General features: G+C 34.0%; 16 protein-coding genes across 23 annotated transcripts; 9 read left to right on the top strand and 7 right to left on the bottom strand.

The window, feature by feature from the left end:
* Window positions 1–31,441: 31,441 nt before the first annotated feature.
* LOC137398559 (kyphoscoliosis peptidase-like) lies at window positions 31,442–92,288 on the bottom strand. 2 transcript variants are annotated; one of them, XM_068084688.1, is made up of 17 exons: window positions 92,191–92,288; window positions 85,051–85,165; window positions 83,753–83,922; window positions 57,937–58,154; window positions 56,802–56,869; window positions 56,404–56,623; window positions 52,295–52,371; window positions 49,169–49,296; window positions 47,781–47,909; window positions 39,624–39,739; window positions 38,825–38,831; window positions 38,692–38,749; window positions 37,951–38,139; window positions 36,381–36,532; window positions 35,016–35,144; window positions 34,188–34,373; window positions 31,442–31,994 (listed from the first exon to the last, which is right to left on the bottom strand). In XM_068084688.1, the coding sequence occupies exons 2-17, from the start codon at window positions 85,154–85,156 to the stop codon at window positions 31,830–31,832; spliced, it is 2,118 nt and encodes a 705-aa protein (XP_067940789.1). In that variant the 5' UTR covers window positions 85,157–85,165; window positions 92,191–92,288; the 3' UTR covers window positions 31,442–31,829. The 2 variants fall into 2 exon arrangements, with proteins under 2 accessions (XP_067940789.1, XP_067940788.1); XM_068084687.1 differs by having other exon boundaries at window positions 38,692–38,831.
* A 30,680-nt stretch (window positions 92,289–122,968) lies between these two features.
* On the top strand, window positions 122,969–123,778 carry LOC137397971 (piggyBac transposable element-derived protein 4-like). The gene has a single exon (XM_068084069.1). The coding sequence runs from the start codon at window positions 122,969–122,971 to the stop codon at window positions 123,776–123,778; it is 810 nt and encodes a 269-aa protein (XP_067940170.1).
* A 1,106-nt stretch (window positions 123,779–124,884) lies between these two features.
* Window positions 124,885–133,849, top strand: LOC137397970 (zinc finger BED domain-containing protein 5-like). The gene is made up of 6 exons (XM_068084068.1): window positions 124,885–125,143; window positions 129,957–130,079; window positions 130,342–130,500; window positions 132,174–132,373; window positions 132,955–133,538; window positions 133,624–133,849. The coding sequence occupies exons 1-6, from the start codon at window positions 124,885–124,887 to the stop codon at window positions 133,847–133,849; spliced, it is 1,551 nt and encodes a 516-aa protein (XP_067940169.1).
* Window positions 133,850–141,671: 7,822 nt separating this feature from the next.
* Window positions 141,672–149,655, top strand: LOC137398651 (cilia- and flagella-associated protein 77-like). Its single transcript, XM_068084836.1, has 6 exons — window positions 141,672–141,868; window positions 142,568–142,667; window positions 144,726–144,855; window positions 145,952–146,071; window positions 148,221–148,440; window positions 149,096–149,655. The coding sequence occupies exons 1-6, from the start codon at window positions 141,770–141,772 to the stop codon at window positions 149,225–149,227; spliced, it is 801 nt and encodes a 266-aa protein (XP_067940937.1). The 5' UTR covers window positions 141,672–141,769; the 3' UTR covers window positions 149,228–149,655.
* An 18,731-nt stretch (window positions 149,656–168,386) lies between these two features.
* LOC137397969 (uncharacterized) lies at window positions 168,387–171,512 on the bottom strand. Its single transcript, XM_068084067.1, has 2 exons — window positions 171,447–171,512; window positions 168,387–169,032 (listed from the first exon to the last, which is right to left on the bottom strand). Exons 1-2 carry the CDS (start codon window positions 171,510–171,512, stop codon window positions 168,493–168,495), a joined length of 606 nt encoding a protein of 201 aa, XP_067940168.1. The 3' UTR covers window positions 168,387–168,492.
* A 22,533-nt stretch (window positions 171,513–194,045) lies between these two features.
* On the top strand, window positions 194,046–196,554 carry LOC137397968 (uncharacterized). The gene is made up of 5 exons (XM_068084065.1): window positions 194,046–194,116; window positions 194,316–194,511; window positions 195,225–195,309; window positions 195,972–196,127; window positions 196,327–196,554. Exons 1-5 carry the CDS (start codon window positions 194,046–194,048, stop codon window positions 196,413–196,415), a joined length of 597 nt encoding a protein of 198 aa, XP_067940166.1. The 3' UTR covers window positions 196,416–196,554.
* Window positions 196,555–199,025: 2,471 nt separating this feature from the next.
* On the bottom strand, window positions 199,026–201,164 carry LOC137399022 (uncharacterized). The gene is made up of 4 exons (XM_068085166.1): window positions 200,854–201,164; window positions 200,185–200,269; window positions 199,876–200,031; window positions 199,026–199,669 (listed from the first exon to the last, which is right to left on the bottom strand). The coding sequence occupies exons 1-4, from the start codon at window positions 201,121–201,123 to the stop codon at window positions 199,581–199,583; spliced, it is 600 nt and encodes a 199-aa protein (XP_067941267.1). The 5' UTR covers window positions 201,124–201,164; the 3' UTR covers window positions 199,026–199,580.
* An 8,701-nt stretch (window positions 201,165–209,865) lies between these two features.
* LOC137399023 (uncharacterized) lies at window positions 209,866–212,167 on the top strand. The gene is made up of 4 exons (XM_068085167.1): window positions 209,866–210,181; window positions 210,903–210,987; window positions 211,659–211,814; window positions 212,018–212,167. The coding sequence occupies exons 1-4, from the start codon at window positions 209,912–209,914 to the stop codon at window positions 212,104–212,106; spliced, it is 600 nt and encodes a 199-aa protein (XP_067941268.1). The 5' UTR covers window positions 209,866–209,911; the 3' UTR covers window positions 212,107–212,167.
* Window positions 212,168–224,657: 12,490 nt separating this feature from the next.
* Window positions 224,658–226,848, top strand: LOC137399021 (uncharacterized). Its single transcript, XM_068085165.1, has 4 exons — window positions 224,658–224,972; window positions 225,723–225,807; window positions 226,267–226,422; window positions 226,618–226,848. The coding sequence occupies exons 1-4, from the start codon at window positions 224,703–224,705 to the stop codon at window positions 226,704–226,706; spliced, it is 600 nt and encodes a 199-aa protein (XP_067941266.1). The 5' UTR covers window positions 224,658–224,702; the 3' UTR covers window positions 226,707–226,848.
* A 3,245-nt stretch (window positions 226,849–230,093) lies between these two features.
* Window positions 230,094–251,525, bottom strand: LOC137398597 (uncharacterized). Of its 3 annotated transcripts, none has more exons than XM_068084756.1 (4): window positions 251,215–251,525; window positions 231,199–231,283; window positions 230,890–231,045; window positions 230,094–230,685 (listed from the first exon to the last, which is right to left on the bottom strand). In XM_068084756.1, the coding sequence occupies exons 1-4, from the start codon at window positions 251,482–251,484 to the stop codon at window positions 230,597–230,599; spliced, it is 600 nt and encodes a 199-aa protein (XP_067940857.1). In that variant the 5' UTR covers window positions 251,485–251,525; the 3' UTR covers window positions 230,094–230,596. The 3 variants fall into 3 exon arrangements, with proteins under 3 accessions (XP_067940857.1, XP_067940859.1, XP_067940858.1); XM_068084758.1 differs by lacking the exon at window positions 251,215–251,525 and adding an exon at window positions 231,863–231,891; XM_068084757.1 differs by lacking the exons at window positions 230,094–230,685; window positions 230,890–231,045; window positions 231,199–231,283 and adding exons at window positions 249,833–250,030; window positions 250,237–250,392; window positions 250,546–250,630.
* On the top strand, window positions 238,538–492,050 carry LOC137398598 (uncharacterized). 4 transcript variants are annotated; one of them, XM_068084762.1, is made up of 5 exons: window positions 238,538–238,562; window positions 300,596–300,791; window positions 301,991–302,075; window positions 302,380–302,535; window positions 491,764–492,050. In XM_068084762.1, exons 1-5 carry the CDS (start codon window positions 238,552–238,554, stop codon window positions 491,850–491,852), a joined length of 537 nt encoding a protein of 178 aa, XP_067940863.1. In that variant the 5' UTR covers window positions 238,538–238,551; the 3' UTR covers window positions 491,853–492,050. The 4 variants fall into 4 exon arrangements, 3 of the variants coding, with proteins under 3 accessions (XP_067940863.1, XP_067940860.1, XP_067940862.1); XM_068084759.1 differs by lacking the exon at window positions 491,764–492,050 and adding an exon at window positions 302,731–303,052; XM_068084761.1 differs by lacking the exons at window positions 238,538–238,562; window positions 491,764–492,050 and adding exons at window positions 255,320–255,389; window positions 302,731–303,052.
* LOC137398751 (uncharacterized) lies at window positions 244,315–246,561 on the top strand. The gene is made up of 4 exons (XM_068084937.1): window positions 244,315–244,584; window positions 245,159–245,243; window positions 245,947–246,102; window positions 246,308–246,561. The coding sequence occupies exons 1-4, from the start codon at window positions 244,315–244,317 to the stop codon at window positions 246,394–246,396; spliced, it is 600 nt and encodes a 199-aa protein (XP_067941038.1). The 3' UTR covers window positions 246,397–246,561.
* On the bottom strand, window positions 336,678–353,877 carry LOC137398704 (uncharacterized). Of its 2 annotated transcripts, none has more exons than XM_068084889.1 (5): window positions 353,754–353,877; window positions 352,344–352,476; window positions 341,965–342,059; window positions 338,268–338,382; window positions 336,678–337,017 (listed from the first exon to the last, which is right to left on the bottom strand). In XM_068084889.1, the coding sequence occupies exons 2-5, from the start codon at window positions 352,470–352,472 to the stop codon at window positions 336,919–336,921; spliced, it is 438 nt and encodes a 145-aa protein (XP_067940990.1). In that variant the 5' UTR covers window positions 352,473–352,476; window positions 353,754–353,877; the 3' UTR covers window positions 336,678–336,918. The 2 variants fall into 2 exon arrangements, with proteins under 2 accessions (XP_067940990.1, XP_067940991.1); XM_068084890.1 differs by lacking the exon at window positions 341,965–342,059 and adding an exon at window positions 340,852–340,946.
* LOC137398869 (uncharacterized) lies at window positions 446,216–452,607 on the bottom strand. Its single transcript, XM_068085043.1, has 4 exons — window positions 452,306–452,607; window positions 450,732–450,816; window positions 449,393–449,548; window positions 446,216–446,487 (listed from the first exon to the last, which is right to left on the bottom strand). The coding sequence occupies exons 1-4, from the start codon at window positions 452,570–452,572 to the stop codon at window positions 446,393–446,395; spliced, it is 603 nt and encodes a 200-aa protein (XP_067941144.1). The 5' UTR covers window positions 452,573–452,607; the 3' UTR covers window positions 446,216–446,392.
* On the bottom strand, window positions 471,647–478,857 carry LOC137398750 (uncharacterized). Its single transcript, XM_068084935.1, has 6 exons — window positions 478,842–478,857; window positions 477,694–477,810; window positions 476,891–477,072; window positions 475,769–475,853; window positions 472,902–473,057; window positions 471,647–471,973 (listed from the first exon to the last, which is right to left on the bottom strand). The coding sequence occupies exons 1-6, from the start codon at window positions 478,855–478,857 to the stop codon at window positions 471,885–471,887; spliced, it is 645 nt and encodes a 214-aa protein (XP_067941036.1). The 3' UTR covers window positions 471,647–471,884.
* On the top strand, window positions 489,257–491,495 carry LOC137398525 (uncharacterized). The gene is made up of 3 exons (XM_068084644.1): window positions 489,257–489,555; window positions 490,812–490,923; window positions 491,302–491,495. Exons 1-3 carry the CDS (start codon window positions 489,286–489,288, stop codon window positions 491,493–491,495), a joined length of 576 nt encoding a protein of 191 aa, XP_067940745.1. The 5' UTR covers window positions 489,257–489,285.
* Window positions 492,051–554,579: the final 62,529 nt, after the last annotated feature.

Here is a 554,579-nt window from a genome sequence, read left to right as displayed (position 1 = left end):
TGGGCTTCAAGGTGAATATGTTTTTCTAACAGAGTTAGTTTGTCAGGTCACCTTATCAATAGTGATTGAAGATGCCGTTAGAATTATAATTATTACTTTGATGTTTATGATGAACTGTTGTGGTGGTTCAGGAAACAACTGTTGTAGTTGTCGCAATTTTTCGGTGTTGGTTTGTTTAGCGTTTGCTATTGGAGCCCTTTTTACTTCAGCAAGAGCTCTTAGTGAGTGTTGGCATTTTTTCTCGTAACATTTTTGCTAGCAACCAGTAGTCTTGTATTTTTGTTGCTTTTTTATGTTTTTTGATGAGTTTGTAATAAAACTCGTACTACATGTACATGTACTTGTGTGGTTTGTGGCTGGTTGTTTTGGTTTGTTGTTATAGTTTGTTTCAAATAAAATTTTCATTATATATACAGTACATACTAGAGGCATGCCCAGCCTTGCCCGGGTAGTGAAAGTATTTGCACAAAAAAATCATTTTCATTTAACATATAACAACAGTTACCATTCTAACTTTCAAGCTTCATATCATAAGGAATATGTTTTGTGCAGGTCAAAGAAGTTAGAAAACAAAATAAAAGCACTATAAAAGCTTTTAAAAGTAAATAGAAAATAATTAGCAAGTAATAGCTAAATTAAGTCCCTTTTGCTACAAGTACAATAAAAGATGATTTGATAATTATACAATTATTACAAACTTAGGAAAAAAAATTAAAATCCTGAATATGTTGAATTACTAATGATGATTCATGCATAAAAGTACAGTATGTGTATAAAAAAAGGTTACTGTTCCAGCAGAAGCTATCCATGAAACTGTATCCAGTTTTGATGAATAGCATAAGCTGCACTAACAGACTTTGAAGACAAACTTAACTACAGACTACTACTTAACTTAACTACTCACTATATTATTGTGAATTATTTTGTACTACATTTTACATTTTATATTATGTTATATCACACATTTATTATAATATTTTAAATTATGAAGTTCTGTATTGTATTGTATTGCATTATATTATAGTATAAAAATGTAAACTAATGGTTCTTTTTTTAATAACGAATGCTGTTTTTGTAGTCTAACTTATTGCTTAGATTTTAGGTTATTACTTTTTCTATCCTTCATTTTTTGTGACGTCATTCTATCGTTGTCTGCCATCTTTATAGACAACTTTTATCATTAAAAACACAAAGCTTTTGCAATTAATTATTGCAAACAATGCTTTTGTTTGCAAATTTTTTATTTTAGTATCAAAACAACACCGAAAAATACTATTAATCACGCTCGTTTTCTACAAAGATGGCGGCTTTTTCGTAAACGATCGCATGTGCAAAAACGATGGATTGTAGAATTTTGCAACGATTACAATAAAAATGTTTTGGTAATGATACAATTAATATAAACTAAGAAAACAAAATGAAAATCCTGAATATGTTGAATTAATAATAATAGTGCGCGCATAGAAGTGAATGTATAATAAAAAGTTACTGTTTCAGCAGAAGCTAGCCAACAAAACTTTGAATACGACGATACCTGGTACCTCTCGATACCGGTACACATGTAAAAATGAAATAACGAACTGGTTTTTCTGGTACATTGTCCGACTGAACAGAGAGAGAATGTAGAGGCTATGCCTACTCGAGATAATACAATTATCTGCGTGAAAAATATTTACCTTTAGTCATTGGGCCATACGAAAACCAACAAAAGAAGTTCACAAAAACACAAAAAAGCATTGTGTTTTACAGAATTAATGGAGTTCATATATAGAGTTTCAAATAATACGTCATTTAGCATGTGCGTACAGTATACCCCATATGATGAAAGCCATATATTTCTACCGACGTTATAGCTCAGTGGTAAATTTCGTGATTTAAAACTCGTGAGTGCAATTTCTGTAAGTTCTAATCCAGCACAGAGCTCTCTTTTCATTTCTAGATTTTAATAGCTATAACCGAACAGGCAAACAGACAACAACAGACGGCAACAAACTTTGAAATTTATATATTTACATATATCTGTTTGTATATATAAAGTATGCATATAATAATTTATACATACCGGTAGTTTTTTTTTAGATATACAAAGTTGCGATGATGATGTCTGTAGTTGCAAAGAAATTGACGGGATAGAGACATGTAATGCTGCAACTTGACCGTAGTAGCCGATATCAAATATCGCAATGATAACAACTACTGACATCAGTTTCCTTCCTCGACCCTGTATAACCCTAACTATATCCTCCAGCTAAAACAGATTAACCAGCTTTAGACCACACTAAAGCTGACAGATATCTTGAGCTTTAAACTGACTGTATGTTCAGAACACAATGGTCTTACCAGCAGCACATGATATAAACTCATGACCAACCCTTCAGACAGTTACATGTATGTACTATGGGATTTGCTTTATCACCGTTAAACAATACTTGCTATTGCTGTAGTTTTATAGCAACATGATTTCCTTCCTACAAACAGCAGCACCCTTCATTTATGCTCTTCAGCAATTTACACATGATTCATTCATTCATTTGCCTAGTCCTTCCTATAACTTCAACTTGTTTACTTGCTAGCTATTGCATAAAAATAATTTATTGTATCCAGGGTCTACAAGGAGCTACAAGTGCATTTACAATTAGTGTGAGCGGCTGCAGACACATTCCTAAAGTGAAAACTATTGGTATTGAGTTAATGTTTTGTGTTAGTGTTTTAATATAGTTGATTGTTTGATCGAATATGTTAACAATCCGTAATTTTTGTTATTTCAGCTAGTTAAACTGAAAACCACTGGCATTTGTGATTAGAAAAGATAAATATTTCTACATACAAAAATTCTAACTAACATCTGATAAACTTTAACTGTGATCCACAAGTTGACTCAAAAAAATCTGTTATTAGAGGTGCTTATAGATATACTTCAGAGATTGATGAGTTCGGGCAACCAAAGACATCTTTCGTTTCTTTTCCCCAGCACATCTATACTTATCATCCATGAACTCCACTGACTACTCCTTAAAGCTGGCATGACATCATATGTTAGTGTAGTCTGAGTACCCACCACTCTGATCCTACAAAGATACATCATTTCCTCTAGATGGACAGTACAAGATGAAGTTTGGATAAAAACTTTTCCTCTTGTAATCTTTACTGTAAGAAGAGCAATGTTCATCCGTTCGAAACCAATTTATGAGAGTAATGAAAAAAGATTGTCTGGCATAGTAATCAAGCCGAGGACTTCAGATTCATAAGTAAGCATACTTCTACTATGCCAGTCCATACCCTTGCTGCGCCATGAAATAGTTATGCTGATATTTACACATGACGATCTCTCACACCGCACAAGACTGCTAGTGCATTAGTTATATATAACTAGCTTTGAGTGAAATTTGAACATTGCCATTGCCAGTCAGAATCTTTTATATAAAAATATTATGCAACCTTTACAAATACCAATTTATATCATAAGCAAACGAAACTTTATTTGAAAAATAAAAAGAATTTATAAGTTTTCTCCATGTGATTGAGCACAGAAACAGCTTTGGTTGGATGCCATGCCTAACACTACCAATCGTCCTTGTGAGACACAAACCCTTGACCTACTGATCATACGGTAGTTTGGTTCACTATCCACTGAACTATCACTGTTCTTTCTGAAGATTAGGTCATTTTCTAAAACATTACAACTAATATTTCAACTGAAAAACATTTCATAACAAGAGCGTAATAGTGAGCAGATTAAATAAAAAGCGGTGGCTAAACAAAATTTGTTTCCAGGTAAGGAAATAATCTAATTAAATATCATAGAAAAACTACTTTTTTTTTAAATAACTATTTTACTCAATTTATTATTTACATGAACTATTCTTAGCAAAGAATTAGCATAGCTGTAGCAATGTTCAAGTGCGGTTTTATTCTAGGAAATCGTGCCGTAATAAGAATATACTATACATTGTTTGTATTTAAATAAAATATATTTTAGTTTATGTTTGGTACAGTATCCGATAAAGTTTTGCTGCCAAATCTCTATTGTCACCATTATGAAGCAGCAAAGATATTGTTTACATTTCAGTTACATTTACATTAAAAATGAATACTTTCTTATATGTAAGCTTCTGTAGTCAAAATACTGGCAGCTGTTCAGTTTTTTGACAATTAAAAGTGATAAAATACTTTTAAATTATTTGATCATAGCTTTGCAAGGTTGTAGTTGGATTTTGCCAAAAATAGTGCTGTTCATGAAGCCATGCACCAGTCTAAAGGAGATTTTTTGCAACTTGTCAGGCTCCTTATCTAAAGCAAATTGTATCAAAAGATTTTACCGCAGTGTACCGAGCATTTCCAAAAGGAAGCAAACCATTGAAAGCAAACTATTGAACAAAGCGTAAAATTTTGATATTATCTTACATGGTCATTGTTGTACATGTATCTACTTGGTAATAACATGTAGATTTTATATTTATGCTAAAAGCAGCTTTACAGTCCACCTGCTCTTTATGCAACAGTGTCAAATCGTTCCAATCATACAATTTATTGAACAGAAATTTTTTGTATATTTGTATTTGTACATGTATGCAATTAAAGTTATTAAAACATCTTTGTCTGCACACTTTTAGTTATCCCTGTTATCAATCCGAGTCACATGACAAGGCACATGACAAGTCACATAGTAGCACAAAAGAAACAAGGCTAAAATGATCCAAAGCCTAATGCGTTTTTCAGTTGTGTATCGCTGAACAGAACAAACGATAACATCTGTTATTTGTACTGTAACTAGTATTGGTATCAATCATAGCTATTGCTTAAACCATGTACTAGTCAACATCAGAGTATATAAATTTGTTTAGTTGGTAGACTTGACATCATATGACATCATCATTGCTGTAGACTGTTTTAACTCACCATTATTGGCTGTAGACTGTTTTAACTCACTATAATTGGCTGTAGACTGTTTTAACTCAATCTAATTGGCTGTAGACAGTTTTAACTCAATCTATTTTGATGTAGACTGTTTAATCCAATCTAATTGGCTGTAGACTGTTTTAACTCGATCTAATTGGTTGTAGACCGTTTTAACTCAATCTAATTGGCTGTAAACTGTTTTAACTCATTATAATTTGCTGTAGACTTTTTTAACTCACTAGAATACTTTAGACATTTTTAACTTAATCTAATTGACTTTATACTACAACTTACTATAACTGGCTGTAGACCTTTTTAATTCAATCAAAATGGCTGTAAACTTTTAAAATTCAATACACTGATATGTATAATTTTTAACTAACTATGACCAACTGTAAATCATTTTAACTCAGCGCAATTGCATGAAGACTTTTCTAACTCAATATCATTGACCGTAGGCTTTTTTAGCTCAATCTAACCGACTGTGCAAAATTTGGTTGCGTAAGTATGTGCTGGAATGAAAGGTTAAAAGCTCTGACCAGAAGAAAAGATTATGAAAGGCATGGCTAAACCTTTGAAAGGCAAAAATGAATTACAAGTGGTGGTTGTGATGTAAGTAAATAAACATTGCAGCCTAGCAACACTTACAGGCATTGTATTACTCACAGAGAACTGTAGACTTGTTTAATGGTGGTGTTTAATCTTTCATTAGCTGATGGCTTGATATTTGAATGTTTCAATATATCAATTAAAATAATAATCAGGAACCCTAATTGTTCAACTTCACCATTGTTTCAGTCAACTCCATTATAACTGGTACGCTAACAGTTTCTGTGTTGTGAAAGATCGTCATGAATAACCAGTAAGCGCACAACTATTTCATCCTGTTGCAAGGTGTTCCAATAGCATAGTCGGTAGTACGCTTGGCTCTGAATCTTAATATGTTGGTTTGTTTGCTGTTTAGGAGAATGTTTTTTAATTCCCGTTGAGTATCTTCAGACATGAGAGCCATAAAGTACTGTTAGTATTAGAGCAAAGATTAGGTCTGATACAGCATTAGCACATTACAATAATAAAACATAAGACCAACTTGATAGCCTTTTCAGAGGATTGAGGTTGCAAAGAAGCATGATTGGTGTTTCTATCTTAAGCTGCCATTTATGAGCAAGCAGTTCGAGCAAGTCCAGTGAGTTTAACAATGACACAGGATGATCTACAGCGGCATCATCAGTCAACAATGTATCAACAGAAGTGAAGGTTTTTTAATTGCCAGGTAGTCGAGCTAAAAGCTGTGAGTTTATGGCAGCAGCTGCTTCATTCCGGGGTACAGAATAAATTGCTCAGATAACCAATCAACATCTTGGAACCTCCATCCCAGATTTAGGTAAACTTTCTCCTGAAGTTCCTCAGTTGAATCCACAAAAGTGCCATAGCTTCAAGTGACACCAAACTATCTTCAGCACTAACTAGCAAACGCCCTTCACCAATATGCAACAGTCCAGCAGCAAAATGTGCGCTTGTTTCGTCGCTAAGAATAGCGCATGCATGTTTCGTGTCAAATGCAGCTGCACAACAGACGGCCACAAAAAAATGATGATTTGATGCATGCGTTTATCTCATCAGCGAGTGTGCCTTTTTGTATGACAGGCAATGTTTGGCAGAAATCTTCAGAAAATAAAAGAGTTACCCTACCCTGAAGTCTATTATTTTCACCCAAATCCTTTACTGTAAGGTTTAGAACTTCAAATGCGAGCTTGTGCGACATTGTGCACTCATCCCACACAATAAGAATACATCGTTGCAGAAGTTGGGCATTTCCACTGTTCTTTTTGATATTGCACACAGGATGCTCAGTTCTGGCCAAATTAGGAGGCGGTTTCAGTGCTGAATGCACAGTGCGGCCACCAGGGAGTAAGGTAGCTGCAATGCCAGATGAAGCTACAGCCAAGGCAATTTTTCCAGACTCGTACTTTCGCCGATATAGAATTAGTGACAAAGGTTTTAGCAGCCCCACCTGATGCGTGAAGAAACACCATACCGCCACCGCTTTGTTCAATTTTCTCCAAAACTGTGGGATATGCAGCTCTTTGCATATCCCACAGTGCTAAGCGATTGTTTGGGAGATTTATGATAAATGCATATGTGCACACAACTCACGAAAATTATTCATCAACGGCCATCGCAAACCCTTGTACCGAAATCTCATCAACAAATTAACCACTTTTCAATGGAGTTATATAGGAGGATTATACATAAATAGACAGCTTAATGCAGCCCAAAATCGTTATTAAAACTTGGCAAGCCTTATTTTTATCAAAATTAAGACCGGCAAATGAATAGCGACAGAGGATAGAACCGATAAGTCGTGCGCATTTCACAAAGAAAACGTGCACATTTCACCAGTCTATAGCATTGTCCAATTGCTTAAGGTTTCTGTAATTAACATAGCAGTACTGAAAAATAATCTCATTTTTGCAGATTTCAAAGTACTTGACATTTTGGACACTTATGAGTACTTTGGTATTCCAACTGATGCTCGAAGCAGTGAAATATAGCAAAGGACAATGATATTTGTTTAACGATTCTTGTGAAATTTTTACAATATTTAATTATAAGAATAATTATTCCATTTTATAAGATTTAATTATAAAAATAATTATTTGATTTTATAAGATTTAACTATAAGAATAAGCATTCGAATTTACAAGATCGAAGTATATAGTGACCGATGTTGGGCAATATGTTACAGTTATTATTTTTTCTAAATAGTTTTGTTAAATAGATTTTCTAAAAATCTATATAAATATGACAATTTCTTGATATTGTTAGCTATGAAGTTTTGAATTGTAAACAAAATTGTGCATTGGTTTTTTATTATTACTTTATTACTATATTAATAATATTGGTTATTCTAATAATATCAGTGCATTTTACTTCTAATATTGCATTTCTCCTATTGCGGGGAGAGATATAAACATCTCATCTTTTCATTATTGCTGTTTGTTGTTCATAATAACACTCAGTAAATTACAGCTATCATTGCAGTATTTCTATTGCACTGCAGTGCCATTTAAGTGCAAATATTGCATTTCTCAACCATCAGTACCCTTTCTTTTTTCCGATATCACTTTGGTCCTGGGCTGTATGACAGGGGAATTTCTAGTTTATTTAATAAGTAGTAAATTTAATTTAATTTACTATTAATATTTACTACTAATTTAATTTTATTACTTGCTCATATTAATTTAGTTCACCTCGCACGACCGAATCGAAAAAAGGAAATACCGCTCAATAATTTATTTACTACTCGTATTATTTAATTCGCTTTGTATCACCGAATTGAAAATAGAAAAGATTGCTCTATAAAGTGTACTAACACACCCAAACACGCGCGCGCACACACACACAAATATACAGACAGATAGTAACTTGAAACTACGCAATTTAACAAAAACTATGTCTTTTTTCTCTCACTATGACTACTGCTATCACCACTCACCACTATGACTGAACAAGGAACATTGAAAGAACATACGTATGCAAAGAACATCGTTTACTGTTATCCCAAACCATGGAACTAAGCTAAACATTTTTAAATCAGCTACTAGACAGTTTTGAAGAGCTTTTGGAAGATTCATCTTAATATTGACTTATACTATAAAGGCAAAGAGCGTTGTTTAATATTATCCCAAACCATATAACTAAACTATGTAAAGAAACGAACCACACATATGTTCTACTACATAAAACTTCAATATTCTAAAGGAATCAGTCAAGTCCCTCTAGTTGCTCTCCAATAAAACAAATTCATAGAGTGCACAGCAATGAATGTATATATTTCACAACAAATCCATAGAGTGCACAGCAATGAATGTATATACTTCACAACAAATCCATAGAGTGAACAGCAATGAATGTATATATTTCACAACAAATCCATAGAGTGCACAGCAATGAATGTATATATTTCATAACAAATCCATAGAGTGCACAGCAATGAATGTATATATTTCACAACAAATCCATAGAGTGCACAGCAATGAATGTATATATTTCATAACAAATACATAGAGTGCACAGCAATGAATGTATATATTTCATAACAAATACATAGAGTGCACAGCAATGAATGTATATATTTCATAACAAATACATAGAGTGCACAGCAATGAATGTATATATTTCACAACAAATCCATAGAGTGCACAGCAATGAATGTATATATTTCATAACAAATACATAGAGTGCACAGCAATGAATGTATATATTTCATAACAAATACATAGAGTGCACAGCAATGAATGTATATATTTCATAACAAATCCATAGAGTGCACAGCAATGAATGTATATATTTCATAACAAATACATAGAGTGCACAGCAATGAATGTATATATTTCATAACAAATACATAGAGTGCACAGCAATGAATGTATATATTTCATAACAAATCCATAGAGTGCACAGCAATGAATGTATATATTTCACAACAAATCCATAGAGTGCACAGCAATGAATGTATATATTTCACAACAAATCCATAGAGTGCACAGCAATGAATGCATATATTTCACAACAAATCCATAGAGTGAACAGCAATGAATGTATATATTTCATAACAAATCCATAGAGTGAACAGCAATGAATGTATATATTTCATAACAAATTCATAGAGTGCACAGCAATGAATGTATATATTTCACAACAAATCCATAGAGTGCACAGCAATGAATGTATATACTTCACAACAAATCCATAGAGTGAACAGCAATGAATGTATATATTTCACAACAAATCCATAGAGTGCACAGCAATGAATGTATATATTTCACAACAAATCCATAGAGTGCACAGCAATGAATGTATATACTTCACAACAAATCCATAGAGTGAACAGCAATGAATGTATATATTTCACAACAAATCCATAGAGTGCACAGCAATGAATGTATATATTTCACAACAAATCCATAGAGTGCACAGCAATGAATGTATATATTACACAACAAATATTTAATGATGAAGTTAAATATGCAATAAACAAATACAGTGTAACTTAGGTGGTGAGACGCAGGTTCTCAGATTTTAGATGCTCCTGTGGCATCTTTTATATCCTGCAGTTTGGTCTTGGCTCTGTCACTCGCTAGTATGGTTGACTTGACAGCTGACCTTCGGTCGACCAGAATTATCACCCACGCTGTATCGTCTGCTGAGTTGGGGCTCAGCCTGCTTGTGGCGTTGATCGCAGTGGCATCAGCTTCTCTCTGGCTTCCAACTATGGAAGCGCAATATCTCATGAAATTTGAAGGTGCCATGTTAAAAGCTATTTTTGATGCCAAGTTCAATAAGTTGAAAAAAGTGTCAATTTTTCTATGCATACCTTAAACCTAAAAAGATACCCATAAAAAAATTTCAAAGAATGTCTGCCTCGGACTGAGACATGAAGTAAGCATTTACAACGCGCCTTCGAGTTATGATGTCCCTGTTATATGAGTCTTTCATCTTACGAATTAGAACTCTATGGTTTTTCAGCCTCACCATACAAATCCTATTTCATCATATCAAATCAACAAACATTTTGCTTGATATTTAAATTTGAATGTCGGTGAATATTGCCACTGTGAAATAAGCACACCGGCAATACTTTTGTTGGTGTGCTTATTATGCCGAAATAACAAAAATTTGAAATGCTGTTTGCCGAAAACCTTCTTACAACACCTGAAAGAGGTGTGTTGATCGGTTTCTTTCAGTTTAGCATTTCTCATGTAAAAAGTAGTATGTAATACTTTCCCTTCAAAACTAGTAGCATAGTTGGAGTTGCAATCTCTTCAGAAAAAATGTTTGGATCAGACAACTTCTCTTATTCGGCTAACGAAAATCCACTTTATTACGAGAACATTTTGCTTAGGCTTTCATGTCAAACTACATGTAGGTTGAAAAAGGTTTCAATAAGGTCGTCTAAAGGTTATAGTGGCAAGGAGCTGAAAACCGGTCGGCGATAAAATTTTAGCAAGGAAAAAGTTGAAATTCAGTAAAATAGTTAAAAATGCATGCTGAAACTTAGCTTATGTGATTTAATACTAAAATGTGTTTAATAAGCTAAAATCATTTAAGTTAAACTCCAAGCTTTTTTTAACGTCCATCTCAAAGGTGCGGACTCACTACGGTATGTACGACATACAGTCTATTGTAATGTTACATTTTATCGCAGATCATAACCACTAAATACACAAAAGTGACTGCATGTCACTATAATTACTAAAATTGATACATTATTTTGCTACTAGATTTTAGTATGTACAGTACATATATGAAATTTTGATGTCTTTTAGCAGGGGGTGTTTGCAATAGATAAATATTATGGGTTTCAATATCTCTCTATACAAAATTTTGGCTATACAATGCCACACTGGAACTGATTAAAATTGTACGACAAGAGCGCTGGGCCTTTTTTGCATGTCTTCATAAACTTGGAGTTAACTTCTTTATGCGACTTTCAGTAATGTTGTAAAGAATCCATTGTGATCCTTTACTGCTCCATAACAAACCAAACTAATTCAAGTATAAAAAGCAGTATATACTCGTATATTTGTATAAATAAATAATGAAATACAGGCAATGAGTGTATATCAAACAACTTCATATAATGAGACTTTCCACTGCTCTGCCAAATTTTGCTTGTTAGGCTTGTTATATATCGTTCCCATTGGCAAGTACTGCTTTTTTCCAAGAAGGTCAACTCGGTGGCAGGTTTGTTTATTTAATGCCGGCTCACTGGTAAGCTCGGCTGTCCTCACCGGCCAGTGGCCGGTCAACAGGACAGGACTTTTGACGAAGTTGAGGGCAAGCTCTGACTCCTCTTGTCACACTCCAAGTGAGCCTGTCGAAGTCTCTCGTAGATCACAAAACCCAAGTCCTCTTTTTGGCTGCGGCTTGGCTGATCGGTCATGCTGGCTTTTTTAGGCTATTGGCCAGGCTATCTTGTGCAAGCACACAATGTGACCAAAGCGTGTTATGCAATCAAGAACCTGCAAAGAAATCTAATTATGCATTTCAGCTTGCACTAAACAGGCTTGTTCTTAGGCAACCAGTCATAATAGCCCAAAAACTCTGAAACACTTGCACAGATCTCAGGCTATGGCTTTTGAATATGCATTGCCATGCATGCACTTATTTACAATTTCACTTATTTACAATCAATAAACCCAACCAAGCTATTGGGACCATAGTATGCTTCAATGAAAGAAAAGTTTCTTTTGAAATTTTGAGGTGTACACAATTGGAATCATGCATCCATAAACGTATTAAAATCAACAGCACCCTGAATGACTCCACACAATTCATGGCACAATAAGGTGTGATACGTACAGTTTAATACAGAATGCAGCAATACTGTCAAGTACAGCATAGCACTAAACAAGGAGGCCTGGTACATCACAGGGCAGTAAGGTGAAGGGAACAAAAAGGCAACAGTGTGTTACAATGCAGTGTTGTATGATGTCACAAAGCGCTGTATGACGCGGAAGTAATGTCTGGTCTGTTCTGGAATAAACTTTGGTGTACTGTTCTTCACTTTTCAGTATACGACTGAGTGTTTACTTTTAGTTCTCTGAACCTAACAATTCCACTTTGGCAAATGTGCGTGATAAGACAAGTCCTGTACAAAAAATTGGCGTAAGTTATTTGGAAGCTATCATGTCACACAGTTGAGGAGTGACAACTACACATAACCAATAATGACTATAATATACATGTATGTGAAACGCTGTCATTTATTGAGCAAATGATTTTAGGTAACTGAATGCTCAGCCATGTTGTGATGAGGGACTTTTTATATAGTTACCAACTCATGGCCAATGTTGGTTTTAACAGGCAGGTCATGGGACGAAATTAATTTTTTAATGAAATGATTTTCATGTGGCGCCACATAAATATCTTTAAAGCCATAATTGATGTGCATATTATTGTTATTAATATAAATATTATTGTTATTAATATTAATTAATATTATTGTTTATTAAATCATTTTTCTTAAACTTTATCATTGCTTTTTACCTTCATTTACCTGATTACACAAGCTGCACCGTTTCATTCCCATCATTCATTGCTTTAAATGTCCCTTTGTTAGATTTAACTTCAACTAGAACCAGTGCTATGTATGTGGTAATGGAAATTCCCAAACAACATTCCAATACATAGGAAGCATCATGGAGCGGATTTAGGAATTTCCATTACTACTGGATTTTCTAGCTTCTACTTGTGCAATGAAATCAATAACAATAACTGTTCAAATGATTGGATCTTAGAAGCTAAAGACAATGATTGCTTAATCAAGCTTGTTGTATGTTTGCTTGAGCAGTTTTCCAGTGCAGATATTTGTGTGGGCTGCATTCTAAGTTATTGGTTAACTATCAACATATTATTATATTATTTCTTTAATATTTTGTTATATTTTCCTACGACCAAACATGACCGAAGAGAGTGTTTGGTCGTGGGAAAATTGATTAGCATAAAGTGAAGCTTTATGATAAGTGCACATGTGGACACAACTTCTGAAATGTATTCATCAAAGCCGTACCCAAACCCTTGTACCAAAATCTCATCAACAAATGTAACCATTTTTAAATGGAGTCATTTAACGATACAAAAATAGAATAAAATAGAATAGAATAGCGATACAAAACACACATAAACATATGTAAATATGTTACCAAGTCATTAAAAATTCTCGACAATATCCTAAAACTCATCCATCTGATCGGATAATACATAACTAGACAGATTAATTTAGCCTAAAATTGCCATTAAAACCTGACAAGCTTTTTTAGTCAAAATTAAGACCGGCCAACGAAACGCCGATAAAGCCGAGAATTTTCTCCTTCAACTAGTGTAAATAACTGTAAATCTCACACACCCGACTTAACCATGGTTTCTGTGATCATGACCCATTTCTTCACTCTGGTTACAGATCGCTGTCAAAACCATTCTACATTCAACACAACCAACTTTGAAACTGTGTATATTACAGAGCAGCTTGCCATTTTACTTCTAATATTGCATTTCTCCTATTGCAGGGGAGAGATATAAACATATAATCTTTTCCTTTCATAAATGCTGTTTTTACTTCATAATAACACCCAGTACATTTCAGCTATCATTGCAGCTACCATTGCAGTTATCCTATTGCGCTGCAGTGCCATTTGACTGCTAATACTGCATTTATCAATCAGCGGTACCCTTTATTTTTTTCAATATCACTTTGGTTGTGGGCTGTATGACAGGGGAATTCCTAGTCTATCACATAAGGCATATTACATAATATATATTGTATGTAGTATATTATAGGTTGTATAATTTGTATATAATAGTATTTTAGCCAGTAGCGTAAAAAATTTGATGCTCAATCTATTTTTTCAATGAGAAAAACAAGGTCATAAGGCTAATTCATCAACTAACTTTTGTTAGCAAAACCTTGGATCACCATGATCTAACTGTAAACCCTATCCTACTGAAACTAGGCATCTGCCTCCACATTGAGGCTTTTACCTTAAACACTCTAAACTGCTCAGATACTGTTTCATGTTTGCTTTCTTTTTATTGTTAGAATTTTAATAGTGCTAGTTGTTCTATAGAAAATATACTAGCCAATATGAAAGCATACTAGCCAATATATGTAGCCTACATGCTTTTTATTAACTAGCTCTATATTGCTAGTCAATACAAAGAACCTAATATTTATTAGCAGAGCAGATATAGCAAGCACTTGAAATAAAATTAAAATTGAAGCAAGGTCATGTTTTTCAATCAAAGCATAACAAAATATCTGGAAAAGAATCATATAGCAAAATATAAAAATTTGGGAAAATATACATATACATGTGAAAAAAGTTGTTTAAATATTTATGAATAATCAATACAAAAATTAACAGATTTGCAAAGCAAAATTTTTATCAAGTTCAATTAGCATTCTAAAATATATCAGCTTATTAAAATAGTATGTATGAACAAACCTTATTTATTCAGAATATTTAATTTTCTAAAAGCAGATAAAAGCCCGCACTCAGGTGGGGCCTTAGTGCACTTAATATAATGACCATGAAATTGCCATCGACCAACTAGCAGCCACCAAAGCAATGGTGCCGGTAACAAGGCAAAAACATTCATAAACCAGATCTTTACTGCAGCTACACCTTTGGTTGCTCTTTGCAGTAGAACAAATTGTTGTTATAGCTAACACAAATCTAATAAATGTAACTCCGAGGGTGACCATGGTAGCAACTTGCTCCGCATCATTCCGTAGTAAATCTTTAACATTCTCAGACAAAAGAGACATGACAACCATAGATGTAGAAACCATGCAGTCTTCAACAATAAATGCAGCAACAAAATTTAATTCTGTCCAGACCTTGATTGTTGGTGTGCTTATTATGCCGAAATAACAAAAATTTGAAATGCTGTTTGCCGAAAACCTTCTTACAACACCTGAAAGAGGTGTGTTGATCGGTTTCTTTCAGTTTAGCATTTCTCATGTAAAAAGTAGTATGTAATACTTTCCCTTCAAAACTAGTAGCATAGTTGGAGTTGCAATCTCTTCAGAAAAAATGTTTGGATCAGACAACTTCTCTTATTCGGCTAACGAAAATCCACTTTATTACGATAGTCAGTAAGCCACTATCTAAAAAGTGGCCTAAAAATTGAGTTCCGCTCCAGTTACATGGATATACACAATTTAAGTGGTTTCTGGGTCAAAAAAACCTGAATTTTTCAAATCTTGGTAGTAACTCGCTCTAAACCGGCACGATAGCCGGGAAAACAGGGGTGTATAAAAATACGAACAAACCCTCTTCATTACATATGGCAATCATTTAAATTCAAACTGAGCATTAAGTTTTTTTAAATTTATTGACTGAACACTCATATCTTTTAAATGAAAGTAAAACTAAAGGTTTTGATTATAAAAAAATCACAGGGGTGGATAGAAATGCCCCCTTGCTGGCACATGCCTTGCGAATTATCAAACAAGTTAAAAAACATTGATAGTTGATTTGTTTGATTATCCACTGGTCTATGGAAAAGTTAAAACTAGATTATGTTGGAACAAATGAAGAAAATAATGAATTCAAATACACCAGAACTGAAATTAGCCATCAAAGTCGTCGTCCTCTTGGATTTCTCCTTCGTCGTTGTCATCTCCTCCAGCTTTATTCTTACAGTGACAACACTGACAGAACTCAGTGCATTTCAGGTTCTGCTCATAGCAGCCACATTGTCCTGTCTGACATTTACTAGCCTTACATGAGCAAAAGGCATCTTTGAATACTTCCTCACTCTGTGTGAGATACCATCTTAGCAGAGCACCTAGACAAAAAAGTATGATGATCAGGTTGTAAACTATTATTGGCAAACCAACAGGTTTTTGAGCAATTTAAGATATTCTTGGCTGCAAATCAAATCATGTTTGGTTTTTTTTTCACAAATGAAACATTTTTCCGAGTGAACTAATGAACAATTCATTACTGGCGCTATGTATTGATCATGCATACCTCTCGATATCAGGGGCATCATCATACTTATTGTAGAGCTCTCTTAACTGAGTCATTGATAAGATCTGCTTCATGGTGATCACTTCCCGGCAGAAGGCAGGGCTGAGTCGTGTCTCTAGGTTACTAAAAAAATAAGTAAAACATTATTACAAATGCATATGGTACTGCTTGTTGCAATAGATTCCCATGTACCGTTATGTTCAGATAGCATGTACTGTAATTCCTAAGAAGGTGCTCCCTCACCAAAGAAACAATCATCAATTTTTTTATTGTTTAGAAGGACACCAGTCCAGCATAGGCCATGTTAAGAAGTTTTTCCGATTTCACATACACAGACAGGATGAAAGTGTATTAGGTGTTAGATTATGCATCCTGTTTTGTAGAGTTGCCCCGATTTCGGTATCGGAATTGGTATTGGTGCCGATATGGGTGTTAAGTATCTGAATCATTATCGGCCGATTTTTTCTGAAACTTTCTGAAACTTCCGATACTTTTTACAGATCAACTATTTTGCAGAAAACCATATTTTAGCCTGCAACACTAATAAAAAATCATCAGCGGCAAGCTTCTTACTTTTACCTAATGAATTTCAGGCCTGCCACACAATTTATTTCATGTCTATAGCCTGATAAACACAGCTAAGGTACCTTTTTGCTTTAGTCAGAACGTAATCACAAAGTGTGGTATTTCCCAATTACGGCGATAGGACTTATTGCAGCCGATCACGAGCAAGATAACAAATACGGAGACAAAAACGCAGGGTAATATTTCTGTTTGCTAGCATTACGAAAGTAATTTAAACAGTCGGTGTATAAAGTTATCTATCACTTTCTTGATCCTGACGATACAATGTATCGTTTGTACCGTATAAAAAATGGTAACCTTAGTGGCTTATCGGTATTTAGCCTGTCCTTCATCATCTGTGTCATCACCCTTCAGTACGACTGGCTACATTGATACTGATAGAAGAAAGACATTTCTTACTGAGAGAATTGAATCACTAACGGTAATTAAAACAAACGCTGATTTGCTCTAAACTGGTACAGACGCAGCAGTTGATCCAGCAATAAAAGGGAGACTTCGTTATCACAGAGAGAACTGTACCACTAACAGTAATTACCTTTATTTACAAATTACAAGAAACACAGACTGTTTTGTTACCACATGCACGGTATGTCAGTGTGTGATTTTGCATATACATGTATATTTTTTCCATAAATACAAACAAATAAATACATTAACATTTATATTTTCTTTGCATTATGTTTGTATTTGCATAATAAGAAGAACAACTATCTATGCAACACAACAAATAAGATTACCAATAATCTATGCAACACAAAATAATCTGAAGCGGATTATTTTTCAATGAGAATCGGTATATCGGATCGATATCTGAATCAGCTGGTGAATTTAGAATCGGGGCATTTCTACTGTTTTGCAAAAGAAATAGCCACATTTCACACAATCTGTATATTGTGCAGTATTACATATATTAGGTTTTTACCTGATTGAGTAAAGATTCACTGAAAAGAAACAGAGTATAGCTGAACTATGGCATGTTATAAATAATTTAAAATCTACATATTAAGTATTGACGTAAATCACAATTTACACACTTTTCATATTTCATTTGGTGCTTTGCTAAAATCTAAGTATATGGTGGACATGTCATATTAGTTTTTACTCTGGTTTTGGTTGATATTGGATGATAGGAGCAGTTATGTACAGAACATCCAGCAATAATGTTCATATTCACACAGATAACAATGTACAGTGATTACACCAACCTGGTTGATGCGCCGCCCGTGTCTTGTGTGTGGGAGTTATACAATGATTTCAGCCCTGGATATTGGTAGTAACACTGTCTGTGGTAACACATCTCCTGAGCGACGGTGTCAGCAGAGAAAAAATGTACCAGGAGGCTATGATCAGCTCTTAGCTCAGCAGCTTGTTTTAATTTACCTTGTAAAAACAAACATAACAATTCAACAAATCTTCACAAATGCTAGATTAATTAGTCCTTACGGTAGACCATGGTTGTGATAAACATAATGCTAAACATGTTGTGATAAACATAAACATAATGTTACCTAACTTACCAGCATCTTTGGTCTCTGCCCTTAGTAGACCATCTCTGATGCGCTTACCAGCTTTCTTAGTCCACCACTCTTTTTTTCCACAAATAACACATAGTTTGGGTAGCGTAGTTTCAGCTCTTATTGAGGATGAGGAGCGCAATTGTTTAGTAGTTGGCTCAGGATCTTCATTCTCATGAGTTACAATCTTGAAAGAAACATTCACCAATAAAATTTAACCAGATGCAGGCATTCATACATTTCATTCATCATTCAGAGTTGTTTAAACAACAGTGAAAACCTAGTTCAAAGTTTGTAATTTTAATTTAATAAATGTAATTAAAAATTTTTAAAACATTAGGTACAGCAGATTAGTTCAGAATTATAAGATTACTTACATTTGACTGTTGTGCTGATTTGAGCTTTGCTAAGCTGGTTATCCTTACATAGCAGGTTTAGTAGATTAAAGGCAGCTCAGCTTTGCTATCATGCAGTAGACTTATCAACAACATCATCATAAGTATAAGAATGTATAAATTCCTTGCACAAAGTTCTTTCAGAATCTTTATTAGTAACTACCCAGTCTTTGGCATACTTCAGCAACTTATCATAGCATTGCTGACTCAGTTGTTTGTGTAGATTTCTTTGGCTAGTGCCTTGAAAGTGGCAGCAACAAATCATAATGCTGATTATCTTACTCAGAAATCAAAAACAAGTCGATTGGAACTCAATTTCTCAATATAAATAGATGCTAGAACTCCACACACTGTATTAACTCATAAACGACCTTGCGCTCTAAACCAATCAAATGGCCGAAATTCGTTTGGCAAGAGAGGGCAACTCCTCAATTTTAGTTCTCCAAACAATCATTAATTCTGAGTGAATGTGCCGGTTTGCAGTGAGTTACTACCTGCCATGTTGTTCAGCACCTTCAACTCTATAACCCACAACTTACACTGTGTATATCCATGCAACTGGAGCGGAACTGAACAATAATTGGAGGTGGCTTACTGACTACGAGAACATTTTGCTTAGGCTTTCATGTCAAACTACATGTAGGTTGAAAAAGGTTTCAATAAGGTCGTCTAAAGGTTATAGTGGCAAGGAGCTGAAAACCGGTAGGCGATAAAATTTTAGCAAGGAAAAAGTTGAAATTCAGTAAAATAGTTAAAAATGCATGCTGAAACTTAGCTTATGTGATTTAATACTAAAATGCGTATAATAAGCTAAAATCATTTAAGTTAAACTCCAAGCTTTTTTTAACGTCCATCTCAAAGGTGCGGACTCACTACGGTATGTACGACATACAGTCTATTGTAATGTTACATTTTATCGCAGATCATAACCACTAAATACACAAAAGTGACTGCATGTCACTATAATTACTAAAATTGATACATTATTTTGCTACTAGATTTTAGTATGTACAGTACATATATGAAATTTTGATGTCTTTTAGCAGGGGGTGTTTGCAATAGATAAATATTATGGGTTTCAATATCTCTCTATACAAAATTTTGGCTATACAATGCCACACTGGAACTGATTAAAATTGTACGACAAGAGCGCGCTGGGCCTTTTTTGCATGTCTTCATAAACTTGGAGTTAACTTCTTTATGCGACTTTCAGTAATGTTGTAAAGAATCCATTGTGATCCTTTACTGCTCCATAACAAACCAAACTAATTCAAGTATAAAAAGCAGTATATACTCGTATATTTGTATAAATAAATAATGAAATACAGGCAATGAGTGTATATCAAACAACTTCATATAATGAGACTTTCCACTGCTCTGCCAAATTTTGCTTGTTAGGCTTGTTATATATCGTTCCCATTGGCAAGTACTGCTTTTTTCCAAGAAGGTCAACTCGGTGGCAGGTTTGTTTATTTAATGCCGGCTCACTGGTAAGCTCGGCTGTCCTCACCGGCCAGTGGCCGGTCAACAGGACAGGACTTTTGACGAAGTTGAGGGCAAGCTCTGACTCCTCTTGTCACACTCCAAGTGAGCCTGTCGAAGTCTCTCGTAGATCACAAAACCCAAGTCCTCTTTTTGGCTGCGGCTTGGCTGATCGGTCATGCTGGCTTTTTTAGGCTATTGGCCAGGCTATCTTGTGCAAGCACACAATGTGACCAAAGCGTGTTATGCAATCAAGAACCTGCAAAGAAATCTAATTATGCATTTCAGCTTGCACTAAACAGGCTTGTTCTTAGGCAACCAGTCATAAAAGCCCAAAAACTCTAAAACATTTGCACAGATCTCAGGCTATGGCTTTTGAATATGCATTGCCATGCATGCACTTATTTACAATTTCACTTATTTACAATCAATAAACCCAACCAAGCTATTGGGACCATAGTATGCTTCAATGAAAGAAAAGTTTCTTTTGAAATTTTGAGGTGTACACAATTGGAATCATTCATCTATAAACGTATTAAAATCAACAGCACCCTGAATGACTGCACACAATTCATGGCACAATAAAGTTTGATACGTACAGTTTTAATACCGAATGCAGCAACGCTGTCAAGTACAGCATAGCACTAAACAAGGAGGCCTGATACATCACAGGGCAGTAAGGTGAAGGGAACAAAAAGGCAACAGTGTGTTACAATGCAGTGTTGTATGATGTCACAAAGCGCTGTATGACGCGGAAGTAATGTCTGGTCTGTTCTGGTATAAACTTTGGTGTACTGTTCTTCACTTTTCAGTATACGACTGAGTGTTTACTTTTAGTTCTCTGAACCTAACAATTCCACTTTGGCAAATGTGCGTGATAAGACAAGTCCTGTACAAAAAATTGGCGTAAGTTATTTGGAAGCTATCATGTCACACAGTTGAGGAGTGACAACTACACATAACCAATAATGACTATAATATACATGTATGTGAAACGCTGTCATTTATTGAGCAAATGATTTTAGGTAACTGAATGCTCAGCCATGTTGTGATGAGGGACTTCTTATAGTTACCAACTAGTGGCCAATGTTGGTTTTAACAGGCAGGTCATGGGACGAAATTAATCTTTTAATGAAATGATTTTCATGTGGCGCCACATAAATATCTTTAAAGCCATAATTGATGTGCATATTATTGTTATTAATATAAATATTATTGTTATTAATATTGATTAATATTATTGTTTATTAAATCATTTTTGTTAAACTTCGTCATTGCTTTTTACCTTCATTTACCTGATTACACAAGCTGCACCGTTTCATTCCCATCGTTTATTGCTTTAAATGTCCCTCTGTTAGATTTGACTTCAACCATAACCAGAGCTAAGTATGAGGTAATGGAAATTCCCAAACAACATTCCAATACATAGAGAGCAACATGGGAGGCATTTAGGAATTTCCACTACTACTGGATTTTCTAGCTTCTACTTTTGTAACAAAAGCGATAACAATAATAATTCAGATGATTGGATCTTAGAAGCTAAAGACAATGAATGTTTATACAAGCTTGTTGTATGCTTGACCAGTTTTCCAGTGCAGATATTTGTGTGGGCTGCATTCTAAGTTATTGATTGATTATCATCATATTACTGTACTAGAAATTCCACTGTCATACAGCCCACGACCAAAGTAATAATGGAAAAAAGAAAGGGTACTGCTGGTTATTGAAAAAGTAGTTACAAAAGGTCAGAATTCTACAAAAGTAGAATTCTTTAGTTAAATGTTGTAGGCTTTGCCTACAACATCTACTAAAGATTTCTCTGAATCAGATGAGTTGTTATTATTTTTAGTTGCGTGTTGTTGAACATTAGCATTTTATGTTGATGGTTGCTGTGAGGATTTTATATTTCTCCTCATCCGTATAATAATTGAGAGACATGTGGACGGCCAATGCGACGACGTGGTGTTCTGGGAGGTTGTATGTCCATGGTAGTTGTCAAGTTGTTTTGAAATGAAATTCAAAAAGTCAATTATGCAAAACAAAAGGTTGTATAAAAATCAGACCTAATCTACTGTACTACTATCTCAAACCTATGTTTTACAACAATAAAATAAATATTAATTCAAGCTGTAGACCTAACCTACTGTACGTAATTTAACTAACAACAACAATAAAGAAATATGTTTATTATATCTCTGAAATGCAATATTAAAAGCAAAACGGCAACCTGCCGTGTAATATACAGTTTGAAAGTTGGTTGTGTTGTGAATGTAAAATGGTTTTGACAGCGATATGTAACAGAAAGCAAGCATTAGCATTCACGCGTCTGGAAGTTTTATGCAAACTGGAGTGAAATAAAGAAATATTCTTGTCATAAAGGGGCATTGTAGTTCTGCCCTAGCTTGTAGATAAGGTGTAAAGAAATCTGGCTAACGTTCTACATGTAGATAATTTTAAAAACCTTCGGTAATTGGACAAAAACATTGGCTGATAAACTGTGTACCACATTTTCGTACCTGTTAATAGGTCTACGCCTCAAACAGTCTACGTTAATTACACAAACCTTCGGCAATTAACCAATGTCATAGAGTGGTGAAATGTCCACGTTTTTCTCGTAAAATGCTGGCGACTTAATATTTCTACTCTCTATTGCATGGTTTTATCGGCGTTTCATATGCCGGTCTTTATTGTAATTACATTAGGCTTGTAAATTTTTTATTTCAATTTAAGGCCGAATTAATCTATTTATTTATGTATAATCTGATCAGATGGGTTAGTTTCAGGGTTTTGTGGTAACTTTTCAGACTTGGTAACATATTTAAAAACGTTTATATGTGTTTTGTATTGTTATTATATTTAAACGACTCTACACAAAATGGTTAAATTTGTTGATGATATTTCAGTACAAGGGTTTGCGATGGCCGTCAATGAATAATTTTCGGGAGTTGTGTGCACATGTGCATTTATCATAAATCTCCCAACCAATCGCTTCGCTCGTATCTGGTTGTGGGATTATTTCTTTAATATTTTATGCAATATTTTCTATCATATACTGCATATTACATAATACATATTGTGTGTAATATGTTATATTTTGTATATTGTGTATATTATAGTATTTTGGTCTGTAGCGTAAAAGAAACAATGAAGATCAATCTATTTTTCAATGAGAAAAACTAGATTGCAAGACCTAGTTTTCATCAACTCAACTATTAATTTATCAACTAACTTTTGGTAGCAATACGTTTAACCACCGTGACCAAACTGTAAATCCTATCCTAGTGAAACTAGCCTTGTCAGCCATCTATTCATTATAAATTGTTACCTTATGTTTATGTATTGTTCATATGGCCTATTTCAAACTGCTTGGCTTATTGCATCTTGCGTGAGGACTATTATATAGCATTGTTTTGTAGAACATGTAAATTTTTTGCCAATTGTTATATTGACAGTTTATGCGCTCCATGTGACACTGGGACCATGTGACACAGGCATTATGTGACACTGACACCATACGACACTGGCAACACATGACACTGGAACCATTTGACACAGCACTATGTGACACTGGCACTATGTGACGCTGGCACCATTTGACAGGGACCTGTGTGAAACTGGCACCATGTGACACTGGTACTATGTGACACTGGCATCATGTGACGTTGGCACCATTTGACATGGCACTGCGTAACACTGGCGTCATGTGACACTGGCACTATGTGACACTTGCACCATGTGACACGGCACTGTGTAACACTGACGCCATGGGACACTGGCACTATGTGACACTGACACCCAAAATTTAAGAGCATCTCTAAACATTTTGACTTTTGGTAGGTATTTCATGTGTTTGTTTGACACGATAGGTTAGAGCAAAAAAGTTGTCTTTTCCTCGCATAAAAAACAGTTTTTACACAGCTTTGACGTTTGTGAATTTAAAAAAAAGTATTTTATCTTAGCAAAAACGTTTTTTACCATAATTATCAAAAAACAGCCAATTTCAAGATTGTTACTGTAACATCGGTAAATACATTGTAAACAAGAAACTAGTGGTAGGCACTGCCACAATCATGAGAGCTACTGAAAATTTAGTCTGTTTAGCCGGTATTCCTAGCTTCGAGAAAATACATCACCGCTTTCAAAATAAATCTGACAAGTTGCCAAATTATAAAATGTACATTTCTATGTTTTGCCGCCAGACCTTAAGGCTTTCAATAGTTTTGTGCAGCTATATGCAAAAGAAAACCTGTCCACTGAGTTCAGATGTTCATGTTACTGCCTTCCAGATCGAGGCTTGTGCCTTGAGGTTTATTTGAAGAGTAAAAATGGCAAGCGCATAAGAATAAAATTGAAACTGTAGCAAGATGATGTTCTTTAATCAAAGCATAATAAAACATTTAGAAAAAATCATATAGCTAAATATAAAAATTTGGGAAAATATACATATAAGTAAATGTTGTTTAAATATTAATAAATAGTCAACATAATAATAAATAATAATAAAAATCCAACAGATGTGCAAAGCAGAATTTTTATCAAATTTAAGCAGCATTTTCAAAATTACTACCTCATTCCAATAGTACGTATGAACAAACCCTATTTATTCAGACTTCAATTTTCCAAAAGCTTATAAAAGTCAGCGCTCGGGTGAGATCTTAGTAAAGTTCAAATAATGACCATGAAATTGCCATCGACGAACCAGCAGCGACCAAAGCAATGATGCCGGTAACAAGGCAAAAACATTCATAAATCAGATCTTTACTGCACTTACGCCTTTGGCTGCTCTTTGCGGTAAAACAAATTGTCGTTAGAGCTAATAGGGATCGAATAACTGCGACTCCGAAGGTGACCATGGTGGCAACTCGCTCCGCATCGCTCTGTAGTAAATCTCTAACATTCTCAGACGAAAAGGACATGACAACCATGGACGTAGAAACCATGCAGTCTTCAACAATAAATGCAGCAACAAAATTCAATTCTGTCCAGACCTTGATTGTGCTTGCAACTTTCTTATTTCGGCCCTGTCTAGTGGGTCCCTCCAACTCGACTCTATTCCGGAAACATTTTCTGCCATAAAGCTGCCATAGCGTGTAGTTGATAAGAAGAAACTCACTAAGGGCAACTAACAGGCTGTAAGCATGCCCCAGTACCCAAAATATCAACGGAATCAGCACATGTTGTTCAGCTCCATCAGCCATTTTAGAGACTTGCTGTTTAAAATCTACGAGACCACGAATTCCGAGTACAGAATCTGTGACACTCAACGCAAGTTGTATGGTCAGCATCAAGATTCCCCATACAATTGGACACCTCTGGCCCCAGCGGCAAAGTCCACCACACATATCTACGGCATCATTTGCGGCTCCAGTTATTTGGTGAGCTAACCCAAATATTTCAACCACGCTGAACTGGCGGAGACAAGCCATGGTGATGGCTTGTTATCAAAAGTTTGATATCTACAAAAGAACTTTTGAAATTGTAAAATAATTTTAAATTTTTTATTCACATTAAAATAAAAAGGTATTATATTGCTATGTTGGTTGGAAATAGAATATCATGAGAAGTATTTAGTGCCCTCGTTGAAGCTTCTTGCATGTAGAACAAACTGCATTTCCCATGGCATCCCTTTCTAAACCTGATGCGGTTGTGAAAGATATGCTTGTTCAAAACTATTTCAAACTTTTGCTGGAATTTTTGGTAGACTACTTGACAGGTAAAAGCCTGACAGAATTAACCAATTATTTTATGCAGATAATGAAATGGGCCAGCTAGGTATTAGCTTGGTAGTAAAAGTTAAAAGTGGAATCTCTACTAACTAGCAGAAACAACGTTTCTGATCCAGCAACCAAACACAAGAAGAAAAGATTTAAAAGTGTTTTATCCTTTAAGCAATGACAACTACTGTCACATGTTTACACAAAATTTGTGATATTTTTAGTTGTATATAAAAATTAAATTTTCTACACACAGCGTATTATTTTAATGAATGAGCGAACGGCTGTCATTTAAAACTATCCATGACAATAAACTGATTTTTAACTTATTAAGTTGCTACTAAACAAATTTAACTTTTAGTAGACAAAACTAAATGCAAGACTTACCTTGATTTGTTGCGGTTGATCCTTTACCTTAATGATGTCATAATTTATTGAACAACAGTTAATATAACCACCAATCAATATTGAACAATAATTGTATATATTGATTCTGGTTGTTACTATTGCTACATGTTTCTATGAGTCAATCAAAGTAATCTGTAATATCCATGTTGTAGTGGGAAAACCATAGGTATTCCTTTGTGGACTCCCGATAAAGATCATTGATCCTGGCGAAAATAAAAAAGAAAAAGCAATAAAAGCAATGTCAAATCTACAGCAGTCTGCTACACCCGTCTCAGTCTCAGCGCTTGTCTGCTACACCTGTCTCCGTCTCAGCCTTTGTCTGCTACACCCGTCTCAGTCTCAGCCTTTGTCTGCTACACCTGTCTCAGTCTCATGCCTTGTCTGCTACACCCGTCTCAGTCGCAGCCTTTGTCTGCTACACCTGTCTAAGTCTCAGCCCTTGTCTGCTACATCTGTCCCAGTCTCAGCCCTTGTCTGCTACACCTGTCTCAGTCTCAGCCTTTGTCTGCTCCACTTGTCTCAGTCTCAGCCTTTGTCTGCTACACCTGTCTCTGTCTCAGCGCTTGTCTGCTACACCTGTCTCCGTCTCAGCCTTTGTCTGCTACACCCGTCTCAGTCTCAGCCTTTGTCTGCTACACCTGTCTCAGTCTCAGGCCTTGTCTGCTACACCCGTCTCAGTCTCAGCCTTTGTCTGCTACACCCGTCTCACTCTCAGCCTTTGTCTGCTACACCTGTCTCAGTCTCAGGCCTTGTCTGCTACACCCGTCTCAGTCTCAGCGCTTGTCTGCTACACCTGTCTCCGTCTCAGCCTTTGTCTGCTCCACTTGTCTCAGTCTCAGCCTTTGTCTGCTACACCTGTCTCAGTCTCAGCGCTTGTCTGCTACACCTGTCTCCGTCTCAGCCTTTGTCTGCTACACCCGTCTCAGTCTCAGCCTTTGTCTGCTACACCTGTCTCAGTCTCAGGCCTTGTCTGCTACACCCGTCTCAGTCTCAGCCTTTGTCTGCTACACCTGTCTCAGTCTCAGCCCTTGTCTGCTACACCTGTCTCAGTCTCAGCCTTTGTCTGCTCCACTTGTCTCAGTCTCAGCCTTTGTCTGCTACATCTGTCTCAGTCTCAGCCCTGCTCTGCTACACCTGTCTCAGTCTCAGCCCTTGTCTGCTACATCTGTCTCAGTCTCAGCCCTTGTCTGCTACACCTGTCTCAGTCTCAGCCTTTGTCTGCTCCACTTGTCTCAGTCTCAGCCTTTGTCTGCTACACCTGTCTCAGTCTCAGCCTTTGTCTGCTACACCCGTCTCAGTCTCAGCCTTTGTCTGCTACACCTGTCTCAGTCTCAGCCTTTGTCTACTACATCTGTCTCAGTCTCAGCCTTTGTCTGTTACACCTGTCTCACTCTAAGCCCTCGTCTGCTCCATCTGTCTCAACCTCGGCCATTGTCTGCTACATCTGTCTCAGTCTCAGCCTTTGTCTGTTACACTTGTCTCAGTCTCAGCCTTTGTCTGCTACATCTGTCTCAGTCTCAGCCCTTGCATGCTACACCTGTCTCAGTGTAAGACTTTGTCTGCTAGACCTTTTGTCAGTAACACTGCTACTTATAATATGTACATGTATGTAAGATCGTTGAAGTAATTAAGGCTATTCACACAGCAAATGAACTGGTAAAACCAAATTTTTGTAGGAAGTTTCTTTTTTAATATAAAAAACTCATTTTAACCACTTGTTTACTTGTACAAACCAGGAGCTTAAAAGGTATTATGTCAAGGTAAATTACTCTAATGTCCAGGCTAAATTGTTTGACTCTGCTGAAACACTATCTATATGCTGTTAGGTCTCATCACTTAACAATATAATAAAATATATACCATTAAGTACGAAAGCATCACTTTTAAGAAAGCTCAAGTGAGATTTATACTTCAGCAATTGTTAATCACTGTCACATGTTTTCGTAATTGGCTCTTTTAGGCTAATTACAGGAACATGTATTTATAATTACAAGAATATTCTCTTTAATTGTAATAGGCTCAACCATAACTTCTTATGATACAAGTTTTCTTTGTACTATTCAAAACCATATATATATATATATATATATATATATATATATATATATATATATATATATATATATATATTCAACACAAGTCACCTGAAGAGTGCACCAGCACGAAACAGACCTGTCGTGACCCCAGAATAAAACATCAATCTAGAACAAAGATAAGTAACATTAACCTATTCCACACTCTAGTTAGTTATAACACTCCGCACTTTTTAGAGCGTAGAGTGCTGTTAGCAGTAGGCCTGACAACTTATCTATTATATATATATATATATATATATATATATATATATATATATATATATATATATATATATATATATATATATATATATATATATATGAACAATTTAACGAGTAATGAGTCAACTATCAACCAAAGGTTGCAATATATTAAATATGTAAAATTATTCCTTAAAGATGTGGTTGCGTCAAACTTAAGTTGATCTTAAAAGAAAGCATTTTTTTCTCAATCAGTTGATATGTTGTTTGTTGTGTTACGCGATCGCATTGCCAAGATATTTGAAGATTAAAACCGAAAAAATCTGATCGCCGTAAAAACGCTCAGGCCACAGAAACGTGCCCAGACTTGCCCAAAATGATGTCACACGTTAGGTAACCTGTCTCTATCTCTCGTATTCACATCAGCTTTTTGCGATAAAAGTCTAGTCTTACGCGGCTCTATTGGCATATATCTTATTTTGTATTTGCTCATGTTGACTAGAATAAAATTTTAAATCCTGCTACAGATGCATTATTATGAATGTTTCAAAGGCCTCAAATAACGAAAATTGAATATTTGTTCTACTCACTTTCTCCAAATGTTGTGTAAACATTTGGGTACCGACTACCAATTCTACCGGTCTACGGTAATTCTGTCAAGTCAACTATGTATTGTAGAACGAGGTCTTTGTATCAGCGCAGTTCTGCAGCCACCCATACTAACGATATACAGCCTCCCATAAGTCCCGCCCACATTATGTCTGTGGCCTATCCTTGGGGTGGGGCTGTATATCATTGCCTACACCGTCTACGTACTAGTTTCTTACTAGTAGTATCCTTACCGAATACTACCGAAGTGAAATAAGCAAGCCGCGTCTTTGAAAAGAATATAGATAGGGATAGTGTTTTAAGGATGAGAAGTCTGCTGCAAACTGGATTTGAACTCACATTCTCCAGTTCTGCGGACATCCATATATTGTACCATATCCAATTCACTACAATATTCTGCAAATCATGTTTTGCATTATCTTCAACAATATTATTTTATTATATAATTTTTACAAGCAAAAATATTTTCATCTCGGCGTAAAGCTTTTGTTAAAAATATTCATCAAGTCGTGGCCACTCACATAGTATTAGCTGATACAATAAGACAAATTCATCTACTGCAACAAACTCAAACAAAACATCATGGCTTATGCAGCACACATTCAAGTCTCTCTTTCCCCTCTATGACAGTTTCCACACTGACAAAGCTTCTTCGGCTGGTGGGACGACATAAACATTCTGTAATCAGTAAAACAAATGCGATAAATATATGTCATTCATAGATATGTCATTCTAGAGCGTATCTATTGACAGCTTCCAAATTGGAAGTTTAATAGATTGCGAGTGTAATTTTAAAAACGAATAAACGTTTAACAAAGGCACAAGTACGCCAAGCCAGCGATTCGAAGCTTTGGTTCTGGAAGTTAAAGATTTGCATTGATCAAGCGATTTTCTTCACTTTCTACAAGTGAAAAGTGAACATCTAATGTCAAATCATAAATCTAATTTACTAGATATAGATGCCACAGAAAATTTGAAGCGAATGTAGCTAGGTGAACTGAAAAAAATATAAAACGATGATTAGTGATAGCAAAAAGTTATAATTTTATTAATTAGTACATGGAATTAGTATTAGTACAGTTAATTTACCTCCATTCTGTCTTCCTCTGCAGCAAAACGCTGCTGACGCCTGTCAGCTTTGACCATAGGCTGTCTACTTCAATATTTTACTAAAAGTTGCTCAGATAACTCTGAGTCGCAGTCGCTCGAACTTGAAGCCATTTTAAAACTATGTATAACTTAGTAGTTGTTGAAACACATTGAAACAGTAACGGCGAGAATTCTCTAACGATGAGAATCTTCGAGATCACAGACAACGCGTTTTACGAGTGATAACATTTATTACGGCCTATATAAAAATTTCGCGCTCATGATTGGCTAACGAAGCGACCTCATATTTATCGCTCGTGGTTTCGTTTCAGATACCTTGCTTGTGATGTCACGCAACAAGCACCCGCTGAAATGTGAGCTTTTTAAAAGAGGGCCTCATTCAAACGCATATATCTCTGGACAGGGTTGGTCTACAAAGACAAAAATCGCATCAAATTGTAGCTGATGTTTTAGCGTTTTATGGGTCTTAATTTCACTAAATTGAATTTTTTGACGCAACCAATTCTTTAAACTTGTCTTTGCTATTATGTATGATAGATTGAGATAAAACCAGTTCTAGACACGCAAAGAGATAATGTATTCAAGTCGAACAACCAAAATTCTCAGAATAGACAGTCTATTGTTTCCTTGAAACTCTTTCCAAGAAATTTTCATATCTAAATATGTATTCCTCCTCATAAGAGTGCAGTTTAGCTCCGTTCTAAGTGTGATGATTATTTTAATATTTCATTCTTAGGTTCAAAATCTAGCATCTTATTTTGAGAAAACTTTTGTGTCTGCCTCCAATGTCAATTAGTTATCTTGCCTACCTGTTAAATCTATACTCTGGAACGTGTTTGGGTGCATATTGATTTTTACTGGTCAAACAAAAGTAAAGCCATTCACAAAAGAAGGGAATTTGCCGCATATGTTTTATATTAAATAGAAGCGATATGAAAGAAGTAATAAATGTAACCTAGTGAGAATAAACAATAAATAATAATATTGACTCACATAAGATACAATGGAAACGCTGAGAGAACGAATGTTAGCGCTGAATAAACCGAACAACGCGTGGCCCCACACTGATTTGCATCGGTTCTATTTGATGATTGGAGCGGAGACATTTCATTCATGCTAAATCAGCATTACATTTCACATGAGTAAGTAAATATTGAAAATATATAGAATATTGTATTAATGTTAAAATTGTTGGGTACAAATAGAAGGCAGAGAAATGTGAATGCAATAGACATGGAGATCCAAAGCAGAGAAGTGTGAATGCAATAGACATAGAGATAGTCAGCGTTGCTGGTTAAGATGAACCAGGTGTGACCTCTGGTACTGGTACGTTCTGTATAACTGGCCATGTGCCCTTGGCTATCATGCCAAATATCTCCTTCTGTCTCTTCACATTCGCTGGCTCTACTTTCACATTGTGATCGACTCTATTCAAGACCTCCATGTTCACGGAGAGAGCCTGTGGAGAAGACAATTACAGATTTAGAGCTATTTAATAGACAGCGGCAGGCAAAAAAGCAAATGCTGCAGATATGTGGCTATAAGGACAGATAAAAGTGGAGTCCAACAGAGAAAATACAACTCCGGCGGTAACCAGTACAACACAATGTGAAAGTAAATCTACAAGATATACTCTTTGTAAAGACAAAGCAGTAGGAAAGGGAATAGAATGGAATGTACGAATAGAATGTAATAAAATACATAAAAATGACTAAACTAAAACAAAAATGAAAAGATGGAAAATATAGGGTGTGACAGCACTGATTAGAATTACAGAGAAAACGACTCTCAACAACTAAAATTGAAATACGAAACAATGCTTTTAGAAATACGAAGAAATTCAGTCATACCTTGACATACGAGTGCCCCAATGTAAGAGAAATTTTGGATACGAGCAGAACTTCAAGTATTATTGTGCCTTGAGATGCGAGAGCGAGACAATTTTGAGACATGGGCAGGCGAAACAGTTTTCGAAAAGGCCGCTAGGTGGCGAAGTATATGTACTGTCAAATCACTTCGGTCTGCGAGTGACTTGACAGTTCACGTTTGGTGTTCAAACACCATGTGTTGTACTGCGTCTGTTTCGAATGTGAAAACTACTGTACTGTACATAGTAATGTTACAATTCACTGCAGATTTTAACAACTAAATAAGTATTTATTACTTTGTTAACATAGGTAGGTACTGAATTACAACAATTGAAAACACTTTTTCCACCATAATATCCTGTTTTATGTGTTTTTTCATAGTACGATAATTAATAAATTTGTATTTAATTATTTTATATAAGAAATAATGCCTTGAGACATGACTACATTGACATTTGAGCTCAGACCCAGAACGCATTAAGCTTTTATGTCGAGGCATGACTGTACAAAAGGTTTTTATTTGTAGGCCAACAAAAAAACTAGCTTTGACTCAAGCTGTAACAAAGTACAGTCAAACATGGATAACTCGAACTTCAAGGGACCGAGCAAAAGTGTTCGAATTATCAGAGCATTCAAGTTATCAGAGCACTGTCACAAGTCCATATATTTACTTATTTATTAGTAGATACATGTACATATACAAACTATAATATAAATCAAAAGCACAAATGGCTTGTTTCAAATTAAATGCTTCTAATGTAAAGTTTAAAACGTTTTCATGAAAAAGTATAGAGATTTTTCCATCACTTGAGATTGGTTTGTTGTTTGAGGTGATGTTATTGCCAGGACGTTTTTCAGATTGACATTGGCAAAACTTGATCATTGTTGAAATGCTCAAAAGAAAAGAGATTTTTTTTCTTTTGGGGTTTTACCTACGATCAATTTTGCCGTTTTTTCTTGAAGTTTATGCAGATTACCTTACTTTACCTGGGATTCGTTAAGAGCAACACTCCGAGGCAGTTCAATTAGAAGTTTTACGAGGTTTTACGGTACATTCTATATCACTCACGCTTTTTTAATAGATACTTATTGAATGTACACACGTATTCTGTGTTTAGGTCAAACGATGAATAGTTTTTTGTAGCTCAGACAACGTATACGTTTAATTACAACATTTTTTAAGACGTTTTAAACATTCAACATTCCGACATGGATTCAACACGGAATCAACGTCGGAAAACTATTCATCACGGGCTAGCCGAGTCACGCGCTCAAGGATTTTTGCCACGCACATACAAAACAACATGCGATTTTTGTTTTGTATGTGCGTGGCGAAAATTCTTGCGCGCGTGACCCGGCTAGCCCGTACTATTCATCGTATCGCAGTATAAATCAAATTTCACCAAACTTTTAGAAAAGTCGTTGACAAAACTATTTTGCCGATGGTGGTAATAACGACGCTTATGAATTACGAAAAGATGAAGTTTACCTCTATGGCTTTGAATAAAGTAATTTTCTAAAGCGAAAACAACCGTTTCGGTAGCCGTTGGGCAAAAAAACAGTTCGAATTAACAGTGTTGAGTTCGAGTTATCTATAGCAATTTATCATTACGTGGGAACGGACCAAAGGAAATGTTCGAATTAACCATGTGTTCGAGCTATCCGTGGACGAGTTATCCATGTTTGACTGTATTTTTGCTCTTAAAGAGGATTTGCTAATAAATGACAAACAATATATAAGACATTTCAAATGTACACCCATAGTAGATATCCACTATTCTCACCCAAGAATAGAAGAGGGCTGCACCAGGACTGACCCCTTGTAACTCATTTACATCATGCTTCTCGAGAATGTCCATCGACCTTCGACTGATCTCGTGGTGCACATACAGGATGTTGAATGCACGGATTCTCTTGCTCATGCTGAGTTTGCTGAGATTACTGCACCTTGACTGCACATCCGTCCACATCTGAAACAGAAACACGTCTCAAGTCAAACTAATGACTGGTAACAGGAACCTGCAAGGAAAGGTCAACAATAAAACTTAGATTACAGTTATAGCCATGGCTTGTGATCAGAACTATATTGATTTTCTTTAAATATGAACTTCCACAAAATGTTGGAAGATTTTATCAGAAAGTATCGGTATTTTTCTAGCATTTGCGATTGTTTTTGATGTTTGAGGTAACCTGACTGCGAGGATGTTTCAAGATTAAAATCAACAAAACTTGATTGCGGTTAAAACGATCGAAAAAAAGACATGCGAAATGACGTCATTAGTAATTATGGTTGCGATGATTGATATCGGCTGCTGCGTTCAAATTGCAGCATTACGCGTTTCTCCTCTGTCGGTCTCTTTACAACTATAGAAATCAAAATCACATTTTTACTTGATCTGAGCATTTCAACTGCAATGAATTTTTATCAATGTTAATCTAGAACCATCCTGGCAGTCAGATCATCTCACGCATCAAACACAAATGATAAAAAAATTCCAATATTTTCTGATAAAATCTGCTAAAACTTTGTGTAAGCTCTTTTTTAAAATTTATTTTGCGAGAATATAAATTTGTTACATTTAGTCTGTAGTGCTACAAGTGATTATTCTGACCTTGACAGCATCCTCGTGGTCTCCTAGTAGAAGTAAGGTTGCAATGAGCACATCGTGGACAGCCCGAGGAGGTTTAGAGTAATTCCTCATCTCACTCATAGTCCCCCTGTCTGTTTGCTCTATTGCTTGCTGTAAATACCATATCAACTACAATCAAGTCTGTTTGCTCTATTGCTTGCTGTAAATACCATATCAACTGCAATCAAGTCTGTTTGCTCTATTGCTTGCTGTAAATACCATATCAACTGCAATAAAGTATGTTTGCTCTATCGCTTGCTGTAAATACCATATCAACTACAATCAAGTCTGTTTGCTCTATTGCTTGCTGTAAATACCATATCAACTGCAATCAAGTCTGTTTGCTCTATTGCTTGCTGTAAATACCATATCAACTGCAATCAAGTATGTTTGCTCTATTGCTTGCTGTAAATACCATATCAACTGCAATCAAGTATGTTTGCTCTATTGCTTGCTGTAAATACCATATCAACTGCAATCAAGTATGTTTGCTCTATTGCTTGCTGTAAATACCATATCAACTGCAATCAAGTATGTTTGCTCTATTGCTTGCTGTAAATACCATACCAACTACAATCAAGTATGTTTGCTCTATCGCTTGCTGTAAATACCATATCAACTACAATCAAGTCTGTTTGCTCTATTGCTTGCTGTAAATACCATATCAACTGCAATCAAGTATGTTTGCTCTATTGCTTGCTGTAAATACCATATCAACTGCAATCAAGTATGTTTGCTCTATTGCTTGCTGTAAATACCATACCAACTACAATCAAGTATGTTTGCTCTATCGCTTGCTGTAAATACCATATCAACTACAATCAAGTCTGTTTGCTCTATTGCTTGCTGTAAATACCATATCAACTACAATCAAGTCTGTTTGCTCTATTGCTTGCTGTAAATACCATATCAACTACAATCAAGTCTGTTTGCTCTATTGCTTGCTGTAAATACCATATCAACTACAATCAAGTCCGTTTGCTCTATTGCTTGCTGTAAATACCATATCAACTACAATCGAGTCTGTTTGCTCTATTGCTTGCTGTAAATACCATATCAACTACAATCAAATCTGTTTGCTCTATTGCTTGCTGTAAATACCATATCAACTACAATCAAATCTGTTTGCTCTATTGCTTGCTGTAAATACCAGATCAACTGCAATCAAGCTGCAAAAATAATGCCAAAGCAAGTCAGTTATCCTGTCAGAGTCTTTTTATCTGATGGTCAGACCATGAGCCTTATTTCATAGCCTGTAGCCCATTTCTATAAACATGTGATAAAATGAGACAAATCAGCGTAGCCTCAGGTCCGACACAACTGAATGAAAAGGAAACGGAACTCTACCTTCATTTCATCAATCTGCTCCATCTTAACCAACATGTCTTCTGCCAACACAGCATCTTCTGCCACCTTGTCTACCAGTTCATTCGTTTTCATTAAAGCCACAGCTGCCCTCAACTTGTGTAAGTTCTTAGTTCTTGTTGCCTCTTGTAACACTGAGAAGATGACTCCCATTGTAACATTGCATACTTCAATGGCGTAAGCTATTTATTTATAAATCAAATTTGAAGAGAATTCATAGACAGAATAATTCCATAAAAAACTCCTTACAAAGGGGTGTAAGACTTGACGGCCTATACATTATAGAGGGAGATGATGAATCTCAGCTATGATTAAGTCAGGTGAAGACATACGATGGTGAAAAATACATATTGCCAGTATATTAGCCATACAAATCTTTGTTATATTTTTAGCTTACTGTAAATAACACAGTAACTATATTAAATATATTAGTTATATTAAATAAGTTTCAATTACACCGCATCTAGTAAGAACAGTGACGGCAAATAATGGCTGTTTCAATCTTCCTTATACAATTGCTGTAACAATCAAAAAATATTTTACCTTATTATTTACACTAGTTCCCAGGCTATTGGGTGCGTCATGAGAAATCATTAGGTGTTAATAAAGCCCAGAGAATAAGTATTTGCATAATAATTCTAAAATCTGGAAAAGGTCAAGAATAGTGTAGATGGTTGTGTATGGGCAGCGGATTCTCATGTTGTGGGTTTGATCTTCGTAAGATGCCTTATTTTTCCTAACCTTCACCATTGGCTTCGAACGCATCAATACAGCACTCAATATAGTAAACATTTTCACAATGATAAACGAAAGATGTCAATAAAACTTAGCAAAAGCGAGTTTTGTCTCAATTTTCACTCATATGAAATCAATGTGACAGCTTATTTGGAAGTTTTCAACATCATGATTTGTCACCTTTTTAAATACACCTACATATGTAAATAAAATAAGTTATATGAATTTAAATAAAAAGTAAGGTCACGCGCAACTATTTCATATTTGGTAAGGAAAAAGGGCCTCGGTGTTCTTATGTACACAAGCCAGTCCACAAAGAGTAAATTAAATTCTCCCTTCGCTAGTGAAGCTCGGTTCCCACCCTACCATAAGAAGCTGTGGTGGTGCAACCGGCTGCTGAGAGCTGCCGATTGCAGAAAAGCTCAGCGAGTTGAGCTTTTCTGCAGTCTTCGGCATAGGTTGCTGGAGGTCACCGGTAATGAAAACCATGCACCGGCAGCCAGCGCACCTAGAATGCAATACACCGACTACCATGCACAATCGCCACGCTGCTAAGTAACATTTTCCATCCTTTTTCCCAGAGGGTGAAATAATTAATACGGCCTTGACCCGGAAACATACGTTATATTTTAACTCCATGCGTAAAAGATACTATTGTCTAGGAGCAGACGATTCTTTCATTGCATGATCATTGCCTGTACTGTAGGCACTAAGAACATACAACCTCCCAATGTACCGCCAGCTGTTCACGATGCGGAGAGAACCGGGCTTGAAAGAGCAAAGCCATATTAGTAAGCCATTCACTAGCCATTCCTACCTTTCTTCATGCTCTGCACTCCAAGTTTATCACCGTAGTTCTGGAACACGAGTCGCTGTGAGAAGGGTTTGACACACTCGAGCAGGTAGGATACAATATAGAGTTTCTCAGCACCCTCCTTCTCTGGCTCGAGGTATATCATCAATTTGTAGAGACCAGTCTGAGGTAACAGCACATTGACCGACACCTCTGTAATGTTCATTAGAAAGTCTTGGATGCGGTTGATGGCAAATTTAACATTAGATAAGGGTTCAACCTTTATTTTTCATAGAGTTTGTCATCAAATCTTTATGGAAGCCTAAATAAGGTGTAGATAACGCTATTTTTTGCATCAAGATAAAGCAATTTATAAACCCGTGTAGAGTAGATATACTGTATCAGGGTTCTCCCAAGGAGTTTGCGGGGCCGTTCAACACTTCACCCCATCTGGGGAGAACTCTGCGCAGTATACATAGGGCAAACCTAGGTAACTTTCTAATTCCATTTAATGGCTTCTAGATATGGCTTTTGAGCTGAATAATTTAACTTTCAATCTTTAAAAAAAACATAATAACCTTTAGAAACATCCTGTGACATTTCACACAAACTTGCTCTCTGCACACATTTGACTTCTACTAATAATCTGATGACCTACATGTACAACCAATGATCTCTTCACAATAACCGCATTTACAGTGTCTAATATTTTCAATAGCTCTATGGCAAGCTCTTCGATAGCTTTGACGAAATATTCACACAGACCTTTCTCTTCGCTGTTGTATGAGTCAATTACACACTGTTCAAGGTCAAAAGCTGTTTCCTGTTCGGTATCGAGGTGACAAACTAGGTACTGTTCTGTTGGTGAATCAAAAGTGATCTGAGCTGACTCCTCCACCATCACCCTAAATTTATCCAATCATAAGCGTGCTTCCTGGCTCAAATCACCAACAACAAAGTTTAAAATGGTCTCATAACACACTGAAATAGAGGAAGAATTACGTTATGCTAAAGTGACGAGTTGAAAATTCATATTAAAGATACGCAAAGTACATTTAATTAATAGACAAATACAAACATATACAAATAAATACACATGTGTAATGCAATATATTTCATTCTTCATCACAAATTAGCCATCAGTTTATTCTTATTGCATTTGACGTATTATATATAATATACGTAATATATACAATAAATATATATTGGCAAATTTTATATATATACAAAATAAAATCAAGTTTTCCAATGAGCAAGGGTAAATACCTAATATAAGACAAATCCTAATTTTATAACAACATTAAAAAGCATTTCAAAATGTAACGATTGGTTAGGAACATGGAAGCTTTAAACTAGCACAAATTGGAATTGCCTGCTCTCATACACACCATAACCCACATGAATAGAATTTGCCAAGAAGCCTTATTCTATTGCCTCAAATAAAGCTAAAATAGAAACAATAGAACTGTATAAAAAATCCCTCCAGCTTTTATGCAGTTTCACCAGTTGAGCAGACAACAACAGTCTTTAATACTCTTTAATGATAAATGTTGAACTTTTTAGCCATTTCGTCAGCTATAGATGCTGTGGAATACTTTTATCACTGTTATAAAGGCAAGGAATTGCCTTCTCTATTGCAGTTGCACTTTCAACACCTAAAGACTCATTATACATGGATATTGAAATATGAACTTTACCTCCCACGTTTATGGCTCTTGGCAATGAGTCCGTGCTTGAGGGTCTCTTGTGTGGGTCCCCATATTTTAGAGTCTAGAGTCGGGAAGGGTTCAAAGTTTGCTAAACCTTTTTGCGCCTATGAAAGACATAAGTGTATGTCATTAATCATACCTCTAGCCAAAAGGGATCAACAGTTTGCCTATTTTGTAGGTCAGAATATTTTATTATGTATTTGCAAGTATACCATAGGTACATATGTAGCCTGGTAGATATAGCCAAGGAAGATAGCCTGTGTATCCACCGGCTCATTATAACAACAACTAACTAACATCAATAAAATAGAACAGCAAGTACAATGAAGCTACTTACAAATACTTTAAGACAATGTAAAATTTAAGCACATACTAAATCCATAGCGATTTCCTACATATAAAGCGCAGCTCGTCAGAACATAAGTTTTATAGATGCAGAAATATGGAGGGTAAAAAATAAAAACAATCGAAAAAACAGCAAAAATAATAAATCAAATCTTTATAAGTTTTAAGATCCTAAATGTACATTCTAATGAGAATAGGGGAGAGTTGGGATAGGTAACAGGAAGCAGGGTGCAGGTGAGATGAGCCAGCGCTCTTGAAAAGTTTTGTGTTGAATCCTGTTGCTCATATTTTACAAGCCAATAATCTAACAGGTACTTGTGGCCTTGACCCCAAAGTCACCATTTTAAAAAAGCGAGTAAAACCCTTTTCTCAAACAATTGAATAAAATTTTGTCAGAAGATTTCTGCGGCATAATTACTTGATAAACATTATGCAACCTATTTGTTGTGTGTTATTAACTTGCCTTAATAGTGTTGCACGATATCTTTGCATGTAAATTCGATTACTTGGTCTCAAAATATATCGAATATCGAACATTGGAGTTGTCTTCTCTCGATATGTAATGTTAAACTTTAATATGAACGATAAGAAAGGATTTTGGTTAATATTGGTTGAAAACAGGAGTTGTCCCCTCTTTACAATAAGGAGAATGGACAACTCCATTTTTGCAAAATAAAACCAGCCGATATTTCGATAAAATATCGGCTTCGATATTTCGATAAAATATCGGCTTCGATATTCATATCGACTTGAAATCTGACCAAATATAAAATCATCCACTGAAATATATCGTCATATCGAATTATATCGTGTTATCGTGCAACACTATGCCTTAAGGTCACTCTCTTTTTAAAACAAATCATGAAATCAAAATCTTTTAGTTTTGAGAAAAGTTCAGTTGTGTAAAAATGTATTCCATAAAATACACGAGCCACTGGCCATTCTATGTCACTACTGACCAATGTAACCTGCCACCCTATCTCTTTATCTCACTATCATTATTTGTGTTATTTTAATTTTTTTATAATCTCTGATCAAAATGTAAAAAAAAACTGGGAGCAAGCAGCAATTTTAAATGACATGATAATAGTTGGTCCATGTACCCTCACATACCATGATAGTAGTCGGTCCATGCACCCTAACATACCATAATAGTAATTGGTCCATGCACCCTCACATACCATAATAGTAATTGGTCCATGCACCCTCACATACCATGATAATAGTTGGTCCATGCACCCTCACATACCATGATAGTAATTGGTCCATGCGCCCTCACATACCATAATAGCAATTGGTCCATGCACCCTCACATATCGTGATAATAGTTGGTCCATGTACCCTCACATACCATGATAATAGTTGGTCCATGCACCCTCACATACCATGATAATAGTTGGTCCATGCACCCTCACATACCATGATAATAGTTGGTCCATGTACCCTCACATACCATGATAATAGTTGGTCCATGCACCCTCACATACCACGACAATAGTTGGTCCATGCACCCTCACATCAGGGCCAAGTATCCTGGTGGCTACGACCATTGGACGAGTGATTTAAAGTTGTGACTACAGCCAGTACATTGATTTTCTCAGCAATATAATATCGTTTTTTTGAAAGGAATGCATGTGTCTAATGAAAACCTACCAGGTTGCTTGAATAACTTAAAATTAAAAAATTACTGCTACGAATAAAATATGATACCTTTCATGTCCATGTATCCCAACTCTCCCATATTTTATTCAGCATAAGATATAAAATAGTTTAAAAAAAGGAAGCAGGTACTGAACAAATTAAATTTACGTGTGTAGACCCGACTGTACCAAATGCATGAGATAGAAGTCAAGGAACATAGTCTATGTACTTACATGTATAATATAGGTAGTGAAAAGCGATGGTGGGGTCGCAGTATATGAACATAGCCTATGTACATACATTTATAATATAGGCCAGGGGTCTCCAAACTTTACAGCCAGAGGGCCACATGAACCTTCAGCCAGCATGTTGAGGGCTGACAAACCGTATACCGCTGGTCAAAGAGCGAATATTTTAATAAAATGAAGTACATAACACAAGATTCATTAGTTAAGAAAATATTTATTCAAAATTTAAAGGTTAAATTCCAAGCAAGAGTAATATCATAACAAAATCACAATTAGTCTGTTCAGTTTCCTCAATGTGAGTGGTGAAATTGGCTTTTTGATGACAAAATTGTGAAAAAGTCTGGCTTTAGGTTTGAGGTCCCAAGCATTAGAAGAGCCCTCAGATTTTCATCTGACATGTTTGTTCTATAACAGTTTTTCACATACTTCATTCTGGAAAAAGTTTTTTCACACAAGTAAGTGGTGCCAAACATAGATAGCAGTCCTGCAGCAAAATGCTTCAAATTTTGATAGTTCTCATTAGGTAAGAATTGGTAGAATTGAACAAGCCCTTCTTTAAATTTATCCCTCAGCAAGTCATTTGCTTGCAGATCAATCACCTCTAATTGTAAACTGTCTGGACATGCAGCTGCATCCACTTCAAATGGATTTTGAAAAAGTCTCAACTCATCTGCTTTTGCATGCAAATCAGCAAATCTCTCCTGGAATTGATGTTGAAGCTCTTCAATAACCCCACAAGCAAATGAAAGTGGAAAATCTGTGTTAGCTTCTACCATAGCCTCTGTACAGTTTTTAAAATGTGTTAAAATCATAACCTGAACTTGTTTCAGGAACAGGTCTAGTTTGTGTCTGAAGGCCTTTAGATGTGTGAACAAATCACTAATGAGGTTTTCTTCTCCCTGTAGCTTAAGATTTAAACTGTTGATATGGCCAGTGATATCTGCAGCAAAAGCCAACTTACATATCCACGCTTTATCAGACAGTAATGCTTGATGCTTCCCTTTTCCTGCAAGAAATTCAGCAATTTCCTTTCTTAGCTCAAAAACCCTTGACAGCACTTTTCCACAACTTAGCCATCTTACTGCAGTGTAATATGGCATGTCTACAGATTCTGTCTCAGTCTCTCTTAACATTTCCCTGAACTGTCTGTGATTCAGTCCATGTGATCTTATCAAATTCACCATTGTTGTTACAGGATCCAACACACAGCTAATGTCCACATACTTTGCACAAAGAGCTTGTTGGTGTATTATGCAATGTAGAAACATTGGTTCGGATATATCTTTTTCAGCACAAAATTGTTTGATTTGTCCCACCAATCCTTTTTTCACACCACACATATTTCTTCCCCCATCTATAGTTAAGCATTTCAATCGATTCCAATCCAAACTATATTGCTCAAATGTTTTCTGTATTTCTTTCATCAAGTCTTTTCCAGTCGTTGTGTTGTACATACTGTTCAGTGAAGCCAACTCTTGAGTGATATTTAAATTGGCATCCACACCTCAATGAAAATTAGCAACTGGGAGGTGCCACACCTGTCCGTTGACTCATCTATTGCCAAAGAAAAATGCACAAAATTCTTAGCATGGCTAGCAATTTGCTCCATTAGGTTTGTGCTCATGTCTCCAATTCGCCGGGCAACAGTATTAGCACCCAATGTTATAGTTTTAATAACATTTGATTTTTCCGGACAAAGTTCATCCACAACCTCTAGCAAACAGTTTTTTACTATCTCACCATCTGTAAAAGGCTTGCCATTTTTAGCGAGAATATAAGCCACTTTAAAACTAGCCCTTGCTATCGACTCATTTTGTTTTGAAGCTTTTGTGAAAACTGATCTTTGAGAATTAATGCACTGCTTTAACTTTGCAAGTTTCTCTTCACGTATATTTCCTTCAAACCGTGAATATGTTCCCTGGTGTTTGCTTTGGTAGTGGCGGCGTAAATTGTACTCCTTCAATACTGCAACAGTCTCATGACAGATGACACACAATGCTTTATCTGCAGATTCGATGAAGAAGTATTTTACGCTCCACTCTTCTTGAAATCGCCGACATTCATCATCTACTTTTCTTTTTCTTTTATCAACCATTATGAAGCATTGAAATATAAAAAAATTCCACGTTGTAGCTCAGCTCTTTAAATTTCGCAACGTGCTTGGAAGTACGAATAGGAAGTTGGAGCAAAAGTCGCGCGAGGTATTTTTACGCACCAAATACGTATGGCTAACAGACTTTTTAACAGACTTTGATATGATCTCTATTTATATTAGTATATTTTGCTCTTTTTAAATATTTAATGATTAGATAAGTGAATTGTGAATAGCTGAGATAGGTATTTATTAAAAAATAATGACGTTTTTGGTTGTTTTCCGATCACTATCTCACTCAGTCAAAACCACCGTAACGCCATGGAAAACCCTGGGAAATCCTTTTCGTGAATGCTATATGATCTCTGAATGAGATGCGCAGTTTCGCATGAGTGAGATAGTGATCAGAAAACAACCAAAAACGTCATTATTTTTTAATAAACACTTATCTCAGCTATTTGCAATTGACTTATTTAATCATTAAATATTTAAAAATAGCAAAATATACTAATATAAATAGAGATCATACAAAAGTCTGTTAAAAAGTCTGTGAGCTAATTTCGGTGCGGAAACATATCTGGAAAGTCGACGCACGCCACTCTTGCTAGTTGGCTTGAGTCATAACGTGCATTTTCTGCACAAAGTTTATTTTGTTTAATATTTTTATTTTTTATTTTGTTTAATAATATTATTTTTTTTATTTTGTTTATTAATTTTTTTTCTCAAGTGTCTCTGCGGGCCGGATTGAGGGGCCCAACGAGCCGCATCTGGCCCGCGGGCCGTAGTTTGGAGACCCCTGATATAGGCGATAAAAAGAGATGGTGGGGTTGCAGTATAGGAACATAGCCTATGTACCCACATGTATAATATAGGTGGTGAAAATAGATGTTGTGGCTGCAGCATAGATATAGTAAACCCTAGATATGCGAATAATCAAAACAAGTGAGGCCTATAATTAGCATGACAGCAAAGTCATGGTGATGTGCAAAGCGAATCAGCTGATCTATTAACTCCTATTGACTTAGCACTAAAAACTGCTCAATTTTTCCATAGTTTGTCCATCTGAGACTGCATATTTTATTGAAAATATGTAAAACTTACATACAGTAATACTTCAACTTACGAGTGCCCTAACGTACGAGAAACTTGAGGTACGAGCCAGCTTTTAAGCAAGTTTTAGCACTAACATATGAGCCATGTTTGAGATTTGAACACATGAGTCAGTTGCCAAGTATGTCGGAGGTGTTTTATGAGAACAGCATCACTCTGTATTTTTCAACTGCTTAGATTATATTTTTGTACCATGTTTTTTGAGCGCGATTTTCACTGCAGAATTATGTGAATTAAAGGTACCGTGCGTAGACCGAAAGTTTGCCAGTAAAAGGATAGATAATGCAAAGAAAAAGCGAATAATAACAATTGATATTAAACGGAAAATTATTGAAAAGTATGCAAAATATGTATGCGTGATTGAGCAAGCTCGGCAATATGACAGAAATACATTCACAGTTATCAAACACAAGGATTATATTCAAGACATTTAGTTTGCAAAAGGACTAACCATAGTTTCTAAACGACGCAGCGATCTTCACGACCACTGATGGAGAGACTGCTCAGGCTTTGGATAAAAGACAAACAATTGGCCGGTGACTGCGTAACTGAAACGATGATGCTACATAAAAAGGGTGGCGCTATCTATCAAAACTACAAAAATAGACATTCGGACAAGTTGGCTAGTGGTCGTGCATTAACCCTTGGTGGCGACACCTGTGTTCGTCCTGATCGCAACATGTCGAAAGGACGACAAACGCAAACGTCATTAAGATAGGTTTCTCTTAAAATGGCCGGCTGGTCGTGCGAGCGAACCAAAAGAAAAATTAGCTAACCAGCAAGAAACTTAAAACTATGAACGCCGAAGAAGTTTTAATTACGTTAAGTTAAAGATTAAAGTTTGCTTTTATGTTTGCTTCTAAGTTTGTCTTTTAAGACTTGGATAAAATCCAAATTTATCAAAGTCAACTGTTGTAATGAAGGATAACTTATCTCTCCCTTTCTGGCAAATGCTAGCGTTGGCTGCTATTGTATGTATTTAATTTTACATTTTAATTAATCACATTTCCTTGCATTATTTTTTATTTGTTGCTTTTTGAAAGCATGTGGTAAGTTAGGACAATAACCAACATGTTTTTTTTTGTTACAATATATTGTTTTGAGTGTTTTATTTGCATTTTTAGAATATGGAAACCAATCAATATATATTTAATTGTTCTATATATAAATAAATTGCACCAACATGCGAGTAAATTGACATACGAGCTCAGTCTCTGAACGCATTAAGCTCGTAAGTCGAAGTATGACTGTAATGACTGTGGATGAGAAAGGCAAGAATCTTACACACATGGTAATGAATAATACCAATGATTTAGAAGCTTCTATATCATTGATAATACAAAGAGTGACCAAATAGAAATTAAACTAATAACAAACTGATGAATCAAATGAGATTTAGAAACAGTTACGCTGGACCACTGTATTAAACACCCATTAGACTTGACTGAAAATAACTAGACGAGATAGTTTTTGGCTAAGGTTGGTTGAACTAGATTCCTGCTTTGAAGCGGCATAGTGTATTCTGATTTTAGTATAGCGATTGACTATAGTTTTGAGTAGACTGTTGGCATGCACTGTACGTGTAAAACCTTGATTGAGGTTATGTAATAAGACATATATGTTATTGTCTGTGATGTTACTTGTTTAAAAGCTCTCTGTGTGATACCATAGCTCTCCATGTGTGAACGTAAGCACTTTTCTGCAGCAATACATATTCGGTCTATCAATCCGGTCACCAATCCTCCTCTGTTTTTGACTGAGAGTAGGGTTATGTCATCACTATTTCTACTTCCCACTACTTCTACATCAGTCAAGAACTTGATACAGTCATCACATTTGAGTTAAAAAACAATCCTTGTCACCGAACTCCTCATCTTCACCGTCCTCAGCTTTTGTCTCTTCTTTCTTTTTCTTTCTAGCCAGAGAATGTAGCAGTAGGCCAGTTTTTTCAGCCCTGCTCACATCCAGATCAATACAATTAGCATTGGGACTTGGTGTGATATCTGCTTTTATGAACAGTGCTCGAAGTGCAGATCTAAAGCACTGCACATCCGGGTTATTGTTATAGCCACCCTTAGATCGTATTGTAGAAAACAAAATCTCAATGTGATCCTGGTTGATGTTAAAGGTAAGGAAGTAGTTGATGTAAGGGTAGTTGCTGAAAAGAAATTGAGCAATGCCATATACAGATTTGGCTGCTGACTCAAAACCAATGACGAAATGATGATGTTTTTCCTATTATTTTCCACTAGCATCTTTCAGCTTGGTGTCTTTAATCGGCATAGATAGCTTATGATATTGTTGAGAACTTCTTGTTTTGAGTTGAAGTTCTGTCTTGTTATGGGCAATTGAGGAAATACCTGGGGGTGTTGTGGTCTCTTCTGATGACATTTCACTAAGAATTTGGTCTTATTGTTACGTTTATGACTTAAAAACTAGCATGCCAAGCATGCTTCCACTACTAAACTTATTGCTCAATTGAAGGCTTTGATGCTGTGATGCACATCACTACGACGTAACGTCGTGAAAACAACAGCTAATTATAGGCCTCACTTTTGCTCCATTGTAATGATAGCTATTCGCCAATCTAGGGTTTACTATATCTATGGGCTGCAGTATAAGAATATAGCCTATGTACTCACATTTATAATATAGGGGGTGAAAAGAGAAGATGGGGTTGCAGTAGAAGAATATAGCCTATGTACCTACATGTATAATATAAGTGGTGAAAAGCGATGGGGCGGTTGCAGTATACTCAGGATCTTGGCAAAATAGATCCAGTCTGTACTTGTAGGCATTTGGCATCCTCACGTTGAACCGAGCTTTACCCTCGTATGCCTGGAGGTACAAACGTACTACAGACTAGTTCTCAAATTGTCTTAGCCAGATTAGCAACATCTTTATAAGTTCTTTAGCATAAGCCTACACAACTAGATATACAGCCTTGGGAAAACTTTGCAACAAGGAGTTGCCCTCTCACTGACTACACAAACATCAATTCATCTGTACTTTTCATACTTCAACCCTTGATTTTATTAATACTAGATCTATTTATAGAAGAAATTAAATTAAATTCACTGCTGAACATGCAAACACGTATATGTATATGTCTATCAAACTGTAGAAAAATCGGCAGGGCTTTCAAATAGCTGTTTCATAATATTGATTATTTGTACATTAAAGGACCATTCCCAAAGTTGGCAGACTCAACAAAACCACTCCTAACTCTTTTGCTACTACGAGTCTCACAGTACAGCTTGGCAAAATGTTTGCATATGGCCAAGGGCTACAAGAGGCTCTACTAGGCTTCATAGAAAACATATTCTGATTGGTGAGTAGTAATTAATTAGCCTTTCTGATTGGTGAGTAGTAATTAATTAGCCTTTCTGATTGGTGAGTAGTAATTAATTAGCCTTTCTGATTGGTGAGTAGTAATTAATTAGCCTATCATGTCTGTGTTTAAATGAAAGGAAATAATTATCTGCATGTATTTAGCCAATAGAAAATATATTTACAACCCATTTTGATCGTAGTTTCAATTTGCAAAGAAAATTATTTTTTATCACAATTTTTTCTTAGCAATGACCAGTCGCGTCAGACGTATTACATCTACAAAAGTTTCACTAAATTTAGTTCTTTGGACTTTGGGTGAAATTATTGACCAAGATTACTACTGAAAATTAGTTTTTTTATTTTGGTAGTAGTAATGCCACAAGCTGTAATAAGATTGATAAATCATCCGCTTCGAACATGCTCATGGACATAGCAAAATTGGCGGCAAAAGTATCCGAGCTCATTCTGTAACACATTTGTGGCATTTTTATGGTATCAGCTGATGTAAGATTTTATGCTGAATAATTTAGTACCCAAATATTTTTATAGACCGTGTGGTTCAAAATTATGGCATTTTTATATGCCCTTTTCAAATATTAGGTTTTACCGAATATATAATGATGTCCCAGTGCATTAAGGAAGGCGTAACAAACATTTCCAACTAATAATCACTCAAAGTTACTTTAATATCGCCTAGACAAATACAATGCAGGCTTATATTTTATAATTAGTCTAGATGATGGGACATTACAACGATAGAGTACCTCAATCATAACACAACGATCCAATGGAACACCTGCTAAGCTTGTCACAATTGTTCCACTTTTTTCACAAATTATTCTGTAGCTCCATATCATTTCCTCTTTGTAGCCAATACGTATCACCTCTTCACCTGAGTACAACAGAAATCAAGCAAGTCATACAACCAAAAACAAACCTCCATTTATTTTGTGGAAGCTTGCAAAAAGATGTATTGTTTTAGTGACTATTGGAGTTATCTTCACTGTAGAATATAATAAAAAGGTTTGGAGGTACATGTATTTGAGTTGAATATTATAAGCACATTGAGGGAGATGCTGGAATAGAAAGTTTACAGTTCATGCATTTACAGACCACCAGTGATAATAAATTTATCAACTTAATCTGGAATCTACTATAGAAAGAGCAGTGTCCAAGCATATGTCCATCCATCAGAAGCCCCGCCAAGGTTAGAGAAAAACTGCATTGCATGGGAATCGACATTGGATACTCCGCTTAACAGTCAGGCATGGTACCAATTGTACCACGCAACCACCTTGCTACATGCTGAATAATTATGTACATAATTGTTACACATGATAATCTTATACGTAACATTAAGCCACACTAAATGCATTAAGAAAAAAGATTGTACAGTGCAAGAATTGAACAAAGATATTCATATTCCAAAATGGCCAAACCTATCACATCTAAGAATAATTGGGCACATATTTATTACACCTGAGAATATCACACAATGCACGGGACTGCTGACGTACTAAAAGATATAAACACACTTTCTTGAGTTTTCTAGCAAATGGTTAGTTGTCATGATCAGTTCTACCAGTAGCTCTGCCTTTGCTACCACAATAAGTACGACTCAACGGCAATTATATTTAAATTTGGCGAGGAGAGCGATGAATATGACCACAAACATTTAGCGTTATACCAGACCATTTTATGAATGCCTTTAGTGAAACATGTCACACTGAATGTGCTTAAAATATTTACTCATAATGCGTATGTGCTCAATTGATATGATTACTTGCAGCCAACTGACCAATAGTAATGATTACTTGCAGCCAACTGACCAATAGCAATGACTACTTGCAGCCAACTGACCAATAGCAACATTTAATTCACTATTTAATCAACTTTTTGCCTTCAAGTAATTTGTAAAAGGAGTAGGGTATATGCAAATCATAAAGCAACTATTACCCTGTAATAAATCCGATTGAATGATGGCAAGTCACACATTACTAGTCAGTCCTATATCAGCCGCATATGCTTTATTTTCCAAAAACGATAATAAAATAATACATAAGCTGCACCTTTGTATAGGCCACAGAACTCAGAACGGTGCTTTGTAACGCAGCAGCAACTTTGCTGTTTAAAATGGAACAGTGCCTAATGACACTGTTTCGTATTAACCGACACTTTTTAACCTAGTGCCTAACGGAACAGTACCGTTAGGCATTGTTTCGTATTTTCTTTCACCGCTAGAGGCGCACTAACCGGAGATCCGGTTAATGCGCCCTAGCGATGAAAGAAAAAGTCACAGAACAGCCGCACCCTTATATAAGCCGCATGGCTCAAATCTTCAGAAAAAAGTAGCGGCTAATAGTCCGAAAAGTACGGTATATGTTGCTGCAGGAGCACCTGCTTTCTACGGTCAATATGCTTTTGCAAATTTCTAATTTTACAGCAAACTGTCAAAAAAGCCTTGTTCTTGGCTACCTTCATCTAAAATAGCCCCTTATTCAATTATAGTTTCTGCTGCATAAATTTGATTAAAACTATGTTATGAAATAGTTATCAACATGCATTCTGTTGATGATAGCGTTTTATATTAAAGTAGCCAAGTTCCCGGCGTTGCACTGGTATTAAAAACTGCTTATAAACAGTGGCAGGTTATGTAGTTGCCTGCCACTTGCCATTAGCCTGGCACATTACCAATGGTTAATTTGAATAAGCTACAATCAGTATTGTTAAAGGTTGACTTGCAACAAAATTCACATTACCGTTATTTGATATGAAAAGATTAATCGTGTCTTACTCTGTTGTGTTGTATGTGCAAAATATGTCGAAAGGTGATTACAAGCTCTTAAAAGCTCAAAAACGAACAGAAAATCGCAGCCACATGAGACCGCTGTAGTTTGGATTCCCTTTCCAAACGGCTCAAATGTGATGTGGCTTTGAGAGATGGTTTCTGTTTACACTTTCTTGCAACCTTATTCATCGAAATATTTTTACAAATATACTTCACACAATTAATAAAACTTTGTCTATTGTTCTTACGCGTCTGTTTTATCGTCATCGTAATGCTGTCACTTTTAGCAGTGATATCCTATAACTTACCGTAAAAATCCGTTTAATTTTCTATCCTTAGCTTGAAGGAGTACATATCATTGTCTGATAATCATGATGAGCCTGTCGGTCACTTGTGATAATCGAAAAGTGCTGTAGAAATTATTTGCGAAGTATTGGGTCACATGATCAGATCACGATTTGCCAATTAGACCAAACCAAAACAAAACTGTTAAGTAGCGAGCATCTATATTTGATACGGGGTCTTCAGTAAAACCCGAAGTGTTTGTCATAAACTAGTACTACGACATGTTTTATATTGAACTTTGTATTGGCATTTCAATTCACGAGAGAACATACGTGACAAGACGATAACCAAATTTCGTGGTAACGTCATCGAAATAAAGAGATTCCAATCTACGGCGGCTTTTCATTTTTGAGCTTTTAAGAGCTTGTAATCACATTTCCACATATTTGACACTTACAACACAACAGAGTAAAACATGGTGAATCTTTCGATACCAAATAACTGTAATGTGAATTTTGTTGCAAGTCAACCTTTAAACTTGAGCCATGAGAGCAAGCTTTAGAGACGTTGCGTAATTCAGAGTCCTATGTGTATTATATTTTGCATCTCCCGTAGCTTAATTAGTTAGGTTATCGCCTGGTGAACAGGAGGTTCCGAGATCAAATCCAGCATGAAGTGGATCTAGCATTCCTAGATTTTAATAGCTGTAGCTGGACACACCGAACAACGGACTTTGAGATTTATTCATGTAAATATTGTATTTTATTGTTCTACACTATAATAGATATTACAAGAAGATATGAAGAAAAGGACAAACCTGTCGCAGACTTAATGGTGCAATTTTGGTGGCTCTGCAACTCCAGCTCATGGTGATAGAAAGACTTGTGCAGGAACCTGGGAATGAGAGAATAACAATCACCACAATGTTATGAACTCAACAACTAGAGACATAAGAACAAGATGGTTTTTTTAACATAACAACCATGAATGAAATTTTATTTTCAGTGTTAAAATAAGAGAGAGCAGAAAACTGCCAGCAAATAAAGCCGGTAATATTTGCAAGCTATCATGACTAATTGGAAGGCTTGTTTCATATGTAGTAAAAAGGCTTGGAATATGTCTTTCAGAAATATCTTTTACCAGTCATTACAAATCAAAGCGTTGCCATTTCTTAACTGTGAACTTTAGCAATTTTCAACAAATTAAATAACAAAATTGACATTTTTGAATACTATTTCACACATTTTTAACAAAAAATGACCATTCAGAAACTGTCTATACAACCTCTAGTATGTCTTACTTACGAAATATAACTTTTTTACAGTTGAACAAGGGTCAACAAAGGTCAACCCTGGTAGTGACAGAAAATATCCTTCTGACAGCTGAAGATGAACTATAACTCTGCAGTAGTGATTGACTAACACACTAACAGTTTAGACATCCAAGAGAAAAACAGATTCTTCAATCAGTACATAAAACTAGACCAACCATTGGAGTTTTGGTTAAGAACTCTACATTATACAGTAATCACTCGATACTTCACGGCTCACATTTCGCGGTTTCAGCATTTTGCGGTTAAGAAATATTTGTTAAAAAAATTGGAAGCAAAAAAGATTCCAAAAATGTTTAAAAAAATTTAAAATACATATATACACTATATATATAATACATTTATAAAAACGTGACTTGCTCCGCAAAATAAGTACAATGTTTAGAACACAGTTTAACCCTTTAAACCGTAACGGCCGGTATTTCATGTACGCAGGTTTGCAGGTCAGAAACCCTAAAGACCGGAATACTGGCCTTCACATGGATCTGTTCACAAAAGCTTTTTCTAAGTAACAACGTATACCAATCAAATTAATTCTTGCACAGGATGTTAGACCAAAAATTTCACTTCTATTTGTAACAGTTTTCAAATATCCTTATCCACTTCCCTCATTATAAATAACCAATTTTATCAGAACGATATTGCGAAAAAAATCGATACGACTCATTCGTAGGTCATAAATGATTGTGATGCAAGTGAAGAGCTTTATGATACTAACTATAATTTATGAACTAACTAAACTATAATAACTATTATATTCTGGTTTAAACTCTTCAACTTCTTACATCTGTTGCCAGAGTGGTTTTGTGCAGTAAATGTGCTCTCATTATTAAATACTATGGCTCTCCATTCTTCGGGTGATCAATTAGCATGACCCTGTGCCCATTGGAGACAAGCCTTTTTGCCGAGATGATAACAGAGGTTTTCTATAAGCTTTACAGCCTTGTATGCCATTATCTCTTAATGATTTGTGAAAAGTTGATGATGCTAACTCTGAACCTGTTGATTCTTTCATATTTCTGGTGAGTTGAGGACTGGTTAGATGTTTATCAGCCAAGGAAAGTCTTACTAGGCATCTGGTTACTCGATCTGTTGCTAACTTTTTCCTTCCTCTACCAGTCGTATTTTCAACATAACCAGTTTCCTTTCATCTGCCGATTGTTGTAAATACACCTTTCTTGGAGCAATCAAGCTTTCTTACAATTTCACTCTGCTGATGAAGGTGAATTATTACAGCACGCTTTTCTTTTGTGAGATATTGAGGCATAATGGTGAACTTACTAGTATGGCTTTTACTCAGAGCAGAAGGGCTTTTAAATATTACATGGGTTACATTATGTAATGCACAATGTCTCACTCAATGCTAGTATTGTCTTAAATGTTTGTTAAATTTACTCGATTAAAATTTTTAGGAATTTTACACCGCATTCATTAGACTACTATATATGAGATAGAGTGACTAGTTATAGGACACCCTGACTAGTTGCACCTTCAACTGCTTTAGAAATGGAATTGTTTTTGGATGCAAAGAAAAATTAGAGAATGTGACAGCTGATAAAACTTCCTTTCTAATGATATATAATTTTCTATATCCAGACCAAACCCAGCGAATATGAGAGCCGTTATAGCGCATTATCCACTAAAACACAAAGGCGGTTCCATAATTTGTGTCATGATCACAGACACCATGGTCAAGTCGGAATTATGAGATTCAGAGTAATCTAAATTAGCAGAAGGAGAAAATTCTCAGTTATTTTGCAAAAAAGTTTTGATTCTAGCTAAATTACAGCAGATTTTATGGTCAAAAAACTGAATGCACGTTTACCATTAGTGCGAAAACATAGTTCCGAGAAAACTGGCGTTAAAGTTTGAGAAACAAAAACCAATGCACAATTTTGTTTACATTTCAAATCGTCATAGCAACCAATATCAAGAAGTTGTGATATTTATCTAGATTTCTGTATTTTTATCAAAAAATTATGCTGAGTTTAAAAATCTAAACAGATTTTAGCTGGTTGTCATAGAAATAACTGTATATTTATTAGAAAATGCATTACTTAATTTTGCAGATTTGAAAAACGGCTTGGTAGTATCACGATATTGGGCACAGCCAAATCATCAACAAAATCTTTAGAAAAATAACAACAGAAACATATTGCACACCATCGGTCACTATATGCTTTGATCTTGTAAATTCGAATAATTATTCTTATAATTAAATCTGATAATATTTTTATAAAATCGAATAATTATTCTTACAAATTAAATATTGTAATAATCTTGAAGAATCGTTAGGAAAATAGCATCGTAATTCCCTTTACTTTCACTGCTTTTGACATCAGTTGGAATACCAAAGTACTCATATAAGTGTCCAAAATGTCAAAGTTATCTTTAAAATCGGCAAAAACGAAACGATTATATTTATCGGACTCCATTTTTCAGTACTTCCTGTTTAGCATAGCAACGGTTTTAAGGTTTTTTTTCTGAAGTTTAAAGACATTTATTATCTAAACTGACTTCAGATTTGGAAAGATCCCTCTTTGATTAGTCCAAATGCACGTGTTACAAAAATCGTCACCAATATTATGAATTCAGTTAGTGCAACTTTAAAGTCAGATAACTCAACTTCGTGATTTGCGACTTAACCATGGTTTCTGTGACCGCGACCCATTTGTATCACCACTGTAGATTGTTTAAATAATGAACTTCTTGCTATTCCAAACTGGGGCACTTCTAACGAACTCACTATAAATGTTGATAAGACTAATTTCATATTACTAGAAAAAAAATTTCATTTAGCTAACACTCAACTATTTTTTATTTTCAACAAACCAATTTGTCAGACAGATCACACTAAACTCTTAGGTGTTTTCATTGATTCTAGTCTCACTTGGAAAAAACATCAAATATTTACTAAAACAACTGAGACCCTTATCAGGTTTACTCTACAGCACATCTGAATATTTATCCCGCAAACCTCTGCTTTTATTATACAATTCTACGGTTGATTCCAAACTTTTATATTGCATTGAGGCATGGGGCAACACACCTCCCACCCATCTTATGAATTTGATAACACTTCAAATTCGCATGATAAGAACCATAAAAAAAACCCTGCTTCACCCACACCAAATCTCTTTTCAAGTCATCATCCATACTACCTATCAGCTCACTATATTCATACAGCATTATACTTATACCCCTTCATGAATTTTATTTTAATTATATCCCTCGCACAATATATCAAACTCGATTCTCAAACTTCTGTCTAAATCTCCCACAATCTTCTTCCGTAAAGGTAATCGCAGGGTGGATTGATTACAACCAGGCCATTTTTTGGAATCAACTCCTTAATACTATGAAAAACATAAAAAGGTGGCCAGTTTAAAGAAAAAACTTAAATTACATCTTTTAACAAGTGAACAAAACCTTATTGTTCATAAAAATTGATCTTGATTACACGATGACGGACAAGCCCGACGCCATGACTTGCTATGCTAATGTGTATAATGGCCTTCATCACTCTTCCAGCTTTTTTTGTTCAACTACTAATGTTGATGGAAATAAATCAAGAATAAAAAAATCAAAACACATACGCCATGTCAGGAAACTCTCTCCTAGCGACAGGTCTGACAAGCAACTGCCATTTGGGGTCAACTGGCAAGTGGTTGTAGACAAAGATGGCTGGTTCACACAGGAAGTAGAAATCTGTCGCCTGCTGGACACACCAGGTCAGATCGATGAAATGCCAGCGCTGCTCCATAGCAACAGCCAACCAGTGATGGTTCGGTTCCTTGAACTTGTACGACGGATCACCTGAAAGACAGGATGAACTTAGGCAGCACCGATACAATCAACTCATCAATACAAACAATCCAAATCAATCGATCAATTCAATATCTAGACAGTATAAACTTGAGGGGCATCAACCATTTATTGTCCAACACTTAATTTAAAATCTGGCGTGATACCGCATGAAAAGAGCTCAACTCACCAAGACTCTTGGCAAAAGAGGCTCCTTTGGCATGCCCTCTTAGTATTTCACACTCAATACTGCACACCCTGTAAACATGAAGTATATTAATGTAAGATCACAGGCTAATTCAGAAAAATCTAGATATAGTTGAACAAAGAAACACTCTCAGGATGTTATATCTCTAAGATCAAAGTAACATATTGAAGTGACTTCAGGTAAACATTTCCACTATTTGATATAAGTTAGCAATTTTACTCATTATTTTTAGAGTTGTCCACTCTATGTGGCTAAAGATGAGCGTACTCTTTAGATCATGCAATAAAAACTCGGACTTTAATCGGCTCAACCATTTCGATATATATTGTTTGTAATGCTGTTACAACTCACCTCCACATTTCAGTTTAAAAATTGTCAATATGTGAAATTGAAATTTAAAATAGATTTAAATTTAAAAGACTGAATTTGAATAAAGTAAAGAGACTTTTTTGAGCTAGAAATTTAGGTCTCGCTAAAGTTTGAAATTTTCTCAGAAAACCTTAGAGAAAATGATATACCGTCAATTATAAAATAGTTTATAGCTGAGAGAATTAATAGGATGAGGAACACAAAGATGAAGATCTCTTTATTGTATTAAAATGAGTTATTTCACCATGAGAAAGTAACACCCCTATTATAGGGAAAAAGTATTATATAGAAAAAGTAACTCCCCTATTATTAATAAGGGAGTTACTTTCTCTATAATATACGTAGGTGTGTTCAGTATGGTCAATGAATGTAATTATGCAATTTCGCTCCATTATTTTAAAAATACACACCACACGTGAAAAGAGTATGATTTTATAACATTATCTGCTATAATTATTATAACAAATATAATATATAATAATTGTTACGTTATTATTTGTTATAATTCCGATTAGATGGCCATTGATGACCATATCGGTCAATTTTTACAGACAAAACTAATCATGTGCAACTCCACTACAACCTATATGACAGCTTATTTTCGAGGTTTCAGGCTCACAGGCTAAAATGTTATTGATTTTTAACCTTTAGTAGGCAAAGCTTTTTAGTCATGAATTTGGTGACAGTCCTCTGGTTTGCCAGAAGATTCTTTATATGTTACAAAATTTAAATCATTCAACCAACCCACTTGCACAGTTTTTGAAAGAGTTCAAGCAAAGCGATCGGCTCCTTTGCTAGTTTGGCGAAATAATAAGCAGCATGGCTGTCATTGGCTGACGGTATCGATGTCTCCACATTTTTTATCCACCGGTAGAAGGTGAGCACCTTTTCTGGTTCCGTTTCGCAGCCGAAAGTCAGTGAATCGACAAGAGTTTCCAGGGATGAGGTCAGTAAGTTGTCATCCACCTACGAAGCATTGAATGATACCCGTTGACATGTGTTGACATGTGGAAATGTGCCTCATGAAAACAACATTTGTTTTACAGAGTAACGTTGAAGTTCATTGTGTCAAGCCATCATTGATTTACAGAGTGGTCTAACCTTCCCCAAAAATGAAAATAATTGAGACTATAATAAGAACTGTGTGCGTCCGTTCGTCTAAAGCCTCGTAAGAGTGATATGAGAAAATTGCTTCATACAGGAATTGAACTCAGGTACTCCGTTTCCCAGACCGGCGTGCTAGCCACTACACCACAAATAAAGGTTTTATGGTATATATATATTTCAGTGCGCAACAAAAATTAATTTGTTTGTAAACTTCGCTTTCATCTTTCAATATCATAGCTTTTTAACAATCTGGTCAGTATACTTTCTTAGGCCATTGATTTGTATGATGCAATATTGGTGCGCTGTATTTTCAACCATATCAGTTTATTATATCACTCATGTCAAGGCATGGCAGTAAACTAATCAATGCACTTCATTTGATAAAGCAGTTATCAGTTCTGCCATTATGTTAGCTTAGTATCGTTCTCACACAAAAACTTGGGGAATTCCTCGCTGTTGAATTTCCATCTAAAGTTGGTTAAGGGGAATGTTTTAGACGGCTGGTTGCTGGTCACACTCGCAATACTGTTGGTGCATGTATATCGTAATCTATTTATATAAATCTCAAGTTTGTCTGTATTCTGCGCTGTAATGTTTAAGTCATTAAAAATCTGCTGCAGACTGGTTTAAACACAGTACACAGAAATAAACAAACACCTCGATTTAAAAGTTAGAATGGTAAATGTTGATGTTGAATATGTTGATTAAAAGAAAGTTTTCTGTGCAAAAACTGTTTTAATACCCGTGCAACGCAGGACATTCCCCTAGTATAAAATATAAGGAGGACTTAGCTGCTAGTTAATCACTACAAAGTCATTTCAAGCAGCTTTAAATCTGCTCTCATCAGGTATTCATTCCAGACAGTATGGCTGCCTACCTAGATGATTGCACATAGAGCAGACAGCCACCATGTACTAAGGCTGAATGACCTAATAGCCTAGTTACCAGAAGGCGGTTTAATCGGTGGTATGGGGTCCTCAAACACACCTCACACTCAATAGTAAAGTCAGCCACAAAAAGAGATAGAACGTGTATTTACATGTATGTTAGAACGCAAAGAGACGCAACCTTCTACCGGTATGTCGATATATACCGGGTTGTTATGCCAAGTTTTTAAGCAGTATAAACTTATAAAAATAACAACAAGTGTTACACAATTCCTGTGACAGCAACTAATGTGCGGAAATTTCTGTTTATTGTATTACAACCGTTTTGTTTCAGTGAATATTAAATAAGTTCCTTCTTCTAACTGATTGAAACCGATGTTGCAGTTTCTTAACACACTTATAAACCATAAGAAACTAAATTTTATCATCCATACATTGAAGATCGAACAAACGATATAATCGCAAAATGTTTTTCACCCTTGAGAATAGACAAGAGTTTTTAACATTTACTAATTCTCTAATTTTTGCCTGAAAACCAGTATGGATCGATTGTCAATTGGTTAAATGTAACTGCGATTAAAGCTTCGCTATTTCCAAAAATCACTAAAAGATTCGATACTGCGAACTTGCAATGTTAAGTCAACAGTCTTTGTTATGAAAAAAGATGTTTGTCCTTTGAACATAACAATATTATTATGTAAAAAAACTCGTAAATTTTTGCCAAGATTTATTTGTATATTTTAATTTAAAAAGAAACTGTTTTGTGCTCGTAATAATTAGAAACATTTATTTCGTGAATGCCCGCCTGCGTAGATCACTCTCTGAAAATGAGGCCTTGAAATGAGCGTATTATAAGATCTATGCGTTATAGTTCCAGTATCACTCTCTGAAAATTGTAAAGGGTCAGGTAATTCGCCATTATACCATTGGTGTTATTTCTTTAAATGTTGACGCCTTTTAAATCATCTAATTTCAAAATCATCACCAAACAGTTAAATCAAGCTGTAATTGCAATGATTTTATCTGCTGTAAAAATGTTTTCCTCAGGTGGCGCACTTCAATCGGGGAATGCACTTCAATCGGGGAATCGATTAGCCCAGCACCTGGTAGTAATGACAACGCAGACCTCAAGCTTATTAGTGCAGTAATTGCTTTCGCTTACAGTATCCTATTTTCAACTTTTTGGAATGTTGGCTGGCAGATACTGTTTTAAATAATTCATCAAAGCTTTGGAGAAATAGTATGTCTGAAAGATTTAGCAGAATTCACCGAAAAAATTTAAATTGTCGGGGATAAACCGGCTAGAGAATAGATGAACCTGATTTTTGAAGCATCAAGGAATCGTTAAAGTTTTGTTCAGCCACGATATTGGTCCACTACAGCCTCGCCCATCATTGGTTTAATATATATGTGAAAGTATTGAGTAGACCCCAGGAGGTGACCACAAGAACTATAATGAGCTGAAAGTTTAGTTGTTAGTAGGATTCAAAATACTAAAACAGCTTTAAATATTTAATCTTGTACTCAGACAACCATAACTACAGTGCACAACCCAATGGATGCCAAGAGGTTACAAACACTAAGTTCAGTTGTAGCCAATAGTAAGTAATACACTTTTTCATGTTTTATTTTGGGTAAAATGGGAGTATATTTCTAAAAACAAATAACAAAGCAATGTGTAAGTGCATAATATAATAACAGATATGAGACTGAAGACACACAAGCTACTAAGATGGCTGCCAAAAGTAAAATGAAGCAATGCCTCCTGTAGCTAAATATTATTATTAGTTTGACTGAACAAGGGTAGAATTATCTGCTGTCCTAAGTCTATACTCTCTTACTTAGCTCAAGTTGTTCAGAGCGGAAATGAGCCCACAGGCTTTGAGTACAACGGTCATAGCAAATAAAGCTTTTCAATTAGTAGAAAAACAAACTCATTCATAAGTCTTTGTACGGCCTGAGTCGTAGCAACAACACCTTCCAATACAAGTACAAAATATTAGTAAAATGAAAAACAGACTGCAAATTGAGCCAAAAAGCATGCAGACATTGAAAATAAAATCTGATGGTTCATCTTGATAAATGGGAACCATTGAAAGTGAAATTAGCATAGACAGTAAGGATGTACAAAATGCAAAACATCCTGTGAAAAGGCAGAAGATGTTGTAGCACAATACTCGTGTACAGCAGTGTCTGTAATGGCATAATTTGATAGCCATTGCTCCAATAATCACAAGAAGTTGAACGGACGACACCACAAAGTTAATTATGCTGGACAATCTCTCCTTCTCTGACTGTAATTGGACTTCCGCTGCTTCCAAATAGAAAGCAAGAAATATTCGCATCAGCGAGATCATGCCATCCTCGATGAGAAATTGAAGAACGTAGTTTACCACTGTCCAAACGTGGATAGCACCGCCTGCATTTGAGGAGCTACGGCGGAGTTGTCGGATCACGTGAATGGCAAGCGAAAAGTTGCTGATAGCAACACCAATGGACAACACATAACCGGCAATCCATGTGTTAATCAAAGGATTGGCAGGTGCAGGAGCGTCTCCATCAATTATTACATGTTGTCTGAATGCCGTAAGTCCAATACCACTGAATGTGATGTCAACAAATGACATAGCTCCTTGAAGAACATATATAAAAACAATCCACCAGCAGCAAAGTTTGGCTGTAAGACAACCATGGTTGTTCACAAACTTTGTAATACGCAGAACTTTGGCACACGAATCGTAGTCAACCATGGTAAATCTTTTACCTGCAAAAGAACAAATTTGTGTAAATTGCTTTGATAGATTAAATGAACACTACATTAATAGTCATCTAATTGATTAGAGATAGATTGATGTCATACAGATGGTGGTACCACTCCTTCCTGACACAATATAATTCCATGACTAAAACTTTTAATCATTTACTAGCTAACTACGTGCAACATAATAACCAGTCTTTGAAATAAAAATATTTGAAATGATATTTAACCATGACCATGAAGTAAAAAGCCGTCATGAAACGCTGGTATTAGATATACTTGCTAATACTTCGTTCACTGAACACTTGTCTGTTAGAATCCATCAGAGAATGCTTAAAAATGATTTGCAATACAACCACGTTTCATTGCTCATTTTAGCTCTCTAATGGCAGCTTCATAAATAAAGCGATTCATCAAATCGCCATCAAAAACTCATTTAAATATCAGTGCATCTATTCAAGATGACAATATCAAATATGATAATTTGCAGAACAGCAATTGTTTAACAGAATGAACATGGAACCACTTACCTGCAACTTAAATGAATAGGTATACGTGAACTCTAGTCTGCAGCTGTCAACTTGAAAGAAAATGCTTCAGTCCTTGGAGCCCTACCGATTACGGTGTGCCTTCATCCCAGCCAGTCGGCGTCTTATCAACTAACCCAGAGAGCGGCAATGAGTAACCTCATTAGCCCTAGCGGTTGATGAGCTGTCGGCCAATGAATAATGAGCTGATGCTAGGCAGACTCACTCAGCTGATGGCGATCGCCCAACCAATCAAATACACGAACGAACGTGGTTCGAGATGCTTCCTTCGAATGCATAATGAATGCACAACCTAGAGACAAAGGCCGTCATCTGAACACGGCACAGGATAGCAAACAGCACCTATTTGTATTGCATTAACAGCAGCAGCAAATATTACAGTTTAGATTTCAATAATTATTTATTTACTTATCAAACTCATATCATGTTGTAATCTTGCTTAAAGGTTGACTTGCAATAAAATTCACATTACAGTTATTTCATATGAAAAGATTCACCATGTCTTACTCTGTTGTGTTGTAAGTGCAAAATATGTGGGAATGTGATTACAAGCTCTTAAAAGCTAAAAAACGAACAGTTAATCGCAGCCACACGAGACCGCCGTAGTTTGGATTCGCTTTCCAAAACGGCTCAAATAGGACATACTTGTTACAGGAGGATGGTTTCTGTTTACACTTTCATGCAATCTCATTCGTCAAAATGTTTTCACAAATATACTTCACGCATTCAATAAAACCATGTCTATTGTTCTTACGCGCCTGTTTTATCATCATTGTAATGCTGTCACTTTTAGCACTGATATCTTACAACTTACCGTAAAAAATCGTTAAACTTTTCAACCTTAGCATGAATGAGTACATATCATTGTCTGATAATCATGACGAGCCTGTTGGTTACCTGTGATAATCGAAAAGTGCTGCAAAAATTATTTTCAAAGTATTGGGTCACATGATCAGATTAAGACTTGACGATTAGTCCAATCCAAAAGAAAACTGTAAAGTAGCGAGCATCTATATTTGATACGGGGTCTTCGGTAAAACCCGAAGTGTTTGTCATAAACTAGTGCTACAATAAGTTTTATATTGAGCTTTCAATTCACGTGAGAACATCACGTGACAAGACGATAACCAAACTGTAATGAATACGTCAAATAAATAAAGAGATTCCAATCTACGGCGGCTTTTCGTTTTTGAGCTTTTAACAGCTTGTAATCACATTTCCACATATTTGGCACCTACAACACAACAGAGTAAGACATGGTGAATCTTTTCATATCAAATAACCTGTAATGTGAATTTTGTTGCAAGTCAACCTTTAAAACAATCATACTGAAAAAATAATAATTGTGGTTAGGAAAGAGCCTTAAAAAAGATTGCTTTGTATTGGTATCGAACTCGTGACATTAAGTTTAGGAAACAGAGACTTTATTAATTTACCTGCACTAATCAGCTACCTATTGGTAATGCAGAATAACCTTTACTATATTAAGAGCGGTGTTCTGCAATGTTAAAAACTGTTGCTAAAAGGAAAGACTATGAGAGCACACCGCCAAAGCTCCAAACCTTACCTACGGCTTATTTAATGTGAAAAAGCAGGCTCTCTAAGCGACGTCATGCTAAATTGAGAATCTTAGAACTTTGGTTTTCCATATAAATGTGCAATGAGCTATCTGATTAGACACTCAAGATCACAGCTTTGCATGTGTTTTGCAAGTTTTGGTTTGTCATTGTGAAAGCAGTATAACACTTGGCATTGAAAATATACAAGCATGCTATTGGCTATCCAACTGAAGAGTATAAGTGCAGGTGATTTAAGCCTGGTTCCCATATGGATTGCGTGACTCCGGCGGTAAACCGCGCAGCAAAACGCTTGCTACACTAGGCTCAGCGAGCCTAGCGGTATCTGTTCACATAAAAGCCACATCATTAATAATATCTTAAACATAATTGCGTAATCAAATAAAATGTTCGCTGCCACGCCGTTCCTATAATGGTGACCTTTAACCGTACAGTGCATTTCGGGAAAGTTTTACCTGCGGCCTTTTGCAAAATTTGAACAGCGCTAAATCGTTGCGTTGCCGCCGGCTACTACCGGCTGTACCCGGCGCGTACGTTCCCATTTCACCTCTAATAGCCTGCGGTGCTGTCGTCGGTGCTTTGCGACGTATATGGGAACCAGGCTTAAGGAAATGCAGCCTTGTTTACGCTAAGAATTTGATCATAGGCAAAATTACTCACGAATTTATCCAGTGATGTTAAAACGCAGCCTTGAGATGTGGACAGCATCTTCCGTCCACATTAGAGATTAACGATGAACTCACACAAATTTGAGTAGATATCATCAGAAAGTATCGATATTTTTCTATCATTCGGAATCGTTTTTTATGTTTGAGGTGATCTGATTGCCAGGATGTTTTAAAATTAAAACCAACAAAGTTTGGTCGCAATTAAAACACTCAGATCAAGTAAAAGTCTGATTATGATGTCTATAGTTGCAAAGAGACTGACAGAATAGATCCATGTAAAGCTGCCATTTAGATGCAATAGCTAGTATTAACTATTGCAACGATAACAACTAGTGACATCATTGCACACGAATTTCTCTTCTGAGCATTTTAACCGCTATCAAGTTTTATCAATTTTAATCTAGAAAAATCTTTGTAATCAGACCACCTCAAACATAACAAACAATCGCAAATGATAAAAAAATACTAATAATTTCTGATAAAATTTGCGAAAGTTCATTTTTATCTGACAGTGCAAAATATTGTTGCAATAATAAGAGCAAATAACATCACAGATTGTTGTCTGAATAATACTTTTGTGTAATTTCGTGAGAAAATTATTTTGGGGACTGTATCTGTATAATAAGAACGCCATGCCTTTAGTAACTTAGTGATAATGTGAGCAATGGTATCACAGACAATACCGATGTGTTGCGGTAATCCTACAAATCAAATTCACGTTCACATCATCGCAAACCCATTTGTATTCACATCATTGGACAGCCATTCTAATTATACGAATACAGCCATTTCTGACACCAGTGTGTACCAGCCTAAAAATAATATTTAGGAGACACTGCTTAACTATACCACATAAGCAGCAGTGACATATCTGGCTTGATCAAACAAATCAATCATCTAGGTCTCGGCCAAACAGATGTGGTAGGTTATGGTCGTGATAGGTAAAAAAGCGTGATAGTAATTTGCAGTAAGTTTCAGCTCGATGAAACCTGCAAATGTGATCATAGCTAAAAGTAATATTTAGGAAAAACAATAAAACTGCCATATGAGCATGTCAGATAAATTGAGCAAAGACAGCGATATGAAATCTAGCAACTTACCATCACACACTAAACATACATAGAAAAAGATGCAGTCAACTACTGATAAGCCGAGCTACTGATAACCACTAACAATAAACCTATATATGAATATAAATCTCTTTGCAATTTTGAATGTGCCGTTTCAATTTCAAATTTGCTGTTATACCCTAGGACACTTATATTTCGCTAGTATTTAGTTTCGTGAGTAGCACACAGAGTAAAATTTCGCAGCAACTTAATTTTGCAGCTTTGATGAGTGCGAAAATATAGTGATGTGAAAATGAATACAGTGGAACAAACAAATTAGATTCCTCAGGTCCGGTACTCTAGTAAAAAAAGTTTTTATATTTGCGACTAGTTTGTATTCGTAACCCGCAGGTATAAATGTATGGCAGAAATCGATAATTCAACGTGATCGCTTGCTGCCATTTGTTTCTTGGACTATCAATGACGTCTCGGTCCTTTCCGTCGTGAGCGATATGGTACCAATATTAGATCTCAAGTATTTATAGCAATCGATGGCCATGGCACGTTTTGAGTTCACAATATTTCAAATATAAAAAAAATCAAATACAGTACATGTCTCATAAAAAAGAAAATAGATAACAACCAACATCACAACCAGAACTGTATAACATGGTTGGACCTGGTGAGGGTTGTTATCGTTTTTGGTTGGCAGTAAAATTCATCACTACAATAAGTATTATTTAATTGTATGACTTCACCTACCAGACTTTCATCCTCATCAGTTACAAATTCGGTGACTAAACTGATATCATCATCTTCTTCGTTTGTCTTGGCTTTTCCAAAAAAACTTGTTATCTTAATTTGCTTTGCCATGCTGCTCATTCGGTGTATTAACGAATTTACTAGAAATTTCCCAATGAGCTCAATCACACACAAAATTATCTGCATTTCTAATATCACGATTTTGTTGTGGATATCAATGAACTACAGGGCCGTATTCCCTTGGACAGCTGGCCGGCTAAGACGCCCCAACTTTTTAGGAATTTCATAGTCCAACGGCTATAGAAAGGTTTTTATCGCTGTAGAATATCACTTTATTCGAAGCCATAGATGCAAACATCAACTTTTAGTAGTTCTTAGGCGTCATTATTATCTTCATCAGCGGCAAAATATTCTTGTTAACGACTTTTATAAAGGTTTGCAAAATATCAAGTTTTAGCAAACATCTGCTTGCCCATATCCTACTTAATGAACTTGAAATAAAATCGGCAAAAATGATCTTTGTTAAAACGCTTAAAAGAAAAAGATGTCTTCTTTCTGAGCTTTTTAACTGCATACAAGTTTTGCCTGTTTTAATTTTAAAACGTTTTGTCAGTCACATCAGCTAAAACAAAGCAAATCTCAAAAAATAGAAAAATGTTGATACTTGCCAATAAAATCTTTTAAAACTTCACGTGAGAGGCCCGGCTGAGGCCCTACATAAGAGAAACCTGTTGGGAGCTTACAGCACCCCCCCCCCTCCTTCTCCACACCCCAGATGTTCATAACTAGTCGTCTAACATTAGCCCCCCAACTTGCAACCAGTGAATACAGGCCTGTGTAGAACATAGCTATTTAATTTCGAATTTTCGCTAGTTCGTTATGATAGTTTAGTTTCGCGCATGAATTTTTCGCGTGATGATGACTCCGCGAAAACGCGAAAGTTAGATGCCGCGAATACTTAAGTGTCCTAGGGTACTTCTATTTTCGGTTTTTCGTAAAGTTTGATTTCTGAATCGGTAGGCTAATACTTTTCACGTGAATAGTAGTATTATCTTGAGTAGGAATAGCTTCGACATTCTATTTCGGTTCGGTCAGACAAAGACAGTCCGATATCTCTGTTTTACACTAGTAGAGTTATAAAAAAGTAAACAGCCTTCACTCAAATATTGTGTGCTAACAAGCCTATCCACGTGGGTCCCTTTGGACAACTCTTGCAACTGCAAGGGCATGTAAGTGCTTGAAGCCCTTGATTGTATAATATATAATTTTGAGAAGCCTATAGTAACCATGACAACAGAAATAACTGATTGTTGGCTGGTTTGGCAGATAAGCTGTCTATTGACTGTATTACACAACTGAGTCACGCTGATGCAATGATGGATGGAATCCCTAGAGCAATGGAAATTCCTATTCAGGGATGGCATGATCGCTTGTTAGTAGGAACACATGTTTCTTACTGACAGCGCTGAAGGCTGGTTCACACTATATCACCGTATCATGGTGTTGTCATTTCGGTGTTGGCCGTTGGTTATGTGAACCGTGAATTGATGGCATCGACGAAGCAATGCGGACACGGCAGAAAAGTTTGCAACTGTCAAACTTTCCCGATGCTTCGTCGAGCATCGACGACCGCCTTTCAGATATAAACCATTTCAGCGATGGTAATTCACGGTCGGGGATAGCGGGATCTGTTCGTATCTGTTTATGATAGTCGGTGCGGGACTAATTTTTGATTCCCGCATGCGAAAACAGAGGTTTCTTCGTGAAAATTTAAAAAGATAAATGTTACGGAGTATTTCATGATGCAAACGAGGATGGGTTTGTGATAGTGTGAACATGGTTATCATTGATGATGGCCGAAGTATTGTGGCATCAACGCCAAAATACGACGACGATATAGCGTGAACCAGCTTTTATGGAGTACTGCATCTCCTAATAAGAACTAACCACAGGGGGTGATGAAATAGTTATTGTTTAATATGCTAATCCATACCAAATTTGTCATGTCAACATATTTGTTGTCTCTCATACAGATAATATGAATCTATATACCAATGAAATTTATATACGGTACCAATGAAATGCTTAGACTCAAAGGAATTTAATTGTCTGAGACAACAGATTTATTTACATCCTATGACGAATGGAATCCCTATATTTGTGGAAATTCCCCATTTTTACAGTAACAGCTGATAAGATATAGCCTGGTTATGGTTAGATAAAATTATAGCCTAACAGCCATAAGACAGCCTAGCTTTTCCTTCAGCTAAGACCGCTTTTCAACAACAAACAAGTTGGATGCATTTACACAGCAGTTGATACATAGGTATAGAGGAGCGTAACATAAGCCCGACATGGGTTTGAACAAACAAAAACATGAGCTATTACCAAAGGCATTTGAATTTCAATCATATATATCTGACAATCGTAAGAGAGTTGTGACCATTTTTGGGCCGATTGAAGTATAGGAGAGAATGGAATAACTGAGTCGATTAAGGTCCATTGACAGTGGATAGGCACATCATTAGAAGGTGGAGATCTTTACAAATAGCTTGAAGCCTGGTTCCCATATACGCCGCAAAGCGCCAGCGACAGCACCGCAGGCTATTGCAGTGAAATGTGAACCTGCACGCCGGGTAAAGCTGGCGGTCACGGCAAGAGTTCAGCGCTGTTTAAATTTCGTGAAAAGTCGCAGGCAAAACCTTCCCGAAATGCACTATACAAGTGAAGGTCATCATTATCGAAATGCCATGGGGAGCGAATATTTTATGTGATTATGCGATTATGTTTAGCGATGCAGTTTTATATGTGAACATAAGGCCCTGGAGCCTAGCGTCGCAAGCATTTTGCTGCGCAGGTCAGCGCCGGAATCTCACAATCGATATGGAAACCAGGCATAATGTATGGAGGACCAAGCTCGCTTGTTCAGCGTTTGCTGAAATGTTTAATTGGACTGAGTTGCAGGCAAATGCTAAAGTTATTACTGGCACAGCCTACACTACTAAGTTTTCATGACATGGTCAATTTATGCAGTTTCCATGGCGCTGCATGATGCTCAAGTTTGAGCCAATCAGCAAGAAATCATGGAAATGGCAAAAATTCGCAAGTTAAGCGAGTTTTGTCATTCGCAAATTTTTATCGAGTGATGGAAATGTCATTAAATGAGGTGCATTAAAATAAAGCCCAGGCTATTCAATTCTAAACATTTTTTCACTTCAGTTGTTTTATCGATTTGATTGCGATTTTAGCAGTTCTTACGGCTGCGAAGAGGGACACGACAGCATCGCTACTTGTTTACTTATTGATTTATGGGGTCAATAATTAGTGATGCAGTCTGGTCTTTTTACTAATAAATGTGCATCCCATGAATGTCAATTGAAACACTTAATTCCTTAACAAGTAATTATACTTGCGCACAACTCCAAAAGCGCATCATGGTTGTCAAGGAAACATAGTGTATGTGAAAATGCTAATCAAGGTGAATGTTGAGATAGTTGAAACCATAGATATAGTAAATATAGCAGGGTTTATTATATCTATGGTAAAAACAAAAGAGCCAGTGGTAGCAGTTGAGTCATGAATGAATCCACAATCTGGGTCTAAGCCAAACAGATGTTGTAGACTGTAGAATATGGTCGTGACAGGTACGCTTTGAAGTTTACCTATCTGTGAAGCACCAGAAGCTTGACAGAATGCATTCATGCTGCCTTTTTATGTTTAAGAGTAAAAGGGAATACATAAGCTGCTTTATCAAAAAACTTTTTATATAGTCTAACAAAACGTGTCTCATACAAGATACAGGACAGAAGGAAACTATTATTAGGGATTACATGGTATTAAGTAGCACACTGTAGTAAAAATAAGACATATTCATCTGGAAATATATATATATATATATATATAGCCTATAGTTCCGATGTCATATACATATATTATACACATCTATAAATAAATATATATACATCTATAAATATATATATACATCTATATATATATATATATATATAGCCTATAGTTCCAATGTCATATACATATATTATACACATCTATATATATATATATACATCTATAAATATATATATATATATATCTCAAAGTTTGTGTGTGATTATGTGTATCCAGCTATAGAGGTAAAACGAGACAGGTTTTTTAAGTTCGAGACGAGACTCGAGACACTGTCTTGTAAAAATTCGAGACTCGAGACACGAGACAGTAAAATAATGAGCATTTGGTGATGATTTCACTACAGTAGGACTAGCGTACTTGATATATAAAAATGATAAACCTCTTTTTAAATTGAATTTTCGCCTGGTATAAACGATTTAAATACAACATTTTAATAGCGATATGCATGTCTTTTTGCCATTGTTTGTAGACAAAAGTGACATAAACAGCTCTAAAATAGCAAAGTTATATATTTCTAAGAATTTTGAGCTTGATCGATAATAATTATTATAAACATATTGATTTATACATGTATATTTTACTATCTATTGACTAGGTCTTACTTTTTAATGTAATGAAATGTGTAATGAAACCGATAGCCGTCGGTCTACAAAGAAGTACCGCAACTAAAAGAACACACGGTAACACTTTCATTTTTATTGTTTCATTTAGGCCTATGTTAAGTTTTGTTTGTGTTTTAACTGTAGTATGTGAATTATATTTAAATTGTACTCAGGAAATTATATGAATTACCATATATATTCTTATATTGAACTAATGATTATGTCATTGTTACTTGAACACGGACTTACATTGACACGGTCTTTAGTTCGTTTCTCCCTGTCTGGGCGAGTTTTACCCGCAATTGGTAGTATAAAAAAGATGCCCGAATTTTATGAAGGGCAGTTGGTGTTTGGATACGATAAAATACAGACATTTTACCCGCAACAATCTTATTTGTTAAATCGGATTATCCGGAGGGTAATTCGATACGACACGGTATCTGTTTTAAGGACATATAACCGGACCACAATATATTAACAGGAACGTTGTCCGGACTACATGATTAGACCAACATAATCAATAGTGGCCAACATAATCAATAACAACAGGTAGTAACGGACCGGGTATAAGTTTAAAGGCAGTTGCCCGCAATCCATTACAATATACAAAATTGTTGTTACCGCGAGAAGCCATGTTTTTTAACAGCCGTACGCAGGGCTTTAGTTCTATTTCCTGTCTCGAGTTTGGCAATAGTTAGGTCGAGACAGGTCTCGTCTTGACCTCGAGACCGATACGAGACCGGTCGATACTCGAGACGTCTCGTTCTACCTCTATCCAGCTATAGCTATTAGAATATTTGAATGAAGAATCTGTATCGCAGAAGATTTGATATCAGAATCTCCCGTTCACGAGGCAAATATCTTACCAATCAAGCTACGCGAGATTGATTCATTGGGCGATTTATGTTGCTATGAGGGTAAACATACCCTACGGCACTGCACTCCTGCACGTTATGGTTCTTACTTATTGGTAAGTGCCATATATGGCTAGATTACTCAAAATAGTCATTGGCAATGTGCCAGGCTAATGGCAAGCAACTACATTCTCTGTCACTATCTATAAGCCGATTTCTAACCCTGTCGCTGTCAACCATGTACGAAATTAGCTATCGGCCTAGTGCCAGCCATTTTACCGAAAATTGCCGATATTGCTTCATGATATGTATTAGTGTTGGGCCGGTATTGGGTTATCCGCTCTTACCGATACCGAGGGATTCTCGGTATCCGAAGAGACCAAGCATTTTTGGAGATAGCTAGTTATCCACGGCCGGTTTGATATGATCGGTATTTATCCGTAAAAGCCTATCGGTAAATGGTTATACGGATATCCGGATACGCTTCGTTGACGAACATGCTAATCTCAGCACGCATTGGCGAACAAATTCAATGAAAATTTCCACGCTTACTGTATCTACTATTATATTACGTTACGTTGATAATGCCACCAGCCTCGAAGGTTTGGGAGTTCTCTACAGATGGGAAGATGTATAAAGATTTTAATGGGACTGGACTCTAATTGGACTGCGTACAATTATGTGATTACATTACCTGATTACAATATGTGATAGTAAGATTTCTGTAAACTGTTTCAGTATACGGTATTTAACAAAGAGAGCCCCTTGCCATTATCTATCTGTTCTCTATTATACATAACGTTTGTATAAATAACTATATTTTTTATTAGAATAAACAATAAAAAACATTCATCATGAAACTTATATTTCCATCTTTTTTTTTTTGCTTGCTAAAACAAGGAGTCCCCTTGCCGTAACAATATACTGCTGACTAAAGAATGTTTTTTGCACAGGCTACTTTTTGCACAACGATAAAAGTTGTTCGAGACAGTTATGGTTTAAAGTTTAAACCATTAAACTTTAAACCATTTAAAGACACACACTGATAACCACATACCGAACAATAGTACCGACAATACCGAACTTTCTTAGTTGGCAAAGGATACCGAAGATGGTAAATACCGAGGATACCGATACGGGGAAAACCGATAAAAAAGTGCAAGGATATCCGATCCGGCACTAAATTAGATACCGGCCCAACACTAATATGTATACAATATTTTTTCAATTTCAAACTCTATCTAGAACATTTTTGTAACATATTTTATTTTGCCAACATTTTAACTAACACTGCTATGCAAAAAATTCAATGTGTTTATACTTTGTGCGATGATAAAGCTATGTGAAGTGATCGCTACGGAGCTAAGACGATCGTCCACAATGTTCCTTACTCTTACAAAATTATTACTTTCACCACTATTATTTGTATAATCACAAAAATCTAAATCTGAATTGGCTATAATGTCATCAACATAAGTAATTACCTGTTTTTTGACTCGCGCGCAGTAGTTAATGAACTCACGCAACATTTGTTCGTTTTTATGTTAGTAGTTCTCAAACAAAAGTATAACATTGCTTCGTTATTTTAGGCTAATTTTATAAAAATATCTTCGAACAACGTTGTCACTTCCTTGAAAGTCCTAAAGACCGTGGGTTATGTTGTCAACGAATAATAAAATGAAGCTACTACGCAATCGCTGGGAAAGTCATAATTATGCGTCTGCGGCACTCGACACAGAAAACGCATAAAGGCGTCTTTGGCAGCAAAAGGGTTAATACCCGTGCAATGCCATGCATTTTCCCAGTTGTTATATATTTTGAAAAAAGAAAATTAAGGTTTACTTAGTATTTCAACATATGTTAAGAGACGAGACAATGAAAACATGTATCATGCAAAATGAAGCTTTGTGGCACTTGTACATCTCAGTGACACTAGGCGGGTGTTAAGAGGTTACAGACACTAGGTTGAGTTGTAGCCAATAGCAATACACCTTTTTATGTTTTATTTAGGGTAAAATGGAGTATTTCTAGCAAATAAATAACAAAGCAACATATAAACGCATAATATAATAACAGAAATGATAGTGCAGACACATGAGCTACTAAGACGGCTGCCAAAAGGAAAATGAGGCGCTGTCTCCAGTAGCTAAATATTATCATTAGTGTGGCTGAACAAGAGTAAAATTATCTGTTGTAATTTTATAAGATATTATATTTTAATAATTATATAATAAGTTATATTATCTATACTCATCTATACTCTCTTACTTAGCTCAAGTTGTTCGAAGCTGAATCGAAGCCACAGGCTCTGATTACAAAGAACATAACAAGTAAAGCTCTTCAAAAACTAGGAAAGCTCTAGTAGGACTAGTACTACAGTACTAGTGCTACTTTGGTACCTACTAGTACTAAAGTACTAAAGGTGCTTTAGTACTAGTAGGTACTACTACTTTTAAAGTAGAAGGCTTTTTTGTCTTTTTGGGACTTGATTTCCAGCAACAACACCTTCCAAAACAAATACATACTAGTAAAATGAAAAACAGAATGCCAATTAAGCTAAAAAGCAGGATAATATTACGAGTAAAGTTCAAAGGTTTATCATCTTGATAAATGGTATAAATTGAAAGTGAAATTAGCATAGACAGTAAGGATGTACAAAATGCAAAACATCCTGTTAAAAGGCAAAAGATGTTGCACCATAATGCTCGTGTACAGCAGTGTTTGTAATGGCAGTTTGATAACTATTGCTCCGAAAATCACAAGAAGTAGAACGGACGATACCACAAAAGTGACTATGCTGGACAATCTCTCCTTCTCTGAATGTAACTGGATTTCCGCCGCTTCCAAATGAAAAGCAACAGATATTCGGGCCAGCGAGATCATGCCATCCTCAATGAGAAATTGAAGAAGGTAGTTTATCACTGTCCAAACGTGGATAGCACCGCCTGCATTTGAGGAGCTACGACAAAGTTGTCGGATCACGTAAAAGGCAAGGGAAAAGTTGCTGATGGCAACACCAATGGACAACACATAACCGGCGATCCATGTGTTAATCAAAGGATTGACGGGCGCAGGAGGGTCTCCATCAATTGTTACATGGTGTTGGAATGCCGTGAGTCCAATACCACTGAAAATGATGTCAACAAATGACATAACCCCTTGAAGAACATATAAAAAAACAATCCACCAGCAGCAAAGTTTGGCTGAAAGACAACCACGGCCGTTAACTAATTTTGTAATAAGCAGAACTTTGGCACACAAATTGTAGTCAACCATGGTAAATCTTTTACCTGCAAAGGAACAACTTTGTGTAGATTGCGCTGATAGGTTAAATGAACACTGCATTAGTAGTCACCTAATTGATTAGAGATAGATTGATGTTATACAGATGGTGGCATCCTTGTCAACACAATATAATTCCATGACTAAATATCTTAAACATTTGCTAGCTAACTACCCTAGGACACTTATATTTCGCTAGTACTTTGTTTCGTGAGTAGCATACAGAATAAAATTTCGCTGCAACTTAATTTCGTGGCTCTGATGAGTGCGAAAATATAGTGACCAGAAAATAAATGCAGTGTAACAAACATAATTAGATTCCTCAAGTGCAGTTCGCTGAAAAAAAATTCAATTTCGGACTAGTTTGTATTTGTGAGCTGCAGGTAGAAATGTGTGTGCGAGATCGATAATGTAATTTGATCGCTTGCTGCTATTTGTTTCTTGGTCTATCAATGACATGTAGGTCCCTGCCGCAATGACTGACTTGGTACCAATATTAGATCTCAAGTATTTATAGCACACGGTGGCCATGGCTCAGGGTTGTTATGGTTTTTGAGTGGTAATAAAATTCATCATTACAATAATTATTATTCAATTTTATGACTTTCCCTACCAGACTTTCACCCTCATCAGTTACAAATTCAGTGACTGAACTATTACCATCATCTTCCTCATTTGCCTTGGCTTTTCCAAAAAGAACTTGTTATCGTAATTTGCTTTGCTATGCTGCTCAGTCAGTGTATTAGCTATAATGATTTTAGCAGAAATTTCCCAATGAATCAAACCACACACAAAAATTACCTGCATTTCTAATATTACGATTTTATTGTGGATATCAATGAACAAAGCTATTTAATTTCACATTTCCGCTTGTTAGTTATGATAGTTTAGTTTCGCTCATGAAATTTTCGCGAGAGGATGACTCCGCGAAAATGCGAAAGTTAGATGACGCGAATACATAAGTGTCTTAAGGTACGTGCAACATAATAACCTCTCTTTAACACAAAAACACTTGAAATAATCTTCAACCATGAAGACAAAAATCCTCATAAACGCTGGTATTAGATATACTTGCTAGTACTTCCTTCACCGAAGACTTATCTATTAGAAATTGCTTAAAAATGATTCGCAATACAAACATATTTCATTGCAAATGTGAGATACCGATCTTTAACTCTCTACTGGCAGCTTCATAAATAAGGCCAGTTATCAAATCGCCATCAAAAATTCATTTAAATATCGGCACATTTATTGAAGACTACAATATCAAATATGATAATTTGCGAAATAGCGACTGTTTAACAGAATAAAAATGGAATCACTTACCTGCAATTTACCAAAATAGCTGAACATGCACCCTGTAGTCTACAGTCGACGATTTGGAAGGAAATGCTCCGGTCCTCGGAGCCCCTACTGATATCAGTCTACCTACATCCCAGCTAATCGACCCCTTATCAGTTAACCCAGAGAGAGTGGCAGCAAGTACCGTAAAACCTCTAATTGAACGCCATGGCGTTCTATTTATCAACTCTTCCTCGGTAGTGGCGGTCAATTGGAGGCGGCGTTCAAATAGAGGCTGGCGGTGTATTTTCAAATGGCTCGTCAAAATTTTTCCGAAGATAAATTTAGCCCTATTATGGGCGAAGTGAATGTTGCCTATATTTTGCTCTCTTTTTCTGGTGGAGCAATATTAAACCTTTTGAATGCAATAAATCTGCCAACTTGTCTCCAACTTGTCAAAGATCTCTTAATATATATACATTGATAAACCGAGAAATATCTCTACCAGCTGATATATATTCCTTGCAATTGACCTGCGATGATATCATAGCTTGTCATTCTTTGCAATTTGTTGGCACTTTCAATTTTTAATTCATTCTAAATTTGCAGACATTTTTATTTTATATCAATATTTACCAATGTTGCATAAAAGCTCATTTGCATCATTAATATGTTTGCTACAGTTTGCTGCCAAAACTAGCTTTTTATGTCCAATAGAAGAATTACATGTACTAAAAAGTATCAGTATTGTTCTATCAATTGTAATTTTTTTTTATGTTTGAGGTGATCTTATTGTCAGGATGTTTCAAAATTCAAATCAACAAAACTTGATGATGGTTAAAACACTTTGAAGAAAAATATATGGGAAATGATGTCGATATCAATGTTGATATCGACTATTGTGTTCATATTACAGCGTTACGCGTCTCTATACTGTCGGTCTTTTTACAGCTGTACGCGTCGTAATCGCACTTTTGTTTGATCTGAACGTTTAAACTGTGATCAATTTTGTGGAATTTAATCTATAAATATCCCGGCCATCAGAAGATCTCAAACAGCAGAAACAATCATAAAGGTACAAAATACATACGGTACAGAATTACATGCACATGTGCCCTTTTGATTATTAACTAGTATTACTTTTGCATTTGTTGTTTTTTTAAATTGTTAAGAAACCAAGTTTTTGCTACAATTACTTTTTTTTTAACTTGTAGTTTTAAAGGGGCCATTTCAATTTCAAATGAGCCATTACACTTCTATTTTCAGTTTTTCGTAAAGTTTGATTGCTAAATCGGTAGGCTAATACTTTTCACGCAAACAATTGTATTATCTCAAGTAGGAATAGCCTCTGCTATCTCTCTCTGTTCGGTCAGACATAGACAATCGATATCTCATTTTTACTCTAGTAGAATTATAAAAATGTAAACAACCCTCACTTAACTATTACATACGAACAAGCATATTCAAGTGGGGCCTTTTGGACAACTCATGCAACTGCAAGAGCATCTCAACGCGTCAAACTGAGCAATGTTATCACAGACATTACCAATGTATTGTAGGATTACCGCAATACATCGGTATTGTCAGTGATAACATGGTTCACAGACATACAATACAGACATACGCTGTTAATAGCTTTAACAATAAAACTATATATAAATCTCAAAGTTCGTCGCTGCCGCATGTTCAGATGTCTGCCTGTCCAATTATAGTTATTAAAATCTGGGAACGAAAAGCTTGCTGCGTGCTGGATTTCAACTCACAGAGATTGTAACCGTAAGTTTCAAACCACGCATTTAATCACTGAGATATACCATCCTTAGCTATCTATGGCTCTTATCATATACCGTATACACACGTTTAATGCGCACTTTTGAATACTAACTAATATTACCTTTTGCATTTGCTATTTTTTGAAATTGTTCGACTATATTTTTAATTTGTAATTTTCAAATTAGTCATTGCAAATGCGCCGTGACACTTCTATTTCAGGTTTTTCGTAAAGTTTGATTAATAAATTGGTAAGGGCTGATTTAGATACTCTTCACGGTGACAAATGTATTATCTCGAGTAGGAATAGATTTTACATTCTCTCTCCATTCACTCAGACAAAGACAGTCCGATATCCCATTTTTACTCTTGTAGATTTATAAAAATGTAAACAACCCTCACTCAACTATTGCATACTAACAAGCATATCCCTGTGGGTCCTTTTTGACAACTCTTGCAACTGCAAGGGCATCTCAACCGCCAAACCCCTCGATTTTATAATATATTCCTTTGAGAAGCCAAAATAGTAACCATGACAACAAACAACTGATTGTTGGTCGATCTAGCTGATAACCACCTACTGACTATATTACACAATTGGGTCACGCTGATGCAATGATGGATGGAATCCCTAGAGCAATGGAAATTCCAAATCAGGGATGGCATGATTGCTCATTAGCAGGAATAGATGGTGCTTACTGACAGCGCTTACTGACAGCGCTTACTGACAGCGCCTACTGACAGCGTTTACTAACAGAGCTTACTGACAGCGCTTACTAACAGAGCTTACTGACAGCGTTTACTGACAGCGCTTACTAACAGAGCTTACTGACAGCGTTTACTGACAGCGTTTACTGACAGCGCTTACTGACAGCGTTTACTGACAGAGTTTACTGACAGCGCTTACTAACAGAGCTTACTGACAGCGTTTACTGACAGCGTTTACTGACAGCGTTTACTGACAGCGCTTACTGACAGCGCTTACTGACAGCGTTTACTAACAGAGCTTACTGACAGCGTTTACTGACAGCGCTTACTAACAGAGCTTACTGACAGCAATTACTGACAGCGCTTACTGACAGCGTTTACTGACAGCGCTTACTGACAGCGTTTACTGACAGCATTTACTGACAGCGCTTACTGACAGCGCTTACTGACAGCGCTTACTGACAGCGTTTACTGACAGCGCTTACTAACAGAGCTTACTGACAGCGTTTACCGACAGCGTTTACCGACAGCGTTTACTGACAGCGCTTACTGACAGCGTTTACTGACAGCGTTTACTGACAGCGCTCACTGACAGCGCTTACTGACAGCGCCTACTGACAGCGTTTACTGACAGCGTTTACTGACAGCGCTTACTGACAGCATTTACTGACAGCGTTTACTGACAGCGCTTACTGACAGCGCTTACTGACAGCGTCCACTGAAAGCGCTTACTGACAGCGCTTACTGACAGCGTCCACTGAAAGCGCTTACTGACAGCGCTTACTGACAGCTTTTACTGACAGCGCTTACTAACAGCGTTTACTGACAGCGTTTACTGACAGCGCTTACTGACAGCGTTTACTGACAGCGTTTACTGACAGCGTTTACTGACAGCGCTTACTGACAGCGTTTACTGACAGCGCTTACTGACAGCGCTTACTGACAGCGCTTACTGACAGCGCTTACTGACAGCGTTTACTGGCAGCGTTTACAAAACAGCGTTTACTGACCACGCTTACTGTTAGCGTTTACTGATAGCGTTTACTGACACCGTTTACTGACAGCGCTTACTGACAGGGCTTACTGACAGCGCTGCCTAACCTAATAAGAACTGACAACAGAGGGTGGTAAAATAGTTATCGTTTGATATGCTAGTCCATACTAAATTTGTCATGTCAACGTATTTGTTGTCTCTCATACAGATATTATGAATTTATATATATACACGTATTTCTCAAAGTCTGTCTGTATGTCGTATATCTATCTGTTGGTTTTCCGGCTATAGCTATTATTAGAACAGGTGAGCTGGACAACAATGCAGACTCAAAGTCATGGCTTACCCTCATTGGAGGCCTAACCTTTTTAACTAGCTTAGTGGAATTTACGCCAGGCTACTAGCTTGAAAGGTACAGTTGTTTGACAAAGTTTTAAAACCTTTACAGTTGTTTTTATTTTTCTCTTAATTTATTTCAACTACACGACACACTTCTCTCATGATATGTAGTTTGAAAGTTAGAATGACAAATGTTGTTACATGTTAAATACAAATAAATTTTCTGTCCAAAGACTCTTCTATTACACGGGCAACACCGGGTGGCACAGCTAGTATATATATATTTCTCAAAGTTTGTGTGTGTGCGTGTCCAACTATAGCCATTAAAATCTTACAATCTATAACCACGAAAAATCCATATCGCTGAAGATTTGATCTCGGACCTCCCATGCACCAGCCCAATCCCTTACCAACTAAGTCCGACTAGCTTGATGGATTCATTAGGCAATATATGTCGTTATGAGGGTGCAAATGAGGGTGTCCGTGACGACGGCGTGTGAGAGCAAGTAGTTAGCTCTTATCAGTAAGCTTGCTCAAATTAGCCCTTGGCATTGTGTCAGGCTAATGGCAAGTAGCGGGCAACTACATTACCTGTTATTGTTTAAACGCTGATTTTAATACCCGTGCAACGCCGGACATTCTGCTAATATTTTTCTATCAATAAAATGCTTAGACTCTAGGAACTCGACGGCCTGAGCCAACTGATTCATCTACATCCTATGGCGAATGGAAATCTTAAATTTGTGGAAATTCCCTATTTTTACAGTAACACCTGATAAGATGATAAGAGATGATAAGGTTGTAGCTAGATAGGATTATTGTCTAACAGAGATAAGATGGACCAACTTTTACTTCAACTAAGACCACTTCTCAACAACAGGGACGTTAGTTTGATGCATTTACACAGCGATTGATACATAAAGGGTGGGAGGAGCGCAACATAAGCATGACATGGGTTTGAACAAACAAAAACAAGAACTAGTATGGAAAGCATTTGAATTTCAATCATAAATCTCCAACAATTGCAGCAGAGTTGTGACCGTCTTGCGCTGATTGAAGTATTGTAGGAGAGGATGCAATAACTGAGGCGGGTATGGTCCATTGAAAGTGGGTAGGCACATCATTACAAGCCTGAGATCTTTACGAATAGCTTAGGGAATGTAGGCTGCGATAACCAAAATCACTTGCTTTATAAAGTGTTCCTTGTTTGCTGAAATGTTTAATTGAACTCAGCTGCAGAGAAATGCTAAAGTTATTACTTGCATACACTACTATGTTTCCATGACACAGTCAATACCTAAGTTTGCATCATCTGCAATATGAAAACCCGCAAAGATTCACAGGCAAGAGAGATTTGTACCCCACACATATTTATTGACTGTTTCATGTTTGCAAAAGATGGAAACGGTACTTGCGAATGATGTACAACAAGAAAATGCCTTGCTAGCTATTCCATTTTAAACGTTTCAACAATTCAGCTGCTCTACTTTGATTAGAGATGTTTCGAAAGAGGTGCTATGACCTCTGATGTAGAACTCTATTTTTGTTAACAAGATGCCAGTGTTAATCCGTAACATGCAAATATCTATTGAAACACTTATCACACGGTAGCTCAATGAACGCACAACTCCGAATCCACATAATTCGCACAGAGGAAACAGTGAGAGAGCAGAATAAGGTTAACTCAGAGTTAATGAGTGGGCATACAGTTAAAATAAGTTTGTTGCAGACTCAATCCGCAGCAACTATTTTCTGCCATTTTGTCACCGGTAACTGTCAAAGGTATGCCAGGGTAACATTTTGTTTTGTTACACAAAAGAGAGCCTTTTTGCAAACGTAATACACTTTGGCAAATTACAAATGTGAAAGATAATTCAGAATTAATTTCAAAACACAATTGCACCATTATTAAATTACCATAGCTCGAAGTCTATTTTAGATTCAAGCTTTTTTAATCCTCTAGATTCTAGAGGGTTTTTGCCTTCGTAGGACCATCGCTAAGCGGATTTTTAGTAAAAATCAAACTTCACCAAACCTTTAGGAAAGTCGTTGACGAAAATGTTTTGCCGATGATGGTAATAACGACGCCTACAAACTACTAGAAGTTGAGGGTTATCTCTATGGTGTGAAATAAAGTGAGTTTCTGAAGCGATAACAACCGTCTCGGTAGCCGTTGGGCAAAAAACTGTTCGAGTTAACGAAGTTAAGGTCGAGTTATCTGAAGCAATTTATCATTGCGTGGGAACGGACCAAACAAAACCATTCGAGTTAACCATGCGTTTGAGCTATCCGAGGGCAAGTTATCCATGTTTGACTGTATATAGTTTAGGAGGTCTATCTGTACAAACTTGAGTTATTCATGTCCAAAGCTAAAAACCTTGCATAGCTACTTGGGTACGTACTATTTTGTCTGGCACTGTAGATATTATAAAACCTGACACAAAAATATATTATGCAATGATATTTGCTCCACATACGTGTATCAAAACAGTCATGTGTTGGAAAAAATTGTTTCATAAGAATACACTAATTCACTTAACTCACTATACAGCTTGAAACCATACCATAACTCCTTAATAAAAACTGCAGGTAGTTGAAGATAACACGATAAGATTGTGAAATACCTTAAAACCTCTAATTTAATGTCACCTTTATTTGAATGCCACCTCCATTTGATTGCTACTATGAGAGAAATGGCATTCAAATCGAGGTTTTACGGTAAGGCGGGTAACTGGTTCAAAATCAAACGAGTTTAATATAGCTTTACAGTCATGCCTCAACGTATGAGTTAATACATTCAGGGACAGAGCTCGCAATTCAATTTTCTCATATCTCAAAGCAATAATTACTATAATTTGTTTCAACACTATGTAATTACCAGATATATTCATCACTTTTTATTGGGCTCTAGAGCAAATCAAATGAGATACAACCAAAACCTAATTTGAATATTTGCTCCAACCAACACACGACAGCTTATACCACACAAAACATCGGTAATGTCAGTAATAGTTTGACGATATCCAAACATCACCAGGCGATTCGACATTGCTAATTTGGAACGCCAAATAAAATTGCAATGTATCGCGAATCATCTATTTATAATCTTAGAAAAAAACTTACGAATTTTTGTTGATATTTATTTGTATATTTCAATTTAAAAAAAGTTTTGTGTTCGTGATAATTAGAAACAGTTATTTCATGAATGGCCGTCTTTGTGGAATGCGATGAAATGAGTGCATTATAAGACCCATGCGTTTTAGTTCCAGTATCTTTCACTCTGAAAATTGTCAGGTGGGAGATAATTCACCATTACACCATTATACCATTTATACGATTGGCATCATCTCTTTAAACGGTGGCGATTTTCAAATCGTCTACCTTCTAAATCGCCAGCAAACAACTAAATCGCCATGTTCCAAAGCTCTGGTCAGTAATAATTCTGACCTAACAAAAATATGAAAGTTCAAACCTCAGTCTTTACAGTTTTTTCCATGAGATCAGCTACAAACTTCTCATCATATACATAAGGTTTTGGCAAAAGCTTGTTGGTCTCCGGGTCGACTTCTGGCTCTGCAGGGCTTTTTGCCTGCCAGAAACGTGAATTCTGCAGACTAGGAAATGCATCCTCTGGCACATCCACTGCAAGAAAAGCCCATTTTCAGCGTCGAATATCATGAATTTTTCATGATTATATTTGTATAGTGATGTATTAGATTGGAGGAAGATGACAACTCCTACTCCACGTCTGCAATTTCTTAGAGTTCATTTTGCGGATACAAAAATTACCAATTCTGTTATATTTGAATGACTTAATTCAATATAGATATTGATGGTTAAAGATGATAAGGGATAAATAAAACGGTTGATAACTTTTATACCTGAGCTTGACACTTCGAAATACGTGTGAAGGTAAAAGCTAACATTTCGGAGAGATGATTGTTTCATTCAACTGTAAACTGATAATGTCTAACAGACTCTCAGGTATAATTGAGTCCACCTGCAGATGCAGATTATGAAAAACACCTGCTCCACACATCAATATTTCAACCTGAAGATTATGATGTACACTAAAAGCGAAAAAGCTGATACAATCTGTCAAACGACAGAAATTTGTAAGAATTAGTTATATAAATGTGAAAAACAATAATTATTAAATATTGTTTTGTGCTTCAAAATTTTAATTGCTAGCATAGCAATCTGAAATCAATTTTCATTCTCATGAAAAATGAGAAAAAGCCTAACAGATGTAGATTATCGTGTCAGCAAATGGCATTGAGAAAATTATTTCTTTCAAGGTTGTAATATCAGTTTAATACCAAACGTGTTTGTCAAGTACACCGGTAATTTTTACTGACAGACGAGTTCATCCATTCATCTGTGCAAAGCTACGCCTAAAGTATCAGAAAAAAATTGCTTGACACGAGAATTGAACTCTGATCTTTAGCTTGATAGACTAACATCCTAACTATCTAACTAACAACAGACTTAATCCCTGCGTCACTCAGCCACCTTCCAGTCTCATGGTATAATTTTGCACATAATGATCACGCAAGGTGATCTCACACGACACACTCAACTGTCAGTGAACTTTAGTAATTGAAGAACCCTTGAAAACATGTCTCCCTTTTAAACATTTTACGCCCCTTTTAACAAGTGTCCAGTCTCATGGAAGCAAGACAGCCCATAGAAAATTTTAGAATTGCATCATGTAATTATTACCTATTAAAAAACTAACTGATCTCTAGAACAACGTATTTAAAAACTTACCAACTTCTTCATCTCTTTGATCGGTGTAGAGATCATTGTAGTTATCCACTTCTTCTTCAGCCTCCTCTACAACAACTTCTTCTGTTTTGGATGCTCCCGAGCCCATGTTCTATGCCTGCAATAATCATTTAATATGGCAGCTATGAAAAGAATACAACCATGATAATTATGTTGGCCAATTTTCAGTAGTGTAGTTTTATAGCACTGTAAAAACTCGTAGTTGTCTTCTCTTATCATAAAAATGGAAGGCAACTCTTTTTGCTACTAGGCAACGAATGTCTTGACTGTAATGACTAGGGGTATGCTCAAGGGTAGGAATGGACAATATAAAACAATATCTGCAAGCAGTTCAACATCTGTAATGCTAAATAAATTTTTTCAAGCACAAAAGCAGCTAAAACACAAGAGTAAAGTAAAACAGAAGGAAGTAAAACCTTGTGAAGATCTTTTGCTCTACATGAAACTGTTACCAGATAATAGTCATGACTGAAGAGTTGCCAATAAAACAAACCCTAGATAGCCATCACAACTCCTCATTTACAATCTAAGATATGACCTGTGATTCACATGACCATAATTTTACATAATACAGGAAAGAAGGCTACTAACACAGAACAAACATTTTACCTGGTTAGGCTAGCCAAAGGAAGCCTTACAATAAAGGCTGCAATTTTGATGTGCAATTTAGTAAATAGCAGTGATCTGCAACAATCGGGCTGAATAAAGCAGAACTAACCCTTAATCTAAGGTTAACTCGGCGTAAAACTTTGTAAACTTTGTAAAGTTTGCAAAAGAGTTAACTGACAGAATTTGGGCTAGAAAATTCTTATTAAGAGCAGATATCCAAAGAGGTTCAGTATTAACCCTTTTGCAGGCATAGTGACAATATTATCGTTTTTCGATACCAACGATAATGGGCAGAGCGACCATTAAGTCGCCACACGAATGGTTTTGTATGAATTGACTTCTGGTTGGCTAATTGCCTTTTTTGTTCAATTTTTTTTACCAATAGTAAACTACAATAGATTGGTCTCTGTTAGCAACCAAAAAATAAGCCATTTTGAAAAAGAAAAACGATCGTTTTTGCAATACTAATTAAACAAAGAATCCGAAATAAAAACGTCTTTAAATAAAATTGGGAATTGTTTGTAGCTTGTTTCTGCTTTCTTAATGCTTTCCCGGCTTGCAACAACTTTCTTTTACTGTCATGGCGTCCTCCAAAAGCTAGAGGCAAAGGCAAGGCTATAGAGAAACAATAATAAGCTCATGGTGTCAAGACTGTGGTGTAGGCCTCCGCCAGGTCAAATGCCTCCAAAAGTAGGACCTACTATAGCTAGAGAAACAGTTCTATGAGGAATTGACTTGAAACATGTTTATTTGTATTTACCTGTATCATAAAAACATATCAAACGTATACAATATCATAAATAAGAGTGTATCAATAATTTTTTTAAATCGATTTGTGAAAAATTAATTTTACCAGAGGTTCCCAAATAGCCCAAAACACACGCCTGCGAAAGGGTTAACGGCTAAACTTTAATTTGCTGTAAGACTGATCACAAACATGGAAATTTAGTAGACAGTTTTATTCTGTGAAGAGGTTGGATGGGTAGTCGATAAATATTTAACCATCGGACAAAAAAAGGAATGAGAAGACAAAGTATGAATATGCAAACATATATCAAAATTTTGCCACCTGTGTCACATTTTAACACTGTCAATTATCCAACTCACTAGACAACACAGGAAAAAACCAAACCTTGATTATCACATGGGCCACAAACTACAGCATATCTGTGCAGTAGTCCTCTAGCAATGGCTAAAAAAATCAACTGAAATTTCTAAAAATATTGCCATCAGCATCTTCCAAGAGTTTTATGAATAACTTTAGTTTTTACAGAGTATGCATTACAACTTGGTTATCAACGCCATTTTAACACTAAAGGATGAACAGTCTTGGATGGTCTTGACAAAAAAAGTTACTTATGCAGCCGGTCTGAATGCTGACGGTTTGAAAACATTTTACACATTCTAATATCAGGTATTTATTGTTGTATGGTGCACCTGCTTGGTACACAATTTTATCATCTACATGTAAAGAAAGACTTGAAAAGATTCAATCTAGTACATCAATAATTATTTACCCTGACATGTGCCACGGCTTTGCTTTCACCCCCACTGTTGAGCGATTTTACTTTTGGTGTTTGTGCAAACCATTTTAAATGTATTAGTAGTAATCCGGACCATTCGTTGCATCAGAAAATTGTTTTAATAATATCTGTTCTGTAATCCAATGTTTTGTTTACATGCTGAGATAACACATACTCAGAAAATATCAAATCAATTAACAATAGCAACATCTATACATAATTAAGTGAGTGAGAAATTAATAATCGTTTTAATACTGTGAAACATATAAATATTATATTATATGTTTGAATAAGAAAATGAAATAAATTTTACCCCTTGCCACAGATACACTGCATGTGAATCATCAATTTTTTTGCGCTGTTGTACGAAATGGACATGAAATCTTCGCATGTAAAGCTGATCTCAAAAATCTGATCGACAACTGTAATGTCCATGAAAAATTTAGCATGAAAAACTTCATGTCCAGACTTCCTTCATAGCAATGCAAACTACATGTGAGCTAGGCTTACGGCCTTGCTGCACACACCGACGAAATGGGTCTTTCGCATAGCCAACAGAACATTTCCAAACAAACATGTTCGGCAATGCCGGCAGAAATAAAACCAACGCATCTATGATTAGATGAAATAGCTTTTTATTACGATCTTGATCCAACTTTTGTCCGTTCCCAACAGTCTAGTTGCATCCAATGTTGGCTTTCAACCGGAGGTAACAACAGGGATTCATACAACCACTATGCATGTGTTTACCAAAATATTCTCGCTTATAAGATATGTACAAGAGAAAATAATATGAATTGAAAATGTGGGCAACGGTGCATCTTAGGTCGGTACAACGCGCATATAACGCATGCGCAACGCACATACAAAGCACTTGCAACGCACAAACATTGCGGATACAATGCGCATACAGTATCATCGCATTGCAGATACAACGGTCAATAGAAAATAAATAGAATACTTTGTGTAGTGTTTTATACCTGTTTTATTAACAGACTATAAATATAAATAGAATATTGAATAATATAATATTATTACTACTATTATTATTACACATTAATATTATTAAAAATATTTGTGTTAACAGTGTCATGTTGTGGCGCATGTGTTGGTGCTTACTTGTGTCGGCGTTGTATCCACAATGTTTGTGTGTTGTAAGTGCCTTGTGTGTGTGTTGCGCATGCGTTGTACCGATCTAAGATGCACCGTTATCAAAATGTGAATAGAAAAATTACTAAGATTTTTTTGGCGAAAAATATGTTAAAATGACTTTCTATGGTTTAATTATGTTACGAAGTAAGAGTATTTTTGTACTTGGCACTTTTGATCGTTAACAGAGTGTTTTTTCATTAAGCAATACACAGCAACACTAATAAACACACAAACGTTATTGCTACCAACAACTGTTCATAATCTGTGTTAAAATGAAACTATCCGTGTGATACTTCAGTAACAGCACTGAAAAATCCAGGAAGCATCATGGCTTCACATAACTGAAATAATTCTCATGGGTCAATCTATTTGTTCACACAATGCATCGTTCAGCAGCATCAGTATGTTTACCCCCAAACGGTTTGTCAGTGATGCTTTTTGTAATTTTGATGTCGATGTGATAACAGATTATGATGCAACTCAGGACATTGCCATCTAATGGGTTTTCATTGTGCTTTATAGGCTACCACGCTTTAAATTGTAACAAAGCTTCATGTGTACACATAGACGCAGCGTGTTAAAAGGACGTGACATGTTTGGTCTATAAAATTAATTATGTGATTATGATGGGATTGACAACTTTATTAGCGCTTGTACATTTTTTACCATATGTTTAACTCTTGAATCTGTTAAATATCTTTTAACTTTATAATTTTTAACCTTCAACATGCTTACAAAGAAGCAAGTTGATGATTAACGCGTGTTATTATCATTTTGCGAAGCAGATCATCAAATTTGCTAGTTCAAAACCTAAGGCAATCGTTGCGTTTATATGCATGCATTATGGTCAAAATTAAAAGCGAACCTGATTTCTCTTTGCACGCTGTCACTGAATTGGGCAATTGGGGGTTGTAACAACTTTTGTAATTTCATTACAAAGAGAAGACAACTTCAATACATCTCACTAATTACGTTCGGCATGCTTGTTATTTTCATGAAATTGAGAGGGTCAAGTTGATAATCTTGTGGTTTATCACCCAAGTTTAATACTGCTTGCTCGATCACCATAATTATGATATATATAAATATAATGTATAAATATATATTAATACTGCTTGCTCGGTCACCATAACTATGATATATATAAATATAATGTATAAATATATATTAATACTGCGTGCTTGGTCACCATAATTATGATATATAAAGGTAGACAGCCTAGAGGCAAGCTGCCATAAGTAATGAAGTGTTTAATGTTATCGGTGGCAGTATGATGGGTCATTTTACATTCTCATGTGCGCTAAGAGACCAAGCCAGCGAAGTTACAAGGCGAGCAATATGAACGAGGCTCACGCATACACAAGATTGGAATCCCACCGCTAACATTATCTGACTGATTGCTGAATGCTAATATGAACTCCTAAAGGCTAGTTCACAATATATCGCCGCATGACGACGGTTTTTTGGTGTTCATCATCGATTATGTGAACCATAAACCATCGACAAAGCAACGCGGATATGTCGTGAATGTTTGCAGCTGTCAAACTTTCCCAATACTTTGCCTCGACGACTACTTTTTAATGTGAACTATTTCGGCAATAGTAATTCGCTGTCGTGGATAGCGTGAACTATTTATTTCTGTTTATGATAGTTGCTGCAAGACTAGTATTTGATTCAAGCACGCGAAAACAAAGAGGTTTTTTGGCAAAAATTTAAAAAGAAAAATGAGACCATTACCCCGCGAAGTGTTTGCTGATGCAAACGCGGATGGGTTTGTGATAGTGTGAACATCACAAATATATCACGAATATCATCAATGATCACCGAAGTATTGTGTAATCAACGCCGAGATATGGCGATATATTGTGAACCAGCCTTTATGGTTATTGACCTATAGAGCCTTATGCACGTGGTCAGGTGTCCCCTAGCTGAATAGCATAGAGAAATACCCTACTGTTGTTAAAAACCAGCAGCAATGGCGACTACTGATGATTGAGCTGCCAGTCTCCAACATAAAGATAGTTTTGTATGCAGTAACGACTGTTCAAAAGTGAAGGCAGCATAAAGACGATATACAGTTTATATTGAGTTTTCTGTATCAATTAGGAACCCGTTGACAATCCATTCTGACAACAGGAATGCTAAAACAATTCTTTAATGTTAAAATCCTAAGATGTTGTTTCTTGGCCCTAAGATGTTTCTTGGCCCTAACGTTTCATGAAGGACGTAGATAATGATCAGAGAGAATATATATGTAGGTACAAAATTCTCTGAAGGATACAGAATGTTTAGAACAACAAACAGTGAGCCCATTTATAAAGTTTCACATTTTTTCAAAAAACTTCTTGCCAGACATGATTATATACAAGCTTAATGATGGCCACCAGTAGTGCCATTCATAAGCCTACGTAATTGAAAAATAAAGTTTTTATAATACTTGAGTCATTGAAATGAGTGGTCGGTCCCATCCGACAGACTGAAATTTCCATTGTAATTCCTTCAGTTTGAAATCAGCTTCATTTGAGATTCATTAAAGGTTGACTTGTAACAAAATTCACATAACAGTTATTTGGTATGAAAAGATTCACCATGTCTTACTCTGTTGAGTTGTAGGTGCAAAATACGTGGGAATGTGGGAAACAAGCTCTGAAAAGCTCAAAAACGAACAGTTAATCGCAGCCATACGAAACCGCCGTAGTTTAGATTCTCTTTCCAAAACGGCTCAAATGTGACGTAGCTGTGGTAAATGGTTTCTGTTTACACTTTCCTTCAACCTTATTCGTCGAAATATGTTCACAAATATACTTCACGCATTCAATAAAACCATGTCTGTTGTTCTTACGCGTCTGTTTTATCGTCATTGTAATGCTGTCACTTTTAGCACTGATATCTTATAACTTACCGTAAAAATTAGTTAAACTTTTTAATCTTAGCTCGAAGGAGTGCATATCATTGTCTGATAATTATGACGAGCCTGTTGGTCATTTGTGATAATCAAAAAATGCTGCAGAAATTATTTGCGAAGCATTGGGTCACATGATCAGATTACGACTTGCCGATTAGACCAAACCGAAACAAAACTGTAAAGTAGCGAGCACCTATATTTGATACGGGGTCTTCGGTAACACCCGAAGTGTTTGTCATAAACTAGTGCTACGATAAGTTTTATATTGAGCTTTTTATTGCCCTTTCAATTCACCGTAGAACATCACGTGACAAGACGATAACCAAATTTTATGACTACGTCAGAGAAATAAAGAGATTCCAATCTACAGCGGCTTTTCGTTTTTGAGCTTTTTAGAGCTTGTAATCACATTCGCACATATTTTGCACCTACAACACAACAGAGTAAGACATGGTGAATCTTTTCATATCAAACAACTGTAATGTGAATTTTGTTGCAAGTCAACCTTTAAAGGAGGTTCAACCGCAGATTGGTCATTAATAAAAGATGGCTTTTAAATCAATCTTAGATTGTCAAAAATGAAAATGCACAGTATGCATGTCAAAGCATTTTATTTTTGTAGTACAATAGCAGCAGTTGTTTAAAATGCACCAACTTTTATGCAATCACAAAGTTCTCTACACACAATAAATGAGACAACAAAAATGTCGCCCAATGTGGTGCTCGAACCCATGAAAATCAGCTTATTAAACTGACCTTTGAACCAACACGTTCCGATGCTTCAGAATAATCGAGCAAATCTATTATTTGCGCTTTCCGACAGAAAAAGCGGACAAATGGATAAACAACAGCCGAGAATAATACTGATAAACACACGGCAAATTACTAACGAAAGAAAGAAGGCAGATGTAACATGAAAGCTTACATGCATACCTGATGAGAAGTTCAAGGCCTTTGATAATCGTAAGAATGATTAGTGAGACAAGACAAGCAGGTGCCCCTCAGCATAGTGACAGTCAATTGTTGCGACCTGTAAACAAATTCATTAATCAATAAAACAGCAATGGCACAACTGCTCTTCTCAATGCAATCCATATCTAATCAATAGCCCACAATGAAAGTGAGTAAATAACCTCTATTGTATTGATTCAGAGGAAGATGAGCCACAATAGAATTGACGCATTATGAAATGGGAAAACAACTCCTAAGCAAATGAACTGGCAAGCTAAACAGTTTTTTCTCATTCACATCTGAACGCTACATTAGGTACTACCCAAAATATTTTCTCTGGCCAATGAAATAGCGAGACTTCCGTTGAGATTAGTTGGTGGTGGAGAGCAGCATTGGTTAACTCTGCTTTCAAGAGTTACGTGGTGCGGCTTTAGTATGCTTTGTACTAAACGTTTCTGATCAGTGAGAAGTCTATCAATTAGACTATTGTATCTGGACTTAAAATTAAAATTGCCCCCAATTTTAACAAATTTTATCTATCGGTATTTTTCTATCAACGCTCAGAGAAAAGACATGTGTGCAATGATATCACTAGTTGACATCCATGCTATAGTTCACCCTCGAGATACGATTACCCTGATATACGATTTTTTTTCACCTTACAAAGTCAAACATTGTGAGATCTTCACCTCGCTATACGAATTTTATTTCACCATACGATTTTGAGAAAAGTTTTAGTGATAAGTGAATACTAGCGTGTAATGGTGCTCTCTGACTAGTTATTTTGGTAATAGCAGCTCTATATCGCTGTCACTGTCTTGGGTAGATGTTAAAGGCAATTCTCTCACTACTACGTGGCTGGCAAGTCAGTTATCAGAAATCTCCTCGTGGCTTACTATTGCAACGTTCTGCTGGTTGGCCAAAAGTTTGTGATCGTAAAGGCGTTCTTGTTCCTTTTTTAAAACAGATATATTCTCCTCATTAGCAGCTGCGGTCACTTCAATTTCAAGACATCCCTGAATGATTGGTGATCTTTTAGGAATAACATCCACCACCCTTGCAGTCATTGTACCTCCGGATATGATGAAAAAGCTGCTTACTATACTTATTTCACGGGGTAGATGACTAACCGTTGCGCAGTCTGCGTTTATTAGCTTTACTGCCAATGGTTCGTGAACTTTTGAGAAAAGTTTCGCCCGAGTTAAAATTTGGCGGTAGGTGTGCTCATAATGCACGTCGAAATAAAAAAAAACACCAAAATATAGTTTGCCGAAAACATTTTCAGAAAGTTTACAAAACTTCTCTCATGTCAGCATTCCGCATGGAAAAATTCGTGTAAAATACACAAGCGAGAGCAAATATTCAGTTGTAGCGGTATAATATATTTTACTATAAACTTTTAAGTCAGCATACGTATATAACTACAAGTATCTACATTTAATTTGTTAGCTATGAAATCTTACCGATACAAACGTTACAAAACGAAGGAAAAATGATTTCTATGTCAACAAAGTTGGATGTCGTAAATAAGAAAAAGGCACCTGTATTATTAACATTGTCAAGGAATATGATCGCAACCAATCAGCATTTGCAATTATTCTTAAAACAAGAACTCCATTGAAGCAAGCACAAGAATGAGCTTACGGCTGAAGAAACGAAGGAGTTAAAAGGCCATGCATGCGATCAGCATTCAAAAGGAGCAAACATTTAGTAAGGGCGAGGAAGTAGAAGATACAGGAAATCTCACATTGGCAGAAATATTTCAAGTGTTTGATTTACTGATGTGGACTGGTACATTAAAACAATGCATATATAATATATATTATTTATCTCTTGTGTGGCATGTTTTTCATATTTTATTTGTTTCCTTTTGATTTTGTTTTCTTTTTTTGTTCAACCAGGTCTTTGCAGATGGGCTTATTATCTTCTATGTGAATACAATTCATCGTATGTATGTAACTCATACAACTACGTGTAGCTACTCAAGATAGTTGACGCATTCACATTACTTTCAGAAACTTGTTCAAGCCCTGTCCTCTAGGGTATAAATACGTACAAACTGTATGTATGGTTACATTGATTCTTGTGCACATTTCATACAATAAAAACTACTGTAGCACCTTCTCTTGATCCTTCTACAAGTGTTAGCTAGCTAGCAGTTTTCTGCATTGTACCAGCAATTTTTCTTGTAAACCAAAAGAAAAATTGGACAGGACTAGACAACTCTCTTTAGCCTGCTAAAAATTCCATTTCGTTATTTCATTAATCTTCAAGTGTACCGCAACATAATTAGCATTGAGATATGTTTTTGCCCCTTCTGTGTTTTATTCGCTACATATACCAGCAAAAGTCACGTTACTCTAAAGCACAGGTGTCAAACACATGGCCCGCGGGCCACATGTGGCCCGCCACCTCATTTTATGTGGCCTGCGAGGGCTTCATTACTCATTCGCCCGAGACTCATTCTCCCTTATTTATAACGTTGCTAGGCACACCAACGCGAGTTATCTTGCCTCTGAAATTTGTCTATTCCTTGTGTTGTTATTTTTACATTACATAAGAACAATTTTGATTAGTCAGAAAAAAAAAATTTCTGGTCAATCAAACAAACGTACATATATACCTCAATGATTTCTCTGGCAAAAGTTATAACTAAATTACTATGCCCATTGCGACATCTACTGAACCGAAAATCATCGCTGTCACTTTAAAATTTATCGATCGCGATCAATTTTTTTCAACTCCAGAAGTAAATATGCAGATTCAGAAGAGGTGAGACAGTGAAAGACTGCATAAATCAAATTGAAACATTATTTTTAATGTTTTAAAGTTTTTACTAACTTTTAATTTTGTCAATTTGCATCGTTACACTCGAATAAAAATGCACTTTTTAGGCTGTCAACCGTAGTCAGACAAAAGTTATCATTCAATCTCGATAGGATCATATTCATTCTTAGAGCGGCCCCTGAAGTCTGAAAAGTCAAGAACAGAGTTACTGAACATAATTTCATTGTTTGAAACATGTTAATGACAGTTTATCTGAGTTATATTGGGATGTAGATTTGCTATGAAGATAATACTCGCGAGGAAAAATTCGAAATTATAGTTTCGTGATTTTCATGTTCATGACTAACTGTACATGTATAAATAATATTCATAACTTTGTATTGTATGTAATAAATTACTAATTTTAGTCAAACACTGTATATTTTGTAATTTCTTTGGTGAAAGTCTAACTTTGTTTCAGCAAATAGCAAATAATTTTTTGATTTTTTGCTGCTTACATATTGATTTTGTGTTGCTGCTGTTGCAATTATTTAGTGTTTGCAGATTTAATGTGTGTATGCCAACAAATTCATGTTCTTAGCAGCTCACAATTTTTGATTTTACTGAAAGTATGCCCATGTTGATGGGTATTGTGTAACTTTTCTGATTTTTTTTTCGAAAACAAGTGTTCTGCATGTTTTGCTGTGCAACTGTTCTGTTTGCAACTTTAAGTAACAAAGTCAGAGTTATTTAATATCAAAGACTAGTTTAAGTTATTTTATATTATTCGATTACATTTCATTACAATTATAAGTTACATCTGGCCCTTTGAGGACAGCCATTACGCTGATGTGGCCCTCGGTGAAAATGAGTTTGACACCCCTGCTCTAAAGGTATGTACGTCCTGTATAATAGTAAATAAAATTCCATTTTTCTTTTCGGTAGCCATCAAATGGTCAGGTATGTGAGAGGCCGCTTTCAATAACTGCATCGCTCGGCCTTTCTTATTGAATTCTGGTTGAAAAAGGTTTCAACCAGACACGCTAAATTTTATAATGAAAGTGAAGATAGAAACTTATGAAGGATAAAATTTCGTGATAAAAAGTTGAAATTCATTAAAATAGCTAAAAATACATGTACATACTAAAACTTAGTTTTAAGGGTGAGTTTGGCAAGCTAAACTTATTTGAAGTGAATTTGAAGTGAATTCAAAGTCTATGTTATGCGTATCTTTTGAAAGTAAGAACTCCTTACCGTACGATCTGCATTTGGTACGCAGATTACAATTTTATAGTATTGCAGATTATAATCACTAGGTGCGCTTAACACAATGCAGCTACTGTAGGTAACTATAGTTACTAAAGTTAACATACTATTTTGTTACTAATTTTCAATATGTACAGCATTTTTATAAAATTCTAGACGATTTTTACCATTTTTCTCCATTGTATAATTACAATGGTTTCCATACCCGGTCATACAATTTTTTCGCCATACGATGCCAGCCTTGAAACAGATCAACATCGTATCTCGAGGGTGCACTGTATAGGCCAGGGGTGCCCAACCAGTCGATCGCGATCTACCAGTCGATCTTCAAGTGCTTGGCAGTCGATCGCGGGATGATTTTAGGATAACATATAATTACAACATAAAATAATAATTATTCACTAACTAGCAGCAACTACTATTGCTGCACAGCACTTTACTAAACTACTGCACTAAAAAAGTAGTTTTAATAATAACATTATTTACCTATTATCGTTGTTTATGTATAGTCGTGTTTGATTGTGTATTTCAAGACCAACAAAAATACACGTGAACGCCATTCATAAGTTCCCAGCACAGGACCGCAGAAAAAGCCGATAGGTCCGCACTCAATACAAAACCGTGTATAGTTCTTCATGCACCCAAAATAACTTTTGTTAAAATGTTATGCAGCTTTCTGCTAGCAGTCGATCTCGTTTTTTTCTTTTTGAATAAAAACATAAACCCATAAATGAGTGTTAAGACAAATCTGAAACGACAAAAAACCTATCACTTCCACAAGGAATGGGAAGAGGATTATTTCTTTGTCATTTCCAACTCTAAATGCATGTGCCTCATCTGCCAAGCCATCATCTCGCTTCCTAAGAAGGGTAACCTCGAAAGGCATTTCACAACCATGCATAAAAGGTACGAGAATATTATATGCACATATATAATGCACATTATATAAGCATATATGTGGAACTTAATAAAGGTGATAGGCTCACCACTACAGGCTCAAGTTTGTTTTTAATTTTTTGTTTCGGGGCTTCGCTAGACTAGTCGATCTTTGAAGGCAGGCAAATATAAAAGTAGATCACATGTCTAAAAAGGTTGAGCACCGCTGGTATAGGCTATTACATTCAAATTACAGCTTTACGCATTTCTATTTCGACGGTCTCTTTACAACTATAGACACCATAATCGCACTTTCGCTTGATCTGAGCCGCGATCAAGTTTTGCCGATTTTAATTTTGAAACATCCTGGCAGTCAGATCACCTCAAACTCCAAAAACAATCGCAAACGATAGCAAAATTTGATAAAATCTACTAAAATTTTGTCTAAATTTATCTGTAAACGAAAGGAAACAATTTTCTGCATGTTAAGCGAATATAAAATATGTTTACAGCCTATCCTGAGTGTAGTTTCGCTTTGCAAAAATGTTATTTTTTGTTGCAATTTATTTTTAGCAATGACCAGTAGTGTCAGACGCATTACAGCGAAGAGGAAACTCGAACTCGAAGAGGGGTAATTAGAAAAGCAATATCTTGTGATGCGGCCAAATATTGGTACTTTAATCATATTTTGGCATTGATTGGATCTGAGCCCAATGCCTTGTCAGCAAGCACAGTCTCAGAGTCAAACTGATGACAATATTCTATTTACTATTTATTTGTTGGTTCTCTTGTCGCCTTGTAGAATTTGGTGGTCTAGTCATGATATCAATAGCATAACAATAATAACAATAACAAATATTTGTAAATAAAAAAAATAAAAAGAAAAAACATTGACTTTTACCGTATTCATCTTGTTCTTTGATCAATGATCCTAATTTTTAACATCCACAATATAAAAATTAACTAAAAAAAGATGAACGAGTTGATATCTCTATAATGCACCCACATGGGAGCGAATGAGATAACCAAGTAGACTAGACAGCTATAGAGGCTTCACTAATTATAGATTTTACCGAACGATTTTAATTGAACAATAGTACTACTGAGAGTGATTATTTTATTTTTAGCATTAATATTAATGCCATAAGCTTTAATAATATTGATAGCCTAACTCATCTGATTGCGACATGCTCATGAAAGTAGCGAAAATGATCAGAAAAGTGTTCGAGCTCATTCCGCAAGACATTTACGACATTTTTATGGCATCAGCTGATGTAGATTTTTATGCTGATTAATTTGGTATAAAAGTATTTTCACATACCATGTATTTGAAAAGTTAGGACCACTTATATGCACCCTTGCAAAATATTAAAATCTATCAAATATGCATTCATGCCCCAATCATGTGTTAAAAAATTAATTCATAGTGAAAGAATTAATCATCATGCAAATGCTAACTAAATGTCCACACAGATATTAGTGACATAGTAGGCAACAAAGTCAAGTAAGGAAGGTCAAGGACAATAGCCATATATCATATAACTTTTTTGGGATCGCATTACTCTATGGTAAGGGCCTGCAGTACACTTGTGAAAAACTGAATGAGCTGGACATGGATTTCAGATAAGCAGTTGCGATGAGTGAACACACTGTGCAGTCATTATTTTTTAGTTGTATAATACATAACATCCTAAAACTTGACAATATTATATTTGCACTTACAATGTTGATGCTCATCGATTAGCCTACAATGTATTTTTGTAACACAATTCAAGTTAATCTTAAGCAAACAAACTCTTGCAGTAATGCTACACACCAATGTGTATTCTGATGACATCCATAAGCTTCTACTTATTTTAATGCATATAATATGTTCGACATGTACATGTAAATTGTGTATTCTCATTGTAGGTTTATTACACCTACCATTTGACTGATGATGCTGGCAAACGTCATGTTGTCTGCAAGGTATTTTTTACGCAGACAAGATATTTTTCACTTTGGGTTGTCATGTTGGTGCGACAGTGGTAGCGACAGCAACAGCGAGCCCGGCCTGTGTAGCTGTTGCTGCTGCAGATTGTAGAGGAAAAAGAAAAGCAGACCCCAACCATCTGCATTTGCTGATTGATGAACACATCAAGAGCTATAACCCGAGCATCTTCTACTGCACACCGAAGCGCCTGTATATTCCACATGAGCTAAGCATTGCTGAGATGCACAGACTTAGTTGACACCCGCTCGAAGATGATCAACGACTCGACTTACATGCGAAGAGTACAGAGCATGAATATTTCCTTCGCCAAGAGGAATGCGAGGTTTGTACGACACTAAAGACAGACCATGGGCACAAAGACTTCACTGATGACTGTGAAGCCTGTAACAAGCTAAGGGTACATTTGAAGGCGGCAGAGGAATCTCGCGTGCAGTACAAGACCGAGGGGGAAGAAGTCGTACCAGGGAGAGTAGTGCAGAGTTTTGACCTCCAGAACGTTATAATGATGCCTTGTCTCCCTGGCCTGCAGTCTGCATGCTTCACTCGTCGTCTGGTTTCCTTTTACCAGACATTCACTTCGATAGGCAACTACTGCAAAAGATTCCAGATTGAGGCCATCATTAGGCACGAAGGAATTAGTGGCAGAAAAGCTGAAGACATTGCTTCAGCGCTGCTAAAAGCTGTAGAGACTGATCGAGACTTTGATGAAGTTATATACTATATGGACCACTGCGGCGGCCAAAATAAAAACCATGTGCTGTACCCCGCTTTAGTCTGCATCATCAACAGTAGCAAGATCTGTGCCAAGACTATCACATTGAAGTACCTGGAAGCAGGGCACACGTTTATGAGTGCTGACAGCTTCCATGCAGCAGTCGAACGATCGATGAAGAAGCATATGAATCTGTTAGATTTTAATGACTTTGCCACTAGTGTAAAGACTGTAGGCAATTAAATGTTCAAGAATTTCAACACTCTGACCACTAGTTAATTCTTTGAAGTCCTGGAGAAGCTAGCTAAACCAGGATGCCCCTTGCTGGCCAAGATACGGCTAGTGCAGTTTAGGCGTGGCAGCGGGCCTGTATATTACAAAACACAATTTGTCGGTCACTATCTGCCATTTGACTTCTTAAAAGCCAGATACAATTCAGCCCAGCCGCAGCTGGTAAAAGCTAGACCAAGAGGAGTACCTGCCAGCAAGAAAGCTGGCATCTTGCGAAACCGCTGTCCTCTTATGCCAGAACGCATAAAATTGTTTTGGCACAATCTGCTAGAAGAGGAGGTTGAAGACCTCATAGACAATGAGCAATTGTGCCATGCCATGTTCAATTGTAAATATCATTACACGTGACTAACGTGCCTTTGCAAACCAAGTCGTTGTGGTAATGGTTACTACTATTTTTTCCAATCACATGTTACATTATCCATAAAATGTATTAACATATTAACATTATTTGTTTTTTAAAAATAATAATAACTTGTTCACACTCCTTAACTAGTTTTACCAGCAGAAACCATAGCTTGATTCATTGCATAACTGCATTCATAACTCTGTAAGTGTTGCTAACTAATTATTTCAGCAAATACTTGACCATCTTACCCAACATTCTGCTTGCATAACTAGTCTAATTAGATAATTGAGGATTATGCTTCACTTTGATACTTAAAAACTAACATGAACATTCTTTGTCTTGTAATACATAGCTGTTGTTAAAATTGCCTCAATTGGTTGACAGCTCTAGAGCGGCTAGCAAAAATACCAAAATTTTGTCTGATAACTAATGTTACCACCAGAGGGCAGTATAAGCGAGCGTTGTTTTTATAATAAGGGTTCTTGAAGGTTCTTTGAAGTGTGATTTTAACTGAAAGAGTTGCTTAGCCTGGAAGCTCATTAAGAAGCTGCTGAATAAAATTAATAAGAAACTGTCACCTTTCATTGGCTTATATTGATAAGCCCCCTAAGAACAGCAAGTCCACGGGGACCATGCTGTTACATTGATGTCAGAGGTTTTAGTTTGACGAGGCAACGAGAGGATGCCGAAGATCATGAGAGCAATCTTCTAAGAGGAGATGAGCCGGCGGAGCAGGCTCTGGGCTCGTCAGTGGCAGACCCAGATCTGAGAGAGCAAATTAATGAAAGATTTGTGGAAGTCAGTGAGGCGCTTGATGAGCAACAGACAGCCTTGAAGGAAGCCACCGGCAAAGCAGACAGAATTGAGGAGATAATGAAGCTTCTAACACAGAGAGTATCACAGTTGGCAGGTGCAACCACAAACCATGAAAAAAATGATCGCGATTCAGAAGTAAGTTTTGAATTAGAAAGCAGTAAATGTAATGCTAAATACTGCAAAAAAATGGGTGAAGCTTGGTTTAAAATTTTCAGCCAAAAGCTTGGACGATGAATTGGATAGTTTAGCCATGCAATTTTAGACCTGTTGCCTTTTACATAAGGTACCAAAAGCATCATATTCGTTAATCTTGCAAATATACTTAAAAGATTTGGATACAATTTATTTGAAGTAGATTATTAGAAGGAAACTATGAAAGCTATAACAAAATAAAAGCATCAATGAAAAGCAAATTGGAAGCTGTAAAAGGTGAACAGCAAGTAGCAATGGAAGTTTCTGCAGTAAGACAGGGCGGAAATGAAACGGTGTGGGAGTACTATGAAAGACTCCGTAAAATAGTCGCTAGTGGTAGTGCTAGGGAAGACAGCCCCTACGTTTTATTGCACTTCCGATTGGGTTTACGCCTAGATATCAAAGAGAAAATTATTGGAACTCCTAAGAACTTGTCTGAAATTTTGCGTGCGGCCTTTGGAGTAGAAACTGCACTCTTGGCAGATAAAACACTTTCTGATATTGCAGCAAATTTTCAAAGCACTCCACTAAACCCTAGTCAAAACAAAAGGTTTAATAGGCCTAAAAGGAAATGTTTAGTATGCAATTCCAAAAAACATTTGACTCGTTTTAGCTGATAAAGGTAGGTTTTCGGCTTATCAACAGCCTGCGTATAGAACAAACTATTACAGTGGCAGAAATGGAGGTCAGCGTAGAGTGACCAATGAGCAACATGAGATGCCATGCTGGTTTAGGAACCGGTTAGCCAGTCAAAGGTCTCACGCTTGCCAACAGCACAGTGAGTACCGGGCACCGGTAGCAATGCTTCGGCAGCAGTGCCTACAGCAGCTACTGAGAAACAATCGGCTATAGCAGGAGTAACACCTTGCCTAGGGAAAAACAACAATACAGTAGTATTTGACAACGTAGCTAGTGAAAGCCATGCTTGTTGAGAAGGCTACAACAAAACTAGCAGAAACAGTACCTTTTGAGGTGGCCACTGTTGTGCCAGCTGTCAATATTGAGGTAGTCAGGAGTTCTAAGGTAAGTGCGGAAGTAAGCAAAGTTAGCATTACCTTTGAGAAGGTTGAGCTGGCTAGCAGTATTGAAGTGGTTTCACCTGTTGCGTGTTGTCAGGGAAACCAAAAACAGACATACTATTTTGTTTCATTGGATGAAACAATTAACAATGAGCAAGCGATGGCAAAGCGAGTGTAAGCAAAGTGACTAATAATTTGAATCACTTGAGTAGACAAGCAAATGATGCGAACAGCAATTATTATCATCCTTCTAGACCACTAAGTGTAAATAGGAGAACACGCAGTGGAATGGGGATGTCATGGGCAATGATTTTCTGGCTGGCATTCTTTGCACTGTTGGCTGTGGGCCAAGCTCAGGCTCCTATGCGTTGCCGGACTGGGCATACAGTAACATACATACATACGGTTCACCATACATACATGCCATGGGTACTGCAGGAGCACCTGTAGGAGTTGAGTTCGTTAAGCATGATCAACGATCCAAGAAGTGCAGACCCCCGTTGCTACATAAAACAGTCATATCGCAATATGTTTCAGTAAACGCGATGAGCATTCTCAAGTGACAATACTTGTAACCAGTGAAATCAAAAAATTGACTACACTTCTAACTCAGACATTTACCAGCCTAAACACACATCCGACTTGCAATCATGAGTCTACCTTGACACTGGGTATATGGACACTTGCTAATGTACTAGGTCACGGAAACTACATTGTGTAATGATACAGCTTTAACTAGTAGTGAAACACTTAGCAGTTAGCATGCTTATATGGTCATTAAAGTTTATTTAAAATATGCATAGGTATGTAAATGAGAATTAGAAGTTAAGTAATTAAATAGACTTGTAGTAAATGAGTTTGTGTTACATACAGTGACAAATGCTATTTTAATGGATTCATGACCCCGCTGTCACATATTGCAGAAACATTTGATAACTGCTCTTAGGCGGATAATAGATTAGTTGTAAGCTTTTGGTTGCGATTTCCGCTCATGCATAGATTTGGTAGATTCATGTGATAGTGGTAACTGTGATTATGGAGAGAGAAGTAGCTATTGACAGCTCAAGAATTAGTGAGGAATTAGTTATATTGGTGGTGGGGTTGATTGCTAAAGTAGTGGGCACATTTTTAGTAGTAAGTTTGTTCGTAATTTTGACTTTTGGTGCAATAGGCAATAATGGCTGTAGTGTGTTAGTCAGGTGTTAGTGATTGTACTTGTGCTGCCGACAAAGGGAAATGTAAACATGCTATGGCATTATTATATTCTACTGTTGATCATCTAATGTCTGGCCTAAAGGTAATGCCTGAGGATCTTGCTTGTACTTCCCAGCCTAAGCAACAGGGTCGAGTTAATGCAAAACCAGTTTCTGCTGTTGCCTCTTTTTCAGACTTAGCACCTCTGATGGTGGACTATGATCCAGACGATCCTGCTGCAGCAAAACGATAGGTACAGCGTGCTAAAAAAAGGCTGCAGTATTCATGCTTACCCGAGGATGCTAAGCTGATGACTAGTACAAGACTAAAGGGACTGACTGGTGGCCATCAATTCTGGACTAAGATTATGGAAAGTTCAAGAATGAGACGCTAGATAAGAAGAAAGTGAGGTGTAAGTATCCATGTCAGTCCATATTATCTGCGTTTAAATTAGATTACATGTGTTTGCCAGCCAGGTATGATTTTTTCTGATAATGGAATTGGGTGTCATCCCCACTTGGCACCAGCTACTTTAATGATACCAGCTTGCCTATGATGTTCTTCAACCTATCTCCTATATTTACTCAACGTTCCACAACCCCACCCCCTCACTCAATACCTCCAAACATATGCTGTAGATGCTCTATAGAATGTGTGAAATAAGAACATCAAGATGACCATACATTTTTATACCATTTAGATTAGAACATGATAGTGGAAAGTCCACAGATAGTGATACTGAGTTGACACCAGCTATTAGCAGTGTGATACACATCCCGCACAATATAAAAACAGAAAAAGAAGAGCCTTTTAATCATACCATAATCATACTATGGTATGATTACTAGTTGGTACCACTATCAATAACAAGTTATAATACTTTGGTAGATAGGAAGAGGGTCCATAGCTACATGAAGGTTCATGTTGAGTGATACAGAAGATAATCACGCTAATAATGACTTTCATATAAAGAATCATCATATCAAAAAATCCTGAACTTATCTCATGACCACACATTCAATTGAATCACAAACTGGAACAGCAATCCGAATCTGTGAAATACTCTACTGATTCAAATCAATGTGAGTCTGTCAGCCTCCATAGCTCATCAATCAATAGATTTACATTATTAAATAAATGCTGCAGTCATATTCACTTTTTTTGACATTATCTTAGCGCAATGTAAATGACCGACGATTATGAATGCCACAAGTAACCAATGATCATATAAGCAACTAACCTGCAAATGGGCTTGTTCATAAATAGTCAAACAGACTGAATTTTCAAAATGTTCTCTGCACATACAGACTGTTTGTTTTGTTTACAACAATCTTAGGGCTCAGAAAACACATAACTCATCATTATGCGTCATATGTTTTAGTTGTACCATACAATTGAAATTAAGGGTTCTCAAGTCGCCCTCAAACATCGTTTTAGTGGTAATATTATATTTGCTAATATTGGGGGAACTAAAAATGCCAATTTACTGAATATCATTTCATTCTGCTTGTTACACTGTAGAACACAATGGGAAACAATGAAACAAAAAATGTGAAACCTCCGCCTTTACTACATGTTTACAACTACTAGCTTTAAAACTGTCACACGGCTAACCAAAAACATTGACAAGTTACTCTAACACCTACACTGTTCAGGTCTCAGTATTTTTATTCTAAGTCATTTTAGCATTCACCAAGAACACACCTTGAAATGAATTTTGGGCTTCTAGGTTCAAATGGATGGCTGTGGGATGGTTAGCCATGTGACGGGTTAGTCGCGAGCATAGAGTTATCTCCCCCTAGAGTGATAACTACACGAGTGTTTCCGGTGCCAACAAGGAGCGTTTAGGCCACGCCTCTTTTTTGTGCTAGTCAGTCGTAGTGATTGACTAGATAATAACATCAGCCATGAGAAGGGTTAAACAAGGATCATGAATTTCCAGTTGAGATAGTAATTAATGCTCATATTAAAGAAAAGATGATTATAGTTTATTACTCTAATATATGCTTATTATTTAAAGCAATTCAATACCTACCAGGGATTGCTAAACATATTATGGAAATGTTTACTTTTTCATTTCCATAAACATAAATATTTCCATAATTTTAGGGAAATGGATATGGACATTTTATTTTACAAGTATGGAAATGGTATGAAAATGGAAATAATATGGAAATGAATTATGGAAATGCTATGGAAATGGAAATAATATGGAAATGAATTATGGAACTTTTATGGAAATGGAAATAATATGGAAATGGAAATACTATGGAAATGAAGTAGGGAAATGGAATTAATATGGAAATGAATTATGGAAATGGAAATAATATGGAAATGGAAATAATATGGAAATGGAATTAATATGGAAATGAATTATGGAACTTTTATGGAAATGGAAATAATATGGAAATGAATTATGAAAATGGAAATTGTGACATACACGCAATCCCTGATACCTACATGACTTGCCAAGGCACTGAATAGATAGTGAGTGAAAGTGAAGGTAATGCAAGCAGTTACTCATAGATAACATATATAGTCATACTGGGGTTGTATTACATTGGTGTGATGGAAAGCTAATCAACTGCCATCAACTATGAGCTGTACTAACCGGTGTTGCCCGAGTAATAAAAAAGTATTTGGACAGAAAATTTATTTTTATATAACATTTACTATTCTAAATTTTAAACTTCATATCATGAGAAAATATTTTTAAGCAGTTTAAATGAATTAAGAGGAAAAAGAAAACAACTCTAAAGGTTTGCAAGCTTTTTCAAACTACAACTTTTAAATTTCATATCATGAAAGGAGTGTTTTGTTGAAATAAATTAGGAAAAAAAATAAAACTGTAAATGTGTTTAAATGTAAAATAATTAGCAAGTAATGGCTAAATATAACCTGTTTAGCTATGATTACAATGAAAAATTATTTAATAAATAAGGTAATAAAAAAGTCTATTTTATTTTTATATAATTATAGTTAGTAGAATTAAGTATAATTTATTTTTATTTAACATATAACAACATTTACCACTTTAACTTTCAAACTACATATTATGAAAAGTGTTTTGTGTAATTGAAATAAATGAAGAGAAGAGAGAAAATAAAAACAACGGTAAATGTTTTCAAGCTTTTTCAAACAACTACCACATTTAAACTTCATATCATGAGAGAAGTTTTTTGTTAAAATGAATTAAGAAGAAAAATGAAACTGCAAATGTGTTTAAATGTAAAATAATTAGCAAGTAATGCTAAATATAATCTGTTTAGCTATGATTACATGTAAAATAAAAAATTATTGTAATCATAGCTAATTTTTATTACTTTATTTAATAAATAAAGTAATTCACAACTACTTTTTTATTACTTTATTTAATAAATAAAGTAATAAAAAGTCTATTTTGTTTTTAAATAATTTTAATTTAGTATAATTAAGTATAATTTATTTTTATCTAACATATAACAACATTTGCCACTCTAACTTTCAAACTTTTTGCTTGCTTACATCAAGCAAAGATGTCCACTAACTAGTGGACATCTTTGCTTCAAGCTAGTCTATGTATTTGATTGATATGTATTGAAATCTAATATTACATGCAAGGGCTGTTTGTGAACTGAGGTGACAATGAATCACTCTATCACCATACAATGTCAATACTATCTGTTGATGGCAGTCGATTAGCTTCCCATCACACCAATGTAATACAACCCCAGTATGACTATCTATCTTATCTATGAGACTTTGAATAACCAATGATATACAGCCCCTCATGCGTGGGGCTGTATATCATTGGAGTAACTGATTGCATTAACTCACTTACTTAACACCATCTATTCAGTGCCTTTGCAATGCATGTAGGTATTGAATTGCTTTAAATAATGAGCATATATTAGAGTAATAAACTATAATCATCATTTCTTTAATATGAGCAATAATTACTGTCTTAACTGGAAATTCATGATCATTCTCATGGCTGACGTTATTGTTCTGTCGATCACTACAATTGACTAGCACAAAAAAGGGGCGTGGCCTAAACGCTCCTTGTTGGCACCGGAAACGCTAGTGTTGTTGAATGCACAGTTATCACTCTAGGGGGAGATAACTCTATGGTCGCGAGACACCCCTAAATGTAGTTGTTTTGCTGCAATCATAATCCGATTTAATCACATAAAAAAACTTGTCTGGCTAGCAAGCAGTACTAGTCCTTTTGAGATTTTTATTCAACTTATAGTACATAAAAGAAATCTGTTGATAGATTTTCAAGATCTGAACATAATCTAATACCCTATTGGCAAACTGGCTAACCAGCGCATAATTGGTTCACTGGCCATTTGATGATGAAATGAGATGATATGCAATGAGAACAACGTTACATCACTGCATGAGGACACAGTGTATATGCTGAAAATCAGTATAACCTTGTTCATCATGAGATGCAATAGACTCAGGACCGATGCCGGAAAAAGTGAGAGCTTACAAGGAGCGAACAAAAGAAGATCATGTCAAGTATGAAGAGTTTCAGAGAAAGCAGAACAATCAAGGATTTCAAGGCAGAAGAGAAAAACCAATATGACAGAGGAAGAGCTAGCAACAGAGAACGAAATCGAAAGCAGAGGGAACTAAAATGTAAACTATGACACTCAAACTAACATCAGGTATGTAGTGATAGTTACAGCATAAATAGAGAGCAAGGCGAGTGAAATATTAAGTTAGCTCTACTAAGCGACACTTCAAAAAATGTTCATGTGATATTACTGACAGCTTTTTGGTGTGTCGGTGTACTCTTTTGTTATCATATATTTTTTTATTGCAGTCCCTTCTTCCTTTGGTTCTGCAGTCTGCTGGAAAGGCATGAAGGAAAGCTGAAACAGCTCTGCCAAGAAGTCACAGAAAATCAGCCCATGTACTTGAATGTCTCATTGATTACTACATTCAGGATGAGCCGAGCACAAGTGACTCGGCTTCAAGAGGAAGGAAAGGGCTGAATGATGATATCATCTGAGTCAATGACTTCTATGAGAATAATGACATCAGCAAGATGGCACCAGGAAATATGGGTTCAATTAAGGTCAAAGGTGAGCTGGTCCAGAGACACCATACGCACAACAATACTGCCCTAATTTGGCAAAACCTATTATCTCACTAAAATATTTTTGTTTTTATTGCCTACTGAGAATCATTATAATTTTACCACCAACCTGGGAGAGGAGCAGTGCGAGCAGTGTGCTGAACTAGACAATATGCCACACAAAAAAAAATCTCTGTGTTAACTCTTGTACCACGTGCCGCAAGGAGGATCCTCTTGCTCGTGCGCGGGAAGCGAAACAAGAATAGGAAAATGATGGCAGCACAGTAGAATCTACTAAAGTGGTTCGATCGATTGACTTGCAGAAAGTTATAATGCTTCCTCGGCTGCCGGGATTCAAGTCAGCATGCTTCAATAGACATCTGGTCACCTTCCATCATACTTTCGCACCGATTAGCAAGTACACCACGACTATGAAGTCTATTTCTGTGGTGTGACATGAAGCTATATCCGGACAGAATTGCGAGGATATCGCATCCGCTGTAATATCTGCTGTGCACCAAGACCGTGATCAGCAAGAATTGATCTACTTTATGGACAACTGCTGCGGCCAAAATAAAAACTACACGCTGTTCACGCCATGGATCAAGCTGGTGAACAGTCAGGATATTTCTGCACAGACGATAACTCTAAAATATCTAGAAGCTGGCCATACATTTATGTCTGGTGACAGTTGCTACGCTCGACTAGAACGCCAAATGAAAACAATGGTTAATGTTTGCGACATGGATGATTGTGTGAAATGCGTGGAAACGCTGGGTGCAAAGTAATTAGAATGGCAGCTACTGATTTCAAAAAGCACAAGGAACATCAAAGCACCGTCAAACTCCGGCAGCAAAACCGCCCCATGGTAGCTGAGATTTGGCAACTACAGATTCGCTGGGGTAGCAAAATTTTGTACTACAAGAAGTTGCATACAAACAACGAATAGTCTGACTTTAAATACCTGAAGTCAAAGTACGATATATCAGCAACTGTGGACAGCAACCTGATCCCTAGAGGTATCTCAGTCTAAAAAGTGACATCCTAACTAATCTCTGTAAATATATTCCGAGTTCTCGCCAAACTATCTGGGCGACCAACCCGATGCCGATGATGAGCGATGCCGCGGATTCAATTGATAATCTCGATTAATTTCACCTGAACATGATGTAATGTACATGAACTGTAATATTCCTTTAACCATATATTTAGTCCCTGTGTGTCAAACTTTATTTTTCTTCTTTTATTGTAATTTTAATCGGTGGAAGGATATTAAAACTTGTTAAAATTAAATACTTGACTCTCTCAACAGTTTTCCAGAAACAGATATTTCTTATCATCTAGCATTGATAAACAGAGCAGTTTGATGTTTTATTAGCCATAGCAGTGACAGTAGCTTCTACATTACTTTGCACAAAGCACTGCTAATTGTCTTCAAAATGTGCAGGCAAAACCTATTACCAGCTGATAATGCGTTTTGCCAGAGTATTATCTAACGATGGTGTGGGAATATCAGCAGACAACAACTCACAATGGGTTAGCAGGCAGGGCAATGAGATTAAGCCAGTCAAACTTTGTCCGGGTAATTGTCAGTTGGCTAGAGGTAGAATCTTTGTCAATAGGCGACAAAATTGTAATCTTGCTAGCAGGCTGTAAAAAGAGAAAAATTGATGAGATAATAGGTTTTGCCAAATTAGGGCAGAATATCAGTGAGACATAAAAACTATACAAAGCTGACAGCCCTGATGATGTCATAAGTCGGAGTAAGTTTGCAGCTTTTAGACCCACACACGGGCTGCCATTCAATGAGGTGCCACACACTATCTGTGCCATCCATGAAAACTTCCAATTTCTGGTCGAGGAACTTAAAAGAACAGGAAATGACATATTAATCGCTGGAAGAGAGCTGGTTGACTTGTGTGTCTGCAGCAGAGAGAACCCCATTTGTATGATGATTGAAGGCACTTCATGTGTTGGATGCATGGGACCAAAAACGTCTACCAACCTTTCAACTTTTCAGAGGTGACACAACTTCAATGGTATAGATGGTCAACAGTGGAGGGAATAAGTTTGAAAACAAAGCAGAATGACACAGCAGGAGAAGCAATTGTTGCACTTCAACAGCAATGGAAGGCCTATCTTAACCACTGCTTTTAGATAAAAGACCAGTCAAGGTACTTTGACCAGAAAAGAGCCAGTGTTTTCTGATAATGAATGCATCATTCAAGTTGATTTCTCAGAGAATTATCAGACCAGCTGCCAGGATGAAATTCAGTCTGCTCACTTCACCTACAAACAAGTTACCATCTTCGCTTGCTGTGCATGGTTTAAGGGAGGTGTCGAATCCTAAGCTGTTGTTTTCGACTACCTTCAGCATGACAAGTACGCCATGTTAACCTTCCTACAGGCACTGATCGCCCAATTAAAGCAGCCAAGTCTTAGAGTGTCACCACTTTATTTTATCACTTCCCAATTCAAGCAAAGATTCATCTTATCAAATCTCGAGCATGCAGTCGAATGACCTAAACCATCTTGAGTGGAACTTATTTGCTACTTCAAAAGACAAATGGGCAGTTGATGGAGTCAGTGGGAGTCTGAAGAGGCTTGTGTGGAGATTGGTGAATGCTCGAGTGGAGACTGTTGATGATGCGGCATAATTTTGCAAGATTGCTAAAGCTCACTCATAGTAAGAACAAGGGATATGGTGTTAGCCAATGCAGTAAGAGAGACAAGTGATGGTTCAGTCTCGGCAAAGACAATGTAATGCTTGAAGTTCAAATGCAGACCTCTTCCATGTTCCGACCAAGACAAAGATCATTTTGTGCGCACATAATTTTGACGCACGGTCTCATAATATTGCTTGCGTGAACCGATGGTCTGAGAAAGGTGAAAAATATCTGGCAGAAGACTCAGGCTCAAAGGAAATACTACGCGGAAACCCTGCTCATGAGGTATGGCTGTTTGAATAACACAAAAGTTAATAGTTGGCCCGTGGTTTTACCGGCGAAATTCTTGAATCATTTATTCTAAGCAGCATTTTGTTATTTAATAATGCTTACATTTTATATTGAAACTGTTCTTAGTCTGTTCAAGTATACAAAATAATCTTATTACCTCAATCTCTTAATAGCGTGTAATATATTTCTGCTTAATTGTTAGTCTGTATTGCTTGAAGTAAGCTATTTTGCTTGACTATGCTGCCCTCTGATGTTAAAACGACCTAACTGACATTGAACCAGTTTTCTCATGGTTGCTGAAATTATCAACTCAAATGATGAATGTTAGAGGCACATATTATTCATAATGGTCTATGCTAACCTGGTTTTGATTTTCTTTGTTACAGGTTTATTAATCCCTTAATTAATCTAATCCAAGTCTTTGTTGCTGCACATAATGTAACACAATGGGTAAGGAATCTGCAGTAGGAAGGTGCTAATGATTGTTAGGAGCCTTTGTTTGCAGAAGAACGCTGTTTATTATGACATGATCTGCTGTTAAAACCGCATAACTAGTTTAGCTGTTTGCAAGGAGCGTATAAATCGATGGAATTAGTAATATGCCTGCATTTCAAGTTCAGGAATTGACTATGGCGAACGCAGATGAACCTCCAAGCAAACAGCGACGAACACTAGAGGAAAAACTCAATCATGAGAGAACGAAACATCCTCTACGAGTGCCGTGTAATTGTTCGAAATCTTGTATAACGCTGATACCACAGCGCCAATCTATCGTACAACGAGAGAAAGAATTTCATTCACAATGCTGTTGAGTGGCACACACCCAAAAGACTATCATCAGCTGCAACTAATAACAGACAGGTTTGTTTACATTCTAGATAAATTTTTTTAAACAAATCTTTAAATTATTTTTCGCAAAAATATTGTAAAAGTATTAGTGAAGGAACATTGGCAAATCAGAGAGCTTTACACGCCAGAAACATTTTTTGTGTATTTACAAGTTTGTGTACTATTTTAGGCTTCATACATTTATCGACTGAAGGATGGAGATAGATCGGCACATACAGTTTGCAAGCATTTCTTTCTGGGTACGCTGAGTCTTCAAAAGTTGTAGCAACTGCTAAAAAGACTCCCCAGAGCATTGCGGCAGTTCCAGATGCCCGAGGTAAAAAAAACTTGACATGAATCCATTACACGAGGCAGTGGACGCTCATATCAGGACTTACAACCCATGCATATCTCATTATAGAAGATAGCACGCGCCCAACAGATTGTATTTGCCTCATGAGTTATCCATCACAGAAATGCACCATCACTACAACACAGAAGCTCATCCAGAACGTCCAGTGGATTACACGACTTACATGAGAAGGATCCACTCACTAAACATTAGTTTCGCGCAATTGGGTGGGGAAGAGTGCGAGGTGTGTGCAGCTCTGGTGTTAAAACCTCATGATCAGACCAATGGACAGTGTAAAGTTGATTGATTAACTTGTTCCGAGAAGCAAAAACATGCTACTTATGCTGAACAGGCACGCGCTGAATATAAACAAGATGGGGAGAGTGTCAGTGAGGAAAAAATGGTGCGAAGCGTGGACTTACAGAAAGTCATCATGTTACCACGGCTTCCCGGTTACAAATCTGCTTGTTTCGTAAGAAGACTGGTAGCCTTCCACCACACATTTGCGCCAATAGGAGAATTTTGCAAAATCGCTAAACCAATCTCAGTAATATGGCATGAAGGGGTTTCGGATAGAAAATGTGAGGACATTTGCTCCGCTTTTCAGTTAGCCCTACTTGTAAACAGGGATATGACTGAGCTTATATACTTCGTGGACAATTGTGCAGGGCAGAATAAGAACTATGCATTTTTTACATCTCTCCTCGGTGCCATAAACAGTGAAAAGATTTCAGCCCAAACAATTACCCTCAAATATCTAGAGGCTGGCCATACGTTTATGAGTGCTGACAGCTTGCACGCTGCCGTAGAGCGACAGATGAAAAAAAAGGGAAATGTATGTGACTTTGGTGACTTTAAAGATTGTATCTCAGCTACGGGAGCAAATGTAGCAACACCGAGCTATTCTGACTTTAAAAGGTATGAAGGCAAACAAAGTCAATCAAAGTTAAAAAAGCCCAACAGACCTATGCTCAGCGAGCTTCGTGTAGTTTAATTCCGTAGAGGATCTACTGAATTATTCTTCAAAAAACGTCATGGTGTTGCAGAGTTAAAAACATTTGATTATCTTAAGAATCGGCATTGCTTAGTGGACCCGCCTTGCAATTCTCAACCTAGAGGCATTTCGCACTCCAAAAAAGATGATATTCTGAAAAACCTATTAACTTTTACGCTCGACTCGAGAAAAGGATTTTGGAGGGATCTCCCTGCTGCTGAGGTTAATGATTTAATTGACAATTTTGAGTAACTATCGCTTCATTTGAGAGCTTAAAATTGATCATAGAGCAAAGAAAGATTTTTATGATGTTTTTAAATGTCTTTATTTACTAGTCAACTTATTTTCATCTTTTTTGTATTTTTTTTGTATTGTGTGAATAATCTTTTAATGTTGGTAGTGACATGTTATTATTACACCCATGCACTTAGCTAGGCGTAAAAAATTGCACATTTTATTTCTGACAGGCACTACTCATTGCAGCAATATCAATGCATGTATTAAAAATCTCTCCTTCAATTACTAATATGCATTCATCTTGATTTGGCTTATCATATGCCCATGCTGTTGCATTGCACAATAACAATGTATGAACTTATGGTAGTATATAGTTCAATATATACATTATAGATTCATCTTCTGAAAGGAGTGCCAGTTTTTCTTCTCATCAACTTGACAGAGTCGTTAGTAATTGGCTCCTGTGAAGATATTGTTGCAATGCAGGATACTTGTGTTTAAGGTCAAGTTTGAATGTCACGATGATCCCAATGTTATCAAACCTCACAAGTTTATCTATCAAGTTATTAAACAATTTCGGGATGGCTGCACTTTATACCAGTAGTGAGTTATGTGAAGCAGTGTCATTTGAGTAAACAACAGTTGTGTTGCTAAATATAGACTGCGATGAAGATCTGTAATGGTACGCCATGACCCAGTTGTCTAGCTTTTTTAGTTTCTAATCAAATTGTGTTGTTCCTAGCTTCAACCCCTCACATCAGATGGCTAGCGGCTGCAGATCGCAGTTGCCTCTGTCATTAGCGTATGCATTGGCAGTCCGCAAAGCCCAAGGAATTACGCTTGATAATGTTGAAGTATGCTGCAACATTATGTTCAAGCCTGGACAATTGGCTATAGCTATTATAGGGCGTGCTAGAACTGCAAACGGGTTATGCATCAGGAACTTCCATCCTGAGCACATTGTACCAGCCTCTGAAGAAAATTTGAGCCAGCTATTTAGCATGATTTCTAAAAGCATAGTGGATGACTGTAAATGTTGCAACATAACCATTTCTTCTTCCGCTTCATCAATCGCTTATGACTAATTGGATGTGCTGGAATAGTCTGACAGCTTGTTATCAAGCAGTTCGAAAGAAGAAATGGGTGCAGTACCCAATGCCTGTACCTCCAACCACAATTGTGCGCAGTTAATCTCGCATGAGAATTTATTTTGGGCCCCAGTCACTGCGGAACAGAAGATCTATAATGACAAAGTTGAGGCGCTATGTTCCAATTTTCGTTTATGAAACACAAGCTTATAAAGCAAAAGCTGTCAGACTTGTGGCAACAATTAGTTACTACAAAAACTAGTTCTCAGTTCAGACTTTCTAGCTGCTAGCCATGCTTACTCAATCGGGGAGTTACAAATAGAGTTGAAACATTACAATGATATTTATCTTGACATTCTGGTCTGCCTGTTTAGAAAAACTCAAGAAAAATTTATATGTGAACAACAACAGGTCGGTAGTCCGCTTTCCGCCTCTACAAAAACTGGCGAAGACCAACCTTGGTTAGCTGCTGGACAGGGTACTCTAAGGAGGCTAGCTGAGCACACCATCATACATGTTAAAAAACACTTTCAACGAAAAATGAGAACTGAAGATTTTCAGAGGACATGACGTCTCACGGCTCGATTCTATTTTGAACCACATGCGCTATTTGAAGACCTCATCTACAGCAGCTCTTGCAGGCTGCTATTCAAATACTGCTGAAGAAACTATTATATTATTAAACTAGAAACAAAATTATACTCGAGGCTTAGTCAGTGTAAAGGATGAACTTTTTGAGCCTATTCTTGAACTCGAAGAGCAGCTCAAATTACACACTACCCCTAATGCCTCAAAATATGGGTCAGATTTTATCGCTGTACCATATAAAACACTACAAGAAAATGAAATTCTGTTAGGCGTTTTTGACATATTCATTGTCACCTAGAAAACAACAATCCTGAAGTCATGCAGCAAATTTACAATAAGATTTTAGAAAAATACATGCCTACGGCTAATAATAAGTTTCGGAAACGGCTGATGATAGACTTGGGAGCAAAACGTAAGCAGGCTCTTCGTCCAACCATCAATGCTCAGGCAAAAAAGGTGACTATTTACTATAAATAATAAATGTAACTGGTATGAAAATTCCAGTTCTATCACCTTTCTCCATGTTGTGTCTAGTATTAAATTGATAATAATTCTGTTTATTATCCCCATTTTTAGAAAAGAAACGGCTCATGCTGTGAAAGCGCAATTGCGGAAGGAAGCAAGATATCTGTTCACCAAGATGACCATGTACATATGTACCAAGTAATATAGACATGAAATATACTTGCTGATTGGTAATATCAAAAATACACTTTAATAAAGTAGATATCAACTATGTTATTAAATCTTATTGATTAAACAATTTGTTATAAGGACGTCAAAAAACATTTGTTTCACTACTTTTAATGCAATCTAATAAGCAATGAAATAATAAATATACCTGCCAACTTGCGAACAAGTAAAGAGTGCATAAATAACATAACAATAACACTTTCAGCAATTAAACTGTTTGTTGTCGTTTTAAAAACAGTTGACATTGTTTATAATTATGCAACACATTCAAGGGCACAGAGAGATGCAAAATGGCTGCATGCACGAAAGATGATGATGCAGAGCAGCTGATTCAATGTGATAAATGCCAAGGGTCATATCACAAGGCTTGTTTGAACATTACCAATGCTGAATGGAAAGCAGCTACAACTGACCAGTTTGTAAATAGCAATAAGGCCACCCGTATTACTGCTCAAGATCATAGTTAGCAGCATTTTATATTCGGCCAAATAGTAATGAAAATAACTAACAATTACATGAGCCAAAATAATTATTCCACAAACACAATAACCAATGAAAAGTATCAACAGGGCCCAGTGTAGCATATATGCTCCACACCTCAATTGATGCCTGAAAGGTCATCGTGCTTGCATATTACCCACTTCCCAACACATCAAAATAAATCAGAAATGTATGATTTTCATAAAAAAGAAAATGTATAAGCAAACTTACATTCTTTTATGTAGAAATAAGAGCAGGGAAATAACCAAGATACTCGGTGAACATTTTTGGGGCAGCCATTACAGGAAATTAAAGTTACATGGCCTAACTAGTCACATGATTGCGAATCTGCATTTCATGAAGCATATATGCAACGTTGGGCATGACTTTCAAAACTGTTTTTTTTTCTAACTTGTAGGAATTATGACCAGTCAAAGTACATGTAGCATATATGCTACAAAGGGTTATACACGGTAGATTTTTGCTCCTGTTACAAAAACATATACAAACATATACAAAAACATAGCTCCAGAGAGCTATGTTTTTGGAAATGTTTCAGGGAACAGAGATGTTCTTGTAAGCTCTGCATATGACCATTATAGAGGTCATTGTTCAAGATTATGATATTCAGGACTCAATGAATAAAGCTACGCTCTCATATGTAATGATACGATTAACTCAGAATTGCTCTCCAGCAGTATGTCTCCATCGGTTGAACTTGGACCTTGCTGAAAACTCATTCTTATCCTAACGAGGTGTTCTTAATGGTTGCAACGCAAACCCTACTATCCTGGCGTACGGAAGTAATATAACCAGCATAGTCATAGGACAAAACATATTAAAAAACGAAATGGAGGAACAAGTTCAGCTGTCTTAGGTGGAGCACATCCAGTAAAGGTTTTGACAAACGTAACATTTCGCAACAAATAGTGATAGGATAATTACATAATCGCTCAGTTCATCATCTGTGATAATCCAACATGAGTCGCAATGCTATGCCATGGCATTGCGACTCATGTTTGATGATCATCTCATCTGCCGCCCAATGCTGCATATGCGCAACATGTTAAAACTACCCTAAATCATATTTTTTTAAAAGATCCAATGGAAATGTGTTCTAGTGTAGTTGTTCTTCTTGCACAGGAAACTGTTGGAGGTATTTTTCCTATCATCTGTTCTATGATTGGGTTCTACAGGGTTAATCCTGGTACAAATAAAAAATGACGAGTTATACTATTGGTTCCAAATATACGCGTAATATATACGGGCGATATCATAGGGCGATATATATATGCAATACATCTATAAATCTCAGTGTTGGTCTTTCTGCATTTTTGTCTCTTTGTTTGTTGAACCCTGTGTCCAGTTATAGCAGTTAAAATCTAGCAATGGAAAATCCACATGGCACAAGATCTCATCTCGGAACCTCAACATCAAAGTCCAGCAAACTTACCCATTGGACTACACTTGCAACTAGGCATAGCAATTAATTATAGTGAAACAACTCATTACATTGGTTAGGCTACTCACATTTAATGCGCTAGCACTGTTGATCGTTTCACATAATGTCACCCTTGATAATCTGGTCCAAAATGCGGGTATTGTTTTAGTAAAGATTTTAGTCGAGATCTAGCTGTCCAGGCAAGTTGCTAGATTTCATTAGGCAATCATTCAATTACCCGTGCAACGTCGAGCATTCGGCTAGTATACATGTATATAGTAGCAATATATAAGATTTGTGGAGGAGATAACTATGGCTCAAACGCATATATCATTTTGCAAAACCTATAAAATTGACGCTGATAAACAGTTCTAGAAATAATAGTAAAATGTACATGTATATATACTATGACTATATACTATGACTATGAAGCCCATCTCTGTGGTGTGGCACGAGGCTATATCCGGACAGAAGTGCGAGGATATTGCATCTGATGTAATATCTGCTGTGCACAAAGACCGTGATCAGCAAGAATTGATTTACTTCATGGACAACTGCTGCGGCCAAAATAAAAACTACACGCTGTGCACGTCATTGATCAAGCTGGTGAACAGTCAGGGTTTTTCTGCAGACGATAACTCTAAAATATCTAGAAGCTGGCCAAACATTTATGTCTGCTGACAGTTGCCACGTTCGAGTAGAACGCCAAATAAAAAAAATGGTTAATGTTTGCGACTTGGATGATTTTCTGAAATGTGTGGAAGCCGCTGGGTGCAAAGTAATTAGAATGACAGTTACTGATTTCAAAAAGCACCAGGGACATCAAAGCACCGTCAAACTCCAGCAGCAAAACCGCCCCATGGTAGCTGAGATTCGGCAACTACAGATTCGCTGGAGTAGCAGAATTTTGTACTACAAGAAGCTGCATACAGACAACGAATGGTCTGACTTTGACTAAGTGAAGTCAATGTATGATATATCAGCCAGCGTGGACAGCAACCTAACTCCTAGAGGTATCTCACAGTCTAAAAAGTATGACATCGTAACTAATCTCTGTAAATATATGCCGAGTTTCCGAGTATATATCGCCAAACTTTCTGGACGACCAGTCCCACGAGCGATGCCGCGGATTCAATTGATAATCTCAACTAATTTCACTTGAACATGATGTAGAATTGTAATATTCCTTTAACCATATATTTTGTCCGTGTGTGTCAAACTTACTCTATTTTTCTTTTATTGTAATCTTAATCGGTGGAAGGATATTAAAACATTAAAATTAAATACATAACTTTCTCAACAGCTTTCCAGAAACAGAAATTTCATATCATCTAGCCGTGATAAACAGCGAAGTTTAATGTTTTATTAGCCATAGCAATGACAGTAGCTTCTTCTACATTACCTTGCACAAAGCACTGCTAATTGTTTTCAGAATGTTCAGGCAAAACCTATTACCAGCTGATAATGCCTTTTGCCAGAGTATTATCTAACAAAGGTGTGGGAATATCAGCAGGCATAACAACTCACAATGGATTAGCAGACAGGGCAAAGAGATTAAGCCGGTCACATTTTCTCCGGGTAATTTTCAGCTAGTTAGAGGTACAATCTCTACCAATAGGCGACAAAATTATAATCAATGTTAGCAGGCTGTGAAAACAGAGAAAAATTGATGAGATAATAGGTTTTGCCAAATTAGGGCAAAACAGATGGAAGTCGACAGGCACGACAGATGATCGTAAAAGCTGAGAGAAAAAACGCAAAAGCTTTACCAGAGGCGACCGTTTGGTCGGACTTTCACTTTCTGACAGAAAGAAAACCAGCACTGTTACGAGAATGGAAAAAGCCTGGAGTAGAAGCCTCATCCTCATTAGTGAGAAGACAGATTGAAAATAGATTAAGAGGATGTAAGGCAAAACGAAAGCCACTGCGGTCAGAAAAGCAGATGAAGAAACGTTTGGCATGGGCCAAGATTCATCGCTTCTGGACCGAAGAACAGTGGCATAAAGTACTTTTCAGTGATGAATCAACCTTCATTCTACAGAGTCACGCTGAAAATAATTATGTGAGGAGGATAACAGGTGAAGAGTTTAAGCCTCGGTGCATTTTGCCTACTGTGAAGCATCCCACATCTGTTATGGTGTGGAGGGTGCATGTCCGCAGGTGGAGTTGGTCGCCTGAAAATCGTTGAGAAAATTATGAATGCAAACGAATACATTCAAGTTCTGACAAGAGTCATGTTGCCATGCGCCAGAGAGATGCTCACTGGTGATTGGCTTTTTCGGGATGACAACGCTCCTTGTCAAAGAGCAAAGAAAGTGAAGAAATGGGCAAATACCAAACAAGTGGAGTTTCTAAACTGGCCTGTACAATCTCCGGACCTCATCCCGATAGAAAATTTATGGCAAAAAGTGGGCATGAAAATTAGCAAGCGCAAACCTACTAAGAAAAAATAACTGATTGAGAAGATTATTGAGGCCTGGCATCACATAGTGACACGTGAACAAACTTGAAAGCTTGTTGACAGTATGCCAACGCGGTGTCGCACTGTCATCAGAAATAAAGGCTGGCTAAGTATACCAACTAACAACTAACCAAGTAATAGACATAAATTTTAAACCCAACGGCCCTTTTCATGGCCACCATCACTTGTACAAAGGGTTCAGTTTGTAAGTTTTCCTCAATTGAACAATGTTTGATGATTGACCAATTTGAGTACTTTCACTATAGCGACAAGTTTTCCACCATTAGAAATATAATCTTCAGTTTTAAAAAACCGGTTGAAATGTGCCAGAATTCAAACACATCTTTGAATTGCTCACAAATTTGTGAGCAAAATGATGTATAACATTGTTAGTTTTCATGATTTTAAACACACAAATTATCAATGAAACGTGACACTTGACATATCGTGCAGGGGGTTGCCATAATTTTGCACAGCAATGTATATGAAAAACATAATAATATATATAAAATATTAGTCTACATATAAAATATATAAAAATTTCTGTCTAACCCTCAGGGGTGAGCATTACACATCCAAAAGTATCTATAGTTGAATTGAGTGTCTACATAGCCCCATAAACTTGTCATGTCTGTCCTCCTCTGACATACTCTATGCTATTATGTCTATTGACATGCTGGGGTCCAAGGGTTATCTGCAGTGCATGTGCAGCTATCCTAGTATTCGTAACATATTAAACAACAGGCTTATTATTAGTATATTTCTATAGTCTCAGCTCCCTCGCCAGACTGGAGGTGTTGGACATTTGGGTCAGTGACGTCAGTACAGGACTACATCCAGTGATTGGTGAATTAGGAAGCCTGGAGTCTCACAGTCGGGAACTGTCACTTAAACAACTGCCACAGAGGTAGCGTATAATATACAGTGTACTGTGTACATACTGAGTCTGTATCTACTGTCTCACTTGACTGTAGGTTGAAGGAGTTTAACTGATTGGATTTGTGATTAATTAAATTAGTAAGACGGAAATATTGACAACATAATGAGTCTCCTATACCATTTACTAATATTACAAATATTGGATACCTTTACTAGTTGTATTAGTGCAGTGGATTAAAGAATATCAAAGCCAAGTGCTCAATCATCAACTAAGTGATTCCGTACTTGAGGGCATAGAAACCAAATAATTTTATGGTTTTCTGTATTTAGGCTATTTATTCCTAATACGGCAGGCCATGTCGATTGTCCATCGAGAAAAGACAAAATAATTCAGAAGGAACCATCGAATGTATATATGTATACAAAATAAAATAGGTTATATGAGATATTGTAGTACCTGCTCAACGTATTACAAAAGTTACTTATCTACAACTTTTTAAAAATGAAATGGTTACATAAATGTGGCTTCAAATATATGCAGATTTCTGTGCAAAAGTTCTAACGCGACCTATCTGTGCATGTGCGCAACAAATGTGACTATTTAAATGTTACTATCAATAACTGCAAAAAGGCAATTTCATGCCCTCTAGTTCTTAATACTTTTCAGCAGACACTATAGGGTTTTGGTTACTCTAGGTGGCTCCATAAGCAATATTACCATCTCACATCACCTGCGCTAGCGAGTGATGTTGAGCATCTCATGCCGTGTTCGCTGAGCTCAATTATCGAATGCCCTGAGTTAGCTAATCAGTTTAAAATTGGCATCCGAATGATTTCTCACTGAGGGGTCTTGTCAAATGACAATTATGCTGAGGATTAAATCTTGATTATGACTAGATGCTCCTCATATAATCCTGTAGGCCAAAGCCAAATAGTAAACCAGCTGGACCACCCATTACAAGAATTATTAACACTTAGAAGGCTAGCGACGAGTACACTCGTCCAATCCGTTACATCGTCATTGCCTAGCGACGAGTATACTTGCGATCGAGTCACATAATAGTTTTCCTATGAAACAGATTTCCTATGAGATTATAATTGGCCCAATCATAAACTAAAAGCCTTGTCTCGGTCCTGTAGCTGTTTCCTCTCAGTACAGGGATTCCTACAATCATACTGCCCTTTGGAAATTCTAGTGTTGTAACTCGATTTTTTCCAAAATGGCCGCTGCTCGAGGAATGTCACGTAGGTCTATGGAGAACATGTTTCAGGAAATAATCAATGATTGTGGGAGTGAAATCGAACCAGATAGTGACAATGATGACAAGCTACTAAAATGTGAGACCAACCGTTATACCAATCAAACTCTTACTGACAATGACCGAAAGATATGGAAGCCTATCACTTGTGATGACCTGTACCAACTCTTTGCTATAGGGATCCACATGTGCTTAGTTCACAAACCTGCCATAGAGGATTACTTCAGGGCTAATGCTGTCATGCATTCCACATTTCCAAATGCTATCGGCATGGGTAGATACAAGCTCAGGCACATCCTGAGATACCTACATCTACATGACAATGAAAATTGTGCCAACCGTGGTGATCCTAACCATGACCTTTTGTATGAAGTCAAACCGTTCTATGACCACTTGATATCCAAGTTGAGTTCTTTGTACAAGCCTGGTGCAAGCATCACTGTTGATGAAGCTGTTCGTCATTTCTGCGGTAGGGTGCATTTCAAAGTTTATATGAAGAATAAGGCTAATAAGTATGGCTTGAGAGTAGAGTGTGTATGTGAATCCACTACTGGCAGTGTCTGCCACCTGGAGGTGTACACAGCTACTGGTGATAACACGGTAGAATCGCCGCTGACGCGTGTCTTGAGTCCATTTGCTAACAAGAGTCATAGGGTGTTCATGGATAAGCGTTACAGTTCACCTGTAATTTTTAAGCTAAGAGAGATGGGTTTTTATTATGTTGGTACAGTAAACAAAAAACAAAAATGGTGGAAAAAGCTGTTCTTCTGACTCTTTGAAATGGGCCTGATCAACTGCTACAAAATGCACCGGATTTTTAATCCTGGGTATAAGTTAGCTTTTCTAGCTATCTGTTTTCTCTTGCCAATGAGTCGTCTACACAGGTTGAATATGTGACAACAACATCAGTAGCTGAGATAACAGTAAGGAACAGACCTGGTGATCACTTTCCTATCCGCATACCGCCTAAAGAACAAAAGCAGTTTCCTACACTTCGTTGTGCACCCTACCCTGCTCATCTAAGACAGGTCTTGGTGGGAAGAAGCCAATCTAGTAAACCACTTGGTTATGTAAAGAGTGTTGAGTGGCTGTGTGTAGCTTGCTTCCATCCATACCATCGCCCTAACAGCCGTTTTATCCACTAATATTTTCATCTTCTATGATCTATGTTTCTACCATCTGTGTTCTTCTTGTATTATATAGTCTTCCATCTTATTGTAAAATGTGTCAGTACTTTTGCTAAAGGTGGTATTTATGGTAGTAACTATAGTTTGTGTTCTACAGTGTATATAATAAAGTAGATAGCTAAATTCATACTGAAATCATTCTGCTAGCATATAACATATGCACTAGGATCATGTGCAAATTGGGACTTGAGTTATACAGGTGTGCATTATATTTCTGTATCAGAGGTATAACTTTCGAACCAATGAAAAGAGGAGACTGTTGGCTTTCAAATGATATACAGAACATAGTAGCAGAAGCGAAAAAAATGATTGTGCTTGTAATACAAAGTAGAGCAAAGAGCTGACCCGACTGAGATGTGTTGTGTAATAACCAAGTAGCCTTGAAAGTTTCAATGTAAACAAATGTTATCAATTACTAGTGGTTAACCCTTTGCGTACCAAGACCGACCTTTGTCGGTTTACGAGCAATGTCTCAGCGTACCAAAACCGACAAACCCGACATTTTTGCCGTTTTCGATAGACCTTTTTTAAAACGTTTTATTTATTTTAAAATTAACGTTAAAAATTAAAATTTGAGCAATTTCAGTAAATTTTTTACTGTTTTGAAGCTATAAATAATAAATTTTATGCGCATGTGCAAAAAGAACACGTTGTAAAGATTTGATCTTTCTTTATGGAAAACTGATCAACATGGATGGACATGATAATTTGAGCTCGGCTAAAAAAATTTGTTTAGAGGATGATATCGACTGGTTCGAAAGTGAGGAAGAGGATTTCAGGTCAGAAGAATGTGGGGAAGACGATGAGAGTGAAAAAGAAGATCGACAGAGTGAATCTGATGACGAAAGTGAGAGTGAAACGACCGACGTTGAACAAGGGAGTAATTTCGGATTTCAAAGAGGAGCTGATCTAAAACCGAAAGAACTGCATTTTGATGAGAGCTTGGCAGGTGTCTAAAGTCGAATTACTGGACAGATAAGTATTTTCAATTATTTACAGCTTTTTATTACATCGGCCATCATGAATGTTATAGTTAACGAAACAAATAGATATGGCCTTTAAAAACATGGCGATGCATGGGAGTCTGTCGATGGCAAAGATATTTGGCGAGTTTTTGGTTTAGTTTTGCTCATGGGTATTGTCAAGAAGCCTACTTTGTTGTCGTATTGGTCTACCAATCCGTTATTATCAACGCCAATGTTTAGTAAAATGATTTCGAGGAATAAGTTTTTAATGGTTTTGAACAGTTTGCATTTCACTGACAATTCGGAAAACCCTGATGGCAATAAGTTATTCAAGCTGGGAAATGTTTTAACCATGATATCTGACCGGTTATCTTCTGTTTTGCTGCCTGGTAAATTTATATCTATAGATGAAAGTTTGCTGGCTTGGAAAGGACGACTCAGCTTCAGGCAGTATATTCCATCTAAAAGATCTAGATTTGGAATAAAGCTATTTGCTCTCTGCGATGCTGTCTCTGGCTATGTGCACAAGCTGTCTGTGTACATTGGTGATCAGCGAGAACAAGCCGAAGGAACTGGTAGAGGAATCACTCACAACATAGTGATGAAATTAATGAATGGTTTGCTTAATTCGGGTCGTTGTTTATATATGGATAATTATTATAATTCGCCAGAGTTAGCAGCTGAACTTATTAAAAATAACACTCATGTTTGCGGAACTCTGCGTGCAAACAGAAAAGGTGTTCCTAAAGATTTGAAGTTTGCAATGGAAAAGCTATTAAAAAAGGTGAAACAACAAGCTTTTCTAATGGAGAAAGTATGATTGGCTGTTGGAGAGATAAGAAATATATTTCTGTAATTTCGACTATGCATAAAAACTTGGATGTCGTAGATACAGGCAAAGTAAACTATAAAGAGGATAAAGTTTGCAAACCAGCTGCTATTTTGGATTACAACCGATACATGGGAGGAGTTGACAAATCTGATCAAAATTTGCATTATTATAACGCTGCGCGTAAAACCATGAAATGGTACAAAAAACTATTTTTCCATTTATTAGATATTTGTGTGTACAATGCAGCCATAGTTTATAGAATCCGTAGCGGTTGTAAAATAACTGACTTAGAGTTTCGACAGAAATTAATTGAACAAATATTTGAATACACTGGATCTTGCCGCAAAAACACTGTTCCCCGCGCTTCAACTTCTTCCGCTCATCGATTAGTGCTAAATAGTCCAGGAAAAGGTAAACGAGCTAAATATAGAATTTGTAGGCGCTGCCCAAAGCGAGCTGATGACAACACCCGTAAGCGAGACGAAACTAGATTTAAATGCCAAGCATGTGGAGTACCTTTGTGCTTCTCTGTTTTGAGCCTTACCATGCTAGATAAATTTCCAAATTGTATTTAAAATAATTTAGTTTATGCAAATGCTTTGTTGTGTTGTTAGCTATTGTACATACACTTGCTGAAATGCCATGATATATTGTAGTTGTTGTGCATTGTTATGTTGTATTTGTTGCCCACGGCCCTCTTCAGGGCCACATCTAATCAAAGAGTTCAGTTCTCATATTGTTCTGCCATCTGGCAGAAGGATTTCTCCATCATTTGCCGTTTCTGCTCATAATAAATGTTGCTTCCTGTCTTTTGCTGCTTCACCAACTGTGTGAATACAGGCTCACCACTCAATTCTTCTTGTGCACAACCAGTTAATCTTTGCTGCAGCACACATGTATCCATGCGATCAGTTTGCAAAATTGTTACATGAATCTATAGTTTCAAGAAATGCATCAATCTGACAGAAAAAAATAATAACTGAATATATAGATCTGAAGTTGCAGTGTTTGCAAGCTGCCCGGAGGAAAAAATCTCAGTCTGTAGGAAAATATCTCAGCTTTTAGATGCATATTCATTTGCAGTTTTATATAAATTTGCACCAGAGTTTGAGGGGCCATGTCCGGTAACTGCAGCACTGCTTATCGCCATGGCGTCAGGAGCATTTCGTAGGTCTGCACCCGCGATGCACAGGGGCACCTAACTACACTTTTGATGCGCTTGGACAACCCATTTTTTTTGTAAACTCTTGTAAACATATGACACCATGCAGATGCTTATCATGAACCGGTTTTAGCAGAGATATTGCTTCTAAAAGTGTATTTGTTATCGAAATTTCATGGTAGAGGGGTGACAACTTCGTCGAATCTGGCTTGTGACTAAAGTGTTCCCAGTTGATGTACAGGGAATATATGGCTGTTTGTTGAAAAATTTCTAAGCTTTCAAATGCATATTCATTTACAGCTCCATGCGAATTTGCATGCGAGTTATAGCCAAGTTTAGACGACCATGTCGCGCCTCCATTATTCGCAGGTTGTTAGAGTCTTGCGCTGAAAATTTCGAGAGGCGTTCCTGCATTGCAACGGAGCTTGTAACTCTGCGTTCAATGCTCTTCGACGATCAGTTTTTTTGCAAAATGTTGTGAACATATGACTCTATGCAAGTATCTTTAGTACAACATGGTCAATTACTTATATCAATTAGAAAAATACAATTGAAAATGGCATACAAAAATAAAAATTTCATAGCTTCAGCAAATCGACATTTTTGTTGGCAAGTATTTGTGAGTTATCTACATAGAAGAAGCATCAGCTTGTAGAGAAATTTCTCAGCTTTCTTATGCATACTAATTTATGTAACTGCCACAATTTTGTTGTAAGTTACTGCAGTTTCTATGCGTTCATGTCGGCAGCTCAAATCGCGCAAGTTATTGCACGGTACTCTAGTGGTTTTTCTATCGTAACCGCGCGGTCGCTAAAGGGTTAAAATATTTAAATGAAGAAATTGAGTTTTCCCGACACTTCAGGAATACCAATAAATGTAAGAGATAGCGGGATAGGTTGGCCATATGGGGCAGCTTGGACTATGTCAATTTTGGAAAACATGTGTTTGGAGTTTTCTTCCCATATGAAACATGGGTCAATGTGATTAGACTATTTTCTGTCAATGGTTGAATCTCACATGTGCAATGGTAAGTGAAAAAATGTCAAATCTGGAACTTTGGCTCAAAAAGTAACTTTATGAAATATAACTTGTGGTCAGTATATTATTGATTATGTAGTTTCTATTTCTGTCATACTCTTAGTGAGAGATGTCTAGCATCTATTCAACCAAATTTAAATTATGAAGTCAACAATAATAAAAAATTTATGGTTGAAATTATGTCTACCAACTTCAGATAGGGCAGGTTAACCTTTTTCAAAAGGTTGGCCGACAGGCCAACCTATCCTGTCGAGATTGTGAAATGGGAATAACGATTATAGCTAGTTTGAAACATTCAGTGGAATACATATCCAAACAGACTCAAGCATAAAATATAAGCATATTTGTTGTAGAAGCTCTATACTAGAATTTGACAAGCAATCTATCATGCGTAAGGTGACTACAAGTCACTACAAGCGTTAAACATAACTAGGGGTGACCAAGAAGAGCATCACAGCTGCATTTCAGTTTTGGAATGAAGGTGCCTCGCTAGACCAGACAGTGAAAACATTTAACCTTTTCCATGCTAAAACTGACAAATGTCGGGATAAGAGAATTGTCTCAGCGTACTAATCCCATAAAATCCCGACAGAATTCAGTCTTCGATAGATGTTTTTTTATTTTTTTAAAATGTAGCATTAAAATTTAAAATTAATAACCGCGGCTATAGATAATCCCTAATATGCATTTGCAAAGAGTACATGTGGAAAAGATTTGATCTTTCTTTATGGAAAGCTATTCAATATGAACACACGAGTTCGAGCTCTGTTTGTGCGAGCTCTGCTAAAATGATTGATTGAGGGCAGGGGTTCTTAACCAGTGGGAAGTTTTCCACCAGTGGGAAACTTGAGGATTTGAGGTGGGAAATTTTCAAGTTTCAGATTGATAATATTTATTTCAAGGATATAGCTTTTGTACTGTATTTTCATCACATACATGGTGCAGATACATGCTTTTATTGTAGGTACAACTGTATTAATACAGGAACCAAGCCTAGTGATGTATCAAGCAGCTTATTGAGTAATTGGCCTGCATTGCATCAACTTTGCATCAAGACCATACTACTGAGGCATCACACAAGCATACACCAAATCAGTGGACTGCTAGCTTTCCAAGGAGCTTTATGTATACTAACACTAGTCTTGACAATATTTAATTGCATTGAATGCATACACAGTACACTTTGGTAACATGATCTAGACATGTGTAGCTATGTAATATTATAGACAAAGTGTATTTAAAAATTATCTGCATATTTACAGGTGACCATGTCAAAGTCCTTAAACTGAAAATATGATATAAGTTATCTGGACTTTAGTTTTTCACAAAATACTACACAATGTATCCGGCTCCCACAATGTGTTCTATGTATGAAGACAGTTGGGAATGGTTCAATGAAACCAAATAAGCTTAAGCAGCATTTAAACAGCCAGCATCCGTAATATGACTAGAAAGGGCTTCCTTTAAAGCTAAGGAAAGACAATTTAAACAAGCAAGACTGGACACTACTGGTGCCATTCAGCAGCACACACTGCATTGGAAACACCATATTCTGTTTCATACCGCATAGCAAAATAAAAGAAACCACATACAGTTGGTGAAACACTCATTAAGCCCTGCATGTTGAGCCGCGCGGCTTGAGCATAAGGACTTACGGTATGTATATAACATCAAACAATGAGTTTTAGTAACTTCAGTTTTACGTCTGTTAAAATCATCACTCATATTTATCGGTATGTATTTTATGATGTTGCTATTTTTACAGAATCTTTACCATGTACATCAAATCAGCCTGATTCACCGACTCCATGTGCATCAAGTTTGTTAGCGGGATCATCAAGCAATGTTGACTTGTCAAACATATCCACGGTCAACTCTGTCGATGAAGGTTTGGTAGCACATTCTTAAAGATGATGAAAAAATGTCATATAGTGTGTACTAGTTTTAATTGAATGTTTGTATACTTACAATGGTATAGGAATCACCGTAAATTCTGGTATACTGGCATGGTGTGGCTTTAGTAAGCTCCGCACAAAACTGTTTAAAGTCCAGGCTGAGGCGAGTTGCGCTTTACAAAAACAAATTTGTTATCCTAAGTTTTTCTTTGAAATGACTACCAAACGGTCACTCGGTACCAAATGCTGTTGTAGATATTCAAGAATATATTAACATAATTCGTCAAGCACTCCCTGACCCCCCGAAACGCTCAACGTTTATAGAATCTAGCAAAGCAAAATGGGACAGTGTTCGAGATGAACTACACGCTGCCTTTGCCATGGGCATATCTGTTCGACACATAAGCAAAATGAGTAAGTTTATATATAGAACCCATAAAAGGTTGTATACATTTGTTGTAATTTTATATCCATGACAAATGCTACAATTGTGTTTGTTATTGATTTGTCATATTAGCATTGAGTTTGTAATGCTGGCTTTGTATTGTATAAATCAATGCATCATTATTACTGCGGTTTTAGGTGATCGTTTTAAATATCAATACAAAGATTGTCCCAAGTGCAGAGGAAAGATCAAATGGACAGGGCTGCCAGTTACTTTGAGTTTGATCTCAATAGATGGTAGGGAATAACTTTATAAACATTTTTATGTGTCAAATTTAAACCTACATCGCTATAATTTGCAAGTAGTATTGTTACACTCAAACCTCTGCAAGTGCACTACTTTCAAGATATGTATGGTATATTGCATTGTATGTTTAAAGCACATAAGTTACATAATTTCTTTGTCGTATATTTCAATACATCGGTCTTGGCTTTCGAATGAGCCATTGTTTGACATGGTGAGACAGACATTGGTTGGTGATTATAGGATTTCACCTAGAGTTCTACCGCAGAAATGTTCAATGGTATAGGCTCAAAAATTGTGACGTCACAATTTTCATATTCGATGTTGTGTGCTCTTACGGCTTATTTTATTGCTTACCGCTTATATTTATCAACTACGATAATTACGCTAATGGCACGCAAAGGTAGGACAATTCCAGAGAACCAATAAAGATGACAAAGGAATCAGTGTCGTTAGCTCTCCATGTGCAGGTTATTTCTATGATAAATAACTCAGATTTCAAGCGCCATACTATGTTTTCCCGATGATACTATGCACTAGCCCTCTCTTTTTATTGTTATGTTGAGGGACACAATTGAGACTACTGTAATTAATTTCAAGCATTGCGTGATCTCGCGAAAGTGCGATTGGCATATATTCTTAGGGCCACGCAACTGCAGGTCACAATTTGATCGATGTGATTTCATTACCTTTATCACATACATGGTGCAGATACATGCTTTTATTGTAGGTACAACTGTATTAATACAGGAACCAAGCCTAGTGATGTATCAAGCAGCTTATTGAGTAATTGGTCTGCATTGCATCAACTTTGCATCAAGACCATACTACTGAGGCATCACACAAGCATACACCAAATCAGTGGACTGCTAGCTTTCCAAGGAGCTTTATGTATACTAACACTAGTCTTGACAATATTTACTTGCATTGAATGCTTACACAGTACACTTTGGTAACATGATCTAGACATGTGTAGCTATGTAATATTATAGACAAAGTGTATTTAAAAATTATCTGCAAATTAACAGGTGACCATGTCAAAGTCCTTAAACTGAAAATATGATATAAGTTATCTGGACTTTAGTTTTTCACACACTACTACACAATGTATCCGGCTCCCACAATGTGTTCTATGTATGAAGACAGTTGGGAATGGTTCTATGAAACCAAATAAGCTTAAGCAGCATTTAAACAGCCAGCATCCGTAATATGACTAGAAAGAGCTTCCTTTAAAGCTAAGGAAAGACAATTTAAACAAGAAAGAGAAAGACTGGACACTACTGGTGCCACTCAGCAGCACACACTGCATTGGAAACACCATATTCTGTTTCATACCGCATAGCAAAAGAAAAGAAACCACATACAGTTGGTGAAACACTCATTAAGCCCTGCATGTTAGAATGTGCTAAGCTGGTGCTTGGTGAAGCTGCCTCTCGGAAATTAGCTGGTTTAACGCATTCAAATGACACCATTAGACCAAGAATCGATGAGCTCTCACTCAATATACAGTCGCAATTATTGAAAAAAGTCAAAGCTTCCATCATGTTCGCCATCCAACTCGATAAAACTACTGACATTACCTATCTTTCGCAATTAATGGTATATGTATGGTATGTCTATCAAAATAGAGTTGAAGAGGACTTCCTTTTCTACAAACCATTGTTAGACACAAGAACAGCAGCTGATATCATATCATCATATCTTTTTGACATAAAAAGCTTAAATTAGAACACACCCGCCCACTTTTTCAAAAATCTTCAATTTTGACTGTGAATAAACTCTATAAATTTCTAACTCTCTTCGTGTCTCATCAATTATTCTACAGCCTTAAATCACATCGCATTCATCAATATCCAACTCGCTGCTCTTTCTCAAATCTAAAGCTATCTCCCTCTAAATCTGCTTCAGGTCTTCGCGGAATGTCTTATCAGCAGTCAGCACAATGGAACGCTCTGCCTGATGAACTGCATAGGGTTGTGAGTGGGCCCACTTTTAGACATGCCTCAAGATGTACCTGTTGAGTGATGACTAGATAGTTTCTGGCTGCTCGCTGTTAACTTGTGGTCTAGCGCCTTGACTAGCAATGCTACTGCGCAGTTTGGGCCTCATCATTATTTTCTTTTGTTGTTTTTCTGTTTTCATATCTTTTGATGAAACAAAACACAAAACATATCATGCAGGTGATATCTGAATTCTTTGAACAGGAAGAGCTGGATTGGGGCAAGCTTGTTGGAGTTTGTACGGATGGCGCTCCCGAAATGTTGGGTTGCCGCTCTGGATTTGTTGAATTGGTAAAAAAGAAGAATCCATTGACAGAAGGAACACACTGCTTCGTACGCAGAGAAGTTCTCGCAGCTAGAACTCTTCCGCAGTCCATGAACGATCATCTTACAACAGCAATTAAAGCCGTCAACTACATAGAGAGGTCTGCATTGAATACACGACTCTTTAACAAGATATGTAAAGATGTAAATGCATCTCACTTGTCTGTGTTAGTCCACACAAAAGTTAAATGGCTTTCCAAGGGCAACATGTTGGCGAGAATCTTTGAGCTGAGATCAGAAATTCTGGAATCTGTGAACACTCAGAAAAAGAACAACCTGCCCTCTTCATTAACTGCAGATCAATTTGAACCAACTCTTGCCTACTTGGTAGACATCTTCGCCTCGCTGAATGAGTTAAATCAAAAGTTGCAAGGAAGAGATAAAAATGTGCTGACAACAGACGACAGCATCAGTGCATTCAAAGACATACTTGAACTATGGCATAGCCGTGTGGGCAGGAAAAACTATTTATTTTTCATTTCTAAGTGAAATGCTGAAGAACAAATAATGAAATGCTCCTGATAGGCTATCTGAGAGTATCTCTGGCCATTTGGTTGCTTTGGGAGATGAATTCAGTAAATACTTTTCCAAAATAGATGCTAACAAAGAAATTCTTCGAAATTTAGCTAGAAACCCAATCAAGCGGTGTGTTGAGGAAGTTCTTGATGAGCTCCAAGAAGAACTTCTGGAGTCGTACAATTGTTCTAGTGTGAAAAATGAGTTTGGAGCTAAATCAGTGGAGGAAATTTGAGTTGAAGCCAGACCTGTCTCCAAACACCGGCTATGAAGCGTTAAGAATGCTTGTACAGTTATCATCCACATAATTATGTGAAGCTGGCTTTTCAACTTTGGTCACCATGAAGACAAAGGCATGGGATAAGCTTGACGCAGCTGCTGACTTAAGATGTGCTCTCTCTCACAGTACACCAAACATACCTAACATAGCTAGTAAAAAAAATAAACAGCAGCAGAAGGCCCACTAAGCGATGACTGATAACTTTGTAGTTTTGTTTTTATTACAATTAGATTACTCTATTGTTGTTTTATTGTGAACTTTATTTTTCCATAAATAAAAATTATATCATGACAAACTAGCCATAAAATATGATTTCTATCACAGTTCAATTAACAATTGAATCATTTTGACTGTGTGGAAAAATGCTATCTGAAAAGCTTCCTCCTGCAATCTGAGAATGGCAAAAATACCACAATTTTTTGGCGGCTAGGGAGGGGGAAATCTTAAAGTGTGGTTTGTCAAAGTGGGAAACACACTGAAAAAGGTTAAGAACTACTGGTTTAGAGAAAAAAATCGACTGGTTTGGAAGCGAAGGATTTCAGGTCAAAAAAATGTGGGAAAATAGATGGAAGTGAAAAAGAAGATCAACAAAGTGAATCGGATTGCGAAAGTGAGAATGAAACGGGCGGCGTTGAAACGGAATAATGACGGATTTCACAAAGAAGCTGATTGAAAACCTAAAGAATTGCATGTTGATGACAGCCTGGCAGGTGTAAAAAGTCGAATTCCTAGACAGATTCGTATTTTTGATTATTTAAAGCTTTTTATAACATCGGCCACCATGAATGTCATAGTTAATAAAACGAAAAGATATGGCCTTTAAAAACATGGCAATGCCTGAAAGCCTGTCAGTAACAAGGATATTTGGCGTTTTTGGTTTAGTTTTGCTTATGGGTATTGTCAAGAAGCCTACTCGGTTGTCCTACTGGTTCACCAATTCTTTATTATCTACGCTAATGTTTAGTAAAATGATTTCAAGAAACAGGTTTTAATGGTTTTAAAAATTTTGCATTTTACTGACAATTCTAAAAACCCTGCTGGCAATACATTGTGTGAGTTAGTAGTCACGTGGTGCCCGACGGTAGCTCGGAAAGGTTCATGGGCATGCGCCACTGGACCAGCAAAAAGCGGCAATGTTGTCATTTGGGAATCCGAGCTGCGTTCGCGTAGCTTGTGACTCTGTGCTCGTCGTGTGTTGCATCATACTAGAAAGGATTAATAAGAGTCCGTCTGAGTCTTGGTGACTCGTGAGTAAACCTACTGGTGTAGTCCGGCACTAGTGTTTTCTGGTAAAACATACAGGTGGAGTAAGGGTGACATAAGGGGAGGTTTTGGAGTGTCACGGCTGGCAGTCTGGTACTGTGTAATCTTTGCTTAGTAGCTTACAAGCTATTTCGGCATATATAATGTATTTGTTTTGCCTTGTTGTTAGGTGGTGCCACTCAGCTGGGCTGAGGTGGGCGCGAGCGGGCCATGAGTGAGCCTGGGAACAGCCAAAAGGCTGAGCCACCTACCGATGGCGGAGGTGGTCAGCCACCCGAGGGTGCCGCGAGCGCTGGAACAGTGCCGCTGGTTCTAGATGCCGCTTTTTTAGCGAATCTGATGAACCAGGCACGAGGGCCTATTCTAGAAAGGCTGAGCCGACAGATGCAGCCATCCGTCGGTGATGGTGTGGTTAAGGTGTGACTGTGTGAGTTGGAGCACATTGCTCCGCGCACGCTGATTGCGTACATGCTCGCTGGCACTGCCACCAGAGTGCATGGACGCATGAGGGTAGGCGAGGCATCCCATTGGGATGTCGTGAAGGCAGTGCTGACTGCCGAGTACGCCGAGCCTCGACAGGAGGCATGGTATCGCTTTGTCAGCTGTCGACTCGAATCCGGGGAGACAGTTGACGTGTACCTGGACCGCTTGGAGCGGCACGGCGGTAGACTGGAGGTGGCGCTGGAGGACATGGTGTTTAGGACCAGGTTCTATGAAGGGCTGCCTGAGTCAGTCTACGAGTGGGCAGTTACGCACGATCAGGCGAATACTGCTGATTTTGGTTCGGTGCTAAACCGAGTGAGGGGAAAGTTGGTTTTCCGAAGAGCTGTTGAGGGTCGCTCCTGAACAATTAGCTCAGCGGCCAGTTCTGGTAACCGGCTGGCGACTGCTTCTGGCAAGCAGTTGGGGGCTGCTTCTAGCAAGCAGCCGGAAAGCAAAGATAGTTGCTTTCGATGTGGGGGTCCACACCGGGTGAAGGACTGCCCTCGTATTAAGCGGCTTTCGTCTGGTACGGGGGCGAAAAGACCTCCTTTGACAAGAGGGTTGGGTGTTTCCGGAGCAGTAGCAAGGAGCACTTTGTACGGGTCTGTCCTGTACAGCCACCGCCTGAGGCGGCGGCAGGGCTCACAGAGGATGAGCCGGGTTTTTGTCAGGAGGATACAACTCGAGGCGTCGCATCCTCTCTCATATGGACACCATGTAAGCCAGGCTTACGAGGGGTCCCATAACATTAGGGGGACCCAAGGTGGCGTTGGCGTGACAGGAGGCTGGAGGTCGCATGCAGTAAGAGTGTACTGCGGGACAGTCCTTGGCTGTCCGGGCCGACTGGCACGCCTACGACGAGCAGTCGTATGCCGGTCATTCGAGCAATTCTGAATGGTTGCGGTTTTCAGTGTCTGGCTGACACTGGAAGCGAGATGACTCTGGTAAGTCCGCAGGTGTTGACAAGCTCAATCCGACTTAGGCCGAGCCCCGAGAGGTAATTGGCAGGGGTGCAATAAAAGCATAATTTAGGTAATAAGTTAGTCATTTATACATTAATGTACATTGCCATGCATGGTATTCCATATTGCAAGCTGTGTGGTACTCTCATCATCAGATATTCTGGAAAAGGTTTTGTGATTAATGAAGGACTCATAATGTGAAAATGCTTCCCTTCTCACTCAATAGCCAAGTTCAAGTCTTAGTAAGTAATTTCATAATTATACAATGTAAAACATCACGAAATCATATTCCACATTAGTCTATGAACTCAGACATCAAATGGATGGAGTTGCTAACACTCACTATTCAACTACTAAATAGAGGGCCCCAGCAACTCTATCTGTTTGAAGATCGAGTTCTTAGAATAATTTCACATAAAAAGAAATAGTATTATAATTCCAGGGCCAAAATCCAGAGTACAGCCAGTAGCAGTGGTGAGAAGAAAAAACCCTTGGGCACATCTACAAGCCAGAGAACCAGAGGAACCAGAAGAAAGGCTGCTGCTGATCACGAGTATCAAAAAGGACAATAAGAGAACCCGCCCCACACAGCCTGTACTTTTGTCTAGAAAGAAAGATTTCTTGTGGAAAAAAATCACCCAAAGACAATATCGGTAAGGCTATTAATGTAAAATAAGATATGATTTGGTCTTTTGCTTGTAATACGCAGTACCAAGATATGAACCATATAATTATAGCATTGACTACTGACCAGAATGTATAAATTACATAGATTCCTTGCTTACATGTCCAAAGTTCAGTGACAATGATCTCAGCAGGTCATGTGTTTTTTTGACATGCATGTTTGAACTAACACAAGTGTATATACTATAAATTTTCTATAAAACTTCCATGAACCAATTGCCTTAAATGCTTAATCAATCTTGTTGGTCTGTTGTATGTTTTAGTTTACACCTCTCATAACCACCACTTAACATTAGAAACCCACCTCTAAGTTTCTTTGTTTTGTGTATAGGTGTTGTAATAACATATAATACTCTTACGGCTACCTTCCTACAGGTGTTACAGTAGCAGTTTTCTATAGTTATGAATTTTCAATTTTTCTTCTCTTCGGTTCTGATTCCTATAATTTATGAATGATGCATATATTTATCTCTGCTGACAATATCTAGTCTCCATGCTTGTAAATCATTGTAAACATGCTTGTAACCATGATTTGTTTTTACATGTATGAAAAGAATACAGTGAACTTCCAGGGTAATGTTCAAATTAACTTTCTCTCACCTGATCTCCCGATCAGTCACATAATAGAACAGACATGATAGCTGAATGCGGCCATGATAGCTGGTTTGATGTCAGTATTAATGCCCATAATTCCCATAAAGAAAGCAACTGAGCGGGACAATCACGTTTTTGCGCCTCCTGATGCGAGAGTTTTTGACACCACTTTTGGCTCTGGCCTTCAGGGTTCAAAGAGTTCAGATCTCATACTGTTCTGCAATCTAGCAATTCATGATTTGCTGTTTCTGCTCGTAATAAATGTTGCTTCCTGTCTTTTGCTGCTTCACCAAATGGGTGAATACAGGCTCACAACTCAATTCTTCTTGAGCACAACCAGTTAATTTTTTTGCAGCAAACATGAATCTGTGCAATGAGTTAACATGCAAAATTGCAGCATAAATCTATAGTTCCAAGAAATGCATAAAAACTGACAGCAAAAAATCCTAACTACAAATATATAGAAACTGCCTAGAGAAAAAAATATCTCTCGGTAGAAAAACTTTCATCTTTCAGATGCATATTCATTTACAACTTCATGTCAATTTGCACGAAAGTTGTAGCAGAGTTTGAGCAGCCATGTCGGGTAACTGTCTTGCACTGCTTACCGACATGGCGTCATGAGCATTTCGAAGATGTGCACCTGCAATACACCAGAGTTCCTAACTCTACTTTTAATGCACGTGGACAGCCAATTTTTTGCAAACTCTTGGAAACATGAATCCATGCAGATGCTTGTCATAAACTCTTTTCACAGAGTTATTGCTTCCAAAAATATATTCTTTTGATATTTTATGATAGAAAGGCGATAACTTCGACAAATCGGAATTTTGACTGAAATATTCACATGCGATTTGCAAGGAATAAATGGCTGCCTGTCGAGAAATTTCTAAGCTTTCAAATGCATATTCATTTATAGCTCCATGCCAATTTGCATGCAAGTTAAAGTGAAGTTTAAGCAACCACGTCAGACCTGTCAAAAGCGATGAGATGGGTTGCTGCCATTTAGTATTGTGAGTGATGCTAGTAATTAAGGGAACTAAAAAATGTTTTCTGTGATGCTGAGAATCTAAACACCACATGATGACATTCAATCTGTTTTATTAGAATTCTACGAAGAGCTTGAAGACTCTATAAGCATAGCTAAAGCTGTTCAGGAATCGCTAGCTAAATTCAACATCGATATGTTGAAGGCCACAGCGTATAGTGCTGAAAATGCTTCTGTTAACTATAGAGTGCACCATTCTGTTTACCAACATCTGAAGGTAGAACAACCAAACTTACTAAAAGCTAACTGTTGTACTCATCTCGTGCACAATTGCTTAAAAAATGCTGCTTCCAAATTAATTGTGGAGTTAATAGTAATACGGGTCTTTAATCATTTTTCTTCTTTAGCAGGCCGAAGACAGCAGTTTAAGGAGTTCTTTAAATTTCTGGATATAGAGTGGTGTGAGCTACTAAGACATGTGCCCACAAGATGGCTGTCATTAAAATCTGCAGTTGGGAAATTACGGAAGGTTTTACTAGCAGTGAAAAGTTATTTTATCTCACTCGGGGATGATTGCCCAACTGCTGTTAAGCAGTTACTGAAACTCAAAATGGACGAGACTGACAATCCTCAAGCAAAGAAAGTCATTGTGGAATTTTATCTGAGCTTCATATCAAATATTACCACTGTATTTGAGAAGGCTGTTCTGCAACTTGAAAAGGACAATGGTACAATAATGGAGCTTTATGGCATTATGAATGGACTGAGAGGCTCCTTGAAAGAAAGAATGGAAAACAAATTCTTTGGTAGCACAGCGAGAACAATATTGAATAAATTGAGCACCAATGAACACTGGATAATCACCCCAGATCTTCTTGGCTTCCTAAGCAATGGTGTGTATTGATAATGCTGCATACTGTGATAAATAATTACTTCCAAAAATAACAGCTATTTTATGCGACACTTTTGGATTGGTAGAAGTTTGAAAAAGCGAGGAATATAAAAAAATGGATATAATATATAAATAATATATAAATATACAAAATAGATATAGAAGTCACTAACTAATCACGCAATATGAGTATATAATTTTTAGTGTTTGTATAGTAACATACAAATCTTAGAACAATATGGTAATAAATGGTTGACATAAAAAAATTGCTAGTATAACACATACATATACACTACATTGGACAAGTGTTAAGCGTGCGCCTTATAAATGACTATTCAAATTTGTCCGAATTGCGACGAACGTAATATAGATCCATTGAGCCAGCAATTTGAAGCTGCCGCATTTGACTGTCTATAAATACGGGTACACACTGATTCACAGTTCATTCGCTTTTACAAGCATGAAGCACTAGTGTACTTTTTGCGATTTTTCTTGCAACAAGGAGCGTGACCTACAGAGGTACGCTCTTGTACACAGACACCGCTGCTCCTCCTGTGATGAGGTGTTCACCACTCAGCCTCTCCTGCAAGTGCACGTCTCTGCTGAGCACCGATGAACACAGTCTACCCAGACTGAACCCCAGAGACCGACGGCGCGTTCACCCCGTCAGCAACAACATCACCGAGGGCAACGCTACATAAGGCCACGGCAGGACAGACGGCCGTACTGGAGGCCAGCCCGTGATGCTTGCCCTACTCCCCGGCATGAAGTGGAGTCCAAGATCGATTGCCCATCGGTAGACTCCATCGGGGACGATAGTGACCCTCTCGGGCTACTGGACTCACCCTTCAAAATCGATTTCTGAGTGCCAGTAGTCCCACCAACCACCTCGGCCCTTTTTCAGGGCCACCATTTTCATTTTAAGGGTGGAAACTCAGTGTCGTACCTATCATCCACTTTTTTATTACAAATGGAAGTGACAAAATACAATCACAGGAAATAACAACCTTTAGTTGGAATTCGAACGAATGAATATAGGATAAGAGACATGGAGACAACAAGAAGAGGAAAGATCATTCTATCATCATCAAAATCCTCTTCAGCAAGAAAATAAGTCATTCTGTGCTGGGAGAGTGAGGAAGACTCTACTATTTATCAAATGTATAACTCATTATAGTATGAGGCTAATTTACAAGAGCGTTTGGGAACTCCACAAGCATCTAATAAGAAACACAGAACCAATAACAAAAAATCTGAAAAGGGGACTGTCTTGCCAGTTCTCCCCAGGTTCTGTACCAAAATATTGACAAAATCTATAAAAGGTTCAGACTGCCACCCACTTACCCCTGCTTCATGTTGGCAATGAAAAGAGTTAGATAGCTGTGAATAGATAGATAGAATATATATCATTTAAATTCCATCTAAACAACTGGACATAAAATGTTAATAACCTGGCTCCCTATAATAGGATAGCTCCACCGTCTAAAAACCTCCATTTTGCCATAGTTTGCAATAATTAACGATGGGAATACAACTATTATATTTTAGGCGTTGATAGCACTTTAGTTACTAAATATGGTAATATTAAGGAACGCCCAAAACTGCTACTGACGATTTGAAAAATAAGGATCTGAAATATAAAAAGGCTTATAGTCGTCCCGTTTGATCATATTCGCGTAATTAAATCTCTACTTGCCGCGAGATTACTCCACCGCTCTCGCAGCTGCTCAAATAATGTGAAGCATTAATTTTTATAAGTGTAAAATTATCAATTTTTTTTTTTTGCAAATTAAAAATATATATATAATAATAAAAAAGTAGTTTCATAGTTGCAGTGCAGGTAACCTGACGTCACATCCTTAGAAACCCTAGTGTCCTTGGTAACATAAACACTCGTAATATATTGAAATCTTTGTCGTAAAAGTCGTTAGTGAGTGAGGTTTGGTATCATTTCAGATATACAGCTTTGCAAAGGTTGTCAATCACTCTCCGATCTAAATAATATCATAATGACTGCCATTCCTGCAGCTGGGGCATTCAACTATAGGGCAACGGGCGTCCTTGGTGATAAGCGAGAAACCATGCTTGTTAATGAAATACATGCACGAGTAAGTATTTAGGCATTTCATATGATGGCAATTAAGATATTAAGTAGCTGGTCATTGAGCTGAAGTGTTCGTGCTGAATAACTGTTTCTTTTCATTTTTAGTTATTCCTTTTACTAATGAAAAATGCAAACGTTTACTGCTAAGCAAATTATTGTGTAAATGTTAGTCGTGCCTTAGAATGAAGACTCTTTGCAAATCGTCATTGTAGTTTATGTATTGCTTCCAAAGCTTACACTTTGAGCAAATTATTTGTTAAAATAGTTTTTTATTTTAAAGGTTATAAGCTAAGTTTTATTATGCTACTACTTCATGAAGCAGTGATCGAGTTTATCTGATGGCAATTTATTCTATGAAACCAAGGATATAAACCCCCCCCCCCACAGTAGGGGTTTATATCATTGATGAAACTAACTATTACAAACTGCCCGCAAAAAATAACCTGTTTTTTAAAGTTTTATTTCTAAACAGTTTTATGTTGTACACATTGATATTTTTCGCTGTTATAGTTTTATCGCATTAATTAAATTTTACATTTCAGCTCCTGATAACTTTATTTACATTATGCAAAGATAAACCAAATTTGTATTATAAAAACATTCTTATCTTCCTATAAAGTTTATAATTTTGCTTTAGTACCATAGCGCCTAGTTAACTTAAAGTGCCTGCTCACACTAGCATTTACTGTTCTGTTTGCTTTAGTCAAAATTGGGTGAACCGCTAAGGAGGGGAAGAAGTCTTCCTCCGGGTGATTTTGTATACGGTGCCAAGCAAGGTGGAAGCAAAAATGGAGTTGCAGAAGGTATGCAAAAAATAAATAACAAGTTTTTTTGCTCTTGCTTGTTTGCATTGCAAAATATTTGGCTGCTAATATTTTATATATGTTTTATTAGTTTGTTTTATAAAAATTGTTCTTTGTGTTTTCGATTATTTGATTATCTATTTTAGTTATAGCTATTAACTGTCTGTTAATGTATAAAAATGTTAAAATAGTTGATGTTTGCTACATTAGCAAAAAAATATCAAAGTTGCTCTAAAATATTATGCCCAGTAATGAAAATAGGCTGAACATTTGAGTGTAGTTTGCACTTAATTTTCAATGAACATTCGCATTCTTGTCATTGTATTACTAAAAGACAGTTTGCACTCAAATTAGATTATAAAGTTGTGGTTGACAGTCCTGTCAAAGCCTTTTATTACTTAGCGTTGATTCTCAGTCTGAGCCAAAAAACAAGATATATTGGAGTTCTAAAATTAGTCACTACTTAGCGAATAAAATTCAATGCTTATTTTGATACTAAACTAGAGCTTGAGACCAGTGTCTAGCAATATCTGTAAAAGAAATTTAACCAGCAGCTATTTATCATGGATTCTACACAGTACTGCAATAGCCTTTGTTCCAGCTATTAGCGCAGCCTTAGTGTGATTAAGCATTAAAAGTTTCGAAACTGGGAAAACATAGTTCTATGTTATGGTTACTGAATTTTATGTTGACATTTCATGTTTGCTTCAATCAACTTCAACTACTCTCAATGCCACTTAGGTAACTTTATCCTTCGTTACTCTAGAGGTGAGACAACTTCTGTACACCATAACTACTTATAATTCTACCAGTCTTTGTGGTTTGAAAATTAACAAAATGAATATTAACCGTTCAAGATATTAACCTCTGCAACTCAGACACATTTGCGCTGTTCAGCCCAAATGGGTAGCACGTATCTATCAATAGCTACATTCGTTGTCAAAACAAAGAGCATCCAACAAAAGGATGTATATCCGTTCTACTCCGATATTTCTTTCTCAGTGATAATTGATTGTCAGGAGATATTGATGGCATTTCTGTAAGACAATGCGATTGCTGATGAGGTATCTCATATCGGTTATAGACTGTATCTCCTACAGCTTGAGCAGCCAAAACATGCTGCCTTTCTATGTAACAGGTTGTGAAGTTGTCTGGTCACTGTCCACATGATGTATTCATGTTTGTAACATTTGTTATCTTGAATAATTGTTCTTGTTTGTTGACCTGGTAACAGTGATACCAACATCTCGTCAAAATGTGAGCTGAGAGCCCCCAGTTGCTTTTGTTTTCTTTACCAAGAAGATCCATCTTAACTGTGAGGTTGGACAACTTATAACGCCAAACTGCAAAAAACTACCACATACCTGACTTTAAGACCGATAAAATACAGGCTCTTTTTCACTCTTTTGCAACTGCTGGCTAGGTACAGCCAGCTCTTGCTAAGGACTGACAAATTCTCAGTATTTTTCAGTTAAGTATGCCACAGTTTTTTGCATTTTGGCAACTGCTAGGAACAGTTAGTAGTTGCTAAGTTTGACTGCAGATAGTCTCCGTAAAATACTTTGAAAATTTAATCTTTACAGATATTTTATAGTAATTAAATTTTATTGGAAGAGCAAAGTATAAAATTAAGAACCATTTTTTATAATTGGACAAATAAGACAACTTCTCTTATTAAATGACCTTGGTTTGCGTTGATATTCAACATGTTGTTGCTGATACTCTGGTATCATATTGCTAGTATAATTTGATTACCAAACTGAGACAACCGTTATGACTTATTGGCTTGTCAGAAGAACCACAACACACCTTCTTTGTTTTTCGTAACAGGATGTGTGCATGATATCGTTTGCTTATTCACTAGCCCTTTTTTGTTTTGGTTGGGGATTTTTTCACCAGTTCTTGAAACTTTATTATTTATTTTTTATTAAATTTGTTATTTATTGAATAAATAAAAAACATTTATTTCTTATGAACGTGAAAAAGGCGTTAGATTATTCTATAATAATATGGTTAAAGTTGTCGAATGCTTCACATTCTTTGTACATTTGTTTACAGCTTTTGCCAATTGGGGCGTCAACCTTCCTGGCCTCCAGGACAAGCAGAAATTAGCAACAGAACGAGACTTCATGGCACTCAATAAGGCAGCTCTGTCCTCTGGCCTAGTAACAGCACCAGAAAACTTCAGGTTAGATGAATGTGTTATAATATCTGGAGTTGGTGTTAAGGCTATTTATATCCCCTTATTAGCAATCAGCTTCATTTAGATGTTTGTGATATCATAAACAATAATTTGTAGCTTTTGCGCAACTTTAATGTTTCCCAACTGATTTTAATCGTAATTTGATTCAATAAAAGTGCACAAGTGCAGATGATCACATGATGATCAGAAGCAACATGTTGTCAGCTTCCTGACATCTACAAACAAGTCATTTTGGATTTAGTTACATTTAGTAGAATTTAATTCAAACGATAAAGGTTTTATCTAAAGTGGCACGGAAACCGGTAAACGACTTCCTCTGTATATGTGTAAAGGAGACCGGAGTGAGCCTTGTTTCTTTTAGTCAAAGATGGGCAATAAAACCACAACCTGCCGTGTAAAACCTTTTATTAGTATAAAACTAGTCTTTGAACTTTAAATGTGTTATAAAAAGTAACAAGTTCAATATGATACATTTTAACATTCATAGAGTTATCCATATTTCATTACATCCTGTAGCTAAAATTGGGGTTTTATGTTTTGTTCACATTTTGTCGAGGCAAATTTGTATCGAAATATAATTTACTACCTATTTAAAAAAATAATCTCTAACATTGTTGTAATAACATAAAACACAGAAATACGTTGTTTTAAAATTTTGTAATATTCACATATAAGTATCTCTATGGCAGGATGTAGGATACATTTAAATTTATATCTCTTGATTAATAATTTGTATAAATTTATTTATATAAATTTGGTAATTTTATATCGCATATTATCTTTTACATGGCAGTATTTAATTTTATATAGTTTTAGGATATATGCATGTAGTTATCAAAATTAGAGGATGCTAACCTCAAAAATTCTAGTAGGAGCAGTCATATGTAACACACGACTTTAAATTTACATTATAATTCATTATAATGTAGTGCAATATTATAATGAACTATAATATATTACAATCTTATTTAAAATGACTTTTTAACAGAGTTTTGTGCGATAAATAAAATTTGTTACTTTAATACATTGCAAAAAAAGTGGTCAAATGGGCAAATAACAATATAATAACAATGATTTACAGTTTTCGAGCTACTCATGACATCAGGCGACTGACAGAGGATGCCAAAAGGGAAAAGATGAGGCAAGATAACAGAACTAAAAAAAGATTACCGCCATCCACCATCTACGGAGTAGCCACCAGGTAGGACAAAGTGTAATTTAGCTAAAAATTTGCTAAGGCCAATAAAATAAACAAAACACAATTTGCTGTTTGTAGACTATGTATTCATTTTAACAATTTCATACTGAAACCAGTTGAAATGAAACAAACTTTGGATTCGATATAGTTTTTGCGACTAACACTTGAAGTTTGTGGAAGTGGGCAGCCCACAGCTGCTAAGCATGACTGCAGAAAAAAACATGAAATTTTTTATAGCATTTTTATTTTTATAAAAGATTTTATAAAATTTTTGAAAATGTCTCTGAATAATAATTTAAAAAATTAATCTCTGCCTATAATTTGTGTATAGTAACTAAATTTTATTGAAAAAGCAAAACACAAAATTAATAACCATTTTCTTTTGTTTGGACAAGTAGGACAACTTCTGTCAATAACCAAAGATCTGTACCTTTATTTATAATCAACTAGTAACTTATATCTCTAGTCTTTAATTGGGTAGCTTCGTGGAATAACTTCTGTCTGAATCATGGAGTTGTCTTCTGTTGCTTGAGTGAATTGCAGAATTTGGGATTAATTGCGTAGATTATAGAACTTTCCATTCAAGCTAAATTTTCTCTACATGGTAAATAAGCTATTTGAGCAACTTAGTGGGTTGTAGAATCTTCTATTCCAGCTAAATTATTTCTACATAAATGAACTTTTGAGCTACCTCAGTGAATTCTAGAACCTTACATTTAAGCTAAATTCTTGTTAAATTATAGTAACCCAAGCCACTCAAGTGATTTTTAAAAATTCCCATTATTCAAGCTAATTTTTTTAAAAATTATAGTAACTTTTCTGAGCCACCAAAGTAGGTTCTAGAGATTTCCAATTTGACAACTCTTCCACAACATCTTTTAAGGCCTTCTGAGTCAACTTAGCACATTTTAAAAGTTTTTAATAGGGTTATTCGCATGACAACCACAACTGTTATTTGTAATTCAAAATTGTATTCATTTGTGAACTCCCGATCTATAATCAGTTTTCAGAGGCTTGATTCGCAAGCTCTTTGGCATGACTTGAAAAGACTTGAATAGTGATCTATTCTGGCATTGTTTATTTAGCACTTCAAATCTGTCCACCTTTCTATGACACTGTGCAAACCAAATACCCATTTAGTTATAAATGATGACAATAGGCCACCTGTTTTCATGATTGTTGACATGTGTAGGCAGTGAGTGACACTTTGAAATTAATTGAAAGCTTTTAGACCAATCTCAGCATGTAATGAGTATAATCGATACACAGCCTCAAATGTCCAAGCAAGTGCCTGTGATAGATCATGTTATCATATAATCATATAATTTTACTATAGTAAAAGCCATGTTTACCCTACAGTTCATCTGTTTGTATATCTATCTAAAGCCGCCGCTTCGAGGTTAAAAAAATAATGCTATAAACAGGATTAGAACTCCTGACTTTCAGCTTGTTAGACTGATCCTCGACCACCTGATCCAATCAGCTACCTTGCCATATTTTGGAATAATTGTACAGGTAGTTATTACATCTGAGAGTGTTTCATGTTGCACCAGACTACTGGAATTACTACTCCATCACATTCCACTGTTGGAGGTTAAGATAAAAGATTGCTTTAAACGGGATTTGAACTTGCAACACTTAGCGTGGTGGCCCATTTCCTTAGTACCTGCTCCGATCGATTTCATTTTGCCACTTCGGAATATTTGGGCCCATACTTATTCTTTGTGCTCTGCCTGCACAACTATACTTTACTACATAATATACTACTCTCTATACTACCAGAAAATGAAATGAAAACTATGATTGAATTATTTGAAACATTGAGTATGTTGTCTACCTTACTTGCTGCCAACAGAGGCTGCACATACATGTATTTTTATGAGCACAAACTACAATGTATGTGTCTGCTATGTATGAGGCCAGTTGCAAGGAAACCTTGATGGCTGGAGACAAGCTCAGTTGCAGAGAGAAATTTAGGGTTGGATGCTACTCCTGCCGTCACTGGTGGCCTTTTTTGAGCAGTGAACTCCAGCCTGTCATATGGAACTTAGGTTTTTTAGACCACTAGACTAAAGCCATTCTCTGAGTTTTTAAAAAGTACATAAATACATGGTAGATCACGGTTATCACTGTAGATACGAACTTGTTTCAGGCCTTCAACACCAATTTATGAGCTCATCGAGCACAAGTACCAAGACAGATGGATAGCGGAGAGGAGTGGGCAGTTAGAGAAGGCAAGAAAGCAGCAATATCAGACAAACGCTGAATTTAAGAAAGGAAACTTTGCAGTCAATAGAACTATGGTTTTGAGAATGCACCAAGATCCAGTCGAAAGCCCGCCTCTATGGACGATGCCTAAGTTTTCAAAAAATGTGAGTATACTGATTTTGTGAAAGAAGCTGTGATATGGTTAGATTCCATATTTTAAAGCAAAATATTACAATGCCAGATCATATTTGTGCTATAACAATAGTGTCACTTTTTTAGTTATGTGTTGCGCAATCACTTTGCTTCCCCGTTTAAAACAAAACATTAGCCAATAAGATTGGTGAATCCTTTTTGTTACATATATTGTTGATGGTTGGGATATTTAAATCAGCTAACAATTTAGTTAAACCATAGATTAAAATTTGTGGCACTTCGCAGCATTTTAAAGTTCCCAAAACTCCAATACTTTTATTTACTAGAAATATAAATTTTACATGGGAGTTATTTACACCTAGCGTATGAAACGACAACTCTAACAACTTGAAAATATTATTGTCAGAAAGCTTCGTCATATGACTATCTATATATGTAGCTTTATTCTTAAAGTTTTTTTATATGTATTAACGTAAATTTGTTGTGCAAAACATTTTAATTGTTAAAATTGGAAGCAATTTATTTCTAAAAAACGATCTTCAGGGACATTAACTTTCTACGAAAGCTTCATGCTCAGGCAGCAAGCCTTTGTATCAGCTTGTTTGTTGAGGAGCTGTTAAGTTTGTGAGTCACTCGCAGTGTTTTACTGTACATTTTTGATTTTAGGCAAAACCACATATCGACTCATTCCGTACTCGAGGTGATAAGGGCTCGTCATATAAAAACTATGACTCAGACAAAATCCCCCGAAGAGGACCCAAGTTTCAACACGGCATATATGAACCGGCTCAAAGCTAACTTTCTACTAACAGACATTAAATCAAACTCGTGTTGAACAGAGAATCGAAAGAAAAACTGTCAATATGACTTCAGTCAAGTTGTCTTCTCTTATATGTACAGTAACAACACAAGAGTATGAAATACTGGTCGAAACAATTCCATTCTAATGATATCTTTTAAAAATTATCATACAGAGCAACAAACTCTGTAAATTTCGAAGTTGGTGTGTTTTGCTCGACCTGTAGTAAGGTGCAATCAGTAGCAGTTTTTCATTCATACCATATGACACCTGCTGCTTTATGTCAAGTAAGCATATTGTAAGACATTTCTTGTTGGCTGTCATTCAAATATGTTGTCAGACACTTGCTTTCATGTGTCATATTACCTGTTATTTGTTCTTTATAACACAGATATAGATGTTGCTCAAGTTGTAACATGTCCCTTACTCGTTCCTTTGAAAATTATTCAAAAGCATTTCAATAAATGGTTTGCCTAACAGGTAAATGCTTACAATATATGTATAAATAAATCTATTGCTATGGTTATAACAGCTTGGCTTGGCGCAGACCTGTGTCCTTAGTGCTATATTTTTGGTCTGAAGGACTTGGTGCATTCCCGTGAACATTTAAAAAATGACGAAATGTAAGCAAATCGTCGTCATAATTCTGTTTGCCTAAGGCTACTCTATAGCTACCTATAAGGCTATAGTGCAAGGTCATAGGCAGCAATACAAAATACTTATACTAATGACAAAGATGGCTTGATTATGCCTGTCAAGAATTTGTAAATCTTATGAACACTGCTACACGGTATAGATCTTGTAAATATATATATATATATATATATATATATTATATGTATACATATAATATATATATATTATATATAATATATATAGATAATTGTATATATATATATATATAGATATATATATATATATATATATATCTATATATATATATATATATATATGCCTGTCAAGAATTTGTAAATCTTTTAAACTGCTAAATCTTTTACACTACTACACGCTATAGATCTTGTAAATATATGCATGTATATTTCTGGAATATATATATATGTATATATATGTGTACATATATACATGTATATATATATATATATGTACATGTATCTTCATATTTATATACATATTTCTTAAAGTTTGTCTTCTGCTGTCCGTCGGTATGTCCAGCTATAGCTGTTATTGGAATCTCGAAATAAAGAATTCGTACCGAAAAAGATTTGATCACGGGCCTTCCCATTCACCAGTCCGATGCCGTACCAATGAGGCCAAAAAGATTGATTTGTTCGCTGGCCAATATATACCACTATATGAGAGCAAATACCCAACGGCTTTGCGTACCATGAAGGATGATTGCGTAACGTCACGGAGACAAATAGCTCTCATTAGTAATCTTACTAAAATTTTCCATTGGCAATGTGCCAAGCTAGTATCAAGTGGCAGGTAACTCCCATTACCGCACATTAATAATAAGTTGGGTTTTAATACCAGGGCAATGCCGGGTAGCTCGACTAGTATATACATTTTTTTTCAAAGTTTGTCTTTGTTGTATTTGTCCAGCTAAGGCTATAAAAATCTTGGATTAGAGAGTCCATAAAGCAGAAGATTTGATCTCGGAACCTCCCATTCCTCAGTCCGACACCTTGCTAACTAAGCTAAACGATCTCCACAGATCTGTTAAACAATATATGTCGCTTTATGGAAGCAAATAGGCGACCGCTTTTGGTCACGACACAAAATCAGGGCGTAACGTAAGTAGCTCTTATTAGTAGGCATACTCAATATAACCATTAGCAATGTGCCAGCCTAATAACAAGTGGTAGGCAACCCTCATTACCTCTCATTGAATATAAGTTGATTTTTAATACCCGGGCAACGCCGGGTAGCACAGCTAGTACCATATTTATGATATATATACCCATATATATAATCGCATATAATGTGTATATATGTATCCATATAGATTTTTAGGGTATATAAAACATATTTACAACTGTATATTTATAACATTTATATCATGTAGCAATGTTCGACAGGTATATACACTCAATTTATATTTCTATATATAGAGTATTTTTCAGTTTGTGTAAAGTTGTTTATATATACATGTATATATATATATATATATATATATATATATATATATATATATATATATATATATATATATATATATATATATATATATATATATATATATTGCTTGCCATTTTACTTCTAATATTGCGTTTCTCCTATTGCAGGGGAGAGGAATAAACATATAATCTTTTCCTTTCATTATTGCTGTTTTTTGTACATAATAACACCCAGTACATAACAGCTACCATTGCAGCTACCATTGCAGTTCTCCTATTGCACTGCAGTGCCATTTGACTGCTAATATTGCATTTCTCAACCGGCAGTACCCTTTCTTTTTCCATTATCACTTTGGTGGTGGGCTATATGACAGGGGAATTTATAGTTACTATAATAATAGCCGTGAAGCCAACTTGACTTTACGCGTAATTACGTCAAGCCCGACAATATTATTCTTGCAAGCGCTGTATAAGTATATGCACTATGATATCATAGCATGGCAAGGACAATGTAGTGTATTATTGGGTTAGCTCACCGGTTTGCAGACCTGGAGATTTTGAGTTTAAATCCAGTGCGAAGCAGATTTATGAAACCTAATTGCTGTAACTGGATGAATGACAAACAAACACTGAGATTTATATATATATATATATATATATATATAGGTACATGTTTGTTATTATAAATTACAAATATAAATTTGTAATTTACAAACTATAAATTTATAAACTTATAAATTTATATATAAATAAATTTACAAACCCTTATAAATTTATAGCTACTTAAAGTTTGGTGACTCATTGTTGAAAATTTGGTAGCCGAATTGTATTTATATTCATGAACCAAAATTACATCCGAGCAAATAAATTGCACAAATAATCCACTTACATTAAAATTATAACAATAGCAACAACAACAAAAAAGGAACTTGTACATATTAAGTGCAGCGGTTATTTACGATGGCGAGGTGATGAGGATCGATTACGTTGAGGTATACTTCTGCAACCATGACAACAGGGATGCGGCATGGGACCAATATGATTATGAGCTTTATGTTTGACAGGGTAATTGTTTGGATGGCCTTTTGAAGACCTTAAAATTGAGTTATGAGGAAAAGAATGTTTTGTACTTTTTTTTCTTTGCCATAGCTTTTCAAGTTCTTCGAAATTTAGTGGCAACCCTAACTCGTCCAGTTCTTGAACAATGCCTTCTATGTTCTTCATCAAATGTTCTCGGTAGCGTATCCATGGGTTTTGCTTTGGTGGACAGAGTTGCCGAGAACTATGGGGCTGTTGGAAGCTTCTAGAATGATTGGTTGATTTCTGCTTACCGATTGCTTGCTGTCGCACTGTCTTGAAGTTTTTATCTTTGAATAAAGGCGATCTAACATTCGACTTGTCATGGTTGGGCACTTGTGAACTTGGAGACGATTGTTGAGTACGTTCATGAGAGCTTTCTAAGTAAGATTGGTGATTAAACTCACCTGTTTGCTTTAGATCTTCACAGCTTCTATGCCTATAGGAGCTGTAAGAACTCTGAGTGTAAGAGTGCAATAAATTTTCATCTTTGTTGTTGGCAACAGCTTGAGTAGTTTTATTCGATTGGTTAGAAGTGGGCCAACTGGCAGTATTATTATCTAGTAAAGGTGACTGAGGAGGAACAACACCCAGCATAGGGTCATTATAATCAACTGTTACTTTCTGAGAAGGAACGTGCAAGTTTTCTACCATTGACATCTGTGGCCACGCGTGGCAAGTTTTCTGACAGTTCTGTTGCAATGAGGGACAATCGAGAGAAGTGTGTTCATGGCAGATTTGCATTTGCTGCTGATTTTGTAACTGTGAGCTCTTCATGGAAGAAGTATAGCTGGCGGAGAAAGGATTTTGTTGGTCTGAATACTGAAAGTGTTCTAGAGAATGAGATGTTTGCTGAGGGTCACAAGAAGGAGCCAAATTTGCAGCAGGCTGATCAAAACTGCCACATTGACATAATGGCGTTTGCGGTATTTCCATATTTTCTGCATAGCCTTTTTCATTTATCTTTTGTCTGTGATTCTGTGTGTGTCGTTGTTTTTCTAGGCATGACTCAGCAAAAATCTGATCAGAGAAAGAAATTTCTGGAATCGTGGAAGCTTGACTAGAGTCAATCAAAGGTGAGCCCTTTACTGGTGCAGATGAGTTGAAGGCAGAATGATTTTGTAACATGCATTGCTTGAAACATGTTTGACACTCTGCAGCCCCTGAACTCTGATGTAGAGCTAATTGATTGTCACTCATGTTTGCTTGAAACTGCCGTTGATAATTGGACGAGGGGCAAGAACAAGGCGACGTTGAAAACAAATTTGAAGTTGTGTTATTTTTGTGATAATGATCACAAAACTTTTGTGCCAATGCCTTATGACATACTACAGGCTCTAATGGTGAATACTTTTTTGCATAGAGAGTTGGTGTTTTCGATGAGCTTAGATATTTTTCATTAGATTGTTGATGATTAAAGTAAATTGGGGGTATCTCAGAATATGTCTGAGAAAGTGGTTGAGCAACTTTCATATTAAGCACATGGTTTCTGGACATATCACAAACCTGAGCAACCTGTTTTACAGATTCGGATACTGCATGCGGATTTCCAATTTGATGACTCACAAACTGAGAATGAAGCGTGCATGTTTGACCAGGTTCATCTTTAGATGAGGTCACTGCTGGTATGACAAAATGCGGTTGATGCACTTGGTTAGTTTTTGGCAACGGTCTTATAGACATATGATCAGTGGCTCGAGGACTTGCATCTTTTATGGGATGCTCTTCATCAATATTTGTTTGAGCCATCCTGGTCATTGATCTGTTCTGAATACTATTTTTGCAGATAGTTTTGCTGAGAGATGCAAGTTGCGGTATATTTTCGGATTGAATATAGCCCGGTGATAACATGTTGACCAGGTTTAGATCTGGTAGATATTGGTTGTTTAAACTGCTTGATGTGGGTATAAATTCAGCATGTTTATCGGATTCTTTGATCGGCTCAGAATAAAATATGTCACGAATTGGTGATTGGTCTACACTCAAACAAATGTCTTTAATTGGGTCTGAAGATACTCCTTGCAAAGATGCTTGACTACTCGATTCTTTTTCTTGTATTGCAGGTAGACCAAACAGGTTGCTAAAACTGTCTTCTTTCACGGGCTGAGTTTTACCTACGTTCTCACTTCTGGTAGAATTCTCACCTGCAACTGTTGGCTTCGATGACACTCCTCGAAAGGAAGCATGATAAAAGTTTTGTTTATTTTCTTCCGCACTAAAATACAACTCCGGCTGGTGTACGTGTGTCGGCAAACTTTCAAAACTTGGATCGCAACTGTTGTTGCTAGGAGTCTGAAAAAACAGTTTGGAAAGTTCATCTGAGCATGTGTGGAAAGTTATTTGTGTTGGAACGTTTTTAGGCTCAAAGAAATTTCCTAACTGTTCCTTACTAGCTGGTGTTTCACCAAAAGTTGTAGAATGTTTGACATCTTCCATGGAGTTGTCCTTCAATAATTTTTTATTGGAATTTTCTTTGTCATATATTGTGCTGTTTGATGTAGCAAATGGATTCTCAAAGTTTCTTGAAATTTGCTGTTTTTGCTGCTGGTCTTTTTTATTTATCATCAAGTTACTGGCGCCGTCGATATATTGAGCAGTAATGTTTGACGATGAATGTTTCTCTTTCAACTGCGTGTCGGAACATTTTACACATGATATACTCTTATCGCTCAACAGAACATTTTTGATAGGACACCCAGGAGACAGATTTTGGTTGCATGTTGTCAACGATTGAGATGGGAAAGTAGTTTGTGAACCCCGGGTATCACCATGCAAACAGTTTTCCTCATCAAGATGTGCATCCATATTTGACCTAGTTTTTTGTTTCAGATTTTCGGTGTTTTTGCAGTCATCTGAATAATTAATAATGGTCTTGCTGTTTGGTGTTATTTGCGGCGTTTCAGGTTTGCTGTCATTAGCATTCATATTCTGGCTAGACATTGAAAGAAAGAGTTGGCTGATTGGACCAAGGCAACACGACTTGTTTCCTAGGTAAGCTCCAGCAACACTCACATCTTGAGGGTTCAGCACCCCAATGAAGTAGGCCTAGCTGGTTTCCTAAACCCAAGACTTCCAAAAAACCTAAAACCTAAAACGAAAGTCACAGAAAGTTTCATAAGTTTTAAATGCTGCTGAATACAAACTTACTCATACTTTTATTTTGTACTAAGTCGTACATCTTGACAAAAGCCGCGTGTTGGGACTTTAGTAAGTTTTATATAAAACATTTCTGATTGGTGAGTAGTTAATTAATTAGCCTTTCTGATTGATGAGTAGTTAATTAATGAGCCTATAATATCTGCACTTAAACAAAAGGAAATGATTGTCTGCATGCATTGAACCAATAGAATATATGCTTATAGCCCAACCTTACTGTAGTTTTGCTTTGCAAAAACTTAATTATTTTTTGCAATTTCTTGTTAACAATGGACAGTCATATCAGGCACAGTACAGCTATGGGGATTTTATCAATTGGAGTTCAATGAACTGTAGATAATTTTTATTGAACAACTGTACAACCGAGTATGACTACTTTATTTTTAGCAGCAATAATAAGTCGTAAACTGTAATAGTATTGATAAATCATCCGATTTGGACATGCTCAAGGCAGTAATAAGAATGGCTGAAATGTGTCCTAGCTCATGCTGTGTGGTACCAGCTGATGTTAAACTTTGTTCTGATTAATTTATTATCAAATTATTTTTATAGATCATGTGATTTACAAGTTATAATAATAGGCAAATAATAGTAGGTTTTACCAAATAAGCAGTTTTGTTCTGGCAAAAAAATTAAGTCCTTAATTGTTATCTAGAACTGCTCTATCGATTATAGTTGACATTACTAACAAAAACTGTAACCAGCTAAACTTTGAAATCCACTTTACATGTTAAAACTGTTTGAAGCAATTATTTTCATGAGAATTCACATAAATTTGCCCAAATTGTTTTCAACCTAAAAATTGACAAAAATCATGCATAAATAACTATAGTAAATAAATTATATAAAACTTTGCTTTAAATTAACAATAAAATAATAGTTTAAATGTAATTAAACCACAATAATAAAGAAATAATCAATAAATAACAATGAATAGGCTAAAATCAATAAATTTATTTATATATAGTTAGTATTATATGTTTTTTTTTTGTATTTTCAAGACAGCTTTAGTACACGTATATAAATGCATAAAACAATTAGAGCCCATCAATTATATCGGTTCTGTTTCAGCTTGTTCAGGTTATTCAATATCTTGGCTTTCAAATGAGCCATTGTTTGACATGGTGAGACAGACATTGGTTGGTGTTTATAGGATTTCCCCAGAGCTCTATCACAGAAATGTTCAAAGGTATAGGGTCGCAAATTATGACGTCACAGTTTTCATATTCGGTGTCGTGTGCTCTTACAGCTTATTTATCAACTACGATAATGAGGCTAGTGGCAGACGAAGGTAGGACAACGCCAGAGAACCAATGAAGATGACAAAGGAATCAGTGTCATTAGCTCTCCGTGTACAGATTATTTCTATGATAAATAGCTCAGATTCCAAGCACCATACTATGTTTTCCAGATGATATTATGCACTAGCCCTCTCTTTCTATTGTGATGTTGAGGGGCACGACTGAGGCTAATTAATTTCAAGCATTGCATGATCTTGCAAGAGTGCAATTTGCAAATAGTCCTAGGGCCACATCACTGCAGGTCAAAATTTAATCGATGCGATTTCGTTACCTTTATCAACGACTGTATATTTATTGAGGCATAATCATATTTAGAAAGCAACATGTAAAGCGATGCGAATTTTATAAAACGATGTGATAATAATTACTATAAATTTTTAAAATGAACGAAAGGATAAAAAAAGCAAAGTCTAACAATCACCCAAAATCTACTAACCCAGAACATGCGTTTGTATTGGTCGGGCGTTAGCACGATCTCCGGGCATTGTTGATTATCTAGAATCCTAGTTTATTATTACCGCTCTCCGGGTTTAAGAGCACCGGTTGTTGCAGAAAAGCGCAGCCTCGATGGCAGCGAAAGAGATTGACGACCTCAGTCTAAATGCTAATTATGACATCACATTGTGAGAACCGCAACCAAGTGTTTTTTTATATTGCAGGACATATTTTTTACATCCTGTTTTTCATAGTTCTATTATTCTTTGTGTACTGAGTATAGGCTCTTCGAAAACCAAGTACAGCCACTCTGAAGTACTGAAATATAAGATGAAAAAGTACTGATATAATTGATGTGCCTTAATTAAAGTAGTTTTCATTCAAATTGTGAATTAAATTACCAAACTAACTACCTAACTAACTTAAATTGACAAATTAGTTCATATTCAAATTAATTTATGCATTAAATTACCAAAGTAATTAATTTTGTAAAATAAATGAATTGAAAATCAAATCACTTAATTAAAAGTGATTAATTGAATTAAGCATTACAATTTTAAATTCTCCAATTCAAATTACCAAAATTAGTGCAATTTTGATTGGATTAGTAAGGTATTTTTTCAAAAGCTGGGTTACTCACTAAATTTTTAAGAAAGCATTTGATTAAACTGTATTAATACTAGATTACATAATAAATTTCAAGAAAAACTGCAATAATTATTACATTTTAAATAAACATACTAATAAATTTTGCATTAAATTAAACAGCTAATTAATAATTTAGTGAGTGATTAAATACAATTATTATTGTAAACTATTAATTGAGCTAATTTCTGGTTGTTATACTTGTTGACTATTTAGCCTCAGCACCTAAGGTTTTTACACAAAGGCTAAAAACTTAAATTCTTCTTAAAATAAACTACAAACTTGATTGATATTAGAATTTGATTTAAGTATGAATTTAAATAAGACATGCTTAGGCTTTAGCTTTAAAAAGGCTATTTTATTTTGAATGATAAAATTATCGGTATTATCTTGTAAGGAACCGAGTCCTCTTTTAGTTGTTGTATTATAAAACAATCACTTTTAGAGTTACTGTGAATAGAATTTATCTTTGTTTTTTTTTAATGTTGGGGTTCTTCGATTAACGATTGTATAAAAATAATGGGCATAATGTGTTTGGTTGGACCCTAGCAAGTTCCGTATACACTTTTGCCCAACTTTCTGATACACGACTCGGAATACTTCAAGAAATATCTAGCCTTTGAGGCTAGATGAAAATTAGAGAATAGAAAACCTTGACTAATGCTGAAAGCAGAAGGACCAGCCTCGTTAGCTAATGTGGCTTTAGACTTTGAGTATGTATGTACAATAATTTTTATGACTTTGGTTCTACTTGGGTATTTAAGGGTAAGCGAGGACCAAGCCGTTTAGATTTTATTGACTGTTAATAAGTGCAATATTCAAATCTTTGCCTAATAACAAATATATTTGGTTTTCCTTGAGTAAAAGTTCTGACTGGATGTTTAGAAGTGCATAGAGAGAGCAATCCCTTTGTCAGTAATATAGTGTTGAAGTAAGCATATAGAGAGAGGGTAACTCCAAGTTTATAGATTCGAGTGCTTTTTGTTCCATGGCCGAAACTCTGGAAATTTTTGCTAACTTTACTAACCCCACGCTACATCTAACATTTTGAAAAAAATTTTATACCTACTTAAAACATAAAACAGCATTTTGAATCTAATAGCCTACATTTTTGAAAGCTAACATGGTTTTCTCGGAAAAACTGTTCAAACAGGTTTTGCTAAATTACCGACTTTTAAAGATTATATGGATAAAACATAGCGGTTATTGATTCAAGGGTAGGAAAGAAGAATACTAAATAAACTACTGCTGAGGCCATAAACATAGAGTTACCTTTACATAGAGTTACCTTTACGCTCTGTTTTCAGCTATAGTGTTTAATGTTAACCAAGAAAAAGTTTGATGACGAAGAAAACAAGTTATTGCATTTGCAAATGTGTTTGCATTTAGCAAACGAGTTTGTCATTTAAATGACGTGTCTATCCTTTAGACCATTTAGCAAACGTAGTTGACATTTAGCAAATTTCTTGATCATTTAGCAAATATGTTTGTCATTCAGCAAATATGTTTGTCATTTACCAAATGCTAAGTTATTATATAATTTTAAAATTTAAATGTCTATAAAAATATCAAGTTGTGTCTGTCAGTGACCTATTATTGCATCATGCTCTTAAGCCTACTCGATGAAACGTGAGTATTTTCAACAATCGGCGTCAAAGGTTGGCAGTTGTAATAAGTATGATGCGCACTACTATTCCATTGTATGGCAAGTAAGCAATGTGGCTTAATGAGTTAGCTCACTCGTCTCTAGACCTGGATGTTCCAAATTTAAATCGAGTGCGAGATTTATTGTATTGGTTCCTAAAACGTTCTCGTTTCAACTGGACACATGACAGAGAAACACCAGGATTTATATATATATAGATTGGATTCGGATTCTTACTGGTTCATCATAATGCTAGTTAGGAGTCTTCACCTGAAACGGCTACACAATAACTAGCAGTAGTAATGTTGACTGTGAATTGCTTAGCTATCTTATATCTTTGAACCGCTCATTCCTTTAGCTTTGCTGTAATCTACTTATAAAGCTGTAAAAGCCTACCTGTTCATCCACATTGCTGGCATTCCTTCAAACATTCTTCGAACTTTTTTATGACTAAGCCGAAATTTTTTAAAACTAGATAACTTAAAATTTTGAAATGCGCATCTATGCATGCTTCTAGCTTACTGTACAAAAACTATAAACTGCTGAGTTTAGTTTTTTGCTTGCTTTGCTTGTTTTTTTGTGTAAAGGAAACTGCCTGCTGTTTTACTCTCCACAAAACAATCGAACAACAAATAAACACACCAGATCATACTTTGATTGTGAATATATTGAACATATAGTTTCAAAGAAATATATATGTTTCTTTGAACATACTTGTTTAATATTCAAAAAAAGTTTGAATATTAAATATACATGTATATTCACACTTATTATGTGTAAATAAATGTTTAATATAAGGAAATAATGAGTGGTTGATCGCCAGCAAATATATATTTCAGCATAAATATATGCTGAAATATATATTTAATATACATATATTAAATATATGAATAAATACATAAATATATATTAAATAAATATAAAATTAAAATTAGAAATAACAAATATAAATTTATATTATTCATAAATATAAATTTATAAATAATATACATAAATTCAAATCTGTGCAAAAATTCACAATCACGCAGATAGCCTGCGCTTGCTCTGCTGCAGCGATGGTGTTTTCCTTTTTTTTACAATCGCTTTTTGTTAGGCTCTGCCCACCTTTCTATTTATTTAACGATCGGACGTGATAATTTTTTTGGTCATTCGAGTCTGCTCATTGGTGACTGAGCTTTCTCTGATGGGAAGGCAGGCTCAGTCTGGTGACCACGTTGACCGGGGAGTTGGCATCTGCGGCTCTGATCACTGCGCTCTGCCTCAACACTTGTTCAATGCTCAAGTTCATTAAATTTATTAAAAGTATAAATTATTTAATTAACTATTTAAGTTTAATAACTTATTTATTTATTTAATTAAAGTACTATGATTAAAAGTCAAAATGACTAAAAGATTAAATGCAGTTGTCCAAAATTGCTGTTTCAGTTTTAATTCGTTGTTTGATTGAATTCATTGTTTCTAGTTTAATATACTTTTTCTAAAAGGTGAATTTGCCTTTCTAATCTGAGTTCAAATAACACCTTGAAAGATTAAGCCATATCTGGTAGTGGATTATGAGTTTGGTTATTGAAATCATTTAAAAACATTCCATTTTAGTATTATGAGTTAGTATCCGCGTGGAGCTCGACGGTAGCTCGGAAGAGTTCGTGGGCATGCGCCACTAGACGAGCGGCATCGGCCATGTTGTCATTGTGGATCAGAGTTCTGTTTGCGTAGCTCGTGACTCTTGTGCTCTTTGTGTGTGTCACAGCTCGAGGATCTTTCACGTCTGTCCGAGTCTTGGTGACTGATGAGTAAATTATTTTGGAGTAGTCTAGCACTACGGTGTTTTCTGGGAAAACGTGCAGGTAGAGTAGGAGTGACATAAGGAGAGGTTTAGAGTGTCACCGCTGGCAGTCTGGTACTGTGTAATTTGTGCTTAGAAGCTTACAAGTATAAACCAAAGCAAGTGACCTAAGTAGATTATTAAAAGATGGCTAAGAGATATATTGCATATTTTAAATTTGGTGTTTTGGTTTGACTATATCATCCAGCATGTATTTAAGTCTACTTCTTGACTTTTTTGCTTATTAATTTTTGCGAATGTATTTCATTATTTTTAATCACAACAATAAAATTTTATTACAATAAGATTTTGCAATAACAAGCATTTATTTTAGGGTTACCCAAACGTATTATTATTATTTTTAATCAGCTTGCCTGCAGCACGCGTGTAAATTTTCAGCCCAAGCTGCTACAGTGAGTTTTTAACGACAATCTATGGAACGTTCCATTAGAAGTAATTAGCCTTAATGCCTTAGCATTCTTAAGTACTTAATCAATGAATGTTGTAAGGTCTGGTTTTGAGGAGCCAGATACCGTTTTAAAACTAAATATTTTTGATGACCTGGCAGAAGGTACGAAACATTCATTTTAGCTTTAAACAAAATCGACCTAAAAATGTGGAAATGGATAGCATTTTAATAGGCACAAACGCACACATGCACGCACACACATGCAAATGCACATGCATGCGCATATGAATGCACATCCAAATGCACACACTCACGCGCATATGGATGCATGCACATAAACAAATGCATGCACACACACGCGCATGCAGGCGCACACACACAAACACACATACACACTCGCACACACATAGAAACACACATACGCCCACCCTCATACACACGCACGCACGCACACACACATACACACACGCACATACACACGCGCACACATGCGCAGAACACACGCATGCAGACACACACACATGCAGACACACACACATGCAGACACACACACATATGCAGACACAAATGAATGCATATTCATTTTTAGCATTATTCTCATATCAACTATAAACTTTTATTCAGCATACATATATATTTACGAGTATATATATTTAATTTGTTAGCTGTTGAATCTGAGATCCATGCAAACATTACAAGAAAAATAGAAAAATAATTTTCATATCAACATAGTTAGAGATCTTATATAAATACGAAAGGGGCGCTTGTACTGTTAATATTGCTAAAGAATATGATTGCAACCAATCAACAGTTGCAACTATTATTAAAAACAATAAATTCTTTTAAAGCAAGGCTTTTAAGAGCATGACTATCCTTGCCAGTGAAATGACTTCAACCCACGACAAGATGAAAAGGCTCCTTTGACTAGGGATTACCAAGAAGGAGATATGTGATGATACTTTCACGCAGTCAGCAATTTAGAACAAGGCAACAGCCATATTTGTAGACCTTGTGGGAGCCCAAAGAGGTGGTGACGATGAAGGAACATCGTAACAAACTCCTTCCAAGTTAAAGTCTTCCAACGTTTGGTTCAAACAAGCTAAAAAGTAAACTGGAATTCACTCAGTCATTAGGCATGGAGAGGCGACTGGCTCTGACAAGAAAGAAGTAGACAACTTCCAAAAGAAGTTTGTGGAAGTAACTTCCAATGAAGGCTACATTTCTTAACAAGTTTTTAATTGTGATAAAACTGGCCCTTTTTGGAAAAAACTGCCTCATCCCACATACATCACAGCCAAAGAAAAAAAGCTTTCTGGTCACAAACTAATGAAGGGCAGACTTACTCTTGAATTTTGTGCAAATGTTTGCCGCTTCTAGTTTACCACTCAGAAAATATTTGTGCTTTTAAGGCACACAATACCAGGAAGGATAGGATTGCAGTATTTTAGAAGTCTTATGGCAAAGACTGGATCACAAGAGCCATATTTGTTGAGTGGGTAAATGTCTGCTTTAGTCCTGCTGTTAGGAAGCATAAAATTATGGATGACAACAACCTCTCTCTAAAACGCCTTCATTCACTCAACAATGCCCTTGCTCACCCTCATCGTCTCAAGGACCGTATACATTCAAGCTTTTCTTCTAGCAAGTTTCTCTAACTGTCACCAAAAACCGGCCACCTCCTCTCCCGTATGAACCAGCAAGCATTTACAAATTTCAAAAAGCTTCACACAAAGCATCTTTTTGGTAAAAAGATGCTTTGAAATTACTGAACGCACTCAACTCGCCCTCCATGAGTTTTGAAAGGTGAATTTCAACATCGTTCAATGCCTGAAGATAATCGATAAAGCTTAGAATGAGGTTTTGACGCATAACTTAAAACCTCCATGAAAAAAACTGTGGCCAGGTGTTAGGCAAACCAAGACACCGAAGGCTCTGAAAAAAGAGCATTGTAGATCTCACCACTGAGGGTAATGTCCCAAAAATAATTTTACTCTAGATGTTCATGGGACTTGCTGTTGATGAAGCTGACATTGATAACCTTACTGAGGAGCACAGGGAAAAGTTTACTACTGACGGCTTGAAGGATTTGGAGGCCACGCATGTGATCAGCATTTAAGTGGAGCAACCAAATAGTTGTGGCAAGGAAGTACATAAAGGAGACAGAAAAACTTACACCGGGAAAAAATCAAGAAAACTAAAAGCAGTTTATAAACTTTACTAGGTTTAGTAAAAATAAACATCCAGAAAAGGTTCTCACTGACTGTCTTATGGACAAAGTTAATTAAAAGTGCATGAGCTATTTTAGAGAAATTCTGAAGAGTCATCAGAAACATACTTCTTCGGATAGACTTTTTCAAGAAAAAAGTATTAAAAAGCACAGATGATAAGAGTGAGTTTAGAAAAATAGCTAGAGATGAAAGCCGACCCGAAGAAGTGCTTTCAGATTAAGCTTTTTACAACAGCATTTTTAAGGCATGATTTTCAGGGTCAAAACTTAATATTGCCAGAGAATTAAGATACAACCAAACTCTAGCAAGTTTGTTTGTATCTGTGATGGTTTACTCCCATTTATTAATATAATTGAATTACGTACATCATTCATAATTTCATAAATTCCCATGATTAAATCCAGTACAAATTCTCTGTATCTTTTATGTTTAGCTACACTGCTATTTTATTAAAAAGGCATTAACACACACTGCCCGCAATAGTATGTTAATGCTCTTTTTATTCTTTCTGTGTGTAAGACAAAACTTATTATATTCAACAACTAGCGGTGCTACCTGGCGTTGCGCGGTTAACAAAAGTCTTTGGTCAGAAAATTGATTTGTATTTAACATATAACAACATTTGCCATTCTAACTTTCAAACTGCATGTCATGAGAAAGGTTTTGATGGATAGCTTTTGATAGAACAATAACCTTTTTATACTCACACACTTCTATGACCGAATTGGTACTATTAATTCAACACAGTCAAAATTTTTATTTTGTTTTCTCAGTTCGTATTAATTGTATAATTACCGAATCATATTTTATTGTAATCGTAGCAAACAGACTTAATTTAGTTATTACTTGCTAATTATTTCGCATCTACATTTAAACCATTTTGTAGTTGTTCAATCTTTTTTAAATTCATTTGAGTTGCTCAAGACATTTTCCTCATAATATGAAGTTGAAAAGTTACGGTTGTTTGACAAAGTTCAAAAACCTTAACAGTTGGTTTAATTTTCTTTTAATTTGTTTCAACTAGACAAAACACTTTTCTCGTGATTTGTAGGTTGAAAGTTGATATGGCAAATGTTATTATATATTAAATGGAAATAATTTTTTTGTGCAAAGACCTTTTTATTACCAGTATCGTCGTATTCAAAGTTTTGATAGATAGTTTCTGGTGGCATAGTAACCTTTTTTTATACACACACACTTCTATGCAAGAATCAATATTATTAAATCAGCATATTCAAGATTTTTGTTTTGTTTTCTCAGTTCATATTATTTGTATCTTTACTGAATCATACTTTATTGTAATCATAGCAAAACAGTCTTAATATAGCTATTACTTGCTAATTATTTCACATCTACATCTAGACCTTTTTATAGTTGTTTAATTTTTTTAAAACTCATTTGACATGCACAAAACATTTTCTTTATGAAATGAAGTTTGAGAGTTGTATGGTTGTTTGACAAAGTTTAAAAACCTTAACAGTTTTTTATTTTTTTTCTGAATAAAATTTTATTTCAACTTCACAAAACACTACAAAAACAACTACACAATCGCTACTGGTGCAGATCTAAAAATGATATATCGTACTGTCTTTGTTTGATTGAATGGAGAGAGAATGTCAAAACTCTTCATATAAATGTCTGCGTGAGAGAACTTGGCCTTGTGCCAATATTGAGTAATCAAACCTTACGAAAAAAAATTCGTAACATGGGCACCGTAATGTGTAGGGGTATTGCTAAAATAATTAGCGTGTGATTATGGTAAATGGAATATGATAACACCTTAGATTAAAATTTTTTAACGGGGTCAACGTAACATGTGGGCACAATGTTAAAACAATAGCTACAGCCGGACAATCAAAACGACGAATTCACATACGACAAAGTTGGAAAAAAATATATAGATCGGGTATTAGCCTATACTTAACACAATTATTTGATAATTGTGTTAAGTATAATACACAATAAGAAACAATGTTGTTTAATATAAGTAATAATTATAAAGTACAATGTAAACCCAATAATAGAAAATGTTTTTTAATACAAGTAATAATAATAAAGTATCATACACAATAATAAATAATGTTTAATTATGCAGTTTGATAAAACAAAGTAGAAAATAATATGTTTTGGGCATTTTTTCCAAATCTTTCAATAATAAATCTTTCTCACTCTTTTTTATTCTCTTTCTGTGTAAGAAAATACCTATTATACTGAGCTGTTAGCTGAATGCCAGGCGTTGCATGGGGAATAAAAGTCTTTCTACAAAAGTTTATTTTTTTAACATATAACAACAGTTACCATTCTAAATTTAAACTTCATGTCATGAGAAAAGTGTTTTGTGGATTTTAAATAAATTGGAAGAAAAAATAAAACAGCTGTGAAGGTTTTCAAATATTGTCAAACAACTGTAACTTTCAAGCATCATATCGTGAGGAAATATTTTGTGCAGATCAAATGAATTAAAAAAAATAGAACAACTATAAAAGAGTTTCAATGAAAATGTGAAATAATTAGCAATTAATAGCTAAATTAAGTCTGTTTTTCTACGATTACAATAAAAGATGATTCGGTAATGATACAATTAATACAAACTGAGAAAACAAAACACAAATGGTGAATATGTTGAATTAATAATAATAATTCTTGCATAGAAGTGTGTGGGTGTATAAAAAGATGACTGTTTCACCAGAAGCTATCAATCAAATCGTTAAATACGACAATACTGGCACCACTTGATACTGGCACAAATGCAAAAATGAGATATCGCACTGTCTTTCTCTGACCGAACAGAGAGAGAATGTCTAGGCTCTTCCTATGAAAATAATACAATTGTGTGTAAAAAGAATTGACATTGACCATGGATATAGCCATTGCACCTTATAGAAAACCAGAAAAAGAAGTTAAAAAAACACAAAAAAGCGTCATTTTTCATAGAGTTGATAGAAGCCATAAAGTTTTAAATAATACGTCATTTAGTGTGTGCATACGCTATACTTTATATGATAGAGGCTTTGTTCAACAAGCTTTGTATAGCTCAGCGGTAGAGCACGCGAATGTATAACTTGCAGTTGCAATCTCCGTGAGTTCAAACTCATCAGCATACGGAATTTTAAATTCTAAGATTTAAACAGCTATAGCTGGACATACCGAAGGACAGACAGATGACCAATATTGAGATATGTATAGACATAGTATATAAATTAAATTATGTTATATCCCACACTTATTATAATATTTTATATCATATTGTGCTGCGTTAAATTGTGTTGTCAAAAAGCAAATTTTTTGTTCTTTTTCTTATAACTAATGCTGTCTTCATAGCTTAAGTTATTGCATAGACCTCAGGCTATTGCTTTTTATTGTAAAAAATAATATTTAATAAAATATATGAACGAAATAATATATGTAAAGTTGAACTGCTTTCTAAATGTTGACACCTTGCTTGAACACCAACTAACTAGATTTTCATGTTACAAACATTCCATTGTGTTTTCAGTCAAATAAACAATATCTGCCATGACCAGCTTTTATTGTTTTCATAAGTAAATCAGACACGCTGATTCTGATTTTGTATTACAATTAAAGATTGGTCCACTAACTTTCAAAGTCAAATTATTTTTAAGGTTTTTTATAGTGATTCAATATCGATGTCACAAATGACACAACAAGCCCCGCTCATAAATAAGTGACGTAGCCTAGTTTTTTAAGGATGGAAGTTGGGGATGGTTAGTCGAATCTAGAAATATAGAGATGTGTGTCTTAAAACCCATTATTCTCTAAATTCAGCCTTAAAAATAATCTCAGTCTTGTCTGAAAGGCAAATAAGCTGTTTAAAAGTGCTTGTAGTTTGTTACAGGATGTTTAATAGGCTGAATGCAAGTAAAATGAGCCCAAAAGCACGATTTTATCACAAGATAACACTGTTATTGGGGTCAATTGTAAGCTAGGTTACGACAAAAAACTAACGATATGCGCTATATAGCCAACATCTTCAAAATAATATCGTTTTGAAAAAAAAGCAAATTAATCTCAAAACTATTTGCAATTTTTTAATGAGGCAATAAATATGAAAAATAGTGTAACCATAGTGATCAGCATCGCTTATTTGCTATTAAAAATTTCTATTTAGGGAATTGTGGCAGTTATTGTTTAAGTTGCATAAGTAAATGAGTTGTTCTATATTTAGTCGACAATATTATTCTAAATAATGTTTTTATGCTTCAATATATCTAAATGTCTTTCTACATGTGCCATGAAATTAGTATTTTTGGAAAATGCGAATCGACATACCCTATCAATAAAGCGGTTGATATTGCACAATTACTGTTTTATTTTTATGCAGTATCTGTAAAACTCAAAAATTTAGTATAATCTTTTTGCAGATTTACTTGAGAATACGAGGGTAGTTGGGAAGTGAAGTTGGTGAGTAGTGAAAAAAAGGTGGCACATCAGCGCTAAGATCATCCTAATCTAAGTGATCTAATGGAACTGGAGGTGAGATTGATTTGGGATACACAACAAAACCTAAATCATCAAAATGGGGAGTTGGTCTTTGAGCCCTGTTGTCAGAGTTGCTTTCTCCGAATCTTCCAAAAGTAAAGGGAGGAGGGACGCCTTCAGGCCTGTGCCAGCATTCCGGTTCTAGTGATTCTGCTGATGGAGGTGAGCCGGGGGATGTATGAGGGCCAGAAAACCTGTAGTTATTATCCCATTCTGGGTGTTCCATATTCCTGCGTAAAAATGGAGTCAAGTTGCCAACACCAGAGCCATGCAAAATGTCATCACGTCTCGAAGAATGATAAGGCTTTGAATGCATAGACTCGGGTAAAATAGGTGATCCATGTTGCTTTGTCCTGGAACATTCTCCACCACTCCGGTCAGGAGATCTAGAATAGGCTTGAGTTGACCGCTGTGAAAAATATTGGCTATTGAAACTTGACCCCTGTGATTCCTGTGCTGTCATCGCCTTTTCAGCAGCTTTACACTCTTTATGTCGACACCAGACCTGCCCAAAAAAAGAATGATCATAAATAGCTTTTATGATCATTGCAGTTTAATAACTAGAGTTTTCAGTAATTAAGAATGGGATATTCACTATGTTTCCATGATGCGCAGTGCTTCGGAGTTGCGCTACCTCGATATTGAACAAAGGAATAAAAATAACAACTATATAGAAATCACTAGATGAGTTGCACAGATAATAAAAAGTTTTGCATTGAAAAGTTATTTTCTATTAGTTGAGTTTCTTTACCAATGAATTTCAAACTTTTTATGTTTTTTTAAACATATATTGTTTATATAACTTTCACCGTATGAATTTAATTAAATTAAGCTAGTTACTGATAAAAGCCGTAATTATAACTTAAGCCAGTGTAGCGTAAAAAATATTGCATCATACAGTTAAGCCTACTCGATGGAATGTGAGTATTTTAACCAATCGGCGTCAAAGGTTGGCAGATGTAATAAGTATGATGTGCACTACTATTCCATTGTATGGCAAGTAACCAATATGGCTTAATGAGTTAGCTCACTTGTCTGTAGACCTGGATGTTCCAAGTTTAAATCCAGTGCAAGGTTTATTCTACTGGTTCCTAAAACTAAATCATTTCAACTGGACACATAACAGAGAAACAGCAGGACTTATATTTATATATATATCTATATCTATATATATAGATTGGATTCAGATTCTTCCTGTTTCAACATAATACTACAGTAGTTAGGAGTCTTCACCTGAAACCACTACACAACAACTAGCAGTATTAACGTTGGCGGTGAGAATTGCCTAGCTATATTTTATATCTTTGAACCACTTATTCCTACGTAAAAATATTGCATCACTCAGTTCTTTAAACAGTTTTTGCACCAAAAATATTAAATATAAATATAAAAATAATAATTAAAAAAAATATGAAAATAAAAATATTGCGAAAAATAAAAATATTGCGCCATACGGTTTTTAACTTGCTTTTTTAACTAAACAGTTTTTAATTAAACAGTTTAAAAAAAAACATCGATTCTCTATAAATTGAAAATGAACTTACAAATTTTTTTTTGTAGTTTTTATCAGCAAATATCCATATTTTCTTATCATTTGCAATTTTTTGATTTGTGAGACTATCTGATTGTCAGGATGTTTTTAGAATCAATCGCGATTAAAATTCTCAGAAAAAAAGTCTGCGCGAAATGATGCCGCTAATTGCGATAGCTGATATCGGCTATTGCGTTGAAGTTGAAGTTGTGTTCTCTAGTGAAGTTGTGTTCTCTAGTGAAGTTGTGTTCTCTAGTTGAAGTGTGCCTCTGCTCTATCGGTTTCTTTGTAATTATATACGTTATTATATATTATTATTTGTCATAATCACATTTACGATTGATTTGAGCATTTTAATTGTGATCAAGTTTTATTGATTATATATAACCTTCAAACATCCTTGCTATCAAATCACTCGAAACATCAAATACAATCGAAAATGATAAAAAAATAATGATACGTTAATACATGTAGTAAAATTGACAAAATTTTTGTGTAAGTTTATCTTTGAACAAAATAAAAAGCTAATTTACTGAGAAAAATGTGTAAGCGACAAAAGTAAATCAATGTGTAAAAAAATGTTAATGGAATGAATACTTTTAACATACATACGAGTAAAATATAAGATTACGGAATAAAACCTAACCAGAGTGTAAATCAGAACAATATTATTCTCTGATCTATATTATAGATCAGAGATGCATATTGGCTAAAGTTATTCCCTTTGCAAGTTAAACGTTTGCACAAAAAACCAGATTTAAAAACCTGCTAAATTTTTATAACTCCACAAATAAAATAAATAGGAATAAAATATTTGATTTTCAAAAAACTTCTTTTAGAGATAAACTCACACTAATCGTTGTACCTATTTAAAAATATTATAATATTATAATAATATTATAATATAATATTATAAGAGCTACTTTAAAAATCTAAAGAAGATTTCTATTAAAATATAATATTCCAATAGTAATATATTTCTTTATATTATGTAAAATATAATATAACAAAATTTTTTACTTAATTCAAATAAGTAAATTATATAACCTAAGTAATATATAGTATTACTTAATCTAATTTCTTTATATGATATTTTATACAATATAAAAAAATTATACTAAAGGCTGGATATTAAATAAAATATGAAGATATTTTATTTAATATAAACTAATATACTATATTGTTTATTTATATTTATATTATATAAACAGCAATATATATAGCATATGTACAGCATATATAGCAATAATATTTATTGTTTATTTATATTCTAATATAATATAACTAAATAAAATATTAGACTTTTTATATTATATAGCAATCTTTTTTATCTTATATTATATTATAATATAGTATAATATAAATAAGGGCTAGATATTGCTACTCACGATTGGGTTGATCTCCAAATGCAACTTGTCAGTTTGCTCGCTAAGTTCTATTGCTAATTGTTCCATAGTTGCAGCCTTAACATTCAAGCTCTTGAGAACAGCTTATATACATGTGTATATAGCTAAAAACCTGGCTTTGGGCTTGTGGTTATACGCCTTATCTCATCATGAAGCTTTTTAGTTTGCATTTTAGTCGATAGCTAGATTGTGATGTTATAAAAGCAGCAAAATTGAAAATGGAAAACATTCCAGAAATAGAAACTTCAGGAATCGGTATACCCTAAAACTAGCGTGTTACAGTGCTTATTTATTACATAGTGTAGTAGGTTAGCCTATTTGGTGGTCAGCGATGAGGCTGCCCTACATTTAACAGGCCCATAGACAAAATCGCTCAAATCAATGTTTAGCTGTGCGATGGACCACAATGATTAGCTGTTTTGATGTCAACATCGACGATAAGATGTACACACTGTAAACGACTAGCTGTAAGTGACCGCCAATTAACAATTCATTAGAATTTATGAAACTGCGTTGGTGATTTCACAGGCCGTTTTGTTATTTTTTAATTATCTGATTATGCTATTCATAACGAGCGTAGTTCTTCATCATGCTTGTGAACATGACTTGACACCAATCTTCGCAACTGTTGAAAATGGATCCGACCCTGTCAACAAACAGCCAATCAAGATGCTGACAGTTGTGATAATCTGTGTCAAAGTTCGACTTGTTAAAAGCAAATCGCATCGTCGCTAGCAATGATTACGTTGGCCACTCATCGTAAAATGACATCATAGCAACCCATCATTGTGCGTCAATCACACAGCTAATCGTCGATTTGAGCAATGATATGCAGCCTCCAAGGATAGCCGACGGCTCTCATATGGGCGGGGTTTAATGATGGAGCTCTGTTGGGATGAACCCGAACACGGCACCCGAACAAACAAATATGCTGAATAAAGCCCCTTGTAACTTTAAAAATATTATAAACTGTAATGGTTATTCTACTTATCTGTTGAATTCATTTTGTTGTCAAATAAATATAGTATTCTAATATTGTCACCATTATGACCAGTCAGTTGCCATTTGCAAGCATTCGTGATATTAATAGTCACAATCATAAAATAGCCCAAATTCGGCTTTGTATTTAGATTTTGAGTATGAAAACTACACTGCTCAGCTTTGCCTGCTGTCCCATCTTATTGGCCAGGTAAAACAATGTGAGAACGATAAAAGACTTTGTCATTTTCTATTAGGGGTGGCAACATATTATTCAAAAACTAGGAAAAAAATGCTGTTGTTCGGGTAATTTTGGGTAAAATATATTCAACTTTAAGCATATACTACGACCTTTACCAATTTTAAAATTACTAAAAGTAAGTAATTTGAAATGTTTTATTTTGCATGGATCCATTATTTTGGTTAGGTAATCACCCTGTTATATTCGGTTTTGGTAGTTTTTATTTACCGATTGAGACTTGGAGTTGTCATCTTACTTTGGATAACTTCTGACGCCCTGTGCCCGGTTGATTCTCATGGCTCGCACTGTACTGCGGTAAAGGCGCCTATCGCATTGATTTGCAATTGCCGTTTGAATTGGCCAAAGGGTGGCACAATTTTTCCTCAGCCAATAGATTCATGCCAGCAGGTCTGCGCCTTGAACTATGGCCCAAGTTCTCTTTTAGTGGAATAATTTCCTGATAACCATCCCTCTCTTGACTGTAAACAGAAGCGATCCCGTCTACACTTTCTGGAGCATAGGGAGATCAGATTCCGCTATTTACGTGGCGTGGCTTTTTCTCTCCTGGATTCCTGGTGGACAGACGTGAGATCTTTCTGCTGACTGAATCAACAAACAAAAACCCACACTTGTCGTGGCGGATTGTGTACATCTCAGAAGGAGTGACCAACTCGCCGTGCGCGCTCTCTTCAAAACAGGTATGGTGAATCCCTGTATACTTTCATTTTACTAAGCTTTTAGTAATAACTTCAAGCGTGTAATAATCATACAATTACGTGTCTGTTCTATTAAAAACTAATACTAATAATGTTTTAGGAAATAAGATATTAAACGTATAAAACTCTTGCTCCAAGCGAGTGCAAATAATAATTCTTGTTATACGGGATTGTGTGGCTAGTTCGCTCGTGTTATTAATCCCCTCACTCCCTCTTGTTGACTCGAGTATCTGAAAACGCCCAAATCCCGACATAACAACCCCTACATTGTAGAAATTCAAGGTTTGCTATTATGAACCGCGGGGTTTACTGACTGAATGAGCTAATGAAACGATAACAGAGAGTTGTGTTTTCCGAAACCTAACAAGGCAACGCGACCGCTCCGCGAGAGTTGTGTTTGCTTCGAAACTCAGGCTAGCACAGTCCTAACTGAGCTCCATCATTAAACCCCGCCCATATGATAGCCGTCGGCTATCCTGGGGGGGGGGGGGGGTTGGGCTGTATATCATTGATTTGAGCGATATTATGCTTGGGCCATTTGTAATAAACTGTTGTGTAACCGCTTTTACTGCGATTTTATTAGACATTGGCTGGCTTGTCACCTACTATGACAGTAATAGTGGACCTGAGAAGTTTTTGCTTTTTCACAATTTATACTAACCAGTATACCAGATTTTCATTAAAATTCACGGCCAGGTCATTATTTTCAGTTTAGTTGGTTTTGATAGTATGGAGTTTAATTAAATCGAATGTATCTTGCAGGGTAAATAGAACTTTAGATTGCAGGAAGTTACAATGCAGTGAATGAATCTTTTCTGCTGAATGCTAAAGTTAACATAGATGCTGACCTCGCATCCTAAAATCTTTTTGCTTTATTCGGGGAAGTGTTTAAAATCTCAAAAGTTAATTTAAGCTTTGTTTATGGCTTTGTGGTGCATTTAGTGTTCTCATGAGGACGCTCCTTGCTAAGTTAGTTTTGTGTATATATTTTAACTTGCTGTTAAATTGAATTTTGGAAACTAAGAAATAGCCAATCTGGCTATGATTATGGCTATCTGATTATGATGATAGAAATGATACTAAAATGATACTAATTTGGACATTCTTATAAATAATAAATAATTTATTATTACATATCATTTGTTTGTAAGTATATAATTATTATCTGTTTTTTTAGTATTTGTGGTTAGTATTGTGTAGTATTTCAGTTTTATATTTGAAAATTTGTTAGTTAGCTTTAGATTATTAAAATGTCTGTTTCATCAATTTCTAGAATGTTCCGCTATTCACCAATTTTTAAAGTTTGATTTACTTGAACATTTTCCACAATCTGACAACTGCTCTTTTTTTCAAAGCAAAAAAATCTGATCAGACAAAAACTTAGATGGCTTATTTGTAGGTAGTGTGGTATTAAAGCAGCTGTCAAAAAATTTTAACATAAAATTGTTCACACATGTGTAGCGTATTTAGCAAAGCAAACTATACCGATAAAAACATGAGTTTTAGTTTTTTTTGTAAAGGGAGCAGCCTTGTGATTTAGTACACCTTACTTGCAAATGAAGAGTTGAGATTTAATTCCCAAAAAAGGCCACTAGAGTTACAAAAAAGACATCGAAACTTCAAACTGCTCTCTACAACTAGGCATGTCCCCTAACTCTTTTGAAAATTGCCTGTGTAAAACTTTATGGTTCTTTGTTTATGATAACGAATATAACATTTTTATTGTTTCTGGCAGTCATGGTAGCACTATTATAGAGGTAACAATTTTTACACAAAAGATTTAAAACGATTGTCTATTTCGATCCATATTATTCAAAAAGCTTGGCTGTTTTATAACAACAAACAGTTTCAGCCAAAAATACTCATTTGGTCCAGTTGTTAATTTTCCCTTTAGTAGCTATTAGATTCTGACCATAGTTAAAAGTAAAATGTCGCAATATGAATTGATTGAGTGAAAATATTTTAAAAACATAACCTCTTCTTTAGGTGTGTTTCACCCAAGGTTAGTTCTCTCAACAGCTAAAGGATATTTTAAACCTACATGTCAAAATATTTATTTAATTTAACTGGCAAGCTGTTGGCCTTTTAATCCTTATTGCATGACATAAATTGAATAAACAGTTTTGTTTGAAATTGAATTCTTATCAATGGAAAAATTAAAAAAAGTTAGTTTACACGCTATTGACTTACACGCTTACGAGGATATCGACTCTTCACATGGAACTAAATGTAGTTATATAAAGCCTAAATCTGAATAATTATAACTAAAGTGTAACTGTATATAGCTGAAATGAGCTATATAGCTAAGAGGTAAATATCTATATATATTTCTCAGTTTTTCACGCACCCGCACGCACACGGGCTTATATGCAAGAATTATTATTCTTTCGACATATTCCAGATTTTTATTTTGTTTTCTCAGTTCGCATTAATTGTATAATTACCAAATCATCTTTTATTGTAATCATAGAAAAACAGACTTAATTTAGCCATTAGTGCTAGTTATTTCACATTCGCATCTAAACACCATTACATTTGTTTTATTTTGCTTCTTAATTTATTTAAACTGCGCAAAAGACTTTTCTCGTAATATGAAGTTGGAAAGTTAGAATGGTGAGTGTTGTTAAACTTTTATTACCCGGGCAACACCAGGCATTCAACTAGAATATTGTTAAAATGAAATTCGATATGAAAATTTTTATGCTAGTTGATTATATATACTGCAAATTACATACTGTACAACATAGATACTAAAATAGCATAGCAAAGATTACAGATTAGATATTTTTTACCGATGCCTGGGAACATGGGCTGGAACTTTCTGAAGTTGCAGGGTTCCTATTAGGGGATGAATTTCCAGAACGTCTTTCAGTAATTGTAAAGGGAAATGTTGGACTTGGAGCCCTGCCCTGTAAACAAAACAATATATTGGAAGAAAACTGCACTTGAAAAGCTTTTTTTTTGCAAGCAGAAAATCTTTGTCCTGTTGTTACAGCGCTAATGTGGCTGAAAGCAAAAAGCATAAACTATAAGGTACCTGACTAAACTTTAATAATTAAACTTTAATAATTAATATTCACTAAATTTGGTGAATTATTAAACAACTTTTAAATTCGTCTGAGCAGAATCACCTCTCTTAATCTTTACAAAACAAAATAACATACATTCAAACATTTACATGTTTGATAATCAAGTTTACAGCAAAAATGTTTAACTTTGCTGCAAACAAATTAAAAAGAATCGTTAAAAATCTTATTACACAAATTTGGGGAACAACAACTTTTATGACTTTAGTTTAAGCTAAATTGAGTTTTTAAAAAATTCACTTTATAAAATAATTGTAACAAATGCATGCTTTATACTTATTTCTTCTTAGCCTAACTTACCAAAAAATTCTAAAAACATATGCATCTTGAAGTGTTAAAAAAAGGAAAAACAGTATTTATTTCAGCTTTCTGTATAAATTAAAAAAATCCCTAGTTTTAATTGTTTTAATTCATTCTGTGCAACTATCCCGAAGATGTGCAGGGTGCAATGGTTGATAGATAATTTTTAGCTAGCTAAAATTTTTGAACCTTGAGGGATATAGCTTGATACGCCCTTTAATTAGTTAAATTCTACGTCCTTAAACTTTTGCTAAATTATTGAAGACTTATTTTGAATCCACTATTAGTAAAAGTGAAACAAAAATATTAAAATCTTAAAATAATAAAAAATTGAAGTTTTAGTAAATTTTAATACAGAAAAAGAGTTGATATGTAAGTTTATGGTGTGGACCAGCTCAACTGTCTTGTCTAGTTTGCCTCTAAAGTACAACTGCCCATCTATATGCTTATAAATAAAAGCTTTGACCAGTCAAGCTATTTTTATCATTGAACAGTTAAACACGAGAAAACATACCCATTTACTTGTGGAATATTTAAGCAGATTAAAAAGAATAATGCTGACCAAATTAGTCAGCATCCAATGAGTTTAATAGAGTTTAAATATATATATATATATTATATAGATATATATATCTATATAATATATATATATAAATATATATAATATATATATATATTATTATTATATATTGAATATTTAAAAATTTAAATATTTAAATTTTACATTAAAAATAAACTTGCACAAAGTTTTACTCAATTTTATCAGAAATAGTTGATATTTTTTTATTATTTGCAATTGTTTTTTATGTTTAAGGTGGTCTGATTGCCACGATATTTCAAGATTAATGTCTACAAAACTTGATCACGGTTAAAAAGCTCAAAGCAAGCAAAAGTAAAAATATGACACTTGTATTTGCAAAAAAAAATGACAGAATGGATATGTATGACTGTAATTTGAATGCAATAGCTAATATAAACTTCAGCGCATATAGTAAGTAGTGACATCATTTCACGTGTATTTTTCTTTTGAAAATTTTAACAGCGACAAAGCTTTGTTGATTTCTGATCTATAAACAACCTGGTAGTCAGATCATCTCCAACATCAAAAACAATAACAAATGATGAAAAATACCGACAATTTTTGACAAAATTTACTACAATTTGGTGCAAGCTCATGTCTAAGTTATCATGATTATTATTATTATTATTATTAGTGAGATATTAAAATAATTAATTAGGTATTTTAGGTGTAATTTGTCTTTTTTTAAATATAATAAATATATATAATGCTATATATTATAATTTAATTATATATTAAATAATCCCACGACCAAACGAGCAGATGTGAAGTTTGAGAGTTTTTATGATAAATGCATGTGCACACAATTTACGAAAATTATTCATCAACAATGAGACGAACCCTTGCATGAAAATTTCATCAACAAATTTAACCATCATTTTGTAGATTAGTTAAAGTATAATAATGATACAAAACACATATAGGCCTATTAAAATATGTTACCAAGTCTTTGTAAATTATCGAAATTCTCTTAAAACTTACCCACCTGATCGGATTATACACAAATAGACAGATTAATTTGGCCGAAAATCGTCACAAAACGCTTGAAAAGCTTGGGGTAATAAAAGTTAAGACCGGAAATTTAAACGGCGAGTGACAGAGAATAGAATGATAATGTCGTGCGCATTTCGCGAAAAAATAACGTGCACATTTCACCAGTCTATAGCATTGTCGAAGGCTTTGGTAATTAACGTAAGAGCACTGAAATCGTTTCATTTTTGCCGATTTCAAATTAACTGACATTTCTGACACATTTGAGTACTTTGGTATTATAACTGATGTCCAACGCAGTGTAAGTAAAGGAAATGACGATGATATTTTTTCTAATGATTTTTATGAGTTTACGATATTTAATTATAAGTTTGGATATTCTTCTTGATACTTCTTGATAGTGTTAGCTATGACATTTTGAAATGTAAACAAAATTGTTCATTGGTTTTCTATTATTACTGTATTACTATAACTAAGTTTGAAAATTCTTTTAGATACTTCTTGATATTGTTAGCTAGTTAGCTATGACGTTTTTAAATGTAAACAAAATTGTGCATTGGTTTTATATCATTACTATATTAATAATATTGGTTATTCTAATAATATCGGTGCATTTTACTTCTAATATTTGTCAATATTGCATTTCTCCTATTGCAGGGGGAGAGATATAAACATATAATCTTTTCTTTCATTTTTGCTGTTTGTTGTATATAATAACACCCACACCCAGTACATTACAGCTACCATTGCAGTTATCCTATAGCACTGCAGTGCCATTTGCCTGCTAATATTGCATTTCTCAACCATCATTACCCTTTTTTTCCAATATCACTCTGGTCGTGGGCTGTATGACAGTGGAATTTCTAGTATATATAATATATATTTTTAATGGGCCTATATAACACTATATATGAGCCCATGAAATACTGAGCAAAAACAAAAATAATTTTGTACTCTACAAAACATAGAAAAATAAAAACTTACTGCCATTTTGAATGGTTTTGCCCCTCTTACTGGTTTATGCTAAACTAAAATTATTGTCAATGATTTATGTGAAACCATTTAGAGCTAACGAATTAAACATTTTTTTGCAACAGATATTTAAGATCTTTTAAAAATGAATTAAAGCATTCCTTAGACCCTACTTTGAGAATAACAACCACATCACCCTATGAGATATATAATACTTTTAAACTGTTAGACTGCTAATACTATTAATATCAAATATTACTATAAATTCCCCTGTCATACAGCCCATGACCAAAGTAATAATGGTAAAAGAAAAGGTTCTGCTGGTTGTTGAAAAAGTAGTTAAAAAAGGTCAGAATTCTACAAAAGTAGAATTCTTTAGTTAGATGTTGTAGGCTTCGCTTACTACATCTACTAAAGAATTCTCTGAATCAGATGAGTTGTTGTTATTATTTTGAGTAGCGTGTGGTTGAACATTAGCATTTGATGTTGATGGTTGCTGTGAGGACTTTTTATTTCTCCTCCTCTGTAATAATTGGGAGACACGTGGACGACCACTGCGACGAAGTGGTGTTCTGGGGGGGGGGGGGTTGTATGTCCATGGTAGTTGTCAAGTTGTTTTGAAATGAAATTCAAAAGGTCAATTATGCAAAACAAAAGATTGTATAAAAATCAGACCTAATCTACTACTATCTCAAACCGATGTTTTAAAACAATAGAATAAATAATAATTCAAGCTGTAGGCCTAACCTACTGCACGTAACTTAACTAACAGCCGCAATAATGAAATATGTTTATTATATCTCTGAAATACAATGCTAAAAGTAAAATGACAAGCTGCCGTGTAGTATACACAGTTTGAAAGTTGTGTTGGAAAGTTGAAAGTTGGTTTTGTTGAATGTAGAATGGTTTTGACAGCGATATATAACAAAAAGCAAGCATTAGAATTAACGCGTCTGGAAGTTTTCTGCAAACTAGAGTAAAATAAAGAAATATTCTTGTCACAAAGGGGCAATGTAGTTCGGCCCTAGCTTGTAGATAAGATGTAAAGAAATCTGGCAAATGTTCCAATTAACTTTGGTAATTGGAAGGTAATTGGAATTACCTTCGGTGTTTGAACAAAAAACATAGGCTGATAAACTGTGTGATACATTTTCGTACCTGTAAATCGGTCTACGCCTCAAATGGTCTACATTAATTAAAGAAGCCTTCGGTAATTAGACAACGCAATCATTATATATTTCGATGTTGTAAATTCTAATTAATATTCTTATAACCCCGCGACCAAACACGAGCAAAGCAATTGTCTGAGAGATTTATAATAAATGCACATGTGCACACAACTCTCAAAAAGTTATCCGTTAAAGGCCGTGACCATACCCTCGTACCGAAATCTCTTCAACAAATTTAACCATTTTTGTGTAGAGTCGTTCAAGTATAGTATTGATTCAAAACACATATAAACCTATTTAAATATGTTACCAAGTCTTTGAAAGGTTACCGCAATATCCTAAAACTAACCCATCTGATCGGATGATAAATAAATAGACAGGTTAATTCGGCCTAAAATCGAAATGGAAACTTGAGGAGCCTTTTTTAATCAAAATTAAGACCAGCCAATGAAATGCCATCAAGGCCGTGTGATAGATAGTATAACCATTAAGTCGTCCAAATTTCACAAGAAAAATGTGCATATTTCACCAGTCTATAGAATTGTTCAACTGTTGAAGGTTTCTGTAATTAACTTGGAAGTACTAAAAAGTGATCGTTTCTTTTTTGCCAATTTTATTATTTGAATTAATTATTTGATTTCATAATAAAAAATTATTATAATATTTAGTTATAAGAATTATAATAATTTTATATTTTTTTAATTTATTTATTTTTAATAATTCAATTTATTTTATTTCATATATTATTTTATTTCATAATTTATAATTTTATAATAATATATATATATATATATAGAGCGTTGCAATAGGATAAAGTTAGTTATTTTAAAATCGAGATATAGTTCCTCTTTGGGGCCACGACAGGTCTGTTTCATGCTTCTGAACTTGTCAGGCTAAAAAAAGTCAATAAACTTCCTCAACGTAACTCTTAAAGATGTAGTTGCGTCAAAATTTAAGGTGATCTTAAAAGAAAGCTTTTTTTTTCTCTATCAGTTGATATGTTGTTTGTTGTGTTACGCGATCGCATTGCCAAGATATTTGAAGATTAAAACCGAAAAAATCTGATCACCGTAAAAACGCTCAGGCCACAAAAACGTGCCCAGCCTCGCCAAAAATGATGTCACGCGTTTGGCAACCTCTCTCTATCTCTCGTATTCACATCGGCTATTTGCGATAAAAGTCTAGTCTTACGCGGCTCTATTGGCATATATCTTATTTTGTATTTGCTCGTGTTGGCTAGAATAAAATTTTAAATCCTGCTACAGATGCATTATTATGAATGTTTAAAAGGCCTCAAATAACGAAAATTGAAAGTTTGTTCTACTCACTTTCTCCAAATGTTGTGTAAACATTTGGGTACCGACTACCAATTCTACCGGTCTACGGTAATTCTGTCTAGTCACTTTATGTAAAACGCGGTCTTTGTATCAGCACAGTTCTGCAGCTACCCATATAAACGATATACAGCCTCCCATAAGCCCCGCCCACATTATGTCGCCTATTACCTATTGCCTACGTACTAGTTTCTTACTACTAGCAAGCCACCTCTTTGAAAAGAATATAGACAGGGATAGAGTTTCAAGGATGAGAAGTCTGCTGCAAACTGGATTTGAACTCACATTCTCCAGTTCTGCGGACACCCATATACCATATCCGATTCACTACAATATTCTGCAAATCATGTTTTGCATTATCTTCAACAATATTATTTTATTATATAATTTTTACAAGCAAAAATATTTTCATCTCGGCATAAAGCTTTTATTAAAAATATTCATCAAGTCGTGGCCACTCACATAGTATTAGCTGATACAATAAGACAAATTCATCTACTGCAACAAACTCAAACAAAACATCATCCAGCACGCATTCAAGTCTTGCTTTCTCCTTTATAGCAGTTTCCACACTGACAAAGCTTCTTCGGCTGGTGGGACGACATAAACATTCTGTAATCAATAAAACAAGTAAATGTAAACAAAGTAGATGCAATAAATATGTCATTCATAGATATGTCATTCTAAAGCGTATCTATTGACAGCTTCCAAATTGGGAGTTAAATAGATTGCGAGTGTAATTTTAAAAACGAATAAACATTTAATAAAGGCACAAGTACGCCAAGCCAACGATTCGAAGCTTTGGTTCTGGAAATTAAAGACTTGCAATGATCAATTGATTTTACCCACTTCCTACGTGTGAAAATAATTTGTAATCATGACTCTAATTTACCAAAGAAAATTCGAAAAAAATATTATAGCTAGGTAAAACGGCAGATAAGCTATGAAACGATGATTGGAGATAGCAAAGAAATATCATTTTATTAATTAGTATATGTATTTATGACTATAAAAAATATTACATTTACTAAAGTATAGAAGACTCTAAGTTAATTTACCTCCATTCTGTCTTCTTCTGCAGCAAAACGCTGCTGACGCCTGTCAGCTTTGGCCATAGGCTGTCTACTCTAATCTTTTACTAAACGTTGCTCAGATAACTCTGAGTAGCGGTCGCTCGAACTTGAAGCCATTTTAAAACTATGTATAACTTAGTAGTTGTTGAAACGCGTTGAATCAGTAACGATGAGCATGAATTCTCTAGCGATGAGAATCTTCGAGATCACAGACAACGCGTTTTACGAGTAATAACATTTATTACGGTCTATATAAAAATTTCGCGATCGTGATTGGCTAACGAAGCGACCTCATATTTATCGCTCGTGGTTTCGTTTCAGAAAACAAGCTAGTGACGTCACGAAATTGGCACCCGCTGGAACGTGAGCTTTTTAAAAGAGGGCCTCGTTCAAACGCATATATCTCTGGACAGGGTTGGTCTACAAAAACAAAAATGGCATCAAATTGTAGCTGATGTTTTAGCCTTTTATGGGTCCTAATTTCATTTTTGACGCAACTACATCTTTAACTTAGACGCAAACACATACTCACCCTATTCCAAACCTGGCAACACAATCCTGTAAAGGTTTTGTGCGACCTTTACTTTTCCTCCACTTTTCCTTCACTAGTACAAGATTCGGTGCATGAGTTTACACATATATTTCTGCTTAGTTCATAAGTTTTACAAGAATGATCAAGTAACATGCAATGACAAGGCCCAGAACTGCTCTGCCTTTTAACAAATGTTCATGCTTATATAATGGGTAGACCCCGCCTCTGTTCTACTTGGCTGGGCCCGGCTCGGTTCGGCTTGGCTTGACTCTGACTCGGCTCGGCTCCTGCTTGACTCGGCTTTGGCTTGGCTCTGCTTGGCTTCGGCTTAGCTCAGCTGCAGGTGGACGCAATTCACCACAATACTATACGTGCACAGAAACAGTAATCACACCCCCGATGTAATCAATAATTTACCACACATCATTAACTATATGTAAATATGTATACTGTAGTTCAGCCTATTTTTCTAAAACATTTTATTTTACCAAAAATAGGAGTTTCATTTAAAATTACCTTCTCAAGATTTTAGCTACAAATTAGCAGCTAAATAATCATGAAAGTTTAAGAACTAAAATTTACATTGATGGAAGTTAGCATAAAAAATAAGATTTTAGGAGATAGTGGCTGAGAGCTAACTTAAATGTATTACCATAGAAATAACATGTGATGTGTAAATGATTGAATATTTCTATGATGAGCTTCTATGGTAACAGAGCCAGAGTGAAGTTTATGTCACTGAGAAATTTATATTTAGGCTGACGTTAAGATACTATCGGGTTTGCATCTTTTTGTGAGGAAGATCTTTTTTGAAAAAATCTTGTAGATTATTGGCTAGTGTATTAGCAGTTGAATAGTGATAGAAACTCTATAACTGTTTACATTGCCAAAACACAAAGATTTTAAAAGTTGGTGGCTGACATATCCTTGTATTCTTTTGAGGCAGCTTGTTTCTTATGATGAAATAATGTGAGCAGTCATTCAGTTTGTCACATAAATAAAGCTGTATTTAAAAGACACACAGTTAAAAAAATATTTATACAGAAAGTTATTGGAGTAGAATACACTGATTTATTTAAATTTATTACTGCAGTGACAAAGAATAAAGTACACTCACTGTAGCACCTGAAACTTGAAAGAACTAACAGACTTTAAAAAGCAAAAAGAATTCCTAAAATGTGCACAGTGTTGATGGTTAATTTTCAAAAATTTAAAAACTGTTTGGTAAATTCACTGAAAAAAATGTCAACTGAACTTTTGTTATATAATAAAGATATGTATTTAGGCACAACCAACATAAAGAAACACCATACAGCTTTGATTAAAAAAAACTTGTATTTGCAAAAAGAAATATCTATAAACTGTAAAACCAGAAGCAAGGTAAAAAACAACACTTACATCAATAACTACCGAGTGATTTATTATAAGTAACGGTGATTAAACTGTGTATGGAGATTAAATGTATAAGTAAAACTAGCTTCGATGCCAAAATAATTTTATAAATAGGTCAATGCTACACCTAGACAAACATTTTCAAATCACAAAACAAATATCTGTGTATCATAAAACAAGGCAAATAGTAACAAAGTTCCATCAGAATCACAAATCAATTTATCAAGTAAGTAATTTTAAAGTAGTCTGGCAACATCACATAAAGGCCTCTCATGTGCAGAAGGAAGGAATGGTGAATACTGTTGGGTCTTGAATTCCCATGGTCTGGTTTCCATACAACACTGAAATTTGCTGACGTACTGAAATATGAAAAGACCGATATGAATACACATGATGTGGCAATGATGATGATAATAGTATTGAGCATGAAAAGCAATCAAATAGTTAAAACATTCACCATTTCAAAAACTATGAATAAAATCCTTAATAAAATTCAAACAAATGCCAAGAAAGTTAATCTTGCAAAAAAGATTAGAAAAAGATGCTAGACTAGAAATACAATGTATGACTAATGTAAAATTGCAACAAGTACAACTCACCTCCCTGGAAGGTCTGATCAACGACGGCAGCTGCCTGAGTGAAACTGTCTCTAAACATGGTCATAATGAGTTTCCTGTTAACTGTAGGTTCATCATAGACGTAGGTGTCAGTCATCTGTGTACCCATTGTCCATGAGTCTATAAACTTGAGTCCAACTGTAAAAATATACAGAGAGCATTCATTTTAATACAACATCGATAAGCAGGTGATATAAAAGTGTCAGACACATGAATTGATAAAGAAGATCTAAACATGCTATTAGCAGAGAAAAGTAGAACTACCTGATATAATCATGAGTATATACTTACGAGTATCTGTACAGAACCTGGTGACTGGAAATCCATCGCCTTTAGTACACACTTTGTTAATAGAGTCTATCAAATAGGTGGCATCCTACAATCAGAAGTTTGGAAGAAAAAAAGCAGTTCATAAAGCCCCTAGTATTACAGAGACTTATTAAAAAATATTATTTTGCTATTAGATAGATGCTTACCATCAAAATTTTTTTGATGGGAATTTAGTTTTAATATAACAGATTAAGGCACTCAAAGTTCCTGTTTGAGAACATCATACCATGACAATAATATAAAATATCATATTATACCAATTTTGAGCTGCATAGAGTTATTCAAAAATACATGTATATCGACTAAAATATACAAAAAAGTGGTAATATGAAATCAAAACCTTTTAGTACAATGAATATTTTTGTTTGTAATAAAAGCTAGAAAGGCAATCCTTTGTATAAACACATCCCACTAATGAATTTTTTTAAAAAGGGTTTTGACTTTTAATTATAAAACAACTTTTACTGATTACAACAGGTGTCAAATGTATTGAATTATCTCAAATTTGTTGTACGAACTATTAAAAAACGCTATAAGTTGCCTACTTAAGAATAGGCAGAGTAAATTTCAAAGTTATTTTGCATTCAAAATTTGTGTAATAAGTAGAACACAGTTCTTTGTTGCTTACCTTCATTCTCAGCTGTGTATAGTTTGCCAAGAAGCTTCCAGACTCTTTATCAAAGACAGTCTCAACAATTGCCTCCATTCCATTGACGTAATCAGCTGAGAATTTCCCTTTGAGTACAAACTCTACCGGTGTTCCCTGATATACTTCAGCTATTCTTCCATCTATGATGAACTCTGATTGTTCTGGTACACACTTTCTATCAGAGGTTGTTGGCGCAGCATTCAGAGTCACCAGCGTGACTCCCAGTAAAATGAAATATTTAGTAAGCATTCTCAGGTAAAGTAGAAATAACCAGTTAGTAAAAGAACAACTCGGTCTAAATTCTTGTTGTGTACAATACTGAGACTAGGAGTTTCTCTCTATATATATAGGCTACTGAGAGACATTGACCAATATTCACTTATTCAGATAGAGATAAGATAAGCCTAGGAACCTCCCACTTTATGATGTTGAATCATCTTCTTCTCTGATTTCATAGATTTACTCTAGTCATCTCTGATAGTGACTATTCTATGGTTTGCTGACCTTGACACTCTATCATAATTTTGGTAAACCCACTATTTTCCTTACCGTGTATTCCTATCATAAATTAACTCTCTATATTCAGACAAGCCACACTTTTCATCCTTTAACCAGTGTTCCTAAAATTTTTAAATGTTTTTTCTCATTGGTAATCCTTGGAGTGCAGTTCCCATATAAAAAGAAATTGATTATATAATTTAATAACTTCTCACATTACAAACTGTGTTGATGCTGGCACTTTTGATAACATGAAAACACATAGTTGATATTAACAACATTATCATAACAAGTTATTATAACAAGTTATTATATCAAGTTATTATAACAAGTTATTATAACTAGTTATTATAACAAGTTATTATAACAAGTTATTATAACAATTTAGTATAACAAGTTATTATAACAAGTTATTATAACAATTTATAATAACAAGATATTATAACAAGTTATTATAACAAGTTGTTATAACAAGCTATTATAACAAGTTACTATAACAAGGTATTTTAACAAGTTATTATAACAAGTTATTATAACAAATTATTACAACAAGTTATTATAACAAGTTATTATAACAAGTTATTATAACAAGTTATTATATCAAGTTATTATAACAAGGTGAGATGTTTTGAATATAAGAGTAGTTGATTTTGCGGCATTAAAAATGGAAATAAACTACTAAAGTTACAGTAAATAACACACTATTTAGTTAACTATAATTTTCTTTAAATTATCTACTGACTTAAGGCAATTGTACAACTTAGTGCACCATATTGTGCAATATTGTATGTAGCTTTTCATTTTTAGGCAAATGGAAGAGCCACTACGTAAACAAACCCAACTACAAGCCCACAAGTAAGTAGGCAAGTTGGTAAGTGTGTTTTATCTAATCATTTGTCTTATTGACAAATGATTAGATATGAAAACTCTCAACCGCATTTTATCAAGTTCAATGTACGATACTTTTAAAAAGTTAACTTAATTTTTATTTTTTCAAGATAAAATATACAAATAAACAAACCTAATGGTTTATACTTATTAGATAGATTGACTAAAGGATAAAAATTTCAAAAAACTGTCAATGGATATAATTTTTTGTTTTTAAATACATTTTTTTATGCAAATTTTTTTTATTGAAAACAATAGAATGTGCATAAAATGATAATTTGTAACTTGTTAGTAAAAGACACATAAGTAGAAGCGTTTTTTTGAAAAAGATTAAACTATTTTTTTCAACTTTCCTGAGAAAATTACGAATGAAGCTGATATTTGCAGAGTTCACTTGTAGTGTAAACTGATAGTGATACAGATGAGGAGATAGCAGATTTGTTTACACAGAAGCTCATGATACTGATAGTTAAAGATGCAAGTGATCTGCTTCGCATGACACTCACCTGCACAACTTGTCACATGAGCAACAGCTTATGCTTACAGCTAGTCACATAGACTTGTTGCACAATGTTAATTGACATCATACGACATTTGGCAGTAATTCAGATTAGGTCTTGTAAATGTTTTAGTGATAATTGTTACAGTAGGTACAGCACTATATCTGCTCTTGAGTTTAATAGCTTTTAAAACCGGGAATTGTTTGAAAATTTTTTAGAATTGTATTTTTAGCAAAATGTTATCCTTTTTAACGGTTATAAAACTTTTAAGTTTAAACTTTATACATGAACAAAGCTTTTTTGTGAAATTGTTTTAGCTCTGCAGAGTAGTAAGTATAATGCCTAAGACACTGCTAAATTTTGCAATGGTCAAACAACGCAAGCAGTAAGGTTACAAATAAAACATATTACGCCTTAAAACATCAAAAAGATCAAGTCAGTGTAAATACTAACTTCCTTGAAAACCACAACTAATAAGACATAACACTGACTTATTAGATTAACAGAATTAATAATCGTCTCAGAGTCTCTTTGATAGAAAATAAAGTTTAATTTATTTATTGAAAGAAACAGATAGATTGGCTCTGCCATTAAAAGCTAATCTAAAACTAAAATATTTCAAAATAGTTTTTAAAAGTTATCTCAACTAAATTAAGTTTTTATAGTTAATACATAACCATAGTCTGATTGAAAAATCTGCAATTTTTGAACCTCTATATAAACTGCATTTATGATTAAAATCCAGCATGTAGTAAACTTAGATACTTTTGGATGCAAGTGATTTGCTCTGTATGACACTCACTTGCACAACTTGACACATGAGCAACAACTTTTGCTTACAGATAGTCATGTGATAGACTGTTGTACAATATCAATTGAAATTTTATGACATACTGCAACAAGTCAAGTAAAAATTTGTAGAAACTTTTCGGAGATGCTATAGTTGTTAGAATGCCTTGTCTGCTGTTTAACTTGTTGATCTCAAAGCGAAAAGTCGTTAGAAAGTTTTTACGTTGCTGTTGTCAGTAGAATTATTATTTTTGAAAGTGTAAAACTGTTGATATAAACCATTTTTATTACTACGGTGAGAATTTAAAGCTTTCTCACCAAAAAAGCTGTTAAGTTTTACAAATATGATATAAATTATTAATGATTTTATGATAATAATAAATATAATATTAAAGCAGCAATTTTTTCTTCTTTTGTTCTTTTATGTTCTTTTAGGATTTTAAGTAGCTCCAAACTAAAATAGTGAAAATTTTCACGATTTGAATCTTGGTTTAAATTTTAGTATGTAGATGTCTCTGTAGATAAATGTTTTCCTAGACAAAATATTATTTAGAATAAAATTATAAAATTAGCATAAAAATTAAAAATATTGCATTATATTACATATAATACAGAATATATAATGGCTGAAGTAGGCCTATATATTAAGTTTTCACACTGTTCAAACAATATTGTTTTATTTCAGAAAAGATAATTGCAGTCACTACTTTTTAAATAAGTTACCGCAAAAAAATTAGCAAACAACTACAATTAACACATATTTATCCTAATAAATGAAAATTCAAATCTAATATAAGTCAAGTTATTATTGATTGTAGGTGTGTAATTTGTGTAGCTGTTTATAAATACATTAGAAATTGTTATTTGCTTTTAAAGAAAATCTGTTCATAAAATGTTTTTACAATCTACTGGCAGAAAAGAAATAAGTTTCTAAGCGAAGAAAAACGAATTTTTGCGCACTTTTCAAGAAAAAGCCAAATTTTTTTAAAACACAGATAAGATCATGCCAGATGTTAATAACCATGTAAATACAAAATATTGGAAAACCACAAAGAGTAAATTACACTACTGGCTGGTAAAAGTAATGTAATTGACAATAATTATCCACCTTCCTTAGTTAAGACTGTATTTCCTTTGTTTACTTGCATGAGTAGATAAATTAAATGGGCGCTAGAATATAAAAATGAAACTGTAAATATCTCAAAATAATTTTTGAAAGTTACCTTAGCTAGATTAAGCTTTTAAAGTTCATATATAACTTAAGATTAAGCAGCCTGCAAGCTTCATACTCTGATAAAATAGTTGTTAATCTGATAAATTTTTGAAGGAAAAAATTGAGTGGCTCATTGAAAAAATAAAAGTAAGTAAAAATGAATGGTATAAAAAAGTGTTTAGAAATAGATAATATAACAAATTTTTTTAAATTATCGCAAAGTGAATTGCAAATTAAAAGTGGTAAGTAAATTTTAAATCCTTAATAAATCAATATTTCATAAGCAAAAGTGAATTTCTTTCCAAAATCATTAAAGAGACTTAGCTGAAGCCATGTTAACAAAATTCATTTAGTTGGAAATATGTTAAACAAAGATATGTCAATATTATACTTCCTTGGGAAAAATCTTTGTGACTTTTACAGAAAGCCAGGCGTGTGACTAGTCATAGAAGTAAGCTATAAGACATGGGACTTCCTGCTGTGAGCTGAACATGTGACTGTTTGTCAAGTTACGCTGTGGGATACTTGACTTCATGCAGAAAGCAACACATGTGATTGGCTGTATAAATAAACTAGGACATGTGACAAGTACCGCAGGTTGGTGTCATACAGAGCATGTACCATGTGACCTGCAGTTTGTTTACTATTCTTATCATCATCTCATTTGTAAATATCTCTCATAATCATATGACGGAGTTGAGAGCTTAACTAACGGAAACTTACACTAGATCAGTTTATAAACACCGCTAGCAAAAAACCTGTTTAAATCTGAATGAAATAATTACTGGTCTTCAAGTATAAGTATTACTTTAATGCTAGTAGCAATAGTTGTTAAACTGTAAAGTCTAACTGTTTTAATTCAGAGTCATATAAGTTTCGAATTGTTAGAGAGTCTCTTTTTGTATAAAATAAACTGACTAGTGATCAGCTTGGATAATCCTTGATTATAATAAAGCAACATCTGTTCGCTCAAACCTTTGCTTGGAGGTTAAACAAATGCCTTATACAGGGATTGAACACAGGTATAATGGCCCTTGCCATACAATATTAATTCATTCCGGTGTTAGTATTTGAAAACAAAACGCATGACACAGGAACTGAACGCAGATATAGTGAACCCTGCCATACGATGTTAATTCGTTCCGGCGTTATTATTTGAAAACAAACTGCATGACACAGGAATCGAACTCAGATAATGCTTTTAGCAGCTGATCAAACTACTAACTGTTTCACTCAAACACCTTTCTGTCCATTGAGTAATTGTACAGATAGATATAACTGATGATGATCTCTTAGGCGTCGTTATACTATCAGTGTGCTAGTATATAAACTAAAAATATCAATATTATATTACTTCTTTGGGAAAATTCCTTGTGACTTATTACAGAAAAACAGGTGTGTGACTAGTCATAGAGCTAAGCTGTAAGACAAATGACTTCCTGCTCCGAGCTAAACATGTGACTGTTTGTAAAGTTGTACTGTAGGATTTGTGACCTTCTGCAGGAAGCTACCCATGTGATTGGTTGTAGAAGTAAACTAAGGCATGTGACAAGTACTGCAGGTTGGTGACTTGCAGAGCATGTATCATGTGACCTGAAGTTTGTTTACTATCTTTATTATAATCTCATTTGTAAATATCTCTCATACTCACATGACTGAGTTAGGAACTTAACTCAAAGAAACTTATACTTGATCTGTTCATAAATACTACTAAACAAAAAATTTGTTTACTTTGGAATAAAATTATTATCTATATTTAGGTATAAGTTTTACTTTGATGCAAGTAGCTATAACTATTAAACTGTAAAGGTTAACTGTTTCAATTCAGAGTCATATACAATCAAAATTGCTACAGACTTCGTTTATGTATTAAATAAACTGACTGTTAATCAGGCTTTATAAATCTTTAATATAATACAAGTTTAATATTACTATCCTTTTATTATATTTAAGTGCAACATTATTAAAGTACTATTATACTATAATAAAACTTTATTAATTTGTAACAAAATGTATTGTAACAAAGTATTATAATAATTGTAATACTGTAATAAAAGCCATGTCTGTCTGTCCATCCAAAGCATTACTTGAAGGTTCGAGAAAATGCATAACACAGAAATCGAACAGAGAAATTCAGCTTAACAGCTAATCAAACTACCAACTGCAATAGTTGTCTACCTTTCAATGGCGCGGACTAATTGTGCAGATAGATACTGCTTACGATAATCTCTCAGGCAGCACAGAACTGTCAGCGTATTATACATTATAGTATAGTACATTGTACAGTATACTATACTGTACGCTGTATAGTATACTATACAGCATACAGTATATTATAATAATAACAACGAAAAGCGTCAGACCAATAATATTTTACTATTCTTTCTACCAACAACAATTTAAGCCTGATTCCGTGGACAGAAACAACATTCATAAACATCTTTTCCAACTATTTCTTAATGTATAATCTGTGTTAGCTATAGTGTGAGCATTGTACTAATGTATTTTAGTGAAAGCACAAATGACATGTAAGTTCATTGATCCTACGCAAGGACTTACAAAATAGTATATATCATATAAACAATATATTTAGCAGCTATATTATACAGTGGTGTCAGAATGTCTTTGTCCGCCTCAAACCTCGCCGGCCATTTCAGGCAAATTTGTTGTGGAAATCATGCAGTGGTATTAAACCCTGACTAATCATGCATCATTTAATTAAAAGAAATTTATCTGTAGATTTTGTTGACACTATCATTAATAAAATTAGTGTCAATCAAGGATCAATAATGATTAACTCATTTTCAAATAAAATATGACATTTTAAATTTTAAGTAGATTATTATCACAACAATGGAGAGGCTGTTGGAGAGCATGTGCCACACAATTTTATTGTCGTGCTCACTGTAAGAGGAACAGCTAGATATTTCAGAACTTATTCTCTTCAACATCAACCAGAGATAGAAAAAGTGTCAACGACATCATCATTCACTTGCATACGATGAAAAATCTGAGCAATAAAAAAATAGCGGAGCAGCTGCCAGTCTCTCACTCTAAATTAAATTACGTGGCGAAGAAGTTGAGGCAGCATCAAACCACCAAAGATCTACCACAATCCGGGCGTCTGAAACAAACAGCCCTCCGACAAGATCGCGTACTTGCTCGCCTATTCCTGGCTAACCAAAAGTTGATGAGCAATGAACTGAAAACAGATTGGAAGGAGGCATGCGAAGCTGACATGGCAAGGCCATTTGTCAGACAGCAGCTCTTAAATGCTAGTCTCTGTAGATGCAAGGCTACCAAGAAACCCCTAGTGAATGAGAGGCAACGAAAGGCATAGCTTTTTTGTGCACGCTCGCACAAAGCATGGACATATGAGTAGTGGCCGTGAATGATCTTCAGCGATGAGTCGATATTTACCCTGCAACAACATCGAGGAAACAACTTTGTGCAGAAGAAAGGGTGAAAAGTTTAGACCTGAGTGTTTCTCACCCACTGTTACGTTACATTTATGTTACTCGTGACATGAGAAAGTCTAGCCCAAAGTTTGAGAGTTTATTTGGCAGAGCGATAATGTTCTTCTGGCAGTTTTCCTCCCCTCAGCTGTTTCTATATATAAATATACATCTAGAAAACAATGGGTATTGCATCAATAAGGTGAATAGACCAGAGATTATATTATAAAGCATATTGAAACATGACCAACTACAAATAAAAGTAATAAAGAGAAGCGCATGACTTTACAGAGTAAGATGATTCAGGATCATAAAGGGGAGGTGCCTAAAATTATCTTATCTGAACTCAAGTAGGTAAACATTGATAAATAGCTTACAGCATATATAAGGAGGCCTGTATAAAACCAGCAGCATACATTTCAACAGCATCAATATACAATAATTTGATTCAGTACAGTTTTTATTTGAGCTGAGAATGTTTACTAAGTATTTTATTCTACTATTATTTGTACTGGTGACTCTTAATGCTGCACCAACAACCTCTGATAGAAAATGTGTACCAGAACAGTCAGAGTTCATCATAGTTGGGAGAATCGCTGAAGTATACCAGAGTAAACCGCTAGAGTTTGTACTCAAGGGAAAATTTTCAGCTGATTATCGAAATGGAATAGAGGCGATTGTAGAGACAGTCTTTGATAGAGAGTCTGGAAGTTTCCTAGCAAGCTACACACAACTGAGAATGAAGGTGAGCGACCGAAATATATTCAGTACATACGCATAATATTATGCATATAGATGTCGTATTATTGCATTTGTGTAGAAAATATGAGCGCTCGAGTTTCCCTCTGAATTACTGGCATTCAGCCAGTAAATATGTTTTCATGCCTCTAACCACTAAGCATACTTTACTACTATATTATAAAATATAACTGGCTAATTTAGATATTTATTGTTAGGTATTCGAATGAGAAAAGAGTTAAAAATAATTTGTCCTTTGTATGGCCCCTGGGTAGTTTCAACTACCTGATACTTTTTTCTACTAAAATAAATAAAGAAACACAAATCTCACACACCTCATATCTCTTCCGCTCTTGCTGACTATTTAAACCATTCACACAAATATTCAGTATATTTTATTCTGAAAGATTTCACTTTGTATTTTTTACTCGCTATATGAAAACTGATTTCCTACAACCTTGCTCATAACTTTAGTTTAAATATTTTACTTCTACTGCTGTACAATAAACCTGCCGCGAAGCAATGCTCTAGGTAGGTGTTAACAGCCAGGTTTTATAACTTTGCTAATGTTACATTCTTTTTGAGAATATTGTCTTACTTTTGTCTAGTTTTTTATTTAGAGATATATTCTAAATACTTTTTAAAAATAACTTTTCACACATATTCAAAGCTAACGATCAGAGCCATTAATGTACTTTATTAATAAACTTCTAATTGCAGAATGTTACCTATCTGATAGACCTTGCTAACAAAGTGTGTACTAAAGGAAATGGATTTCCAGTCACGAGGCTCTGTACAGATAGTCGTAAGTGACACAAATAACTTTTATCAAAGAGCCTATTTTAATGTTTCATCCTTCTTTGCCCTTCTCTGTTTATAGTTGGAGTAAACTCATTTTTGTCACTGTTAAACATGGAAAACTCTTGAAAAGTTATCTGCTTCCAAGTATCTGAAACTTTAAATTATGGAACAAAGCTAAATCTTTTGTTGTAACTACTTTTGTAAAAAACTTTTGCGAACAGATAATGACACTTGACAATATGTTTTATTAAGAACGTTGTTCTTGAATGGATAAAAACAATATATATGCAATTTAGTTTTTAAAACATAAAAAGAGTTTAAAAGAATGAGAATACAAATTACATATAATTTAGATAATTATCATTAAGTATTTAAATGAAAAATATTTAAGCATATTTTTTCTTTTTGTATGGGCTCCTGTGTAGATTCAACCGCTTGTTACTTTATTTTACCAAAATAAGTGTAAGGAAACACAACTCTCACACACCTCATATTCCTTCCGCTCTTCTCTTCCATATCTCTTATAGTTTAGATATGTGATTCAGTTTTTAAAACATACAAAAGTTTAAAAATAATGATAATAAAAATAACATACCACTAGCTATAGTAAGTTATTTTTTATGAACTAATAAGTCAGAATAGTTAGTAGTCTGTATGCTCTTACAGCTGGACTCAGGTATATAGACTCATGGACAATGGGTACACAGATGACTGACACCTACATCTATGATGAGCCTACAGCTAAAAGGAAACTCATTATGACCATGTTTAGAGACAGTTTTACTCAGGCAGCTGCTGTCATTGATCAAACTTTCCAAGGAGGTGAGTTGTACTTGTTGGAAAATTATATTAGCGTTATATTTCTGTAAACTTTGATTTACGTAGCTAATAATTATTTTATATCTATAAAAACTTTATCAATTTACTAGATTAATCATTATTTTAACAATAGCTTTTTTAATTTGTAGTAAATTGTCTTTTTGAGCAAGTTAAAAAACACATGTCTTTGTTTATATTTCAGTGCCTCAGCAAGTTTCAGTGCTGTACGGAAACCAGACCTTAGGAATCAAAGACCCAACAATCTTTAACATTCCTTCTTTCTGCAAATAAAAAACTTTTATCAACATAATAAAGATGTAATGTTACTCATTACAAACCATTATGTTTCTATTTAATAATGTGATAAGAGTTTATCAAAGTCTTGTGTTGTCTATTGCCTCTGCTATGTTTTTTGTGTGTGATTCTGTAGTCTTTTTACTAATAAAACAATTTATCCAAAATAAAGATACAAAATAACACTTTAGCCTAATCCGAACACAGTGTATGACGATCATAAGATCATAGACTAACACTTTAACTCTGCTATTCATGTTACAACTTTTAATGGGCACCATCTATCTAACCAATAGTATTTAACTAGTCTGAGTTGACCCAATTTTAATAAGCAATTTAAATACTAGCATGTAAGTACTTTGTTGTATGGGTAGGTTTTAGTATAGCACAAAATTGCAACAATACTGAGTCACAGTCTCTTCCTTTACCATAGTACACAACTTTATAGTTATCATGTACGCAAACACAACTAGCTATCCTGCAATAGCATGAGTTGATGGTACAACTTAGATATTTCTCTAAAGTTAATTATATACGCACAACTTAAGTCCTGCTGTTCACTAAAGGATTCAATATAACAACATAGATTCTGTGCTAACTACAGAAATGGTAAATATAACAATACAGATGATAGATAACGGTAGCAGTGTTGACTGTAATAATATATCTGCCATAATAACTAGAAAACTAATCAATCTAGATACTATATAATTCAGTATATTTGTTATAGTAACTAGAGAAATGGTCAATATAACAATATATATGCAACAATAACTAATAATACATGAATAGCTGTGTCTGCTAGCTGTACATTAATACTAAGGTAGTGTGAGCAGTTTATGAGGTTTTGTTGTAAAGAATTACTCCTATTTTTCATAACCATAAACACTGCTATATTTTGGTAATTTTTTGTTGAATTTCCCGTGACTAAAATAATAAATCATTCATGCAATGCATCGAGCATTTGATAAAATCTATATAACCACTCAGATTAGCATTTGCATAACCATAGCTAATATGTAGTTGTACAAGACAAATCAAATAGTTTGCTTCATGCACAATCAACTACGAGGGCTCTGAATATAACTTTACTTTGGACTCAAATAAGCACTGCAAGAGATGAGTCTTTTATCAAATGTTAGTATCACAAATACAAAAACCAAATAATTTGTATTCAAAACTTGTGGTTGGAACTTTTCTACACTCAAAGATTTTATGGTGTCAGAATATTTTTCTTCTAAGAGATGCTGTCACAAGACGTCAATGTCATTAGTTGTGCGAGGTATTACCATAAACGTAAAACGTTAAAAAATTTGTAAACGCAAAAAATTGGATATCTTCATGATGAGCCTCTATGTCAGCAGAGCTGATACAAAGTTCATGTCACTGAGCAATTTATTTCAAGGTCAATGCTAAGATACACTGTAACGGCAACCCTAGAGTATTGTATGAAAATTGTACACAATTGCGCGCTCTTGTATTTTGAAGGTGAAATTGGGCTGCCATGATTCATGTATTTGGGTCAGCTGTTTATTTTCCTGTTCACGGTTTATTTGACCTGGTGGATGATCAATTGGTAGGCTGCCTGAACTGTTCATTATTGCGCAATGCACTAACTTTCAATAATGAAAATGTAGTGACAATGCTTTCACCTTTAATAAAAGCAACAAAGGAGTCGGTGAAATCCTATTGCTTACCAATTGCAAAAGTTATTTTAGTAATTTATAAGTTCTAATTTTATACTTAGCAGTAGTTGTTTACATATCTACAAGATTGCCACTGTATAAAAGTGAGATATTGTTTCAAGACAGCAGTACAGCATGAACAACGAAGAGGTGTGCTCAAAGGTATAAGTGACACTTTCGACTGTATCTCTCAAGTAGATTGTAGTATTAGCTAGTTCCGTGACAGAGAGTACAAGGTGTGTGATTTCTCATTTTTATATAGCCAGTATATACTAATCAACTGCAATTTTAAAGTTTCAGCAGGATGGCTATAGTTTAAGATTTCAATGCCTTTTACATCTACATGTATTTGTTGCTGCGCCAATACTAAATTTATACCTCAGTATATGCTACTTCTACCAATGCTATATTTCATAACTGCTTAAAGAGTGATGCAAAAATTTTATATATTATGTAACTGTTGTGAATTTCGACTGAATGACAAAATGTTGTCTATTGATGCTTTTTATAATATGCATAATTCTATTGTAGTTTTTACGTTGTAAACTTTAGCCAATAAAGTTTGCATCATACACAAACCCAACTCATATCTATACGGAAGATAGCTACATACACTCTGGTGCATATAATTTTATGAGCAATTTTCTCTAGCAAAATATGCTAGATTATCAGCTATTCTACTTGTCATTGAATATTGATAAAAATTCTATAATTATTTACATTGATTGCAGTTTGTGTAAAAGAACAAGATTTTAAACATTTGTGTTGAACAATAGGTCTGTATCATTTTGGAGCAGACGGTTTTATGAAGAACGGATGTAAGCAGTTTTTCATTTTGTCAGGTAAATAAGACTGTAGTTGAGTGATCCACATTTCCTGAAAATTTGTACATGAAGTTATTGAGGTAGGATACAATGGCTTATTATAATTTATTACAGCAGGGACAGAGAAAATAGTACACTTGCTGTAGTAGTTGCAACTCCAAAATTATTAACAGAGTTTGCAATGCAGCCCAAATTTCTACGAGTTACACATTGTTGATGGTTGATCCTTTATCAGTTTTCAATATGAACTGCTAGTACTCGGAAACAATATGTTAGCTGAACTTTTATTGTATGATAGTACAACCAACTAATAAAACAACATGCGGCTTTCATCTTTAGGATAACTCGCATTTGCAAACGGAAATATCCATAAACTGTAAAACCAGAAAATGGTAACAACAACACTTAGATCAATAACCACAAAATGATTTATTATAAGTAATAGTGATTAAACTGTATATTAATAATTAAAGTTTGAAGTACAACCAGCTTTAAATACAAAAACAAATTTCTATTTTTGCCAAAGTTACACTTAGACAAATATTTGTGAATCACAAAACGAGGCAAGTAGGAACAAAGTTCCATCAGAATTATAGATTAATTTACTAAATAAGTAATTTTAGAGTAATCTGGCAACATCACATAAAGACCTCTCATGTGCAGAAGGAAGGAATGCTGAATGTTGTTGGGTCTTGAATTCCCATGGTTTGGTTTCCATACAACACTGAAACTTGCTGACGCACTGAAATATAAAATGATCGAAATGAATGCGCATGGTGTAGTAACAATAACAATAATAGTATTGAGTATGAAAAACACCCAAATAGTAAAAACATTCATCATTTTAAAAAATATGAATAAAAATCCTTATTAAATTTTAACCACAGAAGCCAAAAAAATTAATAGCGCAAAAGATTTTAGAAATATATTTTAACAGGTACAACTCACCTCCTTGGAAGGTCTGATCAATGACAGCAGCTGCCTGAATAAAACTGTCTCTAAACATGGTCATGATAAGTTTTCTGTAAGCTGATGGTTCATCATAGACGTAGGTGTCAGTCATCTGTGTACCCATAGTCCATGAGTCTATATACTTGAGTCCAGCTGTAAGAATATACAGAGAGCATTAATTTTAATATGGCACCGATAAGCAGGTGATATACAAGTGTCAGACACATGATATGATAGAGAGGATCTAAACATGCTGCTAGCAGAGAAAAGTAGAACTACCTGATGTAATAATGAGTATATACTTACGAGTATCTGTACAGAACCTGGTGACAGGAAACCCATCTCCTTTAGTACATACTTTGTTAATAGAGTCTATCAAATAGGTGGCATCCTACAATCAGAGGTTTATAGTAAAAAACAGTTTATAAATCTCCTAGCATTGAATTCTTACTAAAAAGCTAATAATTTGGTATAAGTTAGATGTTTGCCATCAAAATATTTAAAATGAAAAAATAGTTTTAATAAAATGGATTCGGCACCAAAAGTTCATGTGTGAGAATATCATAATATAACAATGTTGAGCTGCTTACAGTTAATCATAAATATATAAACCAAAAAATAAACACAAAGTGGAAATATCAAATTGCCAAAAACCTTATAATAATACAATAAATAATTTCATTCAGAAAAGAAAATCTGAAACCATAATCATTTGTATAACAATATTCGACTGCTGTGAGCTTTTTTAAAAATACAGTCTTTAACTTACACATGTGACTATAAAACAATGTTTTACCAATCACAAATCTTTTGAAAACTTTTGAAAGTTTGGAAACAAAATTTTTTAATTTTTTTGTACAAACTATTAAGAGAACAATTTACATTGTCTGTTTGGTAAAATTTTTAGTACAAAAAAATTAGTTCGCATTCAAAAATTGTGTAAAATAAGTAAAATTACAATTTCTTGTTGCTTACCTTCATCCTCAGCTGTGTGTAGTTTGCTAGAAAGCTTCCAGACTCTGCGTCAAAGACTGTCTCAACAATTGCCTCCATTCCATTGACGTAATCAGCTGAAAATTTCCCCTTGAGTACAAACTCTACAGGTGTACCCTGGTATACTTCAGCTATTCTTCCATCTATGATGAACTCTGATTGTTCTGGTACACATTTTCTATCAGAGGTTGTTGGTGCAGCATTCAGAGTCACCAGCGTGGCTCCCAGTAAAATGAAATATTTAGTAAACATTTTAAGCTAAAGTCGAAATAACAAGTTAGTAAATGAACAGCTTGATCTAAACTCTTATAGTGTACAATACTGAGACTAGGAGTTCCTCTCTACATGTATATATACTGAGAAATATTGGCCAATGTTTACCTATTCAGATAGAGATAAGATAAGTCTCGGAACCTCCCACTTTATGATGTTGAATCATCTTCTTCTCTGATGTCATAGATTTACTCCAGACATCTCTGGTTGAAACTAATCTATGGTTTACTGACCTTGACACTATCATAACTTTGGTAGACTTACTACTTTCCTTACTGTGTATTCCCATCATAAATTAATTTTCTATGTTCAGACAAGCCACGCTATTTATCCTTTAACCAGTGTTACTCAAAATGTTTAAATGTTTTTTCTCATGGTCAATCCTTGGAGTGCATATAAAAAGCAATTTATTATATAATTTATTAACTTCTCATATGACAAACTGTGTTGATGCTGACACATTTGATATCATGAAACACATTGTTGATATAATAAGGTGAGATGTCTTGAATATAAAAGTAATTGATGTTGCTGAAACGACATAAAATAGAAATAAACTATTAAATGTACAGTTATTAACACACTACTTAGTTAACTATAATTTTTGACAAGTTATCCACTAACTCAAGACAATTGTAGTTCTTAGTGCACCGTATCATGCAATATTGTATGTAGCTTTTCCTTTGTAGGCAAATGAATGACCACTATGTGAACAAACCCCACTACAAGTTCACAAAAAAATAGGCTTATTGGTAAGTGTGTTTTCTCTATGTACATTTATTTTATTGACAAATTATTAGACATGCAAACTCTCAACAGCATTTTATTAGGTCCATTATACTATATTTTTAACAATAAACTAATTTTTTTTGGATAAAATACACAAATAAACAAACCTGTTGGTTTATACTTATTAGATAGATTGACTGAAGGGTAAAAATTTCAAAAACTGTCAATGGATTTAGTCTTTTTGATTTTAGTTACTTTTTAATACATAATTATTTTTATTGGAAACAATAGAATGCTGATCAAATAATAACTTGCAAATTGTTAGTAAAATAGAGATAGTGATAGCGAAATAAATTGTTAGTAAGAAGCGTCTTTGAAAAAGACTAAACTATTTTTTGTCAAATTTGCTGACTAATTTACCTACATTGATATTTTCAGGGTTCACTTGTAGTGTAGACTGACAGTGATACAAGTGAGTAGTTATCAGCTTTGTTTACATAGAAGCTCTCGATACTGATAACCAAAAATGAAAGTGATCTGCTCTACATGACACTCACTTGCACAACTTGTCACATGAGCAACAACTTAGGGTTACAGCTAGTCACATGATAGACTTGTTGCGCAATGTTAATTGACATCTTATGACGTATGGCAACAAATTAGGATATTCTTTTGTAAAGATAACTGTGACAGCAGGTACAGCACTTCATCTACTTCTGAACTAGATAATTTTTACTATAAAAACTATTGAGAAAATTGTAAATCTCTACTTTTGGCAAAATTGCTACGATCTTTGATAGCTATACCACTTTAAAATTTAAAACCATGCATAAACAAATGTTTTTGTGCTAAAGAGTTTTAGCTTTACATATTCTTTACATAATATTTCATAAATACCATATTTACATATTGGTAGATGTAATGCTTAACCCTTTCACTGCTGTGTGAGCATCTACGCAAAATCTATGCTCGACTAGTAGTAATCCTAGTCCACGTAGTAACTTAATTTTATTATTTGTTGACAACATAACCAACGATCTTTAGAAATTTTATGGTATCGACAGTGGTGTTCAAAGAATTTTCTATAAACTTAGCTTAAATTTACGAGGCAACTTAAAATTTTTGTTTGAAACTCAAAAATTCAACTCAAAAATGTACAGTTTTTATTTTTGACGTTCGAACTACAGTGTTTAGTGTTATTATGGCTTTCGTAAGGACCTCTCGAGTTAGAAAACAAAGAACTGCTTATGTTGATGAAATAGTAGCTAATTCAGATTTAGAGTTTAGTAATTACACAGATAATTAAAGCAGCAGTACCGACTCTAATGGTGGTAAAAGTAATAATTTTGTAACAGTAAGGAACATTGTAGAGGATCGTTTTACCTTCGTTGCGATTGTAGCTTCACATAGCTTCACAGTACTTTAGCAATGCACAAAGTATAGATACATTGAATTTTCTGCATAGCACTGTTTTCTTACATGTTGGCCAAATAAAATATATAAAAAAATTTTTCTAGATAGAATTAAAGTTGAAAAAATTGTATACACAGCATAAAACAAAGTCGGCAGTTTTTGGTAAAATGGCTGGCACTAAGCCGATACCTAAATTTGTACATGGACGGCAGTGAAAGAGTTAAAGAACTGCTAAATTATACAGTGATCTAACAATGCAAACAGTATGGTTCACAATAAACAAAATTCGTCTGAAAACACCAAAAATATCACATTGGTGTAGGTATGAAATTGCTAAAAAACCATAAACAATCATACATAACATTGACTTGTTTATATAGAGTATTTTATTGGCAATAATTTCATTTCACTAATAGAAATGTTTTTCAAATTAGGCCAGACAACAATAGAAAAACAAAAAAAGGAAAAAAGCAACAGTTAGCCATTGAAGTTGAATAAATAGTCTGACAAATAGCGTTTAAAATGCCTTTCTCTGCTAAGTTACATACTTGTTAGATTAGCGGAAATGAAAACCACCCTAAAGTCTATTTGATACATTTAGAAAATAAATTTACTTTGTTTATTGAAAGAAACAAATAAGTTTACTTTACTATTGGAAGCTAGTTTAAAGCTGAAAAAAAAACACAAAAGTAAAAGTCTTTTTTAATAATATTGAAACCATTTTGTTTAATTTTTAAAATAATTTATTCACACTGAAGCTGATATTTACCGGGTACATCTCTAATATAAACTGATAGGGATACAGATGAGTAGATATCGGCTTTATTTACATAAAAAGTCTTAATCATGATAGTTAAAGGTGCAAGTGATCTGCTCTGCATGACACTCACTTGCACAACTTGTCACATGAGCAACAACCTATGCTTACAGCTGGTCACATGATAGACTTGTTGCACAATGTTATCTACATCTCTACTATCTATATGATCGCAAACAGAAAATTATTGAGAAAACTTATAGATTTGTGTTTGCACTAAAAATGCTAACTGCTTTGATAGCTATCAAACCTTCAAACTTAAAACTACGCATGAACAAAGTTCATTTTCCAAAAAATCTTTAGCTCTACAGAATGGTAAATATAATTCCTGAAACACAGCTAAATTTTACAATGGTTTAATAACGGAAGCGGTATAGTTCCAAATAAAAACCTATTTCTCAAAAAACCAAAAATATCCTGTTAGTGTAAATACGAAAATGCTAGAAAACTACGAATGATCAGAGATAACAATGACTTGTTAGATTAACAAAATTGACAATCATCCTAAAGTTTCTTTAATAAAAAATAAATTGACTTTGTTTATTGAAAGAAACAGATAAATTTGCTCTGCCATCAAAGGCTAAAACTGGAAATATTTCAAAATAGTTTTCAAAAGTTATCTCAGCTAAATTAAGTTTTTATAGTTAATACATAACTCAAGCCTAATAAACAAATCTGCTACTTTTGACTCTCTGTATAAACTGCATTTATTTTTAAAATCAAGCAGGTATTAAACTTGGACACTTTTGGATGCAAGTGATTTGCTCTGCATGACACTCACTTGCACAACTTGTCACACGAGCAACAGCTTATACTTACAGCTAGTCACATGATAGACTTTTGCCCAATATCAATTGAAATTTTATGATATTTTGCAGCAAATCAGAAAAAAATTGTAAAAACTTGTCAGAGATGCTATAGTTGTTAGAACAATTTGTCTGCTCTTTAACTGGTTGACCTCAGAACGGAAAGTTGTTGGAAAGTTTGTATGTTGCTGTTTTCAGTAGAGTTATTTTTGAAAGTGTAAAACTGTTGATATAAACCATTTTTATCACATTGATTAGATTTTAAAGTTTTCTCACTAGAAAGCTGCTAAATTTTACAAATATGATAATAAAACAGCATTTTTCTTTCTTCTTTTGTCATTTTAGGTTTTTATGTAACTCCGAACTGAAATAGTAAAAGTTTTCATAATTTTTATCTTGGTTTAAAGTTTATTACGTAAGTGTTTTTGTAGATAAATGTAAATGTTTTCCTAGGCAAAATGTTATTTAGAATAAAATTGCAAAATTAGTTTAAAAATTAAAAATATAATATATATAATATATAATGCCTGAAGTAGGCCTATATATTAAATTTTTGCATGGTTCAAATATTACAGTTTTATTTCAGAAAAAATAATTGCAATCGCTACTTTGTAAATAAATAACCAAAGAAAATTAGCGAACAACTACAATTAACAAATACTAATTCTAATAAATAATAATTTAAAGCTAATACAAGTCAAGTTATTATTGATTTAAGGTGTGTAATTTGTGTAGCTGTTTATAAATACATTAGAAATTGTTATTTGCTTTTAAAGAAAATCTGTTCATAAAATGTTTCTACAATTTCCTGGCGGAAAAGAAATGAGTTTTGAGGCAGAGAACAATAAATTTTTGCGAATTTTTCAAGAAAAAGCCAAAGTTTTTAAAACACAGATAAAATTATGCCAGATGTAAATAATCATGTAAATACAAAATATTAGAAAACCATAAAGAGTAAATTACACTACTGGCTGATCAAAGTAATGTAATCGACAATAATTATCCACCTTCTTTAGTTAAGACTGTATTTCCTTTGTTTACTGGCATGAGTAGATAAATTAAATAGGCGCTTGAAGTTAAAGATGAAGCTGCAAATATCTCAAAATAATTTCTGAAAGTTAACTCAGCTAGATTAAGTTTTTAAAGTTTATATATAACTTAAGATGAAGCAGCCTGCAAACTTCATACTCTGATAAAATAGTTGTTATTCTGGGAATTTTCAAAGAATTGAAAAAAGAAAGAATTGAGCGGCTCATTGAGAAAATAAAAGAAAGTAAATATAAATGGAATAAAAAAGTATTTAAAAATGGTGAATATAACAACAAATATTAAATTATCGCAAAATGAATTGCAAGTTAACATTGATGAGTAAAATTTAAATCATTGATAAACCAATATTTCATGAGAAAAAGCTATTTTCTTTCCAAAATAATTAAAGAGATTTAGCTGAAGCCATGTTAACAAAATTTATTTAGTTAGAAATAAGTCAATAAGAGATGTCAATTTTATAATTCCTTGAAAAAAATCCTGGTGACTTTTTACAGAAAACCAGGCGTGTGACTAGTCATAGAGGTAAGCTATAAGACATGGGACTTCCTGCTCTGAGCTGAACATGTGACTGTTTTTCAAGTTACGCTGTGGGATACTTGACTTCATGCAGAAAGCAACACATGTGATTGGCTGTATAAATAAACTAGGACATGTGACAAGTACCGCAGGTTGGTGACTTGCAGAGCATGTACCATGTGACCTGCAGTTTGTTTACTATTCTTATCATCATCTCATTTGTAAATATCTCTCATAATCATATGACGGAGTTGAGAGCTTAACTAACAGAAAATTACACTAGATCAGTTAATAAATATCGCTAGCAAAAAATCTGTTCAAATCCGAATGAAATTATTACTGGTCTTCAAGTATAAGTATTACTTTAACACTAGTAGCAATAGTTGTTAAACTGTAAAATCTAACTGTTTTAATTCAGAGTCATATAAGTTTTGAATTGTTAGAGAGTCTCTTTTTGTATGAAATAAACTGATTGGTGATCAGCTTGGATAATCTTTGATTATAATAAAGCAACATCTGTTCGTTCAAACCTTTGCTTAGAGGTTAAACAAATGCCTTACACAGGAATTGAACACAGATATAGTGGACCCTGCCATACGATATTATAGTTCGTTCCGGTGTTATTATTTGAAAAAAAAACGCATGACACAGGAGTCGAACTCATACAATCCTCTTAGCAGCTAATCAAACTACCAACTGTACCACTCAATCCCCTTCTGTTCATTGAGTAATTGTACAGATAGATATAACTGATGATGATCTCTTAGGCAGCATTATACTATCAGTGTACTAGTATATAAGCTAAGAAATATCAATATTATATTACTTCTTTGGGAAAATTCCTTGTGACTTTTTACGAGAAAACCAGGCGTGTGACTAGCCATATAGCTAAGCTGTAAGACAAAGGACGTCCTTCTCCGAGCTAAACATGTGAATGTTTGTAAAATTATAATGTAGGACTCGTGATCTCCTGCAGGAGGCCACCCATGTGATTGGTTATAGAAGTAAAGCAAGACATGTGACAAGTACTGCAGGTTGGTGTCTTACAGAGCATGTACCATGTGACCTGAAGTTTGTTTACTATCTTCATCATAATCTCATTTGTAAATAACTATCATACTCATATGACTGAGGTAGGAGCTTAACTCAAAGAAACTTATACTTGATCAGTTCATAAATATTACTAACCAAAGATTTACCAAGATTTACAAAGATTGGTTTACTTTGGAATAAAATTATTATCTGTATTTAGGTATAAGTATTACTTTAATGCAGGTAGCTATAGCTATTAAACTGTAAAAGTTAACCGTTTCAATTCAAAGTCATTTACAATCAAAATGGTTACAGACTCTGTTTCTGTATTAAATAAACTGACTGTCAATCAGCCTTTGTAAATCTTTAATATAATAAAAGTGTAATATTACTATCCTTTTATTATATTAAAGTATAACAATATTATAAGTTTTATTATAATATAATAATATATTATTATAATGAAGTATTACAATAGTTGTAATACTGTAATAAAAACCATGTCTGTCTGTCTGTCCAAAGCTTTACTTAAAGGTTTGAAAAAAGGCATCACACAGAAATCTAACAGATTCAGCTCAACAGCTAATCAAACTACCAACTGCAATAGTTGCCACCCTTCTATTGCGCTGACTAATTGTGCAGATAGATACTGCTCATGATGATCTCTCAAGCAGCACAGAACTGTCAGCGTACAATACATTATAGTATAGTACGCTGTACAGTGTACTATAATGTACGCTGTATAGTGTACTATACAGCGTACATTATAATATAATAATAACAACGAACAGCGTCAGACAAATAATATTTTACCATTCTACTTACCAACAAAAATTTAAGCCTAATTCCGTGGACAGAATTAACATTCATAAAAATCTTTTTCAACTATTTCCTAATGCATAATCTGTGTGTTAGCTATAGCATGAGCATTGTACTAATGCATTTTAGCGAAAGCACAAAAGACATGTAAGTTCATTAATCATATGCAAAAACTCACGAAATAGTATATATTATATAAACAATATATTTAGCAGTTCTATTATACAGTGGTGTCAGAAAGTCTTTGGCCGCCTCAAACCTCGCTGGCCATTTCAGGCAAATTTGTTGTGGTAGTCATGCAGTGGGATTAAACACTAACTAATCATGCATCATTTAATTAAAAGAAAATTGTCTGTAAAACTTGTTAACACTGTCAGTAATGAAATTAGTGTCAATCAAGGATCAATAATCAGTTGTAAACCAATTAATGCCAATCAATGCGCATTAACTCATTTTCAAATAAAAGATTACACTTTCAATTTTAAGTAGATTATTATTACAACAATGGAGAGGCTGTTGGACATCATGTGCAGCAAAATTTTATTGTTTTGGTCACTGTAAAAAAAAACAGCTAGAGATTCAAGAACTTATTCCATTCAACATCAACCATGGATAGAAAAAGTGTCAACGACATCATCATTCACCTGCATACGATGGACCCTCTGAGCAATAAAAAATAGCGGGGAAGCTGCAAGTCTCTCACTCTAAAGTAAAGTATGTTGCGAAGAAGTGGAAGCAGCCTCAAACCATCAAAGATCTGCCAAGATCATGGCGTCTGAAACAAACAGTGCTCTGACAAGATTGTGTACTTGTTCGCCTATTCCTGTCTAGCCAAAAGTTGACAAGCAAAGAACTGAAGACAGATTGGAAAGAGGCATGTGGAGCTGACATGGCCAGGTCATGTGTCAAACAGTGGCTCTTGGATGTTGGTATCTGTGGATGCAGAACTCGCAAGAAACCATTAGTGAATGAGAGACAGCGGAAAGTATGGCTTTCTTGAGCACGCTCGCACAAAGCTTGGACAGAGGAGCAGTGGTAGCGAGTGATCTCCAGCAATGAGTCAACATTTACCCTGCAACAACATCAAGAAAACAACTTTGTGTCCAGAATACAGGGTGCGAGTTTATGTAGACCTGAGTGTTGCTCACCCACTGTTATGTTACATTTATGTATCTCGTGACATGAGAAAGTCTCGCCCAAAGCTTGAGAGTTTATGTGGCAGAGTGATAATGTTCTTCTGGCAGTTTTCCTCCCCACAGATGTTTCTAAATATAAATATACATCTAGCTATAAATGGGTATTGCATCAATAAGGTAAATAGAGCAGAGAATATATTATAGAGCATATTGAAACATGACTAACCAACTAACAGTAATAAAGAGAAGCACATGACTTTACAGAGTAAGATGATTCAGGATCATGAAAGGAGAGGTTCCTAAAAATATGTTATCTGAACTCAAGTGAGTAAACATTGATAAGTAACTCACAGTATATATAAAGAGGCCTGTATAAAACCAGTTGCATACACTTCAACAGCATCAATATACAATAATTTCATTCAGTACAGTTTTTATTTAGGCTGAGAATGTTTACTAAATATCTTATTCTACTAGTATCCGTACTGGTGACTCTTAATGCTGCACCAACAACCTCTGATAAAAAATGTGTACCAGAACAATCAGAGTTCATCATAGATGGAAGAATAGCTGAAGTATACCAGGGAACACCAGTAGAGTTTATACTAAAGGGGAAGTTTTCAGCTGATTACATAAATGGAAGGGAGGCAATTGTTGAGACAGTCTTTGATAGAGAGTCTGGAAGTTTCCTAGCAAGCTACACACAACTGAGAATGAAAGTGAGTAAACAAAATATATTCAGCATTTACTCATAATATTATGCACATACATGTAGATGTCATATTATTGCATAAATGCTTAGAAAAAATTAATGTTCAAATGTCCCTCTGAAGTACTGGAATTCAGCCAGTAAATATGCTTTCATCCCTCTAACCACTAAGCATACTTTATTACTACATTATAAAATATAACTGGCTAATTTTAGATATTTGTTATTAGGTATTTAAATGAGAAAAGAGTTAAACATACTTTGTCTTTTGTATGGCCCCCTGGGTAGTTTCAACTGCTTGATACTTTATTCTACTAAAATAAATATAAAGAAACACAAATCTTGCATGCTTCGTATCTCTTTCGTTCTTGCTGACTATTTAAACCATTCGCACAAATATTCCGTATATTTTATTTTGATTTTACTTTGTAATTTTACTCGCTATATGAAAACTGATTTCCTACAAACTTGCTCATAACTTTAGTTTAAATATTTTACTTCCACTTCTGTACAATAAACCTGTCGCGAAGAAAAGCTTCAAGTAGGTGTTAACAGCCAGGTTTTATAACTTTGCTAATGTTACATTCTTTTTGAAAACATTGTCTTACTTTTGTCTAGTTTTTTATTTAGAGATATATTTCTAAATACTTTTTAAAAATAAATTTTTGCACATATTCAAAGCAAACAATCAGAGCCATCAGTTACCTTTATTCTTAAACTTCTAATTGCAGAATGCTACCTATCTGATAGATCATGCTAACAAAGTGTGTACTAAAGGAGATGGATTTCCAGTCACTAGGCTCTGTACAGATACTCGTAAGTGACACAATTACCTTTTATCAAAGACCCTATTTTAATGTTTCATCCATCGTTGCCCTTCTTTGTTAATAGTTTGAGTAAACTCATTTTTGTCACTGTTAAACATGGAAAACTCTTGAAAAGTTATCTGCTTCCAAGTACCTGAAACTTTAAATTATGGAACAAAGCTAAATCTTTTGTTGTAACTACTTTTGTAAAAAACTTTTGCAAACAGGTAATGACACTTGACAATATGTTTTATTAAGAACGTTGTTCTTGAATGGATAAAAACAATATATATGCAATTTAGTTTTTAAAACATAAAAAGAGTTTAAAAGAATGAGAATACAAATTACATATATTTTAGATATTCATTATTAAGTATTTAAATGAAAAATATTTTAACATATTTTGTCTTCTGTATGGGCTCCTGCGTAGATTCAACCGCTTGATACATGTACTTTATTTTACCAAAATAAGTGTAAGGAAACACAACTCTCACACACCTCATATTCTTTCCGCTCTTCTCTTCCATATCTCTTATAATTTAGATATGTGATTCAGTTTTTAAAACATACAAAAAGTTTAAAAAGAATGAAAATACAAACAATAGACCACTAGCTATTATAGTAAGTTAGTTCTTATGAACTTATAAGTCAGAGTATTTAGTAGTCTGTATATTATTACAGCTGGACTCAAGTATATTGACTCATGGACTATGGGTACACAGATGACTGACACCTACGTCTATGATGAACCATCAGCTAACAGGAAACTTATTATGACCATGTTTAGAGACAGTTTTACTCAGGCAGCTGCTGTCATTGACCAAACCTTCCAAGGAGGTGAGTTATACTTGTTGGAAAATTATATTAGCGTTATATTTCTGTAAACTCTGATTTACCTAATAATTATTTTATATCTATAAAAACTTTATCAATTTACTAGATTAATCATCATTTTAACAATAGCTTTTTTAATTTGTAGTAAATTGTCTTTTTGAGCAAGTTAAAGAAAACATACATATATGTTTTTGTTTATATTTCAGTGCCTCAGCAAGTTTCAGTGCTGTACGGAAACCAGACGTTGGGAATCAAAGACCCAACAATCTTTAACATTCCTTCCTTCTGCAAATAAGAAACTTTTACCAACATAATGAAGATATATTGTTAATCATTACAAATCATTATGTTTCTATTTGATCATGTGATAAAAGTTTATGAAAGTGATGTGTTCTCTATTGCCTCTGCTATATTTTCTTGCGACTTTGTAGTTTTTTCACTAATAAATTAATTTATCCAACATAAAGATACAAATTTACACCTTAGCCTAGTCGGAACACAGTGTATAATGATGATCATAAGATCATAGACTAACACTCTGCTATCCATGTTATAACGTTTAATAGCCATCATCTATCTAACCAATAGTATTAACTAGTCCGAGTTGACTCAATTTTAATAAGTTATTTAAATACTAGCATGTAAGTACTTTGATATATGAGTAGGTTTTATTATAGCACAAACTTGCAACAATACTGACTCACAATCTCTTCCTTTACCATTGTACACAACTTTATAGTTATCATGTACGTAAACACAACTGGCTATCCTTCAATAACATGAGTTAATGGTACACCCATGACTCTCTAAAGTTTAGTAAATACGCACAATTTAAGTCATGCTGTTCACTGAAGTACTGAATACAACATAGACTCTGCGCTAACTACATAGTAGTAAATATAACAATATAGATGATATGATAACAGTAACAGTGTTCAATGTAACAATATACCTGATATAATAACTAGAAAACTAGTCAATCTACATTAAGGTATTACTGTAGCATGATGAACTTATACATAAACAGAGCTGAGGTGACGCTCATATCATCAAGCAGTTTGTATCAAGGTCAATGCTATCACACATTCTCTTGCAGATCTCTTTATGATCGAGATCATTTTTGGCAAAATCAGCCATATAGACATAACTGAAGTAAAATTAATTGAATTGAGCAATTTATATCAAGTTTAATGCTAAGATACATGCTGATGCATTTAATTTATAAGCAAGTATTTTAGCGAATTATGCTAAATTATCAGCTATTATATGTGTCATTGAATAGTGATAGACATTATATATCTATTTCCATTGATTGCAGTTTGTCTAAGACCACAAGATTTTAAACATTTATGTTTAACAATTTTTGTGATTTATTATAGGTCTGTATCCTTTTGTAGCAGGTGGTTTTTATGATGAACGAATGTAAGCAGTTTTTTATTTTGTCAGGTAAACAAAACTGTATTTAAGGAATGCACATTTCAAAGGACATATCTACATGAAGTTATTTGAGTAGAATACAATGATTCATTCTAATTGATTACTGCAGGAACAGAGAAAAGAGTACACTTGCTGTAATAGTTGAAACTCTGAAATAACCAACAGGCTTTACAAAGCAAAGAGAATTGCTGTGAATTACACCTTGCTGATGGTTGATCTTTCAAAAAGTTTAGAAGTTGTATAATAGGTTTAGTGAAACAAGACAACAACTGAATTTTATTTTATGATAGTGATTTGGATTTAGGTACAACCAACTTGAAAATACACGATGCAGCTTTCATTTTTGGGAAACTTATATTTGCAAACAGAAATATCCATAAACTGTAAAACCAGGATAATGGTAAAAACAACATTTAGATCAATAACTACAAGTGAGTTATTATAAGTGACAGTGATTAAACTACATATATTGACAAATAAAGGTTTAGATACAACCTGCTTCAACGGCAAAAACAGTTTTATATTTACATCAAATCTACACCTTGACAAATATCTGTGTATCATAAAACAAGGCAAATAGTAACAAATTTCTATCAGAATAAGAGAACAATTTATTAAATAAGTAATTTTAGAGTAGTCTGGCAACATCACATAAAGGGCTATCATGTGCAGAAGGAAGGAATGGTGAATACTGTTGGATCTTGAATTCCCATGGTTTGGTTTCCATACAACACTGAAACTTGCTGACGCACTGAAATATGGAAAAATCGATATGAATACACGAGGTGTGTTGATAATAATCAGTTTCACAGTGGTGAGTATGAAAAACCATCAAAATAATAGAAAAGTTCACCATTGCAGAAACTATGGGTAGAAATCCTTAATATATTTCAAATAAAGAATCCAAGAAAGTTAATCTTGTAAAAAGAGTTAAAAAAAACATTTGAACAATCGCAACTCACCTCCTTGGAAGGTCTGGTCAATGACAGCAGCTGCCTGAGTAAAATTGTCTCTAAACATGGTCATAATAAGTTTCCTGTTAACTGTAGGTTCATCATAAACGTAGGTGTCAGTCATCTGTGTACCCATTGTCCATGAGTCTATATACTTGAGTCCAGCTGTAATAATATACAGACAGCTGTCATTTTAATATGACACTGATAAGCAGGTGATATAAAAGTGTCAGACACATGAATTGACCAAGAGGATCTAACTATGCTACTAGCAGAGAAAAGTAGAACTACCTGATATAATCATGAGTATATACTTACGAGTATCTGTACAGAACCTGGTGACTGGAAACCCATTTCCTTTAGTACATACTTTGTTAATAGAGTCTATCAAATAGGTGGCATCCTACAATCAGAGGTCTATAGTAAAAAGCAGTTTATAAATCTGCTAGCATTTAATTAATGCTTACTAAAAAGTGGTTATTTTTGCTATTAAATAAATGCTTATCCTCAAAAATTTTTTGATGGGAATTTAGTTTTAATGAAACAGATTAAGGCACTTAACGTTCCTGTTTGAGAACATCATATTATACCACAACATCATATTATAACAGTGTTGAGCTGCATAGAGTTATTCAAAAATATATTGACTAAAAGATACAAAAAAATGGTTATATGAAACCAAAACCTTTTAGTACAATGAATATTTTTGTTTGTAATAAAAGCTAGAAAAACAATCCTTTGTATAAACACATCCAACTAATGAATTTTTTAAATAAAGGTTTTGATTTTTAATTATAAAACAGTTTTTACTGATTACAAAAGGGGTCAAATGTATTTAATTATCTCAAATTTAGTGTACGAACTATTAAAAAATGCTGTAAGTTGCCTACTCAGGAATAGGCGGAGTAAATTCTAAAGTTATTTTGCATTCAAAAATTATTTAATAAGTTGAGCACAATTTTTTGTTGCTTACCTTCATTCTAATCTGTGTGTAGTTTGCCAAGAAGCTTCTAGACTCTCTATCAAAGACAGTCTCAACAATTGCCTCCTTTCCATTTATGTAATCAGCTGAGAATTTCCCCTTGAGTACAAACTCTACCGGTGTTCCCTGGTATACTTCAGCTATTCTTCCATCGATCATGAACTCTGATTGTTCTGGTACACATTTTATATCAGAGGTTGTTGGTGCAGCATTCAGAGTCACCAGCATGGCGCACAGAAGAATAAGATATTTAGTAAACATTCTCAGGTAAAGTAGAAATAACAAGTTAGTAAAAGAACAACTTGATCTAAACTCTTGTAGTGTGCAATACTGAGACTAGGAGTTCCTCTCTATATATACTGAGAGACATTGACCAATGTTTACCGATTCAGGTAGAGATAAGATAAGTCTAGGAACCTCCCACTTTATGATCTTGAATCATCTTCTTCTCTGATGTCATACAATGTAGATTTACTCTAGAAAATCTGATAGAGACTACTCTATGGTTTACTGACCTTGACACTATATCATAACTTTGATAGACTCACTACTTTTTTTACTGTGTATTCCTATCATAAATTAACTCTGTACGTTCAGACATCCCACGCTTTTCATCCTTTAACCAGGGTTAATAAAAATGTTTAAATTTTTTTATTTTTGTCAATCCTTGGAGTGCAGTTTCCATATAAAAAGCGATTCATTATATAATTTAATATCCTCTCACATGACAAACTGTGTTGATGCTGACACTTTTGATAACATGAAAGCACATGGTTATTATAACAAGGCGAGATCTTTTGAATATAAAATAAGAGTCATTGATTTGGTGAAAACAGCATTCAAATTGAAATACATTGTTAAATGCACAGTAAATAGCACACTACTTACATGTAGTTCACTATAATTGTTTATAGAATATCCATTGACTTGACTCTCATAGACGTTTAATCTATGGTTTACTGACCTTGAAACTTTATCATAACTTAAATAGACTCCCTACATTTTTGCTGTGTATTCCTATCACAAATTAACTTTCTATATTTAAACATGAAATGCTTTTTACTTTTTAAAAGCTTTTACAAAAAAGTTTAAATGTTAGTTTCTCTTTGCAGATTTTTGGGATGCAGTTCCCATATAAAAGAAGCTCTAATGTTCTATATAATTTTATATAGATCAATTTTAATACAATTTTGTTATAATCTCACATGGCAAGCTGTGTTGGTGCTGAAATTTTTGATAACAAGAAAACACATTGCTGCTACAACAGGATATATATCTTGGATATAAAAGTCACTGAATGACAGATACAGCAATGAAAATAGAAATACACTATTAGATGTACAGTATATAGCACACTGATTAGTTCACTATAAACTCTATACCAACTGAATTAAAGTGAGTGTAAGGCTCAGTGTACTGATAGAAACTACTCTATGGTTTACTGACCTTGACACTCTATTATAACCTTGATAGACTCATTACTTTCATTACTGTGTATTCCTATCATAATTTAACTCTGTGTATTCAGACATCCCACTCTTTTCATCCTTTAACCAGGGTTAATAAAAATGTTTAAATTTTTTTATTTTTGTCAATCCTTGGAGTGCAGTTTTCATATAAAAAGCGATTCATTATATAATTTAATATCCTCTCACATGACAAACTGTGTTGATGCTGACACTTTTGATAACATGAAAACACATGGTTATTATAACTTTAGGTGAGATCTCTTGAATATAAGATAAGAGTCATTGACTTGGCGGAAGCAGTCTTGAAATAGAAATGAACTATTAAATGTACGGTAAATAACACACTATTTGGTCAAGTACTGTTTAATTTTCCATAAATAATCTACTGACATAAAGCAATTTTAGTGCTCAGTGAACCATACCATGCAATATTGTAAGCAGCTTTTCAATTGTAGGCAAATGAAGACCAACTCCGTAAACAAACCCCACTACAAAATTACAAATAATTGGGTCAATTGGTAGGTGTGTTTTATACGTACACTTACCTTATCAGAAAATTGTAATGTATGATAACTCGCCACTGGATTTTATTTAGTCAATTTTAATATATTTTCAAAAAATAGCTTGAACTACTAACATTTTTGATAAAATATACAAGCAAACTTGTTGTCTTATAGTTAGGAGATAGGTTGGCTAAAAGATACAAATTTTATAAAACTGTCAATGATTTTACCTTTTGGTTTTTATTTCCATTTTTTGTGTGTACCAAACTATTTTTTCAAAATGATAATTTGTTGATAAAATAATAACTTGTAACCTTTTAGTAGGTAAGACATTAGTAAAGTGATTTTTAATAACAATAAAACATTTTTGGAAAAGATTAAAACTATTTTTGTCCAATTTGGTAATTTACCCAGAATGAAGTTGATATTTGCAGAGATCACCTGTAGTGTAGACTGATAGTGATACAGGTAACTATCAGCTTTGTTTACACAGAAGCTCATGATACTGATAATCAAAGATGCAAGTGATCTGCTCTGCATGACATTCACTTGCACAACTTGTCACATGAGCAACAGCTTATGCTTGCACTTGGTCACACGATAGACTTGTTGCACAATATCGATTGACAACCTATGATATTTTGCAGCAAGTCATGAAAAAAATTGTAAAAAATTGTTGGTTAGAAAATTGGAAATAGCTGGTGAGACACTATGTCTGCTCTTTAACTTGGCAACCTAAGAACAGAAAGTTGTTAGAAAGTTTTTAGGCTTGTGTTTTCAGTAGAGATATTATTTTTGAAAGTGTAAAACTGTTGAAATAAACGATTTTTATCACCATGGTGGAACTTAAAGCTTTCTCACTAAAAAGCTGCTCAGTTTTACAAATATGATATTAAAACAGGAGTTATTTTTTTTCTTTTGTTATCGTAGGTTTTTGTGTAACTCCAAACTAAAATAGTGAAAGTTTTTATGATTTATATCTTGGTTTAAAGTTTATTATGTAGATGTCTCTGTAGATAAATGTCTCCCTAAGAAAAATATTTTCCCACGACCAAACGAACGGAGCGAATGTTTGAGAGTTTTATGATAAATGCATGTGCACACAACTCACAAAAATTATTCATCAACAACGTCGCAAACCCTTGTACCAAATTCTCATCAACAAATTTAACCCTTTTTGTGAATAGTCGTTCAAGTATAATAGCAATACAAAACACATAAAAACATATTTAAATATGTTACCAAGTCTTTGTAAATTGTCGGCAGTATCTTAAAACTTATCCATCTGATCGGATTATACACAAATAGACAGATTAATTTGGCCGAAAATCGTTATTAAAACTGGTCAAGCCTTGCTTTTATCAAAATTAAGACCGGCGAACGACCGGCAAGCAACAGAGAATAGAACCATTAAGTCGTGCGCATTTCACGAAAAAATAACGTGCACATTTCACTAGTCTATAGCATTGGCGAATCGCTGAAGGTTTCTGTAATTAAGGTAGAAGTACTGAAATATAATCATTTCTTTTTTGCCGATTTGAAAGTAACTCACATTTTGGAAACTTTTGAGTACTTTGGTATTCTAACTGATGTCCAAAGCAGTGAAAGTAAAGGAAATGACGATAACATTTTTTTCTAACGATTCTTATGAGATTATTACAATATTTAATTATAAGTTTGGATGACTATTGAAGTGTTATAGTCACACTAACGACATCGATGATGGGCAATATGTTACTATTTTTTATAAATAGTTTTGTTAAATAGATTTTCTAAAAATCTATATAAATATCACAACTTCTTGGTATTGTTAGCTATGACGTTTTGAAATGTAAACAAAATTGTGCGTTTGTTTTTTATTATTACTGTATTACTATATTAATAATATTGGTTATTCTTATAATATCAGTGCACTTTACTTCTAATATTGCATTTCTCCTATTGCAGGGGGAGAGATATAAACATATAATCTTTTCCTTTCATTATTGCTGTTTGTTGTACATAATAACACCGACACCCAGCAGGCCTGTATTCACTAGTTGCAAGTTGCGGCGGCTAATGTTAGGCGACTAGTTATGAACACCTGGGGGTGTAGAGGGGACGGTGTAAGCCCCCAACAGGTTTCTCGTATGTAAGGCCTCAGCCGGGCCTCTCATGTGAAGTTTTAAAATTTTTTATAGGAAAGTATCAACATTTTTCTATTTTTTGAGATTTGTTTCGTTTTAGGTGGTGTGACTGACGAGACGTTTTTAAATTAAAATAGGCAAAACTTGACTGCAGTTAAAACGATCAGAAAAAAGACATCTTTTTCTTTTGAGAGTTTTAACCAAGATCAATTTTGCTGATTTTATTTTAAGTTCATACAGAAGTATCCACGCTTTCGATGGGAATGGCCAAGCAGATGTTTGGTAAAACTTGATATTTTGCAAACCTCTATAAAAGTCGTTAACAAGAATATTTTGCCGCTGATGATGATAATAATGCCTAAGAACTACTAAAAGTTGATGTTTGTCTCTATGGCTTGGAATAAAGTGATATTCTACAGCAATAAAAACCGTCTCCATAGCCGTTGAGCAAATAACTTTTTGAATAAATGATGTTGAGGTCGAGTTATCTGAAGCAATTTATCATTGCGTGGGAACGGACCGAACAAATCCATTTGAGTTAATCTTGTGTTTGAAATGAAATATTAAATTTTATCCGAGGGCGAGTTATCCGAGTTTGACTGTACTTAGCCGCGGAAAGTTCCTAAAAAGTTAGGGTGGCTCAGCCGGCCAGCTGCCCCAGGGAATACGGGCCTGACACCCAGTACATTACAGCTACCATTGCAGTTATCCTATTGCACTGCAGTGCCATTTGACTGCTAATATTGCATTTCTCAACCATCAGTACTCTTTCTTTTTTTCACTATCACTTTGTTCGTGGGCTGTATGACAGGAGAACCTCTAGTTTAGAATAATGTTATAAAATTAGTATAAAAATTAGAAATATTGCATTATAATATTAATATATATAATATACAAGATATAATGCCTGAAGTAGGCCTATGTATTAAGTTTTCAAAATGTTTAAATATTACAGATTTATTTCAGAAAAAAATAATTGCAGTCTCTACTTTGTAAATAAGTTGCCACAAAAAAATTAGCAAACAACTACAAAATTAACAAATATTAATCCTAATAAATGAAAATTTAAATCTAATACAAGTCAAGTTATTATTGATTTTAGGTGTGTATTTTGTGTAGCTGTTTATGAATTGGTTGGAAATTGTTATTTGCTTTCAAAGCAAACCAGTTTATAAAATGTTTCTACAATCTACTGGCAGAAAAGAAATGAGTTTCAAAGCAGAGAACGATTAATTTTTGCGTACTTTTCAAGAAAAAGCCGAAGTTTTTAAACAGATAAAATCATGTCAGATGTAAATAATCATGTAAAAACAAAATATTAGAAAACCACAAAGAGTATATTACACTACTGGCTGGTCAAAGTAATGTAATCAACAATAATTATCTGCCTTCCTAGGTTAAGACTGTACTTCCTTTGTTTACTGGCATAAGTAGATAAATTAAATGGGTGCTTGAAATCAAAGATGAAGATGTAAATATCTCAAAACATTTTTAAAGTTAACTGAGCTAGATTAAGTTTTTAAAGTTCATATATAACTTAAGTCAGAGTAAGCAACCTGCAAACTTCATACTCAGATAAAATAGTTGTTAATCCGGAGAAACTTTGAAGGAAAACAATTGAGCGGTTCATTGAGAAAATAAAAAAAAGTAAATACATATGGTATAAAAAGGAATTTAAAAATAGAGAATATAAGAACATTTTTAAATTATCGCAAAATGAATTGCAAGTTAAAATTGGTGAGCAAATTTTAAATTGTTGATAAATCAATATTTCATAAGCAAAAGCGATTTTCTTTTCAAAATCATTAGAGATTTAACTGAAACCATGTTAACAGAATTCATTTAGCTAGTAATATGTTAAACTAAGAGATGTCAATTTTATAATTCCTTGGAAAAATTCCTGGTGACTTTTTACAGAAAACCAGGCGTGTGACTAGTCATAGAGGTAAGCTATAAGACATGGGACTTCCAAGCTGAACATGTGACTGTTTGTCAAGTTACGCTGTGGGATACTTGACTTCATGCAGAAAGCAACACATGTGATTGGCTGTATAAATAAACTAGGACATGTGACAAGTAATGCAGGTTGGTGTCTTACAGAGCATGTACCATGTGACCTGCAGTTTGTTTACTATTCTTATCATCATCTCATTTGTAAATAAATCTCATAATCATATGACGGAGTTGAGAGCTTAACTAACAGAAAATTACACTAGATCAGTTTACAAATATCGCTAGCAAAACATCTGTTCAAATCCGAATGAAATTATTACTGGTCTTTAAGTATAAGTATTACTTCAACGCTAGTAGCAATAGTTGTTAAACTATAAAGTCTAACTGTTTTAATTCAGAGTCATATAAGTTTCGAATTGTTATACAGACTCGGTTTTTGTATAAAATAAACTGACTAGTGATCAGCTTGGATAATCCTTGATTATAATAAAGCAACATCTGTTCGCTCAAACCTTTGCTTGGAGGTTAAACAAATGCCTTATACAGGGATTGAACACAGATATAATGGCCCCTGCCATACGATATTAATTAATTCCGGTGTTATTATTTGAAAACAAAACGCATGACACAGGAACTGAACGCAGATATAGTGAACCCTGCCATACGATGTTAATTCATTCCGGTGTTATTATTTGAAAACAAACTGCATGACACAGGAGTCGAACTCAGATAATGCTTTTAGCAGCTGATCAAACTACTAACTGTTCCACTCAAACACCTTTCTGTCCATTGAGTAATTGTACAGATAGATATAACTGATGATGATCTCTTAGGCATCGTTATACTATCAGTGTGCTAGTATATAAACTAAAAATATCAATATTATATTACTTCTTTGGGAAAATTCCTCGTGACTTATTACAGAAAAACAGGTGTGTGACTAGTCATAGAGCTAAGCTGTAAGACAAATGACTTCCTGCTCCGAGCTAAACACGTGACTGTTTGTAAAGTTATACTGTAGGATTTGTGACCTACTGCAGGAAGCTACCCATGTGATTGGTTGTAGAAGTAAACTAAGACATGTGACAAGTACCGCAGGTTGGTGTCTTACAGAGCATGTACCATGTGACCTGAAGTTTGTTTACTATCTTTATTATAATCTTATTTGTAAATATCTCTCATACTCATATGACTGAGTTAGGAACTTAACTCAAAGAAACTTATACTTGATCCGTTCATAAATACTACTAACCAAAAATTTGTTTACTTTGGAATAAAATTATCTATATTTAGGTATAAGTTTTACTTTGATGCAAGTAGCTATAGCTATTAAACTGTAAAGGTTAACTGTTTCAATTCAAAGTCATTTACAATCAAAATTGCTACAGAATTTGTTTATGTATTAAATAAACTGACTGTTAATCAGGCTTTAAAAATCTTTAATATAATACAAGCCTAATATTACTATCCTTTTATTATATTAAAGTGCAACATTATTAAAGTACTATTATACTATAATGAAACTTTAATAATTTGTAACAAAATGTATTGTAACAAAGTATTATAATAATTGTAATACTGTAATAAAAGCCATGTCTGTCTGTTCGTCCAAAGCATTACTTGAAGGTTCGAGAAAATGCATCACACAGAAATCGAACAGAGATATTCAGCTTAACAGCTGCTAATCAATCTACCAACTGCAATAGTTGACTACCTTTCGATGGCGCGGACTAATTGTGCAGATAGATACTGCTTACGATAATCTCTCAGGCAGCACAGAACTGCCAGCGTACTATACATTATAGTATGGTACATTGTACAGTATACTATACTGTACGCTGTATAGTATACTATACAGCGTACAGTATATTAAAATAATAACAACGAAAAGCGTCAGACCAATAATATTTTACTATTCTTTCTACCAACAACAATTTAAGCTTGATTCCGTGGACAGAAACAACAATCATAAACATTTTTTTCAACTATTTCTTAATGCATAATCTATGTGTTAGCTATAGTGTGAGCATTGTACAAATGTATTTTAGTAAAAGCACAAATGACATGTAAGTTCATTAGTTCTATGCAAGGACTTACAAAATAGTATATATCATATAAACAATATATTTAGCAGCTATATTATACAGTGGTGTCAGAATGTCTTTGTCCGCTTCAAACCTCGCTGGCCATTTCAGGTAAATTTGTTGTGGTAGTCATGCAGTGGGATTAAACCCTGACTAATCATACATCATTTAATTAAAAGAAAATTATCTGTAAATCTTGTTGACACTATCAGTGATGAAATTAGTGTCAATCAAAGATCAATAATCATTAACTCAATTTCAAATAAAATATCACATTTTCAATTTTAAGTAGATTATTATCACAACAATGGAGAGACTTTTGGAGAGCATGTGCAGCACAGTTTTATTGTCTTGCTCACTGTAAAAAGAACAGCTAGAGATTCCAAAACTTATTCCCTCATTATCAATCATAGATAGGAAAAGTGCCAACGACATCATCATTCACCTGCATACGATGAACACTCTGAGCAATAAAAAAGAGCGGAGCAGCTGCCAGTCTCTCACTCTAAATTAAATTACGTGGCGAAGAAGTTGCGGCAGCATCAAACCACCAAAGATCTACCACGATCCGAGCGTCTGAACAAACATCTCTCCGACAAGATCGTGTACTTGCTCGCCTATTCCTGGCTAGCCAAAAGTTGACGAGCAATGAACTGAAGACAGATTGGAAGGAGACATGCGAAGCTGACATGGCAAGGTCATTTGTCAGACAGCGGCTCTTAAATGCTAGTCTCTGTAGATGCAAAGTTACCAAGAAACCCCTAGTGAATGAGAGGCAACGAAAGGTATGGCTTTTTTGGGCACGCTCGCACGAAGCATAGACACATGAGTAGTGGTCGTGAATGATCTTCAGCGATGAGTCGACATTTACCCTGCAACAACATCGAGGAAACAACTTTGTGCAGAAGAAAGGGTGGAAAGTTTAGACCTGAGTGTTTCTCACCCACTGTTACGTTACATTTATGTTATTCGTGACATGAGAAAAATCTAGCCCAAAGTTTGAGAGTTTATTTGGCAGAGTGATAATGTTCTTCTGGAAGTTTTCCTCCCCCCCAGCTGTTTCTATATATAAATATACATCTAGAAAACAATGGGTATTGCATCAATAAGGTAAATAGACCAGAGAATATATTATAAAGCATATTGAAACATGACTAACTCCAATTACCAGTAATAAAGAGAAGCACATGACTTTACAGCGTCAGATGATTCAGGATCATGAAGGGGGAGGTTCCTAAAATTATCTTATCCGAACTCAAGTAAGTAAACATTGATAAATGACTTACAGTCTATATAAAGAGGCCTGTATACAACCAGCTGCAAACACTTCAACAGCATCAGTATACAATAATTTCATTCAGTACAGTTTTTATTTAGGCTGAGAATGTTTACTAAATATCTTATTCCACTAGTATCCGTACTGGTGACTCTTAATGCCGCACCAACAGCCTCTGATAGAAAGTGTGTACCAGAACAATCAGAGATCATTATAGTTGGGAGAGTAGCTGAAGTATACCAGGGAACACCAGTAGAGTTTGTACTCAAGGGGAAATTCTCAGCTGATTATGTCAATGGAATGGAGGCAATCATAGAGACAGTCTTTGATAGAGAGTCTGGAAGTTTCCTAGCAAGTTACACACAACTGAGAATGAAGGTGAGCAACTGAAATATATTCAGCACATACACATAATATTATGCATGTAGATGTTGTATTATTGCATAAATGTGTACAAAAATGAATATTCAAGTTTCACTCTGAATTACTTGAATTCAGCAAGTAAATATGTTTTCATCCCTCTAACCACTAAGCATACTTTATTACCACATTATAAAATAAAACTGGCTAATTTTAGATATTTGCTACTAGGTATTTAAATGAGAAAAGAGTTAAACATACTTTGCCTTTTGTATGGCCCCCTGGGTGGTTTCAACTGCTTGATACTTTATTCTACTAAAATAAATATAAAGAAACACAAATCTTACACACTTCATATCTCTTCCGCTCTTGCTGATTATTTAAACCATTCACACAAATATCCAGTATATGTTATTCTGAAAGATTTCACTTTGTATTTTTTATTGTTATATAAAAACTTATTTTCTACCAACTCATAATGTTAGTTCCCATTTTTTATTTTAGTCACTTATTTTAGTCATTTTAGTCATTTTTTGCTTCCACTTCTGTAAAATAAACATGTCGTGAAGAACAGCTTTATATAGATGTTAACAGCTAGGTTTTATAACTTTACTGATGTTACATTCTTTTTGAAAACATTGTCTTACTTTTGTTTAGTTTTTTATTTAGAGATATATTCTAAATACTTTAAAAAAATCACTTTTGCACATATTCAAAGCTCACAATCAGAGCCATCAGTCATCTTTATTCTTAAACTTCTAATTGCAGAATGCTACTTATCTGATAGACCATGCTAACAAAGTGTGTACTAAAGGAAATGGATTTCCAGTCACGAGACTCTGTACAGATACTCGTAAGTTACATAATTATATTTTATCAAAGAACCTATTTTAAAGTTCCATCCTTCTTTGCCTTTCTCTGTTAATAGTTTGAGTAAACTAATTTTTGTCACTGATAAACATGTAAAAATCATAAAAAGTTATCCGCTTCCATTTATCTGAAACTTTAAATTATAGAAAAAAGCCAAATCTTTTGTTGTAACTAGGTTCAAAGAGCTGATTAAAACCATATACGCGCAACTCAATTTAAAAAAAAACTTTTGCGAAAAAGTATTAACACTTGACAATATGTTTTATTAAGAACGTTGGTTTCTGGATAGATAAAAACAATATACATGTATATGCATTTTAGTTTTTAAAACATAAAAAGAGTTTAAAAGAATGAGAGTACAAATAACAGACTACTAGCTATAGTAAGTTAGTTCTGATGAACTTATAAGTCAGAATATTTAGTAGTCTGTATATTCTAACAGCTGGACTCAAGTATATAGACTCATGGACTATGGGTACACAGATGACTGACACTTACGTCTATGATGAACCTACAGCTAACAGGAAACTTATTATGACCATGTTTAGAGACAGTTTTACTCAGGCAGCTGCTGTCATTGATCAAACATTCCAAGGAGGTGAGTTGTACTTGTTGGAAAAACTATATTAAAGTTATATTTCTGTAAAATCTTATTCACTTGATAATTATTTTTACCCATAGAGACTTTAACACTGCACTAGATTTATTGTTATTTTAACAATAGTTTTTTTAATTTGTAGTAAATTGTCTTTTTGAGCAAGTTAAAAATAACATATCTTTGTTTGTATTTCAGTGCCTCAGCAAGTTTCAGTGCTGTACGGAAACCAGACCATGGGAATCAAAGACCCAACAATCTTTAACATTCCTTCTTTCTGCAAATAAGAAACTTTTATCAACATAATAAAAGTGTAGTGTTACTCATTACAAACCATTATGTTTCTATTTAATCATGTGATAAGAGTTCATCAAAGTATTGTGTTGTCTATTGCCTCTGCTATGTTTTCTTGTGATTCTGTAGTCTTTTTACTAATTAAATAATTTATCCAAAATAAAGATACAAAATTACACTTTTATGTAGTCAGAAAACAGTGTATAATGGCTACCATGAGATAATAGATTACCAATTTAACCTTGCTCTCCATGTTATAACATTTAATAGCCGCCATCTATCTAACCAATAGTATTTAACTAGTCCGAGTTGACCCAATTTTACTAAGTAATTTAAATACAGTGAAACTCGGATAACTCAAACTTCAAGGGACCAAGCAAAAGTGTTTGATTTATCAGAGCGTTCAAGTTATCAGAGCACTGTCACAAGTCCATGTATTTATTTATTTATTAGTAGATACATGTAAATATACAAACTATAATATAAATCAAAAGCACAAATGGCTTGTTTCAAATTAAATGCTTCTGATGTAAAGCTTAAAACGTTTTTATCAAAAAGTATAGAAATTTTTCTATCACTTGAGATTGGTTTGTTGTTTGAGGTAATGTTATTGCCAGGACGTTTTTTAGATTGACATTGGCAAAACTTGATCGTTGCTGAAATGCTCAAAAGAAAAGACATCTTTTTCTTTTGAGCGTTTTACCCACGATCAATTTTGCCGATTTTTCTTGAAGTTTATGCAAAGATTACCTTACTTTACCTGGGATTCGTTAAGAGCAACACTCCGAGGCAGTTCAATTAAAAGTTTTACGAGGTTTTACGGTACATTGTATATCACTCACACTTTTTGAATGGATACTTATTGAATGTGCACACGTATTCTGTGTTTAGGTCAAACGATGAATAGTTTTTTAGCTAAGACAACGTATACGTTTAATTACTTACAACAATTTTTAAGACGTTTTAAACATTCAACATTCCAACGTTGATTCAACACGGAATCAACGTCGGAAAACTATTCATCACGGGCTAGCCGGGTCACGCACTCAAGGATTTTCGCCACGCAAATACAAAACAAAAACAACATGCTGTTTTTGTTTTGTATGTGCGTGGCGAAAATCCTTGCGCGCGTGACCCGACTAGCCCGTGCTATTCATCGTATAGCAGGATAAATCAAATTTCACCAAACCTTTAGAAAAGTCGTTGACAAAAATATTTTGCCGATGGAGGTAATAACGACTCTTATGAATTACGAAAAGTTGAGGTTTACCTCTATGGCTTGGAATAAAGTGATTTTCTAAAGCGATAGCAACCGTTTCGGTAGCCGTTGGGGAAAAAACAGTTCGTTATAACAGCGTTGAGTTCGAGTTATATAGAGCCATTTATCATTGCGTGGGAACGGACCAAGCAAATCCATTCGAGTTAACCATGTGTTCGCTATATCCGAGGGCGAGTTATCCATGTTTCACTGTACTAGCATGTAAGTACTTTGTTGTATGGGTAGGTTTTAGTATAGCACAAACTTGCGACAATACTGAGTCACAGTCTCTTCCTTTACCATAGTACACAACTTTATAGTTATCATGTACGTAAACACTACTGGCTATCCTGCAATAGCATGAGTTGATGGTACATCATGACTCTCTAAAGTTTAGTAAATCTGCACAATTTAAGACATGCTGTTCACTAAAGGAGTCAATATAACAACATAGATTATGTGCTAACTACAGAAGTGGTAAATATAACAATACAGATGATATGATAACTGTAACATTGCTCAATGTAACAATATACCTGCTATATTAACTACAAAACTAGTCAATCTAGATGTTATATCAATCAGTATATTTGGTATAATAACTAAAGAAATGGTCAATATAACAATATATATTCAACACTAACTAATAATATATGAATAGCTGTGTCTGCTAGCAGTACGTTAATATTAAGGTGGCGTGAGCAGTTTATGAGTTTTTTTTGTAATGAATTACTTCTATTTTTCATAACCATAAACACTGCTATATTTTGGTAATTTTTTTGTGAGTTTCCCGTCACTAAAATAATAAATCGTTCCTACAATACATCAAGCATTTGATAAAATATAGGTACCCACTCAGATTACTACTTGAATACCAATAGCTAATATGTACTTGTACAAGAGAAATCAGATAGTTTGCTTCATGCTCAATCAACTACCAGGACTCGAATATAACTACACTTGAAACTCAAATGACCACTGCCAGAGTTGAGTCTGTTATCAAATGTTAGAATCACAAATACAAAAACCAAATAATTTGTATTCAAAACTTGTGGTCGGAACTTTTCTATGCTCAAAGATTTTATGGGGTCAGAATATTTTTTTTCTAAGAGATGCTGTCACAAGAAGTCAATGTCGTTAGTTGTGCAAAGTATTACCATAAATGTAAAGCATTAAAACATTTGTAAACGCAAAAAATTGGATATCTTCATAATGAGCTTCTTTGTAAACTTCTGATGTAAACTGTATGATGATGTGAAGTTCATATCACCGAGTATCAAGGTCGATGCTAAGATACACTGTAGCAGCCCTAGCGTATTGTATAAAAATGGTAAACAATTGTGCACACTTGTATTCTGAAGGGTTGCATGGTGCTGCCATGATTCATGTATTTGGGTTGGCTGTCTATTTTCCTGTTTGCTGTTTATTTGACTTGGTGGATGATTACTTGGTAGGCTGCCTGAACTGGTCATCATTGCCCGATGCACTCACTTTCAATGATGAAAATGTAGTGACAACGCAGTCACCTTTAAAAAAAGCAACAAATGAATCGCGAAATCCTATTGCTTACCAATTGCAAGCGTTATTTTAGTGATTTATAAGTTCTAATTTTATACTTATCAGTAGTTGTTTACATATTTACCAGATTGCCACTGTATAAAAGTGAGATATAATTGTTTCAAGACAACAGTACAGCACGAACAGTGAAGAGGTGCATTCAAAGGTACAAATGACACTTTCGACTGTATCTCTCAAGTAGATTGTAGTAGATTTCATGAGCAATTTTCATTAGCAAAAAAATGCTAGATTTTCAGCTTGTCTACTTGTCGCTGAATATTGATAAAAATTCAATAACTATTTAAATTGATTGCTGTTTGTATAAAATAACACGATTTTATAAATTTTTTTGTACAATAGGTTGGTATTCTTTTGAAACAGTTGGTTTTTATGATGAACGAATGTAAGTAGTTTTTCATTTTTCAGGTAAATAAAACTGTATTTAAGTGACACACATTTCCAAGAATATTGTACATGAAGTTATTGGGGTAGGATACAATAGTTTATTATAATTTATTAGTGCAGTGATGGAGAAAAGACTACACTTGCTTGCTGTAGTTGAAACTTTGAAATAACTAACAGACTTTACATCTCAAACCGAATTGCTACGAATTACACATTGTTGATGGTTGATCCTTCAACAGTTTTCAATATGAACAGCTAGTATTTAAAACAATATATTAGCTAAATATTTACTGTAAAATAGTACAACCAACTAAAAAAAACAACATGGGACTTTAATTTTTAAGAGAACTTGCATTTGCAAACAAAAATATCCATAAACTGTAAAACCAGAAAATGGTAACAACAACACTTACATGTAGATCAATAACCACAGAATGATTGATTATAAGTAATAGTGATTAAACTGTATATTAATGATTAAAGGATGAAGTACAACCATCTTTAAATACAAAAACAAATTTCCATTTTTGCCGAAGTGGCAACGAGACAAATATTTGTGAATCACAAAACAAGGCAAATAGTAACAAAGTTCCATCAGAATCATAGATGAATTTATTAAATAAGTAAATTTAGAGTAGTTTGGCAACACCACATAATGGTCTCTCATTTGCAGAAAGAAGGAATCATGAATATCGTTGGGTCTTGAATTCCCATGGTCTGGTTTCCATACAAAACTGAAACTTGCTGACGCACTGAAATATGAAAAGACAGGTATCAATACACAAGATGTGGAGATAATGATAATAGTGGTGGGTGTAAAAAAGACTCGAAATAGTAGAAACATTCACCAATTCAGAAACTATGAATAGAAATCCGTAATATATTTCAAAACATAAAAGCCAAAAAAGTTAGTACTTCAAAGGAGTTTAAAATATATTTTAACAAGTACAACGTACCTCCTTGGAAGGTCTGATCAACGACAGCAGCTGCCTGAGTGAAACTGTCTCTAAACATGGTTATAATAAGTTTCCTGTTAGCTGATGGTTCATCATAGACGTAGGTGTCAGTCATCTGTGTACCCATAGTCCATGAGTCTATGTAATTGAGTCCAGCTAGAATAATATACAGAGAACTTTAATTTTAATATGACACCGATAAGCAGGTGATATAAAAGTGTCAGACACATGAATTGATAAAGAGAATCTAAACATGCTACTAGCAGAGAAAAGTAGAACTACCTGATATAATCATGAGTATATACTTACGAGTATCTGTACAGAACCTGGTGACTGGAAATCCATCTCCTTTAGTACATACTTTGTTAATAGAGTCTATCAAATAGGTGGCATCCTACATCAGGGGTTTAAAGTAAAAAAAAACAGTTTGTGAATCTCCTAGCATTTCGTACTTACTGAAAAGCTAATATTTGGGTATGAGTTAGATGTTTACCATCAAAAACATTCTATTACTATTATTTGTTACTGTTTTTTTGAAAATAGTTTCAATAAAATGGATTACACACCAAAATTTCATGCTTGAGAATATCATAATATAACAATGTTGAGCTGCTTAGAGTTAATCATAAATATATCGACTAAAAAATAAAACAGAGTGGTAATATCAATTTGCCAAAAACCTTTTAATACAATAAATATTTTCATTTTGAAAAAAAGTTTGAAGCCATGATCATTTGTATAACAATATTCTACTGCTGTGAATTTTTTAAAACACACTCTTTGACTTACACGTATAATTATAAAACAATGTTTTACCAATCACAAAATTCTTTTTGCACGAACTATTGAAAAAAAAAACAATTTAAATTTGAAATTTAAATTGCCTGCTTGGCAAAACTTGTAGTACAGAAAAACCTAGTTTGCATGCAAAAATTGTGTAAAATAAATAGAAATACAATTTATTGTTGCTTACCTTCATTCTCAGCTGTGTGTAGTTTGCCAGAAAGCTTCCAGTCTCTTTATCAAAGACAGTCTCTACAATTGCCTCCATTCCATTTACGTAATCAGCTGAGAATTTCCCCTTGAGTACAAACTCTACCGGTGTTCCCTGATATACTTCAGCTATTTTTCCAACTATGATGAACTCTGATTGTTCTGGTACACATTTTCTATCAGAGGTTGTTGGTGCAGCATTCAGAGTTACCAACATGGCTCCCAGAAAAATAAGATAATTATTAAACATTATCAGGTAAAGTAGAAATAACAAGTTAGTAAAAGAACAACTTGATCTAAACTCTTGTAGTGTACAATACTGAGACTAGGAGTTCCTCTCTATATATATACTGATAGACATTGATCAGTGTTTACTTATTCAGGTAGAGATAAGATAAATGTAGGAACCTCCTACTTCATGATGTTGAATCATCTTCTTCTCTGATGTCATAGATTTACTCTAGTCATCTCTGATAGAGACTACTCTATGGTTTACTGACCTTGATACTCTATCATAACTTTGGTAGACTCACAATTTTATTCTGTGTTTTCCTATCATATATTGAATACTATAATCATACATGCAATTATGAAATTTCATTCTTTGACCAGCATTACTAAAACGTTTAACTGTTTCTTTCTCATTCTCAAGTCTTGGACTGTAGTTCCTATATATAAAAACAATCTAAGATATAATTCAATAACTTCTCATGTGGCAAACTATGTTGATGCTGGGACTTTTGATAACATAAAAACACTTGTTGCCTTAACAGGGTAACATATCTTGCATACAATAATAACTGATTTAGCGGAAACAGCATTAGAACAGAAATACACTATTAAATGTACAGTAAATAACACACTATTAATTCACTATGATTTTCTATACATTATCCATTGACTTAATGCAATTGTAGTGCTTAGTGCACAATGTCATTCAATATTGTATGTAGTTTTTCCCTTGCAGGCAAATGAAAAACCATTCTGTAAACAACCCTATTACAAATTCACAAGTAGGCAAATCGGTAGGTGTGTGTTATATGTACAATTAGCTTATAGTCAAATTATTAGATTGCTTGCGGTTGCGTTTATACAGTCGATTGTATTAAATTTCTAAAAAAAAGTTTAAACTACTATTCTTTTTTGATTAAATGTACAACTAAACATGTTGACTTATAATTAATATATAGGTTGGTCAAAATACATGGATCTCAAAGAACTGTCAGTGAATTTACTTTTTTGTTATTATTTACTTTTTTATACCCAACTATTTTTCTTGGAAACAGTAAATTGCTGATAAAATACTAACTTGTAACTTGTTAGTAAGAGACGCGTAAGTAGAAGTGTTTTTAAATAAGATTAAAACAATTTTGTCAAATTTGCTGACTAGTTTACCCACAATAAAGCAGATGCTTGCAGAGTTCCCTTGAAGTGTAAACTGGTAATGATACAGGTGAGTAGATATCAGCTTTTTTTACACAAAAGCTCATGATACTGATAGTCAAACATGCAAGTGATCTGCTTTGCATGAGACTCACTCGCACAACTTGTCACATGAGCAACAGCTTATGCTTACAGCTAGTCTCATGATAAACTGTTGCACAATGTTAATTGACGTTTTATGACACCTTTTGGCAGCATTTCAGAATAGTTCTTGTAAATTTTTAAAAGATAACTGTTACAGCAGGGACCACAATTTATCTGCTTTGAACCTAAATAAATTTAACAACAAAAAATTGCTGAGAAAATTTCTGAGTCTGTATTTTTAGCAAAATGCTAAGCCTTTTGATAGATATAAAAATGTAAAATTTGAAAAATATGCGTGAACAAAGTTTTTTGCAAAATATTTTTAGCTTTACATAGTAAATATAATGCCTAAAACACTTCTAAATTTTACAATGGTTTAACAACGCAAGCAGTATGCTCCAAATAAAAAAGCTTACGCCTCTATACACCAAAAGGATGATGTCAGTGTAAATACTAAATTACTAGAAAACTGCAAATGATCAGAGATAACACTGACTTGTTAGATTAACAGAATTAATAATGATCCCAAAGTTTATATGATAGAAAATAAATTTACTTTGTTTATTGGAAGGAACAGATAAATTTTCTCTGCTATTGAGAGCAGGGCAAAACCTGAAAATATTTCCAATAATTTTCAGAAGTTCTCTTTGCTAAATTAAGTTTTTATAACTTTTACATAACCCAAGTTTAATTAAAAAAACTGCATTCTTTCAACCTCTATATAAACTGCATTTATTATGAAAATCAATGCATGTATTGAACTTGGATGCTTATAGCACTTGGTACACAGAAAAGTGTCTGAGAAGAATAAAAAAATGCAAATTAGGAAACTGAACAAACATACTAAAACTGAAAGTATCTAAAACAACTAAAATTTGTATGATTGCTGTTAAATTATTGGCAAATAAAAAGCTCTGAGTTATTGATTATTCAATAGATCATTACATTCTTAGATACAGTTACTTTTCAAATAATACATTTTTACATATTTCATATATATACAGATTCATTAAGTTACCATTTTTTAAACCACTAGATTATGTCAATCTTTTCCAAAAAGTCTGTGTGAACAAACCTCACTGCACATTTTTACAAAATTAAGTAAACTAGTAGGTGTGCTCTATATGTAAATTTTCTTTATAGAAAAATTATTAGATACATGTATGTTAGCTGGCAACTGCATTTCGTGCAGTCGATTGTATTATATTATATTGTTTTATAGATTATAGAATGTATCATACTTTCAAAAAGTTAATTTGAACTGCTATTCTTTTTGAGAAAATGTAAAACTAAACTGGTTAGTTTATAATTAACATATAGGTTGCTTTTTACTAAAAGATACAGTTGTCAAAAAGCTCTCACTAAACTGTCACTTTCACTGTTCATGCCATTTTGTATACTTAGCAATTTCTTTGGAAACAATAAAAAGCCAAGGAAATAACAATTGGTAACTTGTTAGCAAAAACATATAAGTCGAAGTGTCTTTTTAATAAAATGTGTACAGTTTTGTTAAGTTTTCTGACTAATTTATCGACAATGAAGCTGATATTTGCAAGGTTCACTTGTGATACAGGTGAGTAACTATCAGTTTTGTTTACACAGAAGCTCATGATACTGATAACCAATGATGCAAGTGATCTGCTCTGCATAACACTCACTTGCACAACTTGTCACATGAGCAACAGTTTAGGGCTACAGCTTGTCACATGATAGACTTGTTGCACAGTATCAATTGACATCTTGTGACATTTTGCAGCAATTTAAGTGAAAACTTGTAAAAACCTGTCAGTGATAGATGTTATAGTTGCTAGAACACTTGTATGCTTTTAACTTGTTGACCTCAGAACAGAACATTGCTAGAAACATTTTATGTTTCTATTTTCAGTAAAGTTATTGTTTTTAAAAGTGTAAAATCCAAAACTGTAGGCATAAACCATTTTCACCACAATGAATATAAGTTCAAATGATCTCACCCAAAAACTGCTAAATCCTACAAAAAACCTTATTAAAGCAGTCATATTTTTATTCCTACTTTTGTTACTTTAGGTTTTTATGTAATTACAATCTAAAATGGTGAAATTCTCAGGATTTCCAACTTGATTTAAAGTTCAGTACATAAATGTTTGGTAAAAAAATGTCTCTGTAAATAAAACATTATTTAGATAAAATCATAAAACTATTATTGTATAAAAATTAAAGATATCATATCAGAATATATATTATATGGAATATATATTGCTTGAAGCATATGTTGAATTTTCACGTCATTTAAATAAAACAGTTTTATTTCAGAAAAAATAATGCAGTCCCTAATCTGTTAATACATTACCAAACAAGCAAATTACCGAATTTATAAATTGTAAATATCTCAAAACAATTTTAAAAGTTATCTCAGCAAGATTAAGTTTGTCATGTTCATATGTTCTGTAATTCAAATCTGATTATAAAATCTGCTAACCTCCAACTAGATAAGTAGTTATTCTGTAAACCGAAGAAGGCATGAAAGGGTTAACTTAGATACTTCAGGCATTTAAAACACAGAAAAGTGTACAAAAATTAAAAAGAACAAATTGATAAACTCATTAAAAAATAGAAAAGGGTGTAAATATAAATTAGATAAAAAGTACCTAAAAATAGAAAATATAACAAAATTTTAGAATTTTTGCAAATTGAATTGCATATTAAAATCAATGACTAGATAATAGATCCACAATAAATCAATATGTCATAGGCAAATGCTAATTTTTATCCCAAAACAGTGAAAGAGATTTAGCTAAGACATGTTAACTAAATTCATTAGCTTAGAATAATTTTTAAAGACAAAATATCAATATTTTATGACTTATTTGAAAAAATCCTTATGACCTTTTACAGAAAGTCAGGCATATGACTAGTCATAGAGCTGAGCTGTAAAACATGGGACTTCCAGCTATGATCTGAACAGGTGACTGTTTGTCAAGTTATGCTGTGGGATATGTAACCGCCTGAATTTAGTCCAACATGTGATTGACTGCAGAAGCAAACTAAGACATGTAGTGCAGGTTGGTGTCTTACAGAGCAAGTACCATGTGACCTGCAGTTTGTTTACTTTTCTTATCATCATCTCATTTGTAAATAAATCTCATAATCATATGATGGAGTTGAGAGCTTAACTAATAGAAAGTTATACTAAATCAGGTCATAAATATTGCTAGAAAAAGTCTGTTTAATTCTGAATGAAATAATTATTTAGTGAAATGAATTGCAAGCTAAAATTGATGAGTAAATTGTAAATCATTAATAAATCAGTATTTCATAAGCAAAAGCAATTTTCTTTCCAAAATCATTAATGATATTAAGCTGAAGCCATGTTAAAAAATTCATTTAGTTAGAAATATGTTAAGCTAAGAGATGTCAGTATTATAGTTCCTTGGGAAAACTTCTTATGGCTTTTTACAGAACGTCAGGCGTGTGACTAGTCATAGAGGTAAGCTATAAGACATGGGACTTCCTGCTCTGAGCTGAACATGTGACTGTTTGTCAAGTTATGCTGTGGGATACGTGACTTCCTGCAGGAAGCAACACATGCGAATTGTTATAGAAGTGCGCCGTAGAATATGGGTTTTTGCATCAAGTCCAACACGTGATTGGCTGTATAATTAAACCAGGACATGTGACAAGTACCGCAGGTTGGTGTCTTACAGAGCAAGTACCATGTGACCTGCAGTTTGTTTACTATTCTTATCATCATCTCATTTGTAAATAAATCTCATGATCATATGACGGAGTTGAGAGCTTAACTACCAGAAAATTATACTACATCAGTTCATAAATATTGCTAGAAAAAAGTCTGTTTAATTTTGAATGAAATAATTATTGGTCTTTAAATATTAATTTAATACTAGTAGCAATAGTTGTTAGACTGTAAAGTTTAACTGTTTTAATTCAGAGTCATATAAGTTTCAAATTGTTATAGACTTTGTTTTTGTATGAAATAAACTGACGGGTGATAAGCTTTCATAATTCTTGACTATAATAAAACAACATCTGTTCGTTCAAACCTTTGCTTTAAGGTTAAACCAATGCCTTACTCAGGAATCGAACACAGATATAGTTGTAGGGTTTTGTAAAAAAATCCGAAAACTATGATTCTTAAATGGAATTGCGTAACGAAAGAGGCTTTACCGATCTGGAAGGTTGCCTCATAACAGATTTATTAGCAATAAGTAAGGCATTATCCAGTACCGTCAAGCCTGCAATTACATGATACTAATTAGATATAGCTCATATTTGAGTAGTTATATAACAAGCAAAAACAAAGCAGTAATAAAACAAATAGTTCATTCTTCAAATTTGACAGAAACATATGGTGTAATTCACTAACCTGTTCTTCCTTCTACTACTACTCCAACTAGTCTGGCTTAAAAATAAACTGTGAAGCTATATATATATATGTGTGTATGTAGTGGTCAACTAAGGACACTGGGGTAGTAAGTGCAAAAAAACACTGGCCATCCATATCCACATACACATCCTAAGGATAGCAAGATTAATCCTACCTATCTGGTTACATCACAGAGGTGGAATCAGGATTTCGGTGCAGCTGCTGAGGACAACCCCATTGATAGAAGTTTAAATAAACAAACAAGATGCGTTTTAGTAATTGTATGTGAATGAGTAATTGCAGCAAATGTGATGAGTGCTATCTAATTTTACTACAATAGTGGACCCTGCCATACGATATTAATTCGTTCCGGTGTTATTATTTGAAAACAAAACGCATGACACAGGAGTCGAACCCAAATAATCCTCTTAGCAGCTGATCAAACTACTAACTGTACCAGTCAATACCCTTTCTGTTCATTGAGTCATTGTACAGATAGATATAACTGATGATGATCTCTTAGGCAGCATTATACTATCAGTGTACTAGTATATAAACTAAGAAATACCAACATTATATTACTTCTTTGGGAAAATTCCTTGTGACTTTCTACGAGGAAACCAGGCGTGTGACTAGTCAAAAAGGTAAGCTATAAGACATAGGACTTCCTGCTCTGAGCCGAACATGTGACTGTTTGTAAAGTTATACAGTAGGATTTGTGACCTCCTGCAGGGAGACACCCATGTGATTGGTTGTAGAAGTAAACTAAGACATGTGACATGTACTGCAGGTTGGTGACTTACAGAGCATGTACCATGTGACATGAAGTTTGTTGACTATCTTTATCATAATCTCATTGGTAAATATTTCTCATACTCATATGGCTGAGTTAAGAGCTTAACATAAAGACAATTATACTTGATAAGTTCATAAAAATTACTAACCAAAAATTGGTTTACATTGGAATTAAATTATTATCTGTATATACACTAGGTATAAATATTACTTTAATGCAAGGAGCTATAGCTGTTAAACTGTAAAAGTTAACTGTTTCAATTCAGAGTCATATACGTTTATATACATGTATGTATCATAAAGTGTTATAATAATTGTAATACTGTAATAGAAGCCATGTCTGTCTATCTGTCCAAAGCTTTACTTGGGGGTTCGAGAAAATGCATCACACAGAAATTGAAAAGAGATTTTCAGCTTAACAGCTGCTAATCAAACTACCAACTGCAATAGTTGACCACCTTTCGGTTGCGCCGACTAATTGCGCAGATAGATACTGCTCACGATAATCTCTCAGGCAGCACAGAACTGTCATGGTACAATACATACAATATAGTATAATACAATGTACAGTATATTATAGTGTACACTGTATAGCATAGTATACAGCCTATAGTATAGCATATTGATGAAATTAGTGTCAATCAAGGATCAATAATCAATTTTAAACCAATCAATGTCAATCAGTGTGCATTAACTCATTTTCAAATAAAAGTTGACATCTTCAATTTTAAGCAGATTATTATCACAATGGAGAAGCTGTTGGAGAGCATGTGCAGCACAGTTTTATTGTCTTGCTCACTGTATGAGGAACAGCTAGAGATTCCAAAACTTATTCCCCTCAACATCAATCATAGATAGGAAAAGTGTCAACGACATCATCATTCACCTGCATCCGATGAACACTCTGAGCAATAAAAAAAAATAGCGGAGCAGCTGCCAGTCTCTCACTCTAAATTAAATTATGTGGCGAAGAAGTGAAGGCATCATCAAACCATCAAAGATCTACCACGATCGGGGTGTCAGAAACAAACAACTCGCCGACAAGATCGCGTACTTGCTCGCCTATTCCTGGCTAGCCAAAAGTTGACGAGCAAGGAACTGAAAACTGATTGGAAGGAAGCATGTGAAGCTGACATGGCAAGGTCATCTGTCAGAAAGCGGCTCTTGGATGTTGGTCTTTGTGGATGCAGAGCTCGCAAGAAACCACTAGTGAATGAGAGGCAGTGAAAGGTATGGCTTTCTTGGGCACACTCGCACGAAGCTTGGCCAGAGGAGCATTGGTCGCAAGTGATCTTCAGCGATGAGTTGACATTTACCCTGTGACAAAATCGAGGAAAAAACTTTGTATGCAGAAGACAGGGTGATAATTTAGACCTGAGTGTTTTTCACTCACTGTTATGTTACATTTATGTTACTCTTGACGCGAGAAAATCTAGCCCAAGGCTTGAGAGTTTACTTGGCAGAGTGATAATGTTCTTCTGGCAGCTTTCCTTCCCACAGCTGTTTCTATATATAAATATACATCTAGCTATAAATAGGCGCTGCATCAAAAAAGTGAATAGACCAGAGAATACATTATAAAGCATATTGAAACATGATTAACTACAATTAACAGTAATAAAGAGAAACACATGACTTTAGATAGAAGCTCATGATACTGATAGTCAAAGATGCAAGTGATCTGCTCTGCATGACACTCACTTGCACAACTTGTCACATGAGCAACAGCTTATGCTTACAGCTAGTCACATGATAGACTGTTACAAAATGCTAATTGACATTTTATGAAATTTGGCAGAAGTTCAGATTTAGTCTTCCAAATGTTTTTAGAGATGACTGTTACAGTAGGCACAGCAGTTTATCTGATCTTGAATTTCATAAATTTTACAAACAAAAAATTATTGAGAAAATTTTTAGACCTTAGAATTTAAAATTTCGTCTTTAGTCTTTAGAATTTAGTCTTTAGAATTTCAGCAAAAAAGCTAACCTTTTTGATAGCTATAAAACTTTCAAATTTAAAACTTTATGCATGGACAAAGCTTATATTGGCAAAAAATCGTTAGCTTTACAGAGTGGTAAATATAATGCCTGAAACACTGCTAAATTTTACAATGGTCCAACAATGCAAGCGGTATGGTTTAAATTAAAAAAAGCTTATATCTCAAAACACCAAAAAGATGATGTCAGTGTAAATACTAAATCGCTAGAAAACCACAAATAATCAGACATAACACTGACTTGGTAGATTAACGGAATTAATAATCATCCCAAAGTCTTTTTGATGGAAAATAAACTTATTTTGTTTATTGAAAAAAACAGATAAATTTTCTCTGCCATTGAGAGCCAATCTGAAGATGTTACTAGTGTTACTAGGGTTACTAATTTTTGAAGATGTCTAAAGATGAAAATATTTTGAAGTACATGTAATTTTCAAAACTCATCTCAGCTAGATTAAGTTTTTCTAGTTTATCCATAACCCAAATCTAATTAAAAAGTTTGCAATCTTTCACACTCTATATAAACTGTATTTATTATGAAAATCAATGCAGGTATTGAGCTTAAATACTCCTAGCACTTGGTACACAAAAAAGTGTCTGAGAGGAATAAGAAAAGGCAAATTAAAAATTTGAAAAGAAATACTAAAATGGAAAAAGTATCTACAAAATAGCAAGTATAAAATTTGTATGATTATTGTTAAATTATTACCAAATTAAAATCTCTGCATTAATGATTCAATAGCCCATTACATTCTTGGAGAAAATTAATTTTTTTAAATAATAAACTTTAACATACTTCAGCTATATACAGATTAATTGAGTTACCAATTTTTCAAAACACTAGATTATGCCAACTTTTCAGAAAAATTAAGTGGTAACAAACCCCCTGCACATATACACATAAATAAATAAATTTGTATGTATGCTCTATATGTATGTTTACCTCATAGACCAATTATTAAATATGTTAGCTTACAACTGCGTTTCGTGCACTCGATTGTTTTATATTTCCAAAAAACTAAATTGAACTACTAAGCTTTTTGATAACATGTACAACTTAACTGGTTGGTTTATAATTAACATATAAGCTGATCTTTAATGAAAAATACAGCTGTCAAAAAACTGCCAATAAATTCTCCTTTTGGATTAAAATTTTTTATTTGCACTTTTTGTACACTTGACTGTTTATTTGGAAACAACAAAAAGTTAAGGAAATAATAACTTGTAACTTGTTAGTAAGAAAAACAAAAGTAGACATGTTTAGTAATAAGATTAAAACGGTTTTGTTAAATTTGCTGATTAATTTATTCACACTGAAGCTGATATTTGCAGAGTACACTTGTAATGCAAACTGGTAGTGATACAGGAGCGTAAAAATCAGCTTTGCTTACAGACAAGCTAATAATACAGATAGCCAATGATGCAAGTGATCTGATATGCATGTGACTAACTTGCACAACCTGCCGTATGAGCAATGGCTTATGCTTACAGCTAGTCACTTGATAGACTGTTGCACATTATCAACTGACATCCTGTGACATTCTGCAACAAGCCAAGTAAAAACTTTAAAAAAGTGTCAGCAATAGATGAAATTGTCAGCAAAACACCTTGTCTACTTTTAAAATTGTTAACCTCACAACAGAAAATTATCAAAACGTTTTTTGGCTTGTTTTTAGGGAAGTTTTTGTTTTCAAAAGTGTAAAAGTTTAAACTGTAAACAAAAACCATTTTTACCATCACAAATATAATTTTAAATTTTCTCACTAAAGCCTGCTAAATCTTACAAATACCGTAATAAAGCAGCCATTTTTCTATTTCTAGCTTCGTTGTTTAAAGTTTTTATGTAATTCAAAACTAAAATGATGAGAATTTTCAGAATTTATAACTTTGCTAAAATACAAAAATAAAATTGGATTTTTCCCAATTAGAACTGCAATAAAATATTAAAATTAATAAAATCAATATGTTAAAATCAATGAATAGATAATAGATGATTAATAAATCAATATGTTATAAGCAAAAGTTAATTTTTAATCCTTGCAGTTGAAGAGATTTACATTTAGTTTACAGTTAAAGCCATGTAAACTAAATTCATTAGCTTGTAAAAATATTAAATGTAAAAATATTAAAATATTTGATTCTATCACTTTTTACTGAAAATCCTTATGAAGTTTTTACAGAAAACCTAGCATGTGACCAGTTATAGACATAATCTGTAAGACATGAAACTTTCTGCTATGAGCTGAACATGTGACTGTTTGTAAAGCTATACTGTACAATATGTGACCTCCTGAAGGAAGTCACCCATGTGATTGGTTGTAGAAGTAAACTAAGACATGTGACATGCACTGCAGGTTGGTGTCTTACAGAGCATGTACCATGTGACCTAAAGTTTGTTTACTATTCTTATCATAATCCCATTTGTAAATAACTCTCATACTCATATGACTGAGTTAGGAGCGTAACTCAAAAACAATTTTACTAGATCAGGTCATAAATTTCCTCAGAAAAATATCTGTTTACCTCTGAATGAAATTGTTATCTGTATTTGAGTATAAGTATTAATTTAATGCTAATAACTATAGCTACTAACATTTAATGTCTAACTACTTGAATTCAGAGTCATAGAAGTTCTAGATTGTGACAGACTCTGTCTTTGACTGTAATTAAACTGACTGTTAATCCGCCTTTATAAATTTTTGCTATAATGAAAGCCGTGTTTGTCCATCTGTCTGTTCGAAGCTTTGCCTAAATGTTCAGAAACAAGCATTACACAGGAATCGAACACAAATACAGTGGAACCTCACCATATGACATTAATTCATTTCGGTGTTAGCATCATAAGGCAAGAAATGCCATATAGAGAGGTATACAAACCTTTGTTTATAGTAAACCTCGCTTAAAGGTTTGAAAACAAAACACATGACGCAAGAATCAAACACAGATATTCAACTTAGCAGCTAATCAAACCACCAACTGTATGACTCAACCACCTTTCGGTTTATAGAGTAATTATGTAGATAGGTATTACTCATGATGATCTCTCAAACAGCATGGAACTGTCAGCGTACTAATATATTAAAATAACAACAATTAACAACATTAGACAAATAACATTGTACTATTTTACTTACTAAAAACAAGCACGGTTGCGTGGACGGAAACAACATTCATGAACATTTTTTTGTAAATATTTTGTAACATATAATTTATGTATTAGCCATAGTGTGCGCATTGTACTAATGCATTTTAGTGAAAGTGTAAGTCCATTAATAATATGCAAAAACTGACAAACTATGTCATATAAATAATCCATTTAGCAGTTGTTTTATACGTTACACGTGACATGAAAAAATATAGCACAAGACTTCAAAGTTTATTTGACAGAGTGATAAAGTTCCTCAGACAATTTTCCTTCCACAGCTGTTTTTATATATCAAGATACATCTAGCTACAAATAGGCATTGCATCAACCAGGTAAATAGACCAGAGAAAATAATGTAAAAACATTGGAGCATGATTAACTACAAGTAACAGTAATAAAGAGAAGCACATGACTTTAGATAGTAAGATGATTCAGGATCATGAAGGGGGAGGCTCCTAAAATTATCTTATCTGAACTTAAGTAAGTAAACTTTGATAAGTAACTTACACCATATATAAGGAGACATTTATAAAACCAGCTGCATACACTTCAACAGCATCGAAAAACAATTATTTCACTCAGTATAGTTTCAATTTGAGCTGAAAATGTTTACTAAATATCTTACTTTACTTGTATCCGTACTGGTGACTCTGAATGCTGCGCCAACAACCTCTGATAGAAAATGTGTACCAGAACAATCAGAGTTCATCATAGTTGGGAGAATAGCTGAAGTATACCAGGGTAAACCAGTAGAGTTTGTACTCAAGGGTAAATTTTCAGCTGATTACAGAAATGGAATGGAGGCAATTGTAGAGACAGTCTTTGATAGAAAGTCTGGAAGTTTCCTAGCAAGCTACACACAACTGAGAATGAAGGTGAGCGACCGAAATATATTCAGCACATACACATAATATTATGCATATAGATGGCGTATTATTGCATAAATGTGTAGAAAAAAATGAATGTTCAAGTTTCACTCTGAAGTACTGGCATTCATCCAGTAAATATTCATTCTTCTAACCACTAGGTGTACTTTACCACTACATTATAAAATACAACTGACTAATTTTAGATATTTATTATTAGGTATTTAAATGAGAAAATAGTTAAACATACTTTGTACTTTGTATGGGCCCCTGGATAGTTTTAACAACTTTATACTTTTTTCTACTAAAATAAATATAAAGAAACACAATTCTTACCTCATATCTCTTCCTCTTTTGGGGAATACAATAAACCTGTCATGAAGAAAAGCTTTATGTAGGTGTTATCAGCCAGGTTTTATAACTTGGCTAATGTTGTATTCTTTTTGAGAACATTGTCTTACCTTTGTCTAGTTTTTTATTTAGAGATATACTCTAAATACTTTTCAAAAATCTCTTTTCGCACATATTTAAAGCCAACAATCAGAGCCATCAGTGACCTTTATTATTAAACTTCTATTTGCAGAACGCTACCTATCTGATAGACCATGCTAACAAAGTGTGTACTAAAGGAGATGGATTTCCAGTCACGAGACTCTGTACAGATACTCGTAAGTTACGCAATTACCTTTTATCAAAGAGCCTATTTTAATGTTCCATCCTTCTTTGCCCTTTTCTATTAATAGATTGAGTAAACTCATTTTTGTCACTTTTTAACATGTAAAACTTTTAAAAAGTTATATGCTTCCAAGTATCTAAAACTTTAAATTATATAAAAAACCAAATCTTTTATTGTAACTAGGTTTAAAAAGCTTATTATAACCATATACACGCAACTCAGTTTAAAAAACCTTTTCGAGAAAGTGTTGACACGTGACAATATGTTTTATTAAGAACGTCATTCCTGGATAGATAAAAACAATAAATATATGCAATTTAATGTAGTTTTTGAAACATAAAAGAGTTTAAAAAAATGATAATACAAATGACAGATATTTTAGATATTTATTAATAAGTATTTAATTGAGAAAAGGTTTAAACATATTTTGTCTTTTGTATGGCCCCCTGGGTAGCTTCAACCACTTGATATTTTATTTTACCAAAATAAGTGTAAGGAAACACAAATCTTACACACCCCATATCCCTTCCACTCTTCTCTTCTACATCTCTTATAGTTTAGATATGCGATTCAGTTTTTAAAACATAGAAAGAGTTAAAAAGAATGAGAATACAAATAACAGATGACAAGCTATAGTAAGTTAGTTATTATGAACTTATAAGTCAGAATATTTAGTAGTCTGTATATTCTTACAGCTGGACTCAAGTACATAGACTCATGGAAAATGGGTACACAGATGACTGACACCTACTTCTATGATGAACCATCAGCTAACAGGAAACTCATTATAACCATGTTTAGAGACAGTTTTACTCAGGCAGCTGCTGTCGTTGATCAGACCTTCCAAGGAGGTGAGTTGTACTTGTTGGAAAAATTATATTAGAGTTGTATTTCTGTAAACTTGGATGCACCTAACTATTATTTAATATCTATAAAAACTTTAACAATTTACTAGATTAAACATTATTTTAACAATAGTTGTTTTAATTTGTAGTAAGTTGTCTTTTTTGAGAAAGTTAAAGAAAACATACATGCATGTCTTTGTTTGTATTTTAGTGCCCCAGCAAGTTTCAGTGCTGTATGGAAACCAGACAATGGGAATCAAAGACCCGAAAATCTTTAACATCCCTTCCTTCTGCAAATAAGAAACTTTTATCAACATAATAAAGATGTAATGTTAATCATTACAAACCATTATGTTTATATTTAACCCTGTGATAAGAGTTCATGAAAGTGATGTGTTGTCTATTGCCACTGCTATGTTTTCTTGTGATTCTGTAGGCTTTTTACTTACAAATTAATTTATCCAAAATAAACATACAAAATTACACTTTTATGTAGTCAGAAAACAGTGTATAATGACTACCATGAGATAATAGATTACCACTTTAACTCTGCTATCCATGTTAAAACGTTTAATAGCCACCATCTATGTAACCAATAGTATTTAACTAGTCCGAGTTGCCCCAATTATAATAAATAATTTAAATACTAGCATGTAACTACTTTGGTGTATGGGTAGGTATAGCAAAAAGTATAGCAAAAACTAGCAACAATACTGAATCACAATCTCTTCCTTTACCATAGTACACAACTTTATAGTTACCATGTATGTAAACCCAACTGGCTATCCTGCGATAGCATGAGTTAATAGTACACCATGACTCTTTAAAGTTTAGTAAATACATACAATTTAAGTCATTCTGTTCACTAAAGGAGTCAATACAACAAATTAGATTCTGTGCTAGCTACATAGTTGTGATATAACAATACAGATGATATGATAACGGTAGCAGTATTCAATGTAACAATATACCTGTTATAATAACTACAATACTAGTCAATCTAGATGCTGTATCAATCAGGATATTTGTTATAGTAACTAAAGAAATGGTCAATATAACAATATATATGCAACACTAACTAATAATATATGAATAGCCGTGTCTGCTAGCATTACATTAATACTAAGATGGTGTGAACAGTTTATGAGGTTTTGTTGTAAGGAATTACTCCTGTTTTTCATAACCATAAACACTGCTATATTTTGGTAATTTTTTTGTTGAGTTTCCCGTAACTAAAATAATAAATTATTCATACAATACATCAAGCGTTTTATAAAATCTATATAACCCACCACACTACTACTTGCATACCCATAGCTAATATGTAGTTGTACAATACCAATCAAATAGTTTGCTTTATGCTCAATCAACTACCATGACTCTGAATGTTACTACGGTACAATTGAAATTCAAATGAGCGCTGTCAGAGTTAAGTCTTCTATCAAAGAACTACTTGAAATAAAAAATAACTAATGCCTTCTATTCAACACTTTTATTCAACCCGTCTGGTAGGACCCTTTCAACACTTAGAGACTTACTTGGTCTCAGAATATTTTCTCTCTAAAAGATATGGTCACAAGATGTTGTCTGACATTCTGCAAGAAAACAACATTTTATATAATCTATATAACCAACCACCCTACTACTTGCATACCCATGGCTAATATGTACTTGTACAACACCAATCAAATAGTTTGCTTTATGCTCAATCAACTATCAGGACTCTGAATATAACAACACTTGCAACTCAATTGAGCACTGCAAGAGTTAAGTCTTTTATCAAATGTTAGAATCAAAAATACCAAATAATTTGTATTCAAAACTTGTGGGTGGAACCTTTCTACACTCAAAGATTTTATGGTGTCAGAATATTTTCTTCTAAGAGATGCTGTCACAAGATGTCAATGTGAGATTCTGTCACAATTCAACATGTAGGTTGTATGTGTAACTAGTTGTGCAAGGTATAGGTAAATGTAAAGCGTTAAAGAATTTGTAAATGCAAAAAAACTGTATATCTTCATGATGAGCTTCTATGTAAACAGAGCTAATGTAAAGTTCATGTCACCGAGCAATTCATTTCAAGGTCGATGCTAAAATACACTGTAGCGGCAGCCCTAGCGTATTGTATGAAAATTGTACGCAATTTATTTACACAAGTATTTACACTTGTATTTTGAAGGGTTACATGGTGCTGCTATGATTCATGTATTTGGGTTGGCTGTCTATTTTCCTGTTTGCTGTTTATTTGACCTGGTGGATGATTAATTGGTAGGCGGTCCTGAACTAGTCATCATCGCGCAATGCACTAACTTTCAATGATGAAAATGTAGTTACAACGCTATCACCTTTAATCAAAGCAACAAATGAGTTGGCGAAATCCTATTGCTTACCAATTGCAAGCGTTATTTTAGTGATTTATAAGCTCTAATTTTATACTTATCAGTAGTTATTTACATATTTACAAGATTGCCACTGTATAAAAGCGAGGTATCATCGTTTCAAGACAGCAGTACAGCACGAACAGCGAAGGGATGCGCTCAAAGGTACGAGTGACACTTTGACTGTATTTCTCAAGCAGATTGTAGTATTAGCTAGTTTCGTGACAGAGATTACAAGGTGTGTAATTTCTCATTTTATATAGTCAGTATATATTACTCAACTGCAATTTTATAGTTTCAGCAGGATGGCCATAGTTTAACAGCTCAATGCCTTTTACATCTATTTGTTGCAGTGCCAATACTGAATTTATACCTCAGTACGCTACTCCTACAAATGCTATCTTTCATAACTGCTTAAAAAGTGATGCCAAACTTTTATATATTATATAACTGGTGTGAATTTCGACTGAATGACAAAATGTTGTCTATTGATGCTTTTTATAATATGCATAATTCTGTTGCAGTTTTTACGTTGTAAACCTTTGCCAATAAAGTTTGCATCAGTCACAAACCCCTCTCTTATCTATACGGAACATAGCTACATATGCTCTGATGCAAACATATTTATGACCATTTTTCTTTAGCAAAATATGCTAGATAATCAGCTATTGTACTTGTCATTAAATATCGACTAAAATTTTATAACTAGTTACATTGATTGCAGTTTGTGCAAAAAAACGAGATTTTAAACATTTGTGTTCAACAATAGGTTTGGATCCTTTTGGAACAGGTTGTTTTATGATGAACAAATGTAAGCAGTTTTTCACTTTGTCAGGTAAATAAAACTGTATTTAAGTGACACACATTTCACACATATTTGTACGTGAAGTTATTGGGGTAAGATACAACGGTTCATTATAATTTAATCCAGCAGTGACAGAGATAATAGTACACTTACTGTAGTAGTTGAAACTCCAAAATTACTAACAGACTTTGCAAAGCAAACCAAATTGCTATGAATTACATATTGTTGATGGTCGATCTTTCAACAGTTGTCAATATGAACAGCTAGTATTCGGAAACAATATGTTAGCTGAACTTTTATTGTATGATAGTACAACTGATTAAAAACAACAAGCGACTTTCATTTTTAAGACAACTTGCATTTGCAAACAAAAATATCCATAAACTGTAAAACCAGAAAATGGTAACAACAACACTTAGATCAATGACTACAAAATGATTTATTATAAGAGATAGTGATTAAACTGTAAATTAATAATTAAAGGTATAAGTACAACCAGCTTGGAAGACAAAAACAATTTTCTATTTTTACCAAAGTGGCAACGAGACAAATATTTGTGAACACAAAACAAGGCAAATAGTAACAAAGTTCCATCAGAATCATAGATGAATTTATTAAATAAGTAATTTTAGAGTAGTTTGGCAACATTACATAATGGTCTCTCATTTGCAGAAAGAAGGAATCGTGAATATTGTTGGGTCTTGAATTCCCATGGTCTGGTTTCCATACAAAACTGAAACTTGCTGACGCGCTGAAATACGAAAGACCGGTATAAGTACACAAATTGTGGTGATAATGATAATAGTGGTGAGTGTATGAAAAAGACTCGAAATAGTAGCAACATTCACCAATTCAGAAACTATGAATAGAAATCCGTAATATATTTCAAAACATAAAAGCCAAAAAAGTTAGTACTTCAAAGGAGTTTAAAAATATATTTTAACAAGTACAGCTCACCTCCTTGGAAGGTCTGATCAATGACAGCAGCTGCCTGGGTAAAACTGTCTCTAAACATGGTTATAATGAGTTTCCTGCTAGCTGTAGGTTCATCATAGACGTAGGTGTCTGTCATCTGTGTACCCATTTTCCATGAGTCTATATACTTGAGTCCAGCTGTAAGAATATACTGAGAGCTATCATTTTAATATGACACTGATAAGCAGGTGCTATAAATATTTTAGACACATAAATTGATAAAAATTATCTAAACATGCTATTAGCGGAGAAAAGTAGAACTACCTGATATAATCATGAGTATATACTTACGAGTATCTGTACAAAACCTGGTGACTAGAAAACCATCTCCTTTAGTACATACTTTGTTAATAGAGTCTATCAAATAGGTGGCATCCTACAATCAGAAGTTTAAAGTAAAAAAACAGTTTGTAAATCTCCTATCATTTAATGCTTACTAACAATCTACTATTTTGGTATGAATTAGATATTTATCATCAAAATATTTAAAATGGAAAATTTGTTTTAATAAAATGAATTAGGCACCAAAGCTTCAGGTTGGAGAATATCATAATATAACAATGTTGAGCTGCTTACAGTTAATCATAAATATATCAACTAAAAAATAAACACAAAGTGGTAATATCAAATTGCCAAAAACCTTTTAGCGCAATAAATATTTTCATTCAGATAAAAATCTGAAACCATAATCATTTGTATAACAGTATTTTACTGCTGTGACTTTTTTAAAAACACAGTATTCGACTTACATGTATAATTATAAAATAATATTTTATCAATCACAAAACTTTAAACATGTTTTGAAAATTTGAAAATAAACACGTTAAATTTTTTTGTACAAACTATTAAAAACAAATACAATTTACATTGCCTGCTTAGCAAAATTTGTAGTACAGACAAAATTAGTTTGCATTCAAATATTGTGTAAAATAAGCAAAAAAACAGTTTCTTGCTGCCTACCTTCATCCTCAGCTGTGTGTAGTTTGCCAGAAAACTTCCAGACTCTACATCAAAGACAGTCTCCACAATTGCCTCCATTCCATTTACGTAATCAGCCAAGAATTTACCCTTGAGTACAAACTCTACCGGTGTTCCCTGGTATACTTCAGCTATTCTTCCATCTATGATGAACTCTGATTGTTCTGGTACACATTTTCTATCGGAGATTGTTGGTGCAGCATTTAAAGTCACCAGCACTGCTCCCAGAAGAATAAGATATTTAGTAAACATTCTCAGGTAAAGTAGAAATAACAAGTTAGTATAAGAACAACTTGATCTAAACTCTTGTAGTGTACAATACTGAGACTAGGAGTTCCTCTCTCTATATATACTGTGAGATATTGATCAATGTTTACCTATTCAGGTAGAGATAAGATAAGTCTAGGAACCTCCTACTGTGTGATGTTGAATCAACTTTCTCTCTGATGTCATAAATTTACTCTAGACATTTTTGATAGAGACTACTCTATGGTTTACTGATCTTGACACTTTATCATAACTTTGGTAGACTCACAATTTTATTCGCTGTGTTTTCCTATCATAATTTCGCTCTCAATTTAATTATCATATATTGACTACCATAATCAGACATAAAATGCTTTTCCAGCTTTACTATAATGTTTAAATGTTTTTTTATTATGGTCAATTCTTGGACTGCAGTTTCCATATAAAAGAAACAATCTATTATATAATTTAATAACTTTTTATATGACAAGCTGTGTTAATGCTGGCACTTTTGTTAACACGAAGCACATTTCCGCTGTTACAGGGTAACATCTTTTGCATATATGAGTCATTGACTCGGCAGAAACAGCATTAAAGTAGAAATGAACTATTAAATGTATGGTAAATAACACATTATTTATTTACCTATTGTATAATTTTCTATAAATAATTCACTGCCTTAGGTATTGTACTGCAATATTGCATGTAGCTGTTCCTTTGTAGGCAAATGAAAAACCACTACGTAAACAAACCCCACTACAAGTAGTTAACAAGTAAGTAGGCAAATTGGTAAGTGTGTTTTATGTGTACACTTTGCTTATTGACGAATTATTAGATATGCAAACTTTCAACTGCGTTTTATCAAGTTCATTGCACAATATTTCTAAAAAATAAATTAAAATTTTATTTTTTTGAATGAGATGTACAAATAAACAAACTTGTTGGTTTATACTTATTATATAGATTGACTAAACAATACAAATTTCAAAAAACTGTCAATGAATCTAGTTTTTTGGTTTTTAATTACATTTTTTATACATAATTATTTTTATTGAAAACAATAGAATGTTGATAAATTAATAACTTGTAACTTTTTAGTAAAAGACGCATAAGTAAAAGTGTTTTTGAGAAAGATAAAATTAATGTTGACAAATTTGCTGATTGATTTACTCAGAATGAAGCTGATATTTGCAGGATTCACTTGTAGTGTAAAATGATAGTGATACAGGTGAGCAATTATCAGCTTTGTGTACACAGAAGCTCATGATACTGATAGTCAAATATGCAAATGACCTGCTCTGCATGACACTCACTTGCACAACTTGTCACATGAGCAACAGCTTATGCTTACAGCTAGTCACATGATAGACTGTTGCACAATGTTAATTGACATCTTATGAAATTTGGCAGCAGTTCAGATTTAGTCTTCCAAAAGTTTTGAGAGATGACTGTTACAGTAGGTACATCAGTTTATCTGCTCTTGAATTTTATAGATTCTACAAACAAAAAATTATTGAGAAAATCTTTAGACCTTAGAATTTAGAATTTCGTCTTTAGGCTTTAGAATTTAGTCTTTAGAATTTCAGCAAAAATGTTAACCTTTTTGATAGCTATAAAACTTTCAAGTTTAAAACTTTATGCATGGACAAAGCTTTTATTCGCAAAAAATCTTTAGCTTTACAGAGTGATAAATATAATGCCTGAAACACTGCTAAATTTTACAATGGTCCAACAATGCAAGCGGTATGGTTTAAATTAAAAAAGCTTACGTTTCAAAACACCAAAAAGATGATGCCAGTGTAAATAATAAATCGCTAGAAAACCACAAATAATCAGACATAACATTGACTTGGTAGATTAACATAATTAATTATCATCCCAAAGTCTTTATGATGGAAAATAAATTTACTTTGTTTATTGGAAAAAACAGATAAATTTTCTCTGCCATTGAGATTCAATCTGAAGATGTTACTAATGTTACTAGAGTTACTAATTTTTAAAGATGTCTAAAGATGAAAATATTTCAAAGTAAGTTTCAAAACTTACCTCAGCTAGATTAAGTTTTTCTAGTTTATACATAACCCAAGTCTAATTAAAGAATTTGCAATCTTTCACACTCTATATAAACTGTACTGATTATGAAAATCAATGCGGGTATTGAGCTTGAATACTCCTAGCGCTTGGTACACAAAAAAGTGTTTGAAAGGAATGAGAAAAGGCAAATTAAAAACCTGAAAAGAAATACTAAAATGGAAAGGATCTACAAAATAGTAAGTATAAAATTTGTATGATTATTGTTAAATTATTAGCAAATTAAAATCTCTGCATTATTGATTCAATAGCCCATTCCATTCTCGGAGAAATTTAATTTTTTAAATAATGAGCTTTTACATATTTCAGTTATATACAGGTTAATTGAGTTACCAGTTTTTAAACCACTAGATTATGCCATTTTTTCAGAAAAATTAAGTGGTAGCAAGCCCCCCTTTACATTTATACATAAGTAGGTGAATTGCTAAGAATGATTTATATGTATGTTTATCTCATAGACAAATTATTAGATATGTGAGCTCACAACGACATTTCCTGCACTCGATTGTTTTATATTCTATTTTATATTCAACTAAACTTGTTGGTTTATAATTAACATATAGGCTGATCTTTAATGAAAAATACAGCTGTCAAAAAACCGCCAATAAATTTTCTTTTTTGATTAAATTTTTTTAATTGTGCTTTTTGTACACTTGACTGTTTCTTTAGAAACAGCAAAAAGTTAAGGAAATAATAACTTGTAATTTGTTAGAAAAAAAAACAAAAATAGACATGTTTTGTAATAAGGTTGAAATGATTTTGTTAAATTTGCTGATTAATTTATCCACATCGAAGCTGAAATTAGCAGGGTAAACTTGTAATATAAACTGGTAGTAATACAGGAGCTTAACTATCAGCTTTGTTTACATATAGGCTCATAATACTGATAGCCAATAATGCATGTGATCTGATCTGCATGTGACACTCACTTGCACAACCTCCCGCATAAGCAATAGCTTATGCTTACAGCTAGTCACATGATAGACTGTTGAATGTTATCAACTAACATCCTGTGACATTCTGCAACAAGTCAGGTAAAAGCTCTAAAAAAGTGTGAACAACAGATGAAATCTTTAGTAAAACACTTTGTGTATTTTCTAACTTGTTAACCTCACAACAGAAAATTATCAAAACGTTTTTTGGCTTGTTTTCAGTGAAGTTTCTATTTTCAAAAGTGGAAAAGTTTAAACTGTAAACAAAAACCTTTTTACCATCACAAATATAATTTTAAATTTTCTCACTAAAGCCTGCTAAATCTTACAAATACCGTAATAAAGCAGCCATTTTTCTATTTCTAACTTTGTTGTTTAAAGTTTTTATGTAATTCAAATCTAAAAGGATGAGAATTTTCAGAATTTATAACTTTGTTAAAATAAAAAATATGAGAAAAAAATTGGATTTTTCCCAAAATGAATTCCAATAAAATATTAAAATTAATAAAATCAATATGTTAAAATCAATGAATAGATAATAGATCATTAATAAATCAATATGTTATAAGCAAAAGTTAATTTTTATTCCTTGCAGTTGAAGAGATTTAGCTAAAGCCATGTAAACTAAATTCATTAGCTTATAAGAATATTTAATGTAAAGATATTAAAATATTTGATTCTATCACTTTTACGGAAAATCCTTACAAAGTTTTTACAGAAAACCAAGTGACCAGTTATAGACGTAATCTGTAAGACAAAGGATTTCCTGCTATGAGCTGAACATGTGACTGTTTGTAAAGTTATACTGTACAATATGCGACCTCCTGCAGGAAGTCACCCATGTGATTGGTTGTAGAAGTAAACTAAGACATGTGACATGCACTGCAGGTTGGTGTCTTACGGAGCATGTACCATGTGACCTGCAGTTTGTTTACTATTTTTACCATAATCCCATTTGTAAATAACTCTCATACTCATATGACTGAGTTAGGAGCTTAACTCAAAAACAATTATACTAGATCAGGTCATAAATTTTCTTAGCAAAATATCTGTTTACCTCTGAATAAAATTTTTACCTGTATTTAAGTATAAGTATTAATTTAATGCTAATAGCTAAAGTTACTAACATTTAAAGTCTAACTAGTTGAATTCAGAGTCATATAAGTTTCAAAATGTGACAGACTCTGTTTCTGACTGTAATTAAACTGACTGTTAATCAGCCTTTATAAATCTATGCTATAATGAAAGCTGTGTTTGTCCATCTGTCTGTTCGAAGCTTTGATTAATTGTTCAGAAACAAGCATCACACAGAAATCGAACACAAATACAGTGTAACCTCACCATACGACATTAATTCATTTCGGTGTTAGCATCATAAGGCAGGAAATGTCATATAGAGGGGTATACAAGCCTTTGTTTATAGTAAATCTCACCTAAAGGTTTGAAAACAAAACACATGATGCAAAAATCAAACACAGATATTCAACTTAGCAGCTAATCAAACCACCAACTGTATGACTCAACCACCTTTCTGTTTATAGAGTAATTATGTAGATAGGTATTACTCCTGATGATCTCTCAGACAGCATGGAACTGTCAGTGTACTAGTATATTATAATAACAACAATTAACAACATCAGACACATAACATTGTACTATTTTACTTACCAAAACAGGCATGGTTGCATGGATGGAAACAAAATTCATGAACACTTTTTTGTAAATATTTTGTAACATATAATTTATGTGTTAGCTATAGTGTGCGCAATGTACTAATGCATTTTAGTGAAAGTGTAAGTTCATTAATAATATGCAAAAACTGACAAACTATGTCATATAAATAATACATTTGGCAGTTGTTTTATATGCTACACGTGACATGAAAAAATATAGCACAAAACTTCAAAGTTTATCTGACAGAGTGATACAGTTTCTCAGTCAATTTTCCTTCCACAGCTGTTTCTATATATAAAGATACATCTAGCTCTAAATAAGCATTGCATCAACCAGATAAATAGACCAGGGAGCATAATGTAAAAACATTGAAGCATGATTAACTACAGTTAACAGTAATAAAGAGAAGCACATGACTTTAGATAGTAAGATGATTCAGGATCATAAAGGGAGAGGTTGCTAAAATGATCTTATCTGAACTTAAGTAAGCAAACATTGATAAGTAACTTACACTATATATAAGGAGACATTTATAAAACCAGCTGCATACGCTTCAACAGCATCAAAAAGCAATTATTTCACTCAGTATAGTTTCAATTTGAGCTGAAAATGTTTACTAAATATCTTACTCTACTTGTATCTGTACTGGTGACTCTGAATGCTGCGCCAACAACCTCTGATAGAAAATGTGTACCAGAACAATCAGAGTTCATCATAGTTGGGAGAATAGCTGAAGTATACCAGGGTAAACCAGTAGAGTTTGTACTCAAGGGTAAATTTTCAGCTGATTACAGAAATGGAATGGAGGCAATTGTAGAGACAGTCTTTGATAGAGAGTCTGGAAGTTTCCTAGCAAGCTACACACAACTGAGAATGAAGGTTAGTGGCCGAAACATATTCAACACATACACATAATATTATGCATATAGATGTCGTATTATTGTATAAATGTGTAGAAAAAATGAACGTTCAAGTTTTACTTTAAAGTATTTTAACTTGGCATTCAGCCAGTAAATATGTTTTCATCCCTCTAACCACTAGGCTTAAATTTACTACTACATGATATAATATAACTGACTAATTTTAAACTTTTATTACTAAGTATTTAAATGAAAAAAGAGTTAAACATATTTTGTCCTTTGTATGGGCCCCTGTGTAGATTCAACTGCTTGATAAATTTTTCTACTAAAATAAATATAAAGAGACACAAATCTTACACACCTCTTGCTGATTATTTAAACCATTCACCCAAATATTTGGTATATTTTATTCTGAAAGACTTTACATTGTATTCTTTACTTGCTATACAAAAACTGATTTTATACAACCTAGCTCATAACTTTAGTTTAAATTTGTTACTTCCACTTCTGTACAATAAACCTGTTACTTCCACTGCTTTACAATAAACCTGTTACTTCCACTTCTGTACAATAAACCTGTTACTTCCACTTCTGTACAATAAATCTGTTACTTCCACTGCTGTACAATAAACCTGTTACTTCCACTTCTGTGCAATAAACCTGTTACTTCCACTTCTGTACAATGAACCTGTTACTTCAACTTCTGTACAATAAACCTGTCACGAATAACAGCTTTAAGTAGGTATTAACAACCAGGTTTTATAACTTTGCTAATGCTATATTCTTTTTAAGAACATTGTCTTACTTTTGTCTAGTTTTGTATTTAGAGATATATTTTAAATACTTTTCAAAAATAACTTTTCGCACATATTCAAAGCTAACAATCAGAGCTATCAATGACCTTTATTCTTAAACTTCTATTTGCAGAATGCTACCTATCTGATAGACCACGCTAACAAAGTGTGTACTAAAGGAAATGGATTTCCAGTCACGAGGCTCTGTACAGGTACTCGTAAGTTACACAATTACCTTTTATCAAAGAGCTTATTTTAATGTCCCATCCTTCTTTGCCGTTCTCCGTTAATAGTTTGAGTAGACTCATTTTTGTCACTTTTTAACATGTAAAACTTTTAAAAAGTTATATGCCTCTAAGTGTCTGAAACTTTAAATTATAGAAAAAAGCCAAATCTTTTGTTGCAACTAAGTTTAAAGAGCTTATTAAAACCATATACACGTAACTCAATTTTAAAAGAACCTTTGCAAAAAAGTGTTCACACTTCACAATATGTTTTATTAAGAACGTCATTCTTGGATAGATAAAAACAATATATGTGCTAAAAAAATATAAAATAAAATATTATTCATAAAATCATTTTGAAACATAAAAAGAGTTTTAAAGAATGAGAATACAAATAAATAAAAAAAAATAAATAAATAAATAAAAATAACAGATATTTTAGATATTTGTTATTAAGTATTTAAATGAGAAAAGATTTAAACATATTTTGTCTTTTGTATGGGTCCCTGTGTAGATTCAACCGCTTGATACTTTATTTTACCAAAATAAATGTAAGGAAACACAAATCTTACACACCTCATATCCCTTCCGCTCTTCTCTTCCATATCTCTTATAGTTTAGATATGCGATTCAGTTTTTAAAACATAAAAAGAGTTTAAAAAGAATGAGAATACAAATAACAGATGACAAGCTATAGTAAGTTAGTTCTTATGAACTTATAAGTCAGAATATTTAGTAGTCTGTATATTCTTACAGCTGCACTCAAGTATATAGACTCATGGGGTATGGGTACACAGATGACAGACACCTACTTCTATGATGAACCTACAGTTAACAGGAAACTCATTATAACCATGTTTAGAGACAGTTTTACTCAAGTAGCTGCTGTCGTTGATCAGACCTTCCAAGGAGGTGAGTTGTACTTGTTAGAAGTTCTTATTAGATTTAAATTTCTGTAAACTCTGATGCATCTAATTATTGTTTGATATTTATACAAACTTTACCATCTTATTAAGTTTGTTATTATTTTATTAATAGTCTTTTTCAATTTGCAGTAGATTGTCTTTTTAGAGGAAGTTAAAGAAAACATATGTCTTCATTTATATTTTAGTGCCTCAGCAAGTTTCAGTGCTGTACGGAAACCAGACCTTGGGAATCAAAGACCCAACAATCTTTAACATTCCTTCTTTTTGCAAATAAGAAACTTTTATCAACGTAATAAAGATGTAGTGTTAATCATTACAAATCACTTTGTTTCTATTTAATCATGTGATGAGAGTTGATGGAAGTGTTGTCTATTGTTGTCTATTGTTGTCTATTGCCTCTGCTATGTTTTCTTGTGATTATGTAATCTTTTTGCTAATAAATTAATTTATTCAAAATAAAGATACAAAATTACATCTTTGAGTAGTCAGAAAACAGTATATAATGACTACCATGAGATAATAGGTTACCACTTTAACTCTGCTATCCATGTTATCACGTTTAAGATCCCCCATCTATCTAATCAATAATATTTAACTAGTCCGAGTTGACCCAATTTTAATAAATAATTTAAATACTAGCATGTAAGTACTTTGGTGTATGAGTAGGCTTTAGTATCATAGATTCTGTTCTAACTACATAGCGGTAAATATAACAATAGAGATGATATGGTAACGGTAGCAGTGTTAAATGTAATAATAAACCTGCTATAATAACTAGAAAACTCGTCAATCTAGATGCTATATCAATCAGCATATTTCTTGTAGTATCTAAAGAAATGGTCAATATAACAATATATATGCGACACAAATTAATAATATATGAATGGCCATGTTTGCTAGCAGTACATTGATACTAAGGTGGTGTGAGCAGTTTATGAGATTTTTTGTAAGGAATAATTTTTATTTTTCATAAACACTGCTACATTTTGGTAATTTTTAGTTGAGTTTTTCGTGACTAAAATAATAAATCATTCCTACAACACGTCAAGCATTTTATAAAATCTGTATAACTACTCAGACTAGCATTTGCATAACCATGGCTAATATGTAGTTGTACAAGACCAATAAAATAGTTTGCTTTAAGCTCAATCCACTACCAGGACTCTGAATGTAACTACATTTGGAACTCAAATGAGCATTGCCAGAGTTGATTCTTTTATCAAATGTTAAGATCACAAATACCAAATAAATTGTATTCAAAACTTGTAGTAGGAACTCTTTTTACACTCAAATATTTTATGGTGTCAGAATATTTTTTCTCTAAGAGATGCTGTCACAAGATCTCAATGTGAGATTCTGTCACAATTCAGCATGTAAGTTGTATATGTAATTAGCTGTGCAAGGTATTACCATAAATGTAAAGCGTTACGTGCAAAAAATTGAATATCTCTGTGATGAGCCTCTATGTAAACATATGTAAAGGTTTTATGCGACCTTAATTTTTCCTCCACTAGTACAAGACTCGGTGCATGAGTTTATACATATATTTATGCTTAGTTCATAAGTTGTACAATAATGATCAAGTAACAGGCAATGAACAGGCCCAGAACAGCTCTGCTCTTCTACACAAATGTTTGAGCTTATACAGCTAGTAAGCTCCGCCTCCGTTCTACTTGGCTGGTCCCGGCATGACTCGGCTCGGTCTTGACTCGGCACAGCTCTGGCTTGGCTTTGGCTTGACTTTGGCTAAACGTAAGGCGACGCCATCCGCCACACACTCCTCCCATTGGCGACTAAGGTCTCCAATTTATATCCTGAGGGAGCACCAGTTGGGCCAGAGCCTTATGCTGGCGGCCTCCGTCGCAGAAGCGCTGCACCTACTCCAGCAGTAGCTGGTGCTCCCGGCCCTCCATGTGTTCCTGCCGTAAGACGGTCTGCATGGTCTCGGCAGCCCTAATCCATTCCTGGGCGTCTTGTGCTAACAGCCGGGCCCGGCTGCGCTGGGTCTGCAGGAGGGTCTGGCTAGCTAGAGTTCGTCCCACTATCTCGGCCAGCGTGCGTGACCCGGTGGGATCCAAGGCCATCCGGCTCCTCCTGGTCGAGGCCGGCCGGACCCAGGCTGGGAAGCACAGCTGAGTCCTGGCCTGCTGGACTCCTCTTCACGGGCTATGGCACCTCCTTTCTCTAGTAGTGAGAGTGCAGGCAGCCATCGTCAGAGATCCTCACCTGTTCTCCTGGCAGAACTGCTCCCAGGAGTCCTGGTCGACCATATACACTACCGGCTCCACTCCTCCCTGTTGGTGAGTAGCGTGGTGTAATAGCATTTGGTCTCTCGACATGTGCTGCCAGTCACAGAGGCACACAACCAGGGCGTAGTGTTGTAGGACATGAAAGCGGATCCGCCGGGTGCTGGTTGTAAACTGGCAGATCCGGCAACTCCAGTCTTTCACCTGTTCTTCTGCTCGTGAGACGTCCACGAAGATAGGTATTTGATAGTCCTTACTATCGTCTTGTTCCGCGTCCTGGTTTCCTCTGGTTCCGGTTCTCTTACAGGCATGCTTTCTCTAACGGTAACAGCCGGCGGAGAAGAGGACAACTCCGGTGAGGGGAAGCTGACTCGTCTCCTCTTAGTGCACACAGGAGCCACCCGGCACTCCTCTTCCACCTTTTCTGGCATGGCCTCATTGAGTAGATCCTCCACACTCTCCTCGGTTAGGGTTGCATCTAACAACGCCTCTGCTCCTTCTTCGGTAATTTCTAAGACGGAAGAGTCCGGATGTCGTGTCATATCCAGCTCCGTGTTGTCTCCCTTGTAGGCCACCACGTTTGCCGGTATTGGCCTCTTCATTCCTTCTCCAGCTTCTTTCAAGCTAATTGTGACCGAAGTCAGTAAGTCCTATAGTGATGTGTTGCCTTCGCTATCCATCTTTTCCAGCGCTTTGATGTGGTCCAGAGAAAACGAGTGCTTTAAAAGGAAAGCCTTGGTTGCGTCCGTGAGAACCGTTTTACAATTTTCCCACGCGACCTCTGGATCGTTTTCCGGCAATTCCATAGAATAACATACACCATCTCCGAACCGTTCCGGCTTCCTAGTTGTCCGGGCTGGCCTCGGAATGTGCCGGACCGGAGTTGATTGGATTGCGGGGTTGATGGGATATGGTGTTGTGGTCCCTTCGGTCTCCACCAGGTTTGCTTCAAGTTCTCCCATAACTTGTTCCCGTATGGCCGGATGGATTTCCTCGGAGCTCGGAGGGCGTCTTTGGCTTTCTTCTTCCTCCGGTCGGATTTTCTCCCAGAGTTACCTCCTGGCCTCGTTTTTCCACAGTTTCTAGTAGCAACTTTTCCCAGCTGGGGGGTGGCATTCTAGGTACAGGGTCTGTTCTGACTTCCTCCTTTCTCCTCTCTGGTCTCCTGAGTCAAGCTCCTTTCATGTTAGGACCCCTCTTTAACTCAAAGATGGCCGGGGATTGCCACAACCTCTCTGGGCAGGCATAATAAGGTTTCAGCCTTCCTTTGCTCTGAATGGAAGACTGGCACTGTCATTCCACCAGTATGTGTGGTTCCCCCAAGCCTTCAGAACCTGGTATGGTCCCATGAACTTCACCTGCAGCTTGGGATTTTCTCCCCGTATTCGGCGTTTATTCGTGAGCCATACCCAGTCGCCTGGGGCGTACAGCGATGGCTCCTTCCGGTCCTCCTGTCTCACCTCCATTTGACTTTGTCGTAGCACCTCATGCACCGTCTGCAGTCTCTGCTGCACCTTAAGGGCATGCTCGTTGGCAGGCAAAAACTCGGTCGGTGGTGGCTGGCTTTCCAGCTGGTCCGGCAACCTCAGCTCCCGTTCCATCATAAACATGTTGGCTGTCTCTCCGGTTGCGGTAGAGGGGGCTGCCTCGGTATGCCCTCATCAGCTGGAAAAGCAGCAGGTCCCCCTCATCCTGTCCCCGAGCCAGAAGTAGTGCCCTCAAAGAGTCTCCGAGTCCCCGATTGTTCCGTTCAACGATTCCGTTGGCCTGTGGGTGATAAGGAGTCGTATGGGTTTTCTCCACGTTTCGGAGTTGGCACAGTTCGGCCATCAGTTGGCTCTCAAACTGCACCCCCTGGTCCATGTGGATCTACACGGGTAACCCAAGTAGCAGAAGACTCACTCATCCAGTGCGTTTGCGACCACCGGGGCCATGGCGTCAGGTAGTACCAGTGCGTCCTGCCATCGGGTGAAGTGGTCGTTGAGAACCAGCACCCACTTGTTCCCCCTAGGCGTGACCGGAAATGGCCCCACCAGTTTCACGGCAAATTTTTGCTAGGGTCGTTCAGTGTATAGCTTTCTTTTCTCTCCGGCCGCCTTTGTCCCTCCATGCTTTGCGGCCTGGCACACCTCACAACTCTTGATGAGCCGTCTGACTGTGGCCGTCGGTCCGGGCCAGTACCAATTCAGCTGGAGGCGGCATATTGTTCTTCCCACTCCAGAGTGAGCCAGGGTGTGTGTTTGCCACACCGTGGTCTCCCGCATAGTCGGGGGCAAATGGTGCACCATCTGACGTGGCCCTGCGGGCAAGGTGTGCTTCCAGCACGCCGTCCTGTCATATGCGCAGAGAGCCTCGAATGTGATACAGGATATCCAGCTCTCTGCTCCCGACTTCCAAGTGTTCCGCTGGCACCTCTTCCCCTGTGGTGATGGCACGATACATGATGGCCATGGGTCCTTGTCCAGTGGCCTGTGTCTTTTCCAGCTCGCCCTTTGGTCCTGTTATTCCTGGTGTGGCTGGTAGCCCCTCGGAGGAACCTCCAGCACCCAGGTTCAAGCCCGCCACTGTTGGGGCGGGAGTCCCGTGCAAGTTGCCGGTCGCCCTCCAGGGTATGCGACGTTGCCCAGGGTCGATCCTGCCCTGTCGAGAGCGAGAGTCCCATCCAGGCAACTGGTCGGTACCCACGCAGCTAACGGCCCTTGTTCCCTTGCCAACTCTTTCCGTGAGGGGCCCCCGCCCCTCTGCTCAATGCTCACGCATTGCTGGCAGACCTCGCAAGTTTGCCTGCTCAACCCGTCTGCGTTCTCGTGGTGAGTCCCTGACCGATGCTCCAGGATGTAGCGAAACTCAGCCGAGATCTCTAGCCACCAGGCTAGGTGGTTCGAGAGTTCCCTCCTCCTGCATAGCCACCGGAGTGAAGCGTGGTCTGTCCGTAGGAGAAACTCCTGGCCATACAAATACAGCTGAAAGTGCTTCACTGCCTTTACCACCGCAAGCAGCTCCCGTCGAGTGACGCAGTAATTGCGTTCTGAGAGAGTGAGGGTCTTGCTGTAGTAGGCAATGCCTCTCTCGCAGCCCTCCTGTTCTTGGGACAGCACGGCCCCCACTCCACATGTGCTGGTGTCTGTGTCCAGGATGTACTGCCTCCAGGGATTCGGGTAGCCCAAGATTGGGGCAGTGCTGATACTATCCGTCAGCGCGTTGAAGGCGATTGGTTCCCCTTCCGTCCATCTCCAGGGCTCTCCCTTTGCAGTCAGTCGGTGCAAAGAATGCGCCATAGTGGCGAACTCCGAGATGTATTGTCGGTAGTAGCCGACCATCCCGAGAAATCCTTGGAGTTCTTTTACTCCGCATGGGCTCCGCCATTCCGTGACTGTTTTCACCTTGTCGGGGTCTGTAGAGACTCCGTCCTGGCTTACTATGTGGCCCAGGTAGCAGATCTGGGGTTGCAATAGTTTACACTTGGACGGCTTTAACTTCAGTCCGGCCTTGTGGAGTCTCTGGAAGACCTCCTCCAGCCGATGTAGATGCGTATCGAAGTTCGGGGCGATGACTATAATATCATCCAGATATAGTAGCAGCGTTCTCCAGTGGAGGCCGTGTAGCACACGTACCATGAGTCTTCGGAAGGTGGTGGGGCGGATGTCAGTCCGAAAGGCAACACTTCCGATTTCCATAATCCGAACCGTGTTAAGAAAGCCCACTTCTCCTGCGCCTCTGCATCCAGGGGTACCTGCCAGTAGCTGCTCACCAGGTCAAGTGTGCTGAAATAGCGGCTGCTGGACAGGGCATCCAGGCTGTCGTCGATCCTGGGTAGAGGGTAGGCATCCTGCTCGGTGACGGCGTTTAGATGCCGGTAGTCGATGCAAAAGTGCCACTTCTCATCCTTCTTCCGGACCAACACCACGGGGGAGCTCCAGGCTCCTCCGGCCGGCTCGATCAGACCCCGCTTGAGCAGATCCTGGACCTGTCTTTCAGCCTTGGCCTCCTTCTCCAGTCCGAGTCTGTGGGGGGGGGGGGGTTGCCAGATTGGCCGGGTGCCCTCCTTAAGTGGAATGGAATGTTCCACCTCGGTGATCCTTCCTACGTCGTCGTCACCTGTACTGAACATGGTGGCATATAAACTCAGCAAGGAAGCCAACCTCGCCGTCTGACCTGTCTCCTCACAGTTCGGCTGGACCACTTGGAACAGTTCCTCAAGGTGAGCCTGCACTCCATTGATTGAAGTCGGAACGGCGTCACACAGTAAGGGATCGTCCTCTTCGACCTGTGGGGTCTCCACTCCCGTGTAAGTGCCGATAGTGGCTCCGGACCAGAAAGTCAATGGCCACTCCAAGGCATTCATGCAGCGGGTGATGACCTGTCCCTGGGTCCCGGCTGATTCAAGCTTCTTGCTATCGGAGGTCCGTCGGGAAATCCTTCGATCAGTCCCATAGGGCAGTAATTTCGCGTGGTGATGCGACAGTGTATTGCCATCTCTGTCCGGTTGAGAACCACTACCCCCTTTATCACCTGTACCTCACTCTGTAGCAGCTGCCCATGTCGATCCGTGCAGACTAACCCTCTGTCATCCACTCGGACCACCGAGAGAGCGCTGAAGGGCCATGAAAAATGGCATTCCGAGTATGGCATCCTCACTCAGACGGCTAACCACAAAGACTTCCTCTGTTTTTACATCCCTCAGTCTGATGGCCAGACGGATTATCCCATAGAAGGGGAGACGTGTTCTGTCAGCCAATAGTCCATGGCTGTCAGTCTCATCGAGTTGGTCCGTACAGCTCCTGGCAATCGGTCAAAGATCTGCTTATTGATCAGGTTTGTGATGCATCCTGTGTCTAAAAGAAACGTGTCTATTGTGTTTCTGGAGTTGTTTGGCCTTGGTACAGCCAGTAGTCGGAGCTACTGCTGTGGCCACTTTTCGTTTTCTGAAGCCGGTTTGGCGTAGCGAGGGCAATTTTTCCGTACGTGCCCCGGTGGCCCACATCCTCAACAAAGGGTAGCTGGCTAGCTTCTCCTCTCAGTTGGAGTGCGAACCCGCTTCTGGAGCCGTTCCACCTTGTCTCTGAGAGTTTGGACCAGCCGGGCTAGTCGTCCTATAACATCGGTCTTGGTCGAGTTCACCTGGTCGGAGGTTCCTTCCCCCAGGGTTCATACTGAAAATCCGGTAGATTTACGCTCGCCCCCTTGGAGCTGGAGATAGTCGTTACCGGCCAGTACAGCGTCAGCCAGCGTGGGTGTATGTACGGCCAACAGATGTCACTGCAAGGCAGGGTCCCTTAGTGAGCTGCAGAAGGTCTCCATAACCATACTATTTTGGTGTCGATTTGGCCGGTTCCCGTACACAATGCGTACCAACCTCTCGACCTCCATAGCATGCTCCTGAAGTGTCATCCTTTTCTCTCACCTAAGGGCGTTGAGCTGGCTTAGCGCCTGCCTGGCGGAGAGCCCGAATCTTGCCGGAGGGCATTGAAAATGGCCTCCTGGTCCTCGGCCCATCTGCAGTCCTCAGCCTGTTTTCTCAGTGCTTCCCGGAGGTGAAATAGGGTTGCTCCTTCTGTCCAGTGGTTGGCGTCGGCTACCTCCGTGAAGCGAACAATGAAGTACTCCACATCTCCCTTTCCAGTGTACTGGAGAGTTCTAAAATGTGGTGCTGGTTCCTGAGCTCTTGGCATCAGTAGTACCCATTCTAGTGCCTCGACTAGTAGGTCGGGTCCTGGGTTAGCACTTCTTGCTCTCCTATTAGCCATGTCTGGTCAGTAGGTTTCTGCTCTCTTCCGAGAGCAGTGCCTCTACTGTGTCCGTGGCTGTCGGCTCCTTTCCAGTTTTTTTCCTGTAGGAAGTTTTTCCAGTAGGAGCTCACTGTCTCCTCAGGCAAGTCCTGTCGGAGCCTTTAGTAAGTTTCTGGTCCCGGAGTAGTGCATCTACTGGGTCCGATACCACAGGGCTTTCCACAGCTCTCTCTGGGTTTCTTCCTGTTGACAGGAAGTTCTTCCAGTAAGAACAGTGCCGCCGTTTTTAAGGCAGCCCAGTTCACCCAGAGTTTAGTAATCCTCTCAGTGTCCAGTGATCCTGATGTGAGTCTTGTGGTGGAGTTTTTGGGATCGTCAGCGATCCCACTGTTGCCACCAGTGTAAAGGTTTTATGCGACCTTCACTTTTCCTCCACTAGTACAAGATTCGGTGCATGAGTTTATACATATAATTTTGCTTAGTTCATAAGTTGTACAATAATGATCAAGTAACAGGCAATGAACAGGCCCAGAACAGCTCTGCTCTTCTACACAAATGTTCGAGCTTATATAGTTAGTAAGCTCCGCCTCCATTCTACTTGACTGGATCCGGCACGGTCTTGACTCGGCACGGCTATGGCTTGGCTTTGGCATGGCTTTAGCTAGGCTAAATGTAAGGGGACGCCATCTGCCACACATAGATGATGTGAAGTTCATGTCTCCGAGCAATTCATTTCAAGGTTGATGCTAAGATACACCCTGATGCATATAATTTTATGAGCAGTTTTCTTTAGCAAAACATGCTAGATCATCAGCTATTGTATTTGTCCTTGAATATTGATAAAAATTATATAACTATTTACATTGATTGCAGTTTGTGTAAAAGAACAAGATTTTGAACATTTGTGTTGAACAATAGGTCTGTATCCTTTTGGAGCAGGTGGTTTTAGGATGAACGAATGTAAGCAGTTTTTTATTTTGTCACGTAAATAAAACTGTATTTAAGTGACACACATTTCACAAATATTTATACATGCAGTTATTGGGGTAGGATACAATGGTTTATTATAATTTATTACTGCAATGACAGAGAAAAGAGTATACTTGTGGCAGTAGTTGAAACTCCGAAATTACTAACAGACTTTGCCCGCAAACCAAATTGCTACGAATTACACATTGTTGATGGTTGATTCTTCAACAGTTTTCAATATGAACAGCTAGTATTTGGAAACAATATGTTAGCTGAACTTTTATTGTATAATAGTACAACTGACTAAAAAGACAACATGCGACTTTCATTTTTAAGGTAACTTGCATTTGAAAACAGAAATATCCATAAACTGTAAAACCAGACAATGGTAACAACAACACTTAGATCAATAACCACAAAATGATTTATTATAAGTAATAGTGGTTAAACTGCATATTAATAATTAAAGGTTTAAGTACAACCAGCTTCAAAGACAAAAACAATTTTCTTTTTTGCCAAAGCGGCAACGAGACAAATATTTGTGAACACAAAACAAGGCAAATAGTAACAAAGTTCCATCAGAATAAGAGATCAATATATTAAATAAGTAATTTTAGAGTAGTCTGGCAACATTACATAAAGGGCTCTCATGTGCAGAAAGAAGGAATGCTGAATACTGTTGGGTCTTGAATTCCCATGGTCTGGTTTCCATACAACACTGAAACTTGCTGACGCGCTGAAATACGAAAGACCGGTATAAGTACACAAGTTGTGGTAATAATCATAATAGTGGTGAGTGTATGAAAAAGACTCGAAATAGTAGAAACATTCACCAATTCAGAAACTATGAATAGAAATCCGTAATATATTTCAAAACATAAAAGCCAAAAAATTTAGTACTTCAAAGGAGTTTAAAATATATTTTAACAAGTACAACTCACCTCCTTGGAAGGTCTGATCAATGACAGCAGCTGCCTGAGTAAAACTGTCTCTAAACATGGTTATAATAAGTTTCCTGTTAGCTGATGGTTCATCATAGACGTAGGTGTCAGTCATCTGTGTACCCATAGTCCATGAATCAATATACTCGAGTCCAGCTGTAAGAATATACAGAAAGCATTTATTTTAATTTGATACTGATAAGCAGGTGATATAAAAGTTTCAGAAACATGAATGGATAAAAAGGATCTAAACATGCTACTAGCAGAAAAAAGTATAGCTACCTGATATAATTATGAGTATTTACAATGTACTTACGATTATCTGTACAGAACCTGGTGACTGGAAACAATAAATAATAATAGCTGGAAATAATAAATAATTTTATTTAGAAAAAAATCTGAAACCACAGCCATTTGTATAACAGCATTGTACTGCTAAGATTTTTTTCAAAAAAATTTGTTGATTTTTAATTATAAAACAATGTTTGACCAATCACAAAGCTTTCAAATGTTTTGAAAATTTTCAATTGTTTGTACAAACTGTTGACAAAAACACTTAGCAATATTTGTAGCGCTTAGCAATATTTGTATATTTTCTCAGCAATATTTGTAGCACAAAGAAGTTATTTTACATTCAAACATTATGTAAAATAAGTAAAGAACAAATTCTTGTTGCTTACCTTCATTCTCAGCTGTGTGTAGTTTGCCAAAAAGCCTCCAGACTCTACTTCAAAGACTGTCTCAACAATTGCCTCCATTCTATTTACGTAATCAGCTGAGAATTTCTCTTTGAGTACAAATTCTACCGGTGTTCCCTGGTATATTTCAGCTATTGTTCCATCTATGATGAACTCTGATTGTTCTGGTACACATTTTCTATCAGAGGTTGTTGGTGCAGCATTCAGAGTCACCAGTACGTATACCAGTAGAGTAAGATATTTAGTAAGCATTTTCAGGTAAAATAGAAATAACCAGTTAGTAAAGGTACAACTTGATCTAAACTCTTGTAGTGTACAATACTGAGACTAAGAGTTCTTCTCTATATATATCTATATATCTATATCTTTGGAGTGCAGTTCCCATATAAACAGCAATTTATGATATAGTTTAACGACTTCTCACATGACAAACTGTGTTGTTGCTGGCACTTTTAATTTCATGAAACACATGGTTATTATAACAAGGTGAGATGTCTTGAATATACTACTCATTGATTTGCGGAAACGGCATTAAAATGAAAATTAACTATTAAATGTACAGTAAATAACACACTATTTAGCTAACTATAATTTTCTATAAATTATCCACTGACTCAAGACAATTGTAGTTCTTAGTGCACCATATCATGCCATATTGTATGTAGCTTTTCATTTTAGTCAAATGAAAGACCACTATGTGAACAAACCCCACTACAATTTCACAAGAAAATAGGCTAATTGGTAAGCGTGTTTTATATGTACATTTATCTTATTGACAAATTATTGGATATGCAAAATCTCAACTGCATTTTATTAGGTCTATTGTACTATTTTTCTAAAAATTAACTAAATTTTTTTCGATAAAATACACAAATAAACAAACCTGTTGGTTTATACTTATTAGATAGATTGACTAAAGGATAAAAATTTCAAAAAACTGTCAATGGATTTAGTTTTTTGCTTTCAATTACTTTTTTTATACATAATTATTTTTATTGGAAACAATAGAATGCTGATAAAATAATAAATTGTAACTTGTTAGTAAAATACACATGAGTAGAAGCGTGTTTGAAAAAGACTAAACTATTTTTGTCAAATTTCTGACTAATTTACCCAGAATTATGTTGATATTTGCAGAGTTGGCTTATAGTGTAGACTGATAGTGATACAGTTGAGTAACTATCAGCTTCTTTTACACAGAAGCTCATGATACTGATAGCCAAAGATGCAGGTGATCTGCTCTGCATGACACTCACTTGTACAACTTGTCACATGAGCAACCGCTTATGCTCACAGCTAGTCACATGATAGACTGTTGCACAATGTTAATTGACATCTTATGACGTATGGCAAAAAATTAGAATAATCTTCTTTAGAGATAACTGTGACAGTAGGTACAGCGCTTTATCTACTTTTGAATTAGATAATTTTTACAACAAAAATTATTGAGAAAATTTTAGATCTCTATTTTTGGCAAAAATGCTACGATCTTTGATAATTATACAACTTTAAAATTTAAACATAAACATAAAAAAAGGTTTTTGTGCCAAAGATTTTTAGCTTTACATATTGGTAGATATAATGTTTAACCCTTTTACCGCTGTATGGGCATCTACGCAAAATCTATGCTCAACTAATAGTAATACTAGTCGACGTAGTAACTTAGTTTTATTATTTGTTGACAACATAACCAACAATCTTTAGAACTTTTATGGTATCGACAGTGGTGTCCAAATAATTTTTTATAAATTTAGCTTAAATTCACGGAGCAACTTAAAATGTTTGTTTGAGAACTCAAAAGTCCAACTCAAAAATGTACGGTTTTTTATTTTTGGCGTTCGAACTACAGTGTTTAGTGTTATTGTGGCTTTTGTAAGTACCTCCCGAGTTAGAAAACAAAGAACTACTTATGTTTATGACATTATAGCCCACTCAGATTTAGATTTTAGTAATTACACAAATAATTAAAGTAGCAGTACCGACTCTAATGGTGGTAAAAGTAATAATTTTGTAACAGTAAGGAACATTTAGAGGATCGTTTTACCTTTGTAGCGATTGTAGCTTCACATAGCTTCACATAGCTTCACATAGCTTTAGCAATGTACAAAGTATAGATACATTGAATTTTCTGCATAGCACTGTTTGCTTACATATTGGCAAAATAAAGTATATAACAAAAATTTTCTAGATAGAATTTAAGTTGAAAAAAATGTATACATAGCATGAAGCAAAATCGGCAATTTTTGATAGAATGGCTGGCAGTAGGCTTATACCTAAATTTGTACATGGATGGCAGTGAAAGGGTTAAAGAACTGCTAAATTATACAGTGATCTAACAATGCAAACAGTATGGTTCATAATAAACAAACTTCGTCTCAAAACACCGAGTGATCTGCTATGCATGACACCCACTTGCACAGCTTATCACATGAGCAACAGCTTATGCTTACAGCTAGTCACATGATAGACCGTTGCACAATATCAATTAAAATTTTATGACATTCTGCAGCAGCCAAGAAAACAATTGTAAAAACTTTTCAGAGATGCTAAGTTGTTAGAAGACTTTATCTGCTCTTTAACTTGTTGGTAACTAATTTACTCAGAATGAAGCTGATATCTGCAGAGTTCACTTGAAGTGTAAACTGATAGTGATATAGGTGAGTAAATATCGGCTTGGTTTACAAAGAAGCTCACAATACTGATAGTTAAAGATGCAAGTGATCTGCTTCGCATGACACTCACCTGCACAACTTGTCACATGAGCAACAGCTTATGCTTACAGCTAGTCACATGATAGGCTGTTGCACAATATCAATTGAAATTTTATGACATTTTGCAGCGAGCCAGGTAAACAATTGTAAAAACTTTTCAGAGATGCTATAGTTGTTAGAAGACTTTATCTGCTCTTTAACTTGTTGGTAACTAATTCACCCAGAATGAAGCTGATATCTGCAGAGTTCCCTTGAAGTGTAAACTGATAGTGATATAGGTGAGTAAATATCGGCTTGGTTTACAAAGAAGCTCACAATACTGATAGTTAAAGATGCAAGTGATCTGCTTCGCATGACACTCACCTGCACAACTTATCACATGAGCAACAGCTTATGCTTACAGCTAGTCACATGATAGGCTGTTGCACAATATCAATTGAAATTTTATGACATTTTGCAGCGAGCCAGGAAAACAATTGTAAAAACTTTTCAGAGATGCTATAGTTGTTAGAAGGCTTTGTCTGCTCTTTAACTTGTTGGTAACTAATTTGCTCCGAATGAAGCTGATATTTGCAGAGATCACTTGTAGTGTAAACTGATAGTGATATAGATTAGTAAATACCAACTTTGTTTACATAGAATCTCATGATACTGATAGCTAAAGATGGAAGTGAGCAACTCACTGCATGACACTCACTTGCACAACTTGTCACATGAGCATCAGTTTAGGGTTACAGCTAGTCATATAATATACTTGTTGCACAATGTTAATTGACATCTTATGAAATTTGGCAACAGTTCAGATTAACTCTTTCAAATGTTTTTAGATGACTGTTACAGTAGGTAAAGCAGTTTATCTGTTCTTGAATTTTATAAATTTTACAAACAAAAAATTATTGAGAAAATTTTTAGACTGGGAATTTTAGCAAAAATGCTAACCTTTTTGATAGCTATAAAACTTTCAAGTTTAAAACTTTATGCATGGACAAAGCTTTTATTCGTAAAAAATCTTTAGCTTTACAGAGTGGTAAATATAATGCCTGAAACACTGCTAAATTTTACAATGGTCCAACAATGCAAGCGGTATGGTTTAAATTAAAAAAACTTACATCTCAAACACCAAAAAGATGATGCCAGTGTAAATACTAAATCGCTAGAAAATCACAAATAATCAGGCATAACACTGACTTGGTACATGTAGATTAGCAGAATTAATAATCATACTAAAGTATCTTTGACAGAAAATAAATTGACTTTGTTTATTGGAAGAGACAAATCAATTTTCTCTGCTATTGAAGGCTAGTCTGAAGATGCTAGTAATGTTACTAGAGTTACTAATTTTTAAAGATGTCTAAAGATGAAAATATTTTAAAGTAATTTTCAAAACTTACCTCAGCTAGATTAAGTTTTTCTAGTTTATCCATAACCCAAATTGTGACAGAATCTGTTTAAACAATCTGACTGTTAATCAGCCTTTATAAATTTTTAATATAATACAAGTTTAATATTACTATCCTTTTATTATATTAAAGTATAACAGTGTTATAAGTACTATTATATAGTTATAAACAGTTTATTATAATAAAGTATTATAATAATTGTAACAATAATTATACTAGATCAGGTCATAGATTTTTTTAGCAAAATATCTGTATTTCTCTGAATGAAATTATTACCTATATTTAAGTATAAGTATTACTTTAATGCTAGTAGCTATAGTTACTAACATTTAACATCTAACTACTTGAACTCAGAGTCATATAAATGGTGACAGACTCTGTTTCTCTATTAACCAATCTGACTGTTAATCAGCCTTTATAAATAAATCTTTGCTCTAATGAAAGCCGTGTTTGTCCATCTTTCTGTCCAAAGCTTTGCTTAAATGTTCAGAAACAAGCATCACGCAGGAATCGAACACAAATACAATAGAACCTCACCATACTACATTAATTCATTTCAGCGTTAGCATCATAAGGTGAGAAATGTCATATAGAGGGGGATAAAAATCTTTGTTTATAGTAAGCCTCACTTAGATGTTTGAATACAAAGCTTTTTCAACTTAGCAGCTAATCAAACTACCAACTGTACAAATCAACCACCTTTCTGTTGCAGGGACTAAATGTGCAGATAGGTATTACTCATGATGATCTCTCAGACAGCATGGAACTCTCAGCGTACTAGTATATTATAATAACAACAATTAACAACATTAGACAAATAATATTTCCTGCTCTAAGCACCAAAAACAACCTAAGCCTTGTTGCGTGGACGGAAACAACATTCATGAACATTTTTGATAAATATTTCCCAACATATAATCTATGTATTGGCTATAGTGTGAGCACTGTACTAATGTATTTTAATGAAAGCACAAAAGACTCGTAAGTTCATTAATCATATGCATAAACTGACAAACTATGTCATATAAATAATATATTTAGCAGTTGTTTTATATGTTACACGTGATAGGAGAAAATATAGCTCAATACTTCAGAGTTTATTTGACAGAGTGATAAAGTTCTTTGGACAGTTTTCCTTTTACAGCTGTTTCTATATACATGTATAAAGATACATCTACATGTAGTTACGAATAGGCATTGTATCAACCAGGTAAATACATGTAGACCAGAGAGTATAATTTAAAAATATTGAAACATGACTAACTACAATTAACAGTAATAAAGAGAAGCACATGACTTTCCAGAGTAAGATGATTCAGGATCATAAAGGGGAGGTTCCTAAAATTATCTTATCTGAACTCAAGTAAGTAAACTTTGATAAGTAACTTACAGTATATATAAGGAGGCCTTTATAAGACCAGCTGCATACACTTCAACAGCATCAATAAACAATAATTTCACTCAGTATAGTCTAGTATAGTATACTGTCCTTTGTATGGGCCCCTGGATAGTTTTAACTACTTGATACTTTTTTCTACTAAAATAAATATAAAGAAACACAAATCTTACCTCATATCTCTTCCGCTTTTGCTGACTGTTTAAACCATTCACACAAATATTCGGTGTATTTTATTCTGAAAGATGTTACTTTGTATCTTTACTTGCTATATGAAAACTGATTTTATATAAACTTGTTCATAACTTTAGTTTAAATCTGTTGATACCACTGCTGCACAATAAACATGTGGTGAAGAGAACTTTTTAAGTGGGTGCTAACAGCCAGATATTTATAACTTTGCTAATGTTATATTCTTTTTGAGAACATTGTCTTACTTTTATCTAGTTTTTTATTTAGATATATAGTCTAAATTCTTTTCAAAAATCCCTACTTACACATTTTTTCAAGCTAACAACCAGAGCCATCAGTAACCTTTACTCTTCAACTTCTCTTTGCAGAATGCGACCTATCTGATAGACCATGCCAACAAAGTGTGTACTAAAGGAAATAGATTTCCAGTCACGAGGCTCTGTACAGATACTCGTAAGTTATGCAATTAATTTTTATTAAAGAGCCTATTTTAATGTTCCATCATTCTTTGCCCTTCTCTGTTAATAGTTTGAGTAACCTCATTTTTGTCACTTTTTAACATGTAAAACTCTTGAAAAGTTATTTGCTTCCAAGTATCTGAAACTTTAAATTATTGAAAAAACCCAATATTTTGTTGTAACTAGGTTTAAAGAGCTTATTAAAACCAAATAGGCGCAACTCAGTTTTAAAAACCTCTTGTGAAAAAGTGTTGACACTTGACAATATGTTTTATTAAGAACTTCATTTCTAGATAGATAAAAACAATATGTATGCAATTTAGCTTTTAAAACATAAAAGAGTTCAAATGAATGGTAAGAAAAATAACAGATATTTTAAATATTATTAAGTATTTAAATGAGAAAGGATTTAATCATACTTTGTCTTTTGTATGGGCCCCTGTGTAGACTCAACCGCTTGATACTTTATTTTACCAAAATAAATGTAAGGAAACACAAATTATACACACCTCATATTCCTTCTGCTCTTCTCTTCCATATCTCTTATAGTTTAGATATGCGATTCGGTTTTTATAATATACAAAGAGTTTAAAAAGAATGAGAATACAAATAACAGATGACACGCTATAGTAAGTTAGTTCTTATGAACTTATAAGTCAGAATATTTAGTAGTCTGTTTATTCTTACAGCTGGACTCAGGTATATAGACTCATGGACTATGAGTACACAGATGACAGACACTTACGTCTATGATGAACCTACAACTAACAGGAAACTTATTATAACCATGTTTAGAGACAGCTTTACTCAGGCAGCTGCTGTCATTGATCAGACTTTCCAAGGAGGTGAGTTGTACTTGTTGGAAGTTCTTATTAGAATTAAATTTCTGTAAACTCTGATGCATCTAATTATTGTTTGATATTTATACAAACTTTACCATCTTATTAAGTTTGTTATTATTTTATTAGTAGTCTTTTTTAATTTTTAGTAGATTGTCTTTTTAAAGGAAGTTAAAGAAAACATATGTCTTCATTTATATTTTAGTGCCCCAGCAAGTTTCAGTGCTGTACAGAAACCAGACCTTGGGAATCAAAGACCCAACAATCTTTAACATTCCTTCTTTTTGCAAATAAGAAACATCTATCAACGTAATAAAGATGTAGTGTTAATCATTACAAATTACTATGTTTCTATTTAATCATGTGATGAGAGTTGATGGAAGTGTTGTCTATTGTTGTTTATTGTTGTCTATTGTTGTCTATTGCCTCTGCTATGTTTTCTTGTGATTCTGTAGTCTTTTTGCTAATAAATTAATTTATCCAAAATAAAGATACAAAATTACATCTTTGAGTAGTCAGAAAACAGTATATAATGACTACCATGAGATAATAGGTTACCACTTTAACTCTGCTATCCATGTTATCATGTTTAAGATCCCCCATCTATCTAATCAATAGCATTTAACTAGTCCGAGTTGACCCAATTTTAATAAATAATTTAAATACTAGCATGTAAGTACTTTGGTGTATGAGTAGGCTTTAGTATTGCACAAACTTGCAGCAAAACTGACTCCCAATCTTTTCCTTTACCATAGTACACAACTTTGCTGTTATCCTGTATGTAAACACCACTGGCTATCCTGCAATTACATGAATTGATGGTACAACATGACTCTCTTAAAGTTTAGTAAATACGCACAACTTATGTCATGCTGTTCACTGAAGTAGTCAATACAACAACATAGATTCTGTTCTAACTACATAGCGGTAAATATAACAATAGAGATGATATGGTAACGGTAGCAGTGTTAAATGTAATAATAAACCTGCTATAATAACTAGAAAACTCGTCAATCTAGATGCTATATCAATCAGCATATTTCTTGTAGTATCTAAAGAAATGGTCAATATAACAATATATATGCGACACAAATTAATAATATATGAATGGCCATGTTTGCTAGCAGTACATTAATACTAAGGTGGTGTGAGCAGTTTATGAGATTTTTTGTAAGGAATAAGTTCTATTTTTCATAAACACTGCTATATTTTGGTAATTTTTAGTTGAGTTTTTCGTGACTAAAGTAATAAATCATTCCTACAACACGTCAAGCATTTTATAAAATCTGTATAACCACTCAGACTAGCATTTGCATAACCATGGCTAATTTGTAGTTGTACAAGACCAATAAAATAGTTTGCTTTAAGCTCAATCCACTACCAGGACTCTGAATGTAATTACACTTGGAACTCAAATGAGCATTGCCAGAGTTGATTCTTTTATCAAATGTTAAGATCACAAATACCAAATAAATTGTATTCAAAACTTGTAGTAGGAACTCTTTTTGCACTCAAATATTTTATGGTGTCAGAATATTTTTTCTCTAAGAGATGCTGTCACAAGATCTCAATGTGAGATTCGGTCACAATTCAGCATGTAAGTTGCATGTGCAATTACATGTAGCTGTGCAAGGTATTACCATAAATGTAAAGCGTTACTTGCAAAAAATTGAATATCTCTGTGATGAGCCTCTATGTAAACATATGTAAAGGTTTTATGCGACTTTCATTTTTCCTCCACTAGTACAAGACTCGGTGCATGAGTTTATACATATATTTCTGCTTAGTTCATAAGTTGTACAATAATGATCAAGTAACAGGCAATGAACAGGCCCAAAACAGCTCTGCTCTTCTACACAAATGTTCGAGCTTATATAGCTAGTAAGCTCCGCCTCCGTTCTACTTGGCTGGTCCCGGCATGACTCAGCTCGGTCTTGACTCGGCACAGCTCTGGCTTGGTTTTGGCTTGACTTTGGCTAAACGTAAGGCGACGCCATCCGCCACACACTCCCCCCATTGGCGACTAAGGTCTCCAATTTATATCCTGAGGGAGCACCAGTTGGGCCAGAGCCTTATGCTGGCGGCCTCCGTCGCAGAGGCGCTGCACCTCCTCCAGCAGTAGCTGATGCTCCCGGCCCTCCATGTGTTCCTGCCGTAAGTTCCATAGAATAACATACACCATCTCCGTACCGTTCCGGCTTCCTAGTTGTCCGGGCTGGCCTCGGAATGTGCCGGACCGGAGTTGATTGGATTGCGGGGGTGATGGGATCTGGTGTTGTGGTCCCTTCGGTCTCCACCAGGTTTGCTTCAAGTTCTCCCATAACTTGTTCCCGTATGGCCGGATGGATTTCCTCGGAGCTCGGAGGGCGTCTTTGGCTTTTTCTTCCTCCGGTCGGATTTTCTCCCGGAGTTATCTCCTGCCCTCATTTTTCCACAGTTTCTAGTAGCAACTTTTCTCAGCTGGGGGGTGGCATTATAGGTACAGAGTCTATTCTGACCTCCTCCTTTCTTCTCTCTGGTCTGCTGGGTCGAGCTCCTTTCATGTTAGAACCCCTCTTTGGCTCAAAGATGGCCGGGGCTTGCCACAACCTCTCTGGGCAGGCATAATAAGGTTTCAGCCTTCCTTCACTCTGAATGGAAGACTGGCCCTGTCATTCCACCAGTATGTGTGGTTCCCCCAAGCCTTCAGAACCTGGTATGGTCCCATGAACTTCGCCTGCAGCTTGGGATTTTCTCCCCGTATCCGGCGTTTATTCGTGAGCCATACCCAGTCGCCTGGGGCGTACAGTGATGGCTCCTTCCGGTCCTCCTGTCTCACCTCCATTTGACTTTGTCGTAGCACCTCATGCACCGTCTGCAGTCTCCGCTGCACCTTAAGGGCATGCTCGTGGGCAGGAAAAAACTCGGTCGGTGGTGGCTGGCTTTCCAGCTGGTCCGGCAACCTCAGCTCCCGTTCCAACATAAACATGTAGGCTGTCTCTCCGGTTGCAGAAGGGGGAGGGGTGCCTCGGTATGCCCTCACCAGCTGGGAAAGCAGCAGGTCTCCCTTGTCCTGTCCTCGAGCCAGAAGTAGTGCCCTCAAGGAGTATCCGAGTCCCCGATTGTTCCGTTCAACGATTCCGTTGGCCTGTGGGTGATAAGGAGTCGTATAGGTTTTCTCCGCGTTTCGGAGTTGGCACAGTTCGGCCATCAGTTGGCTCTCAAACTGCACCCCCTGGTCCATGTGGGTCTACACGGGTAACCCAAGTAGCAGAAGACTCACTCATCCAGTGCATTTGCGATCACCGGGGCCGTGGCGTCAGGTAGTACCAGTGCGTCCTGCCATCGGGTGAAGTGGTCGTTGAGAACCAGCACCCACTTGTTCCCCCTAGGCGTGACCGGAAATGGCCCCACCAGTTCCACGGCCACTTTTTGCTAGGGTCGTCCGGCGCACAGCCTTCTTTTCTCTCCGGCCGCCTTTGTCCCTCCATGCTTTGCGGCCTGGCACACCTCACAACTCTTGATGAGCCGTCTGACTGTGGCCGTCGGTCCGGGCCAGTACCAATTCAGCTGGAGGCGGCTTATCATTCTTCCCACTCCAGAGTGAGCCAGGGTGTGTGTTTGCCACACCGTGGTCTTCCGCATAGTCGGGGGCAAATGGTGCACCATCTGACGTGGCCCTGCGGGGCAAGGCGTGCTTCCAGCACGCCGTCCTGTCATATGCGCAGAGAGCCTCGAATGTGATACAGGATATCCAGCTCTCTGCTCCCGACTTCCAAGTGTTCCGCTGGCACCTCTTCCCCTGTGGTGATGGCACGATACATGATGGCCATGGGTTCTTGTCCAGTGGCCTGTGTCTTTGCCAGCTCGCCCTTTGATCCTGTTAATCCTGGTGTGGTCGGTAGCCCCTCGGAGGAACCTCCAGCACCCAGGTTCAAGCCCGCCACTGTTGGGACGGGAGTCCCGTGCAAGTTGCCGGTCGCCCTCCGGGGTATGCGACGTTGCCCAGGGTCGATCCTGCCCTGTCGAGAGTGGGAGTCCCATCCAGGCAACTGGTCGGTACCCACGCAGCTAACGGCCCTTGTTCCCTTGCCAACTCCTTCCGTGAGGGGCCCCTGCCCGTCTGCTCAATGCTCACGCATTGCTGGCAGACCTCGCAGGTTTGCCTGCTCAACCCATTTGCATTCCCGTGGTGAGTCCCTGACCGATGCTCCAGGATGTAGCGAAACTCAGCCGAGATCTCTAGCTACCGGGCTTGGTGGTTCGAGAGTTCCCTCCTCCTGCATAGCCACCGGAGTGAAGCGTGGTCTGTCTGTAGGAGAAACTCCTGGCCATACAACTATGGCTGAAAGTGCTTCACTGCCTTTACCACCGCAAGCAGCTCCCGTCGAGTGACGCAGTAATTGCGTTCCGAGGGAGTGAGGGTCTTGCTGTGGTAGGCAATGACTCTCTCGCAGCCCTCCTGTTCTTGGGACAGCACGGCCCCCCTCCACATGTGCTGGTGTCTGTGTCCAGGATGTACTGCCTCCAGGGATTCGGGTAGACCAAGATTGGGGCAGTGCTGATACTATCCGTCAGCGCATTGAAGGCGATCGGTTCCCCTTCCTTCCATCTCCAGGGCTCTCCCTTTGCAGTCAGTCGGTGCAAAGAATGCGCCATAGTGGCGAACTCCGAGATGTATTGTCGGTAGTAGCCGACCATCCCGAGGAATCCTTGGAGTTCTTTCACTCCGCGCGGGCTCTGCCATTCCGTGACTGCTTTCACCTTGTCGGGGTCTGTAGAGACTCCGTCCTGGCTTACTATGTGGCCCAGGTAGCAGATCTGGGGTTGCAATAGTTTACACTTGGACGGCTTTAACTTCAGTCCGGCCTTGTGGAGTCTCTGGAAGACCTCCTCTAGCCGATGTAGATGCGTATCGAAGTTCGGGGCGATGACTATAATATCATTCAGATATAGTAGCAGCGTTCTCCAGTGGAGGCCGTGTAGCACACGTACCATGAGTCTTTGGAAGGTGGTGGGGGCGGATGTCAGTCCGAAAGGCAACACCTTCGATTTCCATAATCCGAACCGTGTTAAGAAGGCCCACTTCTCCTGCGCCTCTGCATCAAGGGGTACCTGCCAGTAGCTGCTCGCCAGGTCAAGTGTGCTGAAATAGCGGCTGCTGGACAGGGCATCCAGGCTGTCATCGATCCGGGGTAGAGGGTAGGCGTCCTGCTCGGTGACGGCGTTTAGATGCCGGTAGTCGATGCAAAAGCGCCACTTCTCGTCCTTCTTCCGGACCAACACCACGGGGGAGCTCCAGGCTCCTCCGGCCGGCTCGATCAGACCCCGCTTGAGCAGATCCTGGACCTGTCTTTCAGCCTCGGCCTCCTTCTCCGGTCTGAGTTTGTGGGGGGAGGGGTTGCCGGATTGGCCGGGTGCCCTCCTTAAGTGGAATGGAATGTTCCACCTCGGTGGTCCTTCCTACGTCGTCGTCACCTGTACTGAACATGGTGGCATATCAACTCAGCAAGGAAGCCAACCTCGCCGTCTGACCTGTCCCCTCACAGTTCGGCTCAGCCACCTGGAACAGTTCCTCAAGGTGAGCCTGCACTCCATTGATTGAAGTCGGAACGGCGTCACACAGTAAGGGATCGTCCTCTTCGACCTGTGGGGTCTCCACTCCCGTGTAAGTGCCGATAGTGGCTCCGGACCAGAAATTCAATGGCCACTCCAAGGCATTCATGCAGCGAGTGATGACCTGTCCCCTGGGTCCCGGCTGATTCAAGCTACTTGCTATCGGAGGTCCGTCGGGAAATCCTTCGATCAGTCCCATGGGGCAGTAATTTCGCGTGGTGATGCGACAGTGTATTGCCATCTCTGTCCGGGCGGGAACCACTACCCCCTTTATCACCTGTACCTTGCTCTGTAGCAGCTGCCCATGTCAATCCGTGCAGACTAACCCTCTGTCATCCACTCGGACCACCAAGAGAGCACTGATGGGCCATGAAGAATGGCATTCTGAGTATGGCATCCTTGCTCAGACGGCTAACCACAAAGACTTCCTCTGTTTTTACATCCCTCAGTCTGATGGCCAGACGGATTATCCCATAGAAGGGAAGCCGTGTTCTGTCAGCCAATAGTCCATGGCTGTCACTCTCCTCGAGTTGTCCCGTACAGCTCCTGGCAATCGGTCAAAGATCTGCTTATTGATCAGGTTTGTGATGCATCCTGTGTCTAAAAGAAACTGGATGGGCCGCCCCTCCACTCTTCCTGGGGGGAAATAGCTGGTGGAGTGAGGTCGGCTGAGGGCTTGCACCCTAGAGGTGTCTTCCAAGACATATTTTGGGAGGGCTGAAAGCCTTCCTTTCGGCGGTGGAGGGGGGTCAGTCCCTCGGGCCATCCTACGTCCGGGCTCCTGTGATTGCCATCCCCAAGGCGGAGAAGGGATCGGCCCCTGCCGCCTTTAAGGCAGGCTTCCGACCATCCGGTCCAGTGGAGGTGGTTCTCTCTGTCTGGGGTGGAGGGGATTTTGGGGTCACCCTCCTTTGTTTTGGGCTACGTGCCTCCCGTTCGCATGGAGGGGCGTAGGCGGTATCCGGGATAGTGGGAATGTCCAGATTGGCCTCACTCAAAGACTGGTAGTAGTTTCGTTTCTCCACAAGCCTTTCCTGTGCATAAACTTTCTTCGGCCTAGTCCTTGCTGGTTGAGACCAACCGTCGGCTGTCACTGAATCCTGTGTAGTCCTATTGTGTTTCTGGAGTTGTTTGGCCTTGGTACAGCCAGTAGTCGGAGCTACTGCTGTGGCCACTTTTCGTTTTCTGAAGCCGGTTTGGCGTAGCGAGGGCAATTTTTCCGTACGTGCCCCGGTGACCCACATCCTCAACAAAGAGTAGCTGGCTACCTTCTCCTCTCGGTTGGAGTGCGAACCTGTTTCTGGAGCCATTCCACCTTGTCCCTGAAAGTTTGAACCAGCCAGGCTAGTCGTCCTATAACATCGGTCTTGGTCGAGTTCACCTGGTCGGAGGTTCCTTCCCCCAGGGTTCATACTGAAAATTCGGTAGATTTACGCTCGCCCCCTTGGAGCTGGAGGTAGTCGTTTCCGGCCAGTACAGCGTCAGCCAGCGTGGGCGTATGTATGGCCAACAGATGTCGCTGCAAGGCAGGGTCCCTTAGTGAGCTGCAGAAGGTCTCCATAACCGTACTATTTCGGTGTCGATTTGGCCGGTTCCCGTACACAATGCGTACCAACCTCTCGACCTCCATAGCATGCTCCTGAAGTGTCATCCTTTCCTCTCACCTAAGGGCATTGAGCTGGCTTAGCGCCTGCCTGGCTGAGAGCCCGAATCTTGCCGGAGGGCATTGAAAATGGCCTCCTGGTCCTCGGCCCATCCGCAGTCCTCAGCCTGTTTTCCCAGTGCTTCCCGTAGGTGCAATAGGGTTGCTCCTTCTGTCCAGTGGTTGGCGTCGGCTACCTCCGTGAAGCGAACAATGAAGTACTCCACATCTCCCTTTCCAGTGTACTGGAGAGTTCTAAAACGTGGTGCTGGTTCCTGAGCCCTTGGCATCAGTAGTACCCGTTCTAGTGCCTCGACTAGTAGGTCGGGTCCTGGGTTAGCACTTCTTGCTCTCCTATTAGCCATGTCTGGTCAGTAGGTTTCTGCTCTCTTCCGAGAGCAGTGCCTCTACTGTGTCCGTGGCTGTCGGCTCCTTTCCGGTTTTTTTCCTGTAGGAAGTTTTTCCGGTAGGAGCTCACCGTCTCCTCAGGCAAGTCCTGTCGGAGCCTTTAGTAAGTTTCTGGTCCCGGAGCAGTGCATCTACTGGGTCCGATACCACAGGGCTTTCCACAGCTCTCTCTGGGTTTCTTCCTGTTGACAGGAAGTTCTTCCAGTAAGAGAAGCGCCGCCATTTTTCAGGCAGCCCAGTTCACCCAGAGTTTAGTAATCCTCTCAGTGTTCAGTGATCCTGATGTGAGTCCTGTGGTGGAGTTTTTGGGATCGTCAGCGATCCCACTGTTGCCACCAGTGTAAAGGTTTTATGCGACCTTCACTTTTCCTCCACTAGTACAAGACTCGGTGCATGAGTTTATACATATAATTTTGCTTAGTTCATAAGTTGTACAATAATGATCAAGTAACAGGCAATGAACAGGCCCAGAACAGCTCTGCTCTTCTACACAAATGTTCGAGCTTATATAGTTAGTAAGCTCCGCCTCCGTTCTACTTGGCTGGATCCGGCACGGTCTTGACTCGGCACGGCTATGGCTTGGCTTTGGCATGGCTTTAGCTAGGCTAAATGTAAGGGGACGCCATCTGCCACACATAGATGATGTGAAGTTCATGTCTCCGAGCAATTCATTTCAAGGTTGATGCTAAGATACACTCTGATGCATATAATTTTATGAGCAGTTTTCTTTAGCAAAACATGCTAGATCATCAGCTATTGTATTTGTCCTTGAATATTGATAAAAATTATATAACTATTTCCATTGATTGCAGTTTGGGTAAAAGAACAAGACTTTGAAAATTTGTGTTGAACAATAGATCTGTATCCTTTTGGAGCAGGTGGTTTTATGATGAACGAATGTAAGCAGTTTTTTATTTTGTCACGTAAATAAAACTGTATTTAAGTGACACACATTTCACAAATATTTATACATGCAGTTATTGGGGTAGGATACAATGGTTTATTATAATTTATTACTGCAATGACAGAGAAAAGAGTATACTTGTGGCAGTAGTTGAAACTCCGAAATTACTAACAGACTTTGCCCGCAAACCAAATTGCTACGAATTACACATTGTTGATGGTTGATTCTTCAACAGTTTTCAATATGAACAGCTACATGTAGTATTTGGAAACAATATGTTAGCTGAACTTTTATTGTATAATAGTACAACTGACTAAAAAGACAACATGCGACTTTCATTTTCAAGGTAACTTGCATTTGAAAACAGAAATATCCATAAACTGTAAAACCAGACAATGGTAACAACAACACTTAGATCAATAACCACAAAATGATTTATTATAAGTAACAGTGGTTAAACTGCATATTAATAATTAAAGGTTTAAGTACAACCAGCTTCAAAGACAAAAACAATTTTCTTTTTTGCCAAAGCGGCAACGAGACAAATACTTGTGAATCACAAAACAAGGCAAATAGTAACAAAGTTCCATCAGAATCAGAGATTAATTTCTTACACAACTAATTTTAGAGTAGCCTGGCAACATTACATAGAAGCCTCTCATTTGCAGAAAGAAGGAATGGTGAATATTGTTGGGTCTTGAATTCCTATTGTCTGGTTTCCATACAACACTAAAACTTGCTGACGCACTGAAATATGAAAAGACCGGTATGAATACACAATATGTGATGTTAATGATAATAGTGGTTAGTATGAAAAATATATCAAAATAATAGAAAAATTCACCATTTCAAAAACTATGAATAAAAACCCTTTAGAAATTTCAAATATAGAAGCCAAAGAAATTAATACTTCAGAGGAGTTTAAAATAGATTCTAACAAGTGCAACTCACCTCCTTGGAAGCTCTGATCAATGACAGCAGCTGCCTGAGTAAAACTGTCTCTAAACATGGTTATAATAAGTTTCCTGTTAGCTGATGGTTCATCATAGACGTAGGTGTCTGTCGTCTGTGTACCCATAGTCCATGAATCTATATACTCGAGTCCAGCTGTAAGAATATACAGAAAGCATTTATTTTAAATTGACACTGATAAGCAGGTGATATAAAAGTTTCAGACACATGAATTGATAAAGAGGATCTAAACATGCTACTAGCAGAAAAAAGTATAACTACCTGATATAATTATGAGTATTTACTTATGATTATCTGTACAGAACCTGGTGACTGGAAACAATAAATAATAATAACTGGAAATAATAAATAATTTTATTTAGAAAAAAATCTGAAACCACAGCCATTTGTATAACAGCATTGTACTGCTAAGATTTTTTTCAAAAAAATTTGTTGATTTTTAATTATAAAACAATGTCTGACCAATCAAAAAGCTTTCAAATGCTTTGAAAATTTTCAATTGTTTGTACATACTGTTGACAAAAACACTTAGCAATATTTGTAGCGCTTAGCAATATTTGTATATTTTCCTCAGCAATATTTTTAGCACAAAGAAGTTATTTTACATTCAAACATTATGTAAAATAAGCAAAAAAACAAATTCTTGTTGCTTACCTTCATTCTCAGCTGTGTGTAGTTTGCCAAAAAGCCTCCAGACTCTACTTCAAAGACTGTCTCAACAATTGCCTCCATTCTATTTACGTAATCAGCTGAGAATTTCCCTTTGAGTACAAACTCTACCGGTGTTCCCTGGTATACTTCAGCTATTCTTCCATCTATGATGAACTCTGATTGTTTTGGTACACATTTTCTATCAGAGGTTGTTGGTGCAGCGTTCAGAGTCACCAGTACGGATACTAGTAGAGTAAGATATTTAGTAAACATTATCAGGTAAAATAGAAATAACCAGTTAGTAAAGGTACAACTTGATCTAAACTCTTATAGTGTACAATAATGAGACTAGGAGTTCCTCTCTATATATACTAAGAGACATTGACCAATGTTTACTTATTCATGTAGAGATAAGATAAGTCTAGGAACCTCCCATTTTATGATGCTGAATCATTTTCCTCTCTGATGTCAAAAATTTATTCCTCGACATTTCTGATAGGGACTACTCTGCAGTTTACTGACCTTGACACTCTATCATAACTTTGATAGACTCACTACTTTCTTTACTGTGTATTCCCATCATAAATTAACTCTCTATGTTCAGACAAGGCACGCTTTTCATCCTTTAACCAGGGGTACTCAAAATGTTTAAATGTATTTTTGCATTCTCAATCTTTGGAGTGCAGTTCCCATATAAAAAGCAATTTATTATATAGTTTAACGGCTTCTCACATGACAAACTGTGTTGTTGCTGGCACTTTTAATTTCATGAAACACATGGTTATTATAACAAGGTGAGATGTCTTGAATATAATAGTCATTGATTTGCGGAAACGGCATTAAAATGGAAATAAACTATTAAATGTACAGTAAATAACACACTATTTAGCTAACTATAATTTTCTATAAATTATCCACTGACTCAAGACAATTGTAGTTCTTAGTGCACCATATCATGCCATATTGTATGTAGCTTTTCATTTTAGTCAAATGAAAGACCACTATGTGAACAAACCCCACTACAAGTTCACAAAAAATAGGCTAATTGGTAAGTGTGTTTTATATGTACATTTATCTTATTGACAAATTATTAGATATGCAAAATCTCAACTGCATTTTATTAGGTCCATTTTACTATATTTCTAAAAATGAACTAAATATTTTTTGATAAAATACACAAATAAACAAACCTGTTAGTTTATACTTATTAGATAGATTGACTAAAGGATAAAAATTTCAAAAAATTGTCAATGGATTTAGTTTTTTTGCTTTCAATTACTTTTTTATACATAATTATTTTTATTGAAAACAATAAAATGCTGATAAAATAATAAATTGTAACTTGTTAGTAAAATACACATGAGTAGAAGCGTTTTTGAAAAAGACTAAACTATTTTTGTCAAATTTCTGACTAATTTACCCAGAATTATGTTGATACTTGCAGAGTTGGCTTGTAATGTAAACTGATAGTGATACAGGTGAGTAATTATCAGTTTCTTTTACACAGAAGCTCATGATACTGATAGCTAAAGATGCAAATGATCTGCTCTGCATGACACTCACTTGCACAACTTGTCACATGAGCAACAGCTTATGCTCACAGCTAGTCACATGATAGACTGTTGCACAATGTTAATTGACATCTTATGACATATGGCAACAAATTAGAATACTCTTTTTTAGAGATAACTGTGACAGTAGGTACAGCACATAATTTTTACAACAAAAATTATTGAGAAAATTTTAGATCTCTATTTTTGGCAAAAATGCTACGATCTTTGATAGTTATACCACTTTGAAATTTAAACATAAACAAAGGTTTTTGTGCCAAAGGTTTTTAGCTTTACATATTAGTAGATATAACACTTTCACTGCTGTATGGGCATCTACGCAAAATCTATGCTCAACTAGTAGTAATCCGAGTCGACGTAGTAACTTAGTTTTATTATTTGTTGACAACATAACCAACGATCTTTAGAACTTTTAGGGTATCGACAGTGGTGTCCAAAGAACTTTCTATAAACTTAGCTTAAATTCACAAGACAACTTAAAATGTTTGTTTGAGAACTAAAAAATCCAACTCAAAAATGTACGGTTTTTTATTTTTGGCGTTCGAACTACAGTGTTCAGTGTTATTGTGACTTTTGTAAGTACCTCCCGAGTTAGAAAACAAAGAACTACTTAGGTTTATGACATTATAGCCCACTCAGATTTAGATTTTAGTAATTACACAAATAATTAAAGTAGCAGTACCGACTCTAATGGTGGTAAAAGTAATAATTTTGAAACAGTAAGGAACATTTAGAGGATCGTTTTATCTTTGTAGCGATTGTAGCTTCACATAGCTTCACATAGCTTCACATAGCTTTAGCAATGTACAAAGTATAGATACATTGAATTTTCTGCATAGCACTGTTTGCTTACATATTGGCAAAATAAAATATATAACAAAAATTTTCTAGATAGAATTAAAGTTGAAAAAAATGTATACATAGCAAGAAGCAAAATCGGCAATTTCTTGGTAGAATGGCTGGCAGTAGGCCGATACCTAAATTTGTACATGGAGGGCAGTGAAAGGGTTAAGGCACTGCTAAATTATACAGTGATCTAACAATGCAAACAGTATGGTTCATAATAAACAAACTTCGTCTCAAAACACCAAGTGATCTGCTATGCATGACACCCACTTGCACAACTTGTCACACGAGCAACAGCTTATACTTACAGCTAGTCACATGATAGACTGCTGCACAATATCAATTGAAATTTTATGACATTCTGCAGCGAGCCAGGAAAACAATTGTAAAAACTTTTCAGAGATGCTATAGTTGTTAGAAGGCTTTGTCTGCTCTTTAACCTGTTTGTAACTAATTTACCCAGAATGAAGCTGATATCTGCAGAGTTCACTTGAAGTGTAAACTGATAGTGATATAGGTGAGTAAATATCAGCTTGGTTTACAAAGAAGCTCACAATACTGATAGTTAAAGATGCAAGTGATCTGCTTCGCATGACACTGACCTGCACAACTTGTCACATGAGCAACAGCTTATGCTTACAGCTAGTCACATGATAGGCTGTTGCACAATATCAATTGAAATTTTATGACATTTTGCAGCGAGCCAGGAAAACAATTGTAAAAACTTTTCAGAGATGTTATAGTTGTTAGAAGACTTTATCTGCTCTTTAACTTGTTGGTTACTAATTCACCCAGAATGAAGCTGATATCTGCAGAGTTCACTTGAAGTGTAAACTGATAGTGATATAGGTGAGTAAATATCAGCTTGGTTTACAAAGAAGCTCACAATACTGATAGTTAAAGATGAAAATGATCTGCTCTGCATGACACTCACCTGCACAACTTGTCACATGAGCAACAGTTTAGGGTTACAGCTAGTCATATAATATACTTGTTGCACAATGTTAATTGACATCTTATGAAATTTGGCAACAGTTCAGATTAACTCTTTCAAATGTTTTTAGATGACTGTTACAGTAGGTAAAGCAGTTTATCTGTTCTTGAATTTCATAAATTTTACAAACAAAAAACTATTGAGAAAATTTTTAGACTGGTAATTTTAGCAAAAATGTTAACCTTTTTGATAGCTATAAAACTTTCAAGTTTAAAACTTTATGCATGGACAAAGCTTTTATTCGCAAAAAATCTTTAGCTTTACAGAGTGGTAAATATAATGCCTGAAACACTGCTAAATTTTACAATGGTCCAACAATGCAAGCGGTATGGTTTAAATTAAAAAAACTTACATCTCAAACACCAAAAAGATGATGCCAGTGTAAATACTAAATTGCTAGAAAACCACAAATAATCAGGCATAACACTGACTTGGTAGATTAGCAGAATTAATAATCATACTAAAGTATCTTTGACAGAAAATAAATTGACTTTGTTTATTGGAAGAGACAAATCAATTTTCTCTGCTATTGAAGGCTAGTCTGAAGATGCTACTAATGTTACTAGAGTTACTAATTTTTAAAGATGTCTAAAGATGAAAATATTTTAAAGTAATTTTCAAAACTTACCTCGGCTAGATTAAGTTTTTCTAGTTTATACATAACCCAAATTGTGACAGAATCTGTTTAAACAAGCTGACTGTTAATCAGCCTTTATAAATTTTTAATATAATACAAGTTTAATATTACTATCCTTTTATTATATTAAAGTATAACAGTGCTATAAGTACTATTATTATATAATAGTACTTTATTATAATAAAGTATTATAATAATTGTAACAATAATTATACTAGATCAGGTCATAGATTTTTTTAGCAAAATATCTGTATTTCTCTGAATGAAATTATTACCTATATTTAAGTATAAGTATTACTTTAATGCTAGTTACTAACAATTAACATCTAACTACTTGAACTCAGAGTCATATAAATGGTGACAGACTCTGTTTCTCTATTAACCAATCTGACGGTTAATCAGCCTTTATAAATAAATCTTTGCTCTAATGAAAGCCGTGTTTGTCCATCTTTCTGTCCAAAGCTTTGCTTAAATGTTCAGAAACAAGCATCACGCAGGAATCGAACGCAAATACAATAGAACCTCACCATACTACATTAATTCATTTCAGCGTTAGCATCATAAGGTGAAAAATGTCATATAGAGGGAGAAAAAAATCTTTTTTTATAGTAAGCTTCACTTAGATGTTTGAATACAAAGCTTTTTCAACTTAGCAGCTAATCAAACTACCAACTGTACAAATCAACCACCTTTCTGTTGCAAGGACTAAATGTGCAGATAGGTATTACTCATGATGATCTCTCAGACAGCATAGAACTCTCAGCATACTAGTATATTATAATAACAACAATTAACAACATTAGACAAATAATATTTCCTGCTCTAAGCACCAAAAACAACCTAAGCCTTGTTGCGTGGACGGAAACAACATTCATGAACATTTTTGATAAATATTTCCCAACATATAATCTATGTATTGGCTATAGTCACTGTGTGAGCACTGTACTAATGTATTTTAATGAAAGCACAAAAGACTCGTAAGTTCATTAATCATATGCATAAACTGACAAACTATGTCATATAAATAATATATTTAGCAGTTGTTTTATACGTTACACGTGATAGGAGAAAATATAGCTCAATACTTCAGAGTTTATTTGACAGAGTGATAAAGTTCTTTGGACAATTTTTCTTTTACAGCTGTTTCTATATACATGTATAAAGATACATCTACATGTAGTTACGAATAGGCATTGTATCAACCAGGTAAATACATGTAGACCAGAGAGTATAATTTAAAAATATTGAAACATGACTAACTACAATTAACAGTAATAAAGAGAAGCACATGACTTTCCAGAGTAAGATGATTCAGGATCATAAAGGGGAGGTTCCTAAAATTATCTTATCTGAACTCAAGTCAGTAAACTTTGATAAGTAACTTACAGTATATATAAGGAGGCCTGTATAAGACCAGCTGCATACACTTCAACAGCATCAATATACAATAATTTCACTCAGTTTAGTTTTTATTTGAGCTGAAAAGGTTTACTAAATATCTTATTCTACTAGTATCCGTACTGGTGACTCTGAATGCTGCATCAACAACCTCTGATAGAAAATGTGTACCAGAACAATCAGAGTTCATCATAGATGGAAGAATAGCTGAAGTATACCAGGGTAAACCAGTAGAGTTTGTACTGAAGGGGAAATTCTCAGCTGATTACGTAAATGGAAGGGAGGCAATCATTGAGACTGTCTTTGATAGAGAGTCTGGAAGTTTTCTGGCAAGCTACATACACACAACTGAGAATGAAGGTGAGCGACCGAAATATATTCAGCACATACACATAATGTTATGCATATAGATGTTGTATTATTGCATAAATGTGTAGAAAAAAAGAATGTTCAAGTTTCACTCTGAAGTACTGGCATTCATCCAGTAAATTTTCATTCTTCTAACCACTAGGTGTACTTTACCACTACATTATAAAATATAACTGACTAATTTTAGATATTTATTATTAGGTATTTAGATGAAAAAATAGTTAAACATACTTTGTCCTTTGTATGGGCCCCTGGATAGTTTTAACTACTTGATACTTTTTTTCTACTAAAATAAATATAAAGAAACACAATTCTTACCTCATATCTCTTCCGCTTTTGCTGACTGTTTAAACCATTCACACAAATATTCGGTATATTTTATTCTGAAAGATGTTACTTTGTATCTTTACTTGCTATATGAAAACTGATTTTATATAAACTTGTTCATAACTTTAGTTTAAATCTGTTGATACCACTGCTGCACAATAAACATGTGGTGAAGAGAACTTTTTAAGTGGGTGCTAACAGCCAGATATTTATAACTTTTCTAATGTTATATTCTTTTTGAGAACATTGTCTTACTTTTATCTAGTTTTTTATTTAGATATATAGTCTAAATTCTTTTCAAAAATCCCTACTTACACATTTTTTCAAGCTAACAACCAGAGCCATCAGTAACCTTTACTCTTCAACTTCTCTTTGCAGAATGCGACCTATCTGATAGACCATGCTAACAAAGTGTGTACTAAAGGAAATGGATTTCCAGTCACGAGGCTCTGTACAGATACTCGTAAGTTATGCAATTAATTTTTATTAAAGAGCCTATTTTAATGTTCCATCATTCTTTGCCCTTCTCTGTTAATAGTTTGAGTAACCTCATTTTTGTCACATTTTAACATGTAAAACTCTTGAAAAGTTATCTGCTTCCAAGTATCTGAAACTTTAAATTATTGAAAAAACCCAATATTTTGTTTTAACTAGGTTTAAAGAGCTTATTAAAACCATATAGGCGCAACTCAGTTTTAAAAAAACTTTTGCGAAAAAGTGTTGACACTTGACAATATGTTTTATTAAGACCGTCGTTTCTAGATAGATAAAAACAATATGTATGCAATTTAGTTTTTAAAACATAAAAGAGTTCAAAGGAATGATAATAAAAATAACAGATATTTTAAATATTTATTATTAAGTATTTAAATGAGAAAGGATTTAATCATACTTTGTCTTTTGTATGGGCCCCTGTGTGAACTCAACCGCTTCATACTTTATTTTACCAAAATAAATGTAAGGAAACACAAATTATACACACCTCATATTCCTTCTGCTCTTCTCTTCCATATCTCTTATAGTTTAGATATGCGATTCGGTTTTTATAACATACAAAGAGTTTAAAAAGAATGAGAATACAAATAACAGATGACACGCTATAGTAAGTTAGTTCTTATGAACTTATAAGTGAGAATATTTAGTAGTCTGTATATTATTCTAGCTGGACTCAGGCATATAGACTCATGGGGTATGGGTACACAGATGACAGACACCTACGTCTATGATGAACCTACAGCTAACAGGAAACTCATTACGACCATGTTTAGAGGCAGCTTTACTCAGGCAGCTGCTGTCATTGATCAGACCTTTCAAGGAGGTGAGTTGTACTTGTTGAAAATTTTTAATAGAGTTATGTATCTTTAAAGTCTGATTCACCTAATTATTGTTTTATATTTATAAAGACTTCCCCAATTTATTAAGTTTGTTATTATTTTATTAGTAGTCTTTTTTCAATCGGCAGAAAGTTGTATTTTTTGAGCAAGTTAACAAAAACACATGTCTTTGTTTGTATTTTAGTGCCCCAGCAAGTTTCGGTGCTGTACGGAAACCAGACCTTGGGAATCAAAAACCCAAAAATCTTTAACATTCCTTCCTTCTGCAAATAAGAAACTTGTATCAACATAATAAAGATGTAGTGCTAATCATTGCAAATAATTATGTTTATATTTAATAATGTGATAAGAGTTTATCAAAGTGTAGTGTTGTCTATTGCCTCTGCTATATTTCTTTTTTGGTGATTCTGTAGTCTTTTTACTAACAAATTAATTTATCCAAAATAAAGATACAAAATTACACCCTGGCCTAATCAGAACACTGTGTATAATGACTATCATAAGATCATAGACTAAAACTTTAACTCTGCTATCCATGTTATCACGTTTAATAGCCACTATCTTTTTAATCAATAACTATTAACTAGTCCGAGTTGACCCAATTTTATTATAATTTTAAATACTAGCATGTAAGTACTTCGGTGTATGAGTAGGTTTTAGTATAGCACAAACTTGCAACAATACTGACTCAGAATGTCTTCCTTTACCATAGTACACAAATTCATAGTTATCATGTACGTATACACAACTAGCTATCCTGCGATAACATGGGTTGATGGTACAACTTAGATACCTCTCTAAAGTTAAATAAATATGCACAATTTAAGTCATACTGTTCACTAAAGAAGTCAATATAACAACATAGATTCCATGCTAACTACAGAGTGGTGAATATAACAATACAGATGATATGATAACTGTAGCAGTGCTCAATGTAACAATATACCTGCTATAATAACTAAAAAACTAGTCAATCTAGATACTACATCACTCAGTATATTTGTTATAGTAACTAAAGAAATGGTCAATATAACAACATATATGCAACAATAATTAATAATATATGAATAGCTGTGTCTGTTAGCAGTACATTAATATTAAGGTGGTGAGAGCAGTTTATTAGGTTTTATTGTAACAATTTACTCTTATTTTTCATAACCATAAACACTGCTATATTTTGGTAATTTTTTGTTGAGTTTCTCGTGACTAAAATAATAAATCATTCATACATTGCATCAAGCATTTGATAAAATCTATATAACCCACCACACTACTAATTGAATACCTGAGTGGTAAGTAGTACCTCAGATTATGCAAGTAGTACCTACTTGCATAATATGAGTGGTAACCACTCAGATTATCACTTGCATAACCATGGCTAATATGCACTTGTACAAGACAAATAAGATAGTTTGCTTCATGCTCAATCAACTACCAGGACTCTGAATATAGCTTTGCTTAAAGTTTTTCATTGCCATAAACATCACCATCTTCTCGTCATGTTTTGTTGAGTTTACCATTAATATCATAATAACTAATTCCCACAGTACACCAAGTTTTATATAAAATCTCTATGATTCACCAGACTAGTACTTGCAAACACAGCTACTATTTACTTGTACAAAACAAATCAAATAGTTTGCTTTATGCACAATCAACTACCATGACTCTGAATGTAACTAAACTTGGAACTCAAATGAGCATCACCAAAGTTAAGTATTTTATCAAATGACAAGTTGAAATGACAAATACCAAAAAACTTTTATTCATCAATTCTATTAAGAACTTTTTTATACTCAAAAACTTTATTCTGTCTGAATGTTTTCTCTCTAGGAGATGTTGTCACAAGATGCCAATGTAAGACTTTGTAACAAGCCAACATGCAAGCTATACATGTGATCAATGGTGCAAGGTATTACCCTAGATGCCATGTGTGATGTGCAAAATATTCGATATCTCTGTGATGAGCTTTTATATAATCAGTGCCGAAGCAAAGCTCATGTCACTGAGCAATTTATATCAAGTTCAATGCTAAGATACAGTCTGATGCATATAATTTTATGAGCAAGGTCCTCTTTGGCAAAGTCTGCTATATTATCAGCTAGTGTATGTGCAGTTGAATAGTAAGAAAATGTTTTATAGCAATTAACATTTATTTAATTTTGTGCTAGACAGTAAGGTTTTAAAAGTTTGAGGCTGACATATGACTGTATTCTTTTGAGGCAGGTGGTTTTTTATGGTGAACTAATGTGAACAGTCATTCAGTTCATTCATTATTCATTCCAAATAAAAAACCTATTTCTCAAAACACCAAAAAATATCCTGTTAGTGTAAATACTAAATCGCTAGAAAACCACAAACAGTCACGCATAACACAGACTTGGTAGATTAACAGTATTAATAATCATACCAAAGTCTCTTTGATGGAAAATAAATTAAGTTTGTTTATTGGATAAAACAGATAAATTTTCTTTGCCATTGAAAGCTAGTCAAAAGCTAAAAATATTTCAAAGTAATTTTCAAAAGTTTTCTCCGCTAAATTAAGTTTTTATAATTTATACATAACCCAAGTCTAATTAAACAACTTACAATATTCCATGCTCTATATATACTGCATTTATTATGAAAATCAATGCAGGTATTGAGCTTGAATACTGCTAGTATTTAGTCCACAGAAAAGTATCTGAGAAGAATAAGAAGATGCAAATTAAAAAGCTGAAAAGATATGCTGAAAATGAAAGCATCTACAAAACAGCAATTATAAAACTTGTATAACTATTGCTAAATTATTAGGAAATTAAAATTTCTGAACGAATGATAGTTCAATAGGCCAATACATTCTTGGATAATTTTACTGTTTTAAATCATAAACTTTTACATATTTCAGATATTTACAGATCAATTTGCTTACCAATTTTTTAAACCACTAGATTATGTCAATTTTTTCGGAAAATGAAGGGTGATCAAACCCCACTGCACATTTATACATAGGTAGATAAATTGGTAAGTATGTTCTATATGTATGTTTACCTCCTAGACAAATTATTAAATATGTTAGCTTACAACTGCCTTTTGTGCACTCGATTGTATTATATTTCTATTAAATTATTTACTTTTTTGTATACTTTGCTACTTATCTTAGAAACAATAAAATGCTAATGAAATAATAACTTGCATTTTGTTAGTAAGAAACACATAAGTATAAGTTTTTTAATAAGATTGAAAACATTTTGTTGAATTTTGTAAATAATTTACACACACTGAAACTGATATTTACCGGGTACATCTCTAATTTAAACTGATAGCGATACAGGTGAGTGGATATCAGCTTTGTTTACATACAAGCTTCTAATCATGATAGTTAATAGAGCTGAAAAGTGATTTGCTCTGCGTGACACTCACTTGCACAACTTGTCACATGAGCAACAGCTTATGCTTACAGCTAGTCACAAGATAGACTGTTGCACAATATCAATTGACACCATGTGACATTCTGCAACAAGACAGGCAAAAACCTAAGTAAAAAATATGGTAACAGGTAAAAAAATGGTCAGCAATAGATGAAATAGTTGGTGAGACACTTTTCTGCTCTTTAACTTGTTAACCTAAAACCAGAAAATTATTAGAAAGTTTTTAGCTTGTGTTTTCAGTGAAGCTTCCGTTTTTGAAAATGTAAAATTTTAAACTGTACGCATAAACCATTTTTACCCCCGCAAATATAATTTCAAATATCCTCACTGGAGAACTGCTAAATTTTGCAAATAATGTATTAAAGCAGTCATATTTTTATTTCTTCTTTTGGTATTTTAGGTTTTTATGTTACTCAAATCTAAAATGGTGAGAATTTTCATGATTTCTAGCTTTGTTGAAGGTTTAGTAAGTAGATGTCTCTGTAGATGAATGTTTCATTTGATAAAATATTATTTAGAATATATTATGAAGTTTTCAAAAGTATTAAAAATATTATATTAGAATAGGTAGTATATAGAATATATAATGCTTGAAATATAAATTAAGTTCTCACATCATTTAAGTATGGCAGTATTATTTAAAAAAAATAATTGCAGCCTTTACTTTTCAAAATAATTTGATAATAGAAAATTTAGCAACAGAAAACTTTAATTAAAGATAGTATTCCTAAAACATAAAAAAAATTGAAAATTGACTCAATATGATACATATAATGTTGATTGTAAGCTTCTAATTTTCAAATCAACTAAAAATAGTTTGTTTTATTATTATTTACTTAAAAAAACCTGCTTCGAAACATGTTTCTACAATCTAATGATGTATAAAAAATGAGTTTTTTGGGTACATGTACAAAATGATGATTTTAGCATACTTCTTAGATGAAAAGCAATTTTTTTTCATTTTTTCCAAAGTAACTAAACTTAAAAAATACAACAAAACTTTTAGAATTTTTTTAAAATGAGATGCAAATTAAAATCAATAAATAAATAATCAATCATCAAAAAATCAATATGTCATAACCCAAATCCAATTTTTATCCAATAACAGTTAAAAACATTTAGCTGAAGCTATGTTACCTATGATATTCATTGGTTTAAAAATGTTTGATAAAAAATTGCCAACACTATATGACTTTTTTTGGGAAAATACACATCTTTTCACAAAAAACCAAGCGTGTGACCCGTGATAGAGCTAATCTGTAAGCCATTGGATTTCCTGCCATGAGCTGAACATGTGACAGTTTTAAAGGTATGATGTGGTCCTGACCTCATGACCTCCTACATGAAGCCTGACATGTGATTGGTTTCAGAAGTAAACTAAGACATGTGACATGTAGTACAGGTTGGTGTCTTACAGAGCATGTATCATGTGACCTGCAGTTTGTTTACAATCCTTCTCATCATCTTATTTGTAAACAACTCTCATACTTAGATGACTGAGTTAAGAATATAAAAAATTTATCTTTCGCAAAGATATTGTCGCAAGATGTCATGTGACGTTATGCAATGGGTCAACTTTTAACTGGTCATAGGTGTAAGTCGTACCTGTGATCAATTGTGTAAGGTGTTACCGATGATGAAACGTGTCATATGTAAAGCATTTAGTATCTCTATGATGAACTTTTATGTAAACAGAGCAGAGATGAAGTTCGTGTCACCGAGTAATTTATATCAAGGTTGATGCTAAGATACAATCTTTTTGTGGTTTTACATTAAAGATGAGGTCAGCTCATCATGAACTTATCTTTCTTGAATGAAATATTTTCAACAAACCTTTTTACTTAGAAAATATAACCAAATTAATTTTCTTCTAGCCAAGTATTCAAAATTAGGCGTTTAAGAAAACATTGGTGTACAAATTGGGTCTGCAGTCATCAATATTTTTTACACTATAAATTATACTCATACGGAAGCTAAGACAATTATCCGTATATAGGAAAGTGAAACTCACCTTTTAGACTAGCAAGATGACTTAAGTTTCTTTTCTTTTTTCCAGCCACGCCGAATCAATAAAAAGAACAAACAGCAAGCTAAAAATAAAAGAAATAACTGCTATATATTAAGTTGAATATTTAGTAGTGTTCCAAATGAACTGGGAGCCCATCTCTTTATTTTAAGGACAAAAATTTAAACAGCTCAAACAAGAGATTCCTTAGAAAGGCTTTGTAACAATTCATAGGAAATCAATGGTCCTTGCGAGTCCAAAGATGAAAGTGCAGTTAGCAAGGAGTGAATACAGCATGAAGAGTTCAAATTTAGAGTTTTAACACACAGACCATAAACTAGGGCTAGGTTTTAAGGTCAGTAAACCATAGATTAGTTTTTCTCCGAGTCAATTAAGACAAGCACCTGACTGTTGACATTAAAATTATTCCAGATGACTTTGGATTATTCTGGACCATTTAGTGATCGAGCTCTAGACTTATCTTATCTGCTTCTAGACTAGTAGGCAATGGTGAACGCTTTCCACTATAAATAGTAAAAACTTTTAAACCATAAATTTTTGCGCCAAACGTTTGAACTAAGTTGGTCTTTAGTGTTTTTTAATACCTAGACCAGATCAATACTAAAACTACAAAAAATATCATTATACGAGTTAACGTAAAATTTCAAGGTCGACAGACAGTAAATATAAATCAAGAAGTAACTGATAGTACTAAGCTAATTAGAGATAATAAAATGGGAGGTTCTTACAATTATCTTATCTTTCCCTGGATTACTGAGCTTTGAGCTAAAACTTTCAGTATAAATACATAAACACATCTGGTCTACTGCACAGTATCAAAACTGCACATTACAACCACTTAGAGCAAGTCTTTCATTTTCTGTTTTACCATAGTCTGAGATGTTTGCTCAATATTTTATTTTCTTAGGAGTTTTGGTTGCAACTCTGAATGTTACACCAATAACCTCTTATAGAAAATGCGTGCCAGCACAATCAGAATGCATCATCTCAGGCAGAATAGCTGAAGTATACAAAGGAACACCAATACAGTTGGTTCTCAAGGGAAGATTTTCGGCAGATTATTTAAATGGAATTGAGGCTGTGGCGGAATCTGTGTATGACGCAAAGTCTGGAAACTTGTTGGCAAACTACACGGAAGTCAGAACAAAGGTCAGTGACATGAAAGGTTTACTTACATTTTTGTTGATTCACATGAATATGTAAGCTCATTCAGTTAGTTACTGGTATTCCCCATTAAGCAGGTCTGCTATGTCACGATCCACTCCACTGGATTGGATAATAAACTTTCTTAGTTTTCTTAGAAGTGTACCAAACTGGTTTCCTATTGCCTGCCTTGAGTTTTGGCTAAGGCTGTCTTCTTAACTCGTAAGCAATTTATAGATAAATTTGAGCAAAGTATTAGTAAATTTCATTAGAAAATATCGCTATTTTTTATGATTTGCACTTGCTATAGATTTTTTAGATGATCTGACTTCCAGGATGTTTCAAGATTAAAATCGACAAAATTTGATCACAGTTAAAACGCTCGGAAAAAATACATGCAAAATTACACCACCAGTTGCTAACATTGCGATAGTTAATATAAGCCATCGCAATCAAGTTGCTGTGTTACGAGTCGCTATTCTGTCGGTCTCTTTGCAACAATAGACATCATAGTGACACTTTCGCAGTTCAGCTATGAGCACTTTTTGTCGATTTCAATCTATAAACCTCCTGGCAATCAGGTCACCTCAAACATAACAATCAATGGCAAGTTACAGAAAAATATTTATACTTTTTGATAAAATCAACTAAGAGTTTGTGCAAGTTTTTCTTTGAGAGTGTGTCTTTTGTGAAATCTTATAGTGGGCTCCAAGCACTGTTTTTATTGATAAAAACTGTGTATATGTAAAAGAATAATAGTGTTCTAGGTAGACCCATGATTTCTGACTTTTTAACTAATCTCTAGCCTAAATTACACTGTATTTATCAATTAGTTCACAAACACCTCTAATTCTGGAGAACTGGCATTAAAAACTAGTAGACTGATTTTACAAATTTCTGCTATGTAAACAAGATTGGTTGTTGAAAACTCATTTTAAAAACAACAGAGTGATACAAGACATTTAAACCTGAAGTCGGTAATTATTTTTGTAAATAATCTTTGGAGACCTTGGTATAAGTTCATACCCCTACATTTCAAATGATATTACTCTACTATTCATTTCATGCGGTTCAGTCAAAACTGAGCTTGCAATTGACATAACAACTTCCAAGGCTAACATGTTATATTCCAAAAGATTTTTCACATTATTCTCATGATAATATCAAACACATGATGCTCATTAAAGTTAAATGTTTGCACACAGATTGCGACCTACTTGATAGATCATACTAATAACACATGCACCAAAGGAGTTGGGTTTCCAGTTACCAGGCTCTGTACAGATACTCGTAAGTTGTGAACCTAGTTTTTAATAGTGTGGTGTTTACTTTGCCAACAATTTGCCTGAGACAAACTCCTTTCTCAGAATATTAATATGGTAAAGACCAGAACTGCATAAAAATTTTCACCTGCTGACATGTGTTAAACGCTGTAATAAAATGACAATCAAATGAGCCAGTAGTATAGCAGATTATGGGAGCATTAAGAGGCAAGTTTAGACATATTTTCATAATCAATTAATATTTATAGCTGTGGTAAAATAGTTCCATGAAACATAAAATTAACAACTTTGTTGTTGGTATATTCTTACAGCTGGACTCAAGTATATAGATCCATGGAAAATGGGTACACAGATGACTGACACCTACTTTTACAATGAGCCTACCGTTAACAGGAGCCTTACTCTGACGATGTTTAGAGACAGTTTTACTCAGGCAGCCGCTGTCATTGATCAAACCTTCCAAGGAGGTGAGTTATTGGGGTAAAAAAAGCTTCGTTTAAATTAATTTATTGTAGACATTTACTTCAAGCGTAGTTTATAAATTTACAATGACAACTGTTACCAGTTTTATGATATACTATTCATAGCTGCTATTAGGATGTTAGTGTGGCTTGTTATAGTTTTTATAGTCACTGATGACAGCTATATGTTTTTCATTTCAGTTCCTCAACAAGTTTCCGTGCTGTATGGCAACGAAACAAACGGAATTCACGATACATCAATCTTCATCCTTCCACCCTTCTGCACTGTTTGAGAGGGTTCTATTGAAATGACTCTGGCTCTTTCTGATTGCTATATGTATTCATTGCTAGTTCACATCTATTGATTGCTATATGAAAATTGTATATTTAGATAAGTATTTTAATAACATGAAGAACTATAAAGGGTCATCTATTGTTGTTTACATGAATTGTTGTCAATGGCCATTTTGGGCTGATGAAATGGTTGATATAGCAACACAAATGACAAACTACTAATCCTAATAAGGCTATCACATTGCAGCCTACTAATTTTATCTATTATTATTCATAATATGAATAATAAAGTTTTATGCATCATTATTGTGCTAGTGCTACTCAACAATCATGACATTTCTTGAATAATTAAAATGCAGGCTGTCAATCACTTTCTTTGGTGTTGAAAGTGTCTCAGACCTTTCTTTAGACTTCATCTTTCAAAAACTAACTTATTGATGTTCAAATACCTCAATTTTGCATTTAAGCTACGTAGTGCTTGCTTATGAACCTATTTGCTAAATATTCTAGCAAGACATCTGCAGGAAAACTGTAGCTTTCTTATCATGAACCTCTCAATGTTTATCAAAAACATAAAGTCAAATATTTTAAGCTGGCTAATCTAAGAGCTTGAGTAACATAAACTGTGGAAGTGTAAACACCACTTTTAAGACTGATATCATGAACTCGGAGAAAAGCTAGCGGCTTATTGATCATGAGCTTTAAACACCTGCTCTTAGTTGCCAATTAGTGTCAGTTTCTGTTTTTCAACTTGGTAGCAGCCTTGATAAATTCTGTACTGCCAATTTGTTAATTTTTAGGAGTAAATAATGGAATACTGTTGAAAGTTCTAACTCATTAACATATTTTTCACAAAAAACTCCCATTTGTGTCTCATGGCAGTCTTGAAGGCTGGGTGTCTGGTTTAAATTAACCCCTGAAACAATAGTATTATAGTAACCAGAGTAAAGTTTCAATCTGTATGGAAATAAGAAACTGCAACCAAAATAAGGACGTTTAAAGCAGAATAGTGGTGGTATTAATAAATTTGCTTAATCAACTCTCAATTTATATATATAAAGGTCAGTATGGCCAGTTATCCAGCTATAACAATTAAAATCTAGCAAAAGGATTACTCCGCAAAGGATTTGGTCATGTAACCTCCTGTTCAAGAAGCATCTAGCTTATCTAGTGGACTATGGCATTCAAATGAGCATAGTGGTCAATAATGATGAAGATATTCAATACACCGGTTAAAATATGCATAACAACGTTGCATCACATGTGGTGTTTAGCAGTTGGCCTCACTAGGTGAATACTTACTGCTAATTGGCATTCAACAATTAGCAGTTGCATATATGTTGCATGAATAATAAAAAATCCCTATGAACAGCTGCAGGTAATGTAGCATTAAGTTAGTGTAGGAGATGAGGTAATGTAATGTTTTGAAGTTGTTTTTATTACCTGTGTAACACAGGGTATTCAGACCATCTTTACTATAATGAGAGGTTTGTTTGCCTAAAGCCAAACTCACAAGTTAGGAAAATACATTGTATTCAAAAAGATTGGAACTCTCAACTTATGGTTTAAAAGACCGACTGATTACCACTTGCACCAATCAACCAATTTTTACCAAAGCATTTGATTCTAAAATTAGACTTGTTCAAGAAAGTTTTTGCCCTCTTTTATATGAGTTCAATAACTACACATAGAATCAAGTTGTAAGTAACAACACATGTTTATATAAACTTTAATTACTGATGATATAGTTTTATATGTACTAGAATTTCGCCAGTCTAGTGTCCTGTGAGAGAGCATCCAGATCAATACTATTATGAATGGTCTACATAGTGTTTTACTTTGCCACTATGTGAAACATTTACAGTTACACTTACATATACAGTTTATATGAACACGTGTTATTACTTACAACTTAATTGTCTGTGTGTTTATTAAACTCATATAAGGGAAGGCTAAAACTTTCTCGAACAAGTATAATTTTAGAATGAGTTGCTTTGGTAAAAAATTTAATCTATGTATACGTATTTTGATGCTGTTTAGGTACCAAAAATAAAATTATTTAGAGCGACATAAGACAAGATTAAAATGGAACAAAACAAAACAAGATTAAATAGCCATATGCTTTGAATGTTTTTGCAAGCTACCAGTATGTTTTGAATGGTCGAAGCACAGAGTAATGTAGATATGTTACAACTAGTAGTAATCAATGAATAACAAAAGAAGCCAACAGAAATTCAGCTTAGAGTACTCTATACTGCCTGATTATTCCTGCAGTTGCTAATTATTCTTACTTAATCAAGTTCCTTGATTATATGATTATGCACAGGATACATCTTCCAGCATCCAGTTTGTGTGCTATACTGGCTGCTATCTTTTCCAATACCTAGCACTCATATGTAAAGTGAGATGCTACCAGTTGAGAAAACAGTTATTATCTACTTTATTACTGCCAGCTTGACCTTGTTATATAAGTTCACAACAAGGAATATAAGGGTTAATTACGTTTAGTATTATACAAATAATTGGATATAATAGGTATTGTTTTACACAAAAAGAGAATTGAAAAAACGTGGGAACATACAATTACTAGTGATGCATAAAAAAGAATGAAATTAAACATATAAACTACACTGAATTTGTACTGGATTAAATTATAAGTGAGAGTAAACCATCTCAAGTACATCAGTCTAAATACACCCTAATCACAACAAAACTGTAGTTCAATGTGTGGTCAAAGCTTACCGTTGATATTGTTATTTTCTTGAAAACTCATGAGTCAGAAATGAAGCTTTTGAAACTAGAATATTAGCTCAATATAAATAAAAAATAACTGTATTGTAAATGAAAGACACAACATGATTGGGTAGCACGCTCATTAACAAAATTTAAAAATGGCTTTGTAAATGGTTTCATCACAGCAAGTCAATCTTGACCTCAACATCATCAGCTTCTTAGCTGACGTGCTTGAGCAGGTGAATCAGCATTCTCATGGCATTACAACATGGGCTCAATACGCCTATACATTTCCTGATAAGAAAGATTTCATCAGCATGATGAAAGTCCCATAATATATTGATATAAGATGGCATAAAGTAAGCTATCATTCAACAGTACAGTTTTGTTAAAATTAAACAAAAGTGTACGAGGCTCACGCCTTAGGTAAAAGAAATCGGTTTTATCAATAGAATACTGCTTTTATGAAACAGTGAAACACACTTAGAGATGGAGAGACGAAGCTTCATAGATACTTTAGAAAGGCAGCTTTTGATTTCATTTTATTTATTTGTTTAAACAGATACGTGTAAGCTTTCATAATGCCCAAAATTGTTGCAATGCACTTGCACTACGCCAAACAGTTGCTCAGGTAAAAGTTTTTCTCTATTTCAATATTTTTAAATGGAACAGTTCTCACTTTAGCCAATATGTCAGTTAAACATAAAAACTAAAAATAAGCTAGCTTTTAAATCTTTGTTCTTTTTCACAATTTTGTTGATTTTATTTACATAAACTATTAGGTTTCAGCAAATGGACTTATCCGCTGAAAGTCGTTAGGTTTGAATTGGTCATGTGACACCAACAGCCAAGCTTTTACTTCTTTTGTCAAACTACTAAAATTAATGAAACCTACAACCATTTTACCAGCATGCTGATATAATTTAATATTTACCTGGATATTTGGTAAGTAATTAACAGGTCTGAGCTCTTCTGATAAGATACATTAACCAGGCTGTGCTAGGCAGACATGTTTGATGACATGCCAGACAGCTAATAGTCTAGATATAAATCTTAGTGTCTGTTCATCTGTCCGGTTACAGTGATAAAGTTTTAGGAACAAAAAATTGGCTTCACAGAAGATTTGATCTCAGAACCTCCAGTTTTAGAGATGTGGAGCTTATTTGTAATAATATGCATCCAACTGAATATAGCTGTCAATAATAGTGAAAGTATTCTTAACGACAGATTGCATCACACATCATGATTACCAGCTGGCCTCACAGGTGAATTCACAGTGTTGCACTAGTACTGAAAAAAGCTTATAAACAGTTGTAGGTAGCGTAGTGTAAAGGTAATTTAGTAGGTAAGGTAATGTAGGTAATGTCATGTTTATAAGCTTTTTATTACCTGTGTAATGAAGGGAATTTAGCTAGTCTTTATTATAATAAGAGTTATGCCTGTCTGTCTGAAGCCACGTTTGGAAAATGGAAAAAATGCTCTGCACAAGAATTGAACTTCCATATACAGCTTTGCAGCTAGGCACGCGACCAACTATTCTACTGTAACATCATGCAGCATCTCGGAATAACTGTGTACATAGTTATTACCCGTGACGATCTCTCACTGCGCACGAAACTATATTAATACTAATAGTAATAAGAGCCTCAGTCAGAGACGTTTCTCAATTTGGTTAAAGTCAAAGGAGCAGTTCAAAGAGACAGTCTAAAAGGAAGATAGTTATCTATTTGCATGCCGATGCAAATCTACTGCTAATCATTAATTGCCAGTAAATTTATCAAGTTTTGTATCTGCTGTATTGGATTGCAGGGACCAGGATACATTGACCACTGAGGTTAAGGTAGCTATCATAAGTTGATAAAGCCAGGGGATTAAAAAGCAAAGCGAGTATAAGTGGTTGAGAAGGGAAATAAAGCCCGTTCTAAAAGATTATCATAAATAGATAACATTTTTTCACACAACAGTATTTAGAGCAAATGATTTGGTCTACAGCAAAAACAAAAAGGCCAATTATGTCTCCGTACATACATACAAGCATCACAAAAGCATTATATTAAAAAAGTGTTGACAGTTTTAGTGATAATAAGTAACTTGGAATGGTTCATAATTTTTTTCTTTTTATTTATGAATTTGCTTTTCTGTTAAAAGCTAGTAGTTCAAATTAGAGATTGGTTAACAGAGATAGGAAACTTCAAAAGCCATCTGAAATCATGTAATCATAATTTAGGTCAAAGGTCAACCATTTTTTTACAAAGCAATGTTTTGGGCAGTTCTAGCGGTTGGTGTATCATCTGATTAAGTGTTATATGAGGCTTTATTAGATCTAATTTGAAAAAGATGATAACTGTCAGAATTGTAATTTGTTGATTGTTGTTAATATGAGTAAGTTTGGTCGTCTCGTGCACCATGAGAGATCGCAATAAGTTATCAGTAAATGCATAATTAACTCACGAGATTGCAAGGCAGCTGAGTGGTGTAGTGCTTAGATTGTTGGACTGTAAAATGGAGGGTGTGGGTTCAATTGTCGTGTGAGGTGATTTTTTCTTAGTGTGACTTCGGGTGGATAGATACTGCTCTTATTATAGCAAAGATTTTGAGGTTTGTCTGCAATTTCCAAAAAAAAGCATGATCGGACAAAAGCTTGTTTTTACCAATAAGATAAGCAGGTAAAATCAGTAGCAAAAAAACTAGTCCACATTAAAACTTTATGATATGCCGATTTATTATTTTGTTGCCTCTCTTTAAAGGTTGACTTGCAACAAAATTCGCATTACAGTTATTTGGTATCAAAAGATTCACCATGTCTTTCTCTGCTGTTTTGTAGGTGCAAAATATGTGGAAATGTGATTACAAGATATTAAAAGCTCAAAAACGAACAGTTAATCGCAGCCATAACGAACCCGATGTAGATTGGAAACAGTTAATTTCTCTGACATGGTCAATCCATTTGGTTATTGTTTTGACACGTGATGTTTTCACATAAATTGAAAGTTTTATAAAAGGCTCAATATAGAACTTCTCGTAGCACTAGTTTACGGCAAACACTTCGGGTTTTACCGAAGAGCCCGTATCAAATATAGATGCTCGCTACTTTACAGTTTTGTTTTGGCTTGAACTAATCATCTAGTCGTAACCTGATCACGTGACCCATACTTCCTGCCAAACAGCGCAAATAATTTCTGCAGCATTTTTTACTATCCCAAGTGACCAACAGGCTCTTCATGTTTATATGCACTCCTTCGAGTTAAGGTTATAAAATTAAACGAATTTTCATGATAAGTTTTAAGATATCAGTGCTCAAAGTGACAGCATTAAATGATGATGAAACAGATGCGTAAAGACAATAGACATGGTTTTATTGAATGCGTGAAGTATATTTATGAAAAAATTTTGATGAATGAAGTTGCATGAAAGTGTAAACAGAAGCAATCTTGTTCAACCATGTCCCATTTGAGCCGTTTTGGAAAAATATTCTAATACGGCAGTTTTGTGATGGCGGCGATTAACTGTTCGTTTTTGAGCTTTTAAAAGCTTTTAATCACGTTTTCACATATTTTGCACCTACAACACAACAGAGTAAGACATGGTGAATCTTTTAATACCAAATAACTGTAATGTGAATTGTGTTGCAAGTCAACCTTTAAGGTAGCCAATTTGAAAACTACCACTATTTAAAGATATATCAAGAATTGTAATGTAATGTAATGTAATGTAATGTAATGGCAAAATCATATAATGGCGATTTATCACACATCTGAGGGTTTGAAACGCTCACGCCTTCTAGTCTTATAATAAGCTCATTTCATGCTCTTTCACGCATTTGTGGAAGAGCATGGAATGAGAGCTCATTCCAAGCATTCATGAAATGAATGTTTCTAATTATCACAAATGTCAAACAGTTATTCTAATTTGAAGTACAAGAAAAATTTACAAAAATTTACAATTTTTTTGCACAAAAATGCTATCATGATCGCAAATTGTGTATTTACGTTAATAAATTGTCTAGTAAATTTTGGAAAATGTGAAACTTTAGTTTAAAATTTTTCTGTCTTCTTAAAATTCGGTCACTTTTGTCATAAAATTCAACTTAGAATAAGTTTTTCTTATTTTAGATACCTTGGATAGAGCCATAGTGCCCTTTATAACCTTTGCTGACCAACACTTCATGCGTAACCAACAGAAAATGCTTTTAGTTAATTGCTTATGTTTATGAGTATGCTGAAAAAAACGTTTTTACTCGAATGAATTAAAAAACTGCAACACGCAAAGTCAACAGCCAATTAAAAAAATAAAGCAAGTGATGTAGCATCAAATGGCAAAATGGAGCAACAAGTGACTTTATAACTAACAAAAACATTAAAAAAGGAAGCTTTTTTGAAAACTCGAATTTACAATTATTTCCATTATGCTAAACGCTGATGAAATAAAGTAACAAATTTTGGTGAAAGTTTTAGAGAAGGTATAAAACCCAGTATGTTGCGATTAACATTAATAAAGAAATATTTGTCTAGAATATGATTTTTACTGTGCATTGAAATTTGAAAATATGTAACACTTTAAAGTCTTGGTCTGAGATAATTTGAAGAAATAATATGATGTGTCTTTGCTTTGTTTTATTCCTGCTTTCGTTTACACTAAATCGCAAAGTTTTGGTCATATGTGAGGTATACATTTTTAGTATAATTTTAGAGCTGCTGGCGGAATAATGGCGGCTGACAGAACATCAGTTATTGCTAACTTTTGTACGTCTGGTTTATGCAGAATTACAAAATTTGAGGCACTTTACACTATGTGGCTTTCAGTATAATTCTGATGTTTCATATTAGCTGGGAAATGATGTAGTTCTTGAAATATTTCCAATATACTGATAGCACTTCTAATCAACCAAAGAATAAAGAATAGCTGCCATCAAAACATAGTTTCACTTTGTTTTACAATATTTCTGGTTTATGTATGTATAGTAAATTATGGTCTCTTTGTGGGGAAAGAGTTTTTTGATAATTCGACAGTTTAAATTGATTAGACTATTAGTTATTGAGATATTGCCAAAATAATGAGGACACTTCTAACCGACCAATAAATTGAAAATGGCTACCGTCCGAACATTAGTTTCTGGTTGAAATTCTTAGCAATGAACTATATTACTTTATTGGCAATTATTTCATTTCAAATAAAAATGTTGTTCAATATGAATATGAAAAATAAACAGAACTAGAACACTTCTTCTCCTCAGCAACAAGAGCTTTACACTAAAACTATTGGCTTTTTTATGTATAACAAATATACACATTTTAACAGGCTCGGTTCACAATATAATGACATGAGCATTACATCTCTTCCTCTCTCACAAGGGTAGTTATATCTTTATGCTATGAGTCAATGTAAGAGTCCAAATTGACAGTCATTAATAATTTAACTCTGCATAGTCGAAAAAACATGACTGCTAGCTATTTTTAGAAAGTTGTCTTTTTAATGTTGTTTATACACTCTCAATTTATAGTTTATTTTATGTTTAAAAGAATGTTATGCATGTAAGAAATATTTCAGTCTATAAGTTCAGGAGAGATAATTACAAAATATTAACCAGCTCATGCAGTTAATAAATCTAATAAGCATCTAATAGACATCAAAAGCAAGTCATCAGCATGTATATAATTTTGATGCCTGTTAGTAATATCTAAATGGAAATATTTTTCTACAAAAAATTGATCCATTTAAGCGTTTGTTTTAGAAGTTTATGCGTAGCAAGTTATGTTGCTGTCATCTATTTTAGAGTAAGATTCAAGACTTTGATTGGTCGGCATAGGAGGCAATATCTAATTAGTTTTACCATGTTAATCTATTGCTGGGATCATCAAGCACTTTCCATAGAATTATCATGACTAGTTCGCTGGCAGTCTCGTGTGCCTTGAGAGATCCCCATGAGTGACAATTATAGTGTGTTTGTCTGGGAATGCCTGCGAACATCTGGGTTTAATTTTTGTGTGTTGCAATCTTTTTTTAACATTCTTAGTGTGATTTTGGACACACAGATAGACACACGGATAGACACATGGATGGACACGTAAATGGAAAAAACAGATGGACACACGGATAGACAACATATATGGACAAACAAATGGACACATGGATGAACGCACGAATGGACATGGTTTTATTATAGTAGAGATTATAAAGTTTCAGCTATTAGATTTTAGCAACCAAAAATTGCATGGCCTGAAGCCACAAATTTTTATTGGACAATTTTTTTTCTGATTGATATATATTTCTGATAAACATCGGGTGTGTCTTCTAACATAATCAATATGCAATAAAGTTTGATTCCAAGTAGCTGTGAGTAAAGCCTTAATACTTCATAAAGGAAAATTGTCTTTCAAATCGCTATGCAATGAAGATTCTACAATAGAAATGTTGAGACAGGAAATTGTTCATTGTTGAGTTTTCAGCCTAACGATATAATGTGTGTTTTAGAAGGATATTTCACTGTGGGAGTATGTTGATTTTGTACGGCAAGAGCTACTTGGTAAATCCTGTGTACAGGAAAGGAATGAAGGAGAAAAACACCCCATATGGACAGAAAGTCCATTCTGCACAGAAATTCATAGGTTACAAAAACTATAACAACATAAAATAAGATGAAATAATAAAATAATACTTTCTTCAGGTGAGCCTATTGAAAAGAATTCATCAGACAAACCGCTTGTATGAAAGAGTTTTTATTATTTTACTTTTTTCACTTACCATTGTATTATATTTTTAGCTGGCCTAAAACATGAAACCTCAGGGTGGTCAAGCCAACAGATGACCGACACAGACCGATATGAGCAACCTAATGCTAATCGTGCCACGACTATTAATTTGTTCAGAGAAAGCATGGTACTACATGTAGCTTCTGCTGTAGTTGACCTGGTCTACAGTAGCAGTAAGTATTGGTGATGTACATGTATGTTCCTTGTTTGTCAATTGTGTACATTGTCATGATATTTCAATACCATTGCACAGACTGTTGTGAATGAATTTGGAAATATCAGGAAAGTTTGACAGCTGCAATGCTTTTTGACATAATTTCATTGCTTCAGTGATGTCGTCGGTCTATGGGGCACAAAGAAATAATGAGTGAGGAGACAATCCCAAAATACTGCAATACTGTGTGTCCCAGTCTTAAGCAGTTACCTTTCATATTTCAAACTCATCTCTTTAAGCGGTTAGTTAGGATTTTCATCTTAACTAAACTTTATTGGCTTGAATATTGAATATAAAATGGAATATCACCAATATAAAAATGAAAATTTACATACCTTTTACTCTCTGTAAGGAAACTAGCTAATGCTACAATCTATTTGAGAGATACAGTCGAAAGTGTCACTTGTACTTTTGAGCGCATCTCTTCGTTGTTCGTGCTGTACCGCTGTCTTGAAACAACGATATCTAACTTTTATACAGTGGCAATCTTGTAAATATGTAAACAACTACTGCTAAGTATAAAATTAGAACTTATAAATCATTAAACTAAAGTTTGCAATTGGTAAGCAATAGGATTTCGCGATTCATTTGTTGCTTTGATTAAAGGTGACAGCGTTGTCACTACATTTTCATCATTGAAAGTTAGTGCATTGCGCAATAATGACCAGTTCAGGCAGCCTACCAATTGATCATCTACCAGGTCAAATAAACTGTGAACAGGAAATTAGACAAGCCCACACAAATACATGAAATCACGGTACCACCATCAAACTATTCAAAAACAAGTGTGCTGATCACGCTAGGGCTGCCGCTACACTCCCCTTTAATTTGGCCATCTTTTATTGGGACAAATTCACCTACTTGCAGCTTAATAAAATAACATGTGATTAATATATATATTAAAAGCAAGACGAGCGAATACTGGCTAATACTAAATTAACACTAAATTAAAGTGGAGCATTTATGAATTGAGCGCATTGCAGAGAAAACCTAATTTGTATATAGGTCTCTCTACGATAAGATGCAGTGAAACAAGTTTTATCTTGTTGATCATGTTGCTATCCACCATTAGCAGTTTGACTTTTCTAACTAACCCATCTTTGCTTGGTATTGTTGCTATAACCCTAGCTAGTGACCAGTGGTTTGTGTGTTTAGGTTGATCTTTTAAGATGACTATGTCATCAACTTCACTGTTCGGGCTAGCTTCTGTCCAATTCTATCTTGCTTGAAGTGTTTTCATGCATTTTTTGCGCCATCGTGACCAAAATGTGTTGACCAAGCTTTGTACTATTCTCCAATGTTTTCTGGAGTAAGCGTCAGTTTGATCAAGCTTGTCGGGTAGAGACAGAACAGCTTTTGATTTCATTGTAACTGGTTAGGAGATACCGCAATTGTGAATTTATCTTCACTATTCTGCATAGTCAAAGGTCTGCAGTTGACAATAGCCATAGTTTCATAAAAATATATGGAAAGTGGGCTAGTGTCTAATCTGTTGAAGCTATTCAAGAGGATGGAATTTAGAACACTTCTAATTGTGCGAATGTGGCGTTTCCACGCCATTCCCATGTGACTTGAATAAGGTGTATTTGTAACAAAGTCAAAATAGTTCTCCTAGGCATACATTGACAGTTTAGAATTGCTGCCTTCTGCTAGAGCCTTACGTAGTTCATTTGCAGCACCTATAAAATTGGTTCCTCTGTCAGTGCAAGTTTGGTGATTTAAACTTCTGACTGCAATAAAACATCCAAGAGTATTAATAAACGCATCAGTGCTCATGTCACCTATGACTTTGATATGAATGGCTTTAGGGCCACAACAGCTGCACCCTACATAATTATGTAAAAGGTGAGATGCGTGTTTTGGCAAATTTTGGTTGCGTGGCTTGGCAAATCTGCCATTTTTTGTGTCTCAGTTGGACGTCTTTGTTTTCTGCATGACACCCTTGTGAATACAAGAGGCTACCGTAGAGCTCAATTCTACTACCCCGAATCTTTTTGATCTGGCCTCGCATATTTTCATTCCTTTTCCTTGGTGTTTAACCTTCTCATGGCATCCCGCTATTACCAGTCTTGTGACATGTAAACTTTTGGACAGTATGATGGGGTGTGTTTCTGCGAAAGGCAATTTGGCTGATTTCAGTCAACCACCGACTCTCATAACTCCTGAGGCATCAATAAAAGGGTCAAGTTTGGCCAGAGTGTTAGACTTGTTCAGAGTTCCTTGCTTTACTTGCTCATACTCTGTGAGTCCATCTTGTTGGGCCTACATCATGATAGTCATTCTTCATTTTTCATATGATTGTACGCCAGAGTCAGGATTCGCTGGTGCCTTTTTCAATCTTGCCCAGTTTTGCAGCTTGCGCACTGCTCTCATTGACGAGTTTATAAGTATACTTTGAGTCTTTTAGCCATTATCAGGTTCTTTGAGTTAAGTATTCTGTGGCATTTAGCTTTGACTTCTGGGTCAATGAATTTAAGAAGAACATCTTATTTAGCTGTAGGTGTAGACTCAAAGCAACTTTTCAAAAGCATTGCTAGTTTGGTAAACCAGCATGAGTTTACAAGCTTTGTGACGGTAGCTCCTCGTGGAGCTATATCCGCAGGATTATTGTTTGCACTGCTATGATGCCATTAGTCAACAGTTGCTATGTTGCATATATTTTGAACTCTGTTAGCAAAATACACATGGAACCTACATGCCTCATTGGGAATGTACTCTAGTACTACCTTAGAGTCAGTCTAAAGGAACTTTTAAGTAACGCTAGCAAAAACTGCCCACTGAAAGAAATTACAGCAGTGAAAATTATCTAAGCGTAGAGGGGGTAACATAACTACTTGCGTAACGTTAAGTAACGTTAACAAGGTTTATTAGTTTTGCTTTCAGATTTTGTGCTATTTTTGCAGACAACACAGTAGCTTTTACCTCTGCTCTTGTAACTGTTACTTGCGTCAATAGGACAACTCTAGATTAGCCGCAAAGTTGAGCACAGTGTACTCGTGTGTCTAAACGGACATAACGTATTTAATAGCAATGACCATTGTCTGATGCACTTGCATCTGAGAAATAATGCAGTTTCGTGGCTATAACTTGGTGGAAGTCTGGTGGTTTCAAACACCTGTCAACTTTCACCCTGTTTAACGCTAACAGGTTGTTGGTCCGTAACTGCCACTTTGCTTGTAGGTGCTCTGGTAATGGTTTATCAAAATCCAGACTGCCTCTGTCATATGCTGCAGGACTTAATTTCCCATCAAAATTAATGGTGAAATGAACCCTAGTGGAGCCAACACTGAGGTTATAGAGAACAGAATTCTACGTCTAGTAGTTGCTTGGCTTTTGAGCGTGACTCTGAATTGAAACTGATCATTTTAATGCACCATTCTATGCTTAAAACACGCTTTATTGGAAGTGTACCATTTTCAGCTTGCAAATCAAGATCTTGAAGTTTTTCAGCCTTTTCTGAACTTGGTATGATTCTAAGAACCTCTTTGTCATTGCTCACAATATTGTGCAGTCTGATATTGCCCTTAGAGCATATGTCAATAGCTCTATTTATTACAGCTACTCCTTGTTCTTGTGGGTTTAAGCTAAAGTTTTTATGTCTTTCATCGACATAAAAATCGTGCATCTTAAAATCTTTGACTTGTACACTGTATGGATAATAGATTGTGCTTGTCAGTAGCTAATTGTTGCAGGCCAAATGTTGCACATCCTGGAGAAGAGGTGTCTCCAAAAATGTGGACAACCATTCTATACACCACTACCTCTGACATGCTATCATCATTGAACCAGAGAAATCTGAAATAGTCTCAGATTCATGGACTTTGAACATGTGAAACATTCGTTGCATGTCACACATGACAGCTAATCGGCCTTTTGTAAATCTATGCATCACACCTATGAGGCTGCTCAAAACGTCTGGGCATTGTAGCAATTGGTCATTAAGAAAATCATTGTGAACTTCGCACTACAGTCAAACACCACCCTAATCTTGTCAGGTTACTTGAGATGGTACACTCCAAAATAAGGGTTATACCAAACCTTGACTGGTTTTTGCCTGCCAGACTTTATGGTAGAATTCATGAATTAAATGTAATCATTCCGATATTGTGTGTTGTTTGCTAGCTTTCTTCGTAGAAGCTCAACATGCTTTTGAGCCGTGCACAGGTTGTTAGGCATCTCTACCCAAACTTTGAATGGCAAGGGCATTGAGTAAAAGCCCTCCTTAGTTTGCTCTGCGTGTTTAGTAAGTGTACTGACCAATTGCTGATCTCCCTTTGATACGGAAGTTTGTTAGCAACAGAAGTTCTCAGAGAAATCTTGTTGCAACAAATCTATGATTTCCTTGCAAGAAGGATCTTTATTTACTTTGCACGCAAAACCAACGGACATGAATTTATGTTCAACATGGTCTGGATTTTAAAGTTTGTTGCAAGACTACTAAACAACTCGATCTATCCAAACCTTCTCTAGTTTTGACTACTATGTTCCATCCTAATGGTGTTTGCACAGCATATGGATCAGAAACATTGTCACCTGTTATAGATTGCAAAAGTATAAGAACTCTAGATGTGTCATAGCCTATGAGCATGCTTGCCTCTACATTGTCTAACTTAGGAAGTTTGCACGCTATCATTTTCAAAAGGGACCAAGATTTCGCTACCTCTGCTGTGGGTATGTGATCTCTATCTAGGGGTATAGAGTCTCTTGTGTATGCACATGATGCTTTTATTTTGTCAGTAGTTTTGTAACCACGAATGGTTAGGTCATCATGCATCATACATTGCATGCCTTTGTTTTCAGATATCTTTGTTGTTAATTTCAATGTGGTTTGTTAACCTAGTGTATCTAACTGGGCTACTGCTTGCTTGGTTACAAATGTTGTATCCGACATTGTGTCTAGCAGGGCATATATCAGCACTTCATGATCAGGCTGATTGCTACTAGATAACCACACTGGAACTATCATTGAGTTAAGTCCTGTTGCAGCTTTTAACCTATTGCATGTTGCTTTTGACCTTGTTTGACTACTTTCTCTGTTTACTGTGGGTTCATTGTTACCTGCTTCAAGTGTGTCGGCAGTTTTAGATGCAGATGCATATTTTGCAACAGTCGGGACAGAATTCGAAACGCGTTGAGGTTTTGTGGCATTATGAGTTGTGTTTATGTTCTATGTGGTTTGCATTTCTGTTCTACTGCTTGTTTGTCAACAGATGTGACTAATTGAGTTCCCCTTCATTTGTCAAAGTGAAGTGCTGTAGGATGTGGGCCACTGCATTTGTGCACTTAGCCTTGTGTCTACATTGAGATGGCCTGTGGCTTGGTTTTAGGGAAGCCCAGAACAGCTTGTTTTCTTGAACTAAGTTTTTTTTCATCTTGTGCTTTATTTGCGAGTCTCTTACACTCTGTAACCCTGTGATTAAGAATTTCGCAAAATGTGCATCGCTGACCGTCATTATTGCTACTTGACAAGCGTGCTATTGATTTTAGTTTTTTTGGTCTTTTGGCTTGTTTGAAGTCATCTGCACTTGCAGGGTAGCTCATGAGCATAGGATCATTTACAATGTCTGATTCATCACCAAAAATCTTTTACAAATTTTTCAAACTTTGGAAATTTACTATTGACGTTTTTTGGGTTTCACTACTCGCCGTTTTCACCTGTTTGCTAATCGGTCTGGAAGTTTTTTTATCAGCATGATGTTTGCTTGGAGTTATTTAAAACTGTCAGTTCTTCTATTTGTTGCATGGTTGTTTGGCATTGACTTAGAAAGTCTGCAAACTTTTGAATGCCTGAATGATGATTGGCTCTGAGTCTTGGCCATTGTTGCAGTTCAAGGTAAAATGCTTCTGCTACAGCAAAATCAGATCCAAAACTATTTTTTAGTTTTTTCTTAGCTGTTGAATAAGTCATGTCTGACTTCAACAAAAAAGCACCACTGATTGCTTCTATGGCTGGACCTGCTACATACTTTTTAAGATAATGAATCTTATTAGCATCTAGAATGCCTAAGCTTTTTACTATTGTCTTAAAAGGATATTTTCCAGTCTGCATGTTCTAATGGATTGCCTGTAAATATAGGTGGGTCAGGCACTGGGAACCTGCTATTGCGCATAGCTTTAGCAATTGATTCAGCAAGTATGTGCATGTTTGATAGACCACTTTTTTGATCTAGTATCTACTTTTGGCTGTGAATTGATCGCAAGCTTTAGCTTCATTTTTGGTGCATTATGGTTACATATGAAAGCTGAGTGAGAAGATTCAAGAGTATTACTAACAATATAAATGTGTTCAAGAGCATTGGCAATCTCTTCTCTCTCATCTAAGTCATGTTGTTTAAGAGGTTGTTTTCTCAGCTTGAGAAGTTCTTTTTTAGTTGCAAGCTCATGTTCTTTTATGCGCAACTTTTGAGCATGTAGTTTACTTTCTAGCTTTTTGAGCATGCATCCGTCTTCATATCGACGATGAAGTGCTTTGATTTCTTGTCTACTTCAGCAGCCTGTATTCTGGCAGCTGCCAGTTTAACTGAACTTTTAGAGTGCATGCTGATAGAAGGTGCTTCACTATGCAAAACTGCTTGACTATGAGACATTTTTGGTCACTGCTTATACGTTCACTTTCAACTTTGTTAGATTCCACATAAATTTCCATGAGTTTCATTTGCTCATCAAGTTGCGTTAGGCCTGAGCATCAAAGGTCAAAGCCTCTCAAGATTTCTAAGTCAGCTTTTGTATCTAGGTAAATGTTGATCAACAATTTCTACTTCTCTATGTCTAAGGTGATCAGCTGATTACCCATAAGCTTATTGAACTTTCTAATATTTCGCTGAATGTTCTGTTTTCTAATTGCAATAGCATTTTTGATTGCCTTATCACTTTGTTTAAGTTTTGTCTATCCCATCATGATATCTATTTTTTATTTGAAAGCATGTAGTTATAGAGTGTTAGGTAACACTGCGTGACAATAATATTGTTGAGTTTAAAAGGTTCCAAATAAAATTCCACAAAACAACAAGGGGTCACCAAATATCTAATAAGTTATGCTAAAAAAGCTAGTGAACGATCAAAATGTAGGAGCTTGACTGGTTTTCATAACACCCCAATTACCTGCCCAATTTTAATCTACTTTATTCTACTCTCTCTTTGCTATTTACTTATTACAAAGATGTGCGAAATTCCAATGGTTTACCAATTACAGAAGTAAAAGTCACTAAATAACCTAGTCCTATCAAATTGCGAAAAAACGGTGCGAGATGTTTTACGGTTCGCTTTGTTGTGACTCACTGAACCTTCTTTCTTGATCTTGAGGCTGAGGATATCTGGGTTGTTAGATGCTTAACTACTTCTACCTTTGCTTGTTTGATTGAATCCTTCGTTAGGATATTTCTTCACTTCGTTTGAATCCCTCTTTAGGAGATCAATTTTTACGGTAGGTGCCATGTAGATATGAGAGGGTTTTGTGACTGATGCAAATTTTATTGGCCAAAGTTTACAACGTAATAACTACAATAGGATTATGCCTATTAGAAAAAACATAAATGGACAACATTTCATCATTCAGTCAAAATTTACACCAGTTACATAATATATAAAAGTTTTACCTCACTCTTTAAGCAGTTATGAAAGATAAAATTGGTAGAAGTAGCATATACTGAAGTATGAATCCAGTATTTACAAAGCAACAAACAGATGTAAAAAGCACTGAAATGCCAAACTATAGCCATTCTGCTGAAACTATAAATTTGCACTTGAGTAATATATACTGGCTATATAAAAGTGAGAAATTACACACCTTGTACTCTGCGTCACAAAACTAGCTAATACTACAATCTGCTTGAAAGATACAGTCAAAAGTGTCACTCGTACCTTTGAGCGCATCTCTTCGCTGTTTGTGCTGTACTGCTGTCTTGAAACGATGATACCTCGCTTTTATACAGTGGCAATCTTGTAAATATGTAGACAACTACTGTTAAGTATAAAATTAAAACTAATAAATCACTAAAATAATGTTTGCAATTGGTAAGCAATAAGATTTTGCTGATTCATTTTTTGCTTTTATCAAAGGTGGCAAGGTTGTCACTATACATTTCCATCCTTAAAAATTAGTGTGTTGGGCAATAATAACCAGTTCAGGCAGCCTACCAATTAATCATCTACCGCAGGGGTTCCCAACATTTTTTGGCCTAGGTACCCCTTGGGAGTCATATTACAAAAAATGTACTCCTTTGGAAAACACAGTTCAATCAAGGGTATTATTGGTCTAACTTTATTAATATGACATGTGTGCATTATTGAAATGTGTCACTTAAACATGTAAAGAAATGTAGTATGGTATGAAATTGTTATTTATTAAAATAATGATAACTATGCAGTACAACTTTTATACATCGCAGCGTTCTGTTACATTCCCACTTTATTTTGGCCAGTCTAATGGGAAAGCTGTGCCTGCTTTGCATCAGTGATCTGTTTGATGTTCAGTTCAGTAACAGATAATGAAACTCTGAGGTCGTCATCAACATTTAATCGTGAGCGATATTTGCTTTTCATGTACAAAAGTGAGGAAAACTCTTGCTCACAATTATAACTACTAGGAAATATGAGCAACACTTTTAAAGCTACCTCTGAAAGCTTTGGGTAGGATGTTATCAATGAGCACCAGAACTTGCTAAGAACGCAATCTTAAAATCTATCATGTGCACCAAAGTGATTGAGAAGGTCAATCAACTCTTCTTGCATGTCAATATCAATATCAGCTACATTTAACTTAAATGGGCTTCTAGCCAACTTCAAATCTGTGTCATTTAATTCTGGAAAATATTGTTGAAACTAGCAAGCCAGCCGGGAGAGGTGGTCTGCAATCAGATCTTTCATGAATGAAATTGAATCATGTGAAGGCAATACTTCTGACAATCTATCAAACATATCAAATGAGCTAGCGTTGACTTTCTCCACATCTCTAGTTTCATGATAAATGCTCTAAGCCCGTCTGTAAAATCAATTATAGTGGTAGAGTTCCCTTGAAGGGACGTGTTGACAGTGTTTAATCTTAAGAAGATATCTCTCAGATATGCAGCTTTCTGTTTCCATTCTGAAGTCTTTAACTTCTCACTGAATCTTGCAGCTTTCTCAGAACTCTGTGTAGCAAAGAAAGCTGCAATCTCATCAATCAGTCACACAAGTCGATTCAGGACATTGCCTTTAGAAAGCCATCTCACTTCTGTGTAGTAAAGGAGGTTTTCATGGTCTGCATCGCAATCTTGACATAATTGACGAAACAACCTTGTGTTTAGGGCTGATGCTTGCCTAAGTTTGTCTGAATGGCAAAACTAGTTGGCTTTAAAATGATGCCAATAATAGCTCTATAGCAGTGGTTTTAGCAAAGTTATTAATAATTAGAGCCAAACAAAACAAAAATTTATTAAACCTATAACTTGCATTGTACCCCCTAGATTTCTAAAATGTACCCTTAGGGGTACTTGTACCCCAGGTTGGGAACCCCTGATCTACCGGGTCAAATAAGCAGCATACAAGAAAATAGACAGCTAACCTAACTACATTAAATCACGGCACCACCATTCAAAATAAACTTCAAAATAAAAGTGTGCTGATCAAGCTGGAGCTGCAGCTACAAGCTGATTTTAAATTTACTAATTTTAAAAAGCGGTTGCATCAAGAACCGGCTCAAATCTCAAAGCTGTCTCGCGTCTTATGGCTAAACCTTGTCTGAAATTTTGCTCTTTTCTCGAATTTCTTGTATGTTGGAGCACTGTTATGTCGAGGTACTAAAAGCATGTTGCAGTCTAGCATTACCCTCACTTATTAAACAGCTATGAGCTTGGAACTCAATAAATACTTGTCAGCCAGCAACCAAAAACCATAGCTGAGTTGAACTTGCATCTAGTTGCAGCATATTCAAAAGCAGCCTAATTAATCTCTTCAAAATATTTGTTTTAAAAAGTGATGAATACAAACTGCGAGTGCTGCCTATTTTTCTTGTACAGTATTAACTAGTTCAAAAAATTTCATGGTAAATTATGAGTTCTAAATTGAACATGTAAATTTCGTGTTAACTCAAACTAGGATGTTGAAAGTTTCGAACACCATGAGAGATCAGCATGTGTAATTGCTGTCTAATGTTAATCACAATTATTTTCAGATATGCAAATGAGTTGATTGCTGCAAACCGTATTTCGTTTGGCTTGAAATTAAAATCTCTAAATTGGGGTTTAATTTCCATGCAGTGGAACCTTTTTTTAACGCTTCTTTTATTGCTTTTGGACAGACAAACACGAGTAGTTATTTTACCTCCTATTTGCTTTGATAATTTTCACTTTTGTAATTTCTTTCAGTGTGCAGTTTTTGCTAGCGCAAGGCTGGATGTGCAATATTTGTACACCACACTAGTTATGTTGATCTACGGTAATTGTGTGAGCAAACCTTGACCACAACTATGATTGATGTGTTCATGATTGCTCCTCTATTCAAGACGTTTCTACGAGATCCGCATAAGTGATTATCGCTCTGCACAAGTCATGAAACCTAGCATTGTCGTTAGTGGCTGTACTTGTCTAAGTTATGTTTTACTTGCATAACCGTCTGGCTGCTTATGATGGAACCATTTATGAGACTCAACTCAATCTACAGACAATATTTGTTTCGACCTTCGAGATTTCTTCAGTGCAGCAAGTATTAAAGAGACCTCAAAGGTCTAAATACAGTACAGTCTAATAAGTACAGTTGATCATTATGGTTTTCTGAGTATACTATCAAATTTGACTTTTGAAATAGCTGTTAGCATTCGTATTATTTTCTTATGACTGATAAACAACTTGGTTAAAAGTTTTTGTAGTTTTAAGATTTGTATTTGTACTATGCAATATTGTATATATGCATGTATTAGCGTGCAATAGTCTGCAATTATACCACGTGCAATCGTAGCCAATTATTATATACCTTACGTGCAGAGGGTATAATATAGAGCAATTATTAATAGAAAGATTAAAGTGAGCATCCACTGTCCATTAGTATGATAGCAGAGACTGTACCAGAAAGTATATTAAAACCAGAAACAAGATTTGCACATCAGTCATAGGCAATCAGCATAAATATGTAATGGCAAACTAAAACACACACAAGCTCTTTCAGTCTCTGAATAAATTGGATTTTTGATACATCTGATACACAAAAGTAATCTTCATATCCTGATGGACAATCTTTTAACTTTGCTTCAACAGTGTTCACCTTCCATTCATATTCTTTTTTACTTTTTTTTATAATTTTTCCAGATTTGAGTACAACTTCGAACTCGCCAGCTTTCTGATCAAGCTCATCGAGTGGAATCAATTGTGGTTTACCATTTTCGCATAAGTTAGGCACTTTCGCTTTTCACTGTTTTGGACTGTGATTGGAAACACACTCATCCATACGGCCTCGTTTTTCCCAAAAATGATAATGTTTTGTTCTTTCCAAACAAACTCTCAACACATCTTCGCATATTCTCTAAAACGTCTCCTTTTTTAATTAGTAAAGAAGTTGAATATTTTGACTGAAATGTTTACAGTCTGCCCAGATATACACCAGATTTTATATACATGTATATTCTAGTGTCGATCTGGTATGACAACGCGAAATTAATCGCGTTGTAATCGCGATCTACTTTGCAAACTGCCCATTTACTTACAGAGTAGGTATCATTTGAATCAATATATGCACCTGTGAAGGATTTTCCCTAATACCTACGTATTACTACACCTTCAAGAACTCACGGGCTATAGTTTAAATGCTGTCAGATTAATATTAACCCTAATATTTAAATAGGCCTAGATAGCTACACTAAACTGTGATGAACAGTGTTAGCATAGCCACATAACCCTGAAAGGATGACTTTCGGGTTATTGATATTGCCCACAGCTACACTAAACTGTGATGAACAGTACTAGTGTAACCCCATAACCCGGAAAGGATGACTTTCGTGTTATAATTGCCACTTCAATAACGTAGTCCTATGTAATTGAGACAATCAATTGACATAGGGTAATCAACTTGACATAGTGATATGATGACTATGGAAAGTTGTACAAACTCAAACAATATTTGAGATAATCAGATATTGATAGACCAACGCTGTTCAGTGATAAGCCGTTACAGCCTAGAATAGCATAGCATGCGACTAAAATCTCTTATCCACAATCTAGATTGATAGATATAACAACAAGCTTAATTTCACAGGTTATAATTCCTTTTATTTACTAACTAGCTGCATTACCCGCCTACAGTAACAGATTCACGGGCAGCATAAGGTTTATTGAGAGTTGGCTTTCATACTGTAAAACAACTCCAAATATGCAGTTACATCTCCCTCTCTCCATCTCTCCCTCTTTCCCCTCTCTCCGTCTCTCCCCTCTCTCTTTCTCTCTCCTCTCCCTCTCTCCCCTCTCCCTTTCTCCCCTCTCTCTCCCTCCCTCTTCCCCCTCTCCCTCTCTCCCACTCTCCCCCTCTCTCTCCCTCTTTCTCTCCCTCTCTCTCTCTCCCCCCTCTCCTCCTCGCTCTCCCTCTCTCTCCCCTTCTCTTCCTCCCTCTCTCTCCCCTTCTCTCCCTCCCTCTCTCTCCCTCTCCCCTCTCTCTCTCTCCCTTTCTCTCCCTCTCTCTCCCCCCTCTCCTTCTCCCTCTCTCTCTCTCCTCCCTCTCTTCCTCGCTCTCCCTCTCTCTCCCCTTCTCCCCCTCCCTCTCTCCCTCTCCCCCCTCTCTCTCTCTCCCTCTCTCCCCCCTCTCTCCCTCTCTCTCTCCCCCCTCTCCTCCTCGCTCTCTCCCTCTCTCTCCCCTTCTCCCTCTCCCCCTCTCCCTCTCTCCCCCTCTCCCTTTCTCCCCCCTCTCTCCCCCTTTCTCTCCCCCTCTCTCTCCCTTAGTTCAATATGCGGATAGACAACATTTTTGGTTTTTCTGTCGGGCGTATGAAGAAACAGTTTTTGGCGTGTGCCTACTTTTGAGCAGGCGACGTATAGCTGGTCATGGCTGATGCAGGGTGACAGTAAGTCGATAGCAGCTGCTCTCTTTCTTTTCACAATAGCGTATCGCAACTCTCGGAGTACTCGTGAAAGTTCTGTAATAGTAAGTTACAGTAGGCCTACTCGTAGCTGGAAAAAAATTAGTAACTCGGCTGCTGAAGGAAATGAACATGACCCACTATCACGAACAGCGGCAAATCCAACGTTATTAAGTAGTGGAGATGTGGCAATTCATATACAATACAACATCGTATAAGAAACACTTACCTTTTTGATGTGGAAATTTAGTAGGTGAGAAATGCGTTTTTCCAGTGGCTCCATGAAACAAACGTTTACGTGACCTTCTCGGTACACGTTGGCAGTAAATATTAATTGCATGTAAATAACTACTCGTTAATTTATTTTATTTAATAAATAGTACATTTGTATAGCTGTATAGACACCTTTGTATAAGCCGCAGAACTCAGGAAGGCGCTTTTTAACACGGCAGAAAATTTGCTGTTTAAAAAGCGTGCTAACCGGGGATTTCGGTTAATGCGCCCGAGCGGTGAAAGAAAAACAACAGAATCGCCACACCTTTATATAAGCCGCTTGGCTCAAATCGTCAGAGAAAAGTAGCGGTTAATAGTCCATATTACGAAATTACGATATTTAGTATTCATATTAGTTCGGTTGGCTTCGTTCGACCGAATAGAAAAAGAAAGACCGCTCTATAATTTATTTACTGTTACTACACATATTAATTCAGTTCGCTTCGTACAACCGAAAGTCGTACGACGATAAAAGGAAAGACCGCTCTATAAGGCGGACACTCAATCAAACAGACAGACAACGATTGCCGTTTATATAGTAGATAGTAGATAGAGAACAGCGTTTTTCTAGTGGTTGCAAGAAACAAATGTTCACATGACCTTCCCGGTACACGTTGGCAGTAAATATTAATTAGATGTAATCTACTACTCATTAATTTATTTAACGAGTAGTAAATTTTATTTAATTCACTACTAATATTTACTACTAATTTAATTTTACTACTTACTCATATTAATTAAGTTTGCTTCGTACGATCGAATCGAAAAAAAAGACCGCCATATAATTTATTTATACTGCTCATATTTGGGAGTTATCGGTGACTCAATATATCGAGAAGACAACTCATACTATTAGCATATCAGTATTTATCGTCCATCCCTACGATGAATAGCAGGTTACGTATTATAATAGAGGCGTGTACTAACCGGAGATTCCCGTTAATGCGCCCTAGCGGTGAAAAAAACCACAGAATAGACACGCCCTTATATAAAAGTAGCGGCTAATAGTCCAAAAAGTACGGTACTCTATAAAGCGGACAGACAGATAGACAGATAGATAGACAGATAGACAGACAGACAACGATTGCCGTTTATATAGTAGATTCAGACTAAGACATACCTTGAATATAGAATAAGGCTTAGAATATATTCAGATAAGAGCAGGAAAAAGACTGAGTAAAAATAAGGTAACACATTATTTTATACCTTCTAAACATAAATGGTAGACCAATAAACTTAAAGTCTCTATTTACTTGGTCCAATCATTATCTTTTCACGTGTAGGCTATTTACTCTGTAGTTCCGGCGTCAGCAGAAATACCAAGCTGACCACCGTTCTTAGCAAACAACATGATTCATAATTTCGTAATTCAAGTCTACCGGTTGTTTGTCATGAAGAAGGCAAAATTCTCAGCCAAACAAAAATGGCCAACATATCGCAGATATTATATATAAATCCATTACACACCTTCACTATATCATCTTTTTCCTCTTCTCAGTTTTCAGATGAACTTTTGTCGGAAACTTTTGCTTCGTAATTCTCATCTTTATCCATAAGTCTAAAACAATTCAATTCAACATTCAAGTTTCTTTTCAGATACAATAATGGCATACAATTAATATAATTGTTAGTGTTTCATGTCATGTTGTCTATGGTATCCATAGATATAATCAATCCTAGATTGGCAAATAGCTATCATTACAATGGAGCAAAATTGAGGCACACAATTAATTGGCTGTTGTTTTCACGACGTTACATCGCAGTGATGTGCATCACAGCATCAGAGCCTTCAATTGACCAATGAGTTTAGTAGTGAAAGCATGAAGTCATAAATGTAACAATAAGACCAAATTCTTAGTGAGCTGTCATCAGAGGAGACTAAAACACCCTAGGTATATCCTGAATTACCCAAAACGAGACAGAAATTGAACTCAAAACAAGAAGTTCTCAACAATATCATAAGCTATCTATGCTAATTAAAGACACCAAGCGGAAAGCTCCTAGTGAAAAACAATAGGAAATCCTTCATCATTGGTTTTGAGTCAGCAGCCTAATCTGTACATGGCATTGCTCAATATCTTTTCAGCAACTACCCTTACATCAACTACTTTCTAACCTTTAAGATCAACCAGGATCACATTGAGACTCTGTTTTTCATGATACGATCTAAGGATGGCTATAACAATAATCTGGATGTGCAGTGCTTTAGATCTGCACTTCAAGTACTGCTCATAAAAAAGATATCACACCAAGTCTCAATGCTAACTGTATTGATCTAGATGTGAGCAGAGCTGAAAAAACTGGTCAACTCCTGCTACATTCTCTGGCTAGAAAAAAGAAGAAAGAAGAGACAAAAGCTGAGGAAGGTGAAGATGGGGAGTTCGGTGATGAGGAATTATTTTTCACTCAAATGTGATGACTGTATCAAGCTCTTGACCGATGTAAAAGTAGTGGGAAGTAGAAGTAGTGATGACATAACCCTAATTCCAGTTAAAACAGAAAAGGATTGGTAACGCCAACCCCATTGATAGGTCGAATATGTATTGCTTCATAAAAAAGGGCTTACATTCACACATGGAGAGCTATGGTATCACACAGAGAGTTTTTAAACAAGTAACATCACAGACAATAACATATGTCTTATTACATAACCTCAATCAAGGTTTCACATGCACAGTGCATGCCATCAATCTACTCAAAACTATAGTAAATCATGAAAATCATAATACACTATGCCTTGAACCCATGCCTACCACTGCCTACGCATGCCTACCTATGCCTGCCACTACGCCTAATACACTTGCTGTTGAAACCCTCTACTACTCACGATTTCAAGTGTAAAACAAAATTACACACCAACCTCAGTGAGAAAATTTGCGCACAGTAACATGTGCAAAGTTGATGACTCTATCAAGTGTAGCATATTGCACACAATATGAACCATGCAAATACATGCATGCGAACTAGATGAACTACACTGTAGATTCATGCAAATCATGGATGTAGTTCAACCAACCTTAGACAAAAACTATCTCGTCTAGTTATTTTCAGTCATGTGTAATGGATGTTTAATACAGTGGTCCAGCGTAACTGTTTCTAAATCTTATTTGATTCATTAGTTTGTTATTAGTTTAATTTCTATTTGGTCACTCTTTGTATTATCAATAATATAGAAGCTTCTAAATGATTGGTATTATACATTACCATGTGTGTAAGATTCTTGCCTTTCTCATCCAGAGTCATTACCTATATAAGTTTTATATATTTTCAATAAAATATGCAGTCTCAGATGCACAAACTATGGTAAAATTTGTAGTTTTTAATGTCAAGTCAATAGGAATTCATAGATCAGCTGATTCACTCTACATATCACCACGACGTTGCATCATGGTATGTATAGGCCTCCCTTGTTTTGATTATTCCCATATCTAGGGTTTACTATATCTATGATGGTATCATATGCAACATGGAGCGATTAATAATATCGTGTACAACTGCATGCACATAATATCAGGCATATATTTGCGTGGATTATATTGTATGCAATATGCTACACTTAGTAGAGTCATCAACTTTGCACACGTTACTGTGCGCAAATTTTCTCACTGAGGTTGGTGTGTAATTTTGTTTTACACTTGAAATCGTGAGTAATAGTGGGTTTCAAATTGGGAATAAATAATTTAAACTCACTCGCTTAGCTGCTTGGATGACTTCCCAATTTTTTCAGCTACAGGTCTTGTTTCTGGATTGTACTTTCTGATGAGGTAGCTTCTTTTCTAAAAAAATAGTTGTTTTATCGCTTTTTTGGGGAAAGGTTAAGGCAAACAATGATACAGGCCTACAATTGCAGCACATCAAGTTGAATAAAAGAACGCAACCAGCTATTTATCCTATTAGAAAGATTAATATGAAAACATACAATGTAGGCCTATCCACAGGCTCACTGTCTAAAGCTTTTGAAGGCTTCCTTCTAAATCTTTTGAAGGCTTCCTTTTAAAGCTTTTGAAGGCTTCCTTCTAAAACTTTTGAAGGAATGTATGAAAAAATCCGTGTAATTTTGTTCATCAAAACTTGTGCTACTGCACATTGATAATTGACAATAAATGGTTCCACAAAAATCATTAGTGAGTAGCTTCACTACTAGAGAAACACTGAGAAATTACTTCATGCTCCTCCAAAGTACAAAAGACATATTTAATAATTGGTAGCATTAATTTTGATAGATCAGATTTTAACCAAGGTTAAACGCTGTTAGCCTTTGACCTTATTTCAGATCAAAACAACTCCCGTTGCTGCCACGTACTTAAGAAATGAAGCATTAAACTGGAGTTAAAGTTTGCTAGTGCTCTTACCAAGCCAGTCAACATTATTGTGTTTGCTGAAAGTGGTGCAGCAATCAAAATTGATAAAAACAGACAAGTTTTGACCAATTTGTCATGATGAATACGAAGCAAGTATACAAAGTACTCAAAGCTGATGGAGATAAGGACAAGCTAAACTTTAGGGGAGTATTCCCTATCGACAAGATTCCAAACAAAGAGTTCACCTTTCCATCATGTGCCGTGATCAACACCAAACCACATACAGACCCTAGATCATATTATTAATCTTCTTGATGATAATGGAAATACTTTTGCAAATGATGCTTTTGTCTATAGTTATACAATACCCAAGTACAAAGATGTTATCAACACCAGCAGTTTTAATGTGATTGATATGTCTCTGATCATTCAAAGCGTAGCCAATCCTTAAGATAGTTGATATCAAACATTCTTCAATAGTAATCAAGGGTATTCTTCTTTACAACATAGACACTATGTTATTATATTCTGTTGTAATTGATATATTAATGAAGATGTGATACATCAAACATCCTTTATCTGCTTTGCTTCTGGCTGTGCCACTTTCCGCAATGAAAATAGCATTCTAATCTACAAATAGCCTAGCAAAGCACCATACAAAGAGTGTTGCTAGTAAAAGAAATAGTAAAGCCTTATTCAATGAAACTAAAGTTTGCATTCAATGATAGAAAGACTAAAAATAATGGTATACTTACAAAGCCATAACGATCAAACTCTGAGCTGCACTGAAGAAATCTCAAAGGTCGAAACAAAAATGTCTGCAGATTGAGTTGAGTCTCATAAATGGTTCCATCATAAGTAGCCAGACGGTTATGCAAGCAAAGCATAACCTAGACAAGTACAGCCACTAATGACAATGCTAGGTTTCATGACTTGTGCAGTGCGATAATCACTGGTTTGGATCTTGTAAAAATGTCTTGAGTAGCAGAGCAATTATAAACGCATCAATCATAGTTGTGGTCAAAGTTTGCTCACAGAATCACCATAGATCAACATAACTGTATAAATATTGCACACCCAGTCTTGCGCTAGCAAAAACTGCACACTGAAAGAAAGTACATAAGTGAAAATTATCCAAGCATAGAGGCGGTAACATAACTACTGACACGACTATTCTTATAGTAAAGACTATATATTTTAAATGGGCAACTGTTTCTATGTCAATTTCATACTGTTCTACAAGCCTATGAAATCTCACATTAGTTTCTAATAACTTCAACATAACAATATAAAAAAAGACTTTTGACATATGGAAATCAAGTCACAACAAGAATTTTTTAACTGCTTTTGACAAGCTTTTCACTCTGTGATAGATATCCCTGTATGGTAGGTATCACTCTGCGGTAGTACTCTGAGAAGACTTGAGGGGCTTTATCTAAGGATAATGATCTTGGTTAGTTTAAAGTTAAGTATAATAAAAACTAATATCTAGTTTACCCTATAATATATAATTTAATATACATGTTTATGAAGAACTGTGGTGCTTATCTGCAGGCGGCAGGAAGCATACACCACCCTACAGTTTACAAAGACAAAAAGTCCTCATTGCTCTTATATAAAACTGGTGATAAACGAGTGATTTGCACATTCCTTCTATGGAATTTTGTTTGATCGGTTTAAAAAAAATTTTATCTTAAATAAATTATATATCTTTAATGAAACCCTGTAGATGTTTACATTATTTTAAATACTATGTTAATGAATGAATTGGCATGTCAATGGTTAATTTTTCCTTGAACTGTATTGCTACGGAAACCCATTATAATGGCTAGCCCTAGCACCTATACAAATACATTGATCACGGATCACAGTGTTAAAAGATTCACTCAAAACTTTGCCACGATAAGTTTAAAATATTGTGCTATACTTTTTAAAAAAAATGTGTTAGTTAGTTTTGCTTTCACGGAAAATTCACAACGTAATATCACGGTTTCCTACATTTTTTGTCATCATTTAAGAAGGGTGGATGAACAGAAAAAAAGTAAACAGCTACCTAGAAATATTTCTGTTGAGAAAATCTTTAACAGTAGGGCACAGATATGTTTGACAACTATGTTTAACATTAAAGAATGGAGATCTGCATTTTGGTAAAATTGGAAAAAATGATAACCTTTTACTTTTGCATCCAATTTCACTAAACTGAAAAACATGTTTAACAGGACTCTTTTTTCAAAAATAGCTTACAAAACTTTAAACTACAGCTTTATGGCAGAAACTCTTGTTTTTGCAGCAAAAACACCGGGTATACGTCAGCGAAGAATTCTCATCAGAACATCCTTTGCCAAAACAAACAAAAATTTGTAGTGAAAGTATTGAGCTTAGTCTAGCTATCAATTGAACCGCCCCCTTGCAGCCACAGTAGAGTATTAAATACATTCTATTGGTATCACTTGTCAGATTTCCTGTAAGCTATGGCATTAGCAGTTTTCAAGTCTAGTCCTTAAAGCTGAATTTATACAAAATTTTATAAGATTTTATTAGCAATTATCGGCATTTTTTATCATTGGCGATTGTTTTTGATTTGTGAGGTGTTCTGACTGACAGGATGTTTCAAGATTTATATTGTAACTGCCATTGTAACATAACAACAGCAGCACTAGCATTGTAATATAACCATAGTGTCACTAACATTGTACCATAACAATAGCAGCAATTATATTATATCACAACAATAACAGCCTTAATATTGTACCATAACAATAGCAGCATTAGTATTGCACCATAACAATAGTGGCACTAAAACTGTACCATAGCAATAGTGCCACTAATATTGTACCATAACAATAGCAGCACTAATATTGTACCATGACAATAGCAGCACTAATATTGTACCATAACAATTATAGTGCTGCTATTATAGCAACACTAATATAATACAATAGTTATAGTACAAATGTTATAGTACAATTATTATGCTACAATAATTGTACCATAACAATAGCAGTACTAATATTGTACCATAACAATAGCAGCACTGCCATTGTAGCATGACAACAGCCACATTAACAATGTAACATTCCTTCCAAGACTATCTAACTCAGCTAGCTCATAATGTTTTAGTTTATACTGCATAAGTAGAGACACATTGTTATAAGTGTTGTAAGTAAAATTGGAGTTGTACCACCAACCTTTTTGGTTATGATAGAGATTTTTTGTATGGTATTGTATGACATATTTTTTGTATTTATTTTCTTTCAGTTGCTCCCAAATAATTGAACCATTTGAGTATAAGGGAAATGAGTACATATTTTGCAACAAATATACAAAGGTACAGTTAAACATATAAACATGCAGTCGAACATGCCATAAACATATAATTACCTGCACAGTGTGAGACTTTCAGGTGCTCTGCTTCTGGTTTATTTTATGGTGTCTTATATAGCTCCTGGCTTTGACATACATGTAGCTCCACACCTCGGATGCAGGGGTGACTTGCCAGCTGACCCTCAGCTGACCAGAAGCACTGCCGAAAGCCCTAGTCTACCGAGTCAGGGCTCAACATGGTTTCGGCGTCAGTCACCTCGGCGTCAGCAGCTTGCTCGCTTTCGGCCCTGGCACCGGTGATTGGCCATGGCATTATTAAACTGCATGGTTGGTGTGTACACTAAATCTATGAATGTTAGATAGGTTGAGAGCAATAACCTGTCATATTTACACTCCACTGAAAATAGCAGCTTTCATTGCTATTATAGTTTGCAAAATTTCATTGGGCTGTAAAAAAAACTTGCCTGATATTGCAGACAGTAATTATTTCTATCCACATAACTAACGCAGGTCTAATAGTGAAAATCTAGCTTCTTCGGTATATCAGAGTTTCTCCAACATTGCAGCTGCACATAAAATTATTGATGGTTGATGCTATATAGTTGCCAAGCATTACCTTACACTTTCTGAAAAACGTTACAAATGTCACTTGAGAAAAATTAAATGAATAACAAATACTATATAATTACGCAATCATATGAAAAAATTATTAAAAAGCAAATTTTAAATTTAATAAAAGTAAACTTGTAAAATAAGTGTTTTTTAGTGTTTCTATATAATTTTGTGTAAGGTAGCACTTTTTACTAAATTTCTCACGCTCACCACTGACATTCGTCAGCTCAAAATAATATTTTGAGGTGGCAAAGTGGCTCTTTCCCCCAGACAAAGAAAACCTTCTCTAACATAATCAACTATCAATTTAATCCGGTCAATTTGGGTATGATCTGTTGGATACTTGTGACTCTGACAGTAGTTGCAAGTCATGAAGTAGTTGCCTTCTCCTGAATATTTGTGTGCTCAGCTCTCAGTTCAGTAGTTGTCTTGCCTCGCGTGGGCACCAATGTTTGTTCTTTAGTAGTATGAAAGTTAGCCACTTTTCTATTAGTAGTGTATACCCTTTTTGTACAGTAATATATATAATAACTCCCACAATGAGCCTGCTTTTTTTCATAATTTTCCAAAACAAATCTTCCATTTTTGAAGCCTCGGCTTGCTGCTTCACGTTAAGATCTCAAACTGATCAAACAATGCCGCTGCACCCGGCCCGATATCCTAGCGTCCAAAGTGCCTGTAGGCTGTGTAGGCTATGTAGACACCCTGTAGGCTAAATTTGTTGGCGCTAAGCTAGTTTTCATGATTCTATGCTCAAGTAAACTCACTGCATAGTTTTGCTTTGTTTTTTCCTACTTGTTATTCTTGTAAAATTATAAAATTTTGGTCGCTTTGGCCATGATATTCCTCTAGTCTAATTCCAAAGTTTTAAAGCGATTTGACAATAAGTTCATGCAATATCGTTAACATATCCAAAGCACTTCTAGCCAACCTAGAAATAAAAAAAATGGCTGCTGGCAGAACAATAGTTTCTAATAACACACTGAGTAAAATTTTTAGTAAAGAAGAATAAAACAGACAAAGATGGAAAGCTTCTCCTCAGCAACAAGAGCTTTACATTAAAACTATTTATTTCTTGTTTATAACAAATATACACACTCTACTGGACTTGGTATACTGCAATCAGTATGTTTCTTCCGCTACCTATAAAACATCCCATTTTAAACAAAATGTAAAACAGACTATTTTTTTTTTGGTTATATGCTTTTTTAAATGAGTTTTGCAAAATTCTACAAGTTTTTTTTCAACAGAAATGAGAGCTTTACACTCAAACTGTTTGTTTTTCTATTCATAACAAATATACCCACTCTATCAAGCCCGGTGTACATCAACCATTATGTTTCTTCAGTTACCTTCAAAACATCGCTTCTTTGAAAGAGTGAAAAAAGCTACTTACTATCTTTGATTTCTGTTTTTTCATTGAGCTTTACAGGTTTGAAGATTCGATATGATATTCTGTTCACAAGGAGTTGTGCTACCCTAAGTATCTGTCCCACAGTTGATTAAAAGTTGTTAACAGTGTTTAGGATCAGGAACTTGCTTTTGTATACAAGGTTAGTCTTCAAAGTTTTTAAGCATGAACTTGCAAAGTCAAGATAGTTTTTGGTACCATGTAAGCTGTCATCATCAATTTTATTGTAATCATGATGTAATTTCCTAGGTGAAAATCTGAATATGCTTCCCACATTAATGCATTGCATATGAGGTTACTATGGCGATGAGCTTGTTAATCCCATCGAATTTCCTCTTGATTTATTATGCTGGCACACAGAAATATGACAACTAAACGATATGGGAGGTTTTGTTAATTATTATGCATGCCAGAAATCTTTGTTTACCATGTTGTATAATGAGCAAACAATGCTTATCAACCTTGAGTCTAAAATTGCTAAGTTAACCTATTGCTCATAGGAAGGACGTCGGGGTTAACGTAATGAAACGTGGCTTTTGTTTCAACTTTTCTTAACCACCAACCTTAGCAATATTTTTCAAGGTTTACAATTAACGAAATAATTTGCAACTTTAAAAGGCCTTCCAAACATCACTTTGTATAATACAATGAATTGTTATAAAAGCCATTCAGTAGTTAATATTTTGTTTATTGGTAGCAACTTTCAGAACCTCCGCATTCAAATATTGCTTTTGTTTGTTTCAAAACGGCGTTTGATTAAAAGAACTAGTTAGGTGTTGACAAATGATTAGCTGCAGGATTATATACAAAACAAGGTCCAACCATGTTTTTGCTGAAATATGGGCATTATAAATAGCTGATGTCTATGACCTTGCTGATAACTAGTCTACATGTAGGTTTAACCAAACACGTGAACTTTATTTCTATAATTACTTTCCGTATCACCATATATTCTACTTCCTGTTTTTGTATTTTCAGTAGTTTAAATACACCTGAACATGTGGCTAGACTTACTGAACTGCTCAAGACTTTTATAACTATTAAATACTAACGTTTACCAGTTTCAACCCTGGGTTTTATCACATACATGTATGTATCTTTTGTGAGTTCAGCTGTGCATTTGCACAAATTGCATAGTCACATCAGCAGCTTGGCGATATTCTTTAGACTAGCTTCCATTTCCTAATGACATAAAAATGAGTTCATTTTACAATGAGATGTTTATTTTTTAAATATAACAGGCTCAGCTTACCAGCATATTCTGGCAGCAAACATTACATCGAGCACTAGAAGGTGACTCCGTAAAAGCAGTTGCTTTCTATACTAACTACGACATCAAAAAGAAAAGGTTGAACTGTTAAAATATAATATGAATAATTAGTATCACAATATTTCTGGTCAGTGCGCCTCAGATGACAAGTGTTATCAGGTGCTTGTTTCATTCAGTCACAGCTCTGTCCAAACACCTTCATACACAGCTCATTGTAGTCGATGACTCCATCCCCATCGGTGTCAGTCATTTTCATGATTCGCTCAACATCCTACAAAAGGAACACATCAATACATCCCAAACTTGTTTGTCTTCGAATTTGTGTTACAGATTATAGGTTTACAGGTGACAGGTCATGCCTCGACGTAAGATAATTTGGGAAATTGTGTTCCCATGAGATCCAACACTCGAGTAAGCTCATATTTATACTTTCACTTTGTTTTACCATATTTCTGGTTTATGTAGGATTACAAAATTATTTTTACTTTGTGGGGGGAAATTTTTTCACTATAATTCGACGGTTTAACCTTATTAGACTATTAGTTATTGAGATATTGCCAAAATATTGAGAACACTTCTAACCGACCAGTAAATTAAAAGTGGCTGCTGCTTGAACATTGTTGTCTGATTGAAATTTTTACTAATAAATATAAAAATAAACTTAACTGGAGTTGTTTTCTTTCTTGGGATCTCAAACAATATTAATTGAAGAGATAATTTCTCTATCAATACCCAAATAAATCCAATAAAATTATTTAGGTTAATAAAGATATTTTAGTAATAAATGACCATTCAACTTCAGCAAATCCGATTCGACTTCGTTATCTCGGAACGTTCATATACTCCTATCAAGGCGTGAATTACCACAATTATTTCACAATTGTGTGAGATATGTGAGCTTATGGAACCTAAATGTTCCATATGTAGTTTAACACCCCCTTTGAGAATAGGTAATCCTAAAGCAATTACCAAAAGCAAAAATGGCGGCATAAGGAAATGAAGAAGTTATGTCAAATTCTTTAAAGTGTAGCGCTTGAAATACTATAAAATATTCATATCATATATAGCGGTAGACAAAGTTAAAAATGAAATGAGCTTTTTGAAATGACAAATCGTTGCTATCTCTAAAAGGACCTAACAAAAATAAAATTAGGGAAAATGGAGAAAGTGAGGCAAATTCTACAAAATGTACCGATTCAAATACAGGTAGAGGTCACATCATCTATAGTGGTAGACGAGGTTCAGAATAAATTTTCTTGAAATGATTAATCATGGCTTTTAGATCAAACTTTTATCAAAATTTATCACATTCCTTATTCTGACAAATAGAATATAATTATATCAATGTTTTGTAAATTTTACACAACTCTAGTTTGATTTTGCAAATTCTAAAACAGAATTAATATGATAGGTGAATGTGATAAGTTCTAGAGTATTATTACCACGTAGTTATTTGGATGTAAATTTTTGCCTATGGCTCTAATCCAGTGTTGAAGCTCCCAATAAAAGCGATGTACTCACCGACATAGAAAGGTCTCGGGAGAGCTCATCAAACACAGCCTTAAGTTCTGTCTTGTCTATTGTTCCGTCTCCATTCTTGTCGAAGCTCTTGCACACTTTTCGCAACGCCGACTCACTAAAGTGATCATCAGAAATTTATTAAAATAATGAATAAAAAAATGTATTATTTGTACAATGAGTGTGTAAATTAGTCCACATATTTACAAAAAGTATATTTAAAAACCACCATCTTTGATTTTGAAAACGATAACAAATGACTAGCTTTTTTTCTTAAAGATAAATTTACACAAGTACTTTGCAGATTTTTATCAGAAAGTGTTGGTATTTTTCCATTATTTGCGATCATTTTTGATGCCTGAAGTGATCTGATTGCCAGGATGTTTCTCGAAGAAAATTTATAAAACTTTGTTGCGATAAAAACAATTAGTTGTTTAATTTTTCAGGTAATGCAAATCAACTAAAAAGTCATAACAATATTATCACTTTTCAAAGCTGGTTCACCTTTTTCCAGACCAGACATTTACAGTCTATGGAGTTGAAATTGGAAGTTGTCTACCTTTTTATGCAATGAAAGAATACACAATAACTGACAAAATTAGAACATTATTACAGTTTCTACTAAAAAGTTTAAATGTTGCTTTCCGACACATTTTTATATTGTTAAATTAAAATTTGTAATTGGTATGAATAGCATAGCAATCATATTCATATAGTCAAGCAATGCCAACAAACATGTCAAATGCATGTGCAATTCCGCTAGAGTTTTCAGTGAATGTTCATTTAGGTTGGGATGAAATGAAAAATAAACATTTTTATATTTTGTCTTAAAGTAACAACATGAATATGGCATTTAATAAGAAAAGTTGGTCAATAAAATAAGCGTTACTTCAATCATTTTGAGCATAAGCAATATTTCTTTCACCTAAAGTTCAACTTACACAAAGACTTTAGTAGATTTTATCAAAAATTATCGGTAGTTTTCTATCCTTTGCGATTGCTTTTGATATTTGAGGAGGTCTGACTGCCAGGATGTTTCAAGATTAAAATCGGCAAAACTTGATTGCGGTTAAAATGCTGGAAGCAAGGGAAACTGTGACTATAACAGCTTTAGTTGCGAAGAGATCATGTGAATAGAGACATGTAACACTGCAGATTTAATTAGGCATTTCGCACACATTTTTCTTGTGAGTGTTGTAACCATAATCAAGTTTTGTCAATTTTTATTTTGAAACGTCTTGGCAGCCAGACCATCTCAAACATCAAAAACAATCACAAATGATTGAACAACACCGTTACTTTTTGATAAAATCTACTTAAAATTATGTGTAAGTTCGTCTTTCCGGAAGCCCCTCTACCTGCAAGGCGCCTAAACTTGATAGCATGCAGTACAGCAAGGCAAATCACAGAGCAAGACAGACAAACATAAATCACAGAGTATCAGCTAAACACTATGACAGAAGAGATCACTGTTTTTGCAAGAAAATCTTTAGTCTTCTCAAAACTTTGAAAACTTTTGGAGGGTTGAAGCTAGTTGGCTGCTTTGATAGCAGTAACCGTTGTTCCTATTTAATCAAGTACTTCGAAAATGACTTGAACAAAATTTATAAACATATGTATAAACCAACTTTCAAAATTTTAAAAAAAATCTTTTTACAAGCAATTTTAAGACATTATTGAAAAAAAAACTGAGAATTTGGATGATAATTTAACAAAAAAAATTTCTTTCAAAAGAAAAAATTATATCTGTTTATCAGCAATTTTAAGACATTGTTGAAAAAACTAAAACTTAAAGATTTGGGTGATAATTTGACAAATGGAAAGGTGGCTGTGTTTGCCCAACTTTGTTTTAACACTTTGAATCCTTGCATACAGAAGCGCCCCTAATTCTTGGTCATAACAACCTCTTTCAATCAACTGTTAAAACACTTAAAATAGCACAATGTCTTTTGAACTGAATATCAGTTTCAAGCTCAAAGCTTAAAGCTTGCAGAACTCAATGAAAACACAAAAATCAAAGATTGTAAATAGTCTTTTTCACACTCTTTCAAAGAAGTGATGTTTTAGAAGTAACTGAAGAAGCATACTGATTGATGTACCAGTGAGCCGAATAGAGTAAGTAAATTATTTATGAGTGGAAAAACTTTTTTAGTGTGAGTATTTTGTTTCTGAGGAGATGCTTTTTAATTTGGTCTATTTTTGATTTTATTCACTAAAAACTTCTTGTCATTAGGAACTAATGTTCTGACAGCAGCCATTTTTCATTTCTTTGCCGGTTAAAAGTGCCCTCGGTATTTTGGCAATATATCAAAAACTGATTGTCCAAACAATTTCAAAGTTTGGAATCATACTGAAAACTCATGCTAGACAGAGTGAGCAAAAATTTGTAGTTTAAATAAACCTACAGTATTGAAAATTAAGGCACAACTACAAACAAGAGTTTACTTGTGCGTAGGATTAGGTGAGAAAACGCTTACCCAAATTTCAAAGTGTTAAAAACTGAAACATTTTGAAAACTGAAAAACTGCCATAAACTTCAATTCTGGCCATATTTTTTAACTTAGCACTATAAGCTGTTGAGTCTTACTTATGAACATTCGATGCAGTTTTACTCATGGCAGCCACGTATTCTTCCATGGTAACTTGACCGTCACCTGAGGTATCAGCAGTGTCAAATATAGCCTGAAAGCACGAATACCAAGCGGTCGAGGATAAGTACAGCAGGGTGTTAGTAAGACAGAGCATCACATGCAGCAATCGAATTTGCCAGGTCAAGGTTGACCTTGGTGAGAGAGGGAGGGTTTGACTATGTTTCCATGGCGCGTCTAATCCGAAATTTTGTGCCATCCATCAATGACGCAAAACTGAAAGTCAATCGAGCTTTGTTGCTTGCAAATTTTGCGAAAGATGAAAGTGACTCTTGTGATGATGCGCAAGAAAATTTCACACAACTTGTTCCATGTTAACTGTTTTCTACGCTTTTATCATCTTTGTTTTGAAAGCGAGATAGTTAAGTGAGATAAGAGTTTGCCGCTATGACCTCTGGCGTAGAATTCTTTGTTTTTTTACAACAAAGAGCTCGTGTTAATCTGTAACATGTGAATGTTTACTGAAACATTATCACCCGGTACCTCAAGGTGTGCACAACTCCAAATTGGCATTATCCGCACAATGGAAACATAGCATTTATAAGGACAATCGAATAGAACAATTTTTTTTAGATGAATTCGTCATAATTTCTTTTTTATTTAACCAGATGAGTTTTTTGGTAAAAAAGTAACAAATCTTAAAATTAGGGTAAAAATAATAGATGAAATTTAAATTATTAGTGAACTTATCACACCGATGTTTAGTGTATTTTTAGAAAGGTTTTGTGAAGTAAGTTTGTGAAGCCATTGCTAGTTAGCTAAAAAGAAATTTCTTGCAGCAATTTTTTGAGTAGCTTACTTTTCATATGATTGCAGCAACTTGTTCAGTCAAAGAACTCATATATGCTTATTTGAAAATGTTTTCCTTTTAACTTTTTGAGCTAAAACAGAAACTGATAGAAGTCATAAATTATATGTAGAACCAGCAACCAGAAGAGACAGAGAAAGTGGAGGGGGGATAGTTTGAGTGTTTGACAGAATTCTGAAGCCTGAGCACATCAAACCATTAACATAGAGAGCACAACTCTAAAGGATCACATGCAGCTCTCTACCTCTGAACTTCCTGTGGTACACTAAGCATAAGATCAAGGTATTCCTGAAAACTTATAGTACCGTCTTGATCTCGGTCAGTCGAATCAAATATTTTCTAAAATATTAAATATTTCTGGTTGCAAGCTATAAATATATACTAACATCACACAATAAGCCTGTCAAATTAAGCGTATGCTTGAGGGACTTTGAATAGTAATAAAGAAATAAAGAATTAAACTGAAGTCGTCTGCTCATTCACTTGTACAGACAATTATGTTATCTGATGAAGCAAGACAAAGCAAAACTATATTGTTTTATATATGTTGCTTGGTGTCTGACTAAAATGTTTTAAGTTCGTTGCTTGAATAGCTTCAGCAGCCAGTGAATCTTTTACATTCTGCAAAACTTAGTTGGAGTTATCTGAACAGCATGTACATGTATAACCTCAATAACCGGCTTCCTGTCATTATGGTTGCTAAAAAAGTCAATCAGTATTATTTTGACCACAGATAATATGACGAAGGCTATAATGCCATCAACAAAAGCTATGCTTTTTTAACATGGGAGGAGCTTGTAGAAGCCATGTTGCAACTTAAAAATTCGAGTGTAAAAAAACTGTATTTTTTTACTTGCGATTTTTCAACCAAGAATAATAATTTGTTTCACGTGTATTGACTAATTTTTAAGAGAAATAATCGATCATCACTGCGGATGTCATACAAATATCAAAAATCGTTAGCTATGTATGTTGTAATAAATGAGTAAAATTCAGTTACCACATAGCGACTCTAAATTTCACATAAATGCTTCTATGACAGTTGATCATAGATTAAGCATAATTTCGCGTAAAGCAGTGAAAGGTTTAAATGGCATAAATGACTTCATCACTCAGTGAATCTGTTACATTCTACAAAACTAATATGGAGTTGTCTGAACAACACAAATGAGTACAACCTCAATAACCGGCTTACCGATGTTCTGGTTGCTAAGAAACCCAAATCGTGATATCTTGGCCACGCATAATATGACACAGGCTATTTTATAAGTCATTTATCCTCTTATTAACGACCCATCTAAAAATTACTAACTATTTTATTCTTTCCCTTTTCAGAGCATTTGCATATCAATTGATTTACATTCGAGTTACCATAGTTACGACTTGCTATCTGTTGCGAATGCAATGACTCAGTTAATCAGCATTTTTAGTCAGTTTCCTGTCTCCAGATTTTAAAGTAAATGCAAATTTGTCGATTTCCTAAACCCGTGTGGGAGCTTATTATCATTGAAGCATATCCGCTGATACTAGGTTTTGCGATAACAAAACCAACACGGCACAAAATACTTATGGAATTTCAGTGTAGCCTAGGTAGATAGCTAATCTCAGCTCCCATTGGCAAAGCAATCAAATGCTACAAACGAGTCTCCAAATTGGTCAGGAATTAAATTATTTCCGTTGTTAGACTAGCTTGATTGAAATAAGTTTCTTAATCGTTTTTGATTGAGGAAATCACTTGTGGCAGGCCACTTTGAAAAAGGCAGCATGCCTTTTTCCTTTGTGATAAATGGCATATTATGTTTAGAAAATAATTTTTTGGTCTACAAAAATTACTAAAAATGACAATGATGCTTCATAGTAAAAATCTACGTAGTAACGATCCACGATGCCCAACTTTTACAGTAAAACTATCTTGCCAATCTGCTCGCTCAAAGTTCAAATATGGCCTGCGCTATACCAGGTTCCCTCGCCTAACAAGATCAACAAGTAAACTCCCTTTCAAGTGTTTTATGCAACCATGCTTTTAATATTAATATATGGGCAATCTCGAGCGGGAGTTTGAGCCATGAGGTGTCAAAACTATGAACATAATTTCTCATGGAACCATTTAATAGAGCTATTTAATTGAGGATTCTCCACTCAGTAAACTAAATTGAAGATTTAAACATAAAAGCGCACTTCACATATATAGATCACTAGCGTTAAGCTCAACATTTCTTCCATCTTAAACAGATTTTTAACACAAATTGCTTCACTGCGTTTGTGTGACAATCCATGAACACATTCGATGAATGTACATGTAATTGTCATTAATGCCTGCCACGGAACATTTTGGAGCCATTAATCCTATAGATGTTTAAAAGGCTGACTGGTTCTCAAGAATCAGATGAATCTTGATTCATGCTCAGGTCTGAATCAAGATTCATCTGTGTCATGATCAAGATCCGCCGCATGACCCGGCAGAAGACACGGAACATTCGCGTGTGAAGTCTGTGGACACTCATTATTTACGCAGACTAACAGGCACACATACACAATAGCAATATATTTATAATTAATTATAATATATATAATATACATTAGTATTTTATATAATATATATAATTTACATTATATAAATTAGTGTATATAAATTATAATATATACTATATACATATATTATTTAACATATATATGTTAACTGCTATTGTCTACAATTATAACTATAGTTTATAATCATATTATACATAATATTTGGATGAAATATATTGTATGTACAGTATTGTATGTATGGTATGTTGTATATTGTGTGATTGTATATTATATATATTATATTATATATATCGAATATATTTATGCATAATATGGGCTTATTATATTATATAATTACAATAATATAATAATATAGTATATAATTTTAAAATAAATACATGCATATATAATTAATATATATTATTAATAATATTATATATATACATAATTACAAATTATAGTCATAATTGTAAGCAATAGCATTTAACAACAAATGTTGTTTTAGTTTTATGTTATAGTCACATAGATTATTGTTGTTGGTAATGACAGGAAATGCTTTCTGACTAGATATAAACAATTTCTCTAGCGATGTCTACCATCATTATAGCATCCAAACTAGAGACAGATTCTATCTCTCACTTATGCAATGACTATGAAACTGGATATTCTGTAATCATTATGTTTCTGTAGACGTTTCACTTGTCTGCAGGACAAATGGCATTGGTAAGACATTCATGTGTGCAGCCACAGCAGCTACGCTATGAATTTGTTTGGTTTTTCATCACTTTTTGTGATGATAATACTTTAACTAATTTAAAGAGTGATGAAATGTGGTGCTCTGTTGAAATGTTGGCCGCAAAAAATCAAACAAGGATCTGAAAGATTTTCTGTCATTAGGTATATCAACAAATAGGGCTAATCAAACATTACCCAATAATCAAGTGGATAGCAAGGTGTGGCCTGATGACATAGAGTTACCAAGAGTAAGCAACTCCCAATTTTTAACTGTTTGTTATTAAGAGCAAGGTGGTGGAGAAGGCTAGCAGAAAGTTCGCTAATTTGGTGATTATCCTAATTTGCCAATTCTAAAGGCCATCTGCTTCAATAATAGAGAAGACATTAGAATATAAATATGAGTTTTCCAGCAAGTGTCAATTTTATGTTACTGTTAAAAGCAATAAATGGTCAATAATATAAATACTACCATCTGCTTGGTAAATTTGACATCCTCATAGGAATAACATAAAAGAGGAGTATTTAAATATCCCTAGTGTATTTTTATTATATTGCAATTGGCTGACATTGAGACTGCTTGCAAACCATTTTCCTTTTGATCAATAGGGGCCTCTGACCACAACTGCTAATGTAGAGGTTGCTGATATCCCATGAGAACTTGACGAAGCTAATCAAATAATGGTCAGCGATGGATTGTGAATTGCATTTACAGGTTGGCGTACATTATTCCCCATACATTCAGACTCACGTATTATCTGTATTCAGAGAAGCTATAAATTTTTCATAACACCATCCGGGTACCGTCCAGGTGAGTGCATGAAGTTGCCGCTCATATTTTTCAAAGTCTCAAAGGTCAAATTGAACCAAAATTACTCTCTGCATTATTTATAGAAATTGTCTGTCCATGTCTGTCCATGTCTGTTTTTACTGATCTAATGTAACAACTTGTCACCAGTTCAATTGATGTCATGGACAGTGGTTTATAGACACCTAACTAGATGTGGGTAGGCCCATGCATTGTTTACAACTGTAGCCTGAGGTTTTTGTTAACAGTTATGTTTGACATAGTTGATCACAAATGCACTAAATATTAGCTAATTTAACTCATTGCATACCACAAACCATGCAGTCCAGCTCAGCACAGTGTTTCTGTATAGTCAAGAGCCACGTGAAGTGAGTTTATATAAAAATAACAAAATTGTATTATTTTACATAATATAATACATCTATATATTATACATATATATATATATATATATTATACATATATATAGCATATATATCATAATACCCATACTACAGGCAGTACTGTTTCGGTTTTTTAAGCCTCATCAGTTCAGCTCAAAGCCGGTAAGAGAGACAAATCCCATCCCAGCTGACAAATATATATACATAGATAATATTATATATAATATAGGTTTAAATATATATATATAATACCATATTATCAGCTTTTTATTTATATAGTTTATGAATAAGAAACTGATTTCTTCTTTCTGCACAAACATGCTTATTTACACGTAAATACATTATTTCTAATTGGAGTTTGCTTATTTCCATTTAGATCCAAAAACACTTTTAGCTTTCATCTATCCAATTTGGACATGGAAAGAACAGATAAAATTATTTGAAACATATTTTAGTGCCACTGATTTTTTTAGATGAATTATTTAATGAGGTTGGTGCAAAAAATATATGCATAGCCTGTAAACAACAGATTCGGGTTCAACTTCACTAGTGGTGACAGGAAGCCATCTAGCCATAAATTGATCCCCCTGCCATATCGCTTTGTCTACAATTTTGTAGTTAGCTTTGTAGCTAGTTAGTTTTGTACGAAAAGTTAAGCATCGATTCAGAAATAGTCAATGATCTGAGGGTAGCTGACTACGGGAAAATTGCGTAATTCCTTTATTGAACAGACACCTCAATCATGCTGTCGTGAGAGCCTGACAGTCGCCTCCCGTAAAGTATGAAAGCCACAGTTTGACCTACACGACTGAGGAAAGCTATCCCATTTCAAAGCCACAATAGCATTACTTTACCTATGTGGCCTTATAAATGTGAGTTTTATGAAGGCATCTTGTTGTTGATCGTTGTTTTGTCACTACTTCAGTTTTCTTTCGATTTGCTAGAAACTAGTATAGTTGGAACTTAGCCAAAGTCACCGGTGAAATTAAAAGTTTTTACATAAAAATCTCAGTGTTTGGAAGTTGTCTATCCAGTTAGGCCCCCTATAGCTATAAATTTTAGCAACGAAAAGTCTGCTTTGCAGAGAATTTGAACTCAGCACCTGTAGGTCTGCAAACCAGTGAGCTAATCCACTGCGTTATAATGTCCTTGTTATACTATGGCATAATAGGACACATACTTATGTATCACTTGCGAAAATACTAGCACGCTTTAAATTCATGATTGTGTTATAGATCATTACGTGCAATGTAACATTACAAGCGAGCTTCAGATGTAAGGCACGACTCATTATAGTAAGTGACTAGCTTTACTAGTTCACTAAAATTCATAGGGTAATTATTTTATTACCTGTGTCCTGACTGTACATTCAACTAGTATACAAATAAATAGCAAAGCATAGTAATTTTGAAAAGTAGAAAACCTAGTGTTTTCTATAAAAACAAATTACAATAAATTGCGCTCAATTTGGTTAAAAAATAACTGACTTGCGACTGACATCAGTTGGTTTAATGTTTTTTACTCTGTTTACTCTGGTTTCTTTTCATAATGGTGGCAAACCACATCAAAATATTTGTTGATTGCTGTGACTTTATCTGTGACTCCAATTATTTACTTGATTCAGTGGAGAAGTACCCACCGATGACACTCACTCTTTTGTTAAAAAATTTCATGACTCAACTTACAAAGTGCTCCGAATATTAGATGGCAAAAATCAGTTTACATTTTCGAAAACCTGAATGCATAGCTAGAAATATGTATGTATATCTAATAATCAGACATTTGTGATCTTGATAAGATATCTACAAGCTTTTTTGTTTGTATACCAAATGTTTAGTTCAAGTACCCAACGCAACTTTTGCAGGATGAGAAAAAATCAAAAAACTTTCATAAGTTTTGTCTGTCATTGTACTACAAACTATTTAAAAAAAATTCTAGTTTAGACTTTACTAAAACATTCTAAACAACCTGAGTTAAGGTTTGTATTCTTGTCAGTGGATGCATAAGGAGATTGTGATGTGTTTAATTTTAATTCTATTACTATTATTACTACTATTACTACTATTACGTTCGCAGTCCTATACTGCCAAGAGAGATCTTTGTGTAATAAGTATGTATACAACTATGCCACAGTACACCGAGGTGGTCGAGTGGCATGGTTGGTAAAGTGCCTGGCTGAGATTTCAATTTAGGTGTGATGCATTTTTTCTTAATACTTTTAAGTGTGGCTTCGGAACAATGGACAGACAGACATGGCTTTTATTATATTAAATATTTCATTATATTATTTCTTAATTACCAAAGCTTATATATTTGCTATGACAATCTACTTGACAAGCTTAAAGTTGACACGCTGACTGTATGCAAAGGCAGACTGTCTTTCCATATAGTTACTAGTTTGCCTTGTCTTGCAAACAGTTCTTGCTTGACTATTGATTTTACGTATAAATTGCCTGTCAGCTTGTTGCGAACCCACTTGAAGAGGGACGTGAGATTACTGTTGACCAATATTTCATTACTTGCAGTGCCTCAAAACTACAATGCCTACAGTACTGTAGATTAGCCATATTCACTATTAGTCTGTCGCTTGGCATTCATAACCTAATTCAATGGGCTACAGACTGCTGCTGTCGGCACAAAAGCTTGGGTGGTGCTGAAAGACATTCAATAACATCGGCATTATTCTCAAGAGACCCAAAACTAAGCCTGCCTGCCGTAATTGTATTTTTATGGATTGAATTTAGGAGGTCAAAAGGCCAGCTTTGATATAACTGAAAACCATCTGCCACTTTAATTAAAGACACAAGATTTAGGTTGCTGTTATAGGCTGCACTTTTGTTATGAAATGTGTTGTCTGAGGGTGGGAAAGTTCTCCCATGAATGTTCTAGCATATTTTCATTTTAAGCCGTGCTTAGGCCTACCTGTTATTTTGACTAGCTAAAACTCAGACTCACTATGTTTTCTTGACATGGTTAATCCCACTAGTTTTAGAGATCTGCCATACGGAACCAGTAAAAACCCACAAGTCAAGCAAGTTTTTGCATGTTGCAAATTTTTATTCAATGGTTCATGCTTGCGAAAGGTGCAAATGGCTTGTGCGGACGAGGCGCAAAAAAATGTGCTTTAGCTATTCCATTTTAAACATTTTTCCGCACTTCAGCCATTCTTATTTTGAAAACGTGCTGCTAGGTGAGACATGATCATGCGGCCTTGACCTCTAGCATTAAATTTTAACAAGGCGTCCGCAGTTAATCTGCAACATGTGAATGTCTATTGAAACACTCATTGCGCGGTAACTCAACATGTGCACACAATTCCAAATCTGCACCACCCGCAAAATAGAAGCATAGTAACTAGCAGCCATTATTCTTGGCAAAAATTTAGCCAAACCTTACAAAGATCCATTTTAGAAAAATACAAAATCATGGTAGTTAGGCCAGGAAGCTCGCAACATCCTTCTTTTACTTGTTTCGAATCTGGGTGTTGATGAACATTGAAGTAATAACCATAGAGCCATGACAGCATCAGCAACAAACAAAGATTTATACTTGCGCTCCATTCATACAAAGCTTTTAACTTTATAGTTTATTTCATAATTGAAAATTTTTTTTCTACTTGTCAGCAAATTGTCTCTACTTTTTATTGTTTTGTAGTACTTTGTATACAATTCTGTCAATCAATCATGGCCGAGTATTTCCATGAGCGTTAGTCACTCGACTGTACTGATCTCTCAAATTGTGTTGCACCGATTGTATCAATTCAATTTTTACTTCTTCTTGTTGGAGCAAAAACGGGTTTCTAGATTATTAGCTATTTGTCAACCAGACATGTGTAATGGGTAGTTGCTCTAGGGCCTATTTCAAAGATGACACCTCCAGTCAAAATATAAAACGAGATTTATAAACTCTTCTACATAACTGTTTTGCATTTTTCAAAATATAAATGCCTAAAAAACATCAGAAATGTTAAGCAAAAGCCTTTTACCTACAGCAGTGTTTTTTAATCCCAAATTGTTAGGCTTTCAAACTTTTCTCCTTTTGTAATGAAACATTTTATTAAATAAGTTATGTTTGGTAGCAGTTTCATGAAAATCCTTTGAACAGCTTCAAATTTATTTTCACTTTAAAACAATCTCAAAACAGCTTGATTTGCAGTGTGGCACATTGAGCAAAAATTAAGGCTAGGTATATGCATATAAGAAGGGGGGGGGGGCAAAAAGTTGAGCAGCTAGTCGCAACTGTTTGTATACGCAACTGTTTGTATACGCTTATGCAAACAGAAATTCATGAGTAATGAAAGGGGTAATGAGGTAGACCTCATGCTATAGTACTAACGGGAGGTATATCTCACATTATAGTGTGGTAGACCTGATGCTATAATAGCACCGGTTAAAACAAGACTGGCTAAAATAAGACTGGACTCTGCCATCATGAGGTAGCCGGTATGAAGTAACTCAACACCAAGCCATCCGTAATCTGATGATCAGATAATTATTTGAAAGCTAGTGTTACGAATGTGGCATCCAAAACAGGTTTGATATCATCATTTTGACATGTGACTGAGTGAATACTATGCGAGGCGAGAAGATTCCATGCTCCCACGCATCATCGGCAATGAGGTGTTTAGGCTGTTTGCTCAGCTTGTGTTTTCTATTCATTTCTCTCATAAAACTAGCTTATTTAGATAACAAAAGAATGATTGTTAGAGGGGATAGTGTGTCCGATGCTATGGGCTGGTGCTTGTGTTGTGCCCACGCACTGAGCTGATGAATTTAGGTCATGCAGTTGACCTTTTCATAGCTAATACGTGAGCGTACACCACTTTTCGAAGGAAGTCGTTGGTTAGAAAGGGCAGCGATTTTGAGAGATACTTGTTTGTTTGGTTGCTGACGTGCTTATATAAATAACAGGGAAGTTATGATAAGCCATAAAAAGCTATGAAAAACTTTATGGTGGTGCCAGAAAACTGCACCGGTGAAATTAATTAATCATATCAAATGCTTGTCAGTGCATATGTTGGAATTTGATGATAAGATATTTGGTTTCTATGCTTGCTCCCGAAAATGTGGAACACTCAATATTTAAGGTAAATTCTATACGAAAGTTGGGATTTTTCCATCATTTGTGATCGTTTTGATGTCTGAGGTGGTCTGACTGCCAAGATGTTTTAAGACTAAAATCGACCAAACTTGATTATGGTTAAAACACTCAGACTCAAGAAAGTGTGATTACGATGTCCTAGTTGCAAAGAGACTGACAGAATAGAGACGCGTAGTTCTGCAACTTGAACACAATGTTTGATATTAATTATCGCAACAGTAACAACTTGTAAAGTTATTTTGCATGTATTCTTTTAGTATTTTAACCTTGATCAAGTTTTGTCATTTTAATCTCTAAAATCTCTTAATCTAGGCAGTCAAATCACATCAAACATTAAAACAATCGCAAATGATAAAGAAATATTGATGCTTTCACATGAAATCTACTAAATCTGTGTTTAAGTTCATTTTCAAAAAGCAAAGCTGTTTGATGATTATCAGGTTGCAAGTGATGACCATCTAATTGGAGTTACCTAAACATGGAATATTATAGGCGTAGCCTAAGGATGCGTGGGTTTGTTGTTTCTATTTGTGTTATGAAGTTACATTCTCCTATTACATTCTATTCATTAATGTTAATCACTTTAGAAGTTTCAAATTTGACACTTCAAATAACAAGACAGGAGCTTGCTAAAACTAAAATAACATTACAAATCGTTGTAATATTAAAGGCTATGGTGCATTTTTTTCAATGTCTTGGTCATAAAATGTAAGATTCTAATGCAATATACATGTACCATGATCAAATCAAGAAGTAAGAAAATTTTGATAAAAAATTTCAAAACTATGAAAGGATAGCTATGGTACCATTCTTAGGAAGATCATTATTGACCATATTCTAGGAACGAAAGCTTACATCTGTGGCAACAAATCTGACATCGAAATAACAAGTTTCAAAGACTAGATGTGTTTTGACAAGAACAATTCAAAACTTATCATTTCATCGGTAAAAATATACAAATGTTTTTACTGGCATTACTATACAAAGTTTGCCCAGACGCAGCGTACGTAAAACTAGTTTGTCAGTATAAGTACAAAACCATCAAAGAACATCACTGGCTGGTTTATTTTGTATGATTATATGACTCACCTCTACTTGGGCGGCGGTGTAACCTCGGTTGTCGACGAGAAAGTCACTGAGCTCGGAGTAAGCCAGAGATCCTGAGCCATCCGTGTCAACAGCTTTAAACCATTCCTCCATTTGTTCTTTGGTGGCCATATTTCTACAATTGTTACTATAACAGTATTAATGCTATACTATATATTATAATACATAGTATTAATAATACTATACATGTATATTATTAATTAATACGATCAAACTAAAAACCTTTGAACATTCGTTCAGGAGTACCTTTAGAGCGATTTCATTTTTGTCACCAACTGTATGGAAATAATTTACGTAATGATGAGGCGTAAGCTACTAGCAAAGAACCTGAAGATAATTAGTGAGATATTTAGTTAGATATAGTTAGATATTTAAATATTCTTAGATTTTAATTTTCTGTTAATAAATGATAGTTACGGTTATGCAAACATGACAGAATATGGTAGGATAAAGAGCTAAAGAAAAGCGTTTTTTTATTTAATGCAATGCCATAAAAAAGATGAGTCGTTTGTACTGTAACAAGCGTTTGTACTGTAACAAGCATTATTTATCACCTGATTTGCAATCTCTTTAAACAATGAACTCTTTCATTAGTTTCGCAAAAATTAACACAACAGGAACGTCTGATTTTTTTTCGAAAGGGACAACAAATCACATCTGAACACAATTTAATGAATAAAACAGTCCACTATCCTGTGGATTAAGTTCTTCGCACTACAAGATTATATTTTGACATGTCAAATGTTTTAAAGAAAATTCTCTGTGATAACATTATTGCATGTTTCAGAAAATGTATCTTCGTGGCTATGCAACATTTTTCTTTTGTGGAAAACAATTAGTTGATTAGCCATCATGTTACTAGTTGTTACAAATGATTCTGTTATCCTTGTTCTATTTATTTGATATTTTTATTAATTATATAATATTAATTATATAAAATATATTTTTATTTTTATTATTTGATGTTTAGTTATTAACTAAAAATATCTGGCTAGAGTAGTTATAAAAACTGTCACTTACTCCTTCTGACAGCAACAGCGTTAACCATTGTAAATTGTGTGCAGTATCAAGCATTCGATGAAAGTTACAGACAAGCGCAAAAATGCCTATTATACAAACTGCAATGCGTCGAAACTATAAAGATGAAAGTATCGTTCTACCCACGCATTTGTGTTAACTTGTTGTCTGCAAGTTGAGAAACAATATAAAATGATAAAAATTCTATTTTATTTCCTAAAAGTACAGCTAACTTATCAAAACTTCAGAAGCAAATAATATAAACTTTGGTCGAGCAATATGCTTAGCAAGTGAGCGATGAGCGTTGAAACTTATCACCCGGCTCAGGCTGGCCACACGTTGTCTTACAACTAAGTAGCTTTATATCCGACTTACAATTAGATGAGTGTGAGTATTCTGTTGTCTATGCTCAGCTCTCTCCTCGCGAATGCGCTCTAGTAATCGATGTAAGCCGCCTATCAATTCAGAGAGCCTTTTGACACGGAAACGCGAGAGGTTACCTACTGAAGGAAAACAAGCAATATAAGCGAATGTAAAAGACATTCCATAAGCATATTATGTGAGTGTTAAGAATTTTATATTTACCATTTTTAATATGCTTGACTTTGCGTAACATGCATGTTTTTGTGTTAAGAATAAAAGCTTTTAAAATTAGATAAGGGATAATCAGAGCCAAATCCAAAAAAATTCATGAATATCGGGCATGCTCTTTGTGAATTAACTTCTACGGTGACAATTTCCTAGCATTGATGGAATAATTAAAAACTGCTTTTTTTAAAATTTTTAATTACTTTCTGTACACCATGATCTTATCTTTTAAAATTTAAAAAATGAACTGAGATTAAAAACTATTTTCTTCTTGTAGTGGTTAAACGACCCTTCAGCTCATCTCATTTGCATTACTATCAAAATACTGTTGGAGGAAGATTGAGACAGCCACTGTGATTGGTCATACAGATCAGGTTACTTTTCGATGAGCTTTGCAACAACAAAAAACGCATTTGCTTTTGATAACTGTGCCAAACCCTCTACAGTCATACTTCGACTTACGAGCTTAGTGCGTTCCGAGACTGAGCTCGAATGTCAATTTACTCGCATGTTGGTGCAATTTATTTATACATAGTACAATTAAATATATATTGATTGGTTTCCATACTCTAAAAAAATGCAAATAAAACACTCAAAACAAGATATTGTAACAGAAAGAACATGTTGGTTATTGTCCAAACTTACCATAAGCTTTTAAAAAGCAACAGATAAAAAATAATGCAAGGAAATGTGATTAATTAAAATGTAAAATTAAATACATACAATAGCAGCTAACGCTAGCATTTGCCAGAGAGGGAGATATCCTAGGGAGTTATAGAGAGTTATCCTTCATTACAACAGTTGACTTTGATAAATTTTTGGATTTTATCAAAGTCTTAAACGACAAACTTAGAAGCAATCCTAAAAGCAAACTTTAATTTTTAACTTAACGTAATTAAAATTTCTTCGGCGTTCATATGGTAGTTTGAAGTTTCTTGCTGGTTAGCTAATTTTTCCTTTGTTTCGCTTTCACGACTAGCTGGCCGTTTTAAGATAAACCTATCTAAGGACGTTTGCCTTTGTCACCCTTTCAACATGTTGCGATTAGGACGAACACAGGTGTCTTCACAAACGGTTAATGTACGACCACTAGCCAACTTGTCCGAATGTTTATAGTTTTGATAGATAGCACTGGCCTTTTCACATAGCATCGTTCAGTTACGCTGTCACCGGCCAATTGTTGATCTTTTATCCAATGCCTGAGCAGTCTCTCCATCAGCGGTCGTGAAGATCGCTGCGCCGTTTAGAAACTATGGTTAGTCATTTTGCGAACTAAATAAATGCCCAGAATATAACCCTTCTGTTTGATAATTGTGAATGTATTTCTGCTGTCATATTGCTGAGCTAGCTCAATCACGCATACACACTTTGCGCATTTTTCAATAATTTTCCGTTTAACCCATTCAGGACTGTTCCCGATCACTTCGGGAAGAGTTGTGCTCTCCAGGGCCCGTTCCCGAAGTCTCCGGGTTAAACTTTGATTTGCTCTATTGCTTAGCTGTTTAGGTGCATCGGTTCTATTCATTCACCAAACGAAGTTTAAGAGTCTGAGCATCATTTTGATACCAAATATGTGATTGGACAAAAGAGTTTTAACTAACAAATTACGTGATAGATATCAACTGTTTTGAAAATTTGTTGATCGCCATTTTGGAAAAGGTTTATCCGAACGATGGCAGAATTTTGAGGTGAATTAGATGTGGTAATCAGCTCAGGGGAAGAAAATAGCAACGAAAGCAATGTTCAAGAAGAAAATGAGAATTTTCTGATGGAAGAAGGTAAGTTTTATGTGGCTATTTATAGAATTTTACCGAAAAAAAACGATAAAAAGCCGAAATTTTTCTTGTGAATTTCTAACAAACTTTATTCTAACAGTGTAAGATATGGATTTTTTCATGATACACGTGATTATAACATTTTCAATCCAATAAAATTTAGATCTTTTGGCAGCATGAACTCATCACTCTATTACCCCATAATAAATAATAGTTTTATGATTTCCTTGTAGAACTACAAGATAATAAAAATTTCTTATTTCATTCATATCCAATTATTCAACCCACAGTTAGTCAAGCATATAGTTCTCAACCTCAACATCTACTATAAACTAGCCCCAACCACTAGGCTCTAATATTGGTTGATGGGGGACATTTACCACAGTAATCATCTTCATGACTTTCTGTGTTTATATCTACAGTATCAAAAATATTTGCAATTTGTATTACCAATTGTTAGCTGCAGTAGACTACTTATTTTCAATTTTTTATCAGGTATTTACCCTGAAAGCTACTAAAGCACAATTTTTTATAGGCTGTACAAGAAGTTTGAAAGCAAATAGGTTGCTTACTACCGATCATATTTGCTACATGTAGGTGAAGACAGTCAAGGGCTTGTGAGTGATGATGCCGTTGATGATGAGCCTAGGGCTTCAACACCAATATCTGATGAATACTGCATCAACTAACTCACGGATAATGGGAGCAAATATGCATGTGTAGTTGGCATCAAATAACTCTCACTGTGTCATCATTTTTTTATGAACACACCCATATTATACATGTATATATTGTTTTGTTTTCATGCATATTCATCTTTACTGTATTTTTTACAATATATTTTACTGCATTTTTACACCAATTTTCTTTGCTGGTGATTGATTGTCTGTTAGCTGGTAACTTGATTATCTTTTTTATGCATAATATATTCATAATAACCTCTGCAATGCATTTCAATATAAATTAACAAATTGTTTGATTATATAATTGATAAAACTGTCAGTGACGTAGTGTTGGTTAGAAGCTAGTAACACCTGTTCTATTGCTCGGAATTGAGAAATTTTTTTTATTTGCTGCTGATAAAGTTTGCTATCAATCTAACATAGGTCCAACAATGTCAGTACCAGAAAACTGCTTGTGAGCTGCTATGAAACATAAAAAATAATTTTGATCAAAAAAAGTTCACGGAAGTATTAGAAATTGTGGTTAGTAGAATTTGTAAAGGTGCACAAAAATTTATATCAAATTGTAACCTAGAATGTCTTTGTTAAGCTGCAAAAAACAAATCAAGATTATTTTGAAAAGAACTCTAGTTATACTCAGTTTTGTGTAGCTCTATTTTAATTGTAAGGCTACTGAAAAATTAATTAGGCTGGGGGAGCAGTCAACCAATAACTAATTAGTCCTGAATGGGTTTTAATAATTGTTATCATTTGCTTTTTCTTTGCATTTCATCTTTCATTTTACTGGCAAACTTTTAGTCTACGCACGGTACTTTTAATTCACATAATTTTGCACTGAAAATCGCGCACAAAAAAAACACGGTACTAAAGTATAACCTGAGCAGTTGAGAAATACAGAGTGATGCTGTTCTCATAAAACACCTCCGGCATACTTGGCAACTGATTCACGTGCTCGTATCTCAAACATGGCTCGTATGTTATTGCTAAAACTTGCTTAAAAGCTGGCTCGTATCTCAAGTTTCTCGTACGTTGGAGCACTTGTAAGTTGAAGTATTACTGTATTGTACTTACCTATTGGAAGCACGTATATTGCGTATAAAGTGGAGCCCTAAAGGGTCACTCACATCAAATTTAAGATTTTAAATACTTTGTCTACCAATTAAGATTTTGTTTGTTGTCAAAATAACATCGGCAAAACTTGGTGGCAAAACATGCACCCTACTTTTTACTGTGTCACAAAAAATGTTTGAAAAAATGTTTTCAATAATTGGATCTTTCATTTGCTTTGCTTTAAAATAAATTTTACAAATTTGGAGATTTATATAATTTATATAATATTATAGGCCTAATTTATAAGATTATATAGTAGGATTTTAGAAGAAGCCCACTTCATCACCTCTACTATACGTATTCACAGACTCTTTTTTGCTATTCGAGTACTTGAGGACTTAACCCTATTTTTACTAGTAAGATTGAGAGATCGTCAGGTGTAATAACCAATCGCACAATTATTCTAAAATGTAGCTAGGTGGTCAAAGCCTGTAGGTAGTAGAGTGTTAGTCACCAAATTAAAGCTGAAAGTTATGAATTCAGAACCCGTTAAATGCAATTTTTTCCCTAACCTCTGAACATGAATTTGAACAAACAATCAGACATGACTTTCATTATTGTAAGGATTTTCTTACAAGAATTTTGTTTTGTTTTTCCCTTTAACACTGCAGTTCTAAGCGAATTTGTTTTATAAAAATTAGTTTGGAATTTCTAACTAATTCTGGCTGCTCTCAGCACCAATTATTAATCCACTATAGAACTTCATGTGAAAATCTGGTAGGCTAACATAGAGGCTCGAGGGAGAACTACATAGCGGCATATTCTTTGCTGAGAGCACCTGCTCACACTTGTACTCAGTACTGTCAGCATTCTTGTTATTCCATACAGAGAAGTTAAGTAAATAATGTATTGCTGTATAAACCTTTGGGACAAATTTCACAGCTGTTTAAAATAGCTATATTTGTTAGCCAATAATCAAATGGTAAACAAATTTGATGAACCGAGAATTTGGCCTACTCTTCAAGAAAAGCAAAAACAGTGTGAGTTGGTTTATTATGTATTACAGACTTCTAAATGGTAAGTGGCTGTCAAAGCCTTAGATTTTAGTGATTAGGTTTGTGGAAGGCTAAGAAAGTTCATAGGTCAAAACCGGGCTGTTTCTGTTTTTTTGCAGCTTGCCCAAAAACGATTTACACAATTAGCCATAGTTTAATAGACTTACTCATTTCTAGAATAAATAAATCTATTGAATTTATAAAATTCTCATAGTACTTTCTTTATAAGCAAATAAAAAAAGTTTATGAAAGTAGGATTTTGCGACACAAACATGTATTAGGAACAATGGCTAAAGAAAAACTAAACTATATAAGAGAAAAAAACAAATTGTAGCCGAAAGTTGACCTCTTACCTGCTGTTTCCATGACTCACATGAAGCAGAATTGGAGTTGAACGCATATTGGATTACCGCATGATAAGTGTTTCATTGGCCATTCGCATGTTGCGTATTAAAGCTGGAGCTTTGTTAAAAGAGGGAAGGAATTCTATGTCAGAGGTCAGTAATTAGTGACACAGTTTTGTAACGCTTATAACGCTTAACAGCATTCGACACTGCTCACGTCAAAATAAAAACGACTAAAGTGTGAAAACATTTGAAATAGATAAGCTTGCGAACTGTTTTATTTTACATCATTCGCAAGTGTTGTTTCTATCATTTGCCAGCAGGAAACATTCTGTAAAAGCTTTTGTGCAACAAAACTCACTTGACTAGCGGATTTTTGCTATTTATATTTTGTGTATGACGACAAACTTGCAAAACATGCACATCATAGACACATAGTGACATATTTCCATTATAAAATAGTGTACAGTAGTAAGTCAATGACGAAGAAACCGTGGTTTGGTGGTTAATCCGATGGCATATAATCTGTAGGACAACTGTTTGAACCACCGAAGGACCTTTAGTAGTGTTAGCAAAAAGCATTCAGCCACAATTGCTCCTGTTTCAAACTCCATTAGCAAATGGTCAGTATATTCTGTATCAGAGTATATTATTTGCGGTGGCGACGCCTAAATGGGGAAAGCTGAAATAAGAAGACAGTGGTAAGACAATGCTCAAAGTCAAAAGATGATTTTTTTATTTTGAGTTGGCAATACTTTTATTTCAAACAAAAAATGTTTCCCGAATTATGCCAGAAAAGAATCATACAGCAAAAAAGCAACAGTTACTCAGTTAAATGAAATAAAGGGCTTGACATGTAGTGCTTAAAATATTGACAAAATATCTATATATTTGGAGTTATCCGCTACTTGTTGCTGTTAGCATAATTATTGTAACTGATGCAGTAATTACTTTAGTGATGGTCTGGCAATTAAATCCAATAAAACATTTAGCATGCACTGAACACCTTTGCTATAAGGCAAGAATTTGGTTATCATCTCAGCTTACTAATATTATATTATCTATAGTTTAAATGTTTAAATATTAAACTATTTATAATTTAGTGCGGACCTACTGCTTATAAATATGCCATAACAGGTTGTGAGAGAACTAGTTATCATGTGTTCTCATGTATTCTAAACAAAAGAAAAATTATCAAGTTTTTTTACAAAATTGAAACATAAATAACCCCATGTTTACCCTCTACACTAAAAGATTCCAAATGCGCCCGCATTTAAATCATTCACAAAACACGCTGACTATTTAAACACGCTGACTATTTAAACACGCTGACTATTTAAACACGCTGACTATTTAAAAGCATTTGTCATACATAAATTTTTAAGAAAGAAAGTTTGAGCCAAAACAATAACAAATAATAACAGCTAAAATAATATAATATAATAATATACATGAACTTGCACAAAATTTCAGTAGATTTTATCAGAAAGTGTTAGTATTTTTCTATCATTTGCAATCGTTTTTGATGTTAGAGGTGATTTGCTTGTCAGAATGTTTCAAGTCTGAAACTTACAAAACTTGACCATGGTTAAAATAGTTCTCCAACTTTGAGAAAAAATATGTGCGCAATAATATCACTAGTTGCTATCACTGCTATAGTTGCTATCATTGCTATAGTTGATATCATTGCTATAGTTGATATCATTGCTATAGTTGTTATCAGCTATTGTGTTCAAGTTGCAGAGGCGCCCATCTCTATTCTGTTGGTCTCTTTGCAACTATGAACTTCATAGTCACACTCTCGCCTAGTCTAAGTGTTTTCAGTTTGGTCGATTTTAATCTTGAAACATCCTGGCAGTCAGATCAGCTCAGCCATAAATAATGGCAATTTATAGGAAAATCCCGATAATTTCCGATAAAAGCTACCAGAATTTCGTGTAAATTCATTTTTAAACACTATTAAGTAGAAAAATTTGAATAAAACTTGGATACTTTTAAGCGGTGGACTTTTGGTTCAAAATTGCATCAAATCATAAAAGAACATTATGCAACATTAGTAATCGCGGATTATGTAATGGCTAATAGCGGTTATAACACCACATGACTTTCATGAGTAACGGACCATTGTGAAAGTTACTTTTATTAACTTGTTTTTGACCAGCGGGTTAACATTTTTCTACCAAGGCAACCAGCGACTTATCAACATCTCTTTCAAGTCACGCCTGAAAAGAAGCTTGCTCAATTGCTTTAGAGATCAAAGAGATTTAGATCATTTCCTATTGTATGCTAAGTTTTCGCAATGACATTCAACTGAAGCAGTAATCGGTCTTACCATATCGTATGAAACATCTATGAGATGATTTTCATAGAGCAGTCATGGTCTAGTAACCTTTCTTCCCCTTCACTGATTGATGTTTTATAGTTGATTAGATCGGAGGTATGAGGCGCATCATCCCACAGTAATGCCGGCAATTTTGCCGGCATTTTAGACCTAAAATCAGCAAACACAGATTTTCAGGTCATTTTGTAAGCTCGCTTTTGGGTTTCCATCACAACAGGCTAAGAAATTTTGGTCCACATGAGCCACTAAGATTCTAATTGCATGCCTGTCACAGTATATAAAAAAGTTAGTTTTTTGTTGGATTGAGATACATGACTGTGAGAGATAACCAGTTAGAGAAGGTTTGCTGAAGATGAGTGCATGTGAGATCATATATTATCATAAGCTGTTGCCCTGAGTCTTTATAAATACATTTACGTTTTAGGTTAGCTGTTATACTCTATCTCTGCAATAGAAAACATAATCAGGAAGAGAGACTGAGATTAAAAGCTGTCATTAAACGGAACATGAAATGGAGAAACATCCATTTCATTTTTCAGCAGACGACAGCTAAGTTTTGTCTGTTTTGATCTTGGAACATCCTGGCAGCCAGATCATTTCAAACATCATAAACAATCGCCCATCACAGAAAAATACCGATACTTTCTGATAACATCTACTACAAGTTCATCTTCAAAACCAGCTCGTAATGTCTTTAAATTAGCAACTTCAATTGCCAGTCATGTGACCACTAGGCTAGTACTATCTCCTGTGACCACAAAGCTTTTTTTCGCCTTGGCTTCTAGCCAGTCGAACAATGGAGCTTTACAATTACTGGTCGGTCTGATCGCAATCACTGTCCTAATTTGATGTGTTCACTTATGTACATGCATTTGCCATTCCACAGCGTCTGGCCTTTTGTTTAACATAGCCTGCTTTCACATATGAGTTAGGGGCTGCCCAAACATAAATTAGAAAGTATCTAGGATTCAGGATTAAGTGACAATTAATGGTATCACAGTTCACTAGGCTACAGGCAAGACAAACACAGGTTGAACAGTATTTTTTGTAAAAGAAACCTAAGACATAATGAAGCTCTGGATGTTGGCCTAGCAATACTTTTATGTTTGGCTCTCAATGGATTTTTGAGTGGTGTAGCTGTGAAGTGGGTAGGATAGTCTTGTAGCATACTTTAAACAGCAGAGATTCGGATATATTCAAAGTTAATCAAGCCCAAGAGCTTGATGTGAAAATTATCCATCCATGTCTCGGCTATTGTAGCTTAAATTTGCTGATGATACATGTAGTTAAGAAAGGAAACATTTGTTTCATGTCGATTACGGATGGAATTCTAAATGGCCAGAAAAACTTATATTTCTGAGTCTCAGAGATATATATTTTTACTTTTCAACTAGCGTAGTAAAATTTTAAGCAAAAGAGAAATGTTGGCACAGCAAATACATTCTTAAAAAAGATAAAAAAGGTTGCTACTGATAAATGTAGTTTTTCTTGCTATAAAAGGACTTTAAATAATGTAGAGATGTTTTAAAACTTGGTAAGTAGACTTTTAAAAAATAAATTCGTACTATTTAGGTTTGTGCTGCTAAAGACACTCTCAGGCTATCTTTACTATAATAAGAGCTTCGTCTGTTTGAAGCCAACTTCTGATCGCTATGAAAAAAATTACCTCTCACAGGAATCAAACTTGCATACTCCATATTGTAGGCAAGCGCGCTGCAGACTGCACCACTAGACCACCAGGTTGCAATTGTGTGCTGATTACACATGATGATCTCTCCAGGGTACGGGACTGGCAGCTCTTTACTCACTATTCTTTACTATTAAGAGTTGTGTTCTTCCATCCATCAGAAAATATTGTTAGTAGAGCTAAGGAAAAAAATTAAATTATACAGGACACCAAATTGTGGCTTGCAGGTTGGTGGACCAACATTCCAAACCCTGCACCAATTAACCACTGTCTACCAGCCAGAATAATTGTGCATTACTGGCTCACTTGGCTCTCACTCGGCTTGCTGAGCTGCTCACTAACCAGTATTGACTACAACAGGAGCGATGACCTCTTGTCAGAAGCTAAGGTTAGTGATTGAGCTAAGAAATCGTCTCGTTCCGGATTTGAACTCTGGACCTTCAGATTAGCAGCTCAACGCTCCAGCAACTCCGCTTACCATCCACTTTCAGGTACACATTTTAGATTAACTGTGCTGATAGTTACAATCACAGCCCATTAGGCAGCTAGGGTACTAGCAATAATAGTTCATACTAAATTATCATTACAGTTTAGGAGACTATAACATCTTATGTTACGAGATTACGGGCCTCTATATCGAGTGACCCCCATTAAAAGTTACAAGGTAAAATTTGTTTTCATGCTTGCATTTAGATACCAGTCCAGATCTTGGGTTTAATATACTTCACTTAGAAGTGGAGATTTAGAGCTTCTCGGATAAGCATTATTTGTATGTTTGATTTGAGGAAGTTTGATGAAGGATTGACAACTCTAAATTAGAGTGGTCAATTATAACCTATGTTTGTACTTTTTTAGTTTCCTTGTGTTTTGATAGGTCGTTGCTGTTAGGATGCCTGTTGTGGTTGAAGATATGGTGGTTTTTGTAAAATCTCGTTTTAAATGTATTTTCTCCAATGCATAAAGATGTTGGTTGTTGTCCTTTCATTTTACAGTTACAGCATAAATGACAAATGCATGTAGCTCAGCTTCTACTATTGAGCGAGTCTGTTGTCCTTCTACATTTGCAAAATTTTGGTATTTGCTTTCTCCTGGTTTGTTGTGAGCTTTATATTGGGAGATTTTCTCAAGCCTCCACATGTGGCATGCAGCTGTAGCTAATTTTCAAAGTATCATGAATGAATATTTTTGTAACATGGAGCTTTTGGGGAGGTTTTTGGCCATTAATCCTATAACCATCTTGCCTATGTTAGCTGATACAGCTTTGTTGTAGAGAGCTTAGGTCTCACACCTCACTTACCAGCTATCAGTTTAGGTTTGACACCTCACTTACCGGCTATCAGTTTAGGTTTGACACCTCACTTACCAGCTGTCAGTTTAGGTTTGACACCTCACTTACCAACGGTCAGTTTAGGTTTGACACCTCACTTACCAGCTGTCAGTTTAGGTTTGACACCTCTTTTACCAACTGTCAGTTTAGTTTTGACACTTCACTTACCAGCTGTCAGTTTAGGTTTGACACCTCGCTTATCAGCTGTCAGTTTAGGTTTGACACCTCACTTACCAGCTGTCAGTTTAGGTTTGACACCTCACTTATATCTAATATGTAAACAATTTATCATTCAATTATTATGCCCTGTTATTTATCTTTTATAAAAAAAGGCCACATGATGGTGCAGATCCGTATTTAAGGGAAGGTAACTCCTATTTAGTTTGACAAGCCATTTCTTCTCCTAAAAGTTTATAATACTTGTACATTTTGCTTCAAGCTTTTTACAACGAATGAGGAAGGTATCATTGAAATGCTTGTTCATTTAATTAATAAAATATTTGTGAGGTTAGAAAATTGGACAAAGGAAACAATTATTGATAAACTCTGCCATTGCTGCTTCATATTCTGTACATTCAAAGTGCAAAACCTTGCAATTGATTAAATGCTTCAAATGCTGACTTGTAGTCAAAGAGACAGTAATTTTGTTATGTACTAACGATTCTCGTTCCCATCCTTTTTATGTAAAGAGCAATAGTTATCTTTTGAAATTATAAAGCTGATATGTTTGTATTGCAAGGCAGTTTATGTTTTGCTAAACTAGAAACTAACAAAAGTTACTTTCTATAAGTTCCAAATGGGTCTGGTTAGCATAAAATACATTCTTTCATATGCAAAAATTTGGCAGAGCTGCTGAACTTTATGGAACTTTGGCTGCCAATAAAACTAAGAATGCCTTTGTAGTCCATCTGTGTTGGAATACATAAAATAAATTGAAGTACACTAAAGACATTACAAAGAGGGTACAGAATTGAAGCATTTTAGAGGCATTCTAATCCTGTGTCTTCTAGCATTTTAGAGAACACATCTTAGTTTTTCCCATCATTGAGGGCTTAATAATCAAGTCAGGCATGTTATATCAACAGGGAATAAGTACACGGATGGTGCCGCATCCACCTTAGCAGGGATCAAAGCTCATTACAAACATTTTGAGATTTCTAGGCTAAAGCCACCAAATGTGTGATTTATAACATATTTATTTAATATGTGCTAAAAGGCTCTTATTATATTTATTCTCGTGTTGTCACTAAAGTAGAATTTGTTCTCAATTAACGATGGGATTACGCTTTAGCGATCTTGTCGATAAACAATTCCATCATTAGGCAAACCATTTTCAGTTTGAGCTCCCCTTGATATACATTGTACTTGTTAGTAGGCTACTGTATTGCATATGTATAGGCTATTTTTACACTGTGATGTACCTCCTCACCTTATCTCTTTTCCTAATTTTTATCAGCTTCTAATAGTAGGTGTGAACTTTTAACAAGCTCATAAAATTTTTACTTTTTCTTTTCGTTCAACTTTTACGGGTGCAAAAGTATGTAAACATTTTGAGATTGCTGCAGAGTACATTGTCGTAAATATTACCTATTCTTCATGTGTGCTTTCTTGGTATTTCTCTTTTCATATAGCATTTGCATTTACCATAAGTCTTTTTATAGCACTGTAACTCACTAATAGTAAAAAAGATTTTTATAAAATTTTACCGAATTCCGAATCATTGTTAAAAATGAACTGAAACCAAAGTTTAGTAGATTTTAGTATCAGAAAGTACCGATATTTTTTATGATTTGCATTTGTTTTTGATGTTTGAGGTCATCTGATTACCAGAATGTTTTAAAATATAAACTAACAAACCTTGCTCACAGTTACAGAACTTGTCATTTGCTAAAACATTTTTGTCTTTTGTACACCCTAGCGGAGTACAAATGACAAAAATATGGAAAAGTTATCAATCACAGTAAGGGTTACGCAATAAACGTTAGTTTAGTTCTAAACCTATCAATAACCTTGAAACCATTCTTGATATGTCATTTCCAGTAGTATGTACACTAGGATGGACACTGGCAACTACTCTAGTGTCCATCACTGAAGTAGTTGATAAAATAGTGTCGTACTTAGCAATAAACTTAAACAAAATTGTAGTATATTTTATCAAAAAATACCGGCATTTTTCTATCATTTGCAATTTTTTTCGATGTTTGAAATGATTTACCTGCTAAAATGTTTCAAAATTAAAACCGACTAAAACTGGTCACAGTTAAAGCAGTAAAAAAAATCTGTGCAAATGATGTCACTAGTTGATATACATGTAGTTGATATTGACAATTCCCTTAAAGTTGCGGTGCTACCCATTTTAATTTCTTCGGCCTTTTTGCAATTATAGATGTCATAACCCACTTTTGATTGTTCTGAAAATTTTACCTGTGATCCAGTTTTGTTGATTTTAATCTTGAAACATTGTGACAGATAACCTCAAACACCAAAAACAATTGCAAATTATAAAAAGTGCTTGTACTTGCTGATGAAACTTAATACAATTTTATGTTATTTCATCTTTTATAAAACATTTTGGCCCACACTGAATGAGCTTTGATAATTTTTGGACAATTTTTGATAGTTGTAGGCTACAATCTAAAAATCCTTACTGTAGTAGGAGTTGTGTGCACCTTTTCATCCATCTGCTTGAAGCCATGGCTAGATGTTAAGATAAAAATATTGCTCACAATGGGAGTCAAACTTGCAAAATTTGAGTGATATAATATTTTAGCACAAGCACTAGTTATTCGTCTGCCTTTCGGTGCTTTATAATAATTGTACAAATAGTTATTCTTACAGTACGGCTTTTACAAAGACCTCAGACCAAAGCCTTTGCTAATGCGGCATATGCATATGCTCAATCATCGATTGTACTATCATGTACCATCAAAAGGGTTTTGTGATTTTTAGAGTTGTGATGCCGATTCTTTAGCTTATAATAATATCTAGTACTATTTATAAAAAATCTTAATAACATCTATTTTTCATTCGTGAGCTAAATGGTTCTATGCGATAGAGCCATAAAAAATAAACCATTTCGACGTAGAATAAAAAGAGATATTATTTACAGCTACTATAAATACTATTATATTTTATTATTTTAATGTATAGGTTTAATTAAACTAAGAAAGTATTCAAACCTTTATTTTGTCAATAATACCAACTACAATACAATTTTTAAAATTTGTTTGTATATTCATGAATTCTAGAATAAAAAGTTCAAACTCAAAAAATAAATTTAACTCCTTTAACTTTTTAACTTTTAACATTTAACTCTGATTTAACACATTTAAACATGTCATTTATTTTTTGGAGTGTGTATACGAGCTTTTCATTCATTCATGTCATCAAGTTTCTACCACTTCATTTTCTTGCTATGTTTGTCAAAAAAAGAATATCTATTGTGGAAGCAATCTAGTTTTCACAGTTTGGTTTTTTCCATAATCGCCAATGGGTAAAAAAGTCAGTAAAATCTAAGTAAAGTTCAAACTAACGAACTTAAAAGTAATTTCAGCACTAAATAAGTAGTGCGGTCAACCATTAATAATAATAAGTGACCCCTAACCACACTTGGCCAAAATAATTTGAAGCAAAAATAATGTGGAGCTCTATAGTGTGTGCTGACAAATTGGTGCAAAAGAAACAGTGCCAAATCAATCCATTCTACTCTAATAAAGGCAGACTACCTATATATATATATAAATTGTTTCCTCACCCAGGTTAACCCGTATATGTGGTAATTTCTGCTCTGACTCGGGTCTCCCACCAGAGACTTAGGAGTTTGAGCACTCGCCTCAAGATCTTGGCTGTTCTCAATAGCGCACTTTTCTGCAACTCACCTGAGTATATATATATATATATATTTGACATTTTACATTATTCTTTACCATAAGTATATCTAATTGATGTAAAGATGTTCTAACCTTTAATTTCATATTTGATTCATATAGAAACCACTGAAGCCAGTTTTGAAAAAGATGTCAGCTCAACAGAAAGTCATGTTCAAGCAGCTATGGATTATGCATGTACTTTCTTACATACAATAGGCGCTCCTACAATGTAAGTAATCTGTTTCAGGGACACTTACTTTATAGAGAATTTACGTTATGAGGACAGCAAAATATCTGTAAATTGCCTAATCCATTCCAAGATCTTTCCACACCCACCTTTACCTATGCATAAATGAAAAACTTGACTTGACCTTTTTTAATTTTCAATTATCTTATTAATTATTTAACTGCAATTGTGGGCTGTACCATAACTGCAGTATTAATGGGTTGTATAATCAACTTTCTCCTTTTTCTGATCAATCTCACTGGTTTTATAGACAGAGATTGCAGTAATGTTACAACAACTTGATAAGACTACACACTTTCAATGTTTATTTACGATGATTTGCTTATTTTTCTTCTAAACAACAGTCTATTTTGCAAACTTAAACTAATAACAAACATTTTGTACATCTACAATAAGGCAAAACAACAAAATCTTTTTACTATAAAAAGCAGTTATGCATGTTTATCGTCTTTCTGTATCCAGAGGTCAAGGTTATGATAAAAAATAACTTTTGGCAATAGTTCAACTCGTGACATGCCGATTGGTAAACCGATGCTGTAAGACCTGGACCAATCGATCGTTTTAATTATTTATGAAAATTTGCACAACTATCCTATCTTCTGTTTCGTTGACACATTTGACGATCTTTTTTCCGCAAGTACGGCAAGATAAACTAACATTCGAATCAATTTTAAAACACGTCCGACTCGACACTTTATGTTATATAGAATTCTTTGCGTAGTACGAAGAAAACTGTTCCACGATTTTTTAATATTATCTGGAATTTTTTGTTTGCAATTTTTTTATTATAGTATCCAAGCAACACTTAAAAGTACTAATAAATCAATGAAAAACAATCATTTTCTACAAATATGGCCGCTTTTTCGTGAACGAGCGCATGTGCAAACGACTTGATGACGTCAAAAAAAAAACGATAGATAGGAGGGTCTAATTTATACATAAATTTGAGTGTTTGTTGGTTGACTGGTGTATCTGTTATGTTCAGTTATAGCTAATAAAATATGTGTGTTTAAACTACTAGAAATAAAAAAACCGCTGCACCCTTAAATTGAACTTAAAAACACCAGTTTTGCATACAGGCTGCCATAGTACTATATAATGGAATATTTGTAGACTTACTTTTTACACCTGCCAATCTTTATTAACCCACAGGACTGGCAGTGTACTAGAAAAACCTGTGTGCCTAGACTTGCCCAAAATGCTATAAATATATGTATACATAGCATAAACTTAATGAACTTCTGAAGACATAACCAAACATCTTTTTTTTAGAAAGTAAAATGGTAAATGCGATTATGTTGCATTTAATAAATATGTGGACTAAAAATAAATTTTATGAGCAAAAACTTTTTTATCACTCGTGCATTGCCGGGCATTTATTTAATATATCATAATATCTGTACATATGGCTGTACATCTGTACATATGGCTGTACATCTGTACACATGACTTAGAAGAGTACTGCTTATCAGGGCCTGACGAATCAAACTGTGTCATTGCTACAAGAGTTCAAGGCCACGAGGTTCTGCCAGTAGTATATCAATCTACTGGATAGAAATAACTGTTTCCATAACTAATTATAAGAAAATCATTAGTTTAAATTCATACTTCTAATCTTTGTATTATTCATCTGTTCATAAATGATCGGGGCAATTTATCCATGCTTACCTGTTTCTAGAACATTCCATGTGTATGTAACATTGTTAAATTGTATGTTTCGCATTTCATGTTTATTGTGTAGGTCATAGAGTTTTCATAATCAACCTGCAGTACACTAAAAAGACCATTAAAAGTTTTCATGCAAATTTGTAAAAATGAAAAAAGCTTTTGTCCTTTATTAAGCAAAATCTGAAGTGTCACCTGAAACACATAACTTTACAGCTATATCATTATTTCCGTGTCAAAGTCCTTTGTCACCAAAGTGGTTGTCTCAACTTTCATTATCACCAAGGTTATAAAGGATATGCCGCAAATAATTTACTGGTCATTATCCAGGAAGCTGGTAAAATTATGTTTTATGTAACTCGTTACTAAGCAACTGATTTTCTAATAATACAATTCAACTACTTGAGCTTATGCATAAATATTTTGAGGAGGTTCCTGGCTGGAAACATGCCAGGTGACATAACAGTCTACTGGCAGCTGAATGGTCTGGTGTCTTTTGCGATCATGTGGCCTTCAACCTAATGGCACTCATAGTGGTTGACTTACGGTCTAGTGTCTGTTGAGATCATATGGCCTTCAACCTAATGACGCTTGTAGCAGTTGACTTATAGTCTGGTGTCTGTTGAGATCATATGGCCTTCACCTCAAGGATACTTGTAGCAGTTGACTTATAGTCTGGTGTACTGTTGCGATCATGTGGCCTTCAACCGAATGACATTTGTAGCAGTTGACTTGGTCATCTGCTTTGTCTGATAGAGTTTAAATTTGCTGCCAAGTATACTATTCATATAGTAGTACCACGAAACTAAATATAGCATGCAATAAGCATTCATTTGATTTTATGCACAGCTTTAAATGAGAGGTTATTCTTTTTCAATCGTGTCTGAAAACATGACATTTACTCTATCTATGACCTGCATATTATCTTCATAAAAATAACTTTTAACATGCACTAGTCAGGTTTATTATAAGCCCAAAAAGTTGGAATAATAAAACTTTTCTACTAACAAACCCTTTGACGGTTTATTCCCATTAGCAAAAGTATAAAAGAAAATCACTGTTTGCCTAGTTTTTTATTAAGAGATCTTTGATGTCTAAGAAAACCACATATATACAACTAATAGTATGCCACCTATTGCTTATTCAGAAGTATGACTACTATTACCATTATTATGATTATTATTATTATGAAGGTAATAATTATTATTATGAATATTATTATTATGATGATGATTATTATTATTATGAATATTATTATGATGATGATGATTATTATTATGAATATTATTATGATGATGATGATGATTATTACTATTACTATCCTTATCATTATTATCATTATTGTCATTATTATTATTATGATTATTATTTATATTATTATCATTTATAGTATCATGATTATAATTATAATCCCACGACCAAACACGAGCGAAGCGATTGGTTTGGGAGAATTATGATAAATGCACATGTGCAAACAACTCCCAAAAAATTATTCGTTAACGGTCGTCACCGAACCCTTGTAGCGAAATCCTATCAACAAATTTAACTATTTTTCAGTAAAGTCGTTTAAGTATAATAATGATACAAAATGCATATAAACCTATTTAAATATGCTACCAAGCCTTTGAAAGGTTACCGCAAAATCCTAAGACTAACCCATCTGATCGGATTATACATAAATAGACAGATTTATTTGGGCGAAAATCGTTATTAAAACTTGCTAAGCCTCACTTTTATCAAAGTTAAGACCGGAAATTAAAACGCCGAGCGACAGAAAATAGAACGATTAAGTCGTGCACATTTCACGAAAAAAATAACGTGCACGTTTCACCAGTCTATAGCATTGTTGAATTGCCGAAGGTTTCTGTAATTAAGTTAGGAGTACTGAAATCGTTTCATTTTTGCCGATTCAAAAGTAACTGACATTTTAGACAATTTGGAGTACTTTGGTATTATAACTGATGTCCAACGCAGTGTAAGTAAAAAAAATGACGATGATATTTTTTCTAACGATTCTTATGAGATTATTACAGTAACTAATTATAAGTTTGGATGACTACAGAACAATGACTACGTAGTACAGAATTTCTAAAAATCTATATAAATATCACAATTTCGTGATATTGTCAGCTATGACATTTTGAAATGTAAACAAAATTGTGCATTGGTTTTATATTATTACTGTGTTAATAATATTGGTTATCCTAATAATATCAATGCATTTTACTTCTAATATTGGCCAATATTGCATTTCTCCTATTGCAGGGGAGAGATATAAACATATAACCTTTTCCTTTCATTATTGCTATTTGTTGTATATAATAACACCCACACCCAGTACATTACAGCTACCATTGCAGTTATCCTATTGCACTGCAGTGCCATTTGACTGCTAATATTGCATTTCTCAACCATCAGTACCCTTTTTTTTCCAATATCACTTTGGTCGTGGGTTGTATGACAGTGGAATTTCTAGTAATAATAATAATAGTTATTGCTTTTATTAGTATTATTATTATTACTATTACTATTGTAAAAGTTTTTCTTCACAGTCGTGTGGTGGTAGGTGACTGGTTGTTGTCCATGTTGAGTCCGGGTCTTAACAAAAGGCCAAATGATCCAACATCTTCCTCAACTCCACTAAGAGAGGACCTTCCTCAAAATGTGAGCTGTTTCTAAGATGGCTGTCTTCTGTATAGTCTCAAAAGACATATTCACTCCCACCTCCGCCAAGTATGCTATATGCCTCATTGATATTGTTCCGAGTGCACCAATTACTATTGGTATCACGCCGGTCTTCACCTTCCACAGTCTGTTTATCTCGAACCCAAGCTCTTTGTATTTACCAATCTTCTCATCTTCCTTCTGTACTACCCTTGTGTCTCCAGGTATTGCTATGTCTATGACCTGACACTGTTTGGTTTCTTTATTTATTAGTATCAGGTCTGGTCTTCTAGCTTCAATAACCTTGTTTGTCTGCACATTGAAGTCCCATAGCAGCTTCACTTTCTCGTTCTCCAATACAGCTTCTGCACGGTAGTCGTACCATTTTTCTGTGTGGGGCAACTCATGTTTCTTGCATATGCTCCAGTGCACTGCACTTGCCACTTTGTCATGCCGCCTTTTATATTCTGTTTGTGCAATCTTACTGCATTCGCTGACTATGTGAGACACTGTTTCATCTTTCTGTTTGCACAATCTGCATTTCGGATCGTTTGTTGACTTTTCTATCTTGGCCTTCCTATAGTTGGTTCTTAATGCTTGATCCTGGGCAGCAATGATCAGGCTTTCAGTCTCTCGTTTGAGACACCCCCTCTTCATCCATTGCCATGTCTCCTTTGCTGCTTGATCTTCTGTCTGTCTTAGATGTTGTCCGTTCATTGGCTTATCATGCCAGTTTTGCTTTCGTTCAGTTTTCTGATGGTTTATATACTCTTGTCGTCCATCTTCACTGTTGGTATTTATGATCTTACCGGCTGTTCTTATAAATCCGACTGGGCTGCCTTCTGTGTACTTTTTCAGACTGTGACATTCGTAATTCACAGTTTCCTCAACACTCATTAATCCTCTTCCTCCTTGGTCTCTTTCAACACATACTCTATCTACATCAGATCTGGAATGAAGACCTTTATGCATTTTCATCAGTTTCCGCGTCCTTCTGTCCAGTAGCTGTAACTCAGCCTTCGTCCACTGAATAATCCCTGCTCCGTATCTGTACAAGAACACAGCCCATGTATTGATGGCGGTAATGAGATTTCCAGCAGTCAGCTTTGATTTCAGCACTTTCATAAGCCTGTGAATGTATTCCTTCTTGATCTTAGCTTTCATTTCAGATTGTTTTATATCATCTGCCTCCATAAATCCTAAATATTTGTAGCTTCCATTATCTTCTAGTTCATGGATTTCTGTTTCATTTGGTAGCATGATATTTCCTCTGCCAGTTAATTTCCCTCTTATCATGGTGATGGTAGCGCACTTATCTAATCCAAACATCATACCGATGTCATCACTGAAGATTTTCACTGTGTGTATCAGTCAATGTGTCAGTCAGTCAGTGTCAATGTATCAGTCAGTGTGTATCAATATAATTACTATTATTATTATTACTTTTATTATTATTAATATTATTGTTGCTATTATAATTATTATTATTGATATTATTTTGATGATGATGAATATTATTATTATTACTATCATTTATTATCATTGTTATTATTATTATAATTATTACTACTATCTTTTATCATCATTGTTATTATTACTATAATTTATTAATATTACTATAGTTATTATTATTAATATTATTATTGAGCCAGAACCATTAACATATGTATAAGCTGAAGGATAGCTACTTCTATGATTCACAATTAAAGAAGAATCTATTATCAAAGTACTTCTACTACCACTAGTACTCTGGCAGTACAATTTTGTGTCGTGACTCGCGAAAGATCGTCAGGGGTACTGATAAAGCACAAAGAAAAAGTACGTGAATAATTATTCATGAAAATTGGAAAATGGTTGATTGGTTCAAGTGTTTGAATGTTGATCTACCAAACCAAATTTCATGAGTTTAGATTTAGCAAAAAGCTATCTTTAACCCAACCTCAAACTACTGGTTTAGACAGACAAACTCATGGACAGAAATAAAACGTAGAATTAAAAACATTATATCCATGAATTGCACAGAACCAAACATAGTACAAAGAAGTAAACACACTGCCTTTATTTGAAAGTTAAAATGGTTAATGTTGCACATGTTGAGTAAAAATAAGTTTTCTGTGGAAAAACCTTTTTACTACCGTCTGCAACGGCAAGTATCCAGGTAGTTATAATATAAGGAAGATGTGGGTTAATATGAATTTACACAACATTTTACTAGATTTTATCAGAAAGCATCAATATTTTACTATCATTTGCGATAGTTTCTAAATTTTTAGGTGTTTTATCTGATTGCCACGACGTTTCAAGATTAAAATCCACAAAAATTGATCTCGGTTAAAAGTGCTTATAAGAAAAATCCATGTGAAATGACGTCACTAGTTGCGAGTTATTTGCCATACTTGTGATACCAATTGCAATACTTTGTGATAAAATCTACCTAAGATTTTGAGTGAGTTCGTTGTTGCAACAAACTATGTTTCATAGCCAGTAGATATAGCTAGTAGGTATAGCTAGTAGATATAGCTAGTAAATATAGCAAAAAGATATAGCTAGTAGATATAGCTAGTAGATATAGTTAGTAGATATAGCTAGTAGATATTGCTAGTAGATATAGCTAGTAGATTTAGCTAGTAGGTATAGCTATTAGATATAGCCTGTAGATATAGTTAGTATATATTGCTAGTAGGTATAGCCAGTAGATATAGCTAGTAAATATAGTTAGTAGATATTGCTAGTAGGTATATCCAGTAGATATAGCCAGTAAATATAGCTATTAAATATAGTTAGTAGGTATAGCTAGTAGATATAGCTAGTAAATATAGCTAAAAGATATAGCTAGTAGATATAGCTAGTAGATATAGCTAGTAGATATAGATAGTAGATATAGCTAGTAGATATTGCTAGTAGATATAGCTAGTAGATTTAGTTAGTAGATATAGCTAGTAGATATAGCTAGTAAATATAGCTAAAAATATAGCTAGTAGATATAGCTAGTAGATATAGCTAGTAGATATAGCTAGTAGGTATAGCTAGTAGGTATAGCTAGTAGGTATAGCTAGCAGATATAGTTAGCAGATATTGCTAGTAGGTATAGCCAGTAGATATAGCTAATAGATATAGCTAGTAGGGATATGGCTGTTTACATCAGCTGTTAGGAGACTAGTGGCACAATTACGAAGCCTCTGAATACCTATTAATTATACAAATAAGATAAATGTCACAGAAAAATTTAAAGTGTTAAAAACAAACGGAGTTTAAAAAAACATTTAATATTTTTATGTATATTATTAAATTTAATTTTTTTATCATCTGCGCAAATGCTATGCCCTTCCACATTTTTTGATCGATTTTATTTAAACTTAATCCTCTGTTTCATGCTCGTCATACATACTTCCTTCACCGTGCCTTTTTCCGGGTCGCAAAAATATGTGGTCTCCAAGCGTCATCTCATTTCTGAGAACCACCCTCTAAACATCCACCTGAAGGCTATTTGATTGATATGATAGAAATCCTGGAAATCGCCAGGTTTATACATAAACATAACCGACCATGCTTGTTTTTAATAAATCCGTAACAATTATTCTATGTTAGTCGTATGAAAAAGCTTAGGAGTAAACTAACAAGACTCTGTGCAAAAAATCTTGGGTTCTGTTTAGCAACGATTAGTTCTGCTTTTAATGTAAGTGAAAATTATCTGCATAGTTTAGACAAGAATAAAATTTAGACGCAGTTTAGGGTGAAACTGAATATTAATTTTGTTTAGTCAGTTACACATCCCATAGGATTATTTTGGTCAATTAGTTTTACTTAGTGCTTCAGCCAATGGGAATGCAAGCTGCTTGTATATTCTGCATGAGCATGAACATTATTTTGTCGTCAGCCCATGTAGATATTATTTGATTTTAAATTTATTTCTCAGGCTAATCTATATACATATTTCGCAAAGTTTGTGTGTGAATATGTGTGTAGATCCAGCTATAGCAATGTGATACGAATTCGTATAGCAGAAGATTTGATCTCGGAACCTCCAGTTCACCAGTCGATGCTCTACTAATTCAGCCACACGAGCTTGATGTATTCATTAAGCGATATATGTCGCCATTTGGGAGCAAATACGCTACAGCTCTCTGTACACTAAAGGCCTGTACACACTATCGCTCAAATCAACGTTTAGCTGTGTGATGGACTGCAACGATTAGCTATTTGTACGTTGTCACCAACGATAAGGTGTACACTCTATGAACAATTAGCTGTAGTTGATCTCTAACTAACAACCAATTAGAAGTTACGAAATTGCATTGGTGATATCGCGGGCCTCTTGTTATCTTTTAATTATCTGATTATGCAATTCATCACGAGCTTATTTCTTTGCCATGCTCGCAAATATGACTTGACACCAATCTTAACAACTGTTGAAATTGGATCCGATGCGGTCAACAAACAGCCAATCAAGAAGCTAATAGTTGCGATCATCAGTGTCAAAGTTCAACGTGTTAAAAGTTCATCGCATCGTTGCTACCAACTATTAGGTTAGCTGCTCATTGCAAAATGATGTCATAGCGGTCCATCGTTGCGGTCAACCGCACAGATAATCGTTGATTTGAGCGATAGTGTGTACGGGCTTTAATGTTTGCAATACTGTGGTGGATGATGTCCACCTGCAAGCCAAAGCCGAGTCGAGCCGAGTCGAGCCGAGTCGAGCCGAGCTTAGCTGGGTCAAGTCCAGCCAAGTAAAACGAGAGGCGGGACCTACCCGCTATATAAGCCTGAACATTTGCGATAGAGGACAGAGCTGTTCTGGCCTGTTCATTGCATGCGCTTGATTACTCTTGTACTCTTATGAACGAAGCAAAAAATATATGTATAAACTTATGCATCGAGTCTTATACTGGTGGAGCAAGTAAGGGTGGCACGAAACCTCCACCATACGATAATGTGTCATGTCAAACTTGCTTTTGCTTTGTTCATAAAGCGCAGAAAAAAAAAATTTGCTCAGTTAATCTGAAGAGCGGATAATATCGGTGCAGATGTTGGAGTGTCAAACTAGTAAGCTAAATGTCAGTTCTAGTCCTGTACAAAGTAATCTTTATCCTAACCCCTATAGATTGATACAGCAGGGCAGGCAGCGTTCTTAATATTGTAAAGATAATTCTTAACAAGTTTTTTTAAGATGAAGCAAGTTGAAAACAAAGTTAACCCTTTCGCTGCCATAGACGCATTTTTGCCACTTTCCTAGCAATGGCGTGGTAACCTGGTTTTATTATTCATTGACCACATAACCCACGGTCTATAAGAATTTTATGAAATTTACAGTGTTGTCCAAAGATTTCTCTATAAAGTCAGCCAAAAACAACAAAGTAACTTTAAACTTTTGTTTGAGAATTTTTAATCTAAAAACGAACATTTTTTGTGTGAGTTCATTAACTGCCGCGCGAGTCAGAAAACAGGTAATTAGTTATGTTGATGACACTATAGCCAATTCAGATTTAGATTTTCGTGATTATACAAATGATTAAAGTAGCATCACTGTCTCTGATAGTGGTGAAAGTAAGTTTTGTAAGAGAAAGGAACATTGTGGAGGATCGGTTTACCTTCGGATCGATCGTAGCTCTACATAGCTTTATCATTGCGCAAAGTATAGATCCATTGAATTTTTGCATAGCAATGTTGGTTAAAATGTTGGCAAAATACAATATGTAACAAAAATGTTCTAGATAAAGGCTGAACTTAAAAATTACTGTATACATATCATGAAACAATATCGGCAATTTTCGGTAAAATGGCTGGCACTAGGCAGATAGCCGAATTTGTACATGGTTGGCAGTGAAAGAGTTAAACCCTAAAAAAATTATTACTAAATAAAATACTAGCTTGCTGTCTGTTGGAAATCGACAATGACTTGCATCTGAGCAATTCATACCTAGGTCAAGCAGTATGGTAGAGAAGAGGTGACTCAGGTCTCAGTCTCTACCACTTCCGGAACTGTCAGATTAACTTAAAGGGATGCTTTTGCAACACGTCCAGTGTGACAGAGCCAGGTAACCATTTCACCCGCCCAAGGTGCGAAGGATAGAGGTGGATCTTTAACTTGCCCATGTTGTTAGTGTGGTACATTGGGTCTCCAAGTTATGGTCTATATCCAAAAGACCCAGCAATTTAGGGTTAAAAGCTTGCTGAGAACACTTTGTCAAATCGGCATTAAGCAGGACTCGAACCATCAACCCCATGGTTGACATTGAATAAGATTGTTTATTAGAAGATTTTGCAGAAGTGTTTTGTACAACTCAGTATTTTCAAATGTAATTACACTTTGACTGGTAAGTTACATTTTAGGATGTAAATAAGATTACATGTACATCCCCAAATTACTTTATATTTCACATATATTTTTAATAAACTACCTAAATTTTATTTTCGTTCCACAGCTGGTTTCAAATTGTAATATTTTGCATTGCTAGTCAAAATAACAATTGACCTTGTTGGACAAAGATCTCAGGAAGATCTAAAATATTTATCCTCATATAAATATTACAAAAAATCTCCACTGACAACAACACCACCTGTGTTAGATTGTTTTGCTGGCATAAGCCTTTGAATTAGCATATTTTAGGTGTTCTTTTTTACTCCCTTAGTGACACTAATATTAAAATTTATGGAAATTGTGTATATGGAGCAGCTATGGTCTACTGGTTAAGGAAGCAATTTATAATCAGTAGTTTGGTGGTTTTAGTTATGCGATGATTATAGGAGATAGTGTGGAAGGGTAACCAGCCACGGTTGCTCACGCACTACAGCAATCCAAAGTCTGTAGACCTGCTTATAAGCCCCATATTATAATAATTCTATGAGTTTGTTTTATTGATACAAACGTCATTTTGAAGTGAAATTATAGAGATAGGATAATCCTTGATAGAGGCGCTGCCTGGAAAGCTAAAGATGATAACAGTCAAATAAACGAAGACCGTGCGGCTGTCTACCGGAAATCGCCCTTTAACGAACAATTGTGTAGTAGTAACGATAGGACAGGGCTGCTAGATGGTACTGTTCGACCTAGACTATCATATAGTATCCGTTGATTATTTTTATTGTAATAGTATAGCCGTAAGTACGTTTTGTAATTTTTTAAATCTGGCGACGGCAATTTCTTTATGCATTACTCTCATATTTAACGCATGATATCCACTTGTATTTAATCTATATTTTTTCACCTGAACTGAAGAGCTCAAGACCGGATATACAGAAAAGCGTCATTCTTGAGTAACTTTAGATTTTTATCATGAAGCTTACACCGACGTTATCACAACTACTACGTATCGTATTCTTATTGCATTGCTACGGTCGTACCTATATAACATTGTTATTATCGTTACTGCAATTGTGTTACTCATAATACAAATATTATCTCGCTTCTATACAAGACACTGCCTACGCTTGCTGACTAATTTCTGTGAAGGTTGGAGCAAAATCTCTGAATTTAAACAAAATCCCTTTATTACAAAATGCCTTTAATATCAATAAAACAATCTTAAATAAAAATACTAATATTATTATTATAATATAACAAGGCATATTAAACAAATACGACATAAAAATATATGCATATTTTTCTCATTATAGTTTTATCGATTCTTAGTATTATTATTGTCCTTGTTGCTATCCTCAGCTCTTCAGCTGGTGATGCGTTGGCATTGGGCTGTGGTTTTTACGGAGTTGCTCACTCGCTCGACGGGGGAACAACTCCGCAAAAACAACAGTTTGTCAAGACAGGCTAGCTCAGGGGCCCCTAACCTGAGATATCCAACACCTTTCTCAGTATCCTCACTAATCCTAGTAGGGCAAAAAATTGTACTCTATCTACTTTCTTCTTCTCTATTATTGTTCTTAGTATAATTTAATAATAACTGTTAAAAATATGTCAACAAAAGTGTGCCTTACTATGCCCTTTTTTATATTTTTAACAAATATGCTTAGATACCAATGAAAAATCTTTCAGGATATGTTGCTGTTTGTGACATTGGAAAGATGATATACTCACAGATGCCCAACTGATAGGCGTTTTTGTAGCTGTGTAGTTTTACCAATATTTTACATTTCAGCCATACCAGTAGGTTTATGAGTGTAAAGGTCACACTAATAGCATGTACGTGAATTACTAAATATCTCCTTAAAATAGCTTTTATTCAATATGTGTAAGGAGTAAGTATGATTGCTGTTGAAAAGTGGAAACGGATGTATTTTTATAATAATTAACCAACCGAATTGTTCCCAAGGACATAAACCTATGTGAATGATATGAATGACATTAAACACGCATTGTAATTAGTCAAAGTCACTACAAACTATTAAACTAGGAAGAATTAGTAATTGACAAATAATTAATAATTTGTCATTGTGTATAACTGTATATATTGGTATTTAAATTATTCACTATAATATTTTCTATAATCTTTATTATAATGCAAGCCATGTCTGTCTCTTTGTCTGAAGCTTATACTGTCCTACATGATAATTGAACTCGTATATTCCATTTTGCAACCAAATATGCTACCGGATGTGCCACTCGATCACATTTTTACATCTTAGAATAATTTTGCACGTAACTATTACACATGACAATCTTTCAAAGCACACTAGACTGCTATCCTAGTAGTTGCAATAATAGGAGTTGTGTCTGCCTGCCTGTCTTTCCAAAGCCAAAGCTGGGTGTTGTGAAGATTGCTTTGTACAAGATTCGAACTTTTGACATTTGACTTGCAGCTATTTTCTATACCCTAGGACACTTATGTATTCGCCTCATCTAACTTTCGCATTTTCGTGGAGTCATCCTCTCGCAAAAACTTCATGAGCGAAACTAAACTATCAGAATGAGCAAACTTTGTTTATTGATAGTCCAAGAAACAAATAGCAGCAAGCTACCAAATTGCATTATTGATCTCGTCTACACATTTTCTACCTGCGGTTCACAATTACGAACTAGTTCCACCTTGAAATTTTTTTTTACTGGTGAACCGAACCTGAAGAATCTAATTATGTTTGTTCCACAGCATTTATTTTCACTGCGAAATTAAGTTGCATCGAAATTTTACTCTGTATGCTACTCACGAAACTAAATACTAGCATTACATTTTATTATACAATGATATGTATACTCACTATAATTAATGTGTCATATTATGTGAATATTCAAGGCTTTCCAGTGCTTAGCCGGTGTTGCTAGGAGACTAGCTTTCATGGTGAGCCGGGGCTTTAAAAAGCTAGCTTTGAAAAGCCTTTGCTTTGAAAATGAAGCTTTACACAATGGACAACTGAAATGGCTACCTGACTCTGGCAGATCGGACGTGTTGTGAAATGTATCTCTTTAGGTTAATCTGGCGATTCAAGAAGTGGTAGGTACTCAAAACAGGGTCTCCTGTTCTCTATGGTTGACCCAGGCATACATCGCTAACATATAAGTTGTTGTCGATTTATAAATCTAAAGACTAGCTTCTTTTAGCTCCGCAGATATGATGAGCTCTGGTCAGGATATTGCTGTTCTTTATTTATACAATCAAGTACGTTCCTGTGAAAAGCTAGCTTTGATAAGCTAGCTTTGAAAAGCTAGCTTCGAAAAGCTAGCTTCGAAAAGCTAGCTTCGAAAAGCTAGCTTCGAAAAGCTAGCTTCGAAAAGCTAGCTTCGAAAAGCTAGCTTCGAAAAGCTAGCTTCGAAAAGCTAGCTTCGAAAAACTAGCTTCGAAAAACTAGCTTCGAAAAACTAGCTTCGAAAAGCTAACTTTTCACAGGAAAGCCAAGGGACTAACAGGTCTTGCTATAAAAACAGGCATAAATCAGATGCTTGCAGAAGCCATAGTGAGGAGAGCAAGAGAGCCGATCTATTGAATAGGTTGGAAAAAAGATTGTGTCATACAGGATTTGAACTTGTGACATTCAGCTTGTTAGCCCAAAAGTGTTACAGTTGGGTTAATCCTCTTTCTTGCATACTCAAATAGTTGATTGCGATTGTACTCTCAGCGCTTTACTGGTGCACTGGACAATCTCCCATAACACATGAAATCTCTCACGGGTCATGGGAGATTGCTATGAGATGGCTAAGGCAATAGTGAATAACAAAAACTACAGTAATATATGAAACTAAACTAGAAAATTACGTACTACAAAACCCGAATGCCAATTTTGCAGATGCTGGCCTGTATAATCTCTCTGTTTATATTACTTACAGTGTGTCGAAACTGTATATCTCTGTCATTATATTCCATGCTTCCTAGTAATTCATTGATTTTGTGTAGTACTAATTTTATAATCTGAAACTTTTGAAGCTGCCGGCTGCTATGTTGAGGATAATTGTGGTATGTCATATTATTTTGGTTGCTGTTATTATACATAGCGTTATATTTATTTCAAAATTCAACACTATGTTCCCATAGCTAAATAAAATTGGACTGCAGGCTAAAGTTAGTTTGGTAAAAATATTTTCTTTGCTAGATGCTATTTGCCATTGCCATTGCCAGTTGCTATATGCTATTTGCCAGTTGCTAGTTAATAAAAATTTGATTTAAAAATTCTTGTTGATACAAGTCGCAGGTTAAAACATAACAAAGCTTTTAATTACCAAACATTATTTTGCCTGAACTTTTGTTAGGTTGTAAAACAACAACGTAGGCCTATTATGTAATTTTTCATGAATTTTGGTAATGACAAGTTTTTGCAGCCTTCATGCTTATTTTTTCTGGTAGCATTATAACTTGCTTTTTGTATGAAAGTGACAATAGAACTAGCTCATTCTTTTGATACCACTTATTTTATTATAAACTGGATTTGGAAAAATGACCAAAATGAATATTCTACATATGAATTGCCTTGATTAGTTTAAATATTGATTTTCATCAAGGCTTTCCACAACAACAGTGTCAGCAGCTTTAAATTATTTCAAAGCAAAAAACGAAAAGTATCTGTCACCTTTGTTGATAAACCTGAAAATGAAAATTGTCAGACCTCCAACTTTCGACACTGCATGGGCTTATATAGGCATTTTCAATAACATCGTTACACCGGCAGGAAGGCGCAACTCCAGCAAATCAGTGCAGCAGAAATCCGTTAAAGTATATCGATCAGATGTTAGAGTTATTGAAAACTATCATCGTTATTAAACAAAGATTATGGTTGCTTTGATGAAGCCAAAAATAGCAAAAGCCTTGCTAAACACAAACTGCATTGACAAACGCATTTGATTCTCAACTTTCTCTCTAAATCTCCCACAACCTTCTTCCCGTGCAGGTCATCACGGAGTGGATAACTCCCTAATACTATCAAAAACATAGAGATTGTTGCCAGTTTCAAGAAAAAACTTAAATTACATCTTTTAAAAGTGAATAAAAATAGTAAATAATGAGTGAATAAAAATAAATTACCAAATAGAAAAATGAAACATGGTTTCAGTAATGAAAGCCACGACCTTTTTGCAAAACTTCACATAAACACTTCACCAAAATGTTAATTATTCTAAATGGATCATCAAAAAATCTCTGATTACAATAGCTTTGCACAGCTACTTGTGTTGATGAATATATTATTTTAATTACTATATATAACTATATTATTATATATAGTGAGAAAAACCGTATACTTATATAGTAGTATATTATATGTACATTGATTGATTTATATATCGATATATGTAACGTACATATACATTAATATGTATATTATTTAATTACTATATATAAAAATGTTTTTATATATAGTGAAAAACGATATAATTATAAAGTAATATAGTATATATACATAGATTGATGTATAAATATCAATATATGTAATGTATGTATACATTAATATGTATATTATTTGTATTACTATATTTGATGATATTAATACATATAACCCTTATTATATATGTTAAGGGTTATACATTTTAAAGCATATATATAATATCTTTGCTTTAATAAGTATAATATTAAACTGTATATATTATAATAATTTAATATATATAATGTAATACTATAATTATAATAATAGACCATTATATAAATATATGCAGATATATATAGTAAGGGCTTTTTACTACATACTAAAGCTTTTTACTATATATAATAATGTTATTATATATTAAACCTTATTATATACAATAATAGTAGCATATAATAATTTTATGATATATAGTGATGAAAATATATATGGCAGTATATACTAGATATATTACTATATTATACATACCAGTATATATAATGTATATATATTCATTAATTTGTATATTTTTTTATTACTATATACAATAATATTAATATATATTGCCCTTATTATTATATATAATAAAGGCATATAAAATAATATTATATAAAATGTATGCAGTGATGAAAATATTATATATGTATGTATACATATATACAATAGTATTATATATACCATGATGTTCTATATCACAAAGGGTTGGAGAAGACAATGCACCATAAGTTTATATGTTGCAAAAGTGTTTCACAAAAATGAAGCTCGTCTCTTGAATACTTTGACAAAAATCTCTGACATTTGTTGCATTTTTGACTGGCTTCATCAGGAGATGGTCAAATAGTCAAGGAGATTTTCTAACTTAAAGCCAGACTTCAGGGCAAATCCTAAATATATAAGCTGTAGCAGAATGCAGGGAAATGTAAGTCCTTGCTGTTTTTATAGTTTGCAAAGGGTCTGATATGCCTGATCCACCTCCACAGTAATATCATTCAAGCGTAGATAAAAGAGCGTAAATAAAATTGTGCAAATTCTTTGTTCATTCTAATAGATTGGTTAGCAGTTAGACATACCCCATTTCTTGAGTTTTAGAATTCTATAATTGCAAATCATTTTGCCTTTTCCTAAAACTTATATTTACTTTTTATTATTTTATAATAATATGTAAAATATATTATTATACAATAATATAATATTTTATAACTGTTATAAAATATTTCATAATAATATATATTTATAAATGTTATTAATATTTGTAAATGATATTCATAAATAAATATATAAATTTTTTATAAAAACTATTTGTAAATGAATAATTTATGTTTTCATTTATAAATATATATAAACTATTTTATATGTTTATAAATAAGTGTATTTATATTTTATAAATATAAACATATTTCTTTATATTTATATTTCCGCGGCCAAACGAGCGGAGCGAATGTTTGAGAGTTTTATGATAAATGCATGTGCACACAACTCACGAAAATTATTCATCAACAAAGTCGCAAACCCTTGTACCAAAATCTCATCAACAAATTTAACCATTTTTGTGAAGAGTCGTTTAAGTATAATAACGATACAGAACACATAAAAACATATTTAAATACATGTATGTTACCCAATCTTTGTAAACTGTCAACAGCATCTTAAAACTTACCCATCTGATCGGATTATACACAAATAAACAGATTAATTTGGCCGAAACTCGTTATTAAAACTTGCCAAACCTTACTTTTATCAAAATTATGACCGGCAAACGAATCGCCGAGCGACAGAAAATAGAACCATTATGTCGTGCGCATTTTATGAAAAATAACGTGCAAATTTCACCAGTCTATAGCATTGTCGAATTGCCGAAGGTTTCTGTAATTAACGTAAAAGTACTGAAATATAATCGTTTCTTTTTTGCTGATTTCAAAGCAACTGATATTTTGAAAACTTTTGAGTACTTTGGTATTCTAACTGATGTCCAAAGCAGTGAAAGTATAGAAAATGATGATTATACTTTTTTCTAACGATTCTTATGAGATTATTAAAATATTTGATTATAAGTTTCGATGACTATTGAAGTGTTATAGTCACACTAACAACATCAATGATGGGCGATATTTTTCTAAATAGTTTTGTTAAATAGATTTTCTAAAAGTCTATATAAATATCACAACTTCTTGATATTTTTAGCTATGACGTTTTGAAATGTAAACAAAATTGTGCATTGGTTTTCTATTACTGTATTACTATATTAATAATATTGGTTATTCTAATAATATCAGTGCATTTTACTTCTAATATTGCATTTCTTCTATTGCAGGGAGAGAGATATAAACACGTAATATTTTCCTTTCATTATTGATATGTGTTGTATATAATAACACCTACACTCAGTACATTACAGCTACCATTGCAGTTATCCTATTGCACTGCACTGCCATTTGACTGCTAATATTGCATTTCTCAACCATCAGTACCCTTTTTTTCCAATACCACTTGGGTCGTGAGCTGTATAACAGGGGAATTTCTAGTTTATATATTTGCATATAAAATATAAATATTTTATATTTATGTATATTTATTCATTTATATGAAGTATACTTATAAATTTACATATTTTTATACATGTTTATAAATTTATACAAATGCCATAAATTTATATATGCGGTTTATATGTTTTAGGCATCAGAAGACACTTTTTGCCCAGCTCAATGCCGTCATAGACCTAGCCGGTGTCATCAGCCCCAAAGTCTTCCTCAATCTTTTGGCAGCACAGGATGTGTACCTCCGTTTCAACTTCAACACCAGGCTCAGAAGAATAATGCCGTAAAACCATCAGGTCCTGATAAGTGTTACACATATTTCGCAGACATGAACATGCCAGACAAAGAGTTGAATTTTCCAGATATCCATCCAATAAAGTTTAAACAAACTTGTTCATCTAACAGAGGCCAAAATTTGCAGAATGACAAACACGATTTAGAATTTATGGAACCAGCAAGAAGCAGTTGTTCAAAGCTTTCAAGGAGTCCGATAAAAAAATGTGCGACAAGTTCGCCACGTCCGGTCCAGCAACTCAGAGGATATTTAACAAACACACCAAATTCTCAACAAAATTCACCGGTTGCGACTCAGTATTCAACAGACAGACCTGGAAAAATATGTAATCCAATTGAATCGCTGTCTCCTTGTCGACCACGGATGCACATGCCAAGCTGTTACTCAAATTCAGTGAGCACTCCAAACCGCCCTTCTTCCAGCAAGCCTAGACATTGTTGGTATGTAAACGAAAATCGCCCTCGAGACTGGTAACAGCCAATGAATATTGGTTTAATAGTTGTGCGTGCTTGTCACTATTATTGGTCAGTTATGTAATGTTTTTGTAATTTTAATTTAAATAATAAATGTAAGTCTAGAATTATGTTGAATTTATAAAAGTAACTTTATTAAAGTTTTGCTATTTTGTGAAATGGTGGTCAGTAATATTCATCAAAAAAACAAGAGCAATTAGGTACCTGAAACATTAGTTGTGCAATTATTGTTTTATATGTATTCCTTCAAATGTCAACCAATCTTCAAGGGATTCAAACTTGAACTTCAAAAGGTTTGTTGGTGGTCCTGCACTATCTGAATTTGTTAGATCATTAAACGCAGTCAGCCAAGTCTTTCAAGAAGTCGTTCTTTTTAACTAGTTTTGACAGCAAGTGATTGCATAAAACATGAGTCTTTGTTGCACACGGGATAGTTCAAGTGCCTTTATGGGAGTTGTTTGCACTTAGTACAAGCGACTCCAATAAAGACTCTTGATAAACTTATCACTTATCAATAATTAGACTTGATAGGTAAATTAAGCTATTATTTTTTTCCCCAATAACGAAATTTGTCCTACCATAACAACATGACATTGTTCAATAACTTAACAATTTTCATTAAAAAACCAATGAACAGTTATGGTATATTGTAATATTTGCAATGTAGTAATATTGCAATAATTTGGTTCCAGTATTCCTTTACAATTAGCCTGATGAGTAAATAAAACTTTCATTTGTTTTTTCATTTAATCACTATTTTAATTGGATCTTAAGTTTTGATCAATGTGTTATCTGTACTAATTGATGGAAAGAAACACACATGCACACACAGACGTGTTCACAAACGCACCTTTTCATAATCGCGATTTCTAAGAGCAGTTTCATAACTGCGCAGTTCTAAATAAATTTACACTAATCAGTGAATAAAATTTTGATGTTTTCTCAATGAAGTACAAAACACTTTAGCAGGGAAATAAATCCATGATAAAACAACTTCAAGTTTTACTATCCACTCAGATAATTTTTTATGGACCAGCAAAACGTGTTGACAAAAGATCCAAGTAATTGGCCATAGTGCTAATTGGTAATATTATTAGTAGTACCAATAATATTAATAATAACAAACCTACAAACAGTTTTTAATATATACAAATGATATTTTGGCAGTATTAATCTTGCCCTACTAGGAGAAGAAAGATTGGGTTTTAGTATCAAGCTATAGACTGTTTTCTCACAATGGTTAGCTTCATAAGTCATATCAAAAATGGTACAAATGGTTGTTCTGCTTTTAGAAGATACGGGTTAAAGCTAAAATAACTTGAAGCTACACAACTGAGATACACTTTAAACTGAAGTACACGCATTAAAATTAAGTTACTTTGCCAGTTCATACTTATTGCTTTAACCTGATAGCCGTTAAATATTTGAGGAAGAAGGGTGCCAGGGTGGCCTAGTGGTAACATCCTTGACTGTCAACCCTGGGGTTGGTGGTTTTAGTCCTGCTTAATGCTGATCTGGCAAAATACTCTCAGCAAGCTTTTAGCACTGATTTTGCTGAGTATTTCGGATCTACACAAATCTTGGAGGCACCATGTACCACACTAAAATTATGTTAATCGAACAGTTTTAGAAGTGGTAGATACTGAGAACAGGGTCACTTTTGCTCTACTATACTGCTTGACCCAAGCATACATTGCTAAGATGCAAGTCATTGTCAATTTTGAGGACAACCAGAAATCTAAAGACTAGCTTCTTCTAGTACCTAGTAGTAGTAGGAGGTATGATGACCCCTGGTCATGATAATACTTTTCTTTATTCACACATTTCAGTCAAGTACGCATACATGCCACATTTCTTTGTCCTTCACCTATATAAAATAATCCATGAGTTAGCACAGGTCAAAACAGTAACATGTGTACAGACTAAATTAACAAATTCATCTTGAATTTGACTAACTGAAAGTCAGCAATGCTAGCATCAGACAAAATGTTATTGCTAACAACGATTTTGTAGGTCCGAAGCATTTGCCCAGTGCTAAAAAATCTGAGATTCCAACAAAGTTGTCCACTTCTTATGACATGCAACTCATGTTCTGCTTTTAACACAGTTTTATAGTAACTCACTTGAATGAAAAACTTGCATGCTGATGTATTTCTGTACCAGTTGAAGCTGTGATCTCACTTTTGAGAAACTGTTCTGAGTTAGCGTTGTCATCACCTTTGCATAGTATCCATTGATCGGCAGATATAGCAGCTAGAGTGGAAAAATTGATTTGGTTGGCCAACGGCAGCGGTAACAGTAAACCCGCAGCAAATTGCAATACAAAATTACAAAAGCACTTTATAAGGTAGGAAATTTTAAAACAGCAACTTGAACAATGAGAAAGCAATACAGAAGTAAGAAACAGCAACTTGAACAATCAGAAAGCAATACAGAAATAAGAAACAGCAACTTGAACAATGAGAAAGCAATACAGAAATAAGAAACAGCAACTTGAACAATGAGAAAGCAATACAGAAGTAAGAAACAGCAACAAGAAACTAACAACAACAACTAATAAAATAACTAGTAGCATTTTCGGGCTAGTAATAATTTGCTAGCTGCTTTTAATTAAAAATTAATGACGAAAATAAGTTTGTCGAAATTTTTAATGGATTTGTAATGCTCGCATCAATTAATAACACAATTTTGTGTTTTTACATTCTTTGGCACCATAATGTTCACAGAAACTCAGCAAACTGTGAAAGCTGTCGGATGCAAGTGCAGCAACCTCACTGAGACCATGGCTATGTGCAAACAATAGAACTTTAGGAAAGAGTCTAACAAGCAACTTCAGGGAGCAGTCTGCGCTGATAAAACAGAGAAACAAATCTTATAACCTTCTACTTTTAAAGCCATGTTATTTCTTTATTTTTTTTTCATTTTTTCAATTAAAGGATTTTGTAAGATGAAGATTTTAAGATCCTTGATGGTTTTAGTTCTCGTTTTTTTACACAAGGATACAGGTTTTCAACTCATTTTAATGTACGTAACATGAACAACTTGCGTATAACCAGTAATAACTATTTTAAAAAAGCCATTGACAGCTGCTTTAAGAGTCTTTCATCTAATATGCGTTCTTTTAGTAAAAAAAAAAATTAAGCATTACTTGTCAAACTATTTATTAAATATTAGTAGCCAACTGATGCTCTTTTTTCTGTTTTATTACTCTGGTAGAGCATAATTTAACAGGAACTTCTATTTGAATTGCCAATAAAGTAATAAAAATATTTTTATATATATTTTTCTTTGCTTAATGTATATCTAAAGTAATCATGCACTTTATTTGTTGCTTCTCATTTCTCTTTTCTTCAAGGCTTTCCAAGGTCAAACTTTTAAAAACACCAAATCCTGGTATAGCTTGCATGACAACATTAAAGTTTAAAAAATTGCTAGAAAAATCTTTGCTGTTTATTTTAGGTGTACAACAAAACTTGATATTTCTTTGGCAAATTTTGCTTTAGTAATGAAAGGAAATTAGTGTAATGATCAGTCGCACAATCAATCCCATGGTCAGTCACATGATCATTCACATGATCATACCATATGATCAACTCAATGAACACATAAATTGATTGATCCTTAGTGTGTTAGTAATAAAAGCAAAGGATCAAAATTAAAACAAGGTTTTGCAGTGTTTCAGAATTGATCATTGGGACTACCATTACGGAATTTCCTGACAAATCATATTTAGTAGTGGCTTCACTTTTTTTATAAATGCAACATTTTTGTACAAAAATGTTTAATATTTGACATCATCAGCAGGCTGATAAAATGGCTGTAAGTTTTAACTATTTTGCCTTTTTAAACATTGTTTTTAGCTTTCATAAACTTGTTTTATCTGTTACCTTTTGGTTTTTAGCTGTGTGATACAGCTACAGGCAATCAATGAAAATTCTGGCAGCTTAAAATTAGGATAATGTAAAGCACTCTATAGCCTATTAATTTTTGTAAATTACTTTGTTATTTTGTGACACCATTCTATCGTGGTCCGCCATCTTTGAAGACAAATTTTACTATTGAAAACGCAAAGCTTCTGCAATTAATTTTTGCAAATGTCGCTGTTGTTGGCAATTTTGTACAGCGACGCCAAACAATTTTTTCTTGAGAATCCCAATATAACATCGAAATAACACCAAAAATACTATTTGATAACGCAAAGTGAACAGGAATGATGATTGTTTGTCTACAAATATGGCGGGGTTTGCGCGAACGAGCGCATGTGCAGACAAATTAATGGTGTCAAAAGAAACGACGGATACCATTTTTTTTTTCTTATTGCTTTGGGCAGACAGATGGACACGGTTATTCTTATAGTAAATATTGTCACAATACACAGTGATAAACTCAGGCTTTTATTGGTCTCAACTACAAGTAAACAATACAATATAGCTCCTGGCTATTATATATTGTTATTATACTTAAATATACTTATTATACTATTATTATTTTTATTATTATACTATTATTCATGAAGTGAGTTTTTATAGAATTTAGGTAATAGAAGCATAAATGTCATCATACGTTGATAGCTGTGCAGTCAAATGGAGCCATACGGAGTTAACTCATTCCACTACGTGTTCATAGGTTACAACAGTTGTATGGTGAAGCCAGTATTTTTATAAGAATATGTTGTACACAGTTTCATATGTTCCAGAGCAAAATTAATAGTAATAACCACTTTAAGTATTTATACATAGTAATATACATAATGTATAATACGACAAAACATTCAGTACATAGAATCGTGCGGAAAAAAAGTCCCTATAAGCATCACAGCAAAGTCGGTACATGGCAGAAAATAAACAGCATCTAGTAATAGCATATATATACAATTATTAGTTGTTGTCCGTCCATCTGTCTATCGTCTATTCACTTGTTATGTAAAAAAAGCTCAGAAAATAAAGAATGGCATAATTAATGTCAAGTCAATGTCATTTCAATGTCAAGGCTTTGAAATGTGAACTATTAGCCCAGTGGATTTGAGGATTATTCCAACAAACTAAACACTGATTATTCAATAAACTACATGTAAATGTCATAGGTTGAAGCACCATATTAATCATCGTCTCAATAGTTTTAAAGGAAACTGCCCTTTACTGCTCCACAAAAATCAAAACCACCGACTGCAAGACAATAAGAGAGAGATATTTTATAATATATATATATACATATATATATATATGTGTATATATATATATCCCTTATTGCCAGACATACAAGCAATCCAAAATATGAGCGTACAGTGAACAGCGCATAAGAGATTGCCAGAGATCTCTGCTCTTCGTCACTTCAAGAACTTATTTTATACTATTTTCTTTTGATTGGCTCCGCCCCTCAGCAGCATGCTTAACTCGGCAGCCAACTTTTGACCGGCAGGAAGTCTCACCGGCAGTTGTGTCTTTTGTCTTCTGCCTGGTTGTTACGTCAGTCACCTCGATGTCAGCTAAGCAGCTGATGTCTCTCGAAGCGGAAGCGGTCTTGACGATCTTCAACAATATAATCCCATGAATTGCGTGTTTAGAATTTTTCAATCGCATACAAATTGGTATATACAACTCTTTCGCTACCATAAGCCGATGTATTGCCTTTCGCGGTAGTAGAAGTAGAGACCGTAAGCAGATGTATCGGCTTATCAATAGGATTTTCCTTTTCTTTTTATTACGAAGCCTGCCCACTAGCTAGATCAACCAAAATTTGTCTCCAACAAAAGAACCTTATTGCCGATCACGTGCATTTAAATTAAAATCTATTCGCTAAGCAATTTCATCTCTAACCATTTTTCAAAATGGGAAAACCTAGTCGCTAATAAACTTTATTAATTTAAATTTTATTAAATTAAACCTTATTAAACTTTTATTAATAAACTTACCACATTCTTTCATTGCAAAGGAAGCGGCCAAGATTTTGCCAGAGTAAGATTTACTAAACAAGTTTATATGTTTAGATACATATATATATGTATATATCTATATATTTATATATATATTTATTTATATATATATATTTATATATGCATATATATATATATATATATATATATATATATATATATATATATATATATATAAATATATATATATATATATATATATATATATATACATATATATGTTATTTATCTTGTAGAAGATTTTGTTCTGAATAAGATCCTTCTTACAGTAAAACCATATCTACATTGATTCTTGAGATATTGCATAAATACTTGCAGTATTTCAATCTTTCGAAAATCCGTTCGAATTAATTTAGTCAGAAAAGTGAATTTAACGCGGTAGTGAAAGAGTTAAATAAACTTCGAGTATAACACCAAAATAAAAGGCTTTGACATCCAAACTGCATTTCATCCTTTTTAATAATTTAACGTTGATTCAAAAGTTACTTTGTAGTACCAGCAAATCTGTAAGTCATCTTTAACGAATCTCATATAAAAACAATTTTAGATAGAATAAATTTCAACAAAACCTCTAATAAAATATAATTTTTCATTCATCAATTACGAAGGCTTATGAGCGGAAAAATTGAGAGCCATTATTTTGCTTATAAATTATTGTTTGCTGTCAGTTGCGAGGTCAAAATCTACTAAGGTGATATTATGCTAAATCAAAAAATATTGTAACAAAAATAATACCAAATTAGGAATAAACAATACTACTTTTATTTATATTGTAATATTAACTGTTAAAACAAACACCTGCATATGTTTAAATGCTTGAACAGAAATTTTGGCCTCGAGGGGCTCAAGCGTTTAACAATTTGCCAAAAAGAAATATCTTTAGATTATTTTGCACTGCACTCACATTATTTATTAATTTAAACTATGAGGTTTGCATTGTTGAAGTACAGAACAAATCTTCAAATATTCTTATGGAAGTTCTACTGTTGGCAATCATAGTTTTTTGCTTATCTTAGGTAACTAGAACTTTCCGAGATTGCCAACGCTAAATGATATATATAACATTAAAGGCTATTTTCATTTAACCCTTAAACCATTTTTTGTGCGCGGCTCCTAGCAACGCTGTTTTTTGAATTGTCTCAAAAAAGGTTCAGCGCCGACCCTGGTGAAATATGAAATAAGCAGGTTGAATATTGTCTTGTCTCACGCGCTTCAATGACTATAGGTATCATTTTTGGTTGATCATTTGACAACCTTCGAAGCCGCTGTAAGTCTCACAATTTCATGACAATAAAGTTGTGAGACTTCATTATCGTGATGTTATTCTGTCAATTCAATTTCCTTCTGGTGCCTTGAGTAGTAGCATCAATTTCGATAACAGATCGAAGCTCGTTTAATGCCTGTTCTTTTACATTAGAACTGATGGACCATAATTGATCTGTGTTACAGGTCTGCTCCACTCCGTAGGAGTTTCTGTTTTTGTGTATTCATCATGAAGCATGAGTGTAGCTTTGGTAGTAGTTAGCTCTTTTAGTTTGTTGAAATCTCAATAGACAACCAGGTTTTTCTGTTGAAATCCTTTCCCTTAGTCTTTGAACTTTAAAAGGGTCGATTCCGCAAGGCAGCAAAGGTCCAGTGAAACGTCGAGCACTATGAGGGTATTAGTGGAGCCCTGTTAAGGCCTATTCATCAATGACACTTAATATTATTGTTATTGTAATACTATCTGCCACTATCCATCGATGTAACTTTTATTGCTATTATATTGTCAAATGCATAATTAGTATAATTTTTGTTATCGTTACTATTACTATAACACATGTACATGTTTTTCCTAAAGGTTGAGCTATCAATGACATTTTTGAATGCTGTTATTACTTTAATTATTATTATTATTGTATTCATTATCTGTAGAAATACAGTCGAATTTACTGGAAATTTAAAAAATACAAGATATTTTACTCATAAGATTATTACAATTTTTGCCATTATCATTTATTTCGATTCATTTTATTACTATCTCCTTCATTATTAATACTATTATCAATATTACTATTATTACTACTACAATCACAGACTATTATTATACCATTATTATTCATTTTGAAGTATTTTTACTTCTTTTATAGTTTTTATCCTTAACAATAATTTAAAACATTTCATTTTCATATTACAATTCATATACTAAAGAAAATTTAATTGGATTTACCGTGATCTTTATTGTGTTTATTCAGCAAGAGGATGAGCACGATTATTGTAACAGATCAAGTTCTGAAGAACAGGAAGAGGAAGTCGTGCTTGAAAATCCTCATTCAAGAGATCTACCTGAGCTGCCATGGGAGGCCGATGGATATGAAGAAGAACGAATTCAAACGCAGATATTTTCAGAAAACTGCAGGCATTGTCCGCAACCACATCCTGCATTCTTTTATAAAGATGCAGTCGTCCAGATGCATGGAGGATGCAAAGTCTCGCACAGTGTTGGCTTCGAATCGACAGAAAACTGCAGAAATCGACAGCCAGCTGCTGATCCACTAAATAACTTGCAAGCTTCTCCACCTCGACGAGCCAAATCTCCGTGTTTTCCATCTGACTCTGAATCACCTCCCTCTAAAAGGAGAGCGTATGACGAAAGATTTCCAGTTTCAGCAGATGCACTTCCACCTGAAGAAGTTGAGCTACCTGGAATGGCTGATATTGGTTTAAAAGGGGATATTTCGCCACCGCAATGCACTTCTGCCTACGATAGCACTCCAGAAAGTGTCAGCTCAAGGTCTCCTGGTAGTCCAGGCCCTTCTCCTCGGCGCCCATTTAAATCGCCATCACGGTCGCCAACCCAAGAACGGAGTCCGCTCAATCCGTATTGGCTTTGAGTTGACATGTTTATAAGCAACTAAAATATTTTTTAAATGTATATTTTGCTGAGAGAGAAAGTAAGTTAAAATCCAAATCAAAATAAAACATCTGCTAAAAGATCATCTAGTTTATATGTTTGGTGAGCTATTATTGTAAAAAATAGTAGTTGATTCGAAAAATCATTTTTGAAAAACTTTACGATAACAGCTTATTTTTCTAAAGATTATGAGCATTGATAAATAGTAAATGTTGTGTGTAGTAATGAGCAATATCATGGTGCATAAGTTAGTGTAAAACCTTTATTTAAACACCAGTTTTAGTTTGACAGCTCCTTGTTTACCGCCACTGTAGGCGAAGGGTTGAAAACTAGATCCTCACCCTTTAACTCAATGCCACCTCTGTTTGATCACCGCTATGACATTCTCTGATTTTCATGAACAGAGGTGATCAGGTATAGCAGGTATAGCTTCATGAATAGCAGGTGATCAGTAAAAAAGTGATCACAAAGTAATAATAATAATGACTCAGTTATATAAATAACTGCTAATTATTTTCTTATTTGCTATTCAAAACAAAGTCTGATTTTAACTTCAAAGCTTCACAGATTTTCTTTTAAACGTGGAAATTTGTGCCTCTATCAGACAAGCATTAGCTCATTGTGTAACGTGGGATTAATACTTTGGTGTATAAAAGAAAAAGTTATGAAAAAAAGTATAGTCTTTACAGTTGAATTTGTAATAATATTTTGAGGTTACAACTTGTGCTTACCACACATGCTTACCACACATGCTTACCACATATGCTTACCACATATGCTTATCACGCACGCTTACCTTCTGTGCTCACTTTCCGTGCTTAATTAGCTGCACATGTGGCTAAAACTTTCTCCTAGTATGGGTGAAATGAATGCACATGTATTCTAAATAGTGACGGGTACAAGTTTGACTTTGCGAAAAAAGATGGTTTGGACGTTAATATCGACTAGTTCTGCTGTACAGACAAAGATTTGAATTCAAAAACCGCTGTGGAAGATATTGAGCAGCCAGAAAAAGATGAAATCATTTTAATCAAAAGCAACAATCAGAACGCAATTGGCCAATCAAACGATGCAAATGTTTTTGTTTAAAAAATGTTGTCTTTTGCTTCTGCAAGTATTATAGGTATGGTTTTTTTTATGTCACTTGATCTTGAATATATATTTGTAGCATTTAATATATTATTATTATATAGCTTATAAACTTGCAGATTTATTGCACGTTTTTCACTATCATCATTTGCCGTTGCCTAAACTTGGCTTTTGATAGATCGACCCTTACAACTGATGCTCTGTAGCACATAAAAAGTCAAATTTAGCTGCAAACTGTAGCAAACATTTCAATTAATGCCATGAGTTTTTATGCAACATTGTAAATATAGTAATAAAAGAAAAATCCATTCAAATATAAAAAACGAAACGAAAATTGATAGATTCACCAAGTTGCAATGCAGGGTATGAAATCATCATAGATTAATTGCAAGCAATAGATATTAACCGGTAGCATTAATTCTCAGCTTCTCAATGCATATTTCTTTAGAGATCTATGACAATTTAGAGGTAGGTTATAGCAGATTTATTGCACCCGTGTTGAAAGATAAAATTTCGCAACTAATAGGTAAGCTACGCTGGGAATTCTAGGTGGGATGTGAAAAGGATGTTGGACAATCATTAATGTCCTTCCACCCAAAGGAGAATGTGATGTATAGGCAACATTTTTTTTTCTCTTTATAAAGGTCAAGTTTATTTTCTCAAAACTCTGACAGTTTATTCAAAAAACACAGCATTACCCTTTATTTGAAAATCATCTCTAATAAAGGGCTACTAAAGCCTGATTCCCATATCGATTGCGATACGCCGGCAGTAACTTGCGCAGCAAAACGTTTGCGACGTTAGGCTCGGCGACATATGTTTACATATAAGCTGTATCACTAAAAATAATCGCGTAATCAAGTAAATTGTTTGCTCGCCATGCCGTTTTTATAATGGTGACTTTCACCCGTATATTGCATTTCAGGAAGGTTTTGCCTGCGCCTTTTGCAAAATTTGAACAGCGCTAAACTATTGTGATGCCGCCGGCAACTACCGGTGGTCCTCGGTGGTACCCGGCGCATACGTTTCCATTTCACTGCTATTAGCCTGCAGTGTTGTCGCCAGTGCTTTGCGACGTATATGGGAACCAGGCTTAAAGCAAAAGGTTTGAAAATTAGAGTGCCATAGCGTTCGAATAGAGTTTTACCTCAAGCTTCAAAGATGTAAGGTTGTTGTGAAACACCTGAAGTCAAAAATGCACCACAAATGGTAGCATTTCCCAGCTTCCTCTTCATTAAATTTACCAGCTTGCCCAATCTTGGAACCTTGACTTTTTGTTTAGCCTGCACAACAATACTATAATTGAATCTAAAATATTGGCAAACTTACAATAATTATCTTTTAGCCAAACTGAAAAAATCTCCTTGCAATTTTTGCATTTTTAACAAAATCAAATGAAAGTTAATTGGGAATAAAACCAATCCTTCTCATCGTCAGTCACATGATCAGTCACATGACCAATCACATAACAATTCTAACCTCACACAAACCCTACACCAGGTTGGCAATCATGCACTAACATTTACTGTAATAATATCTACTGAATTATAAGCAACTTATTAGAAACTAAAATCACACTTTTCAGTATATCAGACTTGATCTTTAGAATTACCATTGCGGAATGTTATGACATATGCTATATAATAGTGGCTTCCCTTTTTTTTATAAACACAACAATTTTGTACTAAGATTTTTAATATTTGTCACCTTCAGCTGGCTGAGTAAATGGCTGTGAGTTATTATAAACCTATTTTGCTTTGTGGAACTAGTTTTTAAAAATTAATTGGAGATTCTCTTTCTGAATAATTTTTGCTCCGCTTCATAATCAAACAATATGTACTAAGGAAATTATATTTATTGCTTAAGGTACAGTTTAAGCTAATATAAAACATACTGTAGTTTATTGAAGTTTTCTACAACAACATCAATGCACATCACGCAATATTAAACTGAAACCAGCCGGTAATAGACTTACTATTCTTGTTCCTTTTCTGTCATGATGTGACAGTCCTTCAAGGTTTCCGCTACTATAATTTACGAAATTATATTTTGATATTCAAAAACATTTAATAGAATACTATTATTCAGCAAAACTATTATAATGGTAAGATACTTACTATAAAAAAAATGTTGCACAGTTTGTATTTGTTTGTATAAATTCAAAATCTTTACTTGATGGGCTTTTAGGCTGATAAAAATTTATTAAAAATATATACTCTTCATTTTAAGCACCTAAAATATTTGTTTATCAAAGTTTGCAGTAATACATAGTAAAGTCATACATATACATACATATTCTTTCTTTAAATTTACCTGCGGCTATAAAATGAATTCTCCACTATTTTATTGTAGAAGATTTAGCCGTCCTTTACTCAGGCACAGTATATAGTGCAAGAATTGCTGCATAAAATGAAAGAGAAGTGAAGATGGTTTCATTTGTTTTATTTAAAAAAATTCAATTAGTAACATAGCTACGTCTCCTCTGCTCTTCTAATAAGAGGGCATCCTATGTATACGTACTTTCTTCTGTACCGTGAAATGGAATTGGTTAGAAAACCGTATACGAAAAATGATTAATGGGATCACTAACACGGCTTAGTTACGGCCAAACTTCAAACATTGTAAAGTATTAGCGAGATAAACATAATAAATATGGACACATATTGCAAAATATCTAAAAGTAATTAGATGCGAACATAAGGATATAATATCAAAAATAAATTCGTGGCCCGGCGTTCGCTACAATATGTACATGTAACTGAAACTTTCTAAGATGTTTAATCTTAAATAATCTACTAATTTCCAAGCTTGATTGAATTCTTAACCATATTGTATCGTTATGTGATTTTACAACTATTTTGCTGACGCTCCACAGTTTAAGTCAGCAAATTTTAAACGCTGTTGGTTATCAAGCTCAAATTATAGTTAAAGCATTGCTATTTTTTCGCTCATAAATATATATACACATGTAATGTAATAACGAAATGCTATATGCAAAATGAAAAAAAAATATATATATACATATTTATATATATTGATATATATATACATGTATATCTTGCCCATATGTACACATGTTTTTGTACAGGTAAATACCAATATCTAATTTGAAAGGCAATCGAAGACATGGTTTCAACAGTATAAAATTAATACACAGTAAAATATTCATATTAAAGGTTGTGCAGGTTGTGGTGTGTATATCACTTGATTTAGCACACAATAAATGGTTCTTTTTGCCGTAAATGAAACTATTTCATTGAACAACACAATAGCGGATTTAAAAATCGTAATGGGTAGAGTTCCAAAGTTTTCTCAATTTGAATGTAAAGCTGGTTTTTACTCAAAGGCACAGATAAATTTTCAATTTTGTTACCTTCACTAAAACCCTGATTGTTTAGTGTGCCATTAAAGGTCATCAGGTGTGGTACTAAAATTATATCTATTAAATGTACTAGTACCATGGTAGTCCAGTGTGCTGTGGAAGATCATCAGGTACGATCATAGGGTTATCTTCCATGAGAGATTATCTGGTGTGGTGGGAACAAACGGTAATTATCTGTAAAGTTATTCGAAAGCGACAGAAGTTGGATGGTTGGCGCAGGTGGTAGATTGTTGGTCTAACAAGGTGAATTCAGAGGGCTGGACCCCGGCACAATGCAATCTTGTTTCCCAAACTCCAACTGAAGATTTGTCCAGATGGATAAACATGGTTCTTATTATAGCAAAAGAAAGAGCGTTGGCAGTCCTATGTGCCATTAGAAATAATCATGAATCAGGCGTGAATCATTAGACGCACAATCGATTCCTGATGCTGCAAGATCGTTAAGCGATTCAGCTGGTAGCACGCTTCATGATGAAACCTGACACCTGAGTTTGATTCCTCTATAAGGCTATCTTTTTTCTGAATCCACTTAGCTTGGGTTTGAATGACAAACAGACACAGCTCTTGCTGCCAAATAAAATACATACTAGAAGGTGAAAATCTTTTAAGACTACATGTAAATCTGTATAATTTTACTAAGAATAATGTAAACAAAAATATGGAAAACTTTGTCTACTACATAGATTAAACCATCTTTTAGTTTTTCATACTTCAATTTACAAATTTATTCATTAAAAATGTCTTTAAAAATCTCAGTTTCCTGATAGCCATGCATAGTAATATATATTTGTTACAATTATTCCCAGATTTAATTTCATTTCAAATATTATCTCAAAGTTAATTTATAAGGATGTGCACTTGATATGTTTATTTTTAAATTTGATTTCGTTATCAGCATTTATTTCCTCTTTACTGAATGTATGAAAGTTTATTCGAACTCAGATTTTTCCTGGAACTAAATACACTGTGACCATCTGCACATGGGATTTGGCACAGGAGCCATTGTAGCTGAATGCCCTTCCTAACACCACAGATAGCCCTTCTGTGATTCAAACCTCTGACCTACTGACCTTCTGACCTACTGACCCTCTGACCTATTAATGCCAGCGCACTAGCCTCTGAACCAAACCTGCTTTTTTTTAGTAGCGGTGAAAACCAAATCAGTCATTTTGCTACAATGATACCAGCAACCAATTTCCTTCGTACAGTCAAATGGGTTCATATACATGTATTTCCACGCATCAGCACCATAAGGTTGTCAAATATCAAGATTGATTCAAAAGAAATTTTCAGGCAAAGCTTCTGAGAAAATTTCTAAAATCTAAAAAACTAATGTTTTCGCAATGGTCAATGGTTCCATCAAATCAATTGGGAGTTATCCTCTCTAAACATTAATAAGTTTTTATGCATGTAGCTGTTATTGTATGCAACTATAATTGGGAGTTGTCATTTTTGTATATTTCCCTTTTTTAACATCCTTGATTACTAGCTTTTAGAAGGTTATTTGGGGATAAACAGAAACACTGATGCTTGTTTACATAATAATCATTTAATCATCTAATAATCTAATAATATATGACATTTTACCAATTTTTTATAATTCGATTTATGTAGCCATTAAAATTTAGGTAATGCAATTAGTGTCTATATATTATATCCGTTAAGGTAGTTTAAGTTATACTATATAATATTGCATAAAAATGTATAATGCTATACAGAATATTATTACGTTTTATTACACTGTATTTTGTCATGTGATCATTGTTATAATATAACAATGATATTATGATACAAAGATCATAATATTTTACTAGGATATTATCATTTTACAATTATTGCGCAATATTAACTTTTGTTATATTATGCAATGTTATATACTGCTTTGAAATATGAGAAATAAGAAATCTCTGTTCGTTAGAGATTGTCATGGGTAATAGGTACGTGCAGAATTACTCCATAATTATGCAAGGTGGTTCAGTAGCTCAGTTCGTAGTGTGTCTGGCTGCTGAGCCAGATATCTGAGTTGAATTTCTGTGCATTACCTTTTTTTCTTAACTATTTAACAAGGTTTTGGACAGACAGATAGATGTGGCTATTATTATAATAAAAATAAGGTAATATGTTGTAATATGTAATGTTATAACTTTTTATATTATTCTACATTTTTTGTATCAAATTAATTTATTTTTTATGTTGAAATGACGAGTAAAATAGGTTGTTTTTTGTATTCTAAAAACTTTTTCTAATCATTCATCTTGATTATTATTGTGTTTAATTAGGGAGAAGACGATGTCAGCTCTTGGAGCAATTCTGATTCTGAAGAAGAGGAAGAGGAAGTTGTTCTTGACAATCCTCTTTCAAGAGATCGCCCTGAACTGCCATGGGAGGTCGATAGAAATGAAGGGGGACAATCCCAAACACAGACATCCTTAGGAAGATGCCAGCGTTGCCAGCAACCAGCTCACGCAAAATGTTTCCGAAATGCTTTGGTTCAGATGCATTCAGGGTGTAAAGTTTCGCCTAGTATTGGTCATGAATCAACAGCCAATCTGCAGCAAACCAATTATCAATTTGTACCAGCTGCAGCACCTGCAGTACCTGCGGCAGCAATAGCACCTGTGGCACCTGCAGCACCTGCTGTACCTGCAGCACCCGTAGCACCTGCAGCACCCGCAACACCTGCTTATATTCTACCAAATCGCCAACAAGCTTCTATACCGCGACCACCCAAATCTCCACGTCCTCCAGCATGCTCTGCATCACCTCCCCCTAAAAGGAAAACGTATGCCGAAAGATTCCCAATATCATCTGATGTATTTTCACCAGAAGAATTTGAGCTTCCTGGAGTGGCTGATATTGGTCTAAGAGGTGATATTTCTCCACCAAGATGCCTTTGTGCCAGTACTTCAGCTAACCGAGCATCTTCTGCCTATGATAACATCGCAGGAAGTGCCGGCTCAAGGTCTCCTGGTAGTCCAGGCGCTTCTCCTCGGCGCCCACCTAAATCACCATCAAGGTCCCCAGCCCGAGAACAAAGTCCCTTTGATCCATCCCGTCGTTGAGTTGACGTATTTATTAGCCACCAAACCTTTCTTAATAATAAGACCAGAACTCAGTTAAAGTAATAATAGAAATAAAATATTGTCAACTCTATCTGTAAGACCAGCAATTTTTTTTAAATTATTAACAATTCATCAGCTTGAAATATAAATTTTGCAACATTCTGCAACAACCACTTGCCTCTCAAAAGATTATGAAAACCCCAAAAGATAATGAAGGACTTGTGTAGTCATGAACAATATCAGGGTGCAGGAGCTAAACTTTTGCACTAAATGCTAAATGCTGAATGTTTTAGAGGTGTACATTTATTGTAAAATGGCTAAGGCAGAAAAGGCATCACAGGAGGCTGCATATATACATGTAATTCTCTAACTTTCAGCATGCTAAATGAAAAACTGTAGTAGTGAACCATTTTCTTTAAAGTTGAAATTACATTTTTGTCTTTTGAAAAAATGGATGAACTAAGTATATAAATAGGTGTAAAAAGCTTAAGTTTTTGGGCTGCAATAATGTACTAAATATAGGATATGGGGCTGTGCATAAAAAATTATTCTTTGAAGTACCATAATGTTTGAATGAGTCTTGTTAAAAAAAACTGGAATGGTTTGTGCATCATCACTGTTGCCTCTGTGTGTTGAACCACATCTCTCCATAATACTGGTATCAGGAAAATCAGCTAAAATTCTATAAGAAATGCTAAAATGGTTTATTGGTTATTTATTTGTTAAATGACTGAGGTCAATTTTATCAGCTATGTTTTTAGTTGATAGGTTTGCACATAACATAGCACCTTGCTCTTGAATCATCACGATCCTTTTAGTAGGTTTACATATCACATGTCACCTTGCTTTTCATTCAGTGCTAAGCTTTCAGTTAATGAACCTACAGATCACATAACCCTCTGCATCTACAGCAATATATGCCATCATATAACAGTGCCGTTGTTTGGTATAGTGGTTAGCACACTTTTCTGCTACAGAAGGGATTTAAGTTCAAATCCAATGCAAAGCCGGTTTTGCATTTCTAGAAATTAATTTCCTTTGCAAACCTTACTACACACTTACTACACCTACAATACACTCTTACATAAATATATAGGTTAAATGATTGCTATTGCCAGCTCGGGGATAAATTACATGAAAAAAATGCTTATTCAAAGCAATATTTTGCGAAGTGCATGGTCTGCCTAGTCACTCTTCAAGTGCATTTAACTTGGTTATTTTTTAAATTTTATGCCATTAATATAATCTGCAAAACTATTTAGTAGCAGAACAACTTTTTTTGTTAGAAATTCCTATATAAAGTCCTACAACTCATACTTATGATAATGAAACTGCTGGCTATTATGTAGCTTGCAGCAATACAGACTAACTGCCCAGTGTATAAAAACAGTTTTATCTGAAAAATAACAAAATAAACAGCATACAGAAATATTTAATAATAAGACTGCTGTGTGATCATATTTTTCAATAACTTTAATACAGTCTCACTAATTGAAAAGACCAGCTAAAATTTTACAAGCAAAACTGAAATGATTAATTGTTTTCACAGACTTTTTCAATTGACTGTTATTAACTGAGTTCCTGTGAGGTCAACTGAGTTCAAGTGATGTCAAGTGAGTTCAAGTGAGGTCAAGTGAGGTCAAGTGAGGTTAATTGAGGTCAACTGAGGTCAACGGAAGTCAACTGAGGTCAATTGAGGTCAACAGAGGTCAAATGAGGCCAACTGAAGTCGATTGAGGTCAACTGAGGTCAAGTGAGGTCAAGTGAGTGACAACTAAAACAAGTGCAGCTATAGAAAGAAGCTTTCAGCTTACATAATTTGGAAGCTTTTTGCTACAGCTCTTTGCTTTTGCCATGGCTTTTTGCACTTCTACTTGTAGCATATGTCCTGGTAACTGCAGAAAACATGATGTTGTTACGACAGAGAGCATGTTATTCGATGTGTAGATAAAAAAGAGCCACAGTATTTTGGTAAGTTTTGTTGATGAAATAGCTGACTAACAATGCTTTTAGTTGAATTTGGTCAATAAGTGCCCTGCCTCAGCATTTAAGCAACATTTTTTATGATATTATGCTTTTATTAAAACTTTCCGACTGAGCGGTTACAAAGTGTTTTCAACGATACACTTTGTTAGTTACTTCAGTTTCTGGGTGAGACAGATTCCAAAAAGTAGCCCTCTTGTTTTTTAAAAAGCTCTACATTTATAGGCATTTTATTAGTATTAAATGAATGAACGGGCTTTGCCGGAGTAAAGGTAAAGCATTTGGACACAAAATGTTGTTTTTATCTTTCTAACTTTATTACTCTCACAGATTTACCGCTCTAACTTTCAAACTTCATATCATGAGAAAAGTTTTTTTGTGCAGTTCAAATAAATCAAAGCAACAAGTAATCAATGAGTATATGGAAGTGTGCATGAAAATATTACTGTTGCAACAGACGCTTGTTGTATTCAAAGTTTTGATGAACGAAACTGGTACTTCTAAATAATTGTAACAACAAAAAAAATTACATCAAGTTTCTTTGTCCGATACTTTAACTGACCAAATGTGGAAAACAATTAGCTTTTGCAGCTTGTGGTTCCGCTTTCTTGTTAATAAACTTGCGATTTAAATGTTAGGAGTTTGAACCCACTATGAAGATGTTTTTTGTTGCTAAAACTTTATCGCTTTGACTGGACAAACGAAAGACAGACAAACATTGAGATTTATATATACCTAGATATAATTTCAGCATGATAATATAACTATAAAATATATAAGATCATGTTTTGTGTTCTCAGTTAAAACACCCAAGGAATTCCTGGCTTCATATTCTCCTGAATAAACACTGCTAAAGTTATTTTTTGTGATCTAATGAAAATTCTCTATCATTTCCCAAATATTTAAAAAATATTTTGCATTTTTAAAGCACTAGCTGACTTCTAAAAGCAGGCAGCCACAGAAGCTGATGTAATTGCAGGCCAATTTGAAATATTTGACCAAGGATCACTTCTTAAAACTTCGGAACTTCTCAAAAAAACCTGTAAGTTACCAGCTAATGCTTTTACAGAATTAACAGCTGTTTGTCTTTGTTCTATTATAATTATTATAATTCTATTATAATAATTATAATTATATTATAATTATTATAATTCTATTATAATTAACTTCTATTATAATTACATTTTGATGTTGCTGAAGGCTAACACTTCAAATTTGAGGAAATTTCTTAGTTGAAACAAACCAATTATTAAACGCCTTTGTCTTGTCAACTGTTAGACCGCCGGTGCAAGAGCCAAGCTGGTAATTGAGTTCGAATCAATGGGTAGGAGATTGCCTTTGTCAGGCGTAGGGCGTTTAGCAATGACAACAAATAGGGAATACAACTGATTGACAACTAATTAATTTCTATGCATAAACTAATACAATTCCTGGCATTGCTAAAGTAATAAAATAATTACCCAATTAATTTCAGTTACTTAAATCTGCTAATAAAGAAAAACTTGCCTTAACTAAAACAACAGCTGTGTTTGCAAACAGCTTGATAATTGTTCCGTTACGCTAAACTGTTAATGACCCCAATCGCCTTAAGTGTAGGTATTTTATCGATGTAATCAATGTCATTACAATCATTTATTGCTTGGGTATCGTAGTTTAATGGTTAAGCTTGCTGCCTTAGAACCTGGAGGTTCTGAGATCAAATCCTGTGACAAGCAGATTTGCAATGTTAAATTTTAACTCTTTCACGACCGTATGTGCATTTATGCGATTTTCTCAGCATTTGCGTAGTAGCTTAATTTTATTATTTGTTGACAATATAACCAACAATCTTTAGGACTTTTATGGTATTGACAGTGTTGTCCGAAGATTTCTCTATAAAATTAACCTAAAATAACGAAGTAATTTCAATTTTTTTCAAATTCAGGAACGTTTTTGTGTAAGTTTTGTAAGTAGCCTACCTCCCGAGTTAGAAAAAAGGTAATTACTTATGCTGATGACATTATAGCCAATTCAGATTCAGATTTTTGTGATTACACAACTAATCAACGCAGCAGCACTGTCTCTGATGATGGTGAAAGTAATAGTTTTGTAAGAGTAAGGAACATTGTAGAAGATTGTTTAGCTTCTTAGCGATCGTAGCTTCGCATAGCTTTAGCAATGCCCAAAGTATAGATAAATTGAATTTTTTGCATAGCAGTACTTTTTAACATGTTGAAAAAATAAAATGCATAACAAACAATTTCTAGATAGTAGAAAGAGTTTTAAATTGAAAAAATAGTGTATACATATCATTACGCCATATCGGCAATGTTTGGTAAAATGGCTAGCAGTAGGCCGATAGCTAACTTGTACATGGATGGCAGTGAAGGGGTTAAATTCTATAACTGAACACAGGGTTAGCAAACAGTAAAACAAACTGCAAGATTGATGTATATTGGTTAGCAATTATCTGAAGGTATAGTGACTGATAGCCATATTTATTTGAGGTTGTATTATATGAGAAACTCTGAGTCAATATTCTTTCTTTAATAAAAATACAACAAATTAAAAGAAAACTCTATTTTTCAAATGACGCTACACAGCTTATGTAAAAAGAAATCGCTCTGATTATTTTATCGGCAAAAACATTGCATGCCAAAAAATTATTTTAATACAGATGAAATATATTTTTAACTGGCTCGTTTAGCGCTAAATAAATTCTGTAAAAAACGGTTAAGATTTTTTAAAATTTGCCTTCATTATGCTTTTAAAAAGTTGGTTAAATTTTTATAGTTTTGCATAAAAAGCCGTGAAACAAACTCTGGGCAGTCACAGCTGTCTCACTGAAAAGCGAGACATTGAAATAATGGCAGAAAATTCCCAATTGATCAATTTTTTTTTCAAACTAGTACGCCTGACAGTCCTAGTGAGAGATTGTCATGAGTAAACAGTATATGGAGAACTATGCAGTGAAGTGTTAGGAATTTTTATGCGTGTAGTGGAAGTGTACTCGGCATTGAATCTGACACCCGGGTTTGATTCCAATGAAAGGCAATATCTTTTCTTAACGCTCTTAGTTTGGCTTTGGACAAAAGGACTGACACTGCTGCAGTTATAGTAAAGTTTATTTGAATATCAGGAGAAACAATGGAGTAAAACAATAACTATAGAGATGGCAGCGGCTTACTAATTATTCTTTATTTAAAAGCTAGTTGCTAAGGGAGCCTATACACCTTTTTATAACTTGATCCGGCTGTTTCCTGAGACGGCAGCCAGCAATCTTTTATGAACAAAACATCATTTCGCATACTACTTACTGGTAAATGTTCAACATTTTATGAAAAAGCTGAAAGGAAACAAAAAAAGCCCTCTTATACTTTGCTGTTTTTAATGAGTAAGGTATGGTTTCTGCTATAGGTAGGTTCCTCAAGTCATGATCTACTTCATTTGCTTGGATAAGACATTTCATGAGTTTACGTGGAAAGGTAACGAGGTGATTTCTTTTTATCTGCACCAGTTTTTAATATAATAAGAGCGATTTCGTTTTTTCTGATCGAATACGGACCAAGAGCGCAAGAAAAAAGGTAACATCGCACGAGGATGAAACACCTGACTCAAGGCTAAGAACATTACCAATACGCCACTCATTAGCCCTAACCATTAATTGGATAACTCTCCTTGTACTGACTACTCTAAACAATTCCTCGCGGCGCTGACAAACGTACTAGCTGTCATAATTTTTTAACTATATGGTTATAAAAATGTTTTGATACTAAATTATTCAGCATAAAATTTAAAATCAGCTGATGCCATAAAAGTTCCACAAATGTGTTGCAAATTGATTCATCACTTATCATTATATATCAGGATGATATTATTACAGCTAACATCAATATTATTGCTGATAAATATAAATACTTAGTTATTGTAGTACTAATGTTCAATAAAAAATCATCCAAAGTCAATTCCTTTGTAATTAGCAAAACCTCTGTAGTTGCAAGGTGTGTGACACGACTAGCCATTATTAAAAAAAATTGTGAGGAAAATGAAGTTTTTGCAAAACAAAGCTACACTCAAAATGATTTGTAAACATATTTTTTATTGGCTCATCGCAGGTAGATGATTTTCTCTTATTTTTAAGTACAGACACAATAGACTAGTTAGTTAACTGCCCACTAATTATTCAAGTTTAATGTGAACCTACTCAAACTGCATTATGCGGCACTTTGGCCTACAGAAATATATTTGCAGGGCCATACCACGCAATTCGTGGTATAAAAAGAGTTAAAGCTAGTGTATTTTGGACTAAAAATATTTAGAAAATTTAAAAAAATGCTTTTGAAATATTTGACATTTACTGAACTGTGCTCTTTCCTGTTTGCCTTATATATGAAACTTATATACACTAATTTACATACTTTGAATCATATAAAAAGGTCCAATGCACATCAGATGATAGATGAATACATAGTACAACGTGTGTAAACAATATGTATAGTCTATGGGCATACTTCACAAGATTCACTTTTGCTCAAACTTTCTACTTACATATTAAATCTATGCAACTACAGAGTAGATATACAGTTAGCTGGTACAACAAGTACAAAAATAACTTTCATAGAAATAGTAAAATAGTTGTTGTTGTTACATAACAAAACTTTGCCAAAAAAAGCTGTAAAAGAAATTGAGTAAGTTGCATCAAACTGAAGTTTTGCCTCTTTTGCTGGCGCAAAAAAATTTCACAAACAAGGCAAAATTTGTGCTTGGTGTTTTTGTGAAAGATTTTTGCTGCAGTGTTTTGAAGATGAATTTGCTCAAAATTTCAGTAAACTTCATCAGAAAGTATGCACATTTTTTAATATTTGCAATCATTTTTGATGTTTGAATAATGTGATTCCAAAATAATTCAAGATTAAATTGATAAAACCTGATGGCAGTTAAAAAGGATTCAAACCAAACAATACTACAGTTATGACATCCACAGTTACAGAGAGACAGACATTAGATATACATATTGCTGTAACTTGAACACGACAGCTGATATCAACTATAGCAATGATAGCAACTATAGCAATGATAGCAACTATAGCAATGATAGCAACTATAGCAACGATAGCAGCTAGTAATGTCCTTCCACACATTTTTTTTACTGTCTTAATCGCGGTCAAGTTTTGTCAATTTTAATCTTGAAATACCCCTGCAGTCAGATCACCTCAAACACCAAAAATGATAGAAAAATATTAATAATTTTTAATCAAATAGTTTGTGTAAATTTATCTTCGAAACATCATTAGTAGGATGATGGATTTTTGGTTGTCTGATTGGCTCAGAAAATATTGTAATTTTGTATACGAAATTTTAATAAATTTTAAAATAAATAAAAAGCTTAATTTTATGCCTTAAAGTTGACAACTCATGATATAATTATTATTCAAAAAATATGTTTAATTGGATTTAACTTGAAATAGAAAATTAATAATGTTGACAGAAAATAAGAAAGATTATTCGGTAAAAAATAAAACCACAACAATAATAATAATAATAATAATAAAAATTTCTGTGCAAGCAGAAAGATGAAACAGTGTCCCACATAGTCAGCGAATGCGGTAAGATTGCACAGACAGAATATAAAAGGCGGCATGACAAAGTGGCAAGTGCAGTGCACTGGAGCATATGCAAGAAACATGAGTTGCCCCACACAGAAAAATGGTACGACCACCGTGCAGAAGCTGTATTGGAAAACAAGAAAGTGAAGCTGCTATGGGACTTCAATGTGCAGACAGACAAGGTTATTGAAGCTAGAAGACCAGACCTTATACTAATAAATAAAGAAACCAAACTGTGCCAGGTCATAGATATAGCAGTACCTGGAGACACAAGGGTAGTACAGAAGGAAGATGAGAAGATTGGTAAATACAAAGAGCTTGGGTTCGAGATAAACAGACTGTGGAAGGTGAAGACCGAAGTGATACCAATAGTAATTGGTGCACTCGTAACAATATCAATGAGGCATATAGCATACTTGGCGGAGGTGGGAGTGAATATGTCTTTTGAGACTATACAGAAGACGGCCATCTTAGGAACAGCTCACATTTTGAGGAAGGTCCTCTCTTAGTGGAGTTGAGGAAGGTGTTGGATCCTTTGGCCTTTTGTTAAGACCCGGACTCAACATGGACAACAACCAGTCACCTATCACCACACAACTGTGAAGAAAAACTTTTACAACAGTAATAATAAAAAACTTTTACAATAATAACCACAATAATAATTGTGGTTATTATTATTGTTTTAAAAGTTTTTCTTCACAGTCGTGTGGTGGTGGGTGTCTGGTTGTAGTCCATGTTGAGTCCGGGTCTTAACAAAAGGCCAAAGGATGTTGGATCCTTTGGCCTTTTGTTAAGACCCGGACTCAACATGGACTACAACCAGTCACCTACCACCACGCGATTGTGAAGAAAAACTTTTACAATAATAACCACAATAACAATAATAATAATAAACTTGATTGTAGTTAATAGGAATTGTTCCGACTGCACCAATAGTAATTGGTGCACTTGGAATAATATCAATGAGGCATATAGCATACTTGGCGGAGGTGGGAGTGAACATGTCTTTTGAGACTATAGAGAAAACGGCCATCTTAGGAACAGCTCGCATTTTGAGGAAAGTCCTCTCTTAGTGGAATTAAGGAAGATGTTGGATCCTTTGGCCTTTTGCTAAGACCCGGACTCAACATGGACAACAACCAGCCACCTACCACCACACGATTGTGAAGAAAAACTTTTACAACAATTATAATAAAAATAATAACAATTTTATCAATAATAATAATCCCAGTAATATATAATCATATATATATATATATATATATATATATATATATATATATATATATATAATTTAAATATATGAGTAGCAGGTTTTATATTGAAAGGGAATATAAAGTGCCTCAGCGAAAACAGAGACCAATTAATATAAGCATAAGGTGTTAGCATGTCTAAGATGTAAAATATCAAGCAGCTATAACTACATCGGTTGTTATTGATGATGTTCAAAACTTTAATTGTTATGTTGAAGGCTTGTTTGACATGTTCAACAACAAATTGATAAAGAACACACTATTTTTGTAGATAGAATATAATAAACTAGAAACCAATGTAATATAAAATCATCTGATACAATATAATGTGGTGTGTTGTAAAATAGCATATAGTAATTAAGCATTAAAAACAAGATTTACTCTGAGCTACTGCAATATAATATATTAAATTATAATATAATACAGTGATTTCATTTAATTTAATGTAATATAATATAACTAAATGAAATATATTAAAACATTACACAATGTGCAAATTATCTTCAAAACTTCAAATAATTGCTTTTTGGTGTCTTGATGAGGTTTTTATCAACACAAAAATTTACAAATATTTAAACTGGAAGATTTAGTTTTACATTTCAGCTTGCAAATGCTCGATGCCTAATACAAAAATTAAAAAAAAAACGCATGCAAAAGCTTTGAGAGGCACAGCTTAGAGCCTTTCAATAAAAATGGTAATGAATTATAAAATGTCTTTTACCATGATATGTTAATATGTTTCTTTTGTTTTTAGGTCAGAAAAGTCTTTTGGAACCAGCGAACTTTGGTGAAATTTAGTCAAGATGAACTTTACTGTATCAGCCAAAGAATGTTGCAAAAAATGTGGATGCATTTCGAATCCCAATATGCTTCCACGTTTCTCTGAGGAACGGGTAGAACAGCAAAAACCTTCATCTAGCAGAAAACCACTTCAAGCTCAGTGCCAACAACCGAAATATATTACGCATTACATTAAAGCAGACCCAGAAAATCGAGACAACTGTAAAAAGATAGTACCGATGCCTTACACATTGTCCAACATTGACCCTTGGCAATTTTCTGATACCAGGCCAGCCCATGACACTAGAAAAGATATTAGGGGCAATGAATTGGGCTATATAAGCCAGAAGAACCGCAAACCAATTGAATATAACAATGAAGAAGAGGAGCTCTGCAACTCTATGAGTAGCTATGATCCTTGCGTGCTCGAACCTGTAAGGAGAAGAGACAATCGAACGTTAAATGAAGTTCTCATGGATGCCGAAAATTCAATAAGCTCTCCAGCACGCCGCTGCTTGCAAAATTTCGATCCTTGTTTAGCTAAAGCTCAAAAAGTTCCAGCCAACCCAACTTTGGAAGAAGTAATTACATCAAGCCGTAAAAAATATGATACGAAATCGGGTAACAAGCTAAGCAATTTGCTACCTGACAGCGGTCCCACTTCGCGACCTAAAATTACGGACAGTCGAACTATGGCTAACATTCTTAAAAAAGGCAGTCTTCAATTTTGTGGATACAATTTTTCACCAGTTCCTAAAGCTCCACACACTTTGCCAGCAAAACCCACCAGAACTTTTCCAAGCTCGTACTCTGACAGTGTAATGGTCCCACCAACAAGTTGCCGACGACGCTCTCAATCCTTGCCACCTCAGCAGAACAGTCTTCTAAGCTATCCTTGCAATAAGACCCGCGTTACTAGTCCAGTTGCAACATATGGCGGAAACTTTGAAACAGTGACGGAAGAGGGTTCAAAATATAAAAATGTTCTTTCTGAGAGGCAAAGTCAAAAAAACAATGGAAGATGCAAATGTGGCAAACCAATTATAACAAAAAACCAACCTCCTCAAAACTTCCAGCAGCCTATGATTCAGCCACCAAGTAAATGCCAACCACAGGTAGTGCGATCTCATCAATCAGGATCACCAAAAGCCAGACAACCTGTTGGGCCATGTGCTTGGGGTGGACAAGCAGGCATAGAACAAAAAACACCAACTCCTAGAATGCCATTTAAAAACTCTGGTTCATCATATGTGTGTGATAATAAAGCTACCACAACCCATGGAGCTAGAGGAATGAGAAGCTCTGACCAGCAACAGCAAATAGTTCCAAAGAACTTAAATGCGAGCTTACCCTTTAGGTATTCCAGCCCATGTTGTCCGTTTAGTGGAGACTCTAACAAAAGTCGTTCAGAAAATGATATGAAGAGTCTTGGCCAACAAAAGCCAGTATTTTTGGCTGAACCCAACCCAAGGCTACCATTTAGGCACCCTACACCACTTTGTTGCTGCCCTAGGCAGCAAAACTCAAATGTAGCACGACCAATTCTCGGCAGACCATTTAGACACTCGAGTAAACCTTTACAGGGCGATCAAGAAAGTAGAAAACCAAGGTGTCAACCATTTATTCGACCACAAGTTGAACAAGACATAAGTTGGATGTCGCAGCAGCAACCAGAAGACGGAATGCAAGTGCAAGATTCATGCATGTCCCGCAGTGCACCAACTTCATATCAACCTCGACAAAAAACGCTGAAGAAGGACCAACACTTTTTTGATGTTGGTTTCGCAGGAGAGTCTGAAGATGAAGTGACGGCTCCTTACGATCCCTCAGAAATTTAGTTGGCATGTGCAGTTAGTATTTTCTTGAACAATAAAGTGTTAACTCTGAAGTTATTAACGACTTGTCATTCTTCTATGATTATGCAGTATTTTGACTATCACAATGTTTTCATGATGCGAATCATGCAGATTTGGAGTCTTGCGCAAGTCGCATTAATATGCAATATAACTGTTTCTACGGACATTCATTCTATGCAGAATGTTCATAGAAACACTGGTGATGCGGCTTATTCCGGCATTTTGTAGAGAAAAGGTAATGAATTGTACACTACAAGATAATAATTAGGGACCCTGTGAATGGCGCATGTGCTAGCGATGCCAACGCATGAAACTCGATCGAGGAATAATGACGGAAGTATTGAAAATGCTTAGGATGAAATAGCCTGCGGGATATTGAAATGAGCATCATTTGAAAATGCTGTTTCCATCATTTGCAAGTGGGAAATATGCGATAAAGATTTGCAAAAAGCACAACTCGCTTAACTTGCACATTTTTTTCTTTTCCATGAAGCGGATCAATTGTGGATTCGCTCAAACTTGCGAATCATGTGCGCCATAGAAACATAGTGTATCTCGTTGGTATTAAAAATATATATGTGACACAGTGAACGCCAAAAAGTGACTCAAATTCAGAAAGCTGTCTAATTAGATCAGCATATGCAGTGGCATCCAGTTACAATGTCAAGGTAAATCTTAACAGTTTGTTACACAAACAAGCTCATAATGGAAGATATCTCAATGGAAAGTGGCACTAGAAGTGACATGTTGGAAGAAGTTGGCAACTTGCCAAAACATGCTTACAAAAAGACAGCAAGCTTTTCAAACAACAGTTTTTGTTACAAAATGTCTACAAAGTGCATGTAGTTTTCTCTTTTTGAAAGCAAATCCATTACAAAATCCATACAAATCCATACAAAAATACATTATTGCTTTCATTGAGGACAGTTATTTATACTGCATGGTAAGGCGGTATCTTGAGTTTCTAATCAAATACATTGTGGCTGAAAATTAAACTGAAAATGAAAATTTTAGTCAAATGTTGGTTCACATCATATGGCCATATGTTGGTGCTGGTCCAACGAGACTTTGCTGATCTTCCGTAATAACAATGTTCATACTAACAAACCCTTCGGATTCACATCATAGAAATGTCCAAAGCATATCATTGTCATTGTACAACAAGGTCGCGGAAACAATGAAATAATCATCCTACAAGAACTGTCACAAAAGGAAATACGGACCGCGCAAGTCGTGGCAGTTAATTACGGTTGCCAAAGTTTTATGCATAGATTAGGCTATTGTGGACGCTCGGCAAACTATCGAGACAACTTGACAGCTGCAAACTTTCCCGACGTAGCAGTATTGCCTCGACGATGCTTTCAGTTTACAGTGCACATGATCAACGAATAAATGCCGATCGTAAAACGCCGACCTATGGCAATATATTGTGAACCAGTCTTAAGTTTATCAATTAAGCCTGACACGGCTTGAAGTAGATCTGCTTTTGTACATTAAATAAACTGTAGTAGCTCATATTAATCTTCCAATTTGTGAGAGCATTTTAATGTCACGGAACATCCCTATTATGACACTAGAGATTATCAGGTGACATCCGCAGTGGTCGAGTGGCAAAAGTTTACCAATTGAGCCCGACATAGCTTGATGGTGACATGGCCTGACAGGTGACATCAGCATGTGATTGAGTGGGACAAGTGGTAGCCTGTCTTGACAAAGTGTTGTTTTTGCGAAGTTGTCCCCTGTCAAGCGGGCGAGCAACAACAGCTTGTTACAAGACGTACTGCCCCTGATGCATCAGCTGCACTTATAGGGAGTTGTACTCTTCCGTCTATGCAGCTTGGCTGCGATGTTGTCGGTCGCTCCATTTGTAATCACAACAAATTTCGCGCAAAAGATTTATGTAGAAAATTTAAGATAAGAACGTTAAGATAATAGCGACCCGTCTCTGCAGTAAACTGTAGTAGAATCTGAGAACTTAGGCTACAACAGCGACTAAACATGTCGTTATTTGTACTCTCAGTCAGTTTTATTTCTATTTTTGTATCAGTCAGTTTTATTTGTTCTTATTGATTTTATTTTCAGTTTATTTTATTCTTAAGTTCTACTAAAGTTTATCACAGAGACTGGTCTTTGGTTAAACGTTGTAATCTTGTTTTTTTCTACGTAAATTTTTGTGTGAAATCCGTTATGATTACCAATGGAGCGACCAACATAACATCGCAGCCAAGCCGTGTAGACGGAAGAGAACAACTCCCTATAAGTGCAGCTGATGCATCAGGTGCAGTACGTCTTGTGACAAGCTGTTGTTGCTCGCCCGCTCGACGGGGGACAACTCCGCAAAAACAACAGTTTGTCAAAACAGGATAGACAATTGGTAGAACATCGGGTTTTTAAGTTACTGGGCATAGGTTCTAGGTCTGTGCAGTGCAACAAGTTGGAAAGAAATTGAAATTTTTGTGACAGTTTCAAGATTATTAAATCAGGTTGTTTTTTTATAATATAGCAGATATATTCATTGTTTGAATTGGATCCCTCAACACTACCTACTTTTCTGTTAAAAAGTATTATAAGTAACTAATGTAGGTAAATAATGTATTATTAGTAAATAATGTATGATTGGTTTCGCATGAATAAAACTTGTTTGCAAAATGTACTAAATGAAGACAAGAGCGTTTCCTAGCTTTCAAGGATGAACTTTTAATAGATGTAATCAGAAAGGTATTTTTCCACAATTTGCGCTTGTTTTGATGTTTGAGGTGATCTGACTGAAAGAATGTTTTAACATTAAAATTGACAAAACTTTAGCGCGGTTAAAATGAAGAGATTATGAAGTCTATTGTTGCACAGAGACCGAAAGAATAGAGACACGTAACGCTTCAAGTTGAACACATTAGCCGATATCAACTATAGCAACAATAACAACTAGGGATGAAATTTCATACATATTTTTTCTCAGAAAATTCTAACCTACTACATTTATATACATTAGGATTATTTGCCTACTACATTTATATACATTAGGATTATTCACCTACTACATTTATATACATTAGGATTATTCACCTACTACATTTATATTCATTAGGATTATTCACCTACTACATTTATATACATTAGGATTATTCACCTACTAAATTTATATACATTAGGATTATTCACCAACTACATTTATATACATTAGGATTATTAACTTACTACAATTATATACATTAGGATTATTCACCTACTACATTTATATACATTAGGATTATTCACCTACTACATTTATATACATTAGGATTATTCACCTACGACATTTATATACATTAGGATTATTCACCTACTACATTTATATACATTAGGATTATTCACCTACTACATTTATATACATTAGGATTATTCACCTACTACATTTATATACATTAGGATTATTCACCTACTACATTTATATACATTAGGATTATTCACCAACTACATTTATATACATTAGGATGATTCACCTACTACATTTATATACATTAGGATTATTCACTTACTACATTTATATACATTAGGATTATTCACCTACTACATTTATATACATTAGGATTATTCACCTACTACATTTATATACATTAAGATTATTTGCCTACTACACTTATATACATTAGGATTATTCACCTACTACATTTATATACATTAGGATTATTCACCTACTACATTTATATACACTAGGATTATTCACCAACTACATTTATATACATTAGGATTATTCACCTACTACATTTATATACATTAGGATTATTCACCTACTACATTTATATACATTAGGATTATTCACCTACTACATTTATATACATTAGGATTATTCACCTACTACATTTATATACATTAGGATTATTCACCTACTACATTTATATACATTAGGATTATTCACCTACTACATTTATATACATTAGGATTATTCACTTACTACATTTATATACATTAGGATTATTCACCTATTACATTTATATACATTAGGATTATTCACCTACTACATTTATATACATTAGGATTATTTGCCTACTACACTTATATACATTAGGATTATTCACCTACTACATTTATATACATTAGGATTATTCACCTACTACATTTATATACATTAGGATTATTCACCTACTACATTTATATACATTAGGATTATTCACCAACTACATTTATATACATTAGGATTAATCACCTACTACATTTATATACATTAGGATTATTCACCTACTACATTTATATACATTAGGATTATTCACCTACTACATTTATATACATTAGGATTATTCACCTACTACATTTATATACATTAGGATTATTCACCTACTACATTTATATACATTAGGATTATTCACCTACTACATTTATACACATTAGGATTATTCACCAACTAAATTTATATACATTAGGATTATTAACTTACTACATTTATATACATTAGGATTATTCACCTACTACATTTATATACATTAGGATTATTCACCTACTACATTTATATACATTAGGATTATTCACCTACTACATTTATATACATTAGGATTATTCACCTGCTACATTTATATACATTAGGATTATTCACCTACTACATTTATATACATTAGGATTATTCACCTACTACATTTATATACATTAGGATTATTCACCTACTACATTTATATACATTAGGATTATTCACCTACTACATTTATATACATTAGGATTATTCACCTACTACATTTATATACATTAGGATTATTCACCAACTACATTTATATACATTAGGATTATTCACCTACTACATTTATATACATTAGGATTATTCACTTACTACATTTATATACATTAGGATTATTCACTTACTACATTTATATACATTAGGATTATTCACCTACTACATTTATATACATTAGGATTATTTGCCTACTACACTTATATACATTAGGATTATTCACCTACTACATTTATATACATTAGGATTATTCACCTACTACATTTATATACATTAGGATTATTCACCTACTACATTTATATACATTAGGATTATTCACCAACTACATTTATATACATTAGGATTAATCACCTACTACATTTATATACATTAGGATTATTCACCTACTACATTTATATACATTAGGATTATTCACCTACTACATTTATATACATTAGGATTATTCACCTACTACATTTATATACATTAGGATTATTCACGTACTACATTTATATACATTAGGATTATTCACCAACTAAATTTATATACATTAGGATTATTAACTTACTACATTTATATACATTAGGATTATTCACCTACTACATTTATATACATTAGGATTATTCACCTACTACATTTATATACATTAGGATTATTCACCTACTACATTTATATACATTAGGATTATTCACCAACTACATTTATATACATTAGGATTATTCACCTACTACATTTATATACATTAGGATTATTCACCTACTACATTTATATACACTAGGATTATTCACCAACTACATTTATATACATTAGGATTATTCACCTACTACATTTATATACATTAGGATTATTCACCTACTACATTTATATACATTAGGATTATTCACCTACTACATTTATATACATTAGGATTATTCACCTACTACATTTATATACATTAGGATTATTCACCTACTATATTTATATACATTAGGATTATTCACCTACTACATTTATATACATTAGGATTATTCACTTACTACATTTATATACATTAGGATTATTCACCTATTACATTTATATACATTAGGATTATTCACCTACTACATTTATATACATTAGGATTATTTGCCTACTACACTTATATACATTAGGATTATTCACCTACTACATTTATATACATTAGGATTATTCACCTACTACATTTATATACATTAGGATTATTCACCTACTACATTTATATACATTAGGATTATTCACCAACTACATTTATATACATTAGGATTAATCACCTACTACATTTATATACATTAGGATTATTCACCTACTACATTTATATACATTAGGATTATTCACCTACTACATTTATATACATTAGGATTATTCACCTACTACATTTATATACATTAGGATTATTCACCTACTACATTTATATACATTAGGATTATTCACCTACTACATTTATACACATTAGGATTATTCACCAACTAAATTTATATACATTAGGATTATTAACTTACTACATTTATATACATTAGGATTATTCACCTACTACATTTATATACATTAGGATTATTCACCTACTACATTTATATACATTAGGATTATTCACCTACTACATTTATATACATTAGGATTATTCACCTGCTACATTTATATACATTAGGATTATTCACCTACTACATTTATATACATTAGGATTATTCACCTACTACATTTATATACATTAGGATTATTCACCTACTACATTTATATACATTAGGATTATTCACCTACTACATTTATATACATTAGGATTATTCACCTACTACATTTATATACATTAGGATTATTCACCAACTACATTTATATACATTAGGATTATTCACCTACTACATTTATATACATTAGGATTATTCACTTACTACATTTATATACATTAGGATTATTCACTTACTACATTTATATACATTAGGATTATTCACCTACTACATTTATATACATTAGGATTATTTGCCTACTACACTTATATACATTAGGATTATTCACCTACTACATTTATATACATTAGGATTATTCACCTACTACATTTATATACATTAGGATTATTCACCTACTACATTTATATACATTAGGATTATTCACCAACTACATTTATATACATTAGGATTAATCACCTACTACATTTATATACATTAGGATTATTCACCTACTACATTTATATACATTAGGATTAATCACCTACTACATTTATATACATTAGGATTATTCACCTACTACATTTATATACATTAGGATTATTCACCTACTACATTTATATACATTAGGATTATTCACCTACTACATTTATATACATTTGGATTATTCACCAACTAAATTTATATACATTAGGATTATTAACTTACTACATTTATATACATTAGGATTATTCACCTACTACATTTATATACATTAGGATTATTCACCTACTACATTTATATACATTAGGATTATTCACCTACTACATTTATATACATTAGGATTATTCACCTGCTACATTTATATACATTAGGATTATTCACCTACTACATTTATATACATTAGGATTATTTACCTACTACATTTATATACATTAGGATTATTCACCTACTACATTTATATACATTAGGATTATTCACCTACTACATTTATATACATTAGGATTATTCACTTACTACATTTATATACATTAGGAATATTCACCTACTACATTTACATACATTAGGATTATTCACCTACTACATTTATATACATTAGGATTATTCACTTACTACATTTATATACATTAGGATTATTCACTTACTACATTTATATACATTAGGATTATTCACCTAGTACATTTATATACATTAGGATTATTCACCAACTACATTTATATACATTAGGATTATTCACCAACTACATTTATATACATTAGGATTATTCACCTACTACATTTATATACATTAGGATTATTCACCAACTACATTTATATACATTAGGATTATTCACCTACTACATTTATATACATTAGGATTATTCACTTACTACATTTATATACATTAGGATTATTCACCTACTACATTTATATACATTAGGATTATTCACCAACTACATTTATATACATTAGAATTATTCACCAACTACATTTATATACATTAGGATTATTAACTTACTACATTTATATACATTAGGATTATTCACCTACTACATTTATATACATTAGGATTATTCACCTACTACATTTATATACATTAGGATTATTCACTTACTACATTTATATACATTAGGATTATTCACCTACTACATTTATATACATTAGGATTATTCACCTACTACATTTATATACATTAAGATTATTTGCCTACTACACTTATATACATTAGGATTATTCACCTACTACATTTATATACATTAGGATTATTCACCTACTACATTTATATACATTAGGATTATTCACCTACTACATTTATATACATTAGGATTATTCACCAACTACATTTATATACATTAGGATTATTCACCTACTACATTTATATACATTAGGATTATTCACCTACTACATTTATATACACTAGGATTATTCACCAACTACATTTATATACATTAGGATTATTCACCTACTACATTTATATACATTAGGATTATTCACCTACTACATTTATATACATTAGGATTATTCACCTACTACATTTATATACATTAGGATTATTCACCTACTACATTTATATACATTAAGATTATTCACCAACTACATTTATATACATTAGGATTATTCACTTACTACATTTATACACATTAGGATTATTCACCTACTACATTTATATACATTAGGATTATTCACCTACTACATTTATACACATTAGGATTATTCACCAACTACATTTATATACATTAGGATTATTCACCTACTACACTTATATACATTAGGAGTATGCACTTACTACATTTATATACATTAGGATTATTTGCCTACTACATTTATATACATTAAGATTATTCACCTACTACATTTATATACATTAGGATTATTCACCTGCTACATTTATATACATTAGGATTATTCACCTACTACATTTATATACATTAGGATTATTTGCCTACTACATTTATATACATTAGGATTATTCACCTACTACATTTATATACATTAGGATTATTCACCTACTACATTTATATACATTAGGATTATTCGCCTACTGCATTTATATACATTAGGATTATTCACCTACTACATTTATATACATTAGGATTATTCACCAACTACATTTATATACATTAGGATTATTCACTTACTACATTTATATACATTAGGATTATTCACCTACTACATTTATATACATTAGGATTATTCACCTACTACATTTATATACATTAGGATTATTCACCTACTACATTTATATACATTAAGATTATTTGCCTACTACACTTATATACATTAGGATTATTCACCTACTACATTTATATACATTAGGATTATTCACGTACTACATTTATATACATTAGGATTATTCACCTACTACATTTATATACGTTAGGATTATTCACCAACTACATTTATATACATTAGGATTATTCACCTACTACATTTATATACATTAGGATTATTCACCTACTACATTTATATACACTAGGATTATTCACCAACTACATTTATATACATTAGGATTATTCACTTACTACATTTATATACATTAGGATTATTCACCTACTACATTTATATACATTAGGATTATTCACCTACTACATTTATATACATTAGGATTATTCACCAACTACATTTATATACATTAGGATTATTCACTTACTACATTTATACACATTAAGATTATTCACCTACTACATTTATATACATTAGGATTATTCACCTACTACATTTATACACATTAGGATTATTCACCAACTACATTTATATACATTAGGATTATTCACCTACTACACTTATATACATTAGGAGTATGCACTTACTACATTTATATACATTAGGATTATTTGCCTACTACATTTATATACATTAAGATTATTCACCTACTACATTTATATACATTAGGATTATTCACCTGCTACATTTATATACATTAGGATTATTCACCTACTACATTTATATACATTAGGATTATTTGCCTACTACATTTATATACATTAGGATTATTCACCAACTACATTTATATACATTAGGATTATTCACCTACTACATTTATATACATTAGGATTATTCACCTACTACATTTATATACACTAGGATTATTCACCAACTACATTTATATACATTAGGATTATTCACCTACTACATTTATATACATTAGGATTATTAACCTACTACATTTATATACATTAGGATTATTCACCTACTACATTTATATACATTAGGATTATTCACCAACTACATTTATATACATTAGGATTATTCACTTACTACATTTATACACATTAGGATTATTCACCTACTACATTTATATACATTAGGATTATTCACCTACTACATTTATACACATTAGGATTATTCACCAACTACATTTATATACATTAGGATTATTCACCTACTACACTTATATACATTAGGAGTATGCACTTACTACATTTATATACATTAGGATTATTTGCCTACTACATTTATATACATTAAGATTATTCACCTACTACATTTATATACATTAGGATTATTCACTTGCTACATTTATATACATTAGGATTATTCACCTACTACATTTATATACATTAGGATTATTTGCCTACTACATTTATATACATTAGGATTATTCACCTACTGCATTTATATACATTAGGATTATTCACCTACTACATTTATATACATTAGGATTATTCACCAACTACATTTATATACATTAGGATTATTCACCTACTACATTTATATACATTAGGATTATTCACCAACTACATTTATATACATTAGGATTATTTGCCTACTACATTTATATACATTAGGATTATTCACCAACTACATTTATATACATTAGGATTATTTGCCTACTACATTTATATACATTAGGATTATTTGCCTACTACATTTATATACATTAGGATTATTCACCTACTACATTTATATACATTAGGATTATTCACCTACTACATTTATATACACTAGGATTATTCACCAACTACATTTATATACATTAGGATTATTCACCTACTACATTTATATACATTAGGATTATTCACCTACTACATTTATATACATTAGGATTATTCACCTACTACATTTATATACATTAGGATTATTCACCAACTACATTTATATACATTAGGATTATTCACTTACTACATTTATACACATTAGGATTATTCACCTACTACATTTATATACATTAGGATTATTCACCTACTACATTTATACACATTAGGATTATTCACCAACTACATTTATATACATTATGATTATTCACCTACTACACTTATATACATTAGGAGTATGCACTTACTACATTTATATACATTAGGATTATTTGCCTACTACATTTATATACATTAAGATTATTCACCTACTACATTTATATACATTAGGATTATTCACCTGCTACATTTATATACATTAGGATTATTCACCTACTACATTTATATACATTAGGATTATTTGCCTACTACATTTATATACATTAGGATTATTCACCTACTGCATTTATATACATTAGGATTATTCACCTACTACATTTATATACATTAGGATTATTCACCAACTACATTTATATACATTAGGATTATTCACCTACTACATTTATATACATTAGGATTATTCACCAACTACATTTATATACATTAGGATTATTTGCCTACTACATTTATATACATTAGGATTATTCACCAACTACATTTATATACATTAGGATTATTTGCCTACTACATTTATATACATTAGGATTATTTGCCTACTACATTTATATACATTAGGATTATTCACCTACTACATTTATATACATTAGGATTATTCACCTACTACATTTATATACATTAGGATTATTCACCTACTACATTTATATACATTAGGATTATTCACCTGCTACATTTATATACATTAGGATTATTCACCTACTACATTTATATTCATTAGGATAATTCACCTACTACATTTATATACATTAGGATTATTAACCTACTACATTTATATACATTAGGATTATTTGCCTACTACATTTATATACATTAGGATTATTCACCTACTACATTTATATACATTAGGATTATTCACCTACTACATTTATATACATTAGGATTATTTGCCTACTACATTTATATACATTAGGATTATTTGCCTACTACATTTATATACATTAGGATTATTCACCTACTACATTTATATACATTAGGATTATTCACCTACTACATTTATATACATTAGGATTATTCACCTACTACATTTATATACATTAGGATTATTTGCCTACTACATTTATATACATTAGGATTATTCACCTACTACATTTATATACATTAGGATTACTCACCTGCTACATTTATATACATTAGGATTATTCACCTACTACATTTATATTCATTAGGATAATTCACCTACTACATTTATATACATTAGGATTATTTGCCTACTACATTTATATACATTAGGATTATTCACCTACTACATTTATATACATTAGGATTATCCACCTACTACATTTATATACATTAGGATTATTCACCAACTACATTTATATACATTAGGATTATTCACCTACTACATTTATATACATTAGGATTATTCACCTACTACATTTATATACATTAGGATTATTTGCCTACTACATTTATATACATTAGGATTATTTGCCTACTACATTTATATACATTAGGATTATTCACCTACTACATTTATATACATTAGGATTATTCACCTATTACATTTATATACATTAGGATTATTCACCAACTACATTTATATACATTAGGATTATTCACCTACTACATTTATATACATTAGGATTATTTGCCTACTACATTTATATACATTAGGATTATTTGCCTACTACATTTATATACATTAGGATTATTCACCTACTACATTTATATACATTAGGATTATTCACCTACTACATTTATATACATTAGGATTATTCACCTACTACATTTATATACATTAGGATTATTTGCCTACTACATTTATATACATTAGGATTATTCACCTACTACATTTATATACATTAGGATTATTCACCTACTACATTTATATACATTAGGATTATTCACCTGCTACATTTATATACATTAGGATTATTCACCTACTACATTTATATACATTAGGACTATTCACCTACTACATTTATATACATTAAGATTATTCACCAACTACATTTATATACATTAGGATTATTTGCCTACTACATTTATATACATTAGGATTATTCACCTACTACATTTATATACATTAGGATTATTCACCTGCTACATTAATATACATTAGGATTATTCACCTACTACATTTATATACATTAGGATTATTCACCTACTACATTTATATACATTAGGATTATTCACCTACTACATTTATATACATTAGGATTATTCACCTACTACATTTATATACATTAAGATTATTTGCCTACTACACTTATATACATTAGGATTATTCACCTACTACATTTATATACATTAGGATTATTCACCTACTACATTTATATACATTAGGATTATTCACCTACTACATTTATATACATTAGGATTATTCACCAACTACATTTATATACATTAGGATTATTCACCTACTACATTTATATACATTAGGATTATTCACCTACTACATTTATATACACTAGGATTATTCACCAACTACATTTATATACATTAGGATTATTCACCAACTACATTTATATACATTAGGATTAATCACCTACTACATTTATATACATTAGGATTATTCACCAACTACATTTTTTACATTAGGATTATTAACTTACTACATTTATATACATTAGGATTATTCACCTACTACATTTATATACATTAGGATTATTCACCTACTACATTTATATACATTAGGATTATTCACTTACTACATTTATATACATTAGGATTATTCACCTACTACATTTATATACATTAGGACTATTCACCTACTACATTTATATACATTAGGATTATTCACTTACTACATTTATATACATTAGGATTATTCACTTACTACATTTATATACATTAGGATTATTCACCTACTACATTTATATACATTAGGATTATTCACCAACTACATTTATATACATTAGGATTATTCACCAACTACATTTATATACATTAGGATTATTCACCTACTACATTTACATACATTAGGATTATTCACCAACTACATTTATATACATTAGGATTATTCACCTACTACATTTATATACATTAGGATTATTCACTTACTACATTTATATACATTAGGATTATTCACCTACTACATTTATATACATTAGGATTATTCACCAACTACATTTATATACATTAGGATTATTCACCAACTACATTTATATACATTAGGATTATTAACTTACTACATTTATATACATTAGGATTATTCACCTACTACATTTATATACACTAGGATTATTCACTTACTACATTTATATACATTAGGATTATTCACCTACTACATTTATATACATTAGGATTATTCACCTACTACATTTATATACATTAGGATTATTCACTTACTACATTTATATACATTAGGATTATTCACCAACTACATTTATATACATTAGGATTATTCACCTACTCCATTTATATACATTAGGATTATTCACCTACTACATTTATATACACTAGGATTATTCACCAACTACATTTATATACATTAGGATTATTCGCCTACTACATTTATATACATTAGGATTATTCACCTACTACATTTATATACATTAGGATTATTCACCTACTACATTTATATACATTAGGATTATTCACCTACTACATTTATATACATTAGGATTATTTGCCTACTACACTTATATACATTAGGATTATTCACCTACTACATTTATATACATTAGGATTATTCACCTACTACATTTATATACATTAGGATTATTCACCTACTACATTTATATACATTAGGATTATTCACCAACTACATTTATATACATTAGGATTAATCACCTACTACATTTATTTACATTAGGATTATTCACCAACTACATTTATATACATTAGGATTATTAACTTACTACATTTATATACATTAGGATTATTCACCTACTACATTTATATACATTAGGATTATTGACCTACTACATTTATATACATTAGGATTATTCACTTACTACATTTATATACATTAGGATTATTCACCTACTACATTTATATACATTAGGACTATTCACCTACTACATTTATATACATTAGGATTATTCACTTACTACATTTATATACATTAGGATTATTCACTTACTACATTTATATACATTAGGATTATTCACCTACTACATTTATATACATTAGGATTATTCACCAACTACATTTATATACATTAGGATTATTCACCAACTACATTTATATACATTAGGATTATTCACCTACTACATTTATATACATTAGGATTATTCACCAACTACATTTATATACATTAGGATTATTCACCTACTACATTTATATACATTAGGATTATTCACTTACTACATTTATATACATTAGGATTATTCACCTACTACATTTATATACATTAGGATTATTCACCAACTACATTTATATACATTAGGATTATTCACCAACTACATTTATATACATTAGGATTATTAACTTACTACATTTATATACATTAGGATTATTCACCTACTACATTTATATACATTAGGATTATTCACCTACTACATTTATATACATTAGGATTATTCACTTACTACATTTAAATACATTAGGATTATTCACCTACTACATTTATATACATTAGGATTATTCACCTACTACATTTATATACATTAAGATTATTTGCCTACTACACTTATATACATTAGGATTATTCACCTACTACATTTATATACATTAGGATTATTTACCTACTACATTTATATACATTAGGATTATTCACCTACTACATTTATATACATTAGGATTATTCACCAACTACATTTATATACATTAGGATTATTCACCTACTACATTTATATACATTAGGATTATTCACCTACTACATTTATATACACTAGGATTATTCACCAACTACATTTATATACATTAGGATTATTCACCTACTACATTTATATACATTAGGATTATTCACCTACTACATTTATACACATTAGGATTATTCACCTACTACATTTATATACATTAGGATTATTCACCTACTACATTTATATACATTAGGATTATTCACCTGCTACATTAATATACATTAGGATTATTCACCTACTACATTTATATACATTAGGATTATTCACCTACTACATTTATATACATTAGGATTATTCACCTACTACATTTATATACATTAGGATTATTCACCTACTACATTTATATACATTAAGATTATTTGCCTACTACACTTATATACATTAGGATTATTCACCTACTACATTTATATACATTAGGATTATTCACCTACTACATTTATATACATTAGGATTATTCACCTACTACATTTATATACATTAGGATTATTCACCAACTACATTTATATACATTAGGATTATTCACCTACTACATTTATATACATTAGGATTATTCACCTACTACATTTATATACACTAGGATTATTCACCAACTACATTTATATACATTAGGATTATTCACCAACTACATTTATATACATTAGGATTAATCACCTACTACATTTATATACATTAGGATTATTCACCAACTACATTTTTTACATTAGGATTATTAACTTACTACATTTATATACATTAGGATTATTCACCTACTACATTTATATACATTAGGATTATTCACCTACTACATTTATATACATTAGGATTATTCACTTACTACATTTATATACATTAGGATTATTCACCTACTACATTTATATACATTAGGACTATTCACCTACTACATTTATATACATTAGGATTATTCACTTACTACATTTATATACATTAGGATTATTCACTTACTACATTTATATACATTAGGATTATTCACCTACTACATTTATATACATTAGGATTATTCACTTACTACATTTATATACATTAGGATTATTCACCAACTACATTTATATACATTAGGATTATTCACCTACTACATTTATATACATTAGGATTATTCACCTACTACATTTATATACACTAGGATTATTCACCAACTACATTTATATACATTAGGATTATTCACCTACTACATTTATATACATTAGGATTATTCACCTACTACATTTATATACATTAGGATTATTCACCTACTACATTTATATACATTAGGATTATTCACCAACTACATTTATATACATTAGGATTATTCACCTACTACATTTATATACATTAGGATTATTCACCTACTACATTTATATACACTAGGATTATTCACCAACTACATTTATATACATTAGGATTATTCACCTACTACATTTATATACATTAGGATTATTCACCTACTACATTTATATACATTAGGATTATTCACCTACTACATTTATATACATTAGGATTATTCACCTACTACATTTATATACATTAGGATTATTTGCCTACTACACTTATATACATTAGGATTATTCACCTACTACATTTATATACATTAGGATTATTCACCTACTACATTTATATACATTAGGATTATTCACCTACTACATTTATATACATTAGGATTATTCACCAACTACATTTATATACATTAGGATTAATCACCTACTACATTTATTTACATTAGGATTATTCACCAACTACATTTATATACATTAGGATTATTAACTTACTACATTTATATACATTAGGATTATTCACTTACTACATTTATATACATTAGGATTATTGACCTACTACATTTATATACATTAGGATTATTCACTTACTACATTTATATACATTAGGATTATTCACCTACTACATTTATATACATTAGGACTATTCACCTACTACATTTATATACATTAGGATTATTCACTTACTACATTTATATACATTAGGATTATTCACTTACTACATTTATATACATTAGGATTATTCACCTACTACATTTATATACATTAGGATTATTCACCAACTACATTTATATACATTAGGATTATTCACCAACTACATTTATATACATTAGGATTATTCACCTACTACATTTATATACATTAGGATTATTCACTTACTACATTTATATACATTAGGAATATTCACCTACTACATTTACATACATTAGGATTATTCACCTACTACATTTATATACATTAGGATTATTCACTTACTACATTTATATACATTAGGATTATTCACTTACTACATTTATATACATTAGGATTATTCACCTAGTACATTTATATACATTAGGATTATTCACCAACTACATTTATATACATTAGGATTATTCACCAACTACATTTATATACATTAGGATTATTCACCTACTACATTTATATACATTAGGATTATTCACCAACTACATTTATATACATTAGGATTATTCACCTACTACATTTATATACATTAGGATTATTCACTTACTACATTTATATACATTAGGATTATTCACCAACTACATTTATATACATTAGGATTATTCACCAACTACATTTATATACATTAGGATTATTCACCTACTACATTTACATACATTAGGATTATTCACCAACTACATTTATATACATTAGGATTATTCACCTACTACATTTATATACATTAGGATTATTCACTTACTACATTTATATACATTAGGATTATTCACCTACTACATTTATATACATTAGGATTATTCACCAACTACATTTATATACATTAGGATTATTCACCAACTACATTTATATACATTAGGATTATTAACTTACTACATTTATATACATTAGGATTATTCACCTACTACATTTATATACACTAGGATTATTCACTTACTACATTTATATACATTAGGATTATTCACCTACTACATTTATATACATTAGGATTATTCACCTACTACATTTATATACATTAGGATTATTCACTTACTACATTTATATACATTAGGATTATTCACCAACTACATTTATATACATTAGGATTATTCACCTACTACATTTATATACATTAGGATTATTCACCTACTACATTTATATACACTAAGATTATTCACCAACTACATTTATATACATTAGGATTATTCACCTACTACATTTATATACATTAGGATTATTCACCTACTACATTTATATACATTAGGATTATTCACCTACTACATTTATATACATTAGGATTATTCACCTACTACATTTATATACATTAGGATTATTTGCCTACTACACTTATATACATTAGGATTATTCACCTACTACATTTATATACATTAGGATTATTCACCTACTACATTTATATACATTAGGATTATTCACCTACTACATTTATATACATTAGGATTATTCACCAACTACATTTATATACATTAGGATTAATCACCTACTACATTTATTTACATTAGGATTATTCACCAACTACATTTATATACATTAGGATTATTAACTTACTACATTTATATACATTAGGATTATTCACCTACTACATTTATATACATTAGGATTATTGACCTACTACATTTATATACATTAGGATTATTCACTTACTACATTTATATACATTAGGATTATTCACCTACTACATTTATATACATTAGGACTATTCACCTACTACATTTATATACATTAGGATTATTCACTTACTACATTTATATACATTAGGATTATTCACTTACTACATTTATATACATTAGGATTATTCACCTACTACATTTATATACATTAGGATTATTCACCAACTACATTTATATACATTAGGATTATTCACCAACTACATTTATATACATTAGGATTATTCACCTACTACATTTATATACATTAGGATTATTCACCAACTACATTTATATACATTAGGATTATTCACCTACTACATTTATATACATTAGGATTATTCACTTACTACATTTATATACATTAGGATTATTCACCTACTACATTTATATACATTAGGATTATTCACCAACTACATTTATATACATTAGGATTATTCACCAACTACATTTATATACATTAGGATTATTAACTTACTACATTTATATACATTAGGATTATTCACCTACTACATTTATATACATTAGGATTATTCACCTACTACATTTATATACATTAGGATTATTCACTTACTACATTTAAATACATTAGGATTATTCACCTACTACATTTATATACATTAGGATTATTCACCTACTACATTTATATACATTAAGATTATTTGCCTACTACACTTATATACATTAGGATTATTCACCTACTACATTTATATACATTAGGATTATTTACCTACTACATTTATATACATTAGGATTATTCACCTACTACATTTATATACATTAGGATTATTCACCAACTACATTTATATACATTAGGATTATTCACCTACTACATTTATATACATTAGGATTATTCACCTACTACATTTATATACACTAGGATTATTCACCAACTACATTTATATACATTAGGATTATTCACCTACTACATTTATATACATTAGGATTATTCACCTACTACATTTATACACATTAGGATTATTCACCTACTACATTTATATACATTAGGATTATTCACCTACTACATTTATATACATTAGGATTATTCACCTACTACATTAATATACATTAGGATTATTCACCTACTACATTTATATACATTAGGATTATTCACCTACTACATTTATATACATTAGGATTATTCACCTACTACATTTATATACATTAGGATTATTCACCTACTACATTTATATACATTAAGATTATTTGCCTACTACACTTATATACATTAGGATTATTCACCTACTACATTTATATACATTAGGATTATTCACCTACTACATTTATATACATTAGGATTATTCACCTACTACATTTATATACATTAGGATTATTCACCAACTACATTTATATACATTAGGATTATTCACCTACTACATTTATATACATTAGGATTATTCACCTACTACATTTATATACACTAGGATTATTCACCAACTACATTTATATACATTAGGATTATTCACCAACTACATTTATATACATTAGGATTAATCACCTACTACATTTATATACATTAGGATTATTCACCAACTACATTTTTTACATTAGGATTATTAACTTACTACATTTATATACATTAGGATTATTCACCTACTACATTTATATACATTAGGATTATTCACCTACTACATTTATATACATTAGGATTATTCACTTACTACATTTATATACATTAGGATTATTCACCTACTACATTTATATACATTAGGACTATTCACCTACTACATTTATATACATTAGGATTATTCACTTACTACATTTATATACATTAGGATTATTCACTTACTACATTTATATACATTAGGATTATTCACCTACTACATTTATATACATTAGGATTATTCACTTACTACATTTATATACATTAGGATTATTCACCAACTACATTTATATACATTAGGATTATTCACCTACTACATTTATATACATTAGGATTATTCACCTACTACATTTATATACACTAGGATTATTCACCAACTACATTTATATACATTAGGATTATTCACCTACTACATTTATATACATTAGGATTATTCACCTACTACATTTATATACATTAGGATTATTCACCTACTACATTTATATACATTAGGATTATTCACCAACTACATTTATATACATTAGGATTATTCACCTACTACATTTATATACATTAGGATTATTCACCTACTACATTTATATACACTAGGATTATTCACCAACTACATTTATATACATTAGGATTATTCACCTACTACATTTATATACATTAGGATTATTCACCTACTACATTTATATACATTAGGATTATTCACCTACTACATTTATATACATTAGGATTATTCACCTACTACATTTATATACATTAGGATTATTTGCCTACTACACTTATATACATTAGGATTATTCACCTACTACATTTATATACATTAGGATTATTCACCTACTACATTTATATACATTAGGATTATTCACCTACTACATTTATATACATTAGGATTATTCACCAACTACATTTATATACATTAGGATTAATCACCTACTACATTTATTTACATTAGGATTATTCACCAACTACATTTATATACATTAGGATTATTAACTTACTACATTTATATACATTAGGATTATTCACCTACTACATTTATATACATTAGGATTATTGACCTACTACATTTATATACATTAGGATTATTCACTTACTACATTTATATACATTAGGATTATTCACCTACTACATTTATATACATTAGGACTATTCACCTACTACATTTATATACATTAGGATTATTCACTTACTACATTTATATACATTAGGATTATTCACTTACTACATTTATATACATTAGGATTATTCACCTACTACATTTATATACATTAGGATTATTCACCAACTACATTTATATACATTAGGATTATTCACCAACTACATTTATATACATTAGGATTATTCACCTACTACATTTATATACATTAGGATTATTCACCAACTACATTTATATACATTAGGATTATTCACCTACTACATTTATATACATTAGGATTATTCACTTACTACATTTATATACATTAGGATTATTCACCTACTACATTTATATACATTAGGATTATTCACCAACTACATTTATATACATTAGGATTATTCACCAACTACATTTATATACATTAGGATTATTAACTTACTACATTTATATACATTAGGATTATTCACCTACTACATTTATATACATTAGGATTATTCACCTACTACATTTATATACATTAGGATTATTCACTTACTACATTTAAATACATTAGGATTATTCACCTACTACATTTATATACATTAGGATTATTCACCTACTACATTTATATACATTAAGATTATTTGCCTACTACACTTATATACATTAGGATTATTCACCTACTACATTTATATACATTAGGATTATTTACCTACTACATTTATATACATTAGGATTATTCACCTACTACATTTATATACATTAGGATTATTCACCAACTACATTTATATACATTAGGATTATTCACCTACTACATTTATATACATTAGGATTATTCACCTACTACATTTATATACACTAGGATTATTCACCAACTACATTTATATACATTAGGATTATTCACCTACTACATTTATATACATTAGGATTATTCACCTACTACATTTATACACATTAGGATTATTCACCTACTACATTTATATACATTAGGATTATTCACCTACTACATTTATATACATTAGGATTATTCACCAACTACATTTATATACATTAGGATTATTCACTTACTACATTTATACACATTAGGATTATTCACCTACTACATATATATACATTAGGATTATTCACCTATTACATTTATACACATTAGGATTATTCACCAACTACATTTATATACATTAGGATTATTCACCTACTACACTTATATACATTAGGATTATTTGCCTACTACATTTATATACATTAAGATTATTCACCTACTACATTTATATACATTAGGATTATTCACCTGCTACATTTATATACATTAGGATTATTCACCTACTACATTTATATTCATTAGGATAATTCACCTACTTTATTTATATACATTAGGATTATTTGCCTACTACATTTATATACATTAGGATTATTTGCCTACTACATTTATATACATTAAGATTATTCACCTACTACATTTATATACATTAGGATTATTCACCTGCTACATTTATATACATTAGGATTATTCACCTACTACATTTATATACATTAGGATTATTTGCCTACTACATTTATATACATTAGGATTATTCACCTACTACATTTATATACATTAGGATTATTTGCCTACTACATTTATATACATTAGGATTATTCACCTACTGCATTTATATACATTAGGATTATTCACCTTCTACATTTATATACATTAGGATTATTCACCAACTACATTTATATACATTAGGATTATTCACTTACTACATTTATATACATTAGGATTATTCACCTACTACATTTATATACATTAGGATTATTCACCTACTACATTTATATACATTAGGATTATTCACCTACTACATTTATATACATTAAGATTATTTGCCTACTACACTTATATACATTAGGATTATTCACCTACTACATTTATATACATTAGGATTATTCACCTACTACATTTATATACATTAGGATTATTCACCTACTACATTTATATACATTAGGATTATTCACCAACTACATTTATATACATTAGGATTATTCACCTACTACATTTATATACATTAGGATTATTCACCTACTACATTTATATACACTAGGATTATTCACCTACTACATTTATATACATTAGGATTATTCACCTACTACATTTATATACATTAGGATTATTCACCTACTACATTTATATACATTAGGATTATTCATCTACTACATTTATATACATTAGGATTATTCACCTACTACATTTATATACATTAGGATTATTCACCAACTACATTTATATACATTAGGATTATTCACTTACTACATTTATACACATTAGGATTATTCACCTACTACATTTATATACATTAGGATTATTCACCTACTACATTTATACACATTAGGATTATTCACCAACTACATTTATATACATCAGGATTATTCACCTACTACACTTATATACATTAGGAGTATGCACTTACTACATTTATATACATTAGGATTATTTGCCTACTACATTTATATACATTAAGATTATTCACCTACTACATTTATATACATTAGGATTATTCACCTGCTACATTTATATACATTAGGATTATTCACCTACTACATTTTTATACATTAGGATTATTTGCCTACTACATTTATATACATTAGGATTATTCACCTACTGCATTTATATACATTAGGATTATTCACCTACTACATTTATATACATTAGGATTATTCACCAACTACATTTATATACATTAGGATTATTCACCTACTACATTTATATACATTAGGATTATTCACCAACTACATTTATATACATTAGGATTATTTGCCTACTACATTTATATACATTAGGATTATTCACCTACTACATTTATATACATTAGGATTATTTGCCTACTACATTTATATACATTAGGATTATTTGCCTACTACATTTATATACATTAGGATTATTCACCTACTACATTTATATACATTAGGATTATTCACCTACTACATTTATATACATTAGGATTATTCACCTACTACATTTATATACATTAGGATTATTCACCTGCTACATTTATATACATTAGGATTATTCACCTTCTACATTTATATACATTAGGATTATTCACCTACTACATTTATATACATTAGGATTATTCACCTACTACATTTATATACATTAGGATTATTTGCCTACTACATTTATATACATTAGGATTATTCACCTACTACATTTATATACATTAGGATTATTCACCTGCTACATTTATATACATTAGGAATATTCACCTACTACAATTATATACATTAGGATTATTCACCTACTACAATTATATACATTAGGATTATTCACCTACTACATTTATATACATTAGGATTATTCACCAACTACATTTATATACATTACGATTATTCGCCTACTACATTTATATACATTAGGATTATGTACTAAAAAGATTGCAAATTAGTGCTGGTGCTAAGCGCTTGTTTACCAGTTATATTATATTTGCATGAGTAGAAAGGTATAAAGACAGAATAGCAACTGATGAATGACTACCAAATCTACTATCTGTGCACTAAGAGTAGAGCACTTTAGTACCTTGATTCTCTGCTCTACATATATATATATATATATATATATATATATATATATATATATATATATATATATATATATATACATATATATATATATATCTATATAAGATAGGAATATAATATATACATGATATAGGAATATATTATATATATGAAATAGGAATATATTATATATATAAGATAGGAATATATTATATATATGAGATAGGAATATATTATATATATGAGATAGGAATATATTATATATATGAGATAAAAATATTTTATATACTTAAAATAGAAATATATTATATATATAATATATATATATCTTATCTATATCTCATGTATGCTTATCTCACATACAAAAAACTTACATATAAACGGAACCTATAAAATTATAAATTATAATGTGCCGTTTTTATCAATTAAAGCAAAAGGTAGCAAAAAGGGAGTGGTCTTTTGCAACTTCAATATCATATTTTTTGCTATATTATACTTTATTAAATTTTGTTGCATTATACTACATTATTTTGTATTTAAATATAGTTCATTTTACTATAATATATTATGCTATACTATACTTTATTATATGACATTCTATTTGAGAATATTATATGGTTCTTTTTTTGTTGATCTGTTATTTAATAGGTCTCCATTTAAAATACTCATCACGATTTTTACAATTAACAAATGTCTTACAAAAATATTATAGAATTATATATATATACTATATATTATGATATATAGAAATAATATAGAATATTATATATTATTATATAAATTTTCCTTGTGACACTTTCCTATGAAAAAAGTGTGCTAGAATTTTTATGGTAGATATGCATATATTAAACCAAAGTGAAGATTATGTTGATAACAGGGTTTTACTATGAGAATTTAAGTTTCATAATAAATTAAACAAGATAGTAGGCTTTGTCATTTTTACATAGGGTAGAAGAAACTCAAAATCTTGCAAGAAATGATTATTCACACGTAAAGTCGTAGCTTAAAGTATTAACGCCCCTGCCTTTGTTGCCTTGTCCATTTCGCAAAAATTGGACTGACTTTGAATAATATACTTTACTCACCGCATAATCTATTTAAGCCATGCATATTGAAAATCATTAAAAAGCTGATGATCAAATCTTCTTAATGAAATTAAAACTTTTAACAATACAACCAGTTTTATTGAGGAATTGGTCTCACGGATTGACTTCAATATTCGCTCCAAAAGACTACGGTTTTGAATGCCCCGCTGGCTGCTAGGACAGTCTTTGCTTTAGATGAATTTTTTTAACAGATAAAAGAGTTTTTGAGGAATCATTTGTTATGTACAGTCAAACATGGATAACTCGAACTTCACGGGACCGAGCAAAAGTGTTCGAATTATCAGAGCGTTCAAGTTATCAGAGCACTGTCACAAGTCCATGTATTTACTTATTTATTAATAGATACATGTACATATGCAAACTATAATATAAATCAAAAGCACAAATGGCTTGTTTCAAATTAAATGCTTCTAATGTAAAGTTTAAAACGTTTTTATCAAAAAGTATAGAGATTTTTCTATCACTTGAGATTGGTTTGTTGTTTGAGGTGATGTTATTGCCAGGACGTTTTTTTTAGATTGACATTGGCAAAACTTGATCGTTGTTGAAATGCTCAAAAGAAAAGACATCTTTTTCTTTTGAGCGTTTCACCCACGATCAATTTTGCCGACTTTTCTTGAAGTTTATGCAACTTCAAGAAAAATTTACCAAAGAAAAATCTCTTACTTTACCTGGGATTCGTTAAGAGCAACACTCCGAGGCAGTTCAATTAAAAGTTTTACGAGGTTTAACGGTACATTGTATATCACTCACGCTTTTTGAATGGATACTTATTGAATGTACACACGTATTCTGTGTTTAGGTCAAACGATGAATAGTTTTTTTAGCTAAGACAACGTATACGTTTAATAAAAACAATTTTAAGACGTTTTAAACATTCAACATTCCGACGTTGATTCAACACGGAATCAACGTCGGAAAACTATTCGTCACGGGCTAGCCGGGTCACGCACTCAAGGATTTTCGCCACGCACATACAAAACAACATGCTGTTTTTGTTTTGTATGTGCGTGGCGAATATCCTTGCGCGCGTGACCCGGCAAGCCCGTGCTATTAATCGTATAGCAGTATAAATCAAATTTGACCAAACCTTTAGAAAAGTTGTTGACAAAATTATTTTGCCGATGGTGGTAATAACAACGCTTATGAATTACGAAAATATGAGGTTTACCTCTATGGCTTTGAATAAGTGATTTTCTAAAGCGATAACAGCCGTTTCGGTAGCCGTTGGGCAAAAAAACAGTTCGAACTAACAGTGTTGAGTTCGAGTTATCTATAGCAATTTATCATTACGTGGGAACGGACCAAAGAAACTGTTCGAATTAACCATGTTTTCGAGCTATCCGTGGCCGAGTTATCCATGTTTGACTGTATATTGTTTGGGCTGAGTAAAAAAGTGGTGGTAAGAGAGTGCTTGTATTTACAAGCATATAAATTTTATGGTGTGAGACCAGTTTGACAGAGGATGTAATATTTACACTACCATAGTCTAAAATTGTTTGGAGTAACAGATAAGCAGCAATGTGTTTTATTGCTAGTCATCCTATTGGTCAAATAGAAGTGATATCCTTTGTTTTTTCATGACGTCATTTTATCATTGTCGGCAATCTTTAAAGACAACTTTATCGTTGAAAACACAAAGCTTCTGCAATGAACTTTTGAAAACGATGCTTTTGTTACGATTTTTTTATTATAGTATCGAAGCAACACCAAAAAGTACTATTAAATAAAAGAAAAACGCTTGTTTTCTACAAATATGGTGGCTTTTTCATGAACGAGCGCATGTGCAAATGACTTTAGGACGTCAAAAAAACTATGGTTTACCTGAGCTATTGCATTGAACATAAGCACCTAGCAACCAACTATTTAATTCAAACAAATTAGCAGCATTCAAGAAGTATTGCTTTTAATATTTGCATTTCAAAAAGTATAGATGCAGAGTTCTATCCCAAAAAACTAAAAGTCATTTATTAAATCACATTGTTTTTAATTGTACAAACTTATATGAAATATAGGCAACAACATCAGCCAATTGTGTACGGCATAGCATTCAATGTTATCACAGATGGATATCAATGTAGTATGGAATTACTAGCATTGTACTGTAATACAGTGTGTGCCAAGTCTTGAAGAAGGTGGGCAATTCTGTTGGCAATATGTCAACTGACCTCATTAGCCAGTATCCAGTGCAGTGCCAGAACTGATAAAATACAAGTCCTGCAGCAACTACCATATAAGAAAATACAGATCAAGCTATCTGCTATGACCAATCACCCTCGCCGCAGCGGTGCACATTGCATAGGTCATCGTGGATGCTCGGCAAACTGTCGGAGAGATATGACAGCTGCAGTATTTTCTGAGATAACCTGATTGCCTCGACAATGCCATTGGTTATTCCGCACATGTTCACTGACAAGTTGCTTAGAGGACCAGGCCCGTATTCCCTAGGGCAGCTGACCCGTTCCAACTTTTTAGGAGTTTTCCACAGTAAAGTACAGTCAAACTCGGATAACTCGCTCTCAGATAACCCGCCCTCGGATAAAATGTAACATTTCATCTCGAACACGAGGTTAACACGAACGAATTTGTTTGATCATTTCCCCCGCAATGATAAATTGCTTCAGCTAACTCGACCTCAGCATCATTTACTCCAACAGTTATTTGCCCAACGGCTACGGAGATGGTTTTTATCGCTGTAGAAGATCACTTTATTCCAGGCCATAGAGACAAACATCAACTTTTAGTAGTTCTTAGGTGTAGTCATTATCATAAGCAGCAAAATATTCTTGTTAACGACTTTTGTAAAGGTTTGCAAAGGTCCAGTTTTACCAAACATCCGCTTGGCCATGTCTTATTGAAATTGTGGAAACCTCCGTATAAACTTAAAATAAAATTAGCAAAATTGATCTTCGTTGAAACGCTAAAACTTTTAACTAAAACTTTTAACTGCGGTCAAGTTTAGCCTATTTTAATCTAAAAACATCCTTTCAGTCACATCACCTAAAACAAACAAATCCCAAATAATAAAAAATATCTATACTTTCCGATAAAAAAGTTTAAAACTTTACATGAGGTTGAGGCCCTACATGAAAGAAACCTGTTTGGGGGGCTTACACCGCCCTCTCCAAACCCCCTGATGTTCATAACTGTTCACAGGTCATCGTGGATGCTCGGAGTACCATCGAGAAAATGTGACAGCTTCAATTATTCCTGACATAACCTCATTGCGTGGCAAATGCCATTGGTTATTGTGCACATACTCAATGACAAATTGCCGAGAGAGGACAACACCGAGATATGGCGATATAATGTAAACCAGCCTTTATGAAGCTTTTAATCATATCAACAAATAGTAACGTTGTTTATAATAGCAGATAAGGTTTCTTTGTGTTGCTTAGCTACTCTGTTATGTTGGTCACCTTTATGTTGCACATTAGCATCGTCGCTTTGTAAGTTAGCGTCTGATTAGCAATATTTTAGTTTGCTTAAAACTGTTTGCTTGTATTTTCAAAAAGGCAATGAATATATGCGGGAATTTAGTTTTTAATCATTTCATTTTTAAAGATCTTTGTGTATGTCTCTACCCAGAAAATGCAAAAAATTTACTACATTATAATGTTTTGATAAACCTATATAAAACATGTAATGGTGTTCAAAGAAAATTTCATTGGTCATGTTTTGTCTACCAATAGGAAACCATTGCTACACATATAAGATAACCATTGACACTTTCCCACTCTGTGACACGTTTATTGTAGGTTTTCACTGTGATGAATCCATATTAGTAGTTATCAGTGCCAAGTCATTAACTAATCTCAACTCAAGAAAGCCTCCTTATGCTATGTGTGTGTGTTATGAGCATAATTTTATTTAATTTGTTTGCTGTTTAGACTTTTAATGTAATTATGTGAGCTGTCATGAGCCATTATTTTTTATTTCTTTTCAAAGTTTTAACATTGACTTTTTGTTTTGTATAAACATTGAATGCAGTGTTAATTTAGGCTACATAAGTTAAGTGCATACCCTTAGATCTCAAAGTAGACACGACTGCCTAACTAAATGCAAGTGTAGCAGCAATGAATGCACAAAATTTATTGGGACAGATTTTCTACTATAAAGTACTAAGTACAACAGATGCTAGCAAAGGTTTGAAAGAGAGTCCTGAAAGGCAAATAAAAACAGAAAGTTCCAATTAACTAATATCAAGTAGACATCCATAGAAACACTCTAGTATGGTGTGGGGTCTTTCTGTTTCTAGTCATCCTTGCAGTAACTGGGAAGCTTGAACACAGTGTCATCTTTGATGCCCATGGTGAAGTTACCATAAGCCATCGTGATTTGTTGGGGAACTGGAATCATAAAAGTGCAGTACAGGATTTTCCTTTCTTTAGATCTGAGACTAAACCTTGATTCCATAAAAGTTCAACTCAGAACTGTTTTTAACGCTTAATTTTTAACCTTTTAATTTTAATTGTTTTATACAAACATAGTTTTGCAAAACCTTCATGAATTGATATGTTAAAATTCAAGATTAATTTGTAAAAATTGGACCTGATTAATGCAACAGAGCCTAATCAAAGTTACATTTATTTATAAAAACTTCAGTGTTTGTTTGTTGGCTTTTTGTTTTCATCCCTAAAACCAGTTGAATGATTAAAAACTAGAAATAAAAATTTTGCTTCACAGATGATTCGATCTCAGAACCTTCCTATTTCAATGCCAAAAACTAATCCATTAAGGTATGCAGTACTTAATGGATTTGCTAGGCAGAAAGTTATTATCTAGATTAAAATTTGCATAATGATGTTGTGTTATGCACAATGCCACTGAAGCTTGCTCTTCCAGCTCTTATTAAAAAGTTTAACCATACGGATTCTAGCTTACTCAACTTAGCCAATGGCATCAACATTACCTGATGACGTTTATAACCTGTTATTGATCACCCATACAACGCCGAATATGCATATAGTTTATCTATAAAATTGATGAATTTGAGAAAAGAAAATTGGCATTGGTCTAGATGCATAATTAAAAGATACCGGTCTAAACATAAGAAAAACATTACTTTAGCATTATTAGGTTTGAGGATTGTGAGAACAAGTAAAAATAATATAAATTTTTAAAGCACAGGAAAGGTTAATAAGCTCCAAACTTAAACTGGAACAAAAATGGTTTCAAACTATAAATTGAAGCATATTTTGGATATTTTAAAATGAAAAGACCCACAGCCAAGTTACAGTTAGCCTACCCTAGGACACTTATATTTTGCTAGTATTTAGTTTCGTGAGTAGCACACAGAGTAAAATTTTGCTGCAACTTAATTTCGCAGCTCTGATGAGTGCGAAAATATAGTGATGTGAAAATAAATACAGTGGAACAAACAAATTAGATTCCTCAGGTCCGGTCCTCTAGTAAAAAAAGTTTTTATATTTGAGACTAGTTTGTATTTGTAACCCGCAGGTATAAATGTATGGCAGAAATCGATAATTCAACGTGATCGCTTGCTGCCATTTGTTTCTTGGACTATCAATGACGTCTCGGTCCTTTCCGTCGTGACCGATATGGTACCAATATTAGATCTCAAGTATTTATAGCAAGCGATGGCCATGGCACGTTTTGAGTTCACAATATTTCAAATTTAAAAAAATCAAATACAGTACATGTCTCATAAAAAAAGAAAATAGATAACAACCAACATCACAACCAGAACTGTATAACATGGTTGGACCTGGTGAGGGTTGTTATCGTTTTTGGTTGGCAGTAAAATTCATCACTACAATAAGTATTATTTAATTGTATGACTTCACCTACCAGACTTTCATCCTCATCAGTTACAAATTCGGTGACTAAACTGATATCATCATCTTCTTCGTTTGTCTTGGCTTTTCCAAAAAAACTTGTTATCTTAATTTGCTTTGCCGTGCTGCTCATTCGGTGTATTAACGAATTTACTAGAAATTTCCCAATGAGCTCAATCACACACAAAATTATCTGCATTTCTAATATCACGATTTTGTTGTGGATATCAATGAACTACAGGGCCGTATTCCCTTGGACAGCTGGCCGGCTAAGACGCCCCAACTTTTTAGGAATTTCATAGTCCAACGGCTATAGAAAGGTTTTTATCGCTGTAGAATATCACTTTATTCGAAGCCATAGATACAAACATCAACTTTTAGTAGTTCTTAGGCGTCATTATTATCTTCATCAGCGGCAAAATATTCTTGTTAACGACTTTTATAAAGGTTTGCAAAATATCAAGTTTTAGCAAACATCTGCTTGCCCATAGCCTACTTAATGAACTTGAAATAAAATCGGCAAAAATGATCTTTGTTAAAACGCTTAAAAGAAAAAGATGTCTTCTTTCTGAGCTTTTTAACTGCATACAAGTTTTGCCTGTTTTAATTTTAAAACGTTTTGTCAGTCACATCAGCTAAAACAAAGCAAATCTCAAAAAATAGAAAAATGTTGATACTTGCCAATAAAATTTTTTAAAACTTCACGTGAGAGGCCCGGCTGAGGCCCTACATAAGAGAAACCTGTTGGGAGCTTACAGCACCCCCCCTCCTTCTCCACACCCCAGATGTTCATAACTAGTCGTCTAACATTAGCCCCCCAACTTGCAACCAGTGAATACAAGCCTGTGTAGAACATAGCTATTTAATTTCGAATTTTCGCTAGTTCGTTATGATAGTTTAGTTTCGCGCATGAATTTTTCGCGTGATGATGACTCCGCGAAAACGCGAAAGTTAGATGCCGCGAATACTTAAGTGTCCTAGGGTATGTAGAAAAATATTACAAAGTACAACAAATAAAGAGAGTGTTTTAAGATATGCGGCTAAATAAACAAAATTTATATAGCTGGTATTTAAATAAAGTCCTAAAATTTTATACAGTTTGTGGTCATAGTTTGATGGGTCCGCAACATTGGTAGCCCCTCTGGTTTGAGGAAAGTAAAATAGGAATTTATTTTATCTACAGGCAGTTTCTTTAGGGAATAAAGTTACAATTAATCAAAATAACTCCTTTTATCTTAAAAGTTAAAAATACTAAAACAATCTGTATTGGAATAGTTTTAAGCAAAATTAAACAAAAAAAACGTAGTTACATTATTTTGATCATGTTACTCGTGTTTGCTTGATCAAAGATAAAAAAAAATGCAATACTGCATTAATCTTTTTATGGTGTTGAAATATCATAATAAGGTACAAGATTGACAAACAAAGAACCTACATGTACATCAGCTATACTTACTGCCTTTGTAGATCTGGTCAACCACAGCAGAAGCTAGTATCATGCCTTCTCTGAACAAAGTAATGGTTGTTGTGCGATTAGCCTCAGGTTGTTCATAACGGTAGGTGTCAGTCATCTGTCGGCCCGACCTCCATGAGGTTTCATATTTCAGGCCAGCTAGAATTATAATAAGGAGATTTAAACTTCACCACTTTATATTCAGTATTCAAGCCAATAGAATTTAGTTAAAATGAAAATCTTAACTAACCGCTTAGAGAAATGAGGTTTGAAATATGAAGGGCAACTACTTAAGACTGGGACACACAGTATTGCAACATGTTGGAATTGTCTTCTCACTGATTATTACTCTGTGCACCATAGACTGACGACATCACTGAGGCAACGCAGTCATGTCAGAAAAGTATTGCTGTTGTAAAATGTTGCTGATATTTTCCAATGCATCCACAATAGCCTGTGCAATATGTACCATTTTTTTGATGATGATAGGCTGTTGCAAACCGCGTGATTTATATTTTTTGCATTATCTTTGCTCCTGTACTAGCCTTTCGTCGCTTTAGCAGCCATATTGGATAATGAGAGTGATATGCCAAAAACTATTTTCTGATGTAAACGCAGATAGGGTTGTGATAGTGTGGGCAATATTATCACAAATGGATATCAATGTAGTGTGGGATTACTGGCGATGTGTTGCGACACAGTGTGTGCCAAGACTTGAAGAAGGTGAGCAATTCTGTTGGCAATATGCCAACGGACCTAATTAGCCCGTAACCAATAGGGTTAAACAAGGTGTTATAGGGTGTAGCAGGCTTCGCATTTTTTGCTGCTGAAACACGCTCAGTGCTTTACACATATTATATTACATTTAAACCAACAAAGCAAATTTAGCAAAAGTAATTAAAAAGTTTTAAAAGTTGAAATTTTTTAAAATGCTTTATTTCAAAAGATTTGTAGTGCTAGCTTTATTAGTATTTCCTATTAAATCTTGTTTTGCTTCAAATTTTTTAAATTTATAAACTTAACCAAAATTTTAATAATTTCGCGGTAGAAGTTGTCCTATCAAAAGAAATTCCTTTTTGCACATAGCTTTTCATTCTTTGTAAAGATGTTTGAGACAGCATCTGTTAGCATTCTAATTAAACTGCAAGCAGAAACTTTCTGTATCGTGTTTCTCAGGCTATGCTCTCAAATTTAGTTGTGCTAGTAATGTGTTTTGTTATAACAGATGAAACCGCCAAACTTATTTCATAAAATTGGCAAATTTGATGAAAATTTTCTTCTGAAGAAAGTACTATTTTATTATATCGTCTTATTTTATGTTAATAATTTTATTATAACGTACGACTGTCTGTGCAGAATCTGTCCATGGGTGGCACTTTCTCTGCGGTACACTTCTTGTTCGCAGGGTCTACCAAATAGCTCATCTCCTACAAAATCAACCTTTCTTTTTCAGTAGGAAGAAAAATTCTTTTAGTAGAAGGATATCTAACAAAACTCTTTAAATCACTCTGTTGAAAACTCAGCAATAAACAACTGCTAATCTACAATACTTTCTAGATGTTTAGAGTTGTCACCCCATTGCAGTTGGAAAAAAACTTTTTTCTAGTTAAGTATCAAGGCTTTTATCAAACTTTATTATAATCACCAGTACCCTGACAGTCTAGTGAGATGTGAGAGATTGTCAGATGTGTTGATAAAGCACTGGGAATAAGTATCAGTACAATTGATCTGCAATATGAAAGTTGGTTGGTTAGGTATTAGAGTGTCAGGCTACCATGTTGAATTATGCAGGTTCGAATCTCACTAAAATCATATTTTATCCAAACCTTCAACTGTGGCTTCAAGCATATTGACAGACACGGGTCCTATCATACTGTAGGGAATAAAACTTTGGCAAACACTATAATTATTTAATCAAAAAATATAATTTGAAATAGTTGAAATGGCTTGAAAAATAAAAATTTTCAGCCGTCAATCACCCTCTATTTGATTGGTAAAATTCAATAGCTAAAGCTTTGTAATCTTTACTGTAAGCCATGAAGCCATAAAGCCATGCCAATAGCATTAGGAAAAGAATTTGGAACATAAAAGTCAAACCGAAATAATTTCATTCTTAGACAAATGCCCTACCGACTCCTATAGTTGCCAATCATGATGATCTATCATGGTGCACGGAACTGCCTTCGAACTAGTAATGATAATTTTATGGAAAGCACTTTATAAAAGCAGCAAAAAGATTAGCTTGGTAAAACTTCTTAGATATTGTTTCCTATGCAGACCAATCAACTCGAACATGCTGAGGTCTTGCATTTTACTATAAAATAGATGCCAGCAACATAGCTTGCTGCTCATAAATTTTCAAAACAACTATTTGACAAAAAATTAATTTTCAAGTAAACTAGTTTTTTGTAGAAATTTTTCAAATTAGAATTTAAACGCAGTAATGAAAATTACATAAATACAGATGACTTACTTTTGTCGTTTATTAGAAGTACATGCGACAGCTGGTACATATTTAGTAATTGTTTCCCCTGAACTTGCAGACTGACACTATATTTTGTTGTGAGATAACATTTTTTCAAACATGAGATAAAATATAACTTTTGAACAAATAATAAACTTTTAAAATGACAGTTTCTGAAAAATGTTTGAAGTAGTTTTTTTTCTTTTCGACAAGGTAGAACAAAATTTTCATTAGCAATGAGTTGAGCTTTTACATACATGTAAGTTCATGTCAAAAAGATTTAACCATCCTTGGTGATAGAAGAAGAGATGTAAAGCTTATGTCAATATTATAATTATTAATAATGTTTCTTTTTATTTGTGCTACTACTTTAGCTCTAAAAATACCTAATAATCAACATATACCTTGTTTTAATATTCAATTTTACAAAAGATCTAGTATGGTTGACCTACATTAACCCTGATTGACGTGTAGTTGGCGACAAATTTTCCACTTCTTTCCAAGACTGTCTCAACAGTAGCCTCTTTTCTATTCTTATAGTCAGCTGAGTACGTCCCGACAAGGATGTATGTGCCAGGAACTCCCATAGCAACTTGGGCAATCCTGCCTGCTATTATGTACTCAGACTGTTCAGGAACGCATTTCTTCATAGGCGCTGTCGGTACAGCGTGTACTACTGCCAGAACGGCTACAAATACGAGTAGATATTTTGCAGACATTTTAATGTAAGATCAGGTGAGCTAAATGACTTCTGTGCTCCCAGTTAGAGTTGTGAAGCTGAGCTGGTAAGGAACTTGTATATATACTGTAGAGCTGCCGGTTTGTTTGAAGTAATAGATAAGATATGTAGTGTCAGCTGACTATGATGACTGTTAGTCACATGTTCGCGTTGGTTGCATAGTGATTAATATAATATCCAGGCACTTGTTTACTTAGACTGGGCTCTTAAGATTGGTTGTAAATTAGGATGTATGTATAGAGTTTAAGGATACAAAGCACCAATCAAAAGAATTAAGATAGTCTTATTTTTCTCTTCAATCGATTTAAAGCCTTTTTTAAACCTATTCATTCTTTTACAGATCCTGTTTACCTAAACACTCAGGGCTAAAAACTAAACTCAACTTTTGAAATTTCATTACTGAATAAACTTGTATTACTATTTCATACTTTGAGAATCAAAAAATAGTGTATACCACTTGATTATATATTGTAAAGTCCATCAAAGAGATCTCTGATATATGAGTAAAACAATTTAAATAGATAGATTTTTGACTGCCATAGTTTTAATGGTATTTGTTTAATAAATAATATGATTTGCTATGAAAATGTTTTTACAAGACAAAATCAGTCAGACCTAAGTTCACAGTAATAAGTAGGTAAAAACTATGTAAACAATATAAACATAATACAATACACAGACATTGATGTATTGATACTATTTTAGTTCAAAGAAAAGACTCAATAGTACACTGGCATCTTTCTCTCTTTTTCTCTCTTTCTCTCTCCCTTTATATTTCTTTTCATTTTTCTACCTCTCCTTCTTTTTCACTGTCTCTCACTGTCTCTCACTGTCTCTCACTGTCTCTCACTGTCTCTCACTGTCTCTCACTGTCTCTCACTGTCTCTAACTGTCACTCACTGTCTCTCACTGTCTCTCACTGTCTCTCACTGTCTCTCACTGTCTCTCACTGTCTCTCACTGTCTCTCACTGTCTCTCACTGTCTCTTACTGTCTTTCACTGTCTCTCACTGTCTCTCACTGTTTCTCTCTCTCTTTCTCTATTTCTCTCTTTCTCTCTCTCTCTCTCTCTCTCTCTCTCTTTCTTTATTTCTCTCTTTCTCTCTTTCTTTATTTCTCTCTCTCTTTCTTTCTATACTTCTCTTTTTCTTCTTATTTCTCTCCCTTCTCTCTCCTTCTTCCTCTCCCAATTTTTCTCCATCTTTCTCTTTCTTTCTACTCCTCTCTCTCCTTCTCTCTCTCCCTCTTTCTCTCTTTTTCTCCAATTCTCTTTTTTCTCTTTGTTTCCCTATTTTTTCCTCTCTCTCTTTCTCTCCCTCCCTCTTTATCTTCCCTTTCTCTCCCTCTTTCTCTCCCTCTTTCTCCACTCTCTCTCTCCCTCTCTCTTTCCTTTTCTTTCCATTTCACTTTCTTTCTCTCTCTCACCCTTTCTCTACCTCTCTCTCACTTTTTCATTTTCTCTATCTCTCCCTCACTCTTTCTCTCTCTCTCACTCTAGCAGTTGGTTATTTCAACGATGATGCTCTTATAGTCTAGGTTTTTTTACTGACTTTCATGCAGCTCTGTTTATCTTTAGTCAATTCCATAAAACTGTTAACAAAAGGTGTTAAGGAGCACTAGCTTTTGCATTACTAGAGAATGAGTCCTAGACAGCAGGTCCAGATATTTACTGATAATTTTGGTCTGCTAAATGAGTTTATCTAACACGACATTTAAGTGTGGCCCAGACACAACTTTGAGCAAGTCTTGCCAGACTCTTTGTTGGGTATTTCACTTGGTTCTAACAGAATGCCCAGATTGATCCCTCAGCTTGGAGCTGGTTGCACAAGATAAGTTGAATACAAATTGACCGAGGATGCAGGATGTATCTCCTACACATATAAGAACTAGAATAAGAATAAAATAGCATAAAACATTACAAAATGCACTCTAACAAATGTCAGTACGGCGTAATATGTAAAAATCTGTGTACACAAAAAGTTAGCTTGAAAATCTCTACAGTGTACATGTTAATGTTAATATACAGCATAATGAATCCTTTAAACAAAACGCCAAAAAGAGATTTTAGATATATTCCAGTTGTAGTTATTTTTTTTAAATGTTTTATTTGACATGAGTATTATAGGAATGTCTATGTCCATGTCTAAGTGCTAAATTTTCTATTATACATGTATATACAACTCACAAAATTCACTGTTTCATTTTTAACAGCATGAGATGTCACAAATTATATGTAACCGTATTTTTAATTTTTTTCCAAAAGATTTTTTGGAATATTTTTGCTGGTTATAAAGCAATTTATGGTGGCTATTCACCATTTAAGGCAACATCATAAGCATTATTGACTAAACTTACTGTTGGTTTTATTTGACCCACATCTTTAGCTCATTAAAATAATCATTTTTTCCTGATGACAGTATTTATGAGTACACAGCTCAACACCTGTTCTGCTGACAATACTTAGAAATGTTAGTAACATGATACCATTTCAACACGGTGTTTACAAAATAACGAGGCTATCCGATGTCAAGTTATAAGACAGACTTGTAGACTATTCTTTCCAATTGGTGGTTTTACCCTTGATCCTGTAGGTATAAACGGGTTTTCATTAGAGCTGCACAATGATCGCCGTTAATTCAACGATTACCGCAATCAATACAAATACATGATTAACTGAGTTGAGCCAATTAATCTTAAATAAAATACAACTGAGGTGGTGATCATGATGTGGTTCCTTTGTATTGTTTAATATATAACACTAGCATAGCAGGTTACTACTATTTAATTTACTAACAAACAAATATTATGACAAGCAACATTTTCTTACCAATTATAATTATACAACCAAAATTATTTTGCGCTCAACTATGAAAACACAAAGTGAGTCCCGAACATTAAACTTGTTTATACAATGCACGAGCACCGCTGATCTAGTCGTTAAAAATACTAGTCCATGTTGTTAGCTGTTCCAACACGTTTCTAGGTAATAGCAACAAAGGCGATTTTAGTATTACTTAATACATGTATCTTACGGTGTTTTTTTTGTTTATTTTCAAAAACTTCCTTAGGTAATTTATACATGTATTTTCACTTTTTAAAAAATCACATTCATATTTCAGCTTTAGAAGATAATTAATATAAGATTGACACTCTATTGGTACATGAAAGCAGAAAAATGCCTTCCACACTAAGTAACGCATTTCCGTATGTTGTTGGAAGCGTAAACAAGAATGCGAAGTGCAATATATGCCAGAAAGAATTTGCCTACCACCACAACACATCATCATTAATATATGAGGTAACTAATTCTCATCCTACCACACAGAAATCATCACCAGCTGTCGTAGACAATAACTACTACTACTGTCCACTGCGAGTGGCTAACCTCTAAAGCTGGCAATATTGTATGTAGGAAGAGGGCATCCTCTATATTCGGATAATGTGAATAAACTGTGCTACCTCAACTCTTGGCTGACTTAATTATAGACTCTCATAGACTGTTTTCATACTCATAATAATTATTACATTGCAACTTATGTACATTGTGCATAACATGTAATCCTGCTAACAATTGTGTCAAATATAATTAATTTATATGTAGGTGTAAGATTGGTTTTTGAATATGCAGGTTTTAGCTAGATTAATTCTAAAATTAATCAAAGGTTAACTGGCTCAGACCAGTTATTAGTCGCGATTAATTTTTATAATCGTTGTGCAGCTTTAGTTTTCATCTAATCCCATATTCTTTTGATTGGCTGTTGAACCGCAAATCTATGACGGTTTTAACAATTTCAGTTGCAAAAAACTCGAATAACAGATTTTTGTTCTACGAATAAGCACGCTTTTAGCTCTGCAGCCATTTTGAATCTAAGCAGTATCAAAAAGTTGAATCAATAAAATGTTGATTTCAGGCTATGTGATGACAACTTCCAATTATAAAATTCTAGAAAATTCTAAATTGTGTGAAAAATCTCCTTACTTCCTTCATTAACCATACTATCATGTATCGTGCATTGGTGTCTGAACCATTACTTTCTTGGCTAATAATTAATGAGATATTTTAATATGTGTTATTTCTTTTCTGTACTGTTACCGATTTTAGATTGCTTATGATTGACAAGAATAAAACAATACAAAACAATACTTATTGACTGTCTTTCATATTGGTAACAATGCAACATAATATGGGTTCAGCAAAAGTAATTTAAGATGATAATTTTGGTTAGAGCCTTTTTAACGAAATACTCTAAAAGATAGCGCATGAAGGAATAGAATAACATAAAAGCTTCATCATTCAACAATAGTTGACTCTAATGTTTCATAGTTCCTAACAGTGTTTTAAAAGTCTCCTGCTGGCTGCAAAATAAAACTGCTGTCATTTTCAGCGCTTGACCAAAATACATATCCCTTTTTAAAATTATATAAATACAGCTATCAAAAGTTTCTAAAGCCTAAGTTTGGGAAAATCCTACACTTCTAGAGTTTAGGATTTTCCCAAATACGTTTATGTCGCTGTCTCCATTTAGTTTTTTTTTAATCTTAAACGAGAAATTACAAGTTTGGAGACCATGATTTTATACTGGAAATTATGAGGGAACAGAACAATAACTGCTTTGCTCTGTTTTACTGAAATGATAATACAATATCTTACATTTATTGTGGCAAGATTCAGGATAGTTCTGCTTATTTTATGAACCATTATGAATGCTTTTGTAAAGGTACGAAGAAAAGCCATTATAATGGCTTACCTGCCGAATAAACGGTATAGGCGGATATATATGTATGTCTTTTCATAGTGAAAAAATTAATTAATCAGTGACTTAACCAACAAAATTTAACCTAAAATAGTTATAGTTTGTTAATAGAATAAAAAAATAGTTTCACATTTTTGATTAATTGTGATGGGAACTAATTCCAGTAGAATAACTTTGCACTATCTGAAATTATCTAATCACCAAAGAAGCTTTGTATTCATAGGCATTTAAACAGAATGAGAGTGTGTCTTGTTTCAGCAGATTGACAATTTTAAATATGTAGTCTGAAAATTTTAAGATAGTTCTATTATTGGCCACAGAATTGTATTAACGCGCAAGTAGGCAACTCGCTTGTTTCTGGGTGGTCACTTTGACCTGCATCACCAATAAGGTTTTTTATAGATAATATTAGCTATTGAGTCTGTCATCTAAACGTGCTAATTTGGCCCGACCTAGTTTAACAACTTTATCAGTAGAGGCCAGACGCCTAAATTACTTAGCAAAGATCTAGGTAAATATTAAATCATATCAGCTTGCCGGTGCCGGTGCCGGTTACTAGGGTACTGGTGTTGTTTATTAGCTTATGAAACAAGATAAGCTTTGCAGGCAGCGGTCACATGACCAATCCTGACTCACTGACCTTTAACAGTTAAGGCTGTTTGTTTAACTCTTATAGCTAATACAAGTAACATCGGTAACATAGTACAGAAAAACAGACAACCATAAGTTCACAATAGGCCACAATATATTAAAAATCTTAATCTAAAGTAATATATTTTCAAAGCCAGCACTTAGTATACAGTAAAAAACCTTTGAATTCTAAGCTTGTTGTGCTGTATTAAAATTACATTGGAAAAATGAAGACAACTACAATGGCAGTCTTGCACTTTTTTCCACCTCCAATTCCCTTTCTCTTTTCTTTTGTCTCAGTTTTGTTTTCTCTCTTTCTCTCCCTCCCTCCCTTTCTTTCTCTCCCTCTCCCTCTCTCTCTCCCTCCCTCTCCCTCTTTCTCTCTCTCTCTCTCTCTCTTCCTCTCTTTCCCTCTCTCTCTCCCTCTTTCTCTCTCGCTCTTTCTCTCTCTCCTTCTCCCTCTCCCTCCCTCTCTCTCTCTCCTTCTCCCTCTCCCTCTCCCTCCCTCTCTCTCTCTCTCTCTCTCCTTCTCCCTCTCCCTCCCTCTCTCTCTCCCTCCCTCTCTCTCCCTCTTTCTCTCTCGCTCTTTCTCTCTCTCTCCCTCTCCCTCTCCCTCCCTCTCTCTCTCTCTTTCTCCTTCTCCCTCTCCCTCTCCCTCCCTCTCTCTCTCCTTCTCCCTCTCCCTCTCTCTCTCCCTCCCTCTCTCTCTCTCCCTCCCTCTCTCTCTCTCTCTCCCTCTCTCTCCCTCTCTCCCCCTCTCTCTCCCTCTCTCTCCCTCTCTCTCCCTCTCTCTCCCTCTCTCTCCCTCTCTCTCCCCCTCTCTCCCTCCTTCCCTCTCTCTCCTTTTCCCTCTCCCTCTCCCTCTCCCTCTCCCTCCCTCTCTCTCTCTCTCCCTCCCTTTCTCACTCCCTCTTTCGCTCCCTCCCTCTCTCTCTCTCCCTCTCTCGCTCTCTCCCTTTCTCCCTCTCCCTCTCTCTTTCTCTCTGCCCTCTCTCCCCTCTCTCTCTTTCCTCTTTGCCCTTTCACCCCTTTCTCCCCTCTTTCTTCTCTTCATTTTTCTTCCCTCTCTCTCCCTCTTTCGCACTTTCTTTCTCTCTCCTTTTCTTTCTCCCTGTCTCTTTCTCTCTCTTTCTCTCGCTCTTTTTTCTATCTCCCTCTTTTCTTTCCTCTCTCTTTCCCTTTTTCTTTAATCTTTTTCCCTTTTCTCTATTTCTCTTTCCTCTTTTTTTCTATTTTCCTATCTTTTTCTTTCTTTTTTATTTTTATTTTTTATTTTCTTTTGTTCTTTCTATATGCTCGTTTTTGTACCGAAAAACGTCAAAAGCTGCATTCCATGTTATGTCATGATATAAAATAGATGGTGAAGGTGATCAAGCAACTTTTAGAATATGAGCAAATATTTATTTGTAGGAAGATATGATATGGGCAAAAGTTTGTGATGAAAGGAAATGTAATCAGCTTTCAAGGATAGTATCAAATTACCAACAGTTAAACGCTAAGTACTTTAAATTTTTTGCCTCACTTCTTCTTAATGTATAAATTAAAATGTGTGTGAAGCAAATGTATTTCCTTTTGTTTTATAAGTTTTTAGAAGTATGCATAGATTTGCCTGTTTTGAAATTTAATGTTTTAATGCTGACATGAAGCATCTATGGCCGTTAAAATCATTACTGACTTATAAGTAGCCTACTCCTTTGACGTCCATATTAAAGCTGATATGTCAATAATTAATAAGTAAAACTATATAAGAATAAAAGGGAATGAAAATAATATTATATAACATTAATATAGAAGTTTATAAGGTCAACCGAGAAAGCAAACCTAGTCACACTACAGCATAAGTAGCAGCGATACTAGTTTTGTATGTCACTGCAACCCTCACACATGTCTTGATGATCAAGAATGATGACTATCTCGTTTCATGATGGTCATGCATTTAGTTATTAACAGTTTTATATTTGCAGTAGTTAGGAACTTTGAACACATTTGGATCCTTGATTCCACTAGTTCGGTTTCCGAAGAGAACTGAGAAATCTTGTGGTACTGTAACATACAAAATATTAGTGCATGAATAAAAATGCTTTGGGATACTTTAGTACAAAAACGTCATAGAGAAAAAAAATTCACTTCATTGATAAGAAGATTCTTTAATAAAAATTTAAAAGGTGATGAATTGTTTTGATGAAGTATTTAAAAGTGGATGATTGAGTCAGCACCAACAGAAGCAAATATAAAGCTGGCCGTTAATCTTAGGTGTTTTTTTATTGAAACGCCAAAAAAATAATGAAAACACTAAACTACTGGAGAGTTTTACATAGCATTATGGTTTTGCGGAAAATATGATTTTGAATTACAGTATATTGTTGTTGCAAAATTTGTCTATGCATTTTTATCTCAAGGTGCTACAAATATAATGGAACAAGTCCCATGAAATTGGAAACTCTTTTCATGTCAAAAGCTGTTTAGGCCCCTTATGTAACAAAAAAGTTTTTACGGACTTTTGTGAACATTTACTAATGTTTTGAGTTGCTGTTCTAAATACAAAAAGGTTGTTTTAAACCAGCAGCAACTTTCTAAACAGCTTTTTCTCCTGAATTCTGATACGAAAAGCAAACTAGATTTTTATGAAGATTAATCAGTCTAGTCATTTTATTATTTTTAATCAATCGTTGCATGTTCCTGCATAATTTAAACATTTAATAACATTTAGCCATACTAATATTTTATCAGAAACAACACATGAATTGCGTACAGATTGGTTCCAAACACTACAACATATACCAGCTGCACATCTGACACAAGTTACTCACTTTCATTATAGTTCTGGATTGAGTAACTACTTGCAAGCGTGAAGGTATCTCTGAATAAGGTAAAGCTGATTCTTGCATGATAAAGAGTTGGATCTAGATAGTAGTAGGTGTCAGTCATCTGTGTGCCCATTCTCCAAGAGTTCACATGTCTGAGGCCTTCTAAACGATAAGCAATTATTTTTTCCCTTTAGAAAAGAAAAACTTTTCTTGTTTACTGTACAGTAAAAGTGAACTTACAGGAAATTTTAGCAGATTCTATAGCAAAATATCAATAATTTTTTATCAATCGAGATTGTTTTTGACGCTTGAAGTGATCTGACTTCCAGGATGTTTCAAAATTAAAATCGAAGCACTTTGATCACGGTTAAAACTTTAAAAAGAACTTAATAAATGTCATCACTAGTTGCTATCATTGCACTAGATGACATCGGCTATTGCATTCAGGTTGCAGAGTTCCTCGCCTCTGATCTGTTGGACTCTATGCAAAAAAAGACATCATAACTGCACTTTCGATAGATCTAAGCGTTTTAACCACAATCAAGCTTTATCGATGTTAATTTTTAAACATCCTGAGTGTCAAACCACCTCAAACATCAAAAACAACTGAAAATGATAAAGAAATATTGATCCTTTCTGATAAAATTTACTAAAACTTTTTGCAAATTTATTTTCAAGTTATAAACAGGGGTAACCTATTGGTCTAAAATTCTGAACCTGTAAATCTGTTATATCCAAAAAAGCCACCAGTGGTGACAGAACTGGTCTCCACCTTTAAGTGGCACTCTGTAACTGGGGATGTCGGCATTCACTGTGACTCCATTGCAGCTGGTCTCAGACCCATCTAGTCAAGATCAAAGAGCCATTGTGCAACAATTACCAAGTTTACATAGAAAGATACACCCCTATATGGCGCTGCCACGTCATCATGTAAACAGCTGTGTTGCTATCATTGAGACAAGATTCAGGGTCACTAGTTGGAAGAGAGACCCCTATGCAATGTCGTCTTTGTCCCATGGAAACAGTGTTACCAACAAACAGTCATTGTATCATAAACAGTAGTGAATAAAGCTGTTAAATAACTAGTGTCATGTGAATAATAAATAATGCCATAAGAAGCAGCAGTTTTTTCTTCTGATCATCCATGATTTGTTTTGTGTTTGTCCACTTGAAGATACAGCCTTGATATACAGATACCCTTGATATACCTTGACATAAGGCCTAGCACAACCATTATAGCTCTACCATAGTGTCCTATGGAAACATGATCTGCTTGTCAGCCCAGTCAAGTGCTTTCGCACTGATGTGCCCAGTTGGTGCTACACTATCTCTTTATGAAAACTTCCAATGTAAATGTTTTAAAAAACACCAACAGCCTCTGATTGCAGTAAGTTAAGCAGAGGTTTTTAATGAGTTTAAGAAGTTGCCTACATAACTTGTCACTAGTAAAGAAAACTAAAGTCTGGAACGTAAAACTGACTTGTAACTTGTGCTTATTAAGCATGATTATCTAAAATGTTGTTAAATGGAGTTCGGAGCAAATAAAAAGGTTACAGGACATAAATAATTTATATAATCTACTCACTAAGATTGCTTGTCATCTGCTTTTACATTTGAAACATATGTTTTTAGTTTTACATCATTTTTTCTAACTAATCTTAAAAGCTAATACTTCGTAGCGAATATCAATCACTGCGCATGCAATCCATAATGTTAAAGATGAAATTTATTATATTTTAAGGGAGATGTGGTAAAAGATAAAGATGCACAAAATTTTAATATATTTTATCAGAAAGTACAATTATTTTACTATCATTTGTGATTGTTGTTGATGTCTAAGATGATCTGATTGCTAGGATGATGTTTTAAGATTAATATCGATAATCTTGATCGCGATTGAAATGTTCCGATCAATTAAAAGTGTGATTATGACAAATATAATTGCAAAGAGAATGATGGAATAGAGATGCGTAACGTAAAAACTTACATACTTACAAACTTACAAAAACTTACATACTCGATATCAACTATTGCAATTATAGCAACTAGTGATATCATTTCACATGAACTGTTTTTCTGAATATTTTAACCGCAACAAAGGTTTGGCCAATGTAATCTTGAAACACCGTAGCGACCAGTCACCTTAAACATCAAAGACAATTGCAAATAAAAGAAAATTGTCGATACTTTCTGATAAAATCTGCAGAAACAATTGCAAATGAGAAGAAAACGTGAACAATTTTTTATAAATACTTAAAAATACTTTTTCTTAAAATTACTTTCTTAACATACTTTCTAATAAAATCTACTAAAATTATGTGTAAGTTTATCTTTAAAACACACAATTAAAAAAAAACTTGAAAGGTTGGTGTAGGTTTTACAACAAATTTTTGCTAAATTAAACTCTGAACTTACCGGTGTCTGTACAGAGTTGTACAATAGGAAATCCTTCACTTTTAAAGCATTTCTTGTTAACTGTGTCAATCTGATACGTGGCATTCTGCAAAAAGTACAGACATGGATGTTAATACAGACTTCATCTCTGCTTATTATCCTTTTTAAAACTATTACTAAATCGAATAATTTTTAATTAATTATAATTATTAGTTGTTCTAATTAATTAATATAAATTAAAATAATTATTATTAATTAAAATAGTCAGTCAAATTAATTTTGATAATTTGTTAATTATTAAATACCCATCTTAATTTAATTCTTAACTAACTAATAATAATTATTTAGCAAGATAAAAACAACAGGTTTGCAAACATAACTCTACAATGACATACAAATTTTGAAATTTGATTTTTTACCTGTATGCGACAGGCTACTATGTAAGTTAGCTTTCTAAATTTAGCTTAGTATAAAGTTTTGATCAATATAGCAAGCAGATGTAACAAATAGCAGATTTAGCTGTTTTGATGTCAACGTTGTAGGTAGCTTATGAGTTAGAACACTTTGATAACCAAAATCTGGAATTTTTTTTAGACTTGTTCTGGCAAAAAATATAAATGAAACAATAAAATGTGTTTAACGATGGTATCATATTATAGGGTTAGTATTAATAAAAATATTAATATTAATGAAAACGTAGAACATTAGAATAGAAAACTGTATTATCAACTACTAAAGGAGAACCCTATTGATTTTATTTTTATATAAAATGTAAGATAACCAGCTACAATTACAAATTTACACAAATTTTTAGCAGATTTTATGATAAATTAATGATATTTTTCTATCATTTGAGATTGTTTTCAATGTTTGAGTTGATCTGACTGTCAAGATGTTTCAAAATTAAAATCGATAAAACTTGATCATGATTAAAATGCTTGGAAAAAATAGGGGCAAAATGATGTCACTAGTGGCTATTGCTGCGATAGTTGATATTGGCTAGTGTGTTCAAGTTGAATTATTATGTGTATCTATTTTGAGGGTGTCTTTGTAGTTATAAGCATCATATTTGCACTTTTTATTGGTCTGAGCATTTTAGTCGCGATCAAGTATAGTCGATTTTAATCAAAAAACATCCTAGTAGTCGCATTACCTCGAACATCAAAAACAGTTGCAAATGATAAAAAGTCCCGATACTTTTTGCTAAAGTCTACTAAAATTTTGTATACATTCATCTCTAAAATTTACGCAAAGCTAAAGGCAGCATCTTTACAAATTTTAAAGGCTTAATGCTGCTCCATCCTCCCCTCTGATTTCTTAAGTTTCTAGATACAATTCAGATTCCACACACATTTCTACTATGTAACTGCCACAGTGGTCTGTTCTATTCTTTGAAAAAGCTAAAAGTCACTTATTTTTATTTTACAATGGAAAACATAAACTTCTCTCTATGTACTTCAGAAGATTTCAGATTTTGAAAGTAAAAATCATTAACAAACCTTCGTGCGAATCTGAGTGAAATTTGCTACAAAACTTCCGTTTTCTGAATCGTAGAAAGTTTGCACCGAGGCTTCAACTTCCTCCTTGTAGTCAAATGAATAAATCCCTTCTGCTCTGTAATAAATTGGAGTGCCTTGAATCACTTGTGCAAGCTGTCCAACAACGGTGTACTCGGATTTCTCAGCAACACACTTTCTTCCCGAAGCAGCAGCCAAATACCCAGCACAAATAACCAGCACAGCAATCGACTTAGAGAACATTTTGATTTTAACTTGCGACCCGATGCCTTTCAAATGAATCTGTGAAACAGCTATATTAGCTGCTATTAGACTCGCGTATCTTGTAGTTATCGCTGAGTAAAATTGTCTTAAATAAGCAGATTTATCAAAAATTCAACAGTGTCACACGCAAATTTAGTTGTTCAAACTTTGTTTAGTTTTATTCAAAAACTGAATCTATCTAAAGTTAAGCTGTAATTAAGGTTTTCTAATAATTGATTGCTAAGGTTAGTATAATAACTACAATTGTGTACACAGAACTCCATGTTATGGCATTTTTATCTCTTGGAATAGCATACTTACCTGTTGTTTACTAAGGATAGTCACTGCTAGAGAACTACACTAAAGTCAAACGTACAACTCTGATAATTTGGTAGTTTTCATTCTAAAAGTAAACAAATTTTGTTATGCATGCCTCCTAATTATTATTGGGTATGCCGTTGAGGTAATATTTAACAATAGGGCCAGTGTAGAGCTAACGGAATATTGTAATCTCCCTCAATTAATGGTAGCAGTGTTTCCTTATCTTAATTCTACACAGTTTCTACAGAGCTCTCATCATGCTGATGAAATATTTCTTATCAGGAAATGCGCACACGTTGTAATGTCATGAGAATGCTGATTCACCTGCTCAAGCGTGTCAGCTGAGAAACTGATGATGATGAGGTAATGATTGAGTCGCAGTGATGAAATCGTGATGAAAGTCAACTTGGCATTAGGCCCTGGTAACACAGAGCGGTGCATCATCTCGGATCTAAAATATCATCAACCTTCTTTTCCTTCCTCTTAAGTATTTACTTAAATTTGTTTAAAAATGTTTTCAGGACACTTCCATAGAACATAGAGTTTTTTTACAAGTACGCCCAATGTCACCGCCTGTCAATACAGCTTTGTGTTCACATTAATGAAACAATCTCTACATTTTAACAATCACTTGAAGATTGAGTGGGATGCTATGATGCTTGTGGTACATAAGCAAGCCGAGATTTCAAGATGTACACTTTTTATGAGTGATGTTGCACGAACATGGTCAAAGCCAAGCGGCAGGGAAACCTTGACGATGGGAGACACAACCAGTTGCAGGGAGCAATGCAATGTTGCATGTCATTCTTGTGACTAACGCTGGCCTTTTTGAAATTACATCACATCTTGTTGTTTAGCTCTGTTGTTTTTCACCCAACCTACCAGGGGTTGTAGACCACTAGGTCAAGGCTGCTCATTCAGTATGTTATGAAGGCTTCAATTATTACCAGTGCGCAGCAAGTTCAGTGCCTACACTGACTGGTTATGCTTTTGTTGTTAGGTTATCGCTGCCCAAGCAGCGAAATTGTTTTACCCAAACCGGTTTACATACGGCAGTAAAATTTTGGCTCCTGATTGGTTTTAGTAATTGAGTTTTAGTAAACAAAACCTACATCATTACATTAGAAATCAATAGTTATAATTAGAAAGGAACACAAAATTCCAACATTTTATTCAAAATGGCTTAAATTATTGAGTTTTAAGTGAACACCTCTTGCGTTTTAACAGCACTTTTTGAATGATAACATAAATTTTACTACGTCATTTAGAATTTTGTCTTCTTTTCTAATTATAACTATTGATTTCTAATGTAATGATGTAGGTTTTGTTTACTAAAACTCAATTACTAAAACCAATCAGGAGCCAAGAATTTACTGACGTATGTAAACCTGTTTGGGAAAAAAATTTCACGCCCAGGCACTATCCTTTGGTTAATATATTTGACAATGTTAGCTAACCCTGTCAAATAATCTACCAGTAGGCCTGAATGTCAAATAGCAACCATCTACTGGCCAAATAACTAAATGCTTGTTCCGCACAAAGTTTGCAATGGGGCTATAAAGGACACATGATGCTGACCAGAAATAAGAGAGAAAAGACTATTCGAAACCATCTCCATTAACTCCTAAGTAAAAGTGCTTACCGTTTCCTTACCAGCAGGAGTATGTGACAGGAGTGATGTGTACAGATTGCCTTCAGCCACTCTTCACATCCTTAGAAGAAACATGGCTGTTTTTTTTGGGTTACTCAAGAGTAGGCAAAAACTGACTCAAGTAGATTCTATTGACAGTAGATAAACACACGCTTGGTCAAAGGTTTTTGTAAGTGCATGTACTTTTATTAATCGATGGAGTAATTTCTGTAATGCTAAAACATCAAAGAGAGGATAAATCTAAATTTATGTGTTTTGCAAAGGTCAAATATGCAGTAATGTGTATATGTTACGACTAATAGTAATTAATGGAAAGCAACAAAGAAAGCTAAGATTCAGCTTAGAGTACTTTATAATGCTTCATTATTCCCGAAGTTCCAATGCAAGAGTCCAGGCATTCAATAGCCTGATTGTATGATGATGCCCTGAATGTGTCTTCCAACATTGGTTATATATACTGGCTGGTATATTTTCCAATACCTAGCACTCAGTCAGTACCTAGCCCACAGTAAGATGTTACCAGTCGGGATACCAGTTATTATGTACTTTATTGCTGCCAACTTTACCTTTTTATATAAGTTCGCAACAAATGATATAAGGGTAATTAAGTTAAGTGTAGTACACAATTGTTGAATATAATAGGTATTTTCTTACACACAAGCAAAATAAAAAAGCAAAAATTTATAATTGCTAGTGGTATATAAAATAGGAGCGTAAGTGGAACATATAATACACTGAAGTTGTACTAGATTAAACTATAAGTGAGATAAGCCACCACATATATATGCTGGTAGGGCTCGCAAATGCTTGTTGGGTTCGCCATTTAACAATAGATAATGTTCGATCTATTTTTACAAGAGTAGGCTATGCATCAAAGATTTGTATAGCATAAAAAAGTTAAAAACAATTTTAAAGTAATTATTATTTAGTTATTGAGTCATTTTGAGAAAATGGCGCAAAACATAGTATCTTATATATTTTATCAAACTACTGAGTGTCCCAACCTCAGTACAAAAATACATAATAAATTATTTACCACAATCATCATTCAGAGCAGATATCGTCTAATAAAAAATATGAGACACTATGAAATCACGAGCAGATAACTCTTCAGAAACATGATAGCTGTTAGTATCTTATAGCCAAAGGAAGAGGTAGTAAGCTATTGGACCCATGTTAGCTAAACCTAGTAGCTTTGTATCTCAAGTTTATCTTTATTTCCATAGATTAGTTTACAGAGAGGAAGAAAAACACATCTCTAAAATGTTGAAAGGATAACTCTCGAAAAGTTATTCTAGAGTTTCTATTGAGTACTGTAAATCCTTTTGTATACGCCATACTTTGAACTTAAAATTTTCTTTGAAAGTTTTAGGTGTGGCTTAAACACGCAGTCTGAAAATTATTTTTTGTAAACCTCTCACAATGTTTGGAAATATGGTACCTTTTAGAATGTAAAATGTCAAGAATAATTTTTTCCAACAATATGACACTAAGAAATATCTTGTACTTTTATTTTTATAATGAGATTGCTAGATGTGGTAACATCATGCAACATCTCTAACACTTGCTTCTATTTATCGGGTTGCTTTTCATTGTTCCCAAAAACTGTAGCAACATTTGAGTTGGTAGTTTCCAAAGCTACATTTACAACTTTTAATTTAAACCCAGCATTGTAGCTTGCTATGCCTGATATGTGCTTGCTGATCTGGTACTTATCAGTTGGTATTTTAAACTATGTTTTTGCACTAATGGTAAACATGCATTCAGTTTATTGGCCATAAAATCTGCTGTAATTAAGCTGGAATCAATTATTTTTGCAAAATAACTGAGAATTTTCTCCTTCTGCTAGTGCAGATAACTCTAAATCTCACACACCCTACTTAACCCCGGTTTTTGTGATCATGACCCATTTTTTCACTTTGGTTACAGATCGCTGTCAAAACCATTCTGCATTCAAAACAACCAACTTTCAAACTGTGTATATTACACAGCAGCTTGCCAATTTACTTCTAATATTGCATTTCTCCTATTGCAGGGGAGAGATATAAACATACATTTATAATCTTTTCCTTTCATTATTGCTGTTTGTTGAACATAATAACACCCAGTACATTACAGCTACCATTACAGCTACTATTGCAGTTATCCTATTGCACTGCAGTGCCATTTGACTGATAATATTGCATTTCTCAACTATCAGTACCTTTTCTTTTTTCCAATTTCACTTTGGTCGTGAGCTGTATGACAGGAGAATATCTAGTTTAATAATGTTTAATAGTTCAATAGTTTATACTGTTGCTCGACAAAGCGAACTACACACAGACATTGAGATTTATATATAGATTGTCATACTATAAGTGTCATTGTATATGTCTCTCAGAGAAGGTTATTCTCTAGTGATGCAATGCGGTTGATTAGCTCAGGTAACAAAGTGTTGGTTTATATAAACTGAATGTCACACTTTGAGTCTTGCATGATGTGATTTTTCAAGAAGGTTAATTACTGCCTACTGTAAATCTACTGCCACTTCACTTTTAGTGGTGGTCAACTAGATGTGGCGTTTTAATGGAGGCTGGTGTTGTATTTTCAAAAAGCTCGTAGGAAATTTGGGAAGATAAATTTGAACCCTTTATGGGCAAAGCGAATGTCACTTATATTTTGCATTCTTCTATGGGCGGAGTGAAATTAACCCTATCGAATGCAACAAACCTGCTAACTTGCTTCCTATTTGTCGTAGATTTCTAATTAAAGATGACTTAAGAAGCTGAGCAAGTCTTTACCAGCTTGTCGCTATTGATCGTAGTTGATTGGCAATTGATAATAGTAACAGCCATGATCACATATTACTATTTTTATATCAATTTGATATATATGTTATTATTCTACACTATCAAAAAAGTGATGTTTTTGTAGTAATTGAAGAAATATTATAATTGCGATATTGATTATATTTTCATGGTTGGTGGTAACAACAACAGTAAGCTCTGAACTATTGTAAATATTAAGACTAGAAACACATACCTTGATCACTATCTGAGTCAATTTCTAAGCCTTCATCACTAATAATTTAAACTAATTTGTGATTACAAACTAATCATCTGTAGGCTGCCATCTTTTTTTTTATCGACCTGTTTCACCTTATGTCAGCATTTTAGTAATAACTCAAAAGATATAATTGATCAAATGCTTTAAAACTGCAGAATTATGCTTAAAAGACATTAGACAAAAAGCCAATAGAAATTTGGTTTTTGTAGCTAAATTGAAAGCAGGTGAAATTATAACAAAACTACGCTTCCGATTTTTTGTCGTAGCATCTAGTAGAAAAACATCTTTTTTTAAAAATAAAACCCAGCTTTTAAAGTTTTAAGCGCTGTTTCATCACTTCAAGTCAATATGAATTAATCATTCTCAGCGTCTCAGCTGACACACTTTGACAGGTGATTAAGGATTCTCATGGTACTACGACATGGACTCAAAATGCATGTACATTTCCTGATAAGAAATATTTCATCAGCATGATGAAAGTTGTTTAAAGACTGTGTAGAATTAAGACAAGGGAACACTGTTACCATAAATTGAGAGAGATTACAGTATTTTGTTAGCATTCATCTAGCTAAGTGTTTGGTCCAACTATTTTAGGTAGATACATGGTAGCAGCATGAAACTTTATGATACAAATGTGAACTGGGTTTGTGTAGGGAAGTTTTAGTTCTTACCAGAAGTAAGCCCTCTGATGACCGGGAGTTCGTGAAAAAATTGCACGTTTTGTGAGTTGAGTTGTTTTATTTTCAATCTGATAGACAACCGATGGGTCTTTAAAAAGCTGGTTCTCTGGAACAAGGCGGAGTTTTAAACCCAAATATTTTTGGCGGCCTGTTGGCAGGCATACAAAATTTGTATGAGAAGTTTATAAGAGGTTGTTCAAAATTATGTGAACAGTTACACAGACAGACACTCGCACAGTCACTCACACACACACACACATGCACTCACTCGCACACACATGCACTCACACACATGCGCATGCACTCACTCACACACTCACACGCACACATGCACGCACACATGCATGCACACATGCATGCGCACACACACACACACTCACACACACTCACACTCATGAGCATGCACTCACTCGCACACTCTCACGCACACATGCATGCGCACACACACATATGAGCACACACACACACATGAACACACACAAACACACACGCACACATGCACAAACGCGCGCAAACACACACTGAGGCCAAGTGGGAATTATTATTGTTGATAAAGCTCCGGATGACATTGACCCTTTTAAATACAATAAGACTGCTATCTCACTTCAACTTGTTATAAATTCTCTTTAAATAAGCATGCATTGGAAAGTCAAGTAATATTTCCACCAGTTGATATCTACTACTAGCAATTAACTTACGATATTATAGAATTTGCCCTGCTTTGAAGTTTGTTGAAGCTTCCCAATTTGTTACTTTGTTGTAAATTATTTTAAATAGTTAAACAAGGATATTCTCCAACTAAACATATCAACAGCTTCTGTTCTTTTTCCTAGATATTTTAAAGCTTCCTGTTTACCACCTTTAAAATTTTTTGGACATGTCTTTAGGTTCGTTCTTGCTTATTTGACTTGATAAAATATTTAATAACTAACCTTTAATAAACTGTGTAATTAGTGAATGAAAAAGTATTAAAATAAAATGTTTTCTAAACAGTGTTATCACTATGACTACTTGATAAGGAATTTGATAGATTGTATATTACGCCTTTTTGAAAATGGAAACGATATCCAGGAGACAGGTAAATGTAGCACTGCTGTCACAATCATACATCTCTTACAAAGAAAAAATAATTATGGTCCACAAAGCCCAAATCACGGTAATAAAATAATTAAACTACAAATTCACAGAAAAATATTAAATATGCAATTTTAGAACAGTCAAACAATATTTCTGTTATTCCTAAAGAGGCTCTCAGTTGCAGAAGGAAGGAATTTTAAACACTGTTGGGTCTTGAATTCCCATCGTCTGATTTCCGTACAACAGCGAAACTTGCTGTCTTACTGAAAAATAAATAGAAACCATAAAATAATGGTATTTACAATAGATATAGCATAACTTTTTGAGGGGGTCAGGGTGGCCTAGTGGTAGTGCCTTTGACTGTCCACCATGAGGTTGGTGGTTGACAAAAAGCTTTCAACAAGCTTTCAAATCTACATTGCCGGGTCTTTCAGATCTAGACCATAACTTGGAGGCCCGTGTACCACACTGACAAGTGGATACATTAAAGATTCGTCTCTGTCCTTATCACATTGAGCAAGTGAAATGGCTACCTGTATCTGTCAGACTGGACATGATGCAAAATGCGTTCCTTCGGGTCAATCTGACAGTTCCAGAAGATGCCTTTGATAAGTATTAGGACCACCCAAGGTAGCTTATAAAAACTAGTCCTGGCCATAGGTTTATCTACTTGATCATGTGAACACTACCAAGCATTGTCACTACATTGACAGAAGCATGTCATAGCATAACCTCTAGATTGAGGATTGACCGACAAAACTGAAACCGAAAATTATTTTTTTTACAGTAACAAAGTCTAAAAAAGATTTAATAAAGAATATTTGCTAATATTAAGAACTGCTTTATCTATAGGTTACCTGAAGGCATGATTGGATGATGAAAAAAGATTGCATCACATAGGTTTTGAACTCATGACCACTGCACCAGTTATCCTAACTGGTGACCGGATCTCAGCAAAGTAACATTTGCTTTCCGTGTTTCAGAATTATTGTGCACACACTTATACTCTGCGTTTTATTGGCAGACTTGACAATCTCTCGAAGTACATTGGACTGCTGGAGTATTGTGATTGTAAAAATAAACCGAAGCACACCAATAAACTATTTATGGTTTTACTGGGAATTATGGAATGAGTTTAAAAATATGGAATAAAAAGAAATAATGGTTGAACAGAATGCCTGAAAACCTCACCTCCTTGAAAAGTCTGATCAACAACAGAAGCTGCCTGAGTAAAGCTGTCTCTAAACATGGTCATAATGAGTTTCCCATTAACTGTGTGGTCATCATAGAGGTAGGTGTCAGTCATCTGCGTCCCCATTCTCCATGAGTCTATATACTTCAGTCTAGCTGTAGCAACAAACAATTTATGATATTTTAAACTAGATTTTCAGAAGAACTAGCTCACTGCATGCAGCACTATCTTCAGTTAGTGTTGGTAGACATTAGTCCTAAGCAAGGTTGTCAACAGAATAGTTTGTGACTCATCTCTTGAAGCTAGGCTTAGGGTAATCACTACTACCTTGTTAAGTCCTAGTAGAACGTGTAAGATAGTGATAAGAATGTGATTAATCTATGCATCCGTATATATGCTCTAAAAGCTTTTCCCAAGATTGAAGACCCTCAACACTCATGGGATGCATTTATTAAAGGCTAGATGAATGGCCAGTGTTGCACTGGTAATCAAAAACTTTTTGCGCAGAAAATTTGCTTTTAATCAACAAGATCTTGATACTTTTTAATCAACTTTACTCAATTAATTTAGTGATTACCAGAGTGATTTCAAGAGATGTCACAAGTTATTATGTTGACAACACTGTTTTGGACTAACGTCTACCAACACCAACCCAAAGATCTGAGTTCAATCCAGTGTACACCAGATTGAGCTCACAGAATCTGAGTTCAATTCCAGCTATAGCGTAAAGCTTTTATTAATTTATGTGTGTGCTAAAGATTAATTAAGTTTCTTATATATACAGGTATACATATATTTGTAGCAATTTGGGAAAATCTGTGCACATATTTCTCTTCTAGTAGTTCAAGCATGCTAGATGAAGAATTTCATTTTATTAGCAATCACCATTAAAGATTGGCGGGTGTAATAAGTATGTACACAATTTTCTCATGGCTGGTGGTTTCACAACAATGAACCACTGAGCCACCAGCCATGGGTTTCAATTTTAGTGTCAATGAATTTTTTTGTTTCTATAACTTTATCTCAATAACATGACCTACGAACAACAAACCAACAGATAACAAGCAAACACTTACTTTTTATATACATGTATAAATAGAGGAACTTACACAAACCTTTAGTAGGTTTTATCAAAAATTATTTTGTATTTTTTTCTCCCTTGTGATTGTTTCAGATGCTTCAGGCATTCTGACTGCCAGGATTTTTCAAGATTAAAATCAACAAAACTTTATCGCTGTAAAAATGCTCAGATTGAGCAAGAGTGAGATGGTTATAGTTGAAAAGAGACCAGTGGAATAGCGAAGCTTGGCGCAGCCCTTTATACATAATAGCTGATAGCAACTATGTCAATGATAGCAACTAGTGTTGTCAATTTGTACATAATTGTTTTCTGAGCGTTTTAGCCATGATGTTTTTGTCGATGGCAATATAGGGTACTTAGTCTATTCTATAATCAGCACTACATCCTTCTGAGGCCAGAGTTAGAGGTTAGATTGGAACATTCCATTCAATGGAACTCGAACTCATGGCATCCAGCTTAGTAGTCCAACATCCTAACATCTGCACCAATCAATCGCCTTATATCATTTAGAACAGTTGTCCACACCAATCAAATGCCTTGTATCATTTTAGAACAATTATGCAGATAATTGTTCCTTGTACATTATCGACACAGCTGACAACCTTTCCACAAATTTGGCTAAAAGTGTTGGCTCTTTAAATATGAACTAACACAAGAGTTTAGTACATTTTATCCAAAAGTATCGGTATCTTTCTATTAGGATGCTTCAAGAATAAAATCAAGAAAAATTTGATCGCGGAAAAATGCTCAGACAAAAAATCCTTCAAAAATGACGTAAATAGTTGCTGTCTATTCTGTCTGTTTCCTTACAACTGTAGGTGTCATAGTCAGACCCGTATTCCCTGGGGTGGCTGACCGGCTGAGCCGCCCCAACTTTTTAGGAATTTTCTGCGGCTAAATACAGTCAAACTCGGATAACTCGCCCTCGGATAAATTGTAATATTTAATCTCGAACACAAGGTTAACTCGAACGGATTTGTTTGGTTCGTTCTCACGCAATGACAAATCGCTTCAGATAACTCCACCTCAACATCATTTACTCGAACAGTTATTTGCCCAACGGTTATCGAGACGGTTTTTATTGCTGTAGAATATCACTTTATTCCCAGCCATAGAGACAAGCATCAATTTTAGTAGTTCTTAGGTGTCACTATTATTATCATCAGCGGCAAAACATTCTTGTTAACGACTTTTATAAACATTTGCAAAAAGCCAAGTTTTACCAAACATCTGCTTGGCCATGTCTCATCGAAATCGTGGAAACCTCCGGATGAACTTAAAATAAAATCGGCAAAATTGATCTTTGTTAAAATGCTCAAAAATAAATATGTCTTTTTCTGAGCGTTTTAACTGCAGTCAAGTTTTACTTAATTTAATCTAAAAACGTCCCGGCAGTCACATCACCTAAAACAAAACAAATCTCAAAAAATAGAAAATTGTTGATACTTTCTGACAAATTTTTTAAAACTTCACATGAGAGGCCGGGCATGAGAGAAACCAGTTGGGGGGCTTACATCGCCCCCTCCACACCCCCAAGTGTTCATAACTAGTGGCCTTAAATTAGCCGCCGCAACTTTCAACCAGTGAATACAGGCCTGGTCATAGTGATATATGATCCAGTTTTGTTGATTTTAATCTTAAAACATCCTAACTGTCAAATCGCCTCAAACATCAAACCATTGGAAAATGATAAAAAATACTGATACTTTTTGATAAAATCTGCAGAACTAAAACTAAAACTTTTTGCAAGGTAATTTTTAATAAACATAAACATAAAAATCATACAAGAGTCTGTACAGAGTCTGATAACAGGAGTTCCATCCTTTTTAGTGCACGCTTGGTTAACGTTGTCTATCAGGTAGGTAGCATCCTGCAAGTAGAAAGTCTATAGGGAAGATAACTAGAACTTGTGGGCTTTATGAAACTAATAAAGCGTTTTTGATGATGATTTGCTTAAACAAATGAATATTTAATATAATCTACAACATAATACAATATAATACAATATTGTGCAATATAAGATAATACAGTATAACATAATATAATTCAAAAATAAAATAATATAACATAGCACAATACAGTCTAATATAATCTAATCTAATAATATACAATATAATATAATAAAATATAATATACAATATATTAAAATACAATATAATATGATAGAACACAATATAATATACAATATAATAAAATACAATTTAATAATATACAATATAATATATTATAATAAAATACAATTAAATATAATATAAACTAATATAACACAATATAATATACAATATAATGATTTTTGATGAAAGATAGTTGAACTGTAAATTCAATTTGTAAATAAACATATAGGGCTGGCTGGTCATTATGGTACCCTGATTCCATTTTGAATATTTCAACTTTTGGAGGTAAATAAAGGATATTGAATCAGCTTATTGATGTATAAACAATTGATGAATAGAATAAACAAGTGAAGAACAAATGACTAATGTTTTTGTGTTTCCCTGAAACAATTATAAAGGCAATTGAACTATTGTAGTAGACTAATTGTTTTTTCATGAATGAATCATAGAACTCACTGATTATGCAATGAAAAAGAAGTTGAAGTTTTCAAATTTGATTTTAATTTTGCAATGGAATGTCAACTTTTACCTGCTGTCATTATAAAATACTCAATGGAAACTGAGAATGTGCTTTTAATTGCAAGAAATCTAAAGTATGGAACTCAACGTTAAATGACAATTATTGCCAGGTGTTGTTTTTATAACATAATAACCTTGGATGCTAAACATGTAAAATTATTCATAACTAGTATACTTATAGAACAGATTGGACTAATGATTGACTATTCATGGTATGTTTTCATGCAGTTGTACAACCATATGAACATGCATAAGTTTTCTATGTACTGCATACCTTGACTCTGAGCTCAGTGTTGTTTGTTACAAACTTTCCAGACTCAGCATCAGTTATTGTCTCCACAATTGCCTCCATTCCATTTATGTAATCAGCTGAGAGTTTCCCTTTGAGAACAAACTCGAATGGCTTTCCTTGGTATATCTGAGCTATTCTTCCAACTATGAAGATCTCTGATTGTTCTGGTACACATTTTCTATCAGGGGTTGTTGGAGCAGCATTCAGAGTCACCAGTATGGCACCCAGAAAAATAGTATATTTCATATACATTTTAGCTCAAGTAGAAACCAGTAGTAATATGTTGACTTGCTGCAAGCTGATTATAGTCTACAATGCCGTATGACGAATACTTTTCTATGCATATTGAGAAATGGTAAACAATGTTTAACTATCAAAGGACAGATAAGATAAGTCTAGGAACCTCCCACTTTATAATCATGAGTCATCCTAGTGTCGCATCACGGCGGAAGCCAGCTAGCCTGTGTCCTGGTCAGCTCAGCCGGGTGACTTGGCTAAGAGACAGGATGAAACTAAAGAGGAACCTGAAACTAAGCGAAAGGAAGTGAAGCTTGCTCTACCAAAACATGAACAAGAGAACTGCGCAGCAGCGGCAGCATCAGAAAAAGAGAGCCTTCATGTCGTGTCTTTATATATATTTACTGGGTATCTTAAACATACAGATGTATATTCATTTACTTCTAATGCGAGTCATCTTTGAAGTTGGTGTGGTGCTGTTAAGAATTTAGTAGAATTCCTTTAGACTAGTGGAAGCAAAAAGATTTGCTTAGTCGCGGTCTCTATACCAAACTTGTTTCTGAATAATTTTCCCAGCACTGGCATAACTTTGCTAGCCAAGAAAAGCCTGGAATGACCCTTTCCTGACCCTGGAATGACTCTGGAATGACCCGAATACGTCTTTCCTGAAACAAAGCATCATGAAATTTAAAGATATGGCATGAACGATGCCTGCTTCAAAAGTGGCTGCCTAATACTTATAAAAACCAATGGCCAGTAGATGTGCCCAAAGCACTGATTTGCCAGCAGAATAGTTAAAGCCCTGGAGTAGATGATTATGATGCCCTGTTTTTAGATACACGTTTATCAGGTCACGGCACTCCAATACACCAAAACTAAATATGTTGAATACTTCATCAGCTAGTTCCAAAGGTACCAAACGCAAATCACTGAACAGAGGAAGTCACTTTTCTGCACCTAAAGTAAGCCTTGAAGGAGAAAGCCAAAGACTGCGGACTAGCTATATACCCAACTGAACTCCAAGCTGAACTAACTTTTGTATGACAGCTTACAAAGACAGCTTCTGTGGAGGTATACCTCCACAGAAGCTGTCTTTGATACTTCAACCGCTCCGTTCAGGCTCTCTCCTTGTCATACAAAAATTAGTTCAGCTTGCTGAGGTGGCGCAACGAGGTTTTACTGTAGGAACAATTTATGGAAGTGAAACAGCTGGTCCGCATTAAACACAGAGACCAGCCCAATCTCAGCTGAACCAAAAATGGCAACATGACCTTACACAACTCTCTCAACAGCCCTCCACTCCAGTGACACATCTACACTGAGTGTCAAGAGCAAATGCGCAAAAGAAAATAGAAAAATGATCCCAGCTGGTTTGCGAGCCTCTCTACTAAAAAGGCCTTTTGAACAAGGCCTCATCAAGTCTCTGAAAAACCTGAATTTTGACAATGGTGCTGGTCTGGAAGAAAAATGAGAATGTTTTTGCATTATGTTGACAAAAAACGATACTAAGCAGGATGCTTAACCCACCTCTAGATAGACGAACACTTGAACACCCTATTTGCAGCGGTTAGCGTAGAGTGGCATAGTCAGGTCAACAAAAAACAAACACGCAATCAACAAAAGCATTTTCAAAAAGTCCAGAAAGAAGACATCTAAAATCAAAAGAACATGTAACTGAAAATAAAATGATGGATACCTGGCAATGGATTCATGGCGATTGCAGAACAAAGAGCATACTGTATTAAGAAACAGTGATTAGAACAGACGACACAAATGAAACAAGTAGGACTTCGGGAAACCAATTTTAAAGCTAGGTACAACTCCCACAAAGCACTATTCAACAATGCAAGGCACACAAACCAGACCAAACCTAGCAAATGCATTAGGAGACTAGAAAACCACATGATGAGATGCACTGTTGAATGGTAAAAATCTACATGTTTTAAACTTTTTTAAACACAAGCGAAAAATGTTATTTTTGATTTTTCAAAAAGTTTATGATTATCTGCAAGCCACAACTGTGCACATTAGATAAAAAATTGAACTTGCATCATAATGCAGGCATACTAGGAGTTTTCTCCTTAGCCATTTCATAGGGGGAACCAGTTAGTAGTTATCATTGGTTGATGGTGATTACCCATTGACTAATGAGATGCGATTAATGAGTCATTCTCAAACTCCCTAGTCGCCATCATAAATTCCATCTTTCTATCGGCTCATATAAGCACATATATGCATTAACCTATACCTGCTTGAAACCAATTTGTAGTGATTAACGAACCGCCTTATATATTATACCATAATTTCGTAGTAAATATATACAGTATATAGTGTATACTGTATTTAGTAAGTATTTTGTTTCAAAAAAATTAAGCCAAATAAAATAATTCCAAACTTTGTGAGTTGAGTATACTGTGAAGGAAACTGCTGGTTCCTTTACTTTCCGCAAGACAGTCAAGCAATGACACCGGGTGTTAACCATCAACAATATATATAGTATATATTGTTGATTATAGCATTTATTAAATATATTACATTTAATAAATAAATATAATGTAAATAGGCATACACGTATGACAGGCAATGAACCAAGTACAAACATGCAGATAGTGTGCAAAGTACGACTCTCCAAATAGGCATACACGTATGACAGGCAATGAACCAAGTACAAACATGCAGATAGTGTGCAAAGTACGACTCTCCAAATAGGCATACACGTATGACAGGCAATGAACCAAGTACAAACATGCAGATAGTCTGCAAAGTACGACTCTCCAAAACAATCAAATCTTGCTTCTTAAACATCTATATATTTTTCCTTTTTTTAGGCTCCGCCTACTTTTCTCTTCACTTTCCATTTGAACTTTAATCAGTTTTCTCGGTCAATCGCTCCAGCCCTAGTCACGACGCTCTGCAGTAACAATATTAAAATTTGACGATTTTTGACTAAATTTTTCTTGTGGCTGCTAAAATTTTGTATCGTGTTTCACACTCCTAAGACTGTGACTAATGGTTTGGGTAAAATTTTGTGGTATGGAAGCAGTACTTATGAAATTTCCGAGAAGATAATTTTGTGCATACATGCAAGCTGATGTCAATTCATTCCTTTTGTTTAGTGTTGCTTGTTCTGGTTCAAACATTATGTAATATTTTTTTATTAGGCCTTAGTTGTAGCATTTTGTTCTGTTGTTGAAGGGATGGATGTGTGTTTTTATTTTTCTAGTAATCCCAAAGTTATTGTTGCTGTCTTTTAGATTCCAAATGACATATTTGTTTTGAATAAAAACATATGGAATTTGTTTTAATAAGCAAATTATATATGAAGACCACAATGGAAAAACCAGTGATGTCACACTTTTGCAGTTTTGAGAAAATCAATTTTTAAGTTTTGAGACTGGTTCATGCAATGGAAATACAGTTTATGACAAAGATATGTAAACTTATTGACAGATACATAGTTTTTTGCTTATAAAATAATATTTTTAACTCTGAATTTTGGTTTTTTGTAACTCGGTGGTCAAAAATGAACACACATGTTGGCAACGGACATCACCTATTTTTCCATTTGAATGCACTAAAAAGGTTTTGCTCAATAAAAATTTGTATTTTTTGTGCTTTAAACTTTATTTAACTATAATATAGGTACAGTAACTCAAAAGTTGTTAATAGCAGTTTAAAGTTTCACTACAATGTCTAAATTTTAGCACTATCTGCTGTCACAAAACCACTGGTTGTAAAATTGTCAAAAAATAGTTGGTTTTGTAATTTGAAAATTGTTTAAGGACCTGCAAATCTTGGTATTTTGCTATGCTGATTGGCAATAGAGTGGTGGTAATGTAAGTTGATGAGTTCAATGAGGAAACTTAGATAGTTTTTCAATAGCACTCTCGATGTAACTGCCATTCCATGATTCTCTATAAAACGGCATGAGCTTGCTTTCCATACTCGCAACTTTCACTTGACATATAGGCCTAGTTTTTATTGGGTGAGTTATCTGGTACATCTGTTTAAAATATTCTGTGGTATTGAATTATTGTGTTAAGATGAATTACATTACATAGTTTAGGATGTTTACGAGCATTTTGAAACAACTTTACCCAATCAGACGGTAGATCTACTGTACATCTGACTTGCAAATCACCGCATTCATATCTTAATCACATTTTATGTAAGACTGTTCACGCACTGGATAGCTTAGGGTGATCTTTTTAAAAAAGTTTTTTCATGCGCAAGCCAATGAAATAATGAATGAGTGTACAGTTTATGTTCTGTCTAGCATATCCATTACAGAACAAATCTAACTCTACTACTTGAGGACCAATTTGACTTTCAAGGAGACCTTCTTCTCGCCACTTTACAGACAGTTATTAGCAAATTAAATTAACGTCTTGTTGATTCTTTGTGATGTAAAATTGATTAAAATCAGTAAAAAAACTTCTTACTGTCAGCTGCCCACACAATTACAAAGCATTTTTACTGTTTGCATAACGAATTTTCTACTGTGTGGCTAGAAACCTTTTGCTTTTTGGCCTTCTTTTGTGCACTACCATCTTTATTGGTTTTCTAGGCCTTTCAGTTTATTCTGAATACTCATATCTATGTCCAGATGCCATCATTATTAATAATTATTTAACGAACAAGTACGCGTTACGCATCGATCGTTTATGCTATGTAGCTAAGCAACATTAAACAATGCAAAACCGCATTAACGAGCAAACCGTTGTTTGATTGGTTAGCTGGTAGACTTGACCGATTTTTCCATATTACGGCTTGGACATCTCCTGTTTATTCATTTGAGCATAAAATTTAAAGTCAGATTTCCATTAGACATTAGACTGGTTTTTCCAACTTTTTAATTCACCATACCATCCTACAGTGCCAAAACTACAGGTAGGTAGCAATAACTCCAAAAAAACCCAAATGTGACAACACTTGTTTTTCTATTGTGGTCTTCCTATGTTTTTATTGACTTCTGTCTCATTTTGTTTACTTTTCTAATTGAACCAAGTTTTGTAGTTAATGTTTCTAGATTTAAATTATGTGGTACGTAGTCCAGTCTATAATTATGTTTTCATGTCGGTTTTATTCGATACTTCAGTTTGGTAGATCATGTTTTGGTGCAGCGCTTGTTGTTTAGTGAGCATTTGTCTTTTTGTCTGCAATTGCATTTTCTGTTTAGTTCATTTTGTTGTTGTTAGATGAGGATACGTATTTTTCTGTGCTTTTATTATGCCTTTCATATTTGGCATGGATGAGTAGTTGATTTTCTGTATGTATTTGTTAAAGAGACTTTGCAAGGAATGCTGTGAAAGCATAACGATTTAGATGCATATTTTTCCTATGGTGGTTACAACACTTGAGCTACATGGGTGATTGTACTAAATTGTTGTGGGCTCTTTACTGTTTTCTGTTAGTAATAATTACTTCTATTGTGTATTGGAATTCATGGCTATAGCCACTTTATTTTAGTACATCTTACTACAATATTTTCATTTTGTCAAATTCTTGACGGCTTGATGAAAGTATGCTTAGCCATTTGTTTATGTTTATTGGCATGTTGTCGAATATTGCGGTGAATGGCGTCTACCTGCAACTGAGCCAAGCTGAAGCCAAGCCGAAGCCAAGCTGAAGCCAAGCCGAAGCCAAGCTGAAGCCAAGCCGAGCCAAACCAAAGCCGAGTCAGAGCCGAGCCGGGCCGGACCCAGCCAAGTAGAACAGAGGCGGGGCCTACCCGCTATATAAGCATGAACATTTGAGTTAGAAGGCAGAGCTGTTCTGGACCTGTTCATTACATGTTATTTGATCATTCTTGTGCAACCTATGAACTAAGCAGAAATATACGTATAAACTCATACACAGAGTCTTGTACTAGTGGAGGAAAAGTGAAGGTCGCACAAAACCTTTACAATATGACTTTAAATTGATTGGTGTTTATGTACATATAGTATGCTGTTCCCTAATTTTAGATAGAGACTGTGTGTGCCTGTTGTCAAATTGTAAGTTACTTCTGAAAAGTTAATAATTTATTTGGTTGCTTCAATTAAGAGTTTTAGGTTGCAGCCTGTGAAGATTGTACCAATCTTACAGAAGATCCCCAGCTTACTTGCAGTTTTTAATTTACTCGTAAAATTTAGCCTGATTGAGTTGATATGATTATACTGAAACTTTATCAGCAAAAAGAACACCGAGGAGATATCTAAATTTAGTGTTGGTGTCACAGGATATTGGTAAGATAAAATAAAATTAAAATAATCAAACAAAAAAGGTCACAGATTTATTTGTTATCCAATATTCAATTTTAGATCAGTCTGACAAAATTCCTGCTATTTCTATAGATGTCTCTCAGTTGCAGATAGAAGGAATTTTAAATATTGTAGGGTCTTCAATTCCAATCGTCTGATTTCCATATAGCACTGAAACTTGCTGAGGCACTGAAACATAAATAGAAGTCATAAAATAATGATGCTCACCAGAAATATAATAATATACATTCTAGATTACAGATCGAAAAAATAGAATAAACCAATAAATATGTTTCTATGATGGATTACAAAGAATAACCAATAACATGAATAATATTTATAATACGATTGAAGAGCGCAATACAAAACTAAAATTTTTTATGCTGAAATCTAGAGGTACAGTCAAAAGGTTTAGTGTTATAAGAGTTGTAACCAAAGAACAAGAAAAGCTAGAGATAATAAGAAGGGTCTAGAAGAAGCTCACCTCTTTGGAAAGTCTGATCGATGAAGGAAGCTGCATGCGTGAAACTGTCTCTAAACATGGTCATAATGAGGCTCCTGCTAGCTGTAGGTTCATCATAGAAGTAGGTGTCTGTCATCTGTGTACCCATAGTCCATGAGTCTACATACCTAAGTCCAGCTGTAAAAATATAAAGATTACTAGACTATCCTAGTTATAAGATCATAAGAACTAGTTTGCTGCGAACATAATAGATTTGGCTTGTAATGGCGCCCATTTTCCTTAAGAAAGCATGTCAACAGAATAACTTGTGACTTATCTCCTAAAGTAATGCTTAGGATAGATGCTACTACCTTGTCAAGTTCTGTTAGAGAGTGTGGGATGACGATTGGTAATTGGTTGATCTATACATTTGTCAACATAGGCTAAAAGCTTTTTACAAGGTTTCTGTCAAGAGACACTGATAAGGCTCACCTGATTTTAGACCCTAGACACTGATAAGGTACACTGATACTGATACACTGCGTCGGTCAAGGGCATAGCTAAGATATGACACTTAGTAAGCATAAATTAGGTACGTACGAGTGTCAGTACATAATCTGGTGACTGGAAATCCATTTCCTTTAGTGCATCCTAGATTCATATTGTCTATCAGATAAGTTGCATTCTGCAAAAAAAGGATGTAAATTGGTGAAATAGTTGAAATTAGTGAGCTTTAAAAATAGTGGTTACAATGTATTTTTACTGTTTAAACAAAAATTTATTAAAACACATTGCTTTTGATAAGATATAATTTGCAACAATAAAGTATGGTAAGTTAATTTGGTAAAAACAAATATGATTGGTTTGCTTTATAGGACAGTGAAGTTCTATCCTTTCTTGATAACTATGAAAGTGTTTGTGTTTTAAGAAAACTAGGATATGAAACATATATATAACTTTATAACATGATTGTCTTTAAGAGCTGAATTACTGTTTTTGAAACTCTTTCTGTAGGTACCCATAAAAGTTAATGCGTCATAAAGTTAATTGCATAAGCTTTCTACCTGATGCTTACCTTCATTCTCAGCTGTGTGTAGTGTGCCAGACGCTCTCCAGACTCTACATCGAATGCTTCCTCAACAATTGCCTCCATTCCATTTACGTAATCAGCTGAAAATTTCCCCCTGAGTACAAACTCTGCCGGTGTTCCCTGGTATACTTCAGCAATTCTTCCATCTAAGATTAACTCTGATTGTTCTGGTACACACTTTCTTTTAGAGGTTGTTGGTGCAGCATTTAGAGTCACCAGCATGGATACCAGAATAATAAGATATTTAGTAAACATCTTAGCTCATGTAAAAACTAGTAAAAGTATATTGACCTCAAACTGGGTTTCCAGTGTACAATGCTAGGGTTGGAAATGTCCATCTATTTATACTGAGAGACGGTAAGCGATGTTCAACTATCAAAGTAGAGATAAGATAAGTCTAGGAACCTCTCCTTCATGATACTGAGTCAGCTGAGTGTCACCTGTCAGTCTTCTTCACTGGTTAATGACCTTGACATTACTTTTACCTTTCAACCTGCTTGTTAGAGTTCTAAATGCGACTGACTCTGTCTGGACTAGAGACCAATCATAAACTGAGATTTTGTTTATTAAAAAAATATTTCATGATTTATTCAACATTTCTTGAGCCTTTTAGATTGTATCCGTTTCACATGAATCAAACTTTAACGCTTAATTTAAAAAGCGGATACATTGAGTGTAATTGGCTAAATGTACAAAGTATGAATATTTTGCACTGAGTCACTGCCTCCACACAAAATATTAAAGAACAAACACAAGACCTTCTAGTATGTTGAAAACCCTATTTCTATGAGTGTGTTATTTTAGAATTAAACCAATCATACACTGGTGATTACAATTTTATATTTCTGCACCCTGCATTACTTATAGTTTATTAGCGAATTTGACTAAAATTGATACTTCAGTCACTTTTGGGGATTTTTAGTTTTGATTTTTTAATTCTGAAAATGTAATATGTGCTATTTTCTAAACATCAGAATATATATATGCAAACTACATTACAGGTGTTTATAGCATTATGTGTTACACACCTAAAGATGCTCTGACTCAGTCTTTTTTTAGATTTATGTATATATATATATATATATATATATATATATATATATATATATAGTACTTTGTTGGCAATAATTTGTTTTAAAAAATAGAAATGTTTTTTAAACTCGACCATACAACAATAGCAAAACAAAACAAAAAAAAGAAAAAAAAAGCAATGGCTAGCCGTTAAAATTGAATAAATAGTCTGACAAATAGTGTTTAAAATGCCTTTCTTTGCTAAGAGAACGGATATTAGATGGAAGATTGTTAAAAGAATTCATTAAAAGCATGGCGTTTTTGCTATCATTTGCAATAGATTTTGATATTTGAGGTGATCCAATATCCAAGAGTTTTTAAACTGTTACAAAGCATAAATAAACAGGCATTCTTTAAGTTTTAATAAAACAGATTTAAGTTGAGATTTTTAGCTCATATTTATTCTCTAAAGTTGGATAGTAACAAAATACAATATTGTAATTGGTGAAAGTCCTGTTTCTGATAAACATGACCTTTCACAGTACAAAATAACCTCCCTATGGTTGAGTTGTTTAAAGAGATCATATATATGCATACTCGTACATTACTATGCATGGTATTTTTCTATAATTTGCAATAGATTTTGATATTTGAGGGAATCAGCTAGCCAGGATGTTTCAAGAATAAAATCGACAAATCTTGAACTATATAAACACTCTCAAACAATCAAAAGTGAAATTATGATGCCCATAATTGCAAAGCAATCGACAAACACTAAGACGGCAACATCTATTCAACAGCCAATGGGAAATATCATAACGCTAACAACTAATGACGTCATTTTGCACGTATTGTTCTTTTTTGACATTTTAGTAGCGATTAGGCTTTATCAAGTTTAATATAAAAATAATTTTACAATCAGATTAACTCAAACATCTAAACAATTGCAAATGATAAAAAATACCCCATTTTTTGATAAATTGTGCAACACAAAAGATTATAAACATTTGTAATGTAGTTTTGATCAAATGGTTGCAGTTTTTATAAAACAGCATATAGTAAACGTTAAATGAATGTAAATAAATAACGAAGTGAATAAATGATTTGAAATAGTCAAATAAACTATGTCATGGTAAACTTTGTTTACAACAAAATTGGTGTATAAATATACTTTTATATTTATATAAATATAAAAGCTGTCTGTTTATATTTAAACTATATTATTATACTAAATATACAAATATTATGCCATCACAAGCTAATCCCTGATTGATTCTGAAATTGATAGCATGCTTAGTTTTACATTAGGGGTAAGATCAAGCTTGCTTCTAGCTAAGCCCATCACAACGCGACTGAAGTATTTTTTATTTGCACTTCACAAGTCATGCGTTCTGCATGGCAATAACTTGCGCAACTTGTCACATGTGTAAAAGTTTACTAGTTCGCTAGTCACTTGCCAGACCTGTCACTAAGTCTCACATAGTTTTGTGTAATACTCTTTCAGAGCTGGATAAACTAGTTGATAAAATGGCAAACATCTGGTTTGTTTTTGATAATTTACTAAGAAGGATTGAAACTGTTTCCTCGATTCATGAATTTTTTTTTAAAACCATATAACATTTTTACATATTTTTTATTTTATCTGCAACTAAAATAAAAAATAATATGTCAACATTAATCTATGGTAATTTTTATCATGAAATTAAACTTTGTAAACACTTTCCTCTCAACGACTTTTAAGTGGCACCATAGCAGCATTATTATACAAGTATGAAGCAGAATAGAGCATTCTATTGGTTTACAGTTGCTTACATTTACTATGTAAATATACAGAATTGAAAATTTCAATAAATTGTTTATCTGTCATAGCTAAAAGCTATGACAGAGCTATTCACAGCTATGACACAGTTATGTCATAACTATAATTATTTTATAGTAATAATATTTTTACCTCAGAGGTCTGTAACTCAGTTACCAAGTTGGTTCTAGCTGAATTAGTAACTACTTTGAATAGAGTCTAGTTTCTATTCCACAAGCAAATAACCAAAGTTCTGCGTAAACATTTATTTGTATAAATAGAAAAAAAAAACATGTTGATAAACTATATCTATGTATATAGATGTTGTATATGACCGCCTCCAAAATGTAATCCATCATGAGGTTACTGCATACTGTGAGAGGTTGTGCTTATCAGAAATAAGACTTTTTACAAAATAAAATATTGTTTTTTGTTTCTTTATAGTTTTGACAAATGAGTTTGAGCTAAGGACCGAAACTTAAATATGTTGCATTTTGATCTAGAAAATGTCAATGTGGATGAAAAAATTCAAAAATCATCTGGTAGTCAGAGGCGCTTGCTGTTTTAGGGAAATACAGCTCAACATCTTAACATTAGATCGTGTTTCTTTAGAAAATTTTATTAGCTAGCTGGTGATGCTAGCAATCTTTGTCACAAATATTTTTGAAATCAGGAGAGTTATTTTCTTCTCTTTAAGTTATGAGTTAGGTTATTAAATTATTAGTAAGGTAAGTTTGATTAAAAACACAATTTCATTAAATGGATAATTGTGTTTGTAACAAGGAAAAAATGACATTACAATCAGTGTGATGAGGTAAACTAGATCATAGCTATATTTTAATTGTTACTAACTACATTTAAACTCATTTGACTACGTTTGAAGTCAAATTTATATTCATTAAAAAGCTGCAATTTTTTGGAATTGGCCAAAATGAAAAATATAAGCAGTTTAATGCATAAAAACTTAAAGGTGCCATTGTCTCTGCAGTAGGACGAGTTTAATTCCAAAGTAACACACTGTTAGAAATAGGGCTTCTAACAAATTAGAAGTATTTGTGTTTATTTTATAATATTCTATTATAAGGCAGTAGCTCGGAGCAAAATATTTGTAGTTGGTAGATCTAACAACTATATACTTAATGTATGTGATTTCCTAAACTATGAGTTACAATTCAATTCACAACTAGTAAATACAATCTAAAAGGCTTAAATAATGCTGCACAAAAAGTAAAATGTTGTTTTTAATACAAATATTTGGTTTATGATTGTTTAATAATGGAGACAGAGCAGTTGCAATTAAAGTTCAGACAAGCAAGTCAAAATTTAAGAGTAATGTCAAGGTCGTTAATCAGTGAGGATGACTGACATGTGACACTCAGGTGACTCAGCATCATAAAGTGGGAGTTCCTAGACTTATCTTATCTCTACTTTGATAGTTGAACCTCGCTTACCGTCTCTCAGTATAAATAGATCGACAATTCTAACCCTAGCATTGTGCACTAGAAACCCAGTTTGAGGCAGGTCAATATACTTTTACTATTTTTTGCTTGAGCTAAAATGTTTACTAAATATCTCATCTTTCTGGAAGCCATTCTGGTGACTCTAAACGCTGCACCAATGACCTCTGATAGAAAATGTGTACCAGAACAATCAGAGTTCATCTTAGATGGAAGAATTGCTGAAGTATACCAGGGAACACCAGTAGAATTTGTACTCAAGGGGAAATTCTCAGCTGATTACGTCAATGGAATGGAGGCAATTGTTGAGACTGTCTTTGACGCGGAGTCTGGAAGCTTTTTGGCAAACTACACACAGCTGAGAATGAAGGTAGGCATAAAGTGGAAGGCTTACACAATCATGTGCATTTAATTTTGTGAGTACCTATAGGAAAAAGTTTGAAGAACAGTAATTAGGTTTTAGAAAACATTCATGTTATAAAGACAGTGCATGACCATTATCATATGACTAGTCGAGCCACCTGGCGTTGCTCGTGTAATAGAAGAGTATTTGGACAGAAAATTGATTTGTCTTTAACATATTACAACATTTGCCATTCAAACTTTCAAACTACATATCATGAGAAAAGTTTTTTGTCTTATAAACAATGAGAAGTAGGGAGGAGAGTTTTTGCTATTAGCTGGTTGAATAATGTGAGCAAACAGCTTCTCATGATGTTATGCTATGACCCGCACCATACGCAAAGCATTTAGGTTTTGCTCTCATATAATGACTTATATTGGCAAGCTAGCAATTTGATTTCCATAGTCTAGTGGGCAAGGCGTCAGACTGGAAAACTGCTGTGTCCGAGATTGAATCTTTTTCGGTAAGGAATATTTATTCCAAGGTTTTAAGATCTATAGCCGGAAAACCAACATACGACGACATTCTTTGAAAAATATATAAATAGATAGTTTCATATTCTAGTGCTCCTGACGACAAAAATACTTTCATTGTCATAAACAAAGGGTAGCATTGCACTGTCTATAAAATAAACAAATCATATTTGTTGTTACAAACTGAATTCATCATACTTTATATTAAAAAACTCTTCTAATCTTCTGCAATGATGGTTATGGCTTTTTATTTTGGGTGAATAGAGATACATGTATCAATTGGATGAAATCTAACAAATTTTGATTGAATGGTAAATAATTTTACTTTTCATTAGATTTCTTACATACGCAGCAGATAGAAAGTTCATTGCTGATTTTAATTGCAGTTTCTACTCCACTCAAAGTGTGTTATAAACGGTTTCCTCACTAAATAGCATATTGTGTTCACATGGTATCCCGTGAACACAGCGCAAGTAGGCACAGGATACTCACATCGTTAATTAGTAATAATCAATACTATAATTAAATAAGCTTTTCATTTAGATTTAAAAATTAAGACATTTAATATAGTGTTGTGGTATTAAAACTATCGGCTACCAGCACATCATTATCTATGAATCACAAATGATATGTTATAAAAGAGCGTTGCATTTTAATAATTATTTCGTTCAAAAAGTAAAAATGCTTCATAGGCATTGTTTCTTTTCACCAACAACTTTCAGCTATCTTAGAAGTTTAATTTTTTTACAGGATGCCACTTATCTGATAGACAATGTGAATAAAGGATGCACCAAAGGAGATGGATTTCCAGTCACCAGAATCTGCACTGACACTCGCAAGTACAACATTTATGTTTTATCAAGTGTCATATCTTAGCTCTGCCCTTGACCCAATCAGTGTACAAATCCTTATCAATGCGCTTAAGTGGCCTTTTCAGTGACTAGTCTATAAAATCATGCGAGTCTTATTCGTGTCTCACGACAGAAACCTTGTAAATAACTTATAGTGTACATGTATGTTGACAAATGTATGAACCAACTACTTTTCAATCGTTTTATCACACCCTCTTACAGAATTTGACATGGTAGTTGTTTTTCCAAAAGCCCTGCTTTAAGAGATAAGTCAGGGTTATTATGTTTGCACAATTTTTCATGAACAAACCAAATTTAGTATGTTCACAGTAAACTAATAATGAGGTGCTTATAGCTAGAATAATATAGCAATCTTTATATTTTTACAGCTGGACTCAAGTACATAGACTCATGGACAATGGGTACACAGATGACTGACACCTACTTCTATGATGAACTTACAGCTAACAGAAAACTCATTATGACCATGTTTAGAGACAGTTTTACTCATGCAGCCGCTGTTATTGATCAAACTTTCCAAGAAGGTGAGTTTCTTCTAGACCATCCCTTTTACAATCTCTAGCTATTCCTGGTTTTGGACTGAAATTGAAAATATTATAGCATTGAACTTTATAACTATGTTTTCAAATTATTAGCATGGCAAATATTAGTTTTGTATATTGTACTCATCATTCTTATTATAAACATTTTGGTTTTATAATTTTTTACAGTCAGTTATAGCGAATAGACAATTATTGTTTACTTTTATTTGCTCAATCTGTAATCTAAAATTTATGTTATTATATTGATTCTAAGTACTACTATTTTTATGGTTTCTATTTATGTTTCAGTACGTCAACAAGTTTCGGTGCTATATGGAAATCAGACAATGGGAATTCATGACTCAACAGTCTTTAAGATTCCTTCTTTCTGCAACTGAGAGGCATTCATGGAAATAGCAAAATTATTGTCAGACTTTCCAATAACTTAATGTTCACTAAATCATTATGTGATTATGAAAGATAATTATTTTTTACCATTTGTTTGGTGTTTTGGATCCATGATTACTTGTTCTCTACTAATCAGGGTATGATTGTGACATCAATAAGCAATGTAGATATGTTATTCCTGTTGTTATTTCCAATAAATGATTAAAATAGTCAAATAAATTCTGTCAGGCCAGACTTGGTGAATATCTTGTATATAACCAGCTGAAGCTGTTTCAATAAGACACTACTTTGTAGTCAAAGTTGTGTCAAGGTTGTTTAGACTGTCATAAAAGGAAAAGTTTTGTATTCCTTCAAAATAAATTTGCAGTTTTCAGGAATTCAATAGCTATATCCAAAAATGCAGTAGTAGTTTATTTCTAAAATAAATACGTGCTTCAACTGAATATAGGCTCAATTATTTTAGAATTAAAAATAATTTGAAGTCAAAGTGCTTGGTGATTAATGCTGGTATGTTAACCTTGTGAATAGCAAATGAGGAATCTAAAGTTATCAATATAAAAAATATTTGACTAAATTTCAGCTGCATGATTAGTTCAACATGATTTTATTAGCCGCTTCCTAAAGTGAAAATTAAAAAACAAGTGGTGTTAAAGAGAACTTTGTTTTCTATGATTATAAAAGTTTGAAAAGAAAGCTCAAGTTGTTAATATTTAAAATTAAAGGTATTAACAAATTATCATTTGTGACTGTTTTTTATGTAAGAGCTGATCTAACTGCCAGAATGTTTCAAGATTAAAATGGACAAAACTTGAATGCTAGGAGCACACTCAAATCAATCAAAAGAGCAGTTATGACATCTATAATAGTTGCAAAGCGATCAACAGAATGCAACTTGAAAGCAATTGCCGATGTCAACTATCGCAATGATAACAACTAGTGACGTAATTTTAAACGTATTTTTCTTCTGAGCATTTTAATCGTGACCAAGTTTTATTGGGTTTAACCTTGAAACGTCCTGACACTCAGATCACCTCAAACATAAAAAATAATCGCAAATGAAGGAAAATACTGATACTTTCTGTTAAAGTCTACAAAAAATTGTGTTAAGTTCCTCTTTAAGTGAATAACACAAAAGATTATAAAAATTCGTAATGTAGCTCTGATCAATAGATTTTGACGTTTAAAACAAAGCATATAGTAAACTTTTAGGATTGCCAAATCAAAACTAACTACCACCACAAGCAAATGCTTGATTGACTCTGAAAGTGATAGAATGCTCAACTTTACACTAGAGCTAAGATCAAGCTTGCTTCTAGATAAGCGATGAATTTTGCTTTACACTTTTCATGTTATGCTTTCTGTGTGGCAATAACTTGCACAACTTGTCACATGTCTAACAGCTTACTACTCCTGCTAGTCGCATGTCAGACCTGTCACTAAGTGTCACATAGTTTTGTGTAATACTCTGTCAGAGCTGAATAAACTAGTTGATAGAATGGTGAACAGCTATTTTGTTTTTGATAATTTACTGAGAAGGATTGAAACTGTTTTCCTGATTCTAATTCATTTTTTTTGTTAAAATCATGAAACGCCTCTTGCGTGTTTCTTATTTTATCTGTCAAAATAATGAATTGATTTTCATCAACAGTAATATAAGTCGATGCACGTAAGTCAAAAAAATACTCACCTCTGACTACAAAGTGTTTTTGAATTTTTAAACGGCCACATTGGCATTTTGGGATTCAAAATGAACAGATTTGAGTCTAAAATTTAAGTCTTCAATCCATAATTATTTGCAAAAAATTAAAAGTAACCAAATACCAAATTCTAATTTTATTTAATTAGCATGCCACATCTTAATTACATAGTCTAGATATGCATGTTATTCAGCACCCCAATATTTATACTTTATTACTTTTAAAGCATTAACAAAGCTGAAAACGCGCATATAACCACGAGTGATTGTTCCAACTTTCAGAAGTTTAAGTATAAAAGGCCAACCTGGAAATGTATTATAAACTTCTGCCTTTTACAGAGTAACTGTTATAGATTATTGTTACCTGTAGTAAAGAATTTGTCGTGATATGATTTGGATCCCGACTTTGTTCACATAGTTGTGATCCAGCTCATAGCTCATACTTCATTTACTTAGCTCATACTAGAGATAGTCAATAATTATTATATCACACATGGTATGCGCAACATGACATTAAACTGCGCGATTGATCATGTGTACAACTGCTTATGTTTGCAACAAGTACTATATTTATTATTATAATATTACTTAATATATTTTTAAATTATTAAAAAAAGTTTATTAATTATAACTTTTTATTTATATCTCAAATTTTAATATATTATTTTTTTAAACTATAATTTTATATTAATAAATTATTATAAACTTATTATTAATTATAATTTATTATATTATTATATATAAATTTATAAATTATAAATCTTTGCTTACACAGAATAACTAGGGTAGATTATTGTTATTTGTAATATAGAATTTGTTGTGATTTGAGCTGAATCACAACCTTATTTGCATAAATGCCTTAAATAGAGATAGTCAACACTGAATAAAGCCCATGCAATATGCTGAGCATGGCGTTATATATTATTGTACCAATCAGATCTCCATTTTAAAATAGAGATCTAATTCATGGAAAAGACAAAATATTAATGACTTATCCAGTTTTGCATAAATAAAAATTTAGTTTTACAATAATATAAAAAAGCTGTGGCTATTTTTACAAAAATTATTTTTAGGTTTATCACAATTATTCTAATATTGAGTATTTATTTCATTAGTGACACTCTTACAGAATGTAACGTTTACAAAAAATAATGTTGGTTCAGAGTACTTTTAATAGCAATGCTGAAAAATGTTTGTAAACATAAGTAACTGAATATCTTTGTAACAGGAAGTAATAATCTCATTATACAAACATTATTACAGTCACTATTTGTTATTATACAGTTAAATCTGTCTACAAGCAAAATAGTCATATGCTCTGTATGAAGCTATTGAGCTGATACAAGGTTTTTAGCAACAACCAAAATTTGTATTTTTTTAAATTGAAAACTTAAGTTTTTTATTACTTTGTATCATTCATCGAGTAGCTCTGTTGAACAGTCTGTGACAATTGAATCTATCTGCCTATGGTATGATCCTACTGGAAATCAGGCATAATGAAACAATTGCAATATGATTTTGTTGAGGTCACATGATTTTTTGGCAACTATGATCAGGTAACATTTGGTATGAGCTTGCAAGCTGTGCTAAAAAGGCAAGAGATAAAAGCAACCATGCTAAAACATGCAGGCAAATTTTTTGTCAAGATAGGCCAAGTGATGAAAAAAAGTACCAATTCCACTGTACCAAGCACCCTAAAGAGTGAAATTTAACAATGAAAACAGTTTTGTTGTGCTTGTTGATATATTTGGAGTTATCTACTCATGCATAACGTGTTTAGTTTGTTAAATCACATAGCGCTTTACACAATGTTGTGCATTTCCCCATGGCTAAAGATATTGTTTAAAATAAAATGTGTTCATTTCACAGACCATCACAACAAAACTACACTCACCACTTGAGGAAGATTATTTGGATTACTGAACATATTTGTCTCAAAATAAGCCTTATTCCCGTCAAACTTGAAAAATAGTTTAGAAAACTTGAGTCAAATTATCTTAGTATGATTGAATTCTCTTGTGGTTATTGCAAAGTCACCTTCAATCAAGACATGAAGGTTGCTTTTGATCAGGTTTATTAAAGTAGATTAAGTTTTTGACAGATTTTTTTAAGTTTAATTTTGTATCATTTAATTTTAAGGAAGCAATTATGGCTTCTTAAAAATTAAATCATAAATTAATTTATAGCAGTGTGCTACAGAGCTTTTACTGGAGAAAAGATTTGATCTGCGAAAAATTTGTAGCTTATATGAAAGACATATAATGTAAGAAGACTAATCCATGTGCAATAGAAAAAGCTGAAATGCTGCCAGTTTCCTACTATTGAATCATAATTAGCAACTAATTTTCTTTCAATGCTGACGATATTATAAATATTTTATCTGTCAGATATAGTGCACATAGTTTGTTTCTGCACTGAGTTTAGAGCTCAAATATTTAAATTTGAACTTTCAAAGAATAGAAATGTAGCATAATACTTAGTATATTTAACTTAATATCGAAGAATATATTTGCTATGAGTATGAGGAATGTCATCAAGCACAGAATTTCAGATGGTTACGTATATTATATTTATTTTGTTAGTGCAATTAAAAAATTGTGTTTAGCTAGCAACGGCTTTCACACATAATCTAAAAGTCTCTGTTTTAATTTCCGAGTGTAGAAGGCTGCTTAATGAAACCTTTAGAGATGACACTAGCTTCAAATATTTGCAGCAATGGTTGATTTTGTTGATCTAACGTTTGTAGTGGTTCATATAGCACGCGGTCGAGTACAGTCTGCTTTACCTTAAAATTCAAAAGCCTAACTCACAGCTATTATGGCTTGTATAAAGAAGAAAGCTCAACCAGCTTTACCAAACTTTTGCCAAAATAATACCAATCATACAAACCGCTTCAAAATGAATTTATATAATAACATGACACTAAATTTTTTAAAAAGTTTAAGAAGTAACATTCTTTGCTGACAAGGTAAAATATGCAAACAGCATAAGAAAAATCATGAAAAAGATCAAAAATATTTCAACTTTGGCCCTGGCTTCAACTTTAGCGCATGAAAAAGTAGTCGTTTGCAGTACAATTCTTGCACAATAACTTGGAGGCAGCTCCAAACCTGCTCACAACTATGATTTGAAAAATGGCTCGCAGGTGTCAAGAAGCGTTGAGGGTCTATGAAAATGTGGTGTCACAGCACTCATAATGCATTTTAGATCATTCAAACAAACCTTTACTCATTAAAAAGACTGAGCAAAACAACCTGTGAGAATTGGAGTTATCTACCTGAGAAGAAATAAGTTTTATTTGTGTTCAGCCATAGTGATACAACTCCAATTTTGTTGCGTTGTGGTCACATAATCTCTCAGCAGTAATAATCTGATAATGGTAAAGGTGCGATCTATTTAAAAATACAATCTTAGACCCTAAATGGCCAACGAAAAAAATTGCATTTTGTTCAAAAAGGTTAAGTGTAGAGCCAAAATATTACTTGACTGCCACCCATGAAAGAGATTATTCATTTTATTGCTGTAACTTTATTGGCATCTTGTTATGACACAGTTTCACTATATTTATGTTGCTTCATTTTCAATACAGTTTCATCGGGTTGATGATGTGGATTTGGAATTAAAAGTTTCGGTGTTGCAGGTATTTAAAAAAAAACATTAATGCAGGTGCTTCGTTAAAAAGATAAAGTTATAGTGGCGTGTTCAAAACTGCTCTAATCAAATTAGGTATGATTGGACTAAAAATAGTTTAAAATGGACTTCATAGCTTGGGCCAAATTTTTCTCTCATTTTTTATAGTGTCATTTCCATTTTCTGCAAGCATGAAATATTTGCTGCAAAACTTCAAGTTAAAAAAATTGCTTTACTTGTGGATTTTTGCTGTTTCCATCTTGAGGATGGCGTAAACTTGGGGATAAACATTTTCATGGAAAAGTAGTGATTGGTCTACCTCAATATTTTTGCTTATTATTCAAATTTCCTTTATCTGTAAAAGCTCCTCACAAACAGGTAATGTTTTTAACCTTTTAACAGCGGTAGACGCATTTATGCGTAGTCTACGGTCGACTGCTGTAAGCGCAATTTTGCGACTTTCCCGGCAATCGCATAGTAACATAGTTTTATTATTCATTTACAAAATAACCAACAATCTTTCGGACCTTTATGGTATTTACAATATTGTCTGAAGATGTCTCTATAAAATTAGCCAAAAATCACAATCAATTTTAGATGTTTGTTTGGGAATTTCCAACTTGAAAACAAACATTTTTTTCATTCTGAGGTTCGAACTATTTAATGTTATTATGGCTTTTGTAAGTTTATGACATTATAGCCAATTCAGATTCAGATTTTTTTACTTACACAGATAATTAAGTTAGCAGCACGCACTGACCCTAATGGTGGTAAAAGTAATAGTTTTGTAAGAGTAAGGAACGTTGTAGAGGATCGTTTTAGCATTGTAGCGATCGTAGCTTCACATAGCTTTAGCACTGCACAAAGTATAGATACATTAAATTTTTTGCATTGCACTATTTGCTAACATGTTGAAAAAATAAAAGTTTTAACAAGAATTTTCTAGATAGAGGTTGAAGTTTAAAAAATTTGTATACATATCATGAAGCAAATTGGGCGATTGTCGGTAAAATGGCTGGCAGTAGGCTGATAGCTAAATTTATACACGGATGGCTGGGAAGCGGTTAATTGAAGGTCGTAGAGTGTTTGAGTAAAAAGGATAACGCATCCCTAAGGATAACACATTCAACCATGTCGATAGACTGCACTACTGCAAATTCAAAAGATTCTAACAATGTGCCGAGTTCGCTCATAAGTTATTTAAATGGTAGCAGTTCAAGGTCAGCCAAGCAGCCTGAGATGAAGTTTAGTAGTGTTTTTCTTCAAATCATCATTCAAGCCATCCATCAACCAGTATTATGAATGTTGCCATACGGACAGTGAAGGGTTTCAGGTCTACGGTTGTTTTTTTCTTTTTGCGCTGCATCATCTCAGACACAACTATCTAACTGACCTTAATAATTTTTTGCTAATCTATTGGGGCTAGTAGGGACTCTTCCACAAAAGGATATCAATCAATCCCTCAAAGATCGAGTACAATGCCTATTTAGCTTTTTCCAAGCAGAAAAAATTAGCTCTGTAATCCTCGTTATACATGTCTAAGTTAAATGCAAAGAAACCTCAATGACTAGAAACGTACCAGGCTGCTGAGAGAGTATTAGGTTGGATACTATTCATGTTATCACTAGCCTCCTATTTAGGAACTGAACCCCAACGAAATGCTTGAAGTTCAAGCATTCTAGACCAATCATAATGAGGCTTTATGATCCGGCAGCACGCCACACAGCAGAGTTTGGTTACTAAAACAGCTAAGGCTAATAGCTTGAATTAAGAGCACCTGTTCAAAATAGTCAAGTATGACTAAAAGTGCACTTACACAACATTTTTGTAGACTTTATCACGAAGTATCGGTAATTTTTATCATTTGTGATTGTTTACAATATTTGAGGTGATCTGATTGCCAGGATGTATTTCTAAATTAAAATCGACAAAACTTGATCGCAATTATAATGCTCAGAAAGGAAATGCCTGCAAAATGACATCAGTGGTTGCTATCATTGCAATATTTGATATCGGCTGTTGCGTTTCAGTTGAAGCGTTACACGTATCTATTGTGACGGTGTCTTTGCAACTATAGATGTCATAATTGATTCTGATTGACCTGAGCGTTTCAATCGTAATAGAGTTTTATTGATTTCAATCTTAAAACATCCTGATAATTAAATCACCTCAAACACCAAAAGCAATTGTAAATGATAAAAAATACCGATACTTTCGGATGAAGTCTACAAAGATTTTGTGTAAGTTTATCTTTAAAGAAATAACATTTTTACCTTGGTTTAAGCTTTAATCTATTTTAATCAGTTTTTTGCCAATCTTTTGTGGATTGTGGTAACCACTTTACAAATATATACCAACTAAAATGTCTTCATTATCTGGTAGAGTTCAGTTGGTGCAAGAATGATTATTTTGTTGCTGGTTACACTAGTAAAACTTTTAAATTAAAACTACTTTATGTATAAAAACTTTTTATTTTATTTCTGATAATTAGTGCACATTGTCATACCGACTGCTAGCAAATTATTTAAGTTTCCAATGTGGTAATCATACAAAGACTTATCAACAAACATTACTACAGCGGTGATCGTATTTATTGGACCCCTTAAAATAAACACCTTTTTTGTTGTTTATTCATATATTGTTCCGATGGTCTTATGTGAAATATGACATATCAATGGAAAGCTCAGAATGTACTCGATAAGAATATTATGTAAAACTAACTAATACTTGTTTTATTAGTTCGATTTTGGTACAACATGTTGTTTTTAGCACAAAATGGTTAAAAAAATCAAAACAAATCTTTTTTGTTAATTTGGAGCAAACTCAACTTAATTTGACATAATTTTAAAACAAACCTCTATAAAAAGTAATTTGTAGTGTTTTAAGTTCCTTGGGAGTATTTCTAGCATCATTGACTGGTTCTGATAAGATATGATGATTAAACAGATTTCATTACTAGAATGCACCTTTGATGGTAAACAGAATGTCTAGTGAACTTGCTTTTCAAATATGTATAATATGTATAATACGTATAATACGTATGATCTGAGACTATAGGGAGAGGGAGTTAATGTGATAAATGAAAATAATTCTTATGAAATTACCAGCCCGTCTCATTGTTATGATCACTGCTGTAGATTGCATCTACTAAAGACAATGAACAAAGCATGTAGCTACTTACTGCTAGTAACAATAAGTGTACAGTAAACAATGATAGTACCGCAATAACAAAATACAAAGCGTAATGCACTATTGTTACATAAACTTCCTGAGCAGGCATCAGCAATAGTACCATTCCTTGAGCTGATACATGTAACTATGAAATTACAAGATAAAGCAGATCAGACCAGGTAAGGAGCAAACTGTTAGTTATGTGCAAAAAAGTTTTTGTTTTCATGTTTGGCTCATTCTAAGAAACATCGATTTTATAGTTTGATCATCCTGATTAGCCAATCCAAACTTACCATTAGAAATCACTCTCTCTAAACATATATACATATATATACATGTATATATATACATATATATATACATACATATATATATATACGTATATATATATATACATATACATACATATATATGTACATATATATGTATATATATATACATACATATATATATATACATACATATATATATATATACATATATATACATACATATACATATGCATATTTATATATACATACATATACATATATATATATATATATATATATATATATATATATATATATATATATATATATATATATATATATATATACATACATGTATATATACACATATATATATATATATACATACATGTATATATACACATATATATACACATATATACACATATATATATATACACATATATACACATATATATATACACATATATACACATATATATACACACATATATATATACACACATATATATATACACACATATATATATATATATATATATATATATATACACATATATATATATATACACACATATATATATATACACACATATATATATACACATATATATATATATATATATATATATATATACATACATATATATACAGTGCATTACTTAGTGTACTTCCAGCATATTAAAAACAGTAAAGGAGAACATAATCAAAAAGGTTTTATAAAGTAAATTCTGAAGATGTCAGATCTGGTGTTTAAAATCAGAATCAGCTTTTTAAAAAAATTTTGCGATTTCAATTTGGTGGCACTGATGACAATAAAACAATACCGCCTGTTGTAATTAAAGCACTTTATACTGACGGCACAAAATGTACATATACATGTACATACATTATATGTACATAATGTTTACATTTTATGTGAGTGTAAGTTTATGAATGCACTTTTTTGAAAGCTTTCCTGATACATTTTCATAGATTAACTCTGCTCATAGTAGAAAGTTTCATTAAGTGACAGTTTGTAGAATAATATATACAATTTTAATACTGAGTTCTTAGCAGGCTTAACATATATATTAGACTCTATTAAGACATTTCCATATTGATTCAAAGCCAACATTACGAGTAACTACTACCACGGCAGTCATGTGTGTGCCGAGAGATCTTCAGGTGTAATAAGTATCTACACAGTTATTCCCAAACACTGCAGGGCAGTCTCATATGACACTGGTAGTAGAGTATTGGATCATTAAGCTGTATGTGATGAGTTTGAATCCTGCTAGTAAAATTATTTCATCTGAAAGTGTAAGCGGGGCTGAAGAGCACGGCCGATAAAAGTGAACCCGCACGCTATCATAATTTGTAAATAATTGTTTTATTCCTTTTGATTGTGACGCCGTTTTGTCTCATGTCTGTGAATGGTAACTCATTAGTGCTTGAAAGAATATGATTCTGTTTCTAAACTGCAGTTAAACTAATTTTTTGATAAGATTTTATACCACGAATCTAAGTCAAAAATCTTTATCAGAACAGACAGCTTTTACAAGTCTACCCTCATATGTATGTAAATTAGCCCATCTTTTGCTCATTAATCATAAAAAATCAATCATTTAATTTTGTTGCTCTAGATGTATATTTACAAACATTCAACTAATTCTCAAACAATTAGGAATTTTATAGCCATTTCAAAAAAATGAATAAAGTTTTCGTTGAAGTTCAATGCAAATAAGCTAACATTTTATATAAAGTATCTGTTAGCAAAACAACAAAGACATTGCTGCGCCGCACCAAACTGCTACGATGACACCAACTTCCCCTTTGCCGCCAGCCTTCACCACCATGACAATATACACCCACAGTCAAATGCTGTTATGAATCTCTCGGCAGTTCCTGCTGCCAACCTGTAGGCAAATCAAATAATCAGCCTCGCTGCTATACGATCGAATTTTAAGCCCAACTACCACACGCAGATTACCTGTCAGCAAAACAACGGCGATTCACTGATTCAGCTCTTTTGCTCTCATCACTGAGGTTTCTGTGAAGTATCAGATTTATACCTGTTTATATAATGAGACCTGTTAGTCCATCGACTTTTCTGTGAAAAACTAGCTTTTTAAAGCCCTGGCTTGCTAGTAAAGCCAGCCTCACTCCCCTCCTCCCCCCCCCCCGCCTTCACTCCTCCGCATTACCAGCTAATCACTGGGAATCCTAAAATATTTACATAATATTCCACATCATCCACATAATATCCAAAATTACTTTAGTGCATAACTAAAAGCACCATTTGAAGTTACTACGATAAGTTATTGACAAGTGATAACAAACATATCAAGTTGTGTAAGGGAACCAAACCCTTCCCACTTAGCATTCTCTTGGAAGTCATCTGAACAATATGTACATGTATATAGCAACTATAGCTGTACCGGATTTTAGAGAAGATATTCAAGAGCTGCATACAAAATATAAGTTAACACTTGATTCATAAACAAAAATGAAGCTGGCCTTTGTTTTCGAATATTGATTAAAGGATGTTGTAGGATTGAAGATAAGGAGCTATCCTATTACCTGCTTCTAAATATTGATTATTTGACAAGGTGATTGTAAAAAAGCATTGTCAGGAGTATTAGCTTCATTTGACAAGCGCCGTGCATGGCACTTACCCTTCATAGTTTATTTAACCGCGCCTCTTTTAACTGAGTGAAAGTTTAGTTTCTGCTGAACAAGACAATGTTTCCCCTTACGTACCGAATTTTACAATACAGCGCTATTTTCCTTGCTGGGTTCATGCAACATGTTTTCATCATTGGAGGTAAGTTCTACTTTTATAAAAAAGTAAGCTCTTTTGTAAACATTTTTCTTTACCATGTTGAAAAAATACAGCATAGTTTTATTTATTTTTGCTGCTAGGCAATATGCTTTGACTTCTTGTTTTGTTCCTTTTTCAATTTTTTTAATCCTAATAATCAAAGAGAACTTTGCAAAAGGTTTTACCAACTTTAATACAGATGTTTTTACATCTTTTTTAATTGTTTCGCTCTGATACAATATGTTTATTATTGCCTGTACGTTGCTGTAGCTCATTAAACTTGAGCTGCATTGTAAACTAGCCGATTTCACGCAGATTGTTTAGACAATGAGACCAGCTGAATTAAAATTGCCTGGCGTGAATAAAACAAGCGAGCCACAGACCGATGTTGTTTAAGGAGCAATTTTAATGGGCTATACTCGATTGGCCGCAATTCTAAACCAACTTTCAATTTGAGTAGGTAATGATTAATAGAATTACTTTTACAGCAAAATATACATTTTCATTTAACGTGAATGCCACATTTGTTTGCATGCTTTTGCATGGTTTTTGTCATTGCTTTATAAACGGGTAATGATTCCATTGACCATACTCTGAAGAGGGCTATCAGTTTAGTTATTGCGCACACTCCATTATTATAGCAACAACATAATAATTAAAGGATCATCGTCAATTGTTGAAGGCAGAGTGTTTTCTTTGTCGGTCCATGTGCTCAGTTATAGCGACAAAGTTTCAGAAATGAAAATTCCCTGGTGCACTAGATTTGAACAAGGAACCACCAGTGCTGCAGGCAGGCATTTATCCAGGACACCAAACTGTCTTACTACCTATACTATGGAATAAATTGTTCACATACTTATTATTGAAGCTGGTTGTGTTAGTAAAACTTTCCTTTTCCATATGTATCAATATTAGTGATGTCAGTGCAAAATAATTGTAAATATTTTTGATAACGTCTACTACAAACTTTGTAAAAGTAGTCAACAAAGGTAAATATTACTTGCAAAATATATCAGCAAAATTTATCTTATCATGCAACTAAATATGACAAAATTGCATGTTCTTGGTCTAAACTTGTCTCAGTGTGAAAGGAAAAGATTGAGCTGATAACTCCATAAAACCGATCAGAGATCTGCCACAAAAGTCTGTGTAGAAATCAATTGCTGCAAACTTAGCATTAGCCATATTGTGTTCTAAATAGCTAGCAACTTTCATATTTATGTATATGCTTATAATACTCTGATGTTGTATTTACGCTTGAAACTGTCAGATTGAAGAAATGGTATAGCCAGTTATTGAAGGGCTTTGTGAAACATAGCTCTGTAGGGATGTTTAGCTCGTGGCATACAGCTTGCTAGCTCAACATTCTGCCATCCACCTTAATCAACAGTCTTCCACAGTTTTAGAATAACCTCTCCAATAGTTCTAGCACCGTTCAGTGATGTTAACAAATCCTGACATGAGGAAGGAGTTATAACAGCAAACTTGCTGCGGCTTACTTAATGTCATGATTAATGGAGAACCTTAGAACTTTCATTTCCCATATAAACATGCCATGTACTAACTGATTAAAATCTCAAGATCTCATCTTTGCATGCAGTAAGAAGGATTGTTTTTAATGAGCGTGCTCAGGGAGCTTTGCAGTGAAACATTTTGTGTTAAAAATAAAAGAAATTCTGCGCATCAACGGGCTTATTTGAAGTATTTTGATAGTTTTTGAGCTTTCGGATTAGACAAAAAAATATTTTGGTTTTATAGAATGCTTTGCTGTATCTCCATACAAACACAATTAGTGATCTGCTAGAAGTTCTGCTAGCTTTTGAAATGCATTAGAGATGAACTTACCCAGCGTTTTTTAGATTTTCCAGACAGTATCGGGTAATTTTCTATTATTTGTGCTTGTTTTGGATATTAAAGTTAATCTGATCACCAGGATGTTTTTAAAAGAAAATCAACAAAAGTTTTCTGTAGTCAAAACACTCAGGAGAGAAATATGTGAAAAGTGACATCACTAGTTGTTATCGCTGCTATAGTTAATATCCGTTTTTGCTTTCAAGTTGGAGTGATATGCGTTTCTATTTTGTCGATCTCTTGGCAGTTATAAATGCTATGATCCATTCCTATTGATCTGAGCATTTTAAACGCAATCAAATTTTATTGATTTTAATCTTGAAGCATCCTGGCAATCAGATCACCTCAAACATGAAAAACAATCGTGAATGATAAACAAATTCTGACACTTTCTGATAAAATATACAATCTTGTGCAAGTCTATATTTAAATTTTTATCATTACCTCTAATTGTTTTTAGAAGAAAGCTCCGGCAGTTAGATTACTAGTAGAAGCTAGTAGTCGTTATAACTTATTTCATAATAGCATTATATAACAACAATAAGCATGTATGCACTACAAAATATATTACTTCACAAAAATAGCCATTCCGCATTCATTTTTACAAATATTTACGCTTTGCCTCTGAACCATCTTTTACGTATCAATGCTAACTAAATATCTTAAAAAAGCTTTTTGCAGTTCTGGCTTGCAAAGCATCTTGAAATAATTTATGTATATATATAAATATATATATATTTTTAATATATATATATATTTAAAAAAATATATATATAATATATATATATAATTCCCAGTGTTTGTCTGTCCATCTGCTCACTTATAGCAACAAAGTTATAAAAATGAAAAATCTACTGTGCTCTGTATTTAAACTTAGAACCCTCAGTTCTACAAGCAGATATATAACCATTGCACTAGACTGTCCAAATAGCTATACTATGGTATACATTGTGGACATACTCATTACACATGCTAATTTTTCATGACTTCACGCTAAAAGTTTCAGCTAGCACTATGCTAGAATTGTTTGCCAGAAGGAAAATGCTTAAACTTACATGGGCAGCAAGACCATTGCTATCAGTATAAAGCTGTAGTAGGCACTGCAGCCAGTAAAGTACGATTTACACAGAAATAAACAGAATACACAAGAATATACACAATACTCAGAAATAAACAAACACCTTTTTTTAAAGGTAAAATGGTAAATGTTGTGCATGTTGGAAAAGAGTAAGTTTTTTTTTCCAAAAAACTTTTTTATTACCAGTGCGATGCGGGGCATCCAGCCAGTTGAATTATAAATTTGTTGTTTAGGTAAACATTAGATATACATTAAATTGATTAAAACAGCATTTTGTTAATAAATAATTAGACAAACCTTTACTGTAACAGACGCTGCATGCAGAACAGCTGGTAATATGACATGCCTAGTAGACTCGGCTAGTGAGCTTTCACCTGTGAACTACCTGTTTGATAAGAAAATAAATCCTGAGCAATACTGGGCTTACGGCTAAATATTGGGCTAGTTGCATGTATATTTATTTTGTCTTACAAACTCAAAAATCCTGTTCCGACCACGGTAAGTCATCGACTCACGATTTATGACGATTTAGACGTAAGTCGATTATGTGTATTCTGACGACTCTGATTTAACTTTGATGAATTTAGCTTGCTAAATAAATACGGGAAGGAAGTGTTAGCATGTATTTTAGTAAACTTCAAACTTTCAACTAAGATTTTATCATTTATTTGTTTGCAAATTCATTTTTACCGTAACGGATAACTCTGAACTCGCTATGACCAGCAACGTATATCACTTAACGTATATAATCAGTACATACACAAATCGCCAAATTTTAATTTTGAGAGACATTATCATTGATATTGTTGAAATTCACCTTAACGAAAAAATAACAAAAAGCCTAACAAAGATTAAATTTTGCTACGCCTTGCACTGGGCTGCCTGACCATACCACAGATGTGGTCATAAGTTTGGGTGAATGTATGTCATATAGGTTGTAAGTTGACGACTTACTGTAATTGAATTTATAAAATAGCTGTAACCTTTTTGCTAGTACTGCAATGTCGATTTATTTCAGAAAGAGTTTACCCTAAACCAGTTGGTTTCTGGCTGTTTGACAATGTCTACCAAGGAAAAGATCTTTCAGGTAAGCCTACGATCTACTTGGTTTTAGCTCCAAGTTTGACCTAGCTTAAAAATTAAAAATTTTAAAAATGTTAACACTATGGTTAACACTATGGTTAACACTATGGTTTAGCTATTTTAAATGTTTAATTGCCGCCAGATATCTGGTCGTTTGATTTGAGGCCACTGAATGTTGCCAAACCTATCAGTTTTTTTTTTTTAATAACATCTTAAATAATAACTCTTTATAATTAAATATTTATATTTAAAATAATTTTTAAGATGTATGTTAAGTAATAATATTTATGTTGTTATTATCCGTGTTACCTTTTTATTTTTTTAGAACAGCTGGAGGCTTATTGTGATGCTGTAAGGCCAAAATGTGTCTGTGTTTTATCAAATGCATTTTACATAACAATTATTATTACTCTTATTAAAAAGATTACAATTAACCTGCACCAGGTTACAAACTTTGGCATAGTTTCAAAATATATATATTTAGTTTATTTTTCCAAAATAACCTACGCCTAGCTAGGCGGAATGCATCTCTCAATACTGTTGTCTAATCTAATCGAAATGAAATTGTCTTTAATGAAATCGACAAAAGGGGTTTAATGCAATCATCAGCATAAAGATGATACTACATAAAGTTTTAGTAAATTCTATCTAAAAGTTTCGGTATTTGTCTATCATCTGTAGCTTTTTTATGTTTGAAATGATCTGACGGCCATGAAGTTTGAAAATTAAAATCCGCCACGTTTTCTTTCAGTTAAAATGCTCACATTGAGCGACCGTGTGATTATGTCGCAAAAAATGCGACTTTATATGCAAAAAGTCAAACAAGATAATAATGCATAGCCTTACTAGCTAACAGAATAACAAGGCTTCAACTTAAACATGATAGCCAATATTAATCATAGCAATGATATCAATTAGCAAAATTCTCAAAAGCAAAAAATGTCCAAAAATGCCATCAATAGTCTTGAGTATTAATTATAACTAATAAATATAGTCTCTTTGGCATCGGATACTTACATGTTTAAATAACATTTAGAGGGGAGAGATCAGACAATTTTTAATCAACCTATTTTTATATTTCTTGAAACATTTATAAAAATGTATCTGAAGCTATATTTGATGTTTTTAATATTCAAGAGAAAACACAAAATATATTATATGTCAATATAAACGCATACCACTGCAACTTAAATGCAATAATCGATGTCATAATGAGAAAGACAAACAAAAAACATGGCAACTGATGTAATTTTTGGAGGCGCAATTTTCTTTTGCATTTTTTTACTATGATCAAGTTGTGTCAATTTTAATTTTAACTCTTAATATCAAAACATTCTGGCATCCTCACAAATTTTTGAGCAAAATGATGTATAACAATGCTTAGTTTTTTTTATTTTAAACACAAAAATTATCAATGAAAAGTGACGCTTGTCATATTGTGCAAGGGGTTGCCATAATTTTGTCCAGCACTGGAGCAACGATATCAATTTGTGACATCATTTTTCTCTCATTTTTCTTCTGAGTGTTTAATTAATCCTCGGTTAGGTTTCGTTGATTTTAATATTAAAAAATCGTGGCAGTTAAACCACCTCAAACATAGGAAAAATGACAAACGATAGAAAAATACCAATAATTTCTGATGCACTTTGTTCAAATTCAGTTTTAATAATGACTTGGCTTTTTTAAACTTTTCTGGTTTGGTGACCAACAATGTCACCAACTGAGCAGCGATTGCTCGGGCATTTGCTACATTTAAGTTGGTGAAAGCTGTGCGCAAGTCAAAAAGTATGACCTCAAAAATATGGCACACATTTGAATCATAGTCTGCGCTTTGCTATGATATAATAGTGTAAAGAACGCGGTATATCTTTGTGGTACATACTTGTAGGAAACAAAGAGAAACAATGATACATATTCAATAAATTCTAGTATAAGTATACATTATATAACCATAATATTTTTGCTATCTCGAATATAGCTAGCTGAGTTACTGATTTACAAACTTTTTTTCATCTTATTACCTTCATTTCTTTCATATTTTCATCTTGACTTGTGGTCATAATGTTGTTATCTTTGTGTATCTCTATTGAATTTTTATAGTTTATGCTATTTTTGGTCGAATTTTGTTTATTATACAAAATTATTATTTGAGTAAATAGAATTATAGCATTTACAATATTAGGATAATATTACCTGCTCAATTCAACCAATCATTACTCATGTTGATATATGTAACAGTAAATAGTGTGTTTTAAAGATGAACTTAGAAATTTTTTTTGTAAATTTCATCAAATTTGTGATTGCTTTTGATGTTTGAAGTAATGTGATTGCAGGAATGTTTCAAGATTAAAATTAATTAAACTTAACAACTATTAAAACATTTGAAATGACTTCATTAGTTGCTATCATTGCTATAGTTGATATCGGCTATTAGATTTAAGTTGCAGCGTTACCTGTCTCTATTCCGTCTGTTTATTTGCAACTATAGATGTCAAACTAGCCCTTTTGCTTATTTCTGAGTGTTTTGACTGCGATCAGATCACCTCAAACATAAAAACAATCACAAGGGATAAAAAAATACTGATCTTTTCTCATAAAATCTAAAAAATGCTGTGTAAGCTCCTATTTAACATTATAAAAAAACATTATTTATTATTTAACTCCTATTAAAACATTTGGATAATAATGTTAAATTAAACTAAGTTAAATTAAAATCATTAGCCAGAATTTATAAAGTATTTGGTCGTTAAAACAAGAACATTTAAAATAGAGGTCACTTAAAAACTTGACTCAGGTTTCAAAAGAATGATAGAATTGCGTAGATACTCATTATGTTCTAGCAGTCACGTGATTTACACCGGTGATCGTAAAAAATAAATAACTAGTTTGTGAATTTTAAATGAATATATTTAATACTCATAAATTATAAATAAAAATTAATAATATTTTGTGTTCTTTGCTATTTAAGACATTAATGCACTTTATAATTATATCTATACTATATATTTTATATATTATGTATATTATATGTACTATATATATTTGAGAGAGAAGTTTTGTAAACACTGTCTGACATAGCAAGAATTGTTAAGAAATATAGTAGGCTATTTTCATTAGGCACTCATTTTATCCTGCCCTGTGATTGGCAATAGGAACTGGCCAACTATACAGTATATTAAAACATTACTAACACTTTAAAGGCAACCAATTTACTTTTGCACAAATACATGTTTACATGCATGTCCTCAAAATCGTATTTGATTGACCATTTTGGTTTAGGCCAATATATACAGAGCTTTGAAAGATTGCCATCTGGGCTTATAATAATGCTTATGCGAGTGAAGGTCTTGCGTCACGTAAACGACAGCAAATTTCTCTTGCTGTCACTTGGAAGTTTGTAAAATAGTGTACAATAATGTACATTTTCGTAAAACCCTCAAGTGACAGCAAGGCTGTATGAAAATATGCAACTTTGTTTTCACTTTCAGTATAAATGTACAGCCTGCCAAAATTTTGCTGCCACTTAGAGGTTGTACAAATTACAACCTTTAAGTGGCAGCAAGATTTTTGGACAGCCTACTTTTAAAATGTAAATGTAATTTTTCTATATAGTTCTCAATAAAAGCTGTAAATAAAAATATACATTTTTGCACAAAGATGAGGTTGTACAAAAACGTACATTTAACACAAGGTACACACATTCTTAATACGTGAAATAGTACAAAATTTTAGAAAAAAGGTAAAATTACAGTTTAAAAAAGATTTTTGCAAAGAAAAATGGTAAACTAAAAAATATTTTGGAAAATTTTAAACAATTTTAAAAAAGAAACAGCTATAAATAAATGTTTAAAAAAATCTTAACCTGTGGTTTTTTAAAATGGTATTTTTAACACCACAGTTAAAAAAAAAATTTCACAAAGAAAATCAAAAACAGAAGAACTTACCAGTTTAAAAACCTTCGATGTCAGTCCAATATAAATCTAGTTTTCATTGGTTTGTTGTCGCTGTATGCAAATGCTGCTAGATTACCCTAAAAGACAGTTAAAAAAAATTCAGTTGATATTTAGTACAATTCATTTGTAGAAAATTCTTAGTTTCCCCATTAATGCAGATATTGTTATATTCCATCTATTAAATTCTTAAAATGCTGTGAATTAATAACAAGTAAAGTAACATGCTTATTTTCAGGAGTTTCATAATTACATGAACACCACTGACTTGGTAGATTGTAAAGTTATTAATTTGTAGCTTTCAAAATACAGTGAGAAATGCTAACTGTTTTTGGTTGTAATGCTAAATCTTTCAGCCAAAAAAGTCAAGTTTTTAGCCACTGTAAGATTTTGCCAAAATGAACTAAATTTCCGAATGCTAGCTTTTAGATTCCACTAGGGGCATAGTTTCCGCTGACCCGAGAATTTAAGCTTTTTAAAGCTTTTCATATCTAATGTCAGCAGTCAGGTGCCCAATCAATAAGTGTTGTTGACACTTTACGCCTGCACTCACTCATCCACAAAGAATGAACGCAAAACATACAACTTTATAATTAACAGGAAATGGCAATGACGCAGTGCTCAGCAACGTGTTATGGACGGAGGATCCGTATGGTGAGACGAATCGAGCCATGCTTTTCACGGGAGCCGAGGATCAGTAAGTCGTCTTATGCTCGGAAATGTTTGTGCAACCAAAACTTATATCGAGCAATAAGAACAGGACGGACTAGCGTATGGAAATATTTGTTGATGTTTTGAAGTTGAACTAAAATCAATAGTCCAACACTTTAACATTACCCGACTCTGTAGAAAAGCAAACATTAGTTACGCACAGAATTATGTCATAGTTTGACCAGCTCAAATTTGCTGCCTAAACCTTCTCTTAAAGACAACCTTGCGCAAAATATTATTAGCTTTTACCTGAAAGTATTTTTCTATCATCCATGTTTGTTTTCGATGCTTGAAGTGATCTGATTGCCGGGATGTTTCAAGATTAAAATCGATAAAAATTGATCTTGGTTAAAAAGCTCAGCTCAAAGTAAAATTAGCATGTCTATGGTTGTCAATTGACTGACAGAATATAGACACGGGAAGTTGCAATTTGAATTCAATAACCGATATCAACTATAGCAATGATAGCAACTAGTGATGTTATTTCACTGTATGTTTGCCGTAGCATTTCCACTGTGATCAAATTTTATCTGTTTTAATCTTAAAACATCCTGGCAGTCAGATCACCTCAAACTTCAAAACAATCGCAAATGAGAGAAAAATACTGATACTTTTTTTATAAAATCTATGAAATTTATGTGCTAGTTTGTCTTTAAGACTGAAACGCTGACATACTGATTGACAGTCGAGAGTCCTGACCCCTTCATGACCCCTTCATGACCCCTACAGCTATTTAAAGTTTGATATGTGGTTTAAATTATCTATTTGCCAAAGTTCTTTAAAAAAAATGTTTAGATTGTAAATTCAGTTTAATATTTAAAAATTTTTAATATTAATTTACAAACTTGTTAAACTAATACATGAATTACATAATTTTTTTTCTTGCGATGCCAGAGTTGTAATTGGATGAAACATTTTTTATCCGCATGCTCGCCTAAGCAAGCGGTATTTGTATTTGTTATCTATTTACCGTACCAAATGAATTTACTTATAAGAATTGCTAGTGAGAAGCCTGACACAGCTTTTTATTAAAAAAATACAAATGGAGTTGAAATAAAATTTTGATTTCTGATAAAAATCGGCTGTTACAGATAACTATTTTTTACCAATGCTAAAAAGTTTTTTAGGTTTTTGGATTAGTTAAACCTACACATTGTTCTCCATAAGAACTGTCTTATGTATTCTTCCAGATCGTCAAGAGTTGAAATTCCTAACATAAACAGAGCTCTCAGTGTCGGGTCTTCCTTCACATGGATGACTTACATCAAAGATTTCGTAAGTTGGAAAAGCCCCTTCAACTAGAGACATATAAAAAATACCACTTAAAAATATTTTAATTTAGTTTCCATTTGTTATACCAAATGGGATCCAGTTGGTCATTTGGCTTATAAGTTCCTTGCAAACTTTTAACTGGTACATATAGCTTTTTTATCGGTTATCAATTTTGCTTAGTAAAAAAAGAAATTGTTTTTATATTTGACTAGCTTAATGCCCTACGTTGTATGAGTAATAAAACAATTATGCAATGAATTTGAGTAACTTACCTGGTAAGCCAGTATAGGTAAGCTTACATTTACTAAACATTTACTGTGTTTGCAGACGGCTTAGTATTACGTCAAACTGTCCATGGTGCTAGTTAATGACCCCAAGATCTTTAAGCGGACTATTGTTACTGATATAATAAGTTTGCTAACAGATTGGCTATTGTAGTGCAGTGCATTAGATCACTGGTCTGCAGACCAGGTGGTTCTGAGATTACACTAACATCATTAACTATCATCAGACAGGCATCAAGCTTTGAGATTTATCTAGATAGACTTCAGATAGTCATTCTTTGAAGCTTTTAGGTAAAACCAATGAAAAATAGCTTTAAATAGCAAAAAACTATTATAAATTGATGCAATGTCAGGTTCCAATTTTCTCCTAACTAGGGAAGTACCAAAAAAGCTAGGAATTGCGCATGACTGCATATATGCCCGACCCCGAACAACTGGTCTAACAACAGTTAATCCAATTCCACTTACTCCAAACAACTGGTCTATCAACAACTAATCCAGTTCCAATTGCTCCAAACAACTGGTCTAACAACTGTTAATCTAATTCCAATTGGTCAAAACAACTGGTCAAACAACAGTTAATCAAATGCTAGTGGGTCCAAAACTACTTGATCTAAAACCAACTCGTCCAATTGCACGATTGGATGCCATGCTTGCGAAAAGACATCGATCTTAGCAACTGTTGAAATCAGATTGAATGCTTGCAACAAGCAGCCAATCCAAATTCTAATAATTAAGATCGTCAGTGTCAAAGCTCAGTATATTATGGCAAGTTCCTTGCATCGTCACTAGCAATGATTAGGTTGGCCACACATTGCAAAATGACGGCATAACAGCCCATCATTGCGATCTATTGCACAGCTAATCATTGATTTGAGCAATAGTGTGCATGAGCTTTTAGACTAACATGTAATATGTACATGTAACATGTAACATGTACATGTAACATGTACATGTAACATGTATATGTAACATATACATTGTAACATGTACCTTGTAACACATAACATGTAACATGTACATTTTAACATGTGCATTGTAACACGTAACATGTATGTGTTACATGTACATTGTAACACGTACATTGTAACATGTACATGCTAATTGTAAATTGGCAAACAAATGTTAAACAACAGTGCTTATGTCTGTTTAAGATGTTTCTGATCAGCTGATTTGTAACCTCAAAACCTTAGAAGACTAGATCATATTTACATATGTTGTTACTGTCAAAACGTTAACTTTTAATTTTGCTAAAAAATATTTAAGAGTAGCACAATTTGAGCTTTTGAAATATTAAACAAACTTAAAACTAAACAATAAAGCTTTCTATCATTTTAAAATATTTATAGTTTTACCAACATCAAGAAATAGAAGTCAATAAATAATGCAGATGTTCTGATTTTCTACCTATTCTGAAATCTGCAGTATTTGAACAATAGAGCAGCTACGAGTTGAGATTTCATAGCTAAATATTAGATTGAGTAAAACGCAAAATAAATTAAAATAAAAGTTTTGAAACGAGTTTAACAGTATTAGAATAATTTTAAAACTTAGCTCGATTTTACTAAAGGCAACCATAAAAAGAATTATCAAAGGAAGGCTAACTCCTTAATCAGATCATAGTGAGATTTGATCAAGTTTTATTTTTGATTGACCAATTACAGCAGTTGTTTCATTGTCAATAAACGCACTGAAGTAATGAAGGAAAGTAAATTAATGTTATTAATGTATAACTAACATTACATAACTACTTATTTAATCAATTTGTATTAATCAATCAATCAATCTATATTTCACAAAGTATGTCGTATGTCTGCATTCTGGCTATAGCTATTGAAGTCCTGACATTAAAATTCCGCATCCTGATGGATTTGAACTGATGACGAACTGACAAGCTTCTTATCAGATTGCTCCACCGCTGAGCTAGAATGGCATATTGGCAAATAAGGTTTCTATATTTGGTATAAACCATGCGCATGCTAACTATCTCAGCAGTGTGCCCATGCATTACGATCCCCCTGTTTAGAAATATTTTGGACCTAAGTTTATGCAAAACGATGTTCCTTTATCTTTTTTCGTCAGACCTAATAATTTATTTCGAACTTAAAATTTAGCGGTTTTTGTTCTGGCTATATACATTTCCAAAATATATAAGTTGCATCAAAATTTCCTAGTTTACATACTTGCTACTTATTTTATGTCTACATTTAGTTTGTTACTAATTTATTCCAGCTGCTCAGAAAACTTTTTCCCAGCTAAATTATGCCTTTGGAATCTGATTTAGTACCTTGCACTCCACAATCATTAATTATGAACAAAATCTTTGTTAGTTTAAAAAACTTTTTACGTTATTGTTTTAGTCCAAATTAAAACATATTTGTTTACATATTTGTTTACATATTCTTCAATTTGTTATTTAGCATTTATTTTAATAGAGATATAGTATATTAACAAGCTTATTTTAAATTCCTCAACAGACGAATTGACCGTGCAACAGTCTGTTACACACGCCTTTCACAAAGGTTCCTATCAGTGCTCACTTTGTGTATTAGCTTACACATATTTTCATCTAAACTTAACTAATTGGTAATTCATAGTTAATTTCACATTTTACAACAAACATTTGTAAGATTACTGTAAGATTATTTGGAAAGTTTACTGTAAGACTTATCGTGTAAGATTAAAAGTATCAGTTGTTCCTTAATCTCTTATATTTACCTACATTTACATACTCTGAGAAATATATATATAGATAGATTTACATTATTTTATTACATTTGTAAACTTCTTCTAACTTTTGATGATTATAATATAAGTGTTGAAAGTTTGTTGCATTATCGTTTTTATTCCCACTTGCAGTTTTTAAACATAATTGGAGTATTTTGTTTGAAGTTTAAACATTATTCCTTTTTCTATCAATGTTATTATTACTTAGTTTTTAATATTTATTATTAATTTTTCATTCAAACATTTTTGGCAGACATTGTTCTGATACAATTTCAACTACAAAATACTACCATATTCTGTCTTACTTTTTTATTAATCTGGTAAATACATGTATTTTCAGAATTTATACATTATCTAATACCTCAAACAAAAGAACCTGTTTTGCACAAAATTACTTCCTCATGATATGAAGTTTGAAAGTTACAGTCGTTTGACAAAGTTTGAAAACCTTTACAGTTGTTTTTATTGTCTCTTTTAATTTATTTCAACTACACAAAACACTTCTCTCATGATATGTAGTTTGAAAGTTAGAATGGCCAATGTGTTTATATGCTAAAAACATATCTATTTTCTGTCCCAAGACCTTTTTATTACCCCGGCAACCACGAGTAGCACAGCTAGTTAATTATATTTTAATTATGCCAAAAAACTCTATCTGTATAATTATTTAATAAATTACTTATATATTTTAACTATGCCAGTAAGTTACATTTGTATAATTAGTTAATCAGCTAGTAATATATTTAAAGTGAGTCAATAATCTATATTTGTTTGTGGAACATTATTCTGACGGAATAACAGTGTATAAATCTCAATATTTTCTGTCTGTATACAATTTATTAGTATAATATTGAATATTTTGCATTGCAGGACAGTTCTAAGGAAGGTCCCCTGTTTAGCATGGGAGAGCAGGGCATTTGGGGTCACATATTTTGGAAATGCTGTCAGGGGTCTGACGCTTTTACAATCAAAATTGATGTGCCTGATAGCACAGACGTAGGAGTTTTGTCTTTCTCTTCTGGTTTCTTCGTACAAGGTTGGTTTTCAACACAACTTACAAAAGAATTTCCACACAATTTTTGTAGATTTTATCAGAAAGTATCGGTGTTAGTTTATCATTTGCAATTGTTTTTTGAAATTTGAGTTGATTTGATTGCCCGGATGTTTCCAAATTAAAGTTGGTTATTAAAATCCTCACACCGATCAAAGGTCTGATTATTACGTCTATAATACATAGCTAATAGTCTAATAATGACACAATAATCGTTACTAACTACTGCCACAATAACAACTCATATTTTGCTAATGAGTGTTTTGAACGCAATTAAGTTCTATCCATTTTAATCTAGAATCATTCTAGCAGTCGAATCATAAACAGACAAACAATTGCAATTAATAAAAATACTGATTTTGTTCTTATAAATCAACATAAAAGATCTACATGTAGATGTGACAATGAAACTTCTCTGGTTCTAAGTCTGATCCAGTCAACATTGGTTATCAAAAAACAACATGTTGAGCAAATCTTTTGCAGGCATAAGCCTATTTTTGTCTGCCCTTTCAACTACCAGACATTAAGAGAGGTAAAATCTTATACTTTTATAGCCAAAAACCTTTTAGAGTCAAAAAGGTTTTGGCTATGAAACTCTCATCAAGTCTGATAGTTTTATATTCAAAATGCATAAAAATATTTGTACTGACACTCAACTCAAATTGAAGTGCAATATGTTACACGCTGCTTTTAGGCAGTATTTTAAGTTTGTGAATTGGCACAATTTTTTTCTATTTTGTAGCAAGTTGAAGCTTAAAAATGAACTAACACCAAGTTTTAGTTGATTTTATCAGAACGTACCAGTATTTTTTATCATTTACAATTGTTTTTAATTCTTGAGGTGATCTGACTGCCAGGATGGTTCTAGATTAAAGTGGGTAAAACTTAATTGCAGGGAAAATGCTCAGATCAAGCAAAAGTGTGATTATAATTTTTATAGCTGCACACTATCACAGCTGCATCAACTATTCCAATGATATCAGTTAGCGACGTCATTTTGGGCATACTTATCCTTCTGAGCATTTGAGGCATAATGAAATTTTGTCAATATTAATTTTTAAACATTTTGGCAGTTAACACACCTCAACCATCAAAAGCAATTTTAAATATTGAAAAATATAAATAATTTGTAATAAAATCTACTCAAATTTATTGCAAGCTCTTGTTATTTTGTTATTTTGTCTTCAAGTATTTTTTCACTTAGGCAAATTTATTTTACAACAGCAATCAAAGATTGTTAGTAAAAAAACGCTTCTGCAATCACTGCACAAATTTTAACCAAACACAATAAAGTAATAGATAATTCAACATTGGTGGGTGGAATGAAAAAATATGTTTGTTTTTGGCTCTCACTTATCAATGCTTTGTACTAAAAATGTTCATTTTGAAAAAGCTAAACACTCGTTTAAAGTAAAAGGCAGAAAATCCCTATTTAAATTTTAACTAACTTATTCCATTTGAAATTTAGGACTTAAATACTTATTCAAATAGTAAATTGGGTCAAAGCATCATATTACTAATAATACACAGCTTGAAAAAGTACTGAACTGCCAAACTGTTTTTAGTCGGAGTGGAATTACACGGTGATAGCTTACTAAGCAATAGAACATGCGCGTAACTTCTTCAGGATATCACAGTTTCCCTTTTTTTCTAGTGATATAAAAAGTAAGCTATTGGTACTTTAATAAAAATGCTTGAATTTATATTTACATTTAAATCTTCACCTTTGAAATGATTAATACCCTGTAAATATAAGTTTTCATTGAATTAATTTTAAGGTAAAATGAATTTTTATTTTAAAATTTAATTTAATTTTTAAATTCAACTTAATAAAGTCAATTTTTAGTATTTTAATCCTCCAAAGGTCTCTAAATGTCTTTAAAACGCCTCGGATAAATAACAAACAGTTAAGTTTAAACACAAATGATTAAAACGCAGCTCAGCATAACAAGTGATATATATTAAATGACTAAAAATATTCATCATTTGCTAGAATATTTCTTTTAAGACGAAGAATAAGAAACATTCTTTCAACACGGAATGCCACAGTTGGTCGAGTGAACTCAACTTACCATAACCTAACAAGCTACTATCAACTCTGTCAATCTTTCAAAGATATCTTCAAATGTGATTTACTAATTAAAACTCTATTTTGAATTTAAAATTTAGAAGATTTCACTAAAAAAATTTAAAAAATCTCAGAATTTAAAACCTAAACCACTAGAAAATTTAATCAATCTAGCCAATCTTTTATTATGTACAGAAAGTTTGTTTGAAAAGAAGCAATTACATTATTTTAATAAATTATTAAATATTTAAAGGCGAGTGAAAGGAGAGAGGATTCATATTATTTTGTTAATATAAGTTTTTTTGGAAATGCACCCTTCCAACAACTTTTTAGATGTCTGGACACAAGTTGCTGTCACATATAACCAAACTGCAGGAACTCTTAAGATATGGAAAGACGGTTCGGAATATGACGAACTTAGGTAAGCATGTATTCAGAAGAGTCACTAATGCAACAAAGTATATATATACATGTATATATATATATATATATATATATATATATATATATATATATATATATACTCATGCTACAGACAGTACTGTTTCGGCTATTGAAGCCTCATCAGTGCAACTCAGAGCTTAGGCAAGGGACACGAATCCCATTACCAATGAGAGTTGACTTCCTGCCATGAAACAACTAAGTTGCCTCGCAGACTTTAAGAAAGTCAATGTGCTGGCACCAGATTGCTCAAATCACAAAAGTGATGAGCTTTGCACAAAGGCTAATAGTGCCGCACCTCTCACAGAGTGCTCAACCAAACCGAAGTAAGGGAGCATATAAAGTTATATATATATATATATATATATATATATATATATATATATATATATATATATATATATATATATATATATATATATATATATATATATATATATATATATATATATATATATAATAGAGTTACTTACATAAAATGGCTGTAGAGCCATGACCTACTGAAAAAGTTTTTAAAATTCTGGAAAGTTTGGTTATTTTTCAATTAGGTAATCAAACGGGGTGATAGCTTATTTTTTGTATTAATGCTATGTATCGGCAATGAATTTTTTTCAGCACTAAGGTATATCAAACTACAAAAAATGTCACAAAGATTACCAAATGGCGTTACATCACACAGACATATTACTCATCTTAGCACTGCAGACGCAAAGCAAAAATGCCTGATCCATTTCAGCAATTCTTTCATCATTTATGATCATTAAATTGTAATAGATATTGATCCTTCGACATAGTAGCATCCTCTCAGATTTAATGTTACCCAACATTATATAGATAAATTAGAAAATTAAAATATGGCCTAGTAAATTTGTTTAATTTCAGAAGTGACTAGAATATTACTAGAGATGCCACGCTAATTTTTTGAACTTGATTCTGTAGAAGTTTCTAAATTTACTGTAAAACTTTAAAGGTTCTGCTGCTTGTAGTTTCAACAGGTCTGAAAAATAAAATGCGGCGTATATATTGCTTTACTATACTTATTTTAGCTATATATAATTTTATCTGTAATTTGTTTTTATATTGTTTTATATAAGTCTTTTTAGAATTGTAACTACTGTAAAACTCAATTAGTGCCTAGTTAGTATTTTATAAGACTGTTGTTCCGAGGCACCCCACTGGCTTTTGAATTACATGTATATATGCATATATATATATATATATATATATATATATATATATATATATATATATATATATATATATATATATATATATATATATATATATATATATATATATATATATATATATATATATATATATATATAGCTTAGAAAATTGTATGCTTCAAAGTTTATCAAGAAGTAAATGGGTAATTAAAGGTAGTCCTTGCTTTGTGGCGGCAACTCATTTTAGAAAACCCATCGATAAAAAAATTTGTTTTTACATAGACTAGGTCACTTTTTCACCACTTGGCTATATGGTATAATTGATTTTTCTTATTTTATACGAAAAGCCTTATTTACTGTTTTGGTCGTGTATTAAAGTTTTATTTAATATTTTAGGGATAAATTTCAAGTTTGTTAAAACCTAGGCAAAATGAGAATATTGGAAGTGAGTGGGCCTAGCCGTTTTTACAGTATTTGAAATATATACTGTAGTGTACTACATACACTGCAGTACTGCAGTGTACTGCATACACTGCAGTATGTACATACACTGCGGTACTGTATTGTACTAAATACACTGCAGTATGTACATACACTGCATTATGTACATACATACGCTTTGTAGTGTATGTACATACTGTAGTGCGCTACAAACATTACAGCATATACATACAAACGCACTGTAGTGTATGTAAATATATGTACATACTGTATGTATGTCTATGCACTACTGACTACTGTACATACGTACATGATTTACTTTCTACTATTTCTTCATTTATTATATAACTCAGCATAACATTTGAGTTTTCTTTGCTTGAGGAGTAGTAATTTTTTGTCTTTTCTCCAATATTCAAAGAGATATAAGAATATTGAATGTGAAAACAAATAATACATATACATGTAGGTATGGTTTATAAAATAAGTGAATGACTAGCACGGGAAGATGCTGGGCAAAAGACCAGAAGATGGTGGCTGCGTTGCCAGTTCCTTTACCAAAGTTATCGTGTGTATGCGATGGCATACAAATGCAAGCACAACTGCACTCCCTCTGCGCCATCACAATTGCAAAGGATTTGATTTAAATTAATCCAGTTATAGTTGTAAATCCGTCGTTGCTTCAAATTATCATTAACAGAGAACTACCTATATAATATATAATAAGCGTTTTTATAGTTTTACAAGTCTGCACATAGCTGATATTCTACATGTCATTCCCAGTCACGCGCGATTGATATGAGCATTAGTCTATCTAACCCTCTGTGAACGACTAACAAAATTATTTAGCATCCACTGAAGACCATTGGTTATCAGCCGGGCGTTTAGTTATAGTACACTTAGAACCTAAAACATTCATAGAAATCTCAGGCCCTAGTTATGCTGGTGCATTGCAACACCAGAATTTATCAGCTGTCATTGAAATCTCTCCGACTTCATTGTTTTGTGGCATCATAGATCCCAATCAAAGCAAAACTGCTGTATTTTTTATAATTCTAGTAATGATGCTTATTTGAAATGCAATTACTGCACGTGCGTACTAATCCCATGCTGTCTACATGCACTCAATAGCCTGCTAAAGCACTCAGCCATCGAGCTTCATACGGTTCATCAACTATTTTGGTAGTCTCTCTATTAGATCAATAATGTGTTTTTTATTTATTTGTATAAACTCACAACTATTTATTATTTATGTTAAAACTATGGGAGCACACTTATAATTATTGAGTTATCAACTGTGGCATTTGATCACCATCTGAACTATATTATGTACATACACAAATTGATCAAGATAACATACTTTTTTATTCAGAATGCATTTCACTGATTTAATAAGCTGGTTTGTTAGAAGGAAGTGACCAATAATAAACTTAATTTTAGTCCAAATTCAGGGCTAACTTTAATCATTTTGACAAAATAGCTGATGTATCCTTTTGATTCGATTACCATGACTGGCAGCAAAGCTTGTGTGATGGCTGTATACAAAATTCTCAAGGCCTATGCGCACTATCACTCAAATCAACGTTTAGCTGTGCTGTGAGGTAATCCACAATGATTAGCTGTTTTGACGTCATCACCAATGATAAGATGTACACACTATGAGCGATTTGCTGTCAGTGACAGCTAACCAACAACCAATTAAAAATTACGAAATTGAATCGTGATATCGTAGATTCTTTTAATATCTTTGAATTTACTAATTCATCATGAGTATAGTTCTTCGGCATGCTTGCAAATATGAATTGACGTCGATCTTCACAACTGTTAAAATTGGATCCGATCTCATCAACAAACAGGCCTGCCAACCCAAGAGTGGGGCAATGCGTGAGATTTGGTTTTGGGGCAATTGATGTGTCAATGATAGTATATATAAAACTGTTGAAATTTAAGCAAAAATCTCACGCATTTTCATTTTTTCTTTGGGGTGATTGCGTGAGTCTCACGCCCAATGCGTGAGAGTTGGCAGGTATGTCAACAAACAACCAATTGAGATGCTAACAGTTGCAGTCATCGGTGTCAAAGTTCAAAATGTTGAAAGTCTATCGCATCGTAGCTAGCAACGATAAAGGCCTGCGCACACTATTACTCTAATCAGCAGTTAGCTGTGCAATGAACCGCAAAGATGAGCTGTTATGACGTCATTTTGCGATGAGCGACCAACGTAAACGTTGTTAGCGACAGTCTGAAAGACTTTAAACCATGTTGAACTTTAAAGACCCGTACACACTATTGCTCAAATTGACGATTAGCTGTGCGATTGACCGCAATGATTGACTGATATGACGTCATTTTGCGATGATCAGCCAACTTAATCGTTGCTAGCGACGCACTATCAACATGTTGAACTTTGACACCTATCATTGCAACTGTTAGCATCTTGATTGTCTGTTTGTGGACCACATCCTATTTAATTTCAACAGTTATGAAGACTTGTGTCAATTCATATTCCCAAGCATGTTGAAGAACTATGCTCATTATGAATTACATAATCAGATAATTAAAAGATAACAGAAGGGCCCGTGATATCACGGATACAATTTCGTAATTTACGTTGATTGTTGGTTAGCGGCCACCTAAAGCTAGTAGTTCATAGTGTGTACACCTTATCGTTGGTAATGTCATAAAAAACATCTCATTTTTGTCGTCCGTCAAACAGCTAAAACGTTGATTTGAACACAAGCCTTTAGAACTCTCATGATATGACAATGGTTTTTATTATATACCTGTAATGGTCATCAGTGTAAGGAGCAGCTGCTCTTTAGAAACTTGAGGAGCAAAGATCAGTAGGTCGGCGGTTTTAACCGCGCACAAACCATTGTGGGGCTAGGAAAAGCATCCAACCACAATTGCTCCAGTGCCACATCAGTTCAGTCTGTACACCAGCCTATGGTGGCTTTCTCAACCGAGTATCATACCTGGTTGAGAAAATCACGGAAACACCCGGAAATCAATCTAAAGATTTAATCTTAACTATATTTTAAAATAATTAATGTAATTGTATAGTAGTATTTATTAATTAGGTATAAGTATAATTATGTATAATCATGAAAACTATGATTATATGTACAAATTTTATCACTATGATTATATATCAATATATAAAACTTTCAAGTGGTATATTGTATGCATAATTAAAGCTATTACCTTTACTTATTAGTATACTTTATTTATAAGTATGATGATTATATAATAATATACATTAATTATATGTATTTATACCTGTTATAAGTTGTGATAATTACCTAAATGTTGTCTGGTTAATTGATGATGAAACCTAATGGCTGGCCAGCCCTAAACTATCTAGATGACTTCTATAGTTAAAGATTAAAGTTACAGCCGTAATTTATTTAGCATTGTCGCTTTTTATCAGATCTTCAGGAAGTGATATTTAGGTTGCATCATGGGAAGGTCTTGTAGCACCATCGGAAGAAGGGTAGACAACTCTTATCCAGACTGATTATCACTTACTAATTAATAAAGATATGATAACTCTAACAATATACAACATCCTTCCTTTCCTCGGAAGTTTAGATCCAAAACATAAAGTCTTCAAACGATTAACAATTAATACAAAGAACATATATACAGCTAAAGTAGCAGCTGGGACAGCTGCTAATACATTTTGTAGGAGTCGTACTTTGAAGGAAGCTTGCCACGATTGCTACGTGCACTTGTGCGTGGTGTTGACTTTGGAGTGTCTTGCTTCTTTGGTGTGCTGCAGGGAGCTAAGTCTTGTGATTCATCAGGAATAGCTCGTTCATTATTGGTTGTCATTTCATCTGTTTCATCGGGTATACTTTGGACTGGCTTGATATGGGTTCCAGTTCTACGAAGGTGGGATGTGCCAGTGTCTACCATATAAGACCGTGGATATGGTGTTTTACTTAACACTTGTCCTCTGCTCCATTCATTTTCGTCATCTGTTCTGATGACTACCTCTGTTCCTTTATGTAAAGGAGGCAAGTCTCTAGCCTGTCTATCACTGTTTAACTTTTGACTTCTTTGTCTCTCTGATAGCAAGGGATACGCGTCAGGAATCAATGGTTCTAAGGTCTTTCCAGTGTAAGGCAATGAACCGCAAATACATCTGTTAAAGAACATTTCAGATGGACTGAAAGGTAGACCTTGGACTGGAGTTTGTCGGTAGGCTAACAATGATTGATAAATGTCCAACTTAGATTCATCAGCAGCTGCCTTTTTCAAAAACAGCTTGAACGTATCTTTCGGCCATACTGTTGGATTTGGGATAACGTGGACTAGAAGTCGTAATGTTAAAGCCCCATTCGGATGAAAACTGACGTAGAGCCATACTACCAAAATGCATGTTGTCTGCAACTACATCAATAGGTACCCCATGAACAGCAAATATACTTTTTAATGCTAGTGTGACATCTTTAGCAGTCTTCTCTTTGATGATCCTTAGTTCTGGATAATGAGAATAAAAGTCCACCACTAGTAAGTAGCTGTTGTTTTTAAACTCTAGTATGTTCATTCCAACTTTATTCCATGGTAACTTAGGTACTTCATGTGGTAGCAATTGCATTTTCTGTTGTCTATTAGAAAATCTCAGGCATATAGGACACTCAGCTACAAGTTGTTTAATCTGTTGATTCATGCCAGGCCAGTACATGCTTTGTTTCGCTCTCTCGATGCATTTATCCATTCCCAAGTGTCCTGAGTGAAGCTTCGTGAGGTATGGGCATTGCTGAGACTTAGGGATCACTAGACGCTCACCTCTGTAAATAAATCCATCGCTGAGATATAACTCATCACGTACACCCCAATATGGCTGTAACTCAATTGGAACCTGTTTTTTTACAGCCCAACACCAACCACTTAGAATTGCTGATGTTAGGAGTTTCATGGTATCATCCATGGCATAATGCATCTTTATTTCTTCTTTGGCGGACTCTTCTAACTGAAGTGAGTGAATCATGACAACATCATCTTCAATGTTATCGCTGATGCCCTCGAGATATGCCCATGACAGAGTGTCCGCTAAATATAGCTATTTGCCAGGCACGTAGTGGATTTTTTTATCTCTGTATCTTTGTAATCTTACCAGAAGTCTCTGTAGTCTAGGTGATGCTTTGCAAAGTGGTTTCTGAACAATGGAGACCAGAGGTTGGTGATCTGCCTAAACATCAACTCCACGTCCATAAGTATGTGTTAAATTTTTCACACCCGTATACTATAGCCAGTAACTTTTTATTAATTTGTAGATAGCCCTTTCAGTCTTAGTTAAAGCCCGTGAGGCATAAGCTACTGGTTGATTCGCTTGAAGCAAAACTGCTCTTAAACCACCTTGAGAAGCATCTACTTGCAAAACAATGTCTTTCTCTGTGTCAAAATACTTCAGAATTGGTTCATTAGTTAGAACAGCTTTTATCTTAGTCATAGCCTCTTTTTGTTGATTGCCCCATACCCATGGAGTATCTTTCTTTAGTAGGTCTCTAATTGGTTGAGTTTCCTTTGATATATTTGGAATATATCCTCTCAAAAAATTAAGTGATCCCATGAGCCTTTGAATTCCTTGTCGGTCTACTGGGTTTGGCATCTGCTTGATTGCTCTGACCTTTTTTGGGTCAGGTTTTAGCCCATGCTTGGACACAATGTGGCCCAAATAGTTTACTTCCGACTGATTATGTTGAATTTTGTCCTTGTTAAATTTAATGTTGTTCTCTCTTGCCTGTTGTAGCAATCTTCTGAGTTTTCTATCATGATCTTTTTGGTCTGTACCAGCAATAATCAAGTCATCAAAATGGATGCAAACATCAAGGTCACCAAATACTTCTTTGACTCTCTTTTCAAATACCTCTGCACTAAAGTTAATCCCAAAGGGTAGACGCTTGTATCAGTACCTGCCAATTGGTGTATTGGAAGTTGTAAGTAGCTGTGATTGGCAATCGAGTGGAACATGCCAGTATCCTGCTTTCATGTCTACAATGGTAAAAATAGATTTTCTTGTGAACTTGAATGATATGTCTTCTAGCATTGGAATATGATGATGCTCACGAAGCATCGCTTTATTTAACTCTTTTGGATCTAGACATATTCTGACACTGCCATCTCGTTTCTCTACCACCACCATACTGTTTACCCATGGTGTTGGTTGGTCAACTTTGGCAATTGTGTCATTGGATTCCATTTTGTCTAGCTCAGCTTTCACTTTGTCTACCATACTCAAGGGTATGCGTCTTGCTCTGTTGATAACTGGTTTCACTTGAGAATTTACTCTAATAGTATGTTCTTTTTCGAGACAGCCCATTCCCTGAAAACAATCGGCATACTCCTCTAAAATGGCTTGATTGTTAACACTGTCTATTCTCTTGACTATATTCAGTTCCACACATGCATGAAGGCCTAATATTGGTACATCATCATCATCAACGAGCTCAAATACGAGATCATCCTCTGTTTTGTCAGTATTTAGCTTTAGCGTGGTTTTGCCAGCATTTGGTAGGACATCATTGGAATATGTTATAAGTCTTGCAGTGCTTTTTTGTATGATAGCCTTCAGATCTTTGGCAAACTCCAATAGTAAAACATTTGCCTGTGCACCAGTATCTATTTTAAAAGTGATTTGTTTTGAAACAGAATCATGTAAAAGTTTGTATGATTTATACCATCCTTCTCCGAATCTCTATCGTTGGCTATCATTTCAATGAATAGGTCACCAACCCCAATATCCGATCTTTTTACCGTGACTAAATTTACTTCTTTCTTGGTACCAGTACACTTTTTTCTAAAATGATTTTTCAAGCCACATTTATCGCATGTCTTTCCATAGGCAACACATTTCCCTTTAAAGTGGTCATAACCACACAATTTGCAGTCAATAATTTTCCTAGGCACTGGTATTGGAGGTCCTTTACTTGTTCTGTTGTCTCTGTTTACAACTGCCACTACTTTTTCACTAGCCATTTCAGCTAACTGATTTTTTGTGACTTCTGATGCTCGGATCATATCAATGACATTGTTCAGGTTTACGTCTCTATTTTGTAACAATTTTTCCTTTAGCCTCTGATCTCTTATTCCAAACACACAGCGGACTAATATCATCATGTCTCGTTGTTCAGCAAATTCACATTTATTAGCTTGAGTTTTTAGCCTTTTAACAAACATATCAATAGGTTCATCTTCAGTTTGAGTCAAAGACATAAAAACATACCATTCATACAGTAGGTTTCTCCTCGGGTTGAAGTAACTTTCAAATTTTGCCAAGACATCAGGAAGGCTAGTCCTAACTTCAGGTGAATCTGCCTCCTCATCAAATTCAAATTGATCTAATATTTCCACAGCATCTTCGTCAATACAATGTCGTAGTATAGCTATTTGTCTCCTCCATATTACATTATTTGCCGGTGGCCAAGCCCCAATTTCATCAGCAGGCCCAGCAATGAGGTTTATTGCATCCCAATAATTTTCAAAATTCCTCCTTCATTTCCTCCAGTCTTCCGCCAAATTTCCATCCATGCACAGCTCAGCAGGTGAGGTTAATCCCAAACCATCCATAGCAACACACAAGCAGTACACAGAAATTGGAAAACAAGTAAGAAGCAAGCCTAATCAGCTGATATTCAGCAGGCAACACAGAAAATATTACTTGGCTGGGTTCTCATCAATCAGCAAATCTTGATGTATCCTGCTGCCACCATGTTATAAGTTGTGATAATTACCTAAATGTTGTCTGGTTAGTTGATGATGAAACCTAATGGCTGGCCAGCCCTAAACTATCTAGATGACTTCTATAGTTAAAGATTAAAGTTACAGTCGTAATTTATTTAGCATTGTCGCTTTTCATCAGATCCTCAGAAAGTGATATTTAGGTTGCATCATGGGAAGATCTTGTAGCATCATCGGAAGAAGGGTAGACAACTCTTATCCAGACTGATTATCAATTACTAATTAATAAAGATATGATAACTCTAACAATATACAACAATACCTATAATAATTAGAACGGCCAGCATATTTATAACTAGTACCCTGGCAGTTTGGTGCGCGGTGAGAGATCAACATGTGTAATAAGTATATCCATAATTATTTCATAGTGCATTGATGTGACCCAGGTAGCTTAGTGGTTGTGTGCTTGTCTTTGACTGGAAAGCCTGAGTTTGATTTTTGTGCAAAGCAATCTTTTTTCTTAGGTCGGGTTTTGACCGGCGGACGGACACCTATCTTATTATAGTAAAAACTATTGTCATTTTATAATTAAACATATGCCACTTTTAGTTAATATATATAAACATTCCATTATAATTATATTGTATTATATAAAATTATACTAAGTTATGTAAAATATATAATTATAGTCATATTTTATTACTATTATTATGTAACTAATAATGATAATGATAATAATAATTATTATTAGTTACATATTAATATATGAATATATTATTATGTAACTATAATTTAAGCTATATTATAGTTATGTATCATTATGTGACTATAATATACCTTATATTATAGTTGCATAGTAATATGTATTACTTACAATTATAGCTATTATCATTATATATTAGTACGTACTTGTCAGATGGTCAAACCACCATAGTAAAATGTTAAAAATCAAGATTAAGTAATTTTGTGCAGAATGCCAATACAAGACACTATGCTATGATTACTGTAGTTATGAAAAGCCATTGGATGATCAATGGGACGCAGTAGACATTGGAGCTGTGCCAGGAGATAGCAGAGAGCTCCATGGCAGCGTTTTCTGCACGATGTATTTTGATGCTCCTCTAAATGCTGACGAAATGGCCGCAGCTTTCCAATCTTGTAGACCTCGAGGTAATTATTTTTATGCTGAGCCGCTGCTTTGCAGTTTTTGAGTTTCAGACCCCAGTGTAAATCAAAGATTAACAACTCAAAGCATGTTGTAGAGTAAATTTTAAGTTGGTTTCTTGTAGGTAGTGTAGAAAACACACGAAGCTTCCTATTGAAAATTTTATAAAAGTTACAAGATTTCCACTAGTCACTTGTTCAAAATTCATAGTTATTTTTCTTGTTAGTTTGAGCATTTATTTTTTCCAAGTAAAATACGGGCCATCACAAACCTATTTGGTGAATGAGCTCTACAAAAAAAATCAATTTTAATGAGTGGTTTTTTTCTGAGTAGCATTTTGTAACAAACTAAACTACTGCCATTTTACAAAATATTTATTCATTTGCACTGTAAATGTGGTACTTTGGAGTGATGAAGGTAAATATTAAAAAGTCTGCAATTTAAAAACTGCTAAGAAAGTTAGAAAATAAATTTATACTGTTTAAATCAGATATATGCCAGCACACCAACTCCTGAACCATGGAGCAGCTTTGTTTCAGTGTTTAGAGCACTGGCTTGTAATTGGTAGCTCAGTGCTTCAAATCACATAAGGACCATTAGCTGTCTCAGGAAGAGCATCCAGCAACTGTTGAATCGGTACCAAATCTCATGCACAAATAGTCACAGTATATTTAGTTCCAGGATGAATCTGGTTTGAAATAAAGTGTCATACAAGCACCGAAGAAAGAATAAATCTTCATAATGAACATAATTTTGACGAAAAAAATCTATCGCCGTGATTTTCTGTTTAACTTTTGAAGCTTTCTCCTTTTTCAAATTTTTGCAATTCTTTATTATTGGTTTTTACTATTTGGTTAATTTTTTTGAGCAGTGAGGCCATTTTTTTTGGATAATACTATTTTATGAATAAAAACGATATAGAATCATTATGCGCAGTGTTTTATTCCTTAACATTAATAAAAAAGGCTAACAATTAGTGGGTGTCCAACTCATATTTCTGATGAGAAATCTATTTGTACTGTTGCATTAACTCAGCTTTACCCAATAGTCAAAATGAAAAACAGACATGTTTTAGCTATTTTTTCTAATATTAGGTTTTCATGATCACATTTTTTGATTTTTTTCAATTTCTTTTACACTTCTGCTGCCTTTAAGCAGCTTATCTGAAAACAAAAAAAAGCACTGAGCTAGCCAGCTTCTATTACCCAAATAGACTGTATTATCAGCAAATTTGTTTTCAAGAAATAAAGGCTTTTACAGACAATTTAAAGTGGCACATTGTTAGCAAATATTAGGTTCTCTCTCAGTCTATGCGCAGGTAGATTTTTATGCAATTTAACATAATACATGCAGTTCTGTTAAACTAGATAATTTAAAACATAATTAAATTAAAAAATAATAACATTGCAGTATAACCTAACAAAAGGCTATCACACTGGTTATTCTAACAGGAAATTCCTAAGCACTCTCTTGTAATAATTAAGCCGCATGATAATCTTCTTTGAGATTATACCATTAAATATGGATTTTTAGTTATTTGAGCTATAGTATTGTGGTGGATGGCGTCCCCGTATGTTTAGCCAAGCCAGAGCCATGCCGAGTCAAGACCGAGCCGGGCCGAGTTGTGCCGGGTCCAGCCAAGTAGAACGGAGGCGGAGCTTACTAGTTATATAAGCTCGAACATTTGTGTAGAAGAGCAGAGCTGTTCTGAGCTTGTTCATTGCCTGTTACTTGATCATTATTGTACAACTTATGAACTAAGCAGAAATATATGTATAAACTCATGCACCGAGTCTTGTACTAGTAACCTTTACAGTATTTAGCTTGACTAATTCTTCCAGCATTATAGAGAGCCAGCTAGCTGATCAGTTTGTCGTTTCTAAAATTGACACAGCGTGGTATTAAGCAAATTAACATATCGAGTACTTTGGCAGCTTATTACTAAAGCTCCTTTTTTCATAAATTAATCTGCTCAAAATTTAACTAATCTTTTCACAAATTGATTAAATTTGTACCTGATGTTTGTTTTGTAAATTATATCAGTTTGCACAAATGTGTAAAATAACGCTAGCAATCTCCTATGATATCGTTGACAAAACACTGTTCATTTTCTCACACGTCATTTTTTGTTTGTTTACTGACTTGCTAACTGTCAGAAATTTTGTTATTTATTGATTACGTAGAAATAAATACAACTACTTGTGTAATTAAAAAAAAATGTAAATACGCAATCAGAAAACAGTTGTTCTAGATTGAGGCAGCTGTTATTTAATCATTTAGGGTATCAGGTTTACACGCGCGGGGGGGGGGGGGGGGGGGGGAGAACCATACCAATTGTATTACAGCTATACTAATCTAACTAATCTCTGTTAGTGTACAAGTTTATACATGTACACTAACAGATGCACACTAATGTATATACATGTATACTACTGATACACTAATGTGCAATATATACATGTAAATTACTAGAGATTTACCGCATGTACTTTGGATTTTCTTTGATGTTTTGTTTCAACATAAAAACATTTTGAGACACTGAAAGTTTGATAAAGGCTATATATACATAAAATATTATACTAGATTTTTAATGAAGCTATATAATTTATTATATATCTTCTCTTAAAATAATTATTTTGCCATGTGTGCACCTTTTACACAAAGCGTAAAACGGATATACCCTTAGTAACCTTGAATGCTGCACATTTGATCAAACGCATAAGCATCCCATTCCGTGAGACAATTGTCATTAAATAGGATAGTATGTTTTTATAATGTGGTTATTTATAAACTTGAGATGACAATTATGTTAAAATAAATTATTTCTGAAGGTATATACAGTAGGTAAACAGACATTTGATGCATGTATTACTTTTTATTAGCATTTGTAATCTTAACCTGCTCAGAACAAAAATAAGACAAAAAAAGTCAGGAATTACTGCACAGTTTAACAAAATTGTTTTCAAATTGAGATATTTAATAAAACTGTTGCTGGGTTGAGGCATCAAGTTGGAGGTTGTAGTAATGGAAAGTTCCTAAACTGAAACATACAAGGGTAGATGTAGTATGATAGTGTCACAGTCTAAAATAATGTTTGTCATATGTGTGGAAGAATAAATACAATTCTTCTGGGCATATTTCATACAGGTATTTGAACCTGTAACTTAACTGCAGAAATTAGCAAACTTAGGATGAGGTAACATGTTCAAAGGTTTGTGATGTGATTGGTAGAAGCGTGGTGAGCTGAAATACCTAATCGGTAGTACACAAGTCTTACTATAGATTTCTGTGAAAGGAATATCCTTTTCCGTTGTTCATATGATGAGACAGGGAATATATCACCATTGATTAGATGAAAATGCATGAATGGAAAATAAAAGAACAGTGTTGTCTTTCTGTTAAAGAAATATCAGCAATTTTATTTTTAATTGAACAGATTTTGTTCATTGATGTTAATAGACAATTTACAACCCTTTGAAGTCTATTGAAAGTCACAGAAGATTTATGCAAAAATAACTTTATGTTTCAAATTTTTACACAGTTCATGTTATGTTTGCAGTGAAAACTGTTCTTCCTCATCCAGTTGGGTTCTGGAAATTTGATAAAGCAAATGAAGGCAAAGATCTGTCAGGTAGTATAAACCATTGTTTGATGTACACACACTTAAGACGCTGACATTATCTGCTAAAACTAGCTGCAGTGTTTTGAAAAATATATATATATATATATATATAAAATTGTTTCCTCACCCAAGTTAACCCATATTGATGGTAATTTCTTCTCTAACTCGGATCTCCTACCAAAGACCTGGAAATTTGAGCACTCGCCTCAAGATCTTAGCTGTTGCCAATAGCGCACTTTTCTGCAACTGACCTGAGTTGATTGCTGTCGGTAAAACAGCAATCAACTCAACTATAGAATATATATTATACATAGTTTATATATATATAGTTGATATATATGTATACATATATATATATATATGTATACATATATATATGTATACATATATATATATGTATATATATAAATATATATATATATAGTTGATATATATGTATATATATATATATGTATACATATATACATATATATAAATATATATAAATATTTATATATATATATGTATACACATATATATATATTTATATATATATGTATATATATATTTATATATATCTACCTATATATGTATTTATATATACTTATATATGTATTTATATATATACATAAATATTAATTTATTAATCTATATATGTAAATCTCAATGTGTGTCTGTCTGTTTGTCTGCTGTCTGTTTGCCAGTTTAAAAATTGGAAGTCTTGTGCGAACTGGTTTAAACACAGTACCCATAACTATATATATATATATATTATAGCACCTAGAAATAAACAAACATCCTCATTAAAAAGTTAATTGGTAAATGTTGTATAAATAGATTAAAAGTAAAAATTTTGTGCATAAGCCTTTTTATTACCTGTGCAACGCCATGCATTCAGCTAGTAATATTATATTTGAGTAAACTGGGCGTGGCTTTGAATTTCTATGTTTTTAATGCAAACTGCTACACTGCTTTTATGAGAACTATTTAAGAATGCATTCATTGAGCGTCATTTATGCATCCAGAGATGGATCATTGGGTTTCTAATCAAATAGAACATGGTGTATTGTTACAGAAAGTGAAAGTTTGGAGATTGCCAAATCAGTGTGACGTTGTTTTAAGCGATCTTGTTATTTCACATTACATAAGCTGTAGGCAACGAGTTGGGTTTTAGCAGTCCGCTATTATTTTTTTGAGGTTTTTAGAGCCATGGAACACTGTTTTATTATAGTAAAACCTACTTCAGTACAACTGAAAAAATTTCAATTTGGCAGCTGGAAAAGTGTCGGTCTACTCAATGCAATATCATGCAATTGATACACATGTACATCTTATATGTATATATATGTACATAAATATTCTATATAATTTATTCAAGTTTTATGTGATATTGGGAGATGATCCAATTTTGAAAAGCGTATAAATTTGTGAATTGCTGCACAGGATACTAATTAAAAAGCTATGTTATGCTTAGTCCTGGCCGAGATGAGGCGGGGCTGTTTTGAAAAAAAGGTCTATTAAGCTTCTGCTTATATATGCAGCCTATATTTGTTGATTACCATAACAAAAGACATGCATAACTTTTGCTGCCATCCATCTTTTATTAGCATCACATCTATCGGCATAAAAGTTAAAACTTAATCTTTTGAAATTTTAAAAGCACTGGTTTTCATTTCTATAATAATATCATGTTCACGATTTGACAACTAACTGTGTTTCATTTGCAAATCCAACTTTTTTGTACATGCAATTAACTATAACTTATTCATGCCAGCTTTACATGAATGTAGATATATTGATAGCTTTTGAAATCAATAAAATTGAGTCGTACAATTTCAAACAATGTACAGTATTACAATGTACTGTATTTGCATTTTAAAATGATAGGGTAACAATGTTTACTCATTGGCTGAAGATATTTTGTACAAATGTAGGAAATGGCAATGACGCAGTGTTATACAACACCGAATGGACTACAAGCCCCTTTGGAGAAGTTGACAGTGTGATGAGATTTACAGGAGCAGACGATCAGTAAGGATTAACTACATTGTACTTCCATGTTGGATTGAATGGTTTTTATTTTTTGTCAGACACCTTATTAAACTAGCTTAATTTTGATGAAACTAGTTCATTCTTTAATGATGGTTACAGGACAAATATCATGCGCGATTTATCACAAGTGTTAACGATTAACTTAAACAAAAATTTAGTAGATTATATCAGAAAGTATCGATATCTTTTATCATTTGCGACTGTTTTTGATGTTTGTTGTGATCTGATAGGCAGGATGTTTCAAGATTAAAATTAACAAATCTTACTCATAGTTAGTTGCTTCAATATTAAAATCGATAAAATTTAATTGCGATTAAAATGCTCAGAAGAAAAATATGTGTGAAATAACGTCACTAGTTTACATCGTTGCTATAGCAACGATGTAAACGTGTAAATTAAGAGCAGCTATTATGGAGAGAGATTGTTGAATCAGCTAGCATGATAGTATCAAATTAATTGTTAGATGGTGCATGTAATTTGTTCATGTCACATAATATAAACGAGTTGAAAATCTGTAATTGTCCTTTAAAAATGAGAAAACAAACCATAACAGATTTTAAAACCTAAAACGATCGGATCCCAAATTCTTCAACAGAAAATGGTTTTTAAAAACGATGATGTTGTTTTTAACAGTACATCTTCTATTATGTTGGTTGGAAATGAGCACTACCTTCATGTAGTTGGTGGTCTATCTGAGTCAACCAATGTAAATAGGGCATATAAATATTTAACCTTGACATAAAAGTTTTTGTCAAGAAAAAAAGAGGATACAAGTAATAAAAGTAATACTTAACAAGGCGGACGTTTTAGACTCAGACCCAAAATAGGAATTTCTTCAAATAGCTCATTAGATTTGTTAAATATGATCCATAGCCCACTTTATAGCAATTACGCTGCTCTCCAAACTCTTTGCATTTATAACACACGTATAAATATACACCTATTTCCGTGTACATGCGCCATACTTGTTCGAGCATGGTATATACAAAACCGAAATCTTTAAAGGATTTGAAAAAACTGAATGGGAAAGTAGAACGGAGGTGAACATTGAAGCGGCAAAGTTGATGCTAAATATTTTTGAGCCAATCAGAGTCATGATATCAAATTAATAAAAAGCGCTGATTGGAAGCCCTTTGTAGATGGCAGAATGGCCAACTTTCAATCTAGAGTTAAATTTTTTCAAGTTTCAAGCTACTCCTGAAAGAAATTTTATTTCTATCGCTGCCATTAACTAGCTAGCTGATAGAAACTTTGATATCAATAGAATACAAGCTCTTCATTCATGGCTTATTTACTGGGTTTCCATTCTTTAAACGAATTCGGAGTTGACCCCAGTCGATGACCTCGCACCTTACTTTTTCAATGATGCAGCGTTGCACATCATTTTTTTTTCCAGATTGGTGACTTACTTATCGAAACAGAAGTTGTTAAAATAGACTCGTTTCGGGTCACGGTCACTTTCCGATTCACGATTCGTACATTTGTTGTACTAACTCAGCTATGATGCCTGATGACTAGTTTATCTTTGGTTTTCTTTATTGCTCCCCTCTATATTGCAAAATAGCAGCAGGATTTACTTATCGCTATGCATTTGTTACTTCAGAGGTCGCATGAATGACAATTGCTTTTATTAAAAGCAAGTTCGCTACGCTGGAAGAGTTAAGACTCGTGCACATTATCGCTCAAATAAACGTTTAGCTGCACGATGGATAGCAACGATTAGCTGTTTTCATGTCATTGCCAATGATAAAGTGGACACACAATGAGCCACAAGCTGTAGGTGTTCGCTAATCAACAACCTATTAGATATTACAAATTTGCATTGTTGATATCGTAGGTCCTTATGTTATCTTTTAATAATCTGATTATGCAGTTCATCATGAGCATAGTTCTTCGCCACGCATGTGAATATAAATTGACACCAACTTTCAAAACTGTTGAAATTGGATCGAATGTGGTCAACAAACAGCTAATCAAGTTGCTAACAGTTGCAACCATAAATGTCAAAGTTCAACATGTTGAAAGTACGTCGCATTGTCGCTAACAACGATTACGTCTGCCGCTCATCACAATGACATCATAGCAGCCTGTCATTGCAGTCAATCGCACAGCTAAACATCTATGTGCGTGATGGTGTGCACAGGCCTTTAAGCCTGAAATAAACCTAGGTAAACCATCATCATAAAAGCCATCCCTTTTATGATGATGATGATTTCTATATTGAATTTGATAGAGAAAAAGGCTTCTATTTGCACAAAATAAGAAAATGTGTTATTAATATCATAGATAATGTAGTCAAAATAAAAATGGTATTGTACGATGTTGTAACCATAATAAAATTTTGAAAATTTAATCACCTCATCGTCGTTTATGAGCTACCCATTGCTTGGAATATCAATCAGAAGATGTTGGTGTAAAGGTGTGATGAAATGCACTAGAATATTTTATTTACACTGGGAAAAGCTTAGGTCAGGTATTATTGATTCTAATCCATACGCAGCGAGTGTTTATCAAATGTCGAATGGTAGTTCCACTGCAAATACCTTCGCACAAATTTAGCAAAGTGAAATGGTGTTCTCAGGTTGGATTGGTTGGATCAGGTTCAGGTTGGATCTTATCATCTTTATGATTTGAAGTGGAAGAAACTCTGAATCCATTCAAAGCATAGAGACCCAGTAAGTTTTGAGGCAGAAAGAGTATGGCTAAATCTAAATAAAGGTCACCTACTGCAAATGCAACATACATCGAATATTCCGTAACGAAGAAGATTCGATCTCAGACCAAGCCATTCACCAGTCTTACGCCTAGCCCACTAGACTACGGAAGTCGAATTGCTAGCCTGCCAATATAAGTCATTATATGAGAGCAAATACCTAACTGCTTTACGTATGATGCTGGTCATAGCATAACGTCAGGAGAAGCAGTTCGCTCACATTATTAAACTGGCTAATAGCAAAACTCTCACTACTTCTCATTGTTTATAAGACAAAAAACTTTTCGCATGATATGTAGTTTGAAAGTTAGAATGGCAAATGTTGTTATATGTTAAATACAAATTAATTTTCTGTCCAAATACTCTTCTATTACACGGGCAATGCCGGGTGGCACAGCTAGTGTATATATATATCAAATATATAATATATAGATATTATATGTGTATATACGTCTAATACATATATATATATATATATATATATATATATATATATACATATATATATATATATATATGTATTATGTGTATATATATGCATTTTGTTTATGCACAAGTATATGTTGTATAAATAAATTCTGTATATATATATATATGCATGTTATATATATAACATATATACTACATATATCGTATGTAGCATACATATATACATTTATATAAGTATACAGGTATATATTAAGGTTAATACATATACATGTATATACATCTACATATTATGTGTATACATGTATATATATATATATAAATCTCAGTGTTTGTCAGTTTGTTGTTCAGCTGTCATCCGTATGTCCAGTTATAGCCCTAAAGTTTCAGGAAGTAATAAATACCGCTTCACACTGGATGGGAACTTAGGATCTGCAGATCTGCAACCAGGCAATTCATTGCACTGCAAACTCGACTGGCAACACTAAGGAATAGTTTAGGATATTATACTTATTACACCGTACGCTTAAAGCACCTGTAAAAATACTACCGGTTACTACAAAGACATTCTAATTTATGCTTGACGCATAATGTAACACTATAAGTGTTTAACGATCATGAGCAAGGTGGCTTCAGACAGTTTTGGACAGGCTCATATTATAATAAAGATTAATACTAGCTTAAGTTACTAGCTTATGTTACTAGCTTAAGTTACCGAAATTAATTGAGGAAAGAAACTTAGACAATAGAAACTCAATTTAGCAGCTAATGCTAAATTTTCTATTGAAAAATTATTTTATTACCCTCGCAATGCCAATCATTTAGCTATTATACTTATTAATGAGAAAGAGATAATATAATGAAAGTATAATGAAGCCATGATAGTCTGAGCCACGAAGCAGCAGTGATTACCATATACATCTGCAGTTGAGAGTAGCGTGCTCTTACTGATGGCCTTCATTAGGTATATCAGTTTTCTAGCATATGCAAACATGTCATATTTTAATTGTATTGAGCATCTCAGGAAGCTAAAAAAAGAGCATCTGTGCAAGCTGTCAGTGTCATGACAGTTAATTAATCAATATTTTGTGGAATACGTATAATGAAATTATCTGTTTAATTATTAAACAGCATTAAAAATTAATGTAAAAAAGGGCTGCTCATCACCCAGAATAGCATGTTGGAATACTGACTTGTCTCGTTTCATATTTAAGAATATTAGAGCTTGGGCAGATTCATCTCCCTACTCATTTTTGCAAGTCCCATGATTACTAGCACAAAATTTCAGTAGATTTTTTTGGCAAGTATTGGTGTGTTTTCATCATATCAGATTGTTACTGTTGTTTGAAAGAATCTGACTGCTAGGATGTTCAAAAATCAAAGTCTACAAAACTTGATCGCGGTTGAAATGCTCAGAATAATTCGTGTAGATGCAAACTAACGTCACTAAATGTTATCGTTTCTATACTTGATATCGGTTATTGCGTTCAACTTGATTCTCTATCATTTTGTTCACTTTGTCAGTGTAGATGTCATCATTGAAATTGTGCTTAAATACCGGCAATTTAACCGCAATCAATTTCGGTCTATTTTAATCTTGAAGCATTCCAGCAGTCAGATCACCTCAAACAATTGCAAATGATAAACCAAACCATTAGAATCTACCAAAATGTTGTGCAAGTTTATTTTTACGACGTCTTTTCCAGAAATCAGTCAGGTATACATTTTGGAACAAGCGATGCACTCCTTGCATCTCAGCAACCAAAACAATAGTCATCGTCCAACTTAAAACCTTATATACTAAACCAACTTTTAAAATTTTCCGCAAATAGAGCAGAAATGCGTAACAAAAACTTTTTTGTAACCATTTAAATCATCTAAAGCACTTATTAAGCAGAATTTTGTTATACAAATTGTTAGAAACCAAATTATTATTATTATAGTTGTGTTTTATCTAATCACAGTAAAGGTAGTTTTATTAAATGCAGTGAGCAGAGTTTCGCAATGTATGATATGCCTCCTGTCATGCTATTGCAGGTTTAACAGCAGACAACTCTTGGAGAACAGTAATTCAAAAAACAATTTTAACTAAATAATGGATGATTTTACAACATTTAAAGTTAAACTGGGTACCAATTCAAAACATTTGATTAAATGAAAATATTCAATGAAGTTATTAATTTATGAAACACATGTTAGTTATTTTGTCGGTTGGGTTGTTTTATAAAGACCAATATTTTAGAAATGCAAGAATTTTTACATGCTGAAGAATCAAAAATTAAATTAGTTTAGACTTTGTTTTAAAACTATTTTTCCTTAGTATTGAAATATTACCATGAATATTTCAGGTCTTCAAAAGCAGAGATATCTAATGTTCATCGTGGACTGAGTGTAACTTATTCTTTTACATGGCTGACATATTTCAAAGACTTGGTAAGTTATGAAATACTTTTCAGTTTGCATAAGAACTACACCTTATCTATTGCTGGTAGTTAAAAACCATGTACATGTAAAAACAAAAATCATTCTACATTTTAAACAGATATGGTAGCTCTCAAAGGTTTGGAGTTGTCTCCTTTATTGATAATTAATGTTTTATGTTACTAACGAAATCCTCAGGCAATGAATAAGTTATACTAAAAGAACAGTGCTTTATATAAAATTTATGTTTAAATTTTAGGTTTTTATGTAGTAATCTTCATTTAGTATAGTTTATTATTCTTTGCCTGATAATTTATTTAGCATCGTAAAATGTTGAAAAATAAGACTTTTCGAAATCTTATATGCCCAGCATACTTAAGCCTAGCTTTGTTTTATGCATAAAACAATTTATAGCATAAAAAGACAGTACTTTATTACATATTTTACACCATTTTTATTAAATTGTATTGCATTATACTATACAATCTTATATTATGTGCTATTTTATAATATAGATTGTACTTACAAGGATAGTTATAATTACGTAAGATATATAATAATTACCATATTGACAATGATTATAATAATAACATAAACAATGTTATATGATATATATAGTTTATATAATATATATATATATATTAATTATATATATTAAATATTAATTATATATAAAATATACTATAATTATATATATATCTAATTATAATATATTTTATATATATATGTATATATACATGTATATACAGTTAATAGCTGAGAATTCACTGATATTGTATATAGTGCTCAAAGTTGTTTACCGAGCCTGTATAAATACAAAGATAGAAAAATTTTAGCAATAACTTATTACTTAAAGTTTCATGATGCAAAAGTATGTTAAGTGTACACCAACCGTCAGATAAAAAATTGCAGGACACAAACACTGAACCAAGAATACACTCTTCATTTTGGTGTTCATAGTGTATTCTTTGTTTAGTGTTTGTGTCCTGCAATTTTTTATCTGACAGTTGGTGTACACTTAACATACTTTTGCATCCTGAAACTTTAAGTAATAAACTATTGCTAAAAAATTTTCTTTGTATTTATATATATATATATATATAAATACAAAGAAAATTTTTGCTAAAAAATTTTCTTTGTATTTATATATATATATATATATAAATACAAAGAAAATTTTTTAGCAATAGTTTATTACTTAAAGTTTCAGGATGCAAAAGTATGTTAAGTGTACACCAACTGTCAGATAAAAAATTGCAGGACACAAACACTAAACAAAGAATACACTATGAACACCAAAATGAAGAGTGTATTCTTGGTTCAGTGTTTGTGTCCTGCAATTTTTTATCTGACGGTTGGTGTACACTTAACATACTTTTGCATCATGAAACTTTAAGTAATAAGTTATTGCTAAAATTTTTCTATCTTTGTATTTATACAGGCTCGGTAAACAACTTTGAGCACTATATACAATATCAGTGAATTCTCAGCTATTAACTGTATATACATGTATATATACATACATATATAAAATATATTATAATATATATATATATATATAATTATAATATTATATGTTATATATATTTCTACAATTTATTTTTCTTTCAGAATGAATACAGTTTATGATGCATTTCAAAATAAATTGTTACGAAGAGAATATTCCTGCTGGACGCATGGTTGTTATGTAGTCTGGTCATTACATCTGGTAACCGTGAAACAGTCTTTAGATAAGTTTGACCACATTATTTAATGAATTCCCCGCCCCCCTGTTCTGAGACAGGATTGTTAAGCAGCCTGAGCACAATACCTGGTGGTTATTTGCTTAGGCTAAGGTTATTTGCGGGCATCATGTGTGAGGTTTAACAAGCTAGCCTAAAACATTTTCACATCAAGAAATAGCGGTGTCGTCTCGGTGTGCAATCATTGTGCATACATGTACTTAAATAGACAGCAATTTACTAGTGAGAATAAAAACAGTTACGAACCTACATTATGGCAACAAGTCATTTGTAAAATTTCAATCTATCATTTTTACATTAACAAAGCAGCAGGTGACCAGCTATCTTTAAAATTTAGGAAAATATAATCAATTTTTAATATATCACCATAGAGGCGTTTGTCAACAATCAATGTCAGTCATACACATTTATTATTTATTCTATCGTAGGTTAATCAAAGCAAAAACTACAAAAATTTTGCTAAATTTGAGAGAATTGTGTCCTTGTCAATCACACCAATGAACCATAGTTCTTATGCGCATAAAATACATAGGCATTTTAAAACCCCTAATGTTTGGGTTTAATGGCAAACAATGCACTTGGAGCATATTATATTTGATTATCTAACTGAGTTTAAATTAGGAAAACTGGGTTGCAGTTATTCGTAGTGTGAAGGAATTTATTGTGCCACCTTTACTAGCTCTACACCTAAACCCAGCTAGAAATAGTGCCCTATGTTTCAAGTTCAGCATAGTGCATTTAAGTGTAGTTGAAAATTGTACAAAACAAGCATTCCCAAAAAATGCAAATGGACTCTGAGTTTCTGGATCTCTTACTGTGACTTTTACGAGTGGCTGGCCCTGCTTCTCTCTTTAGTTCTGTGCTGAGCCGAGCTGGACAGAGCTGGGCCAGTTGGTTTGGTTCACCTCGGTGTGAGTGGGTCTTTGATCGTCGCAATAGTATCTGCAGGATTCTATATAATTACTAGGTTAGGTTTACTTAGCATCCTGAGCACCTTGAAACCTAGGGTGTCAGGGTGTCAGAATGCTCAAGGTGTCAGGGTGTCAAAGACGCTATCACCAGGTTACCCTGACACCTAATCTTTCTTTGCAAAGTTGAGATGCTCTGAAAACTGACTCATTTATATTTTATTTTTAAAAATCAACTTACTCAAAATTTTAGTAGATTTTTTCAGAAACTATAGACACTTTTTTGTTGGTGATTGTTTTTGATGTCTGAGATGACTTGACTGCCAGAATGTTTCAAGGTTAAAAGTGATATAACTTGGTCACAGTTTAAATGCTTTAAAAAAAGAACCTGATGGCACTAAGTGCTATCATCGCTATAGCTGATACCTGCTATGGCATTCATATTTCAGCGTTATGCGTTGCTATTCTGTCAGTTTCTTTGCCTCCTTTGGCATTGTGATCACACTTTCACTTGGTCTGAGCCCTTTAGTCGCAATCAAGTTTTGTCGATTTTAATTTTAAAACATCTTAGCTGTCAGATCACTTCGAAAATCAAAAATAATTTCAAATGATAAAAAAACCGACAATTTCTGATAAAATCTACTAAAATTTTGTGTAAGTTCATCTTCGTATGTCTCTACATCATTGTATTTTGAACAAACATTTTTATAAGAAAACTGAATATGATTCACTAGTTCCATAGCTCTAAAACTTGTAACAAACAATACAGGTTAAAATGCATAGCGTTAAAATGCCTAGATTAAAACATTTCAAATACAAAAATTTTAAAAGCTCAATCTTTCGCGTTATTTGACGTCATCAATTTGTCTGCACATACGCTCGTTCGCGGAAAAGCCCTCAGATTTGTCGACAAACGGTTCACTTTACTTTATTGAATCGTTTTTTTGGTGTTATTTCGATACTACATTGGAATTCTCTATAAAAAAATTGTTCAGCGTTGCTATACAAATTTGCAAACAACAGCATCATTTGCAAAAAGTTAGTTGCAGAAGCTTAGTGTTTTTAACAGTAAAAGTTGTTTACAAAGATGGTGGACCGTGCTAAAACAGTGTTACAAAAAAAACGAACAATAGCTATGAATCCGAAAATGCCTACTTACCAAAATGAAGACTTGGCAATGCAAATGTTTTAGGGTAGAAGTAGCAAGGGAGATATCTGAGTGAGTCTGTCAAACCTAAATTAATTTAGCTTTAATTTTATATAAATTATAGACATCGAAATGGCATCTTTTTTGCTAAAAAGTGTTTTAAACATAAAGTAAAGCTATGCTAAAATTTACTGGACATACAGCTCAGGAAAAGGTTTCATTTTTTAAATTGTTACACTTTAAAATTTCTGATTAGGCCTACCCATGATTATTGCTATTTTTAAAATAATATATATTAGTCTATAGTATATTTCATTATAATTATACAATGTAGTACATCATCCCACGACCAAACACGAGCGAAGCGATTCTTTGGAGCTTTATGATAAATGCATATGTGCACACAAATCTCGAAAAATGATCCATCATTGGCCGTTACCAAACCCTTGTACCGAAATCCCATCAAAAAATTTAACCACTTCTGGGTAGAGTCATTTAAATATATTAATGATACAAAACACATATAAACACATTTAAATATATTACCAAGTCTTTGAAAAGTTGACGCAATATGCTAAAACTAACTCATCTGATAGGATTATACATAAATAGACAGATTATTTTGGCCTAAAATCGCAGTAAAAACTTGACAAGCCTTTTTAATCAAAATTCAGACCGGCCAATGAAATGCCGATAAAGCTGTGCGACGGATAATAGAACTATAAAGCCGTGTGCATTTCACAAGAAAAATGTGCACATTTTACCAGTCTATGGCATTGTCCAATTGCCGAAGGTTTCTGTAATAAACGTAGAAGTACTAAAAGTAATTGTTTCTTTTTTGCAGAATTTACCGGACTCTGACACTTTGGACACTTATAATGAGTACTTTGGTTTTACAACTGATGTCCAAAGCAGTGAAAGTAAAGGAAATGACGATGATATTTTTTATTGATTCTTATAAGATTATTGCAATATGTAATTGTGAGAATAATTATTCGATTATTATAAGATTTACATATAAGAATAAATAATCATCTGAATTTACAAGATCGAAGTATATAGCGACCAATGGTGTGCAATATTTTAAAATCTAAATACCAGCTAAAATCTGTTTAGATTTTTAAATTCAGCATAATTCTTTAGATATAAATACAGAAATATAGATAAATATCACATTTTCTTGATATTGGTTGCTATGACCAATGATATACAGCCCCCAGCCTATATATATTACACAGCAGCTTGCCATTTTACTTCTAATATTGCATTTCTCCTATTGCAGGGGAGAGATATAAACATATAATTTTTCCTTTCATTATTACTATTTGTTGTACGTAATAACACCCAGTACATTACAGGTACCATTGCAGCTACCATTGCAGTTCTCCTATTGCACTGCAGTGTTATTTGACTGCTAATATTGTATTTCTCAACAGGCAGTACTCTTTCTTTTTCCATTATCATTTTGGTCGTGATCTGTATGTCAGGGGAATATATAGTATGTACTATATTATTATATATTGTGTTGTCTGATTTTTTAAACATATTTATAAGTTAATAATGTCTCCAGAATGTTTGAAACTCCCGTAAATTTCCATTCAAACTTAAGTCTGAGCTTTGTTTTATGTTTCTATGTTCAAACATGATAAACAAACTTTCAACTGTATAAAAATGTATCTTTTTCATAAAATTTTTAAATTTCAGAATTCTGGTGCAGAGGGACCAATTTTTAGTCTAGGAAATAGCGGAACTCTTGGAGTGATCTTTTGGAAATGCTGCGGCAGCAACAACTTCCATCCTCGATTAGATAAACGCCCTAACGGTGGGGCAGATCTATGGATATCTGTTGATAACTTTTTTCCAGAAGGTATAACTTTTTTCTTACTTTACAGTGCATACTTTACACGCATGTGCAATTCAATGCAATATCAATGCAGCTTTTGTTTGAGATTTACAACCAATCAATTGAAAAAATCCTTCAGATTACAAATTTTGTAGATTCATGAAAATTATATTTCAGTATTTTTTAAAACATTGTTGTATGATTTTTTATTCTTGCAGGCGATTGGATGAAGGTTGCTGTTACCTATGACTACCCAAGTGGTGTTTTTAAAATCTATCAAGATGGAGAAGAAAGAGTAGATCAGAGGTAGTTTTTTTTTTGCTTTGAGTATACATTTTTATGTCGGACAGCATCAGCGTGATGTAGCTAGACTGAATCTCACAATTCATTTGCACCTACGTATATGAGTAGTTTGTTTTTGGCTAGCTTTGTGTTCATTTATTAGGATATTAAACAAAACTTCGTGAAATTCTTATGGTAGGTAAAGGGATCTGTGTATTGCATACTAAGCATAACTAAATGCTACAATATCAACAAATGTAAAAATAACTAGAAAACAACTTTTCGCAGTTGAAACACGCAAATTTTAAAATTTAGCAACTTATACACCTATATATCAATATAAATTTGGTAAGAAATTTATTAAAATTTGACTAAGCAAAAAATTACTAAAAGTTTCATATTACACAAAAGGTGTGTAACACTCATCAGATAAAATGCTTAGCACTTTAGCATAAATCTAAGCATTTTATTTGATGAGTGTTACACACCTTTTGTGTAATATGAAACTTTTAGTAATTTTTTGCTTAGTCAAATTTTAATAAATTTCTTACCAAATTTATAGTAAGCTCTACTTTAGTATCGAGCACTTTATGCTGACTTTTAGCATATACTCTATTATATATCAATATATATATAGCTAACAATATATAGTTTACAAATATAAATATGCATATATATATACATATATTATATATCTTTAGATATATATCATATATTTAGATATATATCATATACATTCATCATACAAATATCATATATACATGTATAAGCTTAGTAAATACTTATTCTTAGTGTGTGTATAAACTAATTTATACACTGAGTACATATACATGTATACTTTGTATATATAATTAGTATTTATATATTCATTATACATCTACTATATAAACGGCAATCGTTGTGTGTATGTGTCCGCCTTATAGAGTATCGTGCTTTTCGGACTACTACCCGCTACTAGGTATCTAGGGCGCGTTAACAGGAATCTCCGGTTGGTACACGCCTCTATACATAACCTATTCATTGTTTGGCGTTTTCACACAATAATGACGTAATAATTACAACTCTATGGCTTTCTTTTAGCTTCATCACACGCGATGCTTTTTTGTCCTTGACGTATTAGGGCTAACTTGTTTTCGGCAAAACGACATCGACAAAGGCTCTCTCGATATTAGAATTTGGCGATTAAATTTTATTAACTCTATGAAACACAATGCCGTTTTTGTGAACCTCTATTTCTGGCTTTTCTTAAGGTTCAATTGCTAAATCGCTGTTAAGGTCTCTACTTTTCACGTGGAAAATTGTATTACCTCGAGTAGGAATAGCATCTAGATTCTCTCACCTTCGATCAGACAAAGACACTACAATATTTTATTTTTACATAACATATTGTCGTACCAGTATCGTCGTATTCAGAGTTTTGATGGATAGCTGTTGGTGGAACAGTAACTTTTTTATACACACACTTCTATGCAAAAATTGTTATTATTAATTCAACATATTTATGAATTTTATTTTGTTTTCTCAGTTCGTATTAATTTTATCATTACCGATTCATCTCATATTTTAATCGTAGCAAAACAGACTCAATTTAGCTATTAATTTGGAATTATTTCACTGTTACATCTAAACCCTTTATAGTGGTTTTATTTTTAAAATTTATTTGACCTGCACAAAACATTTTTCTCATAATATGAAATTTAAAAGTTGTTTGACGAAGTAAGTTTGAAAACGTTTACTGTTTTTTTAGGTAGAAACGCAAATGTTGTTATATGTTAAATACAAATCAATTTTCTGTTCAGTTTTTTTTTATTACCCGAGCAACGCTGGGTTGTACAGTTAGATGTATTAGCTTAGACATTTTTACTTTTAAACCTAACCAATTAGTTTTTCGTAATTAATTTCACATTTTACAACAAAAATTTGTAAGATTACTGTAAGATTTATCGTGTAAGATTGCAAGTATCAGTTATTCTCCACTCTCTTATATTTACATACTTTGAGAAATATATATATATAGATATATAAATTTAAATTCTTCCATTACATTTATAAACTTCTTATGAATTTTGAAGTTTATAATATAAGTTTTTTAAAGTTTGTTTCATCGTTGTTATTATTTCAACTTGCATTATTTTAAACATAAATTGAGTATCATGTTTGAAGTTTAAACATTATTCATTTTCCTATCATTGTTATTATTACTTGATTAGTTTCCAATCTTTATTATTAATATTATTCTTTTATTCAACCATCTTTGGCAGACATTGTTCTAATAAAATTTCAACTACAAAATACTATGATATTGTGTCATATTTTTAGTATTATTGTATTCAAAGAATTGATGGATAGTTTCTGGTGGGACAGTAACCTTTTTATACCCACACATTTTTGTGCAAGAATTGCTACTATTAATTTAACATATTCATCAATTTTATTTTGTTTTCTCAGTTTGTATAATTGTATCATTACTGTGTCATTTTTTATTGTAATTGTTGCAAAACCGACTTAATTTAGCTATTAATTGCTAGTTAATTGAAGTTTACATCTAATCCCTTTTACAGTTGTTTTATTTTTTTTAATTTGTTAGACTGGCAGAAAACCTTTTCCTCATGAAATGAAGTTTGAAAGTTACAGTTGTTTGACAAAGTTTGATAAGCTTTACAGTTGTTTTTATTTTCTCTCAAATTATTTCAACTATCCAAAACACTTTTCTCATGATAGGTTATCTATCATATTTTTTTCATGTTACCTATGTAGTTCGAATGGTAGATTGGCAAATTTTGTTATATATGTTAAATACAAATAGATTTTCTTTGCAAAAACTCTTTTATTATCCGGGTACAAGTACAGCTTATAGTGTAAAACGTTGAAATTACATGTATACTTTACCGAAGTTGTTTTCTTGCTTTGGAGCAGATTAAAATTTACATAATTTTGTTTTAATGGGAAAAATTGTTTTGGATCTCGAACAACTTGGTTTTCGAATTACCTTCTGGAACTGATTATGTTCGAGAACTGAGGTTCTACTATACGTTATCAAAATATATAGGTCACTGAAAGTTATGAAATTTTAAATTTACATTGGTTTGAAAACCTTTACAGTTTTTTTCATTTATTTTCAAATCAGTTGTCCTGCAAAAAACCTTTTTCTCATGATATGAAGTTTGAGAGTTGTAGTTGTTTGAAAAAGTTTGAAAACTATACAGTTGTTTTATTTTCTCTCCTAATTTATTTCAACTACACAAAACGCTACTTTCATGATATGTAGTTTGAAAGTTAAAATGGCAAATGTTGTTATATGTTAAATACCAATAAATTTTCTGTGCAAAGACTTTTTTTACTTTTTTACTACTCGGGCAACGCCGGGTAGCACAGCTAGGCTTGAGGCCGTGGCGTCACTTGGGATGCGCGGGAGACTTTTCTCACCCCGAGTACAGCGAGAGTCACCAGGCGCCGCTTTCCGAATGAATGAGTTGGCGAGTGTGAGGCGATTGATTGCAAAGCGATTGAGTGCTAGGCGATTGATTGCAAGGTGATTGATTGCGAGTGCGAGGTGATTGGTTGCGAGTGCAAGGTGACTGATTGCGAGGCGAGTGTGAGGCAAGTGCAAGGCAATTGAGTGCGGGGCGATTGAATGCGAGGTGATTAATTGAGAGGCACTTTATTGCGAGGCGATTGATTGCGAGGCGAGTGCAAGGCGATTGATTGCGAGGCGGGTGCGGGCCGATTGTTGGCGGGTGCGGGCCGATTGATTGCGAGTGCGAAGCGATTGATTGCGAGTGCAAGACCGCGATGGTCAACTGCTCGAGGGGTAAAGACTGGTAAGCCAAGGTGGGGGCTCGACGGCAGAAGTGGGCGATCGTCAACTGCAAATATACATGGGTATGAACGGATGCATGAATCTAGACACATAAATGTAAAATATTTACTAGATTTTACACGCATCTAGCTGTAAAACACATTGCAGATTTCCACTGTTCTCCCCAACATTATTGACATGTATATGTGTATATTCAGGGCAACAATTTCAGTAGACAATTTACATAATAATAAATCAGGGCAACAATTTTAGTAGATTAAATATTTGGAGTTGTTTTACAGTATAAAAGACAACTCTCAATAAACCTTTTGCTGCCCGTGAATCTGTTCCTGTAGGCGGGTAATGCAACTAGTATACTATATATATATTAAATACTTTATTCTATATATTTGCTTGAAGCGCAAATTGTGCTATTATTAGTTGTATAGTTATATATAAAATTATGTTTACAAAATCTCTAATTGTATATATATATGTTTATATATTAAGATGTATCATAATATACCATATCCCAAAACAATATATTAAAATATATATTGATAATATACATTATTTATATATTTTATACATATGTACATATAATATATATAGTTTGTATATACATTGTAACATATATACAATGTTTGGCAAAAAAAATAATATCAGTATATATTTTTATTATCATTTTTCCTTGCAAAACCATATTAATATTTTTATTGTAGTCATTATTACTTTGATGTTGTTATTACTTGTCATTAAATACTAACAACCATTATAATTTTTATTACTAAAATTTTGTGTGGAATTAAAATTTGATCAATATTTTATTTAAATTTATCAAAATTTGGGTAAAAATCAACTGATATTTGAAATTTCTGTTCTAGTTTTAAATTATTTTAAGAATAAAAAACTTTGTAGGCAGAGTCATATAGACTGGCTACTTGTTGGCTAATCACCGCCAATGTCTACCCTCTACTTCAGTAGTGTACACTAAATTTAAAGTTTTTTGCCAGTACATGTTTGAAAGGGCTGGGAAAATCCATATTGTTTTAGTATTTCTGCATAACTTTACTAATTAGAAAAAAACTGCTAAAAAAACTTACAATAAAAACTTGAAATAACTTGAAGTTTTAAAATTTTGTGGAAACTTCAGCAGATAAGTTGAGGTTACAGGAGTTATCTAACCTTCATTGCTAATTTAGTAAATTTCTGCAGCTTGAACATTCTTTCTTACAGGCTAAATATTTTAGATGATACGCAGTATAGTTTAGTGTACAGTGCATAGCGAAGTGCACATCAACATTTTTATTGTGAAATTTCTGTATATATGTACATAATACGTGAATGTCCGGCGTTGCGCGGGTATTAAAACAGCTTATAAACAGTGGCAGGTAATGTTTTAGTTTGCCCCTGGCAATTAACCTGGCACATTGCCAATGGTTTATTTGAGTAAGCTAGCATCCATATTGCTGAACTTACTAACAAGAGCTATGAGAGCAAGCTTTAATGACGTTGCACTGTAGCGCAGAACAGTATGCTTATTTTCACCCACATGAATCTCAATCTCTCGTAGCTCAATGGTTTAGCATATCCCCTGGTGAATGATAGATTCTGAGATTCAATATTCTGTGGTATGGAATCTTCATTTTAAGATTTTAATAGCTATAGCTGAACAGACGGAACTACTGACAGAGCTACAGACACTGATTATATATAGATATAAGATATATACGGACCTATATATAGGCCCATCAATTAAATGAATAAACAGATAAATCAGACCCACTACCACCCTAACCAATTTTAAAGTAATCAGTTGTACATTATGTTATATGATATAATATTATATAATGTTATGCTATATTATATTGTACTATATAATGCTATATATTATTATACCCTTTGTCTTATAGCTATATTTCACACATTATCATACCACGATTAACACAAAGTTTGTAAATGTGATGAAAAATATAGCCTTATTTTTACTGGTTTGCTCTTTCATTTAGTTCAAGAGAAAAGTATTTAAAATATTTGTGATGAGACAACTCTAAATTTACTACCTTTTTGTTTTTATAGATTTTAATTTATTTTTTTCAATTTTGGCTGCTTGCTGTGATTAGAAAATAAGTGAGTGAAGGTAATCGGAACAGCAAAAAAAACATTTTTTAATAAAATATGCTTTTCAGATCAAGTTTTGATGGCCCACTAGATGATGAATGGGACACAGTATTCCTAGGAGCAACACCAGGTGATAGCAGAGAACTGGAAGCCGGCTTGTTTTGTACAATGTACTTCGATGAAGCTCTGAGTCGAGGTCAGCTGGCAGCAGCTTTTAGTCTGTGCAGACCAGATGGTAAGAGGCTACACTTGATTAGCAACTTCCATGAACTCATTTCATTGATTAAAATTTTATTCTTTAGCGCTATTATATAATGGAAGTTTAATTTTTTTCTGCAAATGGCTGTTTTTTTGTTGATGTTCTTGAACAAGAGAGTAAAAAAGTTTTAGAATATTTTTTGAAAAAAAATGTTGCCATTTACGATTAGTTAATCATAAAGTTTGTTTTTTGTTTTTCGATGTTTATATTAACTTTATTACTATTTTATAAATTTTTAACAATGATTCGAAAACCCTTAAACAATTCTAATCTTGACTTTGCAAACAATAGTTATCAGTAAAGTGCATGCAGCACCGTAAAAACCTTTATTTTTGCACGGTTTGTGTGCAATATCGCTTTAATATAACTATTTCATTTGCTTTGATATACAAAACTACTAAATATGAGCTATTACATGTAAATATTATATATAAATCTAAATATTAGTAACGAAATAATTTTTAAACTCACATTTTTGACTAATAATTTAAATACTAGATTAACTAACTTTTAGCTGCTCATAAATCTCAGTTTTCTTGTTTGCTTTGTAATGAGCTTGTATGCCAAAATTGTACATCGTAAATATATGCAAAACTTTTATAAGTAGAAAAATGGCGCAAGACAAAAAAGAAAAATGATTAAACAGTTAATTAATTCTCAGTGAATATTTTGTTATCAATATTGCTGTTGGCAAAAGAATACAATTATTCACGTTCCATTTTTGAAACTTTAATCTTTGATTTGTCCTTTATAGGAGCACATTTGCAGTGTTATATAAAATAATTGTTGCATAAAATAATATATATTATTTATATGTTATATGAAATAGCTGTCAAATACAACAAGATATATTTTTATATATTATATAAAAAGCTGGT

The sequence above is a fragment of the Watersipora subatra genome, chromosome 6, assembly GCF_963576615.1.
Source record: "Watersipora subatra chromosome 6, tzWatSuba1.1, whole genome shotgun sequence".
In the NCBI taxonomy this organism is placed as follows: domain Eukaryota; kingdom Metazoa; phylum Bryozoa; class Gymnolaemata; order Cheilostomatida; family Watersiporidae; genus Watersipora; species Watersipora subatra.
This window is presented reverse-complemented; position numbering and strand designations above follow the sequence as displayed.

Bases quoted from the DNA above. Each gene is read 5' to 3' on its own strand.
- LOC137398559 (XM_068084687.1), bottom strand. From the start codon at position 85,156: ATGGGCTCGGGAGCATCCAAAACAGAAGAAGTTGTTGTAGAGGAGGCT. The intron at 56,870-57,936 runs GTGGGTTGGTTG...TCATGTTTACAG, and splicing joins CTCTTTCAAAAACTGTGCAA to GGTGTGCAGTATTGAGTGTG. The intron at 39,740-47,780 runs GTAGGTACATAG...TGTCTTTCATAG, and splicing joins TCACCACTTATATTATACAT to GCGCAAAAAGGTTTAGCAAA.
- LOC137397971 (XM_068084069.1), top strand. From the start codon at position 122,969: ATGGCCGCTGCTCGAGGAATGTCACGTAGGTCTATGGAGAACATGTTT.
- LOC137397970 (XM_068084068.1), top strand. From the start codon at position 124,885: ATGGATGGACATGATAATTTGAGCTCGGCTAAAAAAATTTGTTTAGAG. The intron at 130,080-130,341 runs GTTTGGTAGCAC...ATGCTGTTGTAG, and splicing joins GGTCAACTCTGTCGATGAAG to ATATTCAAGAATATATTAAC. The intron at 133,539-133,623 runs GCATAGCCGTGT...TGCTCCTGATAG, and splicing joins AAAGACATACTTGAACTATG to GCTATCTGAGAGTATCTCTG.
- LOC137398651 (XM_068084836.1), top strand. From the start codon at position 141,770: ATGACTGCCATTCCTGCAGCTGGGGCATTCAACTATAGGGCAACGGGC. The intron at 144,856-145,951 runs GTTAGATGAATG...AATGATTTACAG, and splicing joins ACAGCACCAGAAAACTTCAG to TTTTCGAGCTACTCATGACA. The intron at 148,441-149,095 runs GTGAGTATACTG...TTTTGATTTTAG, and splicing joins TGCCTAAGTTTTCAAAAAAT to GCAAAACCACATATCGACTC.
- LOC137397969 (XM_068084067.1), bottom strand. From the start codon at position 171,512: ATGGAACAATTAGCAATAGAACTTAGCGAGCAAACTGACAAGTTGCAT. The intron at 169,033-171,446 runs GTGAGTAGCAAT...TTTTTTGGGCAG, and splicing joins ATTTGGAGATCAACCCAATC to GTCTGGTGTCGACATAAAGA.
- LOC137397968 (XM_068084065.1), top strand. From the start codon at position 194,046: ATGACTTTACAGAGTAAGATGATTCAGGATCATAAAGGGGAGGTGCCT. The intron at 194,117-194,315 runs GTAGGTAAACAT...AACCTCTGATAG, and splicing joins ATTATCTTATCTGAACTCAA to AAAATGTGTACCAGAACAGT. The intron at 196,128-196,326 runs GTGAGTTGTACT...TTTATATTTCAG, and splicing joins TGATCAAACTTTCCAAGGAG to TGCCTCAGCAAGTTTCAGTG.
- LOC137399022 (XM_068085166.1), bottom strand. From the start codon at position 201,123: ATGTTTACTAAATATTTCATTTTACTGGGAGCCACGCTGGTGACTCTG. The intron at 200,270-200,853 runs GTAAGCAACAAG...CTCTGATTGTAG, and splicing joins ACACACAGCTGAGGATGAAG to GATGCCACCTATTTGATAGA. The intron at 199,670-199,875 runs GTGAGTTGTACC...TTTATATTTCAG, and splicing joins TGATCAGACCTTCCAAGGAG to TGCGTCAGCAAGTTTCAGTG.
- LOC137399023 (XM_068085167.1), top strand. From the start codon at position 209,912: ATGTTTACTAAATATCTTATTCTACTAGTATCCGTACTGGTGACTCTT. The intron at 210,182-210,902 runs GTGAGTAAACAA...TTCTAATTGCAG, and splicing joins ACACACAACTGAGAATGAAA to AATGCTACCTATCTGATAGA. The intron at 211,815-212,017 runs GTGAGTTATACT...TTTATATTTCAG, and splicing joins TGACCAAACCTTCCAAGGAG to TGCCTCAGCAAGTTTCAGTG.
- LOC137399021 (XM_068085165.1), top strand. From the start codon at position 224,703: ATGTTTACTAAATATCTTATTCCACTAGTATCCGTACTGGTGACTCTT. The intron at 224,973-225,722 runs GTGAGCAACTGA...TTCTAATTGCAG, and splicing joins ACACACAACTGAGAATGAAG to AATGCTACTTATCTGATAGA. The intron at 226,423-226,617 runs GTGAGTTGTACT...TTTGTATTTCAG, and splicing joins TGATCAAACATTCCAAGGAG to TGCCTCAGCAAGTTTCAGTG.
- LOC137398598 (XM_068084759.1), top strand. The intron at 300,792-301,990 runs GTCAGTGACATG...GTTTGCACACAG, and splicing joins ACACGGAAGTCAGAACAAAG to ATTGCGACCTACTTGATAGA. The intron at 302,076-302,379 runs GTAAGTTGTGAA...ATATTCTTACAG, and splicing joins CAGGCTCTGTACAGATACTC to CTGGACTCAAGTATATAGAT.
- LOC137398751 (XM_068084937.1), top strand. From the start codon at position 244,315: ATGTTTACTAAATATCTTACTTTACTTGTATCCGTACTGGTGACTCTG. The intron at 245,244-245,946 runs GTAAGTTACGCA...ATATTCTTACAG, and splicing joins GAGACTCTGTACAGATACTC to CTGGACTCAAGTACATAGAC. The intron at 246,103-246,307 runs GTGAGTTGTACT...TTTGTATTTTAG, and splicing joins TGATCAGACCTTCCAAGGAG to TGCCCCAGCAAGTTTCAGTG.
- LOC137398597 (XM_068084756.1), bottom strand. From the start codon at position 251,484: ATGTTTACTAAATATCTTATTCTTCTGGGAGCAGTGCTGGTGACTTTA. The intron at 231,284-251,214 runs GTAGGCAGCAAG...CCCCTGATGTAG, and splicing joins ACACACAGCTGAGGATGAAG to GATGCCACCTATTTGATAGA. The intron at 230,686-230,889 runs GTACGTTGTACT...TTCATATTTCAG, and splicing joins TGATCAGACCTTCCAAGGAG to TGCGTCAGCAAGTTTCAGTT.
- LOC137398704 (XM_068084889.1), bottom strand. From the start codon at position 352,472: ATGGCCACCAAAGAACAAATGGAGGAATGGTTTAAAGCTGTTGACACG. The intron at 338,383-341,964 runs GTAGAGAGCTGC...TGATCACTTTAG, and splicing joins GTACCACAGGAAGTTCAGAG to TGAGTCGGCGTTGCGAAAAG. The intron at 337,018-338,267 runs GTGAGTACATCG...TTCCTTTTGTAG, and splicing joins CCCGAGACCTTTCTATGTCG to GATGTTGAGCGAATCATGAA.
- LOC137398869 (XM_068085043.1), bottom strand. From the start codon at position 452,572: ATGTCTGCAAAATATCTACTCGTATTTGTAGCCGTTCTGGCAGTAGTA. The intron at 450,817-452,305 runs GTAGGTCAACCA...TTGATTTTGTAG, and splicing joins ACACGTCAATCAGGGTTAAT to GAGATGAGCTATTTGGTAGA. The intron at 449,549-450,731 runs GTACGTTATAAT...TTATAATTCTAG, and splicing joins CAGATTCTGCACAGACAGTC to CTGGCCTGAAATATGAAACC.
- LOC137398750 (XM_068084935.1), bottom strand. The intron at 475,854-476,890 runs GTATGCAGTACA...TTCTACTTGCAG, and splicing joins ACACTGAGCTCAGAGTCAAG to GATGCTACCTACCTGATAGA. The intron at 471,974-472,901 runs GTGAGGTTTTCA...TTTATTTTTCAG, and splicing joins TGATCAGACTTTTCAAGGAG to TAAGACAGCAAGTTTCGCTG.
- LOC137398525 (XM_068084644.1), top strand. From the start codon at position 489,286: ATGTTTACTAAATATCTCATCTTTCTGGAAGCCATTCTGGTGACTCTA. The intron at 489,556-490,811 runs GTAGGCATAAAG...ATTTTTTTACAG, and splicing joins ACACACAGCTGAGAATGAAG to GATGCCACTTATCTGATAGA. The intron at 490,924-491,301 runs GTGTCATATCTT...ATATTTTTACAG, and splicing joins CAACATTTATGTTTTATCAA to CTGGACTCAAGTACATAGAC.